The 576,716-nt window shown below is 47.9% G+C and overlaps 4 protein-coding genes across 12 annotated transcripts in view; 2 read left to right on the top strand and 2 right to left on the bottom strand.

Annotated features, from left to right (window-relative positions):
• The first annotated feature begins 12,869 nt into the window (after positions 1 to 12,869).
• Positions 12,870 to 44,666, top strand: dynlt5 (dynein light chain Tctex-type family member 5). The gene is made up of 5 exons (XM_038794452.1): positions 12,870 to 12,898; positions 26,169 to 26,293; positions 38,687 to 38,778; positions 40,032 to 40,156; positions 43,119 to 44,666. Exons 1-5 carry the CDS (start codon positions 12,896 to 12,898, stop codon positions 43,320 to 43,322), a joined length of 549 nt encoding a protein of 182 aa, XP_038650380.1. The 5' UTR covers positions 12,870 to 12,895; the 3' UTR covers positions 43,323 to 44,666.
• Positions 44,667 to 142,945: 98,279 nt separating this feature from the next.
• On the bottom strand, positions 142,946 to 420,818 carry dnai4 (dynein axonemal intermediate chain 4). Its single transcript, XM_038794441.1, is given in 19 exon segments — positions 142,946 to 144,245; positions 152,774 to 152,890; positions 166,748 to 166,898; positions 182,737 to 182,966; positions 185,751 to 185,849; positions 213,857 to 213,981; positions 225,560 to 225,717; positions 242,380 to 242,531; positions 258,032 to 258,118; positions 273,512 to 273,666; positions 276,258 to 276,362; positions 276,365 to 276,451; positions 293,178 to 293,339; positions 320,088 to 320,227; positions 342,800 to 342,956; positions 355,243 to 355,349; positions 367,239 to 367,420; positions 391,740 to 391,923; positions 420,585 to 420,818. Coding segments are annotated over 19 exon segments (2,592 nt in total). The 5' UTR covers positions 420,611 to 420,818; the 3' UTR covers positions 142,946 to 144,077.
• Positions 420,813 to 500,232, top strand: LOC119964669 (mesoderm induction early response protein 1-like). 9 transcript variants are annotated; one of them, XM_038794447.1, is made up of 13 exons: positions 420,813 to 420,952; positions 421,905 to 421,929; positions 422,586 to 422,731; positions 436,955 to 437,185; positions 467,997 to 468,129; positions 469,768 to 469,832; positions 473,014 to 473,086; positions 477,366 to 477,517; positions 480,623 to 480,704; positions 483,244 to 483,338; positions 485,983 to 486,110; positions 490,569 to 490,708; positions 499,382 to 500,232. In XM_038794447.1, exons 3-13 carry the CDS (start codon positions 422,633 to 422,635, stop codon positions 499,753 to 499,755), a joined length of 1,572 nt encoding a protein of 523 aa, XP_038650375.1. In that variant the 5' UTR covers positions 420,813 to 420,952; positions 421,905 to 421,929; positions 422,586 to 422,632; the 3' UTR covers positions 499,756 to 500,232. The 9 variants fall into 9 exon arrangements, with proteins under 9 accessions (XP_038650375.1, XP_038650377.1, XP_038650378.1 ...); XM_038794449.1 differs by having other exon boundaries at positions 420,818 to 420,952; positions 421,905 to 421,956; XM_038794444.1 differs by having other exon boundaries at positions 420,830 to 420,952; positions 421,886 to 421,929; positions 467,997 to 468,111.
• A 24,423-nt stretch (positions 500,233 to 524,655) lies between these two features.
• slc35d1a (solute carrier family 35 member D1a) overlaps positions 524,656 to 576,716 on the bottom strand; it is a 101,074-nt gene continuing 49,013 nt past the window's right edge. Inside the window, exons 8-12 of the mRNA XM_038794440.1 lie at positions 564,666 to 564,758; positions 545,944 to 546,011; positions 542,705 to 542,783; positions 536,338 to 536,420; positions 524,656 to 528,275 (exon numbers count right to left, since the gene is read on the bottom strand). Coding sequence (XP_038650368.1) covers positions 528,167 to 528,275; positions 536,338 to 536,420; positions 542,705 to 542,783; positions 545,944 to 546,011; positions 564,666 to 564,758 — 432 coding nt within the window. The 3' untranslated portion in view covers positions 524,656 to 528,166. The remainder of the gene's footprint in view (positions 528,276 to 536,337; positions 536,421 to 542,704; positions 542,784 to 545,943; positions 546,012 to 564,665; positions 564,759 to 576,716) is intronic.

The following is a 576,716-nucleotide window of genomic DNA, read 5'->3' as shown; positions in this document are numbered from 1 at the left end:
GACTGTTAGTTCCTGGACGCTGGGAGAACCCTGTGATTGTATTAAATATCTGACCTGGATCTCGCTCAGGATCATACCATCTTTGGAGGTTCGATTAAATCCTACGAGACGTATTGAGTGTTGCAACTCTGGCGAGAGGCGGAACACCAAGTCAGGTGCAACGCGGCTCGCAAATCGTGCCCTACATCCTCCGATCTAAGATAATTTCTTGCAATTAGAATTATTCTATCTCGTACTAACAAACCTACCACACCATCTTTTCCTTCCTGCCTGTCCTTACTAAAGGTCACATAGCCTGAATATTTAGTTCCCAGTTTTGATCGCCTTGTAACCACGCCTCTGTAATGGCTATGAGATGTAACCTCAAGTTGTGCTGTTAATTCATTTATTTTGTGCTGAATGCTATGTGCATTTAAGTAAAGTGCCATTAATTTTGTTTTAATCCCATTTATTCCCTTTTTTAGGCTATTTGTTTATTTTTTAATGTTTGTACATTCTGCCCTTTCCTGGGTTAAATTACCTAAATAGCTGCCTTGTAATGATGCCATATCCTTTTGCATTGTAAGCCTACATATCCCCTCTCCAGAATGATTCCCCCCCCCCCCCACCCCCCCACACCCCCCCCCCCCCCCCCCCCCCCCCCCACACCCCCATTTGGTTTAAAGCTCTCTGCTTCCCTGGTTATGTGGTTTGCAAGAACACTGGCCCAGCACAGTTCAGAATTCTGGTTTAAATTGAAAACTTTGTTCATTGGTATAAGTGTGGCTCATAAACCAAAGTATGATACTAAATAGAGTATTTCATGGGCGATGTTTTGTGTGTGAGCTAATTTCGTTTTGGGAGTGATCAGTCCTGACCTAAAATTTCTAATGTAATAGGTACTTTCTGGCTGACACATCTAGAGCCATACAGGAACCCAGCTGGACCTCTAGTTTCAGGCAATAAGTGACCAATGCCATTTCTCACTCAGAACCCGTAGAGCTGATAGAGGTAACACTTTAATATACTGGCTATATACTGCTACAGTAAAAAAAGCTGCATGTGTGCAATTGTCATGCTGGGAGACAGCTGTTACCTCACTATCAGCACAGATTCAGTAAGTGGTTACAAATAGCAAGACATACCCACAGGGCAAATTGATCAGCCTATTTGCTGTCCTCAACTAGAATGCTTTTTGCATCTAGTCACATTGCCTTAAGATTTCTCGTCAAAACCTGCCTTAATGTTTAGATTTTGATGCGTCTCGGGAATTCCTGGATTTCTTCACATAAGTTGTGTTCTAAAACATCTATATCTAAGAAGTGTAACAGTACGACACTCGAGGCGTAAGAGAAGTAAGTGAAAGGGTTCACTGCAGTCTTGGGAAAATTTCATTTTGTGAAGCAAGGTAGTGACACCGAGTATTTTAATGCCCAATGGGTTAAACCATGTTATGGAATAGTCCCAAACTGAGCTCGGCCTGCCTGAGGAATATCTATCCAAAGAGATTTGAATCAGGCATCCTCGGATAACGCTGCACAACGCCTGACTGAAAATTCTACAGCCACATCACCAAAGGCCTGGGAGCCAATCTCTTGTGGTTCCTTCAAACTGGCAAATGGTCTCCCAACAGAAGGGAAGGAAAATACTAAATGATTAGTTTATTTCCCAACATGTTGCTCACATTAAGTCATTCCACATTGATTGGTTGTGGTCTCTTTCTGCTGGTTTTGTGTTAGTGCTTCACCATCTATGCTGCTCATCTCTTTGATTTTTATCTGATACGAAGTTTGCCATCTGACGCTACTTTATTTTGTCTGCAAGGTGGATGGTGAGTGATATGTTAATCAAGGAAATGGCAGAGGGACGTAGACCACATTTTCTGGTGATGTTGATGGAACACTGCACTGTATCCAGGCAGGATCACGAGTGAAAGAGAGACTTGGCCACATCTGAATGCTGCTTTAAAGTGGCCTAAATGGAGGCAGATCTTGCCATGATGTAGGGCAGTGACAGAAATAAACACATGGCACTCCAGCATTAATCCATGATGTATGTTCCCACAGTGTCACTCTCTGGGTGCAAGTTTCCTCTTTTGAATCTAAGTGCTCACTAATTTCTAATAAACAATTTCCCGCCGTCAGAATGTCGGTTCTGCGCTTGGAAGCGCATCAATTATGCGATTATAAACAAAGAACAAAGGAAATTACAGCACAGGAACAGGCCCTTCGGCCCTCCCAGCCTGCGCCGATCCAGATCCTTTATCTAAACCTGTTGCCTATTTTCCAAGGTCTACTCTCTGTTCCCTACCCGTTCATATATCTATGTTCCCCACCCGTTCATTATCTCTCCGAATCAGCTGGTGGGTGGGGAACTGATTTCACTGCCCATATGTCACCTAATGCGGTGGGGGGGGGATCAAAGTTCCAGGCACCATACTTAAACACCACCAAAGCACACATCTCACTCTCATCAGCCCAGCTATCTCCACGACTGCTATGAGATGAGTGGAAAGCAGAGAAATATCTCTGCAAGCCACAAGAAGAAGATTGCTCCCTGCTTCTGCCCTGACATTCCCAAGACCTTGTTCCGAGGAATGCGAGAACATAGGGATGTGCTGTATATGAGGGGTGGTTCCAGAGGGCACATTTGCCTCATCTCTCCAGCCTGGGAGGCCATCACAGAGCAGGTCAGCGTGGCTGCCCGCTGCATCCACAACCCCATCCAATGCAGGAAGGGGATGAATGGTCTCATTCTCTCCGCCAGGGTAAGTCATCTTTTAACTCCCTGCAATATCAAACTATCATCCTGGCACCATGTACTCAAAGGGCTACTCTCATCAGGGATTTCACACCGCCATTAGCGAGGGGCATTTACTCACAGAAACTTTCACATCACCACCATCAGATCTACCATGCTGCTCACACTCCATCCTTAGCCCCTTCTGGGGAGAGCTCACCACACACACCGGGCGGGGAGGGGGGGCATCGTTCCCAACCTCTGCGTCATCCCTTCTCACCATATTCCTTTCTTTTGTCTTCAATCAGGACAAGCCAGTTCATGACAGGTTGGAAAGATCCTTGTCTCTCTGCATCTGCTGGTGCCTACAGGAGAGCAGGGATGGCTGACATCGTACACCACATGAAATTGGAGGAGCGTGCCACCATGCTGACTGGGGAGGACAGAGATCACTCCTGTGGGGAAGGGGAGATTGGTTTATGCCGGCAACCTTTTACGGATGACACCTCCGTGAGTTCACCACAGCCTGACAAACACAGTGAGTGACATGCAGATTTGTATTCTGCCTGTACCTGAACCAAAACTCTCTTCTCTCTCCTATAGGCACCAGCAGATGCAGAGAGACAATGTTGCAATAGGCACCAACTCCCATACCACTTGGGATGAAGAGGCTGAGGAAGAACCGTAATGTAACTCATTCAAACTGTGCACCAATGCAGACACACATACCTCGGTGGGGCACGGTTCTAGATTAGACTCAGCCTCACCTACTAGAGAACACCTCACTGACACATCCCTGTGACAATTGGGGCAGGAACTGTCTAGGCACCTGGCATTCGGAGGACTGCTGGAGACCAGCAACCCACTGAATCTGAGTCAGATGATGAGCTGTGTGCGGCAACCAACACAACAATGGAGATGTAACAAATGGCAGCAGATCAGGCAGAGATGTCGCATTCACACACAAGCCAAGCAAAGGTTGAGGATATCCATCCTCCACATTGTGTCTGATGCTGTGGCTCTGACATGCAAGCACCTCAAGGACACTATGGGAAGGTTGGCAACCACCTTGGTTCTGCAAGTTTTGCCAAATTTACATTCGGCCCTGGATTCTATGGCCACATACACTGGAGTGGGAGTACAAAGTGCAAGACATGCATATCCCTGTATCATAACCCACCGCAGCCCATGACTGTCTCTACTCTCTTAAAAATAATAATCTTTATAAGTGTCACAATGAAGTTGCTGTGAAGTTACAATGAAGTTACTGTGAAAATCCTCTAGTCACCACATTCCGGCACGGGTACACTGAGGGAGAATTCAGAATGTCCAATTCACCTAACAGGCACGTCTTTCAGGACTTGTGGGAGGAAACCGAAGCACCCGGAGGAAACCCCACCCAGACACGGGGAGAAGGTGCAGACTCCGCGCAGACAGTGACCCAAGCCTGGAATTGAACCTGGGACCCTGGCGCTGTGACTCTTACTGTGACTGTGAGATGCACAGAGCCCCAGAAATATCTTTACTCACTGATCATGACTGAGTCTGACTGTCTCCACTCTCTGATCCTGACTGTGAGACTGAGGACTGTCTCCACTCTCTGATCCTGACTGTGAGTCTGAGGACTGTCTCCACTCTCTGGTCCTGACTGTGAGTCTGACTGTCTCCACTCCCTGATCCTGACTGTGAGTCTGACTGTCTCCACTCTCTGATCCTGTCTGTGAGTCTGACTGTCTCCACTCTCTGATCCTGACTGTGAGCCTGACTGTCTCCACTCTCTGATCCTGACTGTGAGTCTGACTGTCTCCACTCTCTGATCCTGACTGTGAGTCTGACTGTCTCCACTCTCTGATCCTGACTGTGAGTCTGAGGGCTGTCTCCACTCTCTGGTCCTGACTGTGAGTCTGACTGTCTCCACTCTCTGATCCTGACTGTGAGTCTGACTGTCTCCACTCTCTGATCCTGACTGTGAGTCTGACTGTCTCCACTCTCTGATCCTGACTGTGAGTCTGACTGTCCTCCACTCTCTGATCCTGTCTGTGAGTCTGACTGTCTCCACTCTCTGATCCTGACTGTGAGTCTGACTGTCTCCACTCTCTGATCCTGACTGTGAGTCTGAGGACTGTCTCCACTCTCTGATCCTGACTGTGAGTCTGAGGGCTGTCTCCACTCTCTGGTCCTGACTGTGAGTCTGACTGTCTCCACTCTCTGATCCTGACTGTGAGTCTGACTGTCTCCACTCTCTGATCCTGACTGTGAGTCTGACTGTCTCCACTCTCTGATCCTGACTGTGAGTCTGACTGTCTCCACTCTCTGATCCTGCCTGTGAGTCTGACTGTCTCCACTCTCTGATCCTGACTGTGAGTCTGACTGTCTCCACTCTCTGATCCTGACTGTGAGTCTGACTGTCTCCACTCTCTGATCCTGACTGTGAGTCTGAGGACTGTCTCCACTCTCTGATCCTGACTGTGAGTCTGAGGGCTGTCTCCACTCTCTGATCCTGACTGTGAGTCTGAGGACTGTCTCCACTCTCTGATCCTGACTGTGAGTCTGACTGTCTTCACTCTCTGATCCTGTCTGTGAGTCTGACTGTCTCCACTCTCTGGTCCTGACTGTGAGTCTGACTGTCTCCACTCTCTGATCCTGACTGTGAGTCTGACTGTCTCCACTCTCTGATCCTGACTGTGAGTCTGACTGTCTCCACTCTCTGATCCTGACTGTGAGTCTGACTGTCTCCACTCTCTGATCCTGACTGTGAGTCTGAGGGCTGTCTCCACTCCCTGGTCCTGCCTGTGAGTCTGACTGTCTCCACTCTCTGATCCTGACTGTGAGTCTGACTGTCTCCACTCTCTGGTCCTGACTGTGAGTCTGACTGTCTCCACTCTCTGGTCCTGACTGTGAGTCTGACTGTCTCCACTCTCTGATCCTGACTGTGAGTCTGAGGACTGTCTCCACTCTCTGATCCTGACTGTGAGACTGACTGTCTCCACTCTGATCCTGACTGTGAGTCTGACTGTCTCCACTCTCTGATCCTGTCTGTGAGTCTGACTGTCTCCACTCTCTGATCCTGACTGTGAGTCTGACTGTCTCCACTCTCTGATCCTGCCTGTGAGTCTGACTGTCTCCACTCTCTGATCCTGCCTGTGAGTCTGACTGTCTCCACTCTCTGATCATGACTGAGTCTGACTGTCTCCACTCTCTGATCCTGACTGTGAGTCTGAGGGCTGTCTCCACTCTCTGGTCCTGACTGTGAGTCTGACTGTCTCCACTCTCTGGTCCTGACTGTGAGTCTGACTGTCTCCACTCTCTGATCCTGACTGTGAGTCTGAGGACTGTCTCCACTCTCTGATCCTGACTGTGAGACTGACTGTCTCCACTCTGATCCTGACTGTGAGTCTGACTGTCTCCACTCTCTGATCCTGTCTGTGAGTCTGACTGTCTCCACTCTCTGATCCTGACTGTGAGTCTGACTGTCTCCACTCTCTGATCCTGCCTGTGAGTCTGACTGTCTCCACTCTCTGATCCTGACTGTGAGTCTGACTGTCTCCACTCTCTGATCCTGCCTGTGAGTCTGACTGTCTCCACTCTCTGATCCTGACTGTGAGTCTGACTGTCCCCACTCTCTGATCCTGACTGTGAGTCTGACTGTCTCCACTCTGATCCTGACTGTGAGTCTGACTGTCTCCACTCTCTGATCCTGACTGTGAGTCTGACTGTCTCCACTCTCTGATCCTGCCTGTGAGTCTGACTGTCTCCACTCTCTGATCCTGACTGTGAGTCTGACTGTCTCCACTCTCTGATCCTGACTGTGAGTCTGACTGTCTCCACTCTCTGATCCTGTCTGTGAGTCTGACTGTCTCCACTCTCTGATCCTGACTGTGAGTCTGACTGTCTCCACTCTCTGATCCTGACTGTGAGTCTGACTGTCTCCACTCTCTGATCCTGACTGTGAGTCTGAGGACTGTCTCCACTCTCTGATCCTGACTGTGAGTCTGACTGTCTCCACTCTCTGATCCTGACTGTGAGTCTGACTGTCTCCACTCTCTGATCCTGTCTGTGAGTCTGACTGTCAACACTCTCTGATCCTGACTGTGAGTCTGAGGACTGTCTCCATTCTCTGATCCTGACTGTGAGTCTGACTGTCAACACTCTCTGGTCCTGACTGTGAGTCTGACTGTCTCCACTCTCTGGTCCTGACTGTGAGTCTGACTGTCTCCACTCTCTGATCCTGACTGTGAGTCTGAGGACTGTCTCCACTCTCTGATCCTGTCTGTGAGTCTGACTGTCTCCACTCTCTGATCCTGACTGTGAGTCTGACTGTCTCCACTCTCTGATCCTGACTGTGAGTCTGAGGACTGTCTCCACTCTCTCACTCCGACCTGCTAGCCTCTTACCAAGGACTTTTACTTTCAATGAGTTCCCATAGCCCTAGGACTGAACACTGCACCTCAAGGTTTAAATGTGTTGTTAAAGAATGGTGTGTAAGGCAGGGGTTTTGTTTCATGCAGTACTGGCACAATAAAGGGGAAAGAGGGAGCTGCTCTGTTGGACAGGCTGGGACCTGTGTCCTGGCAAATCAGATAGCTGGGCTGGAAGAAAGAGCTTTAAAATATTAAGGGAGATGAAGGAATCATGTCAGGGTAAATTGATAAGTTTGGACCCTGATAACCCTTTCCCTAATTCAGTGTCAGAGGTGCTGCTGAAGGAAAGCCCATAGTTAAAAGTCAATTTCACCAGTCAGAACCCCAAATCTTTGAGCTGATATGTGTCACTTGTAACCAGCCTTTCTCTGTCCTGATCAGGGATATCTACATAGCTTGGATCTCCTCCAGGCAGCAGAGGATGTCAAGACACCCACTGTTGTTGGCCAACCAGAATTGCACGGTCCCAAGTATTCAGACACTAAAGGGTATTCGGTCTCGACCTTCAGCTCTGAACTCTTCTCTGCAGTTTGTCCATTCTCATTGCAGGTCCCAGAAAACCCCCAGTGGGTCAGACCACCCTACCATCCATGGGATAGCCACGTCTCCAGTGGAAAATGTACAAGAGAGTGATCAGCAGCCCAAGAAGCCCCTCCCTCTAATTATACCTATGGGTCAACACAGCAGCTACAATGTGCGCACTGCAGCTTCCAGCCAGAATACCACAACCTCAAGAGTTGCAGTCTCCCCCCATCAACAACAAAAAGCAGAGGTCCACGTACCACTAAACCACTCATCACAGGAACCCTCTTCCTCTGCCACAAAGGGCATCGAGACGGCTTACACATAGAAAGAAGAAAAGAAAATACTGAGACAGAGATGAGCACAATGTTCGTCCAACCCCCAAAAAATGATTGAGCAAGCACTGACCAACACAACAGCTGAACCGATCAAGTGTGGCTCAACATGAAGGAATGGAAGAAAAGAATGAGAACATACACAAATGTCAGTCCAGCTCCAAACCTCCAAACCAAGAGAAAGAATCAGAAACAACAGAAACAACAGAAATAGAGCCTGCTACCACTCCTCCAACAGAATAACAAACAGCATGTGGAAGGGTTAGGCCTCCAGACCATCTGAACCTGGAAATTCAAGGATTTGAAGGGAGCAGATGAGAAAGTGGGAATGTAATAGAACATAAAACATAGAACAGTACAGGCCCTTCGGCCCTCGATGTTGTGCCGAGCAATGATCACCCTACTCAAACCCACGCATCCACCTTATACCCGTAACCCAACAACCCCCCCCCCCCCTAACCTTACTTTTTAGGACACTACGGGCAATTTAGCATGGCCAATCCACCTAACCCGCACATCTTTGGACCGTGGGAGGAAACCGGAGCACCCGGAGGAAACCCACGCACACACGGGGAGGACGTGCAGACTCTGCACAGACAGTGACCCAGCCGGGAACCGAACCTGGGACCCTGGAGCTGTGAAGCATTTATGCTAACCACCATGCTACCGTGCTGCCCGTTAATACGAACACAGTAACAACAATAATGTAGTAATAGCATTAATGTGGTCACAACAATATAAATGTACAAGACTTATAACTAGGTAGGGATGAAGTAAATGAGTGCAGCTCCATAAACATTGGATAAAGACTTTGGGGAGGTGGAGTATAAGGTTCTGACACATGCAGGGTTAAATATGGGACTGAGCATGGTACCACCCACACTGTAATGCAAGAAGGCACATGACCCAGGGATCAGTGCGGTGTTGAGCAAAGATGTGTTAAGACCTATGCATGGTGATAGCTCCTAGCCTGTAACCTTTACTGTACATGTGTAAATAGTTCTATTTGTTAATAAAGGCTTAAAGTTAACCAACTGAAGATTGCAAAGACTTATTTAAGATACACCATTCTGTAACCAACACCCAGCCAAAAGCCAGAGCAAGGGAGGGAGTACCTGCATGAGCCAGACCTTTTGAGAAGGTGTGGCTGATGTTAAAAGGAGGTTGATGATGGAGACATTCCACCCTCTTCACACCTGCAGCCTAAGAAGGCTCACTTTCCAGGCTTGCCCCTTCCCTTAAACTCCTCCTGCCAGCCTGGAAGTTGTGATTGAATGACTAATGACACTTAAGTGTCATTAGTTGGCCAATTATGGGCCTCAATTGGGGTAAGGGCAGAGGTGCCAGCCTAGGCCACCGTACAATTGCAAGTTCAATGCAGAGAAGTGTGAAATTAGACATTTTGGTAGAAAGAAAATGGATAGTACAAAATAAAGGGCAATTCTGAAGCAGGTACTGGAGCAGAGGGACCTGGGTGTATGAGCATAAGTCATTGAAGGTGGCAGGACAGGTTGACAGAGCAGCTAATAAAGCAGACAGTATGCTAGGCTTTATTAGTAGGGCCACAGAGTATAAGAAAAGGTTATGTTAAATTAAAGAGAGTGCAGAAAAGATTCAAGAAAATGGTCCCAAGGCTGAGGAAATCGAATAACTATGATAGATCAGAGAAGTTGGGACTGTTTTCCTTTGAGGAGAGAAGGGTGAGAAGACATTTGATAGAGGTATACAAAATCATGAGGGTTTAGGACAGAGTAGATAGAGAGAAACTGCACCCGCTCATGGAAGAATTGCGAACAATGGGGCAAAGATTTAAGGTAATTAGCAAACGAAGATGTAAGGAAAAAGCTTATTTTACACAGCAAGGGGTTGGGATCTAGAATGCACTGCTGGGAGTGTGTTGGAGGCAGGTTCAACTGAGGCATTCAAACGAGAATTTGAAATGAAATGAAATGAAAATCGCTTATTGTCACAAGTAGGCTTCAATGAAGTTATTGTGAAAAGCCTCTAGTCACCACATTCCGGCGCCTGTTCGGGGAGGCTGGTACTGACCTGCTTTTGTCTGCTTTCAAAGCCAGCGCTTTAGCCCAGTATGCTAATAGTTATTTGAAAAGTGCAGGGTTATGGGGAGGAGGTAGGATAATGGCACTAAGTGCATTGCACAATTGGAGAGCATATGCAGACATGGTGGGCCAGATAGCCTTCTTCTGTGCTGTAATGTAACAATTCTGTGGTTCTGCAATGGGGGGTGTTTGACGGGACAAGAGACTTTTGTAACCAGCAGAGGGAGAGGCCTGATTGGCATCTCATCAGTGACTCACTCACATTATTTCCATGCAACAGGACCATTCTCAGCAATTAATTCCATCAGTCCCAAATCAGGGTGGTTGAAGGGCAAGCCATATCACTGACAGTTCAGTCCGATTAGATCCAGGGGCAGGTTTCTCATCACTGGTCAGTTCACTCACTGCGAACCCTGGCGTTTCAATCTTTATATCGTCAGCAAAGAGAATCTGGAGTTCAATTTAGCTCAGGTTAACCAGGAGACCAGGTGCTCCCCTCTGACTGACATTGTGAAAGGAGCAAAACCAGGAGAGGCTGTGAGCAGCAGTCACAGGTTCGAGGCTGAGGGGAGAAAACATTGGGGAAAGATGAACAGGAAAGCAAATGAGGTTTAACAAATTAAAGAACATAGGTAATATTTAAATAACATTTACTTGCAGAGGTAAAAAGAATGATTGTTGGACACAATGGAAATGCGGAGCATGTTCAAGGAACAGCTACTGCGTGTCCTTGATAAGTGTGTACCTGTTAGGCAGGGAGGAAGTGGTCGAGCGAGGGAACCATGGGTTACTAAATCAGTTGAATCACTTGTCAAGAGGAAGAAGGAGGCTTATATAAAGATGAGACGTGATGGTTCAGTTAGGGCGCTTGAGAGTTACAAGTTAGCTAGGAAGGCTCAAAAGAGAGAGCTATGAAGAGCCAAGCGAGGACATGAGAAGTCTTTGGCAGGTAGGATCAAGGATAACCCTAAAGCTTTCTATAGATATGTCAGGAATAAAAGAATGACTAAGGTAAGAGTAGGGCCAGTCAAGGACAGTAGTGGGAGGTTGTGCGTGGAGTCCGAGGAGATAGGAGAGGCGCTAAATGAGTATTCTTCGTCTGTATTCACACAGGAAAAAGACAAAGTTGTCGAGGAGAATACTGAGATACAGGCTACTAGACTAGAAGGGCTTGAGGTTCATAAGGAGGAGGTGTTAGCGATTCTGGAAAGTGTGAAAATAGATAAGTCCCCTGGGCCGGATGGGATTTATCCTAGGATTCTCTGGGAAGCTAGGGAGGAGATTGCTAAGCCTTTGGCTTTAATCTTTAAGTCATCTTTGTCTACAGGAATAGTGCCAGAAGACTGGAGGATAGCAAATGTTGTCCCCTTGTTCAAGAAGTGGAGTAGAGATAACCCTGGTAACTATAGACCAATGAGCCTTACTTCTGTTGTGGGAAAAGTCTTGGAAAGGTTTATAAGAGATAGGATGTATAATCATCTGGAAAGGAATAATTTGATTAGAGATAGTCAACATGGTTTTGTGAAGGGTAGGTCGTGCCTCACAAACCTCATTGAGTTCTTCGAGAAGGTGACCAAACAGGTGGATGAGGGTAAAGCAGTTGATGTGGTGTATCTGGATTTCAGTAAAGCATTTGATAGGGTTCCCCACGGTAGGCTATTGCAGAAAATACAGAGGCATGGGATTCAGGGTGAATTAGCAGTTTGGATCAGAAATTGGCTAGTTGATAGAAGGCAAAGGGTGGTGGTTGATGGGAAATGTTCTGACTGGTGTCCAGTTACTAGTGGTATACCACAAGGATCTGTTTTGGGGCCGTTGCTGTTTGTCATTTTTATAAATGACCTGGAGGAGGGCGTAGAAGGATGGGTGAGTAAATTTGCAGATGACACTAAAGTCGGTGGAGTTGTGGACAGTGCAGAAGGATGTTACAAGTTACAGAGGGACATAGATAAGCTGCAGAGTTGGTCTGACAGGTGGCAAATGGAGTTTAATGCAGAAAAGTGTGAGGTGATTCATTTTGGAAGGAATAACAGGAAGACAGAGTACTGGGCTAATGGTAAGTTCTTGGTTTTGTGGACAAGCAGAGAGATTGCGGTGTCCATGTCCATAGATCCCTGAAAGTTGCCACCCAGGTTGAGAGGTTTGTTAAGAAGGCGTACGGTGTGTTAGCTTTTATTGGTAGAGGAATTGAGTTTCGGAGCCATGAGGTCATGTTGCAGTTGTACAAAACTCTGGTGCGGCCGCATTTGGAGTATTGCGTGCAGTTCTGGTCGCCACATTATAGGAAGGATGTGGAAGCTTTGGAAAGGGTACAGACGTGATTTACAAGGATGTTGCCTGGTATGGAGGGAAGATCATATGAGGAAAGGCTGAAGGACTTGAGGCTGTTTTCGTTAGAGAGAAGAAGGTTAAGAGGTGACTTAATTGAGGCATACAAGATGAACAGAGGATTAGATAGGGTGGACATTGAGAGCCTTTTTCCTCGGATGGTGATGTCGAGCACAAGGGGACATAGCTTTAAATTGAGGGGAGACAGATATATGACAGATGTCAGAGGTAGGTTCTTTACTCAGAGAGTAGTAAGGGCGTGGAATGCCCTGCCTGCAACAGTAGTGGACTCGCCAATTCTAAACACATTCAAATGGTCATTGGATAGGCATATGGACGATAAGGGAATAGTGCAGAGGAACTTTAGAGGGGTCTCACAGAACAGCGCAAGGGCCGAAGGGCATGTACTGCGCTGTAATGTTCTATCTTCTATGTTCTATTAAGCAGACTCTGTTGAGATGCTGAGAGAATTGTGCCGCATTGCCACCTTGTGACCAGAACCTGCAATTACATGGTAAGTACAGAATGATTTCTGTTGTTGCAGGCAAGCTTTACAAATTACTGGTACATTAGAAAGAGTTCCACCCGCTGGCACCATAGGAAATAGTTTTAAGTAAACAAGTACGTTCTGACATTGCGGCATAAGAATGCCTGTAGCAATTTTTAATGAAATATAAATATTTCTTAAGAGATCCATAGAATCCCTACAACTGACCTTCCAAAAGTACATTCTACCCAGGCTCAATCCTTCACCCTAATCCCATAAATATGCACATTGATCATGGCCAATCCACCAAACCTGCACATCTGTGGAATGTGGGAGGAAACCAGAGCACCCAGAGGAAACTCACACAGACACGGAGAATATGCCATAGACAGTCACCCAGGGCCAGAATTGAACCCCGGCTCCTGGCACTGTGAGGCAGCAGTGATAACCACTGTGTCACTATACCACCTTAGTCACCATTCATGTATCAATTTAATTATCTTACTCTTTCCAGATGAAACAGCTTCTAGCTCTTGTACTTCCTTCAATTTATCATATTCATGCTGGCAATGTGGATTCCTATTCATTGCACAGATCAAATGCAGATTGGGTGACTAAATGGTAAAACACCTTTGCTCAGCCCACCTCTGACCTGAACCTCTTGCATTGTTCTAATGAAGCCTAATGGGGGCTCGTGGAAAAGCACTTCATCTTTCAGTTAGGCACTTTACAGACTTCCAGGTCCAACATTGTGTTCAACAATTTCCATGTCCCTAATTTGTCCGACAGCTGTTGGTGATGATTCTGCTATTCCCTTTTCTGCACCTATGTTTTGTTTCTTTACGTGCCACAATACCATCTCCTTTTGCCTTGCACTATCATCCCTTTTTCCATTTACTCTCACCCGCCTTCCATCCTATCATACCATTTTGTTCACCGTCCACCCCGCTTCTCATTTTCCCTCCCTCTCTACTTACTTGAAACCTGTTAACATCTCTTCTTTTTTCTTTGATGAAAGATCATCAAACTGAAACATAGAACATAGAACAGTACAGCACAGAACAGGCCCTTCAGCCCTCGATGTTGTGCCGAGCAATGATCACCCTACTTAAACCCACGTAACCCGTATACCCGTAACCCAACAATCCCCCCATTAACCTTACACTACGGGCAATTTAGCATGGCCAATCCACCTAACCCGCACATCTTTGGACTGTGGGAGGAAACCGGAGCACCCGGAGGAAACCCACGCAAACACAGGGAGGACGTGCAGACTCCACACAGACAGTGACCCAAGCTGGAATTGAACCTGGGACCCTGGAGCTGTGAAGCATTGATGCTAACCACCATGCTACCGTGAGGCCCCAATGTGGAACGTTGACTTTGTTTCTCTCTCCATAGATACAGCCTGGTCAGCTAAATATTTCCATCATTTTTCTTAATAATAATATTATCATTTGAACCCTTGTGGTACTTCACACAGAAAATCAAAATTAATTTTTGTTTCTTTCAACCGGGCGGGGTCAAGGGAATAACAAAGGCAACATATTGATGATGGGACTGAGAGTGAATGGTGGGGCCAGGGTGGGTTGCGGAGAGGTTGGGGAGGTGAGGGGCCTGGAATGAGAACACTGTAGGAACCTGACTTGAGAAGGGACGGTAGCAAAAACAATCTTCTGACTTTTTCCAGGTGCATGTGGAAGGATCTATGAATCCAAATCACTGACTAGTGACAAGTGTGACCAAAGTACCTTGCAGGTTATTGCATCTCCACTTATTGGCTTCCTAACACAAATACTCATCCTCACCTCTGTGGTGTGATGACCAAGCCAACAATTGTCAAGAATAATGAAGCAAAGTACTGACAGGAAATAAAATGGATAAGTTGGAGCATCACCTAACCAAACCAAATAATGCATGAGATAACACATAGAGAATGAAATTGGGATAGAAAAAATAAATCCTGAGAAACCTCCCTATTATCTTTAAGGAGGATGATACAGCCAGCTTGAAGACTCTTTTATACCCAGTTTTTATAGACAATGTTCACACTATGGGTGAAAACTCACTTAAAGATGACCAGCTCATTTAAATATTATATGAGGTTCACCCTCATTGGCACTGCAGCTTTCTTTGCCAGCCCCCAGGTCACCTGTTGAAAAACTGGGTGCCCTACAGATCTGTTGTGGGGGTTAGAAGGAGGATTTTCTGGTCTATAGATGGAATGTAACTCTAATGCACAATGCTAGTTAAAATTGATTGCTACTCCATCCTGTTACAATCTCTCTGCCCAATTTCTCCACAAATTAATTTGTGTCCAGTCTTTCCGCTCTTGGTGCTAGGGGCAAATGTATGAAAATAAATTACTGACATTTAAACTAGGTGTCTCCAGTTTTAGTTTCCCCCAGAAAACTATTGCACCTTAATGCAAATCTTGACACTGGATGAATAACTTAACACAAATTATAAATAACCTGAAATCACTGCTTAATTATCCAAAGTTGCAAAGGCCCACAGCACAGTCAGATCCTCCCAAAATCAGTACCACTAAGATGTGCAAATGCAAATCGCTTATTGTCACGAGTAGGCTTCAGATGAAGTTACTATGAAAAGACCCTAGTCGCCACATTCCGGCACCGGCTTGGGGAGGCTGTTATGGGAATCGAACCGTGCTGCTGACCTGCTTGATCTGCTTTCAAAGCCAGTGACTTAGCCCTGTGCTAAACAGCCCCAGTACCACAACACCCCACTGTTAATCACATGGTGCATTGTTTTTAAGGACAGGAACATTGCATCTTGTAAAATAGAATGCAGCTGTATTCCCCTTGAAAAATAGAAGATGTAATATCATATAATGAATGATCAGATCAGTTCCAGGTATGACCACAACCATGGCTTTTTATGGGCTGAGAGCTCACTTGTGAATTTGTAGATAGTGAGACCTGTGTTGTTGGACAGGGAAAGCAGGAACACATAATTTTAAGATTGCTTTGAAACTACTTTATCAGCGTGGGTTCAATTACCGTACCAGTTGAGATTATTCATGAAAGCCCTGCCTTCTCAACATTGCCCGTTGCCTGAGGTAATAGTGACCCTCAGGTTAAATCACCACCAATCAGCTCTCTCTCAAAAAGGGGAGAGCAGCCTATGGTCCTCGGGGACTATGGTCACTTTCATTGTTTCCCGATAAGGGCCAAGTGCAAGTGGTAGAAAGGGTCAATTATCCAAATTATCACTGTCCAAAAATGTTAACATTTTCTTCATTGGGACATTCTAATTGTTTTTATACAATAACTTGCATTTATATAGTATCGTTCATGTAGTGAAATGGCCAAATGCATTTGGTAGGCAGCTCCTACCAAAGGTGTAAAAATGAATCATGTGTGTTAGACTAACTGTATCCCCGATAGGAGCATCACAGAATTTGTACACAAGTGTTAAAGGAAGCATATAACATGCGCTAATCCATACGTGTGTGTGTGTGTGTGTGTGTGTATCGCGTATTTTGCATAAATAAAAAATGACTCTTGCGCTGTTGACATTATCACACAAGAAATGAACATTGGGTATTGTAAGGTCAAGTCCTTGAGTAATTGTTCATTTGAACTGCAAAGGCTGGGAAGAAATTTAACAGAACATAAAGTCATGAGATGAAATATGTTCAGCAAAGTCTGCACTAGAAGGAACAAATTGGTGGGTTCATGATCACCTTGTGTTTGTAAACTTCTTTGATCGTACCTGTCCATCGGACTTAAGGCAGGTCACAGGAAGAAAAATCAATTTAAAGCGAATGTGGACTTCAGATGTGACCAGTAACTCAACAACCCGGTTTCGGATTGGCATGTGAAGAGATTAGAACCCACTTTGGGGAAATGGCATCTAAGCTATTTCAGGTGGCGATAATACAGGACAGCTCCTGTATTCTAGGCAGGGGGACGAGCTGTGCAGCCCTCTCCCGATATTGTCTTCCTAATCTTGGTGTTGGTTTGCAATGCACTGCAGGTGAGGGGCTGGGATTTCAAAGAAAGGTGAGAACAGCAAGAATCCCATTCGTTAATGCACTAAATTTACGAGGGTCTGGATTGGTGAATATTCAGTGGGGGGTGGGGAGGGTGCAGAATCTATTGGCCATTTCACACTGACATCAATGTGGAGAGGCCAGGATTGGTTGAATGATGAGAGTCTGACTTTGTCTTTCTTTGTTGTTTCCGGTCATTGAGATTGCTGCGCGTTGTCAGGGGCAGCTTTGGACAAATAAACAGGAGTTTCAGGTTAATCCTCACTTTTTTGTAAGTTATTTATTTTTCTGATGACAATATGTACGTTCAAGTGCAATAGTTTCTTTGAATTGTGAGGGGCAGAAGTAAAGCCGGAGACAGGCAGCTTAAAGTAGTTGATGCCAGGTACCTGCCCCCTAGCAACAAGAACGGAAAAACTAGACGCAAAGTAATTGTGGAATTGAAGTTGCAATCAGCTTGAAGGAGAGCCGGGCACGGCCGCATTAACCTGCAGCGTTTTGTCTTTCCTATAGCTATCTAACCTGACGTGTCGAAGTTCCTATTTTAGTTGTGTTTCACTAGTCTGCTTTGCTTATCATTGGCTAAAGGTGACCGTCCCAGCATTTGTAATAGTTAACTCAATCACAGCTCCGAATCTTAACCCCTAGTAAGTGTAACTTAAAAACTTAAACCACTGTCCTATATACTATTCATAATGCTTAAATTTAGCTGCATCAGCATCAGTTTTCTCTCTAAGAGACGCTGGGTGCGATTTAACCAAAATGTTTCTAAGTGTGGTAGCGAGTGGGAACTGTCTCGCGCTTCTGGTGTTCAGAACTGGTGAACTAAAGGTTAACTGGTCCACTGGACCCTGTGGTCTTCTCACCACAAATCATGGTCCTGCGGCTGATTCGGCAGGACAGCCCCGGCTAACAAGGGGGAGCAGCATTTGAACCGATCCTGCACGGCCAAACCCAGTCAGCTCACAGCCATGCTGCCGAAATGACCAGCGCCATGATTTGGCGATGCCAACCTGGGCAGACTACTGGAAGGCGGTAAAGGCCAGACTGGATGCTCTGTTCCCACAAGGGTCATGGGTCATGGAAGGGCAGCCACTGCCAACCGAGAGGAAGTGGCAACGGCAGACTGCTTGGAGGGCGTGACCAGGAGGACCGGCACCCAGTGCCGCAAGAAGGTCAACTACCTCCACCAGGCTGCTCAGGTGAATTCACATGGGACCCCTGACCCCCCACCACATGTTCTTTCCCCCTCCAAACTTCCCATTCTCGCCCTCCCCATACCCCCTCCCCCCCCCCCCCTTGATCCCTGCGGGTACTCACGTGTGCGGTTAATGCCTCTGTGTCCCCACAGGAGAAGTTGGCCCATAGCTGACGGGACAAGGCCAGATAGGCAGTGGGGTGTTGGACATCAGAGTCCTCACTCCCTATGCAGAATGAGTCCTGGAGGTCATGGGGGGCGGCTGAGGACCGAGCAGGGACCACCACAGAGGTCGGCACACGGTGCCAAGGTGAGGATCCACCGGCCCCTACCCAGATGATCTGCCAAATGTGAGTTCTTAAAGCAATACAGACTGATCCATTCCTCCCACTGACCTCGCGTCCATTCTCTGCAGGTACTGCAGGGTCAGCCCATCCAAGGTCTCCTCCAAGGTTTTCTCCCAAGAGAAAACCTTGGAGGAGAGCTCCGAGGATACCATCACATAATTGTCTTGGCACAGCTATCATCCCCACCCTCCAGCAACATAGGGACACACATCTCGATGGACAAAAGTAATGGACAGGCTTCTGGGGCACATTCTGGTGAGCACCACACAGCTGCTGATGCACATAAGGTGGAGGCTGGAACACCCAGGTGAGACAGCAGTCTGAGGTCTGCTGGATTCCAGGACCCAGCTTGGTCCCAGTCAGATGCTGAACCTGTGGAACAGGTTTACCCAGAGTTAATGGAGACGACAGGATGCAGCCGTGACGTTCAGAGGATGTCAGTGACATTCCCGCAGGTCCATAGCCGATTGGAGGAGTTCCAGAGGCTGCAGGCACAGGAGATGGTGCTGGCACTGCATGGCATTGTGACCAACGCTGCTAGGGTGGCACCGTAGTGGAGAGCCTGGTGCACGGTGTCAGCAACATGAGTGGAGATGTCCAAGGCATGGCTCAGTCAGTAACGGCCATGGCTGAGGGTCTTAACAGCGTGTCGCAGCCCCAGGTGGGCGTTGCAGAGAATCAATAATGATCAATAATCTTTATTGTCACAAGTAGGTTTACATTAACACTGCAGTGAAGTTACTCTGGCACCTGTTCGGGTACACTGAGGGAGAATTCAGAATGTCTGAATTACCTAACAGGCACGTCTTTAGGGACGTGGGAGGAAACCGGAGCACCCGGAGGAAACCCACGCAGACATGAGGGAGAACGTGCAGACTCCACACAGACAGTGACCCGAGCCGGGAATCGAATCTGGGACCCTGGCACTGTGAAGCAACAATGCTAGCCACTGTGCTATCACGCAGATGAGCTGCAGAGCATGACCCGGTCACTGGGGAATGTGTCCATGTCACATGTGGACAGTCATGAGGAGCATCGCCGAGGGAGTGGACACCATGCAGTAGACACTGGGAGAGTGGGAATTTGGGGGGGGTGGGGGGGGGTGAGGAGAGGATGGGAGAGGCGAAGTGAGAGAGATGGAGGGAGAGGTGGGGGGGTGTGAGGAGAGGATGTGAGAGAGATGGAGAGAGAGGTGTGGGGGGGGTGTGAGGAGAGGATGTGAGAGAGATGGAGGGAGAGGTGTGGGGGGGGGCTGTGAGGAGAGGATGTGAGAGATGGAGGGAGAGGTGTGGGGGGGGGGGTGTGAGGAGAGGATGTGAGAGAGATGGAGGGAGAGGTGTGGGGGGGGGGTGGGGTTGTGAGGAGAGGATGTGAGAGAGATGGAGGGAGAGGTGTGGGGAGGGGGGGAATAACGAATGAAGCCATGTCCTTTATGAAGTGGGTGAGGAAGAGGGTCTCACTGGCCCTCCGGGTTTGCGGACACTCGCCGCTGCCTGCTCCCCTCCATCCTCAGGCTGGTCATGTGGGTTCTCCCTGGGCTCATCCTCCAGCCCCTCCTGATCCATTGCCTCCTAGCTGTCCTCCTTGGACGTGACCACATATTCCACCCCTTCTACCTCCAGCACATTGCCCAGCTGCTGTGCCAGGTTGCGGAGGGCACAGCAGCACACTATAAAGCGAGTGACCCTATTTGGGGGGGGGGGGGTACTGCAATGCACCACCAGAGTGGGCGAGGCATTGGAACCATGTCTTGATGAGTCCGATGCACCGCTCAATGACAGACCAGGTGGCTTCATGGCCCCATTTTATCAGCTCTCCGCATCAATCATTAGCTAGGACCTCAGTGGATACCCCTTATCTCCTGAGAGCCAACTGGCCATTATGGGATGGTCCTCGAAGAGGCTGGGATGTCAAACTGCCCCAGGATGTAGCTTTCGTGCACACTCCCTGGGAAGAGTGCACACGCCCATCTGCATGATCTTCGTGTGGTAGCCACACGCGAGCTGGATGTTGAAGGAGCCCTTCCTGTTAATGGAGGGCAGTCCCAGACGACCCGGTGCGCACAAGGTGACATGCATTCCATCTATTACCCCTGGACCTGGGACATCCCGGCAATTACAGAGATTCCTGCTGCCTGGGCATCTTGTTGGGCTTGGTCCATGTCAAAGTTTATATAGTTTTCTGTCCGTGCAAACAGGGAATCCATAACTTCATTGTGGCCTTGTGGGCTGTAGCTTGTGAGATGCCCTGGAATGATCCTGAGACATTGAAGTTCAGGGCTGTGGGAGCTCAACGGCCACAGGGAGTGGATGTTCTCCTCCTCTACGTGGTGCCATGCAGAGCCTCCTACGGTACACACTGTCTGTCATCAGTTTGAAAGACCAGCGATGCATGTACATCCAGTGCCATTGTGGGCTTCCTCCTCTGGGTCCCTCCCTGGCCTGATGGGCGGCCATGTCCTCTGTATTTGGGGCGGGGCACCTCAAGCATCTGTTGCCGCTGCTTCCACTGCCTTCTCCGGCGTCTGGCCTGCCAGCATTGCCACCAGGGCGCATTCTGCGGGGTCCAAGGTATTGTCTATCCCGCGCAATATCTGTAAGGGATTGGGAGAGGGTGTGAGGCTGACAACTAGTGATGTCTTCCTCCCTGGGACCATACAGTCATCCCCCCCCTACCCCCACCCGCCGCATTGGCATGCCCTGCCTATGCACCCTCGGCCGCAGCAGAGGTCCCTGGTCACTGGACCCCAGACCCTATATCCCAGATATCCACGTGCAATGTTACCGGGACCGGGCGCTGGGCACCTCCCCAATGCACACATATATCTTTGGTCATGGGGATTCCCCGGTGCTGAGGTCCAGCCCCTGGGTGTTCAGATATTGGCCGCTGCATCCACGATATTGCCTCCCGCAGTGTTCAGGCACAGTGTCCAGGCATCGTGGTCTGATTGGGATACTAGGCAATAACTCCCACTTGCTACGTGGCATGCTTACACACTGGGATGTGCGGGATGTGCGAAATGCTCACTTAACTGCGATTGCCAATTCTTAATTAGCTATAGGTTTCAGCTGTGCAACCAGTGGCCTCTGCTGTTAGTGGGAGTGATGCCAAGTCGGTGGGGAAGGCGGGCTGGGGCTGGGGTTGCCCAGGGAATGGGACCGTGCGGTCCAGGGATTGGCATGGTGGATCCAAAGTGCTGAGACACCGATTCTTCCCCCCCCCCCCAAATCCCCAAGCCTAGCCCAGGCCACGGGCAGCTCACCCCGACCGAGGTTGACTGTGAGCGAAGATGGCTACTCACTTTCTTGAGTCCCCGCAGCAGCCCTTCCACCAGCTTCATGTTTTTAAAAAGGAATGCTAATCGGCGCCCACCAGACCACTTGCTGAGGAGACTGTTAGATTACAGGAGGCCATTAGGTTAGAGGTTGTGGAGATTGGGCTTTAGTGGTGATTATTGGTTTCTCGCCATGCTATAGTGAGATCCTGATTTCTCCAATAGTGGCAGGCCAGTTAGATCACAAACTGATTGGCGCCTGGTACGGTTCTTGTTTGTGGCGCCTCCTGCGATTTAATGGCTTTGTCGCACTCTCACTTAAGGGCAATGCGGCCATTAAATCACACCTGCTGTCTCGTTAGAATTTGGTAACCCATTCCTGTTTCCCAAACACAGTGTCAATTCTTCTTCTGCATTTTCAGTGAGGACACCCCTATTTAGTGGTGTCATGAGGGGTGGGGGTGTCTCCTGGTGGAATTATCCCCGATGAGAGAAAAAAATGTTCTGGTCAGAGTTGCCACCTTAAAAAGCACAAAAATCCATTGCTCCATGGACCTTGAGACTTGCTCGAAACCAAAAACATTTCCCGTCTGCCAGCCAAAGCTACATTTAATTCTGTGGAACATCTGACTCTGTCTAGTTACTGGTCAATAATTTTGACTGTCGCAGAAAATGGGCCATTTGCAATGGATGTATTCTTGGTCTCCTCCATTGATTGTGAGTTCCATTCAATGCAGCAAGGGAATTGGAGAAATGAGACAAAGTCTCTGTAGAGAGGACATGGTGGGCAAGAATGGTAAGTCAAAATGGATTTCTTCTAATCTGATATGGAAACTTTGCTACATTCAAGGAGCTAATTCACATTGAAACTGCCTCCCAACTGATACCTATAATGACATAGTCAATTTGGGGTTTGCTATGTTATCTGTGTTAGTTAATCTCTGGTTGGATTGCACGGGCTCCCTGAGTTGCCTCAACATTCCAGCGATGAGGCTCAAAATCAGAGAATGTTCCTGCTTCTAATTGCAATACAGCGGCCCCTTCTAAAAAGTGTACAATTATTAAAGTGTGGTAAGGTACAGTGGAACTATAGCTGCCATGTAAATCTCATGCAGCCAACTCCATCCACAAAAGCACATTTGCCATATTTATTAAAGCTAATTATGTTAACTTAATGGGGTTCCTGGTCTACAATCTAATTCAATACGCCCACCTTTCCCCATATTCCTTAATACCTTTTGCAATGAGATTTAAAATTAACTATTGATCCAGGATCGATTGCTGTTTCCAGAAGCGAGTTCCAAACTTTTACCACCCTTTATGTGTAGAAATGCTTCCTAATTTCATTCCTGAAAGCTCTGTTTCTAATATTTAGGTTACGTTGCCTAGTCTTAGACTTCCATACTAGCAAACATTGGTGCTCTCTATCTAGCCTATCTGTTCTGCTTGATATCTTGAAACTTCAATCAAATCACCCCTTAATCTTCTAAATTTCAGGGAATATAATCCTAGTTTATGTAATCTCTCTCCATAATCTAACTCTTTCACTCCAGGTATAATTCTGGTAAATCTACGCTGCAGTCCCACCAAGGTCAATGTTCTTTCTAAAATACAGTGGCCACAAATGTTCCCAGTATTCTAGTTGTCAATCTAACCATGGTTTTGTATAATTCATATGCCTTATATTCTGTTATTCTAGTCTCTAGGTAAAAAGGCCATCACTCCAGGAGCCTTTTTGATTACTTTTGCTACATTTTCATGACATCTTAATCATCTATCTACCTGAACCCTCCAGTCTCTTTGCACCTTCACTGATTCTAGCTTTTCACTTTTTAAAAAGTACCCCGTCCTAATCATTTCAAGATCCAAATTGACATCTTAACATTTGCCTACATTGAAATCCATTTGCCACGATTGTTTCCCATTCACTATCATTCACTAAATCTAACACTATCTCCATCTACACTGCTTACAGTGCTATCTATCTGGGTGTGAGACTTTCTATTCCATCTCATCTTAAGTTATCAAGGGTTACAGTGACGAGTTGAGGCTCCGACACTGATCTTTGCCAGTCACCACCTGCCGCATCCTGCAAACGAAAGTACCTGTTCACTGTCCCTCCTCTTTGTTTCCTGCCCCAGGTCAAAACTTGGCTTCAATTCCATGAACTTTAGCTAACTGTGCCTTATGAGAGACTTTGAAACAAAGCCTTCTGGAAGTCCAGATAAATAACATCCATAAACATTCCCCAGTATACTACTTTAGTCACCTCTTCAAAATACAACCCATTGTATTTTTTTTTTTCATTAGTGGGAGCTGCATTCATCCAAACAAGTGGAGAGTATTCCATTACATCCTAACTTGTGCCTTGTAGATAGTGGTCAGGCTTTGGGAGTCAGAGATGTGTTATTCTCTGCAGAATTTCTAACATTTACCTGCTCTGGTCACCACAGTATTTATATAGCTAGTCCAGTTCAATTCCTGGACCATGGTAATACACAGGATGTCGATTCTGGGGGACGGTAATGTAATTGAATGTCATGAGGCGATGGTTAGATCCTCTCTTGTTGGAGATGGTCATTGCCTGGCACTTGTGTGGCAAGAATGTAACTTGCTACTTGTCAGCCCAAGTCTGGATATTATCCAGGTCTTGCTGCATTTGGACATAAACTGGTACCTATCTGAGGAATCATGAATGCTGTTGAACATTGTGCAGTCATCAATGGTGGCATGGCACTGCTGCCTTTTAGCACCGATGATCCAGCTTCGATCCCAGCCCCGGGTCACTGACCATGTGGAGTTTCCACATTCTCATTCTGTCTGCGTGGGTCTGTCCCACAACCCAAAGATGTGCAGGGTAGGTGAATTGGCCATGCTAAATTACCCTTTAATTGGAAGAAAAACATTGTGCAGTCATCTGCGAACATCCCCACTTCTGACCCAAAGATGGAAGGAAGGTCATTATTGAAGCAGCTGAAGATGGTTGAGCCTAGGACACGGCACTGAGGAAGTCCTGCAGTGGTCCTGGAACTGTGATGATTGACATCCAAACATCACAACATCTTTCTTTGTGCCAGGTATGACTCCAACCAGTGGAGAGTTTCTCCCCTGATTCACAATGGATCTAGTTTTGCTAGGGCTCCTTGATGCCATATTCAGTCAAATGCTGCTTAATGTCATCGGCAATAACTCTCACCTCAACTCTGACATTCTGCTCTTAAACCAAGGCTGTAATGAGGTCAGGAGTTGGGTGACCCTCGTGGTATCGAAATTGAGCATCCATGAGCAGGTTATTGCTATGCAAATGTTGTTTGATCGCACTGTTGATGTCTCCTTTCATCACTTTGCTGATGATCAAGAGTAGTTTGATAGGGTGGTAATTGGCTGGGTTGGATTTGTCCTGTTTCTTGTGTACAGTACATACCTGGGCAATTTTCCACATTGCTGGGTAGATGCAGGTGTTGCAGCTGTACTGCAACAGTTTGGCTAGGGGAATGGCAAGTTCTGGAGCACAAGTCTTCAGTACAATTGTCGGAATATTGTCAGGGTCCATTGTCTTTGCAGTATCCAGTGCCTTCAGCCGTTTCTTAATATCACATGGAGTGAATCAAATTGGCAAAGACTGACATCTATGATGCTGGGGACCTCAGGAGGAGGCTTGCCTTTTGCACAGATGTTCTGGGTTCCAACATCATTGAGGCTGGGGATATTTGTGGAGCCTCTTTCTCCACTGACTTGTTTAACTGTCCACCACAATGCACGGCTGGATGTGGCAGGATTCTTAAATCTGATCCGTTGGTTGTGGAATTGCTTAACTTTGCCTATTACTTGCTGCATATGCTGTTTGGCACATACAAGTAGCAAGTAAGTCAGCAGGCATACCTGGCTCTCTGGTCATCAGCAATATTTCAAGCTGTTCAATTACAATATCTGTAATTACATACCCTAGTAACATCCTAACAACACATTTTAGGCTCGCTGGTCTAAATCTAAAGGAATGCCTCCCGAACTGAAAGAGAAGATTATGGATAAGGCACATGCAATGTTCTCATCTACTTCCTTTGAACCCAGGGATTTGTACTGTGTGTTTGTATTGCCATTATTTTTCTCATTACTATTACTTTGCCTGTGTTAGTTTTGGTGAGTTCCCGTCCCAGATTCAACATCAGTTCCCTTGATTTCTGCATTGTTAATCTCTTCCTCTCCTGAAAAGACTGACGCAAACGTGTCCACCATTTCCTTATTTTCATTAACAATATTGGCATTATCAATATGCGAGGGATCCAGAATTGTGTAAGCTTTTTGAGAAAATTTATTTTCATATTTCCTTCTTGTAGCTCTTTCTGCATGTTTCACCATGTTTATTTTGAACTCTTTAAGTAAATTCAGCCAGCCCATTCCAGCGTGTTTTTCGGGCTTCTGAACTGTTACCTGACTCAAAATAATTCTTGTGCTTGCAGGTAAACATCATCATGTCTGACATTGCAAAAGACAAGGCAGCTCGCTTACTGAAAAAGACGGGCAGCTTTTCATCGCTGAGCAGCTATGACGTCAAAGTAAAGGAAAACATGAGAAAGCAAAAGGAGTGAGTCATCTATTTAAAACATTTGTTGACGTTGAGTCGTTATTTTATACAAGATAATTTAGTGACTTAGATCATGTTAGTAACTGAATAAGTCAAATTTCTTAAGACGTCCATATTTTCTTTTTGTGCATTTTGGGGCTGTGGTTACATAATTGTCAGTTTTCAATTGCTATATTTGTTTGGTTATATTCTCATTTTTAATGCTGACATTGTTTTCTTCTTTTATGGGTGAGGACATGGCTGGAAAGTCCAACATTTCATGTTCATTCCTAATTGCACTCGAGAAGGTGAGGGTGGTTATGAGCTGCCTTCTTGAACCATTGCAGTCCATATGGTGTAGGTACACCCACAGTGCTGTTAGGAAGGGAGCTCCAGGGTTTTAACCCAGTCATGGCGATACAGTTCCAGGTCAAGATGGTGTGTCACTTGGCAGGAACATGCTGCTGGTAATGCTCCTATGTACCTGCTATCCTTCTAGGTGGTCGAGGCTGCGGGTTTGGAGGGTGCTATTGAAGAACCTTGGGGAGTTGGTGCCCGGCATTTTGCAGATGGTAGACACTGCTACCACTGTGCATCAGTGGTGGAGAACATGAATGGTTAAGGTGGTGTATGGGGTGCCAATCAATTGGGTTGCTTTGCCCTGGATGGTGCAGAGCTTCTTGAGTGTTGGCATCGCACTCATCCAGGCAAGTGGAGTGTGTTCCATCACACTCCTAATTTGATGTGGAGATGCCGGCGTTGGACTGGGGTGAGCACAGTAAGAAGTCTTACAACACCAGGTTAAAGTTCAACAGGTTTGTTTCAAACACGAGCTTTCCGAGGGCAGCTCCTTCCTCAGGTGAATTTTTCCTGCGCTCCAAAAGCTTGATTTTGAAACAAACCTGTTGGACTTTAACCTGGTGTTGTAAGACTTCTTGCTGTACTCCTAATTTGTGCCTTGGAGATGCTGGACAAACCTGTTTTAAAGCCCAAGATCAACAGGAAGATGATCGGAAAATATTACAGATAGCTACTGGGCAAGAGTCATCTAGTAATACTGAGTATTGGGGATTGGGTGCTTTGGAGTGTTGGAAGGATGATGGTGGGTGTACAAGCAGTAAGATAGCAAATATGGACCATCGGACGAGAAGATCCTTGGACAAGCTGAGTAAGGGATGGTAGGTACTGAGGCTACATGTTGTGTTGAATTGGAGCTTCAAAGTACTGAGCGGGGTTAACCGAAGCAATGATGCTTGGTTATAGGAGCATTAGGATGGGGAGGCAAATGATAGAAGTTTTGGGACTTTCCAGATGTCAAGGGGAATATTTACTATGTGAAGGAATGAGAACAAGGAATTACTTCACTTCTATGTGTAATATAAAAATAGTGCAATCCCATGCTGTTTTGCATCTGGCTTAAGCCTCAATTCCTTATTTGATCCAACTTTGGCATGTATTTTTTAGTTATCTTATTTTAGAATCATTAAATTACTGCTCAGCAACTGAGAAGAGCATTCAGAATCCAGAATCTATCTTTAAAACAAAGCAAGACTTAAATCAAATATCCCCAAAAGAAAATGCTTTCAGCTGCATCTGTTTGGAGCTCAATAGCTATAGGATTAAATGCAGTTTACCAATTTGGAATTAAAACAAAATGAGGAAATTAAATTAGTCCAAAGCTTGAAAATAATTTTGTAAGCTATTTTTATTCCTCAGATATCCTTGGGTCACATTATGGCACAGCCATGACAGGAACTCCGCATCACCTGTGGGTGGTGACTAAGTACTTCTAGTGACCCCAACACAACTCCAGACACAAATAGTGAAGCACTGTAAGGAAAGGTTTCAATGATGTGATTCTAAGATAGCGTTTATCTGGGATAAGTTAAGAGGTGATCAGTTTTCATATTTGGAGTACACTATAGTCCATCAAGCTCCTTCAACAATGTTCTGGTAAGCATTAATCTTCAATAAACCATACCAGTTTTCCTGGTCAGTTATTTCATTGCTGTTTGTGGGACCATGCTGTGCACACACTGGCAGCTGCTTTTCATACATCTAATGTACATACTGAATATATAAATACATAAAATATATTAATATCGATCCTAACTGTCCCACTTCAACCAGCTTTGTGAATTAGTGAACCGTCAAGACAGTTTCCTCCCCGTTAAGATTAAATAACTCCCTAAGTAATCCCACTGAAACGACCAGAATAAATAGTTTGTGACAATGGCACTTTTTGAAAACACAAATATCAGTACAGTGAAATAGCTGCTTTAAAACACCGATTAATACCACCTCCATCTATAGAACACAGAACAGTAGAGCACAGTATAGGCCCTTTGGCTCACGATGTTGCGCCAACAATTTATCCTAATCTAAGATCAACCTAACCTACACCCCTTCAATTTACTGCTGTCCATGTGCCTGTCCAAGAATCGCTTAAATGTCCCTAATGGCTCTGACTCCACCACCTCCGCTGGCAGTGCATTTCACACACCCACCACTCTCTGTGGAAAGAACATACCCCTGACATCTCCCCCGCACCGTCCTCCAATCACCTAAAAATTATGTCCCCTCATGGCAGCCATTTCCGCCCTGGGGAAAAGTCTCTGGTTATCCACTCTATCCATGCCTCTCACCACCTTGTACACCTCTATCAAGTCACCTTTCTTCATATATATTTATATATATCTTTATATCTGAATTATCTTTGTACAGTTTGATTTGTGGCATATAATGAAATGAAGTTAACATTGAAGGTTGAAACTATTTGCCACTTGAGGTATAACGTAAATCTGGGAGGCTTTTAACTGTAAAAGGGTGACAGGCACAGGGTTAAATCCCTAGAGTGACATTGCATTGGGAAGCTAACAACATCCTGTCCACGTTCAAGTTTCATTTTCAGGTTAACGGGGAATCCCCACACAACTGCCAGGAAAGTCTTGAAATAATTAGAATGGAAAAGAGTTTGAATTCCACCCTGCATTCTAGCTTTAACAGCCAGCCTGGTGGTTCCCTAAGCTCCCTGTATCTCACTGAGATCACCAAGGCAAGTGGGGAGTGATTGTTTAATAAACTCAGGGTACTAGGAAAGACAAAGTTGTAGCCATCCACAGTGAAGATTTTTGCTTGCAGGATTTATTCAGAGAGCCAGAAATCCCTACTTTAGAGTGCTAATTTTAACTCCTTGGAGTTATATTCAAGTGCTTTGCAGTGTACTCACCATCATCTCAACTTACTCACTGCCAACCTTCACCGCAATGGGAACAACTTACACAGAAGTAGCCTGAACGTCTTGAGAAGCAGTCACGCCACCAGCAACAGCACGGGGATTCACACCACTGGCAACATTACCAACAGGTGCTGCCTTTTCTGCGGCCATGTGGCACTCCAGAGGGCAGAAGCGATGGACAGTAAGCTCCATTTCAAAGAAGGCAATAGCCTCCAGCACAGGATCTACAAAAGACCATAAGACATTGGAGCAGTAGTAGGCCACTCGGCCCATCAAGTCTTGTCCGCCATTCAATGAGATCATGAGTGATCTGATATTATCCTCAACTCCACTTTCCCATCTTATCCATATAACCCTTGATTTCCTTACTGATTGAAAATCTCAGCCTTGTACATCTTAATGACCCAGCCTCTGCAGCTCTATGTGGTAAGGAATTCCACAGGTTCATTACCTTGTGAGCGAAGAAATCTGACCACAAGAGCAAAATAAAACAAACTATCAGGTTGCTCAAATACCTTCACGTATCACAGCGGTCCTGGAGACTCGCCTTCGTATGTCCCATCAAGGGTCCCCAGAATTATCCGTTGTTTCTTCATAACATTGCTAGTGCAGAGGAGTTGAGCCGCAGGAAGAGGAATGTGCAGACAGTCTCAATACGAACAGAAAGACACGCATTTCTCATTCCTATTCCACACACATGGTGTCACAGTGGTTAGCACTGCAGCCTCACAGCACCATGGATCCAGGTTTGATTCCAACCTTCGGTCACTGTCTGTGTGGAGTTTGTACATTCTCTCCCTGTCTGCATGGGTCTCCTTCGGGTGCTCCGGTTTCCTCCCACAGCCCAAAGATGTGTGGATTAGGTGGATTGGCCATGCTAAACTTCTCCTTAGTGTCCAACGTTTAGGTGGGGTTATGGGGATAGGGCGGGGGAGTGGGCATGGTGGGGTTCTCTTTCAAAGGATGGATGCAGAATCGATGGGCCAAATGTACTGCACTGTATAGGCTCTATGGTTCTAAATTCCCATTTTGTGGCTAGCCCCGAGCCAAACGCCTACATCCAGCTGAGCTGAGCTTGGAGCATTCTGTGCTGTCCATCAGGGGCTATCCACTGCAGACCCTGTCTCATACCACTACAACAGCTCAGTTTGTAATGTTTGCCTCACCAAGTGACAATTTAGCAAAACTCTACCAAGGTATATCTATCTGCACTGTTGGGAGGCTTCGCAAGTGGCATGTGATGATGCATCCTCTCGCCCTTTTCTAATTCATTTTGGCATAGCCGCTCATCACCTCTGATGTCATTCTTGAAGGACATTGGTTATTGCTGACTTTGAGCATAAGCACAGAATAGTGTATGTTCTAACATTTCTATTAGTGGTGGCATTGATTCAACAAATGGTTCTTTTAAGTACCAAGGAGGCAATGTATTATCTAATGCCGCCATCAGGTCTCGGAATCATCCCGGCCTTCCCACACTGCCGATCTCTAGGGAGACCTTCAATGCAATCAGGGTGGCTATTGCTAGAGATTCACCCCACTCTCCAAAGTTCTGCATTCTCTTTTGCAATGAATGAAAGCATAGAATGGTGAAGGTGAGAAATGGATTGCGGGGGAAAGACTAGATCTGTGGAGGAGCGCTGTGAGGTGACACAAAGGTGAGGGAAAGTATGACTGATTACTTAATTGTGGATGCAAAGAGATGCCTAGGGAAAGAGGAATGAGTGAAACTTCAAAGTCTGCTGATTAAGCAGTGTTGTGCAAGAGAATACCGGTGTGGACCTTTTATATACTTGAAAGTATGAGACTACGTACTGTCCCTACACTCCTGAGGGCTTGAACCTTCAGGGCACAGAGGGCTACACCGGTGTTGCAGACCTCCTCAGCATGATCAGAAAGGCCATTGTTAAAACAGAAAATGGTGGAAATACTCCAGCAAGCCAGCATCCGAGGAGAAAAAAAAAGTTTCAGGTTGACATGCCCTAAAGCATGTGTGTGTGCACACATGTGCATGTGTACACACACATGCTCACACATTTGTACCTGAATGTAAAATTACATCAATAATCTTTTTATGTTATATTTATTGAGATTTTACAAGCAACCCAACAAATCCACAGGAATGGTCCAGCACCACAGGAAGGGTTAAACGTACATGAATACAGAGGGTACAGCAGTACAGCAGGATCAATACAATTGTTAGACGTAACTTGAAAACTCAAAGCCCCACCAGAGAAAAGGGGATAAACAGGATAAGGCCATTAAAACATGGTAAAATGGTGCAGTCTGTCCCACGTGGTGATTTCTCGTAATTACCATGAGCGTTCAGGACAATTCTTTTGTACCATGTTCAAGCACGCATCAATACACATCTCTCACACAACTCCAGCAGCACCAGAGGCACCAATTACCCACTGCCACCTCCCTCGGATACCAGACCATCTGTACCTTTGCAGGATACAATCGGGGATTCTTTATGCCCACCCTTAAAAACAATACAAAGAAAATACACAAGCCCCAGTTCTAAAGGGATGTTACATATGTGCCACGCAACACAACATAATCCCAGTCTCTGGCTCCACTCATCTTCACTATCAGCAAGATAGGGGCTGTCACACTCTCTTCCCATAACCGCAATGATAATAGCACATTAAAAAAATTAGAGTAAAATTGGACACATAATTGGCTTAGTATGGTTTTTACGAGAACAGGATAGCTGGTGACTCTCACCCTCGTGTTCACATGTTTGCAGGAGCAAAGGCAACAACAATTAGTTAACAACATAATCGTAAGAGAGTAATGTCCAAGATCATGCAAGAACCAGAGGATAATAACACCATCTATATTGTTTGAAAAGGCCAAAACCATGAGAAGATCACCGAATACGCCTCAGGATCACTCGAGGATTCCAACGATCTAAATAACTTAATGAAACCAGATACTATGAGGCCAGCGGTCGGGGTAACCAACTGGCCGCAAGCCTCTAAGACCAATACATCATGTTCCATCAAATCTGCTACACCCAACCCCCAAATCAGGCTTACTAAAGCATGGCAGCCAAACTCAATCAGAAACTTGTCTCTCACCGGACACACGGACACTCCTTGCCCTGCTCCTACCTCCCGAAACCATCAGGATAAGCGACATGCCAACAGGATCACACTGAAGGTGGGCCCACACTAGATTGCTCTAACAAATGCATGGATTCTCTCTGCCTCCACGTTCTCCCAAGCATACTTTCGCGGTTCCTCAAGATGAACACCAAAGACCTGCAACATGGAGCCAAGATCGCCATCTATAACAACACACTCCGAGGCGGCTATCATCCAGAGGTGCACTGCACTGCCGAGGCATAGGGCCGCTCAGCAGCAACAACGTCACTGCAACCTGGAGCCACCCCAGCTAAGTCAGACTGCCTCACTCACATGAGGATTCTTTACAAGTTGACTCGGCTCCTCATCACAAAACTCCCAACAGGATCGTCCAGGGACATGCTGGGGCATTTACCTCTATTTTTTTTTAAAAAAGACAATTCTGAAATGTGCAGCAGGATGGAAGAAAGGATTAAAAGACGACCAGAGTCAGAGCTCACAAACTCGTAGATGTTCCCATTCTCACATCAAGTGACCCCCTGCCGGCCCCATAATCAGTTTATTTAAACCCGACCAACAGGTTCTCTCCAAAAGGAGTGAAACTTCATTGGTATTGCTGAAGGATTTCCTCTGGCGCTGACTTTGTAGCTCCAAGAAAGCTGTATTGAGCTGATAATCCAGGGATTCCAGACAGCTTTCCGTTCATAGCTGATCTGCAGATTTATTGTGGGTTTTTTTATGTGCAACCTTTAACTGTTAAAAATGATTTGGATTTCACCGAGGGGGAAATACGGTGCTAAGCTTCATGCATTTAGTTTTCACCATGGTACCTGTCTTCATTGGTGTTTGGGTGGTAGTTGCACAAAAGAAGAGGTGGCACCAAATGGACAGTTTGTTCATTGCCACTGCCTGACATTCTGTCCCTTGGCTGCTGTGTGCCTGCCAATACATTGTGTATTACACATCGGAATTGCCACCAACATGTACCAATGGAATAACTTTGTATCATCTTGGAAAGTCTGTTGAATTCCATCAGGCACATGCTGCACATTATGAATAGATAACCTGTCACCACTTCACAGTATTTCCCCCCTCGATGAGTTGTTTTAAATAGAAAATGTAAGCCTTTTGTTTATTGAAATGCCTTTAGCAGAAGGCAGCAGCCCCAGATAACTCTGGTAACCTACGTTTTGTTTTTGTTTCACTGTAAACTTTGGGACGTTACCATGTTAACTGTGTCAACAGAAGACATAAATGGTAGTAAATTTAGAATGGATGTCTGAAAACATATCCTCAATCGTAAAAACCTATTTGTAAGTATTTACCAAGGAAGATAACAGAAGCAAATTGCAATTTGATGTGGTGATGAGGGAGTTAATGTACTGGAGAGATGTACTAGGAAGTGCTGAATTGCCTTTGCTTATCCCATATGATCTCCCTCATTGTGAATATAACAAAGGTCATCTCTCAAGCAACCTAGTCCTAATTTCCTCAGAAATCCAAACCATTTCTAAACTATCTTCAGCAAGAGTTAGCTCAAACTATATTTGGTATCCCATGCTAGGATGCAAACATAATGTACTGTAACAGTTATCTAAAATATATTAGAACATCAAAGGGATAAATTAAAGTTGAATTAGGCGAATGTGGTTACAATTAGATAGAGAAATACAGCACAGAACAGGCCCTTCGGCCCACGATGTTGCGCCAAACATTTGTCCTAGGTTAATCATAGAATTTTGGACAATTTTTCATGGCCAATCCACCCAACCTGCACATCTTTGGACAATTGTAGCCAAAGCATCTCTAGCTCCTTCCCAAGGGACCGAATAATTTATCATTGTCCCTTCAACTTTCTCAGGTTGCTCCTTTTGTGAAATTATCCACAGCCAACTTCCACAACGTACACTGACATTGCTCATCTGCTATTTATCAGTCATGTGGCTTTAACATTGTCATGTTAAACACAAGAAAGACTATAGGTGTTATCTTTGGCCCCACCTCAAATTCTTTGCCCTTTATCACCAACTCACCCTCCCTGGCCTCTGCCTCTGATTGAATCACACCTTCGTCATCCTGTTTGACTCTGAGCTGAGCCTCGGGCCTTGTTTCTTTTCCATAATAAAAACCATCTACTTCCAGCTGTAGCATTGCCAACTTTCAACCCTGCCTCAGTCCATGTACTTCAGAAACCTTGATGTATGTTTTGTCACATCCAAACCCATTCTTCCACATTGTGTCCGTGCTGGTCTCCCATCTTCCACAATGCCCCAGTGATACACACTTGGCCACAATCCACTAATGCCTCAAATTTGAAATTTCTAACCTTCCATGGTTTCTCTTTGAACACTATCAGCTATGACCGCCACCCCACACCCCCAAAACTTTTTTTTGTCTGACAATGGCATAATCTGCATCCTTCTGCTACATCATTTACAGCCATGTGTTCAGAAACCACGTGTATCTTTCATGCTCTCTCCCCACTCAAAAACCCACTTGCCTGTGAGAAACACCTAAATCATCTTTCCAGGAGAGGGTCCAAGCACTTGCACCGATCTTTCTGGCCTGGGCAGCATGGTAGTACAGTGGGTAGCACTGTTGCTTTACAGCTCCAGGGTCCTAGGTTTGATTCCTGGCTTGGGTCACTGCACATTCTCCCCATGCCTGCGTGGGTTTCCTCCAAGTGCTCCGGTTTCCTCCCACAAGTCCCGAAAGATGGGCTGTTAGGTAATTTGGACATTCTGAATTCTCCCTCTGTGTACCTGAAAAGGCGTCGGAATGTGGCGACTTGGGCCTTTTCACAGTAACTTCATTGCAGTGTTAATGTAAGCCTACTTGTGACAATAAAGATTGTTATTAAAGATGTGTCCCATGTCATGTAAGTTGTGGAGCCTGTCAACATAAATCTTGGTAAATTTGTGCCTTTTCATCTTCATGAGATCCGTTCAGGTTGTAAATAACACTTTGGTGTTTTCCTGCCACTAATTTGGTTGAGAGGAATGCTGATTATTTTATGGGATGCTGTAGTCAATTATTTTAATGATAAGTGCTGTGTAATGCATGGGAACCCTCATTTCAGAAGCTGTAAAAAATGAAAAAGTACAAGGAAGTTGACTTTATGGTAAACAAACAACAATGACAATGATGTCAATTATCACTGCGAGAGACTAGAGTCCCTGTCCCCAAGGATGAACATGTTTTTTTCAGGTAACATAAGTGCAAAGAAAACTTACACAAGATATACACACCTCGGATGAGAGTTTCTGCTTTGTATGCGATTAGGAAGCTGACAAAATGTGCTAAAAACCATGCACTGCTCAATTGTGCTGGTTGCAATTGAATATATTGTTTCTTTTTTTTTCATTAAAAAATGAAGGGACAGAGCTGAAGGGGCTCCCGTTCAAAACGGCCCAGAACAGATTCCATTACCTGGGAATCCAAACAGCCAGAGACTGGACACAGATCCGCAAGTGGAACCTGACCAGCCTGGTGGAGGAAGTAAGAAAAGACCTTCAACTGTGGGCCTCACTCCCACTCTCCCTGACGGGAAGGGTGCAGACGATCAAGATGAACGTACTGCCAAGGTTCTTCCTGTTTAGATCCATCCCGATCTTCATCCCAAGGCCTTTTTCCAAAAAATAGATAGGCTAATCATGGCGTTTGTGTGGGGGGGGGGGGGGGCAAGAACCCGAGAATTCCCAAACCAACACTGCAAAGAGGGAAAATCAGAGGGGGCTTGGCTCTACTGAACCTACAGTACTACCACTGGGCAGCAACGGCAGAAATAGTGAGGGGATGGGTACAAGAACCCTACAGAGATTGGGTACAAATGGAGGCGGCATCCTATAAAGGAACAACCCTCCAGGCCCGGCCACAGCAGCACTCCCATCCTCCTCAACAAGGTACACAACGAGCCCAGTGGTAGTGGCCACGCTGAGAATGTAGACCCAGTTGAGCCAGCACTTCGGAATAACCAAAATGTCCCTTATGGCACCCATCTGTGGCAATCACAGATTCCCCCCAGCCATGCTAGATATAGCCACCTTCAAAAGATGGAGGCAGGACGGGGGCACACTGACGGTCAGGGACTTCTACGGAGGGCGCAGACTAGCGACACTGGACGAACTGCCGAGGAAGTGGAAACTAGCAAGAGGACAGGAATTGAGACACCTCCAAATAAAGCACTTCCTCCGCAAAGAGAGAGTAGGGTACCCCGGGGCCCCAGGAACCATACTATTAGAGGACCTGATAGGCACAAGCAGCGAGAAGGAGGGGCAATGTGGGAAAGGGGGGATATCATAGGCCGAGCCAGAGGGCAGCAAAATGTACGTACGGTTAGTCAAATGAAGGACAAAACAAACCTCTCTGTAAAATAAAGCAAATTAGCACGGGCAAGATAAATGTAATGTATATAAGTGCTGAGCTGATGTACCTGGGGGCAAACTTCCTTCAGCTAATACTTCGTATGGGCTCCAATGTCTCTGCCAATAAGTAACAACTGTTTATAAATATGAGAAAAGCCAATCAAAAGATTTTCAAAAAATGTATATATATATTCCTTTAATGTAGTTGAGTAGTAACTGGTGCTGTTTTCACATAACTGAAAACAGTTTTAGAACCAGGTTTCCAGCCGTGAGTAATCTGGTTTGAATAGACATCGCAGACATGATGGACCGAAGGGGCTCTTTCTGTGCTGTAAAATGCTATGGGCACGTTCTAAATAAAGAAAATAGAGTCCGTTCTGGATGGGATTAGTGGGGCCATCTACCCTATAACGGCAGTCTTATTTTTTAACCCCCCCCCCCCAAAACCAAGGGCGCATTAAAGTGTCATTTCCTGCACTGAAGAGTTACAGTGAGCAGAGCTCCTCCTTGTATGGAGAGATTGGAATGCCATTTAAAAATGGCGTCCCATTCTCTTAACCCACGGAAGCAACCCCCGGACTCCCATCCCCCCCCACCCAAACTCCCAACTCACCTAAATTCAGCCCCCCTGCACCCCACCTCACAAGGCCAGAGTACCCCGAGCCCGATCCCGGTGTGGGGAAAATGCCAGCCTGACATCTTGGCATTGGCAGTGCCAGGTGACATCCAGGTGGTACTTCCAGGGTGACAGGGCTCGGTGCCAGGGTGGCACCAGCAGCAGTGCCAGGGTGCAACCCTTCCCAGAGGCCGACCACCCCGGGGACTCTGATCGCCTGGGAGACCCCCTCGGGCACCGTTCCACCTGGTCCCAGTTTGTGGGGACCAGTACTGAACAGGACCTGGCTTTGGTCACCTTGGTGAGGCCAATAGATGCTGGGTGACCGTTGCATCTGGCCTGTGTTCTTAAACTCACTTAGCTGTGCGAGACTGGGTCCCGCTCACAATGGTCGGGACCCAGATCAAGACATTTTGTGAGATCTGGTTAGATCTTGGAAGGCATAGCGCTCGTCAGAAATCCCGTGGAGGCCCGTCCCCCGGAATCTATCGGCCATGTTACGCCCTGATTCTGGCAGGTTGCGGCTGATAGATTGCACCCTCCAACTATATGAAAAGGATTATACTTAATGATTTAAGTTTAGTTGGTGTACACTGGTCAGTGTCTTACGTTTTGATAAGGCAAAGCCCTTACAAACATGCTATGGGCTGAATTTTACGGCATCTCCCAACAATAGAATCTTTCAGTCCGGCTGATGTCAATAGAATTTTGAGTGGCTTGTTGCATTCCCCCACTACCATGACAGGGCCATATAATTCCACCCCATGTGTATGTGCATCAGGAAAAATAAGCACCATTTGAAGAAGCAGGATGTTTTTACTGTTGGCATTGAACGACCAGTGTCTCAATACACCATGTGCACAGTTTATGTGAAAGATTCTAGCACCAAGACATTTCAACTGTCAGTTCTGAGCATTCAGTCCTCCTGCACCAGAAGTGAACTATTGGTCTCAGTTATTTTTTGTTGTATTAGCCAAAGAGTTCAAAAGATATCCTCAGTTTGTTTTTGAGCAACATAATTTAAAATAAAAAAAGTTAACTTCACCTATGCTTTACCCTATATAATATCTGTTCTTTCTGCTCTTATTATCTTTCTTTAAGCAGCTCCATGAGCACTGTGTCCTATATGGATGATCCAGGGCATCATGATGATCTTCCACGTCCCGCACAACAAATGGAAAACACATATCAGTTACGTGAGTTGAGGCTTGTCAATCTTTCTTCATAACTTAATGATACCAAAAGCAGTAAATGATCACAAACTGAAAACAATTGATGAAAAGCTCACTTTCTTTCTTCATGCATTTATGTTGAACAAGATTTCATAATTTCAGCTTCATTCCTACTCGATGGTGAAGTCTGCAAGCCATTAGTTATATATTGTGGGGAAAATTGAGTGAAATGGGCAGCATTTTTTCAACAGTATTTCAGTCATCCAAGGCAGAATTGTTACAAGTTTAAAGTAGTTGCCCTTTAAGTCCTGTGTAAGTTCATAAATAAAGCATAACCAAATGTTCTTCACACTTAAGCCAGGCCTGTATGCCTAGGTAGCATAGCAGCTGCAAGGTCTGGTTATTATGCTTCTTTGGACAGCAAGTTCTCTAGAAGGGGACTGTTGCCATTAGGAACATTATCTCTGGACATTAAATGTGGAAATTATTCTTGAGCCAATGTTCTTGGGGAATGTTCGAGCAATGGAAAATATATCAATACTTTAGTCTTCTTTCTCCTAACCAATGTGTTTAATTGTCTGAGTCACCTATCTTTGTTTCAGATACATTCACCTGGTTTTTATCTGCAAAGTATCAAAATTTATTCAAATTCTATATGAATTTGCAACTCCAAGTGTGCGCCATTATTACCCTTGATGATTTCATTTTCTACATGATCTTACTGAAGGGAATTGTCCACTTTGTGCAGCGATCTTGGCCCTGAGATTGGCTGGTAAGGTCATGGGTGCAAAGTAGAACTTCTGCCCACCTACTGACATCTTCCAGTATTGTGGTTGCCATTCATTTCCCAATGCATTAGGGTACCTCTGTAGGGAGAGGGAGGAATGTTACCAAAAGCTTACCGCAGCATGAATAAAACCTTGGGGGTTTCAAATCCTTCAGCAAAATTTGGAAGGAACATGTTGGGCACGACAGGTGAATCCCGCTGGACGTGATCCGGATAATGATATTTAGGCTCATTTAAATATGCCGATGCCACATTAACCCAACGCACGGGAATCACTGGCTGCAACAGCAAGGCCTCAACCAGGCACCGATTAGTTGGGTCTCCACAAGCTGAGATCAGTCATGATGGCCACTGGGGTTCTCCGGGGGGCCATTAGAGCCCCCCAGGTGGTCAGGGACAGGACGCACCCACTGGCACCCGGATATCCTGGCAGTGTCAACTGGGCACCCTGGCAGAACCAATATGTTAAAGTTGTTGTACCCATTCCTAGATCCGGCAAAGTATTTTCCAGGGGCAACTGTGAACAATATTCTCAAAGACGTCCTGGCAAGCTACTTACAGGAGGAGAAATATGAGCCTGAGCTCTGCAGGCAGATGACGAAGACCATCTCCGAAGTAGGTGGAATTTAAAACTTTGCTTCTCTACCTAACCTCTTCCCTCTCGTCTCCGCCAGCTTCACTAAATGCTTGTGGAAAATAATGAAAATATGTGTGTTCTATTAGTCAAGACATGTTGGATATTATTGACCTTGAATGGGTATTGTGGCAAATAACAAAGACGTTTCTGGATATGAGAGCTGTCAAATTATACAGAAAAATAGGAATTTTTAGACCTGGTGTGAACAAAGTATAAAATTAGAAAGTCAGAAGTAAAGCAATAACAATTTATGGAATAAGGTCTTGTGTCAGGGTCACAAAGTAAATTTTATAGAGGGATTTGGGACAGAGCTGGATGAAAATATATGCCAATGGTAGACAGAATTGATCTGAATAATGAACAAATTTGTTAAACAGACAAACCTCTTCTGTTGTGGATGATTTTTATTAGCATTTCCTCTTGTCAGTTATCAAAATTAATTGCTTTAAGCTTTAATAATAAACTCTAAAAGTTCATGTAGAAACTATACATTTGTAAGTGGGATTGTAAACACTCCACCTTAATGCTGTCGGTTATCTTTTCTGGCTCAAAGGGCTTTTCACTTTGTTGTCAGTATTCCCAATATCACCTGGATGGGTTATTCAGTCACTAAAAGTCCATGCATTTATATTTGTACATGGACAATTTTCTACAATTCAATTAAATTGTATGTTGGAGGAACTAAGTGACTAAGTTGGTACACCATATGTTGACATCTGAGAACTTGGGCCAGGATTCTTCAAAATGGCGGCTAAGTGTTGACGCCGGCATAAACACTGGAGTGTTTCACGCCGGTGTCAACGAGCCTCTGGGTCCAGCGATTCCGTAGCCTATAGGGGCCAGCACGGTGCTGGAGTGCTCCACACAGCTCCGGCTGCTGGTATGCGGCCCCCCACTGCCGGCCGTGGGTCCACGCATGCGTGCAGCTGCCGCTTCCTTTCTGGCCCCGTGGAACATGGCAGACCCACACAATGGGCCAGTGCGAAGGTAGCCCCCCCCCCCCCCCCCCCCCCCCCAGATTACGCGCTCCCGCTGATCAGTGGCCCCCTATCGCAGGACTGGCCGTAGTGGAAGCTACTCCCCCCGGAGACTGATTCACCCCACCCACCACCAGGACGGCCGCCGCGATGCCAAGCTCCCGCCGGGTGGAACCATACGTGAACCACGCCGACGGGAGCTCAGCCGGTCGACCGCAGGGTATCGCTGCGTGGCCCCTGACTGGCGTTGATTCTCCGGCCGACCCAATCGCGGGTCTGCCGCCCATTCTCCAGCCCTGCACCGAACGCGATTTCGGGACGGAGACTGGAAAATCCCAGCCAGCGTCTCTGCACAGCCCCTGAGAGGAAAGCTTGTATATCAAACTCATTTCACCTGGGGACCACTGTGAACCCACAGTCAACACTGTCAAAAGCTCAGCATAATGTGGTATTAAATTGACGGTCTCGTATGCTGGCATTTGACATCTCTTGCTGTGGAGGGAGGTGTTAGGGTGCTGGTGAAGCTGCAGGTAATTACATCTTCAGAAAGTTATACAGGGAATTTCTTCTTTTATGTCTGCTGCTGACAGCCATTTCCACCTTGGGAAAAGTCTCTGGCTCTCCCCTCTATCCATGCCTCTCATCACCTAATACACTTCTATCAAGTCACCTCTCTCCCTTCTTCGCTCCAGTGAGAAAAGCCCTAGCTCCCTCAACCTTTCTTCATAAGACATGCCCTCCAATCCAGGCAACATCCTGGTAAATCTCCTCTGTACCATCTCTAAAGCATCCACATCCTTCCTCTCATGAGGCGACCAAATCTGGACACAATATTCCAAGTGTGGTCTAACTAGGGTTTTATAAAGCTGCAGCAAAACCTTGTGGCTCTGAAACTCAATCCCCCTGTTAATGAAAGCCAACACATCATACGCCTTCTTAACAATCCTATCAACCTGGGTGGCAACTTTGAGGGATCCATGTGGACCTCAAGATCCCTCTGTTCCTCCACAATTCCAAGAATCCTGCCTTTAAACCTGTATTCAGCATTCAAAATCGACCTTCCAAAATGAATCACTTCACATTTATCAAAGTTGAACTCCATCTGCCACTTCTCAGCCCAGCTCTGCATCCTGTCAATGTCCTGTTGTAACCTGCAGCAACCCTCAACACTATCTACAGCTCCCCCAACCTTTGTGTCATCGACAAACTTAGTAACCCACCCTTCCATTTCCACATCCAAGTCATTTATAAAAGTCACAAAGAGCAGAGGTCCGAGAATAGATCCTTGCTGGACACCACTGGTCACCGACCTCCAGGCGGAAATTGAGAATTGGGTACTCTAAATTTTTTTTTTAAAAGTGCACAATCTGCATTTCTGCCCAAAATTAATCCGTTCTTCCTTGGGACATACCCTATCTACGCGCTAAGTTTTGTTTCAAGCCTGGTTCACTGTGTGAACCAGTACTGAGAGGCACCAGGTTGAGGCCTCACAGGTGTGGCTGTTAAATCCGGTTATTGAGGTTGTTGAATCGCGCCCATTATCTCTGCTCACTTTCTGTGGGATAAGTAATTTTGAACAACTTCCAGTACTTAGTGGCAGCACTAGAACCTTGAAAAATGTTATGTCCCGTGATCCGTAATGCAAGTGAGGATAGAGGGCCCGATTCAACAACCTCATTAACCGGATTTAACAGCCACACCTGTGAGACCTCAACCTGGTGCCTTTCAGTACTGGTTCCCACAGTGAACCAGGCTTGAAACAAAACTTGTCGTGTAGATAGGGTATGTGAGCATATGGCTCACGTATCTCCGAGAAAACTATGTTTTACAAATTGAATTGGTGTTGGGAATTGATATTAGGTGCACACAGTCTGTTTTTGAGAAGGGAATTATTGCCAGAGGATATTAGCTGGCTTTCCATATATTTAATAAATTGTTGTAAAATAATACTTCTCATTTTTAGGTTATAAAAGCTCGAATAAAGGATCTCATGATTCCACGATACAAGATTATTGTTTTAATCCATATTGGACAGCTGAATGAACAGAGCATCCGCGTCGGCAGCCGCTGTCTCTGGAATTCCAGCACTGACACATTCTCTTCCTTCTCTTTCTGTAACCGATCTCTCTTTGCTGTTGCTAATGTTTTTGCAGTGTACTTCGAATGAAATGTACCTGTGCAAAATAGTGAATCATTGTAAGAATAGTGCTGAATATAAAGCTCATATGCTAATGTCTTTTAGGGGGGAAAAAAATCATCTATCTGTTATTTATCACGTTCAACCTGGTCTGGGAAACATTTGCAGTCTGGCTGTCCCTCGTCAGTCGGCTTCAGCACAGTTGCAATGTTCTTGTCCTGGCTGTGGGATGTTAACCAAGCTGGGAACTAGCTTTGTTCACATTTCTTGCTGGCAAAGAAAGACAAGAGAACGAGATTGGAAGGCTCCATTATCCAAACTTCCAGTCTAACATTTATATTGTGCCTTTCATGACGAGACATCCCAAAGCTCTTTACAGTCAATGAAGTACTTTTGAAATATTATAATATAGGAAGTTCTGCAAACAATTGTCACACAGCATGCTCCCATAATAGGAATGTGATAATGACCAAGAAAATCTATTTTGTGATGCTGCTTTGAAGGATAAATACTGTTGAGGACATCGGGTTAACTCCCCTGCCCTCCTTCTACCTCTGCTATTGGTTCTTTTATGCCCATCTGAGATGACTGACAGGGCTTCGGTTTAACACTTCATCCAATAGACAGCATACCCAATGCTGGAACACTCCCTCAGTACTGCAGTGGAATGTGACCCTTCATTTTTGACTCATTCAAGACTGAGAGTGGCCCTTGAACCCGCACCCTTCTTGAATTGACCCCACTCCTGATTTTCTTTTTCCTTTCCTCTGCTGCTGTGTCAAATCTGAACTTAGCAATATGGTTAAAGTGAATAATTCATTGTGTAAGGAATCACAGAAACAGATCTGATTGCTAACTCATTGATGAAATCCTTGATAAATGCTCTGTGAAAAAGCACTTTATCAGTTGGGATTGTGGGTCAGGAGAGCAAAGTTGAAGAACAAAAGGACAGAGAAAAGTGCGGCACAGGAACAGGCCTTCGGTCCTCCAAGCATGTGCTGATCGTGATGCCCGAACTAAAAAAAAATACTTCTGCCCTTAATCAGTCCGTATCCCTCTATTTCCTCCCTATTCATGTACCCATCCATTTGCCTCTTAAATGTTGATAATGTGCCTGTTTCCACTACATGCTCTGGCAGCATGTTCCAGGCACTCACCACTCTCAGCGTGAAAAACTTATCCTGCATATCTCCCTTAAACTTTCCCCTTCTCACCTTGAACCTGTGACCCCTTTCAATTGCCACTTCCATCTTTGTAAAATGCCTCTGACTATCCACCCTGTCTATGCCTCTCATAATTTTGTAGACCTCTATCAGATCTCCCCTCAGCCTCTGTCTCTCCAGTGAAAACAATTCTAGTTTATTCAAAGACCCTCGAGACCAGGCAACATCCTGGTGAACCTTCTTTGCACTCTCTCCAAAGCGTCCATGTCCTTCTGATAATGTGGTGACCAGAACTGTCCGCAATATCCCAAATACAGCCTAACCAAGGTTTTATATAGCTGCAACATGATTTCCCAACTCCTGTACTCAATGCCCCGGCGGATAAAGGCAAGCATGCCATGTGCCTTCTTAATCACCTTGGCCTCATGTGTTGCCACTTGTAGGGAACTGTGGACCTGCATGCCCAGATCCCTCTTTATGTTAATGTTCCTACGTGTTCTGCCATTTACAGTATAATTCATATCTCGTGACATGATAATATACGGCAAATGATCCACTCATGCAGAACTAACATGCAAAATATAACGTGGCCTCAATTTCACCTAAGTTTTCAATGTCATTGCATTTCAAAACGGCAATAAAGTAGGGAGGGGGAAGGGCAAGAGGGGAGGGGGAAGCGACAAAAGTGAGTTAAGTAGAAAGAGTGAGTAAGTTGTGAAACATAACTCCATACTTCTTGAAATACTTCATTAAACATTTCAACTCTGTGTTTAAGCAGGCATCAAATGCATTTCTAAGTTGTCAGAACATGTAATTACCTAATTAAGCATTGACGATAATAATGGAAAGCTGTGGAAGAAACTGAGCAACAAGCATACCTCTCAATAGACAGATTTTTAAGGGAATCAAAGGTTATGGGGATAATGTGGGAAAGTGGAGTTGAGGAAGCGTGTTGTGGGAGAGACGGGAAAGTGGTGGGGTCTGAACACTCCTAACTGATTGAAGGCCCCACAGTGACCAAACCCGCTACTGGGTGCAGGATTCCACCCGCAGCGAATGGGAATGATGCCGTAGGAGGGAGACAGCGAATGGAAGGAAGGCCACTGCAGGAAAGACTGTGCAGGACCTTTGCTTTACAGAGAATGACCTATTTGGAAGTCCTTTTGATTTTCCATTTTCACCTTTTATTCTGGACGAACTAACTTGAGTGCAGTTCCAAGAATATTACCCTCCCTTGAAGACCTTGCTAAGGTGGCCCAGTTTGATGGGCTAATAGCTGAGCCTGGTTATTTCCGTACCTGAGATTCATAGGTCCACGTTTTGCAACAGTCCTCATTCAGGATTGTGAGGCCCGATTTTGTTTTATTCCTCCTAGCTGAGGCAATTGCAGTTTTCCGTGTCACTCTGACCTAGATCAGTTTGCTCAGCATAGACTTGGGATGGAACCAAGGGCCTTCCTGAGTTCAGTTCCACAATGAGTTAACCTACCAAGCTGTCAATTAAACTAACGTTTTCCTTCTATACCCTGATTTCTTTTTTTTTCATAAATTTAGAGTATGCAATTATTTGTTTTTTTCCAATTAAGGGACAATTTATCGTGGCCAATTAACCTAACCTGCACATGTTTGGGTTGTGGGGATGAATCCACGCAGACATGGGAGAATGTGCAAACTCCACACGGACAGTGACCCAAGGCCGGGATTTGAACCCAGGTCCTCAGAGCCACAGTCCCAGTGTGGAGCTGCGCCACATGCCGCCCTCCATACTCTGATTTCTATATCACACTGACCCTAATATGCCTCACTTGTTACCCATGAAAATAAAAGACAGAAAAAACAAATTGTTTTTGCTTGTACATAAGACCATAAGACAAAGGAACTGAATTAGGCCACCCGGCCCATTGAGTCTGCTCCGCCATTCAATCATGGCTGATATTTTCACATCCCCATTCTCCTGCCTTCTCCCCATAACCCCTGATCCCCTTATTAATCAAGAACCTATCTATCTATCTTGAAGACACTCAATGATTTGGCATCCACAGCCTTCTGAGGCAAAGAATTCCTCAGCTTCACCACCACATGGCTGAAGAAATTCCTCCTCATCTCTGTTTTCAAGGACCATCCCTTTAGTCTGAGATGGTGTCCTCTGGTTCTAGTTTTTCTGACAAGTGGAAACATCCTCTCCAGGCCTCGCAGTATCTTGTAAGTTTCAATAAGATCCCCTCTCATCCTTCTAAACTCCAGCGAATACAGACCCAGAGTCCTCAAACATCCCTCATACGACAAGTTCTTAGTTCCAGGGATCATTCTTGGGAACCTCCTCTGGACCCTTTCCAAGGCCAGCACATCCTTCCTTAGATATGGGGCCCAAAACTGCTCACAATACTCCAAATGGGGCCTTAAACAGCCTCAGAAGTACATCCCTGGTCTTGTATTCTAGCCCTCTTGACATGAAAGCTAAAATTGCATCTGCCTTCTTAACAGCCAACTGAACCTGCACATTAACCTTATGAGAATTGTGAACAAGGATTCCCAAGTCCCTTTGTGCTTCTGATTTCCAAAGCATTTCCCCATTTAGAAAATAGTCTATGCCTAAATTCCTCCTTCCAATGTGCATAACCTCACACTTTTCCACATTGTATTTCATTTGCCACTTCATTGCCCACTCTCCTAACTTGTCCAAGTCCTTCTGCAGCCCCCTTGCTTCCTCAATACTACCTGTCCCTCTACAGATCTACATGGGATAAGAGTGTTGCTGACAAGGCTGGCATTTACTGGCCAAACCTAACAGTCTGGTTTGTACTATAACGTATGAATTCTCAAGTCCAAAATCAAAGTATGATTTGTAGCTGAAAATTTGGTTTTATTGTTAAAATGTTGCAGCATATCAATTGTACATGATGAAGTATTGTCAGCATCTCGGGCAATAAAAGTACTATTTTGAAGATTGAGTGTTTAATTCTGAATTTTTTCTACTGGAAGATAAAAGTTGTTGAGTTAAGATTAAACTATTCACTATACGCTAATATGTATGTTTCCACCAACTGGCAATGGTCTGAATCAAGACGTGTTGAATAAGTAGTTGAATTAGTTGAATAATCCCTTCCTATACTGCTATCCTTGCCATTATCAGGCAGCTTTCAAGGTGGAAGGAGTCAGGTGAGTCCCTTTCAAAGCCTCACTTAAGTTTGGAGCCGACTCTTGACGTAACAGGAATGAGTGACTATGTCAAGAATTGTGTTAAAACAACAATTTTGGGACATAGGAACACAGAATATACAGTGCAGAAGGAGGCTATTCGGCCCATCGAGTCTGCACTGACCTCACGTCCACCTTATCCTTGTAACCCAATAACCCCTCCTAACCTTTTCTTGGCCACGAAGGACAATTTACCATGACCAATCCACCTAACCTGCACGTCTTTGGACTGTGGGAGGAAACCGGAGCACCCGGAGGAAACCCACGCAGACATGGGGAGAACGTGCAGACTCCGCACAGACAGTGACCCAGCGGGGAATTGAACCTGGGACCCTGGCGGTGTGAAGCCACAGTGCTAATCACTTGTGCTATTGTGCTGCCCAATTTTATTGAATAATGATTATAATAATACAATTACAATTGATAATATTAAACTAGAAAAGGAAAATAACTGTATTGAAAGGAGAAAGCACTTTTTGTATATGAAGATAGATGTTTGTTGAAACACAATAACCCCAAATTGGTCTGTTCCACGACAGCTCCCCAAATTGGTACATACGTTACCGTCCCCTTGATACATACATTATCAGGAGTCTTATTAACCTTAACGGGTGACGTTACAATCAGTCACTCTGTTCCTGGCCCTTCCTCCTGTCTTCAGTGGTGACTATTCCACTATGACTGCAACACCAAATCCCTGAAACAACATCCCTTCCAAGCCCAATCCCTGTCTGTGTTCCAACCTTTGGAACAGGTTGTCCCCAAAACAAAGCTCAACACTTATCAGTTCTTCTCACAGGAGCTGCAAGCCATGCAGCCTTCGTAATATCCCAAGTTGTTTAGATAGCTCTTGATGGTGCCTTGTCATCTGCCATCAATCGGGTGTTATGGCCAGCAATCAAACTTCATCTTCTGATGCTTCAGGTTACCACACTAGATAAGATTATTCAGCATCCTGACCTGTAATCCAAGGGTCTACAGTAATGGGAAAGCAGTAAAAGAAGGTTTATCATAAACAAAATATAGTAACTTATTTTAGTATCCTAGCTTGAAAAATGGAAAACAAAGATGTGAAAGAAAGGTCTAGAAAAACAGGCCACAACTAATTATTATTTTAAAAATTTATTCATGGGATGTGGTCGTCCCCGAGGGCATTTAAGAGTCAAACACATTGCTGGGGATCTGCAGTCACATGTAGGCCAGACAAAGACGACAGAAGTTATGGTCAATGACATGAGGGAAAGGTAGGGCAGCAAAGACCAGAGCTGTATGATGAAAGAGAGAATGGTGAAGCAAAAAAAAGAGTGAATGACTAGACTGAATATAGAAAGTTCAGAGGGGAGGTGCAAAGGGAAAGAAGAGAGGCAATAGGTATGAAATAGACTGGCAATTAACATGAAAGGGTATCCAGACGTCTTCTACAGGCATTTAAATAGCAGAAGGTGTAAAAGGACGTGAAGCTGACAGGGGGCCAAAAAGGATCTACACATGGAGCCAGGAGGGCATGGCTGAGATACTAAATTGATACTTTGCATCTGTCTCTGCCAAAGATTAAGAGGTTGCCAAAGTCATTGCAAAAGAGAAGAGTAGGTACTGCTGCCCCATAGCACCGAGCACGCGGGTTCGATCCCGGTCCTGGGTCACAGTCAGTGTGGAGACTGTTTGATCAACCCACCCAATTCAGGTATTAGTTTAGCAAACCTTCTCTGCTTTCAATGAATTTACATTATGATGAATGTAAGAAATTGGTATATTATTTATATTATATGTATCTGATGCAGGAATGGTTTTAAAAACCTGGGCTAGTGTGTGCATGTATCTGCTGCAGTAGTATATTTTTAAAATCTTGGTTTGAAAGATAGCCAGATGTTTATGGCTGCAAAAGGTACAATTAAGATGCCATAAAAGTAAGATCATCCATCTTTGTGCAGAAGGAGGCCATTAGGCCCATCGAGTCTGCACCAATCTTCCAAAAGAGAACTCTACCTAGGCTTACTCCCCGCCCTATCCCCGTGACCTCACACACTTTGTGCAATCCACCTAACCACATCTTTGGACACTAAGGGGCAATTTAGCAAGGCCAATCCATCAAACCTGCACACTTGTTTGGGGCTGTGGAAGGAAACCAGAGCACCCGGAGGAAACCCACACAAAGAGAGAATGTGCAGACTCCACACAGATATCACTCAAGGCCGGAATTGAACCCAAGATCCTGGTGCTGTGAGGCAGCAATGCTAACCATTGTGCCACCGTGTATATGTTTGCGAAGCAAGGCCTCATGGGTTTTTGTTAAGATTTCTGGGGATTTCCTGGGAAGTAGATAACTAGAGACATTGGGCGGGATTATATATTTCTGAGACTAAGTATTGATGCCGCCCAGAATTTGTGGGCTTTCACAACAGCAAAACTGGCGCTGCACATGGACTGATTCCACTACTGCTAAGGGGTTAGCACTGGTGCCACGTGGAACACAAATCGATTCCAATGAGAAACGCTGCCGGATTCGCTGGTTTCCTGATTGACACTCAGGAGGCTGACAAGCTGCTGCCATATATATATATACTTCACTCCCCACACACACGCCATCGCAGTCAACAAGATGGCTGTGAGGAGAGCAGCCCGAAGGTTCGCCAACACAGAGTTCGGGGCCCGCTTGGATGGGTGGAGGAGAGGAGAATGACTCTGCACCCCGCCCGGTAAGGAGGCTGCCAGTCACCACCATTTGCTGTGCCTAGGTGCAGGTGGCAGAGGCGGTCAGCGCCAGGGACAACATTGTCTGGACTGGCCAGCAGTGCTGTAAAAAACTACATGATCTCCTCAGGGCGGCCAGGGTGAGCAGGTAGCACTGTGCCCCGCCACCGACCCCCGTCCCACATACCAGTAAACCTACCCCACCACTCGGAGGACGGCAGAACCCCCAACCAGCACCACATGTCTGGCCGCCATGGCCAGGAACCTTGGCCAATGAGGCCACAAGCTACCCCAGCCCCTGGGCTGCATGCATCAAACTGTCTAACACTGTTGTTTTCTGTTACCCCCCCGCCCCCCCAGAGGAAGGCCACGAATAACCGTCGGGAGCGGAAGAAGACAGGAGGAGGGGCCGCCAGACCAGCGGCCCCTCGCTCAGGCAGTGCAGAGGGCCCTGAACATGGTGGCTGCCCAGCAGAAAAGGAAGTCGCCGAGGTGGAGTTCGGCCGAAGACGAGGAAGTGAAACCCATTTAGTTGCAGTTCCCCATGACACGTGTGTCAACCTCCGCCAACACCACCCTCACCCCCACCCTTGACGGCACACCACCTCACCACCAGTCTCACCCTCACAAGAGCCTCACCCCCACCCTTACCCTTGCACCACCCCCACCCTCACCCCTCACCATCCTCACCCCCTCACCATACTCACCCCCTCACCATCCTCACCCCCTCACCATCCTCACCCACACCACCCTCGTCCCCACCCACCCTCACCCCCTCACCACCCTCACCCCCTCACCATACTCACCCCCTCACCACCCTCACCCCCTCACCATCCTCACCCCCTCACCATCCTCACCCCCTCACCACCCTCACCCCCTCACCATACTCACCCCCCTCACCACCCTCACCCCCTCACCATCCTCACCCCCTCACCATCCTCACCCCCTCACCACCCTCACCCCCTCACCATACTCACCCCCTCACCACCCTCACCCCCTCATCATACTCCCCCCTTCACCACCCTCACCACCCTCACCCCCTCACCATCCTCACCCCCTCACCATCCTCACCCCCACACCACCCTCACCCCCTCACCATACTCATCCCCTCACCACCCTCACCCCCCAAACCATCCTCACTCCCACACCATACTCACCCCCTCACCACCCTCACCACCTCACCCCCTCAACCCCACACCCACCCTCACCCCCCTCACCACCCTCACCCTCACGATCCTCAGCCCCTCACCATCTTCACCCCCTCACCATCCTCACCCCCACACCTCCCTCACCCCGACATCTCCCTCACCCTCACACCTCCCTCACCCCCACACCTCCCTCACCCCACACCTCCATCACCCCCACCCTCCCTCAGCCCCTCGCCATCCTCACCCCCCACCATCCTCATCCCCACACCATCCTCACCCCCACACCATCCTCACCCCCACACCTCCCTCACCCCCACACCTCCCTCAGCCCCTCGCCATCCTCACCCCCCCACCCCCTCACCATCCTCACCCCCCACACCATCCTCACCCACACACGTCCCCCACACACCTCCCCCCCCCCCTCACCATCCTCCCCCACAACTCCCCTACCCCCTCACCAACCTCACCCCCACACCATCCTCCCCCCTCACACCACCCTCACCCCCTCACCATCCACACCCCCTTACCATCCACACCCCCTCACCATCCTCACCCCCCACACCATCTTCACCCCCTCACCATCCTCACCCCCACACCTCCCTCACCCCCACACCACCCTCACCCCCTCACCATCCTCACCCCCACACCATCCTCACCCCCACACCATCCTCACCCCCTCACCATCCACACCCCCACATCATCCTCACCCCCACACCACCCACACCCCCTCACCATCCTCACCCCCTCACCATCCTCACCCGCACACCATCCTCACCCCACACCATCCTCACCCCCACACCATCCTCACCCCCACACCATCCTCACCCCCACACCTCCCTCACCCCCTCACCATCCTCACCCTCACACCATCCTCACCCCCTCACCATCCTCAACCCACACCTCCCTCACTCCTACACCATCCTCACCCCCACACCACCCTCACCCCCACACCATCCTCACCCCACCACCCTCACCCCCTTACCATCCTCACCCCCACACCATCCTCAACCCCACCACCCTCACCCCCACACCACCCTAATCATACACCACGCCCACCCCCACCATCCCTTGGCCCGCGGTCTAATCATCCGTCTTGTCTTGTGTCTTGCAGGACCTGCTGGAGATGGGGCGAGTCCACCAGACGGCTCGCTCCCAGCCAGTGCCATGCCGGGGCCAGGGACTACATCAGGGGTTGTCACCAAGCATCCAATACCTGCAGGTGCAGTTGGAGGAGTCCAACTACATCAGCAGCAGGAGGTGGTGCTGACAATTCGTGCCACCCAGGCCAACACCGCAAAAGTGGCATCCGGGGTGAAGGCATTGGGGGGGTGAGGGTTTTGGCTATGGATCAGCATGTCCAAGACCTGGGGCAACCATGTGCCAGAGCCATCTGGACAGCGCAGTGGCACTCCTGAGCATGCCCCAGTCACAGCAGGCCATGGCTGTGAACATTGGCAGCATTGCCCAGGTGCTGGTCAACGTGGCACAGACACAGAAGGAGGTGGCCCAGTCCCAGAGGGAGATGGCGTAGTCACTGGCTGATGTCACATAAATCCAGAAGATGGTGGCACAGTCAATGGGTGATGTGACACAGTCCCAGATGGAGATGATCTACTCCCTGTGCTCCAGCGAGCATGTAGACTCTGGTCGAGACCAGAGTGGACTTCCAGGGCTGGCAGTGCCAGGTGACGGGAGAACCTCAGAGGAACGTTCCCCTCACACCCCTATTCCATGGAGTAGCCCAGGGGCCATTGGGCACCCCAAGGAAGGAGAAAGTGACGGGGCCAATGCCGGTGACTCCCGCAGGGGAGGTGCTGGAACACCACAGCACCTTGGACTCACCTCTCCTGTTCCTGGTGCATCTGGTGGGCAGCGGGCGGAACAGTGTGCCGGTCCCATCCAGGTTCAGTTGGTGAAGCTGGAGGCGATCAGAGCATCCGTGCTCGTTGGCCCTGGAGCATATGTCATGTGGCATCAATGCAGCGGGTCTCGGTATCGGTCTGTGGCCTCCAGATAGGTGTCATCAGCCACGACCGCAGCATACAATGCCTGTCACCCAAGCTGGGGGGGGGGCATCTCGAATATGTCAGGAATTGTCGAGTGTACCAGGATGAAGGGGTCATGCACACTGTCCATGTATCAGGCTCAGAGGAGAAGGATGCGCAGCTGATGGTCACATATCAGCTGCACGTTCATCAAGTGGAACCCCTTTTGGTTCGAGTAGAGCAGCCTATCAGCTGCAGGTGCTTGTAGGGGGACATGAATCCCATTGATCACCCCTTGGACCCAGTGCATTCTGTCGTTGGCAGTGAACCCCAGTGCCAGGGCAGCCTGGTGGGCCCAGTCCACATTGAAATGGATGTATTGAGCCGCCTGGGCATACAGGACTTCTGTGATGGCTTGGATGCACCTGTGCACTGAGGTTTGTGCGATTTCGGACAGATTCCCACTCGGCACCTGGAAGGACCCTGTTGCGTAAAAGGTCAGGTCAGCCATCAACTTGTCGGCCACCAGGAGCGGGTGTCCCCCCCCCCCCCCCCCCCATCTGGCAGATATGTCGCACTGTCTCCCTGCTCGAAGGCATGCCCGGTCCGGAAGGTTCTCGAATGACAGGTGCTGCTGGTACACAGAAGGCCTCATGCGGCACCATCTTGGCACCTTCTCCTATTCCTCGGCCCGTTGGGCATCCAGCTCTCAATCCTCAGCGGCTGCCACCTGTTCCTCTGGGGCACACTCTGCTGATGCAGCTTCCTCCTCTTCGTGCAGCTTGTACAGCTGCAGGGCGTCCTCCAGGGCTGCAGCGCCGAGCTGATTGTATTCCAATATCCATTGTCTGCAGGGGGTGAAAGGCTGACATGTTAGCATGGTGCGTACCCCCATGCCCAACCTGGTCCAATGGGCTACTTGATGGTCCCAGTTGGCACTGTGGACTCAGCCCACACATGACCCCCCCCCCCCCCCCATCCCCACACCCTTGATCCCGTCGGTTGTCGGCGCCATGTGGGCCTCTAGCCCTGGCGCCTGATCCTGATGCCAGGGGTACCATTGGTTGGCACTGCCCTTGCTAGGGGTGTGCTCCAAGGCCCTTGGCTGGTGCCCCCTTGGGCTACTGTGGGCATCGTTCTGGGTGGACCGCCAGGCCGGGTGAGCATGGGTCATGGCGTAGGGTGGAGTGCGGGAGTGGGCACGCAGCAGGATGGCTGCCTTGCACGCGCGGTAATGGCCGTCTTGGAATGGTCACCGCCCCAGTCCTGTGGGGTTGTCACCCTGGCCACTCGGCCTGTTCCCCCATCACCCGCCCCCCCCCCCCCCCCCCCCCCCCCCCAACCACCACCACCTAACCCGGCCCAGCGGGCTAGAAAGGCCTCCATCCTCGCTTGCTTCTTGTAGGGCTTTTGTAGAGTTTTGTACAACTTCAACATGACCTCATGGCTCCGGAACTCAATCCCTCAACCAATAAAGGCCAACACACCATAGGCCTTCTTCACAACCCTATCAACCTGGTTGGCAACTTTCAGGGATCTATGTACATGGACACCGAGATCCCTCTGCTCATCCACACCACCAAGAATTTTACCATTAGCCAAATATTCTGCATTCCTGTTATTCTTTCCAAAGTGAATCACCTCACACTTCTCCACATTAAACTCCATTTGCCACCTCTCAGCCCAGCTCTGCAGCTTATCTATGTCCCTCTGTAACCTGCAACATCCTTCCGCACTGTCTACAACTCCACCGACTTTAGTGTCGTCTGCAAATTTACTCACCCATCCTTCTGCGCCCTCCTCTAGGTCATTTATAAAAATGACAAACAGCAACGGCCCCAGAACAGATCCTTGTGGTACGCCACTCGTAACTGAACTCCATTCTGAACATTTCCCATCAACTACCACTCTCTGTCTTCTTTCAACTAGCCAATTTCTGATCCACATCTCTAAATCACCCTCAATCCCCAGCCTCCGTATTTTCTGCAATAGCCGACCGTGGGGAACCTTATCAAACGCTTTACTGAAATCCATATACACCACATCAACTGCTCTACCCTCGCCTACCTGTTCAGTCACCTTCTCAAAGAACTCGATAAGGTTTGTGAGGCATGACCTACCCTTCACAAAACCATGCTGACTATCCCTAATCATATTATTCCTATCTAGATGATTATAAATCGTATCTTTTATAATCCTCTCCAAGACTTTACCCACCACAGACGTTAGGCTCACCGGCCTATAGTTACCGGGGTTATCTCTACTCCCCTTCTTGAACAAAGGGACCACATTTGCTATCCTCCAGTCCTCTGGCACTATTCCTGTAGCCAATGATGACCTAAAAATCAAAGCCAAAGGCTCAGCAATCTCTTCCCTGGCTTCCCAGAGAATCCTAGGATAAATCCCATCCGGCCCCGGGGACTTATCTATTTTCACCTTGTCCAGAATTGCCAACACTTCTTCCCTACGCACCTCAATGCCATCTATTCTAATAGCCTGGGTCTCAGCATTCTCCTCCACAATATTATCTTTTTCCTGAGTGAATACTGACGAAAAGTATTCATTTAGTATCTCGCTTATCTCCTCAGCCTCCACACACAACTTCCCACCACTGTCCTTGACTGGCCCTACTCTTACCCTAGTCATTCTTTTATTCCTGACATACCTATAGAAAGCTTTTGGGTTTTCCTTGATCCTACCTGCCAAAGACTTCTCATGTCCCCTCCTTGCTCGTCTCAGCTCTCTCTTTAGATCCTTCCTCACTTCCTTGTAACTATCAAGCGCCCCAACTGAAACTTCACGCCTCATCTTCAGATAGGCCTCCTTCTTCCTCTTAACAAGAGATTCCACTTCTTTGGTAAACCACGGTTCCCTCGCTCGTTCCCTCTCTCCCCTTTTCCCCATTTCACCATTTTCCTCCTTCACCCTCCAACTCCATTCCCTGTCCATCCCCAACACCCCACCCTTCTCGACTACCCTGTTCCACACTCCAAGGATCTGTGCAGCATCACTGCAGGTTGAAATTCCTGACTCCTGCTGACAGTGCCCTCAAACCCATCGCTGGCACTTGGTATGCATCGGAGGCTCGTGATCTAGGCCACTGTGCCCGGGGGGGGGGGGGGAACCAGAGGGCAACAGAGGGTGGGGGTCAGTCCGGCCCACTGTGTGGAATAACCACCCCCCCAGTGCCACTCAGTGATCCTCAATCTTCTTCGGCTTCCATTCTCTGGTACTATATCTAGGTGCGACCCTCATATGCACATGAGAGGGGTAGGCAGCATGCTACTTTTCACGCCCTGTGGCCTTTGATGCCGCTGCTGGGCGACCCCTGGAGGGCCTGGAGCTGGAGGGCTCCAGCCGCCTTATCGCTGACACTGTGTCGTCGTACCACCCTGTTCTGCCCGCTGACCTAGAGACGTACCGGTGCCAGTAGAGGGGAGACAGAAGAACTGGAGACTGCCGTTGTCTTGCCGGTGGAAGATACAGTGTTGGTTTCCAGCACTTCCTCCTCTTGGATGGTGCCTGTGCCACCCTTTGTGACTCCATGGGATGGAGAGGCAGCTGTGGGCTGCAGAGGTCCATGCATCATCCAGTCCTACTGGCCCTGGCAGCTCCCCATTGTCTGCTCCATGGTATTGACGCCCTCAGCGATGCTGCTCAGTTACTGGTCCACATTCTACAGTGCCCCGCCAATGCCCACCCGCATCTGGGACATGTCCCTCAGCAACTGGGACGTGCTTTGCAATGCCTCAGCAATGTCCACCTACATCTGGGGCATGCTCTGCAATGCCTCAGCAATGTCCACCTACATCTGGGGCATGCGCTGCAATGCCTCAGCAATGTCCACCTACATCTGGGGCATGCTCTGCAATGCCTCAACAATGTCCACCTACATCTGGGGCATGCTCTGCAATGCCTCAACAATGTCCACCTACATCTGGTGCATGCGCTGCAATGCCTCAGCAATGTCCACCTACATCTGGGGCATGCTCTGCAATGCCTGAACAATGTCCACCTACATCTGGTGCATGCGCTGCAATGCCTCAGCAATGTCCACCTACATCTGGGGCATGCTCTGCAATGCCTCAACAATGTCCACCTACATCTGGTGCATGCGCTGCAATGCCTCAGCAATGTCCACCTACATCTGGGGCATGCTCTGCAATGCCTCAACAATGTCCACCTACATCTGGGGCATGCTCTGCAATGCCTCAACAATGTCCACCTACATCTGGGGCATGCTCTGCAATGCCTCAACAATGTCCACCTACATCTGGGGCATACTCTGCAATGCCTCAACAATGTCCACCTACATCTGGGGCATGTTCTGCAATGCCTCTACAATGTCCACCTACATCTGGGGCATGCTCTGCAATGCCTCAACAATGTCCACCTACATCTGGGGCATGCTCTGCAATGCCTCAGCAATGTCCACCTACATCTGGGGCATGTTCTGCAATGCCTCAACAATGTCCACCTACATCTGGGGCATGCTCTGCAATGCCTCAACAATGTCCACCTACATCTGGTGCATGTGTGTGCACCGGTCCTGGGCATGGGTGGGTTGTGCTGGTGGGTGCCAGGGTGTGCTGGGGCACGGGTGCAGTATCATGCTGGGGGGGGAATGGTGCGAGGCGCCAGCCGCCGACTCGTTGCGGGGGAGGGGGGGAGGGGGGAGGTCAGTTGAGTCCAATGCCAAGGGACCAGAAGCACCTTTCCATTGTGGCCTGATGGTCATTGGTCTTCCTGCACTGGACTGAGGTTCTCCTGGTCACACTGCCCAAACTGACGGACATTGCCACTGCCACCCAGACTGCATTGGCTGTCCTGTGCCTGATTCTTCGACCCCTTCGTGGAACAGGGTGTCCCATCTCATCTCTAAGGTGTACAGCAACCTGGGCAGGCCAGCATTCCCGAAGTGTGGAGCAAATCTACATGGTGGCATATGTGCATTGACTGGAGTGTGTTTGGAGGGCATGGTTTATGAGCTGCTCCCCTTGGTTAGTGGGGAGCTGCCGGTTGTGGTACAGACAAATCAGCAGGCTGGATAGCCATATCTACTGTGAAGCCCGTGGGGGGTCATTTCCAGCACTAATGGCCGTCAGATACCAGCCGCAGTCTCGACGGGTCAGCCGTTGGGAAGTCATGCCCACAATGGCGTTTAGAGCTTCACCCATTCGATCGCACGCTATATGTCTGTTTTCACCATTTGTTTTATCGTATAATTGAGTGCTCCAAATGGTTCAGAATAGGGAACGATTTCAACAGAGATTTATGATTACTGCAAAAGATATATCATATAGCCTTGGAAACCTGTGAAATGGTTCACATGTAAGTATTTGAATATGCAATTTGTTTTATCACAGAAATATTATAGCAGAGAAAGAAGCCATTCAGCATGTTGTCTGCAACGGCTCCCTAAATGAGCAATTCACCTCATGCCATTCCCCCACCTTCTTCTCCCTGTACCCTGCACATTCTTCCTTTTCTAATAATAATCTAATTCATTCTTGAGTGCCCCAATTGAGCCTGCCTTCAGAACACGCTCAGGCAATGCATTCCAAATGTAAACCACTCACTGTGTGGAAAAGTTTCTCCCCATGGCTTTATTGCTAACAGTGCCCTCTCATTCACAATCATTCATGAATGAGACCAGTTTTTCCCTTTTCTACCCTGTCCAGCCCCTCATGTTTTTGAATTTCTTTATCGAATCTCCACTCAACATTCTCTCCTCTAAGGAAAACAGCCCCAGGTTTTCGAATCTACGTAACTGAAGTTCCTCATCCTTGGAACCATTCTGGTGAACCTGTTCTGCGCTCTCTCTAATGTCTTCAAATGTTTTTATTATGAAGGATATGCTCCTGAGTGTAAGCCCCCTTAGTGTCTGACAATGTGAAAAAGGTGCCAATCTCAGGTTCTGAAAACCTTGAGTGGAGTGGGAAAGGAAAGTGTTAAGAAGATTATTACATTGGCAACGCATGGAAAGAATGGTCTGAAAAGTAAAGGAATGGGTTTAAGGCTTGTATATTAAACTTAAATAAGAGCGACTATGTGGGAATGAAAACTGAGCCAGCTGAAGTGAATTGCGACATTAGCCTCGAGGATATATCAATAGAGAAGAAGTGGAAGGCATTTAAGGGGATATTTCAGAATACTCAGAATAAATGTTTCCTACTATACAGAAAAGTTCAAAGGGGAGGGCCCGCCATCCGTGGTTAACTAAAAAGGTTAAGGACAGCATCACACTTATGGGAAAAGCATATAATTGTGCAAAGCTGAGTGGCAGGACGGTAGCATGGTGGTTAGCATAAATGCTTCACAGCTCCAGGGTCCCAGGTTCGATTCCCGGCTGGGTCACTGTCTGTGCGGAGTCTGCACGTCCTCCCCGTGTGTGCGTGGGTTTCCTCCGGGTGCTCCGGTTTCCTCCCACAGTCCAAAGATGTGCCGGTTAGGTGGATTGGCCATGATAAATTGCCCGTAGTGTCCAAAAAAGTAAGGTTAAGGGGGGGTTGTTAGGTTACGGGTATAGGGTGGATATGTGGGTTTGAGAAGGGTGATCATTGCTCGGCACAACATCGAGGGCCGAAGGGCCTGTTCTGTGCTGTACTGTTCTATATGACTGGTCAGAGTATAAAGAACGACAGTGAGTGACAGAAAGGCTAATCAGGAAAAAGAAATTAGAGTATGAGAGAAAGCTAGCTAGAAATGTAAAAATCTTTAGCAAAGATTTCTACAGGTATTTAAAAAGGAATGTGTAAGTAAAGTGAGTGATGGTCCTCCAGAGAGTAACAATGAGGAGTTAATAGTAAGTAATAAGGAAATGGAGGGAAAAAATGGCACCTTGTGGCATAGTGGTTGGCACAGCTGCCTCACAGTGCCAGGGGCCAAGGTTCAATTCCAGCCTCGGGTGACTGTGTGGAGTTTGTACGTTCTGCCATGTTTGTGTGGGTTTTCTCCAGGTGCTCCAGTTTCCTCCCGCCGTCCAAAGATGTGTAGGTTAGATTGGCTTACGGGGATAAGATAGGGCGTGGGCCTTGGCAGGGTTCTTACTTAGAGGGTCGATGCACATTTGATGTGCTGAATGGCCTCCTTCTGCACTGTATGGATTCTATGATCTGAAGCAAATAGTTTGCTTCTGTCTTCACAATAGAGGATATACAAGGCATTCCAGTAATAGCAGTAACTCAAGATATAGCGGGAGGGAAACTTGGTGAAATTACAATTACAGGGGAAGCTGCACTGAGCATACTGATGGTGGTGCAAGCTAACAAGCCCCTGGGTCCTGAGAGCCTTCATCCTAGGGTCGTAAAAGAGGTGGTGAATGAGGTAACAGGTGCGTTCCTGTCAATTGTCCTAAATTCACTAGAATATGAGCAGGTTCCATCAGCAAATATAACTCCTCCATTCAAGAAGGGAGGAGGACAGAAACAGGAACGTGAGGTCCAGTTAGGTTGACGCCTGTCTTTGGGAAGGTGTTTGAATCAATCAATAAGGAGTTGTAGCTGGGCAGTTTGAAAAACTCCGGTAATTGGGGAGAGTTAACATGGTTTTGTGAAAGGGAAATTATGTTTAATCAATTTATTTCGAGTTCTTTGAAGGAGCCATATGCATTGTTAATAAAGAGGAGCCTATGGATGAGCTGTACTTGGATTTCCAGAAGGTATTTGATTTGGTGCCACATCAAAGGATATTGCACAAAATAAAAATTCATAGTGCAGGGGGTAACATATTAGCATGGATAGACGTTTGGTTGGCTGGCAGGAAACAGAGAGCATGTTTAAATTAGCATTTCTCTTATTGGCATACATAAAACATGGAACATACAGTGCAGAAGGAGGCCATTCGTCCCATCGGGTCTGCACCGACCCACTTAAGCCCTCACTTCCGCCCTATTCCCGTAACCCAACAGCCCCTCCTAACCTTTTTTGGTCACTCAGGGCAATTTACCATGGCAATCCACCTACCCTGCACATCTTTGGACTGTGGGAGGAAACCGGAGCACCCGGAGTAAATCCACGCAGACACGGGGAGAACGTGCAGACTCCACACAGTGACCCAGTAGGGAATCGAACCTGGACCCTGGTGCTGTGAAGCCACGGTGCTAATCACTTGTGCTACCGTGTTGTGTGGAGTTCCACAAGGGCCTGTGATTTATATCAATTACTTAGATGAGGAGAGTGAAGGCAAGGTAGCAAAATTTGCAAGTGACACCAAGATAGGTAGGAAAGTATGTTATGAAGAAGACTTAAGGTGGTTGCAGAAGGGTATAGATGAGTGAGTGGGCAAAATTCTGATAGATGCAGTATAATGGGGGAAATATGAAGTTGTTCACTTCAGCAGGAAGAATAAAAAAGCAGAGTATTTAAATGGAGAATGATTGGAGAGGAATCTAAATGTTCTAATGCATGCGTTTGAAGAAATTAGTATGCAGGTACAGCAAGTAACTAAGCATGCTATTGGAATGCTACATTTTATAAGAGGAATTGAACATGAAAATAAGGATGTCCTGCTCACTTGTAATGGGCATTGGTGAGACCACATCTTGAATATTTTGTGTTGTTTTGGTCTCCTTCTTTAAGGAAGAATGTAGTGCATTGGAGGCATTTCAAAGGAGGTTTATTAGATTGATACCTGGAATGAGCGAGTTATATAGATACACAGAAGAGTTGTCTTATGATGATAACTTGGTAGGCTGAGCTCATTTCCACTGGAGTTTAGGAGAATGAAGGATGACATGATTGAAGTATATAGATCTTGAATCTCATGAGGTGAAAATGATGAGGATCTTTCCTCTCATGGGCAATTCCAGAACAAGGAGGTCACTAGTTTTAAAATTAGGGATCTTCCTTTTAGGGCAAAGATGAGGAGAATTATTGTCTCTCAGAGTGTTGTGTGACTTTGGAACTCTCTACCTTAGAAGGCGGTGGAGATGGGCTCATTGGATATTTTTAAGGCGGAGGTAGATAGATTTTTGTTACTCAAGGGAATCAAAGATTATTAGGTGGAGATGGGAATGTAGAACTTGAAACACAAATAGATCAACCATGATCTTATCAAATGGCAGAACAGACTTGATGGGCCTACTTCTGGCTCCCATTTCTTTTGTTTGTTTGAAGGAGTTGTTATATTAGTTGTATTAACATTGATTGAGAAAGAAGTGTAAGCAGGATAGTGCACTTGAATCTAATCCACTCTTGAACTTTGATCAGAACCCAGAAAAAAAACAGGATCTATTTCAGGACTCCTGTAACCAACCCCCATCATCCATCAAAGGGTGTCATTTACACAACAACCCTAATCTTGCTGACCTATGAAGCTGTTTATAACTCATGTTAGCCATTAATTATCGGTCCCAATTTCTTGATGGGGGTATTAAAATTAATTCAAAGTTCAAAAAAAATTATATATTTCGATAAAATGGAAACAGTCAAAATTCCAATTTAAGATCAAAAGTTAAGATTTATGGGTGGTACGGTAGCACAGTGTTGCTTCACAGCTCCAGGGACCGGGGTACGATTCCCCGCTTGAGTCACTGTCTGTGTGGAGTCTGCACATTCTCCCCGTGTCTGTGTGGGTTTCCTCCGGGTGCTCCGGTTTCCTCCCATAACTCCCGAAAGAGGTGCTTGTAAGATGAATTGGACATTCTGAATTCTCCTCAGTGTACCTGAACAGGCACAGAATGAGGGGACATGGGGATTTTCACAGTAACTTCATTGCAGCGTTAGCGTAAACCTACTTGTGACACTAATAATAAAGATTATTATTAAATGATGTCACTGACATTGCCATTGAGTTTATCAATAACTTTATTAAGTCGATGTTTAACACACATACAGCACATTTTCACGCCTTGGAAAGGTGTTTTACATTGGCCGTTTACAAGAAAGAAGTTGCAAGAAATAACAAGGTGCGACAGCGAATATTGGAAACGTTATTCTGATTGAAACCTGCAAGGCTGGGAGTGTGAGACATCCACCGACTTCATGCTGCTCTTGTGTTCAGATTGAGCAGATCTCTTCCATATCGTCTATGGTGCAGCCTATGGTGCAGCACTTGTTAGCGATTCTGTCCTCTTTTGAAATAGTCCGTTTCCATCCTTTGAGGTCTGCGTAAGCAGGATAGTGCACTTGAATCTAATCCACTCTTGAACTTTGATCAGAACCCAGAAAAAAAACAGGATCTATTTCAGGACTCCTGTAACCAACCCCCATTATCCATCAAAGGGTGTCATTTACACAACAACCCTAATCTTGCTGACCTATGAAGCTGTTTATAACTCATGTTAGCCATTAATTATCGGTCCCAATTTCTTGATGGGGTATTAAAATTAATTCAAAGTTCAAAAAAAATTATATATTTCGATAAAATGGAAACAGTCAAAATTCCAATTTAAGATCAAAAGTTAAGATTTATGGGTGGTACAGTAGCACAGTGTTGCTTCACAGCTCCAGGGACCGGGGTACGATTCCCCGCTTGAGTCATTGTCTGTGTGGAGTCTGCACATTCTCCCCGTGTCTGTGTGGGTTTCCTCCGGGTGCTCCGGTTTCCTCCCACAACTCCCGAAAGAGGTGCTTGTAAGATGAATTGGACATTCTGAATTCTCCTCAGTGTACCTGAACAGGCACAGAATGAGGGGATATGGGGATTTTCACAGTAACTTCATTGCAGCGTTAGCGTAAGCCTACTTGTGACACTAATAATAAAGATTATTATTAAATGATGTCACTGACATTGCCATTGAGTTTATCAATAACTTTATTAAGTCGATGTTTAACACACATACAGCACATTTTCACGCCTTGGAAAGGTGTTTTACATTGGCCGTTTACAAGAAAGAAGTTGCAAGAAATAACAAGGTGCGACAGCGAATATTGGAAACGTTATTCTGATTGAAACCTGCAAGGCTGGGAGTGTGAGACATCCACCGACTTCATGCTGCTCTTGTGTTCAGATTGTAAGAAGTCTTACAACACCAGGTTAAAGTCCAACAGGTTTGTTTCAAACACGAGCTTTCGGAGCACGGCTCCTTCTTCAGGTGAAGGAGCCGTGCTCCGAAAGCTCGTGTTTGAAACAAACCTGTTGGACTTTAACCTGGTGTTGTAAGACTTCTTACTGTGCTCACCCCAGTCCAACGCCGGCATCTCCACATCGTGTTCAGATTGAGCAGATATCTTCCATATCGTCTATGGTGCAGCCTATGGTGCAGCACTTGTTAGCGATTCTGTCCTCTTTTGAAATAGTCCGTTTCCATCCTTTGAGGTCTGCGGGAAACCTGTCGAAATCCGAATTTTCCGTGGACGAAGACTTCCAGTCCAACTCTGGCGATTCGAGACAAAAGATGAAAAGAGATTTGGTGACAAAACAGAAACGTGTTGGCTTGCGCAAGTACAGCGGGTTCATCGAAACATTCAAATTCAAAACATCATAAATTATTATCGATCTTAGTTACGAATATATAACTGAAAACTTCCCGAAGGATACATTATCGAGGTTTCTGTGACTCTTCAATCCCTTTAGTTGCTGACCAGTTGTGGCACAAAATCTTGCTCTAACCCTTAAACGTCGTGAATAATTTGCCCATCTAATTGTTGCTACTTTGTAAACGCGGAGAGGAAAATATTGTGATTGAAAGCGTGCATTGAAACAGTAACTCAATGTGTCAGCAAAACTACATGTCGAACTGTAGCCAGTAATTGCCCACCCTGGTCAGGTAATATTTAATGCAGATATTCCTCAAGTATATTAGGCGAGACTTTCTATTGAAGTGTGTCCCTCGAGCTGGGAGTTTGGGCTCTCACTCACCCTTTAAGCCGAGCTCTCTCCTCCAGCGAGAAGCGCCACAATGGTGGATGACCGCCTGGCGCATGGCTTCACCACACAGCCTCATTGTCTGTGCTCTGGCGGGAGACAGAGCCACGGCCACCATCAGGGCGAACAGCGCCGCCAGAAGCACAGGCCGCATATTAGCCATGACAGTCTCCCACACTCACTGGATCAGCCGCTCTGTGCTGACTGGGGCGAAAGTTTCACTTGGAGCTCGGGTACCTGACTGCCGAGCTTTTCTTTCAATATATATATAGCAGATTGATCAGACACCCCTCGGTTCCGATCAGCTATCACGGCTCATTAATTTGCTGTTATTGAGACTAGACATTTCTCCAGGCGCCAGCGTTTGCGTTAAAATAACATAAGCAGGACATAATAAAAAGAACACACTTAAAAGAGACCAACCGATACCATGACAAACATATAAACACCATTACACAAAGAGTGACAAATAGTGCAGCACTATAGGAGATGCTGATTGAGAGATGAAGGTCTGAAAAACGTTAACGATATGATTGCACGAAGAGAAAGGTGAATACACGCATGAGACAAAGAACTTGCATTTATACAGTGCTTTATCTTGACCTAAGATATTCTCAAAGGTTTTCACAGTCAATGGATTCGTTTCAAAGGGATCCCCCTCCATGGAGCGTCCTTGTTTTTTTTTGTTGTACAAGTGTTGCTTCCCCCTGGAGCAAGACAAGGAGGAAGGCCCTAAGAGCTACCTCAGCCAGTTTAGGGATTGAGCCCATGCTGTTGACATTATTCCGAACCACACTTCACTTTAAACCATCCAACTCCATCTGAAGTGATCTACTGTCACGTAAATGAACTAGGGTTGCCAACTATCCCAGTTTGCCCTGGAGTTTCACAGCACCACTGCCACATATGGAACATGGACAGCACTGTTGCTCAGTGGTTAACACTGTTGCTTCACAGCTCCAGGGTCCCAGGTTCGATTCCAGGCTTGGGTCACAGTCTGTGCGGAATCTGCAAGTTCTCCCTGTGTCTGCATGGGTTTCCTCCGGGTGCTCCGGTTTCCTCCCACATGTCCCGAAAGGCGTACTGTTAGGTGAATTGGATATTCTGAATTCTCCTTCTTGTGTACCCGAACAGGCGCCAGAATGTGATGACTAGGGGCTTTTCACAGTAACGTCATTGTAATGAATGTAAGCCTACTTGTGACGGTAAAGATTATTATATAGCCACAGTGAAGGAACAGTGATACATTTCCAAGTCAGGATGGTGTGTGATTTGGAACCGAACGTGTGGGCGATGGTGTCCCTATTTGCTGTTGTCCTTTTTTTTCTAGATGTTCAAGTTTGGAAGATGCTGTCAAAGGACCTTCCACAAGCAGCAGAATTGAAGACCACAATCTGTCTTCTCAATGCCCAGCATATTCCTCACAATACCATTACCATCTAACCTAGTTGAATAAAGAGTTTAGGAGTGCATGCCAGGAGCAGCACCATGCCGAGCTAAAAAGGAGGCACCAGCCTGGTGAAGCTATGCCACAGGATACATACTAAACAGCAGAAGCAGCATGCCACAGACAGAGTTAAGCAATCCACAATCAATAGATTAGACCAAAACTGCAACACTCCCATATTAAATTGGGAGATGGCTAATTAAATAACAAACAGGAGGAGGCTCAATGAATGGCATGGGCGACATGGTGGCACAGTAGTTAACACTGCTGCCTCACAGCGCAACTGAACCTGTTTCAATTCCGGCCTTGGGTGACTGTGTGGAGTTTGCATCTTCTTTATTCATTTACGGGATGTGGGTGTCGCGGGTTACGCTAGCCTTTATTGCCCATTCCTGGTTGCCCTTCAGAAGGTGGTGATGAGTTGCCTTCTTAAACCGCTGCCATCCTTCAGGTGTAGGTACATCCACAGCGCTGTTAGGGAGAGAGTTCAAGATTTTGCCCCAGTGACAGTGAAGGATCGATGATATAATTCCAAGTCGGGGTGGTCAGTGACCTGGAGGGAACTTCCCAGGTATTTTCTGCTCTTGTCCTTCTAGATGGTAGTGGTCGTGGGTTTGGAAGGTGCTGCCCAAGGAACCTTGGTGAGTTACTGCAGCGCATCTTGGCGATGGTACACACGGCTGCCACTGTTTGTTGGTGGTGGAGTTTTTGAATGTATGTGGAAGGGGGAGTAATCAAGCGAGTTGCTTTGCCTTTGATGGTGTCAAGCTTCTTGAGTGTTGTTGGAGCTGCACTCATCCAGGCAAGTGGAGAGTATTCCATTACACTCCTGACTTGTGTCTTGTAGATGGTGGGCAAACTTTGGGGGTCACGAGGTGAGTTACATGCTGTATGATTACTAGCTTTTGACCGGCCCTGGTAGCCACAGTATTAATATAGAGAGTCCAGTTCAGTTTCTGATCAATGGTGACCCCCAGGATGTTGATTGTGGGGGATTCAGTGATGGTAATGCCATTGAATGTCAAGGGACAATGGTTACATCCTCTCTTGTAGGAGATGGTCATTGCCTGGCATTTGTGTGGCAAGAATATAACTTGCCACTCGTCAGCCCAAGCCTGGATATTGTTCAGGTCTTGTTGCTTTTGGATCCAGACAGCTTCATTATTTGAATAGTCGTGAATGGTGCTGAACATTGTGCAATCATCCATAAACATCCCCACTTCTGACCTTATGATGGAAGGAAGGTCATTGATGAAGTAGCTGAAGATGGTTGGGTCTAGGACATTACCCTGAGGATCTCCTCCAGCGATGCCCTGGAGCCGTGATGATTGACCTCCAACCACCACAACCAGCTGCCGTTGTGCCAGGTATGACTCCAACCAGCAAAGAATTTTCCCCTTGATTCCCATTGACTCCAGTTTAGCTAGGGCTCCTTGATGCCATACTCGGTCAAATGCTACCTTGATATCCAGGTCAGTCACTCTTACCTCGCCTCTGGCATTTAGCTCTTTTGTCCATGTTTGAACCGTATTCTCCCTGTGTCTCTTAGTGTCCAACAAGATGTAGGTTAATTGGATTGGCGATGATAAATGCGTGTGGAATTACAGGAGTCGGGAGGGGGCATGGGTCGAGGTAGAGTGCTCTTTTGGCAGGTTTGTGTAGATTCAATGGGCAGAATGGCCCCATTTTGCACTGTAGGCATTCGATGGAATAGCCCCATCCTCAGTGATAGCAGTGTCAAACATGTGAGTGCAAAAGACAAAGTTGAAGTTGTTTACAATAAGCTGCAAACAGCAATGTTGAGTGAATTATCCATTTCAGCTTCTTCCATCCATCATTAGAGAAGCCTGTCAAGTCAATTCAATTCTTTCCAACGATATTGACACACAGCCGAGAACAGTGGATATACAAATTCAATTGGCCGTGATAATATCCAGGCTGTAGAATTGAAGAAAAATAAAAACCGAAAGTGCTGGAAAAATTTGTGAAGACAGAAATAAAGTTAACATTTATCATTGAATCATAGAATTACCAGTGAATTACCATAGAAGGAGGTCATTCAGCCCATCGAGTCTGCACCAGCCCTTGGAAAGATCACCCGACCTAAGCCCACACCTCCACCCTATCCTCGTAACCCAGTAACCTCACTTAACCTTTTCGGACACTAAGGACAATATAGCATGGCCAATCCACCTAACCTGAACATCTTTGGACTGTGGGAAAAAATTGGGGCACCTGGAGGAAACCCATGAAGACACAGAGAGACCGTGCAGATTCCGTGCGGACAATGGCCCAAGCCAGGAATCGAACCTGGGTCCCTGGTGCTGTGAAGCAACTTTGCTAACCACTGTGCCACCACAGCACCCAAAAGGAGGCCATGCAGCCGATCAATTCTGCATCGGCCCTTTGGAAAGAACATCCTACCTAAGCCCACACCTCCACCCTATCCCCGCAACCCAATAACCCCACCTAACCTTTTTGGACACTAAGGGCAATATCGCATGGCCAATCCACCTACCCTGCACATCCTTGGACTGTGGGAGGAAACCGGAGCACCCGGAGGAAACCCACGCAGGCACGAGGAGAACGTGCAGACTCCGCACCAAGAGTGACCCAAATCAGGAATTGAACCTTGGACTCTGGAGTTGTGAAGCAACTGTGCAAACCACTGTGCTACCGTGCCACCCATGTTGGTCAGAGTGTTGAACAAAAATCATACGGACTTGAACTCTTTCTCTAAACAGGTGCTGCCAGACTTGCTGAGTTTTATCAGCATGTTCTGTTGTAATATTGACTCCAGTAATATTGATGGGTTAAGTAGGCAAATGGAGTATAATGTGGAAAAATGTGTAGTTGTTTATTTTGGAAAGAAGAACTAAACAGAGGATTATGTAATGGAGAAAAACTGATAAAGATGCAACACAAAAGGCCGTGGGGGGAATTGTCACTAAATACAGAAAGCTAGCACACAGGTGCAGCAGATAATCAAGAAGGTAATGGAATTTTTTATTTTATTTCCCTTCAAGTTTGAATGCATCTCAAGTAGCCTGCTTTGAACCTAACCACCAAGTTAATAGACATCTATGAATTAAGTGCTTTCCCTTCCTCTTTTCTTAGCAGAGAGCACTGGATGCAAGGTAATTTGGAAAATTGGATCCAGAATTCACTGAGTGACAGGAAGCAAAGGGTGATGGTCAAGGGTTGTTTTTACGACTGGAAGCCTGTGTCCAGTGGGGTCCCATAGGGTGGTTTATATACATGATTTAGACATGAATGCAGGAGCATTAAGGAGGGGGGTGCTATGTGGGTTAGGATGGAGGTGGGTTCTTAGGGATTCGGGGTTGTGGGCGCCAGCAATGGCACCTCCCCCGATGACCACAGGAAAGTATTCAGTGAACCCGGCGGTGGTGGCCACATTGAAGATTTAGTGACAGTTCAGACAGCACTTTAAATTGGGATCTGGGTCAGGGGGAATGCTGATTAGGGGGAATTATGGGTTCGAGCCAGGAAGGATGGATGCGAGGTTTCGGGGATGGGATGAGAAGGGGATTAGGGAGAGGAAGGATTTGTTCATGGAGAGGCGTTTTCACGAGTCTAGAGGAGCTGGGAGAGATATATGGGTTGGGACGGGGGAGGGGTGTTGGTCCACGTAGGAGCGGGATGTTGCAAGGAAGGTATTCCCGACCTCCCCAGTAGCACCGCCCTCCTTGTTGCTGGAGGCGGTGCTGTCAACAGGGATGGGTGGTGTTGGAGAGGGGTACCGTCTCGGCAATGTACAGGAGGATCTTGGAGGATAGGGCGTTCATGGAGGGGGTTAAGGCAAAGTGGGAAGAGCTGGGAATGGTCCTGGAAGAGGGACTGTGGTGTGAGGTGTTGTGGAGGGTGAATGCCTCAATTTAATGTGCAAGGCTGGGGCTGAAATAGCTGAAGGTGGTGTACAGAGCACACCTCACAAAATCAAGGATGAACCAACTGTTCAAGAGAGTGGAGGATGTCTGTGAGCGATGTGGGAGGCCCTGCCAACTATGTTCACGTGTTTTGGTCCTGCCTGAAGCCGGAAACGTTCTGGAGGACAGTTGTCAGCACAATTTTGGGGGTCTTGCATGTGAATGTGGAGCCTGATCCCCCAGAAGCCATATTTGGGGTGACCGACCAGCTCGATCTTCAGGCGGGAGCAGGGGCGGATATCTTGGCCTTTGTCTCACTAATTGCTCGTAGGTGGGTCTTGCTGGGGTGGAGGTCAGCTTCTCCATCCTGTGCCTCGGCATGGCAGGGATACCTTCTCGAGTTCTTGACTCTACAGAAGGTAAAGTTGAAGGTGAGGGGTTGAAGGAGGGGTTCTACAAATGTTGGGGTTTGTTTATCATGCATTTGTGGGAGTTAGTTACCGTTGATTTTTGAGGGGGGGTGGGGGATCATTGTGTTTGGTTGGGGGATGTATTGTGAAAATGTTGAAAATCTGTTGAATAAAAATATATATTTTTTAAATGAATGCAGGAGCATTAATCAGTAACGAAAATTGGCGGGGTTGTAAATAGCGAGGAGGATATTCTTAGATTACAGGAGGATATCAATGAGCTGGTCAGATGAACTATCAGTGGTAAATAGAATTCAATCCGGATAAGTGTGAGATGATGTATTTGAGCAGACAAACCAAGCAAGGGAATACATGATAAATGGCAGGATACTGGGATCAGAGGGACCTTGGTGTGCATGTACACCGGTCCCTTGACTTGGCACAGCAGGTGGATAAAGTGGTTCAGAAGACATTTGGTATACTTGCCTTTATTAGCCGAGGCATAGTGGGCGCGATTCTCCGACCCCCATGCCGGGTGGGAGAATTGCGGGAGGGCCAGGCGAATCACGCCACGCCGCCCTGGCACCCCCATGCAATTATCTCCCCCCCTCACCCCCCCCCCCCCCCCCCTCCCACCCCCACCAAATGGCATGTCGCGATTTGCGACAGGCCACCCGGAGAATCGCCGCTCGCCGTTTCTAATGGCGACTGCCGATTCTCCGGCCCGGATGGGCCGAGCGGCCTGCCGAACCCGACCGGTTCACGCTGGCGCCAACCACACCTGGTCGCTGCCGGCGTGAAAATCGCGCAACAGTTGCCTGTGGGGGGGCGGAGGGAGGATCCAGCATCACGGGCGTGCTCAGGAGGTGTCTGGCCCACGATCGGTGCCCACCGACCGTTGGGCCGGCATCTCTAAAAGACACACTCTTTTCCCTCCGCCGCACCGCAAGATCAAGCTGCCATGTCTTGCGGGACAGCGGAGGGGAAGACGGCAACTGCGCATGCGCGGTGCCAACACGCCGCTTCGACGCAAGCGTCAAGGCCCGGCGCGCAAAATTCACGCGCCGCCACTCCTAGACCCCCCACAGGGGTGAGGAGCGGTTTCCGATGCCGAAGTGAAACACTCCAGGTTTCACTCCGGCGTCGGCTGTTTGTCTCACTTTGGGAGAATTGAGCCAAGTGTTTAAGAGCAAGGAGGTTATGCTGGAACTGCAAAAACTTTGGTTAAGCTACAGCTAGAGTATTTTGTGCAGTTCTGGAATCCATATTATAGAAGGGATGTGATAGCACTTGAAAGGGTGCAGTGGAGATTTACTGGGATGTAGCCAGGGCTGGAGAGTTTCAGCTATGAAGAAAGATTGGATAGACTGGGGTTGCTTTCCTTGGAGCAGAAGGGACTGTGAGGACATGATTGAGACCTATTAAATTATGAGAGGCATAGAGTAGACAGGAAGAAACGATTCCCCTTTGTGAAGGGATCGATGACCGGGGGCATAGATTTAAAGTAAAGGGCAGGAGGTTTAGAGATGATGTGAGAAAAAGCTTCTTCACCTAGACTTGCTGTCTGAAAGGTTGGTGGAGGCAGAGACCTTCATAACATTTAAGAAGTATTTAGATGAGCACTTGCAATGCCAAGGCTATGGGTCAAGTGCTAGAAAATGGGGATTAGAATAGTCAGGTGATTGTTTTTGACCGGCGCAGGCGCAATGGGCCAAAGGGTCTTTTGGGCCAAAGGGGAGGGGGGTCTCTGACATGGGGCGTTCACTAATGTGGGGGGATTCCGTTATGGGGTTCTCTGACATGGAGCGCTCTCTGATATGGGGGATATCTGATATGGGGGGCGGGGGGGGGGGGCGCTCTGGTAGGTGTCTCTTATAGGGGTCTCTGCTTGGCCACTCTTGTGGGGGCGGGATGTGATGGGGGTCTCTGCTGGGCAGGATTTCCTTTCTGGATTTTGGCGCACCTACCTTAAATTCCTACCCCCTTGGCCCAATACAAGGTCCACCGAGTCAGAGCCACGCTGGGAAATACTTGCACCAATCCAAACTTCAGATCCCAATAAAATATCATCATAAGAAGAAAAGCAAATTACTGCGGATGCTGGAATCTGAAACGAAAAGGAAAATGCTGGAAAATCTCAGCAAGTCTGGCAGCATCTGTAGGGAGAGAAAAGAGCTAACGTTTCGAATCCAGATGACTCTTTATATAAGCTGAAAAATATCATAATATCTCTAAAACAGAAATCAAATATTTCTATTTGATTCCAAACATTAATATATTTTGCTTGTTCCTTCGATATTTTATATGACATTATAATTTCCCAAAAGCAGTTTACTAAATCACGGCAGACTTCTCTACATTCAAAATGATCCTAAAATCAATGACAATGTTGTTGGGCTAACAGGTTTCCTTCATTTTAATTTATTCTAATTCTAAACTTATTCTAAATTTGTCCTTGGGAACTCAACACAACAAAAAAAATCTTTATCAGCATTAACACTAAAAGAAAAATTCTGTGTCTTAGATTACATTTTTACTTGCTCTAAAGCCTGTTTATGTGCCTGGGTAATAACTAAAAGTTTCACTGTGGCCAGTAACAAGGCTTCTGGTTCATAAATTAATCGGTTCATTAACCTTAAAACTCCACATGTAGTTTTGAAATTGCATACATTCCAAATCAAATCAAATGTTTTTTATAATTTTGCAGTTCCAGCTGGATTTTTGCTGCTTATCACTTCAAGGCCAGCAACAGTGACTGGAATATAGAGGATTGAGAGATTAGACCTCGGGTGGCGCAGTAGTGACAGAGGGACTATTATTGGAGCCTAGTATTTCCTACAGAGGCGTGAGCAGCAGCAAAGTGCTGCTTGGGAGCAATGTCAGGGGAAGAACAGGCAATAAAGGGTAAGTGAATCCGAGGGATTTTAAACCTGGCCAACTAATTTGTTATAATCCACAAGGATCTTACGGCGTGAGAACAATTCACTTTCCCGTGAATCTTGCAGGCTACGGGCTCCCCTGTTAAGGGGAGGCGGGAAAACCTCCAAACAATTTATCATTCGATGGTATATAAAGCCGGCAGTTAGTTTCTGGCAAGGCAGACCCAGTTGGGATCTACCGTGTGACGGATACAATAGGTATTGTAAATAAACCAAGTTTCTTTGAACTACTCTGTGTGGACTCCTTTGTGGCCTTATAAAACTGACGAGGGTCAAACTGGATAGCTAAGAACGCTGCTATACTATGGATAAAGGTTGGATTTCTCTTTTCGTTATGCCTCTGTTTGGATCATTAGAAGTCTTTGATGCCAGGTTGGAAGACTGGAGTCAGCATGCAGAGCGAATGCGCTACTTTTTCAAGACCAACAATATAATTGAGAATGACCACCAGAAAGTCATCTTGTTGACTGCCTGTGGCAGATACATCTGGAGTGATACGAAGCCTCACCTACCCAGTGAAGCCCGACACACAAACCTTTGATCAACTATTAGCTTTAGTGGGGCAGCACTCTAGCCAAACTCCATCTGTTGTCGTACAGCAGTATTGTTTTAATACTGCAGAAAGGACCCGGGGTGAGTCCATCACTGAGTATTTGTCACAGTTGCGAAAGGTTGCAGAGTTTTGTGAATATGGTACTGCCCTGCAGGAAGTGCTGTGAGACCATTCAGTATGAGCATTAATAATGCCGCCACCCAAAATAAATTATTGCCCGAACCTTCCCTGAATCTACAACAATCCATATAAATGTTGCTGTCCCGGGAAACACAGAGCTAGGGGTGCAGGAAATATAAGGCATGGAAGTAAAAGCATTGGTGTGCACTCCCTCCTGGCATTGGACCCCTCCCTAGACATCCGGGCACCCCTATGAGGTAGGTTTCACCCTAGAGCCCGCACTTCCAGTTGGAAGAATCTGGCCAAGGTGACTACGTGCAGTTTGTGTCCCGAGTGGCTCCCATAAGGATCTCGGTGCAGGCAAATGGGCATTTACTGGACATAGAACTGGACACTGGTATGGCAGTTTCTGTTGTGGGAGGGAAGATATTTGACCACATCAGACAGGGCAAACAGGACTTGGACCTGACCGATGCCAAGGTTAGGTTGACTATGCTAGTGAGCCATTGGACAATGCAGGTACCACCATGACTCCAGTGGTTTATGGTCACCAGTTGGTGCACCTCCCACTTATTGTGGTCAGAGGGAAAGGCCCCAGCTTGTTGGGCCATATTTCGGTGAGCTATTTGCAACTAAATTGGCAACGCATCCTCCAGTTGGAGTCTGGGGGTTTAAGTGGAGTGTTGGGCAAGGACCCCAAAGTATTTCAACCCAGACTGGAGAAGATAAAAGAGGCCATAGCCCGCATTCATGTCTACTTGGGATCCCCACCTCGGTATTTCAGGCCATATCCAGTCCCCTATGTGTTGCTGGAAAAAGTAGAAACTGAACTCAGTCGACTAGATAACCTAGGTATCATCAGGCCCAAAGGCTTTGCAGATTGGGCGGTGCCAGAGATACCAGTATTAAAATTAGACAAGACAGTCCGGTTATGCAGGGAACTATTACTCACCGTGAATAGGGCTTCAAGGACGCGGCTTCCTGAAAATATGTTACAGTAAATTCGCACAGAGGACTTTACAAGTACACCTGTCATGGGAGTGTCACTTTAAGAATTTTTTTTGTCTTATCACATGGCTTCAGTGATGTCATTGTGTGGGTGGGGTTGGGCTGTGGCTCTGAGAGATGGTTTTACTTAGCTTTGAATTTGAACTAGTTTTGTTCTGCACAGGTTGAAATAAGGTTTTTTCTTTATCTGCATTTTAAAAACTGTTTCCAGACTGCTTGATAACTTGAAAAGAAAGAACTTTTTTCTGGAAGAAATTCAAACCTGTTGTTTCGGAAAGGAAACTGGAGCATCCATACCAGGTCTGGAGTGCTATGTGCTGGGCCACACCTTTAAAAAGGGTTTTCCTGGTTAATAGGATCTTGTTATTAAATTGGAAGAGCTAAAGGGGGAATTTATTAAGGGTCATACATAGAGTACTGTAGCTGTGTGGGGTATTTATGTTGGTAGTTGATGAAAATGCTTACTGTGTGTGTTTCTAAAAATGTTAACTAAATTTGTAGAATAAACCTTTTTTGTAAAGTGCTTAAGGTCTCTGTTAATTAACACCTGAAAGGCAGGCCCTTGTGCTCATCATAACCAAAATCAATAAACAGTTGTAGATCAGGTGAACTCCATAATATACTTTGGAGTTTTCTAAACCCTGGCCCACAACACACCCGGTTGCCTTTCGGGGTATCTTCTGCCTGTGCTATATATCAATGAGTAATAGAGAACATCCTATGGGGTTTACCGCCCATTGTGGTAAATTTAGATGATGTGCTGGTCACGGGAGTGACCGAACAAGAGCATCTGGAGAACCGTGAGGCAGTACTGAAGTGTTTCTCTGAGTCTGGTGTCCACTTACGGTGGGCAAAATGTTCTTCAATGCTAAGCAGGTAGTCTACCTCGGTTACCAGGTGGGCCGCGAAGGCTAATACCCCCGTCGCAGACAAGGTGCATGCTATCCAGCAGTCCCCCACTACAACAGCCGCTTCAGAACTTCATTCATTTTTAGGACTTGTTAACTATTATGGCAAGTTCATCCTGAACCTTGTGACTATGTTGGCCCCTTACACCTTCCTTTGAAGAAGAATCAAGTGTGGGCGTGGAGGAAACCACATAAAATGGCTTTTCTCCGGGTTATAAGACCGTTATCGTCTTCCAGGTTACTGACCGACTACGATCACGTCCAACCCCTACTCGTTACATACGACGCATCGCCTTACGTTATTGGGGCTGTCTGTCATATCGGATGGAGGATGGCGGAAAATGCTTCTTGGACACTGGGCGGCAAATTTTTTAAAATGCACAGATCGAAAAGGAGGGTCTGGCAGTGGTCTACACAGTGAAAATATTTCACCAGTACATTTACAGCCACCACTTTACTATTATTACGGCCAAAAGCCTTCACTCGGACTTTTTAAGGAGGACAAAGCAATCCTGCCCATTGCCTCCATGACGATCCAACTCTGAGCCCTGCTATTGACCGCCAATGAATATTCTTTCGAGTATCAACCGGGGACCTAGATAGCGAACGCTAAAACACTATGTGGAGCTAGCTGGCCTTTGCCAACTAGCCCCACATCGCCCCTCAATGTGGATGAAGTGGTCACCACTCTAAACTTCATGGATCCTTTGCCTATCATGGCACCTCGGATCTGTGAATGGACTCAGACGTACCCAGTTCTCACAAAGGTTCAACACATTGTGTCATATGGAGGTCAGCATCGACAGCTACCAGGCAAGTTAGAGGCATTTTTATCCAAACTGTCCAAATTTAGTATGAGGGAAGGTATACTTCAAGGGGTACATGCGTCATCATTCCTGACAAAGGCCAGGAGTTGATATAAGGACCTCCACAATAAACATCCAAGACTGTCCAAAATGAAGATGTTGGTGTGCAGTTATGTCTGGTGGCTCGACATGGATGCGCTCATTGAGAAGATGGCCCAAAAATGCTCCATCTGTCAGGTGCACCAGAAGCTCCCATTAGCTGTGCCACTTCACCTTTGCAACAAGCAAGGACAGCCCAGGGCAAATTACATGCCAACTTTGCTGGGCCATTTCAGGGTTCCTTTTCTTAATTGGACGTCCATTCAAAATCGCTGGAGATCCAGGAGATGGCAGCGACCACCTCCCGGGCGACCATCGAGAAGTTACAATTATCATTTTGCACGCACGGCATCCCTGAAGTGCTCATTACAGAAAATAGGACCCCTTTCAGGAGTGAGAAGTTCTCAAGGTTTTTGAAGGCGAATGGGGTACGACACATTTATACCACCCGGCTTCGAATGGAGCGGGCAGTACAGACATTCAAAAGAGGCCTCAAGAAACAGTCTTCAGGTTCGTTGGACACTAGGCTGGCTCGTTTCTTATTTTGCTACACGACCATGCCGCACGCTGTGACCGGGGAGGCCCCGGTTAAAATGCTGATGGAGTTCAAACCTTCCTTAGTGTGATTTTCCTGGACATAGGTGTGAAAGTGTGCCGCAACCAGGAAATCGTTCCCGAGGATCGAGCCCTTAATAACACAAAATAACATGCCACAAGAATGAATTGAGATATACCAAGATAAAAGTGCAAAATAAACAGAGAAAATTAGAATGCTAAGTAGAGAATGGAAAGCCCTGAGATAAAGGAATGAAGTGAACTAAATATTTCGGAATGAGTACCAACTGAAGTCAAAAAGGGTACCCATCTGCGAAATAAAGATAGAGGATTGGAGAGCACTAAATAAAGAGGATTAAAGAGTACTAAACGATACTGGACTAAAGCAAGGAACAATGACGAATAATGTAATAAAGAATGTGGACCATAAAAGAAAGGAAAATGAAGAATACTACAAAACAAATGCTGAGCATTCTCCTGGTGCTAGGGAAGCCTAGCTAACAAAAGATATGCTTAAATGGTAAAGAGGAAAAATGTAAATTTAAAGACCGACTTCTATTATTATGAAGAACATCAATTAAACATCCAATCACTTATTTTTCATTTATTTCAAGTTAGCATTATTTTATTCTTACTTCCTGAGTTACCAAGTGCCCATTCTTTATGCCTGAACTAAGATGATGGGTTGAGCAGCAATGGGGCATCACAGAGAAGTGTAGGACTGCTCTTCAGCCATTTCACACATTTATGTTTTCCAGTAATAGTCATGAAGTAGAGATGAGAACTGAGGCGAATGACTGAATTGTTCTTCTCCTTATGTTACTTTATGTGAGTTCACCCAGGCTGCAGCTGAAAATGCTAATAGTGAAGGTCAGGGATTCAATCTGGCATCCTATTGGTTTACATGACTGCACAGTTACTCATGAAACAATTATCTTGTTTAAATTGATTTTGCAGGAGTGACCAGAATTTATTGCCCATTCCTAGTTGGCCTTCAGAAGGTGGTGGTGAGCTGCCTTCTTGAGCCCCTGCAGTCTCTGAGGTGTAGATATACCCACAGTTCTGTCAGGAGGGTGTTCCAGGATTTTGACCCAGTGACAATGTAGGAACGGCGATATATTCCCATGTCAGGGTGGTGAGTGGCTTGGCAGGAAATGGCAAGTGGGGGTGTCCCCATGTATATGCTGCCCATGTCCTTCTCGATCATAGTGGTCATGCATTTGGAACGTGCTGTCTAAGGAACCTTGGTGAGTTACTGCAGCGCATCTTGTAGATGGTACACACAGCTGCCACGGTTTGTCGGTGGTGGAGAGTTTGAATGTTTGTGGAAAGGGGAGCAATCAAGCGGGCTGCTTTGTCCTGGATGGTGTTGAGCATCTTGAGTATTGTTGGAGCTGCACCATCCAGGCAAGTGGAGAGTATTCCATTACACTCCTGACTTGTGCCATGTAGATGGTGGACACGCTTTGAGGGGTCAGGAGGTGAGTTGCTCATTGCAGGGTTACTTTTCAATTCTTCTGGTGGACACAGTATTAATATGGCTAGTCCATTTCAGTTTTGGGTCAATGGTAACCCTCAGGATGTTGGTAGTGGGGGATTCAATGATAGTAATGCCATTGAATGTCAAGGGGCTGTGGTTAGATTATATCTTGTTGGACATGTTCATTGCCTGCCACTTGTGTTGCGAGAATGTTGTTGGCTGTAAATTATCAGACACTTCAACCACTTTATGGTTAAAATGTTTTACCCAGATATCCTATTTGAAAGATGAATAAAGGACAAACACAGATTCACGATTATACCCACATTTATTCACAAACACAATAAAACTGTTACTCTCCCAAATGATCCCAAATGTAATCTTCCCAAGATTCTAATACTACCTGTGCCAATGAGCTGAATCAAAATGCGGGTCCAATTCTCTGAGCCTCAGTCGCCTTAGGGTCCTCGTTGGCAAAGGTGGGACTCGCACACCTCTGCCGTCCGTTCTCTGGTCCGTCGTTGAGTCTTCTCCACTGCCTTTGTGTCGGGTCTGTGCTGGGGAGGATCTCTGAGTGTCCTGTTCTTATTCTCATCCTTCCACCCTTCCAGAAGCTTCTCCGGCCTCTCCCAATGAGGTCACGGGGCGGGGAGGGGTGCCACACCCAATGCAGTTGCCAATTACAACTCTGCAGGACACCACATATTACCCCCCCCCCCCCCCCACACACACACACACACTTAAGGGGTTCAACTTCAGGTGCATTTACTGCTTGTAACCTTAACACATACAAGGTAAAGGCAGGAAATTTAGGTACCAGACAGCCTGGCTTCATCTGTGAAATCCACAACAAACGATTAATTTGAATGCGATCAATTATCTTCTGGTGTCTTGTTTGCAAGGCAGACTTGTCCCAGCTGCCCCTCACCGCCCAGTATATTTGAGTTTGGTTGTTTGACTTCCCATCAGGTCTATCTGTGGTTCTGACTGTGGTTTAAAATTTAAAATGTCCAATTCTAAATTTAAAGTATCCAATTCTTACTTTACAGTGACAAGTTCTGCATCTGACCTAAAATTCAGGCTGTTGGCGATTTTGCGATAATGTAACTTGCCACTTGTCAGCCCAAGCCTGGATATTGTCCAGGTCTTGATGCATTTGGACATGGACTGCTTCATTATCTGAGGAGTTGCGAATGGTGCTGAACATTGTGCAGTCACCCGCAAACATCCCCACTTCTGAACTTATGATGGAAGTGAAGTCATTGATGAAGCAGCTGAAGATGGTTGGACCTCAAACATTACCCTGAGGAACTCCTGCAGTGATGTCTTGGAGCTGAGATAATTGACCTCCGACCACCACAACCATTTTTCTTTGTGCTAGGTATGGCTCCAACCAGCGGAGAGTTTTTGCCCTGGTTCCCATTGACTCTAGTTTATCTATGGCTCCTTGATGCCATACTCAGTCAAATGCTGGCTTGATGTCAAGGGCAGTCACTCTCACCTCAGCTCTGGCATTCAGTTCTTTTGTCCATGTTTAAACCAAGGCTGAGTGACTCTGGCGGAACACAAACTGAGCGTCTGTGAGCAGGTTATTGCTGAGTAGGTGCTGCTTGATAGCACTGCTGATGACTCCTTCCATCACTTTGCTGATGATGGAGAGTAGACTGATTGGACGGTAATTGGCTGGGTTGGACTTGTCCTGTTTCTTGTGTATAGGATGCACCTGGGCAATTTTCCACATTGCCGGGTAGATACCAGCGTTGTAGCTGTACCGGAACAGCTTGGCTAGGGGTGCAGCAAGTTCTGGAGCACAAGTCTTCAGTGATATTACCGGGATATTGTCAGAGCCCATAGCCTTTGTAGTATTCAGTACCTTCAGCCATTTCTTGATATCATGTGGAGTGAATCGTATTGGCTGAAGACTGACATCTGTGATGCTGGGGACCTCTGGAGGAGACCAAGATGGATCATCCACTCTGCACTTCCGGCTGAAGATTGTTGCGAATGCCTCAGCCTTGTCTTTTGCACACATATGCTGGGCTCCTCTATCATTGAGGCTGAGGATATTTGTGGAGCCACATCTTCCAGTGAGTTTAATTGTCCTCCACCATTCACGGCTGGATGTGGCAGGACTGCAGAGCTTAGATCTGATGTGTTTGTTGTGGAATCGCTTAGCTCTGTCTATTACTTGCTGCTTCTGCTGTTTAGCACACAAGTAGTCTTGTGGTGTAGCTTCACCAGGTTGACATTTAATTTTTTGGTATGCCTGATGTTGCTCCCGGCATGCTCTCCTGCATTCTTCATTGAAACAGGGTTGATACCCTGGTATGGTGGTAATGGTAGAGTGGGGGATATGCCAGGCCATGAGGTTGCAGATTGTGGTTGAATACAATTCTGCTGCTGCTGATGGCACAGAACACTCATGGTGCCCGGTCTTGAGTTGCTAGATCTGTTCTAAATCTATCCCATTTAACATGATGGTAGTGCCACACAACACAATCCTCGATGTGAAGCTGGACTTTGTCTTCACAATGACTGTGCGGTAGTCACGTCTACCAATATTGTCATGGACAGATGCTTCTGTAGCAGGCAGATTGGTGAGGGTGACGTCAAGTATGTTTTTCCCTCCTGTTGGTTCCCTCACCACCTGTTGCAGTCCCAGTCGAGCAGCATTGTCCTTTAGGACCTGGCCAGCTCGGTCTGTTGTGGTACTACTGAGCCACTCTTGGTGATGGGCACCCAGAGCAAATTTGGCACCTTTGCCACCCTCGATGCTTCCTCCAAGTGCTGTTCAACATGGGAGGAGTACAGCTTCATCAGCTGATGGTATCCGGTATGTGGTAATCAGCAGGAGGTTTCCTTGCCCATGTTTGACCTGAAGCCTGACTTCATGGGGTCCAGAGTCGATGTTGAGGACTCCCAGGGCAACTCTCTCTTGACAGTATACCACTGTGCTGCCACTTCTGCTGGGCCTTTCCTGCCGGTGAGACAGGACATACCCAAGAATGGTGATAGTGCTGTCTGGGACATTGTCTGTAAGATTTGATTCTGTGAGTACGACTATGTCAGGTGTTGCTGAACTAGTCTGTGAGGCAGCTCTCTAAACTTTGGCACAAGCCCCCAGATGTTGGTAAGAAGGATTTTGTAAGAAGGCAGGGCTGGGTTTGTCATTGTCATTTCCGGTGTCTGGTTCAATGCTGGGTGGTCTGTCCGGTTTCATTCCTTTTTTGTGTTTTTGTAGCAGTTGAATACAACTGAGTGGCTTGCTAGGCCATTTCAGAGGGCATTTAACACATTGCTGTGGGCCTGGAGTCACATGTAGGCCAGACCAGGCAAAGATGCCAGATTTCCTATGGGTTTTTACGACAATTGACAATGGTTTCACGGTCATCATTAGACTTTTAATTACAGATATTTTATTGAGTTTAAATTCCACCAACTGCCGTGGTGGGATTCAAACCCTTATCCTGGATTACTAGTCCAGTGACAATACCACTTTCCAATGCCTCACCCACTCAAGCCCACTACCCTGAGTGATGCCTTGGAGCTGAGATGATTGACCTCCAACCAGCACAACCATCTTCCTTTGTACCAGGAATGACTCCAACTAGCGGAGAGTTTTACCCCTGACTCCCCTGAGAGTTTTTATACTGATTCCTTCCATCACTGCTGATAATTGAGAGTAAACTGATGGGATGGTAATTGGCTAAGTTGGATTTGTCCTGTTTCTTGTGCACAGGCCACGCCTGGGCAATTTTCCACATTGCCAGGTAGATGCAAGTGTTGTAGGTGTACTGGAACAGCTTGGTTTGGGGCACGGCAAGGTCTGGAGCACCAGTTTTGAGGAATATCACTGGAATATTGTCAGGGCCTTTGCAGTATCCGGTGCCTTCAATTATTTCTTGATATCAAGTGGAGTGAATTGAATTCTCTAAGTCTGACATCTGTCATGCTAGGGACCTTCGGAGGAGACCAGGATAGATCATCTGCTCGGCACTTCTGGATGAACATTGTTACGAATGTTTCAGCCTTAACCTTTGAACATATGTGCTGGGCTCCTCCATAGTAGAGAATGTAGAGTCTCCACCTCCAGTGAGCTAGAACCATAGAAGTGTAGAATTCCTACAGTTGCAGAAGGAGGCCAATTGGCCCATCGAGTCTGCACCGACCCTCTGGAAGATCATCCTACCCAGGTCCACTTGTAACCCCAGTTAACCTGCACATCTTTAGACATTAAGGGGAGATTTAGCATGACCAATCTAACTAACCTGAAACATCTTCACTTAGAGAGTGGTGACTCTGTGGAATTCTCTACCTGTGGAGGCCAAGTCAGTAAATTATATTTGAGAAGGTAGGTAGATTTGTAAACTCTAAAGGTGTCAAGGGTTAGGGGAGAGTGCCTGCGTAAGGCATTGAGATAAAGGATGATCACATTGAATGGTGGACGAGTCTCAAAGGGCCAAATGGCCTACTCCTACTCCTATTTTCTATGATTCTATGTATCCAATTCCTATTGCTATAAATTATAACATTCTATTAGCTTTCTTAATTACTTGCTGTACCTGAAAGCTAACCATTTGCACTTCATTCACTGAACACCCAGATTCCAATGCCTCTCAGAACCTGCAATCTCTCGCCATGTAGATAATATGCTTCTTTTTCATTTGTCCAACCAAAATGAGCAACCGCACATTTTCCCATTTTATATATCCATTTATCTTTGCCCAATTGCTTCGCCTTTCAAAATCTATTGTAGCTGTTACGACACCTTGGATTAGTGTGTGATCAATTCCAGGCAACTTGACGCTGAGTCCCAACACGGTTGAATTAACCAATAATTTGTAGAAAAAATGGCTAAAGCCCTTGGCTGCTAATAATTACAGTCACCAGGTTTGTAAATTAAAACATAATTACTTTTCATTCATAACAAGAACTATAAAGAAATATGCAGTAGGTATAACTGGTTAACTATTATCTAATTCCTAATCCCCCACTTTAACTTGTTTCTAACCTCTGCACACACACACAAGACAGACACACACAGAGGGGAGGAGAGGGGTGTAAAAAAGTGTAAAAGTAAAATATAAGCGTTTTTATTTCAGCTGGTTGTTTCTAGTACACTACTCTTCAAACCAGGCTTTCAGGTCGAGATTTCTGCATCCAGCCTGCAATGGTTTTCACAGTAGATTCATTCAGGTCTCTGCAGTTTCTGAAATACAGCATCTCACAGCCTTTCTGGAGAAAGAGAGAGAGAAGATAGAGAGAAGGTTCTTTCCCCTGAGTGTCCAGGATTCAAACTGAACTCCTGGGGCCTTGGAAAATCATTCAGCTCGAGTGGGACCCAATCACCACCCGTTACCAAGCAGAATATGGCCTTTTGGCCAGTTGAGTGGCCACCAGCCAACCAATTGAGTCGAGTCCCACCCCATCTCTCGGGTTCTGTCCAAAGCTAGCAGAGTATTCTCTGTTGTAACTTTCAATTTCCTCATTTCCCCTGCTCGATAAAGATATATGTCCATTAAACATCCATGGATCAAAATGATAACAGCACAAATAAAGAAATGGGAGAAAAGAGAATCACCAGGAAAGTACCTTACATAGCCTTGATGATACTTCCTTTCACTCTATTTCTTGTAAGGACTCTTTTAAATCCTCAAGTTTCTTTGTCTTTAATACATCTATTCCATCAATGCAATCCTTCATGTTAGTACTTTTGACATATCTTCCCTTTTCCTTAACCGAGGATTTATTTTCACTGCAAGGACTGAAAGGGCTCTTGATTGTGTCAATCCTATTTTTCCTGCTTCACCCCCTTACCCCTTCCTCTCACTCTGAGAAACATGATAGGGTTGTCTTTAGCCTCATTTCCCACCCCACGAACGTCTGCATTCAACCGATGAAAAGGGGAAGGCAATTTCAGAGTGAGGTTATCCTAGCTGTCACATTGCAAACTAAAGTTCCTATTGAAAGAGAACAATTCTAACTGAATCATCTGGTGAACTTTTACCTCACTCAAAACCCAATCATTGGCATTGTATTAAAGTTGCGTTCATTTGTCTTTTGTGCTTGTGGGAACTAAGAGGTGTTCGGTTTGGACTTCCAACAAGGGCACTGTGGTCATCACAGCATTGGAATGCCTGAGTGATATTTTCTCTCCACTAGTCTGAGGTCTATGAGGCCAATTCTACCACTAATTCAAAACAGACTGGAGATCAAACCTGGGACTTTCCTGCCCTTCATTTTGCATTATGGAAAATAATCACAAGCCAAACCATCATGGGGCTCTTAGTAATGAATTTAAAACCTAGATTAAATTGTACTTTTGTTTCATATGAAAACTTGAGATGACCCAAAAATAAAACTTTGCAATGTATGCTAGCAAAAATTATAAATTCAGTAATGTATAAACCAGTTCCGATTATCTTATAAAGCACCTACCGAAATTGTAGAATATTTGGCCATCTTTCAAGATAGTTCCTGACATTGGAACAAGTACACTGCAATCTATTGACAAACAGTAAAATATTGTACATACTGATAACACACTGGCACAGAAACACTGGAGATGCTAAAGACAAAGCGAAAGAGCAGATCATAGTCAGTACAAATCAACAATAAAATCATTGGGCCTGTCGTTACCCACTTGCTGTTTTATGTTGCTATGTAGTCCAGTCATTCTAAAGCTATTGTACTGTCAATTATACTACCTTGTTTAAATGTCTCAGTACAGTTTACAATTTCCCCAAATGACAGGAAACAAGGAACAATGTTTGTGTTCTTGCTAAAAGGCGTAATTACTAAACTACTGCGTGGGTAGCACGGTTGCACAGTGGTTAGCACCGTTGCTTCACAGCACCAGGGTCTCAGGTTCGATTCCCGACTTAGGTCACTGTCTGTGTGGAGTCTGCACTTTCTCCCTGTGTCTGCGTGGGTTTCCTCCGGGTGCTCCGGTTTCCTCCCACAAGTCCCGAAAGATGTGCTGTTCGGTGAATTGGACATTCTGAATTCTCCCTCTGTGTACCCGAACAGGCGCCGGAATGTGGCGACTAGGGTTTTTTTACAGTAACTTTATTGCAGTGTTAATGTAAGCCTACTTGTGACAATAATTTTTCAAAAGAAGTAAATGTTGCATTTGAGGAGGCAATTCTGCCAGCGTTAAGAACATGCTGCATTTATCCAACTTCTGTTTGTTTAATTTGCTACAAAAAACGGTGAGGAATTTCTCCAATTTATGTCACTAAGATCACCTTTTCAACTCACTTAGCTTCACCTACCTGCCACAGTTCATATGCTGCTTAAAGCCTCATCCTTGCCTCATTACCTCTCGCTTGACAATTCCAACATGTTTCTGTTCAGCCTTCTTCCATAAACATAAGGTCATCCATAATGCTGGTGCCCATGTCTTAACTCATATCAGTGTTGTTGTACCAGTAGAGGCCACGCCCCCACCTCCAGCTCCGCCCCCCGCCCCACAGAGCGGGAAACCAGAGGAAAGCCCGCACTTTCACACTGCCACACCCCATCCTTCTGATGCAGCTCCCCAAACTCCAGTTTCACCCCAACCCCCAGCCACGTACAGAAGAGAACATATAAAGCACATACCCCCAACGTTCCCCACATACCCCACACCCATACCCAACAGACAAACCCACCCGGAAACAGAGCAAAAAGAAAACCAGCATAAAAAAAACATGTGTCAAAATTGAAGAAAGGCAACAGCGAAAACAGCAACGGCCATAGTGTGTCCCCAGACCCTAGTTCGAGTCCAGCTTCTCCGCCTGTACAAAGGCCCACGCAGTGCATCTCTTAGAAGGTACACACGGCTGCTATTGTGCACCAGTGGTGGAAGGAGTGAATAATGTGCCAATCACGCGGGCTACTTGAACTCAACCGACTGGTAGGCCTCAGGATCATCTGACTGGTCCGGTTTTCTGATTGGTAGCCCCAGCAGTCCCAGTACTAAAACCTGACAAGACCGTGTGAATTTGCAGTGATTGTTGTTTGACCATCAACAAGGCCTCCCGCCTGGACAGGTACCTAATGCCGCAGATAGAAGACTTGTATGCGAAGTTGTCCTGATGTCATTCTTTGTTCAAGCTTGACATGCGCCATGCCTTTCTCCAGCTGGAGCTGGGAGCTAATTCCAGGCATTATGTCACTATTAAACCCACCCAGGCCCTCTACGAATACACGGGACTGCTGTTTGGAATGTTATCGGCTTGCGCGATTTTTCAGAGCATTATGGAGAGCATCCTGAGGGGGCTACTGCATGTGGCAGTATACTTGGACGATGTCTTAGTCACTGGTGCTACAAAAAGGGAGCACCTGAGCAACCTGCCATCTTGGATGGCCCCCAAACAAAGGGAAATCACGGAACCAGAATGATTAACGTCTGTCTGTTTACTGAGACGGGTGTCCGGCTCAAGGGGGAAGATATGTTTTCTACTCCAAGGAGATTACATCTTGGAATATTGTGTACACCTGGATAGACTACCAGTAGTACACCAGTAGAGGAGAAGGTGCGATCAGACAAGCCCCCACTCCAGAAAACACATTCACCTGAGGAAGGAGCAGTGCTCCGAAAGCTTGTGTTTGAAACAAACTGTTGCTCGTTCTGGGTGAGTGTGCTTAACACTCAATTTGGGGGACTTCTGGTGTGCACCATGGAGTGAGTGATCACACAGAGGCAGCCCCTGCCCAAGGTTACAGAAAAGAGCTCTTTTTTGGGCGGCACGGGTTGGAATTTCGATGAAAAGGCGTAGGTGAATGTTCGAGGAGTACTTTCCCCCAGGGATAGTATGTTTCTTGGTTATCAGACCCTCAGAAACTGTGTAAGATTGGGCTGAAGCAGCAGCAGACAAAAGCCTCTGCAAGCATGCAGGCTGGGGAAGGGCCAGCTTAGTGGCCTCAAGCTGACTTGAGGGCCTTTATGAAAGCTGAATTCTAGCAGCAGAGGGAAGAACTGTGAAAAGATCTCACCAAGGCCATTGAAGAAGCGGGGACGGACTTCCGGTAGTGGTGATGCGGAGCTAAGCCGCACGTTCAGTGGCTCCCGCTATTTTCGGACTTTGGGGCTCTTTTAAGGGCTCATAGTGGTGCTGTTTGGACTTTTCCCCATGTGGGAACACTCCTTCTCAGATTCTCCACCGGTGGATGGCCTGGACTAGGAGTGGAGCAGTCAGAAAATCGGCTTTGGAAACATCCGATTGCGGCTATGCGGAGCTAAGCCGCACCGCAGCTCCCGCTACTTAAGGACTTTTGGGCCGATTTGATGGCCCCAAACGGCGCTGTCTCGACGAATCCCGGTGGAGGAAGGTGTCTCGAGGAGCATTCCCCATAATTTATGGTGCTCACCCGCAGTGGGGCAAAGGAAAAAGCTGCAGCAGCTCCCCAAGAAAAGCGGGGGAAGAAGGACAAAATGGCGGCCGGCGGAACACCCGAGGACTGGTGGAAGTGGCGCAGGAGCAGCAAACCTCTCTTCTGCGCTGTTTTGCGGAGCTGAAGGCTGAGTTGTTGGACTCTCTGAATGTGACTACCAACAAGCTGCTTGGGACCCAGGCGGACCAGGAGGTGTCTATCCGTGAGTTGCAGCAGCAGGCCGCTGAGCGGGAGGAGGAGGCCGTGGTCCTCGTGGGGAAAGTGAAGTTGCACGAGGCACTTCACAAAAAGTGGAAAAGACCGCTTGGAGGAGCTGGACGTTCGCACGAGGCGAAAGAATTTGAGGATCCTGGGCCTGGCGGAGGGGCTGGAGAGGTCGGATCTCCCGTCGTACGTGACCACGATGTTGAGCTCGTTGATGGGAGCGGGGTCCTTCCATTTGCCCCTGGAGCTTGAGGGAGCTCACAGAGTGCTGGCCAGGAGGCCTAAGACAAATGAACCCCCGCGGGCGGTGCTGGTGCGGTTCCATCGATTTAGTGACCGGGAGTGTGTGCTGCGCTGGGCCAAGAAAGAGAGGAGCAGCAAGTGGGAGAATTCGGTAGTACGAATCTACCAGGACTGGAGTGCGGAGGTGGCAAAGCGGAGGGCCGGGTTCAAACGAACGAAGGCGGTGCTGCATGCCAAGCAGGTCAGATTTGGAATGCTGCAGCCTGCGCGTTTGTGGGTGACATATAAGGACCGGCACCACTACTTCGAGTCCCCGGAGGAGGCGTGGGCCTTTGTACAGGCGGAGAAGCTGGACTCGAACTAGGGTCTGGGGACACACTATGGCCGTTGCTGTTTTCGCTGTTGCCTTTCTTCAATTTTGACACGTGTTTTTTTTATGCTGGTTTTCTTTTTGCTCTGTTTCCGGGTGGGTTTGTCTGTTGGCTATGGGTGTGGGGTATGTGGGGAACGTTGGGGGTATGTGCTTTATATGTTCTCTTCTGTACGTGGCTGGGGGTTGGGGTGAAACTGGAATTTGGGGAGCTGCGTCAGAAGGATGGGGTGTGGCAGTGTGAAAGTGCGGGCTTTCCTCTGGTTTCCCGCTCTGTGGGGCGGGGGGGCGGAGCTGGAGGTGGGGGCGTGGCCTCTACTGGTTTTCTGTCCCGCGCTGAAGCGGTGCCAAGGAGGTGTGGCAAGAGGGGGATGACCCCATGCCGGGAGGGGATGGGCTTTGACGGGAGCTGCCAGGTCAGCAGAAGTCAGCTGACTCACGGAAGTAACATGGAGGGTGCGTCGCGGCTAGGAGGGGTCCTCGCCTGGGGGGGGGTGGGGGGGAGGTGGTGGGGGATACCGGATTGCTGCTGGAATGGCCAGGAAGGAGCTGGTGTGGGCCGGGGGGGTAGAGGAGAGGCGTTATCGCCATGGGGAACAGGTCAGGCTGGCCTGGGGCGAGCAGTCGATAAGCTATGGCTAGCCGGCGGGGGAGAGGGGCAGGTTGCCCTCTGATCCGGCTGATTACCTGGAACGTGAGGGGGCTGAATGGGCCGGTTAAGAGAACTAGGGTATTTTCTCATCTGAAGGGGCTGAAGGCGGACGTGGCAATGCTCCAGGAGACCCACTTGAAGGTGGCGGACCAGGTTCGTCTGAGGAAGGGGTGGGTGGGGCAGGTTTTTCACTCAGGATTGGACGCGATTGGTGGCGATTCTGGTGGGGAAGAGGGTGGCGTTCGAGGCGGCTGAGGTGGTGTCGGACAAGGAGGGCAGATATATTATGGTGAAGGGTAGGCTGCAGGGAGAGAAGGTGGTGCTGGTTAATGTATATGCCCCGAATTGGGATGATGCCGGCTTCATGAGGCGCTTGTTGGGCCGCATTCCAGACCTGGAGGCAGGGGGCCTGATCATGGGGGGAGACTTTAACACAGTGCTGGATCCCCCACTGGACCGGTCCAGTTCAAGGACGGGTAGGAGACCGGCGGCGGCCAAAGTGCTGAGGGGGTTTATGGACCAGATGGGAGGGGTGGATCCATGGAGGTTTGGGAGGCCGAGAGCGCGGGAGTATTCATTTTTCTCCCATGTCCATAGGGTCTATTCCCGAATAGATTTTTTCGTCCTGAGCAGGGGATTGATCCCGAAGGTGCAGGATGCCGGGTATTCGGCCATAGCGATTTCAGACCATGCTCCTCACTGGGTTGATCTGGAGATGGGGGAGGCGCGGGACCAGCACCCGCTCTGGCGCCTGGATGTGGGGATGCTGGCTGATGAAGAGGTGTGTAGGAGGGTCCGGGGAAGTATTGAGGGGTATCTTGATACCAACGACACAGGGGAGGTCCGGGTGGGGATGGTCTGGGAGGCTCTGAAAGCAGTGATCCGGGGGGAGTTGATAGAGAAATACAGCACAGAACAGGCCCTTCGGCCCACGATGTTGCGCCGAACTTTTGTCCAAGGTTAATCATAGAATTTTGGACAATTTTTCATGGCCAATCCACCCAACCTGCACATCTTTGGACTGTGGGAGGAAACTGGAGTACCCGGAGGAAACCCACGCAGTCACGGGGATGATGTGCAGACTCCACACAGACAGCGACCCAAGTCGAAATCGAACTTGGGACCCTGGAGCTGTGAAGCAATTGTGCTATCCACAATGCTACCGTGCTGCCCTTAAGAAGTTAACCTACACTCCATTATGCTACCCTAATCCATGTACCTATCCAATAGCCGTTGAAGGTCCCTAACTTTTCCGACTCAACTACTTCCACAGGCAGTGCATTCCATGCCCCCACTACTCTCTGGGTAAAGAACCTACCTCTGACATCCCCCCTATATCTTCCACCATTTATCTTAAATTTATGTCCCCTTGTAATGGTGTGTTCCACCCGGGGAAAAAGTCTCTGACTGTCTACTCTATCTATTCCCCTAATCATCTTATAAACCTCTATCAAGTCGCCCCTCATCCTTCTCCGTTCTAATGAAAAAAGGCCTAGCACCCTCAACCTTTCCTCGTATGACCTACTCTCCATTCCAGGCAACATCCTGGTAAATCTCCTTTGCACCTTTTCCAAAGCTTCCACATCCTTCCTAAAATGAGGTGACCAGAACTGCACACAGTACTCCAAATGTGGCCTGACCAAGGTTTTGTACAGCTGCATCATCACCTCACGGCTCTTAAATTCAATCCCTCTGCTAATGAATGCTAGCACACCATAGGCCTTCTTCACAGCTCTATCCACTTGAGTGGCAACTTTCAAAGATCTATGAACATAGACCCCAAGATCTCTCTGCTCCTCCACATTGCCAAGAACCCTACCATTAACCCTGTATTCCGCATTCATATTTGTCCTTCCAAAATGGACAACCTCACACTTGTCAGGGTTAAACTCCATCTGCCACTTCTCACCCCAGCTCTGCATTCTATCTATGTCTCTTTGAAGCCGACAACAGCCCTCCTCACTATCCACAACTCCACCAATCTTTGTATCATCTGCAAATTTACTGACCCACCCTTCAACTCCCTCATCCAAGTCATTAATGAAAATCACAAACAGCAGAGGACCCAGAACTGATCCCTGCGGTACACCACTGATAACTGGGCTCCAGGCTGAATATTTGCCATCCACCACCACTCTCTGTCTTCTATCGGTTAGCCAGTTTGTTATCCAACTGGCCAAATTTCCCACTATCCCATGCCTCCTTACTTTCTGCATAAGCCTACCATGGGGAACCTTATCAAATGCCTTACTAAAATCCATGTACACTACATCCAGTGCTTTACCTTCATCCACATGCTTGGTCACCTCCTCAAAGAAGTCAATAAGACTTGTAAGGCAAGACCTACCCCTCACAAATCCGTGCTGACTATCCCTAATCAAGCAATGCCTTTCCAGATGCTCAGAAATCCTATCCCTCAGTACCCTTTCCATTACTTTGCCTACCACCGAAGTAAGACTAACTGGCCTGTAATTCCCAGGGTTATCCCTATTCCCTTTTTTGAACAGGGGCACGACATTCGCCACTCTCCAATCCTCTGGTACCACCCCTGTTGACAGCAAGGACGAAAAGATCATTGCCAACGGCACTGCAATTTCATTTCTTGTTTCCCATAGAATCCTTGGATATATCCCGTCAGGCCCGGGGGACTTGTCTATCCTCAAGTTTTTCAAAACGCGCAACACATCTTCCTTCCTGACAAGTATCTCCTCAAGCTTATCAGTCTGCTTCACGCTGTCCTCTCCAACAATATGGCCCCTCTTGTTTGTAAATACTGAAGAAAAATACTTGTTCAAGACCTCTCCTATCTCTTCAGACTCAATACACAATCTCCCGCTACTGTCCTTAATCGGACCTATCCTCGCTCTAGTCATTTTCATATTTCTCACATATGTGTAAAAGGCCTTGGGGTTTTCCTTGATCCTACCCGCCAAAGGTTTTCATGCCCTCTCTTAGCTCTCCTAATCCCTTTCTTCAGTTCCCTCCTGGCTATCTTGTACCCCTCCAGCGCCCTGTCTGAACCTTGTTTCTTCAGCCTTACATAAGTGTCCTTCTTCCTCTTAACAAGACATTCAACCTCTCTTGTCAACCATGGTTCCCTCACTCAACCATCTCTTCCCTGCCTGATAGGGACATACATATCAAAGACACGCAGTACCTGTTCCTTGAACAAGTTCCACATTTCACTTGTGTCCTTCCCTGACAGCCTATGTTCCCAACTTCTGCACTTCAATTCTTGTCTGACAGCATTGTATTTACCCTTCCCCCAATTATAAACCTTGCCCTGTTGCACGCACCTATCCCTCTCCATAACTAAAGTGAAAGTCACAGAATTGTGGTCACTACCTCCAAAATGCTCCCCCACTAACAAATCTATCACCTGCCCTGGTTCATTACCAAGTACTAAATCCAATATGGCCTTCCCTCTGGTCGGACAATCTACATACTGTGTTAGAAAAGCTTCCTGGACACACTGCACAAACACTACCCCATCCAAACTATTTGATCTAAAGAGTTTCCACTCAATGTTTGGGAAGTTGAAGTCACCCATGACTACTACCCTGTGACTTCTGCACCTTTCCAAAATCTGTTTCCCAATCTGTTCCTCCACATCTCTGCTGCTATTGGGGGGCCTATAGAAAGCTCCCAACAAGGTGACTGCTCCTTTCCTATTTCTAACTTCAACCCATATTACCTCAGTAGGCAGATCCCCCTCGAACTGCCTTTCTGCAGCTGTTATACTATCTCTAATTAACAATGCCATCTCCCCCCCCCCCCCCACCTCTTTTACCATCCTCCCTAATCTTGTTGAAACATCTATAACCAGGGACCTCCAACAACCATTTCTGCCCCTCTTCTATCCAAGTTTCCGTGATGGCCACCACATCGTAGTCCCAAGTACCGATCCATGCCTTAAGTTCACCCACCTTATTCCTGATGCTTCTTGCATTAAAGTATACACACTTCAACCCATCTCCTTGCCTGCAAGTACTCTCCTTTGTCATTGTTACGTTCCCCACTGCATCAATACGTGCTTTGGCGTCCTGACTATCGTCTTCCTTAGTTGCTGGACTACAGATCCGGTTCCCATTCCCCTGCCAAATTAGTTTAAACCCTCCCGAAGAGTACTAGAACCCCCCCCCCCCCCCAGGATATTGGTGCCCCTCTGGTTCAGATGCAACCCGTCCTGCTTGTACAGGTCCCACCTTCCCCAGAATGCGCTCCAATTATACAAATACCTGAAGCCCTCCCTCCTACACCATTCCTGCAGCCACGTGTTCAACTGCACTCTCTCCCTATTCCTAGCCTCGCTATCACGTGGCACCGGCAACAAACCAGAGATGACAACTCTGTCTGTCCTGGCCTTTAACTTCCAGCCTAACTCCCTAAACTTGTTTATTACCTCCACACCCTTTTTCCTACCTACATCGTTGGTACCAATGTGCACCACGACTTCTAGCTGCTTACCCTCCCCCTTCAGGATCCTGAAGACACGATCCGAGACATCCCTGGCCCTGGCACCCGGGAGGCAACATACCTTTCGGGAGTCTCGCTCGCGACCACAGAATCTCCTATCTATTCCCCTAACCATTGAATCTCCTATTACTATTGCTTTTCTATACTTCCCCCATCCCTTCTGAGCCCCAGAGCCAGACTCAGTGCCAGAGACCTGGCCGCTGGGGCCTTCCCCCGGTAGGTCATCCCCCCAACAGCATCCAAAACGGTATACTTGTTTTGAAGGGGAACGGCCACGAGGGATCCCTGCACTGTCTGCCTGTTAGTTTTCTTTCCCCTGACTATAACCCAACTACTCTTGTCCAGTACCTTTGGTGTGGCTACCTCCCTGTAACTCTTCTCTATAACCCCCTCTGCCTCCCGGATGATCCGAAGTTCATCCAGCTCCAGCTCCAGTACCTTAACACGGTCTCTGAGGAGCTGGAGTTGGGTGCACTTCCCGCAGGTATAGTCAGCGGGGACATCAGTGGTATCCCTCACCACCCACATCCTACAGGAGGAGCATGCAACTGCCCTAGCCTCCATCCCCTCTTACTTTACAGAATTAGCTGCCCCGTGGACCAACTGGACCTCCGCCTCCGACTCTGCTCCCAGTCAGCTGTACTCTAAACTCCTGGCTCCCTTCACGCTCCATCCGGGCCCATAGGGAAAGGAGGGAGAGGAAGGAGAGGAAGGAGAGGGAGAGACTGGTGGGGGAGCTCCTGGATGTGGACAGGAGATACGTGGAGGCACCGGAGGAGGGGTTGCTGGGGGAACGGCGTAGTTTGCAGGCCAAATTTGACTTGTTGACCACCAGAAAGGCGGAGACACAGTGGAGGAGGGCGCAGGGCTCGGTATATGAGTATGGGGAGAAGGCGAGCAGGATGTTGGCGCATCAGCTCCGCAGGCGAGATGCGGCTAGGGAAATTGGTGGAGTGACGGATAGGGGTGGGAATGTAGTGCAGTAGGGGACAGAAGTAAATGGGGTCTTTAGGGACTTCTACGAGGAACTGTACCGGTCGGAACCTCCGATGGGGAGGGGGGGATGGAGAGCTTCATGAACAGGCTATGTTTCCCAAGGGTTCAAGAGGAGTTGGTAGAGGGGCTGGGGGCACCGATAGAGTTGGAGGAGCTAGTCAGGGGGATTGGACAAATGCAGTCAGGTAAGGCGCCGGGGCTGGACGGGTTCCCGGTGGAATTTTATAAAAAGTATGCGGATCTGGTGGGCCCCCTGTTGGTGCGAGCCTTCAATGAGGCATGGGAGGGGGGGCTTTGCCCCCGACGATGTCACGGGCATTGATCTCTCTGATCCTGAAGCGGGATAAGGACCCCTTGCAGTGTGGATGATACAGGCCTATCTCGCTCCTCAATGTTGACGCTAAGTTGCTGGCGAAGATCCTGGCCACCAGGATAGAGGACTGTGTACCAGGGGTGATACACGAGGATCAGACAGGATTTGTCAAGGGAAGGCAGCTCAACACGAACGTGCGGAGACTGCTAAATGTTATTATAATGCCGGCTTTGAAGGCTTGCACCAACAGGGGGCCCACCAGATCCGCATACTTTTTATAAAATTCCACCGGGAACCCGTCCGGCCCCGGCGCCTTACCTGACTGCATTTGTCCAATCCCCCTGACTAGCTCCTCCAACTCTATCGGCGCCCCCAGCCCCTCTATCAGCTCCTCTTGAACCCTTGGAAAAATAGACTGTTCATGCCGGCAGGGATGGGGGAGGCGGAGATAGTGGTGGTGCTGGATGCGGAGAAAGCGTTTGATAGAGTTGAGTGGGGGTACCTGTGGGAGGGGAATGGGACAGTTCAGCGGCGACGTTTCAGCGCCGACGTTTCAGCGCCAGGACGTTTCAGCGCCAAATATTTCAGCGCCAAATATTTCAGCGCCAGGACGTTTCAGCGCTCATTCATTCAGAAATCATTCTTGAGTATGGTCACAGGTATGACACAGGTATACCAGCTTTTACACTTAGTTATTTGGTCGTTTCATCGTTCTAACTGTCTTTAGATTTTGTTGGAGTTTTATTATGATTACTGTTTAGATAATGTTAGAGTTTTGTTAACAAGTTTTTATACTTACTTAGTTATTTGGTAAATTTCTTTTGGTAAATTTGGTAAGTTCCATATCTTTAAACCCATGGCTGAATCAGTGAAAAGCAAGCAAGGCAGAGAGAAGTTCTGTCATGAAGGTTTTATATATCGTTTCGACAAAGAAAGCAAGAAACAAAAGCAAGTTAAGTTTTGGCGATGCCATGAGGATGGTAGGTGCAAGGCCCGCATTCACACGTTAGAAAGAGAGGTGATCGAAAAGATCAACGAACATACTCATCCCCCATCTGCAGTTGCTATCGAAGTGGAAAAGGTCATAACTGATGCGAGAGACCGGGCTGAAAAGACTTGTGAGCCTCCAAGTACGATTATCCAATGAATGTCCAATGAACTTTCTTTTTAATGATTGATTTTATGAACTTACAGATTTGTAAATTGTTTTAACGTACTGTTTTTGGATCTTTATAAGTGGATCTTTTACAATAAAAACATTTTGTTAACACTTGAGTTTTATTTCATTTTATGAACTTACAGATTTGTAAATTGCTTAGTGCCAAAAAAAATTCTGTCATAACTATATACAGGAGGCGAAAGAGGCCGGTGTGCTGGCCTTTGCGTCCCTAGTAGCCCGTCGAAGGATCTTGCTACAATGGAAGGATGCGAGGCCCCCAAGCGTGGAGACCTGGATCAATGACAAGGCGGGTTTCATTAAGCTAGAGAAGGTCAAATTCGCCCTGAGGGGGTCGGTACAAGGGTTCTTTAGGCGGTGGCAACCTTTCCTCGACTTTCTGGCTCAACGATAAGGTATGGGGACAGTAGCAGCAGCAACCCGGGGGGGGGGGGGGGGGGAGGGGGGGGGAGGGGGGGAAGGGGAGGGAAAAAGGGGGTGGGAGACTTGTTTTGTTTGAATCGATTTGTTTGAATCCCCCCAATACTGAGGCTGTCCCTCGGCTACTGGGCGGGCCTTCAGGTGCTTTGTTTTCGAACCCCACTGGTGCCGGGGTGTCTGGTTTCCCATACACTGTTGCAATCACTTCCCTATTTGTGTCCATTGTCCCTGGGATCGTTCCATTGCTATGTTAACTATCCCGGAGATTGCCTCATTAGTATGTGTAATGTTCGTTTCGGTGCTGTCTGCTCTCTTAGCAGACAGAATACACATTGGCTTGGTGCAGCCTGCTTGTGCTGCAAACTTTCTCTATTTTAACCTGCAAGCTTTGCGTTCCTCCATTTTGTATTGAGGGAATGGCCAACTTCAGTGCCTACACTCCCTCCTTGTGATCCTCATGAGAAATCATGAAGGATCACCCAAGTACGGTGTCTTTGGGTCCCCTGACCTCAGCGAGTTCCATGGCTTCTATCCTTTCCTCAACTATGGCAAAAGAATTTTAACTAACAATTTCTGATTGGCGCTATGCCAAAGGGGACATGCATTACCAGTTGGAATCGGGAACCTCTAACTATCCTCAATAAACTACTCTCATCTCATATATAAACATTCTACAACATTCTAAACCCTTAATCATTCACACAACAGCATCATTACATTTCATTCTCTGACTCGGCAGTCGAGCTCAGAACATTATAATACATCCGTAAAAGTCTATATTTACAGATCATATCAAAATTAAATCCTTTATTACACATCAAGGGGTTGGGGGGGAATAGGGGAATCTGAAAATAGGGGATTGCACTCTGTACACTGTTAAGGCACGAGAGCGGTGGGCTCTCCTTCTCCATTTCCTCACCCTGAGGGTTTGGACTATAATACATAGAACTGCAATCACCAAAAGTGATTCTATGACATACGACAAGGAGTACCATGTCAGAAATCTGGTACACCAGGTCGGGGTACTGTTACCATTGACTGGGCTGGGGGTGGTCTGGGTTTGGGGGAAGTTAGCAAACGTTGTACTGTGGGAAAGGGGGTCTGCGTCCACGCGCAACCACACAGATGCCACAATAGCTAAAAACATAGCAATTGGAGTGCTCTTCATCTTCTCTGTCTCTTCTCTTCCTTCCTGGGATCTTGCTGTGCTGTTGCTTCGGTTCCTCTCTTGAACGTCCGAAAGCTAAGGGATCAAGCATATCATCTGTTAGTGTTCAGCTTAATATCTTGACTTTAAGTATATCTGTCCTCTTGTTGCAATTTTCCCCTTATGATGGTCACCATCATATGACTCCCTCATTTTTTTTTTCAAAACGGATTTAGGACCAGAGATATACTTATCTACTAAACCAGTGCGAGCCGTCTCGCAGGGTGTTGCAATTTACCATCCCAAAATGTTCCTGGATGTAAATAGCATAGAACATAGAACATAGAACAGTACAGCACAGAACAGGCCCTTCGGCCCTCAATGTTGTGCCGAGCCATGATCACCCTACTCAAACCCACATATCCACCCTATACCCGTAACCCAACAACCCCCCCTTAACCTTACTTTTTATTAGGACACTACGGGCAATTTAGCATGGCCAATCCACCTAACCCGCACATCTTTGGACTGCGAGAGGAAACCGGAGCACCCGGAGGAAACCCACGCACACAGGGGGAGGACGTGCAGACTCCACACAGACAGTGACCCAGCCGGGAATCGAACCTGGGACCCTGGAGCTGTGAAGCATTTATGCTAACCACCATGCTACCCTGCTGCCCATGCATATGGAGTGGCGGCCGAAGGGCTACCTAAAATAAAATGAAACCAAGGTTTAGAAATGAAAAGTCGAATGAGTTGCGTATGGGCCGCGACGGGTAAGAGTTGAATGGGATCCCCGGGTAGGGCATGCTGTGCTGTACCCGAGCTTAGCTGACCAGAGGGGTGGTCCTCAGACAGGGCGGGTCCTCAATGCTGTTTCTCCACTGCCTGAGCAACCTGAAACGAACGGGCAAGAATGTCGTCATTGTTGAATTGCAGCCTCTATTCCCAGAATAGAGGGGCACCTAAAAAAAAGGGGGAGCCAAGATGCTCCTAGTGGGGGAAAGGGTGAATCGTTGAGCTGGGCTCCAGACATTTCAGCTGAGTCCAGTTCTCAGAAATATCGGCGGACAAACTAACGTGCATGTGAGGTGGTCACAAGCTTTTCGGCTGAAAAGCAAGTGGCCAATCTCCAAATCAAACATTTAACATACAAACATCACCAACATGCGTGCAGGTTCCATCAGAAAGGACAGCGCTTCTCTCAAGTGGTTCCTCTTCTTACATCATCTGGACACCTCACTTCTCTTCATTCTCTGCGAACAGGGTCGCAAAAGGGTTGCCGTGTCGGGAGTCAGACATGAAGTCATCCTCTTTCCCGGACCCCATACCCTTGTATGGATCAGGCATGCAATTTTCGCATTGTGTGAGCGGGGGTCACTCTCATCGTTTCGGACAAGTCTCCAAGAATTGTCCTTGTGCCAAATCGTGGGGTCTAAAATTGAAGGAGCGTTGTCGGGGTCGTCAGTGTTGGGTGGTGGATTTAGGTGTGGGTCTGGATTTTTAATGTAAGTGATCTCCATGGGGTCACTGGAGTCGTGGTCGAAGTCGCTGAAGTGGGGGCTGTAGGGTGGAGTGCTGTGGCTGTCCTCAGTCTCACAGTCACTGTCACTGTCTCTGCTGTGGCAGCTTGTGGGCGTTTCGGGGCGTGGTCTGGAGTCAGTGGGTGGAGTTGAGGTCGAGTCCGATGAGGGGGAGGGTGGAAATGTGTTTCTTGTAGGCAGGGTGAGGTGTTCTGCTGCGTCTAGCAGGACATGGTGCGAGTGGTTTGACTGTGTTCCATAAGCCTTTGCTGGTTAATATGGAACCATGCAGTCTTACCGTTTGGGTACTTTATCCTATATACCGAGGGGCTGATTTTGTCCGAAATTGAGTATGGGCCGGAAAATTTTGGAGCCAAAAACGTGCTGGGGTTATAAACAGATAGCATCACTTGTTGCCCAACCTGGAATTATGTGGGGTGGACATTTTTGTTGAAACAGGCCTTGCTTTGTTTCCTTCTTTTACCCAATTTTACTGCGACTGCTAGCTGAGCAGACCTACTAGTCTCAACTAATTGTTTAAGTGTTTTTTCGTGTGTGAGGGCCATCACTTCTGGCCTGGTCATGTCGAGTCCTAAAAGGAATTCTGATCCTTTCATAGGGCGTCCGGTCATGAGTGTGTGTGGGGTGAAACCTGTAGATGATGAAACAGTATTTCCTATGAACATTAGTGCGAATGGGAGTACTGAATCCCAAGTTGAATTGTTCTCCTGCACCATTTTTCTAAGGGTCGATTTTAGAGTCCGATTCATGCGTTCCACTATCCCGCTTGACTGGGGGTGATACGCAATGTGAAAGTTCTGTTTGATTCCAAATATGGTCAGGACGTTCTTCATGACCCGTCCTGTAAAATGAGATCCCTGATTTGATTCTATACTTCTGGGGAGTCCCCATCTCGTAAAGATGTGGTGGGTCAGGATCTTTGCAGTTGTCTTTGCTGTGTTGTTGCGTGAAGGGAATGCCTCTACCCATTTGGTAAAGGTATCTATGACCACCAGAACATATTTATAGCCATTCCTGCAAGGGGGCAATGGACCTATAAAATCGATCTGGAGGTTTGTCCAGGGGCCATTAACGGGACGAGTGTGGCTGAGTTGTGCCTTCTTTGAATACCTCTCCGGGTTATTCTGTGCACAAATTAAACAATTCTCGATATAGTGGGTAACATCTTGTCTTAAGTTGGGCCACCAACAGAGTTGTCTAAGGTGTGTTGTGGTAGGGTAGATCCCTTGGTGTCCATGACCGTCATGGAATAAGGCAATCATTTGATTCCTGTCCTCTTCAGGAACCACATACAATTTGTCTTTTATGATTACACCCTCATGTGTGGTCAAAGCGTGTTTGAATTTATCGTACTGGGCCACAAAGTTTCCTTTTAAAATCTCCTGGAGATTTTCGTCCTGCTTCTGTGCCTGTACTAAATCCTCTATTTCTGTCTGTGTGACCTGAACTGAACTCACAGGGGTGCTAGCTGGTGCGCTAGCTGGGGGTGTCCAAAAATGACCTCGCCTGGAACCTGCTTTAGCCAGTGCGTCGGCTTTTACATTTCCAGGGGGGGATGATCGATGGTGGCTTCTAACTTTGATGATACCATACGTCCTATCCTTTGCCTTCTCTAGGATATGGCGGAGTAATGGGGTTGGTGGAAGGGGCTTCACGTCCGCGGAGACAAAACCTCTTGTCCTCCACAGGGGTAGGAAATCTGTTAGGCTGTTACAGACATACAAACTGTCCGAATATATGTCTGCTGGGCTGGGGAACAAATCTGGGTAGTCCACTATATATGCAATGGCCGCGAGCTCTGCTGCCTGCGCGCCTAAGTGTCCTGGTAGTTTTAGAGACATCTCCTCTAAAGCGCGTCCCTGTGCATCCTCAACATAAATCCCGCATCCAGTGATGCGTTCGCCATCTAAAACTGTGGATGAACCGTCCACATATATCTTTAAGGGGGCACACGTGTCTGTGTGCTGGGGGCTCTGGATTGAATTCCCTATCTTCCTGGGGGGTGTTTTGGCAATGAATGGTCCTGTGTTGTGTAGGGGTGCTACTATCTCGCAATCATTGGGCTGTCCTGGATACTGTAGGTTGTCCGCTAAAAATGTGTGTGTCTTGGTTCGTTTAATTGTTATCTCCCATCCTTGCAACAGAAGTGTCCACCTAGCTGTTCTTATCTGGCTCACTGAACCGTCCTTCAGTCGTCTGTCTAAAAGTAACTTTGTGGGGGGGTTTTCGGTCAAATTGGTTATGGGATTGAGTCCAGTAATGTACGAAAAGTACTGAACTGCCCAAAATACTGCTAGTAGGTGCCTCTCGCAGGCTGAAAATCCTTGTTCTATGGGGTCTAAAAGTCTGGAGGCATAAGCCACTGGTCGTAGCTGCTCGTGCCGTTCCTGAAGGAGCACGGCCGAGAGGGTCAGATCTGTGCTCGCTACCTCTATTGCATAGGGTGAGAGTTGGTCTGGAACTTGTAGCGCGGGTGCTGCGCTAAGGGCTTTCTTTAACTCTTCCACAGCCTCTGTATGCTGCGGAAGCCATTCCCAAGGGGCTCCTTTCTTAAGGAGGTCTGAAAGTGGTTCTGCCTTGGTCGCAAAACCATCGATATGGTTCCGACAGTACCCAACCAGTCCTAAAAACGACCGGAGGGCTGAAACATTCTGGGGAAGGGGCAATTTGACGATCGAGTCAATTCTTTTGAACTCAATCTCGCGTTTGCCGTGTGTGATGACTGTACCCAAATACATCACCTGATTCTCCAATATTTGGGCCTTCTTGGGGTTAACTTTACATCCAATGTCTTGTAATAGTTCCAGGAGTTCGGACAGAAGTGTGATGTGCTCTGCCTTGGTGTCTGTCTGCAGTAATAGGTCGTCCACATACTGTACCAGACCTTCGGGTCAGGAAAGTTTTGCTAGTCCATTTGCCAGCTGTCGGTGGAAAATGGAGGGGGAATTGTGGAATCCTTGTGGGAGGCATGTCCACGTATACTGCTGTCCTTTAAATGTGAAGGCAAATTTGTACTGGCACGCCTTTGCCAATGGGATTGACCAGAAGCCGTTGCTAATGTCCAATACCGTGAAATATTTGGAGTGGAGTCCCTGTTTGAGCATGGTTTCGGGACTTGTTGCTACCGTGGGGGCTACTGCTGGGGTAACTTTGTTGAGTTCCCGATAATCTATGGTCAGATGCCATGATCCGTCGGGCTTCCTCACTGGCCAAATAGGTGCATTATTAGTTGAGGCTACTGTCCTAAGTACACCCTGCTCTAATAAGCTCTCTATAACCTTTCCAATTTCTCCCTCTGCTTCTAGGGGAAATCGGTACTGTCTCTGTGGTCTCGGGTCAGGTCCAGTAACGTGAACTTGTCCAGTCATTCTGCCGCAGTCATGCCGGAGACTGGCAAATGCTGTCCTGTGTCTGTTCAAAACTGCTTGTCCGTGCTAAGTGTGGTCGGGTCAAAACAATAGTCGCTTACTGCGCTAATCCTGTTTGCGTACTCTCCCACTGTGAGAGTTGCGGGTGCTCTGTCAGATTTTGCCATTCGCCAGACACACTGATTTACTGGATCGAGCGACAGGCTGTGGGCATTCATGAAGTCAATGTCCAGTATGTGTTCTGCTGTGCGGGGCAGATTAACTAAGACAACGGGGTGTTTGGTGGAGATGTTCCCTAGCTGAATTGATACAGGGGCTGTAATGTGTCCCTGCTGTGAGTGACCTGTAAATCCGCTGAGTGTAATGGAAGCTGTAGTGGGCTACGTGTCTGCTTGTGGTGTAGTGGAGGAATTAATGATAGTGCGGGACCCTCCTGTGTCCCAAAGTAATTCTATGGGCTTCCCTCTAATTTTAGCTGTGACCACCGGTCTTCCGGATCGGTCCCAGAGGGTGTCACAGACCCAAGTGGGGGAGCCCGAACACCGTCAGTCCGTTCCGTCCACATTGGTCTGTCCTGACTGCGTCTCTATACTGTGGATTGGCGTTGCTTCGTTCCTGGTCAGAGTGCCTGTCTGCTGGCCTCTCTGAGATCTCTGTGGGGCATTGCATTCTTTTGCAAAATGTCCTAAATATCTGCAGTTGTAACATTCCTGTGACTTCTGTGGGGGGCTGTTCTTTCCTTCATTTACCCATGCGGGGTTTTGGTGCGCTCTTACTGCCTGTATATCTGCTGCAGCCTGAGCTTCTTCTGCGGTCTTTACTTTAGAACATAGAACATAGAACACTACAGCGCAGTACGGGCCCTTCGGCCCTCGATGTTGCGCCGACCTGTGAAACCATCTGAAGCCTATCTGACCTACACTATTCCATTTTCATCCATATGTCTATCCAGTGACCACTTAAATGCCCTTAAAGTTGGCGAGTCTACTGTTACAGGCAGGGCGTTCCACACCCCTACTACTCTCTGAGTAAAGAAACTGCCTCTGACATCTGTCCTATATCTATCACCCCTCAATTTAAAGCTATGTCCCCTCGTGTTGGTCATCACCATCCGAGGAAAAAGACTCTCACTGTCCACCCTATCTAACCCTCTGACTATCTTATATGTCTCTATTAAGTCACCTCTCAGCCTTCTCCTCTCTAACGAAAACAACCTCAATTCCCTGAGCCTTTCCTCGTAAGACCTTCCCTCCATACCAGGCAACATCCTAGTAAATCTCCTCTGAACCCTTTCCAAAGCTTCCACATCCTTCCTATAATGTGGTGACCAGAACTGCACGCAGTACTCCAGGTGCGGCTGCACCAGAGTTATGTACAGCTGCAGCATGACCTTGTGGTTCCGAAACTCAATCCCCCTGCTTATAAAGGCTAGCACACCATATGCCTTCTTAACAGCCCTATTAACCTGGGTGGCAACTTTCAGGGATTTATGTACCTGGATGCCGAGATCTCTCTGTTCATCTACACTACCAAGAATCTTGCCATTAGCCCAGTACTCTGCATTCCTGTTACTCCTTCCAAAGTGAACCACCTCACACTTTTCCGCATTAAACTCCATCTGCCACCTCTCAGCCCAGCTCTGCAGCTTATCTATGTCCCTCTGTATCCTATAACATCCTTCAGCACTATCCACAACTCCACCGACCTTCGTGTCATCTGCAAATTTACTAACCCATCCTTCTACACCCTCTTCCAGGTCATTTATAAAAATGACAAACAGCAGTGGCCCCAAAACAGATCCTTGCGGTACACCACTAGTAACTGAACTCCAGGATGAACATTTGCCATCAACCACCACCCTCTGTCTTCTTTCAGCTAGCCAATTACTGATCCAAACCGCTAAATCACCTTCAATTCCATACTTCCTTATTTTCTGCAATAGCCTACCGTTGGGAACATTATCAAACGCCTTACTGAAATCCATATACACCACATCAACGGCTTTACCCTGATCCACCTGTTTGGTCACCTTCTCAAAAAACTCAATAAGGTTTGTGAGGCATGACCTACCCTTCACAAAACCGTGGTGACTATCGCTAATCAACTTGTTCTTTTCAAGATGATTATAAACCCTATCTCTTATAACCTTTTCCAACATTTTACCCACAATCGAAGTAAGGCTCACAGGTCTATAATTACCAGGGTTGTCTCTACTCCCCTTCTTGAACAAGGGGACAGCATTTGCTATCCTCCAGTCTTCCGGCAATATTCCTGTCGACAAAGACGACATAAAGATCAAGGACAAAGGCTCTGCAATCTCCTCCCTGGCTTCCCAGAGAATCCTAGGATAAATCCCATCTGGCCCAGGGGACTTATCTATTTTGACATTTTCCAAAATTGCTAACACCTCCTCCTTTTGAACCTCAATTCCATCTAGCCTAGTCGACTGAACCTGAGTGTTCTCCTCGACAACATTGTCTTTCTCCAGTGTAAACACTGACGAAAAATATCCATTTAACGCTTCCCCTATCTCCTCTGATTCCACACACAACTTTCCACTACTATCCTTGATTGGCCCTAATCTTACTCTAGTCATTCTTTTGTTCCTGATATACCTATAGAAAGCCTTAGGGTTTTCCTTGATCCTATCTGCCAACGACTTTTTGTGTCCTCTCCTCGCTCTTCTTAACTCTCCCTTTAGGTCCTTCCTGGCTAACTTGTAACTCTCAAGTGCCCTAACTGAGCCTTCATGTCTCATCCTAACATAAGCCTTCTTCTTCCTCTTGACAAGTGCTTCAACTTCCTTAGTAAACCACGGTTCCCTTGCTCGACAACTTCCTCCCTGCCTGACAGGTACATACTTATCAAGGACACGCAGTAGCTGTTCCTTGAAAAAGCTCCACATTTCGATTGTACCCATCCCCTGCAGTTTCCTTCCCCATCCTATACATCCTAAATCTTGCCGAATAGCATCATAATTGCCTTTCCCCCAGCTATAATTCTTGCCTTGCGGTATATACCTATCCCTGCCCATTGCTAAAGTAAACATAACCGAGTTGTGATCACTATCACCAAAGTGCTCACCTACATCTAAATCTAACACCTGGCCGGGTTCATTACCCAGTACCAAATCCAATGTGGCCTCGCCCCTTGTTGGCCTGTCTACATACTGTGTCAGAAAACCCTCCTGCATACACTGCACAAAAACTGACCCATCTATAGTACTCGAACTATAGTATTTCCAGTCAATATTTGGAAAGTTAAAGTCCCCCATAACAACTACCCTGTTACTCTCGTTCCTGTCGAGAATCATCTTTTCAATCCTTTCCTCTACATCTCTGGAACTATTCGGAGGTCTATAGACAATTCCCAACAGGGTGACCTCCCCTCTACTGTTCCTAACCTCGGCCCATACTACCTCAGTAGACGAGTCCTCAAGCGTCCTTTCTACCGCCGTAATACTTTCCTTGATTAACAATGCCACACCCCCCCCCTCTTTTACCATCTTCTCTGTTCTTACAGAAACATCTAAATCCTGGAACCTGCAACAACCATTCCTGTCCCTGCTCTACCCATGTCTCCAAAATCGCCACAACATCGAGATACCAGGTACCAACCCATGCTGCAAGCTCACCCACCTTATTCCGGATGCTCCTGGCGTTGAAGTAGACACACTTCAAACCAGCGTCCTGCTTGCCGGTGCCCTCTTTCGAACTTTTAACCCTATCCCTGACCTCACTACTCTCAACATCCTGTACACTGGGACTACAATTTAGGTTCCCATTCCCCTGCTGAATTAGTTTAAACCCCCCCGAAGAGCACTAGCAAATCTCCCCCCCAGGATATTGGTACCCCTCTGGTTCAGGTGAAGACCATCCTGTTTGTAGAGGTCCCACCTACCCCAGAATGAGCCCCAATTATCCAGGAAACCAAAACCCTCCCTCCTGCACCATCCCTGTAGCCACGTGTTCAACTCCTCTCTCTCCTTATTTCTCACTTCGCTAGCACGTGGCACGGGTAACAACCCAGAGATAACAACTCTGTTTGTTCTAGCTCTCAGCTTCCACCCTAGCTCCCTGAAATTCTGTCTCAAATCCCCATCTCTTCCTACCTATGTCATTGGTACCTATGTGGACCATGACTTGGGGCTGCTCCACCTCCCCCTTAAGGATCCCAAAAACACGATCAGAGACATCACGAACCCTGGCACCTGGGAGGCAACACACCAACCGTGAGTTTCTTTCGTTCCCACAGAACCTCCTGTCTGTTCCTCTAATTATGGAGTCCCCAATGACAAGTGCTCTGTTCCTCTTCTCCCTTCCCTTCTGAGAAACAGGGACAGACTCGGTGCCAGAGACCTGTGCCCCATTACTTACCCCTGGTAAGTCGTCCCCCGCAACAGTATCCAAAACGGTATACTTGTTATAGAGGGGAACGACCACAGGGGATCCCTGCACTGCCTGCCGGTTCCCTCTCCCTCCCCTGACGGCAACCCATCTACCTTCTTCTTTTACCTGAGGTGTGACTACCTCCCTATAACTCCTCTCAATAACCTCCTCCGCCTCCCGAATGATCCGAAGTTCATTCAGCTCCAGCTCCAGGTCCCTAACGCTGCTCTCGAGGAGCTGAAGTTGGGTGCACTTCCCGCAAATGTAGTCAGAAGGGACACTAGAGGTGACCCTTTCCTCCCACATTCCGCAGGAGGAACATTCAACTGCCCTAGCCTCCATTCCCACTGAACTAACTTCCCAACTACTGAAAAATAAAAATAAAAAAACTTGTTAGTTTAGGAATCCAACGGACAGAACTTTTTTTTTGGTTAGAGGAGGAGGATGGGTGGGAGACACTACGTAAGTAGTGTTTCGGGTAAAGCTGTCACTCGAGAACAGCCCCTTCACAAACCACCTTCAACTTACGCTGACCGCACTGCACGTATGCAAATCTCCCCGGAACAGCCAATCAGAAGCTCTGCTCTGCTGCCCTCTGCTGGATGCTTGCCTTCCGTCGAACTCCTCGGGTCACTGATGCAGGTGCACCTTCAACTTACGCTGACCGCACTGCACGTATGCAAATCTCCCCGGAACAGCCAATCAGAAGCTCTGCTCTGCTGCCCTCTGCTGGATGCTTGCCTTCCGTCGAACTCCTCGGGTCACTGATGCAGGTGCACCTTCAACTTACGCTGACCGCACTGCACGTATGCAAATCTCCCCGGAACAGCCAATCAGAAGCTCTGCTCTGCTGCCCTCTGCTGGATGCTTGCCTTCCGTCGAACTCCTCGGGTCACTGATGCAGGTGCACCTTCAACTTACGCTGACCGCACTGCACGTATGCAAATCTCCCCGGAACAGCCAATCAGAAGCTCTGCTCTGCTGCCCTCTGCTGGATGCTTGCCTTCCGTCGAACTCCTCGGGTCACTGATGCAGGTGCACCTTCAACTTACGCTGACCGCACTGCACGTATGCAAATCTCCCCAGAACAGCCAATCAGAAGCTCTGCTCTGCTGCCCTCTGCTGGATGCTTGCCTTCCGTCGAACTCCTCGGGTCACTGATGCAGGTGCACCTTCAACTTACGCTGACCGCACTGCACGTATGCAAATCTCCCCGGAACAGCCAATCAGAAGCTCTGCTCTGCTGCCCTCTGCTGGATGCTTGCCTTCCGTCGAACTCCTCGGGTCACTGATGCAGGTGCACCTTCAACTTACGCTGACCGCACTGCACGTATGCAAATCTCCCCGGAACAGCCAATCAGAAGCTCTGCTCTGCTGCCCTCTGCTGGATCCAACTTTAACCTTGCCTTGGACGGATTGTTCCCAAGCGCGGGACAATCTTTTCAAAACCCATTTTTCATTATGGGCCTCTTCTGAGGGGTCATAACTGCTGCAGACATTCTGTCCTGCATCTGTGGCATGGGAGATTATGGTGCGGGTCCATTTAACCATATTATCGCGGGTTAAATGAGCGCGGTCTAAATCGCCAAAAACGGCAGTGAAATGAATCCACAGCCTTCCTGCGAATGCTGTGGGGTGCTCTGTCCTCTTCTGCCTACACTTATTTAGGCCTTCGACTGGGTCTCCTCTTGTACCCTATCGCGTCTAAAATAGATGTATGCATCTCCTCGAGGGCGCCTCCTCCAACGTTCTGTGGGTTGGGGAGGGCTGCTACAACTGATGAGTCTAAACTCAAAACTGTGAGCTTCACTTGCTCTCGCTCATCCAGGCCGTACATGGTCGCCTGTTGTTTCACTCTTGCGAAAAATTGGTGGGGGTCTGCAGTGGGGAGGAACGGGGTGATTTTCTCACATGCGTCCCTTAGTTGTGTTACGGTTAAGGGGGTGGTATAGGTGACCTCGGGTGCACCTTCTGTGGTTGCCTTTCTTTGGGTGGTGACTGGGTTCATAGGTGTGGGTGCTATCCGATCTGTGGGGGGTTGGGGCGCTTTCCTTTTCTGTTGCGCTGCTGGCGCACATGTTCCCTGAACATAGCGCTGCGCGGTTTCGCTTAATTCCTGCCAATATGGGGCATTTTCCTCATCTAATTGGGTTCCAAAAGTCTCTTGGAATCCATTCTGCACAGAAAGCAGAGATTGCAGCTGCGTAATCTGCTTCCTACATTTCGCATGATCCACTGTGCTTTGCCTTTGCTCAGTGGTGGCAGCATGGAGTGCTCTTAAAGCTGCCTTTAGGCCAGAGCATTGCCTTTGCAGTGCCTCTACCTGCTTCTCTGAATTTTCCCTGATCAGAACTGCGCGCTGCACATCCTGATAGGCTTTCTCATACTGGGTTTGGGAACTGCTCAGATGGGCTAGACAAGACTGATGTGCCCTCTTGGCATCATCCACCTCTCTATCCTTCTCTGCCAACTTCCTTCTTAATTCTATGTTTTCCTTTTCGACATTGCCTTTTCGACATTGCCACTGTTCTGTGCTGTACTGTTCTATGTTCTATGTTCTATTGCAAATGTCAACTTTGCTCATTCTATTTTTTTCCTCTAATTCTTTGCAGAGCGTCCGAACGACCTCCTCTGTGCCTCGCAATTGTGCCAAGCAGGACACAATTGTCATCGGCTTACGTGCTTTACATAAACTCTTTTTATGAATTTGAGATAGGTTCTCCCACCAAGTATGTCCTATACTCCCGGGACCTGTCTCCTCATTCACACAAAACTCACTCCCAAGGGGCCATCCTTTCCCTTTGAGGTACTTCCTGAGTTCCAGCTCCCATACGGGACACTGGCCTACTCTGCTACTGTTGGTCGCTGCGACCATGAACTGCTCTGGGTTCATGAGGCGTTCCATTGCCTGCATGGCCAGTTTCTCTTATGCTCTCTTTTAATTTGGAACGAGGGATGATAAGGCAATGCTTATAAATACGGGTACGGCTTTCGCTATGTTCCGACTTATAAAACTCCCGACAGTTTGTCGCAACAAAAAATCTCTCGGTTTAACCTTACAACCCTGTTAGTTACGCATGCAAAACACACTTCCGAATTATGACTATTGATTTGAACTCCTTGAACACTTGTGGTCTTTCCTTTTCCCAATTAGATTTCTGATTCAAATTTCTGGGTTCTCTCGGAGTGGGGGGGCCACTTCTAATCAAGTCCTGTCTGGATGTCGCCACTAAATGTTGCTCGTTCTGGGTGAGTGTGCTTAACACTCAATTTGGCTCTGTTTCGTTACTTAGCTCTGGAGTCGCCAGGTATCGTTAAGACACCGCCACAAGTTTCAAGGTCAAGTTCAAAGCAATAAAACCATACACCAATTAGTAAGTTCAAAAAACTGAGTTTATTATAATACAATTATAATACTACCCATGCACACGCTAAGAGGATTAAACTATTCCTACCACTAAATAAACCAATACTTATCTCAAAGGGAACTGCCGGATCAGGGGACAAGGCCTCTTGCTCTGCTCTGGTCTGCAGACTTCAGGTTGGTACGGGTTAAAAAGGGGTCAGGAGTGTCTATCTCTGGTAGCGATCGTTGTGAGACACTTACTTGCTGGCGGCTGCTGTCCCAAACCTCTCCTCTCTCGCGGTCAAGGTCTTCTTTGGCAAAAGCTGGTCGAGATGCTGGTCCAGAGAGGAGGGCTGGTTAAGAAGATCGAACAAAGTGTGGGACCTGTCTTTTATAGATCCTAGGGCTTCGCGCCCTTGTGGGCGGTCCCTTTACCTGCTCGGAATCGATTGGGTCTCTTCCCAATCGATTTGTTTGAATCCCCCCAATACTGAGGCTGTCTCTCGGCTACTGGGCAGGCCTTCAGGTGCTTTGTTTTTGAACCCCGCTGGTGCCGGGGTGTCTGGTTTCCCATACACTGTTGCAATCACTTCCCTATTTGTGTCCATTGTCCCTGGGATCGTTCCATTACTATGTTAACTATCCCGGAGATTGTCTCATTAGTATGCGGAATGTTCATTTTGGTGCTGTCTGCTCTCTTAGCAGACAGAATACACATTGGCTTGGTGCAGCCTGCTTGTGCTGCAAACTTTGTCCATTTTAACCTGCAAGCTTTGCGTTCCTCCATTTTGTATTGAGGGAATGGCCAACTTCGGTGGCTACAAAACCTGTTGGACTTTAACCTGGTGTTGTAAGACGTCTTACTGTGCTCACCCCAGTCAAACATCGGCATCTCCACATACAGAAAACAGAGTTACGGTCGTTCTTAGCTCTCGTAAACTATTAGCGACCATCCTCGCCCCAGGCATGGATTGCCGAAGCTCCATGGATGGGAATGGAGAGCACCTCAGGAGGAAGGGTTGAGCAGCAGTTAACATTGTCCATATTACTGACACAGTATAACCCCTCCAAGCCTCTTTTACTGACATGCGATACCCTGCCTTATAGAGTCAGAGCTGTATTGTCCCATCACATGGCTGACAGAAGCCATATGGTGGGATAATACAGCATTCGCTTCGAGGACATTGAAAAATGAAAAATGAAAATCGCTTATTGTCACGAGTAGGCTTCAATGAAGTTACTGTGAAAAGCCCCTAGTCACCACATTCCGGCGCCTGTCCGGGGAGGCTGGTACGGGAATTGGCTGGTATTGGCTGCTGCAGTGCGCAATTACGTGCAGATAGAAAAGGAAGGCCTGGCGTTCATTCTCATGTTGAAAAAATGTCATCAGTACGTATGTTATCAGACTCTTCAACCAGTTTATGAGTAAAATGTTTTACACAGGTGACCTTATTTGCGAGATGAACAAAGGACAGACACAGGTTCACGATTCAACCCAAGTTTATTTTCAAACACAATAAAACAGTTATCCCCCCAAATTATCCCAAATATAATATGCCCAAGATTCTAATGCTATGCATGCTGATGAACTGGATTGAGCTGCGGGTCCAATCTTCTGAGTCTCGCAGAGCCCGCGTCTGTGAAGGTTGGTCTCGCATGCTTCTGCCCATTCTGTGGTCCAACGTTGAATCTTCTCCGCTGCCTCTGCGCCGAGTCTTCACTGGGAAGGATCTCTGGGTGCCCTGTTTTTATACCCCTCTTTGTGCCCTTCCAGAGGTTTTTCTGGCCCTCAGCCAATGAGGTCGCTGGGCATGGGTTGCAACGCCCAATGGGGTTGCTGTTTGCACTCTGCAGAATACCAAGAACTCCCCCCAGAGGTCCATCCTCAGCTGCCTTGTCCATGGGTAACCTTTTCCCATATAAGGTGATCTAGGTGCCAGACTGTCTGGCTGCATCTGGGCAATCTGCAACAATCAATCCATTTGAATGTGACCGATTAACTTTGATGTCGCATCTACAGCGCAGGCCCAGACTTGCCACGGCTATCTCTGTCCAATGCATTCAAGTCTGGCTGTTTGACTTCCCACCTGGCCTGTCTGTGGTTCTGACTGTGGTTTTAATTTAAATTGCCCAATTCTGTATCAAGCCTAAGATTCAGGCTGTTAGCCTTTTTACCATACATGTATGGGTGTCAATTCACCTTTGTAGCGGACCACAAGCCAATGCTAGGGCTTTTTAAAGAGACAAGATGATCCAGCCCATAGCGTCAGACCAGATTCAGCGACGGGCCCTATTGCCAGCAGGGCCTTCACGCCAAATGGTGAAGATGTATCCGCGATAGTTTGCTTGAACAGAATGTAATTAAACCTACGAGGGAGCAAGTTATTCTAGATCTGGTCCTGTGAAATGAGATAGGAATAATTAATGGGCTTATAGGAGTGATCATAGAATGGTTGAATTTAAAATATAGATGGAGTGTGAGAAGGTAAAACTCAATACCAGCGTCTTGTGCTTAAACAAAGGATGAGGAGGAGTTGGCTTTGGGTGGCACAGTAGCACAGTGATTAGCTCTGTTGCTTTCCAGCTCCAGGGTCCCAGGTTCGATTCCTGGCTTGGGTCACTGTCTGTGCGGTCGGCACGTTCTCCCTGTGTCTGTGTGGGTTTCCTCCGGGTGCTCCGGTTTCCTCCCACAAGTCCCGAAAGACATACTGTTAGGTAATTTGGACATTCTGAATTCTCCCTCCTTGTACCCAAACAGGCGCCGGAATGCGGTGACTAGGGGTCGGGATAATCAAATTTCCAACTAGTGTGGCACACTGTGATAACTATTTTATATTGAATTCTGTTCACTTAACTTTTTGAATAAATCCTTGGTTCATAGGCACAGTTCTAGTCTGATACTGCTTATAATCAATCCACTTGTTGAAGATGAGAATTGTGGGGTAGTACATGATAAATCCAAATAATCTGATCTGGCAGAACGCATGTGTGGTACTGCCCTCTGATGAACTGTCACACCTTGGACGCACATTTGTTTTGCATAATGAATTTAAAAATATTACTCTATTTGTGCCAAGCAGATTTCATGGGCTGAATTCTCTGGTCCGCCAGCCACAAGTTCTTCAGCAGCATGCCCTCGCCGGCAGCAAAATTCTTAATTCCCACCACCTACCAATGGGATTTCCCATTGTGGACACCCCATGTCATCGGGGAACCCGCGGGTGTGGGTGCCCTGCCAACACAACAGAGAATCCCGCCGGTGAAGAATCCACCCCATAACTTTTGATTATTTAAAAAAAAAATTATTCAAATTTTCACAAAATATCACCAACAAAATACAATAAGAAAAGAGGAAACAAACCGCCCCCCCCCCCCCCCATATATATACAAAAAAAGAAATAAATTAACACCCGTCATCAACAATGAACAAATATACATGCCGCTTCAACGCAAAACAAAGAGATGAACCCCCCCCCCCCGCGTTGCTGCTGCTGCTGGCCTTTTTCTACCATTCTGCCAGGAAATCTAGGAATGGCTGCCACCTCCTGAAGAACCCCTGAACCGATCCCCTCAGGGCAAATTTCACCCTCTCCAATTTAATAAACCCTGCCATGTCATTGACCCAGGCCTCCACGCTTGGGGGCCGCGCATCCTTCCACTGAAGAAGAATCCTCCGCCGGGCTACCAAGGACGCAAAGGCCAGAATACCGGCCTCTTTCGCCTCCTGCACTCCCGGCTCCTCTGCAACCCCAAATATTGTGAGCCCCCAGCCCAGATTGACCCTGGATCCTACCACCCTCGACACCGTCCTTGCTACGCCCTTCCAAGATTCCTCCAGCGCTGGGCATGCCCAGAACATATGGGCATGGTTTGCTGGGCTCCCTGAGCACCTATCACACCTGTCCTCACTCCCAAAAAACTGGCTCATCCTTGTCCCGGTCATGTGAGCCAATGCAGCTCCTTAAATTGTATGAGGCTGAGCCTCGCGCAAAAAGAGGAGTTCACCCTCCCTAGGACGTCCGCCCATGTCCCCTCCTCGATCTCCTCACCCAGCTCCTCCTCCCACTTACCCTTCAGCTCCTCCACCGAGGCCTCGTCCTCCTCCTGCATCACTTGGTACGTTGCTGAGATCCTCCCCTCGCCAACCCACACCCCCGAGAGCACCCTGTCCTGGACCCCCCGCGGCGGCAACAGTGGGAAGTCCGCCACTTGCCGCCTGACAAACGCCCTTACCTGCATATACCTGAAGGTGTTCCCGGGGGGAGCCCGAACTTCTCCTCCAGCGCACCCAGGCTCGCAAACTTCCCATCCACAAACAGGTCCCCCATCCTCCAAATACCTGCCCTGTGCCAACTCAGGAACCCAACGTCAATTCTCCCCGGGACAAACCGGTGGTTCCCCCGTGTCGGGGACACCACCGAGGCCCCCACCTCCCCCCTCTGCCATCTCCATTGCCCCCAGATTTTGAGGGTAGCTGCCACCCCCGGGCTCGTGGTATATCTCGTTGGAGGGAGCGGCAGCGGCACCGTCACCAGCGCCTCCAGGCTCGTGTCCCCACAGGACGCATCTCCATCCTCTTCCATGCTGCCCCTTCCCCCTCCATCACCCACTTGCGCACCATCGCAGCGTTGGCAGCCCAGTAATACCCACAGTGGTTGGGCAGCGCCAGCCCCCCCCCCCATTCCTACCCCGCTCCAGGAACACCCTTCTCACCCTCGGGGTCCCCTGTGCCCACACAAACCCCGTAATGCTCCTATTAACCCGCCTGAAGAAGGCCTTTGGGATAAGGATGAGGAGGCACTGGAACAGGAACAGAAAGCTTGGGAGCACCGTCATCTTGACTGACTGCACCCTACCCGCCAGAGACAGTGGCAGCATATCCCACCTCTTAAACTCCTCCTCCATTTGCTCCACCAGCCTCGTGAGGTTAAGCTTATGCAAGGCCCCCCAGCTCCTGGCCACCTGGACCCCCAAGTACCTGAAGCTCCTCTCCACCCTTTTTAGTAGGAGCTTACCAATCCCCCCCTCCTGGTCCCCTGGGTGAACAACGAACAGCTCGCTCTTCCCCATGTTGAGCTTGTACCCTGAGAAATCCCCAAACTCCCTGAGAATCCTCATTACCTCCGGCATCCCCCCACCGGGTCCGCCACATACAACAAGTCATCCGCATAGAGCGACACTCGGTGTTCCTCCCCACCTAGCACCAGCCCCCTCCAGTTCTTCGACTCCCTCAACGCCATGGCCAGGGGTTCAATTGCCAGCGCAAAAAGCAGGGGGGACAAGGGACCTCCTCCTATTCGTGGCCACACTCGCCACCGGGCCCTTATATAACAGCGCGTCTGGGAGGACTTCCTGCCAATGGGAGATCGGGAGATTCCTGGACCGGAGGGTCAGTAGGGCGGTCTTCCAGACCGTCGCATTCTCCCTCTCCACCTGCCCGTTCCCCCTGGAGTTACAGCTGGTAGTCCTGCTCGAGGCGATGCCCTTGTCGAGCAGGTACTGACGCAGCTCGTCGCTCATAAAGGACAAACCCCGGTCACTGTGTATATAGCTGGGGAAACCAAACAGGGTGAAGATACTATGCAGGGCCCTAATGACTGTGTGGGAGGTCATATCGGGGCATGGGATAGCAAAAGGGAATCGGGAGAACTCGTCGATGACATTCAGGAAGTACACATTCCGGTTAGTCGAGGGGAGTGGCCCTTTGAAATCGATAGCGAGGCGTTCAAAGAGCCTAGAAACCTTGACCAGGTGGGCCCTATCTGGTCTATAGAAATGCGGTTTGCACTCCGCTCAGATCGGGCAATCCCTGGTGACCGCTTTTACCTCCTCAGTGGAGAAAGGCAGATTTCGGGCTTTAATGTAGTGGGCGAACCGGGTGACCCCCGGGTGGCAGAGGTCATTGTGGATCGCTTTTAAGCGGTCGCTCTGTGTGCTGGCGCATGTGCCGCGGGACAGGGCATCTGGGGGCTCGTTGAGCTTCCCCGGTCGATAAATAATATCGTATTTGTAGGTGGAGAGCTCGATTCTCCACCTCAGAATTTTATAATTTTTAATTTTGCCCCTTTGCGAGTTGTCAAACATGAAGGCAACCGATCTTTGGTCGGTGATGAGGGTGAACCTCCTACCTGCGAGGTAGTGCCTCCAGTGACGTACAGTCTCCACAATGGCTTGTGCTTCTTTTTCGACCGAGGAGTGTCGAAGTTCCGAAGCGGAGAGGGTTCGGGAGAAAAATGCGACTGGTCTCCCTGCCTGATTTAATGTGGCTGCAAGAGCGACCGCATCGCTCTCAACCTGAAAGGGGATGGATTCATCCACCGCCCGCATGGTTGCCTTGGCGATGACCTCCTTGATGCAATTAAAAGCCTGGCGAGCCTCAGCCGACAGGGGAAATCGTGTGGCCTTAAATAGTGGGCGGGCTTTGCCCGCATATTGAGGGATCCACTGGGCATAGTATGAAAATAATCCCAGGCACCGTTTGAGGGCCCTGGGACAATGAGGGAGATGGCGTTCTAAGAGGGGGCGCATACGGTCCGGGTCGGGGCCCAGGACTCCGTTTTCCACGACATAGCCGAGGATGGCTAGCCTGGTTGTGCGGAAAACGCATTTCTCCTTGTTATAGATGAGGTTGAGTTTCTGGGCCGCCTGGAGAAATCGATGGAGGTTGGCATTGTGGTCCTGCTGGTCATAGCCGCAGATGGTGACGTTATCCAAGTACGGAAACGTGGCCCGCAGCCCGTACTGGTCCACCATTCGGCCCATTGCTCGTTGGAACACCGAGACCCCGTTTGTGACGCCAAAGGGAACCTGGAGGAAATGGAAGAGGCGGCCATCGGCCTTGAACGCCGTGTCATGGCGGTCCTCCGGGCGGATTGGGAGCTGGTGGTATGCAGACTTCAGATCCACTGTGGAGAAAATACGATACTGGGCGATCTGATTCACCATGTCTGCAATCCTGGGGAGGGGGTACGCATCGAGGAGCGTAAACCAATTAATGGGCTGACTATAGTCCACGACCATGCGGAATTTTTCCCCGGTCTTGACGACCACCACCTGAGCTCTCCAGGGGGTGTTACTGGCCTCTATGATCCCCTCACGTAGGAGACTCCGGACCTCGGTTCTGATAAACACCCTGTACTGCAGGCTGTACCGCCTGCTGTGAGTGGCTACGGGTTTGCAGTCCGGAGTGAGATTGGCAAAGAGTGGAGGGGGGGAGATTCGCAGCGTGGCTAGGCTGCAGATGGTGAGTGGGGGTAGGGGTCTGCCGAAGCTGGGGGTGAGACTTTTGAGGTTACACTGGAAGTCGAGTCCCAGTAAGAGTGGGGCGCAGAGTTCGGGCAGGACGTATAGTTGAAAATTAGAGTAACTAGCGCCTTGGATCGTTAGGGTCGCGACAGTGCGCCCTTGGATGTGAACAGAGTGGGTGCCCGAAACGAGGGAGATAGTTTGCCGTGCAGGAAAAACAGGGAGCGAACAGCGTCTTACCATATCTGGGTGTACGAAGCTCTCGGTGCTCCCGGAGTCGAAGAGGCACGGTGTACTGTACCCGTTGACTTGAACGGTCGTCATTGAGTTGTGGAGGTGTTTTGGAAGCAACTGGTCCAACGTGACTGCGCCGAGTTGCGGGTATTCGGCGGCTCGGTCAGTTGTGTTGGGGTGGCCCCGTGGTGAATGCCCGCTGAGGTCGCAGTCTTCGATCAGATTTTCTGAATTTGGAGAGGATGGAGCCCAAGATGGCCGCCCCTGTGGATCGCACGCGGCGAGGAACATGGCGTCCAAGATGGCGGCCCCCATGAGTCGCACGTGGTCGGCTGTGTGGTGGGGGTTCGCCAAGATGGTGGCCCCCATGGTTCGCACGTGGTGGGTGGGGGCGGAGTCGAGGTATAGGCTGCGGCGTTACGGGTCCTGCGGGCCTGCGAATTCAGAGAACGAGTGCCTTGAGCTGCGGGAGGGTTAGAGGCTGGGGCTTTCTTCGCCAGACACACTCTGACGTAGTGTCCTTTGCGACCACAGCTGCTGCAGGTCACGTTGCGGGCCGGGCAGTGCTGCCGCAGGTGCTGGGGCTGGCCACAAAAGTGGCAGGCTGGAGCAGCATAGTGGCTGGGTGGCCGCGCGGTGCAGGCCTGGGGCAGGCGCTGGTCAGGGGCCCATGACGGGATCGCGGAGTCTGCAGGGAACGAGGTGAGGCTGCAAAATGAGACCTCCATAGTAGTAGTGAGTTCAACAGTGTCTTCTAAATTTTGGGCCCCCTTCTCAAACAGTCGCTGGTGCACGTAATTGGATCTGAGGCCTGCAACAAAGACATCGCGGACAGCAAGTTCCCTATGTTCAGCAGCATTTACAGCCTGGTAATTATAGTCCCGGGATAAGGCTTTTAAGTCTCTTCGAAATTCTTCTAGCGATTCTGTGTGGCGCTGGCGGCGAGTAGTATAAACGTGGCGCGTGTAGACCTCATTGACAGGCCTCACGTACATTCTGTCGAGTAGGGCCAGGGCCTCTGTATATGAGCCGGTACAATTTAACTGAGTAGATATACGATGGCTCACCCTTGCGTGCAGTAGACTGAGTTTCTGCTCCTCCGTCGTTTCTGTGGTGCTTGCTTCAGCCAGGTAGGCCTTAAAACATCGGAAACAGTGTGAAAAGATTTATTTCGCCTCTGCATACTGTGGGTCGAGTTCCAGTCGATCAGGTTTGAGGGCTGATTCCATAGTCGTTCCTTACTGTTTCTTAAGACGATTAAATTGATGAGACCATCAATTCACGCGACACGTGGTTAGAAGTGAACAGTGGTTTTAATCGTCTTACTACAGAGCCTGCCTGTGACAAGATGAACTCCTGATGAACTGGCAGGCAGGCTCTCAGCATCAACCTTTATACATCTGGTTAAGGGGAGGAGCCATGGGTGGAGCCATGGGAGGAGCCATGGGTGGAGCCATGGGCGGAGCCAAGGGTGGAGCCCAGTACAAGCTCCTCATCTCCCCCTTTGGGTAGAGCCGCGCAACTAGACGTAATCCAATACAATATACAGGCTGAACACATGTTGTATAATACAGTGTGGATTATTAGTATCTATAATTCACCACATGCCGGCATCATTATAACATTCAAGAGCCTCCGTATGTTAGTATTCAACTGCCTCCCTTTCACGAACCCCGTTTGATCCTCGTGAATAACCTGCAGCACACAGTCCTCTATCCTCGTGGCTAAAATCTTCGCCAACAACTTGGCGTCTACATTTAAGAGTGAGATCGGCCTGTATGCACCACACTGCAGGGGATCCTTGTCCTGCTTAAGGATCAAGGAAATCAGTGCCCGAGGCATCGTCGGAGGCAAAGCCCCCCCCTCCCTTGCTTTGTTGAAGGTCCTAACCAACAGAGGGCCCAGCAGGTCTGCATACGTCTCATAGAATTCGACCGGGGACCCATCCGGCCACGGCGCCTTCCCCGGCTGCATGCTCCCTATCCCTTTGACCAACTCCTCCAGCCCAACCGGCGCCCCCAGTCCCTCCACATATCCCTCCTCCACCCTCGGGAATCTCAGCCGGTCCAGAAAACGCCCCATCTCCCCCTCCTCCACTGGAGGTTCGGAACGATACAGTTCCTCGTAGAAGTCCCTGAAGACCCCATTGATGCCTACCCCACTTCGCACCACATTCCCACCCCTATCCTTAACTCCACCGATCTCCCTAGCCGCATCTCGCTTCCGAAGCTGGTGCGCCAGCATCCGACTCGCCTTTTCCCCATATTCATTCACCGTCCTCAGTGCCTTCCTCCACTGAACTTCCGCCTTCCTGGTGGTCAACAGGTCGAATTTGGCCTGGAGACTACGCCGCTCCCTTAGCAATCCCTTCTCCGGAGCCTCCGCGTACCTCCTGTCCACCCTCACCATCTCCCCCACCAGCCTCCCCGGACAGGCGCCGGAATGTGGCGACTAGGGGCTTTTCACAGTAACTTCATTGAAGACTACTCGTGACAATAAGCGATTTTCATTTCATTTTTTCACCAACCTCTCCCCCTCTCTCTGCTCTCTCCACTCCCTGTCGGCCCGAATGGAAATCAACTCTCCCCTAACTACCGCCTTCAGCGCCTCCCAGACCGTCCCCACTCGGACCTCCCCATTGTCATTAGCCTCCAGGTACCACTCAATACATCCTCGGACCCTCCCGCCCACCTCCTCTTCCGCCAGCAACCCCACCTCTAAGCACCAAAGCGGGCGCTGGGCTCTCTCCTCCCCCAGCTCGAGGTCCACCCAATGCGGGGCATGATCAGAAATGGCTATCGCCGAATACTCAGCATCCTCCACCCTCGCAATCAGCGCCCTACTCATAACAAAAAAATCAATCCGGGAGAAGAATGAAAATTCCCTGGCCCTCAGTCTCGCAAACCTCCATGGGTCAACCCCTCCCATCTGGTCCATGAACCCCCTCAGCACCTTAGCCGCCGCTGGCCTCCTACCCGTCCTGGATCTGGATCGATCCAGTGCCGGATCCAGCACCGTGTTGAAATCCCCCCCCCCCCCATTATCAGGCCCCCCCGTCTCCAAGTCTGGAATCCGGCCCACCATGCGCCGCATGAAACCCGCATCGTCCCAATTCGGGGCGTATACATTGACCAGCACCACCCGCTCCCCCTGCAGCTTGCCACTCACCATCACACACCTCCCGCCGCTGTCTGCCACAACGTTCGACGCCTCGAACGACACCCTCTTTCCCACCAGGATCACCACCCCCCGATTTTTTGCATCCAGCCCCGAATGAAACACCTGGCCTACCCATCCCTTCCGTAATCTAACCTGATCCGCCACCTTCAGGTGTGTCTCCTGAAGCATGACCACATCCGCCTTCAGCCCCTTCAGGTGCGCAAACACGCGGGCCCGTTTGACTGGCCCATTCAGTCCCCTTACATTCCAGGTTATCAGCCGGATCAGGGGTCTACCTACCCCCCTCCCCCACCGACTAGCCATTACCCTTCCTCAGCCCGCCACATGCCCGCGCCCCCTCTCGGCCCATTCCCCACAGCGGCAGACCCCCATCCCGACCCCCTCTACCTGCTCCAGCTCCCTCTTGGCCATTCCAGCAGCAACCCGGTACCCGCCCATCCCCCTCCCCCAGCTAGGACCCCCCTAGCTGCATTGCTCCCTCCATTGCACTCCCGTAAGTCAGCCGTCTCCTGCTGACCCCGGCCACTCCCGCCACTCCTTCGACCCCTCCCAGCGTGGGGCTTCCCCTCCTCCCCATTGCCCACCAGCAGGTTCTCCTCCTCCCCCTATCGCTCTCAGCGCGTCCCCGCCCCCACTCCGGCCCCGCCCCCTTCAGCCCTCAGCGCGGGAAGAAGCCCGCGCTTTCCACCTGCCCGACACCACCTCTTCTGACGCAGCTCCCTTTACCGGCCCAATCCCCTCGCGGGGCCCCAACCCCCCTTCCCGCCATCAGCCCCCCACACTACAGGTCTGCCCCCCTCCCCGAGCCCATCCGACAGACCCAAGTAAAAAACAGTGCCCCACCCACCCTAAAAGCAACAAAGAATCAACAATAAACAGAGAACCCCCCCTCAAAATGTAACACAGCTTCACGCAAACCCCCGTACCCAACCCTCAGTTTGAGTCCAATTTTTCGGCCTGTACGAAGGCCCACGCCTCCTCCGGGGACTCAAAGTAAAAGTGTCGGTCCTTGTAGGTGACCCACAGACACGCCAGCTGCAGCATGCCGAACTTCACTCCCTTCCTGTGTAGCACCGCCTTCATCCGGGTGGACCCGGCCCTCTTCTTTGCCACCTCCGCACTCCAGTCCTGGTAGATCCGTACCTCTGCGTTCTCCCACTTGCTGCTACGCTCCTTCTTGGCCCACCTGAGCACACACTCCCGGTCAGCAAACCGGTGGAACCGCACCAGCACCGCCCATGGCTGCTCATTCGGCTTGGGCCTCCTGGCCAGTATTCTGTGGGCCCCCTCCAGCTCCAGGAGCCCCTGGAAGGACCCAGCTCCCATCAGCAAATTTAGCATGGTGACCACATAGGCCCCCACGTCCGACCCCTCCAGCCCCTCCGGAAGGCCCAGGATCCGCAGATTTTTCCGCCTCGAACGGTTCTCCATCTCCTCGAACCTCTCCTGCCATTTTTTATGGAGCGCCTTGTGCGCCTCCACCTTCACCGCGAGGCCTAAGATCTCGTCCTCGTTTTCGGAGACCTTTTGTCGGACCTCTTGGATCGCCACCCCCTGGGCCGTCTGGGTCTCCAGCGGTTTATCAATTGAAGCCTTCATCGGCTCCAGCAGCTCCGCTTCAAGCTCCCTGAAGCAGCGCTGAAGAGCCTCCTGCTGCTCCTGCACCCACTGCATCTCCGCCCGCCGCCACCTTGTGCTTCTTCCCTCGCACCTGCTTTGGCTTTGCTACCACTTTTGTACTCGCCCCACTCCTGGTCGAGGCCATATACTGCTGGGGAAATGTTGCTGACTCCTTCCCACGTTGGGAAACGTCGAAAAAGTACTGCTGGGGGCCCTGAAAAGAGCCCAAAAGTCCGTTCCTAGCGGGAGCTGCCGAACGTGCAACTTAGCTCTGCATAGCCGCAACCAGAAGTCCATAACTTTTGATTATAACTAACCTTTCACTTTTATGGTTACACAAACTCTCCTTTTGTAAAGGAGTATAACACCGTGAGTGAATAGGCCTTTGGACCTGGTTGGGCATGGGGTTACACCCCATGCTAACATGTCAGCCTTTCACCCCCGGCAGACAATGGATATTGGAATACAACCAGCAATAGTGGCCTGCCTCCTAGTCACCATCCCCCTGGCCCTACACTCATCCAGGAGCATCTTGGCAATGAGGAGTCCTATGTCAGACTCATCTTCATTGACTTCAGCTCCGCCTTCAACACCAGAATCCCAGCCAAGCTCATATCAAAGCTCCAAAACCTAGACTTGGCTCCTCCCTCTGCAACTGGATCCTCGACTTCCTGACCCACAGACCACAATCAGTAAGAATAAACAACACCTCTTCCATGATAGTTCTCAACACTGGGGCCCCGCAAGGCTGCATACTTAGCTCCCTACTATGCTCCCTGTTCACACACGACTGTGTGGCAAAATTTGGCTCCAACTCCATCCACAAGTTTGCTGATGACACGACCATAGTGGGTCTTATCTCAAACAACGATGAGTCAGAATACAGGAGGGAGATAGAGAACCTAGTCGAGTGTGTAGAAGACATCAATCTCTCCCTTAATGCCAGTAAAACTAAAGAGCTGGTAATTGACTTCAGGAAGCAAAGTACTGTACTCACACCTGTCTGCATCAACGGGGCCGAGGTGGAGATGGTTAGCAGCTTCAAATTCCTAGGAGTGCACATCACCAACATTCTGCTATGACCAAGGAGGTGCAACAGTGCCTATACTATCTCAGGAAACTAAGGAAATTTGGCATGTCCCCATTTATTCTTACCAACTTTCATAGATGCACCATAGAAAGCATCCTATCTGGCTGCATCACAGCCTGGTATGGCAACTGCTCGGCCCAAGACCGTAAGAAACTGCAGATAGTCATGAACACAGCCCAGTCCACACGCGAACCTGCCTCCCATCCATTGACTCTGTCTGCACCTCCTGCTGCCTTGGGAAAATGGGCAGCATAATCAAAGACCCCTCCCACCCGGCTTATTCACTCTTCCAACTTCTTCCATTGGGCAGGAGATACAAAAGTCTGCAAACACGCACTGACAGATTCAAAAACAGCTTCTTTCCACTGTTACCAGAGACCTAAATTACCCTCTGATGGACATGAACTGATCTCTTTACACATCTTCTCTACTGAGTAGTACTGCACTCTCTATGCTTCACCCAATGACAGTGTCTATATATTTACATTGTGTATTTATGTATCCCCTATGATTTTTTTTCATGTATGGAATGATCTGTCTGCACTGCACGCAAAACAATATTTTTCACTGTACCTCGGCCTTCAACAGAAAATGCAGTGTTAGACAGTCCGATGCATGCAGCCCAGAGGGTGGGTGGGGGGGGGGGGGGGGGGGGTTTAATGGTTGAGTAGGGCAGGGTTTGGTGCCGGGGCACAGTGCTGCCTACTCACCCTGGCTGCCCTGAGGTCATGCAGTACTTTTATGCCACTTCAGGATGGTCTGGATGTTGTTGCCAGTGGCGCTGGCAGCCTCTGCCACCTGTGCCCAGGTGCGACGAACGGCGGCGGCTGCAGCCTCTTTCCCGGGCCGTGGTACAGGGTGGCCCGACTCTCCTCCACGGCGTCCAGGAGGGTATCGAGCTTGGCGTCCATAAATCTCGGGGTCGCTCTCCTTGCTGCCATCTTGTTGGCTGGGATGGTGTGTGGGGGAAGTGTAGTGTGTATATGCGGCTGCAGTTTGTCAGCCTCCTGAGTGTCATTCATGAACCCGGCGAATCCAACACCATTTCTCATTGGAATCGATTAGATGCCGCGTGGCGTTAAGTGTTAGCCCCTTAACAGACGGTGAATCGGTCCAGCTGCGGCACCAGTTTTACTGATGTGGAAGTCGATGAATCATCCCCCGACGTCAACACTCAACCTCCGGAACAAAAAATCTGCCAATTGCGTTCAGGATTGAGATGCATTCAAGCACCTAATGTAGTCCTCCACTATCAGCACATTGGGGTAACCAATGATCAGATGCTTTGTTGGACCAACCTATAAATATTGTGGCTACAAAAGCAGGTTAGAGGCTGGGAATTCTGTGGTGAATAATTTAGCACCGAACTTCCCAAAGCCTGTCAGCTATCTAGAAGGTGCAAGTCAGGAATATCCAACACTTGTCTGAATGAGTATCTCAAAAAACACTCAAGAAACACCAACCAGGACAAAGTAGCCTGATCAGTATCCCATCCACTACCTTAAGCATTCTCTCCCCACATCACCAGCACAATGTTTCACCAATATATACAATCTACAGGATATGCTGCAGAAATTTGCCAAGCCTCTTTCAACACCTTCCAAATCTGTAACCTCTACCACCTAGAAAGACAAGGTAGAGACACATGAGAACATCACCACCTGAAAGTTCCTCTCCAAGCCACTCAGCATCCTGGACTATTGCCGATATTGACTCTACTATCATTCTTGAGTTGGAGTCTGAAAGTCCCTCCTTAACAGCACTGTGGTGCATCATTTTGTCTGCAGTGGTTCAGGACAGCAGCTCACCATCACCTTCTCAAGGGAGATTAGATATGGGCAACAAATGCTAGCTTTGTCAGTGATGCTCACACTCCATTAAATAATTTTAAAAGGTTATCAAATACAGTTTTCAAGCCCATACCTGAATTATGTCTGAAAATTCTGTTGTGCCTATTTATTGCTTTATGTTAGAAGTGTGATTGACTGTGATATGCCCACTGATCAACCAATGTGGTCTTACCCCTGTATAAGAGGGAGCTACCAATGGATGAAACATACCCAAGAAAGAATTAGCATCTGCAGGAGAGGAGACAAAAAGAGGTCAAAATTACAGAAAGGAAAACCGTCACTGAATATTTCTGCACCAAAAAATATGGATTTAATTTGACCCAGAAAGACCTTCAACTTTTCACATAATTCGATCAACAAATACTCTGCCATTACCAAAAATGAAGTTTTGTATCTTATAGATGGCTTCCCTGGAAATGGTACTTCTGATTTAAAAAAGACAATTAATGCAGAACTGATTTAAAAACTTTCGCTCCTTGAACAAAAAAATGAGCAAATTGTAACTTATTTTGAGTGAGATCTATTTATTTAACATATTTAAAATGCTACATATTAATACATTGTCAAGTTAAACTTCTATCTTGAAATTCTTGTATATAATGATGCCAACATTTTAAATCTTAAAACATGTTTGATGTAAAATCTTCATACAAGATAAGGAAATCTACTGCGAGTACAGTCTATTTTAGTCTAAATGGATCTATATTTGACTTAACCTCTGATAGATTTATTGTACTAAAATAGCTTGATATGATGTACAATCTATAAAAAGCCATTTTGGATGCAAATTATTTTACTAACTCAAAGTGATGTTCTGTTTCTCCAGACTAAGAATAATAATAATAATAATTCTGAACAAATATCAATTCCTTGAAGGCTCAGTGAAAAAACTGTGTTGAGTTAAACAAATCCAGGGCAATAGTTGGGATACGAAGCATTCCTGGGCTACAAAATAAAAAATAACGTCCAGCGACATCCAGCTCCTGATCCACTTAATGGTAATGTGCATGTGTGTGGATTTTGATGAAGATTGAATTGGGCTCAGTTGCAATACTTTCCACCCTTGAATCGCCTGCTGATTCAGTCTACGGTAACACCTGAGGGTAAATAAAAAATCATTAGGTGGAATATTTAAAGCAGTAACAATTTTATATGCTAACTATATACAAGGTCCTGCTCTGGGCATGTGGTCTCAAATATTTTACTCTGAGTTACAGCCACTTCGGCAGGTTATTGGACAGATCCGCATGTGATGACATAATTTTTCAAAAATGTCCTTTGAAGAAAAGATTGAGAAGTTAATTAATCACTTCTCCTGAATTCTATTAAAGATTTTAAGGAAGCACATAGGACAGTGAACCACAATGTTGAGCGGCAGATCCAATGGATACGAATATGAACCAATCAGTAAGAATGATGTGCATTTTGTTGATATAGTCAATCTTATTAAGGATGATGATTTTCATCCCTTTATCAAGTTTACTGATGTTTATGTCTGGGTTGGTTTTAAGATTTTGCAACACTGCAAGGCATTCACATTGCATGTGAAAATCAGATGTTGTTTGGAATCCCGCAGTATGCATCCACTGGATCAGTTAGGCACGCTTTCAATGATTCAGGATACTCAATGGATGCTGATTTGTGATGGGATGGTTAGGAGTAGAGGAGATCGAATTCAGCAAAGACTACTTCTTGTTCGATTTGTGATGAAGGCAATCCAAAATTGAAATGTGGTGCATTTGCATGTACTGGAAGGTACATATATTAATACACAGGGCCCTGTTCTTTACAGACTGAAAGAACATGTACACACATTGTATCTGTTTCAGCTAAACAAAATAAGCAACAGTTCATTCTTCAGGATAATTCCCTGACCAATTAGAGTCAAGCTGTCTGATTTAGATTTCGAACACTGCTTGACAGTTATCTGTCAGTCAACATCAACTGGTGCATTTTCCATGGCAATGCTTCTACCAATCAGAGTCCACTGCCCAACCAGTCAGCATACTTTTCTCATACAATATAAATTTGTTGGCTTCCCTTCAATTTTATTCATAGAATCATACAGTGCAGAAGGAGGCCATTTGACCCATCAAGTCTGCACCGGCCCTTGGAAAGAGCATCCTATCCCTGTTACCCAGTAACCCCACCTAACCTTTTTGGACATTAAGGGTGATTTAGCTTGGCCAATCCACTGAACCTGCACATCTTTGGACTGTGGGAGGAAACCGGAGCACCCGGAGGAAACCCACACAGACACGGGGCAAACAAGTGTCTTGCGAATGTCCTGATAAGTGCAAGATGGAGAACTTTGACACAAATTGTCTCTTTTTTCAGTAATATTAAATAAAATTCTAATTCGAATTTTAATGTCCTAATCCATCAACCTGACTTGAAAATATAGCGCCATTCCTTCACTATCACTGTGTCAAAATCCTAGAACTCCCTCACTAACAACACTGCTGGTGTACCTACACCACATGGACTGCAGTGGTTCAAGAAGGTATCTCACCACCATCTTCTAAAAAGGGAATTAGGGGTGGGTAATAAATGCTGGCCTGGGCACCAATGTCCACATGCCAAGATTGAGGAAAAGAAAATCTGAAAATTCAGCTAAAGTTAGTTGAATCAGCATAGGTAAGAGATTAAATCTGGGACTTTCCTGTTGTGCGACATGTCAAACAGTATTCTCTACTATTTTCATTGTTTATATTGGGCATACCTACATACCTTCTTTTGGTAGTTTAAGCCCAAATCTTAGTTTAGCTCTGCCGAGATTTACATCTTGACTATTGAGAGTTTACGGACTTCGGTTAATGTCTATTCACTAGTACTGCCCCCAGAATGTTGCACGCATCATGGTGGCCTGCTGCATCCTCAACAACATCACGCAGCAGCAAGGCAACATGCTAGAGGAGGAGAAAGAATGGCAGGCCTCTTCAGATGAGGACAGTATCCAGGACGAGCCAGGCGCGGACCTGGAGCTGCCTCAACAGGTCACGGAACGAGTCCTTCAGGACCTTCGAACCAAGGAGAACCTGATCAGCTCCCGATTTACCAACTTGAAGAACAAAAGACAGGCAGCTACATCACCATCGCTTCTTCCCTCCACCCCCCACCCTCAGTCCCGTCTGTGCCACTGCCCCCTTCCCCCCCACCCTCCCCTTAGCCTTTTACCCAATCTTCTTAGCCTTTCACCCCTTCCCATGACCACAACTCCCCTTGCCCTCAAAGGGTAATCTCAGCATCACAACAGGGACCTGGGTTAGCAGTATTGATGGTTCTTGGCTGTGAGATGAGCTCTGGTGCTCCTCATTGTCTGACAATATCTGTCTCCTGCCTATTAGATAACATACCACTGCTTACCTGGATGATCCCTAGTTGTGCAATGAAGACTCCTTCTCATGGGCTACATTATTTCAGGGGAGGGGGAGCAGGGGAAATGGAGCAAGCTTTGGGCTCATAGACGACTGTGGAATTTGTCATACTAGGCTGTCTCACAATGTGGCTCCCATGGCCTGTCACTTCTCGGTAAGGGTGGATGCCAGTGGGATATCCATAGGTCCGATGCGCCCTGAACGCCCTTCCCAACCCACTCCACCCTCACCATCACAGGGACGACAGTGATAGGCAGATTGGGCCAGTGGTGGAAAAGTGTTTAGAGTTTGTGTCCCCTTCCGCTTGATTCACTATGTTCAACTACACATATGTCAACTTAAGTCTTGTCTAACTTACTGACCTTCCATAGTTTTCCAATCCTTCTAGGTGTTCCCCCAGATTACACTTCAGGAGTGGAGACAGCCTGTTGCTTGTCTCACCCTGTTATGCCCTTGGCGGTCACCTGGAGTGCTTGCTAGCTACCTGGCAGCTGCTGCCATTGCAGATGCATAGAGTCAGGAGGAGCAGGGCCAGCTCAGGGAGGACCCTGCACAAGATAACCTTGCCCCAGAAGAACGGTGGCCAGCCAGTGAGGCTCGAGTGCCAGCTGGCCTACAGTTAAAGGAGGAGGTGCAAAGGAGGTGCTGAATGAAGGCACACATATACCATCAGCACCTGTTCTTCGAGGAGCTGCTGGACCGCCTGTGCTGCCAAGACTTTGGATAACAAGTAAAACCATGTGCCACCTGTGCCACCACGGGGGGTTGAAGGACAGCCACTCCCAGCCACCAAGGTGACGGTCGGCCTGAATATTTATGGCTCTGGTTTTTCCAGGGGCTGAGCGGGGGGCCTGTCTGGGACTTTCTGTTGTGCGACATGTCAAACAGAAAGCCTCTGGTCATCTAGTAGCCCACCCGGCCATCCTTCTGGACATGCTCATCCCCCAGCTGTTTCATCAAGGGGATGGGCATGGCCCAGTTCAATCACGGCCTAACAGGTGTTGCCTCTCCTCAGTAGCTCTGCCCAACTGCAGAGGAAATGAAATGAAAATCGCTTATTGTCACGAGTAGGCTTCAAATGAAAAGCCCCTAGTCGCCACATTCCGGCGCCTGTTCGGGGAGGCTGTTAGGGGAATCGAACCGTGCTGCTGGCCTGCTTGGTCTGCTCTCAAAGCCAGCGATTTAGCCCTGTGCTAAACAGCCCCAGCAGGGGATCAGTAAAACTCACCCCAACCAGAGGACACCAGCACCATAGCCTTTGGAGCCCTCCCTGGTTCTCTGCCCCTCTCACGCTGGAAGCCTCACAGTGATCCCCACTCCCCCGGATTACCAGTTGTCTCCTCCTAGTGAGTCGGATAGCACTGACTGCCCCTGGTAACTCCTCCTTGGGTGGCACGATAGCACAGTGGTTAGCACTGCATCTTCGCAGCGCCAGGGACCTGGGTTCGATTCCCGGCTTGGGTCACTGTCTGTGAGGAGTCTGCACGTTCTCTGCGTGGGTTTCCTCTGGGTGCTCCAGTTTCCTCCCAAAAGTCCTGAAAGGCGAGCTTGTTAAGGGAATTGGACATTCTGAATTCTCTCTCAGTGTACACGAACCGGCACCCCAGTGTGGCGACTAGGGAATTTTCACAGTAACTTCATTGCAGTGTTAATGTAAGCCTACTTGTGACACTAATAAAGATTATTATTATTAGGCAGTGTTCTGGAGGGCATGCTTGAGTCTGTGGCCCACCCTGGGGAAGAGAGTGTCCCTACGCTCCACTTTGGCATGGAGCTGTGGCTCAACCTCAGACTCCCGACCTCAGAGGGCAGGTCTTCTGTGAGTCATCTTGGTGGCTGCAGTGAGTGTGTAGTAAGTGGAGTGCTTAAAAACAGCTCCAGCTGCTCGGCTCTTCCTTTTCAGAAATATTTTTATTATAAATTTTTATGCAAAGCTTTTGCATATACTAACAGAATAACAACTAAACAGTAAGACTCCCCCCACTTCTCCTTACATCACTATAACATCACCACCCACCCACACAATTCTCCATCACCCCCCCCCCCCCCAACAAACAAAAGATACAGTGACCAACTCTTTCACTTACATTTATCTTAACCGATTGCACTTGGCCCGCCATGCATAGTGGGAGAGCGTCCCACCTTTGTAGATCTATCTTAACCTTCTCTACCATATTTGTATAGTTCAACCTCCGGGGTTTCCCTCAGTTCCTTGCTATCTGGATCCCCTAATACCGAAAATGACTTCTTGCTAGCTGAAACGGCAGCTCACCAAGTCCCCCTCTCAACCCACTGCCCAGCTACAAAGTACTCGTTCTTTCCTATATTTAGCTTATAGCCAGAAAAAGCCCCAAAGCACTACAAGGTCCCCATAATGTTTCCCACTGACTCCTCTGAATTCCTAACGTATAACAGCAAATCGTCAGCATATAGCGAGACCCTCTTCACCACGTTTCCTTTAACTATTCCTTCCCATGCTTTCGAAGTCCTCAGCACCAGGCCTTGTGGCTCTATTGCGAACCCTAACAACAAATGGGACATCGGACATCCCTGCCTGGTGCCCCTGCATAGGCAAAAGGGCTCAGAAGTCACTTTGTTCGTGCAAACACTGGAAAATGGGGCTGCATACAACAGCTGCAGCTACGCTACAAAGCCCGTGTCCAAACCCAAATTTCTCTAGTATCGCAAATTTTGCGGCACGGTAGCACAGTGGTTAGCACTGTTGCTTACAGCGTCAGGGTCTCAGGTTCGATTCCCGACTTGGGTCACTGTCTGTGCGGAGTCTGCACCTTCTCCCCGTGTCTGCGTGGGTTTCCTCCGAGTGCTCCGGTTTCCTCCCACAAGTCCTGAAAGATGTGCTGTTAGGTAATTTGGACATTCTAAATGTACCCAAAGAGGTGCTGGAGTCTGGAGACTGGGAGATTTTCACTGTAACTTCATTGCAGTGTTAATGTAAGTCTACTTGTGACAATAATAAAGATTATTATAAACATTATTATAAACAGATAGTCTTACTCTACCCAGTTAAATGCTTTCTCCGCATCAAGTGAAATTATGATCTCCGGAACCCGGCCCTCCCCTGGGGTAGGCACCGCCTCACATTTTTCATCAACAGCCCCTTTCCAAACCCCGTTTGGTCTTTCCCTACCACCAGAGGGAGACAAAGCTCCAGACTGAACACCAATACCTTAGCTCGAAGCCTTGCATCCACATTTAACAAGGAGGTCACACGATATGACCCGCAGATTGCGGGGTCTTTGTCCTTCTTCAGGAGCAGAGAAATCGCTCCTGCCCCAGTGTCTGTGGCCGAGCACCTCTCTCCAAGGACTCACTGAATATCCCCAACAATAAAGGGGCCAGCTGGTCTAAAAATGATTTATAAAATTCCATCGGAACCCTGTGCCTTCGCCGACGGCAGCGTCTCCTTGATCTCTTCCAACTCCAATGGAACTTCTGGGCCGGGATTCTCCCCCAACCGTGGGCGGGCCGTACCGGCGCCAAAGAGTGGCGTGAACCACTCTGGCGTGTTCCGCATTCCAGAAGGTGCGGAATCTTCTGCACCTTCGGGGGTTAGGCCGGCGCTGGAGTGGTTGGCGCCGCACCAACCGGCGGTTAAGGGCCTCCGCCGGCCAGCGCGAGTTGGCGCATACGCAGGAGCGCCAGCGGGTTCTGGCACATGCGCAGAACTGCTGCCGCGTTTACTGCGCATGCGCAGGGGGTTTCTTCTCTGAGCTGGCCATCGCGGAGCTTTACACAGGCCGGCGCGGAGGGAAGGAGTGCCCCCACGGCACAGCCCCGCCCGCAAATCGGTGGGCCCCGATTGCGGGCCAGGCCACCATGGCCCCGCCCCCCCAGGGCCGGATCCCCCCGCGCTCCCCGAGGACACCGCAGGCTGCCCTCAGAGCCAGGTCCCGCCGGTACAGACCTGGTCTAATCCACACCAGCGGGACTGGCTGAAAACGGGCGGCCACTCGGCTCATCGGGAACCGGAGAACCACTGGGGGGGGTGCCAGAGCCAACGGCCCACGACCAGCACGGCGGATCCCCGCCCCACCAAAAAAACGACGCCAGAAATTCGGCAGCTGGCGTCGGAGCGGCAGGGCGGGATTCATGCCGCCACCCCAGCGATTCTCCAACCCGACAGGGGGGGTCGGAGAATCTCACCCACAGTCTTCCCATAACTCCTCCACCACATTCGGAAACTCCAACTCCCCCAGGAACTCCACCATATCCTTCTCGTCCCGAGGCAGTTCAGACTTGTATAACGTTTTGTAGAAAACCCTAAATGCCTCATTCACCTTCTTCTGAGCCGAGACCAGCCCTCCATCCTGAGCCCTCATCTCCCCAGCTGATATATCAGGAGCAGACTTCTCCCCATACTCATAGATTGCCCCTTTAGCTTGCCTCAACTGTGCACTGCCCCCTCTGTAGAGATCAGATCGAACAGCTTGAGCAGATTTTTTCTTTCTGCTAATAGCTCTGGGGATGAACTGTTTGCATACCTGCAATCAACCTCTAATAATAAAAGTAGCTTATTGTCACAAGTAGGCTTCAATTAAGTTATTGTGAAAAGCCCCTAGTTGCCACATTCCAGCAACTGTTGGGGGAGGTTGGTACGGGAATTGAACCCGTGCTGCTGCCTTGTTCTGCATTACAATCCAGCTATTTATTCCACTGTGCTAAACCAGCCCCAATATAATATCATCTATAATATCTACCAGTTTTACTCGTCCCTCCTTGCCTCTTCATCTACATGTGCCTTGAATGTCTCCCCTGATTACTACCTTCAGCACCTCCCATAGTATTGAGGGTGAGACCTATCATCATTGTTCAAAGTGTAGTCCTGGATAGCCCTTGCACAGAACCCTAGGTCTGCCAACAGACCTACATCTAACCGCCACCCCTTGCGATGTCCCCGGCCTACTTCCAACACCAGGTCAGAAATTACATCGCTGAGTACACACCCTTGCTAACAGCACCTGGCTCATGACAGAGTAATCAATCCTGGAATACACACTATGTACTGAGGAAAAGGACGAAAACTCTTTCTCCATCGGATGCCCGAACCACCAAGGGTCTGCACCTCCCGCCCCCTCTCGTTTCCTCCATAAATGCAATTGGCACTTTTGCCATCGCCCCCGCTTGTCCTAGAATAAAGCAGCCTTGGGTCTAGCAGGGAGTCCCACCCTCCATAATAAGTTGATAGGTATTTTGAGCTGGTATCGCTGCCAACAACCGTTTCATGAACTTAAGAGTTTAGGGCAGCATGGTAGCACAGTAGTTAGCACGGTTGCTTCACAGCTCCAAGGTCCCAGGTTTGATTCCCGGCTTGGGTCACTGTCTGTGCGGAGTCTGTAATTTCTCCCCGTGTCCACGTGGGTTTCCTCTGGGTGCTCCGGTTACCTCCCACAGTCCAAAGATGTGCAGGTTAGGTGGACTGGGCATGCTAAATTGCCCTTAGTGTCCAAAAAGGAGAAGTGGGGTTACTGGGTTACGGGAATAGGGTGGAAGTGTGGGGTTTAAGTGGGGTGCTCTTTCCAAGTGCCGTTACAGACTCGATGTGCCGAATGGCCTCATTCTGCACTGTAAATCCTATGCTCTATGAACATTGTATCATCCCAATTTGGGGTGCATATATTCACCAACACCACCTGTTTAACTTCTATACCCCCGTAACTAAAACTAGACTCTTTCATTAACGAGAATTGCCACCCCTTGGGGCCTGCTGTCGAACTCTTATTGGAAATCTTGGTTCAGCCAAGCCTTCCAAGAGCTTGCCTGATTTGCCCGTGCATGTGGGTCTCCTGGACATTACATCGGCCCCCTTACTCTTTAAATGAGCAAAAACCTGTGCTGTTTTGACTGGACCCCCCAGGCTCTGCACGTTACAGGTAACCACCCTTGTTTGGAGTCGCTCATTCCCCCCCTCAACCTCAAATCAGCCACTACCACTGCGATAGGCCATAGCTTCACCGATGATTCCCAGGCTACAGGCATCTATCTAAGATGGCACCCGTCCCACCCCAATGGTGGAACTAAGAAACATTTCTAATCACTGTCAGTGCCCCCCCCCCCCCCCCCACACCTTCTGGACATATCAAATCTAACCTAAACGGCCCAAAAAGCTTCATCCCCTGTCCCGAGGGGGGGGGCGGAGGGGGCCCGAGGGGGGGGGCGGAGGGGGCCCGAGGGGGGGGCGGAGGGGGCCCGAGGGGGGAGGGGGGGGTGCCGGAGTGACCTGGTACATGATCGGGACCCACCGATCGGCGGGCCGGTCTCTCTGTCGGCAGGCCTCCTTTCTTCCACCGGCGAGCCTCGATCCATCCGCCATGTTTGTGCGGGGCGGCCTGGGGGAGGGCGGCCACCGCGCATGCGCTGGTTGGCACCGGCCCAACTGCGCATGAGCGGGACCCGAGTCTTTTACGCAGCGCCGGGTCTCTGACGCCGGTCACGCACTCCTTCATGGCGCCCCCTAGCACATGGCGCCCCGGGCAACTGCCCGAGTTGCCGGTACCTTGAGCCGGCCCTGAATGCCGTTAATGTATCTGCTTCCACAACCTCCCCTGACAACGCGTTCCAGGCACTCACCACCCTCTGTGTAAAAAACCTGCCTCTCACATCTCCTCTAAACTTTGCCCTGGACCTTAAACCTATGCCCTCTGGTGACTGACCCTTTCACCCTGGGAAAGTCTGACTGCCCATCCACTCTATCCATACCCCTCATAATCTTGTAAAGCTCTATCAGGTAACCTCAACCTCCATTGTTCTAAGGAAAACAGTCCTGTTTGAAGGCTTCAGGCTGTTGGGGAACACAAAAGCCCGGGGAACCATTTGGTGCAGCTGAGGTTTACATTTTGAAGCTTGTGTGGTCTGCTGCTCACAGAAAAGCCCTGGAAAATGTTTGGTACAGTTAGGACTCAGAGAAGTCCTGTGGAGGCTAATTCACTGATGGAAGGTTTCTGGCTATGTGCTGGAGACAGCTGGAGGGCTCAGCGAAGCCTTGGGAGCCAGTTGGAGCTTTGTGTAGCTGAGAGACTGGTGTTCAGAGAAATTCAGAGGCAGTACAAGTTTAGTGAAGTCAATGATCTGTAAAAGAGTTGAAAATCTGCCTGCAATTAAAGGCAGTAGTGCAGCTTTAGGAATCTCATGACACATAGCAGAAGGTGAGCAGTCATTTAAGAAGACCAGGTTCGAGCATCCTTTTAGGGGCTTTAGAGGCCAGGGCCATGATTGATCAGGACAAAAACAAAATCCCATTTCAGGCGCGTTGAGGGGGGTGTTTCTTGGCACCGCAGCACCAAGGAAGACAACGTGACGCAACGGCATTTTGCCACTTTTTTTGGTCTCGGTGGGGAATGCCCCATCGAGGCTGCACTTAGATCATTTGCAGGTCTCCATGCCTTTCCGGGAAGAGTACTCACACATCAGGATGTAATTTTTAAAGGCCATCTCAATCTTTCAACCCCCCTCAGCTATCCCACCACAGTCTCCAGCCCTCCGCACTGCACCCAACTTAACTCTCACATGGTCCTTGGCCCCCCTCACCCCACCTCTAATGGGCAAGGCACACCAGGCCCAACCCCTGGCACCCAGGCATCTTGACACTGCTAGCCTCGCACCCTGGCTGGCACTGTCAGATGCTCGGGTGGCAGTGCCAAGATGCCTGGGTGCCAGAGGAAATGACAGGGTACCACACCATCCAAAGCCCAACCATGTGGGGTTTCTAGTGCCTGGGAGATCCCCTCCATGTGACATTACTTTTAGTCCACATTTGTGTGAACCGGTGCTAGACGGCGCCATGCCAAGTTGCCCAAGGCGCAACTGTTACATGCTGGGCAAGGGAGAATCTGTGCAGACACATTTAAATGAGCCTTAAATATGTTAATCTGGATCTCGCCCAGCGAGGGAGAGATCATGATGTCTCGCGGGATTCTGTTGAATTTCGTGAGACATTTTGAGCATGTTGAAAACACGTTTTAATATGAGATTTTGTGACTCACAGTGGTCACTGACATCTGGGTGTGGTGTTGGGAAATCTATGAGATTTGTCTTGGTCACATTTGCCATTCAATGTGTGGTGTGGTGTGTTCGGACACAGTTTGCTTGGTCACTCATATTTACCTCATGTTTATTCTCAGTGTTGAAATACAAGATGGATATTGTAGATAGTTTAGCTTTTCCGACTTTATACAGTAAAGTTTATTTTGTTTGTTTAAAATGGTAGACTCTTGTGGCTTTATTCTCCTAGTGGGTAACTGGGATTTCAAAGTTTGTGAACTTAAAGCAAAACATTACTGGTCCCCAACCATATCGCAACACACCTCTCCACTAAATGCGTTGGTGGCAGGGTGAATTACAGTTTCAGAGATACCATCTGCTATCTCACTCAAAAGGTATTATTCCTGTAGAAACCTCAACAGTAGGGAAACAGCGGGTCACTCAATCATGGTGGATATCCAACCGAAGCTTAGCCTACCCTCTCCTGATATCTACGTGTGCACTTTCCAACATAGATTGCTAGCGAGTGATCAGTGACAGGAACACATCAAACGTTCCTTCCCTATCTCAGGAGTAACTGTGGCCAATTGAAGCGTCCATATTGCGAACCCAACTGAGATTGGTTAATAGCAAATTAATGCGGATGCTGGAATCTGAAACCATAGAGAGAATGCTGGAAAAACTCAGCAGGCCTGGCACCATCTGTAGGGAGAGAAAAGAGCTAAGTTTTCGAGTCCAGATGACCCTTTGTCAATGCGCTTGCTGAGCGCATCTGAGATGCCCTGCTGGGATTTTCCAGCATTTTCTCTGAGATTGGTTAATAGTGTTTGAACATGCTGGTCTGTTCAGGATAGCTATTTTTTTGGATAAACTGGCTGAATCAATATTTAATAACATTTAACTCCAGGTTTTTCAACCATGAACCAATCTAACAAGAATACTGACAAAATGTTTAGAACATGACCTGGTCGTCACGAACATCCTGTCCCACCAGAGGGACATGCAGAAGATCTCATGGCAACACCTTTCTCCAAGCACTGGCACCTAATAGACTATATCATCATCTGAGCAAGGGACCGCAAAGATGTCCGCATCACCCATGCCACGACCGAGCCGATGACTGCTGGATTGACCACCGACTAATCCGCTCTACCATCTCCAACACCAGGCTCTAAACCAGCACAGGCAGGAAAATCTCTGCCGCAGGAGACTCAACATCACTGGACACAAAGACCCCGAGAAGAAAGAGCTACTCAGTCGGTACCTCACAGCTAACCTGGCGGCGACGAACGAATCAGAGCCGCAGAATGCCCACAGCACCTGGTCCACCTTAAAATCCACCATAGTAAGCACCTGCAAGGAGAAGCTCGGGCTCTCAACCAGGAAACACTGGTTCAATGAGAACAATCAGGAGATCCAGGAGATTCGGGATCTCCTTGACTGCAAACGGCAGGCGTTCCTGAACTGGCAGCTTCAGCTTGAGTGAGAGGAAACAAGCCGACTAGCAACTGAACGCCAAGGTGCAACAAAGAACTCGTGACCTAAAGATCAGATGGCCGGTGGAAAGAGTGCAGGAGGCTCAGCAACTCGCCGAAAACCACGATGTGTACGGCTTCATCAATACAACTAATACCAACTACGGTACGAGTACCCAAGAACCCACCCCACTGAAAGCCATAAACAGAGAGGCACTCATCAAGGACAGAGAGGCAATCAACAGCCACTGGAAAGAACACTTTGAGGACGTCCTCAGCCAAGACACACTCTTTGAAGAAAATGCCGATGCCACTATCCCGCAACACACTACCCGCCACCATCTCAGTGCAGCACAACTGCATCCAACAGCTGAAAACAATAAGGCCTCTGTCGCAGATGGAATCCCTGCAGAACAGAGCATTAAAATGCAGTGGAGAGGCACTCTTGACAAGAATCTACAACTTCATCAACCTTGTCTGGAAGGAAGAGAACATGTTGGGTGATTTCAGAGTTACCTTAATTGTAACCATCTTCAAGAAAGGAGACAGGTCCCACTGCAGAAATTACAGAGAGATTTCCCTACTCTCTGCCACGGGAAAGTCATCACGAGAATCATCATGAAATGCCTTCCCTGAGTGGCTGAAGAGCTCCCCCCTGAGTCTCAGTGCGGCTTCCATCCATCAAGAGGCACAATCGACATGATCTTCAGCACGTGACAAATCCAGGAAAAGAGCAGCACTATCTCTACTTGGCCTTCTTCGATCTCGCAAAGCCCTTCAACTCTGTCAACTGTGAGGGATTGTGGAACATCCTCCTCAAATTTGGCTGCCCACAGAAATTCATCACCATTCTTCTCAGGTTCCATGATGACATGCAAGCCATGATCCTCACCAACGGAACCACTACAGACCCAATACATGTGCAAATTGGGGTCAAACATGGCTGCCATATTGCACCAATACGCTTCTCCACCCCATCACCCTGAAGCTCCCCGCTGGAATGGACCTAAACTACCAGACAAGCAGGAAACACCTAACATCTCCAGCCAGTACAAAACCATTCCAACTTCTGTCATCGAGCTGATTGAGTGATTTGATTTATTGTCACATGTACTGAAGTACAGTGAAAAGTATTTTTCTGAGGCCGAGGGAACGTACACAGCATGTAAATAGTAGACAAAAGAATAATCAACAGAGAACATTGACGAATGGTACATCGACAAACTGATTGTTTAGCTGCAGTACGCAGATGATGGCTGTGTATGGGCACATTCAGAGACCGAGCTACAAACCATCATCAATGCATTCACCGAGGCATTTGAGAAAATGGGACTCAGATTAAACATCCGGAAAACAAAGGTTCTCTACCAACCCGCTCCTGCCACACAAAACTGCCCCCGACCATCAAGATCCATGGTGAGCGGCTGGACAATGGGAATCAGCATGGTAGCACAGTGGTTAGCACTATTGCTTCACAGCTCCAGGGTCCCGGGTTCGATTGCCAGCTTGGGTCACTGTCTGTGTGCAGTCTGCACGTTCTCCCCATGTCTGCGTGGGTTTCCTCTGGGTGCTCCGGTTTCCTCCCACAAGATCCGAAAGACGTGCTGTTAGGTAATTTGGACATTCGGAATTTCCCCCCGTGTACCCGGACAGACGCCGGAATGTGACGACTAGGGGCTTTTCACAGTAACTTCATTGCAGTGTTAATGTAAGCCTACTTGTGACAATAAAGATTATTATTATTATTTCCACATCTCAGTAGCCTCGTCTCGGTGCTAGTGGACATCGACAATGCATTCCAACATCAACTCCAACCCGCCAATGCAGTCTTCGGACACCTGAGGAACAGAGTGTTCGAAGATTGAGATCTCAAACCCAGCACCAAGCTCATGGCCTACAGAGCGGCCATGGTCACCGCCCTCCTGTCTACATCAGAAACATGGCCAATGAGACAGCATGGTGGTGCAGTGGTTTGCATTGCTGTCCCACGGCGCCGAGGACCCAGATTCAATCCCGGCTCTGGGTCACTGTTCATGTGGAGTTTGCACATTCTCCCCGTGTTTGCATGGATTTGGCCACGATAAATTGCCACTTAATTGGAAAAAATGAATTGGGTACACTAAATTTATAAAAAACAAGAAACATGGCCAATGTACAGCAGACACCTCAAATTCCTTGAGAGATGTCACCAACGTTGCCTCCCCAAAGTCCTGCACACCCACTGGCAGGATAGACGTACCAACGTGAGTGTCTTCTCCCAGGCCAATATCCCCAGTATCGAGGCACTAGTTATTCTCAACTAGTCATCTGCAATGGGCAGACCACATTGCTCGCATGCCCGACACCCGACTCTCAAAAAAAGTGCTCTACTCAGAGCTCTGCAATGGCAAGTGATCACTGTAGTGATCTGTATATCTGAAGGTTTGTCGAGGGTTAACATCTAAAAGTAAATGCTAGATAACCACTAGATGGCAGCACCAGATATAGGTATATAAGGTAAACTCAGGTAGAGTTCTCGCCTCTTCCTATCAGGAGTGGTTAGTGAACAGTGTTAGAGGTATGGCTTAGTGTGCAGGTGTAGTTAATCATTATATATATATACTCAATCTTATTTATCTATTCTACAGTTATTGTTATAGAAGAGAGAACAAACTCATAGTTAATTATAATCGTTACTCAATAAACAGTATTTGCTTTATGTGAAGACGTTGAGTGTTTCTGAACATCAAGCATACGACCATTCTGGCAGAAAGCAACTGAGTATCAAGATATTACTAAACGTAATATAACAATCACTAGGGCGACTTAGGAAAGGGTACAAGGACACTCTGAATGCCTCCCTAAATAAATGCAACATCCCCATCAGCATGTGGGAATCGCCTGCCTTAGAAAACATGAACTGGAGAAGCATTCGTGAAGGAGCCAATCACCTCAAGGGTGGAGCACACAGAGACCAAGCAACAGGGGAAACAAAGAAACCAGAACATCCCACCCACCTGTTGCCTTTTTTACCTACTGTAAATATGGCAGTCAGTGATGTTGCTCCTTTCTCTAGGTATGTATATTATATTGCTCAGAGTTGCCAGGTATCAAATGATACCTCCACAAGGTTCAACCGGCTATTGATCAAAGAGCCAAACACCAGTTAGTTAGTTCAAGGTCACGGGTACTTTATTTACACACACAAATAGTCATGCAACATAAACACTACTAGTTAAACTACACCTATCGGCTATGACAACCTGTAGTTAACTTCAGGCACCCGGCTTAGGTCAGAGGAACAGTGGCCGTTGTTCGATTCTGGATCTATCGGGTCTGTAGAAGTAACTGCTGCTCAGCTAGGCTCATCCGTCTGGTAGCGGGCGTTGAACTTGAACTTGCTTCAGGTGGTGCTGCACTTGGAAGTGGATGTTGCCGGAGCACCAGGTCCAAGAGAGGCTGAACACATGGTGGACTCTCTTTTTAGTCTTGTGGGTTTTCGCGCTCTTTTGGGCAGTCATTCAGTTTGGACCCCACTAATTGGGTGATTCCTGATCATTGCGTTCGATTCAAACCAATAAAGGGGCGGGTGCCTTGATGGCTGGGCGTGTCCTAAGCGATCATTGACCCTGTTGTTTATGCTTCCCGAGTATAGGGAGTGGCACTAAAATGTCTGGGACTGTACCGGTCGCTCAAGTATCAGTCCTTTGGTGAAAATGGGCCATCAAATGCTAATCGGTTGGGGTTTCGATACCGTCTGGATTCCTCACTCGCACATTTACATTCAGGCTCTGAGCCTGCCTGAATCTCACATTGTCCATTTTTCCCGCTATGCTTTGTGACTTTCTCTCTTCCTGGTTGTAAGTGGCCATCCCAGATGGCTACATTCTTCCTCTTGATCTTCAACGTGATGCATGAAAGATCACAATACTGGATCTTCTCCTGTTCTTTGACATGTCAGGTACCCTCCATCAAGGACAGGTTCTACCCTACTCTGTCCTATGGGTCACAAAATTTACCTAAGTTTTCCCTATTACAACACACATCTCTAAAAATTCTAAGGGAGCATTCAAACATATATTTCAGTCTCTTTACACAAAAAAGGGGAACCTCTAACTGTCTCTAACTAGACGATGCTCGTGCTGCTATCTAATAACCAAAGAACTTATCTTACAATACAAAATAACCAATAGCAGCATCACATTCTACTCATCACTAATGTCTATGTACAAAGAAAGTAACTTTATTAAAAAAACAACCACGGAATTTATTAGGGAGGAAGGGTTCAGAAAGAGTGTGGTGTTTGCTGGAGTCCGAGGAAAGGGGCTCTGAATGTGTATACTGGAGGGCGGGAGGTTCTCCTTCGCCATTTCCGAAGTCTGATTGTCTGGATGAAACTGTATAGTATAGCTATCACCAATAGGGCTTCTACTGTGTATGACAGGGAGTACCATTTTATGATATTATCATACCATGCAGTGGCTGTGTCTATGTGTGATGTAGTGTGCGGGCTAGGGGTGTCGTGTTGGGTGGTCATATTTAGGGCCTGTGTGGTGAGGGGTGGAGGGTCCGCTAATGCGCGCAACTGTATTGATCCAAATACGATCATGATGCAGATCATCAGGTTTGTCTTCATCTCGTCTGTATTTTTCTCTGTCTTCAGGTATCTCCATATCTTCCTGGGGGTGCAAGCATAATATCTGTTATTATATTGTTGCTTAATATCTCGTTTGTCTGTCTGTTTCTCCTCATCGTCAATTTCCCATTTAGAATCATCACCACATGTGACTCCCTCGTTTTTTTTTTACAACCATTTGGAATACCAGACATCCGGAAAAAAAATTCTGTCACAGTGCGAGCACTCTCGCAGCCTCTGTTTGATGGGCTGAGTGGGCGGACAATTTCTCCGTCCTCTGCAAACTCGTTTCAACCAAGTGATTTGAACATATAAATAGCAGGTGGGGGGATAGCAACCGAAGGTTCGCCGGAAAGGGGACAAGAGTTGTGGCAAAAGTTCATTCTTTAAACTACAGTTGTAAAAAAAGAACAGCAAAAGAGTTTCGAAAATAATTCTCCGAATGGGGTGCGTATGATCCGCGGCAGGACAAGAATGGGTGGAATCCCCGGGTAGGGCGGTGACCAGTGCCATTCCTCCACTACCCGAGCTTGGCTGACCAAATGGGTAGGGGGGGGTCCTCAGGCAGGGCGGGGATAAGTGCCGTTACTCCACTGCCTGAGTGACCTTCCAAGAGCGATAAGAATTTGAGGATATATGGGCTTCAGCAAACTTGTTCCTGTAACTGCCATGTGGCATCAGAAGTGTTCCAGGGTGAAATTTGACTCTGGGGCAGGGTCAAGGTTGTTTCTGTGGACATGCTGTCGCCGCTGGGGGAGGGCGTGATTGGGTTTCCAGTGGGCGGGTTTCTACTGTCTGCCATTGCCAATGAGAGGTGGTGCGAGTGGCTGCACTGCGTTCTATAAACCTTTTAAGCGGGTTTACATGGAACCATCCGGATATTCCATTAGGATATGTGATCTTACAAACTGAGTGGCTTACTTTGTCAGAGATTGAGTAGGGTCCTGCAAATTTAGGGGAGAGAAATGAACTGGGATTGTACAGGGAGATCATGACTTGCTGTCTGACTGTATACTCGGTCGGGTGTGCTGTCTTATCAAAGCAGGCCTTACTCTGCTTTTGTCTAGCACCTAGTTGAACAGCTTCAGTGAGCTGTGCTGCTTTAATATTCTCCAACATGTTTTGGACAGCTTTCTCACGGGTAAGGGCGGTGACTGCGGGGCTGGCCAAATCAATAAATACTTGGTACCCATCATGGGTCGTCCAGCCACGAGGGTAAGGGGGTGTAACCTGTTGAACTCGACACCTTGTTTCTGATAAACATCAAGTGTTTATTGTGCGAATGGGAGCACTGTGTCCCATGTCATATTATGCTGCTGTACCATCTTCTGAAGTGTGGCCTTTAATGTGCGATTCAAGTGTTCCACAATGCCGCTGGACTGCGGATGATAGGCAATGTGAAACTTCTGTTTTATGCCAAAAACCGTTATGGCATTTTTCATGACTCTGCCTGTGAAGTGCGAACCTTGGTCCAACTCAGTACTATGGGGAAGTCCCTATCTAGTGAAAATCTGCTCAGTTAGAATTTTTGCCATGGATTTGGCCGTATTTGTTCTCGAGGGGAAAGCTTCTACCCATTTTGTGAATGTGTCAATGAGAACCAACACATATTTGTATCCATTTCTGCAGGGGGGGGGGGGAGGGGACCAATATAGTCTAACTGTAAGTTTGTCCATGGGCCATTAACAGGGCGGGTGTGTCTTAGCTGGCCTTTCTTTGCATATCTGTCCGGGTTATTCTGGGCACAAATCAAGCAATTCTCAACGTAATAGGATACGTCGATTTTTAAATCAGTCCACCATCAGAGAGGTCTGAGGTGGGCAAGGGTGTATTCTATCCCTTGGTGTCCGTGATGGAATTTGCAAATAATCCTGTTCCTATCCTGGGTGGGGACTACATAAATACCGTCCTTTAAAACGATCCACTTGTGGATTATTAAAGTATCTTTAAACTTATCATAGGGAGCTGGGAAGTTTCCTTTTAAAATTTCCTTTAGTGCTTCGTCTTCTTTCTGTGCTTGGGCTTATTCTTGGATGTTGGTCTGTGAGACCTGAACTGCGTGTACTGGGGCACTCTCGGGGTTGCCAAAAGTGGCAATGTCGTGAGCCTGCTTTCGCTAGGGCGTCTGCTTTCACGTTACCGGGTGGGGAGAAACGATGGTGACTTCTAATTTTAACTTTCTGTATTTTCTACCTTTTGCTGTTTGGAGGATATGTTGGAGTAATGGCGTTGAGGGTAGGGATTTTCCGTTGGCAGATATAAATCCTCTAGATTTCCACAGGGGCAGGAATTCTGTCAGGCTGTTGCAGATGTACAAACTGTCTGAATATATGTCTGCTGGGGTCAGGAACGAATCGGGGTGCTGGACAATGTAAGCGATGGCTGCTAACTCGGCTGCCTGCGAACCTAAATGTCCAGGCAACTTTAATGCAATTTATTCTAAAGCGCGTCCTTGCAAGTCCTCTACATAAATTCCACATCCTGTGATTTTTTTTTCCATCAAGAATTGTGGAGGAGCCATCTACATAAATTTTTAGAGCTTTGTGGGCTGGATCGTCTGTGGTCAGATGCCTGTCTTTTTTGGTACCAACTTGGGAACAAAGGAGCCTGTGTTGTGCTTGGGTGCAATGAGTTTGCATAGTGTAAATTGTCGGCCAGAAACGTGTGCGTTTTTGTCCGTTTACGGTAATGTCGCGTCCTTGTAAGAGTAGGGTCCAGCGCACTGCTTGAATTTGGCTTACTGTGCCGTCTTTTAATCTACCGTCTAATAAAAGCTGTGTCGGGGTGTGCTCGGTCAAAATGGTTACGGGGTTGAGTCTGGTTATGTACGAGAAGTACTGTACTGCCCAGAAAGCTGCTAGCAGGTGCCTCTCGCAGGCTGAAAATCCCTGCTCTACTGGATCTAAAACTCGTGAGGCATAGACTACGGGTCCTAAACGATCATGCCTTTCCTGTAAGAGTATGGCCGAAAGGGTTCGGTTGGTGGTCGCTACCTCTATTGTGTATAGGCCGTGTGGATCTGGGGTTTGCAAAGTGGGGGCTGTGCTTCGGGCGCGTTTCAACGTGTCCATGGCATCCGTGTGCTCTGGAAGCCATTTCCATGGGGCCTGTTTCTTAAGGAGCTCGGAAAGTGGGGCTGCTTTTGTGGCGAAACCGTCTTTGTAGTTCCTGCAATAACCGACCAGTCCTAAAAATGACCGGAGTGCTGTAACGTTCTGCGGCAAGGGCAATTTTATAATCAAATCTATCTGTTTCTGTTCTATTTCACGCTTAACATGCGTGATGACCGTACCTAAAAAAGTGACTTTTTCCTGGAGAATTTGGGCCTTCTTGGGGTTCATTTTGCATCCAATTTCTTTGAGGAGTCCTAATAATTCCGAAAGAAGAGAAATGTGCTCTTCCTTGGCGTCAGTCTGTAGGAGCAAGTCAGCCACATACTGAACAAGGCATTCAGGTCGGGAAAATTTTGATAAGCCGTTCGCCAGTTGTCTGTGAAAAATGGAGGGGGAGTTGTGGAAGCCTTGTGGAAGGCACGCCCACGTGTATTGCTGTCCCTGGAAAGTCAACGCGAATTTGTACTGGCACGCTTTGTCCAGTGGAATGGACCAAAAGCCATTGCTAATGTCCAAAACCGTGAAAAGATTTGACTGGAGTCCCTGTTTTAACATGGTCCTAGGACTTTTGGCAACAGTGGGGGCTGCTAATGGAGTTACTTTGTTTAATTCCCTCTAATCGATCGTCAGTCGCCATGAACCATCTGGTTTCGTACAGGCCAAATTGGGGCATTGTTTGTTGATGCTACAGGCCGAATCACTCCTTGGTTCAATAAACTCTGGATTACTTTGGCTATCTCTCCCTCGGCTTGCTGAGGAAAGCCGTATTGTTTCTGGGGCTTAGGATCGGGACCTGTAATGTTAACCACTCCTGGGATTTTTGCTGCTGTCATGCTTGTGCTGGTCAAACAATGCTTTATGTCCTTTCAAGACTTCTCTAACCGTTTTGACTGTGGTAATGGTTTGTGGATCAAACTAGTACTCTCCCACTGAGCTAATTCTGTGTGCATAATCTCCTACTGTGAACTTGGCAGGGGTGTGTGCTGCTCTAGCCATTTTCCACACACATCTATTTACGGGGTCGAAAGAAAGGTTGTGCGAACTCATAAAATCTATTCTCAAGATGTGTTCTGCTGTCTGGGGTAAATCTACCAAAATGACAGAGTCTTTTGTTTTAATGTTGCCAATCTGGATATCCACAGGGGCTGTAATATGTCCCTGCTGGAGGTGACCTATCTACCCACTAAGGGTAATGGTGTCTATAGTGGGCCATATATCTCGCTGGTACATCGTGGAGGAGTTTAATGAGATTCAGGACCCGCCTGTGTCCTAAAGAAACTCTACTGGGTGCCCCCGGACTGTGCCTGCAACTACCGGTCTTCCGGACTTATCCTAAAGAGTATCGCAGACCCAAGTTGGGGAGCCGTCAATCAGTGCCATTTATGGCCAAATTATCTGCTCGGGCGCTAACGCTGTGGATAGGTCTGGCATTGTTCCTGGGGGGGGCATTGCATTCCTGTTGCTGCTTTGGGGTGGCATTGCATTCTTGTGCGTAATGTCCCTCGTGTCCGCAATTGTAGCCTCCCTGTGCTTTAGGGTGCTGTGCGTTACTTCTGCCTTCATTTACCCATGTGGGGTCTTGGTGTGCCCTTACTGGATTCATGGTGGCGTCTACTTTTTCTTGGTCTGTCTTTCTCTGTAGGGACTGTTCCCAAGCTCTTGATAATCATTTCAGTACCCACACTTCATTGTGTGCGGGGTCTGAGCGGTCCAAGTTGGCACATGCCTTCTGTCCTGCCTCTGTGGCATGGGATACTAGAATACGGGTCAATTTGGCTGTATTGTCTACCGATAACTGGGCGCGGGCTAACTCATCGAATACCGCGGTAAAGTGGATCCAAAGGCGTCCAGCAAATGCTGTTGGATGCTCTCCCTTTTTCTGTCTGCACCAGTTAAGTCCTTCTAATGGATCTCCTCTATTGTAGCCAATGGCATCTAAAATGGCTGTTTTCATGTCTTGGAGGCTACCTCCACCTACATTTTGTGGGTCGGGAAGGGCTGAACTAACAACTAACCGACAGATCAAGGCACATCACTGTGAGCTTTACTTCTTCCTGCTCGTCCAGACCGTACCTGAGGGTCTGTTGCCTAACTCGTTCGAAAAAGTGGTGTGGGTCTGATGTGGGGTGCAAGGTCTCAACTTTATCGCGGGCATTTCTTAACTGGGTGATGGTTATTGGGGTGGTGTACACAAAATCGTGTTGGTCTTCTATTGTGACCCTACGCTGTGTGGTGATGGGATTCATCGGGTTGTGTGCTGCCTTGCAGTCGGTGGTGCGGGTGCTTTCCTTTCCGGGACCTGGGGGCCTCTATTCTGATTTTCTGTCTTGTTCGCGTACCGTTTGGCCGTTTCACTAAGTTCCTGCTAATCGGGGCCATCTTCCTGATTTAGCTCTGGGCCAAAGGTATCTCTGAATCCGTTCTGAACGGATAGTAGTGATTGCAATTTTGCAATTTGCTGCCTGCAGTTGGCAAGATCCACCAAACTCTGCCTCTGTTCCGTGGTGGAACTGTGGAGTGCTCGGAGGGCTGCCTTCCAATCCTCACATTGTTTCCTCAACTGTTCTACTTGGTTCTGTGTTTCCTCTCTTACCAATACTGCATGTTGCATGTCCCGATAGGCCTTATCGTATTGAATCTGAAAGCTGCTCAGGTGGGCGAGACAAGATTGATGTGCCCTCTTGACATCATCCATCTCCTTGTCCTTCACCGCTAGCTGCTCCCGGAGTTGGTCATTTAATCTCTCACACTCGCTAATGTTTCCCTCTCTACTTCTCTCCTTCTCCTCAAGCTGTCTACGCAGCGTCCTCACGACCTGTTCTGTGGCTCGCAATTGTGCCAAGCAGGACACAATTGCCATCGGCTTATGAACCTTACTCAAATTCTTTCTGTGAATCTCGGTCAGGCTGTCCCACCAAGTCTGTCCTGTGCTGCCAGGACCTGCTTCCTCATTCGTGCAAAATTCCGACCATAGGGGCTATCCTTTCCCCTTTAGCTATTTCCTAATCACTTCTTCCCAAATGGGACACTGTTCTGCTCTGTTGGTCGCTTGGACCTCGGGCTCTTGTGGATGCATAAGGCGTTTCATTGCCTTCATGGCCATCCCTACAATTATCTCTGTCTCTACCGGGAATTTGGAACAAGAGGGAATAAAGCAGTGGTGAAAACACGGGTATGGCCCAAGCTATGTTCCGGTTTACGCAACTCCCGAAAGTTTCACGCAACAAAATCTATCAAGGTTACTTTATATCCCTTTGTTAGTACGCATGCAAATTACAATTTCCAAATTTGGAGGTTTGATCGATACTGGTTTTGCTTGTGGTTTCTTTTACTTTGCCAATTTGGATTTCTAATTCAACCGTTTTGTGGATTCTCTCGGAGTGATAGTCACCTCTGGGTCGAATCCCGTCAGATTTTGCCAATAACTGCTGCCTTTTTTTACCTACTGTAAATATGGCAGTCAGTGAGGTTGCTCCTTTCTCTAGGTATCTGTATTATATTGCTCAGAGTTGCCAGGTATCAAATGATACCACCACAAGGTTCAACCGGCTATCAATCAAAGAACCAAACACCAGTTAGTTAGTTCAAGGTCAAGGGTACTTTATTTACACACACAATTAGTCATGCAACATAGACACTACTAGTTAAACTACACCTATCAACTATGACAACCTGTAGTTAACTTCAGGCACCCGGCTTAGGTCAGAGGAACAGTGGCCGTTGTTCGATTCTGGATCTATCGGGTCTGTAGAAGTAGCTGCTGCTCAGCTAGGCTCATCCGTCTGGTAGCGGGCGTTGAACTTGAACTTGCTTCTGGTGGTGCTGCACTTGGAAGTGGATGTTACCGGAGCACCAGGTCCAAGAGAGGCCGAACACATGGTGGACTCTCTTTTTAGTCTTGGGGGTTTTCGCGCTCTTTTGGGCGGTCCTTCAGTTTGGACATCAGTAATTGGGTGATTCCTGATCATTGCGTTCAATTCGAACCAATATAGGGGCGGGTGCTTTGATGGCTGGGCGTGTCCTAAGCGGTCATTGACCCTGTTTATGCTTCCCGAGTATAGGGAGTGGCGCCGAAATGTCTGGGACTGTACTGGTCGCTCAAGTATCAATCCTTTGTCTGGCGGAGATGGCCCATCAAATGTTAATCGGTTGGGGTTTCGATACCGTCTGGATTCCTCACTCGCACATAAACATTCAGGCTCTGAGCCTGCCTGAATCTCACATTGTCCATTTTTCCTGCTATACTTTGCGACCTTCTCTGTTCCTGGTTTTAAGTGGCCATCCCACCTCATCAAACACCACCTGACATACCTGTGGCAAAGTCTGCGCTCCAGGATTGGACTAGTCAGCCACTGCATGACCCACCTCAGTGGAGTGGAATCAAGTCATCCTGCCCAAGAGGAAAGAAGAAAAATACAACTACATCTGCCTCGGCTACAAATCCCCTTGTGTGCTTTGACAATATTCCCAATATATACCATCCAACGTTCTGAAGATTTTGACCCACAACTTAATTTAAAATAATTCTTGAAAAGGACACTGGGGTAAATTGTTGCCTGTACCAACTGGATGGTGATCTGGTATAGTGATTGCCTGCACTTTGTAGAACCCATCAGATTTCATTCCACTGATATACGTAGAATGAAAATCAGACAGGTTCAATAATTGGGACTGATCCACTATCAGATTACCACTCAGGTAGAGACGATGAAAATGTATCCCACTGTCTTCCCATAAGGTGCCAAAAGTGAACTGATTCCAATCTGTATGTTCTGCTGCACTTTATTATGGGTCAATGGTATGGGTCTTGTGGGTCAATGCTCTGGGTCAATAATTCTTAAAAACACACTTTTTGTCTTTAGATTGATTGAGAGGATTTCCACGAGCGGATGTGCAGACGTTTGGGAAGGCTGAAACAATTCACACGAAGATAGGGTTGCCATAGTGTCAGTCAATGTCTATCCAATATAGTATGTTTCCAAGACAAGTACACTGAATCCTGACTTTAATCACATCTGGAGCAAACAATGATAACAATAAAAGCACATTTACTCAGGTAAATTGCTTCTATCTGTCACTTTATTTTTTCTTAAATATTAAGGAGTATCTGCAGCAATAACTAATGATATCAAATATTATTAATTTATACATGTATTAACCTTGTCAAATTGACCAATGTACCCGGCACCAACCTACCAGCCAGTTAAAAGTTTTTTTTAAGCTGTTTACGTGATGTGAACATAACAGATTCCAAGCATTGTCGAGTAAAATAAAGCTGAAGAAGTGCTCCAAAATATTCCTTGGGAATATAATCAGTCCATATGTTACAAAAATACTTCAAAAGTTATAATCTACTTATTATAACAATTAATATTTGAAATAATGTTCAAAATAATGAATTTAACTTTTGTAAGATCAATTTTGGTTTTATCTTAAATATTTTTTAAAATCACTCAACTGTTTCACAAATGTTAGTAGTTGCAGTAGCAGTTTGGTCCTCTGATGAATCTTTGTAAGAATCACTCATTGTTTGGCCAGTTAACGTGGCTGCAATTATGCCATCTAGCACGAGCAACTGTAAATGCCAAAGAAAACAAAACATTATTAAGCACTATGGTAAAAATGTAATTGACGTCCTAGGCAGTTATAAATACTCAAATACCCAAAGAGAGATGGCATTTAACCCAGACTGTTAAGGAAGAAACTAGAAAATCCGTAAGACACTTATGCTTATTATTAGTGAGTGAATTAATACTGCATAAGTCCAATAGCTTGACTAACAAATATCCATAAGGGAATACAGATAAGTTATTAATTCTTCAATACTGTGTACGATTATTGGGTGAAAGATAAATACATACATGACAATCTAGTGAACAGCAGCCAACCAGGAGGGCAACATCATCCTGACAAATCTCATTAAGTTGAAGTAAGGTAGATTTGAAGTCTAATTCAAATGACTTTTGGGTGAGCAGGGCAAGCGATCTGCCATCCCAAAATCCTTAGTTTGATCCCTGAACCATTTTGGCAGTCAGACCTCATCTGAATCTCAGTGGTGGCCGACATGATTCTGGCAGCAAAGGACACTATTTCTAATTGTTTTCAGGTGGCACCTCCAAATGAAACTCGGGAGCAAAGATCTCCAGGGCCTCACACTCTGGAGGAATGTGAGTTTTTAAATTTACGGGATGTGGGCGTCGCTGGTTAGGCCAGCAATTATTGCCTATCCTGAGTTGGCTTCAGAAGATAGTACTGAATTGCCTTCTTGAGCCGGTGCAGTCCTTGAGGTGTAGATACACCACTGTGCTGTTAGGGAGGGAGTTCCAGGATATTGCCCAAGCAACAATGAAGGACTGGCGATATAATTCCAAGTCAGGTTGGTGAGGGACTTGGAAGGGAACCACCAGGCAGTGGGGTTCCCAGGTATCTGCTGCTCTTGTCCTTCTAGATGGTGGTGGGCCTGGCTTTGGAGGGTGCTGTCTAAGGAACCTTGGTGAGTTACTGCAGTGCATCTTGCAGATGGTAGACATGGCTGCTCCTGTTCTTCGATGGTAGAGGGTTTGAATGTTTGTGGAAGGGGGAGCAATAAAGTGGGCTGCTTTGTCGTGGATGGTGTTGAGCTTCTAGAGTGTTGTTGGAGCTGCACTCATCCAGGCAAGTGGACAGTATTCCATCACACTCCTGACTTGTGCCTTGCAGATGATGGACAGGCTTTGGGGGATCAGAAAGTGAATTACTCACCACAGGATTACTAGCCTCAGACCTGTCCTGGTAGCCACTGTATTAATATGGGGCAATTGTTAGATCCTCTCTTGTAGGAGAGGATAATTTCCTGGCACTTGTGTGACGTTAATGTAACTTACCCCTTGCCATCCCAAGCCTGGATATTGTTCATCTCTTGCTGAATTTGGACATGGACTGCTTCATTATCTGAGGAGTCGCAAATGGTGCCGAACAGTGTGCAATTATCCGCAAACACCACTTCTGACCTTATGTTGGAAGGGAGGTCATGGATGAAGCAGCTGAAGATGGTTGGGTCTTTCTGAGGAATTCTTGGAACTGAGATGATTGACCTCCAACCACCACAACCTTTGTGCCAGGTATGACTCCAACCAGTGGAGAGTTTTCCTCCTGATTCCTATTGATTCCAGTTTAGCTAGGGCTCTTTGATGCCATACTCGGTCAAACGCTGCAATAATGTCAAGGGCAATCACTCTTACCTAACCTCTGGCATTCAGATTTTTGTCCATGTTTGAACCAAAGCTGTAATGAGGTCAGGAGCTGAGTGACCCTGTCGAGCGTTTGTGAGCCGTTTATTGTTGTGTTATGTAATTTGGAATATCACAAGCTGCCACTTGATGCAGTTTTGAGTAAAAAATGCTCCAGACTTTGAAGTGAGTTCAATGTGTTTTATTGAACTATTAGCACAGTTCTCAATGAGTTTGACTCTCTGCTAATCGAAATGTAGTAACTCAGTCTAACTGAACCAGCCTTGCTCTAAGCCACGTGCTGGGGTGTGATGCTGAGGATGCACCCTATCTCACTCTGTAGATGTTGGTTTGTGGAAAGAGGCGGGGTGTGAGTGCCTCATCACTTTTAAAGTGAGATACCACACCTGAGTGTCCTGACTGCTCATTGGCTGTGTCCTATTCTATGTGTTCAATAGCTGCATGTTTGCATACCATGACATCTCCCCTTTTTTCATGTTTTGTTGGCATATGTGAATTTATTTACATGTGAATGAGTCTGTCTAACGTGACTGACGGAGGACAACAGAACAGAGCAAACAAAACAAATGTTCAGAAGTCTCTGAGGCTTGCGTCTGATCCTGGTTGACCACCGGAGAGGTGGCGGAGGGGATGACGGCGCCTTGACAGGCGGGATGGAAGCCTGAGTGGTGGCCTCGTGGTGTGAGGTATCAGGAGGTGGCAATTCAACAAATGGAAATGGAGGAGAAAGTGGTTGCGGGCAGGCATCTTTGTGCAGTGCTCATCGATACCTTTGCACAATGGAGCCATCAGCCATACGTACAGCATAAGAGCAGGGCGCAGCCTGTCGAACAACAACAGCCGGGGCAGACCACCCACCATCCGGTATCTTGATACTGACAGTGTCTGCTGGGGATAGTACGGCCAGATCGGTGGCATGGGCATCATAGTCCTGCTTTTGACGGTCTCTGAGCTGCTGCATCTTCTGCAGCACCGGGAGGTGATCCAGGTTGGGCAGGTGTATGGCTGGAAGCGTTGTCCGCAGGTCTCAGTTCATCAGGAGGTGAGCCGGCGACATGCCAGTGGACAATGGAGGCGCCTTGTACGCGAGCAGTGCAAGGTATATGTCAGAAGCAGAGTCCACGGCCTTGCAAATGAGCTGTGTCACAATGTGCACCTCTTTCTTGACTTTTCCATTGGACTGCGGATAGTGCGGACTGGAGGTGAAATGTTGGAAATTGTATGACCTGGAAAACGTGGACCATTCTTGACTGTTAAAGCACGGGCCGTAGTCGCTCATGACAGGGATTGGGATGTCATGCCGTGAGAACCTCTCCTTAGAGGCTTTGATAACAGTCCGAGAGGTGAGGTCCGGGAGCTTCAGCACCTGAGGGTAATTCGAGAAATAGTCGATGATCAATATGTAGATGCGACCATTCGCATGAAAGAGGTCGATGCCAACCTTGGACCACGGAGAGGTCACTATGTCATTTTGTTGGAGTGTCTTCTTGCTCTGCGCTGGTTGGAACTGCTGACAGGTAGCACAGTTCAGGACCATGTTCGTGATGTCCTGGCTGATGCAGGGCCAGTAGACAGCTTGCCGGGCTCTGCGTCTGCACTTCTCGATGCCCAGGTGTCCCTCATGTATCTCGTGCAGCACGAAGCGCTGGAGACTGAGCGGAATAACAATCCTTTCCAGCTTGAGGAGGATACCATCAATCACCGTTAGGTCGTCCTTCACATTGAAAAATTGTGGGCACTGCCGTTTCTGCCAGCCATTGGTGAGGTTGTCAATGACAGGCTGCAAGAGGAGATGTTTTGGCTGTCTCATCACAGATGAGAACTACCTTCTCATCTGTTGCCGGGAGAGTGTTAGCACACAGCTGCACCTGCAATTCGATGTGCTGGATGATCTCCAGCAGCTCACTGGGCGAGGTGGCGGAGTGGGACAATGTATCAGCGATGATGAGCTCCTTGCCAGGTGTGTACACCAAGTTGAAGTCATACCTCCTAAATTTAAGCAGGATTCTCTGCAACCGAGATGTCATGTTGTTCAGGTCCTTGTGGATGATGTGGACCAGAGGCCTATGATCTGAATCAGCAGTGAATGTCAGCAGGCCGTAGACATAATCATGAAATTTGAGGATGCCGGTGAGAAGAACCAAGTACTCCTTCTCAATCTGTGCGTATCTGGTTTCAGTGGGTGTCATCGCCCTTGATGCATAGGCTACTAGTGCCCAGGTTGATGTGTCATCTCATTGAAGTAACACCGCAGCGATGCCATCCTGGCTCGCATCTGTGGATATCTTTGTCTCCCGGTCCGGGTCGAAGAATGCCAGGACTGGTGCAGTGGTGAGCTTGGCTTTCAGCTCCAGTCACTCTGTCTGGTGTGCTGCCTTCCACTCAAAGGCAGTTGACTTTTTTACCAGGTTGCGTAGGGCTGTGGTGTGTGCGGCCATGTTTGGAATGAACTTGCCCAGAAAATTGACCATACCCAAGAAGCGTACATAAGAACATAAGAACTAGGAGAAGGAGTAGGCCATCTGGCCCCTCAAGCCTGCTCCACCATTCAATGAGATCATGGCTGATCTTTTGTGGACTCAGCTCCACTTTCCGGCCCAGACACCATAACCCTTAATCCCTTTATTCTTCAAAGAACTATCTATCTTTACCTTAAAAACATTTAATGAAGGAGCCTCAACTGCTTCACTAGGCAAGGAATTCCATAGATTCACAACCCTTTGGGTGAAGACATTCCTCCTAAACTCAGTCCTAAATCTACTTCCCCTTATTTTGAGGCTATGTCCCCTAGTTCTGCTTTCACCCGCCAGTGGAAACAACCTGCCCGCATCTATCCTATCTATTCCCTTCATAATTTTATATGTTTCTATAAGATCCCCCCTCATCCTTCTAAATTCCAACGAGTACAGTCCCAGTCTACTCAACCTCTCCTGGTAATCCAACCCCTTCAGCTCTGGGATTAACCTAGTGAATCTCCGCTGCACACCCTCCAGTGCCAGTACGTCCTTTCTCAAGTAAGGAGACCAAAACTGAACACAATACTCCAGATGTGGCCTCACTAACACCTTATACAATTGCAGCATAACATCCCTAGCCTTAAACTCCATCCCTCTAGCAATGAAGAACAAAATTCCATTTGCCTTCTTAATCACCTGTTGCACCTGTAAACCAACTTTCTGTGACTCATGCACTAGCACACCCAGGTCTCTCTGCACAGCGGCATGCTTTAATATTTTATTGTTTAAATAATAATCCTGTTTGCTGTTGTTCCTACCAGAATGGATAACCTCACATTTGTCAACATTGTATTCCATCTGCCAGACCCTAGCCCATTCACTTAACCTATCCAAATCCCTCTGCAGAAATTCCAGTATCCTCTGCACTTTTTGCTTTACCACTCATTTTAGTGTCATCTGCAAACTTGGACACATTGCCCTTGATCCCCAACTCCAAATCATCTATGTAAATTGTGAACAATTGTGGGCCCAACACGGATCCCTGAGGGACACCACTAGCTACTGAGTGCCAACCAGAGAAACACCCATTAATCCCCACTCTTTGCTTTCTATTAATTAACCAATCCTCTATCCATGCTACTACTTTACCCTTAATGCCATGCATCCTTATCTTATGCAGCAACCTTTTGTGTGGCACCTTGTCAAAGGCTTTCTGGAAATCCAGATATACCACATCCACTGGCTCCCCGTTATCTACTGCACTGGTGATGTCCTCAAAAAATTCCACTTAATTAGTTAGGCACGACCTACCCTTTATGAACCCATGCTGCGTCTGCCCAATGGGACAATTTCTATCCAGATACCTCGCTATTTCTTCCTTGATGATAGATTCCAGCATCTTCCCTACTACCGAAGTTAAGCTCACTGGCCTATAATTTCCCGCTCTCTGCCGACCTCCTTTTTTAAACTGTGGTGTCACGTTTGCTAATTTCCAATCCACCGGCACCACCCCAGAGTTTAGTGAATTTTGGTAAATCATCACTAGTGCATCTGCAATTTCCCTATCCATCTCTTTTAGCACTCTGGGATGCATTCCATCAGGGCCAGGAGACTTGTCTACCTTTAGCCCCATTAGCTTGCCCATCACTACCTCCTTAGTGATAACAATCCTCTCAAGGTCCTCACCTGTCATAGCCTCATTTCCATCAGTCACTGGCATGTTATTTGTGTCTTCCACTGTGAAGACCAACCCAAAAAACCTGTCTTTTTGTCCTCAGGGACCTTCATCGCCTCGATGGCCTTGATTTTGTCTGTGTCCAGGTGCACACCATGCTGTGGGATCTGGTCGCCTGGGAGCTTTAGCGTCAATGTGCCAAAACAACATTTGGACCAGATTAACTTTAGGCCATTGGCATGTACACGGCGGAATACCTTCTGGAGATGGGACACGTGTTCTTCAGGGGTCGTGGACCATATGATGATGTCGTCCACATACACACGAATCCCTTCAATGCCTTCCATCATCTGCTCCATGATGCAATGGAATATCTCTGATGCCGAGATGATGCCAAATGGCATGCGATTGTAGCAGTATCTGCCAAAAGGCATGTTGAAGGTGCAGAGCCTTCTGCTGGACTCTTCCAGCTGGACTTGCCAAACTCCCTGTGCTGCATCCAATTTGGTGAAGAAGCCCACGTGTGCCATCTCACTCATGAGTTCCTCCCACTTCGGGATGGGGTAGTGTTCTCACATGACATTCTTATTGAGATCCTTGGGATCAATGCAGATACGCAGGTCCCCAAAGGCTTCTTTATGCACACCATCGAGCTGATCCAGTCAGTCGGTTCAGTGTCCTTGGCTATGATGCCATTTTGCTGAAGATCCTTGAGCTGTGCCTTCAGGAGCTCTCTCAGTGGAGCAGGGACTCGTTGTGGTGCGTGGACCACTGGCTTGGCATCAGGTCGTTGTAGAATCTTGTATCGATACGGCAGCGTGCCCATCCCGTTGAACACATCTGGATACTGGGTGAGGATGTCGTCGATGCCAGCCTAAAGATCCACATGGAAGGATGCCGTGGTGTAAACCCTTTGAATGAGGTTCAGCTGCTTTCAGGCATGTGCACCTAGTAGGGATGCCCTGTCTGGCTTAACAATTTCAAAGCATAACCGTGCTTGTGTGTGTCAGTTGGATACGTGCAGATGACAGGATCCCAGTACCGTGATGGCATTCCCGTTGTAATCCAGTAGCTTGCAGGCAGCTGGAAGGACCGTGGAGGGCTTCTTAATGTGTCTGAAGTCTGCCTGTGAGAGGAGGTTGGCAGAGGCACCTGTGTCCAGCTTGAACTGGATGGGGCAGTGGTTGACCTTAATCACTGCTCACCATTCGTCCTCGGAATCCACAGCTAGGATGGGTCAGACTTGCTATGTCTCTGGTGTGGCATATTCACACGTTGTAATAATGCCCACATGATGGGCGTTGTCCAGGCATTCATGATCTGGATCCGTTGCACTGCCGGGATCTGAATCCTGTAGACGTCATTGAACACTCTGGATGCGCCGTCGTCAGAATTGCGAGCGCTGGCTCCTGACTGGTGGTGCAGATCTGCACAGGGCTGCTTGGTGGCCTGGCTTCCCGCAGTTTAAACAGCGTCTGCCTCTTACAGGGAAGTGCTTCTTTAAATGGGCGGTGCCACAGTTCGAACACGTCATGACGTCGGCGTCCTGAAGCTCCATGCGTCATTGCACATGCGCAGTGTGGTTCTCAGACGTCTGCTCCTGCGCAGTGCTGGTTTTGGCCGCTTCCGTATCCCGTTCACATTGCGTATGCGTCAGGCCCCGGGAAGAGCGTGCAAAATGGCTGCTTTCGTCAATGTTGAGGCGCTGCATCCGGAAGAGGGCCTGCACACTCTCCACCTCATGGGAGGCTAGTTTATAATTTTCTGCCATTTTGTATGGGAATAGCGATTTTTAGCATGCTCATGCATTGTGCATGTTTCAATCATGACTGGCAGGGTCCTATGCTTGATCTTCAGTAACTGCTCTCTCAGAGGATCAGAGTGAACTCCAAAAACGATTTGGTCTCTGATCATGGAGTCAGTGATATCACCAAAGTTGCAGGATTGCGCTAGCAGTCTAAGGTTCGTTAAATATGAGTTGGAGGATTCATCTTTATCTTGCAATCGCTGCTCGAATATGTAGCGCTCAAAGATTTTGTTGGTGCCCACCTCACAGTGGTTGTCAAACTTGTCCAGGATGGTCTGAAACTTTGGCTTGTCCTAGTCTTTGGTGAAGTGAAATGAGTTGAATATTTCCAAGGCGTGATCACCCGCTGTGGTGAGGAGACCTATCTTCCGTGCATCAGACGCACCATTGAGGTCTGATGCTTCGACGTAAAGCTGAAATTTCTGCTTGAATGTCCGCCAGTTGGCACTGAGGTTGCCGGAGGTCCTGAGCTGGTAAGGAGCCTGAATCTTTTCCATTGTGCTGGTATACATTCGCTGGTCATCACGGGTCTTGCTGAGTTGAATTAACTTGATTGAACAGACTCCTGGTATCATGTTGTGTTATGTAATTTGGAATAACACAAGCTGCCACTTGAAGCAGTTTTGAGTAAAAGATGCTCCAGACTTTGAAGTGAGTTCAATGTGTTCTATTGAACTATTAGCACAGTTCTCAATGAGTTCGATTCTCTGCTAATCTAAATGTAGTAACTCAGTCTAACTCAACCAACCTTGCTCTAAGCTATGTGCTGGGGTGTGGTACTGAGGATACACCCTGTCTCACTATGTAGGTCTGTGGAAAGAGATGGGGTGTGAGTGACTCATCCCTTTTGAGATACCACCCCTGAGTGTCCTGATTGCTCATTGGTCGTGTCCATTTTGTGTTCATTAGCTGCAAGTTTGCATATCATGACATTTATTGCTGCGTAAGTGCCGCTTGATAGCACTGCTGATGACTTGTGAACCATCAATCGAACGCGAGACAAGTTGCTGTACAAAAGGTAGGCTTTAATAAGCTAGAAGTTAGCAACTACAGTAAATGGACGACCGCCGGGCGTTCTGGGTATTTATACCTCGTTCTGGAGGCGGGGCTAACTCAGCCTCTCGACCAATCGGGGAGCCGTCACATGACTGGTCTCAACCAATCGGTCGAGAGGCACATGACCGACCAGGGCCAATGGTAAGCCAGTGTTCTGCACCAATGGCAGACAGCTATGCAAATCATACCACCACAATGACTCCTTCCATCACTTTGCTGATGATGGAGAGTAGATTGATAGGATGATAATTGGCTGGGTTGGATTAGTCCTGTTTCTAGTGTACAGGACACACTTGGGCAATTTTCCAAATTGCCAGGTAGATGCCAATTTTGTAGCAATACTGGAACAGCTTGTCTATGGGTGCGGCAATTTCTGGAGCACAAAGTTTTCAGTACTATTACCAGGATATTGTCAGGGCACACAGCCTTTGCAGTATCCAGTTCCTTCAGCTGATTCTTCATATCATGTGGAGTGAATCGTTTTGGCTGAAGACTGACAACTGTAATGTTGGGGACCTCCGGTGGAGACCAAGATGGATTATCCACTCAGCACTTCTAGCTGACGATTGTTGCAAATGGCACAGCACATATATCATACAATTTACTGTGTAGAATGAGGCTATTCGGCCCATCGAGTCTGCATCGGCCCTTGGAAAGAGCACTCTACTTAAGCCCACACCTCCACCCTATCCCCGTAACCCAGTCACCCCACCTAACCTTTTTGGACATGAAGTGCAATTTAGAATGACCAAATCCGCCTAACCTGAACATCTTTGGACTGTGGAGGAAACCGGAGCACCCGGAGGAAATCCACGCAGACACGGGGAGAAAGTGCAAACGCCGCACAGTGTGACCCAAGCCGGGAATTGAACCTGGGACCCTGGAGCTGTGAAGAAACAGGGCTAACCGCTGTGCTACCGTGCCGCCGTTAAATGGGCTAGCACCATTGCCACATGGAACACAATCAATTTCATGGAAAACGGTGCCAGATTCGCCGGGTCCATGATTGGCACTCATGAGGCTCACTCGTACTTAAGCTGCACTTAATCGTTCCTTCCCCCCACACACCGTCGCAATCAACAAGATGGCTGGAAGGAGAGCAGCGCCACGGTTGAGGGAAGCTGAGCTGGACACTCTCCCAGATGCCGTGGAGAAGAGAAGGATGACACTATACCCCGGCCCGGGAGGAAGGCTGCCAGGTGCCGCCGTTCACAGTGGCTGGACGCAGGTGGGAGAGGCGGTCAGCGCCATGGGCAACGTCGTCCAGACTGGCATGCAGTGCAGGAAGAAACTGCACAACTTTCTCAGGGTGGCCAGGGTGAGTTGGCTTCTCCGTGCGCCTGGTACTAAACCGCACCCCCCCTCACACCTGTAACCCGCCCCCCCCCCCCCCCCCCCCCCCCCCCCCCCCCCCCCGTAGGACAGCCGAACCAGCACCCTGCCCCACATGCCAGCACCTCCATGGCTGGGTGCCCTCCCAACTGAGGCTACCATCTACCCAACCCCTGGGCTGCATATGTGCTGGGGTCCTCCATCATTGAGGATGGTGATATTTGTAGAGCCTGCTCCCAGGGCAGCAGGGTAGCATGGTGGTTAGCATAAATGCTTCACAGCTCCAGGGTCCCAGGTTCAATTCCCGGCTAGGTCACTGTCTGTGTGGAGTCTGCACGCCCTCCCCGTGTGTGCGTGGGTTTCCTCCGGGTGCTCCGGTTTCCTCCCACAGTCCAAAGATGTGCGGGTTAGGTGGATTGGCCATGCTAAATTGCCCATAGTGTCCTAAAAAAAGTAAGGTTAAGGGGGGGTTGTTGGGTTACGGGTATAGGGTGGATACGTGGGTTTGAGTAGGGTGATCACTGCTCGGCACAACATTGAGGGCCGAAGGGCCTGTTCTGTGCTGTACTGTTCTATTCTATTCTATTCTATTCTCTAGTGAGTTGTTTAATTCATGCTGGATGTGGCAGGACTGCAGAGCTTAGAGCTGCTACGTTCACTGTAGAATCGCTTAGCTCTGTCTATTACTTGCTGATTTTGCTGTTCGGCATACAAGTAGTCTTGTGTTGTAGCTTCACCAGGTCGACACCTCATTTTTCTGGATGCCTGTGTTGCTCCTGGCATGCTCTTCTGCACTCTTCACTGAACCAGAGTTGATCCCCTGGCTTGTTGGTGATGGTAGAGTGGGTGATATGCCACGCTATGAGGTTGCAGATACAATTCTGCTGCTGCTGATGGACCACACGCCTCAAGGTTGCCCAGCCCTCCCACCCGGTTTACTCACTTTTCCAACTTCTTCCATCGGGCAGGAGATTCAGAAGTCTGAGAACACGGACGAACAGACTCAAAAACAGCTTCTTCCCCACTGTCACCAGACTCCTAAATGACCCTTTTATGGACTGTCCTCATTAACACTACACCCTGTCTGCTTCATCCGATGCCAATGCTTATGTAGTTACATTGTATATCTTGTGTTGCCCTATTATGTATTCTCATGTATTTTCTTGAATTCTGTTCAATTCCCTTTTCTTCCCATGTACTGAATGATCTGTTGAGCTGCTTGCAGAAAAATACTTTTCACTGTACCTCGGTACACGTGACAATAAACAAATCCAATCCAATCCAATCTTGAGTTGCTAGATCTGTTTGAAGTCTACCCCTTTTAGCATAGTGGTAATGCCACACAACACAATGGAGGGTATCCTCGTTGTGGAAGACCGAACTTTGTCTTCACAAGGACTGTGCGTGGTCACTTCTACCAATACTGTCATGGACAGATGTATCTTCAGCAGGCAGATTGGTGAGAATGAGGTCAAATATGCTTTCCCCTTCTACTAGTTCCCTCACCACCTGCAGCAGTCCCCCAGCAGCTATGTCCTTTAGTACCCGGCCAGCTCGGTCTGTGGTGGTGTTACCGAGCCGCTCTTGGTGATGGACATTGAAATCCTCTACCCAGAGCATATTCTGCAACCGTGCCACCCTCAGTGCTTCCACCTTTTTTGTGTTTTTGTAGCAGTTGAATACAGCTGAGTGGCTTGCTAGGCCATTTCAGAGTCAACCACATTGCTGTGGGCCTGGAATGACATCTAGGCCAGACCAGGCAAAGATGGCATATTTCCTTCCCTAAAGGACATTAGTGAACCAGATGAGCTTTTACAACAATTGATAATGGTTTTTAGACTTTTAATTCCAGATATTTTATTGAGTTTAAATTCAATCACCTGCCGTGGTGGCATTCGAAACTGGGTCCCCAGATCATTATCCTGGGTCTCTGGATTATCAGTCCAACAACAATACCACTATACCACCACTTTTACGGCAGGAGGAGGGGATGTGGTCAGAAGATTCATTGACTTTTTGAACACCTGCACTCAAAATTTTCATCAGAAGTTAGAATTAGCAAATGGAGAAATGAAAGGAAAGACTATTGGGGTGATTCTATTATATCAGATTCCCAACAAGAAAGCCACATGCAAAGAGAGTGCCGCTTGAAGGGATTCATACTTCTGTCCTGATGTTACCAAGTGTCAGTGCAAGGATGCAGAATCACCAAGATATTAATGTCATTTGCTCTTTGTATCCATGTGACAATTAAGATTGCTGCTTTTACCTAGATTTATGTTTTGCTGCGAGGGTAAGGCTGAGATTTTGCTGGGTTCCAGGTGGCAAGGATTTTACCGGTGGCAGGAGTCCTTCAGTGTCTAGTCTCAACCATCTTCAAATGCCTGTCCACATGAGGCAGATAGCTAATTTAGCCAATGAAAGACGCAATTGAGGTTCATTCTTCCATAATACCAACATTTTACCATTGGCAGAAGAGCTACCTTACTGTTGAGAAGGATAACAGCTGCGTGGAGGCTCCATGAATTAATTTTAAATGCCACCTGAGGGTGGGAAAACAGACAGGTGGACCTGTAAATTAGGGTGCTGTGCCATAGGCCACAATTTTATGAGAGGTAGGGGAGGTCCATTAGTATGAAATTAATGCCTAATAAGGGCCTCACCTTGCCACTGTTATGAGCATGTTGGACAGGGCAGCAGGAGAGGTTTGTGTCTAACGTGTAGCTAAGCAGGTTTAACCTTGCTAACTGTTGGTCAGTGAAAAGGGGGTGGTGAAAGCCCCTTGGGCTACCAGGAGGCTCCCCTCCACAGTTTTGTTTTCCCAAGTCCAGCCCGACCCTGCCCTGTCCAACAGACTCCCCATGCCCCTCGCCAGCCGAAGCAAAATCTTGCTCTTACCTATCTTTGGGGGGCATCCACTGTTTCTCTTCCATCTCGGCTTCCTGCAATATCAGGAGTGCCCACCGGTCCTGGTGTGGTGCAGAGCCTCTGGCATCCAATTAACCAACACCTCCATGAGGCTACATTTCCTCTCAAAGAGAGATGGAATTTCCACCTCATACTAATTAAGGGATCGGTGCACAAAATATTAAAATGGGGCTTGCCGTGAAGCAGAGATGAGCTTGGCCTTGAAATTAGCGTTGTCGTCTGGGGAGCACAGCCATAGCATATCATCCATAGCCATGGCTCAGGAAAGGGGATCCAGGCAGCAAAGGCTACCCCCACCTACACTGGACGTATTATTCTTCTGGTCACTGGGGCCTGCTTGCCTGGCTCTGGCAGAGAAAAGCAATTGCTATCTCCAGTGTGAGAGTACTTTAAAATAATACATTAATATTTAATATTAATAATACTTTAAAATTCTCCTTGCAGCCTTATCAGTGATCACCTCTCTCAGTGGAACTGCAAATGTTGCAGAGATGCTGGCCCTCTGATTTGGCCAGTAGTGAAGAGATCCAGCCCACCATCCTAAATTTTATGGTGGTCCCAGTGGTGGTCAATTAAGGGACCGCCGGTGGGAGAATTTCTCCACAGTTCCACTGCCTGCCCTCGCAAGCTCGGGTCCTGCAAATGTCCCAATATTGGGACAGCCAAAAAAACTCCCTGATCTTTGTCTTAGCTACACAATCTTCAATGGAAAACATCAGCTAGAATTTGCTTACTATTGATAAGTTTGACTATTGCTTTAAATACATCGAGGGCCGAAGGGCCTGTTCTGTGCTGTACATGGAAACATTTTTGTGGAAAATCAACAATAAATGAATCATAAGATATATTCCATACCAAAGATAAAGATATGCACAAGAGCACTATCAATATTAGATATTACAGAAATTTATATGATGATATAAAGTGCTGTGTCCAAAAGGTAACTTACAGAATCTCCCTCATGGATCATATTATGGATCTCATATATGATGATCTCTCCATTGCTGTCACCAACGAGAATGCAGTCTGTGTTTTTAGCAAAAAGTATAGTAGTAAAACTTAACCCTTCATTAGCTGGGCAGATAATAACAGGATCCAATCTACCAAAGGATGTAATAGAAAAATGAGAAAAAGAAGGAATAATTTGATTATTTACTCTTGTAAATTTGTGTTTACTACAAAAGAATACATTTTGAAATGTGAATAAGAATTTTGCAGTTTTTTCTTTTACACACTAAGTCCGATCATGTATTTCATGTGTTTTTAATCACTGAGTTCAGTCCCATTATTTAGACTAAGTTGAACAATCAGGAACGAAAGTCAGTAGGGCAGAATGGTAGCACAGTGGGTTAGCCCTGTTGCCTCACGGCACTGAGGTCCCAGGTTCGATCCCGGCTCTTGGTCGCTGTAAGTTCGGAGTTTGCACATTTTCCTTGTGTTTATGTGGGTTTCGCCCACAACCCAAAAATGTGCAGGCTAGGTGGATTGGCCATGCTAAATTGCCCCTTAATTGGAAAAAGTGAATTGGGTACTCTAAATTTATTTTTTAAATGGATGAAAGTCAGTGAAGTCTCTGGTTCGGAGGGGTTATTGGGTTATGTAGATAGGGTGGAAGTGAGGGCTTAAGTAGGTTGGTGCAGAATCGATGGGCTGAATGGCCTCCTTCTGCACTGTATGTTCTATGTTCTATGCTCTGTTCAATCTGTTGTGTTATGCTTCTTCATGTAGCATAAGCTGCTTCCTTGATGTATGCTCTGACAAAGGAAGGTTCCGACTTGGACATAGGTTTAACATATTTATTGAACTGTTAACAATTCTCCTACTTGATTTCGACTCTCCTGCTAATCTTGCGATAGTAACTCAGTCTAACTAAGCAGTCTGCTCTAAGCCATGCGGTGGGTGTGATGCTTCCAGATCTGCCACTGATGTGTTGCCTATGGAAAGAGAAAGAGCATGTGTGCCCTGTCCTTTTATATGGGTAGCCCCCTTGTGGTAGTGTCACCTCTGGGTATCTTGACTGCCCATTGGTCGTGTCGTAGTCTATGTGTTCATTGGCTGTATGTCTGCATGTCATGATGTCTCTGGTGCTCCCTCTAGTGTTTACTCAGTCCTAGTGTATCTACATTAACCCTTTCTGTATTTACAGTGATGCATATCACCACATAATCATTCCCAAATCTCAAATCAAATGCTGAATCACACTTTAGGATGTCAGATTTAAAACCCTCTTAAGCTACATACTGATGAGATGGACCTTGCTGTTATATTCATTTACTTAACAAAAGTTATACTTCAGAATAATTGAGTTTAAGGAGAAAACAGGGCTGGGGGACCGGATAAGTTCTGTTATTACAAGGACTTTGTTCGAGGGCATTTTTGACTTTCCTGGAGACTCTGTTGTCTACCTTGCTGGAAAGGATACTCTTGCATGTGGGATCGGAGGAGGGCAGCACATCTGGGACATATGGGCGGTTCATGGAGGAAGATCAGATTTTGGTGGATGAGGTGAAGGCCAGGTGGGGGAGGAGCTGGGATCCATTTTGGAGGAGGAAGTGTGGAGTGTGTCTCTTCGAGGGGTGAATGTTACATCATCCTGTGCAAGGTTGATCCAACTAAAGATAGTGTTTAGGGTGCACCTTACCAGGGCCAGGATGAGTCGACATTTTGAAGGGGTCAAGGATAAGTGTGAGCAGTGCTCGAGAGGGCCTGTTCATCATACGCACATGTTCTGATTCTGTCCCAAGCAGGTGGGAATTTGGGGGTCCTTTTTCCACACTATATCGGCAATCCTGAAAATTGTCTTAAGAGACGTATCCGTTAGTTATTGTATTTGGGTTGTCGGGCCAACCAGAGGGAGGATGGGGGCAGGGGCAGATGCTTTGGCATTCGCATCACTGTTGGCCTGGCGACTGATACTGTTGAGCTGAAGGCACGTGACGCCACCCAGTGTTGAAGCATGGCTGGGTGATTTTATGGAATTCTTGTACACGGTGAGGGAGTCGATCAATGGGTTCTATCCTAAATGGTGGCCATTTATTTTGCTCTTTAGAATCATAGAATCCCTACAGTGCAAAGGAGGCCATTCGGCCTATCGAGTCTGTACCAACCATCTGAAAAATTACTCCTCCCAACCCCACTTCCCCGCCCTATTCCTATAACAATTTCACTTAATCTACACATCCCTGGACACTAAGGGACAATTTAGCATGGCCAATCCACCTAATCTGCACATTTTTGGACTATGGGAGGAAACCTGAGGACCCGGAGGAAACCCACGCAGACACAGGGAGAAAGTGCAAACTCCACTCAGGCAGTCACCTGAGGCCGGATTTGAACCCAGGTCCATGGTGCTGTGAGGTAGCAGTGCTAACCACTGTGCCACCATGCCACCCTTAAAGTTCTGGTCACTGTTAGTTGTTAGTGGGGGGAAGGGGACGGAAGGTGAGTGAGGGTGGATAGTTCTGGAGGGTATTTCTGTTTTTGGGGTTGTTGCTTGTATTTTTTTCTGATAAATGTGTGGGTACATTTTGTCTTTCATAAAGGTTTTGATATAAAATGTTAATATTTCAATAAAAATATTGTTAAAAAATATATCATATCCTTATTTATTTGTGAAATCACTCTTGGGAAGTGAATAGAAGCCTTGCAGATCAAAGGATCTGAAGGGGATTAAAGCCCTGTGATGTGGTTTGGCTTTCTATGAAGTAACAGCTGCTGCTTTCAACACTTCTGTCTGAAGCAGCAGATGGAAGGGACAGGGAACTGAAAAAGCGGTGATTTTAGTTCCAGCTTCCAGGCAGGGGTGACTGATGGAGGGTCTCTGATATGGGGGGACTTCTCTAATAAGGGGGTTCTCTGTAATGGAGTGATCTCTCAAATGGGGGTCTCTATAATGCAGATATGTGATAAAGGGAGTCTCTGATTTGGAGGGTCTCTGATATGGAGGGTCTCTGAAATGGGGGGGTCTCTGATACGGGGGGTCTCTGATATGGTGGGGCTCTGATATGGGGAGTCTCTGATATGGGGGGGGGCTCTGATATGGGGGTCTGGTGGACGTCTCTGATGGAAGTTTGATGAGGGACTCTGATGGGAGTCTGATGGAGGGCTCTGATGTGGGGGCTTAATGTTGGGGGTCAATGTTGGGATTCTGATGGGGGAGTCTGATAGAGGAGGGGGTATGATGGAGCAAATATTCCATTCGGGATTTGATTCGAAGTCGAGGGGAGAGGTTGCGATCCCGTTCAGTAAAAAGACGGTGCTTGTGGTGGCCTGGGGGGTTGCGGGATCTGGCGTGGGTTTGTGATAACGAGTGGGGTATTAGCGGGGGCACCGATGGTATTAGTGAATGTGTATGCGCCCAACTGGGGTAATGTAGACTTTATGAAGAAGCTGTTAGTGTCTATCACGGATTTGGATTCTCACCAGTTGATCATGGCGGAGAGGGGGGGTTTAATTGTGTGTTGGAGCCTAGGGGATAGGTCTAGTCCCAAGTCAATGGCTAGGTCAGGGATGGCAAGAGAGTTGGAGGGGATGGACTCGTGGAGGTTTAGGCACCCTGGAAAGAGGGAATATTTTTTCTTCTCGCATGTTCATACGGTATCGATTTTTTTGTGATAGGTAAGGCGATCCTGTTGGTGGTTGGAGTATGCAGCAATAGTGACTTCGGACCATGCGCCGCATTATTTGGACGTGAGGTTTAGGACAGGGCGGGCACAGAGTGGTTGTTGGTGGTGGTTGGACCTGCGCTTTTGGCGGATAAGAAGTTTTGTGATATATTGGCATTGGCAATTAAGAACTATGTGGAGCAGGGGGGTGGGGAGTTGGTGATGGAGTTGGAGAGAATAACTGAGGCGTTTGAGGCCCTTTATCAGGGCCTCTATAGGGCTGAACCTAGGGAAAAATGTTGTGTTCCGTGTTCCGTGGTTCCCCCGATGTTAAAGACACACACAGAACATGAATGTGTTCAACCAGAACGATTATTTATTGTTAAACATGTGGGACAATAACTAACAGATCTATATACAAACAAAGTTTTTCAAGTCTCTATGGAGCTACTCCAGGTGCGACTGTCCTACTATCCATACTACCACCAACTGTCGAGTTGCTTCAGTCACGTTATGCATGTCTGGTGACACCCACTGGCAGGAGGTCATATCCGTAATGACATACATTGATAAATGGTTTTCGACATTTGTACATTTATATTCAGATATGCATATATGTCATGTCACCACAGGGATGAGGCAGACATGGGACGATTCTTGGATGGGTTGGTGTTCCCGGAGGTTGAAGAAGTGCCAGGTATTGAAGGAGCCGATGGGGCTGCAGGAGGTAATGGTATGTGTGAATATGATGCAGTCAGTGAAGGCACCAGGGCCAGATAGCACCAAGCAGAATTTTATAAGCTGTTTTCGGCAGAGTTGGCTCCTCATCTTTTGAGCATGTTCAATGAGTCATTGGAAAGATGGGGAGTTGCCATCTACGTTGGCACAGGTGGCTATTTTGTTGATCCTGAAAAAAGAACAAGGACCCAATGGAGCGTGGATCTTACAGGCCAATCTCATTATTGAATTCTGACGTGAAAGTGCTGGCCAAGCTGTTGGTGAGGCGATGGAGGAGTGTGAGCCGGAAGTGGTCTTGGAGGACCAGATGGGGTTTGTGAAGATGCTGCAGCTGTCTAGTATTATCAGGGGATTATTGAATGTGGTTATGAGGTGATCGTATCAATGGACGGGAAGGAGGCCTTTGACCAGGTGGAGTGGCAGTATTTGTTCGAGATCCTTGGGAGGTTTGGGTTTGGGCTGAAGTTTGTTGCTTGAGTATGACTGTTGCACGCATCCCTCATGGCCAGTGTGAAGATGAATGAGACAAATTTGGGGTATTTAAGCTGTGTTAAGGGACAAGGCAGGGATGCCCATTGTCGATATTGTTGTTCGTGTTGGTGATTGAGCCCTTGCCGATTGTGCTCCGAGCTTCGAATGAGTGGCAGGAGATTGTGAGCGGGGTAGAGAAAAAAAAGGAGAGTCATAAGATATTTGGAAGATCACAAAACATTCTGGTGGGGAGAGAAAGGGAAAAAGTGAAGGGGTATTGTTGAATGACAGCAGATGCTACCTTGATCTCTTCTTGATAAATTACATAGTCCTATATTATGTGGGACTCCTCGCTTCACAGTGGTCACAGGAACCTCGGGCTGCAGACGGACTATCGAAAGAAGACCAGAAGATCGATCTATGATACCCTGGATATATATGGTTCATCACACCAGATGCAGGTAAAAGTGAGGATGGCATCCTATCGGTACACCCCAATAAGAGTGTCATCTATGGGTGCAACAACCAGAGAGTAGTGTACAGGAAGGATAATGGGAGCTCCGATTACTGCTCCCTAAGGACAACCCTCACTAGTGATTAGTGGGCATTCACTAACCATGGGTTCATGGAGCTAGCCTGTTTAGCAGATGGCCCAGAGAAGGGGCTGGATTTAGGACAGAGGTACACCAGTAAGGTTATACTGAAGGAGTACATTCATTACAAAATGAAAAATGGGTTAAGGCGGGACCTCTGGTGGCGGCCATGGATGAGTAGGTCGCACATTTGCTAGCTCCTGCCTGTGACGGACTTTTGGACCTTTTTCCACCGTTTTACTCTGGATTTTATGGGATAAATCGATGTAGAGTGAGACAGTAAGGAGAAATCCCCTTCCGGGGTATGGAGAATTAGACCAGAAGTGGCCGTGTGAGAAGACAAAGTCCTATAAGGAAGATGCGAGCAGAGCTGGTAACGCGGGAAAGCATGGCGGAGGGCAAGGGCAGTGGGGAGACAGCACAGTGGTCGACGGAGCAGCTGGTGAAATTTTTCGAAGATTGCTTCGCAAAGCTGAAGAAGGACACACTGGACCCGATTAAGGCTTCGATTGATCAAGTTGTGCAGAATCAAGAGACCCACGGGAGAGCGATCGAGGAGGTGGAGAAAAAGGTGTCCGAGCACGAGGAGTACATAACCGTGCTGGAGACCAAGGTGGAGATGATGAACGATCGCCAGAAAAGAATGCAGGAAAAGCTGGAGGACCTGAGGAACAGGTCCAGGAGGCAGAATCTTAGAATTGCCGGCCTCGCTGAAGGCAGTGAGGGATCGGATGCGAGGACTTAGGTGACGGACATGCTGGAGAAGTTGATGGGGCTGAGGCATTCTCCTGGCCCCTGGAAGTGGATAGAGCGCACAGAGCCCTTGCGAAGATGCCCTGAGCGAACGAGCCGCCGAGGGCCATGGTGGTACGCTTTCATCGTTTCCTGGACAAGGAACACGTTCTGCGGTGGGCCAAGAACGAACGGAGCAGCAAATGGGAGAATTGTGAACTGCACATTTATCAGGACCTGGGCACGGATCTGGCCAAGTGGCGACCTGGGTTTAATCGGGCCAAAACGGCCCACTTTAAGAAGGGGGTGAAGTTTGGGATGCTGTGCCTAGCCCGTCTGTGGGTCACACATGAGGAACGGGACTTCTACTTTGAAACACCAGACGAAGTATGGACTTTTATTAAAGAAAAGAGGCTGGAGGCGAATTAAAAGACACTGAAGCCTTGGAGAAGAACTGTGGCAGCGATTTGTTGTGCTGGGTTGTATAACTATAAGAAGCTATTTGTAATAAGGGCTGTTTAGATGGCTAAAGGTAACTTTGTCTTGCAGGGAGCTCGTTAGAGGGAGGATAGACTTTGGGGTTGGTTCTGCTTTTTGGGTGATTATTTTTCTAAAGTGGCTGTTTCTTCACTGTTTTTTCTGATGTTTGTTTACTGGGGAATGTGATAATTTAAAAATGTTTGTCCATGTGGGGAGAGGGAAGAGAACAATGGGGAGACAGACTGCTTGGTGCCAGGGGCAGGCGCTATCAAGTCAGCATGGGTCAGCTGAGTCTTGGAAGCGCAGTGGGGGTGAGCAGGTGTTAAGCTGGAGCTTGACTTTGGGGTTGGGTTTCTAGTGTTGTTGCTGGGCCAGAGGGAGAGGAGGGAGCTGCTTTGCTGACAGGGGAGGAACTGTTACTAGGGGACAAATGGGAGGTCGGGAAGGGTGACTGCCTGAGGGGGGGCTCGAGGAGACAGAGGGCGCGAGCTAGAGGCTGGCCTAAAAAGGGTGATGGCTAGTCGGCAGGAGGGGGGGGGGGGGAGGGGGGCTGGAAGCCCCCCCACCAGGCTGATTACATGGAATGTCAGAGGGCTGAATGGGCCAATCAAGAGGGCTCGCGTGTTTGCACATTTGAGGGGGCTGAAGGCGGACGTGGCAATGCTACAAGAGACACACCTAAAGGTTACAGATGAGACGAGATTGAGAAAGGGGTGGGTCAGCCAGGTATTCCATTCAGGGCTGGACTCAAAGACCAGGGGGGTAGCGATCTTATCAACAAACGAGTGGCATTCGAGGCAGGGAGAATTGTGTCAGACAAGGGGGGGCAGGTACATAATGGTGAGTGGAAGCTGGAGGGGGTGCGGGAAGCACTCGTGAACATATATGCTCCAAATTGGGACGATGTGGAATTTATGAGGCGAATTTTAAGGAAGATCACAGACTTAGGGTGGAATTCTCCCAAAGGCCTGACGCCGTCGTGAAACCCGGAGAGGTTCACGACGGCGTCGGAGGCCTCTCCTGGCCCCCTATTCTCTCCCCGTCGGGGGGCTAGGAGGGCCGTGCCGGGAAACTCGGCCGCGGGGCCTTGTCGCTGGCGTCAAGGCCCGGTGCGCCGAGAATGACGCGGCCGACGCGCCTAATGACGTCAGCCGCGCATGCGCAGGTTGGCCGGCTCCAACCTGCCGTCTTCCCCTCCGCCACTCCCGCAAGACGTGGTGGAAGGGAAATAGTGCGTCCCATTGAGACGCAGGCCCGACGATTGGTGGGCACCGATCGCAGGCCTGTCCCCTCCCGAGCACGGTCGTGGTGCTCAGTCCCCTCTCGGCCCCCCACAAGCCCTAAACGGGCATCTCACGCCGTGTTCACGACGGCAGCGACCAGGTATGGTTGCTGCCGTCATGAAACGGTCACGAACGGCAGGCCGCTCGGTCGGAGAATCGCGAGCCGCCGTGAAAAACAGCGGCCCGCGATTCTTCGAGCGGCGTGTCGCAAAACGCAACACGCCATTTTGGGGGGGGGGGTGGGAGAATCGCGGGAGGTGCGAGAGCGGACCTCCCGCAATTCTCCCACCCGGCGTGAGGAGCGGAGAATTCCACCCCAAGAGTCACATAACCTGATCATGGGATGAGACTTTAACACAGTCATTGATCCGGAATTGGACCGGCCAAAATCCAGGTCAGGGAGGAGGCCGGCTGCGGCAAAGGAATTGAAGACGTTTATGGAACAGATGGGGGGAGTAGACCCACAGAGGTTTGCATGGCCATGGGCGAAGGAGTTTTCCTTTTTTTCACATGTCCACAAGGACACGTGAGAAAAAGACATTATACACTTGCATCGACTTTTTTGTTCTGAGCAGGGTGCTAATACCGGAGGTGGTGGATACTGAATACTCGGCAATCGCAGTGTCGGATCATGCCCCGCGCATTGGGTGGATGTACGGGTTAGTGTGGAGAGAGGGCAATGCCCGCTGTGGAGACTGGATGTGGGGTTGCTAGCGGACAAAGCAATCTGTGGGCGGGTTAACAAGTCCATCCAGAACTACCTGGAAATAAATGATACGGGGGAGGTCTCCACAGTAACGGTTTGGGAAGCTCTGAAGGCAGTGGTCAGAGGGGAATTAATCTCGATACGTTCCCACAGAGAAAAGGCGGAACTGGCTGAGAGGGATAGATTAGTGGAGGAGATATTCCAGGTGGAAAGGAGATACTTGGAGGCCCCGGATGCGGGGCTACTGTGGGAGTGGGGAAGGTTACAGGCGGAGTTTGGGCTGTTGACCACAGGGAAAGCGGTGGAACAGTTGAGGGAGGCAAGGGGGACAATTTATGAGTACAGGGAAAAGGCAAGCAGAACGTTGGCACACCAGCTCAGGAAAAGAGAGGCGGCCAGGGAGGTAGGTACAGTAAGGAGCAGAGACGGGAATACTGTCTTGGATAAAGGGGGGGGGGGGGGGGGGGTGAACGAGATGTTTAAGGACTTCTATAGTAAATTAAATGAGTCGGAACTCCCGGCTGGGTGGTGGTGATGAGGCAGCTTTTGGATCAGTTGAGTTAGGGTAGCACGGTAGCACAAGTGGATAGCACTGGGGCTTCACAGCGCCATGATCCCAGGTTCGATCCCCGTTGGGTCACTATCTGTGCGGAGTCTGCACGTTATCCCGTGTCTGCGTGGGTTTCCTCCGGGTGCTCTGGTTTCCTCCCACAGTCCAAAGACGTGCAGGTTAGGTGGATTGGCCATGAAAAATTGTCCTTAGTGACCAAAAAAGTTAGGAGGGGTTATTGGGTTACGGGAATAGGATGGAAGTGAGGGCTTAAGTGGGTTGGTGCAGACTCGATGGGCCGAATGGCCTCCTTCTGCACTGTATGTTCTATGTTGCCGAGGGTAGATGAGGATCTGGTGGAAGGGCTGGGAGCCCCAATTGAGATTGAGGAAATAATCAAGGGGCTGGAGGGCATGCAGTGGGCAAGGCCCCGGGGCCTGACGGTACCCAATGGAATTCTAGAAGTAGTTTTCAGTGATATGGAGCCCACTGTTGATGAGGACATTTAATAAAGCAAGACAGAAGGGAGTCCTCTCCCCAACAATGTCACAGGCCTCGATTTCATTGATCCTCAAAGGAAAGAAGGATCCGGAGCAATGCGGGTCATACAGGCCAATTTTTCTATTGAATGTGGGCGTGAAACTGCTGGCTCAGATACTGGCCACAAGGATAGAGGACTGTGTCCCGGGGGTGATAGGGGAAGACCAGACGGGATTTATAAAGGGCAGGCAACTCAAGGCCAATGTTCAAAGGCTTTTAAATGTTATTATGATGCCATCAGGAGAGGAGGTGGAGGTGGTGGTAGCGATGGATGCGGAGAAGGCTTTTGATCGGGTGGAGTGGAATTACCTGTGGGAGGCGCTGGGAAGATTTGGGGATTTGGTGAGGGCTTTATTGACTGGGTGTGGTTGCTCTATCAGGCACCAGTAGCGAGTGTGCGTACGAACCAGTTGAGGTCGGGGTACTTTAAACTATGCCGAGGGACGAGGCAAGGGTGCCTCCTCCCCCCGTTACTATTTTCTCTGGCCATAGAGCCATTGGCCATGGCGTTAAGATCCTCTAGGAACTGGAAAGGGCTGGTTTGGGGGGGGGGGCGGTGGAGCACCAGGTCTCGCTTTACGCAGATGAACTGCTCTTGTATATTTCTGACCCGTTGGAGGGGATGGGGGAGATAATGCGAATCCTGGGGGAGGTAATGCGAATCCTGGGGGAATTTGGTAATTTTTCAGGGTCTAAATTGAACATGGGGAAAAGCGAGATGTTCGCGATCCAGGAAAGAGGACAGGAGAAGAGACTGGGAGAGCTGCCGCTTAGAATGGTAGGAAAGAGCTTTCGATATCTGGGAATCCAGGTGGCCCGGGAATGGGAGGCACTGCACAAGTTAAACCTATCCCGGTTGGTCGAACAAATGGAAGGGACTTTAAGAGATAGGACATGCTCCCGCTATCACTGGCGGGGAGGGTACAGACTATGAAAATGACGGTCCCCCCCAGATTTCTGTTTGTCTTTCAGTGCCTTCCCATCTTCATCCCAAAGGCCTTTATCAAGCGGGTGAATAAGGTTATTTTGGGCTTTGTCTGGGCGGGTAAAACCCCGCAAGTGAAGAAAGTGTTGCTGGAGCGCAGTCGGGAGGAGGCTGGGTTGGCGCTGCCGAACTTCTGCAATTGCTACTGGGTGGCTAATATAGTCATGATTAGGAAGTGGGTAGTGGGGGAGGGATCAGCATGGGAGTGGATGGAGGCGGCGTCATGCAAAGACACCAGTTTGGGAGCACTGATAACAGCACCTCTTCCGTTCTCGCCAGCCCGATACTCCACAAGTCCGGTGGTGGTGGCGGTTCTAAGAATCTGGGGGCAATAAGAGAGTGGAGGGAGCATCGGTTTGGACCCCGATTTATAACAATCATCAGTTTGTACCGGGTAGGCTAGATGGTGGGTTCCGGAGTTGGCAAAGGGCAGGAATTAGAAGGGATCTATTTATACATGGGAGCATTCCCAGCTTGCAAGCCTTGGAGGATAAATTTGAATTGCCAGCAGGGAATGGGCTCAGGTATTTGCAGGTCCGGGTTCAGGTATTTGCAGGTCCGAGACTTACTGAAAAAACAGATGCCAGCCTTTCCACTGCTGCCGCCACGGGTGATACAGGATAGAGTAGTCTCCAGTACCTGGGTGGGAGAGGGGAAGGTTTCAGATATTTACCAGGAGCTTTCGGAGGTGGAGGAAACTCCGGTGGAGGAGCTTAAGGGCAAGTGGGAGGACAAACTAAGAGAGATAGAGGCGGGTCTGTGGGCGGATGCCCTAAGCAGAGTTAATACCTCCTCATCATGTGCCATGCTCAGCCTGATACAATTTAAGATAGTCCACCGGGCACACATGACAGCGGCTAGGATGAGCAGGTTTCTCGGGGTAGAAGACAGGTGTGCGAGGTGCGCGGGAAGCCCAGAAAATCATGTCCACATGTTTTGGGCATGCCCGAAGCTTAGAGGGTTTTTGCAAGGTTTTGCAAAGGCAATGTCCACAGTGCTAAAAACACGGGTGGTGCCGAGTCCGGAGGTGGCGATCTTTGGAGTGTCGGAAGAGCCAGGAGTTCAGGGGAGCGAAAGAGGTCGACGTCTTGGCCTTTGTCTCCCTGGTAGTCCAGAAACGGATCTTGTTAATGTGGAGGGACTCAAAGTCCCCGAGTGTAGAGACCTGGGTTAGTGACATGGCTGGGTTTCTCAGTCCTGAGAAAATACAGTTTGCCTTAAGAATGCCTTAAGATTATGTCAATGGTCGGGTTCACCCAGAGGTGGCTGGCAGCCATTAGTCGACTTTCTCGGGGAAAATTAAAATGTTAGCAGATGCAGTATTCCAAGGGGGGGGGGGGGGGGGGGGGGGGGGGGTGCTGGAGGGCCGGATTGTTGTTTTATGGTTAGGGTGTGTGAAGATTGAGATGGGGGGGGTAAATGTTTATTGTACCATGTTGATGTCATTGTCAATGGTATTTTTATAAACATTTTCAAATACCTTAATAAAAATATTTTTTTTTAAAATGGGTTAAGGCGAACAGACAATACCACCTTTTCCGTCAGGCCACACATTCCTGCTCGGAGTAGAATGAATGCTAGCAAGAAATTTAGAAACATTTTGGGGGAGTACTTCAAGAGGTTTGATACTGGGTAACATTTCTGCCCGAAAAACTACAACAAATTTGTTCATTACTGGCTACTGCACACAAGACCTTTGTCAAAGTAGTGCAACAAATGGGGGAATTTAAAAGGAACATTAGTGAGATTAAAGTCACTACATGTGGGAGAACCTCTGAGGTTGGGTTCAAACATTCAGATTCATCCATGGGTCCGCCTCCTGTCACACCTGACCATAACAGGCATTCTACTTATGGCCATGTATCTAACTATCCTCACACTGAAATTTGCCCGGTAAAAGAAAGAATTAATACGGTGCCTGGATTCAGAGAATGCAATCCGACATTGTGAAATAATTGGCGATGAAGAACTTTGATGTATATACCCCATTATTTATGTTCTTTGTATGTTAGTTTATTGATGCAACTTAGTTATCTATTTTCTATTATTATTGCTCGTGTGTTTATTTATTGTGATGTACTTATTAGTTTTTTTTGTTTGTTTGTTTGTTCATGTGTATAGTTCACACGACTAGCATTTTGACTATTGTGGGTTAGGGAAATAGTATTGTATGCCCAAGATTCGGATACTTGCTCGTTCAATGGCTTGGTTAGAATATAGTGATCTGGTTCGCTGAAGCTCACTGGATCAAGCCGAGGGACTGTGGTGACCAGGCATAGCCTAGCTTTAGGTCCGATTAAATTGAATATTTTAAATGAAAGAACTGGGCACTTTAAATCAAACTGCCATAAAACCTCAGGCAGGCTTTTGGGAATTCGGACTTGGCCAAAAGGTCAAATACACAACCCACAGACAAATTGCCAGAGTATGTGTGGACCTGCCTGTCAATCACACATCAGAAGAGGGCTGCATGTGGCGCAGTGGATAGCACTGGGACTGTGGCTCTGAGGACCCGGGTTCGAATCCTGGCCCTGGGTCACTGTCTGTGTGGAGTTTGCACATTCTCCCCATGTTTGCGTGGATTTCACCCCCATAACCCAAAGATGTGCAGGTTAGGAAGATTGGCCATACTAAATTGGCCCTTAATTGGAAAAAAAATAATTGGGTACATCAAATTTTTTTAAAAATCACACATCAGAAGATCACTGATCCTATTGATGTGCACCGATTTGTTTTGGGTAGCCCAGACCGAGCCAGACTCCCAGGCACCCAGAGTTCCTGCCATTATCTTATATGGCAATAGATTATGTGCAAGCAACATCACCGGACATGGACACCTGGGGGTGAGCCTGGGTGTCACGTGGGACATCACAAAACCCATTGGGTGTTGGGACCCCCTCCAGAGACCTCATTGGTCGGAAGCCAGAGAAGTTTCTGGAAAGGTGGGGAGGGAGGGGGATAAAGGTAGATGCCCAAGACACCAGTAGTGAAGACGCCAAGCACAGGCAATCGAGACATTTGACCAGAGGCAGAAGGAAGCAGAATCGGATACCCACCTTCACAACGACAGACCTGGGAGACTCAGAGAATCAGACCCACGTCTCAACCAATGTTATTTTTACGAATCTTGGGAATCTTTAGCAAATGTTATTGGTTAATTTAAGGGTGAATATTGTTAAATAAAGTTGGTTTGATTTTATACTTGTGTTGTCCTTTGTTTGTCTCATCAATACAGACATCTAGGTAAAACTTTGGATTAATACAGTGGTCGAAAGTATCTGAGATTTTGCAAATACAACACAGTTGAGAAGGTACTTTAAACAAGGCCTATGTCAGTATTGACCCCAAGACGTGGGAATCATAGTGGCGGGGGTGGGGGGGAGGATAGACGGTTAAGAGCCCTGTTTTTGCAGGGCTGGAAGAAGTGCGAGAGAGGTGTGAGTTATTGAGAGGCAGTGAGTTTAGATACTGGCAGGTGCGGAGCTTTGCGCAGAAGGAATTGCTCTTGTTCCCTGAGTTGCCGGAGTATATGTTGCTAGAGACATTGTTGGCCAAGGGCGAATGGGGGAAATCAAAATTGAGGCCATCCCTCTTGGGGGAGAGGGGGGACAGTGCTAGTGGAAATAATCAAGCTGAAGTAGGAGGAAGAGTTGGGGATCGAGATACGGTGGAGAGCTTGGAGTGAAATAATGCGTGGATCAACTCGACCTCCTCTTGTGCGAGGATGAGCCTTATACAGTTTAAGGTGGTACATAGGGTTCACATGACTTGGACCTGGATGAGTGTGTTTTTCAAAGAAGTAGAAGATGTGTGCGAGAGGTGTGGAAGGAGGCCGGTGAACCATGTTCACATATTCTGGGGGTGTGCAAAGCTGGATAGCTTTTGGGAGGCATTCGAGAGTTTGTCAGGCATTGTGGGGATTAAGATGGCACCTTGCCCTCTGGTGGCGATTTTTGGGGTGTCGGAGGTGCCAGGGTTGCAGGGGATGAAGGGGTTTGATGTCATGGTCTTCTTATCTCTGATTGTCCGGCAGCGGATATTATTGAACTGGAAATCGGCAGGGCCGCCGGGTGTTGCCGCATGGTTGGGAGATTTGCATGAATATCTTAGGCTGGAGAAGATTAAGTTTGCCTTTAACGGGTAGGAGGGATGGTTTTATGTGTGGTGGAGGTGTTTCTGACCGTGTTTGTGGAATTGTTTGTCACCATGGGGGAGTGTGGGAGGGGGAGAAAGGCAGGGGAGATTGGGGATTAAAAGAGGGAGAAATGAGAAAAAAAGGAGAAAAAAAGCCTTATTCTAAAGCTCCATATTTACTTGTAAAGAAAGTTGACCTTCTGATACAATAGCTGCGAGTGCATAACCTCATGACCCACTGAACATTCTTCTCTTCAAATTGATTCTGATCTCCTACTCTCCAGCCATTTGAATTTATCAGAGTTACAATTAAAGAGTGGGAAAATGTTTCCTACTTCATTGGACTCTCAAAGATACATGAATTGTTAATAAGTCTTTGGGGTTAATACTAGTAGGAATGAATTATTTTCTTTAATTATGAAGGGATTTTTCTTGCCGTTCTCTCCAGTGGTATATTCCAGTCCTGTTGACGGCGAACCCCCATCCAGGTTTCCCGCCGGCGAGAATGGATTCAATGGGAAATTCCATTGACAGTGGTCGGACCAGAAGATCCTGTCGTCAACCAATGACAGGCCGCCTCCTGCTGCCGAGATGCAAGCCATGAGGGTGCAGGGGTGTGTGCCATGTGACTGACGTAGCATAGATCTCTCGGGATGTGTGTGAATAAATAATCCTCTTTGTTTAAACCCACAAAAGTCTGCTGCTGGTACTTTTAAAACAAACATAGGTTTAGAAATATAGACATCTATCTTTTAAAAAATCAATCCAATTACAGATAGAAAATGAGGTAATTGGGAGTTTCAAATTATCTTTCCTTCTCTACCTGTACCAAAGGAATTATTTGGTCAAAATGGAAATCTGGCTGATTTACACCATCTGCCTGCCTCCCCATCCCCCAACCTGTCCTAGCCAAACAGCAGCTAAGACTAGTTGCAGAATTTCAAATGTTTTATTGGGTGGGCAGCACAGACTAAAAATCAAAACTAAGACCTTCTAGATTGTAGATCTTTGTGAAGATACCAGAGGCTACCTTTACTAACTGGTCCATTGAGAAATGTATGTTTCCAAGATTAACAGTGGCTCTTAATCATCAATATTTGAACAAACAAGAGAAATACTGACGTGCTAACAGCAAGGTCCCAGACTTCCACTCTGTCCTCATTCACTGCTCCAAACACAGTGGCAATGTTTGGTGACCACATGATGTCATGCACAGCTTTTGTGACAGTTGAAGAAAAACGGAGAACTGGTCTCAGGACTTCCTGATTCCATACATGAATTGACCAATCAGCAGAGCAGCTCAGAAAAATGTCCATAGAAAATGGTGACCATGCTACTTTATACACTGGGCCCTTGAATGGAAACATAAAAGATAAAGTTTCATCATGAAAAGTAGTTATTAAATTTGACACATTGTTGTTGATTATTTGTCTGAACACTGTACCCATTTTCATTTTAAGGTAAAGAGAAACGTAATCCTATTCACTCTTCCTTCTTTCTCCATGCACCATGTTCAAATCAGGATTCAGTGTATCATCTTTACCTCTAACTGTTTTGCTTCCAGGGTTTAAAAACTATGGAGTTCCTTACCTCCCTCTGTCTTCCTTTCCTTTTATAATTAAAACATTTCTAAATTTAAGATTGGTATTATCAAATTTTCCTCTCTGCTACGTTTTCAGCCTTGGTGGTTCCTGCACGACAGGTTTCCCATGAAAATAGGTCAGATTACATTTACTGAAATGAACTCACAGTGAGTTAGTCATAGGATAATAGTTCCTGTGAAGTATTATCAACAGCCCTGTAACTTGATGACTCCCAGTGAAGTCTTCCTAATGTATCGCTATTCAGGTTTTTCTACGTTTGAGGAAATGTGCACATGTCCAGTTACCTACTCTCTCAACTGAGAAGCAGCACAGTGAATTTAAGAAAAAGTGAAGGAATGAAGAAGCAGTAATTTTTAAAAGTTGATTCTTTTCTTTTTATCCCTCTATTCCTGGAGGCAATAACTCTGATTGGGACAAAGTTAATTTTTTTAATATGTGAGTCTAGATAACAAGTGTCAGGATTGAGGCATTTGACTATGAGAGCATCACAACTGAGTCCAGTCCAATCCTTGCCTGATGGCCATCTAGAGAGACTGATAGTAAGGCTTTACTGAACAACAATTGGGACATTAGCCACAACTGTCTTTTCCTCATTTGCCGAGCAATGTTAAGAACAATTGTATTGCTTCCTGACTGAGTTTATGACAGTGCTCTTAGCCTGAGGCCCTTCTAATTGTTATTTCATAGAATTTACAGTGCAGAAGGAGGCCATTTGGCCCATCAAGTCTGCACCGGCTCTTGGAATGAGCACCCTACCCAAGCCCATACCTCCACCCTATCCCCATAACCCAGTAACCCCACCTAACACTAAGGGCAATTTGGACCCTGAGGGCAATTTAGCCTGGCCAATTCACCTAACCTGCACATCTTTGGACTGTGGGAGGAAACCAGAGCACCCGGAGGAAACCCACGCACACAGGGGGAGAACGTGCAGACTCCACACAGACAGTGACCCAAGCCGGGATTCGAACCTGGGACCCTGGAGCTGTGAAGCATTTGTGCTAACCACTATGCTACCGTGCTGCCCTTATACCGTGTGACCCATGCTGGAGCACAATAACACATATCCAATGAGCCATATAATGTTTTGCCTGTTCCTGTACTTATAATTTATTATATTGTCTCTATGCATTATAGCATCATTAACTACAACATTAATCATTGCTCAATGTAGTTTTTGGTGCTAAAAATGGTCAATAGGAAATAGCTGTGGTAATTACTGAATTTGCACTTCACTTTCCAATGCAGTTCCAATAACATTCAGAATGTCAGTGTGGCAATTAACAGCACTTTTGTTTCAGAAATAAAAAATAGGATTTGATATTCACTACTGGTCTCCCTTTGCAGTTCTGATGTAAGAACAGATAAAACTACATGGCAATATCTTAAGTGGCTGAAAATGGCCATTTGCACCATTTTCCTGGGGGTTCTGCCAATCTCTATGGGAGTTTTGACGGGAGACTAATAATACCCTGCCATAACTTCATTTTCTGCTGTTCATTTAGAAGTGGAGTTAGGACATTATTGTCATTTACACAAAATTTCAAGTTGATACAAACTGCGTGGAAAAAGGCCTGCTGTATCAACAACAGAATGGAGGTATCTGGAAAAGAAACCTGCTGGCAATACCAGTAAATGACAACTTGTTTCTAGTCGGCTATTGTTGGTTTCAGTTACGCTCAGTTTCTTGTCCTCCCATACCAGTATGAGGCCATGTTAAATATTAATCAGGGAGGTGGTGGTGCAGTGATATTGTCACTGGACTAGTAATCCAGTGACCCAGGATAATGCTCGGGAGACCCGGGGTTCGAATCCTACCATGGCAGATGGTGAAATTTTAATTCAATGAAAATCTGGAATTAAAGGTCGAATGATGACTGTGAAACTATCTGCCACCCTTACCTGGTCTGGCCTACAAGTGACTCCAGACTCACAGCAATGTGGCTGACCCTTAACTGCCTTTTGAATGCCATTCAGTTCAAGGGCAATTAGGGAAAAACAATAGATGCTGGCCCAGTCCGAATTAATTTTAAAAAAAAATCAGGCCTCATTGTGTGGTGGTGGTGCACTTCCTGCTTGTTCTGGATAAAGGTGTGTGTAATTGATTGCCCCGAAATATAGGGCAACCACCAGCCAGCACTCAGGTGACTATTTGTTTTTAAATTTTATTCCTCAGAGTTACAATGCCAATGTTTAAAATAGATGGGGAGAACCCCTATTCCATGTCCAAAACACAATTCAAATCACACTAAATCCAATTCATGGACCACACAAAAGAAACATACTAGATTCAAGGTGACAAGAACAGGCAAGATCCTATACATCAAGTTTGCCAAAAGGCTGAATTCCAGCTGAGTGTTGTGGTAGTGAGAGTGGGTCTGGGGTTGGATGACCTAAACTTTCCTTTTGAGAGACAGAACACATCCTTTTCGGGTTATCACATTAAGCAGAGCTGGGACCACATAAGCAGTGCATTTATTAACTGAATCATGAGTAGAGCTAAGTTGAAATTGCATTTCAATTGTCACATACCTTGTGGATTCCATAGGTTTCTAGGAACTGTTCATTGTAGGAGCATGAGCATTTATGAATATAACCCTCTTCTGTGCCAGCCAGGTAAATACTAGCTTCCTGCCATGAATCAGATCGTCAAGTTCAAGTGTCACATAATGAGGTGATATATAATTTACAGAGCTACACATTGAACAAAAAACCTAGCAAAATTGGGTTAACATTAAAGAATTTCTGACTCAGTGCTGACTTTTATCCTTCAACTTTTCTCTATTGGTCATGCAAAATCTATTGAGAGGTTGGACAGAACGCTTAGCATAATCAGATCTCTACAAAATTGTCAAGAAGCAGATATCATAACCTTGACTTGAAGAAGATATCACAACCTTGACATGACACTTTCCTTTCTTGCAAGGAAGCACTTAGCCTCTGCTCAGTACCTTCCCATGTGAGGGAAAGACAGGTAGATTCTCAGGAGTGTGAAGAGTTGGGATTCTCTCATACCCATGACCTTTTGATACAGCTGCCAAAATAATTCAGATTTCAAAGACCCAAAAATGTAAAATTTACCAACACTTGTATTTTCTTTCTTTTTTAAAATAATTTTTATTGAAATTTTTTACAGAAAATATAACAACAAACAATGAAAAGCAACAATAAAACACCATAACTGTAACACCCCCAAGACCGTATCAACGCATGTATCACCCCCCCCCCCACCCCCCAAACCCAGTAAACAACAAGAGAACTTAAAAATAAATTAAATTAAAATTAAATAAGCAAACATAGTCAACATCCCCCCCCCTTTTTTCCACCCCTCCCCCCCCGGGTTGCTGCTGCTGCTGACCCAGTACCCTATCGCTGAGCCAGAAAGTCGAGGAAAGGGTGCCACCACCTAAAGAACCCTTGTACCGATCCTCTCAGGGCAAATTTGACCTTCTCCAGCTTGATAAATCCTGCCATGTCATTGATCCAGGTCTCCACGCTTGGGGGTCTCGCATCCTTCCACTGCAGCAAGATCCTCCGCCGGGTTACTAGGGACGCAAAGGCCAGCACACCGGCCTCTTTCGCCTCCTGCACTTCCGGCTCCACCCCAACCCCAAATATCACGAGTCCCCAGCCTGGCTTGACCCTCGATCCTACCACCCTCGACACCGTCCTCGCCACCCCCTTCCAGAACTCCTCCAGTGCCGGGCATGCCCAGAACATATGGGCATGGTTCGCTGGACTCCCCGAACACCTGACACACCTGTCTTCGCCCCCAAAGAACCTACTCATCCTAGACCCGGACATGTGGGCCCGGTGCAGCACCTTGAATTGGATGAGGCTAAGCCGCGCACATGAGGAGGAAGAGTTAACCCTCTCCAGGGCATCAGCCCATGTCCCATCTTCGATCTGTTCCCCCAGTTCCCCCTCCCACTTAGCCTTTAGCTCCTCTACTGACGCCTCCTCCACCTCCTGCATTACCTTGTAGATATCAGATATCTTCCCATCCCCGACCCAGACCCCCGAAAGCAACCTGTCACTCACCCCCCTCGCGGGAAGCAAAGGGAATCCCTCCACCTGCCGCCTAGCAAACGCCTTTACCTGCAGATACCTGAACATGTTCCCCAAGGGGAGCCCAAATTTCTCCTTCAACTCCCCCAGGCTCGCAAACCTCCCATCAATGAACAGGTCCCTCAGCTGTCTGATGCCCGCTCTGTGCCAACCCTGGAACCCCCCATCAATGTTCCCCGGGACGAACCGATGGTTCCCCCTTAACGGAGCCTCCATCGAACCCCCCACTTCCCCCCTATGTCGCCTCCACTGCCCCCAAATCTTGAGGGTAGCCGCCACCACCGGACTCGGGGTATACCTCGTAGGAGGGAGCAGACACGGCGCCGTTACCATGGTCCCCAGGCTTGTGCCTCCACAGGACACCATCTCCAACCGTTTCCATGCTGCCCCACCAGTCTCTCCCTCTCCCTCCTCTCCCTCCTTTCCCTATGGACCCGGATGGAAATCAGCTTCCCCCGGATCACTGCTTTCAGAGCCTCCCAGATCATCCCCACCCGGACCTCCCCCGTGTCGTTGGTCTCAAGATACCCCTCGATACTTTCCCGGACCCTCCTACACACCTCCACATCAGCCAGCATCCCCACATCCAGGCGCCACAGCGGGCGCGGGTCCGCACTCTTCCATCTCCAGATCGACCCAGTGCGGAGCATGGTCTGAAATTGCTATGGCCGAATACTCGGCATCCTGCGCCTTCGGGATCAATCCCCTGCTCAGGATGAAAAACTCTATTCACAGTAAACCCTATGTACATGGGAGAAAAAGGAATACTCCCGCACCCTCGGCCTCCCAAACCTCCAGGGATCCACCCCTCCCATCTGGTCCATAAACCCCCTCAGCACTTTGGCTGCCGTCGGCCACCTATCCGTCCTTGAATTGGACCGGTCCAGTGGGGGATCTAGCACTGTGTTAAAGTCTCCCCCCCATGATTAGGCCCCCTGCCTCCAGGTCCGGAATGCGGCCCAACATGCGCCTCATGGAGCCAGCATCATCCCAATTCGGGGCATACACATTAACCAGCACCACCTTCTCTCCCTGCAGCCTACCCTTCACCATAATATATCTGTCCTCCTTGTCCGCCACCACCTCAGATGCCTCGAACGCCACCCTCTTCCCCACCAGAATCGCCACCCCCCGGTTCTTCGCGTCTAATCCTGAGTGGAAAACCTGCCCCACCCACCCCTTCCTCAGGCGAACCTGGTCCGCCACCTTCAAGTGGGTCTCCTGGAGCATAGCCACGTCCGCCTTCAGCCCCTTCAAATGAGAAAATACCCTAGCCCTCTTAACCGGCCCATTCAGTCCCCTCACGTTCCAGGTGATCAGCCGGATCAGAGGGCACCCCGCCCCCCTCCCCTGCCGACTAGCCATAGCTCATCGACTGCTCGCCCCAGGCCAGCACACCCTGCCCGGCCCGTCCCCCATGACGATACCGCCTCCCCTCCAACCCCCCGGCCCACACCAGCGCTCTCCTGGCCCTTCCAGCAGCAAACCCGGTATCCCCCCCCCATCCCCCACCCCCCCATCCCCACCCCCCAGGCTAGGACCGCTCCTAGTCGCGACGCACCCTCCATGGTACTTCCGTAAGTCAGCTGACTTCTGCTGACCCCGGCAACTCCCGCCAAAACCGTGCCCCTCCCGTAATGGGGTCATCCCCCCTCCTGCCATACCTACTTGGCACCGCTTCAGCGTGGGAAAAAACCAGTAGAGGCCACGCCCCCACCACCAGCTCCACCCCCCCTGCCCCGCAGCGCGGGAAACCAGAGGAAAGCCCGCACTTTCACACTGCCCCATCCTACCCTTCTGACGCAGCTCCCCAAATTCCAGCTCCACCCCATCCCCCAGCCCCGTACAGAAGAGAAAATAAAAAACAAACCCCCAACATTCCTCACATAACCAAAAACCATACCCAACAGACCCACCTGGAAACAGAGCAAAAACCAGCATAGAAAACACATGTCAAAATTACAAAAACAGCAACAGCGAAAACAGCAACGACCGTAGTGCACCGGACCCCGCAGCCCCCAGACCCTAGTTCGTGTCCAGCTTCTCCGCCTGTACAAAGGCCCACGCCTCCTCCGGGGACTCGAAGTAGTGGTGCCGGTCCTTATATGTCACCCACAGACGCACAGGCTGCAGCATTCCAAATCTGACCTGCTTGGCATGCAGCACCGCCTTCGTCCGGTTAAACCCGGCCCGCCGCTTAGCCACCTCCGCACTCCAGTCTTGGTAGATTCGCACTACCGAATTCTCCCACTTGCTGCTCCTCTCTTTCTTGGCCCAGCGCAGCACACACTCCCGGTCACTGAATCGATGGAACCGCACCAGCACCGCCCGCGGGGGTTCATTTGTCTTGGTCCTCCTGGCCAGCACTCTATGGGCTCCCTCAAGCTCCAGGGGCAAATGGAAGGACCCCGCTCCCATCAACGAGCTCAGCATCGTGGTCACATAAGACGGAAGATCCGACCCCTCCAGCCCCTCCGCCAGGCCCAGGATCCTCAAATTCTTTCGCCTCATGCGAAAGTCCAGCTCCTCCAAGCGGTCTTGCCACTTTTTGTGAAGTGCCTCGTGCAACTCCACCTCCCCCACGAGGACCACGGTGTCCTCCTCCCGCTCAGCGGCCTGCCGCTGCAACTCCTGAACGGCCACCCCCTGGGCTGTCTGGATCTCAAGCATCTTGTTGGTAGTCGCATTCAGGGAGTCCAGCAACTCAGCCTTCAGCTCCGCAAAACAGCGCAGAAGAGCGACTTGCTGCTCCTGCGTCCACTTCCACCAGTCCTCGGGTGCTCCGCCGGCCGCCATTTTGTCCTCCTTCCCCCTCTTTTCCTGGGGAGCTGCTGCAGCCTTTTCCTTTGCCCCACTCTGGGTACGCACCATAAATTTCGGGGAATGTTCCTCCAAACACCTTCCCCCACCGGGAATCGTCGAAACAGCGCCGTTTGGGGCCCTAAAATAGGCCTGAAAGTCCTTTAATAGCGGGAGCTGCCGAACGTGCGGCATAGCTCCGCGACACTGCAATCGGAAGTCCCAACACTTGTATTTTCAGATGACACAGGGAGACTGAAAGAAGAAAATATCTTTAAAAAAACATGAGAAACCTAAACATAAACAAATGGAACTAAATTCAGTAACATCTTGAGTGGTGTTGCTCAAAACAGCAAGAGGCTAGCTTTGTCTTAGTACATTTAATGGACAATGTTTCATCTTAGGTTTGGGTCTTGTTTGGGGTTCCTTTATGGTTTGCCCATTAAACCTAAGGGGCGAAATTCTCCGACCCACAGCAGGGTCGGAGAATCGCCTGGGGGCGCCTACAGTCCCGCCCCCGCCGTGGCAGAGATTCTCCGCCACCCGGGAAGTGGCGGGGGCAGGAATCTCGCCACTCCGATCGGAGAGGCCCCTGCGGTGATTCTCCGGCACAGATGGGCCGAAGTCCCGCCGCTGGGAGGCCTCTCCCGCCGCCGAGGTTTAAACCACCTCTGGAACGGCGGGCTTAGCGGCGCGAGCAGGCCCCCGGGGTCCTGGGGGGGCGGGGGGCGATCGGACCCCGGGGGGTGCCCCCATGGTGGCCTGGCCCGCGATCGGGGCCCCCTGCTCAGACTCCGGGCCAGTGCCCTGGCTGCACTATTTTCTTCCGCCTCCGCCACGGCCTCCACCATGGCGGAAGCGGAAGAGAACCCCACATCGCGCATGCGCAGGCAGTGACGTCAGTGGCCAGCCCCCAACCTTTGGGGAGGCGCGACCCCTGAGTGCTTGGCGCCACTCCCCTACTCCGGGACCCTCCGTCACGCCGGGTAGGGGAGAATGCCGCCCCTGAATACTACCATAGGGCGGCATTCTACCCTACCCGGCGTGACGGAGGGTCCCGGAGTAGGGGAGTGGCGCCAAGCACTCAGGGGTCGCGCCTCCCCAAAGGTGGGGAATTCTCCCCACCTGTGGGGACCAGCCCCGCGCCGGAGCGGTTGCAACCAGAAGACCGGCGCAAAAAACCAGCGCCCCCGGCAGCGGGGCTGGCCGAAAGGCTTTCGCCGGTCCGCGCATGTGCCGGCAGTGACGTCAGCGGCAACTGGGAGAATTTCGCCCATAGATTGTTATTTGTAAAAAATTATTCTTGTTTATTTACACATTTTTTATATCTTAGTACTCTAAAAAGACAGATCTCAGTTACTTATTTAAGTTAATTCAGTAGTTACATCAGATTCAGGTGCTCCTAATGTTAACTCTTTACTCTACAGCCTCCTGCAAGTTATTATGCCAACTATATGGATATTCCTACATCCAGCCCCAACTATATCTATACGGATGGGCCGAAGTCCCGCCACTGGGAGGCCTCTCCCGCCTCCGAGGTTTAAACCACCTCTGGAACGGCGGGCTCAGCGGCGCGAGCAGGCCCCCGGGGTCCTGGGGGGGCGAGGGCGATCGAACCCCGGGGGGTGCCCCCACGGTGGCCTGGCCCGCGATCGGGAACCCCCGCTCAGACTCCGGGCCAGTGCCCTGGCTGCACTATGTTCTTCCGTGTCCGCCACGGCCTCCACCATGGCGGAGGCGGAAGAGAAACCCATATCGCGCATGCGCCGGCAGTGACGTCAGCGGCCAGTTGCCGCTGACGTCAGTGCCGGCGCATGCGCGGACCGGCGAAAGCCTTTCGGCCAGCCATGCTGCCGGGGGCGCTGGTTTTTTGCGCCGGTCTTCTGGTCGCAACCGCTCCGGCGCGGGGCTGGCCCCCAAAGGTGGGAAGAATTCCCCACCTTTGGGGAGGCGCGACCCCTGAGTGCTTGGCGCCACTCCCCTACTCCGGGACCCTCCGTCACGCCGGGTAGGGGAGAATGCCGCCCCTGGTCCGGATTTCATTTCTTGGGTGCGATTCTCCGCTCCCCACGCCGGGGGGGGAGAATCGCCGGAGGGCCGGGCAAGCCACACCGCCCTGACACCCCCCGTGTTTTGCGACACGCCGCTTGGAGAATCGCTGCTTGCGACTGCCGATTCTCCGGCCCAGGGCGAGGAGCGTCCTCCGACGCCGGAGTGAAACACTCCGGGTTTCACTCCTGCGTCGGCTGTTTCTCTCCATTTCGGAGAATCACACCCCTCATCTTTCAGTGTCATTAACCTGGTTGGTAGTAGAGTTTCTACTTGTTTCTGGTTCCCGGCTTCCGTTCGGATTTAAATAGTAGGGAATCGGTCCGGGGCGCCGCCAGTTTTACTGTAGTGGAACGCCACGAATCCTGCGCCGGCGTCAACACTTAGTCTCCAGAACGGAGAATCCCGCGGCATGTCTTTTAATCAAGTCATCTCTTAATCCTCTAAACTCCAGCAGATATAAGCCTAGTGTCATAACCTGCTGCATAGGACTTACAGGGTGAGAATGATTCTCTTCCCAGTGTCCCTTGCGGAGCACAAGCTCCCTCGTTAAGGGGGGCGTGGAAAGATCAATCTCTGCCAGCCATATAAGGTCGGCCAGTTCAGCACCGACCATTAACACCCGTTTGGCGACTACCGAGAATTGTGTATTATAGCCGTGTAAGTAAACCTATGATTCTTTGGTACAACTCGGTGAAGAGTCTCCGTATCCTCATAAGTCTGGCAACGAGAGGAAATTGGTTGTGGTGATATAACAACTGTAGTTATGCGTACTTGCAGTAGGGGGATGTATGCCTGTACCTGTAATACAGGTTCCTCCGGTAAGCCCCTGCCAGCTAGCTCCGCTCACAGGGAGCTTGTGTATAAATATGCATGTGAGTCACTCAGACCTTTAGTCTACAGTTGCAGATGGAGGGACAGCATCGTACAACAATAAAGCCTCTATTGTACTAGTCTCTCGGCTTTGAGTATAATTGTTAGCGCTACAATTTATTGTTGTACGATTTCCCATTCACCATGGACATCAGAATCAAGCCTGACCATCTGCAGCTGGATCCGCAGTCGCCTCACGCCAGAAAAGACTTTGTTCACTGGCTGGCAGTCTTCGAGGCCTACATCTCTTCAGCGGACCCTCCCCCGACGGAGGCTCAGAAAAAGCAACTCCTGTACTCCAGACTTAGCCCAAGTGTCTTTCCGCTAATTCGAGATGCGACTGACTACACCACAGCTATGGAACTATGCACAGTCGGCGAACACCCTGTTTGCGAGGCATCAACTCTCTACTCGCGTCCAGCATCCGGGTGAGTCGATTGAGGACTTCTGGAGGGCCCTTATACCTGTGGTACGAAACTGCGACTGCCAGGCCCTCACAGCCACGGAACATTCTGATTTACTCATGCGCGATGCCTTCATTACAGGCATTGCATCGGACCCCATTCGGCAACGACTGCTGGAAGGGGCCGCCCCCGACCTCATGGCCGCAAAGGCCCTGGCGCTTTCCATGATGGCCGCCTCCCGTAGTGCGCGAACTTACTCCGCTAGCCACTTGGTCCACCCGTCCAACCCTCGTGGACCCCGCAAACGGCCCCCCAGGCCCACCCGTCCTACCCCTCGTGGACCCCGCAAACGGCTCCCCAGCAGCCGCTCCCGCGCACTATGCCTGCGCTGCCCACCGCACCGCACCCCCTGGGGGTCCCCACTGTTACTTCTGCGGTCAGCAGAAGCACCCCCGCCAGCGATGCCCGGCCCGCGTCGCGACCTGCAAAGCTTGTGGCAAGAAATGCCATTTTGCAGCAGTGTGTCAGTCCCGAACGGTCGCCGCTATCGTGCCCCCGGTCCCCTCGCCTCAGCCGCTCGCTCAATGGGCCCCGCCGTCCGCTTCCCCCGGCCCACGTGTGATCAGTGGGCGCCACCATCTTGCGCCGCCCCCGCCACGTGCGCTCCATGGGCGCCGCCATCTTCATCCACCACCGCCATGTGCGTTCCATGGGCGCCACCATTTTGTTCTGACCCCACAACGTGCGCTCCATGGGCGCCGCCATTTTACCCACAGGTACTGCAGATGCCGCCATCTTGTCTCCAGATGCCGCCATTTTGTCCTCTCCCCGGGACGGGGCCACGGGACACGGGTCGCTACCGCTCCTCGTCGGACTCATCTGACTCAACCGCTGATCGACCGCTGCTCGCCTCCGTTACGCTCGACCAGTCCCGTCCTCGCAACCTGGCACCCTCTTCCACATCGGTGCTGGTCAACGGCAATGTGACCTCCTGCCTCATCGACTCCGGGAGCACCGAAAGTTTCGTCCACCCGGACACGGTAAGGCGCTATTCCCTTGCGGTCCATCCCGCCAACCGGCAGATCTCTCTCTCTTCCGGGTCCCACTCTGTCCCGATCCGGGGTTTCTGCCTGGTTAAACTTACTGTACAGGGCGTGGAATTCGACCGTTTCGGTCTGTACATTCTCCCCAACCTCTGCGCGTCACTCTTACTAGGCCTGGATTTCCAGTGAAATCTCCAGAGCCTCACCCTCAAATTCGGCGGACCCCTACCTGCCCTCACCGTTTGCGGCCTTGCGACCCTCAAGGTCGAGCCTCCCTCACTCTTTGCCAATCTGACCACAGATTGCAAGCCCGTCGCCACCAGGAGCAGACGGTACAGCACCCAGGACAAGGCCTTCATCAGGTCCGAAGTCCAGCGGCTGCTTCGGGAGGGTATCATCGAGGCCAGCAACAGACCTTGGAGAGCCCAGGTGGTAGTGGTTAAGACCGGGGAGAAGCACAGGATGGTAGTGGACTACAGCCAGACCATCAACCGGTACACGCAGCTCGACGCGTACCCCCTCCCCGGCATTTCTGAGATGGTCACTCAGATTGCACAGTACCGGGCCTTCTCTACTATTGACCTGAAATCCGCCTACCACCAGCTCCCCATCCGTAAATCGGACCGTCCCTACACTGCTTTCGAGGCAGATGGTCGTCTGTACCAATTTCTTAGGGTTCCCTTCGGCGTCACGAATGGAGTCTCGGTATTTCAGCGAGAAATGGACCGAATGGTTGACCGGTACGGACTGCAGGCCACCTTCCCGTATCTCGACAATAGGGGCTGGTTTAGCTCACCTGGCTAAATCGCTGGCTTTTAAAGCAGACCAAGCAGGCCAGCAGCACGGTTCGATTCCCGTACCAGCCTCCCCGGACAGGCGCCGGAATGTGGCGACTAGGGGCTTTTCACAGTCACTTCATTGAAGCCTACTCGTGACAATAAGAGATTTTCATTTTAATGTCACCATCTGCAGCCATGACCAGCAGGACCATGATGCCAACCTTTATAAATTCCTCCACACCGCATCTCTTCTTAATCTCACGTACAACAAGGAGAAATGCGTGTTCCGCACAGACCGCTTAGCCATCCTCGGCTACGTAGTCCAAAACGGACTACTGGGGCCCAAACCCGACCGCATGCGCCCCCTCATGGAGCTCCCAATCCCCCACTGCCGCAAGGCCCTCAAATGCTGCCTTGGGTTTTTTTCTTATTACGCCCAGTGGGTCCCACAATACGCGGACAATGACCGGCCACTTATCCAGTCCACACATTTTCCCCTCTCGGCCGAGGCACAACAGGCCTTCGCCCACATTCGATCTGACATAGCCAGTGCGGGGATGCACACAGTAGACGAGACACTGCCTTTCCAAGTAGAGAGCGACGCTTCAGATGTCGCACTTGCCGCCACGCTGAATCAGGCAGGCAGACCCGTGGTATTCTTTTCACGCACCCTCCATGCCTCTGAAATTCGGCATTCCTCTGTTGAAAAGGAGGCCCAGGCAATCGTTGAAGCGGTGCGGCACTGGAGGCATTACCTGGCCGGCAGGAGATTCACTCTCCTCGCTGACCAACGGTCGGTAGCCTTCATGTTCAACAACACGCAGCGGGGCAAGATCAAGAATGACAAAATCTTGTGGTGGAGAATCGAGCTCTCCACCTTTAACTACGAGATCTTGTATCGCCCCGGCAAGTTCAATGAGCCCCCAGACGCCCTCTCCTGAGGTACATGTGCCAGCGCACAAGTGAACCAGCTCTGTGCCTTGCACGAGAGCCTTTGCCATCCGGGGGTCACTCGCTTGTACCATCTAATCAAAGCCCGCAATCTGCCCTACTCCGTCGAGGAAGTACGGACAGTCACCAGAGACTGCCAGATCTGTGCCGAGTGCAAGCCGCACTTCTACTGGCCAGATCGTGCGCGCCTGGTGAAAGCGTCCCGCCCCTTTGAACGCCTCAGCGTTGACTTCATAGGGCCCCTTCCCTCCTCCCACCGCAACACCTACATCCTTAGTGTGGTCGATGAATTTTCTAGGTTTCCATTCGCCATCCCATGCCCGGATATGACGTCTGCCACCGTCATCAAGGCCCTGGATTCCATTTTCGCCCTGTTCTGTTTCCCCGACTACATCCACAGTGACAGGGGATCCTCGTTCATGAGCGATGAGCTGCATCATTTCCTGCTCAGCAGGGGTATCGCCTCCAGCAGGACGACCAGCTACAACCCCCGGGGAAACGGGCAGGTAGAGAGGGAGAACGGGACGGTATGGAGGGCTGTCCAGCTGGCCCTACGGTCCAGGAATCTCCCAGCCGCTTGCTGGCAGCAGGTCCTCCCTGATGCGCTCCATTCCATTCGGTCGCTACTGTGCACCGCAACTAACAGTACACCCCATGAACGTGTTTTTGCCTTCCCTAGGAAGTCCACATCCGGGGTGTCGCTCCCGACATGGCTCACGACTCCGGGCCCAGTCCTTCTCCGTACGCATGTATGGCACCACAATGCAGACCCCCTGGTGGACAAAGTACGCCTCCTCCACGCCAACCCTCAGTATGCCTACGTGGAGTTCCCCGACGGCCTCCAGGACACAGTTTTGCTCCGGGACCTGGCTCCCTCAGGTGCCGATCCCATGCCCACGCCCTTTTCTCCCCCCGCGCCAAACCCGGCGCCCCCCTATTCATCCCCACCAGGTCCATCCCTCATCCCCCTGCCCACCCTGGAGGACACGGAAGATTTTGGTTCGCTCTCGGAGTCATCCCGCCAGCAGCCAGCACCAACACCGCCAACACCTGCACCATCGTTGCCATCACCACCTGTGCCGACGTCGCCACCACAGCTACGCCGATCACAGCAGAACGTTCGACCACCGATTCGGCTCAACCTGTAACCTGCTAACCGGATGGACTCTTGATTTTCCTTGTTTGGACCCACTTGTAAATAGCATCCTTTGTATTAGAGTTACATGTCACCCCCGCCGGACTCATTTTTTTACAGGGGGTGAATGTGGTGATATAACCACTGTAGTTATGCGTACTTGCAGTAGGGGCATGTATGCCTGTACCTGTAATACAGATTCCTCCGGTAAGCCCCTGCCAGCTAGCTCCGCCCACAGGGAGCTTGTGTATAAATATGCGCGTGAGTCACTCAGACCTTTAGTCTACAGTTGCAGATGGAGGGACAGCATTGTACAATAATAAAGCCTCAATTGTACTAGTCTCTCGGCTTTGAGTATAATTGTTATCGCTACATTGGTTTCCTCTTGACGATGCAGCCGTGTCAGTTGAGCCACCTCCCTGACTTGGAGGGCCCAAGTTGAAACCTGTTTCTTTCACCAGGCCTCTGTTCAGGCGGTTGGATCCATTTGATGCCGGAGTCGAGGACTGGAATCAATGCGCGGAGCGGATCGCCAAATAACATCAAGTAGAGCGATCGCCAGACCATGATTTTGCTGGCCACTTGTGTCGCCCATATATACAGGACAATTCAGTGTCCTACCTACTCGGTATTGCCTTCAACCACTTCTGACGCTTGCAATTCAACCCAATGCCATCTGTTATAGTTCAGCCGTATCCTCTCAACACGGCAGAACCAACCCTGGGTGAATCGGTTACTGAGTTTGTGTCCCGGCTAAGAAAGATTGCTGAGTTCTGAGAATATGGAACGTCTTTATCTTAAATGTTGCCCAATCATCTGGTATGCTGCATCAACATCGTGGAGATACAGAGGAAGTCCTGGCCAAGCCCTTCCCGCAACAAGCCCTACAGCATTCCTTATCATGTGAGAACGCTGGCCGTGGGATGCATAAAACACAGAGGACGGAGGTGAATGCACTATGGCACAGACCATCCCGGACAGTTCCCCCCACCCAGTCCAACTGCCGAAGAGACTTCGACGATGGTTGCAAGCCCGGCCGTCAAAGCGGGATGCGTCCCCAGAATCTGCTGAGGGAGGTTTGGTTCCATACGTGATGTGCGGCCGCCAGCCCAGGCATGACCTGAGGCAGTGAGGCCCCCAGCGGTCTGGAGCCCCAGCAGGTGTAGGCATCTGCTTCGGGACCGGACATTTCATCTGGATGAGATGGACGAAGAGGCTGCAAAGTAGTTGAATTGTGCGGCAGCGCCCTGTATGGGCCACTTTTAGGTTCCAGTGCAGGTGAACGGCCATTTATTAAATCTGGAGTTAGATACTGAGGCGGCAGTTTCTGTTGTGGCACGGAGCACCTTTCACCGCAGACTTCGACCCTGGCAAACACAGCGGTTCGGTTGGCTACAGATACAAGGGAGCATGTGTGTATTGTTGGAACGATATTAGCTCCAGTGGGATATGGGCACCAGTCGGCTCACCTCCCTCTTATCGTTCAAGGGAACGCGCCTAGCCTGTTGGGTGGCAATTAGTTACACCATTCATGCTTGGACTGGTAGTACATTCTCCATGTGGGATCAGGTGGCCTGTGCGAGGTAGTTGGCAAGTACCCTGAAGTCTTCCAGCCGAGCTTGGGGACTATAAAGGGGGCTGTGGCCAAGATCCAAGTTGACCCGGAGGCTCAGCCATGCTACTTCCGGGCATGCCCAGTTCCCTATGCCTTGGTAGAGAAGGTGAAACTGTATTCGATAGGTCGAAGAGTTTGGGCATTATTCGACCCGCACGCTTCACAGATTGGATGGCACCAGCGGTTCCTGTCATTAAACCAGACAGAATGGTTCGTTTGTTCAGCGATTAATACCTGACTGTCAATACTGTTTCCAGGCTGGATCGCTACCCTATCCCCCATACTGAGGACCTGTATGCTAGGTTGGCTGATGGATGCTCGTTCACAAAGCTAGATATGAGTAATGCGTATCTACAGCTCAAGCTTGACAAGACCACGTGCAAGTAAATCACGACAAATACGCACAAGGGACTCTACGAGTACACTAAGTTGCCTTTCGGGATGTCTTCGGCATGTGCAATCTTCCAATGAGTCATGGAGAATATCCTGCAGGGCTTGCTGCGTTGCAATGTATTTGGATTATTATGTACCGGTGACACGGACTACCGACGAGGAACATTTGGAGAACCTTGAGGCGGTGTTGTATGTCCCAGAATTTGGCATATACCTGCGCCTTGAGAAATGTGTGTTCCATGTGAAGGAGGGGGTCTACTTGGGGTGTTGGGTAGACCAGGACCCAATTGCTGAGAACGTGCGGGACTTCCGGATGGCTCCTATTCTGAAAGGCACGTCAGCATTTCGCTCATTTTGGGGGTTGGTTAATTACTATGGGGAAATTGTCCTGAATCTCTGGCTCCCTTACACCTGCTCCATAAGAATCACCATGCATGGGTGGGAAGTGCTGCTCAGGAAGCGGCTTTTCTGCGTGTAAAAATTCGATTGTCATCCGCAGGGGTGCTAACCCACTATGATCCAGCCAAACCTTTGAACATCATGTGTGACACCTTCGTGGCCCATCGGATGTGGGATGGTCGGGAGCAGGTGATCGCTTTTGCATCTCAAAATTTAAGCCCTTGCTAGATCTTTTCCACGAGGACAAGGAAATCCTGCCATTGCCTCTGCATAAATCCAACTTGGCTGCTTATGACTACACATCCAAGCATCAACTGGGTACCCACATTGCGGATGCTGATGCGCTGAGCAGTCTGCCCTTGCCGGCAGATGCTGCCCCCCCCCCCCCCCCCCCCCCCCCCCCCCCCCCCCCCCCCTTCCAAGTTGGACAAAGTGGTTGTCACGATGAATTTCATAAAATCTCTGCAGGCAACCACATTGCGTGTCTACAACTGGACAGAGATGGATCCTGTTCTTGACAAGATGCAGCATCTTGTGGTATATGGTATCCAGCATTGGCAGTTGCCGAGCGAGTTACAGGCCTTCTTCTTGAAGTGTAGAAGACGGTGTACTCCTGTGGGGCACGCGGGTTGTTATCCCAGCAAAGGGGCAAGAGCTTGACTTGAAGGACCTTCACAATAGGCACCCGGGGGTGATCTAAATGAAGATGTTGGTGTGGAGCAATATCTGGTGGCCGGGCCCGGATCTGGACATCGAGAAGGTGGCTCAGCAGTGTTCCGTCTGTCAGGAGCACCAAAAGCTCTCTTCGGCTGCCCCCCATCACCTTGAATGGTCAGGTCGCCCTTGGGCTTGAATCCACACTGACTTTGCTGGTCTGTTCCTGGGGCTCAATGTTTCTTCTTTTAATAGACACCCACAAGTGGTTAGAAGTCCACAAAACAATCACTTCCAGTGCGGCTGTGGAGCAGTTGCGTATCTCTTCCTCGATGCAAGGCATTCCTGAGGTCTTCGTCATGGACAATGGTGCTTCTCTCACAAGTGAAAAGTTATTAGCAATCCTGAAGGCCAACGGAATTCGTCATGTGCGTACTGCCCCGTGCCAACAGGCATCGAATGGTTGGCCGAGCGAGCTGTGGGAGTTCTGTAAGCAGACTTTGGGTTCGCTGGACACGAGGCTGACTTGTTTCCTATTCTCCTATTGAACAACACCACACGCAGTGACTGGGGTCAACTGAGATGCTTATGGACTGGCTTGTTATTTCCCAATATCAGTGCGAAGGTGTGTCATAACCAAGAGCTGCAAGGACATTGCCCTGTTCAACATCGACCGCTCCGATACTTCGCATCTGGTGACACGGTATTCGTCTTTAACTTCGCTGTCAATGCTTGCTGACTTTCAGGGACTGTCTTTGATGGGACGGGGCCTGTCCCCTACCAGGTTCAAGTTCATGGCCAACTAATGAAAAGTCAACTGGATCACCTTCAGTTGCAGAGACCACTCTTTCCTAAGAGTCCTTATTTGTGACCTATATTGGATTGTCCAGATCCGGAACCAGATCAGTCCGTTATAGCACCCCAAAGATGTCTCAACACCAACATGCGAAACTTCATCTCTTCAGATTCTGATATGGACACACAAGCTTCTGAAGTCTCTGATGCGTATTCCACTGTGTAGCTGCTTCCAGCCGACCGTCCGTCCCAGCGTTCATGAAGGAAACGGCATTCCCCTTCATGGTATACGCCTCTGTACCCAGCATTTGAATGCATGATGCTCCGCCTGCACCAAAGAGAGTCCGGCATCCTCCTCCTCATCACCAGGGCCATCCCTTTGGGACTTTATAGGGAAGTTATGTCATAACCCGCCGCACAGGAATGATTGTCTTCCCCGTGTCCCTTACGGAGTACGAGCTCCCTCGTTAAGGGGGCGGTGGAAACTCAATCTATGTTGTATATAAGGTCGTTAAGACCCGATTGGGACTAGTGGGAGCTGTGTGTTATAGCCTTGTAAATAAAACTACATTTCTTTGATACAACTGAATGAAATGAAATGAAAATGAAATGAAATGAAAATCGCTTATTGTCACAAGTAGGCTTCAGTGAAGTTACTGTGAAAAGCCCCTAGTCGCCACATTCCAGCGCCTGTTCGGGGAGGCTGATACGGGAATTGAACCTACGCTGCTGGCCTGCCTGGGTTTGCTTTAAAAGCCAGCTATTTAGCCCACTGTGCTAAATCAGCCCCTGATGTGGATGTATCGGTGTGGACTCTCCGTGACCTCATAAAACCTAGCCTGTCCAACCTCATAAGACAACCCACCATTCCAGGAATTAGTCTGGTACAACTTTCTCTGATCTGCTCTAAAGCACAGGAAAATCTAATTGCCCATGTGTCAGTTTTGAGGGATTGCTGAGACTGAAAGTGTCCTGGATTGGAATTAACAATTGTAGAGGCCACTTATGTACAGCTCCGTAAGAATGCCTGCCTCCATCCCTACATGAACCCATCACTGTTGAAACCCTCTTTCACTTCTAGCTTTAGCTATTCTGAATCTTTCCTTCTAGTCTCCTTCTACAGCTTCAATTTGGCCGAATTCTGTAACACACAGTATGGCATTTACCTATTAGCCCCTCATCATGACTCCCTCTTTGTTGACCTACATTGGCTCCAATTCTCAATTAATTACCTTCGAAATCTTTGTTTTCATGTAAGTCACTCTGTAGCTTGTCCCACTTGATTTCTGCAATTGCCAGCCCTTTATCCCCTCCCAAATACGCTATTCTACCCACAACATGGTAGAGATCTATACCCTGATATGCCATGCCCAAACTTTGTCATCTAGACCGCTCTCTCCTCTGCTAAAACCTCTGACCTTCAGTCATGCTTTCAAATATCTTCCTCCTTCGCATGGTACCTGTTTGCATTAGAGCTATTTGTGACACACTTTGGGAAGTCTTGTACATTAAGAAATTTAGAAATGTAATTTATTGTTATTACATCTTTTAAAAGTTATTTTATTGTCTATTTCCCGATTTCTACAAACCACACAATTGTTACCCAGATCCTTTCCTTGGATTGCCACCTTGCAATGGCGGAGAGGCTTGAATGTTCCATTGATACCGAGAACAGTGCCGTTGGGAGTCTTAAACTCCTGGCAGTGTCACCCATGATGGTAAGATCAGAGCGGAGGAACCAGACAAAGCACAATCCAAAATGGTGGATCAGGCAGAACATACTATGGTATCAACGGCTACAATAGTGGATGAAGGCTGCAGTAGTAGAGAGATTTCCAGTTGTCGAGGTTCCCTTGCCACTGGAACTGGACCTATCCCCCATCAAGGACGTTGTGTGTCTGCTGCTGTGCAATGATATACCCACGGTAAAGGATGTCCCGCACCAGGTGTCTACCTGGAGGAAAGAAGCACATCCCCCACACAGACAAGCACTGCGGTGATGGGTGAGAGGTGACGGAGACAGGACCGTGAGATCTGGAAGTTCCAAGTTTCAGACCGATACGTAGGTGGTGGAGCTTGATACAGTCGATCAGCTCTTGGAATAGGAATAAGAGCGTTTCGGCAGCTTTCTTTATGACTGAGCAGCCTCTTCAGGATCCACTCTGTTCAGCCCGCATGGGGGCAGACTAGAAAAGGCACCCTAAGAATAGTCTGTTCCATCCCCAACCTGGCTGGAAAAGCACATCCAGCAGGGTCATCAATCCTGTGGTCAAAAAATCAAAGTTAACTTGAATTTTGGAACCTGGAATTTACAAACCCATTATGGATTATGAGCAAAACAATCGACTGGAATGAAACATTGTTGCCCATGAACTCATGCACTTCAACATTGATGTTGCTGCCCTACAAGGGACCCAAAAAGCAGGTGAAGGGCAACTAAGGGAAGGTAGTGATGGTTGCACCTTCTTCTGGAGAGGAAATCCCAAGCATCAGCCACAACTCATAGAATTGGAATGAAGAACAAATTTGTCAACTGACTCTTGGAGCTTCCGACTCAAGAAGCAGCAGGCAACAGTCATAAGTGCCTACTTCCCAGCCCTTGATACCAATGATGAGTCCAAAGAAGGCTTCTATTCCAGCCTGGATACCATACTCTCCATTATTTCTAAAGAAGATAAGATCATCCTCTTTGGGTACTTCAATGCTAGGATCGGAAAGGACAAATTTGGAAAGGAAACATTGGAAAGGAAGGAGTAGGGATTTCCAACCCCAACAGGGTTCTCCTGCTCACCAAATGCGTGGAACATCAGCTTGTCATTGCTAACACACTGTTCTGCCAAAAAGACAAGTTCAAGACTTCCTGGAGATACACGATCAAAGCACTAGCATATGATTGTCTGAGCCCAGATGCCCTCACCACCAAAGAAATGGCCAATGCAGATGACTGCTGGGCATCTCACTGGCTCACCTGCTCCTCTATGTTCATCAATTTACACCTGAAACAGTGGAAGATGAGGTCACCATTGAACAGCTTCAAGGGCCAAGTATGCTAGTGAACCTCCAACAATGTTTTTCCCAAAATCTTCAAAGTGTCCATCTAACGGAGTGGAGGAAAACTGGTAAGAGCTGAAGACAACCATCATCGCAATCTGTGAAGAAACCATTGTCAACAAGACCAGGAAATACTAAGACTGGTTCAATGAGAACGACCACGCCATCCAAGACCTTATCAACAAGAAAAGGAAAGCTCTCTGCATCTGGCAAAATGACAAAATCAGCAAGGCAAAGAGGAGAGCTCATCAATTAGCCAAGGCGGAGGTACAAAGAATAACCAGAGAAATCAAGAACCAATGGTGGATTGAGAAAGATAAGGATCTGCAATTCCTCATTGATAAGCATGACATGCGGGGCTTCTTCAGTGTCACCAAGGTAATATATGGACCCAATACCCTAGGCCTCAAACCAGTGCAGAGCAAAGACAGACCTTTCTTGAGAGACAGAGAAAACATCGGCCTTCGATGGAGAAAAAACTTCAAAGAACTCCTAAACCGTGGTACAACTATAGATGAGGACCTGTTTGAGGAAATCCCCCAATGCCCCATCAAAGATAATCTTGGATTCCCACCGGCATGGATGAAGTCAAAGCCGCCATTAAATACACGAAGAATGGAAAAGCCACAGGAGTGGAGGGGATCCCAGTGGAGATTTTCAAACTTGGGGAAGAGATCATTCGTCAGCTCCATCAGTTTATGCTGAAAATCTGTGACAGAGAAGAAATTCCTGCGACCTCAGGGATGCCGTCATCGCCACCATCTTCAAGAAAGGTGACAAAATGGACTGTGAGAACTACCAAGGAATCTCCCTACCCTACTCTCCATCACCTGAATCCTCACTAGCCATCTTCCCCGTCTCTGAAGAAATCCTTCCAGAAGTGTAGCTTCCGACCAAACTGTGGAACAGCAGACATGGGCCGGGACTCTCCGCCCTGCGGACCACATTTCTGCCCATGACCGGCCGGTCAATGGGGTTTCCCGTTATGGGGCAGCCCCATGACGTCAGGAAACCCCCGGGCACCGGCATAACGGAGAATCATGCCGGCGGAGAATCCCAGTCATGATTTTCACTGCTCGGCAACTTCAAGAGAAATGCCAGAAGAAACATCAACCACTCTATATTGCCTTCATAAATTTGACCCAGGCTCAGTCAATCAGGAATTACTATGGAAGACCCTGTCAAAGGTCAGCTGTCCCGAGAAATTCATCAACATTCCCTCATGTCTCTATAACAAGATGTCCATGACAGTCCTCACCGATGGAAATAAGACAGAAATGAAAAAGACAGAGACCGTCGAGTTCAAGACTGGAGTCAAGCAGGGGTGTGTCGTCGCCCGTACCCTTTTCTTTCTGCACAGACTTACAAAATAAAATAAAATATTGGGGTTTCGGTCCAGTATCCTAGCCATTGTTGGGGTCTGGTCTAGTATTGTAATAACATTGCTACCTCCACTCCCTCAGGAGAATCTCCAAGCCATGGTTGACACCTTCGTGGAAGCATACCAAAGAATCGGTCTCAGCCTCAACCTCAAGTTTACAGACTCAAGGGCTTTACTAACCCACCCCAGGGCAGGATCTGGTCTCTTCCTTCATCAAGGTCACGGAACATTTCTGGGGAGCCACCTCTCCTCTAAGGCCGATATCGATGTGCAGATCCAACATCCAGTCCTTGAACGCCTCTTTCAGCCACCTAAGTACGAGAGCCTTTGACAATCGTGATATCTGTGCTGACACCAAGATCCTTGTGCAAAAGGTGATTATCCTCCCAATTCTTCTATACAACTCAGAAACATGGACTACATACAGATGCCAGCTAAAGGCCTTAGAGGACAAAGGAAGCACTTCAAAGAGACACAGAAAGCTAACCTCAAGGGCAGGACGGTGGCATTGTGCCTCACAGTCAGGGACCCAGGTTCAATTCCGGCCCTGGGTGACGGTCTGTGTGGAGTTTGCACATTCTCCCTGTGTCTGCTGAGGTTTCCTCGGGGTGCTCTGGTTTCCTCCCACAGTCCAAAGAAATGTAGATTAGGTGGATTGGCCATGCTAAAATTGCTGCTTGGTATCCAAAGTTGTGCGCGTTAAGGTGGGGTTACAGGGATAAGGCAAGGGAATGAGCCTAGATAGGGTGCTCTTTCAGAAAATTGGTGCAGACTCGATGGGCCAAATGGCCTTATTCTACTTTGTAGGAATTCTATAAGGGATACTGAGGCAAATGTATAATATATTTTTCGATAAATGAAACAAAGGCATCAACGCCTAGGAGATCCTTGCTCAGAAGAGGCCTACTTGGAGGAACCCGCTGACGAAAGGGACACAATTCTTCGAGGACACCCGATGGCAAGATGAGGCCGGAAAAGGAACCTGAGAAAGAGACAGGTCCAAGGACCGATCCCACCTCCAGGAAACACCTGCTAAGTGTGCTGTTGAAGATGCGGCTCTAGGATTGGGCTCAGAACTCATGACCAGGAACACGGAGTTTCTTAGGTGGACAACATACCTGTTAGCGAGTGACTGCCGAAGAAGAAGTTACAGAGACTGAGACAATGCATTCAAAAACTGACTGCTAGGTGTTTCTTGAGAACAGCATGGAGAATCTTTTCTTTTTTGTTAACTAGGCCCAATACTCTTTGTGCTGTAAACGATATTCCTTGATTGCAGCCACAGAGGAGTGCCAGAAACTGTACAGCCAAAATGCCTTCCCTCAAATCTTCCCTTCCTAATGCTGGGAGATGACAAAGAAACTGCTTGCGACTTTAAAATGGCTCAGTTCAATTATGCTACTGAGAAGATTTTTTAAAACATTTTTTATAAATGGGCTCCGAAATGGCCACAACATCGTAGTTCCAAGTACTGATCCATGCTCTAAGTTCATCTCCCTTATTCCTGACACTCCTTGCATTCAAGCAGACACACTTTAACCCATTCCACTGAGTGCAACTTTGCCCTATCAACTGTCTATCCTTCCTCACAGACTGGCTGCATACTATTTCTGCCTGTTCAACAGCTACCCTATCCTCTGATCTATAGCTCTGGTTCCCATCCCCCTGCCAAACTAGTTTAAACCCACCCGCAGAGCTCTATCAAACCTCCCACCCAGGATATTAGTGCCCCTTCAGTTTAGGTGCAATCCGTCCTTCATGTACGGGTCCCACCTTCCCCAAAAAGTATCTCAATGATCCACATATCTGAACCCTTCCCTCCTGCACCAGCCCTGTAGCCACGTGTTCAGCTGCAGTCGCTCTCTGTTCCTTGCCTCACTTGCATGTGGCACCAGTAGCAATCCTGAGATTACTACTGGTTGTCCTGCTCTTCAGCTTCCAACCTAACTCCCTAAATTCACTTTTTAGATCCTCATCCCTTTTCTTAGCTATGTCGTTGATGCCTATGTGCACCACGACTTCTAGTTGCTCACCCTCCACCTTAAGAATCCTGTATACTCGATCCAAGACCTCTCTGACCCTGGCACCCGGGAGGCAACATACCTTCCGGGAGTCTCGTTCACGACCACAGAATCTCCTATCCGTTCCCCTAACCATTGAGTCTCCTATCACTATCGCTCTTCTATTCTCCCCCCTTCCCTTCTGAGCCACAGAGCCAGGTTCAGTGCCAGAGACCTGACCGCTACGGCCTTCCCCTGGTAGGTCATTTCCCCCCAACAGCATCCAAACCGGTATGCTTGTTTTGAAGGGGAATGGCCACGGGGATCCCTGTACTATCTGTCCGTTCCTTTTCCTTCCCCTGACTGTCAACCAGCTACTCTTGTCCTGCACCTTGGGTGTGGCTACCTCCCTGCAACTCCTCTCTATCACCCCCTCTGCCTCCCGGATGATCTGAAGATCATCCAGCTCCAGCTTCAGTTCCCTAATGCAGTCTCTGGGGAGCTGGAGTTTGGTGCACGTCCCACAGGTGTAGTCAGCACCGCCCACATCCTACAGGAGGAGCATGCAACTGCCCTAGCCTCAAACCCCTCTGATCTGAATTCCCAAAGTAATTTAAAAGGGAAAAAAAAGATTAAACACGCGTTAGGCCCTTTAAAAAGAAATATATATATATATATATATGTCCTGCTGCTACTCTCTCAAGTGAACCCTCTAAAATTGGTGATTCCGCTAAATGATACAAAGATAGCTTGCTGCCCCCCCAAAAAAAACAAAAAAACAAAATCAAACAACTCTTACTTTACAGAATGTAGCTGCCCTGTGAACCAACTGGAACTCTGCTCCCAGTCAGCTGCACTCTCTGTAAACTCCCGGCTCCCTTCATGCTCTTTGAGGAAATGTAGGAAAATAAATGAAAGGTGCACCTTTCTCCCTCGTCACCAAACTCCCTCAGTCACCAAACTCTCACTATAGCACTCAAATGCAACCCAGTCAGCACTCTAGTGCAAACAAAGTCAGCACTCTAAGGAGGTTCACCTTTATAATGTCTGACACTAGCCTCTGAAAACTGGCCTAACCCAATTATCTAATTAACAAGCTGCAACTGCAAGTAGAGTCTGAGTGAACTCTGTTTAAAGCTGGTTTAAAAACACACCTTCTTCTAACCCTAACAGCAACTTTTAAGTTAATTTACTAAATAAAAGAAAGACTAGACTTTAGATAAAAATTAATTACTTCCCTTCAATCACCAAACTCTCACTATAGCACTCAAATGCTATAGACCAGGGGTGGGCAAACTACGGCCCGCAAAGGTCTTTATGCGGCCCACCAAGTCATTAAAAAAAAAAAAATTTTTAACATTTTTTTTAAGGTTAATGGGGGGGGGGGGGGGGGGGGCGCTGTTGGGTTACTTACTGGTATAGGGTGGATACGTTGACTTGAGTAGGGTGATCATTGCTCGGCACAACATCGAGGGCCGAAGGGCCTGTTCTGTGCTGTACTGTTCTATGTTCTATATGAGGCGCCCAGAATCATAACCGGGTGAAGTAATTATTTTACTTAATATACTATACGGCCCTTTAAAATTGTGAATTTCTGAATGTGGCCCTTGCACGGAAAAGTTTGCCCACCCCTGCTATAGACTATGTCATGAGAATGTCACTTTAAGAAATGTTTGTCTGCTCAAGTTATTGCAGTGATGTCAGAGTGTGGGTGGAGCTGAGCTCTGGCTCTGCTTTTTAGTTTTGCTTTGAGGAAAAGCTTGGGTGTGTCTGTGTTTTTTGGTTTTGTTTTAGTGTTGGAGCTGCAGCCAGCCAAAGAAGGTGCAATGTTGTTTCTCTCTGCCATCTAAAGACTCGCTCTTGATCATTTGGTGAATTCAGAGTATAACTGTTCTCAGTAGTGAATTTAAACCTGATGTGCTTCTGTTAAAAGGTTTTTTAAGTCTTATGGATGTTAAAAGGAAAGTTTAAGGATTACTTAGTGTTGTATTCTTTGGGGGCTGTATTTGAATTGATGGTTGGTAAGATATTCACTGTATGTTTTAAAAAGGTTAACTGAGTTCATAGAATAAATATTGTTTTGCTTTAAAAATTACTGTTAGAGGCGTGTGCTCCCCATACCACAATCTAGTAAAAATTGTGGGTCAGGTGAACTATATGATACACTTTGGGGTTCTCTAAACCTTGGCCCATAACAACTAATACCAGGAATTGACTTGTTGTCTTATTTGGAAAAGTTGGAGAACATAGAACATAGAACAGTACAGCACAGAACAGGCCCTTCGGTCCTCGATGTTGGGCCGAGCAATGATCACCCTACTCAAACCCACGTATCCACCCTATACCCGTAACCCAACAACCCCACCCCCCTTAACCTTACTTTTAAGGACACTACGGGCAATTTAGCATGGCCAATCCACCTAACCCGCACATCTTTGGACTGTGGGAGGAAACCGGAGCACCCGGAGGAAACCCAAGCACACACGGGGAGGACATGCAGACTCCGCACAGACAGTGACCCAGCCGGGAACCGAACCTGGGACCCTGGAGCTGTGAAACATTTATGCTAACCACCATGCTACCGTGCTGCCCAAAGGCAGTGGAGAGGGCAGTGTTTTTCAAACTTTTTTTCCAGGGACCCATTTTCACCAACCGGCCAACCTTCGGGACCCATGCTGGCCGACCTTCATGACCCACCATTTTTGCTTACCTTTAATGCGACAGGTGAGCCTGGTTGGCCCTCACGATCTCACTTACTTTATCATTCAATGTTACATTTCTGTATGGGTTATTCATCAGAGGTCCTGGAGCTCGCACCACCGCTGCTTTGTCCTGTTGTGGATTCTCCTGCACAGCTCACACCAGCGCTGCTTTGTCCTGTTCTGGACCCTCCTGAACAGCTCACACCATCACTGCTTTGTCCTGTTGTGGACTCTCCTGAACAGCTCACACCATCACTGCTTTGTCCTGTTGTGGACTCTCCTGTACAGCTCACACCAGCACTGCTTTGTCCTGCTGTGGATTCTCCTGAGCCACTCTATCCAGCAGGTTTAGTTGTGAAATCCTGGCCTGTTTGTGCCAGTTTGTGTCTCTGGGTCTTTCTTCCTTACTACAAAATGACCCATTTAAGATTTTACAGTCTTGTTGCTTGTCTGCTACTGACAAAATGGAGGAATCACAATCGTGCCCAGAGCACGTGATGTAAGTGTTCGAGGCGCCTGACTTGTTCTCTATCGTCACCTCAGGCAGGAAGACTGCACTGAATTTTTAAAAAATCTTCTCCTGGGTTAGCGCACTGATGTCAGGAGGAGACTGTGTTTCTCGCTGGACTCCGGAAAGCGCACTCGCACTCTAAAAGCCGGTCGCAGCCGGCATTTTTAAAAGTTGGCTTCTGTGCCGGTTGTGCATTAATTCCCACCGCGATGCATGGCTCGATGACCCTCCTGATGCCCTCCTGCGGGTTGTGACCCCGACTTTGAAAATGACTGCATGAGAGTTCAGAAGAGTAAGAGATGACTTGATCAAAACCTTTAAGATCCTGAGGGTGGATGTGGAGATAATGTTTCCTCTTGTCAGACAATCTAGAACTAAGGGTTACTGTATACATGTGGTGATATGATTTGCATAGCTGTCTGCCATTGGGGCAGAACATCGGCTTACCATTGGCCCTGGTCGGTCATGTGCCTCTCGACCGATTGGTTGAGACCAGTCATGTGACAGCCCTCCGATTGGTCGAGAGGCTGAGTTAACCACGCCTCCTTGCCGAGGTATAAATAGTCAAACGCCCGGCGGTCGTCCATTTTATTGTAGACAACCGCAGGGCTAAGTTCTAGTTTATTAAAGCCTAACTTTTGTAAAGCAACTCGTCTCTCATGCAATTGATGGCTCATCAATACAAATAAGGGGGAGGTCATGTAAGACAGAGATGAGGAGAGATTTTTTTTCGCCCAGAGGTTTGTGAGTCTCTGCAGCTCTCTTCCTCAGAAAGCAGTGAAGCAGAATCTTTGAATATTTTTAAGGCAGAGCTAGATAGAGTATTTATTAACAAGGGGTGAAAGGTTTTCGGGTATAGGCAGGATTGTGGGGTTGTGGTTACAATCAGATAAACCATGATCTTATTGAATGTCAGAGCAGGCTCGTGGGGCCGTGTGGCCTACTCCTGCTCCTAATTCAGATGTTCATATGTGTCTGGTGGCCACATCTTCACATTTCGTCTGATCTTATTCTGTTTCCATGTCAGGAACTCTACATGTCTATTCATTAGGCTCCTGATCCCATCTTACTTACCAGTGTTAGATGTGATGTAGGTGAGGAAGAATAGGTAATGAGACCAGGCGAGGAAGTGGGCATTTATGGGTTGGAGGAGAGAGTATTTTCTGGTGGGAGAAAGCATTGGCCGAAGAGAGAGAGCACTGTCCAGAGAGAGAGAGAGAGAGAGAGAGAGCAGTTATCAAAGAGAGTGAGAGAGCACTGGCCAGAGAGAGAGAGAGATTGCTCTTATCAGAGAGAGAGAGAGAGAGAGAGAGAGAGAGAGCGAGCATTGGTCGGAGAGAGAGAGAGCACTGGCTGGAAAGAGAGAGCATGGGCCAGGGGAGAGCAATGGTTTCAGGAGAAATACAATTAAAGTAAGCACTGGCCAGTGGGAGAGAGTATTTGCCAGTGGGAGAGGGAGCATTGGCTGGAGGGAGAGATATTGGTCGGTGAAGGAGCGAGCATTGGCCGGTGAGTGAGAGAGCTTTGGCCGGTGAGGGAGCGAGCATTGGCTGGAGGGAGAGACAATTGGCTGGTGAGGGAGCGAGCATTGGCTGGAGGGAGAGACAATTGGCCGGTGAGGGAGCAGGCATTGACTGGATGGATAGATAATTGGTTGGTGAGTGAGAGAGCATTGGCGGGTGGGAGAGAACATTGACAGATGAGAGAGAGAGTATTGACCGGTGGGGGACTGTATTGGCCAGTGGGAGAGAGGATTGGCCATGGGAGAAAGCATTGGCTGGAGGTATAGAGAGCGTTGGGTGAGTGAGAGTGCATTGACAGATGGGAGAGAGATCATTGACCTGAAGGGGAGATCATTGGCTGGTGGGAATGATCACTGGGTGTAGGAAGGGATTGGCCGGTGAGAGAGCATTGGCAGGTAAGAGAGTGATCATTAGCAGAAGGGGAGGGTATTGGCTGGTGGGAGAGATCATTTGCCAGAGGGAGAAAGCATTGACACAAGGAAGAAAGCATTGGCCTGAGGAGAAATAGCATTAGCTCGTGGGAGAGAGTATTGGCTGGTGACAGAGATCATTGGATGGATGGAGGGAGCATTCCATTGGCCAGAGGTAGAGTACATCGGACAGAGGGAGAGAGTGTTGGCTGGAGGAAGAGCGCATTGGCCGGAGGGAAAGAGCATTGGCCTGAGTGAGAGAGCATTGACCTGAGGAAGAGAGCATTGGCGGGTGGGAGAGAACATTGGCAGAAGATAGATAGGGCATTTAGGGGAGTGCAGTGGCCAGTGGCTGAGTGTATTGGCCAGTGAGAGAAAGCATTGGCCAGAGGGAGAGAGCATTTGGGTGGGGGGAAGTAGCATTAGCACGAGGGAGAGAGCATTGGCTGGTGGGAACAGAGGGAGAGAGCGTTGGCCAGAGGGAGGGAACGCTGGAAGGTGGAAAAGAGCCAGTTGGGCCTGTCTGCTCAGGATATGCAGCTTTTTGGAATATCTCAAAAATAATTTCAGCCTTTCTGTACATAAAGTATTTATAAATACCTGGTAAAAATAAATTAGCCACAAAATGCAAATAGTACACTAAAGGTCAGATTGTATAAAAGAGGTACATAATTATTTTACTTTCTTCAATTCTATTGTTCACAGGCACAGCCCCTATGAATATTTTACACTCCTTTCTGAAGACACTGACTAGTACTGCAGAGCTGCACTATAGATAATGGCAAAGTCTACCATATCAGCCAAGTGCCAATTTATCTGTATACCTTGATGTTGAATGATGGCTGGCTATTACTATTTGAAAAGTAACAGCTGAAAAGGTTTCCTGCCGTACCCCAATTTCTATACACACTCAGTTTGCAGCGGGATTCAGTGAACAGTGATAAGGGACTGGTATTGTGATCAATTTCCCTAACAAGTGAAACAGAACACTGAAAATTCATAATCTGCAGATCTGCAGAGCAAAGTCTATTCCAACTCCTCAATAACCAAAAAGAATAGTTCAGGGCAATTGGCAACACGAACATAGATTGTGTTAAACATACCTTTGGGTGGAAGGAAAAACACATTCCTGGTGCTTGGCGAGAAATGGAAGCCTCACTCTTCTTCTCTTTATCAGATGTCACTTTCTTGGATGTCTGCATTCCTGTTCGCTTTATCCTCATTAAATCTGTACAACAAAAGGAATATTAAATTATCAGGGAAGGGTAGCATAGTGGTTATGTTATTGGGCCAGTAATCCAGAGGCCTGAGCTATTGTTCTGGAAACATTAATTCAAGAGGCAGCACAGTGGTGTAGTGGTTAGCATTGCTGCCTCATGGTGCCGAGGACCCGGGTTCGATCCCGGCCCAGGGTCACTGTCTGTGTGGAGTTTGCACATTCTCCCTGTGTCTGCGTGGTCTCACCCCCACAACCGAATGATGTGCAAGGTAGATGAATTGGCCACATTAAATTGCCCCTTAATTAGAAATAAAGAATTGGGTACTCTAAATTTTTTTTTTTTTTAAAAGGAAACATGAGTTCAAATCTATACATGCAGCTGGGGAATTTAAATTAATTTAGTAAACAACTCATTCCAGTACTGGTGCGCATGAAAGTACCAGATTGTTGTCAAATCCAATCTGGATCATAATGTCCTTTAGAGAAGGAAATCTGGCACGTTTTTGATGGTCTGACCTATATGTGAATGCAGACGCATAGCAATGTAATTGACTATTAACTGCCCTCTGAAATTGCCAAGCAAGTGACTCAGTTGCATTAAACTACTACAAAAAACTCTAATAAAACAGGACAGACCTTACAAACATATGAAATAGGAACAGAAGTAGGCCATTTGGTCCCTCAAGCCTGCTCCACCATTCGATAAGATCATGGCTGATCTGTTTCTGTTACACGTTCTAGGTTCCCATCTACTGCGGTTTGATTCTGTTGCCTCACAAGAATCTATCAGCCTCCACCTTAAAAGTATTCATTGGACCCCCCCCCTCCACCAGATTCTTAGGCAGAGAGTTCCAAACAAAATCTCACAACCCTCTGAGAGAAAAGAATTCTCCTCATCTCTGTCCTAAAAATGCCACCCATAATTTTAAAAACAGTGACCCAAGGTTCTGGACTCACCCACAAGAGGAAAAATCCTTTCCAATTCCACATTGTTAAGACCATTCAGGATCATATATACTTCAAGCAGGTCACCGCTACCTCTTCTAAACTCCAGTGGTAAACAAGTCCAGTATGTTCAACCGAACCTCAATATAATAAACCTCCTCTGAACTGCCACAATGCATTAACATCCTTACTTAATTAAGGAGACCAAAGTTGTACACAATATTCGTGTGGTCTCACCAATGCCCTGTATAACTGGTGCTTAACATCCTTACTTTTATGTTCAATTCCTCTCGTAATAAAAGATAGCATCTCATTAACCTTCTTAATTATTACTGCATGTGCACACTAACATTTTATGACATATACGCAACACTTAGATCCCTCTGCATCTCATAATTCTGCAGCTGTTCTCTGTTTAAGTAATATTCAGCTTTTTTATTTTTCTTGCCAAAGTGAATAACTTTACATTTTCCTACATTATACACCAGCTGCCAGATATTTGCAAACTCAAACTTTCCATATCCGTCTGCAACCTCCTTATGTCCTCTTCACAGTATACTTTCCTACCTATCTTTGTGTCATCTGCAAATTTAGCTACCATTCTCTCACTCCCCTCATCTACGTCATTGATAAAAATTGGAAAAAGCTGAGGCTCCAGGCCCCTGTGGGACTCCACTTGTCACATCCCAATCTGAAAAAGACTAACTAATGTATACTCTGTTTTCTTACAGCCACCCATATTTTATCCACACTAATATGTTACTTCCTGAAGTAGGAGCTTTTATTTTCCACAATAACCTTTGATGCTACACCTTATTAAATGCCTTCTAGAAATCTAAGTACAGTACATCTACAGACTCCCCTATATTCACAGCACATGTTACTCCTTCTAAAAATAAACATGATTTTGTACCACAAAACCATGCTGACTCTTTCCAACTCCCTTGAGTTTTCCAAAGTGGCCAGCTATAACCTCCTTAATGATGGATTCCAACATCTTCCCCAGGATAGACCTAACTAGCTTATAGTTTCCTGTATTCAGACTTCCTATTTAAATAGAGAGGTTATATTTACTATTTTCCAACCTATCTAGCCAATTTGGAAAAGTAACACCAACCCATCTACTGTCTCATTCGCCACCTCTTTTAAGATCCTAGGGTGAAGCCCATTTGGATCCAGAGACTTGTCAGCTCGCTGCTCCATCAGTTTGCTCAGTACAGTTTCTGTATAATTGTAATTTCACCTCTTGATTTACAGCTATTTTTTGGATTTTATTTGGATCCTCTATCCACTGAAAACAGAGCAAAATATTTGTTCATTTCATCTGCCATTTCCTTATTATCCACTATTAACTCCCCATTGTCACTCTCTGGATGACCAACACTCACTTTATTTACTCTTTTCCTTTGTAAATACTTGTAGAAATGTCTAGCTAGCTTCCTCCCATACTCTAATTTATTTCTCCTGATTAACTTTTTGTTCATTCTCTGCCATTCTTTATATTCTGATCAATCATCTGACCTGCCACTCATCTTTGCACAGTTGTATGCTTTTTCATTAAGCTTGATGCTTATCTTAACTTCTTTAATGAACCACGGATGGTGAGTTCGCCTTAGAATTTTTTTTTAACAGTAAGAAATACTTATTCTGAATATTCTGAAATATCCGCTTAAATATCTGCTTCTCCCTCTCTATTGGTGTATCCACTAGCCGAGTATTCCACTTCACTATAGCTAGCTCAGCTTCCATGCCCAGATAGTTTAAAAACTAGCCTTAGACCCACTTTTTCCCTTTCAAATTGGATGCAAAATTCATTGGCATCAACCTAGGCATTGAGCAGTCAATACTGCAAAGCCCTCCACACTAATATCTTGGGATACATCAAAGTTGAAAGAACTATCCCACAGATTGGTCAAACAATAGCTGACAGCTGACAGAGTCATATCCCCAGAAACATATCCGAGAACCAATATCCGAGACACCTCCATCCCCGCCCCTGGTATGTCCTACGAGAGATGATAGCATAGCGTTATATAGTCAGGAGACCTCAATACGGACCCTGAACTCTGTGTGGTCTCACAGCAATAGGTCAAATATAGAAAATAAAAACTCATAGGGAATACAACAACCCAATGCCTTCCCCCAGCTGATGAATCAGTACTCATCCATGTTGAAGGCTAACTGGAAGAAGCACTAAGATTAACAAGATTGCACTCTGGGCAGAGACTTCAATGTCCATCACCAAAAGTACCTTGATCCCAAAGTCCCAATTCTCCCAAAAAATGACTAAATGTTATGTTAGGCAAGTTTGGTATGTTGGGCGGGATTCTCCATTTCTGATACTAACGGCTGGATTCTCCGATTTTGCGGCTCTGCTCGGAGAAAGCATCTGGTCTTACGCCCAAAAAGTTGGCGCCACCCCCACACCGATGCTCCGCCCAGTGGGCAGGTCCGTGGCCACACATGCGCACGCTAGCGACCTGCAGCAGACTCGCCGCACAACATGGCGCCGGCCGCGTGCGGACCTGGCCTGCCAGACAGTGCCCCCTTGTAACTCCCCTCGTCACCCCGATCACCCCCTACCAGTCTACCCAGCCCCCACTGAAGCCCTCCCAGGCAGCGGAACGTCGGACCCTCCCCCCCCCCCCCATTGTAGCAGCGCTGGACGCAATCCGCAGCCGCCACGTGAGGTCCCCGAAAACTGAGAGGACACGCAACCAACGTGGTCGTGCAGTCCGCGCATCGGGAGGTGGATACTCGGGGGAGGGCCTCAGGTGACATCCTGAGGCCGTCCCAACGGCGTGCGGCCTACTCAGCAATTATGCTGTTTTTGAGGGGCGGAGCATCCGAAAAACTGCTCCTCCCCTGATTTTGGCATAAAAATGGATTCTCCGGCCAATCGCCGAACCCGATTCTGGCGTCGACAATCGGAGAAACACGCCCAAAGTGTTGGCGTCGATGCAGAATTCGTGGACTTCCACAACAGCAACACCAGTGCCGTACCGGGACCGATGCAGCTACTATTAAGGGGCTAGCACCGGCGCCATGTGGGACACAATCGATTCCAATGAGAAACGGTGCGGCATTCGCCAGTTTCGCGATTGGCACTCAAAAGGCAGCCGCATATACACACTGCACACCCACACACACCATTCCAGCCAACAAGATGGCAGCAAGACACATGGCCCCACATTTCGCGGACAGGGAGCTTGAGACCCTCCTGCATGCTAAAGAAACTGATGACCCTGTACCCCGGCCCGGGAAGGAGGCTGCCATTCGCCGCGCCTGGGCGCAGGTGGCAGAGGCTGCGAACACCGTGGGCAACACCGTCAGAGCCGGCCAGAGGTCTCCTCCACGCGGCCATGGTGAATGAGCAGCACTGTGCCCCTGGTGTGGCGTGGGAGTGAAGATGGAGGTGAGGTTGGTGTGGGGGTCCCACACACCCGTAACCCGAGACCCCCCCCCCCACCCAGAGGGTGGCCGTACCCCACCCTACACCAAATGCCAGCACCCATACTGGCCACCATAGCAAGGTGTACTGGCAACTGAGGCCACCAGTTACCCATCTCTCGTGCTGCATGCGTTGGATGGTCTATCACTTTCGATTTCTGTCCCCTCCCCCCACCCAGGAGAAGGCTGCCCACAACCGCCAAGAGCAATAGAAGACAGGAGGGGGACCGCCGGACCTGTGGCCCCTAACCATGGAAAAGCAGAGGGCCCTGGACATAGTTGATGGCCTGGAGTAAAGGGAGGTCGCTGGGGTGGAGTTCGGCCGCGGGCAAGGATGTGAAGTGCAGCTTAGTTACAGTTCCCTGTGACATGTGTGTCAACCCCCACCCTCCCAACACCACCCCCATACCTCCCTCAACCGCACACCACACACCTTCACACCACCCTCAGCCCTACCCTCACTCCCATACCACCCTCACCCTCACTCCCACACCATCCTCACCCCCACACCAATCTCACCCCCACACCACACTCAATCCCAAACCACCCTCACTTTTTTCCACCCCCACACTCACCCCCATCAATCCCCGGTCCACAGTCTAATCATCCGTCTTTTCTTGTATCTCGCAGGAGCAGCTGAAGATGGGACAGGTCCCCCACCCCCAGCCAGTGCCACAGCCAGAGCCCTCCCGTGAGCCGAGCAGTGAAAAGGACACAGTTCGGATTGCAGCCCTCTGCCCAAGACTCAGGAGACCCCGGAGCTCAAATCGGAGGATGACACTGACTTTCCATCACAGCTGTCTTCAACACCCTCCACCATCCCAGAGATTCCCACCTCAATTGGGCACTTTAATGAAGAGGCACCTGAGACACTCTCTGGTGCTCACCACACAACTGATCCATTACAGCGGTAGAGGTAGAAACACCCAAGGGGGTGGAGGTTGGAGGGAAGGCTGATCCCAGGAACAAGCTGCCGTCTAGACGGGTTTGGGGCTTCTAGAACAGACAGTCCCATCGAGATGCAGTCGCAGAGTCAGGGGCTACATGAGGAGTTGCCGGTGAGAATCCAGTACCTGCAGGTGCAGTTGGAGGGGTCCAACCGCGTGCAGCAGAAGGAGATAGTGCCGACCATGCGTGCCACCCAGGCCAACAATGCACGGGTGACATCTGCAGTAGAGGCATCGGGGGCTACGGTTTTGGCTATGGATCAGCATGTCCAAGGCCTGGGCATTCTGTGTAGGTGCTGGTTGAGGCCCAGGACACGGTTGCCACCTCAAAGGCGACCATGTCTCAGAGCCACCTGGAAATCCCAGAGGTGCTCCTGAGTGTGGCCCAGTCACAGCACGCCATGGCTGGGAACGTCGGCAGCAATGCCACTGTGATGAAGAAAAAAGAAAAAAAAAGGTTAACTCACCCTCTATCATCCTCCTGCCTCCCACCAAAGAACTCCATGAAAACACTAAACAGCCACTCCCCTGGCCATCACCCAAACCAAAAGAACCCAGCATAATATAACAAAAGAGGGGCAGGGAGATCCAACACCACCTCACATTCCCTCCAAAGTTCAATGTCCTCCCTCTCCTGCCAGTTCATTATCTCTCAAGAACTCCATTGCCACCCCCGGTGTTCCAAAGTAGAATTTGCGGCCGTTGTGGATCACCCAAAGGTGGGCCAGGTACAGCATCCTGAACTTCACCCCCTTCTTAAAGAGGGCAGCCTTGACCCGGTTGAAGCCAGCTCTCCTCTTTGCCAGTTTTGCACCCAGGTCCTCATATACCTGAAGCTCGTTTCCTCCCCAAATACATCTCCTCATCTGCTTGGCGCACCGCAAGATCTTCTCTTTGCCAGCTCCCAACTTCAGCCGCCAATGAAGAAAGCTGCTCCTCGTGCTACCCCACCACCTGCTCCATATTCTGGATCTCCTGCCCCTGGGTCTCTAGCCTCAGCTCCACACAGTCGATCCCCGCTTTCAGCAGGTCTACTATCTTTGCCAGATCCTCCTGCGCCTTCCTCCTCTGTTGGCTGAACGTTTTGTTAAGAAAATCAACCAATTGCTCCGTCAACCACTGGGTTGGTAGAGCTGACACTTTACCCTCCCCCATCTTCCCCTGTGTCGAATGAAGAGTTTCCAGCTCCTGCAGCTCTTTTCTTCTAGACCCACTTCTGGTCCGCGGATCAATCCACCGACCACACTAGTGGAGCCTAGCTTTCCTCCACCACCTCTTTTCCTCCAAAATATCTACCCAGCAATTGGGGAAAAGGACCTAAAAAAACTGCCTCAAGCAGGAGCTGCCAAATGAGCGACCACTCACACCATGGCCGCCATCGGATGTTCCGGAACACCCTTGCGCACAACCAGTATGATGCGTCTGTAACTTTTTTCCCACAATGTTGGATGTCTGAACCCTTGGCCCATCTCTCGAGGCATCCCCTCCCCGGGCACACTGTTGCAGGTGATGGTTGTTAACGAGCACTTAACAGACAGGCATAGATTGAGGAACACTGGCACTCAGCTGTCTGTTATCCTCCCCCACCCCCCCCCACTGCCCTTGACAGTCACCCGCTGACAGTGCTTGACACAGTCCAAGCACCCAGGAGTGATGTGACACATACCCTGGGATGGTGGGAAATGGGAATAACGGACCAGGCCATGACCTAAGTGAATCGGGTGAATATGAGGGTCTTCCTGACCCTCCGGGCTTGCCGGAACCTCACCACTGCCATCTGTCCTGCAGCCTCTGGCTGTTCCTCTCTTTTTTCCCTGGGCTCATCCTCCAGCCCCTACTGGTCTGGTACGGCCTCATCATTCTCGCCTCCTCCTCCTCAGAGGTGGCCTCATGTTCCTCATCACCAACCACCAGCTCATCGTCCCGCCTCTGTCAGAAGTTGTGGCGGGCACAGCAGACCATCACACAGCAGGCGACCCTCCAGAGTGTGTACTAGAGTGCACCACCAGAGTGATCGAGGCATCGTATCCACATCTTGAGGAATCCGATGCACTACGCAATCACAGCCTGGATGGCCATATGGACCTCGCTGTATCAGGTCTTCACTTTGGTCTCTGGCCTCCATACTGGCGTCATTATCCAGATCCTCAACAGGCACCCCTTATCCCCAAGAACCAGCTACCCATCCTGAGCTGGGGCTGACCGTCTGCTCCAGGAAGGCGCTGTCGTGCACAGTCCCCAGGAAGTGAGCACACATGTGTACGATCTTCATCTGGTGGTTGCACAAAGTTATAGAACATAGAACATAGAACAGTACAGCACAGAACAGGCCCTTCGTCCCTCAATGTTGTGCCGAGCCATGATCACCCTACTCAACCCACGTATCCACCCTATACCCGTAACCCAACAACCCCCCCCTTAACCTTACTTTTATTAGGACACTACGGGCAATTTAGCATGGCCAATCCACCTAACCCGCACATCTTTGGACTGTGGGAGGAAACCGGAGCACCCGGAGGAAACCCACGCACACAGGGGGAGGACGTGCAGACTCCACACAGACAGTGACCCAGCCGGGAATCGAACCTGGGACCCTGGAGCTGTGAAGCATTTATGCTAACCACCATGCTACCCTGCTGCCCCTGTTGTATGTTGAGGGAGTGGAAACCCTTCCTGTTAACTTCGGGCACTCCCAGATGGCCCGGTGAGTGCAGGTCAACAGATGTTCAGTCTATTACCTCCTGGACCAGGGCCATCCCGGCAATGGTGGAGAAATCTGCTGCCGGGCATCTTCCTGAGCTTGGTCCGTGTCAAAGATGATGTAGTTTTCTGCCCGGGCAAATAGGGCATCCGTGACCTTTCGGGAGTGCCCGAAGTTAACAGGAAGGAGCTCCACTCCCTCAACATACAACTTTGTGCAACCAGGGGACTGTGCACGACAGCTACATCCTACATCCTGCAGCAGACGGTCAGCCCCAGCACTTCGAGAAGCAACCCAGGATGGGTGGCTGGTTCTTGGGGATAAGGGGTGCCCGCTGAGGATCTGGATAATGACGCCAGTATGGAGGCCAAAGATCAAAGAGGAGACCCGATACAACGAGGTCCATACGGCCATCCAGGCTGTGATTGCGCGGTGCATGGGATTCCTCAAGATGCTATGGCCTGTGAGATGACACACAAGTCCCCCTCGAGCCCTGGATGGATCCTGAGGCGTAAAGGTTCAGAGCTGCAGTGACTTTGTCCTCCTCCTCCATGTTGTGACAAGTCCACAAGGTCATGGCACAGGTGCCGCACATCTCCTTGTGAGGCGGAACCTCCTCAGTACACACTGTCCGTCATCTGTTCAAACGACCAGCAATGCCATTACACCCTGGACTGTCGCGGGACCCCCCTCTGGGTCCCTTCCTGGCTTGATGGGCAGCCAGATCTTCAGGGGCGGGGTCCGGCACATGGTCCGCCGCCTCGCGCATGTGCAGACGCTGTCACTGTTTCCAGCGTCTGGTCGCCCGGCCTAACAACAGCATCACTAGGCAAGGTCTGGGTCCAAAGTCCCTGCCATAACCTTCAATATCTGGAAGGCATTAGGATAGGTGTTAAGACGGTTAAACAGCAGGTCCCACCCCGGGACCCTCCATTCCCCCATGATCCCCTCTCCCCTACACCCGGAATGCCCTGCCTGTACACACCCGACCACAGTGGGTCCCCCTCTTCGGACCCCAGACCCTGTACCTCAGACACCTACCTGCTTATAACGTCACCTGGACCGGGCACTGGTTCCCCCCCCCCCCCCCCCACCCACCCACACCGCCCCGTAGCACTCACCCACCCTCCGGCCATGGACATGTCCCTAGAGCTGTGTCCCATTCATAGAACATAGAACAGTACAGCACAGAACAGGCCCTTCGGCCCTCGATGTTGTGCCGAGCAATGATCACCCTACTCAAACCCACGTATCCACCCTATACCGTAACCCAACATCCCCCCCCCTTAACCTTACTTTTTAGGACACTACGGGCAATTTAGCATGGCCAACTCCATAACCCGCACATCTTTGGACTGTGGAGGAAACCGGAGCACCCGGAGGAAACCCACGCACACACAGGGAGGACTGTGCAGACTCCGCACAGAAAGTGACCCAGCCGGGAATCGAACCTGGGACCCTGGAGCTGTGAAGCATTTATGCTAACCACCATGCTACCGTGCTGCCCTACACTTCCATAGGTGTTTGAAAGTTGGCTACTGTGTTTGTGGTGTTGTCTTCTGCAGTGTTCAGGCAGTGTCCAGGCATCGCGAATCTGATTAGGATGCCAGGCAATAACTCCCACGTGCTACATGACACACCCACCCACGGGAATCTACTTGGGTTGTGCGAAGTGCTCACTTAACCTTGATTGCCAATTCCCTGTTAGCAATAGCCTTCAGCCGCATGGCCAGAGGCCTCAGCAGTCGGTGGGGGTTATGGGTGATCAATGGTGCAAACGGGCAGGGACAAGGGTTGCCCCTGGAACGGATATACATGATCCAAGGGTTGATATGGTGGTGCTGCGTGAAGATGACCCCTAGTTGCCCCACAGCGCCTCCCCCCACCCTCCAATGGCGGTCCACCACTGCCGAGGGTCCCCCATCCCCCGCCAAGCACTGGAGTGGCAAGCCCAGCGCCGCCAGGCTCTTTGCTTGTGAGCAAAGATGGCTACTCACCTCCTCGGTCCCCAAAGAAACCTTTCTGCCAGGTTAATGTTTTTTGAAAGGAGTACTAATTGGCACCAGCATGACCACTTGCTGGGGATGAATGATGGGAGGACGCTGGATATGGGGTGGCGCCCATTAATTGTATAGAAATAGGGTGATAATTGGTTTCTCACCACGCTATCCCAATTTCACCAACAGGAGGGGGTCGGTTCCATCACAAACTGGAGCCTCGCACAGTTCTCATTTTTGGCCTCTCCCGCTATTCATCTGTTTTGTTTCGCTTGAGCAAGTGCGGAAAGAGGCCGGAGGATCACGCCGTTAGAAATGTTTTCATCAGTGGGTAGCTGAACTCGCTGGCGAGACCAGCTCCTCAGAGGTCAGGGTGCCTCGATCCCAAAGTGAGCTTGAGGGTCCCCACAACTCCCACCCAAGGAAAATGTCACCCCCTGCAGACATCCGCATTATTCCTGCTCCCACCTGATTATGGGATCGCTGAGAGCTCCCCCTTCACTCCAACTTTTATGAAGCCTCTTCATATTCCCCCCTTCACCCACCTTTTAGACATCCCATTCACCCCCCTCCCGTTTCATGGGCAAGGCCCCCCTCAAGCTCCGACCCTTGGCAGTGCAAACCTGGCACCCAGGAACCCTGTTTGAGCCCTTAGCATCCTGGCAGTGCCAAGGTACTGCCCTGCCCAGTCCCTGACAACTGGGGGCCTCTAATGGCCTCCGAGACCCCTGGAGTGGGAGACTCCAGGGTAAGGCCTCGCCAATGACTCCTGGGTGCTGGGAGAATGCAGCCTCAACTAAGCCACCCATATTCAGAACCCTAGAATTTACGGTGCAGAAGGAGGCCATTCGGCCCATCGAGTCTGCATTGGCCCTTGGAAAGAGCACCCTACCCAAGCCACACCTCCACCCAATCCTTGTAACCCAGTAACCCCACCCAACCATTTGGACACGAAGGGCAAATTAGCATGGCCAATCCACCTAACCTGCACATTTTTGGACTGTGGGAGGAAAACGGAGTATCCGGAGGAAACCCACTAATGGATCATTGAAATATGATTATCTGCATCATGCCCATAACATGTAACTATGTTGTAATAAACTGTATGGCATATAGATTTTAACTAAAAGTAAAGGGCAGAACGGTAGCACAGTCGTTAGCACTGTTGCTTCACAGCACCAGGGACCCGTGTTTGATTCCCGGCTTGGGTCACTGAATGTGTGGAGTCTGCACATTCTCCCCGTGTCAGCGTGGGTTTCCACCGGGTGCTCTTGTTTCCTTCCGAAAGACGTGCTGTTAAGTGAATTGAATATTTTAAATTCTCCCTGTGCACACGAACAGGTACCGTATTGCGGCAACTAGGGGATTTTCACAGTAACTTCATTGTAGTGTTAATGCAAGCCTACTTGTGACACGAATAAAGATTATTATTAATATAACTGACTGTCATTCAGATGTACGTTTTTGGTAGCTTACATGTGGCAAATGAAACAGCTGTTAACTGCTCTAGCCACTACTGACAATACAGAGTTTAATGCTAGATGTACCTGATGATTCCAGTCCTTTTGCAAGAGTCCATTTGGCAATCCTGCCATCCGCAGCTATGGAGATCAAGGTCCCCTCCTTTTCATCTCCTTTGGAGTTTCTGTCTTGTTCAGTCCACTTCAGCTGCCAGACTGGGCCAATATGTTTATTTACATCATTACTATGTTAAGAATTGGGAAAAATTAAGGTTAAAAGTTAAATTGGCATAAAAGGAAAAGGGGAATAGATAAGGGCAGCTGTCTCAAAGGGGATTTGATATGCAAACTAGCATATTAGTGAGAAAAGTTTATCGATGTGACTAGGGGAAAGCAATGGCATGTGGATAGAAGAGGTAACTTCAAAGTGGAGAGATAATGGATTTGGCACTTGTATATTAAAAAGCTAGGTCCACTGAGTAGGTAGAATCAAAGGAAAAGAATGATATATCCATACCGCAATAACTGGAGAAAGGAACACAGTACAGGCAGCTATCATCACAACCACGCCCAGCTGCAGAGAACAGTCTCCCCTGAAAGCAAATTATTGCTAAAAGGGCTGCCAGTTAAAATCAAAAACTCAAACCAAGAAGATTATGTCTTTGCTGAAAGGGAAGATGGTTTTCCTAAACATGAACAAATAACCTGTGCGTGGTAATTATCTGCTGGATTTAGCTCATAGTGTTATTCAATATTGGATGTTGTTTGGGTACAAGAGATGTCTCAGAGTTCAGGAAACATAGGTAGTTGGGGACAAAGGGGTAACTTTAAGTGATACTTTGTCTGTAGCCATCAGTGTAGTTTATTATAGTCCTTCTGGATGTGTTTTTCTTCTAAGTTAATAAATATTCTTTATTAATCGATCACAAAAAACTGGACTATTCCTCCCTGGTTTGCATTTCTTTTCTCACAGTATGTCAAATTGAAAATATACATCATTAAGAACTGCTGTTCCATGTTATCCTTCAGGGTTTTGGGTTACCCATGCATTAAACATCAGAAGGGTTCATAGAAACTGTAAATGATGCAAATTCTCAAATTAGAAACTGTAATTTTTAAGCTTTGAAACAATTATCTGAAAACATTAAATCTAACATTTAATTTGGAAATCAGTTTTGTCAACATGTGCAGACATGAATCAAAACACAATTAAGTAATGCATCACCAAAGGACATTTCTCACTGTGAGCCTGGAAAATTAATTTAATTTTATATTGAACTTGGATTTGTCTCACTAAATCTAAATAGATTTATGTGCATGTTTTGCTGCAGATAATCTGATGTGGTAGGCTTATTTTACAAAATGGCTGAAGTGTATCACAGCTTTCACCTTGGGGAATGTCTTTCTCAGACTGACTTGCCTGGATAAGTGTGATAATAGATTTATTTGCTTGTCCTCCTGAAGACAGCATCAATCACCACCTTAATATAATGCTGATCGCAAACTGCTACAAATATATCAAGTGGACTCTTGGAATATACTAGAGGATACATTAAGAGCCATCACCGCACTGGCATTGCCAACAGAACTCAGGTCAGCTACCATTGTGGCACAAGGAGCTGTGACAGCCTCTCAGGATTGGAGCAGTCTCTGGCAACACTGCCACTTTGGCACCTAAGAACATAAGAACTAGGAGCAGAAGTAGACCGTCCGGCCCTTCGAGCCTGCTCCGCCATTCTATAAGATCATGGCTGATCTTTTCGTGGTCCCAGAACCACTTACCCACATTCTCGCCATATCCCGTAATTCCTTTATTTAAAAAAAAACATCTACCCTATCTTTAAATATATTCAATGAAGTAGCGTCTACTACTCCTTTCGGTAGGGAATTCCATACTTTAACCACCCTCTGAGTGAATAAGTTCCTCCTTGATTCAGTCCTAAATCTGCTCCTCCTAATCTTGAGGCTTTCATCTACCAGTGGAAACATCCTTTCTACTTCTATCTTATCCATTCCCTTCAAAATTTTATATGTTTCTATTAGATCCCCCCTCAACCTTCTGAATTCCAGTGAATATAATCCCAATCTACTCAGCCTCTCCTCATACGATAACCCCCTCAACTCCAGAATCAGCCTAGTGAACCTCCTCTGCACCCCCTCTAGTGCTAGCACATCCTTTCTCAAGTGTGGAGACCAAAACTGCACACAGTACTCCAGGTGTGGCCTCACCAGCACCTTGTACAACTGCAACATTACCTCTCTACTTTTAAACTCAATCCCCTTCGCAACGAAGGACAAAATTCCATCTGCCTTCCTAATTACTTGTTGCACCTGCAGACCAACCTTCTGTGACTCATGCACAAGTACACCCAGGTCTCTCTGCATAGCAGCATGCTGCAGCTTTTTACCATTTAAGTAATAATCCGTTCTATTGTTACTCCTACCAAAATGCACGACTTCACACTTATTGACATTATACTCCATCTGCCAGACCTTTGCCCACTCACTCAATGTGTCAATGTTCCTCTGTAAGGTTTTACAGTCCTCAGTACACTTTGCTCTGCCACACACCTTCGTGTCATCTGCAAACTTGGATACCTTACACGTAGTTCCCAACTCCAAATCGTCTATATTAATTGTAAATAATTGTGGTCCCAACAATGATCCTTGAGGCACACCACTCGTCACTGATTGCCAGCCAGAATAGCACTCATTTATTCCCACTCTTTGTTTCCTGTTAGACAACCAATCCTCTATCCATGCTAGTACTCTACCCTTAACACCATGCATCCTTATCTTATGCAGCAGCCTCTTGTGCGGTACCTTGTCAAAGGCCTTTTGGAAATCTAGGTACACCACATCCACTGGGTCCCCTTTGTCTACCTTGCTCGAAATGTCTTCATAGAATTCCAAGAGATTCGTCAAGTATGACCTGCCCTTCATGAATCCATGCTGCGTCCGTTCAATGGGACAATTTCTATTGAGGTGCCCTCCTATCTCTTTCTTCATAATAGACTCAAGCATCTTCCCCACGACAGAGGTTAAGCTAACCAGTCTATAATTCCCCATCTTTTGTCTACTTCCCTTTTTAAACAGTGGCGTCACATTTGCTGTTTTCCAATCCTCTGAGACTGCCCCAGTGTTCAGCGAATTTTGGAAAATTACCGCCAGTGCATCTGCTATTACTCCAGCCATCTCTTTCAGTTCCCTGGGATGCATTCCATCAGGGCCAGGAAACTTATCTATCCTGAGCTCCATTAGCTTGCCCAACACTTGTTCTTTCATGATAGTAATGGTTTCCAGGTCCTCACCTACCTTCTTTTCTCGGTCAATTGCTGGCATGTTTTTAGTGTCCTCCACTGTGAAGACCGATACAAAATATTTGTTCAATGCCTCCGCCATTTCATCATATCCCATAACTAAATGACCACTCTCATCCTCTAACGGACCAATGTTTACTTTAGCCACTCTTTTTAGTTTTATATAATTATAGAAACTTTTGCTATCTGTCCTTATATTCTGTGCCAGTTTTTTTTCGTGTTCTTACTTACTTTTCTTTATGGCTCTTTTCGTGGCTTTCTGCTGACCTTTAAAGTTTTCCCAATCTTAAAACATAGAACATAGAACAGTACAGCACAGAACAGGCCCTTCGGCCCTCAATGTTGCGCCGAGCAATGATCACCCCACCCAAACCCACGCATCCACCCCACACCTGCAACCCAACAACCCCCCCTCCCCTCCTTAACCTTACTTACTTTTTGGGACACTACGGGCAATTTAGCAAGCTTCTAGTTTCCCGCTGATCTTGGCCACTTTGTAAGCCTTCTCTTTCAATTTGACAGCCTCATGTATCTCCTTAGACACCCATGGTAGATTACCTCTTTTCTTACAATTCTTCCTTCTCACTGGAATATACTTTTGTTGAGCACTATGAAAGATTTCTTTGAAAGTACTCCACTGCTCCTCAACTGTCCTACCATAAAATATTTGCTTCCAGTCTACTTTAGCAAGGTCCTTACTCATTCTATTGTAGTCCCCTTTGTTCAAGCATAGGACCCTGGTATTGGATTCTATCATCACACTCTCCATCTGTATACTAAATTCAACTATGCTGTGATCACTCCTCCCAAGAGGATCCCTAACGATGAGGTCATTAATTATTCCTGCCTCATTACACAGGACCAGATCTAGGATAGCTTGCTCTCTCGTCGGTTCCATTACATATTGTTCCAGAAAACTATCCCGGATACATTCAACAAACTCCTCTTCAAGGCTACCTTGACCGAGCTGATTTGACCAATCTATATGCAGATTAAAATCTCCCATGATAACTGCTGTACCCTTTTCACAGGCATTAGTTATCTCTTCATTTACTGCCCGTTCCAGTGTGATGCTATTATTTGGTGGCCTATAGACTACGCCTATCAGTGTCTTTTTCTTCTTAGAATTTCTAATTTCTAATTTCTACCCAAATGGATTCAACCTCATTCTCCATAGAACCTATATCATCCCTCAATGCCACCCTGATGTCGTCCTTGATTATTAGTGCTACTCCACCTCCCTTACAAACCTGTCTATCCCTCCAAAACGTCTGGTACCCCTGGATATTTAACTCCAAGTCGTGACCATCCTGCAACCATGTCTCCGTAATGGCTATCAAGTCATATTCATTTGCGATGATTTGTGCCGTTAATTCATCAACTTTGTTACAAATGCTACGAGCATTCAGGTAAAGTGCCTTAATGCTGACTTTCTTATCATTATTACAGAAATTGGACATCATGCGATGTCCTAAGTTATCCTTCTTTTTTGCTTCATTCCTAGTCTGCCTTGAACTTAAACCCACCTGCACACATGCTAACCTGCTGCTTATCCTTCCATTTAACTCCCTACCCCCTGTTTAAAGTCCTACTGACCACCCTATTTATCCTTTTCGCTGGAACATTGGTTCCAGATCGGTTCAGGTGGAGACCGTCCCAACGGTACAGATCCCCCCGGTTCCAAAGCTGGTGCCAATGCCCCATGAAATGGAATCCCTCTTTCCCACACCAATCCCTTAGCCACGTGTTTACTTCCCTAACTTTCTTATCCCTATGCCAATCAGCACGTGGCTCGGGTAGTAATCCGGAGATTATGACCCTCGAGGACCTGTTCTTCAATTTCCTTCCTAGTGCTTGATAATCCCCAAACAGCTCCTCCACCCTATGTTGTTAGTCCCAACATGGACCACAACAACTGGATCCTCCCCCTCCTGGAAGGAGCTCATCTCTGACTGTGCTGCTCGTAGTTCTATTTCCAGCATTCCCCCATTTAACCGCCCTGAGGCTGCCTCTGCAGCTGGCTGTAAAGTTGCAACTGTAGAGATCCCTGTGATTTCAGCTCCCTTCCTTTCAGGTGCTCTCTGCTGAAGGGCCTGCTTCTCAATGGACAATGCCAATGGCAGGTAGGAACTCCGTGTCTCAAGGGCCTGCATCTGTCCTCATCCCCAAAGAACCTACTCATCCTAGTCCCGGACATGTGGGCCCGGTGCAGCACCTTAAATTGGATCAGACTAAGCCTCGCACATGAAGAGGAAGAGTTGACTCTCTCCAAGGCATCCGCCCAAGTCCCGTCCTCTATCTGCTGCCCAAGTTCCCCCTCCCATTTAGCCTTCAGCTCCTCCACTGATGACTCCTCCATCTCCTGCATTACCTTATAGATGTCAGACACCTTCCCCTCTCCGACCCACACCCCCAAAAGCACTCTGTCCATCGTCCCCCGCGAAGGCAGCAAAGGGAATCCCTCTACCTGTCGCCTAGCAAACGCCTTTACCTGCAAGTATCTGAACATGTTCCCTTGGGGAAGCCCAAATTTATCTTCCAGTTCCCCCAGGCCCGCAAACCTCCCGCCAATAAACAGGTCCCTCAATTTACTGATGCCCACCCTTTTCCATCCCCTAAATCCTCCATCCTTGTTCCCCGGGATGAACCGATGATTTCCACCCAATGGAGCCTCCATCGAGCCCCCTGTTTCCCCCCTATGCCGTCTCCACTGTCCCCAGATTCTTAGGGTCGCCGCCACCACCGGGCTCGTGGTATACCTCTTAGGGGAGAGCGGCAACGGCGCCGTTACCATGGCACTCAGACTCATACCTCTACATGACGCCATCTCCATTCTTTTCCACGCCGCACCTACCCCCCCCCCCATCACCCATTTACGCACCATTGACACATTGGCCGCCCAATAGTACCCCAAAAGGTTCGGCAGCGCCAGCCCGCCTCTATCCCTCCCTCGCTCCAGGAAAACCCTCTTCACTCTCGGAGACCCATGTGCCCACACAAAGCTCAAGATACTGCTAGTCACTCTCCTAAAGAAGGCCCTGGGGATGAAGATAGGCAGGCACTGAAAGAGGAACAAGAACCTCGGAAGCACTGTCATTTTGACGGACTGCACCCTACCTGCCAACGACAATTGCAGCATGTCCCACCTCTTGAACTCCTCCTCCATCTGATCTACAAGCCTGGTGAAATTATGTTTGTGAAGAGTCCCCCAGTCCCTGGCCACCTGCACCCCAGGTACCTAAAACTCTCCCCTGCCCTCCTAAGCGGGAGCCTACCAATTCCTTCCTCCTGGTCTCCAGGGTGCACCACAAACACCTCACTCTTGCCTAGATTTAGTTTATAGCCTGAAAAGGTCCCAAACTCAGCTAGCAGCTCCATCACCCCCGGCATCCCTCCCACCGGGTCCGCCACATACAGTAACAGGTCATCGGCATACAACGACACCCTATGTTCTTCCCCACCTCGCACCAAACCTCTCCACCTCTCTGAATCCCTCAACGCCATCACCAGCGGCTCGATTGCCAATGCAAACAACAAGGGGGACAGGGGGCAACCCTGCCTGGTCCCTCGGTAAAGCCGGAAGTACTCCGACCTCCTCCCATTCGTAGCCACGCACGCCATCGGGGCCTCATATAGCAGCCTCACCCATCTAATAAACCGTTCACCAAATCCAAACCTCCCCAACACCTCCCATAAGTACCCCCACTCCACTCTATCGAAGGCCTTCTCCGCATCCAGTGCCACCACTATCTCTGCCTCCCCCTCAATCGCCGGCATCATGATGACATTCAACAATCTCCGCACATTCGTGTTCAGCTGCCTTCCCTTCACAAACCCTGTCTGGTCCTCATGTACAACCCCTGGCACACAGTCCTCTATCCTGGTGGCCAGGATTTTTGCCAGCACGTTGGCATCTACGTTGAGAAGAGATATGGGCCTGTATGAACCACACTGCTGGGGGTCCTTGTCCCTCTTTAAGATTAACGAGAGCAGCGCCCGCGACATCGTCGGGGGCAAAGTCCCCCCTTCCCACGCTTCATTAAGTGTCCGCATCAGCAAGGGGCCCACTAGGTCCACAAACTTTTTATAAAATTCCACCAGGAACCCTTCCGGCCCCGGTGCCTTCCCTGACTGCATCTGCCCGATCCTCTTAACTAGCTCCTCCAGCTCAATCGGCGCACCCAACCCCTCCACCTGCTCCTCCTGCACCTTCGGGAAATAAAGCCCGTCGAGGAACCTCGCCATTCCCCTCCTCTCCATCGTTGGCTCCGACCGGTACAGTTCCCCGTAAAAGTCCTTGAAGGCCTCATTCACCTCTACCCCCTTCCGCACCACATTCCCACTCTTGTGTCTCACTCCAGCAATTTCCTTAGCCGCATCCCGCTTGCGGAACTGATGAGCCAGCATCCTACTCGCCTTTTCACCATGTTCGTACACTGCCCCTTGTGCCTTCCTCCACTGTGCCTCCGCCTTTCTAGTGGTCAGCAAATCAAATTTAGCCTGCAGGCTGCGCCTCTCCCCCAACAGTCCCTCCTCTGGTGCCTCTGCGTACCTCCTGTCTACCTCCAGCATCTTTCCCACCAGTCTATCCCTCCCACTCCTCTCGCTCCTCTCCCTGTGTGCCCGGATGGATATCAGCTCCCCACGAATCACTGCCTTCAGGGCTTCCCAGACCACCCCCACCTGAACCTCCCCGTGTCATTCACCTCAAGGTACCCCTCAATACTTGCCCAGACCCTCCTACACACCTCCTCCTCTGCCAACAACCCCACATCCAACCGCCACAACGGGCGCTGGTCCCGCACCTCCCCCATCTCCAACTCTATCCAATGCGGAGCGTGGTCGGAGATTGCAATGGCCGAATATTCAGCCTCCTCCACTCTCGGAATCAGCCCCCTACTCACCACGAAGAAGTCTATCCGAGAGTAGACCCTATGTGCGTGGGAGAAGAAAGAGTACTCCCGTGCCCTCGGCCTCACAAACCTCCATGGATCCACCCCACCCATCTGGTCCATAAACCCTCTCAGTACCTTGGCCGCCGCCGGCCTCCTACCCGTCCCAGAGCTGGACCGATCCAGTGAAGGATCCAACACCGTATTGAAGTCCCCCCCATGATCAGACCTCCCGCCTCTAGATCCGGGACCCGTCCCAACATACGCCTCATAAAGCCCGCACCGTCCCAATTTGGGGCATACACACTAGCAAGTACCACCTTCTCTCCTTGTAGCCTGCCCCTAACCTACCCCCCTTATCCGCCACCACCTCCGATGCCTCAAACAACACATTTTTCCCCACCAGAATCGCCACTCCCCGGTTTTTCACATCCAACTCAGAGTGGAAAACCTGCCCCACCCACCCCTTCCTCAGAAGGACCTGGTCCGCCACCTTCAGGTGGGTCTTCTGAAGCATTGCCACATCTGCCTTTAGCCCCCTCAGATGAGCAAGTACCCTCGACCGCTTCACCGGCCCATTCAATCCTCTCGCATTCCAGGTGACCAACCGGATCAGAGGGCTTCCCGCCCCCCTCCCCCGTCGACTAGCCATAGCCCGTCGACTGCCCGCCCCAGGCCAGCACGCCCCACCCGACCCAGTCCCCACAGCGACAACATCTCACCTCTGTCCCCCCGGCCCCCACCAGCTCCTTCCTGACCCTGCCAGCAGCAACCCCCCCCCCGCCTCCGAGCCGTGAACCGTCCTCCATTGTACGTCCGTGGGTCAGCTAACTTCTGCTGACCCCGGAAACTCCCGCCAATAACCCGACTCCTCCCAAAGTGGGATCATCCCCCATCCTATCCCTCCTCCAGGCACCGCTCCAGCGCGGGGAAGAACCAGTTAAGGCCCCGACCCCCCCCCCCCCCGTCATCGTCTCCACCCCCCAGCCCCGCAACGCGGGAAACCAGAGGAAAGCCCGCGCTTTCACACTGCCCTACCACACCCTTCTGACGCAGCTCCCAAATACCAGCCCCACTCTATACCCCCAACCCGACATAGAATACAACAAACCCCCCCAACCCTACCCGCAAGATACAAAACTCAAACAATGCCCCACAGCAACAAAAAACAGAACAACACCCCCATAAATAACCATATCAAAATTGCAAAAGTACAGAAAAAGAGAACACAGCAACAGCGGAAACCAGCAATAAAGTATTACAACCGACCCCGCAACCCCCAATCCCTAGTTCAAGTCCAGTTTCTCCGTCCGCACGAAGGCCCACGCCTCCTCCAGGGAATCAAAATAATAATGCCGGTCCAAATAAGTTACACACAGGCGCGCAGGCTGCAACATTCCGAACTTTATCTTCTTCTTGTAAAGCACCTCTTTCGTCTGATTAAACCCGGACTGCCGCTTAGCCACCTCTGCACTCCAATCCTGGTAGATCCGTACTACCCCATTTTCCCAGTTGCTGCTCTTCACCTTCTTGGCCCAGCGCAGCACACACTCCCGATCACTGAACCGGTGGAACCTCACCAGCACCGCATGCGGGGGTACATTTTCCTTCGGACTCCTGGCAAGTACCCTGTGGGCTCCCTCCAGCTCCAAGGGCAGATGGAAAGACCCGGCCCCCACTAGCGAGTTCAGCATCGTAGCCACGTAGGTTGTCAGGTCCGACCTCTCCAGCCCCTCCGCAAGGCCCAAGATCCGCAGATTTCTCCACCTCATGCGGTAATCAAGCTCCTCGAAGCGGTCCTGCCACTTCTTGTGGAGTGCCTCGTGCCCCTCCACCTTACTCACGAGGACCATGGCCTTGTCCTCTTGTTCAGTGGCCTGCGTCTGCAACGCCTTAATGGCAGCACCTAGGGTCGTCTGAATCTCCGAGAGCCTTTTGTTTGTTTCCTGCAGAGAGCTCAGTACCTCAGCCTTGAAATCTGCAAAACAGCGCAGGAGAGCAGCTTGTTGCTCCTGGGCCCACTGCTTCCACTCCTCTGGTGCTCCGCCGGCCGCCATCTTGGATTCCTTCCCCCGTTTTTTCTGGGGAGCTGCTGCCATTTTTTCCCCCTTTCCACTCTGAGTTCGAGTCATGAACTGCAGAGAAAGTCGATCAGCACACCTTCTCCCACCGGGAGACGTTGAAAAATTTCCGTTTTGGGCTCTAAAAAGAGCTGAAAAGTGCGTTTGAAACGGGAGCTCCCAAATGTGCGGCTTCCTACGTCGTCGCCGCCACCGGAAGTCATATGCTTGTTATTGTTGATTATTGTTTCATGCCTAGCGGCTGTGGGCTTGCCAGTTTCAGCCCCTCCCGCTTCTGTGGCCCAGGATTGACGAGCTTGCCCATGCAGGTCAAGGGGAGTGGTTTCTCTCTCTATCTTCTGCCTTGCTCTGTGCCACCACTGGGCACATTCTGTGGAGCTCCGGCCCGGAGGAGGGGGGGGGGGGGGGGGGGGGAGTTCAAGTGTGCGCTGGTTCGGGAGCTGGTGGCTTTGTTTCTTATTGCATTTTCACTGCATTAGTTTATGGTGTACAGTTGGTATTGTCATTGTACTGTTGCCCGTTTTGAGGTTTCCGTTTGCTATGTATTTTCCTTTGACTTTTGTACGATGGACCTGTTCTTGGATTGAACTGTGCCCCCTCTCGGGAGGGGAGGGGGGTTTTCTCTCTCTCTTCTGCCAAGCCCCGTGTTGCTGTCCTTTTCCGCTGAACTGTGCTCCTCGTTCTCACACATGCACACTCTTACAGGCATGCACATGCAGAAATTTGCACATATACTCCTTCACACACGCATATTCTCGCCGACATGCACGCACTGTTTTCTATATGAATGCTTTCCTCTCTACATGTTGGGCACCTTTCCACTGATGTGGGGTTGCTGCTGAGTAAGGGTGGGCATACGCTGGCTTGGATGCTGGTAGTTTTGTTTCTTGTTGATTGTATATTGGGTGTACAGTGGGTAATTCAGAGTATTGCTGTTTGCTCTGTTTTCTGTTTTGTTTTTTTCTGTATTCTGGAATTGTTATTAAACTAAAATATACCCAAGTGGATTAACATGGGTGCACATGCCATGACACAGACAGTTGTTATTGCATAGTATTCCAATCAGATTGTGATGTCTGGGCACTCTGCCTGAACCCCGGAGGCATCACTGCCTAAGAAGCAGCAGCCAACATTCTAACACCCAAGAGCTGGGCCTCAGCACTGGGGACATACTCGCAACAGATCATGTGTGGAACAGCTCCACAGAATGTGCCCAGTGGTGGCACAGAGCAAGGCAGAAGAGAGAGAGAGAAACCACTCCCCTTGACCTGTATGGGCAAGCTCTTCAATCCCGGGCCACAGAAGAGGGAGGGGCTGCAACTGGCGAGCACACAGCCGCTAGGCATGAAACAATAATCAACAATAACAAGCATACAATTCCCCACCAGTCAAACAGAAACCAACAACAGTACAAAAGGGAAACAAAAAAGCCATCAGCAATCTGCACTGCTCCCACACCCGGAGCAGCAGATAGCCATCAACAATCACCAATAGTCCACAAAGGCATCCCGACATGTCAACATACGCAGTTATATTGGGCCGCCGCATCTCCTCTCTTCCAGTACTTGTCTCTGGTCCCCCGAACATCCGGTCCAGGTAATGGTTCCAGCAGGTGTCTGGGGTATAGGGTCTGGGGTCCATTGCCCAGGGGCCTCTGCTGCAGCCGGGGGTGCATGTGCAGGGCATGTTGGATGACACCATGAGGGATGGCAGGCGATGTGAAGGTGGGGAAGGCCTGGGGCCTGCAGGTTCGGGGTGGAAGCCATAACTGATTGTTAGTCTCGCAACCTCTCCAATTCCTCACAGATATCACATTATGGATGATATTATGGACCCCACACAAGCTGTCCTCATGGTGCTGCTGGCAGGCCAAGAGGCCAGATGTCGGAGAAAGTGCCAGCAGCAGCATTGACAGAGACCGGAGGCAGCATCCCTGGTGCAGGGCACCACCCCACATCCTTAGAATCAAGTAGTCCATCAGGCTAGGGACGGACCTAGAGTGAGAGGTAGGCAGCGGCCCAAGTGTACAGGCATCGCTGGTCTTTCGAACTGACGCAGACGGCATGTCTTGCAGGAGGCTCTGCTTTAACAAGAAGGCAGTGTGGTACCTGTGCCCTGTCCTTGTGGACCTGGCACCACTTGGAAGAGGAGGCTACCATCTTGCGATGGCCATCAAGGTCACCAAAGCCATACATCTTGGGATCATTCCAAGGCTTGAGTGGGGACTTGTGTGGCATTTCCCAACCTCCAGTCCACAAGTACGTCTGTGAAGTCACAGATGCCCTGTTTACCCGGGCAGCTGACGATATAAACATTGACCTGGACCAAGCCCACAAGATGCCCAGGAAGCAGGAATCTCCGCCTTCGCTGGGATGCTCAAGGTGTAGGGGGTAATAGATGGCACGCACCCAGCGGTCCGGGAGCGCCCTTCATTAACAGGAAGGGGTTCCACTCTCTGATCTTTCAACTTGCGTGCGACCACGGCATGAGGATCAAAGAACAAAGAACAAAAAAATTACAGCACAGGAAAAGGCCCTCCAGCCCTCCCAGCCTGCGCCAATCCAGATCCTTTATCTAAACATGTCGCCTATTTTCAAGGATCTACTTCCCTCTGTTTCCCGCCCGTTCATATATCTGTCTAGATGCATCTTAAATGATGCTATCATGCCCGTCTCCACCACCTCCACTGGCAAAGCAATCCAGGTACCCACCACCCTCTGCATAAAAAACTTTCCACGCACATCTCCCTTAAACTTTTCTCCTCTCACCTTGAAATCGTGACCCCTTGTAATTGACACCCCCACTCTTGGAAAATGCTTGTTGCTACCCACCCTGTCCATACCTCTCATAATTTTGTAGACCTCAATCAGGTCCCCCCTCAACCTCCATCTTTCCAACGAAAACAATCCTAATCTACTCAATCTTTCTTCATAGCCAACACCCTCCATATCAGGCAACATCCTGGTGAACCTCCTCTGCACCCTCTCTAAAGCATCCACATCCTTCTGGTAATGTGGCGACCAGAACTGCATGCAGTATTCCAAATGTGGCCTAACCAAAGCCTATACAGCTGTAACATGACCTGCCGACTCTTGTACTCAATACCCTGTCTGATGAAGGCAAGCTTGCTGTATGCCTTCTTGACCACTCTATCGACCTAAGTTGCCACCTTCAGGGTACAATGGACCTGAACTCCCAGATCTCTCTGTACATCAATTTTCCCCAGGACTCTTCCATTGACCGTATAGTCTGCTCTTTAATTGGATCTTCCAAAATGCATTACCTCGCATTTGCCTGGATTGAACTCCATCTGCCATTTCTCTGCCCAACTCTCCAATCTATCTATATTTTGCTGTATTCTCTGACAGACCCCTCGCTATCTGCAACTCCCCCAATCTTAGTATCATCTGCAAACTTGCTAATCAGACCACCTATACCTTCGTCCCGATCATACATGTATATCACAAACAATAGTGGTCCGAGCACGGATCCCTGTGGAACACCACTAGTCACCTTTCTCCATTTTGAGACACTCCCTTCCACCACTACTCTCTGTCTCCTGTTGCCCAGCCAGTTCTTTATCCATCTAGCTAATACACCCTGAACCCCATGCAACTTCACTTTTTCCATCAACCTGCCATGGGAAACCTTATCAAACGCTTTACTGAAGTCCATGTATATGACATCTAAAGCCCTTCCCTCATCAATTAACTTTGTCACTTCCTCAAAGAATTCTATTAGGTTTGTAAGACATGACCTTCCCTGCACAAAACCATGCTGCCTATCACTGATAAGTCTATTTTCTTCCAAATATGAATAGATCCTATCCTTCAGTATCTTCTCCAACAGTTTGCCTACCATTGATGTCACTGACATCCCCCTCTGAATCTCACAGCCGCACCCTATCAACTGCCATCAGCTCCGCGGTAGCCTGGTCCAGAGGCTCAGCATCAGACCAGGACTCAGCCGGGTCCTGGAATCCAGCACCTCTGACAGCTGTCTCCCCTGGGTGTTCCTGCGGGGGGGGGGGGGGGGGAATGACATCTGTGACACCTCGATGGTGGCATCCTCGGATTTCTTCTCCAATGTATTCTCTTGGGAGGTGGGGTGGGGGTTACCCCGGATCGGCTGGAGATCCTATGGGAGAATGGACATGTGGTCAGTGAGAGGGAAGGATCATCATGCTGGCTTGAACAATTCACATGTGACAGATCTTCACCTCTGCGGTGCAGGCCAAGCTTCACCTCACTGACCGATCTGTCCTTGGCAACCCACGCCCTCCAGGGTTCGTTCCACGTAGGAGGTTAGGACCCTGAGGTCCAGAAACCCGCCACGCATCTTGACCCTTTCCTGCAGATTGCCTACTCCTCCTGTGGGGAAAGACAGGGGGCATTGTGAGCCGAAAGTGTTCATGGTAGGTGAGGAGGGTGACATGGAAGGGGGGATGGTGCCAGGCGCAGTGTCATCGGGGGAATGGCAGGCCATGGGTACCAGGGGGCCGATGCCAACGCATTCCTGAGGCCCGCTGGAGGTCGTTGATCTTGTGGCACTGGGCGGCGGTCTTCTGGTTACACTACACACGCTGACAGCTGCTGCCATTGCCTCCCAGGTGGCACTGGGTGACCTGTGGCTGGCCCTCCGACCCCCGTCCATGTAAAAGGGTAACCCTCCTGGACTCCACCGCAGCCATGAGCCTGGCCATGCTGGCATCCCTGAATCACGGAGCTAGTCTTCATGGTGCCATGGCTGTGTGCTGTCTGGGGTTTGCTCTGCGGGATTGGTTTAAGTGCTGCTCCCCCTTGTTAGCAGGGAGGTGCCGGGTGAGGTCCTTGCTAATCAGCTGACAGGACAGTCATATGCGGCATAAAGCCCGTGGGGCATCATTAAGTACTCTAATTAACGTTAGATGCTATCGCTGGATCAGTCGTCGGGAAACACACGGTGATTCCCGCTCGCTACCACTCTGAGAACAAATTTGGTTAGATCACACCCAAGAGCTCCTAGAAGTATATGAAAATAAGAGTAGCTAATGTAAACATTCAACTCTTAGAAGGAGAAACATGAGAAATTATCATGGAGCATGAGAAAATGGCAGAGTCATTGAACAAATCTTTGTGCCTGCACTCACAGTAGAAATAAATCGTGTTTGACAACTTTATTAGAGATTTTTCAGGGTTTAGTTTCATAGAATCCCAACAGTGCAGAAGGAGGCCATTTAGCGCCAACCCTCTGAACGAGCACTCTACCTAGACCCACTCTCCCCCAACCCCATGTAACGTTTGGACACTAAGGGGCAATTTAGCATGGCCAATCCACCTATCTTGTGCATCTTTGGACTTTTGGTGAAAACCGGAGCACCTGGAGTAGATAATGGGAAGCCAATATATTTAATATACTTCCTTCCCAAAAGGCATTCGATAAAGTGCCACAGAAAAGGTTAAAATTGAAGGTAAGGGCTCATGGAGTTGTGGGTAATATAGTAACATGATTGGAAGATTGGTTAACGGATAGGAAGCAGAATAGGGATTAAACAGGATATCTTCAAGTTGGCAAGTTGCCTAGAAGAATGCCACAGGGATCAATGCTGGGATCCCAGCTATTTATAATCATGAACAACTTAGATGAAGAGATCAAGTTTGCTGATGATACAAAACTAGGTGGGAATGTAAGCTATGAGGGAACACAAGAGGCTATAAAGAAATATACACAGCATAACTATATGGGAAACAAGGTGACAAAAATAGTGTAATGTGGTGAAGTGTGAAATTATTTACTTTGATAATAAGAATAGAAAAGCAGAAGATATTTTAAAATACATGAAACTTTAAAATGTTGATGTTCAGAGAGACTTGAGCATTTGTGAACAAGGAACATGGAAGTTAAAATGTAGGTACAGCTCGCAATTAGGAAAGCAAATGGCAATTTATTGCAAGGGGACCAGAGTACAAGAACAAGGAAGTCTTGCTACAATTGTATGGCAATTTAGTGAGTTCAAAACTGGAGTACTGTGCAGTTTTGGCATGATTGGGGGCGGTTCAACAAAGATTCACTCGATGAGCTCCTGGATGATAAAGCTGTCCTGCAATGAGTGCTTGGCAAATTCAGCATGGACTCTCTGGTTTAAAAGAATAAGAGGTGATCTCATTGAAAACTACAAGATTTTGAAGGGGTTTGACAGGGTAGACATTGGGAGGCTGTTTCTCTGGATAGGTAATATAAAACACAGGGCCACAGCCTCAGCTTAAGGGGTTATTAAGAGCAGAGATGAGCAGAAATTTCTTCGCCGAGAGGGTTGTGAATCTTTGGAATTCTCTACTCCAGATGGTTAAGGATGTTCCATCAGTGAGTTTATTCAAGGCTGATATAAGACATATTTTCTATTTCTCAGGGAATCCAGCGATATGGGGAGCAGATGTGAAAGTAGAATTGAAGCAGAAGTTCAGCCTTAATCATGTTGAATGGCGGAGCAGGTTTGAGAGGATATAAGCTCTACTCCTGCTCCTTTTGTTTATGTTCTAATAGGTGATTGTGTGAGTAGTCAATTTCAGCAAGAAGTAATACGACATAGCTGATACTGCACTAAAGTAATGACAATGATTATCCAATAACCTCACCTGCTGTCCAGAACTAGCCCATTTTCAGGGTTGCGTATATTGTAGATTGCCACATTTCCATCATAGTGACCTACAGCCAGCAGATTAGGGCTGTCTGCAGAAAACTCTAGAGCGGTAACACCACTTTCACAGTAATAGATGCGCTCAGGCCACTAATGTAAATACAGAAGTATTTTATTTAGTGAGGAAAGTAGAACTAAATCTAGTAAGTCACATTTTTACTGAAAATATTGTTCTTCTAATGAAATCTAAGTCACATAAATAAAAATTGAGAGATGTAAAGTAGGCTGCAGGCTCATATTCAACAATTTTATGCATCTAAGGCTTTAAAAAAGGAAATATGGGATGCAATTGCTCCTTCTTAAAGAGGTAAATAAATTGAAATAATTTTTCTGGCTCTTGGAAATGCTCATCTCATGCAAAAAAGGATAAAAAAAGGATTAATATATATATATATAATATGGAATCACAAAAATGTTTCAGGGTGAAAAGAATAGCAAATATTTATTTGTTCCATATTTGTGAGGATTTTCATAGTCTCTCTCTCTTCGGGTACCTAAGAGGGCATTAGGGACCATGTTAGTCTTGCTCTAGAGGTGTGGATCATCTACGTTGATGATACATTCAACCAGCTTGTGCTTGTAAGACTCTTAAAAAGATCATCGTCAACCTCAATCTCTTTTACTATCAATATTTCTGATAGAGGGCTGCATTCTTCGCCACCTGCGGCCAAAAAACACAATCTCGGTGTTACGATACTCCTGTCCCCCTGCTGGTGGCTGCATCGAGGTTAACATCCTGCGCCAGCAGGAGGATGCAAATGGACCTATTTGCTTCCTATGGATGGGCTGGGCACCGGTTTCTCCAAGCCCATGTCAATCTCCGGTCCTCTGGGTCGGGATTCACGTGGGCGAGAATTGGCGCAGGTATTTCCCAGCGTGGCCCAGGCTTGGTGGGCCTTGTGGTCGGTCAATGTGGCAACACTTTTAGAGAGTTTCCCCCAAATTCCATCGGAGGGCCACCCTCTCACCCCACAATGCAAATCCTGCCCAACCTACCCCCAGCAAAGATCCCCCGAACAGAAACCCCCCATTGCAGATACTCCCACCAGAAAGTCCACCATAAGAGAAACCCCCATCAGTGAGCCTTTGATTACAGAGACCACTACCTTAAACTCCCCAGAGGAGAGAACCCCACCAGAGGACCCCCCCCCCTATTTACAGAGACCCATGCCTAGGTAGGGTGCTCTTTCAGAGGGTCTGTGCACACATTTAAAAAAAAATAATTTAGAGTACCCAATTCATTTTCTCCAATTAAGGGGCAATTTAGCATGGCCAATCCACCTACCCTGCACACCTTTGAATTGTGGAGGTGAAACCCATATAAACACAGGGAGAATGTGCAAACTCCACACGGACAGTGACCCAGAGCCGGGATCAAACCTGGGACCTCGGCGCCATGGAGCAACAGTGCTAACCATTGCACCACAGTGCTTCTCGGGGGGGGGGGGGGGGGGGGGGGGGGGGGGGGGAGGTCTGTGCAGACTTGATGGACCAAATGTCCTTTTTCTGCACTGCAAGGATTCTAAGAGAACCTTTGACTCACTGAAAACTCAGACTCTCCTCAGAGGCAGAAAATAAATCTGGAGATAGAAAAAGCATATAAGAAAGACCATATTACAATAACCATGGGGGACTTCAATATGATCTTTATGTCGTCTTTGTCGACAGGAATAGTGCCGGAAGACTGGAGGATAGCAAATGTTGTCCCCTTGTTCAAGAAGGGGAGTAGAGACAACCCTGGTAATTATAGACCTGTGAGCCTTACTTCGGTTGTGGGTAAAATGTTGGAAAAGGTTATAGGAGATAGGGTTTATAATCATCTTGAAAAGAACAAGTTGATTAGCGATAGTCAACACGTTTTGTGAAGGGTAGGTCATGCCTCACAAACCTTATTGAGTTTTTTGAGAAGGTGACCAAACAGGTGGATCAGGGTAAAGCTGTTGATGTGGTGTATATGGATTTCAGTAAGGCGTTTGATAAGGTTCCCCACGGTAGGCTATTGCAGAAAATAAGGAAGTATGGAATTGAAGGTGATTTAGCGGTTTGGATCAGTAATTGGCTAGCTGAAAGAAGACAGAGGGTGGTGGTTGATGGCAAATGTTCATCCTGGAGTTCAGTTACTAGTGGTGTACCGCAAGGATCTGTTTTGGGGCCACTGCTGTTTGTCATTTTTATAAATGACCTGGAAGAGGGTGTAGAAGGATGGGTTAGTAAATTTGCAGATGACACGAAGGTCGGTGGAGTTGTCGATAGTGCTGAAGGATGTTATAGGATACAGAGGGACATAGATAAGCTGCAGAGCTGGGCTGAGAGGTGGCAGATGGAGTTTAATGCGGAAAAGTGTGAGGTGGTTCACTTTGGAAGGAGTAACAGGAATGCAGAGTACTGGGCTAATGGCAAGATTCTTGGTAGTGTAGATGAACAGAGAGATCTCGGCATCCAGGTACATAAATCCCTGAAAGTAGCCACCCAGGTTAATAGGGCTGTTAAGAAGGCATATGGTGTGCTAGCCTTTATAAGCAGGGGGATTGAGTTTCGGAACCACAAGGTCATGCTGCAGCTGTACATAACTCTGGTGCGGCCACACCTGGAGTACTGTGTGCAGTTCTGGTCACCACATAAAAGGAAGGATGTGGAAGCTTTGGAAAGGGTTCAGAGGAGATTTACTAGGATGTTGCCTGGTATGGAGGGAAGGGCTTACGAGGAAAGGCTCAGGGAATTGAGGTCGTTTTCGTTAGAGAGGAGAAGGCTGAGAGGTGACTTAATAGAGACATATAAGATAGTCAGAGGGTTAGATAGGGTGGACAGTGAGAGTCTTTTTCCTCGGATGGTGATGACCAACACGAGGGGACATAACTTTAAATTGAGGGGTGGTAGATATAGGACAGATATCAGAGGCAGTTTCTTTACTCAGAGAGTAGTAGGGGTGTGGAACGCCCTGCCTGCAACAGTAGTAGACTCGCCAACTTTAAGAGCATTTAAGTGGTCACTGGATAGACATATGGATGAAAATGGAATAGTGTAGGTCAGATAGGCTTCAGATGGTTTCACAGGTCGGCGCAACATCGAGGGCCGAAGGGCCCGTACTGCGCTGTAGTTTTCTATGTTCTATGTTCTATGCAGGTAGACTGGGAAAATCAGCGGATTAGCTGAAAATTAGCGGATCCCAAGAAAAATAATTTGTGGAATGTCTACAAAATGTTTTTTTTGGAACAACTTGTGGTAGAGCCCAAAAGGGAATAGGCAATTCTGGATTTGGTGATGTGTAATGAGGCAGACTTGATTAGGAAACTTAAGGTGAAGGAACCCTTGGGGGCAATGACCACAATATATAGAATTCACCCTGCAGTTTGAGAAAGAGAAGCTGAAATCAGATGTAATGTAAATAAGGGTAACTCCAAAGATATGCGGTAGGCGCTGGCCAAAGTTGATTGGAAGAGGGGCCTAGCAGGGAAGATAGTTGAACAGCAATGGCAGGAGGTTTTGGGGGTTATTCGGGAGGGACAACAAAAATTCATCCCAAGGAGGAGGAAACATGCTAAGGGGAAGCCGAGGCAACCATGGCTGACGAGGGATGTCAAGGACAGCATAACAGAATCATAGAATCAGAATCACAGAAATATACAGTGCAGAAAAGACCCATCGGCCAATCGAGTGCACCATCGCAAGAAAGACCCTGATCTGCACATCCTAATCCCATTTGCCAGCACTTGGCCCATAGCCTTGAATGATAACAGAATCACAGAAGAGTAAAGAAAAAACAGGTGACATAGTGGTTAGAACTGGTTAGAGCTGCTGCCTCACGGTGCCAAGAAACTAGCTTCGATCCCGGATCAGGGTCACTGTCCGTCTGGAGTTTGCACATTCGCCCCATGTCTGCTTGGGTCTCACCCATCAACCCAAAGATAAGTAGAGTAGGTGGAATGGCCACAATAAATTGCCCGTTAATTGGAAAAAAATTTAAAAAGTAAAAGGAAAAAGCATATAAGGTGGCGAGGATTAGTAGGAAGCCAGACGATTGGAAAGCCTTTAAAAGCAAGCAGAGGACAACTAAAAAAGCCTAAGGGGGGAGAAGATGAAATATGAATATAAGCTATCTAGTTATATAAAAGAAGATTACAAGAGTTTCTTTTGATATATAAAGGTAAGAGAATGGCAAGAATGGACATTGGACCACTAGAAAATGAGGCTGAAGAAGTAGTAATAGGGAACAAAGAAATGGCACAAGAACTCAATAGGTACTTTGCATCAGTCTTCACGTGGAGGACACCAGTGGCATACCAGAATTTCGAGAGAGTAGGGGGCAGAGGTGAGTGTAGTGGCCATTATTAAAGAGCAGGTGCTGGGGAAAGCGAAAGGCCTGAAGGTGGATATATCACCCAGACCGGATGGACACTACCCCAGGGTTCTGAAGGAGATAGCTGAGGAAGTTGTGGAGGCATTGGTGGTGATATTTCAGGAATCACTGGGGGCAGGGAGGGTCCCAGAGAATCGGAAAATGTAACACCCCTGTTTAAGAAGGGAGGGAGGCAGAAGACAGGAAATTATAGGCCGGTTATCCTGACTTCAGTTGTTGGTAAAATTTTAGAGTTTATTATTAAGGATGAGATTATGGAGCACTTAGAAGTGTACAGTAAAATAGGACTGAGTCAGCATGGATTCGTCAAAGTAGGGAGGCTGCAGAAGGACCTGGACAGGCAAAGAAGTGGCAGATGTGAAAAAGTGTGAGGTAATGCACTTTGGTAGGAATAATAAAGGTGTAGACTATTTTCTAAATGGGAGAAGGCTTAGGAAATCAGAAGCACAAAGGAACTTAGGAGTCCTAGTTCAGGATTCTCTAAGGTTAACATGCAGTTTCATTTGGCAGTTAGGAAGGCAAATGCAATGTTAATATTCATGTCGAGAGGACTAGAATACAAGAGCATGGATGTACTGTTGAGGCATCTCATCCAGTCCTGCTGCATTATCAACTTCAGCACCGACAGTCTATTCAACATTTTCTCATCAATTTTGCACTCTTCTAGGGTCAAGGTTTCCTCGTTTGTCACCATGTCCTAGGTAGCATCTACCCCTTTGGTAAAGATGGATACACATTTAACCCTCAGCCATGACCCAAGCCTCCATGTATAAATTACCTTTTAGGTCCCTAATCGGCCTTACTCCTGTTACCACCCTTTTACTATTTAAATACCAATACAAGACTTTGGGATTCCCATTTATATTGATGACCATTCTTTGCTCATAATACCTCTTTGTTTGTCTAATGTGCCCCCCCCCCCCCCTCCCCCCCCCCCCCCCCCCCCCCAACACATCCCTCGAACTTTCTGTATTGCCGCTTGGTTTGGTTCTCCAATGTATTTTCTACTTGACATCTGTCGTAAGAACACTTTTTCTTAATTTCTATCTCCTTTTTCTCTCAGGGAGCTCTGGATATGTTTACCCTACCTTTCCCTTTTAAGGGAATACACCTTGACTGTGTCCGGACTATTTCTGTTCAGAAGGTAGCATATTCTTCAGCTACAACTTTTTCCACTACCTTTTGTTCCAGTCTAGCTCTGTTCTTGCCCCATTGAAGTCGGCTCTCCCCCAGTTAATTATTTTGACTCTGGATTGCCTATTATTCTTTTCTATCATTGTCCTAAACTTTAAAACACAACGATCACCATGACCAGCCCTCATAGGATGATGTCAACAAGTGGCTGAACTTTCCCTCACGTATGACTACACATTCAAATGAGGGTCATCATTAGGATTAAGAGACTCAAGTTCTGGACGCTTTGTGTTTATTGTCCTCACCTGATGAAGGAGCTACACTCTGAAAGCTAGTGACTCCAAACCTGTTGGACATTAACCTGGTGTTGTAAGACTTCTTACTTTGTTGTACTCAGTGGCCTTGGCAATAACTATGGATATCCAGTCCTTGCATGTATGCCCTGACCACAGGCATGGTGCCTTTAATGTCATGACCAGTGCACTGGAAATATGAAGGTTTGGTGCGACTTAGCATCTACAGAAGACACAACTCATGCATGGAGATGAGAGAAAGACAGTGCTGCAGATGTCTTTGCTTGTCTCCGTGAAGAACCCACAGTGCATAGAGTTGGAGGGCATCGAATGCCGGATTCCCTGAAGGTTACCACCGTACTGAACTTTTTTTGCCTGAAAATCCTTTCAGGGCTCCACTGGGGACCTTTGCAGAATCTCACAATTGCCGACACGCAAATGAAAAAGGGACGTGAACGATGCCCCTTGTTGGGCCCATGATACCCCTGTACAACAGACATGGCCATTGATTCTTGGACCCAGCTTTATTTCTGACATGCCTCTGTAAGAATCAGATGCTAATTAAGACCATATGCAAGGCAGCTCCCAAAGGTAATGGAATGTTGCCTGAATGCACAACATAAAGGAGCCAACTCATTCTCTGTGCATTAGGCCCTTGAGGCCAGCACTCAGCTGAACCATGCTGTGTGGTTTAAGCAAGACAGTTACAGGGTGCTCCTTCAATCGACCACAAATTGCTGTGTGAACTCCTCTCACATGCCCTGAGACTCCTTCCTGAACAATATTTTTCCAGTTTGTTTTTCAAACAGTCATTGCAAGGTAAGCTCGAATATGTTACTGCTGACCTTTGCCTGGGGGACCAGCTTCCAAACACCCCCTCCTCCATCTTCATTACCTCTTAATTTTCCTTTCCCCTATAATTATTCAACCTCTCCCTGTTACTCTTGAACTCAACATTATTCATGTTAATATTCCTGTGGCCCCCCCTAAACCCCCCTCACCAACCCCCCATCTCCCGCCACATCATCCCCCGACAACATATCAGCGATCCTCCACCAGAGTCCCCCTACCAGAGACCTCTCTCATATCAGAAACCCCCCCCATATCAGAGACAACCCCTATCAGAGTTCCCCCCATATCAGAGACACCATCCCATCCATCCATCTCTGACTGGAACCTAAAGAGCAGAAACAGTGAAAAATCACTTCTTTTGCACTTATCGGTCCTTTACACCTGCTGCCTCTGAAATATGTATCGAAAGCTGCAGCTGTTAGAAAGTCAAAACACATCACAGGGCTTTAAACCACCTCAGATCCTTTGATCTGCAAGGCTTCTATTCATTTTCAAGAGAAATAGTTGTTAGTAGGCTGTAATAGCTTCCAGACAGCCATCTAGCTGGATTGTTTTTTTCATTTCCCTCACTTGGGAATGCATCTCATAACCCTGCTGTGAGCAATGTTTCTAAGCATCAAGGAGCTAAATGCTTTCATTTCCTCTTTTTCTTAGTAGAAAACACTTAACTTTTGATGTGGCCAGGAGTTGTCAATCATAGCTAGATGTATATAAATGCTGCTATGAGAGGGAGAGTCGGGTGCGATTCTCTGATGTGAGATCAGGTGGGATTCTCTGATGTGTGGTCTGAGGGAGAGTCTGATGGGAGTCCCGTGGGGGTCTCTGCTGGGGGGAGGTCTGGTGGAGGTCTCTGATGTGGGGTTTCTGGTGGGGGCATTGGTGGGGGTGGTCTGGTAGGGACGTCTGGGGGGATCTGAAGGGGGGATCCATTGGGATTCTCTGATGTGGGGTTATGGTGGGGGTCTCTGAGGGGGGACCCAGTGGGGGTCCGGTGGAAGTCTCTGATGGGGAGGTCTGGTGGGATTGGGGGTGAGGTGGACAGGATTTGCGTAGTGGGGTGAATGGGGGCCCTCTGATGAGACACTTGGGGACATCTACCTTAAATACTTTCCCCTTGACCCCCCCACGAAGTTCACTGCATCATGGCCATGCTGGAATTTACTTGCACCAATCCACGCCCGTGTGAATTCCGGCCCAGGGGACCAGAACATAACGGTGGAGTGGAGAATCCAGTGCCCAACCCGTTAATAGAATGAAAATGGGTTAAAATGACCCATTTGCATCTTCACACTGACGTTAGGCACAATCCTCGATGCCACCACCAGTGGGGGCTGGAGCATCCAAATGGCGCTGGTCCCATTTTTCCCAGACAGGAGATTCTCTGCCGCATCGGGAACTCTGCTACTGGTGGTGGAGAATACCCCCAGTATGTTGTAAATAAACGTTAGTTATTTCATACCAAGCTGATGAGCCAAAGCTTTTACAATTTACCTAAGCATGGCAGTGAATATTCTCAATTGTTAGTTCAAAAGAGCCTCGGTCAGTGATGGATCTGTACTTTGTTAATATATTTATGTGGCACGCACTATATATTAATCGACATGAGGAATTGAACAAACGAATATGATATAAAATAGGGTTATTAGTTAGAATAATGTAGATGTGAGCCAGTCTGATAGTAGTGAGTTCACAAACAAAGGACAAAGGGATTCAGGAAGCATGGCCAGGAAGGGGAGCCTCGTGGAGGATGGGGAAAAGGATGCTGGGTAACAAGAGGCCCAGGGTTGAGGAATGCGAAGTGAGCCAATCAGGATATATGGCCAGGTCCGGAGGTGTATAGGATGACCTATAGGAATCTTGTATGTGAAACTTGATGCCATTTGAATGATATTTGCAGAGATTTCTTTGTCTCCGATTTCACTCGGTTCTGGGGCTTCAGAAGACTGCCTGTGTGTTCTGAATCTCTGTGGAGCGAGTCAGCCTTGCAAGTTGGTTAAAAATAAATAATACTATACCTACAAATCCATTTTGAGTTTTATTGAGGCCAGACTGATGTGTAAAGAACTCAATATTGTCAGACAGAACTCGAGACTGAGCTTCTTGGATGAAGTCAAGTATAGCTTTATTTGTGTCAGTTTTAAAGTCTACTGATCAAGTTAAATTTTTATGAGAACACAGAATCTAGAAAGTTGTTTGTCCAACTCAAATACAGATGGGTGAATTGAATTCAAAATACAATTCAGTTTGTGGTAATTTCTTCAGATCAAAATGTACAATACAAAAATGAAACAGAAGAAAATAGCTGTTTGCAAAGCAAAGTAAGAATAGGTTGGGTTAAAGATGAATTCAGAGCAAAGTGGGAGGAAGAATTGGGAGAGGGTACTGAGGAGGGGTTCTGGTGTGAGGTGCACCGGAGGGTGAACGCCTCGACCTTGTGTACGAGGTTGGGGCTGATACTGCTGAAGGTGGTGTATAGAGCGCACTTTACAAGGGCGAGGATGAGCCGGTTCTTTGAGGGGGTAGAAGATGTGTGTCAGCATTGCGGGGGAGGCCCCGCAAACCACGTTCATATGTTTTGGTTCTGTCCAAAGCTGGAGGATTACTGGAAGGAGGTGTTTAGGGTAATCACTAAAGTGGTGCACGTGAAACTGGACCCGGGCACTCGGGAGGCCATATTCGGGGTATCGGACCAGCCAGGGTTGGAAACGGGTACCGAGGCAGATGTCGTCGCCTTCGCCTCGTTGAACGGCCGAAGCCGGATCCTGTTAGGGTGGAGATCAACCTCTCCACCATGTGCCCTGGCGTGGCGGGGGGACCTGCTGGAATTCTTACACTTGAAAAGGTCAAATTTAAACTGTGGGGAAGGATGGAGGGGTTCTACAATTCATGGGCGTTATTCATTATGCACTTTTGAGAATTGGATTGGATCACATCGAACATTGGGGGCTGGGAGGGTTGGGGAGACGGGGACTGTATGTGTTAATGGTGACTATGGTTGAGACCTGATTCCTTTTTGTCATTTGTTTATGTTAACATGCGGGCCAATGTCTGGGGTTTGGTGGGAGGATGGGATCGTTGTTATTGATATGCAGATTTACATTACATTTGTTACTGATTATTGTTTATTGTTGGGTGTAAATTTGGGAGAAGATGTGAAAAAGGAGGAGAATAAAAAAATATTTTAAAAAACAAGATGAATTCAGAGAGAGAGAGTTGATTTTGGAGAGAGCAAAAACAGTTCTACCTCGGTCTCATAAGGAAATCATAATCTTTTGAGGTTCTGTCCCCTTTCTGACTGTGTTTGGATTAAAATAATTATAATTCATCTAATTTGCCGAAATGTTTGTCTATCATGTTTTAAGAGATAATGTGGCATGGGACAATTTCTATGTTTCCATAATATGGTGTGATCGAACCACCTGTTTCCCACCATGTTTTCCAGAACTGGGATGTTTGCCCAGTAATGATAACAATGAGTCTATTCTGCAACATGAATAGTCAGTTTTCAGACTGACTTCCTTATCTGATCTTTCCCATGCTCTAAGCATTCTTTGCTGTAAAGGCTAATATATGATTTTTAATAGTATGTCACTAAATCATTTCTTCCCTTAAACTTTTATTGCCTATATGAAAAGTAGGTTTCTATCAGTCTGTTACAATTTGGTATCCAGAAAGAAGCATCATGGCAACTGTTTTTTTAAAAATAATTTTTATTGAAAAACTTTGAATTTGTACAACAACATCGAACCATAATAAAATTCCAACAATACCAATAGCAATCATAAACATTCGCCCCTTCTCAATGCACAACACAACATATTAACAACAACTTAAATTAACACAATGTTAAGTTACATAACCGTAGAAAAAGAAATAGAAACTATAATAAGGAACACCCACCCTCCTCTCTCTCTCTCTCTACCCCCCCCCCCCCCCCCCCCACACCCCGGGTTGCTGCTGCTATTGACCAAGATACCTACCTTTGAGTCAGGAAGTCCAGAAAAGGCTGCCACCGTGTATAGAACCCTTGTATTGATCCTCTCAGGGCAAATTTGACCCTCTCCAATTTTATAAATCCCGCCATGTCACTGATCCAGGTTTCCACACTTGGGGGGCCTCGCATCCTTCCAGCAAGATCCTCCGCCGGGCTACTAGGGACGCAAAGGCTAGGACACCGGCCTCTTTCGCCTCCTGCACTCCCGGCTCTACCGCAACTCCAAAAATCGCGAGTCCCCACCCTGGTTTGACCCTGGATCCAACCACCCTTGATACCGTCCCCGCCACCTCCTTCCAGAATTCTTCCAGTGCGGGCATGCCCAGAACATATGGGCATGATTCGCTAGACTCCCCGAACATCTGGTGCACCTGTCCTCACCCCCAAAGAATCTACACATCCTAGTCCCGGACATATGGGCCCGGTGCAGCACCTTAAATTGGATGAGACTAAGCCTCGCACATGAAGAGGAAGAGTTGACTCTCTCCAAGGCATCCGCCCAAGTTCCGTCCTCTATCTGCTCCCCAAGTTCCCCCTCCCATTTAGCCTTCAGCTCCTCCACTGACGACTCCTCCACCTCCTGCATTACCTTATAGATGTCAGACACCTTCCCCTCTCCGACCCACACCCCCGAAAGCACTCTGTCCATCGCCCCCCCGCGATGGCAGCAAAGGTAACTCCGCTACCTGTCGCCTAGAAAACGCATTTACCTACACGTATCTGAACATGTTCCCTTGGGGGAGCCCAAATTTATCTTCCAGTTCCCCCAGGCCCGCAAACCTCCCGCCAATAAACAGGTCCCTCAATTTACTGATGCCCACCCTTTGCCACCCCCTAAATCCCCCATCATTGTTCCCCGGGATGAACCGATGATTTCCACCCAATGGAGCCTCCATCGAGCCCCCTGTTTCCCCCCTATGCCGTCTCCACTGTCCCCAGATTCTTAGGGTCGCAGCCACCACCGGGCTCGTGGTATACCTCTTAGGAGAAAGCGGCAACGGCGCCGTTACCAAGGCACCCAGGCTCATACCTCTGCAAGACGCCATCTCCATTCTTTTCCATGCCCCCCCTCCCCCCCTCCATCACCCATTTACGCACCATTGACACATTGGCCGCCCAATAGTACCCCAAAAGGTTCGGCAGCGCCAGCCCGCCTCTATCTCTCCCTCGCTCCAGAAATACCCTCTTCACTCTCGGAGACCCATGTGCCCACACAAAGCTCAAAATACTGCTAGTCACTCTCCTAAAGAAGGCCCTGGGGATGAAGGTGGGCAGGCACTGAAAGAGGAACAAGAACCTCGGAAGCACCGTCATTTTGACGGACTGCACCCTACCTGCCAACGACAATGGCAGCATGTCCCACCTCTTGAACTCCTCCTCCATCTGATCTACAAGCCTGGTGGGATTATGCTTGTGAAGAGTCCCCCAGTCCCTGGCCACCTGCACCCCCAGGTACCTAAAACTCTCCCCTGCCCTCCTAAGCGGGAGCCTACCAATTCCTTCCTCCTGGTCTCCAGGGTGCACCACAAACACCTCACTCTTGCCTAGATTTAGTTTATAGCCTGAAAAGGTCCCAAACTCAGCTAGCAGCTCCATCACCCCCGACATCCCTCCCACCGGGTCCGCCACATACAGTAACAGGTCATCGGCATACAACGACACCCTATGTTCCTCCCAACCTCGCACCAAACCTCACCACCTCCCTGAATCCCTCAACGCCATCGCCAACGGCTCAATTGCTAATGCAAACAACAAGGGGGACAGGGGGCAACCCTGCCTGGCCCGTCGGTAAAGCCAGAAGTACTCCGACCTCCTCCCATTCGTGGCCACACACGGCATCGGGACATCATGTAGCAGCCTCACCCATCTAATAAACCCTTTACCAAATCCAAACTTCCCCAACACCTCCCATAAGTACCCCCACTCCACTCTATCGAAGGCCTTCTCTGCATCCAGCGCCACCACTATCTCAGCCTCCCCCTCAATCGCCGGCATCATGATGACATTCAACAATCTCCGCACATTTGTGTTCAGCTTCCTTCCCTTCACAAACCCTGTCTGGTACTGATGTACAACCCCTGGCACACAGTCCTCTATCCTGGTGGCCAGGATTTTTGCCAGCACCTTGGCATCCACATTGAGGAGAGATATGGGCCTGTATGAACCACACTGCTGGGGGTCCTTGTCCCTCTTTAAGATTAACGAAATCAGCGCCCGCGACATCGTCAGGGGCAAAGTCCCCCCTTCCCACGCTTCATTAAGTGTCCGCACCAGCAAGGGGCCCACTAGGTCCACAAACTTTTTATAAAATTCCACCGGGAACCCATCCGGCCCTGGCGCCTTCCTTGACTGCATCTGCCCGATCCCCTTAACTAGCTCCTCCAGCTCAATCGGCGCCCCCAACCCCTCCACCTGCTCCTCCTGCACCTTCGGGAAAGAAAGCCCATCAAGGAACCTCTCCATTCCCCTCCTCTCCACCGTTGGTTCCGACCGGTACAGTTCCCCGTAAAAGTCCTTGAAGACCTCATTCACCTCTACCCGCTTCCGCACCACATTCCCACTCTTGTCTCTCACTCCAGCAATTTCCTTAGCCGCATCCTGCTTGCGGAGCTGATGAGCCAGCATCCTACTCGCCTTTTCACCATAGAACATAGAACATAGAACAGTACAGCTCAGAACAGGCCCTTCGGCCCTCGATGTTGTGCCGAGCAATGATCACCCTACTTAAACCCACGTAACCTGTATACCCGTAACCCAACAATCGCCCCATTAACCTTACACTCAACCTTACACTACGGGCAATTTAGCATGGCCAATCCACCTAACCCGCACATCTTTGGACTGTGGGGGGAAACCGGAGCACCCGGAGGAGACCCACGCACACACAGGGAGGACGTGCAGACTCCACACAGACAGTGACCCAGCCGGGAATCGAACCTGGGACCCTGGCGCTGTGAAGCATTGATGCTAACCACCATGCTACCGTGAGGCCCCATGTTCGTACACTGCCCCTTGTGCCTTCCTCCACTGTGCCTCCGCCTTTCTAGTGGTCAGCAAATCAAATTTAGCCTGTAGGCTGCGCCTCTCCCCCAACTGTCCCTCCTCTGGTGCCTCTGCGTACCTCCTGTCTACCTCCAGCACCTTTTCCACCAGTCGATCCCTCTCACTCCTCTCGCTCCTCTCCCTGTGTGCCCGGATGGATATCAGTTCCCCACAAATCACTGCCTTCAGGGCTTCCCAGACCATCCCCACCTGGACCTCCCCCGTATCATTCACCTCGAGGTACCCCTGAATACTTGCCCGGACCCTCCTACACACCTCCTCCTCCGCCAACAACACCACACCAACCGCCACAACGGGCGCTGGTCCCGCACCTCCCCCATCTCCAACTCTATCCAATGCGGAGCGTGGTCGGAGATTGCACTCCAATCCTGGTAGATCCGTACTACCCCATTTTCCCAGTTGCTGCTCTTCATCTTCTTGGCCCAGCGCAGCACACACTCCCGATCACTGAACCGGTGGAACCTCACCAGCACCGCACACGGGGGTTCATTCTCCTTAGGCCTCCTGCCAGTACCCTGTGGGCTCCCTCCAGCTCCAGGGGCAGATGGAAAGATCCGGCCCCCACTAGCGAGATCAGCATCGTAGCCACGTAGGTTGTCAGATCCGACCCCTCCAGCCCCTACGCAAGGCCCAAGATCCGCAGATTTTTCCGCCTCATGCGGTGATCAAGCTCCTCGAAGCGCTCCTGCCACTTCTTGTGGAGTGCCTCGTGTCCCTCCACCTTACTCACGAGGATCCCGGCCTCCTCCTCTCGTTCAGTGGCCTGCGTCTGCAACTCCTTGATGGCAGCACCCTGGGTCGTCTGTATCTCCGAGAGCCTTTTGTTCGTTTCCTGCAGAGAGCTCAGTACCTCAGCCTTGAAATCTGAAAAACAGCGCAGGAGAGCAGCTTGCTGCTCCTGGGCCCACTGCTTCCACTCCTCTGGTGCTCCGCCGGCCGCCATCTTGGATTCCTTCCCCCGTTTTTTCTGGGGAGCTGCTACCGTTTTTTTCCCCTTTCCACTCCGAGTTCGAGTCATGAAACGCGGAGAAAGTCGATCAGCACACCTTCTCCCACCAGGAGACGTTAAAAAAGTTCCGTTTTGGGCTCTAAAAAGAGCCGAAAAGTCCGTTTGAAATGGGAGCTCCCAAATGTGCGGCTTCCTATGCCATCGCCGCCACCGGAAGTCCGCATCATGGCAACTGTTGACAGCAATCTGAATCACAACAAGCATCAGCAAAATTCTGTTTCTGTTTAGAACAGTACAGCACAGAACAGGCCCTTCGGCCCTCAATGTTGTGCCGAGCAATGATCACCCCACTCAAACTCACGTATCCATCCTATACCCGTAACCCAACAACTCCCCCTTAACCTTACTTTTTTTAGGACACTACGGGCAATTTAGCAATCCCCCCATTAACCTTACACTACGGGCAATTTAGCATGGCCAATCTACCTAACCCGCACATCTTTGGACTGTGGGAGGAAACCGGAGCACCCGGAGGAAACCCACGCACACACGGGGAGGACGTGCAGACTCCACACAGACAGTGACCCAGCCAGGAATCGAACCTGGGACCCTGGAGCTGTGAAGCATTGATGCTAACCACCATGCTACCGTGAGGCCCTCATGGCACAGGTAGCAATGGTAGATAATGGACAAGTGCAAAGTGAGGATCTTACAAGAGAAGGTGTGCAAAAAGCAGATCCAAGGGGCAAGTGTACTTGGGTTTACATCATGAATTACTTCATTAATAATTATAGCTTTGAAGGGTGCAACGTTTTTTTTAAATGTGCAGCTGTTGTGTTAACCATTTCAAGGAAATTCTCGGCCCAATAAAATGTTGCATTCAATGGTGTATCAACTGAGTTTAAAACAATTAGCTGCAAATCCTACTTACGCTCTTGTTCAACCCACCATAGGATTTTTCAGCGACCAACAGCAAATCAATCCTCCTCTCTGTTCCTTATATCCAAATTGCCCGTAACCTACTGCTAGTAGGTCCTGTATACCAACACAACAAAATAATTTATGCTCATCATAATATATATCTATTATGAAGCAATCCTAAACAATTGTTATAAGTAGTTATTGAACAGGATACTTTAACACTTACCTAACCAGTGGCTATTTAGTAGAAGTTCAGTTCACTAACCTAAAGTTTAATAAAGCATCAGCCAAAATGAAAACTTATTATCATTTCATGGTGTGGATATCATGGAGTCCGCTAGTGTGTGCAAGATGGTGGGCAGCCATAAAGAATCGGGCAGACCGCGCATCAGACTTCTGATGGTGAGAAAACTGTAACCAATTATGTCAGGAGCAGGGAAATGATAAAATGGGAAATGCACCTAGAAGCAGTGGGAAATTAACTGATTTGCTTAATTGCTCACTTTTCTATATTTTAAGGGCAATTTGACATGATTTAATCCAGCCTCCCCAATTTAGCAAAACTCACAGATGCCTCTCCAGTGAAAGCTGATGATTTACATGTGGCTTCCTAGACTCCCGTGTTGAGTGTCCTTTGGACTTCCAGGAGACTGAGTTACAGGGCTCCAGATTGATCTTGGAAACATTGGACTGGATTCTCCAAGCCTCCGTGCCAGAATTGCGTTCGGCGCGGGGGTCGAGAATGGGCGTTTACCCGGAAATCGCTGAAGCGATTCTCCAGGGAGTCTCTCGCCCGCAATCTACGCGGCGCGGGTAGGGAGCCATTGACAGAGCCCCCCCCTCACGCAATTCTCCATGCAAAACTGACCGAGTTCCTGATGGCATGATTCTAATAAAAGTCGCTTATTGTCACAAGTAGGTTTCAATGAAGTTACTGTGAACCACATATTGGCTGTTGGGAACCTCGGATGGCGGCTGCGGACTCAGTCCGCAGTTTCCCTGCTGTGGGGCGGGAGGGGGATCGATCAGCGGGTGGGGGGGTCCTCATGGACGACCATGGGGAGCGATTGGGCGGCACAGACCCGCGGGAGCGCATGATCTCGGGAGGACCTACATTTTTGATGAAGCTCCGCAGTGAGAGTCCGCCATGTCAACTCCCGACCAGAAGTGCAGGGCCCTGTATCCACAGCCAGAGCTGTGAGAAACTTAAGGAAAGTTCAGAGTGAAACGCCAGTATTTTTACACTGGCATGGGACATAGCCTCATTTTTGGAGAAACCAGCCCATTTTTTCTGTAAAAACCGGCTGAGTTGACACTCTTGAGGAGTGAAGTCTCAAGCCGGAAATTCAGAATCCAGAACTACTGGTCCAAAATTTAAGGGAACAGCACCCAAGGGGCAGAGGGGCCAGATCTTAAAGTGATATCATACATCAAAGCCCCTCAGGGAAGGTTACTTAGGAAGCTGCCTGCAAGAAATGGGAGAGACTGTAGCTGCAATGGTATCACCCTGTCCTTCCTCACCCTCAAGTACTGGAAGAGAAATGCTGACTAGACTGACATTTCAGCCCTCAGTTGAACCGGTTAATGTCACTGATCTTATGTGAAGGCGGAGGAGTCTTCTCCCAGGACTTAGGAACGTATTTTTGGGCTGGAGGAACAAAAAAAATCAGATGCTGGAGATTTAAGCTGCAAAGCTTTCTTAAAAGCCTGCAAGTCAATTTCCAGCTCTAAATATGGACCACGGCCAACAGGTCATGCAGGCTTCCTGACGTAAAGTGCAGCATCCCACCATGTGATCCACTGGCAAGCCTATATTACCTGCATTTATGAGCTTGCTGCCTTGTAATTGGGTTAATCCAACCCTCACTGACCAACACCAGATCCCCAACAATCCAGCCCTATTCTTTAACTTACACTTACAATTTATAGAATACCAATACAATCCACTTGTTTTAATACATGGATCGAAATACTTAACAGATCATTTCCCCTTTCATATCAGTTTGATGTATTCTCCTCTTTTATAAAGTGTCCTTTTAGCAGTGCATTCATACTGTACTTTTATCTTTGATCACACTTGTGTTAACTTAGCACTTCTTACAGCTCTAGATGTTTGAGCTTGTTCTGTCCTATTATTTAATGTATGTTTTCAAAGGGCAAGTAATTTCCAATACACAAAAGAAAAAAATGCAGAAATGATGAGAAAATAGTCTGCCGCTTTTAAGTTTAATGATTGAATTATAATACAGTGGGGTATTAGGAGTGAATGAACTACAATAGTGTAGAATTTCGACTGCACCACAACTATTCAGCAGGTGTAAAACATGTGCTTATGGATTCATTATAGCAGGCAGTAATGTGCCCATCTCGTGCCAAAAGTCTGCTGCCCACATACTGGATTGCACTCTGAAACAATTCAAAAGTAGCGCGTTATAACAATTAAATCAGGATCCAACCCAGATTGTAGTATCCTTTTGTGAAACTGGTCTTCCCCAATGACTGACACATCATGTAATAAACTCATGCAACAACTTACAATGTCAGCAGTCTGAAGCTCGTTAAAGAATACGAGTTAGTTGCTGTTTTGCTAGGGTATTAGACAACTTCTGTGTTTTGATTTGTCTATTTCCTGCATTAAAGAAGTGAATTTTGAGATCTGGGAAGAACTTTGTGCTTGTGATTAGCAAATTGTTTATTACAATAATGGGGGTCAGGATATGCAGACATGCACATAATGAGATACAGACAGGCAGCTAATGAACACAGAGAACAGGACATAACCAATCAGCAGGCAGAACACTTGGGGGTGGTTTCCCACTATAAAAGGCACGAGGCACTCACACTCCGCCTCTTTCCACTGGGGGCATTTACAGAGTGAGTCAGGGTGTATATATCACATAACACCTCCAGCACGTGGCTAAGAGCTAGTCTGGTTCAGTCAGACAGAGTAACCACACTTAGGTTAGCAGAGAGTCGAACTCACAGAGAACTGTGCTAACTGTGTGACAGGTTCAATAAATCAGATTGAACTAACTTCAAGGTCTGGAGTATCTTTCAGTTAAAGCTGCATCCAGTTGCAGCCTGCGTTATCTCAGTGCTTAACACAACAATTGGTGGCCTGCTGGGTTGCCTTTGGGACTGGAGAAGTTGGGGAAGCAGCAAAAAAGACAGGATTGAGTAGGAATATCCGGGACAACTATGAAAGAGAGGCCACTGGGAAGGATACTACACCCAGGGAAGGGGTTAAGGGAGCATTTCTCATACTGCACTTTCAGCAAGGAGCCGTCTATGTTTCACCAAGGAGGCTGTCGCAGCACAATGTTATCTACTGCAGACTCCCACCCCACCCCCCCGGCGATTCTCCAACCCGGCGTGGGGTCGGAGAATCCCGCCCAATGTGTCCACAGTTTCATCATTCAATAATGTTTCTCGAGTGTACCCTCTAAAGGGCACATGATGTCAGTCTCTGAACTGGTGCTTGCTAAGATCGGGGCCGGGATTCTCCGAGCCTCCATGCCACAATCGCGCCTGCACGGGGGCGGAGAATGGGGCGTCGGACCCGCGATGACATCCCGCGATTCTCTGGCGACTGGAGAATCGCCACCAGTCACGCGCGTGGGGTCGACGCGCCGCCGGTCAGGGGCCATTGAAAGAGGCCCCCGCGGCGATTCTCCGTGGACAACCGGCCGAGTTTCCGTCGGCATGGTTCACGTATGGTTCCACCCGGCAGGAGCACGGAGTCACGGCCGCGGTGGTCGTCCTGGTGGGGGGATGGGGATCCGTCACCGGGGGGCCTCCATGACGGCCAGGCCTGGGATCGGGGGCCACCGATCGGCGGGCATGCGTGATCTGGGGGTGGGGGGCCTCCGTCATCGGCGCCGGCCCGCATGTGCAGGGCCCTGTATTGGCAGCCAGAGCAGCGTGGATTATTTCAGGGCCCTGCAAACCCGCTTAAAAATGGAGAATCACCCCGGACTTTCCAGAAAAAAGTCCGGAGTGGTTCGCGCCCGTTTTCTCGCGGTCTTGGGGACATAGCGCCAATATTGGAGAATCCCGCTCCAGATCATAAGTAAATCTGTTCTCTTCCTGCACCAACAGCTTTCAACAATTTCAGTGTGAAATAAAGAAGGGGAAAAAGGTCAGTTTTTCTTGTCAGTGCAGAGCAAGTTAAGTGGCTTATGAAAACATGTAGAGGATGTAGGAGAGATACCTAATGGCATTTTGGGAGAAATTTCAGCACACAAAATCCAACGGTTCAAGAAGAAGGCTGACCACTTTCTCAAGGATGAGAAATGAATGCCAGGCTTGTGAGTGATGGCCATACTCCAAGGATGAATGTAATAAACAATGAGATGATAACAGCAAAAGTGTGACGTGATCCTGCACAATAACTCCTCAAACATTGCACAGGATGTTTAACATCTGCTCCTCAAGTCTGAACTGGGTGTTTCCTGTCTTATGTTGTCTACAACCTTCTCTGGAAAGGAATAGGTGGAATGTTACTGGCAGCCTCATTTAATTTATTCACTCACAGAATGTGGGTGTCACTGATAAAGTCAGCATTTATTGTACTTTCCTAATTATCCACAAAAAGATGATGGTGATGGGCCGTCTTCTTGAATACAACTCTGTGGCTTGTTCGGCTATTTCATAGAGCAGTTAAGAATCAACCACATGCAGATCAGGAATCACATACAGACGGGCGAATCTACTATTAAACTAATGAAGCTTAAGCTTCAGGGCCCCTAATCCCGGAGGGGCCTCAGAAGCGACTTTAGTCCACATTGCTTAAAAGTTTGGGGTCTACTGTATGAGAAGGGGTTTAAAAAAAATAATAATATTAATAATATAGTGTAATTCAATACAAAATAATAGTTAAAATAAAAATTAAAAGGTTATTCAAGTATCATGTATGCAAGCCGTAAACGAAAAAACATTCAAATTACGGATGTTTCATTCTAAATATATTTAATATAATATAATTATAAATAATTTAAAACACTATTAATATTTATGACAGAAGTACAAACAGTAGATGACGTGTCGTAACAAAAAAGGGAGCCGTTGAAAAGGCAATCACAATGCTAACGTGAATTTTCAACATGATAGCACTCGTGATAGCGATCTAGACAAGAATTTTTTTTCAATAAAGTGTTCATAAGGATACAATATTTTAATTACCCCACTCAAAAATAAATGTTATATTTAGAAAAGTAAGGTAAGTAATAAAGGTGAAATAGTGTTATATTAGCCTAAGCCTATTGTTTTTATGAAGAGGTGAAAGGAAGGTAGGCTACGACCGCATAGCCACTAATACTATATTACAAGTATTTATGAAAAAGTAATAAAAGGGTGAATTTGTGTTAAATTACAGGTGTTTATTATGAAAAGTGTTCAAATAATGGTAAAATTGTGTTACATTACCTTAGCCTATGCGTTTTGGTGGCCTAGTCTTGCCTAACGTAGTCTAGCCTAGCGTAGGCTAGCTTGAACATAGCCTAGTTTAGCCTATTTAGCTTATTTATTATAAATCTTTAAAAATGGTGCTTTACTTTCTGAGAAGGGGTTTTTAAGAAAACCCTGTGATAGATTTTTAAAATTTTTACCAATAGAAAACCATTCATCCACGACCTTGTTCAACAAAATACAATAAGTCCTGGGTGAACATAAGCTTTCACTTGAAAATTTCCGTGGTCAGTCCTACGATAATGCATCTTACATGAAGGGCTTGTAGAAAGGGCTGCAAGCATTCTGTAAAAACATTAACAGGTACGCAGACTATGCACCATGTGCAGCCCATTCACTTAACCTTCTTGGAGAAAAGGCAGTGTCTACTGTACCTGAAGTTGTTGACTATTTTGCAGGAGCTGTATGTTTTCTTTTCTGGATCTCCACGAAGATAGGGGATTTTAAACACAGGGCAATCTACATTTTTCTCTAAAGAGCTTAATTGTAACTAGATGGTCTGCACACTATGAAGCAGTCCGAGGAATTAAAAATGGATATATGGGTATTTTACAAACTCTCAAATATCTTTTTGAACTCTCAGAAGAGAAGCCTAAATGTAAACGAGATGCAAAGAATTGATACCAGGACTTCCGGTTGCGGCTATGACCAGCTAAGTCGCACATTTGGCAGCTCCTGCGACAAAGGTGTTTAAGGGCCGATTGGAGGGCCCCGACGGTACTGTAAAGACGAATCCCGGTGGGGGAAGGCTCCCTGAGGAGAGTGAGACCAACTTTATGGTCGGTACTCGGAGTGGGGCGACAAAAAAAAGCGGCAGCAGCTCCCCGAAAAAAGCGGGGGAAGAGGACCAAAATGGCGGCCGGTGGCGCACTAGAAGATTGGAGAAAATGGGCGGAGGAGCAGCAGGCTGCTCTCCTCCGGTGTTTTACGGAGCTGAAAGTGGAACTCTTAGAGTCCATGAACGCGACGACCACAAGGCTGATGGGGGCCCAGGCGACCCAAGAGGCGTCGATAAGAGAGCTGCAGCAGGAGATGACTACAAGGGAGGAGGAGGCCACGGTCCTCGTGGGAAAGGTGGAGGTGCACGAGGCTCTCCACCTGAAATGGCAGAGCCGCTTTGAGGAGCTGGACACTCGAATGAGGCGGAAGAACTTGAGGATCCTGGGCCTAGCAGAAGGCCTGGAGGGGCCTGATCTCCCGAAATATGTAGCGGAGATGCTGAGCTCCCTGATGGGAGAGGGGGCCGGTCCATCGCCTCTGGAGCTGGAAGAAGCATATCGGGTCATGGCTAGGCGGCCTAGGGCGAACGAGCCCCCGAGGGCGGTGCTGGTGCGATTCCAGCGTTTCTGTGATCGGGAGAAAGTGCTGAGGTGGGCCAAGAGGGAGAAAAGCAGCAAATGGGAGAATTCGACGGTGCGGATATATCAGGACTGGAGTGTGGAGGTGGCAAAGCGGCGGGCCCGGTTTAACCGGACGAAGGCGGTGCTGCACGCAAAGAGGATCAAGTTCGGAATGCTGCAGCCAGCGCGCTTGTGGGTCACCTACAAGGACCAGCACCATTACTTTGAGACCCCAGAGGAGGCATGGACTTTTGTTCGGGAGGAAAAGCTGGACCTGAACTAGAACTTGGGAACGCCGGCGGTCGAGGCCGCCCGAGTACCCTTGACTGATCAAGTGGCCCATGTCTTTCTTAGGCCAGGTCGGAACTTGGTTAAAGTTGATGGATCGTTTGGTTTCTTTGAAACTTGTGTTATGGGGGGTTTCTTTGTTCCTTTTTGTGTGTCTCTTCCCGTTGCCAACTTCCCTTAATTATTGTTGTTGTAGGGGGGGGCTTTTTTACTGTTTTTTGATCTGTTCTTTAAGGGTTATGGTTACTGTTCTGTTCGATGGAGGGTGATGGTTAAATACGTTATTATTGGGTAGTTATTTAGTTATGCAGGCATAGTTATGTATTTATGTATTTATTTGAGATTTGTTATTTATATTGTTATATTGTTAAGTTGGGGAGGCGGGACGGGGGGGTGCAAGTTGGTTATGCGGGTTTTCTTTTTCTCTTTTTTCTTCCTCTCGTTTTAAGGGGGCTTTTTTATGGGCTTGGATGGGGACGGGGGTGGAATTGAAGATGGCGGGGTAGGGTGTGGCCGGGCGAAAGCGCGGGCTTTCCCCTGTTTCCCGCGCGCGGGACGGAGGAAGGGGGAGGAGAGAAGAGTGGGGTGTGGCCAGCAATGGCGGCTTTTCCCGCGCTGAAGCGGGGTCAGAGAGGGATGGCAAGGGGGGGGGGGGAGGCCCCTCCCCCCCACATCGGGAGGAGTCGGAGTGTGGCGGGGGCAGCCGGGTCAGCGAAAATCAGCTGACTCTCGGGAGTACGATGGTGGATACACCGCGGCTAGGAGGGGTCCTAGCCAGGGGGGGGGGGGGGGGGGGGGGGGGGGGAAGGGGGGTTAGGGGGGGATACCGGGTTGCTGCTGGAAAGGCCGAGGACGGGAAGGGAAGAACGGGAGGAGAGAGGGGGGGGGGCCATCGCCATGGGGAACGGGTCAGAAGGGGAGGGTCGACCCGGGGCGAACGGGGGACAGGACATGGCTAATAGACAGGGGAAAGGGACAGGTCGCTCCGCGACCCGGTTGGTTACTTGGAACGTGAGGGGGCTGAATGGGCCGGTCAAGAGAGCAAGGGTTTTTTCACACCTAAAGGGACTGCAGGCGGATGTGGCAATGTTGCAGGAGACTCACTTGAGAGTAGTAGACCAGGTACGCCTGAGAAGGGGGTGGGTGGGACAGGTGTTCCACTCAGGCTTGGACGCAAAGAACCGGGGGGTGGCGATTTTGGTGGGAAAGAGGGTGTCGTTCGTGGCGGCGCAGGTGGTAGCAGATAAGGAGGGTAGGTACGTGATGGTGAAGGGTAGGCTGCAGGGAGAGAATGTGGTGCTGGTGAATGTGTATGCCCCGAATTGGGATGACGCGGGTTTTATGAGGCGCCTGTTGGGCCTCATTCCGGGTCTGGAGGCAGGGGGCCTGATCATGGGGGGGGACTTCAATACAGTGCTCGACCCTGGGCTGGACAGATCGAGTTCCAGGATGAATAGGAGGCCGGCAGCGGCAGAGGTGCTAAGGGGGTTCATGGAGCAGATGGGGGGGGTAGACCCTTGGAGATTTGGCAGGCCAAGGGCGAGGGAGTATTCTTTTTTCTCCCACGTCCACAGGGTGTACTCCAGAATAGACTTTTTTGTACTGAGCAGGGGGCTGATTTCGAGAGTGCAGGACACGGAGTACTCGGCCATTGCGATTTCGGACCATGCACCACACTGGGTAGAGGTAGAACTGGGGGAAGCACGGGACCAGCGCCCGTTGTGGCGCCTGGATGTGGGGCTGCTGGCGGACGATGAGGTGTGCGGAAGGGTCCGGAAGGGCATTGAGAGATATCTGGGCACGAACGACACGGGCGAGGTGAAGGTGGGGGTAGTCTGAGAGGCCCTGAAAGCAGTGATCAGAGGAGAGCTGATCTCCATAAGGGCACACAGAGAAAGGAAGGAGAGGCAGGAGAGGGAGAGACTGGTGGGGGAACTTATAGAAGTGGACAGGAGATATGCGGAGACACCAGAGGAGGGGCTGTTGAGGGAGCGGCGCAGTTTACAGGCCCAGTTTGACCTACTGACCACTAGGAAGGCGGAGACGCAATGGAGAAGGGCACAGGGCGCGGTCTATGAGTACGGGGAAAAGGCGAGCAGGATGCTAGCACACCAGCTGCGCAAGCGAGATGCAGCCAGAGAGATTGGGGGAGTGAGAGAGAAGGGAGGGAACGTAGTGCAGAAGGGGCAAGAGGTGAACGGGGTCTTCAGGGATTTCTACAGGGAATTGTACCGGTCTGAGCCGCCCAGGAGGAGGGGGGGAATGGAGAACTTCCTCGATAGATTGAGGTTCCCAAAGGTCCAGGAGGAACGGGTGGAGGGGCTGGGGGCGCCGATAGAGCTGCAGGAGCTAGTTAAAGGGATAGGCCAGATGCAGGCGGGGAAGGCGCCGGGGCCGGATGGGTTCCCGGTGGAATTTTATAAGAAGTATGTGGACTTGGTGGGTCCAGTGCTGGTGCGAGCCTTCAATGAGGCGCGAGAGGGGGGGGTTCTGCCCCCGACAATGTCACAGGCCCTGATCTCCTTGATCCTGAAGCGGGACAAAGACCCTGTACAGTGCGGGTCCTACAGGCCTATCTCCCTCTTGAATGTAGATGCCAAACTGTTGGCAAAGGTCCTGGCAACCAGAATAGAGGATTGTGTGCCAGGGGTAATCCATGAGGACCAGACGGGGTTCGTAAAGGGACGACAACTTAACACAAATGTCCGGAGACTGTTGAATGTGATTATGATGCCAGCAGTGGAGGGGGAGGCTGAGATAGTGGTAGCACTGGATGCGGAGAAGGCATTCGATAGGGTGGAGTGGGAATACCTGTGGGAGACGCTGGAACGGTTTGGGTTTGGGGAGGGATTTATCAAGTGGGTGAAGCTGCTGTATTCGGCCCCGATGGCGAGTGTGGTTACAAACGGGAGGAGGTCAGAGTATTTTGGGCTCCATCGAGGTACCAGGCAGGGATGCCCCCTATCCCCCTTACTATTTGCATTAGCGATCGAACCGTTGGCGATGGCACTGAGGGGTTCAGGGGGGTGGAGAGGACTGACAAGGGGAGGGGAGGAACATCGGGTATCACTCTATGCGGATGATTTGTTGTTATATGTGGCGGACCCGGAAGGGGGAATGCCGGAGGTAATGGAAATACTAGCGGAGTTTGGGGACTTTTCGGGATATAAATTAAATGTGGGTAAAAGTGAGGTCTTTGTGATACACCCGGGAGATCAGGGGGAGGGAATTGGGCGGCTCCCCTTTAAGAGAGCAGTAAAGAGCTTCAGGTACTTGGGGGTGCAGGTGGCAAGGAACTGGGGGACCCTCCACAAGCTGAACTTTTCAAGGCTGGTGGAGCAGATGGAGGAGGAGTTCAAGAGGTGGGACATGGTACCGCTGTCGCTAGCAGGGAGGGTGCAGTCAGTCAAAATGACGGTCCTCCCGAGGTTCTTGTTTCTGTTTCAGTGCTTGCCCATCTTTCTCCCCAGGGCCTTCTTCAAGAAGGTAACTAGCAGCATTATGGGCTATGTGTGGGCACATGGCACCCCTAGAGTGAGAAGGATTTTCTTGGAACGGAGTAGGGACAGGGGAGGATTAGCGCTACCCAATCTTTCCGGATACTACTGGGCGGCGAACGCATCGATGGTGCGCAAGTGGGTGATGGAGGGGGAGGGGGCAGCTTGGAAACGTATGGAGAGGGCGTCCTGCGGCAATACAAGCCTGGGGGCGCTAGTAACGGCACCATGGCCGCTCCCCCCCACAAGGTATACCACGAGTCCGGTAGTGGCGGCCACCCTGAAAATCTGGGGGCAGTGGAGGCGACACAGGGGGGAAATGGGGGGTCTGATGGCGGCGCCACTGAGAGGGAACCACAGATTTGTCCCGGGGAACACTGGCGGGGGATTCCAGAGCTGGCACAGGGCGGGCATCAGGCAACTGAGGGACATGTTCATAGAGGGGAGGTTTGCGAGCCTGGGAGAGCTGGAGGAGAAATTTGAGCTCCCCCCGGGGAACACGTTTAGATACCTGCAGGTGAAGGCATTTGCCAGACGACAGGTGGAAGGATTTCCCTTGCTTCCCGATAGAGGGGTGAGTGATAGGGTGCTGTCAGGGGTCTGGGTCGGAGAAGGGAAGGTCTCGGACATCTACAAAATAATGCAGGAGGTGGAGGAGGTATCGATAGAGGAGCTGAAAGACAAGTGGGAAGCGGAGCTGGGAGAGCAGATAGAAGATGGGACATGGGCGGATGCCTTAGAGAGGGTCAATTCGTCGTCGTCGTGCGCAAGGTTGGGCCTCATCCAATTTAAGGTGCTGCACAGAGCCCATATGACGGGGACTAGGATGAGTCGGTTCTTCGGGGGTGAGGACAGGTGTGTTAGGTGTTCGGGAAGCCCTGCGAACCATGTACATATGTTCTGGATGTGCCCGGCACTGGAAGAGTTCTGGGAGGGGGGTGGCGGGGACGGTATCGAGAGTGGTGGGAACCAGGGTCAAACCAGGGTGGGGGCTAGCGATTTTTGGGGTTGGGGTGGAGCCAGGAGTACAGGAGGCAGGGGAGGCCGGAATATTGGCCTTTGCGTCCTTGGTAGCTCGGAGAAGGATCTTGATTCAGTGGAGGGACACAAGGCCACCAAGTGTTAACACCTGGTTAAACGACATGGCAAGCTTCATCCAATTGGAAAGAATCAAATTCGCCCTGAGAGGGTCGGTACAGGGGTTCTTCCGGCGGTGGCAGCCCTTCCTTGACTTTCTGGATCAGAGATAGGAACTGGAGGCCGAAACAGCAGCAACCCGGGGAGAAGGGGGAGGGGGGGGGAAAGGGAGGGGGGGGGGGGATAGCAACGAAGGGAGCACGTCAGCGGGGGGTCGCGGGCAATGACTGCCCGAGGCCATCGGCAGAAAGGGAAAAACGGTTTGGTTGCTAGACTGGTAGCGCGGGGGGGGGGGGGGGGGGGGGGGGGGGGGGGGGGGGGGGGGGGGGGGGGGGGGGGAGAGGGGGGGGGGGGAGGTGCGCACGGGGGAGGGCGTGGGGAGGATTTTCCAGGGGGGATTTGTTGTGTTATAATTTAAAATGTAGTAGGGGTAAATGTTTGTATCGAAAAATTTCAATAAAAATTATTTTTAAAAAAAAGAATTGATACCACAAGTTGGTAAAGCTGGAATATGCTATTATTTATATATATATATATATATATATAAAAATATATATAAATATATATATATATATAAATATATATTTTTGGGAAGAAGTGCTGGAGGGTTTCAACAAAACAAGTAAGAAACTCCAAACCCCTGGTTTTGATGTATTTGAAGGTTATCTTCTACTATCATCTTTACTTCCGTTTGTTAAAGAACTCAGAGAAAATTCAGCCGGTAGGATTGCACACTATGAATCAGAAGCAAAAGGTTTGTGTGAAGATTTCACTTCAAGTTATTCTGATGCTTCCAAATGCGTTGTTACAAGGAAATTTTCAGATGGAACAAGTGGTATTGCTTCTTTGAGAGGAGCTGACAAATTTAGGATAGAAGTTCTATATCAACTCTTTGACTGCTTGATAATCCAGTTACACAAGAGGATTGACCCATATGAGCAGATTGCGAAAAGGTTCAAGATCCTCTCAGAATTGGTGAACAATTCTGAAATTGATGAGGACAGTATTAAACTTATAATATCGTATTACAAAGATTTAAAAAAAAAAAAAATTTAGATTAGCCAATTATTTTTTCCAATTAAGGAGCAATTTAGCGTGGCCAATCCACCTACTCTGCACATTTTTGGGTTGTGGGGGCGAAACCCACGCAGACACGGGGAGAACGTGCAAACTCCACACGGACAGTGACCCAGAGCCGGGATCGAAGCTGGGATCTCAGCGCCGTGAGGCGGTTGTGCTAACCACTAGGCCACCGTGCTGCCCTTCGTATTACAAAGATGATATTGCCCACAAATTAGTAAACGAGGGTTATCAGTTCAAAAAATATTTGCACCATAGGAAATCCCAGAACACAGAAGAAAACACGCTATCTAAAATGCAATGCGCAGAAGTTCTTTAGCTTATTTGTGAGCAACACCTAATTGAAGTGTTCTCCAATATTATTACTGCGCTTAAGCTGTACTTGACAATGCCTATCACGAGGGGTGGGGGGGTTGGGGGGGCAGATCTGTGGCAGTTTATGCACACTGAGGGTAAGGGATTTTTATCGGTAGATTTGGTATTAAAAGTATTAAAGGAAGGTTTGACTCAGCACCCGGTATGGAGGTTGGATGTAGGGTTAATAACAGATGTGGGGTTGTGTGAACAGATATCGAGAGCTACAGGTGAGTACTTAAAGTGTAGCGAACGGTCAGTCTCACGCTCATTCTATTGGAGGCCCTGAAAGCAGTGATTAGAGGGGAGATCATAATGTCCAAAGCACATATACATAGAGGCTAGAGAGGAATGCCAAAAGTTGGTAGATTATATTTTGGAAATAGACCACAGGTATTCGAGTGACCTCACCCCAGAGATCCTGGCAGGAAAAAGCTGCAGATAAGTTTAACCTGTTATCTACAGCGGTGAGCCACTTGTGGTGCTCGAGGGGGGTTACTTATGAATATGGGGAGTTGGCTAGTCGGCCCTTGGCTTGACAGTTGAGGCCTCAGGCAGCCTCTTGGGAGATTATCCCAGTCAAAGTTAATGGAGCATTTTAAACTTTTTATAAGAATCTTTATAGGTCAGAGCAGCAGGGGAGTCAAACATGTCGGAGTTTTTGGAGAGCTTACTTAGAGTTTCTCGAGGTGGGGGGGGGAGAAGAATGTGAGGAGCTGGAGGAGCCGTTTGGCCCAGAGGACGTCTTGGCAGCGATAGGCCGAATGCAAACAAGTAAGGCCCTGAGGCCAAATGGGTTCCCAGTTGAGTTTGACAAAACGTTTGCTGGACAGCTGGTGCCATTATTGGTAGGGATATTTGAAGACTTTGTAACATGGGGCTCCTTGCTTGTGACACTGATGCAAGCATTGATTTCACTTCTGTTGAAAAAGGACAAGGTCCATGTGGAGTGCGGGTCATAGTGTCCTATTTAATTATATTTATGCGGACGGCTAGATACTGGCCAAGGTGCTAGCGTTGGAGTTAAAATCATATCTTCCTCAGGTGATTGGGGAAGATAAAATGGGGATTTGTCAAAGGCTGGCAATTGTCAGCCAATGTGTGGCGATTGCTAAATGTTGTGCTTTCCCCATCTGGGGACCCAATCCAGAGGTAATCATCGTGTTGGGTGCCGAAAAGATATTTGATAGGGTGCAATGGGGTATCTTTTTGCGATTTTGGAGAGGTTCGGGTTGGAGCCTAAGTTTTTGTTATGGATAAATTATCTTGTACAAAGTTCCCTAAGCTAGGTGTCCGCATCAATACTACGAGATCAGGAAACTTTCAGCTAAATAGGGGAACGGGACAGGGATGCCCTATGTCCCCCTTCCTGTTTGCATTGGCGATAGAGCCTTTGGTCATCGCTTTGAAAACTTTGGGTAAGTGGAGAGGGATAATTGGGAGGGGTGGAGCATAGGATGACCCTGTATGTGGATGACCTTTCCCTTTACATGACGGACCCGGGGGCTCCCACCATGGGTGACATAATGGAACTACTGAGGTGCTTTGATTCCTTTTCATGATATAACTAAACTTAAAAAAGAATATGTTTTCCGGTGAACCCCCTGGGGAGGGGAGCCAATCTAGAGGTGCTACCATTGCACATGGTTGATTCCAGGTTTAGATATCTGGGGTCCAAGTGGTTCGGGGTTGAGCCCAACTTCGTAAATTAATTATACTAGTCTGGTAGGTAGAGTTAAGACCGACCAGCAAAGGTGGGATAACCTTCCCCTGTCCTTGGCGGGCAGGGTCCAGTCGGTCAAGCTGAATATTTTGCCCCAATTTTTGTTTTTGTTGTAGTGTCTGCCAGTTTTCCTTCATAAATCTTTTATTGGGAGGGTCAGGAAGTTGATATCATCCTTTTTTTTTCCAATTCAGGGGCAATTTAGTGTGGCCAATCCACCTAGCCTGCACATCTTTGGGTTGTGGGGGTGGGACACACGCAGACACGGGGAGAATGTGCAAACTCCACATGGACAGTTGCCCAGGGCCGGTATCCAACCCGGGTCCTCGGCGCTGTGATGCAACAGTGCTAACCACTGTGTCACCGTGCTACCGTTATATCATCCTTTATATGGGCTGCAAGGCCTTAAGGATTCATAGAGATAGACATTCGGGTGCGAGGGAGGGGCCAGTGCAGCCGAACCTGATATTGTGGGTAAATCACTGCTCCCTGGGGCCAATCTTTTGGTGCAGTCGAATTTCTAGGTATGATTTGAACATTTATACACCAGCCATTTATCATCACTGCTGTATTAGTTAATCTTTGTAATACTTTAATCTGTTGTCTCCTTAAAGTTACTCACCACGTTGTGTTTGTTCCAAACCATGCAGCTAACATTGCGTCCCTTGGTGAGTTTACAGGTAAAAGACCATAGTGGATGCAATTTTGGACTCATGATATCGATCAACATTAGGCTGTCTACCACCTCTTCTTCAGTATTAGTTATATCATCTGGATCTAGGTAATATCAAGAGGTATATATTAGAAAACAGTAGACACTTCCTAATGAGGAAATAAAAAAAAAAATGAATGCTTCAAATCTGAATCTTGAAACATGCTGAAAATGTATCAAACTCTCAACATCTCAGGTGGAATCCTTCATCCAAGCAGTTCCATTGAGGAATTGCACCTGAAATAATAAACTAACTTAAGGTGCATAATTAAGATGATTTCCAGTTATATTATCTTAATTTCTTTTTTTAGTTACCCTTTGGATACTCTACTTTGGTTGCTTGCTTTTTTGACTCCTGGATTCATATGTTCTCCTGTTAGATATATGTCCAATGATGACAACAGTGTCAATTTCCAGAGCCCAACCCCAGCCCTCTCTGCGGCCTTCCCAACAGGCCTCAGTACCCCCATTTAAGTGGTTGTGAGGGCATCATCCATCCATTGCATCCTCTTCTTCCAGGTGGACAACCAGCAGGCTGTTGAGCTGCTGGCCCCCGTGATTCGCTGGCAGCTCTTAATTGGAACAACCTACCCAGAGGCAACCAATGAATTGGCTGTGCAGACAGCTAAAATCGGGAACCCTCCATTTTGAGGCCCGTTGGCAACACCTATGATTACTAAATCTCTCCAAAGCCTTACTTATACCTATCTCTGTAAATTCCTCCAGCCCTACAACCCTCTGAGATCTCTACATTCCTCCAATTTTGGTCTCTTCTGCGCTCCTAATTTTAAACATCTTACCATTAGCCGTTATGCCTCATAAGCCATGAACTCTTGACTCTCCCTCCCTACATCTTTCCAGCTTGCTACCAATTTCTTTGGCATTAAGGCACTCCTTAAAACCTACCTCTTTGACCAATACTTTGGTCATCTTATGTGGCTTGACGTCAGACTTTATTTGGTACTGTAAAACAACTTACACCATTATGTTAAAACTGATATATGGGGCGCAATTCTCCAGCGGGGCGGGGGGTCCCGGCGTAGCGGAGTGGCGCCAACCACTCCGGCGTCGGGCCTCCCCAAAGGTGCGTAATTCTCCGCACCTTTAGGGGCTAGGCCCACGCCGGAGTAGCTCCCGCTCCGCCGATGGCGCGAAAACCGGCGCCAATGGCCTTTGGCTCTATGCCACCCGGCGTCGGGGCTGGCCGCAAGGCCTTTGCCGGTCCGCGCATGCGCCGGAGCGTCAGCGGCCGCTGACGTCACCACCGGCGCATGCACGGTGGAGGGGGTCTCTTCCGCCTCCGCCATGGTGGAGGCCGTGGCGGCGGCGGAAGAAAAAGAGTGCCCCCCGGCACTGGCCCGCTCGCCGATCGGTGGGACCCGATCGAGGGCCAGGCCACCGTGGGGGCACCCCCCCGGGGTCCGATAGCCCCGCGCTCCCCCCAGGACCCCGGGGGCCTGTTCACGCTGCCAATCCTGCCGGCACAGAGGTGGTTTAAACCACGTCGGCAGGATTGGCCTGTCAGCGGTGGGACTTCGGCCCATTGCAGGCTGGAGAATAGCCGTGGGGGGGGCATGCCGATTGACGGGGCGTGATTCCTGCTCCCGCCGATTCCCGGGGTGGTGTAGAATTCCAGCCACGGCGGAGGCGGGATTTAAGCCGGCCCCGGGCGATTCCCTGACCCTGCGCAGGGGTGGGGGGGGGGGGGGGGGGGGGGGTGTCGGAGAATTCCGCCCATGAAGTTGTTGCTTTTGGTATGTATACATGTATATTGAAAACAAGTACATATGTTAAGAAATTTCTAAAGCAATTCCCTAACTTCATGCATTCAAAAATATGTGCTTGGGTTGTTTTTGCACAATTAAAATTCAGCCTCAGTTTTACACTGGCCATAACTCACACACAAAATTCTACAAACATTTAAGCCATATAATTTGGCTGTGCCCACATTGCATGTCTCCCTGTAAACCCCAGGCCATTAATTCCACTGGAGCATAGTATGCTCAGCTGGTTTAATAGAGGCCTTTAAGTCATGTAAGGTTTTGCAAGATTTGCAAATTCACTGATGAGTGGACAGCAATCTAAAATTGTCATTTAAGAGGACAGAGGAATAGGAGAAAATGCATTATGAAAAGAGCTCCTTTCAAATAAATCTTTTTTGCCACAAAGAATTTTAAGTCAGAAGCTGCATCTCTAAGTGGAAGACCAGATAATTATCAGAAGCACAAGATGAAATGGAGCTTTGGGCAGCACGGTAGCACAACTGGATAGTACAGTGGCTTCACAGCGCCAGGGTCCCAGGTTCGATTCCCCGTTGGGTCACTGTCTGTCTGGAGTCTGCACTTTCTCCCCGTGTCTGCGTGGGTTTCCTCCGGGTGCTACAGTGTCCTCCCACAGTCCAAAGATGTGCAGGTTAGGTTGATTGGCCATGATAAATTGCCCTTAGTGACCAAAAAGGTTAGGAGGGGTTATTGGGTTACGGGGATAGGGTGGAAGTGAGAGTGAGCCAACTGGCCTCCTTCTGCACTGTATGTTCTATGTTTGGAAACATTGCAAATTTGGGGGTTAGTTTTGAGTTGCTTGAGCAAAGATGAAGTAAATACACTATTTTTGTAAATTTCTACACTATTTAGTTCCTTAAATAGTTATTAATTACCAGGTAAAATTGGTAGTTGTCGATAAGCAGCGAGTTTAGGTTGGAAAATGTTCTCCATAATGACACGTTCCATAATGAATAAATCGTGCTTTAGTTTCTCATTTTCAGGAGTTCTTCTGGTTCATGTTCAAATTCATCAGGTGCTTGGATAGTGACAACACTCTCTGACTCTGCCGAAGTGGAGGATCGACTTTCTGCAATTACAACAAGATTATGTGTCACGCAAAACCTTCCTCAATACACAGTTGTTTTCAAAGGGAATAGGACATTACACTACTTTCAACTTCCTAATATGTAGGTGGAGATCCTGAAAGTGATTGCATGCAGATACCAATAGGACTCTAGATGGCAAAGTTGACTAAAATAAACAACAAAATGAGAGAATTTTAACACTTCCAAACCTTTTCCGGATTGCTGGGATGAGGTGCCACAGCTCCGACAGTTCCTTTCTCACTTCCCAGGCTGAATGCTATGAGGGCCATTCATTATTTCAGTATCGTGACAACACATCATTATTTTAGTCTAACTGGCTGCAGCACAAATAATGGCACATGAAGTCAGTACATTAGCAATCACCATCAACTATAAAGATGGGCTGAGCGACAATAACAAAATTTTATCATTTTAGGTGAGAATAGAAGTGGACTGGTACACAAATGGCAAAAAATTATGATCAAACTCAAATAATAGCACAACTCACTTACTTAATTATTTCTAGGAACCTCAGTATTAATATAAAACCACACATTTTGCTGGTTAGGCTTCACAGACAATTTCAACATACATAATTATAACGAATGGAATTGTCCCCCAAAAATGGTGTGTTTATGAGGGGCAGCGCCTAAATATGCCAGCAGTAGCTTCACAGAGATCAGGGCACCATTTTTAAAGGGTACACCAAACTCAAAGTGAAATTAAAGAACCCGCCTTCCCACCATAACTTAATGACACGTTCTCTCCCATTCCCTCCCCAAAAATATACATCGCCTGTCTGATCTCTATCCCCCTCCCTGATCATAGATCGCCGCTGTGGTAAACACCACTGGTCATACACTACGTGCATTACGGTACTGCCACTGTACTATAGTTAATACAGGAAATCCCAGCCTGCTGGCTCCATCCAGTGTATACTCTCCTGCGCTGCCTCCATTCTGGTTCCAGCTGCAGGAGGCTTGACATCTAGTGCAATAAAGCCTCAATAGTTTCACCATTTTGTCTCGTGGTCATTGATGGTACATCAATGTATTGTGCTAGAATTTTCGAGCACTGGCTAGCCTGCTTGGAGGATATCTCGGAGCATCCACAGAAGCCCTCAGACCCGCAGAAGCTCCAGATACTCTACGCACGGGTGAGCCCATAAAGTTTCCCCCTCATTTGGGACGCGCTCACTTACACAAAAGCGATGGCATCACTAAAATCACAGTACATCAAGACTGTGAATCAGGTGTTCGCCAGGCACCTCCTGGCCACTAGACGGCAACTCCCGGAGGAGTCTGAGGACGATTTCTTGCATGCTTTGCGGATACTTGGTAGAAACTGTAATTGCCAGGCAGTGTCGGCAGTCCAACACACAGAACTGCTGATCAGAGACGCCTATGTCACGGGCATTAAGTCCAATTACGTTCGCCAGCGATTATTGGAAGGGGGTACGCTCGACCTTACAGAGACTGTACAGCTCGATAACTCCCTAAAAGTGCGATCCAGGGACGCCGACATCTTCGCCGCCGCCCGCCACGTGTGTGCCGCCATCTTGGATGTTATCCGCCATGTGCGCCCCGTGGGTGCTGCCATCTTCGGCGCCACCTTGGACTGCACCTCAGGACCTCTGCTCGCCTGGCCGTTCGCGGGCCGCCAATCCCTCCACCATCGCTGATCAGCCCAACAACTCCCAACAACTTCCGCAGCTCGGCTCCATCACCCTCGATCAGTCTCGCGACCACTATGACAATCGTACGGATCAACAGGCACGAGACTCCGGGAGCACAGAGAGTTTCATCCACACTGCTACAGTAAGGCGCTGCTCTCTCCCGGTCCTCCTCGGCACCCAGAAAATCTCCCTGGCCTCCGGATCCCATTCCCTACAATCCGGAGCTACTGCGTCACAACCCTCTCCATACAGGGCGTTGAGTACAGCAACTTCAGACTCTACGTCCACCCCCATCTCTGTGCTGCCCTGTTACCAGGTCTCTATTTTGGTGCCACCTCCAGAGCCTTACTCTGAAGTTCGGCGGACCCCTGCCTCACCTCACCGCCTGTGGCCTCACGACCCTTAAGGTCAATCTGCCCTCACTTTTCGCAAACCTCACCCCGGACTGTAAGCCCGTCGCCACGAGGAGCAGACGGTACAGTGCACAGGACAGGACCGTTATCAGGTCGAAAGTCCAACGGCTTCTGGGGGAGGGGGTCATTGAGGCCAAAAACAGCCCTTGGAAAGCTCAAGTGGTGGTAGTTAAGACTGGGGAGAAACACCGGATGGTCATCAACGACAGTCAGACCATCAACCGGTACACGCAGCTTGATGTGTACCCCCTCCCACGCATATCTGACATGGTCAATCAGATTGCGCAGTATCGAGTCTTCTCCACAGTTGACTTGAAGTCCGCCTATCACCAGCTCCCCATCCGCCCAGAGGACCGCCAATACACTGCATTTGAAGCAGATGGCCGCCTCTATCACTTCCTTAGAGTTCCCTTTGGCGTCACCAATGGGGTCTCGGTCTTCCAGCGAGAGATGGACCGAATAGTTGACCAGTACGGGCTGCAGGCCACGTTCCCATACCTGGATAATATCACCATCTGTGGCCACGACCAGCAGGACCATGATGCGAATCTCCAGAAATTCCTTCACACCGCCAAACTCCTTAACCTCACCTGCAATAAGGAGAAATGCATTTTCCGCACTACCCACTTAGCCATTCTTGGCCACATTGTGGAAAATGGAGTCCTAGGGCCCGACCCCAACTGCATGTGACCCCTCCTGCAACTCCTCCTCCCCCACTGCCCCAAAACCCTGAAATGATGCCTGGGGTTCTTTGTTCTTCTCATATTACGCCCATTGGGCCCCTTACTATGCGGTCAAGTCCCGCCCACTCATCAAGTCCACAGTTTTTCCCCTGACGGCTGAGGCCCGCGGGGCCTTCAACCACATCAAGGCAGTCATCGCCAAAGCCACGATGCACACGGTCGACGGGTCCCTCCACTTTCAGGTGGAGAGTGATACATCGGACGTGGCTCTGACTGCCACCCTCAACCAGGCAGGCAGACCAGTGGCTTTCTTCTCCCACACCCTTCATGCCTCCGAAACTCGGCACTCGTCTGTCAAAAAGAAGGCCCAAGCCATTGTAGAAGCTGTGCGACATTGGCGGCATTACCTGGCCGGCAGGAGATTCACTCTCCTTACTGACCAACGGTCAGTTGCCTTCATGTTTAGCACTACATAGCGGGGCAAGATGAAGAACGACAAGATCTTGAGGTGGAGGATCGAGCTCTCCACCTATAACTACGAGATCGCCCGGGGAAGCTCAATGAGCCTCCAGATGCCCTATCCCGCAGTACATGTGCCAGCGCACAAGTGGGCTGACTCCAGGCTCTCCACAATGACCTCTGCCACCCGGGGGTCACCCGGTTCTTCCACTTTATCAAGGGCCGCAACCTGCCTTACTCCATCGAGGAGGTCAGGACTGTGACCAGGGACTGCCAAGACTGCGCGGAGTGCAAACCGCACTTCTACTGGCCGGAGAGGGCGCACCTGGTGAAGGCCTCCCGCCCATTTGAGCGCCTCAGCATGGACTGCAAAGGGCCTCTCCCTTCCACTGATCGCAACATGTACTTTCTCAATATCATTGATGAGTACTCCCGTTTCCCTTTCGCCATCCCATGTTCCGACATGACTTCTGCCACGGTCATCAAGGCCCTACACAGTATCATCACCTTGTTCTGTTTCCCCACATACATCCATAGTGATCGGGGATCCTCCTTCATGAGTGATGAGCTACGTCAGTTCCTGCTCAGCAAGGGCATCGCCTCGAGCAGGACGACCAGCTACAATCCCCGGAGAAACGGGCAGGTGGAGAGGAAAAACACGGCGGTCTGGAAGGCTGTCCTGCTGGCCCTTCGGTCTCAGAGTCTCCCGGTCTCCCGCGGGCAGGAGGTCCTCCCCGATGCACTCCATTCCATCCGGTCGCTCCTGTGCACTGCTACCGATGAGACCCCTCACGAACGTGTGTTTGCCTTCCCTAGGAACTCCACCTCCGGGGGCTCGCTCCCGACCTGGCTGACAGTTCCTGGGCCCGTCCTCCTCAGGAAGCATGCGAGGAGCCACAAATCTGATCCCCTCATCGAAAATGTCCTCTTCCTCCATGCGAACCCACAATACGCCTACGTGGCACACCATGACGGGCGACAGGACACAGTCTCCCTCCGGGACCTGGCACCCGCTGGTTCCCCATCCACAACCACCACCACCCCGACCTGGTACCTTCCCCTCTCCCTCCGATTCCCTCCACCGCCCGTGCGCCGTTCACCCTCCCACCAGCGACTATCACCGCAACCCCCACCCCAGCAGCGTCGTCCCCTCACCGGATCCACAACTGGATGATGAAGGAGAGGACAACATGCTCCCGGTGTCGCAGGGACCCACATCGGCACCCACACCACAACCAGGACTGAGGCGATGGCGGCGGACGGTCAAAGCCCCCGACAGACTCAACCTGTAACGTTGTTTTCACCCCCGCTGGACTCTTTTTTAAACAGGGGGTGAATGTGGTAAACACCACTGGTCATACACTACGTGTATTATGGTACTGCCACTGTACTACAGTTAATACAGTAAATCCCAGCCTGCTGGCTCCTCCCAGCAGGCGCTGTATAAAAGTGTATACTCTCCTGCGCTGCCTCTATTCTGGTTCCAGCTGCAGGAGGCTTAACATCTAGCACAATAAAGCCTCAATAGTTTCACCATTTCGTCTCATGGTCATTGATGGTACATCAGCCGCCCTGATCCCCATAAGATATAGGAGCAGAATTAGACCATTCGGCCCATCAAATCTGCTTTTCTATTCGATCATGGCTAATATGTTCCTCATCCCCACTCTCCTGCCCTCTCCCCATAACCCCTGATCCCCTTATTAATCAATAAATCCCTTATTAATTAAGAACACCAGATTTGTGCTTGAGGTGCTATTACCTGTACGGCTACAGGCAAAGAGCTAGAAGGTGGAATTAGGCAGACTAGTTCTTTCTTCGAACCTAAGAACTAGGAGCAGGTGTCGGCAATTTAGCCTCTCTAGCCTGATTCACAATTCAATGCGATCATGGCTGATCTCATCATGGCCTCAACTCCACCGCCCTGCCCGTTCTCCGTAACCGGTAAATCCTTTACCGATTAAAAATCTATCTCCTGCTCAACAGCCCGGCATCCACCACACTCTGACGTAAAGAATCCCGCAGATTTACGACTCTTTTGGAGAAATAGTTTTAAATTTGCTATCCCTTATCCTGAGACTAGGATCTCTCGTTCTAGAATGCCCCACAAGAGGAAGCATCCGCTCCACATTCACTTCATCATCTTGTATACCTCAATTTGATGTCCTCTCATTCTTCTAAAGTCTAGAAAATATCGGCCGAAACTGCTCAATCTCTTTTCAGAAGACAAACCGCTTTGGCGTGGTTCTCTGGAAAGATTTCTCAGTATTGTAGTGAGCGGGAATTGCCGTGAGCCTCTCGGCACTCAGTTCAGCGAGGCCAGCAACGCTCTTCATAGTTAATTGGTCCACTTAACAATGCCCCATGGGCTTCTCGCCGCAAATGAAGGCTCAACAGTCAATTCACCGGAATCGCATTCCCTAGACCCCCGCTAACAAGGTCAAGCAGCACTTAAGCTGCAATTGCTCAGCCAATCCCAGCCAGCTCGCAACAATGGCGCCTGAGATGACCAGCCCCAAGATTCAGGGACGCTGACCTGGAAGGTTGGCTAGATGCCGTGGAGGCCAGGTGGCATGTCCTGTTCCCCCGAGGGTCCAGGAGGGTTAGCCATAGGGCAGCCTGTGCTGCCTGGGACGAGGTGGCGGGTGCTGTCAGCGCCGGGAGTGTGATCAGACTGACTGGCCTCCAGTGCTAAAAAAAAGGTCAACAACCTACACCGAGCAGCATTGTAAACTGTTTGGCGCCTGGTGTGGTTCCAAGTTTTGGCCTCTCCCGTTATTCACCAGCCTCATTTCACTTGAGCGACAGCCTAATGAGGCCGGAGAATCACGCCCCTTATCTCTGGAATCAATCTATTGAATCTCCTCTGAACTGCCTCCAATGACACTACAAGCTGGATTCTCCATCAGCGGGATCCTCCATTTCACCAGCAGTGCATGCACGCCCTCAGATTTCCCAACGGCATGGGGTTGCCTACAATGGGAAATTCCATTTGCCGGCTGCCGGGATGGAGGATCCCTCTGCCTACCATGGCGCGCAGCACCAGAAAATGGGTGGGGTGGGACGGAGAATTTCGCCCAAGATCTTTCCTCAAATTGTGCATCAGGTGCGGTCTCACCAATGTCTTGTACAATTGCAACAACACTTCCTTGCCTTTATACCCGATCCCTTTAGCTATAAATGCCAACATTCCATTTTCTTTCTTTATTACGTGCTATTCGTACATGCTAGTTTTCTGCAATTCATGCACGAGGACAGCCGAATCTCTCTGCACTGATCACTCTGCACCGGAGTACCCCAATTCCTGGTCACACACCCGGCGCTGACAGCACTTGCCACCTCGTCCCAGGCAGCACTGGCTGCCCTATGGCTAACCCTCCTGGACCCTCGGGAGAACAGGACATGCCACCTGGCCTCCACGGAGTCTAGCACCTCTTCCAATTTAGATAACAAGTTACCTTTCCATTTTTCCAACAAAAGCAGATGACCTCTCATTTATCCACGTTAAAATCCATCTGCCACATATTGACCCACTCTCCTAACCTATTTATATCAATATGTAAGGGTCTTATTTCCTTATTGCAACTTACTGTCCCACCTGTTTTAGGGTCGTCTGCAGATTTGGCTACAGTACCTTCTATCCCTGTATCCAAGTCGTTAGTATAGATTGTAAATAGCTGGGGCCCAAGGACCGTACCCTGTGGCACCTGTACATTGCAACATCCAGAAAAAGACCCATTTATCCTGACTCTCAGTCTTCTTTCCATCAGCCAGTCTTCTATCCAAGTTAATAAATTATCCGTAACCCCATGTGTTATATAACCTTGTGTATTAAACTTCTGTGCGGCACCTTATCAAATGCCTTGAAGTCCAGATATACCACATTTACAGGATTCCCGTTATCTACTTATCCACTTAGTTTGTTACAACCTCCCTCCCTCCCCTCTGGCCAACCATAGATCGCTGGCCTGATCTCGCTCCCGGAAACATAGAGGACATTGGGGCCCTCCCAATGGCTTGTCCCATATGCCCCGCTCCCTTCAGGCCCTGTCCCCGTCAGGTCCTGCTGCTTGGCACTCCGCTTGTGGAGACCAGTCATGATTCCCCCCAAGCAACGTCATGCCAGTGGGTGGAAACATTGCACGTTGCCGGAAGTTTTAAGTTAATCTGATTTTGAAGGTTTAAATCCATTCAAATGAATGGTGATCTGGTTCACCCCCATCTGCTAGGAGGTCCCAGGAACACCGCAAACTGTTTGGCGTCCAGCCCAAATCCCATTTCAAGCTTCTCCCGGAGTTTTCTGGATGTATCAGGATTTGTGACGGGCGCAACTCGGCCAGAAAATCGCTCCCGATAGGAGTATGAAACCTGCCTCAGACAAATACTCTGTGTTGTCGTCTCTCCAGACATTCAACAAATAATTGAGAAGACCAGCCACTCCTTCCACCCGATGGTGTTAGTTTAAACAACATTTTATTATTCTTTCATGGCAAGACCAGCATTTGTTGCCCATCCCAAAATGCGCATGAACTAAGTGGCCATTTCGGAGGGACATTCATCCATGCCCGACTCACGTGCGCCCTCTGCACCACTTTAAATTGAATCAAACTTAGTTTTGCACATGAGGAGGTAGAATTAACTCTGTGCAAAACCTCACTCTACCCTCCCCCCCCCCCCCCCCCCCCCCATTCCCCCCAGAGCACAACACGTTTCCCCATTATTTCATAAGGAAACCATGTTGCTGGCGTTTCACGTATGCCAAGCAGGTAAAGATGGCAGATCTCCTTCCTTAAAAATGAAATTTGTTGTCAATGATATTTTACCATTGTTACCATTACTGAGACAGCCTTATATTCAGCCAGCTGTCATGGTGCGATTTAAACCGATGTCCCAAAACAGTATAATTTGGGCCTCTGGATTATTCATCCGTGACATTACCATTACACCACCATCTACCTCTGCACAGATCTTCGCCTATTGACTGCCAATGGCAGATTAAAATATTTATGTTGGAGGAAGTTGACATTATCATCGACTTTTTGCTGCATAAAGATTCAAATTTAAGTCAAAAGGGGAGAACTTCTGCAAAGGAAGATCAGCAGAAAATCTGAGACCTGGAGGGCTGGATTCTCCGGTTTTGAGACGACGTGCCAACGCCGGTGTGGGAAGGGTGGCGTTTTACAACAGAAAAAACAGCGCAACAGCTGTACCGATTCAGCTACTTTAAATGGTCTAGCACCATCGCCATGTGGAATGCAATCAATTCCCTGGAAAATGGTGCTGGATTCGCCGGGTCCATGATTTACGCACATGAGGCTCACATGCCACTACTGCACTGAAATGGTCCTTCCCTCCACACACACCGTCCCAGCTAACAAGATGGCTGGAAGGAGACCAGTGCCACTGTTCAGGGTAGCTGAACTGGACACTCTCCTAGATGCCTTGAAGGAGAGAAGGGACCTTATACCCCTGCCCAGGGCACAGTTGGCCGAGGCGGTCAGCGCCATGATCACCGTCATCCGGACTGGCATGCAGTGCCGGAAGAAACTTCAGGACTTCCTCAGGCCTGCCACGATGAGTTGGCTGCTCTGTGCCCCTGGCACTAACCCTGCGCACCCCTCCCCCACATCATAACCCGCTCCTCCCACACCTCAGCCCCCACATGTCAACATCCATGCCAGCCGCAATGGCCGGGTGCCCTGGCCACGGAGGCCACCATCTACCCAACCCCTGGGCTGCATAGAGTCATAGATGTTTACAGCATGGAAACAGACCCTTTGGCCCAGCTTCTCCATTATCACTTGCCCGCATTTGGCCCATATCCCTCTCTATCCATGCTGCCCATGTAACTCTAACTGGTTTTTAAAGGAAAAAATTTGTTTGTCCGTCCCCCCCCCCCCCCCCCCCCCCCCCCCCACCACAGCCTCTGGCAGCTCATTCCGGATGCTCACCATCCTCTGTGTGAAGAAATTTCCCCTCTAGTCTGTTTTGCATCTTTCCCCTCTCACCTTAAACCTATGCCCTCTAGTTCTAGACTCCTCTACCTTTGGGAAAAGATGTTGTCTATCTGCATTGCCTATGCCCCTCATTATTTCATAGACCTCTATAAGATCACACCTAAGCCTCCTACGCTCCAGGGAAAAAAGTCCCAGCCGATCCAGCATCTCCTTATAACTCAGACCATCAAGTCCTGGGACCATCCTCGTAAATCTCTTCTGCACTCTTTCTAGTTTAACAATATCCTTCCTATAATAGGGTGACCAGAACTGAACACAGTATTCCATGTGTGGTCTTACTAATGTCTTGTACGACTTCAACAAGACATCCCTACTCCTGTATTCAATATTCTGACCAATAAAACCTAGCATGCTGAATGCCTTCTTCACCACCCTGTCCACCTGCGACTCCACCTTCAAGGAGCTATGAACCTAGATCTCTTTGTTCTGTAACTGTCCCCAACTCCCTACCATTAACTGAGTAGGTCCTGTCCTGATTTGATCTACCAAAATGCATCACCTTACATTTATCCAAATTAAACTCCATCTGCCATTCATCGGCCCTCTGACCCAATTGGTCAAGACCCTTTGCAATCTTATATAACCTTCTTCACTGTCCACTATGCCACCAATCCTTGTTACATCTGCAAACTTACTAACCATGCCTTCTACACTCTCATCCAAATCATTAATATATATCACAAATAACAGTGGGCCCAGCACCGATCCCTGAGGCATACCGCGGCTACAAGCCTCCAGTTTGAAAAACAACCCTCCACAACCACCCTTTGGCTTCGGTTGCCAAGCCAATTTTATATCCAATTGGCTACCTCACCCTGGATTCCGTGAGATTTAACCTTTTGCAACAACCTACCATGCGGTACCTTGTCAAAGGCCTTGCTAAAGTCCATGCAGACCACGTCAACTGTACTGCCCTCATCTACCTTCTTGGTTACTCCTTCAAAAAATTCAGTCAAATTTGTGAGTCATGACTTTCCCCTTACAAAGCCATGTTGACTTTCCCTAATTAGTCCTTGCCTGTCAAAATGCCTGTAGATCCTGCCCCTCAGAATACCTTCTAACAATTTAACGTCCTCCAGCGCCAGTACGTCCTTTCTCAGGTAAGGAGACCAAAACTGAACACAATACTCCAGGTGTGGCTTCACTAACACCTTATACAATTGCAGCATAACCTCCCTAGTTTTAAAATCCATCCGTCTAGCAATGAAGGACAAAACTCCATTCGCTTTCTTAATCACCTGTTGCATCTATAAACCACCTTTTTGCGACTCATGCACTAACACACCCAGGTCTCTCTGCACAGCAGCATGTTTTAATATTTTATCATTTAAATAATAATCCCATTTGCTGCTATTCCTACCAAAATGGATAACCTCTCATTTGTCAACATTGTATTCCATCTGCCAGACCCTAGCCCATTCACTTAACCTATCCAAATCCCTCTGCAGACGTCCGGTATCCTCTGCACTTTTTGCCTTACCACTCATCTTAGTGTCGTCTGCAAACTTGGACACATTGCACTTGGTCCCCAACTCCAAATCATCTATGTAAATTGTAAACAATTGTGGGCCCAACACTGATCCCTGAGAGACACCACTAGCTACTGATTGCCAGCCAGAGAAACACCCATTAATCCACACTCTTTGCTTTCTATAAATTAACCAATCCTCTATCCATGCTACTACTTTACCCTTAATGCCATGCATCTGTATCTTATGCAGCAACCTTTTGTGTGGCACCTTGTCAAAGGCTTTCTGGAAATCCAGATATACCACATCCATTGGTTCCCCGTTATGTACCGCACTGGTGATGTCCTCAAAAAATACCACTAAATTAGTTAGGCAAGACGTGCCCTTTATGAACCCATGCTGCGCCTGCCCAGTGGGACAATTTCCATCCAGATGCCTCGCTACTTATTCCTTGATGATAGATTCCAGCATCTTCCCTACTACCGAAGTTAAGCTCACTGGCCTATAATTACCCGCTCTCTACCTACCTCCTTTTTTAAACAGTGATGTCATGTTTGCTAATTTCCAATCTGCCGAGACCACCCCAGAGTCTAGTGAATTTTGGTAAATTATCACTGGTGCATTTGCAATTTCCACAGCCATCTCTTTTAGCACTCTGGGATGCATTCAATCAGGGCCAGGAGACTTGTCTACCTTTAGCCCCATCAGCTAGCCCATCACTACCTCCTTCGTGATAACAATCATCTCAAGGTCCTCACTGTCATAGCCTTATTTCTATCAGTCACTGGCATGTTATTTGTGTCTTCCACTGTGACGACCGACCCAAAAAACCTGTTCAGTTCCTCAGCCATTTCTTCATCTCCCAGTATTAAATCTCCCTTCTCATCCTCTAAAGGACCAATATTTACGTTAGCCTGTCTTTTTTGTTTTAAATATTTGTAAAAACTTTTACTGTCTGTTTTTATATTCTGAGCAAGTTTACTCTCATACTCTATCTTACTCTTCTTTAAAGCTTTTTTAGTAGCTTTCTGTTGCCCCCTGAAGATTTCCCAGTCCTCCAGTCTCCCACTAATCATTGCCACTTTGTACGCTTTTTCCTTCAATTTGATACTCTCCCTTATTTCCTTAGATATCCACGGTCGATTTTCCTTCTTTCTACCATCCTTCCTTTTTGTTGGTATAAACCTTTGCTGAGCACTGTGAAAAATCGCTTGGAAGGTTCTCCACTGTTCCTCAACTGTTTCACCATAAAGTCTTTGATCCCAGTCTACCTTAGCTAGCTCTTCCTCATCCCATCGTAATCTCCTTTGTTTAAGCACAAAACACTAGTGCTTGATTTTACCTTCTCACCCTCCATCTGTATTTTAAATTCCACCATATTGTGATCGCTCCTTCCGAGAGGATCCCTAACTATTAGATCATTAATCAATCCTGTCTCATTACACAGGACCAGATCTAGGACCGCTTGTTCCCTTGTAAGTTCCATTACATACTGTTCTAGGAAACTATCGCGGATACATTCTATAAACTCTTCCTCAAGGCTGCCTTGACCGACCTGGTTAAACCAATCGACATGTAGATTAAAATCCTGTATCATAACTGCTGTACAATTTCTACATGCATCAGTTATTTATTTGTTTATTGCCTGCCCCAGCATAATGTTACTATTTGGTGGCCTATAGACTACTCCTATCAGTGACTTTTTCGCCTTACTATTCCTGATTTCAACCCAAATGGATTCAACCTTCTCCTCTATAGGACCAATGTCATCCCTTACTATTGCCCGGATGTCATCCTTAAATAACAGAGCTACACCACCTCCTTTACCATCCACTCTGTCCTGCATTGGTTCTCATCCCCCTGCCACATTAGTTTAAACCTCCCCAAAGGCACCAGCAAACAGCCCCCCCCCCCCCCAAGGACACTGGTTCCAGTCCTTCCTAGGTGTAGACCGTCCGATTTGTAATGGTTCCACCTCCCCCAGAACCGGTTCCAATGTCCCTAAAATCTGAATCCCTCTCTCCTGCACCATCTCTCAAGCCACACATTTTCTACCTGTTATTCCTACTCTGACTAGCACATGGCACTGGTAGAAATCTGAGATTATGACCTTTGAGATCCTACATTTTAGTTTATCTCCCTAAATTCAGCATGTACGACCTCATCCTGATTTTTATCCATATCATTGGTGCTTGTAGCACACGACAGCTGGCTGTTCACCCTCCCCCTTCAGAATGTCATGCAGCCACTCTTCTCCCCCCCCCCCCCCCAGGAGAAGGCTGTACACAACCGCCGGGAGCAGAAGACTGGAGGGGGACCACCAGAAATGCATCCCCTCATCATGCCCAAGTAGAGGGCCCTGGACGTGGTCAGCAGCACACCACACTCCCCCTCAACCCACACCCCCCCCCCCTCAGCCCACACACCCTTCACCCCGCTCTGCACAGTCCATACCCCCTCACCCCTCTCAACCCCGGCCCCTGACTCCTCCCCCCCACCGCCCCCCCCCCCAGCCCCACCCCATCCCTGGCTCACTGTTTAATCATGCATGACGTCTTGTGTCTTACAGGACCTGTTGGAGATGGGGCGGATCCACCTGGAGCCCCAGCCAGTGCCAGAGCCGTGCCCCCCCCCCCCCCCCCCCAGACGGCTGAGCACTGATAGGGAGAGCAGCCCAAACACCAGCCCTCTGCCTGAGACTCAGGAATCCCCGGCGCTCGGGTCGGAGGATGACGCTGACCTTCCGTCACAGCTGTCTCCTACACCCTATACCAACCCAGAGACTATCACCTCGGTTGGGCACTTTAGTGAAGAGACTCCTGGGACATATCTGGTGCACACCACACATCACAGCCGATAGAGCAGATGGAGGTAGGAGCAGCCGAGGGGCCGGACAGTCAGAGGGCAGGCCGTCCCCAGGAACCAGCTGCCGTTCAGACGAGTCCCGGGCGTCTGGAACCTCCAGTCCCAGCCACAGTGCAGATGCAGTCAGAGACCCAGGGACCACAAAAGGGGGTGGCGGCGGACATCCAGCCCCTGCAGGCGTAGGTGGAGGAGTAAATCCGCGTGCAGGAGCAGGGTATGATGCCGGTCATGCGTGCCACCCAGGCCGACACCGAACGGGTCCGTGGTGGAGGCATTGGGGGCGACGGTTTCAGCTATGGGTCAGTGTGTCCAGGGTCTGGGGAATTCTGTGCAGGTGGTGGCCCAGACCCAGGACAGGCTGCCCTCTCATAGGTAGCCATGTGCCAGAGCCACCCGGACATTGCAGCGGCACTCCTCAGCATGGCCCAGCCACAGCAGGCAATGGTTGGGAACGTCGGCGGCATTGCCCAGGCGCTGGCTGGCATTGCGGAGACACTGGGCGGGGTGGCCCAGTCCCAGAGGGAAGTGGCCCAGTCACTGGTTGATGTGGCACTGTCGCAGCAGCATATGATGCAGTCCCAGAAGGCGATGGTCCACTCCCTGTGCTCCATGGCCGCAAGCGTGCAGACCTGGGTCGAGAACAGAGCGGGTCTCCAGGACTGGCAGCGCCAGGTGGTGGGGGAGCTTCAGGGCATGGCTCCGCTCGCATCCCCGTCTAATGGAGAAGTCCGGGGGCCATCAGGCACGCTGAGGGAGAAGGAAGTGAAGAGCCCAATGCAGGCCCTGTGAGAAGACCGTGCTCCACCCCCCCCCCCCCCCCCCCCCTGTGCCCCGACCATCCCCAGCACCCCCAACCCAGGGATTCGATGGGGCCGTGTGATGGACTGGTCAGCTCGCATGCAGGGATCACACAGGTGGAAGGTGCTACTGTGGGCAGGAGTCAGACGTTGTCAAACGATGTGGAGCACCAGAGCTCATCACAGAGCGGGTTGTCATCATCCTCCATCCCATGGACCAGACCCGCAGTCTCTGCCAACCCAGGGCCCCCAGCTCCTCCAGCACATCACCCCTCTGCTGCGCGATGTTGTGGTGGATGCAGCAGGCCACTACAGTGCGAGTGACCCTCTCAGCATCATACCAGAGGGCCCGTCCAGAGCGATCCAGGCACCTCAACCGCATCTTCAGGATGCCGAAGCACCGCTCGATCACACTCCTGGTCGCTGTATGGGTGTCGTTGTAGCGGTCTCCATGTTGTCTGTGGCCTCCGTATGGGTGTCATCAGCCACGGCCGCAGCAGGGTAACCCCTGTCGCTCAGGAGCCAACCCCTCAGCCAGAGGGGGTGGGGGGGGGGGGGGGGGTGGGGGGGGCTCGAATATGTCAGGAATCACCATGTGTGCCAGGATGAAGGAGCCGTGCATACTGCCCAGGTATTGGGCGCAGAGGTGCACGATGCACAGCTGATGGTCACAACTGGATGTTCATTGACTGATACCCACTTCAGTCAGTGTAGAGCGGCCTGTTATCCACTGGTGCCCGTAGGGCGACATGCATCCCGTCTATTGCCCCCTGGACCTAGGACAACCTGGCGATGGCAGCGAACCACTCTGCCCGATATCCTGGTGGGCTCGGTCCACATGGAAATTAATGTAATGATCCACCTGGGCATATAGAGCCTCTGTGACGGCGTGGATGTGCCTGTGCGCCGAGGTCTGTGAGATCCCGGACAGGACTCCACTCAGCGACTGGAAGAACCCCGTCGCGTAGAAATTCAGGGTGGCTGTCACCTTGACGGTCACCGGGAGCGGGTGTCCTCACCCATACCCATGGGGTGTCAGGTGTACCATCATCTGGCAGATGTGTCGCTTGTCTCTCTGCTCATCCAAAGTCTCCGACAGCATGTCCGGTCCAGTAGGTCCTCGAATGACAGGCGTTGCTGGTGCACACGAGGCCTCATGCGGCGCCTCCTTGGCACTTTCTCCTCCTCGGCCTGTTGGGCAGGTGGCCTACAGCCTGTGCAGCCGCCACTTGCCCCTCTGTAGCCCGTTCCTCTGCAGCCCGTTCCTCTGCAGCCCATTCCACTGCTTGTAGCGGGGGGTGGGGTGAGGGGGTGGGCGCACCCAAACGGCCAGTGTCACTGTGTAGAGGTGGGTGGTCAGTAGGCCCGCCACAAGATGGCCGCCATAATGGCGGTCGGTGCCTGGGCACCACCCCAGTCCTATGGGGGGGCACCCCGGCTGCTTGGCCTGTCCCCCCCTCCCAGTCCCCTTCCCCCAGCCCTGACAGGGGGCCCCCCCAACGTAGCCAGCATGGCCGGTGTTCGGGGCGGCAGCCCGTGGTCACTCCACGCCATTTCCTACCTCCTCTCTCAGCAGTCACAACATCAGGTCCACAATGATTGAGACTACAAGTGAACCATGTCATTGGAACTCAGCCCATCAAAGGCGGTGAATCTTGGAGGCCCCGGAAATAGGGTGTCAGGCCCGCTAATGATATGCCTACTGTGCTTTTACCCGGCGTGGCGAGCGACACATTTACGCCATTTTCAGGATGCCGGAGCATCCCGATTTGGAGTCAAACCAGCGCTTACCCCGATTTTCATGTTGGAGCCTATTCTCCGCCCATTCGATTTCGACATCGGCAAGCGGAGAATCCTGCCATTAATTTCTCTAGGTTTTCATCAGATTTATGCCAACGTTCTGGCAGATAATCAGGAATGCCCTTACAAAAAATATTGGTGGAATTATTTCAGTTTGGCTTTGCACCAAACTGTAGTATGTGTCTACATGTGCTTTCTCTACAATCCAGTCAGACTGCAAATCTCAGTCCCCAGTTGAACTATTTGTTTTGCTTTGATGCATATCCAAAAGCGATTTGCATTGACAGGGCAATTGTGTAACAGTAGGTTCTATTGTTTTTGTATGTTTTTTTAAGTAAGTAAATCCTAAATAAGAGAGTGGGCTGTTCTATTACATAAATTAAATGGTGGGGTGCTGAGTATTATGGTTCAGAGGAAAAATTCAGAAGCATTTTTTCCCCCCAGGTATACAAATCTGTAATACGCTTTGCTGCTTATCCCTTTTAGAAATAGTTCTGGAGTTTCTTTGAATTAATCTCTCTTCTATAGACAATTTATATCACATTCTTACCTAACCCGATAGAACTTAAAGCTGATAAAGTTCGAAGGACAGTTTTGTCGATCATAATTTGGGACAAATCCTTTTGCTTTTGCAGTTGATCAAAGGAAAACTCTTCGTGCACTTCCCCTTCTTTAAAACTATCATACATGTCCCATGTTGTAGCCATAACACCTAAAAAGAAAAGAAACAATCATAGTTTACCAAACACTTATTTGAATAATTCAACTTGTTTTTCCAACTCTGCAAAAACTCAGCCAACAGAAATAAGCTGTGGGTGTGATTTTAAATGGAGTGGGTTTTGGCAGAATGGGAGGGTGCAGGGTGAGCATTAAAGACATCTGAATTCATCACTTTGATGCCTAGTTTATCTTTTGTGTTTCAAATTTTCATTGTTTCAATATTTTTATTCAGGGAATTTTCAAGTTTACAACATACAAAAAAGAGAATCAAGTTTATACAATTTTTATAAAACTATCCCCATCGTCCAGTCCCACACTTTCCTCATTTATCCACCCCCCCCCCACCCCGATTTGCTGACAACAACCAGCTCTTTAAAGAAAGTAATAAACTGATGCACCTCGAATAGAACCCCTCCTCCGACCCTCTAATGGCATATTTGATTTTTTTCCAAATGCAGAAACTCCAACAGGTCCCCCAGCCATGTCATCGCCTTAAGCGGTGCCAATGCCCTCCACCCAAGCAAAACCCACCTCTGGGATATCAGAGAAGCGAAGGACAGGACGTCAACTTTCTTCCTCTCCTACAACGCTGGCACGTACAACACCCCAAAGATCACCACCCATAGGCACTGCTCCCCCCAAAACTCCAATGTAGTCTCGAAGAAGGACACCCAGAATTTGACCAACTTAGGGCAGGACAAAAGCATATGCGAGTGGTTCGCCAGCCCCCTTGAACAAGGCTTACATCTATTCTCCGCCCCCAGAAAGAACCCACCAATCCGTGCCCTCGTCATGTGCACCTATGCACCACTTTAAACTGAATCAAACACAGTCTTGCATACGAGGAGATAGATTTAACCCAATGCAAAACTTTGCTCCACCCTGCCCACAAAGCACAATCCAATTCTTCCTCCCATTTTCCCTTTATTTTCTTCAGGGAAGCCCTGTCCCCCTCCATCAACTGCCCATAAATATCAGGGGCTGGATTCTCCGTTTTGGAGACTAAGTCCCCACACCAGCATGAAAGCAGTAGTCTTTTGCGCCAGGAAAACTGGTGTAAATAGGCCACCGATTCCCCATTTTGCTGGGGGCTAGCAGGGAGGTAGCTTACAGCTCGCAGCTCGAGCTGTTGATATGGCCCTGAGCACTTCCAGTTCCATGGACGCGCATGCGCACAGCGGCCTGCAGCAGCTGCGTCGTGCTCCATGGCGAACTCAGGCTGCGGACCTAGACCGCTAAAGTAGTGCCCCCTTCGGCCGCTCACGCACTCCGGATCGCCGTGGATAATTGGTGCCGCCGCTTTTCTGGGGGTGGAGAATTCTGGGAGGCGACCTGAACTGTGAACTGGACCCCAAATTGGATTGTTCCAGACCAAAGTCTCTGACCCAATCTGGGAAGGTCACAGCACTGACCTCATTTGCAGAACAATTGGTAGGGTAGACCCATGGGGCGGGATTCTCCAGGAATCGGCGGGGCAGGCAGAAATGGCGCAGTGGAGTGGGGAGAACCACTCCGGCATCGGGCCGCCCCAAAGGTGCGGAATCCTCTGCACCGTCAGGGGCTAGGCCGGCGCTGGAGTGGTTTGCGCCCCGCCAGCCGGCGTGGAAGGCTTTTGGTGCCGCGTCAGCCGGGGCCAAAGGGACTCCACCAGCCGGCGCGGGTCCGCGCATGGTGCTGATGTCATCACTGCGCATGCGCGGGGGGCATTCACATTCACGCCGGCCATCGCGGAGGCTTACACGGCCGGCATGGAGGAATAGAGTGATTCCACAGCACAGGCCCGCCCGCGGATTGGTGGTCCATAATCGCGGGCCAGGCCACCGTGGGGGCACCCCCCGGGGCCAGATCGCCTCGATCCCCAGGACCCCAGAGCCCCCCCCCCCCCCCGCACCGCGAGGTCCCACCTGTAAGGGACCTACTCCAATCTACACCGGCGGGACCTGCATAGAACCAGCGGGACTTCGGCAAAACGGAGAATCCCGCTGGTGGAGAATCCCGCCTAATATCTTCTTCGATGCTCTAGGAGACCCTAAAGGCGGTCATAAGCGGGGGAATCATCTCATATAAAGTTCACACCACAAAAACAGAGATAATTGGAGTGACAAAGGCTAGCGGACTCTATTTTGGAAGTTGACTGCCAATATTCATTTGCCCTAGCACTGGAGGTACTGATGCACAGGAAAAAAATTACAGCTCTAATTTGAGCTGATATCTACAGGTAAGGCTGTGTAAGTGTTAAGACATTCTGGGGGCTCTCGAGAGATCCCCAGGATTCAGAAAAAGGAGGGTGATCTTGTTTCCGTTCCTCTCCAGATTAATGCGGCCTTCAGTACATATTGCTGGGAACTATATGAGTCAGAGCCTCCTCAAAACGCATTGGATATGATGAGTTTTTTAGATGAACTACATATCCCTTCCATCGTGGAAGGCAGGAGACAAGAACTGGATTCCCCCTTATGTTTGGGAGAAATACTGGTGCATTGGGCGGCTACAATCTGGCAAAGCCCCTGGACCTGACTGCTTCCCAGTCGAGTTTAATAAAAGGTTCTCGGAGCAGCTCATACCTTTAATAATGAAGATGTTTAACAACTCGCTGTCCAGGGGTTCACTACCCCCGAACCTCACTCAAGCCTCAATTTCTCTTCTCCTCAAGGGGGAGAAGGACCCAGTAGAATTTGGGTCGTACCAACTCATTTCACTTTTCAATACGGACGTTAAGCTGTTGGCTAAGGTCCTGGCATCCAGGCTGGAGCCTTGTCAATCAGTTAGAATATCTAAAGATCAGACAGGCTTAATAAAGGGCCAGCAGTTGACGGCCAATGTTCAACACCTCTTAAACCTTGTCCTCTCCCCCTCTACTGCTCTGGAACCTGGAGACATAGCGTCTTTTGATGCAGAAAAGGTATTTTCTTTTCATGTACTAAATGATCTGTTGAGCTGCACGCAGAAAAATACTTTTCACTGTACCTCGGTACATATGACAATAAACAAATCCAGTCAAAAGAATTTGATAAGATGGAATGGAACTATCTATCGGAGATTCTGGGGACATTGGGAAACGGCCTTAAATATTCCTTCTGGATTTATCTGTTGTACAATGCCCCTAATGCCATCATTCGTATAAATACGGTATTTTCAGAATACTTTTCCTTGGACAGGGAAACTAGGCGGGGCTGCCCTGTTTCCCCACTGCCCTTTGACTTAGGTATTGAACCCCTTTCAATAGCATTGAGGACATCTAATCAGCGGAGGAGTATTTGACGTGATGGAGATTACCTACTTCTGTACATTACAGACCTGGCTCCCAGTAGGAGTGAGTATTTTTCAGTGAGTCTACTGGCTACCAGACCGTACCAGCCTCCCCGGACAGGCGCCGGAATGTGGCGACTAGGGGCTTTTCACAGTAACTTCATTTGAAGCCTACTTGTGACAATAAGCGATTTTCATTTCATTTCATTTAAAGGAGCTCAACTTAGATAATTGATGTTTTGCCCATCTAACATTAGTTTCCATTATGTGGGAGTCCGTGTAGCCCATAATTGGGCATTACTTCACAAATTGATTTAAGCTTCATCAGTAACATCAAAGCAGATCTGCAGGGGTGGAGTAGCCTTTCTTGGTCCCCGGCAGGTAGGATCCAAACAATTAAAATGGATGTGCTTCCTAGATTTCACTTTTTCTTTCAATGTATCCCCATTTTTTTTGCCCAAATCATTTTTTATCATGATCATGAAATTGATTTCTGCTTTTATTTAGGTGAGTAGGTTGCCAGAACTCTCAGAGCTCTGCTTCAGAGAGACAGGGGATGGGAAGACCTGGCCCTCAAAGAGTGAGTTTGGGAATTTGAAACTCAGTGAGAATTCGAAGCTGGGTGGGGGGGAGGTGCTTTTTATTCCTGGTAAGTGACTGGTAAGTAGTTTTTCTTTTTCTTTTCATTGGTATATTTAATTATTTTTTCTTCATTTTTTTTGGCATTCTACTTGTATAAGTTAACCTAAAGTTTAAGACATGGCAGCAGATTCTAGACCCGTGTCATGCTCCTCATGTGCGATGTGGGAGCTCAGGGACACGTCCACTGTCCCTGGCTCCTTCACGTGCAAGAAATGTGTCCAGTTGCAGCTCCTGTTAGACTGCTTGAGGGCTCTGGAGCTGCGGATAGACTCACTTTGGAGCATCCGCAATGCTGAGGACGTCATGGATAGCACGTTTAGCGAGTTGGTCACATCGCAGGTGAAAGTTACTGAGGGAGAGAGAAAATGGGTGACCAAAAGACAGGGCAAGAGTAGGAAGACAGTGCAGGTGTCCCCTGCGGTCATCTCCCTGCAAAACAGATATACCGCTTTGTATACTGTTGAGGGAGATGGCTCACCAGGGGAAGGCAGCAGCAGCCAGGTTCATGGCACCGTGGCTGGCTCTGCTGTGCAGCAGGGCAGGAAGAAGAATGGCAGCACTATAGTGATATATATATAGTGAAGGGGCTGGTTTAGCTCACAAGGCTAAATCGCTGGCTTTTAAAGCAGACCAAGCAGGCCAGCAGCACGGTTCGATTCCCGTACCAGCCTCCCCGGACAGGCGCCGGAATGTGGCGACTAGGGGCTTTTCACAGTAACTTCATTGAAGCCTACTCGTGACAATAAGCGATTTTCATTTCATTTTCATTTTCGATAGGGGACTCAATCGTAAGGGGAATAGACAGGTGGTTCGGCGGATGTAATCGAGACTCCAGGATGATATGTTGCCTCCCTGGTGCAAGGGTCAAGGATGTCTCGGAGCGCTGCAGGACATTGTGGGTGGGTGGGGGGGGGGGGGGGGGGGGGGGGGGGGAACGACGTGGTGCACATAGGCACTAACGATATAGGTAAAAATTGGGATGACGTCCTACAAGCTGAATTCAGGGAGTTAGGAGTTAAACTAAAAGGCAGGACCTCAAAGGTAGTAATCTCAGGATTGCTACCAGTGCCACGTGCTAGTCAGAGTTGCAATGTCAGGATAGGATGGATGCGTGGCTCGAGAGATGGTGCAAGAGGGAGGTATTCAAATTCCTGGGGCATTAGAACCTGTTCTGGGGGAGGTGGGACCAGTACAAACCGGACGGTCTGCACCTGGGCAGGACTGGAATCAATGTCCCAGGGGGAGTGTTTGCTTGAGCTGTTGGGGAGGGTTTAAACTAATGTAGCAGGGGATGGGAACCAATGCAGGAAGTCGGAAAGTAGTAAAACAGGGACAGATACAAAAGGCAGTAAGGGGGAAAGTGTAAGGCCGAGAAGCCATAGTCAAAAATCAAAAAGGCGACAGTACAAGGTACAGTGACTGAGGGGAGCTCAGTGAATAGGCCCAGTAATAATAAAAGGAATAAAATGGGAAGTCAAAACATAAATGGTAAGCGATGCGGCAGGTTGTTACATGAAGATATGGGTTCAATGTCAAGGAAAATTTGGAGAAAAGTTAAGAGGAAATATAACTTAGGAGAGGTTACTGATCGAGGTGTTAAGATTCAAAACAGAGGTATAAAAGCCAACATAAGTGTACTTTACCTGAATGCTCATAGCATTTGGAATAAGGTAAATGAGTTGATGACGCAAATCATCGTGAATGACGATGATTTAGTGGCCATTACTGAAACATGGTTAAAGGATGGTCAAGATTGGAAGGTAAATATCTGAGGGTATCAAACTATTCGGAAGGACAGAGTGGATGGTAAGGGAGGTGGTGTAGCTCTGTTATTTAAGGATGACATCCGGGAAATAGTAAGAAGTCTTACAACACCAGGTTAAAGTCCAACAGGTTTGTTTCAAACACGAGCTTTCGGAGCACGGCTCCTTATTCACCTGAATAAGGAGCCGTGCTCCGAAAGCTCGTGTTTGAAACAAACCTGTTGGACTTTAACCTGGTGTTGTAAGACTTCTTACTGTGCTCACCCCAGTCCAACGCCGGCATCTCCACATCATGGCTACCATTGACACCGCAAATATCCGGGAAATAGTAAGGGATGACATCGGTGCTATGGAGGATAAGGTTGAATCCATTTGGGTGGAAATCAGGAATAGTAAGGCGAAAAAGTCACTGATAGGAGTAGTCTATAGGCCACCAAATAGTAACACTATGGTGGGCCAGACAATAAACAAAGAAATAACTGATGCCTATAGAAATGGTACAGCAGTTATCATGGGGGGTTTTAATCTACATGTCAATTGATTGGTTTTGCAAGGTCGGTCAAGGCAGCCTTGAGGAGGAGTTTATAGAATGTATCCACAATAGTTTCCGAGAACAGTATGTAATGGAACCTACGAGGGAACAAGCGGTCCTAGATCTGGTCCTGTGTAATGAGACAGGATCGATTAATGACCTAATAGTTAGGGATCCTCTCGGAAGGAGCGATCACAATATGGTGGAATATAAAACATAGATGGGAGGGTGAGAAGGTAAAATCAAACACTAGTGTTTTGTGCTTAAACAAAGGAAATTACGATGGGATGAGAGAAGAGCTAGCTAAGGTAGACTGGGATCAAAGACTTTATGGTAAAACAGTTGAGGAACAGTGGAGAACCTTCCAGACGATTATTCACAGTGCTCAGCAAAGGTTTATACCAATAAAAAGGAAGAACGGTAGAAAGAGGGAAAATCGACCATGGATATCTAAGGAAATAAGGGAGAGTATCAAATTGAAGGAGAAAGCATACAAAGTGGCAATGATTAGTGGGAGACTAGAGGACTGGGAAATCTTTAGGGGGCAACAGAAATCTACTAAAGAAGCTATAAAGAAGAGTAAGATAGAGTATGAGAGTAAACTTGCTCAGAATATAAAAACAGACAGCAAAAGTTTTTACAAATATATAGAGCAAAAAAGAGTGGCTAAGGTAAATATTGGTCCTTTAGAGGATGAGAAGGGAGTTTTAATAATGGGAGATGAGGAAATGGCTGAGGAACTGAACAGGTTTTTTGGGTCGGTCGTCACAGTGGAAGACACAAATAACATGCCAGTGACTGATAGAAATGAAGTTATGACAGGTGATGACCTTGAGAGGATTGTTATCACTAAGGAGGTAGTGATGGGCAAGGTAATGGGGCTAAAGGTAGAAAAGTCTCCTGATGGAATGCATCCCAGAGTGCTAAAAGAGATGGCTAGGGAAATTGCAGATGCACTAGTGATGATTTACCAAAATTCACTAGACTCTGGGGTGGTCCCGGTGGATTAGAAATTAGCAAACGTGACACCACTGTTTAAAAAAGGAGGTAGGCCGAGTGCAGGAAATTATAGGTCAGTGAGCTTAATGTCGGTAGTGGGGAAGATGCTGGAATCTATCATCAAGTAAGAAATAGTGAGGCATCTGGATAGAAATTGTCCCATTGGGCAGACGCAGCATGGGTTCATAAAGGGCAGGTCGTGCCTAACTAATTTAGTGGAATTTTTTGAGGACATTACCAGTGCAGTAGATAACGGGGAGCCAATAGATGTGGTATATCTGGATTTCCAGAAAGCCTTTGACAAGGTGCCACACAAAAGGCTTCTGCATAAGATAAAGATGCATGGCATTAAGGGTAAAGTAGTAGCATGGATAGAGGATTGGTTAATTAATAGAAAGCAAAGAGTGGGCATTAATGTGTGCTTCTCTGGTTGGCGATCAGTAGCTAGTGGTGTCCCTCAGGGATCCGTGTTGGGCCCACAATTGTTGACAATCTACATAGATGATTTAGAGTTGGGGACCAAGGGCAATGTGTCCAAGTTTGCAGATGACACTAAGATGAGTGGTAAAGCGAAAAGTGCAGAGGATACCGGACGTCTGCAGAGGGATTTGGATAGGTTAAGTGAATGGGCTAGGGTCTGGCAAATGGAATACAATGTTGACAAATGTGAGGTTATCCATTTTGGTAGGAATAACAGCAAACGGGATTATTATTTAAACAATAAAATATTAAAGCATGCTGCTGTGCAGAGAGACCTGTGTGTGCTAGTGCATGAGTCACAGAAAGTTGGTTTACAGGTGCAACAGGTGATTAAGAAGGCAAATGGAATTTTGTCCTTCATTGCTAGAGGGATGGAGTTTAAGGCTAGGGAGGTTATGCTGCAATTGTATAAGGTGTTAGTGAGGCCACACCTGGTGTATTGTGTTCAGTTTTGGTCTCCTTACTTGAGAAAGGACGTACTGGCACTGGAGGGTGTGCAGAGGAGATTCACGAGGTTAATCCCAGAGCTGAAGGGTTAGATTACAAGGAGAGGTTGAGTAGACTGGGACTGTACTCGTTGGAATTTAGAAGGATGAGGGGGGAATCTTATAGAAACATTTAAAATTATGAAGGGAATAGATAGGATAGATGCGGGCAGGTTGTTTCCACTGGCGGGTGACAGCAGAACTAGGGGACATAGTCTCAAAATAAGGGGAAGTAGATTTAGGACTGAGTTCAGGAGGAACTTCTTCACCCAAAGGGTTGCGAATCTATGGAATTCCTTGCCCAGTGAAGCAGTTGAGTCTCCTTCATTAAATGTTTTTAAGGTAAAGATAGATAGTTTTTTGAAGAAAAAAGGGATTAAGAGTTATGGTGTTCGGGGCGGAAAGTGGAGCTGAGTCCACAAAAGATCAGCCATGATCTCACTGAATGGCCGTGCAGGCTCAAGGGGCCAGATGGCCTACTCCTGCTCCTAGTTCTTATGTTCTAACTGAAATTTGAGAAGGGAGTTCTTTTGTGTGTTTGTCAGTAATTAGTCCCATTCTGCTAACAACAGTAAAAGTTACAACTCACTTGCAACAACTGTACCATTGGCTTTCAAGGACTACAATGTGAAATTGGATGCCAAGTCTTCTACAAGCTGCCACAATATATTTACTCATGTTGATCCACAAGCCCTGCAATTATTTTATAGAATTTCTACTCTAGATCGCTGAATCCTGGGTGACCAGGAATATCATCTCAAGCTGTGTCTGGTGACATCACTGCAGAATTTACAAGTTGGGTTAGCAAGAAAATGTAATAAATAATGCAAATGTCTTCACAAGAATACAGACTCATAATATACAGGTTAAAACATGATTCCACAATCTGAATGGGTCTAGAAAGTGCATAATATACCTTGAAAAGCCTCCCAAGCTGATGGCAATTTGTTGGATGTTGCATAATTACATTACTAATAAGGGAGTCTAAGTGTGGGGATGCACCTAGAGAATTGGCAAATACCCTTGAGTCACCTGATGAAGGAGCTGTGCTCCGAAAGCTAGTGACTCCAAACAAACCTGTTGGACTTTAGCCTGGTGTTGTAAGACTTCTTATTTCGAAGTTAAGTTAAGGTCTTGTGCAAGCTTGCTTTGTAGTTTAACTTATGTTGTATGTGTGTGTGACTGATTAACTGTAACAATTGTGTGCTAGTAAATAAATATTGAATTGTTTCATAAACAGACTTGTAGTAATTTGCCCACTGTATTTGGGTTAAGACACATTGCGGTTTTAGCACAACAAAAGGTAGCATTCAGTGACAAAAACTGATCAATAACCTGATCATAATTTTTCTGGACAACATCCTCCCTCCTATCATGAAGATGTTAGGGTATGGTTCCTGTTATAACCTGCCTGCTTACCATTGGCTGGGGACTAATGACAGTCCCACAATCCTGTGGGAGTATGAACTTCCCCAATGAGGAGGGCAGAGAAATCATTAGCAGACTCCCTGCATAAATAGAGCTGGCCAGTTTGGAACCGAGAGGAGTTTGGCAGCAAGAGAAGTTGTTGCTGCTGTTGTGTATATATGTTAATTTGTAAATAAATGTTATTTCTTTGTATCCTGATGACTCGTGCTGGATTCTTCGTGGCCCTCACAAAACTGGCGACGAGGGTTAAAGTGAATAGCTGTCTACACTGCTGAAGCCACCTCCCTGGATTTTTGTTGGATACAGGTTGGAAGTTGTTTTCTATCACACCATGCCTCTGAAAATGAAAATCGCTTATTGTCACGAGTAGGCTTCAATGAAGTTACTGTGAAAAGCCCCTAGTCGCCACATTCCGGCGCCTGTCCGGGGAGGCTGGTACGGGAATCGAACCGTGCTGCTGGCCTGCTTGGTCTGCTTTAAAAGCCAGTGATTTAGCCTGGTGAGCTAAACCAGCCTCTGTATGGACGTTTGGATGTTTTTGATGCTGCGCTGGAAAGCTGGAACCATTAGGCACAAAGGATGCGTTACTATTTCCGGGCAAACAACATCACCGAAAACGAGCGCCAGGTGGTCATATTGCTCACCGCCTGCGGCCCGCATACGTTTGGGGTGATTAGGAGCCTTACGTACCCAGCTGCGCCAGACACCAAAACGTTTGATGAACTTGTGAACATAGTGGGGCAACATTTTAACCCAACCCCATCCACGATAGTCCAACGATAGTTACCGGTTTAATACCGCTGAAAGGACCCCAGGAGAATCCCTTGCCGACTTTCTATCCAGGCTACGCAGGATTGCGGAGTACTGTGACTATGGTGAGACCTTGTCAGAAATGTTATGCGACCGTTTGGTTTGCGGTATTAACAATGCGGTCACCCAGAGAAAGTTGTTCTCCGAGCCAACATCGACTTTTCAACAGGCCAGTCAAATAGTATTGTCCCGAGAGAACGCATAACGAGGAGTGCAGGAGCTACAGGGAATGGGGGTGCATGCCTTGGGGCGCAACCCCTTCCGTCCAAAAGCATCCCCCCGCACCCCTGCGGTACCTTGGGCAAGGCAACGTCCGGATCGATGCCAGTGGCCGTCAGACATTCCTCCCCGAAGGGAGCCTTCTCCAGAACCAATGGATGAGGAGCCATGTCCGTGTCAGACTTGTAAACACCGACCCCGTCGTGGACGCCGGTCCTGGGGGCGCCAGAGGTGCCGTCGTTCCGACCGAAACTGGGGCTAGCCGAAAGGCCGTACCTTTCATTTGGATGAACCTACGGCGACTACTCCCGAGGACATGGAGATGGAGGATGACTGCCTGCAGCTGCATTGTGTGGCAGCTCCCCGTGTGGCCCCCATTAAAGTGACAGTACGGATCAATGGTTACCCGCTTGAGATGGAGTTGGACACTGGTGCAGCGGTCTCCGTGATCGCCCAGAGGACGTTCGACTGCATCAAGCAGGGTATACAGACCCTTACATTAACCGACACGCAGGCCAGGTTGGCCACCTATACGGGGGAACCATTGGACATTGCAGGAACCACGATGACCCCTGTTTTTTATGGACGCCAGGATGGGCGTTTCCCACTTATCGTGGTGCACGGCCTGAGGCCCAGCCTGTTGGGTCGGGACTGGTTGCGCCATTTGCGGTTGCAGTGGCAGCACATCCTCCAAACAGTTTCTGGAGGGTTGACTGAGGTGCTAGGACGATACCCAGATGTATTCCAGCCCGGTTTGGGGAAAATAAAAGGGGCTGTAGCCCGTATCCAAGTCGAACCAGGAGCCACGCCATGCTATTTCTGGGCACGCCCGGTGCCTTACGCCTTGCTCGAGAAGGTAGAAGGGGAGCTCACTCGTTTGGAGACTTTGGGTATCATCAGGCCCGTCCGTTTCGCTGACTGGGCAGCACCAATTGTACCTGTAATGAAGCCAGATGCCACAGTTCGCTTGTGCGGTGACTATAAACTTACAGTGAATGCGGCTTCCCGACTCGACCGATACCCAATGCCTCGCATAGAGAATCTCTATGCGAAGCTTGCAGACGGACTCTCGTTCACAAAATTAGATATGAGTCACGCCTACCTACAGTTTGAGCTGGACTCTGCCTCCCGGTCATATGTAACGATTAATACACACCGGGGCCTGTATGAATATACACGTTTGCCTTTTGGAGTATCCTCTGCCTGCTCTATTTTTCAACGCGTTATGGAGGACATTTTGAGAGGTTTACCGCGTGTTGCTGTTTACTTAGATGACGTTTTGATCACAGGGACGTCGGAGCAGGAACATTTGGAAAATTTGGAGGCTGTCCTTAGACGCTTTTCGGAGGCTGGAGTCCGTTTACGTCGCACAAAGTGCGTTTTTCAGGCGAGGAAGTAGTCTACCTGGGTTAACGGGTGGACCGCGAAGGTTTGCACCCCGTTGCAGAGAAGGCCCCCGCCCCGACTGACACTTTGCGTCTTCGTTCGTTTCTCGGCCTCGTAATCTATTATGGAAAGTTCCTCCCCAATCTGGCAACTACGCTGACCCCGTTGCACCTTCTGCTTAAGAAGAATCACACCTGGGTTTGGGGTCAGCCACAAGAAACTGCATTCCGGCGGGTAAAACAACAATTGTCGTTGTCTGGGTTACTAACCCACTATGATCCTGGAAATCCTTTGCTCGTCACATGTGATGCATCCCCGTATGGTATTGGGGCCGTCCTGTCCCACAAGATGGAGAACGGGGTCGAGCAGCCGATAGCTTTTGCCTCCCGCACATTGACTGCAGTGAAAAAAAAGTAAGCGCAGATCGAGAAGGAGGGCCTGGCAGTGGTCTTTGCGGTGAAACGTTTCCACCAGTACGTATATGGCCGCCACTTCACTATCGTGACTGATCATAAGTCTCTGCTGGGACTTTTCAGAGAGGATAAGCCAATTGCTTCTGCACGGATCCAGCGCTGGGCTTTGTTGCTCGCTGCATACGAGTATTCTCTGGAGCACAAACCAGGAACCCAGATAGGGAATGCCGACGCACTGAGCCAATTGCCTTTATCCACTGGCCCCATGTCGACCCCCATGACCGGTGAGGTGGTTGCAACCCTAAATTTTATGGACACCTTGCTTGTCACGGCATCACAGATCTGTGAGTGGACCCAGACGGAGCCAGTCCTGTCAAAGGTTCGGCACATAGTCCAGTATGGAGGGCAGCATAGACAGCTCCCAGGCGAGTTGCGGGCATTTTCCTCCAAGCTGTCCGAATTCAGCGTGGAAGACGGCATCCTTTTGTGGGGGACGCATGTGATTGTTCTGGAAAAAGGACAGGAGCTGATATTGAGAGACTTGCACAATGGGCATAGAGGTGTGACCAAAATGAAAATGTTGGCCAGGAGTTATGTCTGGTGGCCAGGCCTCGACACCGACATTGAGAAGGTGACCCAAAACTGCTCCATTTGCCAGGAGCATCAGAAGCTTCCGCTGGCCGCGCCTCTACATCACTGGGAATGGCCAGGGCGGCTTTGGGCACGCTTGCATGCGAATTTCGCCGGCCCTGTTCAAGGATCAATGTTCCTGCTATTAATCGACGCCCAGTCGAAATGGCTAGAGGTGCATAAGATGGGAGGCACAATGTCCTGCGCAACAATAGAGAAGATGCGTTTGTCTTCCAGTACGCATGGCCTCCCCGAGGTGCTGGTCACGGACAATGGCACTCAGTTCACGAGTGAGGAGTTTACAAGGTTCATGAAGATGAACGGCATACGCCATATCCGCACTGCCCCTTATCACCTGGCTTCAAATGGGTTGGCGGAGCGCGCAGTGCAGACATTCAAACGAGGCCTAAAGAAGCAGTCTTCCAGGTCGATGGACACGAGACTGGCTCAGTTTTTGTTTTCATATAGGACCACCCCCCATGCAGTGATTGGGGTAGCTCCCGCAGAACTTTTAATGGGCCGGAGACTTCGCACCCGCCTTAGCATGGTTTTCCCGGGCATTGGCGCAAAAGTACGTCGCACACAAGAACGGCAGGGACATGGTTTTTCTCAGCATCGGCCGATTCGGCAGTTTACGCCCAGTGACCCAGTGTTCGTTCAGAATTTTGCTGGTGGTGCCCAGTGGGTCCCTGGTGTAATCTTTTGCCAAACGGGCCCTATCTCTTACCAGGTACAAGCCCAGGGGCGTCTCCAGCGCTAACATGTAGACCATGTTCGGTCCAGAAGACTATCCCTGCCAAAGATTGCCCGCCCAGGAGCTCATTCCTGCAGCCGCAGAGACCAGACACAATGGAAAGTATTCCTCACAATCTTCCTCTGATGCCTCACTCAAAGCCTGCGCAGGTCGTGACAGAACCGCGTGGAGATAAAGACGCCGAGATGACGGAGGCAGCAGACTCTGACTCCGTGATGGAGACACAAGACACCTCAGAGGGGGAATCCTCAGGCCGATGGGCCGTGGACGTACAACCGTTACGTCGTTCATCACGGAAGCGGCGGTCTCCATCTCGTTAGACGCCACCTGATCCAGCGCCTTGTGCAAATGGTGTCCGGCCTGCGGCAAAACGAGTCCGACACCCTCCTTCGCCAGGGTCTTCGGTGGATTCCTTGGACTTTGGGGGGAGGGATGTTATAACCTGCCTGCTTACCATTGGCTAATGACAATACCACAATCCTGTAGGAGTATGAGCTTCCCCAATGAGGGGGGCGGAGAAATCATTAGCAGACTCCCTGAATAAATAGAGCTGGCCAGTTTGGAACCAAGGAGTGAGGAGTTTGACAGCAAGAAAAGTTGTTGCTGCTGTTGTATATATATGTTAATTTGTAAATAAATGTTATTTCTTTGTATCCTGAAAACTCGTGCTGGATTTTTTGTGGCCCTCACAAAGGTTCCACAGATGTAAAAATGGGCAATGTTTGAGCCGAAAAGCTGCCAGTTCCTGTCATTACCCAATAAAGGTCGCAGAATATTATCATCAAGAATAATTTTTAAATACACTGTAACCTGTCCAGGCCAGAATGTCTGGGACCGTGTCACTTTTGTATTATAAAATTTAGTTAGAATGCTGAACCACAGATGTATGAACCGGAAAGTACCGTAGAAATAAATATTTATCTGAAGCACAAAACAGCGATAAAACATTATAAAGCTTTTTATTTACCCAGTCTGCCACATGGGACCTTGTAAAAAGCCTTGCTAAATACATGCAATCAACATCAATTGCAGTACCCTGATCACAATACTCTCGTTACTTCCTCAAAAAATTTCAATCAAGTTAGACAGACACAATTTTTCCTTAAAGAATCCATGCTGACTATCCTTGATTAATCGGTGCCTTTCTAAGTGACAGTTTATCCTGTCTCTCAGGATTGATTCTAATAACCCTCCCACTACTGAGATTAGACTGGCTGGCCTGTAATTATTCAGTCTATCTCTTGTTCCCATTTTAAACAAAGGTATGTTAACAGTTCTCTAATCCTCCAGCACCACACATTTATCCAATGAGGATTGAAAAATGATGGTCCACAATTTCTTCCCTGGCATCATTTAACAGCCTGGATACATTTCACCATGCCCATGCAATTCATCCACTTTCTTTTTTTAAAATTTAGAGTAGCCAATTCATTCTTTCCAATTAAGGGGCAATTTAGCGTAGCCAATTCACCTACCCTGCACATCTTTGGGTTGTGGGGTGAAACCCACGCAAACACGGTGAGAATGTGCAAACTCCACACGGTCAGTGACCCAGAGCCGGGATTGAACCTGGGACCTCGGTGCCGTGAGGCAGAAGTGCTAACCACTGTGCCACCGTGTTGCCCTAATTTATCCACTTTTAAGGATGCTAATCCCATTAATACGTCCTCTCTTCCTATTTTTATTATATCAAATACTTCACACATCCCCTCCTTGACCACAATATCTGCACTGTCCCTCGCTTTTGTAAAGAGGGATGCAAGATGTTCCTTAAGAACCATATTAACATCTGCCACCTTTACACATAGGTTACCTATTGGTCTTTTACCAGCCCTGCTCTTTCTTTAGCTGTCCTACCTTTACTCTTAATGTACTGATAAAACATCTTTGAATTCACCTTGATTTTACTTGCCAATATTCGTTCATGTCCTCTCTTTGCATTCTTGATTTCCTTTTTGATTTAACCTCTTCACTTTCTATACTCCTCTTGGCTTTCTATAGTATTGCATTCTCAGTTTTGGACATGAGCTTCCCTTTACTGCCTTACACGGTGAGATCCTTGATTTCCAGGGTTCTCAGGATTTGGCCATCCTATCACATTTCTTTGTGGAAACATATTTACTCTGAATAAAAGCTCAGAAGGCCCGGGAAGGTAAATCCAAACGAAGTTTAATTTGACAACAAAAGTCCCCAGTCCAGGCCGGCTTTTATGAGGCAATAGTTTACAAACCGGAGCTGATGACTTCAACTCACGACTGGTGAGCTCATATACCACAAGTCCCATGGGGAGGTCAATTGTGGTATCCCTGCTGATCCCGTGTGAGTTACTACATCTCTCCCCACAAATTCTGAAGGCCCCCGATAGCTGGTTGCAGAGGGTGTTTCGTTCGCTATTTTTCCCGTGGCTGTGCTTTTTGCAACCACCAGGATCGGGGCGGGGGGTGTCTTGTGTCAGATAGCACCTTTTTTGAGCCGAGCACAGAGGTCCGTCTCTGGCTGGCTGCACTGTCCTCTGATAGCATTGAAGATTCTACGTCCATATCAGTCGGTGAATCATCTGCATCCTGTTGGCGTGGACACAGGTCTTCGGTGAGAAGTGCACCTTGGTTCAAGGATGGCAGACAGTGGCGGGGCGAGGGACCAATTCATCATGCGTGATTCTCTTTGGGGCGGTCTCCCTGCCTTTGAGGTGGCCCATTTGTTTTCACACGATCCGTTCTCCAGTCTTGATCATGTAGGATATTGGCCCTGTTCTCTTCACTATGGTCCATGGAATCCAATGGCGTCGTCCACAAAATTTTGAGTGTGGACTGCGTTCCAAGGTTTGAAGCCTATGTCACACACTTGATGATCGTGACCCCTCTTCTGGAGGTTCTGTTTCTTTTCCACCTTCCTGCCAGAGTCCAGGATGGTCAAACTTGAGCGGATCTGGAGGATTCAGCTCATCAGCAACTCTACCAGCCCTACCCCGGTTGTAACATGTGGCATTGGCTTCTAAGTAAATAGGAACCATGCCAGCTTTGTGTCAACTGATCTTGCAGTCTGTTTTTCCATGCCCTGTTTAAATGTCTGGGCAGTTCAGATGTGTTTCACCCTATTAGTGGGCATAAATCCTTGAAATTCCTCATTGGTAAAGTGACAAGCTCCTCTGGAATCCCAGTGATCCTGAAGGACTGGCACAAACTCTCCATGTTGGCTCGTAAAGTGGTGGAAGACATCCGGTGCATGTCTATCCACTTTGAGTAGGCGTCGATCAAAAGCAGAAACATTGACCCCCAAGAAGGGTCGGCAACGCCGGCGTGCAAACACACCCAGGGGCATCCTGGGAACTTCCACTGGCAAAGCGAGGCTGATGGAGGGAGTTTCTGGTGCTCCTGGCAAGCTGCATATTGCTGCACCACTTGCTCGATGTCAGTGTTTAACCCTGGCCACCACACATAACTTCTAGCAAGCATCTTCATTTTGGAAACCACAGAGCATCTTCATTTTGGAAACCCCCAGGTGTTCGCTATGCAAGTCCTGCAGGATTTTTTGCTGAGCTAGCCGCAGGATAACCATAAAGATTGATGCCAAGGGGCAGCACGGTGGTGCAGTGGGTTAGCTCTGCAGCCTCACGGCGCCAAGGTCCCAGGTTCGATCCCGGCTCTGGGTCACTGTCCGTGCGGAGTTTGCACATTCTCCCCGTGTTTGCGTGGGTTTCGCCCCCACAACCCAAAGATGTGCAGGCTAGGTGGATTGGCCACGCTAGATTGCCCCTTAATTGGAAAAAATTAATTGGGTACTCTGAATTTATTTTTAAAAAGATTGATACCAAAACAACTTTGTCTGCTACTCATGGAGATGGGAGGCCTATAGGCAGCGGAGGTCAGCTAAGGAAATCTACATGCGCAATCTGTGCGCCTGGACAATATTCAAATATGTATTGGTATGCCACCAACAGCAAAGCCCACCATTGGATCCTGGCTGAAGTTATCGGCAGTATCAATTTATACATCTTCAACAGGCCATGTAAGGGCTTCTGGTCCATGGATTCTATAAAATGACACCCGCAGATGTACTGATGACATTTTTTAACTGCAAAAAGCATGACCTGTCCTTCCTTTTCAATCTGCGCATAACGGCATCCGCATCAGCCAGAGTTCTGGATGCATTTGCTAACGGCCTTTCCGTCCCATCATCCCACCGATGGGACAACATTGCCGCAATGCCATAAAGAGAAGCATCACACATGAGGAAGAGTGGCTTCAATGTGTTAACAGTTTCGAAGATAGCAGTTGCTGCTTCACCCTGGCGAATGATCCCACTCGCGGCACTTTCCACGCCCATTTCTGGTTCTTTTTTAGAAGCGTATGCAGAGGTGCCAACAAGGGAGCGAGGTTCAGAATGAACTTTCCATAAAAGTTGATAAGCCCTAGGAACGACCTCAGTTCTGTCGCATTCTCAGGCTGTCACGTTCTCAGGTATCGGGGTTCCCTTGATGGCCCAACCTTTTCTCCACAGGGTACAACTCATCCTTATCGTTGCGTTATCCCAAATATGTGACCTCTTTCGCCTGAAGACGTACTTGCCCCTTTTCTGGTGGACACCCACGATGGAAAACCATCGGAGGACTTCTCCTAGATTGCCCAGGTGTTCCTTCTTGGTGGCTCCGGTAATAAGTACTTCGTCCAGGTAGACAGCCACTGTGGGGAACCCTTGGAGGGTTAATTCCATCATCCGTAGGAACTGCAAAAAAAGAGGGATAAAGAAACCGATAAAATCCATCCCCTCATAATTGATTGGTGTTAACGCCTGAGGGATGTGGCCATTAGGAAGTGAACAAGAGTGTCCTTATGTGACAAGCTTTCCAATTTTGCACATGGCGATGTCACCCCGAATGGAAGGGATGGTAACAAACCCCCGTGGGTGTTGACAGTGATATATTTTCTGAACGACATGCCTAACTCCAGCTGGAGGTATGTGTGCCCCATGACCAACTTCGTGAAGGAGTGGCCCCCAGCTAACTTCGTGTATAGGTCCTCTACACATGGCGTGGGGTACCTGCCCAAGCAGGTTGACTGTCATTTTGTAATAACCACACTGGCAAACAGATTTGTCTGCCTTCAGTGCCGGGACCACTGGCGCTGCCCACTCTACAAACTGGACCGGACATATGATGCTGAAGTTTTCCAGCCGGCTCAGTTCCTCATCCACCTTCGTCAGCATGGCATCTGGGACCGCACAGGCCTTAAAATATGTGGACTGGGCCTCTGGGGCAACATAGATTTCAGCTATAGCCCCCTTGATCTTTCCCAGGCCATCCTGGAAAACTTCCGTATACTTTTTAAGGACTTTGTACAAATTTATTTCCGTACCCATCCAGAAGATTTGTTGCCAATCCAGCCAGAGCCTTTTTAACCAGACACGGCCTAAGAGACTGGTCTGGGCCCCTGCACCACGACCAGTGCTAGCCAGGTTTACTGCTATCCATGACTAACCAGGGTCACCGTGATTCCAATGAAGGTCAATGGCTCTTCGGCGTATGTTGTCAGCTGGTATCGTCCAAGCCCAGGCGCTGGATCCCCAAACGGAGCTTAGGAAACGTCTGTTGTCCAATAATTGAAACAGCAGCCCACTATATAAATTTCCTTGTCCAAGGGGTGACCGTTAACTTGGAGCTTTATTCTTATTGGGGCTACTTTGGGGGCCCAAAAGCCATTTAATTGCATGAACACATCTTCCTCAGGTGGGGCAATGTTCAAAACCCTGGCTCAGGGTGCTTGTGTCACATGGCCAGGTTGACTTGTCTGCTGTCGATTCAGGTAGTCTCAATAGCAACAGTTTCTGCGACTGCAAGTGCAACAATCCTGTGGGTACTCCTCACTGTCCTCTGGGGAGATGCCTCATCGGGCTCTGACAGACCTTGGTCTGACCACGGGGCTGTTTTGGAAGTGAATGGGTCGCGTAAATCCTATCCTTGGAGAGCACTGCTCATCGGAATGGGAGCCAGCCAATGCTGTTCATGTCATAGTCCATTGAACCCTGCAGTTCCTGAACCCTCTTTTCTGCATTCTCGAGGGAGAACGATAGGTCTATGGCCCATTTTAGATCTAAGTCCAGTTTAGCTAATAGCTTCCTTTGAGTCACCATATTGTTTATGCCACACTAAACAATCTCTCAACATCTCAGGGAGGGATAGGGCAAAGTCACAATGCCCGGCTAACTTGCAAAGACAAGTCAAAGGAAGCTATTAGCTGAACCGGCCTTGGATCGAAAATGGGTCAGATTCCATAATGGTTCTGCAGGGGTTCGCCCAGTTGTATTAAAGCGTTTTCTCTGCATTATTACTGAGAGCTTAGGGTAGTAATTATTCACAACAGGTTCCATGAGTCGGTTAACGGTTCTCGAATACGGGGCCGGCGGGTAGGTGAGGTTCTTGATTATGTTGGAGGCCCACTGGCAGTCATGAGCATTACCTATCCTATCCCTGTAACCCGATCTAACTTCCACATCTTTAGACTGTGGGAGGAAACCGGAGCACCCGGAGGAAATCCATACAAACATGGGGAGAGAGTGCAACTCCACACAGATAATCATCCGAGGTCAGAATTGAACCTTGTTCTTGGCACTGTGAGGCTTGCAGTGCTAACCACTGTGCCAACCACGATGAGGCGACTTTTTATGAGCTCGAACTAATGGGTCTCTGCCCACTAGCGGGAAAGTTTGTATTCTACGAGTCCATGGGGAGATCAGTTGGGGTGTCCCCGTGGGTCTCGTGAGAGTGATTACTCTCTGAACCCCTTCAGTCTCCCCTTTTGAATGCCTCCCACTGCTCTGACACTGATTCACCCTCCAATAGCTGTTCCCAGTCCACTCCTCAGCTCAGCAAAATTGGCCTTGCCCCAATTTAGAACTCTAACTCCTGTTCTTTGTTCTTTTCAATAATTATGTTAAAACTAACAAATTATGATACTATCACCAAATGCTCTCCTACTACTACTATGCCGGCTGCCCAGCTTCATTTCCTAAACTCAAGTCCAGAACTGCACCCTCTCTTGGTGGGCTTGCTACATACTGGCGAAAAGGTTCTCCTGAATGCATCTCAAGAATTCGGCCGTTCAATTCCTTTCACACTAAAACTATCCCAGTTAATACTGGGGTAGATAAAATCCCTTTCTTTCTGTACTTCGCAAAGATTTGCCTATAAAATTGATCTTTATCCCTCTGACTATTTGGGGGTTCATAGTACACTCCCAGCAGTATGACTATTCCTTTTCTTTCCCTTAGCTCAATCCATATGGCCTAATTTGATGATCATTCTAACATATCATCCCTCTGCACAGCTGCAATTGGTTCTTTGACCAAAACTGCTACCCTCTCCTTTTTTATCCCTCCCCCTAGCTTGCCTGAAAAACACTGAGCTGCATTCCGGCCCTTCATAGAACATAGAACATAGAACATTACAGCACAGAACAGGCCCTTCGGCCCTCGATGTTGTGCTGAGCAATGATCACCCTACTCAAGTCAACGTATCCACCCTTTACCAGTAACCCAACAGCCCCATTAACCTTATTTTTTAGGACAATAAGGGCAATTTAGCATGGCCAATCCACCTAACCCGCACATCTTTGGACTGTGGGAGGAAACCGGAGTACCCGGAGGAAACCCACGCACACACGGGGAGGACGTGCAGACTCCACACAGACAGTGACCCAGCCGGGAACTGAACCTGGGACCCTGGAGCTGTGAAGCATTTATGCTAACCACCATGCTACTGTGCTGCCCTACAGCTATGTTTCTGGAAAATCTATGTGGCAGAATTTTCTGTTCTTGAAACTGTGTTGACGCCAGAGCAGGTTTCATGGACTTCTATGGCAGCAAAACAGGCGCCACACCTGGACCGATTCAGAGACCGTGGAGGGGCTAGCACAAGCACCACGTGGAACACAATGGATTCCAATGAGAAACGGTGCGGGATTCGCCGCATTCGTGATTGACACTCAGGAGGCTGACAACTTCACTCCCCACACACACAACCCCAGCCAACAAGATGGTAGCGAGGAGAGCAGCACCCTGTTTTACAGCCATTGAACTTGAGGTCCTACTGAACGCCGTGGAGGAGAGTTGGGCTATCCTGCTCTCCTACTACTACTATGCCAGCTGCCATTTTTTGCCATGCCTGGGACCGGCCAGCAATGCAGGAAAAAACTGCTCAACCTTCACAGGATGGCCAAGGCAGCACTGTGCCCTGGAACTGACTCCAACCCCACACACCTGTAACCATCCGAGAGACACTCCCCTCAATGTTAGTGAAGAGGCTCTTGGGGCACTATCTGGTGCGCACCACACACATGCTCTAGGACAGCAGGTGGAGGCAAGCACTCCGGAAGGGGGCGGACGGTCGGAGGTCAGGCCGACCCCAGGGACTAGCGGTTGTCCAGATGGGTTTCAGGCCTCTGGAACGGACAGTCCCATCGATCGTAGGTGCAGTTGCAGAGCCAGGGACTACATGAAGGGCTGTCGGCGAGCATCTAGCAGCTGTAGGCGTAGGTGAAAGAGTCCAACCATTCGTGCCGCCCAGGTCAACCCCAAACGGTGGAGACATTGCGGGTGAGGGTTTCAGTTATGGATCAGCATGTCCAAGGCCTGGAGCAACATGTGCAGGTGGTGGCTGAGGCCCAGGACAGGGCTGCCATTTCACAGGCAGCCATGTGCCAGAGCTACCTGGACCTTGCAACAGCACTCCTGAGAGTGGCCCAGTCACAGCGGGCCATGGCTGAGCATCGGCGGCATTGCCCAGGCACTGGCCGACGTGGTACAGAGGCAGAGGGAGGTGGCCCAATCCCAGAGGGAGATGGCACAGTCACTGACTAATATAGCACAGGCCCAGAAGGTGGTGGCACAGTCACAATGTGATGTGGCTCAGTCCCAGACGGAGGTGATCCACTCCCTGTGCTCCATGGCTGCGAGCATGCATACCCTGGCCAAGACGGCAGCAGGCCTCTTGGACTGGCAGCGCTAGTGTGATGATATGCATAAAGCAATTCTGTACATAATGTTACGCACGACCTCTGACCACTAGGTGCCAGTGTAAACCCACCATGTGACCCTGTGGCTGGGAGTAGATCGTGTTTGAGGATAGACATATTTTGCAGTAGCTCTACAATAATTAATTAGTGTTAGTTGTTTATTATTTTATTTATCCTAGTTATCTTTATCATGCAGTTGTTTCATAATAAATTATTTAAATTAGATGTTCTATAGTTCATCATTCACTTCGGCCAGTCTACAGAACATGACAGCCAGGTGATGGGTAGCCTCATTAGGGTAGCTCCGCTCTCCCCCCTGTCCCATGGAGTTGCCCAAGGGCCATCAGGTACCCCAACAGTGGAGGTGATGGGGCCCATACCAGAGACTCCACAGGAGAGATGCCAAAACACCGCAGCACTTCAGGCTCCCCCCCCCCCCCCAGCACTTCAGGCTCCCCCCTCTCCCCCCCCCCCCCCCCCCCCCCCACTCCTGTCCCTGCCGCATCTGGTGGGCAACAGACAGAACAAGCCAGCACCATGACACCTGGGACAGCCGAGCAACAGCCAGGCCCATCTAGGCCTCGTTCACCCAGAAGACGCCCGCCAAAGGGGACCCAGGTCGTAGGGCAGGAGTTACAGTAGGCCACCTCCACTCCTAATGTACCGTCTGGGGATCCACCTAGACGTACCATTAGGCGCATAGGCCAGAAAATTAGACACTAGTTAAGTTGGTACGGGTGCATGGCACAGTTTAGTGATGGGGCTAGGGCATGAATCTGTATATATGTTTTCACATTAAACGCATGTTAACAATGTTACAACCTGTCTCGGTGCTCTGTCAGAAGGGTGTGAGGGGTGGGCTGGTCAGGCCGCGGAAGGAGGGCGGGTAGGGAATGGGTGGCTCAGGGCCAGCGCTCATTGCTCCAGTGTCCCACTCCCCCCTCCCCCCCACCACCCGATTGTCCATCAGTCCCCATCACCGCCATGGGATCAATGGGATTGTGTGATAGATTGGCCAGCTCGCATACAGGGGTCATCCAGTCATCCAGGTGGATGGTGAAATATGCTACCCTGGGCAGGAGTCAGAAGTTGTCAAACGATGCACAACACAAGAGCTCATCGCAGAGCAGATTGTCATAATTCTTCATCTCATGGACCAGACCTGCTGCTACTGCTAACCCAAGGCCCGTATGTCGTAGTGCGACAGGTATGTATCACAGAAAAGGTTGCAGGCAGGGAGTGGGGGGAGGGGGCGCGGAAAGTTGGGGGTGAGGGTGGGACGCAGTATCATTGCCCCCTGGTTGCTGAACCTGGCGGTGATCTGCGCGTCCTGTTTGCATTGGCCCTGGTGCACATGTTGTGTGGCTTCCTGTGCCTGCTCAGGTCCCATGTCCTGTCCATTCTCGCCCTCCCCCGCATCCTCCTCATTAGAGGAGGCCTGGCATTCATCCTCCTCCAGCACGTCGCCCCTCTACAGCCCGATGTTGTGGAGGATGCAGCAGGCCATCACAATGTAGGCAACCCTCCAAGCGCCACACTGGAGGACCCCCTCCAGACAGCAGTCCAGGAAGCCGAAGCACTGCTCGATCATGCCCCTGGTCGTTGCATGCACATCATTGTAGCAGGTTGTAGCAGGTCTTGGCATCGGTCTGTGCCCTCCAGATAGGTGTTATCAGCACTTTTCTAATCATCGTTTCATCTCCTTCCAAATTCACCCACTAATTTTCTGCCTCCCATTTTGATTTTTGATTTCCTCCCAACTGGTGCCCCAGCTAAACTAGTTTAAATCCTCCCCATAACACTAGCAAAACATCAGGAGGGAACAAGGCCTGAGATTTTGACTGTGGAGTCAGGAGAAGAAGTCCTGATCAACATCTCCACTTTTTTAAAAATAGAATTTACAGTGCAGAAGGAGGCCATTCGGCCCATCGAGTCTGCACCGGCTCTTGGAAAGAGCACCCTACCCAAGCCCACAACCCCACCCTATCCCCACAACCCAGTAACCCCACACAACACTAAGGGCAATTTTGGACACTGAGGGCAATTTAGCATGGCCAATCCACCTAATCTTTGGACTGTGGGAGGAAACCGGAGCACCGGAGGAAACCCACGCACACACGGGGAGAATGTGCAGACTCCGCACAGGCAGTGACCCAAGCCGGGAATCGAACCTGGGACCCTGGAGCTGTGAAGCCACAATGCTAACCACAATGCTACCGTGCTGCCCCCTTATTTTTCTTCTGTTGTGCATGGCCTATTCATTTAAGTGCACACTACAGTACCTTGCATTTTGTTTTGCATGGCTGCACTTTATTCATTAAATACCTGAAAGAACATTACAAACATTTCAAAATTGTCATCAACAAAGTGCAAATAATATTCAGGTTTTTTTTGAGGTACATCATGTTGCAATTACCGGTGCTTCAATACAGTCAAAGAAACATTACAGAAATATCAGAATGGACATTGCAAATGATGCAAAAGTATTTAAGTTGTCTACATAGACCAACTTGCATTCTGACATGCTTCAATACAATTCTGAAACATGTAATTTTGACTACATACATTCAATGTGAGTTATATGGCCCAAGGTGGTTCTGATTCTTTAAAGAAACATTGCTCCTCATCCTTCCAGCTCCTCACTCAGGTAAGTGTAAATCTCAAAATATTACCAGATGGTCTAACAGACATGGAGCTGGATTTTAAGTCCAGTGAGCAGCAACCATGAGTAGAATCATGTGTGGGCAGTTCATCCGTTCCTGCCCAATCCCATCGACCTGCAGAAATTCATCATACTTTGACACATTAATTACTGAGTGGGAAGGGAGGTGACTTCCGGCTCATAAACAAGGAATTTTACAGGCAACGTAAAATTCTGCCCATTCTTTTCCTGAATTGGCAAACCAACCTTGCAGTTGGGGCCTCAAAAAAAGGGGCTTGGACCTGCCAATTCACTGCCACCCATTTTAGATTATTTGCACAAAATCACAGGACTTTACCTCCTTAGTCTTTTCCTCCTGCAGATCAGACTCTTAAAACATAGGGCACGATTCTCCGCACCCCACACCAGGGGGGGGGGGGGGGGGGGGGGGGGGGGGGGGGGGATCGCGGGAGGACCAGGCGTATCACGCCATGCCACTCTGGCACCATCCGCGATTCTCCCACCCCCCCCAAAATGGTGTGTCGTGTTTTGCCACAGGCCGCTCGGAGAATCGCCGCTCGCCCTTTCTCACGGCGACTGACGATTCTCCGGCCCAGATGGGCCGAGCGGCCTCCCGAACCCGACCGGTTCACGCCGGCGCCAACCACACCTGGTCGCTGCCAGCGTGAACAGCGCGCGACCGGTGAGTGTGGGGCCTATGGGGGGTGGAGGGAGGATCGAGCACCACAGGCGTGCTTATGAGATTTCTGGCTCGCTGCCCCCTGATCGTCGGGCCAGCGTCTCTAAAAGACGCACTCTTTTCCCTCCTCCAGCCCGCAAGATCAAGCCGCCATGTCTTGCGGGGCAGCGGAGGGGAAGACGGCAACCGCGCATGTACGGGTTGGCGCCGGCCAACCTGCGCATGCGCGACTGGCGTCACTTCAGCGTTGCCGGCCGCGTCATTCCCGGCGCGCCGCTTTGACGCAAGCGTCAAGGCCCGGCGCGCGGAATTCACGCGCCGCCGCTCCTAGCCCCGGGGGGGGGGGGGGGGGGGGGGGGGGGAGAATAGGGGGCGAGGAGCGGCCTCCGATGCCGGAGTGAAACACTCCGGGTTTCACTCCGCCGTCGGCTGTTGTCTCCCGATGGGAGAATTCCGCCCATAAAGTCTGACACTATTTATCTTATCTTCTCTCCTACTGTCTTCTCTTCTCCTACTGTCTTCTAAATTGGAGGTGTTCTATACTGTGTCTTTGCTATTCAACTAGTTTTCTTTAAGTAAAAATAATTATTTAACAGTTTACCTGCTTCTTGAGTGTTAATTTTGTCACATTGAACCTCTTTGGATTTTTGTGCTCCGCTGAATGTTTGTGCCATCCTTTCAATGTAGCGATCATTGCCAATTCGCTCTTTGCAGAGTTCGACATATAGTAGATTTCTTGCCCTGAGAACAACAAAATACCAAAGTTCATATGGATAACTTGTAGATACAAATGTTATTTGATGGGGAATGGAGACAAAGAAAAATAGAGCAATGAGTTGTCATTTTATTCTTACTCTCCTTAAAGAACTAAAGTGTATTTCCATGAATATCAGCTGTTCTCGCTGCATCTTATGAAAGCGTTAAGTATTATGTTGGAGATGTTCTTCTAAACCTAGGGATTGGGGTTGACAGGATATTTGACCATGCAAAGTTCAATACCAAATTTTATCCTGTCCTTATTTTCCATAGATTAATGAAGAATGAGAACATCCGCTGATTTTTCACCTACCCAAGTAAATGTTTCTCCTACTGTCATTAGAATACAACCTGTCCATACCACTGCTCTGGATGAGACTGTTTAATAAAGCAAGGAGTTATGAGGGAGGAAGGGTCCCAGAGAGAGGAACTGAAACTTAAATGGGAGGAGGAGCTAGGCGGGGAAATGAAGGATGGGCTGTGGGCAGAGGCCCTGAGTAGGGTAAATTCGACCGCGACATGTGCTAGGCTCGGGCTGATCCAATTTAAGGTCGTTCACCGGGCCCATATGACGGTGGCTCGGATGAGCAAATTTTTCGGGATAGAGGACAAATGCGCTAGGTGCGCGGGAGGACCAGCGAACCATGTTCACATGTTTTGGGCATGCCCTGAGCTGAGGGGGTACTGGGAGGGATTTGCGGGGATCATGTCCCAGGTGCTAAAAACAAGGGTGGTGATGAGTCCAGGGGTGGCAATTTTTGGGGTTTCAGAAGACCCGGGCGTCCAGGGGGAGAAAGAGGCCGATGTTTTGGCCTTTGCTTCCCTGATAGCCCGGCGACGAATATTATTGGCGTGGAGGGACTCAAAGCCCCCGAAGACTGAGTGGTGGCTTGCGGACATGTCGAGTTTCCTGGGGATGGAAAAAATTAAGTTCGCCTTGAGGGGATCTGTGCAGGGGTTCACCCGGAGGTGGCAACCATTTATTGACTTCTTTGCGGGAGAGTGAGCGTCAGCAGGGGGGTGGGGGGGAGGGGGGGGGGGGGGGGTAGAGTAGAGCAGGAGGGAAAATATGGCAGGTAGTACCGGTGGGAGGGGAGCGGGCTTGTGCAATATGTTACGATGGAAGTATTGAAAGTACGTGGATGTTGGCACATTTTTGCCTTTTTTGCTTTCTTTCTGATGATGTCTGTAACTGTTTATAAAGCCAAAAACTACCTCAATAAAATTGTTTATTAAAAAAAAAATAAAGCAAGGAGAGTCCAAAATTGGTAAAAGGTAAGCAACATTTATTTTACGACACCGGCAAACCTCACCAGGTACTCTCTCCTGTCAGTCGGTTGCAGACTGGCTGACCTTTCATATAGATATAGGTAAACTACCCCGCCCCTAGTGGGAGGAGCTTGGACTCCTCAAGGAGCGTGGGAAAAAAATCATCTCCCCAGCGTATATCCCATGTAGGTTATTACATTTCTCCCCCCCCCCCTACAAAAGTCCGAACACCCCGAGAAGGACGATGATGAGAAGATGGCGATGAAGTTGCAAATATCGTTGACAAAGAAGAAGAAACTGGAGCAGCCCTTGCTTTGCAGTCGGAAGATGAAGACGTTTTGGCTCAGGCAGGTGCCATCGAGTGGATTAGTATGATCAGCCAGCGTGTACCTTGCTGGCAAACTGTTTAGAACTAGAATGCCTGGGTTGATCATTGGCGGCAGAACCATGATGTCAGCACGGAGATTCCGGACGTTTGGGTCTCCATGTTGAAGTCTGAGGACAGGATTCAAACATTTCTGCATCATGGGAAAATGAAGATATCGCAGCAGGACGTACCGGCAATGGAACCAGAGCATCCAAATGTGGTATGCACATGTTAAAGCTATCTCCAAGTCGGAACCTTCCTTTGTCAGAGTGCACATCGAGGAAGCAGCTTATGCTACGTCAGGAGCATAACAAAACATGGTACCAGTGAGTAACTGTTTAAATCCATATAGTTACAACTCAGCAAACAGTGACAACCAGCAACAACACCCAGGCAAAATGATCGAGATTCCGGTTCCACAGCAGATCAGGTGCCATGGCAATCTCGGTGCAAACTGGCGTGCATTCAGGCAAAAGTTTGAGATCTTCCTGGTAGCAGCCGACCTACAAGACGTGGCCGACGCTAAAAAGGCAGAGCTTCTGCTCACCATCCCGGGTGCCAGAGCAGAAGAAATCTTCAAAACATTCAAGTTCTCCAAAGGGAAAAACAGGAGCGACTTCCAGGCAGTCCTGGACAAATTCGAACAATACTGCGAGGAAAACACAAACAAACCAACAGAAAACGGTAAGAGAGGCGCCAATACTCACCACGAGGCCGAGGTCCTGGAGCAACGAATGACAATTTTGATCGGTGGCCATCTTGGAAAAGGTACCGCACATGCACAGTTGAGAGAAATGCGCAAAGTAAAGGAGCAGCGATCTGCCGATGTGCAACCGCTTCCTACGCACTACGTCACACGCTTCATGATGTCAGAGGCCCCAGACCATGCCCACTTAAAGGGGAAATGTCCCAAAACACGTAAAAAAATATTTAAAGCCGTAAAACCCGATTCTTTCACCTGGAACAACAGCACAATGCCTGAAATTCGACCAGTAGCTGAAAGTAACCTCTGCGGAACCCTGCAACAAGCAGTAAGCACCGCTCAAAGAGATGATGCAGTCCTTGACGACTATGACTCAGACCTTGAATTCTTCTTTGGACATCGCAAGCCCAATCAATGCCAGCTCCAACACAAACGTGATGATATGGTCTTGGAAGACAACGACTCAGATGAACATTTCACCTTGGGAGGTGGCTACCCCAGTGCCAAATCCGAAACACAACTAGACGTGTTGTACATTGAGGACCCCGGCGACTAGTTCTTCGGATTGGGGAATCCTCAGCCCAGCATATATGACATCCCGACTCGTGAGTGCAGGATTATGTTGTGGACTGACGCCAAGAGACAGAGAGCGGCCTGCTGCCACACAGAGAGTGGTCCACGCACCGCGAAGGGTCCCCGACTCCACAGAGAGTGGTCCACGCATCACGAAGAGTCCCAGCCTCCACACAGAAAGCGACTCCACAGTGAACAACTGCACGTCTCCACACAGAAAGTGACTCCAGTGTCACAAGCCTCCCCGATAGAAGCAACGCAAGACTCGATTGCGCAGTCCTTGCATGAACAAGAAGTGACTCAAGTGACACAAGCCTCCATAGCGAGCTCGTGGACAGCCTCCACAATAGAAGCAACATAAGACTCCAAAGCTCAGTCCTTGCATGAACAAGACCATGAGGGTCCAGCAACCTCCTCTGAGCAACCAGCAGCAGACGATTCAAGTCTGCCACGCTCAAGTGAACAACAGAAAGACTATGACAGTCTGCCATGCTCAAGTGAACAAGAAGACTATGACAGTCTACCACACTCCAGTGAACAAGACAAAGACTCTGACAGTCTACCCAGCTCAAGTGAACGACAAGAACACACTGAGGCTCTACCCACTGTATGTGCGACACGTGACGACGGCATCCCACTTCCCATACAAGATGTGCAACGTGACAGACCTAAGCTAGTGTGTACAGAGGCACTCAGCGATCACAGTGAGACTACTGGTGACTCCGGTGACACCACGTTACTTCAAACCTCATTCGCCCAAACCTCTCCACAAGCAAATGCATTCCTGAATGTTTTGACTCCAGACGTGGAGCATCAAGAACCCTCAGCTGACTCTAGTGAACCTGCAATGACTCCAGACAGGGAGTATCGACAAGCCAAAACTGACTCAGGAGACACAGACCAGATGGGGAGTATCCACAAGCCAAACAGCAGATGCCACAAAGCACGCTGACACGAGTAACTGTGTGACGGACTCGTATTATCCACAGAGTGTGGTCCTTGAGCGCAGCAAACACAACAACAGAACCAACCAACACAACAGCAACATCAAAAACAATAACAAGAAGCGTACCAGTGGCAACAACGTCGACAACAAGCACGACAAAAACAACAACGATGGCATAATGACTGCCCATGAGGGACACTGTTACTGCTCAGCTCAGTACAATGACATACCATGGCGGGACGACACAGATTGCATACATTGCTACCACAAGCCTCGGAAGAAAAAAAGACTCCAAATCAGACAACAAAGTTATTTGACCACTTCTTGGTTCCTTACGCACAGGGACACTGATGGCATTCACAAGGACATGCCACCATCAACATCACCAACTCACCAACCAGACAAAAAAGACACTCGACCATAATAATTAATGAATTTTGGACTCATACCTATGGTTTGGACTTATTGTTTAATGATCACTGTTATCATAACTTGTCCATAGCATCACTTATCTGCCTGTTTTTATTCAATTTTCTTTAACACTGTACAGAAAATATGTAACACGAAAAAGAAGGGGGATGTGGTGATATGCATTACTGTAAATACACAAGGGGTTAATGTAAATACACGTAGACTAGCTAGACACTAGAGGGAGCACCAGAGACATGACACACAGACATTCAACCAATAGGTCAGTAAGATAGGACACGACCAATGGGCATTCATGATACACACAGAGGTGACACCACCACAGGAGGGCATTACACCAACCCATATAAAAGGACACAGCACACATGATCTTCCTCTTTCCAGTGGAGACACGTAGTGTGAACACAGGGTTGACTTGAAACATGTCACACCCACACCTGGATTTTAGCAGACTGGTTAGATAGTCTGAGTAGCAATAGAAGAATTAACAGTAGAGTCGAATCCAAGTAGGAGAATTGTTAACAGTTTTAATAAACGTGTTAAAGCTATCTCCAAGTCTGAACCTTCCTTTGTCAGAGTGCACATCAAGGAAGCAGCTTATGCTACGTCAAGAGCATAACAAAACACCGAAGAAGAGGTCTGCAGCGGTACTTAACAAAGAGGAGATCAATGGTGCCAAGGAGGCTCGGCCAACCACACCCACATGTTCTGGTCTTGCCCCAGACTTGCTGGATACTGGACAACCTTCTTCAAGGCAATGTCCAAAGTGGTGGGGATGAGAGTGGAGCCAAGCCCGAAAGTGGCGGTCTTAGGGGTATCAGACCAGCCAGATCTCTTCATGGGAAGGAGGGCCGACGACCGTGCCTTTGCTTCCCTGATCGCCCACTGTAGAATCTTGCTCGGTTGGTGATTAGCAGCACCACTGAAAGCTGCAGACTGGCTGTCCTACCTAACGGAATTTCTCCAAATGGAGAACATCAAATTCGTTATCCATGGGTCGGAAGAGGGCTTTCACAAAACATGGGAGCCATTCAACCGACTGTTCCGCGACCTTTTGTGGCCAACACATAAATAAATAAGTAGCCAGGAGCCAGGGAGAAATAGCCCGGACAAGATAGAACGAGGAAAGCAAGGCAGGACCCTGAGGGGGACGAGGTGAGGTAGCAAAACCCAGCAAGAAAGAATAGGGGGCAGCAGTGAAGAAGGCGGGGGGGGGGGGGGGGGGGGGGGAAACAAAAAGATGGAGCCAGAAGGGGGAAGAAATAAGAGAACAAAAATGGGAGGAAGACAACAGTGGCAGCAACCACAGTATGTTGAGAGAACGCAAAGAAAAACGGGAAGGAGAAATGAGCAATAGCCGATGCTGAAGCAACTGCACAAAAGAATGTAAAAAGCATTAAGGGGCACCGCTTAGGTGTCCCCTCCACCTTAGTTAGATGATCTGCAAAAAGGAGAGAATAGAAGAAAGGGGAGGAAAGACCCCCCCATCCGCGGTTATATTTCCTAGATCCTATGTGTTTTGCATTGCGATATATATATCTGTATTTATAACTTGTACAAAGCCCAATAAAAACATTTTTAAAAAAACAAAGAGGAGACCAATGGGAGCGGATATGATCCAGGTGCCGCTGCATAAATTGCCCACAAACACAAACCTGGTAAGACACAGGACCAGATTGATGAACAATGATCCCAGAGAGCCAGCGAACATCGTTGGTAATGTTACAAATGTAGACCACGCGTCAGGTGCGAAGAGGTCAACGACGAGCCGGGCTACACCCCTGCAATTCTTTGCTATGGTGCACTTTAGCATCAATATCCGGCATCAGCAAACACAATCACGTCCGAAGCCGTCTACCCATTAACTGGAATGGACATAAACTTTATTGTAAGAAGCCTTACAACACCAGGTTAAAGTCCAACAGGTTTGTTTCAAACACTAGCTTTCGGAGCACTGCTCCTTCCTCAGGTGAATACAGTGCTCCGAAAGCTAGTGTTTGAAACAAACCTGTTGGACTTTAACCTGGTGTTGTAAGACTTCTTACTGTGCTCACCCCAGTCCAACACCAGCATCGCCACATCATAAACTTCATTGGTGGATATTTAATTGCGATGACAGGGATCTCAGCCGCCAGCTGGACACCCAGTAGGAGCCCCACAACTCCTTTTTTAGGGAAGGCCTGCCTATTCAGGTGACCAGCCATCGAGTTCATCCCATATTTAGCTGATTGTACTGGGTTTCATATTCTTTCCTCTCGGGACTGCTCTTGACCCATATTTCTGAAATAATCTGGAAAACCTTCTGGAGTGATTCTTATCTTGCACCTAGACATGTATCTTTATGTTTTGTGCAGTCATACTGTGCTCCTAATATCAATCACAAGGTGACATTGGAACCCAGAAGCAGCCAAACTTGCAGGCTTGACTCCAACTCTTGCTAAAGGCCCCAAATCCTGCCCACCACAAAATCTGCCTCCATATGGCAGGTAGGACTTCTACCCTTTGTGTTTATGGAAAAGTGCGAACAACTAAAGGCAATGGTGAGTCAGTGTCAACTGCAGAATGTGAGATGGATAGAAAATGATACAACACAGAAGCAGGGGTGGAGGGTAAGCACAGTACTAATATATTCATCAGAAATAATTTTTTAGTACTTCCTGTTGCTCAATGTTTCTAAAACGCAGGCCTAGAATGGAGTTGCCCCTACAATTTCCTTGTGTAGATTCAGAGGAAGATCAGCAGACTACTTTCATAAATGATATCAATGGCTAATAATAATAAACGGCTGTTTACACCTTTTCTCTGACAAATTCTCAGTAGTTTGGAACAGCCGTCATGAAATTTAAGAAACAGCGGCAGCTGTGAAAAGTAGGGGAAAAGGCGATTCTCTGTTAGCCACGAGGCAGAATGCAGCTGTCAGTTCATGCTCTGATTGAAGAGACGGAACCTGCAGTGATTCAAGAACACTGGAAGATTCACTCTTGCAAGGCTGGGAGAAGAAGTCACTGAAATTGGACTTTTTGCTGGCAGTTAGTTCAGAGATTCTAAGAAGATTTATATCTTTTCTGGAATTTAATGTATTAGTTGCCTGTTAGCTAATGCTTAGTAAATGTTGCTTTAGCGTTTTTCCTACAGTAAAAGTCTTAAAACATGAAAGTTTGTCATGTGGTCCTTTGAGTTAGTCACTGGGAATTCAAATCTCTTTTCAAAAGTTATCAGTCTTTGTTGAGACATTAGGTCTAGTGTGTCCTCGTAGAATCTCCAAATTCTATCAATAGGCCCATCAGAATTGAAGAGTGCGGGAAGGTTTCTGCATCACAGTTCTGCTTAGACACAGAGCTGTCAGTCATACGCCAAGACACCTTGGAGACCCTTACTTGTTGTGGAGGTGTTCTCTCTCCAGTCTCTCACCAGAGACTGGAGAGAGAGCGAACCAGATGAAGGACAGCTGGTCAGAGAGGAGGAAAACGTCAAAAAGAGAGGCACAGTGAGGGCTAGTGACACAGAGCACTATAGACTGGAGAGAGGGTGAACTTGGTGAAGACAGGCTGGTCAGAGAGGTGGGAAATTTCAAAAAGAGCAGTGCAGTGAGGGCCAGGCACACAGAACACCAGTTCAAAAGACCTCATTACAGATAACAAATCTTTCTGCCAGAAAATATTTGAGAAGGCTGTGGCAGATCTTTTCCCTTTGTGAAGTTGCTAATGTTGAAAGTCATGCTCAAGAATAAGACCTCTTTGGAATAGACAAAAGGAGGGTCCCAAGGAGAGCTGCAGTGAATAAGTAGTAAGAAATAATCAGAATAGTGAGTTCTTATTCCACTGCTCTGCACACATCCTATGATGCTGCAAAAAAGTGTAATGCTCTTTCCAATCAGTTTAGCAGGAGTTGGTCCCCTTCCAAGATTTGAACTAAATATTCTGTTAATCACTACTTTCTCGCTCTCATGGGGCTGGATTTTCCCATAGGCCTGACGACCCGGATGCAAGGATCAAATGCAGATCCCACGCGCACACTGGTCAGCAGCAAAGTGGGCCCAGCAATCTTCTGGAAGGCGACCTCCTAGTTGGTTGCTTTTGAGTTTACCATTCAACCGAGGGTGTTGGGTGGGCTCTTGATGCTGGTGGTTCTGAAGCCTTGGCAGCTCAACCTGGAAAAATGAGTGCTACTGAGGCAGGTTGGATACATAGAACATAGAACATTACAGCGCAGTACAAGCCCTTCGGCCCTCGATGTTGCGCCGACCTGTGAAACCCCTCTAAAGCCCATCTACACTATTCCCTTATCGTCCATATGCCTATCCAATGACCATTTGAATGCGTTTAGATTTGGCGAGTCCACTACTGTTGTAGGCAGGGCATTCCACGCCCTTACTACTCTCTGAATAAAGAACCTACCTCTGACATCTGTCCTATATCTATCTCCCCTCAATTTAAAGCTATGTCCCCTCGTGCTCGACATCACCATCCGAGGAAAAAGGCTCTCCCTGTCCACCCTATCTACTCTTCTGATCATCTTGTATGCCTCAATTAAGTCACCTCTTAACCTTCTTCTCTCTAACGAAAACAGCCTCAAGTCCCTCAGCCTTTCCTCATAAGATCTTCCCTCCATGCAAGGCAACATCCTGGTAAATCTCCTCTGCACCCTTTCCAATGCTTCCACATCCTTCCTATAATGTGGCGACCAGAACTGCACGCAATACTCCAAATGCGACCGCACCAGAGTTTTGTACAGCTGCAACATGACCTCATGGCTCCGAAACTCAATTCCTCTACCAATAAAAGCTAACACACCGTACGCCTTCTTAACAACCCTCTCAACCTGGGTGGCAACTTTCAGGGATCTATGGATATGGACACCGAGATCTCTCTGCTCATCCACACTACCAAGAATCTTACCATTAGCCCAGTACTCTGTCTTCCTGTTATTCCTTTCAAAATGAATCACCTCACACTTTTCTGCATTAAACTCCATTTGCCACCTGTCAGCCCAGCTCTGCAGCTTATCTATGTCCCTCTGTAACTTGTAACATCCTTCTGCACTGTCCACAACTCCACAGACTTTCGTGTCATCTTCAAATTTACTCACCCATCCTTCTACGCCCTCCTCCAGGTCATTTATAAAAATGACAAACAGCAGCGGCCCCAAAACAGATCCTTGTGGTACACCACTAGTAACTGGACTCCAGTCTGAACATTTTCCATCAACCACCACCCTTTGTCTTCTTCCAGCTAGCCAATTACTGATCCAAACTGCTAAATCACCCTGAATCCCATGCCTCCGTATTTTCTGCAATATCCTACCGTGGGTAACCTTATCAAACGCTTTACTGAAATCCATATACACCACACCAACTGCTTAACCCTCATCCACCTGTTTGGTCACCTTCTCAAAGAACTCAATAAGGTTTGTGAGGCACGACCTACCCTTCACAAAACCATATCTCTAATCAACTTATTCCTTTCCTGATGGTCATACATCCTATCTCTTATAAACCTTTCCAAGACTTTGCCCACAACAGAAGTAAGGCTCACTGGTCTATAGTTACCGGGGTTGTCTCTACTCCCCTTCTTGAACAAGGGGACAACATTTGCTATCCTCCAGTCTTCTGGCACTATTCCTGTAGACAAAGGTGACTTAAAGATCAAAGCCAAATGCTCAGCAATCTCCTCCCTAGCTTCCCAGAGAATCCTAGGATAAATCCCATCTGGCCCAGGGGACTTATCTATTTTAACACTTTCCAGAATCGCTAATACCTCCTCCTTATGTACCTCAAGCCCTACTAGTCTAGTAGCCTGTATCTCAGTATTCTCCTCGACAACATTGTCTTTTTCCTGTATGAATACGAACAAAAAATACTCATTTAGCATCTCTCCTATCTCCTCGGACTCCACGCACAACTTCCCACTACTGTCCTTGACTGGCCCTACTCTTACCCAAGTCATTCTTTTATTCCTGACATATCTAAAGAAAGCTTTAGAGTTATCCTTGATCCTACTTGCCAAAGACTTCTCACGTCCCCTCCTGGCTCTTCTTAGCTCTCTCTTTAGATCCTTCCTAGCTAACTTGTAACTCTCAAGCGCCCTAACTGAACCATCACGTCTCATTATTACATAAGCCTCCTTCTTCCTCTTGACAAGTATTTCAACTGCTTTAGTAAACCATGGTCCCCTCGCTCGACCACTTCCTCCCTGCCTGACAGGTACATACTTATCAAGGACACGCAGTAGCTGTTCCTTGAACATGCTCCACATTTCAATTGTGCCCATCCCCTGCAGTTTTCCTCTCCAGCCGATGCATCCTAAGCATCATAATTGCCTTTCCCCCAGATATGACTCTTGCCTTGCGGTATATACCTATCCCTTTCCATCACTAAAGTAAACATAATCGAATTGTGGTCATTATCACCAAAGTGCTCACCTACCTCCAAATCTAACATGTCTGGTTCATTACCCAGTACCAAATCCAATACAGCCTCGCCTCTCGTTGGCCTATCTACATACTGTGTCAGGAAACCCTCCAGCACACATTGGATAAAAACGGACCCATCTAAAGTACTCGAACTATAGTGTTTCCAGTCAATATTTGGAAAGTTAATGTCCCCCATAACAACTACCCTGTTACTTTCGCTCCTATCCAGAATCATCTTTGTAATCCTTTCCTCTACATCTCTGGAACTTTTCGGAAGCCTATAGAAAACTCCTAACAGGGTGACCTCTCCTTTCCTGTTTCTAAACTCAGCCCATGCTACCTCAGTAGTCGAGTCCTCATCAAATGTCCTTTCAGCCACCGTAATACTGTCCTTGACTAACAATGCCAACCCGTCCCCCTCTCATACCACCTTCCCTGAGCTTACTGAAATATCTAAACCCCGGCACCTGCAACAATCATTCCTCTCCCTGCTCTATCCGTGTCTCCGAAATGGTCACAACATCGAAGTCCCAGGTACCAACCCATGCTGCAAGTTCACCTACCTTATTCCCGATGCTCCTGGCATTGAAGTAGACACACTTTAAACCACCTCCCTTCCTGCCGGTACACTCCTGCAACTTTGAAACCTTACTCATTACCTCACTACTCTCAACCTCTTGTGTACTGGAGCTACAATTCAGGTTCCCAATCCCCTGCTGAACTAATTTAAACCCTCCCGAAGAGCATTAGCAAACTTCCCCCCCCCCCAGGATATTAGTACCCCTCTGGTCCAGGTGTAGATAATCCCGTTTGTAGAGGTCCCACCTACCCGAGAATGAGCCCCAATTGTCCAGGAATCTGAAACCCTCCCTCCTGCACCATCCCTGCAGCCACGTGTTCAACTGCTCTCTCTCCCTATTCCTCGACTTGCTAGCACGTGGCACGGGTAACAACCCAGAGATAATAACTCTGTTTGTCCTGGATCTAAGTTTCCACCCTTGCTCCCTGAATTCCTGCCTTACATCCCCATCCCTTTTCCTACCTATGTCATTGGTACCTATGTGGACCACAACTTGAGGCTGCTCCCCCTCCCCCTTAAGGATCCCGAAAACACAATCCGAGACATCGCGGACCCTGGCACCTGGGAGGCAACACACCAACTGCGAGTCTCTCTTGTTCCCACAGAATCTCCTATCTATCCCCCTAACTATGGAGTCGCCAATGACTAATGTTCTTCTCCTCTCCCCCCTTCCCTTCTGAGCAACAGGGACAGACTCTGTGTCAGAAACCTGTTCCCCATTGCTGACCTCTGGTAAGTCGTCCCCCCCCCCCCCCCCCCCACCCCAACAGTACCCAAAGCGGTATACCTGTTACTAAGGGGAACGACCACAGGGGATCCCTGTACTGACTGCTTCCTCCCAGCCCCTCTCACCGTTACCCATCTATCTTTATTCTTTGGCATAGCTACCTCCCTGAAGCTTCTATCTATGACCACCTCTGCCTCCCGAATGATCCGAAGTTCATCCAGCTCCAGCTCCAGTTTCCTAACTCGGTTTTTGAGGAGCTGAAGTTGGATGCACTTCCCACAAATGAAATCAGCAGGGTGACAGCGTCCCTCACCTCAAACATTCCGCAGGAGGAGCATTGAACTGCCTTCCCTGCCATCCCCTCTAGGTAAAAACAAGAAAAAGAAAGGAAGAGCTTACCTGATATTCCCTCAACCCCTTAGGTTAGAGGAGGTGGAAGGGTGGGGGACACCACAAGTGTAGTGTTTCGGGTTTAGCAACTGCCCAACTTATGTACAGGTACTCACCTTCCCGACAGGCCCCTGTTCCCGCCGAAAATCCGGAGGCCGCTCCCGCTGCAAAGCAAGTGAATTTAAAGGCCCACACTCACCTTCCCGACAGGCCCCTGCTCCCACCGAAAATCCGGATACCACCATGTGTCTCAACATGGAGGTGTCTTCTGAAGCACTGAAAATTCAATAACATAAACTGAACACAGCTACCAGCCCATCATTGCAGAGGCTGGGGATGGGGTGGGGATTTGCTCTTCCACATTTATATCAATTATATTTTTATTGCCATTTTCCCATTTTTACAGAGTAACAGCTTAATATGTGGTGCACCTGGTATTTACATATAGAGTCACTTCTTATTTACAGAGATTTCTTACATGTGCTCCCGCCATCTGTAAAAACGGGAAGATGCCACTAAAAATATTTTTTTTAAAAGAAAAAAGTAGGAGAGAAATGGTCCAGGATTGGTGGAGCAGCTTCAAGAAGAATCTTCTATTGAAATTACCTCTTTGGGCGGGATTTTGAAAACTGGTGCGGGGGTTGCATAGAGGAGCTTAAACTGAGCGTCCATAGGTCCAGCAGTATGGTGTTATCCATAAAGGCCAGTGCGGCATGGATGGGCAGGAACTGGTCTTCCCCAGCAGAGTGGTGAATCATGCATCAGGAGCAGTGCAGCATCATGGCAGAAAGGTTGTTGCACTCGCCTCAAAGTCTCTTGACAGTTAAGAGTTGCATGTGCACTTCACTCTTTAGCAATCGGGTTTGTCACCAGCATTATTTTCTGCTGGCATGATGCAAGATTGGAAGGCCTGATAAGACAATAAGCATTCATGGGATACAAATGGTGTTTGCAAACCCGCCAGCAACATGACTGACCTGTTATTGGGGGAATGGCAATGTAATTTCACGCCAATGTGTTTTTGACATTTTGGCATCCGCCAAATTGTCTGCACCTGGCCACCACCAAACCTGCAGCAGGTAGCTTGGGAGAATTCCACCCACAGGCTGTTTAGCGCAGGGCTAAATCGCTGGCTTTGAAAGCAGACCAAGGCAGACCAGCAGCACGGTTCGATTCCCGTACCAGCCTCCCGAAACAGGCGCCGGAATGTGGCGACTAGGGGCTTTTCACAGTAACTTCATTTGAAGCCTACTTGTGACAATAAGCGATTTTCATTTTCATTCAAAAGATAACGCAAAATTTCCCAAAATATTTCATAAAAATCCATTCTCACGGGAGCTTATGCTAAACTGCGCTGACACATATCAGGAGTTGACTAGAGCACTCATTAAGTAAATGTCACAGGCGACAGACAATGAGGACTGAGATGAAGCAGAGGGCTACCAGCCTACAGTCAAAATGTTTTGGCAGGAACTCACTTGTAACTTGGAGGTGGAAGTTGGACGGCGAGAGATCAAGATCAGTGCTTTTTTTTCAATAAATTTAGAGTCCCCAATTATTTTTTTCCAATTAAGGGGCAATTTGGCGTGGCCAATCCACCTAATCTACGCATTTTTGGGTTATGGGGGTGAAACCCATGCAGCCATGGGGAGAATGTGCAAACTCCACACAGGCAGTGACCCGGGGCCGGGATCATACCCGGGTCCTCAGCGCCGTAGGTAACAGTGCTCACCACTGTGCCAAACAGCCGTCCTAAGGTCAGTGCTAAACCATCTCAACCTTGGCAGAGGTTTTGACTTCTGGGTATCATCTGCTTAGCCTCAGTCAAGTTCCTACTCAAAATGTCAGAGAGCAGTTCGTTGATAACAGTGCAGAATATTGGGCATCAGGAGCTGCTGCCAGGGGCCACAGAAATGTTACCCTGCACTCAGGTAAGTAATGGGAAGAGATTTTCGGAGTCTCATAGTTCTGGGGGGATGGGGAAAATTCTGGGACACTGGAGGCCTAAACTTTGCTTGAAAGCTGGAGATGCACCCTGCTTCCCTAGCCTCATAAGGTAAATATGGTGCAGTGATAAGCACTGCTGCCTTGCAACGCCAGGGACCTGGGTTCAATTCCGGCCTTGGGTGACTGTGTGGAGTTTGCACGCTCTCCTGGTGTCTGCATGGGTTTCCTCTGGATGCTCTGGTTTCCTCCCACAGTCCAAAGATGTGCAGATTATGTGGATTGGCCATGCTAAATTTCCCCTTAGTGTCCAAAAAGTGCAGGTTAGGTGGGCTTACAGGGAGAGGGTCAGGAAGTGGGCTTAGATAGGGTGCTCTTTCGGAGAGTTGGTGCAGACTCAATGGGTCGAATGGCAGCCTTCTGCACTGTAGGGATTCTATGATAACTAACACTGATATTTTAGGCCTCTTATGGCTCCAGGTCCATCTCCTCCCTATTAAATTGGCATGGGAAGAATGTCACATCGGTTTCCCTATGCTGGTCTCTGATTAAAATACTATAGCAGTCAGGCCGCAATCGATTAATCGGAGCTGGTCTCGATATTTAAAGAAGGACTTCCCCACCTGCTTGGTAAAGTAAGGTAAAATCAAAGACTACAGGAAGTGAGCAGGATCTTAGCTAACAGGCGTCAAAGTATGTTTAACTGTAGGGGCAGCACAGTGGCACAGTGGGTTAGCACTGCAGCCTCACGGTGTGCCGAGGTCCCAGGTTCGATCCTGGCTCTGGGTCACTGTCCGTGTGGAGTTTTCACATTCTCCCCGTATTTGCGTGGGTTTCGCCCCCACAACCCAAAAGATGTGCAGGGTAGGTGGATTGACCATGCTAAATTGCCCCTTAATTGGGAAAAAAATGAATTGGGGGGTATTCTAAATTTATTTTTAAAAAGTATGTTAACAGCAGGGAATTATTGAAGTGAGCATGCACAGTGTAAGATATCAAAACAGTTAATAAGAAATATGAGACAAAGGGTGAATATTTTTCTACTAGTTTTGGAGGCAGTAGCAAGTGTCAAGTGGGTGAAGGTAAGCAGACAATGTGTATTGAAGTGCTCTATTCTGATTTGATGAGACCCTTGTGCAACAGGGAAGAAATTAATGGCAGTGCTGGTAAACTGCATCGTTAAACCATGCTCAAAGATAGGCATCAAGGAGAGCTGTCTGTCTCTCTTTCTAAAGTCACTAAACAAACCCTATGCAACAGCCAAGTTCTGGAAGCAATATGGACGACATTGAAATGCTCAGCTTATTAACTCCATGCTTGCTGATATATTTGTCATGGCATCACAATCATTTGACAGTGGTTAGAACTGCTGCCTCACAGCGCCAGGTACCCGGGTTCAATTCTGGCCTCGGATGACTGTGGAGTTTGCACTTTCTCCCTGTGTCTGCATGGGTTTCCTCCGGGTGTTCCTGTTTCCTCCCACAGTCCAAAGATGTGCAGGTTAGGTGAATTGGCCATACTAAATTGCCCCTTAGTGCTGAAAGGGTTAGATGTGGTTACGGGGATAGAGTGGGGGCTTCGGCCTAGGTAGGTTACTCTTTCCAAGGGTCAGTGCAGACTCAATAGGCCAACTGGCCTCCTTCTGCATTGTAGGGATTCTATGATTTGAAAGTTGGCTTATTTCAGGCTCTGATTTGTTCAATGAGAACCTTCATGGTGCTATCTGAAAACTGAGTATCCTGGCCATAAACATTGTGCCAGGTGCATCATATGCCTGCACTAAAACCCACTTTCTCTTTAGGAACCACAAACTAGCTTTTAAAAGCATCATGTCCACTGGATTTCCCATCCTCCAAACAACAAGCTATGAATAAACAGTACGTTAAGAGTTGGAAGTTCACTAATCAAATGTCAAAGCTATCCAAATATCCAAATGAGTTAGGTCAACTATCTATGGCATTGCTGCACCCACTGTCAGTGTCAGTCTTGGCCTCAGCCATGCCCATCTCACAGGGACAACTTGATAATGATGGACGGAAGCCATTAAGAAAACTTTGGTTTAAGACAGGCACTCAACATGTCCAAAACCCAGCCAAGTTTACAGTCTAACAGTTTTACAGTTTTCATCTATTCTCATCACATTTATGGCAGATATATGTCAGAATGGCTGTAGAATTCTGCATCAGAATCTTTTAATACTCTATTTCTGCTGGTAACATATTTCACATTTTTAAAAATCACCATAACAATTTCTTGTAGTAACAAATTCCAGCACTCTGACATTTTGAATTTGAATTTGTCTTTATTAAACAATTTATACTGAAGCTTTATATTTTGTACACGAGGGCTCTCGACCGAGTAGATAGGGAAAAACTTCTGTCAGTGGAGGAAGAATCGAGAACCAGAGGACACTGCCAGAGGACACTGGTTTAAGGTGATTGACAAAAGAAGCAACAGCAACATGAAGGAAAACCTTTGTTTTGCAGCCAGTGGTGAAGATATGGTTTGCACTACCTGAGCATATGGTGGAGGCAGATTCCAAAGAATATTCTATCATTGTCTTTAGAGGAAGGTTTTGCAGGGCGAAGGGGAAAAGGTGGAGGATGGGGATTAGACTAGGTGAATTGCTTTTGCAGAGAGCCAGCATAGACATGATGGGCCAGATGGCCTCCTTCTCGCTGTAACTATTCTATAATGATATATTTGAAGACAAACAGCACAGTCTCTGGAAGTTCAAAGACAGAATATTACTAGCAATAAAGGCAAATGCCCTCAGCAATGCATTATGCTATGATGACAATTTTGTATTAGTTATGCTGTGACTACCATTTTGTACTGGCTACAAGTAGGGTAAACCCATTTAAGAAAGTGGGAACTAAAACATTACCGAGTTCTAGAATCATTGAGGTATACAGCATAGAAAAGGCCCTTCAGTCCATCGGATCTACGCCAGTCAAGAACAACTTCCTAAGTATTCTAATTCCATTTTCCAGCACTTTGCCCATGGCCTTGTATGCCTTGGCATCGCAAGTGCACTTCTACTTATATTGAAAATTGACTTTTTTAACCAACTCTAGAATTGTTCTGCAGAATAAAGAGAAATTTTAAGACCAACATGCACAATACTTCGAGAAACTGTTTTCCATGAAAGTGGATCAGCTATATAAATGATATATTTAAAAATAAATTTAGAGTACCCAATTTAGCGTGGCCAATTCACCTACCCTGCACATCTTTGGGTTGTGGAGGTCAGACCCACGCAAACATTTTTTTTTATAAATGTTTTTTATTGAGTTTTCATATTTTATATATGACAAGTTACAAATTATTAGAGAGAAAAAAAGAAAACACAAAAATTTAACATGTATATTTACAGGTAAGCATCTTTATAACAACAATTGTGGCCGCCCCCTTTAGCCGGCATACATATTTTACATTCCCCGATATGGCCGAGGCACATGTTTATAGGCATTTATTTATAGTTTGGTTTTGGGCCTTAGCTTGCCATCAAACCCCCATAACGAACCCGTAACCCCCCCCGGCTACCTTCCCCCGATTCCCGTCCATTTTCCCCTGATTCTTGGCCACCCGACTATTCTTCCTCTTGTTCGTTGGCCACAAACAGGTCCCGGAACAGTTGCATGAATGGCTCCCACGTTCTATGGAAGCCGTCGTCTGACCCTCGGATGGCGAATTTGATTTTCTCCATTTGGAGAGATTCCGAGAGTTCGGACAGCCAGTCTGCAGCTCTGGGCGGTGCTGCTGACCGCCAGCCAAACAGGATTCTACGGCGGGCGATCAGGGAGGCAAAGGTAAGGGCGTCCGCCCTCCTCCCCGGGAATAGATCTGGCTGGTCTGAAACCCCGAAGACCGCCACTATCGGGCATGGCTCCACCCTCACCCCCACCACTTTGGACATAGCCTCGAAGAAGGCTGTCCAGTAATCCACAAGTCTGGGGCAAGACCAGAACATGTGGGCGTGGTTGGCCGGTCCTCTTTGGCACCGTTCACATCTGTCCTCCACCTCCGGGAAGAACCTACTCATACGGTTTCTCGTTAAGTGGGCTCTATGTACCACTTTTAGTTGCGTCAGGCTGAGCCTTGCGCACGTGGAGGTGGAGTTGACCCTATGCAGTGCTTCGCTCCAGAGTCCCCACCCTATCTCCATCCCCAGGTCGTCCTCCCATTTCCTTCTTGTTGCGTCCAGTACGGTATCGTCCCTTTCTACCAGTCAGTCATAGATGTCGCTACAGTTCCCTTTCTCTAGGATACTTGCGTCCAGTAGGTCTTCCAGTAGTGTCTGTCGTGGCGGTTGTGGGTACGTCCTTGTCTCCTTTCGTAGGAAGTTTTTGAGCTGCAGGTACCGTAGCTCGTTCCCCCCAGCTAGCTGAAATTTCTCTGTCAGTTCGTCCAGTGTTGCGATCCTGTCGTCCGTGTATAGGTCCCTGACTGTCAGTGTCCCCCCGTCCTGCCTCCACCTTTTGAAGGTGGCGTCAGTCAGTGCTGGTGTGAACTTATGGTTGTTGCAGATGGGAGCCTTGTCCGACATTTTGGTCAGGCCAAATTGCTGCCGCAGTTGGTTCCAGAATTGGAGGGTGGCCGTCACCACTGGGCTGCTGGAGTGTTTTTTGGGTGGGGATGGGAGTGCTGCCGTGGCGAGGGCCTGGAGGGAGGTCCCCATGCAGGAGGCCTCCTCCGCACGCACCCACTCAGCTTCTGGCTCCTGGATCCATCCCCTTACTCGCTCGGCTGTTGCCGCCCAGTGGTAGAATTGTAGATTCGGGAGGGCTAGCCCCCCCCTGGATTTTGTTTTTTGTAGGAAACCCCCCCCCCCCCCCCCCCCCCCCCATACAAACGCCATGATAAGTTTGTCCAGCGCTTTGAAAAAGGCCTTGGGGATGTAGATCGGAATGGATCTAAACAGGAAGAGGAACCTAGGCAGTACGTTCATTTTGATCGTCTGGACTCTCCCCGCGAGGGAGAGTGGGAGTGTGTTCCATCTTTGCAGGTCTTTTTTAACTTCCTCCGTCAGGCTGGTGAGGTTCCATTTGTGGATCCCTTTCCAGTCATGGGCTATTTGGATCCCCAGGTAGCGGAATCTGTGTCGGGCTTGTTTGAACGGAAGCCCCTTTAGTGCTGCCCCCCCCCCCCCCCCCCCCCCCCCCCCCCCCCCCTTGCGGGTGTACTGGGAAGATCTCACTTTAGCTCATGTTGAGTTTGTAGCCCGAGAAGGCTCCAAACTCTTTCAGGAGCGCGATGATTCCGTCCATGCTGCTTTGTGGGCCCGAGATATAGAGGAGCAGATCATCCGCATAGAGTGAGACTCTGTGCTCTCTACCTCCCCTTCGGATCCCCCTCCAATTTTTTGCTGCCCTGAGCGCGATTGCTATCGGTTCGATTGCTAGTGCGAACAGCAGTGGGGACAGTGGGCATCCTTGTCTGGTGCCCCTGTGCAGCTGGAAGTATTGGGAGTTGGTATTGTTGGTCCATACACTCGCCATGGGAGCATTGTATAGGAGCTTTACCCAAGCGGTGAACCCTGTTCCAAGCCCGAACCGCTCCAGTACCTCTATGAGGTATTTCCATTCGACTCTGTCGAAGGCCTTTTCTGCGTCCAGGGAGACGATCACCTCTTGTGTTCTCTCCCCGGAGGGGGTCATTGTCACGTTCAGCAGGAGCCTGATGTTCGCGGTAAGCTGTCTACCTTTGACGAAGCCCGTCTGGTCCTCTGTGACCACCTCACGTACACAGTCTTCTAGCCTTTTGGCTAGGATTTTGACCAGTATTTTGGCGTCTGCGTTCAGCAGAGATATGGGTCTGTATGACCCACATTCCGTTGGGTCTTTGTCTTTCTTAGGTATCAGCGAGATTGAGGCCTGTGCTAACGTGGGTGGCAGTGTGCCCCTAGCTAGCGAGTCTGTGAACATCTCCCGCAGGTGCGGGGCCAGCGCTGTCGCGAATTCCGCCGGGAATCCGTCCGGTCCCGGCACCTTCCCCGTCTGCATGGAGCTAATGCTGTCCATGATCTCTCCCAGTGCTAGTGGTGCTTCCAGATCCCGTTTTCTGCCCTTTCCCACGACTGGTATGTCCAGTCCATCAAGAAACTGGTTCATCCCAGCCTTCCCCATTGGGGGCTCTGAGGTGTACAGCTCTTGGTAGAAGGCCTTGAAGGTTTCGTTAATCCTCTCTGGTTCCGTTTCCAACGTGCCTCTGGTACCTCTGATTTGCGCAATTTCTCTGCTGGCTGCCTGCTTTCTCAGCTGGTGTGCCAACAGGCGGCTGGCTTTGTCTCCGTGTTCGTACAGGGCCCCGCGTGCCTGGCGGAGTTGGTATACTGCTTTCCTGGTGGAGAGCAGGTCAAAGTTCCTTTGTAATTCTTTTCTCTCCGCCAGGAGCTCTACGGTCGGGGCCTCGGAGTATTTACGGTCTACCTCCAGTATGGAGTCGACCAGCTTCTGCCTAGCCACCCTTTCCTCTCTATCTCTTTGCGCTTTGAAGGCAATGATTTCCCCTCTTAGTACGGCCTTAAGCGCTTCCCAGACCGTGGAGGATGAGACCTCCCCGTTTTGGTTGTTCTCCGTGTACTCCGCTATGGCCCGCGCTATCCTTTCGCTGAAGGCCTTGTCAGCTAGTAAGGCGCCGTCCAGCCTCCATGTGGGGCGCTGGGCCCTTCCCGTCTCCAGCCGCACATCCATGTAGTGTGGGGCGTGGTCTGATATCACAATTGCGGAGTATTCCACCTTGTCTATCCCGGGAAGCACCGTTTTCCCCACCACAAAGAAGTCAATTCTGGTGTACACGTTGTGTACTGGGGAGAAGAAGGAGAATTCTTTCTCCCCCGAGTGGGCGAATCTCCAGGGGTCCACTGCTCCCATCTGCTCCATATAGTGACTGAGTTCCCTTGCCATGCTTGAGGTTTTCCCCGTTTTGGGGTTTGATCTGTCCGTCTTTGGATCCTGTACACAGTTGAAGTCCCCCCCATGATTAGTCGGTGCGTCGCTATGTCCGGGATTTCTGCCATGGTCTTTTGGATGAAGCTCGTGTCGTCCCAGTTGGGCGCATACACGTTGACTAGAACTACCGGCGCCCCATCCAGGGCCCCGCTGACCATGACATACCGCCCCCCCTGGGTCTGTAACCGTCTTTGTCGCCCTAAACCTTGTCCTCTTGCCGATCAGGATCGCCACCCCCCGGCCCTTGTCCCATAACAGGAATGGTAGGTTTGTCCCACCCAGCCCTTTCTTACCTGCAGTTGGTCCTGCTCCCTCAGGTGCGTCTCTTGGAGGAAGACTATGTCGGCCCTCATGTTTCTGAGGTGGGTGAGGACTCTAGATCTCTTCACTGGGCCGTTAAGTCCCCTTACGTTCCAGGTGATTATCCTGGTGGGGGGCTTCTGCCCCCTCACCCCTGTGGGATTAACCATATTTGTCCGGTGGACGCGCCCCTGCCCTCTGGAGTTTCCCTTTGTTAGGGGGCCGTCCAGGATGGCCACTATCACTGCTCTCCCCATGCGATCGGGTCTCTGCGCTCCGGGGTTTCCCCTTGTCCCGGGGGCACCCACCATGGCCGTCCACTGTGTGTCCGCCACGCGGGTAGTCCCTGCACTCTGGGGGCCCCCTTCGCCCACAGACCGTACTGGGTGGGTGCTTGCAGCGGTTCCCTGTTTCGAGCCCTTGGTTGTGGCACTTTGTGGCCCTGTTCCTTTTCTGGCCTCTTTTGTCCCTTTGTCCCTGCATTTCCCCACCCTGGTCTCTCGCACCCTGAGAGACCAACGCAAACATGGGGAGAATGTGCAAATTCCACATTCCACATCGTTGGGTCACTGTCTGTGCGGAGTCTGCACGTTCTCCCCGTGTCTGCGTGGGTTTCCTCCCAGTGCTCTGGTTTCCTCCCACAGTCCAAAGACGTGCAGGCTAGGTGGATTGGCCGTGATAAATTGTCCTTAGTGACCAAAAAGGTTAGGAGGGGCTATTGGGTTACGGGGATAGAGTGGAAGTAAAGGCTTAAGTGGGTCGGTGCAGACTCGATGGGCTGACTGGCCTCCTTCTGCAGTGTATGCTCTATGTACAGCGACCCACGGTCAGGATCAAACCCGGGTCCTCAGTGCTGAGAGGCAGCAGTGCTAACCACTGCGCCACCGTACTGCCCTTATGTAAATGAGAAATAAATCAAGCCATTCAACAGGATTATATAATGAAATATGTTTTTAAAATCTTACTTGATAGCTTCCGCTTCTGTTGAATCCACTGAAATCATTTCAACGTGAAGATCCAGAAAGGTGAATGTTTCAGTTTCTGTCAGAAACACATCTACAATCTTATTAAGATCATCCTCATTCAGCTGTTCTCGTATATCGTCTCTTTCAAAATGGACATCTGAAAATGTAAACATAGTATGAGGAGGCACGGGATTGTAATCGTGATTAGGCTCAAAGGTTTATAAGAAATTTCAGAAGTTTATATAAGTGAGTTGGAAGAATCTGATCCTCTTTTTGGTAAGTAGATGGCATATAATTAAGATCATCAAGAAGATAATAATGGAGAATTAGGATAAATATTCATATGCTGAGGGTAATTCGAAAAAAAATATCTTACCAGACACAATGCTGAAAGGAGAAATGATAATAGTTCTTAAAAAGAGAAATGGAAATTTAAAATATATGGCAGATTTGGCACCAAAGCAAAGTTTAAAAGGCCACCTTCAATGCTGTAGAATTTTATGATTCTTCCATGATCTAGACCAAGAACACTGGTCACCTGAAGTAATTTTGATGTCTCCTTAACAGTTCTCTTGAATATCCTTCCAGCACCAATCTAATACATTTTTAAGGGGGTGTCCATTACTACGGTATGTTAATCTACTTCCAATGTACATAAAATACAGACATAAGTAATGAACTAAGGTACTTTTCTACAGATTATACAGATAACCTATGGCATCATGATGTTAAAAAATGCTTAATCAGCATTAAAGAATAGTACATAACAATATATATGGAGGATAGTGATCTGTTCTGTTGTCGCTACCCATGATGTGTACTGTTTGGACATCATGAAGCAGTCTTGTTTAAGTTACAAATAAGTCTTTAACATTACTGAACTATGTATGCATCTACAGTAGAGGGCAAAGATATGGAGAGGACACCATACTAGGTCCTTACATGTTACTTCCTATCGCTAGAGTGCCTTTAGCTCTCGGCCATGTGCCTTGTGGACAGTACTGTACTTGCTCCCATGTTAACCCAGTAGGTACCAATTCCCTCTCCAAGAAGTAAGGCAGTAGTATACACATTTTATTCATGTCCGTTGCCTTATATGGCCCATTTTCCAACATACATATTACTTTGGATTTGGATTTGTTTTATTGTCACGTGTACCGAGGTACAGTGAAAAGTATTGTTCTGCGTACAGTTCAGACAGTCATTCCATACCTGAGAAAAACATAGGACAATGTAAATACATAGACACAGCCATTGGGTGAAGCATAAGGAATGCAGTACTACTCAGCAGCGAGGATGTGTGAAGAGATCAGGTTAGTCCATAAGAATGTAATTCAGGACTATGGTAACAGCGGGGAAGAAGCTGTTTTTGAATCTGTTCGTGCTTGTTCTCAGACCTTTGTATCTCCTACCCAATGGACGAACTTGGAAGAGTGAATATCGCAGGTGGGAGGGGTCGTTGATTATGCTGCCCGCTTTCCCAAGGCAGCGGGAGGTATAGACAGTCAATGGATGGGAGGCTGGTTCGTGTGATGGACTGGGCTGTGCTCACGACTCTCTGTAGTTTCTTACGGTCTTGAGTCGAGCAGTTACCATACTACGCTGTGATGCAACCGGATAGGATGCTTTCTTTTTTTTTAAACATTTTATTAAGGCACTTATGGTTTTATAACAATAAAAGATACAAATATAAATGTAAATATAATTCAGTGCGTAACACACTGCTCCATCTCCCACTGTTCCCGAATAGGTGCATCTGTAAAAATTGGTAAGAATCAATGTGGACATGCCAAATTTCCTTATGTTCCTGAAAAAGTATAGGCACTGTTGTGCTTTCTTGGTTGTAGTGATGACGCGTGTGGACCAAGACAGATAATAATAATAATCTTTATTGTCACAAGTAGGCTTACATTAACACTGCAATGAAATTACTGTGAAAGGTGATGTGTACACCGAGGAATCTGAAGCTGTCAACCATCTCCACTACGGCACCATTGATGCAGATAGGGGTGTGTATGATACTTTGCTTACTAAAGTCAATGACCAGCTCTTTAGTTTTGCTGATGTTGAGGGAGAGGTTGTTGTCGTTATGCCACACCACTCGGTTCTCTATCTCCCTCCTGAACTCTGACTCATTGTTGTTCAAGATCCACCTACTACTTTCATGTCATCAGCAAACCTGTTGCTGGAATTAGAGCCAAATCTTGCCACACAGTCACGTGTTTATATAGATTATAGTAGTGGGTTAAGTACTCCACCTTGTGGGGTCCCGGTAATGAGGACTATCGTGGAGGAGGTGTTGTTGTTTATCCTTACTGATAGTGGTCTATCGGTCAGGAAATCGAGGATCCAGTTGCAGAGGGAGGAACTAAGTCCTAGGTTTTAGAACTTTGATATGAGCTTGGCTGGGATTATGGTGTTGAAGGTGGAGCTGTAGTCAATGAATAGGAGTCTGATCTAGGAGTCCTTGTTGTCTATATGCTCCAGGAATGAATGTAGGGCCAGGGAGATGGCGTCTGCTGTGGACCAGTTGTGGCGGTTTGCGAATTGCAGAGGATCATGGCATTCTGGGAGTATGGAGTTGAGTGTGGAGTCTCATGACCAACCTCTCGAAGCTCTTCATAATGATCAATGTCAAAGCCACCGGACGGTAGTCGTTGAGGCACGTTGCCTGGTTTTTCTTTGGCACTGGTATGATGGTGGTCTTCTTGAAGCAGGTGGGAACCTGGAACGGAATAGGGAGATGTTGAAGATTCCCGGCTGCTCCTGGGGTTCATATAAAGAACTTAACTTTACAGGAACCCCAGGAGCAGCCAGGAATCATGGGAGAAGTGTCTGGAGGGAGGAGCCTAGTTACTGGTTCACGGCAGAATCAGGTTCACTTGAGAGAGTAGCAGCAGTATTTTTTTTAAGGGCCTAACGGGTGCTTAATCTTTAATTTTTAAAAAACTTTTAAATCTCTTTGGGAATTCAGATCAGAGGGGATGGAAGTTAAAGCAGTTGCATGCTCCTCCTGTGGGATGTCCCCACTGACTACACCTGCGGGAAGTGCATCCAATTTCAGCTCCTTGGAGACCTAACAGGGGAAGGCCTTAGCAGCCAGGTCTCTGGCACTGAGCCTGGCTTGTGGCTCAGAAGGGAAGGGGGAGAATAGAAGAGCGACAGGAGACTCAATGGTTAGGGGAACAGATAGGAGATTTTGTGGTCACGAACAAAACTCACGGAAGGTATGTTGCCTCCCGGGTGCCAGTGTTAGGGATGTCTCGGATTGAGTCTACATGATTTTTGTGGAGGGGGAGCAACCAGAATTTGTGGTGTACATTAGCACCAACGACATAGCTACGAAAAGGGATGAGGATCTAAAAAGTGATTTTAGGAAGTTAGGTTGGAAGCTAAAGAGCAGGACAAGCCGAGTTGTAAACTCAGGATTGCTACTGGTGCCACGTACTCGTGATGCAAGGAACAGACAGCGAGTGCAGTTGAACACGTCGCTACAGGGCTGGTGCAGGAGGGAAGGCTTCAGATATGCGGGAGGTTTGCTAGAGTTCTTCAGGAGGGTTTAAACTAGTTTGGCGGGGGATGGGAACCAGAGCTATGATCAGAGGACAGGGTAGCTGTTGAACAGGCAGAAATCGTATGCAGCAAGTCTATGAGGAAGGATAGACAGTTGATCGGGCAAAGTTGCACTCAGTGGGATGGGTTAAAGTGTGTCTGTTTCAATGCAAGGAGTATCAGGAATAAGAGAGATGAATTTTGAGCATGGATCAGTACTTGGAACTACGATGTTGTGGCCAATACAGAGACATGGATTTCACAGGGGTAGGAATGGTTGTTAGATGTTATGGGGTTTAGATGTTTTCAGAAGAATAGGGAAAGAGGTAAAAGAGGAGGGGGAATGGCACTGTTAATTAAAGAGTACGTCACAACTGCAAAGGAGGTAGTCGAGGAGGGTTTGCCGACTGAGTCAGTATGGATGGAAGTCAGAAACAAGAAAGGAGCAGTCACTTTATTGGGAATTTTCTATAGACCTCCCAATAGCAGCAGGGAGATTGAGGAACAGATTGGGGGTCAGATCTTGGAAAGGTGCAGAAGCAACAGAGTTTTGTCATGGGTGACTTCAACTTCCTCAATATTGACTGGAACCTCCTTAGTATAAATAGTTTGGATTAAGCTGATTTTGCCAGGTGTGTCCAGGAAGGATTCCTGACTGAATATGTAGATAGGCCGACTAGGGGGGAGGTCATATTGGATTTGGTGCTTGGCAACAAACCAGGCCAGGTTTCAGATGTCTCGGTGGGAGAGCATTTCGGTGACAGTGACCACAACTCCTTGACCTTTACCACAGTCACGGAGAGGGACAGGAATAAACAGTATGGGAAGGTATTTAATTAGGGGAGGGGAAATTATATTGCTATTAGACAGGAGCTGAGGAGCATAAATTGGGTACCGATGTTGTTCTCAGGGAAATGGACAACAGTAATGTGGGGTTTTTAAGGAGTACTTGCTGCGAGTGCTGGATAGTTTTGTCCCACTGAGACAAGGAAGGAATGGGAAGGTGAAGGAGCCTTGGATGACAAGAGAAGTGGAGCTTCTAGTCAAGAGGAAGAAGGAAGCTTATGTAAGGTTGAGGAAGCAAGGATCTGGCACGGCTCTAGAGGGTTACAAGGTAGCCAGGAAGGAACTCAAAAATGGGCTGAGGTGAGCTAGAAGGGGGCATGAAGAAGCCCTGGCGGGAATGATTTAGGACAACCTGAAGGCCTTCTACACTTGTGTGAGAAACAAGAGGATGGTCAGAGTGAGAGTAGGGCTGATCAGGGAGCGTGGAGGGAACTTGTGCCTGGCGTCTGAGGAGATAGGGAGGCCCTAAATGAATATTTTGTTTCACAAGAGAGAGGGACCTTGTTGCTCGTAAGAACAGCATGAACCAGGTTAATAAGGTCAAACAGGTTGATATTAAGAAGGAGGATGTGCTGGAAATTTTGAAAAGCATCAGGACAGGATATTCCCAAGGTTCCTACGGGAAGCGAGGAGGAGATTGCTGCGCCACTGGCAATGATCTTTGCGTCCTCACTCTCCACTGGAATAGTACCAGATGATTGGAGGGAGATGAATGTTGTTACCCTGTTCAAGAAAGGGAATAAGGAAATCCCTAGGAATTACAAACCACTCAGTCTTACGTCAGTGATGAGCAAAATACTGGAAAGGATTCTGAGAGATAGGGGGCGGGATTATCCCAGCCCCACGCCGGGCCAGAGAATCCCCGCGAATGGGCCATGCCGCCCTGACGCCGGCATGCGATTCTCCGCAGTGCGGAGAATCGGCACCATTGGCCCCGGCGTGGTTGGCACGGCGTTGGTTGCAGGCCTCTCTACGCAGCCAGCCCGCCGATTCTCTGGCCCGAATGGGCCGAGCAGCCGAAGGAAAAGAGCCGAGTCCCGCCGGCACCATTCTAACCTGCTCTGGGCCGGCGGGACCTCGGTGTGTAAGGGTCAGGTGGCGGCCTGTGTGGGGTTGGGGTCCAACCCCGGGTGGGCCTCCGATGTCGACTGGCCCACGATCGGAACCCAACGATCGGCGGGCCAGCCTCTGTAGCTGGGGGCCTCCTTTCCTACGTGCCGGCCCCTGTAGCCCTGCACCAAGTTGCGTCGGGGCCGGTGCATTGAAGGAGGCCACTATGCATGCACTTGTTGGCGCCTGCGCCACCGCGCATGTCCTCGTTGGCGCTGGCGCAACTGCGCATGTGCAGATCCAGCGGCGCCCAATTTGTGCCGGGCTCTGCAGCTGGAGTGGCGCGAACCACTCCACGCCGTGCTGGCCCCCCTGTAGGGGCCAGAATTAGACGTGGGAGCGGCCCGTTTACACAGTCGTAAAATGAGACGGCGTTTACAATGGCGTGGACACTCTGCCGTGGGATTGGAGAATCCCGCCCAGGATTCATTATTATTTAGAAAAACATAGTCTGATTAAAGATAGTCAGCATGGCTTTGTGAGGGGTAGTTCATCCCTCACAAACCTCATTGAATTCTTAGAGGATGTGACGAGGCACATTGACGAAGATCGGGAAGTGGATGTGGTGTATATGGATTTCAGTAAGACATTTGATAAGGTTCCCCATGGTAGACTCATTCAGAAAGTTAGGGGGCATTGAATACAGGGAAATTTGGCTTTCTGGATACAGAATTAGCAGGCCGAAAGAAGACAGAAGACAGCAAGTGTTAGTGGATGGAAAGTATTCTGCCTGGAGGTCGGTGATAAGTGTGTCCCAGAGGATCTGTTCTGCGACCTCTGCTCTTTGTGGTTTTTATAAATGACTTGTATGAGGAAGTGGAAGCGTGGGTTAGTAAGTTTGTCGATGACACGGAGGTTGGTGGAGTTGTAGATAATGTCGAGGGCTGGTGCAGGTTATGACAGGACATTGACAGGATGCAGAGCTGGGCTGAGAAGTGGCAGATACAGATCAACCTAGATAAATGTGAAGTGATTTATTCTGGAAGGTCAAATTTGAATGTTGAATACAGGGTTAAAGGTTCTTGGAAGTGCATAGGGGAGATGGCAGAGGTAGGTTCTTTACACAGAGAATAGTGGGTGCGTGGAATGCACTGCCAGCAGAGGTGGTGGATTCAAAGTCATTGGGGACATTTAAGCGACTCTTGAACAGGCACATGGACAGCAGCAAATTAAAGGGGCGTAGGTTAGGTTGATCTTAGATTAGGATCAATGGTCGGCACAACATCGCGGGCCGAAGAGCCTGTACTGTGCTGTACTGTTCTATGTTACAGAACACATCTACCAGTTGGCCCACACAGGATCAGAGTGCATGATCTGGGACTCTGTCAGGACGTTGTCGCTTTCCGAGGGTTCACTTTCAAAAAGGCCAATCTGACCTTGGAAGCTGTGATGGTAGATCATTTGTATCCTTTCTACTATTGTTTGGGTCCACATTCACACTGAAATATTGATGAGCTCAGAATCAGTGCTGTTACCCTTCAGTTTCTGGACCTACAAAAAAAGGTAAGTGGGATTAGGGGTAACTTATTAGCTTGGATAGAAGACTGGCTGATGGATAGGAGACAAAGAGTCAGGATAAATGGGTCTTTTTCTGGATGGCAAGATGTAACTAATGGGGTGCCACAGGATTTGGTCCTTGGGCCCAGCTATTTACAATCTATATTAACGACTTGGATATAGGGATAGAAGGATCTTTAGCCAAATTTGTAGATGACACAAAAATAGATGGGACAATAAGTTGCAATGAGGAAATAAGAACCTTACAAATGGAGATGGATAGGTTAGGAGAGTGGGCCAAAATGTGGCAGATGGTGTTTAACGTGGATAAATGTGAGGTCATGTATTTTGGTGAAAAAAATGGAAAGGCAACTTATTATCTAAATGGGGAGAGAATTTGGAGTGCTCCAGTGCAGAAGGATCTGGGGGACCTCATGCATGAGTCACAGAAAACGAGCATTTGCAGCAGATAATAAGGAAAGCAAATGGAATGTTGGCATTTATAGAAAAGGAATTGAGTATAAAGGTAAGGAAGTGTTGTTGCAATTGTACAAGGCGTTGGTAAGATTGCACTTGGAGTATTGGGCACAGTTTTGGTCCCCTTATTTGAGGAAAGATGTAGTGGTATTGGAGGCAGTTCAGAGGAGGTTCACAAGATTGATTCCAGAGATGAGGGTTTGTCGTATGAGGAGAGTTTGAACAGTTTAGGCCTATACTCTCTAGAGTTTAGAAGAATGAGGGACATCAAATCGAGGTAGACAAGATGCTAAAAGGTACGGATAAAATAGGCATGGAGCTGATGCTTCCTCTTGTGAGGCATTTTAAAATGAGAGGTCATAATCTTAGAATAAGAGGTAGCAAATTTAAAACAGATTTGAGGAAAAACAACTTCTCCCAAAGGGTTGTGAATCTACAGAGTGCGGTGGATGCAGGGACAGTGAGTAAATTTAAGGAGGAGTTAGACAGAATTTTAATTGGTAATGGGTTGAAGGGTTATGGAGAATGGGCAGGATGGTGGAGTCGAGGCCAAGATGGGATCAGCCTTGATCACATTGAAAGTGTTTGGACTTGGGAGGCTAAATTGCCTATTCCTGCTCCTAGGTCATGTGTTCTAGGGAGGAGATGCTCTGGCTGGTTTTGCAATGCAGCTCTTGGCCTGTAACATTGTGGGTAGCAGATGAGGAACATCTCTAACAGTAATAGATATGATAGAATGGTGGAGCAGACTCAATGGGCCAAGTGGCCTACTTTTGCTCCTGTATCTTATGAACTTATGAAAGTAAAATTGACCAAGTTGCCATCCATCAAGTGAAAGAGAATAAATCTCCATTGCTTTATTTTCTCTTTACTTAATGTTGGTAGTTTCAAAATCAAAAGTTTTCAGGCTGGATTCTCCCTTTTGGGGACTAAGTCTCCATGCCCGCCGGAAAACGAGCGATAATCACTCCAGACCATTTTCCAGGGGGCTAGCAGGGCCCCACCGGCAGCCAGAGCTGTGGGACACACGCTGGGGCCCTGCTGTCCAGACCGCCGGGGACATGGCGGGCCCACACAGCGGGCCGGCGCAGAGGAAGGTAAGATCTCGCCCAGATCGCGAAGGCCTGCCAATCGGTGCCTCCCGATCGCGGGCCTGGCCACCACTGAGGCCCCCCCCCCAGTTGTCAGATTCCTCCCAACCCCACCAGGACTGCCACCGCAGGTCTGAGCTCCCGCCGGGTGTGAACCACGGCGGCGGGAACTTGGCCGGTCAACCCCGGAGAATTGCCGCGGGGGCCGTTGGACTGGCGCCTCGTCGACTGCGCGCATGCTCTGGCGGGTCCGCAGAAGCACCGTCCCGCCGGATATCCGGCATGAATGACTATTCTCCACCCCAGCACGGGCGCGATTCCGGCGCAGAGGGTCGGAGAATCTCATCCTTAGTGTAGATATCATTTGTAGTCTGAATTAATGTGTTGTTTAGCATTTTGTGCTAAATTGATAAAAGTCATTAAAACAAAACTAAACCGATATTTGGGGTTTCAGAGAAGCCGGTGTTCATGGAGTGGAGGAAGGGCGATGTTGTGGCCTTCCCCTCTCTGATTGCATGGCAGCAAATTTTGCTGGAGTGGCGGTTGGCATCGCCACCGGGAGTAGCAGCATGGTTGGGTGACCTGTACAACTTCCTGCGGTTAGAGAAGATAAAGTATGAGTTAAGGGGCTCAGCGGGGGAGTTTGAGAAAAGGTGGGGGACGTGTGTGGCCGTGTTTGAGGAGCTATTCGTCGCAGGGGGGTGAGGGGGTGTGATGAGCAGAGGGGGGGGGGGGGTTAAAAAGGGGAGAAATCTGTACAGACTGTATAGTTGATTGTTGGGAAGTATGTTTCCCAGGTTGTTTACTTGCTGTAACCTGTTTTGATACATGTTTGTAATAAAATACGTTTAAAACAAAAATGAAACCTGCATTTATCGTTAAATACGCAGCCTGAATTGTGTGACAATTAAAGTACAAGTAATTCATTAATAGATGTATTAGTAAGGCTGGTGATGTAATGCGTAACACACAAAGTTCATAACTTTTATAATTACATACACAATATATCATTGACACCTGATAATTAATATGAATTCTCCAAATGTTGTGAGAATTGTAAGATGCTCCTTTGCCAGACAGGCTAATAAGATAACATAAACTTTTTTAACCTTGACTGAAGGAATGAATCGGCTTTTATTCACGATGTCTCAATTACAAATGACAGACAGTTATGTTACCCAATTCATTTTTTTTTCTTAATAATCTTTATTATTGTCACCCAACAGTACGTCTTTCGGGACTTGTGGAAGGAAACCGGAGCACCCGGGGAAACCTACGCAGACACGGGGAGAACGTGCAGACTCTCCGCACAGACAGTGACCCAAGCCGGGAATCGAACCTGGGACTCTGGAGCTGTGAAGCAACAGTGCTACCGTGCCACCCAATTATTGGTCAACACTTAGGCTAACTTGAGAAGCCATTATCTTAAAGTTGAGACAATGTGCATAATTAGCTAAAAAAAACAAATGTCTAACTATTGACAATTATGGGCCAATTGGCTATTTTACAACTGACTGAGGTGTGCTTTCAACAACTTTAAGGTATAGAAAACGGGTCTCAAGAAGTCATATCAAGAGGTGTAAAGGTATGTTGTTTTAACATGTTATCCATGTTTTTGGAACCTTCACTTAATTTCCTGGTCTGAGAAGGGTGGTGAGAAGTATGTTCAGTTGTTAAAGTTAACCTTTCTCCTCTTACTGTAAATTATTGCTAATTAGAGTAAATTGACACTGCTTTTTATCTTTTGGACATGTTACTTTTTTTAATAGTTAATAAACTTTCTGAATTTACCAATTGAAGTGTTCTTTCCTGCCATGTGGTTAAGTCTGTAGAAATTGGTGTGATTTATACTTTAGGAGTTATTACAAACAAGAGAACCTATTCAATCCTATTTTAAATAAGTGTAGTTGTAACAGTGTTGTGGTATGGATATGAGCACTGCCATTGGTGCAGAGCACTGGCTTCCCATTGGCTCTGGCTGGTCATGTGCCTCTTATCCGATTGGTTGTGACTAGTCATGTGACTGCTCTCCAATTGGTCGAGAGGCAAGTAGGCCCCGCCTCCGAGGCGGGGTATAAGTACCCAGCGTTCCCGGCGGTCGGCTATTCTCTGTAGTCAACCACCGGGCTAACAACTAGCTGATTAAAGCCACAGTTCGGATCCTAAATGTGTCTTGAGTCGAATTGATGGTACATCAAACAGTAAGGAAAGTTTAACCTATATTCAACATCTGGTGCAAATGAAATCAGAAGCTCATTGAATGAGGAATCACAATTGCAAATCCACTTGCCTATGTCAAAAAGCTGGTGGATAACACTGATTAGACGATCATGCCTCTACTGTTCTCAAATAATATTAATTCTCCTCTCATCCAATTATGAAAATGCAAGATTCTTATTTTCACACCATCAATCCTTGAGACTTACTCTGACAATCAAATTGGCAAGTGCTAAATTATAGAATCAAGCAATTAGATTCCTGTTGAGAACGATCAATCACAATTTAACTCTTAAATTAGTTAACTCTTACTCCAATTCAAAATAGGTGGAGATTTATTGCAAAATCGACTCAGATGGTTGAATTTTGCTGTTAATGGGAGTTGCACCACTGGGTCAAAAGCATGAGGCGACTCTGCATTGGCTGGCGACGGAACCAGGTAGACATATTGCTGGAGGCAACCTATTTAGAAGCCACTATCCAATTAAGAACGGAAGCCCACCCCGAGGAGCAGCGGCCTCAACGGTGCCACTGCAGTGGCCATTGTTGAGACTGCAACAGCAGGAAGAGGTGCCCACAAAGACAGTAAGTGTGATCGGTGGATGCAGAGGCCAGACAAACTACAGTGATCAGTGATCTCTTGAATGGGCTGCCCTGAATAATGGATTAAGATAGAGACATAAATAATAGGGCAGGATTCTCCATTTGCGAGACTGTTCTTCCACCGGTGGAGAATCGGTGTAAATGTGCGCTGCCGTTTTGCTGAGAGCAGTGCCATTCCAACGAGGGTGGTCATTGTCACCAAGGGCTTTGCAGTGCCCAAAATTGAAGATTCAGCTCTGCCAGAAAGTACTGGGAAGCCGATAAGGTACAATTGGTGACTCCCCCCACCCAACAGTAGGCCCTCCCAACACAGATTAAATACCCACAGAGGCAGGAGGTGGCCCCTTAAGTGACTTGTTTTGCCTCCCAATGGACATCCAGATAGCCAACCTTCTGTCACCTTGCACCATTTTGTCAGATTTACTAATCCATCCACAAAGGACCTGGAAAAATCTAGCGGCGGCTTTTCTGAATTGCCAATTTCAGTCAGGGGCAGAATAATAATGACTTGCATATGTTTAATTGAGAGTAAATTAGTTGATTTCAGGATCAGGTCAGTTAATGGACTCAATATTTACAGAGGAAGTCTACTTTTCAGCTGCATCAGCACTTCCCAGGTATCCTTATATTTTGGTGAGGTGGTGACATAATTGTAATGCTGCTGAATACAGAGACCCAGGCTAAGGCTGAATTCAGTTAATAAATCTTGAATTGAAAACCTAGTCTCAGTAATGGTCCCTGCAATGAAACTATTATTAATTGTTGTAAAAATCCATCTGGTTCACTAATGTCTTTTCGGGAAGGAAATCTACTGTCCTTACATGGTCTGGCCAACATGTGACTCAGACCCACAGCAATGTGTTTGGCCCTCTGCATAGCCTAGCAAGCCATTAGTTTCAAGGGCAATTACAGGTGAGGCAAAAAATGCTGGTCTTGTCAGCAGCACCCACATCCCATGAAAGAATTTTTTAAAAGCCTGATTGATTCAAGTATGAAAATACTATAACACTATACAAAGTATTCAGTATGATATAAGGTGATGAATCTTACATTGTAGACTTGCGATATCATGTTGAATACCAGAGTCTCCAATATCTTCCAATGAATCGGAAAAGGTGCGGCTTGTTCGGGAGATAGAGCCACTTTCAAAAGTGGACCTGGAGAGCAGTAGACAAAAGAAATGTTAATTTAAACAGGAATCAGTACAGGAATCAGGGAGCTTCAATTATAATTCCCAAATGTTAAACATTGTCCCTTAGAAAATATTCAATAACTGCACTTTTTGCCCTTGCATTTTGTGCCTAAATTTCCTCTCCTATCTCTTGAATGGGCTTCTCTGAATAATGTATTAAGATAGAGACATAAATAATAGGGCAGAATCCTCCATTTGCAAGACTGTTCTTCCACCGGTGGAGAATCACTGTAAATGTGCGCTACTGTCGAGAGTGTCGGTGACGATCTGTTCAGGACATGCAAATGGGCTACCATGCTGGGGTCGGGATTAGCCCTTAGAGCCACTCACACCACTCTCTCATTCCAGTAAGAAGATGGTGACGAGAAGAGCTGCACCTCACTTCCTCGATGTGGAAATAGAAAGACTGCTGGATAAAGTCCTGAAGAGGGCCATCCGCTTCACCAGGGTGGGATGGAAACCCAAACTCGCCCTTCTAATGGGCTTGGGATGAGGTGGCAGAGGCCGTAAATGTTGCCAACATGACCAAGAGGACCGGCCTGCAATGCTGTAAAAATGCCAATGACCTCCATCGAGCAGCTCAGGTGAGTAACCAACTCTGTGTCACAAGCATCACTTCCAATCATCCTAGACGCCACCGGATAGTAGTCGTTGAGGTGCATTGTCTGGTTCTTCTTTGGCACTGGTATGATAGTGGTCTGCTTGAAGCAGGTGGGAATCTCAGAACGAAGTAGGGAGAGGTTAAAGATGTCCGAGCACACACCCTTTTGATTTATTGTTGTCACATGTATTAGTAGACAGTGAAAATTATTGTTTTTTGCATGCTGTACAAACAATGCATATTGTACATAGGGAAGGAAGGAGAGACTGCAGAATATAATGTTACAGTTATAGCAAGGTGTAGAGAAAAGATCAACTTAATATGAGGTAGGTCCATTCAAAAATCTGATGGCAGCAGGCAACAACATAGAACATAGAAAATACAGTTCTTGAGTCGATTAGTATGTGACCTCAAACTTTGGTATCTATTTCCTGACGGAAGAAGGTGTAAGAGTATGTCCGGGATGCATGAGGTCCTTAATTATGCTGGCTGCTTTTCCGAGGCAGCGGGAATTATAGATAGAGTCAATGGATGGGAGGCTGGTTTGCGTGATGGACTGGGCTACATTCACGACCTTTGTAGTTTTCCGCGGTCTTGCGCAGAGCAGGCTCCATACCAAGCTGCGATACAACCAGAAAGAATGCTTTCTATGGTGCATCTGTAGAAGTTGGTTAGAGTCGTAGCTGACGCCAAATTTCCTTAAGACTTCTAAGAAAGTAGAATCATTGGTGGGCTTTCTTAACTATAATGTCGGCATGGGGGGGACCAGGCCAGGTTATTGTTGATCTGTACACCTAAAAACTTGAAGCTCTCGACCCTTTCTACTTCGTTCCCATTGATGTAGACAGGTGCATGTTCTCCACTACGTTTCCTGAAGTCGATGACAATCTCCTTTGTTTTGTTGATATTGAGGGAGAGATTATTGTCTATGCACCAGTTCACAAATTCTCTATCTCATTCCTGTACTCTGTCTTGTCAATGTTTGAAATCCGACCCACTATGGTGGTGTCATCAGCAAATTTGAAAATAGAGTTGGAGGGGAATTTGGCCACACAGTCATAGGTGTATAAGGAGTATAGTAGGGGGCTAAGGACACAGCCTTGTGGGGCACCGGTGTTGAGGATGATCGTGGAGGAGGTGTTGTTGCCTATCCATACTGATTGTGGCCTTGGCTTAGAAAGTTCAGGATCCAGTCACAGAGGGAGGAGCCGAAGCCAAGGCCGTGGTTTTTGGAGATGAGTTTCGTAGGAATGATGGTGTTGAAGGCTGAGCTGTAGTCGATAAATAGGAGTCTATAAATAGGAATAAGTATGATAAATAGAAGTCACCCGCCAGTTGGTCTGCGCAGGATCTGAGTGCATGACCAGGGACTCGTCAGGACACGACGCTTTCCGAAGGTTCACTTTCAAGAAGGCTAATCTGACTTCAGAAGCTGTGGTGGTAGGTATAGGTGTGTCCGAGGCTGCTAGGGCATTGACAGCGGTTTGATGGTTTCCTGCTCGAACCCAGCATAGTATGCATTGAGTTCATAGGGGAATGGCGCGCTGCTGCTGGAGATTCTAGTCGGCTTTGTAGAGAGTCTGTGTCATTAGTTAGTGGCTCTAGCTTAGTCTGGTATTGTCTTTTGGCATCCCTGATGGCTTTGCGCAGGTCAAACCTGGATTTCTTGGGTAGGTCAGGGTTGCCTGCCTTGAACACCTCAGATCTGGCCTTCAGTAGGGAGTGAATCTCACGATTATACCATGGTTTCAGGTTGGGGAACGCACGTGCTACCTTTTTCAGCATGCAATCTTCTATTCACTTGCTGATGAAGTCTCTGACGGTGGTGGCATACTCGTTTAGGTTGGCCACTGAGTTCTTGAATATGGACCAGTCCACTGACTCCAAGCAGTCACATAGATGCTCATCTGTTACCTCGGATCAGCATTGCACAACCTTCTTAACCGGATTTTCCCGCCTAAGTTTCTGCTTGTATGCTGGGAGAAGGAGCACCGTCTTATGGTCCGATTTTCGTCCGAAAGTGCGGTCGAGGGATGGATCGATAGGCGCCCTTGATGTTTGTGTAGCAGTGGTCAGAACAAGCAATAAGAATACCAAAGGTAATAATATCCAGATGATTTCTAGTGCCATGATCTAGTGAGTGTAGAAATATGAGATCATATGGTTAAAGCGATTTTGCAGCAAGCATTTTAGATTATTAACCAATTTGGGAGATGGGAGCAGAGAGATTTCACCAAAACAGAGTCAGGTCCAATATCCTTAGGATGATTTATGTCTGCCATTGGGCAGGATTTAAATTATTTGGAAGGGGGATGGAAAGCAGGAGATAACATTAGGAAGGTAAAACAAAGTACACAAAGAATTAGGAAAGATAGTTAACATTAGAGTAAGAAATGGCAGGACATTAGGTAGGGGCAGAGTAAGAGGGAATGCGAAGGTAAATTAGATTTACTGTGCATGTGTGTGAATGCAGAGAATGTGGTAAATAAGGGACACCTAGGTGTAAAGCATACAGGATTGGATCAGATTTTGTTCAGCAAAGATATGAAAGGAAAGAAAGGAAGAGGGGTGATTATGAAGAGCATTATTCTATTAGGGAGAAGGCAGGGGAGTAGCACAAGGTAAATTGTTCTTTCAGAGAGCCAGCACAGGCATGCCAGATCAACTGGCCTTCTGTGCTGTAACTATTCTAGGATTAGACTTCCGAAGAGTGAAGGTACTGTAGCGGGGTCAAGGACAAAATCTGTTTGTTTAGATTTTAAAAACAATATAAATACCATTACACTACTGGATATATTCCATTGGCCCAACTAGTTTAGCTCTGGTTTAGCTCACAAGGCTAAATCGCTGGCTTTTAAAGCAGACCACGCAGGCCAGCAGCACGGTTCGATTCCCGTACCAGCCTCCCCGGACAGGCGCCGGAATGTGGCGACTAGGGGCTTTTCACAGTAACTTCATTGAAGCCTACTCGTGACAATAAGCGATTTTCATTTTCATTTTCATAGTGGTAGAGATATAGAAGAACAGATTTCCAAGGAAATTACACAGACCGAGGTTCAGGATCAACAAGCCCTGCAACTCTTGGACTCTACGTTCCACGCTCTCCCAGGAAATGGCGATATCCACAACCCGCTGGCAAGTTAAATTGGCCTCCATAAGGAGTTTCCTTTGGTATTGGCCTCTCAGAGCCCACAGACAAAACAATCCCGCCAGGATTCGGACAGTGCGGCCCCGAATTCACATGAAGTGGCGAGCGTGCTTAAGCGTGCCAAAGATACGGCATTACATTCTCCTTGGGCCTGTGAGGCCATGTGAAAAAGGAATCGGCAGACCATTATCGGGGTTTGCAGGTTTAGATGTGCCTCGGCCGTGGCCACCAACACGGCGAAAGTCTTGTAGTCCGGTCTGTCTGGGTGTGTGAGGCTCTTGAGGAGCGGATAGGTGGGTCCCCTGACTACATTCAGCAGGATAACAATCTGCCGTTCATTCCCAACAATTGCTTTAGAGCAGAAAAATACAGTACCTGCTCTATCAGTTATCGGTACCGGCATCGAACTGTTCCAAGTTTCCTAATGTGCAGCATCTCACCGTTCGGAGTGGAGGCCTCTGTGGGCCTGAATGAAGTGGGTCAGTGGTATAACACACGGCAGCTATGGCAGCTCAACTTCACCCTCACCACCAGTGTAGAACCCAACGGGAGACACAACAGGAACGCACGGTAGGGTAGAAATGAACAACTGGTTTATCATGGTATACACAAATAGCGAAACTACAACTCTTCTACCCGAAGGACCACCCTTATACTGAGCAGTTCCCCCTTGTTAAGACAAAACTCCACCCCAATTTCCGGGGTTCGTACTCAGCTGTGTAAGGGGGAAATCGTATGGAGCACAGTCCTTGACCCCATAAGGGGTCATAACACAGTACCATTTCAATAAATGTGTTGTAGTAGTTATTGACATCAGAAGTTATGAAATTCCATAGGCAGATGTCTGGCCATGTCTTAATTATATTCCATATTGGAACCTTCCAGAAAAACCAGACATCAGGTGACTTGTGGAATCATCTTAAGCCAGTGTCTTTCCTTGCTTTTAAAAGTCCTTTTCAAACAATTCAATATATGTTTGTGGAGCTGATGAAATTAAAGATTATTATTAATTTCACATGTACATAGGTAACCTCATTGTGACAGTAGCTTTGCCTGTTCCAGTCAACTCTGTGCTCCAGGTCGTACCTCCTTCTCTTGCATGGCGATCGTCCCACCGATGTGGCCTCTTGATACCCAGGGTCACCTCATTGTTGTGCACGTTGCCAGGGTGCTGCTTCAATGGCCTTTGTGAGATGGCACAGGACCCCTCCTGATGCCCAGTAAATGTGAAAAAAATATTTACCTTGAGGTGACAATGATCTTACCCCTACCTCTTCCCTCTACCTTGATAAGTCACCACAATTGCTCAGTCCATACACTGAATCCTTTCAGCCAGTTCCCCTCATCTTCAACAAAATTTCCCTGCCTCCATTTCCATTCATACCTTGTCTCAATGGGCATATACAATGAGGGTTCCGTAATCCCAGCCACCTCTCTCAAATTTCCATTGGGATTGAAGGTCTTAATAAACTCAATTGACTTCAAAATAAGCATGGGTCTGTTCCAAGATTTGTTTCACAATAGTGGTGAGATTTGAACCTGGAACCCCAAAGCATTGCTCTAGGTTTGTGGTTTACCAGTTCAGTGACATAGACCTCTAGGCCACAGGACCAAGCCCTTTCCAGCACTACTGATTTGGAACAGGAAGATCTGACCCATGTTGTCAATCAGCAAGTAAAATTGATTTGATGTCAGTGGGGCAATTTTTGGAGCTCAACACCCTAGCCGACACTCTCTAAACTTTGAACTGCTTAACAAGTTTCCCCACCAATTTTATTTAAAAGGATAATCAACAAATACTGGTAAGGATATTGAACCACTTGCTGGTTAATTGCTGGCTGATTTCTCATGGCTGTTGTTAAAGTTCTACAACTGTGCTTTGTTTCGAGTTGCAAAAGTTGTTTCAAGTTGTGTGGCAGGTGCTGAAGGACATTTTGTTGAATTTGAGACTGCTGGGGCAGCACGGTGGCGCAGTGGTTAGCACTGCTGCCTCATGGCACGAGGTCCCAGGTTCGATCCCAGCTCTGTGTCACTGTCCGTGTGGAGTTTGCACATTCTCCCCGTGTTTGCCTAGGTTTCGCCCCCACAACCCAAAGATGTGCAGGGTAAGTGGATTGATCACCCTAAATCGCCGCTTAATTGGAAAAAATGAATTGGGTACTCTAAATCTTTTTCCAAAAAAAAAGAATTTGAGACTTCTGGAAAAATCAGTTGTTCCCAGATACAGTACGCAGGCATTCCCCTTGGAATACAGTACAATTGGATGAATGAACAGGGGCTATACGGAGCAGGATAAGCTGCTAGCAGAAGAGAAGGGGGAGGAGGGTTCTCAGCAGGAGGTCCTATCTACGAAATATGTTCAGAGAGCAATTTCCCTGCATCAACCTCCAAGAGGAACAGTGTATGAAATTTTAACTCATTGGTAAGGATGCATTCACTGAAACCTGCCATCTGCTGCAGCCAGAGCTGCAACTAGGGCAAAGACCACTTTGTCAGCGGCTATGAAGATGACCACGGCAATGAACACTTAGGTGTTTGGTTCCTTTCAGACTAGAGCTAGAGATAGTTGAAACATCTTGCAGTGTGCTGTCCATTGTTGTGTGAGAACGGTCAATTTAGACTGTCTATTCAAACACAGCAAAATACTTTCATTCCTGGTTGTCGGGGATAAAGAAGGCAGGGCAGGTACATGGCTTTGCAAGAACTGCAGGCTTCCCCAAGGTGCAAGCTGTCATTGACAGAAAGTACTTTACTTTGTGGAACTAAAAGGGATTGCACTCTTTTAACATCCAGCTTGTGTGTGGGCAATGAGTTATGCAGGTCAATGGCAGCATTTATATGCCTTCATTTTACATCAGTCCACTGTACCTGCTGCATTTCAGCCACCATAGCAAACTAAAGGGAGGTAAATGTGCCATATAGCTAATAACTCCAGTGCAACAAACAAACATAAGTAGCATATGTAGAATGAAAGCAATGCTGTCATGTAAAATGTAATTGGACAGCCCATTGACATTCATCCTGGACTATGCTGGAGGAATCCTGCCACACTGAGCACAGCAGATGCCTCGATTTGTAGTGGTCGGCTGTGTAAGATTGTCATCATTAGGGGACAGCTCTTGTCACTACCTATATGGCGAGCAGCAAAAACATGAGGAAATGAGGAGGAAGAAGAGGAAGTGAATCAACTGTCTGAAAGGAGGCAAACTGAAGAGCCCCGTTTCTATTTTTTACCCAACACATATACTTTATTCACAGCATTTGTAAAAGTCCATTCTATAACAATTCAAATTGGACATTAAGGAAAGGACAATACAGTTCAATTTCTTTTTGTGGCACTCTGAGGTACCTCAATACATTTGAAATTACACGTTATAATTACAATAGACATTTCAAGTCAAACATACAACCAAAGGTGCTTTAAATGGCTACAACCACTCGGGTAGCCAGGCCTGACCTGGAAGAGGACAAAAGATTTGTCAGTCATGTTTCCAATGACTTCTCTTACAGCACTTTACTTCGGCTCCTGAGGATAGTTTGAACTGGTCACAGATGCTCATCAATCTGCAAAGCGACAGTCGATCAGAGCAGAAGATGAACACCCTCTTTCTGCCTAAGCTGTCTGTGAACTCATTATTTGCTTATAACTGTTCACCTCTAACATCTACTTCTCATAAAAGATAATTGACAAGAAATGTGAACTCTCTCTAAAGACGCTGCCAGACGACTGAGTGTTTTCCAGTATCTGCTGATTTTTGTTTCCATCTTGAGGTCTTTTGGAGTATGCATGGCAATTTAGTACAAAATTACAGCAGTTCTATACTATCCTGTCATGGGCATTAGTAACAATGGCAACTCAAGAATTCTGCTTCAAATACCACAAAGTAGGCTTCGTAGTTTTAAGTATATTAACAGCAAGTCTTTATTAACAACTCAAAACTGTATACATATATACAGTAGATGGTACAGATATAAAGCTGATTCCATCTAGGTCTACACACATCTCTGTCCATCTCTGGGCTGACCCTAGCACTGGGTTAGTCATGTGCCTTCTTACATTACTATGTGGCGGTACTGTATTCAGTTCCACGTTAACCCTGAATGTACCAGTCAATACCTTGTAATTGAAACTTTTAAAACATGTGAGGTTTTGCCGCAGTTACAATTGGATGCAGTCCTATGTTTTAAAAGTGATATTCAGCACTAAGTATAACTCTGAGGCACTAATTTGGATCAGTGATAGTTTGAGATGAATGGAAATGAAGATCAGAAGAGATTGTAAGGGTCCTGTTTGTTCCTTTTTGTCTATTCCCCATCTATTTCCCTGTTTTTGTCTTTCTTTTATTTTTGCCGTTACACTTTTGATCCATGGATGATTTATGGACATATGTCTTCACGACAGCAGAAGAAAGTAATGGCTTGTATCTTTAATTCAAACAGCAGGATCCAAATGGCTGTACTCTGTCTGGTGGTGATTGGATCTGATCCTAATGAAATGGTTCAGAGATCGAAGGAGCTTTTAGTTTCATTTTGGCAGCTTTGAGGGAAGACCCACTCTCTTTCCACTCTGTTTTTCTCCAGAAAAATAGTTTTTGACCTGGCAGAAAGCCTGGATAAAATCGGTTTACAGTAGAACCATTATGAACTGTGCAGGAAAGGTTCAGAAATTGATAACACGCTCCAGAAATATCCAGCTAATTCTCACAAAAGGCCAGAGTGAGAACCAACTCTCTCTGCAGAAAAGGTTGGTGCGAACCGACCAATTCTTCCTCCAGAATAGGCAGAGGCCTGGAAGGAAAGTTTGATGTGAAGCATGAGGGACGGGATTCTCCGCGAACCGGCAGGTCAGGCAACTCCGCACAAAGGGGTGGCGTCCGGCGTCCCGCCGGTAAGTACCTACTCTGGCGTCAGGCCGCCCCGAAGGTGCGGAATCCTCTGCACTTTCAGGGGCTAGGCCGGCGCCGGAGTGGTTTGCACCCCGCCGGCCGGCGCGGAAGGGGCTTGGTGCCATGCCAACCGGCGCCGAAGGGCCTCCACCGGCCGGCGCGAGTTGGCGCATCTGTGGGAGTGCCAGTGTGTGCAGGCATCATCCCAGTGCATGCGCAGGGGGGATCATCTCCTCGCGGCCATCGCAGAGGACAACAGCAGCCGACACGGAGGAAAAGAGTGCCCCCACGGCACAGGCCCGTCCGCGGATCGTTGGGCCCCGATCGTGGACCATGCAACCGTGCGGTCGCCTTCCGGGGCCAGATCCCCCCCCCCCCCCTCCCCGCCGAGGACCCCGGAGGCCGCCCGCGCAGCCAGCTCCCGCCGGTAAGTACCTACTCTAATTTACACCGGCAGGGGCGGCCCGAAAACGGGCGGCCACTTGACCCATGGCGGGCTGGAGAATCGCCGGGGGGGGGGGGCGATGCCAGCGGCCGGCGACCGGCACGGCACAATTCCCGCCCCGCCAAATCCCCGGTGCCGGAGAATTCGGCTGCCGGCGGCGGCGGGATTTACGTCGCCCCCCCCCCCCCCGCCGATTCTCCGACCCAGCGGAGGGTCGGAGAATCCAGCCCCAGGCCTCTACAAGAGAAACTGTGATTAATGCTATTAAACTGCATAGAAGATCATTGCAAGCTGTAAACCAGAGACTTTAATCCACAAACATACTGTGAAGAAAGCATGCTGCAAACCAATATTTGAAGCAAAGACTCTTATCTTTTGCCCTTCACCCTTATTATTTTCAACCCTTTCCCCCGTCTGTGTTTTTCTGCCTTGTGCGTGTGGGTAGAGTGTGGGACAGTTAAAGGGGGCAGTAGGTTAGCTTGTTATTCAGTTGCATTTATTGCATATTTCAACATTATACTTACTATAAATAAATAGTAATTGTGTTTCAACTTACAAACCTGGGCCGGGATTCTCCAACCCCATGCCGGTACGGAGAATGCCAGGGGGAGGCGCGGATCCCGCCACGACACCAGCTACTCTATTCTCCGATGCTGTTTATCAGGGGTCGGCGGGGTTCCCGCCACGTCGGTCGGGAGCTGTTGACAGTGGCCCCCCACAGCGATTCTCCGGGCCCCGATGGGCCAAGTGGCCGTAAAGTTTTGGGCAGTCCCGCCGGCGTGAATTACTCACCTCACACACAGCGGGACCTGGCAGGTAAGTGTGCGGGAGCGGTCCGGGGGGGGGGGGATTGATGGGTGATCCGACCCCGGGGGGCCCCACGTGGCCTGGTCCGCGATCGGGGACTACCGATCCTGCGGGCGGGCTGGTTCCGTGGGGGCCTTCTTTCCTCCATGGCGGGCCCCTGTAGAGCTCCGCCATACTGCCTGGGGAGGCGCAGAGAAGAGAACCACCGTGCATGCGCGGAAATACGCCGACTGGTCTGCACATACGCAAGATCATGCTGGTTAAACCGTGCATGCATGAAATCGCGCCGGCCCTTCGGCACCAGCTCGAGCTGCGGGGACCACTCCGGCATCAGCCTAGCCCCCGAGAAAGGTGAGAATTCTTCACTTGAAAATGAAAAAATGAAATGAAAATCGCTTATTGTCACGAGTAGGCTTCAATGAAGTTACTGTGAAAAGCCCCTAGTCGCCACATTCCGGCGCCTGTCCGGGGAGGCTGGTACGGGAATCGAACCGTGCTGCTGGCCTGCTTGGTCTGCTTTAAAAGCCAGCGATTTAGCCTGGTGAGCTAAACCAGCCCCTGTGGGAGCTGTTGACACCGGAGTAGTTGGCGCCGGTTTTCCTGTCGGCGTGGGGACATAGCCCCATTATTGCAGAATCCGGCCCCTGGTATCTGTAAGTATTGGGCAGCCAAGGGCCAAAGATTTGGGGAGTTTTTATAAGAATTATTGATTAATTCACTTGTGTTGTGACACCGGGGCACATGGGGCTGGAATTGACCGCACATTTGCCAGGGTGTCATAACAAGATGTATAATGGGCAGCTGATCCAATTATTCCCATTTTCCACAATCACCTAAGTCAAAACTACTTCTAATAGTCCATTTTCATGCGAGAGTGAAAACAATTCATCGGGAGTACATCAGCTGAGGTGAAATGAACAAGGAAAGTGGATTGTAGACAAAACATCCCATTTAGGATGAACTTCACAATGACATTACAAAAGCAAGAAAGTCATGTTGGAGTTATGTAGAACATTGGTAAGGCCACAGCTGGAGTACTGTGTGCAGTTCTGGTCGCCATGTAACAGGAAGGATGTGATTGCACTGGAGCGGGTGCCAAGGCGTATCACCAGTATGTTGACTGGGATGGAACATTTAAGTTATGATGAGAGATTGGATAGGCTTGGGTTGTTTTCGCTGGAGCAGAGAAGACCGAGGGTAGACCTGAGGTGTACGAGATTATGAGGGGCATGGACAAGGTGTATAGGGAACAGCTGTTCCCCTTAGTTGAAGGGGTGGTTACAAAGGGACACAAGTTCAAGGTGAGGGGCGGGAGGTTCGGGGGGGATTTGAGGGAAAACATTTTTACCCAGAGGGTAGTGACGGTCTGGAACGCACTGCCTGGGAGGGTGGTAGAGGTGGATTGCCTCACATCCATTAAAAAGTACCTCGGTCAGCACTTGGCACGTCTTAACATTCGAGGCTATGGGCCAAGTGCTGGCAAATGGGATTAGGATTCGCAGATCAGGTGCCTTTTATGTGGCGATGCTGATTCGATGGGCTGAATGGCCTTTTCTGCACTGTATTTTTTTCTGTGATTCTGTCATACAACAAGGCAGTTCGGCATAAACATTCTGCTCCAGGAGCTTTGAAAAGTTCTCAGAGATATATACATAGATATCACCTTTCATTGCATTCCAGATCATGTTACAATTCAATTTTCCTCTTCATCCCAACCTCATAAACAAATTCTGCTATTTCAATCACAGGAGTAAGACTCGTGCAGTATGTGCCAAATTACTGGCACTTTCATGCCTATTTGGACAGAGGGGGCCCTAAAAGCGCCTTTATAGCCAAGAGAAAGAGGAGACTTATTTCATGGCAGCACTACCTTCAAAGTTATGTTCCTGTGATCAAAATGTAATCCTTCACATAACCAAATTTTAAAATTCAACCGGAGATGCATTAAGGCAGAATGAGAAAGTTACCTGGTAAAAGGTCCGCCAAAACTAGCACTCATAGCCGTCTGGTACATTGTACCACTGAACATGTAGTCAGAAGATAGTAAATCCTGAGAGCTAAAAATCTTATTTTGCCTGCTTTGTGTAAAAGCAGCATCTAAGACAATAAGAGGGTGAGGAGTCACGTCTTTTCCATGTTCATCAAATACCTGAAAATGACAGATACCAGTATCATTTGCACATGATCAGTAATATATATTTACAAGTCACAACATTTGTAAATCAACAGAAAATTCAATAACATGGAAATCCAGTGTGGGGCTCAATATTATTTTTTGTTAATTTTTTTCCAGTTTTCTCTCTTTCATTAAGTAGCTGATCTGTACAGTTCCCAGCAGCCATCCAAATACTTAAGCCAGATGAGCATTCACGTTGGCATGTTCTACAAACAACGGGGTGAAATACATGGCAGTGGTCTCTGCAGTTTCTGAATCTCCCGCTCCAGTCTCTTCCCCTTAATCCATGTCTGTCAATTGGGAAGAAGTTCATGGAGCTGCAAATAGAATTGCAGCTGTCACCAGGTGGATCAGAAGCCTCCACTCCCTCCCTATCCTGATCTCTGGAAACTGCAGGGTGGCCGCACACCAACTGCCTGCCCAACACAGGGCTCAAAACTGGGTGAAAGGCTTCAGGATCCGAATAAGATCCAAGCAGTATTGTGTCCCCAGCAATAAAGCAAATGACATTAATGGATTCTGAGGACAATGTACATGCATGGACAGGTTTCAGCAGCCATCTTGCACAGCCATCTTGTTTTAGCAGAGGACACCATATATTCTGATAAATGGAAAGGATAGTGCCACCTAGTAATCTGTGAGCTCATTACATGGCAGGCAAAACACTGGGTCATTTGAAAATGAAAAACATAATGAATGCAAGACATGCAGGGCCTTAAGTTAAATAAATAATTACTCCCTTTATTGGCATGCACACCTGCCATCACCAAGGCAAGCACGTTTCATGCCAGAAATTTCTATGTTCTTCCTGCTGCTATATTGAGAAATTACCAGTTGCCATCCAAAAGATATGGTAGTAGGTGGCTACATTTTTAGGCCATCAACTCTACTCCAATATTCATCTCAATATGCGTCTCTGGTTCCCCATTCACTATAAGTACTGTTAATTATCTAATTGAATTATAAAACAATTTATGGATTCAAAATTATTGTTGACAAAGAATTGAACAACCTAAACATGCTCTTGGGTTTTTTTCCTTATTTCTGCTTTAAATAATTTCAGTTATCTTAGATTTCTGTGTTTTCATTACCTATTGTCAACTAGTGGAGACAGCCTAACACTAAATACCCATCATAATGCCTCATAATTCTGAAGACATCTAATGATTCACTCCTTAATGTTCTAAGCTCCAGTAAAAAGATCTCCAATTTTCTAAGTCTCTTTTCATTAGGACCCTCAACCATCGCAGTATCCAACTGGATCCAAACTGAACATTTCCATTCTCTATCATCCTTTCTGAATAAACTTGTTGAGCTAGGAGAGGGCTCGTTCCTTTTACAGTGATTGTTCTAACCTCCCACATTTTCGCTATTCCTAGCCATACGCTATATTAGGAAAAAAGAATAGAAATTGGGAACATAGGAACAAGTATTACAACCCCTGGAGTCCATTAAGTTATGACTGATCTGAACGACAACTCAATTTATCTGTCATTTCTTCATATGTCTTGATGGATAAGATTTAATAATCTCAGTCTTAAACATTTAAACTGAATGAATAAGATTCTTTAGATCATTATCAATACTGCTTTGAAATCAAAATCTGGAAGGACTCAAGATCGTGGTCCACACCAATATTGACTGCACAGGTGGAAAAAAGAATGCCACCCTGCAGTCAGAATTTAGAGCAGTAAGTAGGAAATTAGCAGGCAGGATCTCAAAACTGGTCAATTCTGGATTACTTCCATTTCCACATGCAAGTGCATATAGAATATAGAGGAGAATAAAGCAGATGAATATGTGGCTGGAAAGATGTTACAGGAGAGAGGGATTTAGATTTCTGGAACAATGGGACCAGCTCTGGGGGAGATGGGAGGCCTACAGGCCAAAGGGTTTGCAGCTAAACAAGCCATAATCGATTTCCTTGCAGGGCAATTTGCTAGTTCTACAGAGGAGGGTTTAAAGTTCGCAGGGGTGTGGGAAATAAAAGGTAATACCAGAGATGTAGAGAAAATTGGGAGAAATCGATGGCACTAGTTAAGGAGTGAAATGATTAATTTTGGTAGAAAGAATGCAGAGACAACATAAAAGAGGGGTAGATTAGCAGAGACTTGGGTATACATGTTGTGGTGAATGTGATTCACACCGGATTATAATCTGTATATACATGTGTTTATATTGTAAATGCAGTTTCACTACCTGACCACCAGGGGGAGTAGCACTGGGAATGCTCAAGAGTTGTACTGGGCTTGTCCCTTGGCTCAGCCCAGGACTTCTCCCCCCGGGAGCTGCTGTATAAAGATCAGTGCCACAGGGTCAGCCGGCCAGTTCACCGAAAGTTTAACGGCTAACAGGCTGGCTCTGTTGTAAGTATATTAAAACTGCTATTCTAATCCTACAAGCACGTGTCCGTAGAATTGTTGGTTCCAACAATTTAATATACTTAGGAAACAGTCGAAGAAATCATGGAAGCAGCCCTCAAGCCCGGACGCCTAGAACTCGACCCAAAGGATGCAGAGGCTAAGGAAATGTTTTCCCACTGGCTGAGATGTTTTAAAGCCTACCTGGCAGAAGCCAGCACCACCGGAACAACGGAGGAACAAAAACTCAGCCTACTGCACGCGAGGGTAAGCCGCAGAATCTCGACACAGCTAAATCCGGCCGGTTCGTACACCGCAGCGCTGGCAATATGGACAAAATGTACGTTAGGCCCACTAACGAGGTTTATGCACGCCACGTGTTTACAACTCGCCGTCAGCGGCCTACAAAAACGCTTGCCTATTTTGTAAGGGAATTGAACAATCTTTCCAATGACTGTAATTATCAAGCCGTTACCGCGGCTGAACATAGGGAGCTTGCTGTGCGGGACGTATTCGTAGTGGGCCTTAGGTCTAACTATGTGCGCCAAAGACTGCTAGAAAAGGGGGCCCAGGACTTAGACACTACTGTGGAGGCTGCTACCACTATGGAAGTTTCCTTCCGCACCCTCACGTCGTTTCCCGCGGAGCCCGCGTCCTCATCATGGACCCCCGACCAACAGTCCCCCCAGGCCTGTGCCGCACGGCACCCCAGCTACCGCGCTGCCAAAGCCAGTTACTCTGCTGCCCCAGCCAGCTACTCAGCTGCCCCAGCCAGCTACTCAGCTGCCCCAGCCTGCCATTTCTGTGGCCAAAGCCAGCACCCAAGCAGCACTGCCTAGCCCGATCCGCGACCTGCAGCAGCTGCGGGAAGAAAGGCCACTATGCCAGAGTGTGCCTCGCGAAAAGGGCCCCGGTTTTTAACTCCCCTGCAGAGAGAACAAATCGCTCCCAACACCAGCGGGCCCGCGGGGCCCGAAACGCTGCGGCCTACGCCCCGACTCCGCCCCCTCCTGCCACGTGCGATCCATGGGGGCCGCCATCTTGGCAAACCCCCACCATGCGGCCGGCCACGTGCGACTCATGGGGGCCGCCGTCTTCCTCGTCACTCACCACGTGCGATCCACGGGCCCCATCTGCATCGGCATGCTCAGAAAGCTCATCTAAAGAATACGACTTCCCCGGGCACTCACCACGCGGCCCGCAACTCAACGCGGTCGCCCTGGATCAATCCCGCCCCAAGCACCTACGAAGTTCGATGGTGGAGGTCCAGATCAACGGGTACAGCACGCCATGCCTCTTTGACTCCGGGAGCACCGAGAGCTTTATACATCCAGAGCTGGTAAGACGCTGTTCGCTTTCTATTTTTCCGGTAAGCCAAGCTATCACCCTCGCTTCGGGCTCCCACTCAGTCCAAATCCAAGGACGCACCATCGCTACGCTAACAATTCGAGGCGCTAGTTATTCTAAATTTAAACTTTATGTCCTGCCCGACCTCTGCGCGCCACTCTTATTAGGCCTGGATTTCCAGTGCAACCTCAAGAGCCTCACCCCTCAGCTTCGGTGGGCCCCTGCCCCCACTCACTATCTGCAGCCTAGCCACGCTGCACATCTCCCCACCTCCTCTCTTCACCAATCTCACTCCAGATTGCAAGCCAGTAGCTACTCGCAGCAGGCGATACAGCCTACAGGATAGGGTTTTTATCCGATCGGAGGTCCGATGGCTGCTCAGTGAGGGGATCATAGAGGCCAGTAATAGTCCCTGGAGAGCTTAAGTGGTGGTCGTCAAGACCGGGGAAATATTTTGCATGGTCGTCGACTATAGCCAGACCATAAATCGCTTTACGCTCCTAGACGCGTATCCCCTCCCCAGAATTGCAGATATGGTTAATCAGATCGCCCAATATCGGCTATTTTCCACGGTGGATCTGAAGTCTGCATACCACCAGCTCCCAATCCAGCTGGAGGACCGCCACTCCACGGCGTTCGAGGCCGATGGCCGCCTATTCCATTTCCTCCGGGTTCCCTTCGGCGTCACCAACGGGGTTTCGGTGTTCCAACGAGCAATGGACCGAATGGTGGACCAGTACGGGCTGTGGGCCACGTTTCCGTATCTGGACAATGTTACCATCTGCGGCTATGACCAGCAGGACCACGACGCCAACCTCCACCGTTTTCTCCAAACGGCACAGAAATTAAATCTCACTTATAACAAGGAGAAATGCATTTTCCGCACAAACAGACTGGCCATCCTCGGCTACGTCGTGGAGAACGGAGTACTGGGCCCAGACCCGCCCCCTCTTAGAACTCCCCCCTCCCTCATTGCCCCAAGGCCCTCAAACGGTGCTCGGGGTTCTTTTCTTTTTTTTTATATAATTTTTATTGGAATTTTTTACAGAAAATATAAAAAATAATGACAAACAATGAAATGCAACAAAATAACCCATAATAACTGTAACACCCCCAGACCGTATCAACGCATGTATCCCATCCCCCACCCCCCCACCCCAATGAACAACAAAAGAACTTAAAAATAAATTTAAATTAAATAAACAAACATAGTCATCGTCCGCCCCCCCATCACCTTTTCTCTCCCCCTTCCCCCCCTCCCCCCCGGGTTGCTGCTGCTACTGTCCCCGTACCCTATCGTTGAGCCAGAAAGTCGAGAAAAGGTTGCCACCGCCTAAACAACCCTTGTACCGACCCTCTCAGGGCGAATTTGACCTTCTCTAGCTTAATGAAACCCGCCATGTCATTGATCCAGGTCTCCACACTTGGGGGCCTCGCATCCTTCCATTGTAGCAAGATCCTTCGCCGGGCTACTAGGGACGTAAAGGCCAGAATATCGGTCTCTTTCGCCTCCTGCACTCCCGGCTCCACCCCAACCCCAAAAATCGCGAGTCCCCATCCTGGCTTGACCCTGGATCCCACCACCCTCGACACCGTCCTCGCCACCCCCTTCCAGAACTCCTCCAGTGCCGGGCATGCCCAGAACATATGGGCATGGTTCGCTGGACTCCCCGAGCACCTGACACACCTGTCTTCACCCCCAAAGAACCTACTCATCCTCGTCCCAGTCATGTGGGCCCGGCGCAGCACCTTGAATTGGATGAGGCTAAGCCGCGCACACGAGGAGGAAGAATTAACCCTCTCCAGGGCATCAGCCCATGTCCCGTCTTCGATCTGTTCCCCCAGTTCCCCCTCCCACTTAGCTTTCAGCTCCTCTACTGACGCCTCCTCCGCCTCCTGCATAACCTTGTAGATATCAGATATCTTCCCCTCTCCGACCCAGACCCCCGAAAGCATCCTGTCACTCACCCCCCTCGTGGGAAGCGAAGGGAATCCCTCCACCTGCCGCCTAGCAAATGCCTTTACCTGCAGATACCTGAACATGTTCCCCGGGGGAGCCCAAATTTCTCCTCCAACACCCCCAGGCTCGCAAACCTCCCATCAATAAACAGGTCCCTCAGCTGTCTGATGTCCGCTCTGTGCCAACCCTGAAATCCCCCATCAATGTTCCCCGGGACGAACCTATGGAGCTTCCATCGAGCCCCCCACTTCTCCCCTATGTCGCCTCCACTGCCCCCAAATCTTGAGGGTAGCCGCCACCACCGGACTCGTGGTATACCTCGTAGGAGGGAGCGGCCACGGCGCCATTACCAGGGCCCCCAGGCTTGTGCCTCCACAGGACGTCCTCTCCATCCGTTTCCATGCTGCCCCCTCCCCCTCCATTACCCACTTGCGCACCATCGACATATTGGCCACCCAATAATACCCCGAGAGATTGGGTAACGCCAGCCCCTCCCCCCCCCCCATCTCTACCCCACTCCAAGAAGACCCTCTTCACCCTCGGGGTCCCATGCGCCCAAACAAAGCTCATGATGCTGCTAGTCACCCTTCTAAAAAAGGCCCTAGGGATAAAGATGGGCAAACACTGAAAAAGGAACAAGAACCTCGGGAGAACTGTCATTTTGACGGACTGCACCATGTCCCACCTTTTAAATTCCTCCTCCATCTGTTCCACCAGCCTGGTAAAATTAAGCTTATGGAGAGTCCCCCAACTCCTGGCCACCTGCACCCCCAAGTATCTGAAACTCTTCACTGCCCTCTTAAATGGGAGTCTCCCAATTCCCTCCTCCTGATCACCCGGGTGTACTACAAATACCTCACTCTTGCCTAAATTTAACTTATAGCCCGAGAAGCCCCCAAATTCCGCTAACAGCTCCATCACCCCCGGCATTCCCCCTTCTGGATCCGACACATACAACAGCAGGTCGTCCGCATACAGCGATACACGATGTTCCTCTCCACCCCGCACCAGACCCCTCCATCTCCCTGACTCCCTCAACGCCATAGCCAAAGGTTCAATCGCCAGTGCAAAGAGCAAGGGGGACAGGGGGCACCCCTGCCTGGTCCCACGGTAGAGCCTAAAGTACTCCGATCTCCTTCCATTGGTAATTACACTTGCCATCGGAGCCGCGTAGAGCAGCCTCACCCATTTGATGAATCCCTCCCCGAATCCGAACCGCTCCAGCACCTCCCACAGGTACCCCCACTCAACTCTATCAAACGCTTTCTCCGCATCTAGCGCAACCACTATCTCCGCCTCCCCCTCCACTGCCGGCATCATAATAACATTTAGCAGTCTCCGCACATTCGTGTTGAGCTGCCGTCCCTTGACAAATCCTGTCTGATCCTCGTGTATCACCCCTGGCACACAGTCCTCTATCCTGGTGGCCAGGATCTTCGCCTGCAACTTAGCGTCAACATTGAGGAGCGAGATAGGCCTGTATGATCCACACTGCAAGGGGTGCTTATCCCGCTTCAGGATCAGAGAGATCAGCGCCCGTGACATCGTCGGGGGCAAAGCCCCCCCCCTCCCATGCCTCATTGAAGGATCGCACCAACAGGGGGCCCACCAGATCCGCATACTTTTTATTAAATTCCACCGGGAACCCGTCCAGCCCCGGCGCCTTACCTGACTGCATTTGTCCAATCCCCCTGACTAGCTCCTCCAACTCTATCGGGGCCCCCAGCCCCTCTACCAGCTCCTCTTGAACCCTTGGGAACCATAGCCTGTTCATGAAGCTCTCCATTCCCCCTCTCCCCATCGGAGGTTCTGACCGGTACAGTTCCTCGTAGAAGTCCCTAAAGACCCCATTTACTTCTGTCCCCTTCTGCACTACATTCCCACCCCTATCCGTCACTCCACCAATTTCCCTAGCCGCATCTCGCCTGCAGAGCTGATGCGCCATGTTTTTGCAAATCCACCACTCTTCTTAGAATTCCCCCATACCAAAAAGGGCCAATATTCTAAATGGTGAACAGGGATTCTCACTCCCTGACTCCGATGCAGGCTTCAGTGGGTGCTATTCAGGTCAAACTATCTTTTCAAGTTATCCCCCGGTATAACCCATACCTTCACCGAAGAATTTTACCTACTTACCCCTTAATAGCATCGATGTCCTGGGTCCTGCGTTATTAAGGAAGTGAAGTAAGCTAATAACCACTTTTTCAGGTTAAGTTATTTTATTATTATACTTTTTTTTAAAGTTGCAAACACTTTCTTTACAGAAAGGTAAAAAGATTAGTGATTTTGGATGCTGTCTGGTTGGTTGTAGGGACCTTCAGACCCACCTTAACATTTTAACTTTAAATCCTAGCCTTCTTTTCTCTTTTCATTAGGACCCTCAACCATCGCAGTATCCAACTGGATCCAAACTGAACATTTCCATTCTCTATCATCCTTTCTGAATAAACTTGTTGAGCTAGGAGAGGGCTCGTTCCTTTTACAGTGATTGTTCTAACCTCCCACATTTTCGCTATTCCTAGCCATACGCTATATTAGGAAAAAAGAGTAGAAATTGGGAACATAGGAACAAGTATTACAACCCCTGGAGTCCATTAAGTTATGACTGATCTGAACGACAACTCAATTTATCTGTCATTTCTTCATATGTCTTGATGGATAAGATTTAATAATCTCAGTCTTAAACATTTAAACTGAATGAATAAGATTCTTTAGATCATTATCAATACTGCTTTGAAATCAAAATATGGAAGGACTCAAGATCGTGGTCCACACCAATATTGACTGCACAGGCGGAAAAAAGAATGCCACCCTGCAGTCAGAATTTAGAGCAGTAAGTAGGAAATTAGCAGGCAGGATCTCAAAACTGGTCAATTCTGGATTACTTCCATTTCCACATGCAAGTGCATATAGAATATAGAGGAGAATAAAGCAGATGAATATGTGGCTGGAAAGATGTTACAGGAGAGAGGGATTTAGATTTCTGGAACAATGGGACCAGCTCTGGGGGAGATGGGAGGCCTACAGGCCAAAGGGTTTGCAGCTAAACAAGCCATAATCGATTTCCTTGCAGGGCAATTTGCTAGTTCTACAGAGGAGGGTTTAAAGTTCGCAGGGGTGTGGGAAATAAAAGGTAATACCAGAGATGTAGAGAAAATTGGGAGAAATCGATGGCACTAGTTAAGGAGTGAAATGATTAATTTTGGTAGAAAGAATGCAGAGACAACATAAAAGAGGGGTAGATTAGCAGAGACTTGGGTATACATGTTGTGGTGACTGTGATTCACACCGGATTATAATCTGTATATACATGTGTTTATATTGTAAATGCAGTTTCACTACCTGACCACCAGGGGGAGTAGCACTGGGAATGCTCAAGAGTTGTACTGGGCTTGTCCCTTGGCTCAGCCCAGGACTTCTCCCCCCGGGAGCTGCTGTATAAAGATCAGTGCCACAGGGTCAGCCGGCCAGTTCACCGAAAGTTTAACGGCTAACAGGCTGGCTCTGTTGTAAGTATATTAAAACTGCTATTCTAATCCTACAAGCACGTGTCCGTAGAATTGTTGGTTCCAACAATTTAATATACTTAGGAAACAGTCGAAGAAATCATGGAAGCAGCCCTCAAGCCCGGACGCCTAGAACTCGACCCAAAGGATGCAGAGGCTAAGGAAATGTTTTCCCACTGGCTGAGATGTTTTAAAGCCTACCTGGCAGAAGCCAGCACCACCGGAACAACGGAGGAACAAAAACTCAGCCTACTGCACGCGAGGGTAAGCCGCAGAATCTCGACACAGCTAAATCCGGCCGGTTCGTACACCGCAGCGCTGGCAATATGGACAAAATGTACGTTAGGCCCACTAACGAGGTTTATGCACGCCACGTGTTTACAACTCGCCGTCAGCGGCCTACAAAAACGCTTGCCTATTTTGTAAGGGAATTGAACAATCTTTCCAATGACTGTAATTATCAAGCCGTTACCGCGGCTGAACATAGGGAGCTTGCTGTGCGGGACGTATTCGTAGTGGGCCTTAGGTCTAACTATGTGCGCCAAAGACTGCTAGAAAAGGGGGCCCAGGACTTAGACACTACTGTGGAGGCTGCTACCACTATGGAAGTTTCCTTCCGCACCCTCACGTCGTTTCCCGCGGAGCCCGCGTCCTCATCATGGACCCCCGACCAACAGTCCCCCCAGGCCTGTGCCGCACGGCACCCCAGCTACCGCGCTGCCAAAGCCAGTTACTCTGCTGCCCCAGCCAGCTACTCAGCTGCCCCAGCCAGCTACTCAGCTGCCCCAGCCTGCCATTTCTGTGGCCAAAGCCAGCACCCGTGGCAGCACTGCCCAGCCCGATCCGCGACCTGCAGCAGCTGCGGGAAGAAAGGCCACTATGCCAGAGTGTGCCTCGCGAAAAGGGCCCCGGTTTTTAACTCCCCTGCAGAGAGAACAAATCGCTCCCAACACCAGCGGGCCCGCGGGGCCCGAAACGCTGCGGCCTACGCCCCGACTCCGCCCCCTCCTGCCACGTGCGATCCATGGGGGCCGCCATCTTGGCAAACCCCCACCATGCGGCCGGCCACGTGCGACTCATGGGGGCCGCCGTCTTCCTCGTCACTCACCACGTGCGATCCACGGGCCCCATCTGCATCGGCATGCTCAGAAAGCTCATCTAAAGAATACGACTTCCCCGGGCACTCACCACGCGGCCCGCAACTCAACGCGGTCGCCCTGGATCAATCCCGCCCCAAGCACCTACGAAGTTCGATGGTGGAGGTCCAGATCAACGGGTACAGCACGCCATGCCTCTTTGACTCCGGGAGCACCGAGAGCTTTATACATCCAGAGCTGGTAAGACGCTGTTCGCTTTCTATTTTTCCGGTAATCCTTCGCCGGGCTACTAGGGACGTAAAGGCCAGCATATCGGTCTCTTTCGCCTCCTGCACTCCTGGCTCCACCCCAACCCCAAAAATCGCGAGTCCCCATCCTTGCTTGACCCTGGATCCCACCACCCTCGACACCGTCCTCGCCACCCCCTTCCAGAACTCCTCCAGTGCCGGGCATGCCCAGAACATATGGGCATGGTTCGCTGGACTCCCCGAGCACCTGACACACCTGTCTTCACCCCCAAAGAACCTACTCATCCTCGTCCCAGTCATGTGGGCCCGGCGCAGCACCTTGAATTGGATGAGGCTAAGCCGCGCACACGAGGAGGAAGAATTAACCCTCTCCAGGGCATCAGCCCATGTCCCGTCTTCGATCAGTTCCCCCAGTTCCCCCTCCCACTTAGCTTTCAGCTCCTCTACTGACGCCTCCTCCGCCTCCTGCATAACCTTGTAGATATCAGATATCTTCCCCTCTCCGACCCAGACCCCCGAAAGCATCCTGTCACTCACCCCCCTCGTGGGAAGCGAAGGGAATACCTCCACCTGCCGCCTAGCAAATGCCTTTACCTGCAGATACCTGAACATGTTCCCCGGGGGAGCCCAAATTTCTCCTCCAACACCCCCAGGCTCGCAAACCTCCCATCAATAAACAGGTCCCTCAGCTGTCTGATGTCCGCTCTGTGCCAACCCTGAAATCCCCCATCAATGTTCCCCGGGACGAACCTATGGAGCTTCCATCGAGCCCCCCACTTCTCCCCTATGTCGCCTCCACTGCCCCCAAATCTTGAGGGTAGCCGCCACCACCGGACTCGTGGTATACCTCGTAGGAGGGAGCGGCCACGACGCCATTACCAGGGCCCCCAGGCTTGTGCCTCCACAGGACGCCCTCTCCATCCGTTTCCATGCTGCCCCCTCCCCCTCCATTACCCACTTGCGCACCATCGACATATTGGCCACCCAATAATACCCCGAGAGATTGGGTAACGCCAGCCCCTCCCCCCCCCCCCATCTCTACCCCACTCCAAGAAGACCCTCTTCACCCTCGGGGTCCCATGCGCCCAAACAAAGCTCATGATGCTGCTAGTCACCCTTCTAAAAAAGGCCCTAGGGATAAAGATGGGCAAACACTGAAAAAGGAACAAGAACCTCGGGAGAACTGTCATTTTGACGGACTGCACCATGTCCCACCTTTTAAATTCCTCCTCCATCTGTTCCACCAGCCTGGTAAAATTAAGCTTATGGAGAGTCCCCCAACTCCTGGCCACCTGCACCCCCAAGTATCTGAAACTCTTCACTGCCCTCTTAAATGGGAGTCTCCCAATTCCCTCCTCCTGATCACCCGGGTGTACTACAAATACCTCACTCTTGCCTAAATTTAACTTATAGCCCGAGAAGCCCCGAAATTCCGCTAACAGCTCCATCACCCCCGGCATTCCCCCTTCTGGATCCGCCACATACAACAGCAGGTCGTCCGCATACAGCGATACACGATGTTCCTCCCCACCCCGCACCAGACCCCTCCATCTCCCTGACTCCCTCAACGCCATAGCCAAAGGTTCAATCGCCAGTGCAAAGAGCAAGGGGGACAGGGGGCACCCCTGCCTGGTCCCACGGTAGAGCCTAAAGTACTCCGATCTCCTTCCATTGGTAATTACACTTGCCATCGGAGCCGCGTAGAGCAGCCTCACCCATTTGATGAATCCCTCCCCGAATCCGAACCGCTCCAGCACCTCCCACAGGTACCCCCACTCAACTCTATCAAACGCTTTCTCCGCATCTAGCGCAACCACTATCTCCGCCTCCCCCTCCACTGCCGGCATCATAATAACATTTAGCAGTCTCCGCACATTCGTGTTGAGCTGCCGTCCCTTGACAAATCCTGTCTGATCCTCGTGTATCACCCCTGGCACACAGTCCTCTATCCTGGTGGCCAGGATCTTCGCCAGCAACTTAGCGTCAACATTGAGGAGTGAGATAGGCCTGTATGATCCACACTGCAAGGGGTGCTTATCCCGCTTCAGGATCAGAGAGATCAGCGCCCGTGACATCGTCGGGGGCAAAGCCCCCCCCTCCCATGCCTCATTGAAGGATCGCACCAACAGGGGGCCCACCAGATCCGCATACTTTTTATTAAATTCCACCGGGAACCCGTCCAGCCCCGGCGCCTTACCTGACTGCATTTGTCCAATCCCCCTGACTAGCTCCTCCAACTCTATCAGGGTCCCCAGCCCCTCTACCAGCTCCTCTTGAACCCTTGGGAACCATAGCCTGTTCATGAAGCTCTCCATTCCCCCTCTCCCCATCGGAGGTTCTGACCGGTACAGTTCCTCGTAGAAGTCCCTAAAGACCCCATTTACTTCTGTCCCCTTCTGCACTACATTCCCACCCCTATCCGTCACTCCACCAATTTCCCTAGCCGCATCTCGCCTGCAGAGCTGATGCGCCATGTTTTTGCAAATCCACCACTCTTCTTAGAATTCCCCCATACCAAAAAGGGCCAATATTCTAAATGGTGAACAGGGATTCTCACTCCCTGACTCCGATGCAGGCTTCAGTGGGTGCTATTCAGGTCAAACTATCTTTTCAAGTTATCCCCCGGTATAACCCATACCTTCACCGAAGAATTTTACCTACTTACCCCTTAATAGCATCGATGTCCTGGGTCCTGCGTTATTAAGGAAGTGAAGTAAGCTAATAACCACTTTTTCAGGTTAAGTTATTTTATTATTATACTTTTTTTTAAAGTTGCAAACACTTTCTTTACAGAAAGGTAAAAAGATTAGTGATTTTGGATGCTGTCTGGTTGGTTGTAGGGACCTTCAGACCCACCTTAACATTTTAACTTTAAATCCTAGCCTTCTTTAGATCTATTACAGTTTACACTCGGCTGCTTGCCTTGCCTTTCCCATGACCGAGTTCTCTCTCTCTCTCTCTCCTCTTCTTCTCTCCTGATGCTGGTTCTGTTTTCTGTCCTCCTTCCTCTGTGCTCCGTTCTGACCTCTCCAGCTGCTGCTCCCTCGCGTTCTGCTCTCCTGATTGCTGTTGCCTCGTGGGTGGGGGGGAAGGAGGAGCCCGCACTTGCTACTTTTTTGGCGGGAAAGATCGGGACCTCCGATAGGGATGGGCTACGGGGCTTAAAGGGGCATGGTGCGGGGAGGGGCTGAGCGCTGGGGCGTGAGACAGACAGGCGCCAAGGGCAGGGAAAGTGTCTTATTTAAAATGTTTATTCTTTCCCTGTACCCTCTCAGACCAGATATTGCCAGACTTCAATGTTTCAAATGACACCTTTTCTGTATTTTCCAGAACAGCCAACATCCTGCTCGCCTTCTCCCCATACTCATACACCATGCCCTGTGACCTCCTCCACTGTGTCTCCGCCTTTCTGGTGGTCAGCAAGTCAAATTTGGCCTGCAAACTACGCCGTTCCCCCAGCAACCCCTCCTCCGGTGCCTCCGCGTATCTCCTGTCCACATCCAGGAGCTCCCCCACCAGTCTCTCCCTCTCCTTCCTCTCCCTTTTTTCCCTATGGGCCCGGATGGAGATCAGCTCCCCCCGGATCACTGCTTTCAGAGCCTCCCAGACCATCCCCACCCGGACCTCCCCCGTGTCGTTGGTATCAAGATACCCCTCAATACTTCCCCGGACCCTCCTAAACACCTCCTCATCAGCCAGCAGCCCCACATGCAGGCGCCAGAGCGGGCGCTGGTCCCGCGCCTCCCCCATCTCCAGATCAACCCAGTGCGGAGCATGGTCTGAAATCGCTATGGCCGAATACTCTGCATCCTGCACCTTCAGGATCAATCCCCTGCTCAGGATGAAAAAATCTATTCGGGAATAGACCCTATGGACATGGGAGAAAAAGGAATACTCCCGCGCCATCGGCCTCCCAAACCTACAGGAATCCACCCCTCCCATCTGGTCCATAAACCCCCTCAGCACTTTGGCCGCCGCCGGTCTCCTACCCGTCCTTGAACTGGACCGGTCCAGTGGGGGATCCAGCACTGTGTTAAAGTCTCCCCCCATGATCAGGCCCCCTGCCTCCAGGTCCGGAATGCGGCCCAACAAGCACCTCATGAAGCCGGCATCATCCCAATTCGGGGCATATACATTAACCAGCACCACCTTCTCTCCCTGCAGCCTACCCTTCTCCATAATATATCTGCCCTCCTTGTCCGACACCACCTCAGCCGCCTCGAACGCCACCCTCTTCCCCACCAGAATCACCACCCCCCGGTTCTTTGCGTCCAATCCTGAGTGGAAAACCTGCCCCACCCACCCCTTTCTCAGACGAACCTGGTCCGCCACCTTCAAGTGGGTCTCCTGGAGCATAGCCACGTCCGCCTTCAGCCCCTTCAGATGAGAAAATACCCTAGTTCTCTTAACCGGCCCATTCAGCCCCCTCACGTTCCAGGTAATCAGCCGGATCAGAGGGCAACCTGCCCCTCTCCCCCGCCGGCTAGCCATAGCTTATCAACTGCTCGCCATGGCCAGCTCGCCCCGCCTGACCCGTTCCCCATGGCGATAACGCCTCTCCTCTACCCCCCCGGCCCACGCCAGCTCCTTCCTGGCCATTCCAGCAGCAACCCGGTATCCCCCCCCACTCCCTCAGGCTAGTACCCCACCTAGCCGCGACGCACCCTCCATGGTACTTCCGTGAGTCAGCTGACTTCTGTTGACCCGGCAGCTCCTGCCAAAACCCATCTCCTCCCGGCATGGGGTCATCCCCCTCTTGCCACACCTCCTTGGCACCGCTTCAGCGCGGGAAAGAAAACCAGTAGAGGCCACGCCCCCACCTCCAGCTCCGCCCCCGGAGTGCGGACAACCAGAGGAAAGCCCGCGCTTTCACACTGCCACACCCCACCCTTCTGACGCAGCTCCTCAAAATCCAGTTTCACCCCAATCCCCAGCCCCGTACAGAAGAGAACATATAAGGCACATACCCCCAAAGTTCCCCACATACCCCACACCCATACCCAACAGACAAACCCACCCGGAAACAGAGCAAAAAGAAAACCAGCATAAAAAAAACACGTGTCAAAATTGAAGAACAGCAACAGCGAAAACAGCAACGGCCATAGTGTGTTCCCAGACCCTAGTTTGAGTCCAGCTTCTCCGCCTGTACAAAGGCCCACGCCTCCTCCGGGGACTCGAAGTAGTGGTGCTGGTCCTTATATGTCACCCACAGACGCGCAGGCTGCAGCATTCCAAATCTGACCAGCTTGGCATGCAGCACCGCCTTCGTCCGGTTGAACCCAGCCCGCCGCTTTGCCACATCCGCACTCCAGTCCTGGTAGATTCGCACTACCAAATTCTCCCACTTGCTGCTCCTCTCTTTCTTGGCCCAGCGCAGCACACACTCCCGGTCACTAAATCGATGGAACCGCACCAGCACCGCCCGCGGGGGTTCATTTGCCTTTGGCCTCCTGGCCAGCACTCTGTGAGCTCCCTCAAGCTCCAGGGGCAAATGGAAGGACCCCGCCCCCATCAACGAGCTCAACATCGTGGTCACGTACGACGGGAGATCCGACCCCTCAAGCCCCTCCGCCAGGCCCAGGATCCTCAAATTCTTTCGCCTCGTGCGAACGTCCAGCTCCTCCAAGCGGTCTTGCCTCTTTTTGTGAAGTGCCTCGTGCAACTCCACTTTCCCCACGAGGACCGCGGCCTCCTCCTCCCGCTCAGCGGCCTGCTGCTGCAACTCCCTAATGGACACCTCCTGGGCCGCCTGAGCCCCAAGTAGCTTGTTGGTAGTCGCATTCAGAGAGTCCAGCAACTCAGCCTTCAGCTCCGCAAAACAGCGCAGAAGAGAGGCCTGCTGCTCCTGCGCCCACTTCCACCAGTCCTCGGGTGTTCCGCCGGCCACCATTTTGTCCTTCTTCCCCCGCCTTTCTTGGGGAGCTGCTGCAACTTTTTCCTTTGCCCCACTCCGGGTGAGCACCATAAATTATGGGGAATGCTCCTCTAGACACCTTCCCCCACCGGGATTCGTCGAGACAGCGCCGTTTGAGGCCCTCAAGTCGGCCCAAAAGTCCTTAAGTAGCGGGAGCTGCGGTGCGGCTGCAAAGCCGATTTTCTGACCGCTCCACTCCTAGTCCAGGCCATCCACCGGTGGAGAATCTGAGAAGGAGTGTTCCCACACGGGGAAAAGTCCAAACAGCACCACTACAAGCCCTTAAAAGAGCCCCAAAGTCCGAAAATATTGGGAGCCACTGAACGTGTGGCTTAGCTTCGCATCACCGCTACCGGAAGTCCGTCTCCGCTTCTTCAATGGCCTTGGTGAGATCTTTTCACCGTTCTTCCCTCTGCTGCTAGAATTCAGCTTTCATAAAGGCCCTCAGGTCAGCTTGAGACCTATAAGCTGGCCCTTCCCCCGCTTGCATGCTTGCAGAGGCTTTTGTTTGCTGCTGCTTCAGACAAATCTTGCACTGTTTCGGAGGGTCTGATAACCAAGAAACATCCTATTCCTGGGGGAAAATACTCCTTGAACATTCACCCACGCCTTTTCATCGAAATTCCAACCCGTACTGCCCAAAAAAGTGCTCTTTGCTGCAACCTTAGGCAGGAGCTGCCTCTGTGTGATCACTCACTCCATGATGCACACCGGAAGTCCCTCGGGGTTCTTTTCATACTACGCCCAGTGGGTCCCTCAATATGCAGACAAAGCTCGCCCACTCTTTAAGGCCACACGATTTCCCCTGTCAGCTGATGCGCGCCAGGCCTTCAGTTGCATCAAGGAGGACATCACCAAAGCAGCCATGCGGGCGGTGGATGAATCCACTCCCTTTCAGGTTGAGAGCGACGCCTCAGAGGTAGCTCTAGCAGCCACTTTAAATCAGGCAGGGAGGCCCGTTGCACTTTTCTCCCGTACCCTATCCGCTTCAGAACTCCGACACGCCTCAGTTGAGAAGGAAGCACAAGCCATCGTGGAGGCTGTTCGTCACTGGAGGCACTACCTCGCAGGTAGGAGGTTCACCCTCATCACCGACCAACGATCGGTTGCCTTTACGATTGACAACTCGCAAAGGGGCAAAATAAAAAATGATAAAATCCTTCGGTGGAGGATATAACTCTCCACCTATAGTTATGATATTAAATATCGACCGGGGAAGCTCAACGAGCCCTCGGATGCCCTATCCCGCAGGACATGCGCCAGCGCGCAGATCAGCCGTCTGAAAGCCATCCATGTGGACCTCTGCCATCCAGGAGTCACCCAGCTCGCCCACTACATCAGAGCCCGAAACCTGCCTTTCTCCAACGAGGAGGTAAAAGCGGTCACCAGGGACTGCCCGATCTGTGCGGAGTGCAAACCGCACTTCTATAGACCAGACAGGGCCCACCTGGTCAAGGCTTCTGGGCCCTTTGAACGCCTTGCGATCGATTTCAATGGGCCACTCCCCTCCACTAACAAGAACATTTATTTCCTCAACATCATCGACGAGTTCTCCCGATTCCCTTTTGCCATTCCGCGCCCCGACATGACCTCCCACACAGTCATTAGGGCCCTGCATAGTGTCTTCACCCTGTTCGGTTTCCCCAGCTACGTGCACAGCGACTGGGGTTCGTCCTTTATGAGCGACGAGCTGCGTCAGTACCTGCTCGACAAGGGCATCGCCTCGAGTAGGACTACCAGTAGAAGACCGTCCTAATGACCCTCCGGTCTAGAAAACTCCAAGTCTCCCAATGGCAAGAAGTCCTCCCAGACGCGCTCCACGTTATCAGATCCCTCCTGTGTACAGCTACAAATCAAACCCCTCACGAGCGACTCTTCATTTTTTCTAGGGGCACTACCACGGGAGTCTCACTTCAGGCGTGGCTGAGGACACCAGGCCCGGTCCTCCTGAGGAAGCACGTCAGCAGGCACAAAACTGACCCCCTTGTTGAAAAGGTGCGCCTCCTCCATTCCAACCCCAGTACGCATTCATGGAGTTCCCGGACGGTCGCCAGGACACAGTATCCCTTCGGGACCTGGCACCCGCTGGATCCAGCCCCCCCCCCCCCCACACCCACTGAGGAACCCCTTACCCTGTTCCCTATGCTGCCGCCCCCTCGCGCCCCCGATTCCGTAAGCTCACCCCACCGGTTCCACGCGCCAGAACCAGCCCGCCCCCAGCACCCCCAGTCTCCGGTCGAGCCAGAGGTGTATAAAGTTCGGACGAGACCCGCCCCGGGGTCTGCCATCGTACCCCAGCTCTCAACACCCACCCAGCCACCGCAAGAGGCTGCAACCCCGGTGCTCCTCAGATCGAAAAGAACAATTCGTCCACCGGACAGACTAACTCTGTGTGCCACCACCCCCGCTGGACTCGATTTTTGTTTCACAGGGGGTGAATGTGGTGAATGTGATTCACACCGGATTATAATCTGTATATACATGTGTCTATATTGTAAGTGCAGTTGCACTACCTGACCACCAGGGGGAGTAGCTCTGGAAATGCTCGAGAGTTGTACTGGGCTTCTCCCTTGGCTCCGCCCAGGACTCCTCCCCCGGGAGCTGCTGTATGAAGATCAGTGCCACAGGGTCAGCCGGCCAGTTCACCGAAAGTTCAACGGGTAACAGGCTGGCTCTGTTGTAAGTATATTAAAACCGCTATGTGGGAGTTCAGGGATGCGGCCGATGCCCCTGACTTCTTCATGTGCGGGAAGTGTGTCCAGCTGCAGCTCCTGTTAGACCGCATGACGGCTCTGGAGCTGCAGATGGACTCACTTTGGAGCATCTGCGATGCTGAGGAGGTCGTGGATAGCACGTTCAGTGAGTTGGTCACACCGCAGATTAGGATTGGTGACGGAGACAGGGAATGGGTGACCAAAAGGCAGAGAAAGAGCAGGAAGGCAGTGCAGGTGTCCTCTGCGGTCATCTCCCTCCAAAACAGGTATACCGTTTTGGATACTGTGGGGGAGATGACTCACCAGGGGAAGGAAGTAGTAGCCAGGCTCATGGCACCGTGGCTAGCTCTGCTGCACAGAAGGGCAGGAAAAAGACTGGCAGGGCTATAGTCATAGGGGATTCAATTGTAAGGGGAGTAGACAGGCATTTCTGTGGTCGGAAACGAGACTCCCGAATGGTATGTTGCCTCCCGGGTGCTCGGGTCAGGGATGTCTCCGATCGGCTGCAGGACATACTGAAGGGAGAGGGTGAACAGCCAGTTGTCGTAGTGCATATAGGCACCAACGGTATAGGTAAAAAATGGGATGAGGTCCTACAATCAGAATTTAGGGAGTTAGGAGATAAGTTAAAAAGTAGGACCTCAAAGGTAGTAATCTCAGGATTGCTACCAGTGCCACGGGACAGTCAGAGTAGAAATTCAAGAATAGTCAGAATGAATACGTGGCTTGAGAGATGGTGCAGGAGGGACGGGGTTCATATTTTTGGGACATTGGAACCGGTTCAGGGGGCGGTGGGACCATTACAAACTGGATGGTCTACACCTGGGCAGGACTGGAACCAATGTCCTCGGGGGTGCTTTTGCTAACACTGTTGGGGAGGTTTTAAACTAATGTGGCAGGGGGATGGGAACCAGATTAGGAGGTTAGAGGTCAGTAAAGAAGCAGCGACTAAAGCTAGTAAGGTACGAGACAATAAACTCAATGTGACCAAGGGGAAGAGTAGACAGGGAAGAGATGATGAACGCAAAGGTGGTCTGAGGTGCATTTGTTTTAATGCGAGAAGTGTAGCAGGTAAGGCAGATGAACTTAGGGCTTGGATCAGTACCTGGGAATATGATGCTATTGGTATTACTGAGACTTAGCTGAGGGAAGGGCAGGACTGGCAACTGAATATCCCAGGGTATAGATGCTTCAGGAGGGATAGGGAGGGAGGTAGAAGGGGTGGAGGAGTTGCATTACTCGTCAGAGATGATATCACAGCTGTGATTAAGGAGGGCATGACGGAGGATTCGAGCACTGAGGCAATATGGGTGGAGCTTAAAAATAGGAAGGGTGCAGTAACATTGTTGGGACTTTACTACAGGCCTCCCAAAAGCGAGCATGAAGTAGAGGTACAAATATGCAGACAGATTATAGAAAAATGTAGGAGCAATAGGATGGTTGTGATGGGAGATTTTAACTTCCCCAACATTGAATGGGACTCGTGTAGTGTTGGAGGCGTAGATGGAGCAGAGTTTGTAAGGAGCATCCAGGAGAGTTTTTTAGAGCAGTATGTAAATAGTCCAACTCGGGAAGGGGCCATATTGGACCTGGTATTGGGGAATGATCCCAGCCAGGTGGTTGATGTTTCAGTCGGTGATTACTTTGGGAATAGCGATCACAATTCCGTAAGCTTTAGAATACTCATGGACAAGGACAAGAGGGGTCCGAAAGAAAGAGTACTAAATTGGGGAAAGGCAGAGTATAACAAAATTCGGCAGGAGCTAGGGAATGTGGATTGGGAGCAGCTGTTTAAGGGTAAATCCACATTTGAAATGTGGAAGTCTTTTAAGGAAAGGTTGATTAGAGTGCAGGACAGACATGTTCCTGTGAAAATGGAAGATAGAAATGGCAAGATTAGGGAACCATGGATGACAGGTGAAATTGTGAGACTAGCTAAGATGAAAAAGGAAGCATACATAGGATCAAGGCAACTCAAAACTGATGAAGCTTTGGAGGAATATCGGGAAAGTAGGACGAATCTCAAACGCGCAATAAAGAGGGCTAAAAGGGGTCATGAAATATCTTTGGCTAACAGGGTTAAGGAAAATCCCAAAGCATTGTATTCGTATGTAAGGAGCAAGAGGGTAACTAGAGAAAGGATTGGCCCACTTAAAGACAAAAGAGGGAATTTATGCGTGGACTCAGAGGAAATGGGTGAGATTCTTAATGAATACTTTGCATCGGTATTCACAGAGAGGGACAAGACGGATGTTGAGGCTAGGGATGGATGTTTAAATACTCTCGGTCAAGTTGTCATATGGAAGGGGGAGGTTTTGGGTATTCTAAAAGACATTAAGGTGGACAAGTCCCCAGGTTCGGATGGGATCTATCCCAGGTTACTGAGGGAAGCGAGGGTCGAAATAGCTGGGGCCTCAACAAATATCTTTGCAGCATCCTTGAGCACGGGTGAGGTCCCGGAGGGCTGGAGAATTGCTAATGTTGTCACTTTGTTTAAGAAGGGTAGCAGGGATAATCCAGGGAATTATAGACCTGTGAGCTTGACATCAGTGGTAGGCAAAGTGTTGGAGAAGATACTGAGGGATAGGATCTATTCACATCTGGAAGAAAATAGACTTATCAGTGATAGGCAGCATGGTTTTGTGCAGGGAAGGTCATGTCTTACAAACCTAATAGAATTCTTTGAGGAAGTGACAAAGTTAATTGATGAGGGAAGGGCTGTAGATGTCGTATACATGGACTTTAGTAAGGCGTTTGATAAGGTTTCCCATGGCAGGTTAATGGAAAAAGTGAAGTCGTATGGGGTTCAGGGTGTACTAGCTAGATGGATAAAGAACTGGCTGGGCAACAGGAGACAGAGAGTAGTGGTGGAAGGGAGTGTCTCAAAATGGAGAAGGGTGACTAGTGGTGTTCCACAGGGATCTGTGCTCGGACCACTGTTGTTTGTGATCTACATAAATGACCTGGAGGAAGGTATAGGTGGTCTGATTAGCAAGTTTGCAGATGATACTAAGATTGGTGGAGTTGCAGATAGCGAGGAGGACTGTCAGAGAATACAACAAAATATAGATAGATTGGAGAGTTGGGCAGAGAAATGGCAGATGGAGTTCAATCCAGGCAAATGCGAGTTGATGCATTTTGGAAGATCAAATTCAAGAGCGGACTATATGGTCAATGGAAGGGTCTTGGGGAAAATTGATATGCAGAGAGATCTGGGAGTTCAGGTCCATTGTACCCTGAAGGTGGCAACGCAGGTTGATAGAGTGGTCAAGAAGGCATACAGCATGCTTGCCTTCATCGGATGGGGTATTGAGTACAAGAGTCAGCAGGTCATGTTAAAGTTGTATAGGACTTTGGTTCGGCCACATTTGGGATACTGCGTGCAGTTCTGGTCGCCACATTACCAGAAGGATGTGGATGCCTTGGAGAAGGTGCAGAGGAGGTTCACCAGGATGTTGCCTGGTATGGAGGGTGCTAGCTATGAAGAAAGGTTGAGTAGATTAGGATTGTTTTCGTTGGAAAGACGGAGGTTGAGGGGGGATCTGATTGAGGTCTACAAAATTATGAGAGGTATGGACAGGGTGGACAGCAACAAGCTTTTCCCAAGAGTGGGGGTGTCAGTTACAAGGGGTCACGATTTCAAGGTGAGAGGGGGAAAGTTTAAGGGAGATGTGCGTGGAAAGTTTTTTACGCAGAGGGTGGTGGGTGCCTGGAACGCTTTACCAGCGGAGGTGGTAGAGGCGGGCACGATAGCATCATTTAAGAAGCATCTAGACAGGTATATGAATGGGCGGGAACAGAGGGAAGTAGACCTTGGAAAATAGGAGACAGGTTTAGATAAAGGATCTGGATCGGCGCAGGCTGGGAGGGCCGAAGGGCCTGTTCCTGTGCTGTAATTTTCTTTGTTCTTTGCTATTCTAATCCTACAAGCACGTGTCCGTAGAATTGTTGGTTCCAACACATGTGTACATGGCATTGAAAGTTACAGGGCGGGCAGGTTGAGACTGTGGTTATTAAATCATGCAGCATTCTAGGTTTCATTAACAGAAAGTACAACAGCAAGGAGATTCTGTTAAACTTATATAGAGCGCTGGTTCCCGCAACTTGAGTATGGTGCTAAGTTCTGGGTGCCACACTTTAGGAAAGATGTGAAAACATCAGACAGACTGCAGAAAAGATTAATGAAAATGGTTCCAGGGATGAAGAACTTCAGTAATGGAGATAGGTTGGAACTGTTCTTCATGGCAAAAGGAAGGTTGAAAGGAGATTTGACTGAGATATCCAAAATCATGAAGGGTCTGGCCAGGTAGATTGGCAGAATTTATTCCCATTGGTGGAAGAATCGAGAACAAGAGGGCACAGATTTAAGGTCATTGATAGAAGTAGCAAAAGACCTAAGGGAATGATTTTTCACACAGCACAGGTGGGATCTGGAATGCACTGCCTGAAAGTGTGGTGGAGGCAGGTGCAATCAAGGCACTTGAGGGAAATTGATTATTAGCTAAAAAGGAAGAATGTACAGGACTACGGGGAGAAGGGCAGCGAGTAGCACCATGTAAATTGCTCCTTTGTAGAAGCAGTGCAATAATAATAAATCATAATAATAATCTTTATTAGTGTCACAAGCAGACTTACATTAACACTACAATGAAGTTACTGTGAAAATCCCCTAGTCGTCACAGTCCGGCACCTGTTCGGGTACACTGAGGGAGAATTCAGAATGTCCAATTCAACTCACCAGCATGTATTTCGGGACTTGTGAGGAAACCGGAGCGTCCCGAGGAAATCCATGCAGACACGTGGAGAACGTGCAGTCTCCACACAGACAGTGAACCAAGCCGGGAATCGAACCTGGGTCCCTGGCGCTGTGAAGCAACAGTGTTAACCACTGTGCTACCATGCCACCCATAGTCACGATGGGCCGAATGACATCCTTCTGAGCTGTAACCATTGTGTGCTTCTAAGTGTTATTGACTCTCCAATGATGGTGGTGTGGGGAGGAGAGAAAGAAAATTCCAAGTATCCATTTGGAGCCTTCAACTCTGGCATTATTAAGATTTGCGTAGTGTCCATTCAGAGAGTTTTGGGCACAAGCCCAGAATATACATGTACAACAATTTGAGTTGTTCATTACATAAAACAGTACCTGTATAGAGTGTCTTGCTCCTCCACTGTAGCTTTTATCCAAAATTCTCTCTCCTTGCAAATTTGACCTTTGGCGACTAGTTGACCCTAGAAAACTCATAGAGCTTTTGTGGCTGTGTCTACTGAAGTTGCCGATGCTGGGATGACTAGGAAATCTCTTTATGCTTCCTCCCATTTTGGATGACCTACAATTTAAAATCAACAGAAGTTATTCAAGATTCAAACATATTGCAGTGTTTTGGTACCAGCACATACGATATGAAAAATCACTGTGAAAATCCCCTAGTCGCCACACTACGGTTGCCGCCTGTTCGGGTACACTGAGGGAGAATTCAGAATGGCCAATTCGCCTAAAAAGCACAACACAGCAATAAATTGTTACAAAGTTTGTACCTACTGCAGTAGGTACTACCCAACTCCATGAATCATTGGGGTCAGACCTATGTACACGTATGTAGTGAGTTCCTTGCATGAATAACTTCTCCCATCAGAAGTCCATTATTTGGGGAAGTTGAATATCCAGGCTACTGCAAAGTTTGGAAGACCTAAAGCAGGAGTTAAATGGGGAGAAGCATTTCTGGAGGGCCTCTTCCAACACTTGTCTAGTCTGTAGTAGGAAACATTTCTTTTGAAAAATATATTTTTATTAAGGCATTTACAATTTTCAAAGGAAAAACAACAAAGTAAATAATACCCACCCAAACAACAACCAGACCCAGCTAACATGGCTTACATACACAATTCCCCATCCCCCTTTCCCACTATTTCCATCTCATCCAGCCCTCCCTATTTCCTTTTACTCCTTCGAAGGGGAGGCGGAGCCAGCAGGCAGTAGGTTACCACATTACTTTTAATACAGTGGCAGTTTACCACAATACACATAATATATACTACAGTGGTTCAGAGTCAGCAGGGAGAAGCCCAGACATGTAACAATACAATAGTATAATACAATACAGTGGTTCACCACATTCACCCCCGTTAAAAAAAGAGTCCAGCGGGGGTGAAGTGGACTTAAAGATCAAGTCTGTCGGGGGCCTTGACCTTCCGCCATGATTGCCTCAGTCCCAGCTGTGGTGTGGGCACCGGTGTCGAGACCTGCGTATCCGGGAGCGTGTCATCCTCTTCTTCACCCAGTAGTTGAGTCGGTGGAGGGGGGGCGGTGTGTGGGCCGGGGTGGTGGTGATGGCCGCCGGTGGGCCTGCGGGTGCCAGACCTTGAAGTAGCTGGGTAGTGGTGGAGGGAGACGGTATAGGGTCAGGGGTAGTGGTGATGGTCGCTGGGGAACCTGCAGGTGCCAAATCCCGGAGGGAGATTGTGTCCTGTCACCCGTCATGATGTGCCACATAGGCATGTTGTGGACTGGCATGGAGGAGCATGGCCTTCTCAACGAGGAGATCTGATTTATGGCTCCTCACATGCTTCCGGAGGAGGACGGGCCCTGGGCCTATCAGCCAGGACGGGAGCGAGACCCTAGAAGTGGACTTCCTGGGGAAGGCAAACATACGCTCGTGAGGGGTCTCGTTGGTGGGAGTACACAGGAGCGACCGGATGGAGTGGAGCGCATCGGAGAGGACCTCCTGCCAGCGAGAGACTGGGAGACTTCTAGACCATAGGGCCAGTACGACGGCCTTCCAGACCATCGTGTTCTCCCCCTCCACATGTCTGTTGCCCCAGGGTTTGTAGTTGGTCGTCCTGCTGGAGGCGATGACCTTGCAGAGCAGGAACTGACGCAACTCGTCGCTCATGAAGGAGGAACCCCGATCGCTATGGATGTAGGTGGGGAACCCGAACAAGGTGAAAAGACTGTGCAGGGCCTTGATGACGATGGCAAAGGTCATGTCAGGGCATGGGATGGCAAAGGGGAATCTTGAGTATTCGTCAACAATGTTGAGGAAGTACACGTTATGGTCAGTGGTGGGGAGGGGCCCTTTGAAATCAATGCTGAGGCACTCAAAGGGACAAGAGGCCTTTACCAGGTGCGCTCTGTCTGGCCGATAGAAGTGCGGTTTGCACTCCGCGCAGACTGGCAGTCCCTGGTCACGGTCCTGACCTCCTCGATGGAGTAAGGCAGTTGCGAGCCTTGATAAAGTGAAAAAAACGGGTGACCCCCGGGTGACAGAGGTCATTGTGGAGGGCCCGGAGTCGATCTACTTGTGCCCTGGCACATGTACCGCGGGATAGGGCATCTGGAGGCTCATTGAGCTTTCCAGGTCGATACAAGATATCGTACTTGTAGGTGGAGAGCTCGATCCTCCACCTCAGAATCTTGTCATTCTTGATTTTGCCCCGCTGTGTATTGTTAAACATGAAGGCAACCGACCGTTGGTCAATGAGTAGAGTGAATTGCCTGCCGGCCAGGTAATACCTCCAATGTCGCACAGCTTTTACAATGGCGTGGGCTTCCTTTTCGATGGAGGAGTGCCGAATTTTGGAGGCATGGAGGATATGGGAGAGGAAAGCCACAGGCCTGCCCGCCTGGTTGAGGGTAGCGGCCAGAGCAAAGTCTGACACATCACTCTCCACCTGGAACGGAATGGACTGTCCACAGCATGTGCATCGCGGCTTTAGCAATATCTGCCTTGATGCGGTTGAAGGCCAGGCGGGCCTCAGCCGTCAGGGGAAAAACGGTGGATTTAATAAGTGGACGGGCCTTGTCCGCATAATTAGGGACCCACTGGGCATAGTAAGAGAAGAACCCCAGGCATCTCTTCAGGGCTTGGGGCAGTGGGGGAGGGGGGAGTTCCAGGAGGGGCGCATGTGGTTGGGGTCAGGCCCTAGGACTCCGTTTTCCACAACGTAGCCAAGGATGGCTAGGCGGGTTGTGCGGAAAACGCATTTTTCCTTATTGTAGGTGTGAAGGAAGTGCCGGAGATTTTTGTTATGGTCCTGCTGGTCATGGCCGCAGATGGTGACATTATCTAAGTACGGGATTGTGGCCCGCAGCCCGTACTGGTCAACCATTTGGTCCATTTCTCGTTGGAAGACCGAGACCCCATTGGTGACACCGAAGGGAACCCTGAGGAAGTGGTAGAGATGGCCATCTACCTCGAAGGCAATGTATTGGCGGTCCTCCGGGCTGATAGGGAGCTGGTGGTACGTGGACTTCAAGTCAACTGTGGAGAAGACTCGATACTGCGCAATCTAGTTGACCATGTCAGATATGCGGGGGAGGGGGTACACATCAAGCTGCTTGTACCGGTTGATGGTCTGACTGTAGTCGATGACCATCCGGTGCTTCTCCCCAGTCTTGACGACCACCAATTGGGCTCTCCAGGTGCTGGTACTAGCCTCAATGATCCCCTCTCATAGGAGTCGCTGGACCTCCGACCTGATAAAGGCCCTGTCCCGGGCATTGTATCGTCTGCTCCTAGTTGCGACGGGCTTACAGTCCGGGGTGGAGGTTAGCGAAGAACGAGGGTGGGGCAACCTTAAGGGTCGCGAGGCTACAGATGGTGAGGGGGGGGCAGGGGTCCACCAAACTTTAAAGTAAGGCTTTGGAGGTGGCACTGGAAGTTGAGCCCCAGTAATAGGGCAGCGCAGAGATGGGGAAGGATGTAGAGTTTAAAGTTAGTGTACTCTACGCCTTGTACGGTAAGGGCCGCGACACAGTACCCCCAGATTGCTACTGAATGTGATTCAGAAGCCAGGGAGATTTTCTGGGTCATGGGTAAAATTGGAAGGGAGCAGCGCCTTACCGTATCTGGGTGTATGAAGCTGTCTGGAAAGGCAGGCTTTCTCGTGCCCATTGATACGGACGGACATCGTAGATTTTGTGAGGTGATGAGGCCGGGACGGGTTGAGCGTGACGGAGGAGAGTCTTGGAAGGTGATGGGTAGGCCGGTCGGAGGTAGCGGCGGCCAGCGTACGACCGGGTGAGCAGGGCTCCCGGGAGGCTGCGGAGTGGTCCCAAGATGGTTGCCCCATGGGTCGCGCGTGGCGGTAGAGTACAAGATGGCGTTAAAGATGGCGGCACTCATGGGTCGCACGTGGCGGCCGAAATCGGAGATGGCGGCGCCCATGGGTCGCACATGGCGGGTGGCGAGGCAGCTGGGGGTGGCCTCAACAGGCAGCAGGCAGCGCTGCTGGGCCTAGAAGCTTTATGGAGAGATTGGACCTGGCAGGCTTTCGCAAAGTGGCCCTTCCTCCCACACCCGTTGCAAGTCACGTTCCGTGCAGGGCAGCGTTGTCTGGGATGATTACCCTGTCCGCAAAAGTAGCACTTCGGGCTTCCGCCGTTGGTGGATCCAGGTCAGATGATGACGGCGCCCACGAGGTCCACGAGGATGCCGGGTGGTCGGAGGTGTAGGCCTCTATGTTCTGGAAGGCCACCTCCAGCGAGTTTGAGAGCTCCTCTGTCTCTGGGAGGCCGAGTGTATCCCGTTCTAGCAATCGCTGGCGGATGTAGTTTGATTTCATACCTGCGACATAAGCATCCCTGATCAACAGCTCCGTGTGTTGGGTAGCCGATACTGCCTGGCAGTCACAGTTCCGGCAGAGTGCCCGCAAGGCACGCAGGAATTCCCCAGGGCGTTGTCGTCTTGTGGCAAGAAGGTGCCAAGCATGCACCTCGTTTACAGACTTTACACAGTGTCCCTTCAGCAGCATTATCGCCTCCGGTATACGAGGGGGCATCCCTGATGAGAAGAAAGACTTGCGGGCTCACCCGTGCGTGGAGGATCTGCTTCTTTTGGAGGTCGGTGAAGTCTTCGGTGAAGGATCCGAGGTATGCTTCGAAGCAGCTTAGCCAGTGCTCGAATGTTGCAGTGGCGTCGGCCGCCTGTGGGTCCAGCTCCAGGCGATCAGGCTTGAGTGATGGATTCATCTTAGATGTTTAGTTTATTAAATTGATATGCTATCAATGAACACACGACGAGTGGTGAACGTAACTGAGGCTTTAATAAACTAAACGGAAAGCCTCCTGGCCTTGGATCCCGAACTGAGGCAGCGGCAGGGACTAGCCACCTTTATACCGAGCCTGAGGGGAGGCGGAGCCAGCAGGCAGTAGATTATCACATTACCTATAATACAGTGGCAGTTTACCACAATACACAGAATATATACTACAGTGGTTAGGAGCCAGCAGGGACAAGCCCAGGCACGTAACAATACAACAGTACAATACAATACAATGGTTTACCTCAAAGTTAGGACAAAGGAAACCTAAAAGGGGGTAGTGTAAAATCCTGAACTGCATTTGCTATTAAAAGTGGATCAGAAGTTTGGTTTAAGAGTCATTTTTAAAATCTGGACTGGAATACGTATGCAAACCACAAAGGAAAAGTATTATTATGAGAGATTTTAAAGTATGTTTTGGGAGTGGAGTTTGGACACTCTCACATGACAATCATCTGGGGGGGGATTCTGAGGAGACATCCACAAACATTCACTTGGGGTTCAGAGTGCAGAGTGCCTTTGCCCACAGTCATCTTGTGTGTTTAAAAGGATTGCTGTTAATGAGACCAATGTTGATTAAGATATACTTTCTAATCAGTATTAATCCTAAAATTTATGTGCAATTGTTAAACTAAGGGGGGAATAAAGGAGTATTGTATCATAATCCAATCTTTTCATGTCAATCTTTTTTTTCTTGGTAGTAAAACTAATTAGCGGTCCTGTGACTCTGTTCATCCACGTTTTTGAAAAATAAATAAACGCTATGGGGCAAGATTCTCCGTTAGCTGACGCCGAAATCGGGAAGGGTGATTGGGCGGAGAATCGTTTCCGACGGCAAAATCGCAGTATGGTGGCGCAGTGCGTTAGCCCTGCAACCTCACGGCGCTGAGGTCCCAGGTTCGATCCTGGCTCTGGGTCACCGTCCGTGTTGAGTTTGCACATTCTCTCCATGTTTGCATGGTTTCGCCCCCACAACCCAAGGATGTGCAAGCTAGATGGATTGGCCATGCTAAATTGCCCCTTAATTGGAAAAAAATAATTGGGTACACTAAAAAAAAAATTTGTTTTTTTAAATCGCAGCAAGCACCGATTTGACACCAAATCGCAATCTGCCAGCACCTCGACAGCGACATCAATGCGTTCCGGAACGCACGTACAGTTAACTCAGTTTACATATGATTAGCGGGCCCGACGTGGTATTCTATAGGGCCTCCGTGATTCTCCTCCTCCGATGGGCTGAGTTGCTGATGATGCAGTTCACTTGAACTTTTAAAAATCATGAAACTGGCATCGTAGCTGATGAATGGGAGAGAGAGGAGGTAGGAGCCGGAGAGGAGCAACTGCAGATTGCTGGCCTGAATACTGGCCATGCTGGCTGGGATGGGTGGGCCTGTCAGGGCCGAGGGGGGGGGGGGGGGGGGGGGGGGGGGGGGATGGGCCGCTTGGCTGGGGTGACCCCCCCACAGGACTGGGGAAGTGTCCAGGCAAGGACCACCACTACCGCAGCTTGCAAGGCAGCCATCTTGCTGTGCACCTCACTGAATACTCACCCTGGTCCATGGTTCTGCAGAGTGACACCAACCGTATGGGCGCCCTCAACCTCGCATCCCACACCCAACCTTGCCCAGCTGCCACCTGCCGGCAGCCCAACCAGGACAACACCCACCTATGGGGCCTGCGGTGTCTAACCCTGGTGGAGGGTAATGCCAACCAACAGTACCCCTGGCATCAGGGATGGGCACCATGGCCAGAGGACCCCACAGTGCCGGCCACCAACAGGTCCAAGGTGCGGGGGCGGAGCCCGCAGTGTCAACTGGGGCCACCATGTAGTCCAGTGGACCTGGTTGGGCAAGGGGGTATGCACCATGCTAACATGTCAGCCTTTCACCCCCTGCAGACAATAGATATTGGAATTCAACCAGCAATGGTGGCCTTCCTGCTAGTCGCCACAGACCTGGGGGATGCCTTGAGGCTATATGAGCTGGAACTGCTCGAGGAGGAAGAGCCTCGTGGTACACACAAGGCCTTGTGTGTACCAGCACCACCTGTCATTTGAAGACCTGTCAGACCGAGCATGCCGTCAAAGACTCCGATTGAGCAGGGAGACAGTGCGACATATCTGCCAGATGATGGCATACCTGGCACTGCGGGGGTATGGGGGAGGACACCCACTCCCAATGGCCATCAAGGTGGCGGTGGCCCTCAACCTCTACCCCACGAGCTCCTACCAGGCGCCGAGTGGGTATCTGTCCGGGATCTCACAGACCCAGGTGCACAGGTGCATCTGCTCAGTCACGGAGGCCCTATATGCCCAGCCCCCTCAAATATACACTTCTAGGCCACTTCAGACCACTCTACACAAACCGAAAAGAGCACTGACTCAATAAATGTGCAGCTGATTTGTGACCATCAACTGTGCATCATACACATCTGTGCCCGGTACCCAGGCTGTGTGCACGTTTCCTTCATCCTGGCACACTCGATGATTCCTGATATGATAGAGATCCCTCCCCCCCCCCCCCCCCTCAAGGCTGGGGGTTGGCTCCTGGGCAACAGGGGTTATCCACTGCAGTCGTGGCTGATGATGCCTATCTGGAGGCCACAGTTCAACGCGGAGACCTGCTACAGCAAATCTCATACAGCAACCAGGAGCGCAGTCGTGCACTGCGTCAGCCTCCTTTAGATAAGGTTCAGGTGCCTGGACCGCTCTGCAGGGGGCCTCCAGTGTGATACAGAGAGGGTCGCCCGCATGGTGGCCTGCTGTGTCCTCCACAACATTGCATAGCAGAAGGGCGATTTGTTGGAGGAGGAGGAGAATCGCAAGACCACGTCCGATGAGGAGGATGTGGGGGAGGGTGAGGGTGGGCAGGGCAGGAGGTCCCAGGCAGGCACCGGAGGCCGCACGATGTGTGCGCCAGGGCCAACGCACAAGACATGTTCTGATCATTTCCAGGTTCACCGACTGGGATAGGCGGGTGGAGGGGGAACTGGCCAGGGGCATGGGCACAGCAAACCAACCCCACACTCCCTCAGTCCTCCCCGGGCCTCCCCCCAATGCAACCCCCTCTGTGATACATACCGGTTGCATTATGGGTTGGGGGCCCTGGGTTGCCAGTAACAGCTGAACTGGCCTGTGAGATGGAGGACCTATTTGCGATGAGCTCTGGTGCTCCCTATCATTTGACAATGTCTGACTCCTGTCACAATAGCACTTTCCACTATCCAACTGAGTGACCCCTGCATGCTAGCTGGCCATTCCATCACATGGTCCCAGCAGATCCCTGAGGTGGCGGTGGTGGGGACGGCAGGGGGTGGGGGAGGCGGGAGCCTGGGCTACCCACAGGGTCGGCCCGTTCCCCCCCTCCAAACATCTGTCCATTTCTTCCCACCTCCCCGGCCAGCGCAGACAAGCCCATCCCTCACACCCACCAGACAGAGCACCGAGGCAGGTTGTAACAGTGGCAACAGATGTTTAATGTGACCAAATATATACAGATTTGTGCCCTAGCCCCTATAACTAAACTGTGCCCTACCCTGCACCCGTACCAACTTAACTAGTGTCTAATTTTCTGGCCTTAGAGGCCCTAGCGGTACGTCTAGGTGGATCCCCAGACGGGACAACAAGGGGTGGAGGAGCCTGCTCTAATTCCTGCCCTGCGACCTGGGTCCCCGTTGGTGGGCGTCCGGGAAATGATGGGCCCGGCTGCTGCTCGGGTGTCCCGGATGATATGGTGCTGCCCCATTCTGCCTGCTGCCCACCAGGTACGGCAGGCACAGTGCGGGAGGAGTCCGGAGTCCGAGGGGCTGCGGTGTTCCGCCACGTGATCCATCACCTCCTCCTCCCCCGCAGTGCCCGATGGCCCCGGACTACTCCATGTGACGGGAGTGCAAGCGGAGCTATCCCCTGAGTCTCACCACCACCTGCTGCTGCCAATCCTGGAGGCCCACTCTGGTCTCAACCAGGGTCGCCAAGTTCATGACCATGGAGCACAGGGAATGGACCATCTCCGTCTGGGACTGCGCCACATCATGCTGTGACTGTGCCACCAACTTCTGGGTTTATGTCACATTAGCCAGTGACTGCGCCCTCTCACTCTGAGACTGGGAAACCTCTCTCTGTGTCTGCGCCATGTTGGCCAGCGCCTGGGCAATGCCGCCGACGTTCCCAGCCGTGGCCTGCTGTGACTGGGCCACAGCAGGAGTGCCGCTGCGATTTCCAGGTGGCTCTGGCACATGTGAGGCAGCTACCCTGTCCTGGGCCTCGGCCAGCACCTGTACAGAATGACCAAGGCCTTGGGCATGCTTATCCATAGCGGAAACCATCCCCCGCCCAATTCCTCCACTGCAGACGCCACCCATGCGGTGTTGGCCTGGGTGGCACGCATTGTCGAGCTTTCACCTGGGAGGGGGAGGGGACAGAAGACGACAGTGTTAGACAGTCCGACTCATGCAGCCCAGAGGGTAGGCAGCTGGTAACCTCAGTGGCCAGGGCACCCAGTCATGGTGGCTGGTATGGGTACTGGGATCTGGTGCAGGGTGAGGTTCGGCTGTCCTCCTGGTGGTGGTGGGGAGTAGGGTTACGGGTGTGTGGGACACGGGTTACTGCCAGGGGCACGGTGCTACCTACTCACCCTGGCCGCCCTGAGGAGGTTGTGCAGTTTTTTCCAGCACTGCTGGCCGACCCAGACGGTGTTGCCCACGGCGCTCACGGCCTCTGCCACTTGCGTTCAGGCATGGTGAACGGCGGCAGGTGGCAACCTCCTTCCCAGGCCGGGGTACAGGGTCACCCTCCACCCCTCCACCACATCCAAGAAGGTCTACAGCTTGGCATCTGTAAGCCTCAGGGCTGCTCGCCTTGCTGCCATCTTGTTGGCTGGGCTGGTGTGTGGGGAGTTAAGTGTATATTTGTGGCTGCAGCTTGTCAACCTGAGTGTAAATCGGAAAAACGGCCAATTCGCCACCGTTTCTCATTGGAATTGATTGTGTTCCACGTGGCGTGGTTCTAGCCCCTTAGCAGTAGCGGAATCAGCCCAGCTGTAGAGCCAGTTTTTCTGACGTGAAAGTCCACCAATTCTGCGTTGGCGTCAACACTTAGTCTCAGAAACAGTGAATCCCGACCATGTTCGTTCTGGGATCTTCCCGTCCAATTATAACATCAACTGGGATTGTAACAGAGGTTTGTTGTTCTGGGTTGTTAAATTTCAAAGGGAGGTAAAAATACTTTTCACAGCTTGCAAAGTTTTCATAAATACACAAGGCAAGGTTTACTTATGGTGAAAATAGGGGCAATAGGAAGAACAATCTTATATTCTGGGAAAGTTAAATTCCCAGATAAAAACCAAGATAAAAAAGCAAAACAATAATTTAAGAACAGATGTTGAGATGTTAAGGAGGGTAGTTAATCAAGCGAGACCTCCTGGGGTGTCGCTCGTGAGGAAAAGACCTGTAATGAGGCAAAATGAAACAGATTTTCAGCCAAGCTAGAGAAGTAACTGTTTTTTCAGAAAGCTATTTTAAATCAACTAGCCAGTTAACCCAGAAAAGTTTTTCTGGTGTCTGGGATATGGGGCTGGATTCTCCGCCGTGGCTGCCCCACAATGAGAAACCCCGGGCTGATTCTCCGCAGCCTCATGTAAAATCGCGTTGGCGCGGGGGCGGAGAATCCAATTTTGCGTCAAACACAGGCCCGCTGCCTGTCCGGTGATTCTATGGGACCCGAGAATCGGCATGTTCGCGGAGTACACCGCGCGGCTTGGGGACCATTGCCATAGGCCAGCCCAAGCGATCCACCGCTCCCAACTGGCCAAGTTCCCAATGGCGTGGTTCGCGTAGCGGCTGCGGACTCAGTCCACAGCTGCCCTGGATGGGGGCGGGGGGGATCGGACACTGGGGGGAGGTGCCATATGTGCGGCCGGGGGACAGATTGGACCGGTCGGATCTTCGGGCGGGCGGCCAATCAGGAGGGGCCTACATTCTTCAGTTGCCTCCGCAGTGCGAGTCCGCCATTGCACGTGGCGGACGCAAAACCGAAAGTGCGGGGGCCCGTATCCACAGCTAAAGCTGCGTGAATCACTCTGGGTCCCTGCTAGCCCCCTCCAGGTGAGTGAATCAACTGATCTATTTCATAGGAAACTCCGGAGTGAAATGCCAACCTTTTTTACACTGACGTGGGGACATAGTACCATTTTGGGAGAATCCAGCCCCCCATTGACCAGCCGGCGAAATGGAGCATCCCGCAGCGTGCTGAAACAGAAATCTGGTGCTGCAAGAGGGAGAATCCAACCCATTAAATTCCACAGGAGAATGGAAGGGAGGAGTGAGATATTGTATGGTATGCCTCACTACAGTAACTTTGCCTTGGGGGTAATATTACTGGATTTCTATAGTCAAACATAATAGGTTGTTGCCTAAAGGGGTATTTATTTCTGAGTCTAACTAAGTCGGAAGTATTTTGGGGGGGGGGGGGGGCATACCAGGCTGTGATGCAGCCAGATAGGATGTTTTCTGTTAGGATCTGTTACAGTTGGTAAAAGTTAATGTGGAGATGCCGAATTTCCTTAGTTTCCTGAGGAGGTATAGGCACTGTTGTGCTTTCTTAGTGGTAGCGTCGATGTGGGTGGACCAGGACAGACTTTTGGAGATGTGCACCCCGAGGAATTTGAAACTGCTAACCATCTTCACCTCGGCCCTGTTGATGCTGACAGGGGTGTGTACAGTACTTTGCTTCCTGAAGTCAATGACCAGCTCTTTAATTTTGCTGGCTTGACGGAGAGATTGTTGTCGCTGCACCACTTCACTAGGTTCTCTATCTCCCTCCTGTATTCTGACTCGTCGTTATTCGAGATCCGGCCCACTATGGTCGCATCGTCAACAAACTTGTAGATGGAGTTGGAACCAAATTTTGCCACGCAGTCATATGTGTACAGAGAGTTGAGTAGAGGACTAAGTACGCAGCCTTGCGGTGCCCCGATATTGAGGACTACTGTGGAGGAGGTGTTGCTGTTCTTTCTTACTGATTGTGGTGTGTGGGTCAGAAAATCGAGGATCCAGTTGCATAGTGGAGAGCCAAGTCCTAGGTTTTGGAGCTTTGATATGAGCTTGGCTGGGATTATGATGTTGACGGCAGAGCTGTAGTCAATAAAAAGGAGTCTGATGTCGGAGTCCTCGTTGTTGAGATGCTCTAGGGGTGAGTGTGGGGCCAGGGAAATGGCGTCTGCTGTGGACCGGTTGCGGCGGTATGCGAATTGCAATGGATCAAGCATTCTGGGAGTATGGAGGTGATGCGATTCATGACCAACCTCTTGAAGCACTTCATTACGACTGAAGTCAGGGCCACCAGACGGTAGTCATTGAGGCACGTTGCCTGGTTCTTCTTTGGCACTGGTATGATAGTGGTCTTCTTGAAACAGGTGGCAACCTCGGAGTGGAGTAGGGACAGGTTAAAGATGTCCGCGAACACCTCTGCCAGCTGGTCTGGTCCGCGCAGGCTCTGAGTGCACGACCAGAGATCCCATCCGGGTCCGTCGCCTTCCGAGGGTTCACTTTCAGGAAGGCCGATCTGACTTCGGAAGCTGTGATGGTGGGTATGGGTGAGTTATGGGCTGCTGGGGCATTCAACAGTGGATTGTTGGTTTCCTGCTTGAACCGAGTATAGAATGCATTGAGTTCATCGGAGAGGGGTGCGCTGCTGCCGGAGACAGTGCTCGGCTTCGCTTTGTAGCCCGTTATGTTGTTTAGTCCTTGCCGCAACCGCCGAGAGTGTGTTTGTGACTCTAGCTTGGTCTGATATTCTCTCTTGGCATCTCGGATGGCTTTGCGGAGTTCATACCTGGATTTCTTGTACGGGTCAAGGTCGTCTGACTTGAACGCCTCAGACCTGTCTTTCTGTAGGGAGTCAATCTCGCGATTGAGCCATGGTTTCCGGTTGGGGAACATACATTAAAATATGAACGTATGGTTAAAATACATAAAAATATATAGAATTTCCCTTCGGGATTTTGTTTCTGCGGCAATTAACATCTGCTGAATCATAATAAGTAGGAAAGCAAGCAGTCAGGAGGACACAAAAGGCCAAATTTTCACCATATTTTCACCAAATTTTCACCCGAGAGACCCGCCCAGCGACCCGACCCGGAGAGGCCCGCCCAGCAACCCGACCTACCTGGTGATGGAAGAAAGAAAAATCCACATGGAGGCCCCACCGCGCCGACTTCAAGATCTGACCCCAGGAGCGCCCAGGAAGGGAACAGACCATGGGACCTAGCCCAATCTGCCCCAGGAAGCCCCTGCCCACGACCCAGGACCCCAAAAACAACGGAGACCGTGCGCGAGGACCCGAACACGCTGCAAGGTATTCCCGCGCCCGCAGAACGCCGGGACCCATCCGGATCGCAAACTCACCCCCCCAGCAACCCCACTACCTCAACCAGCGCCCGGGGCCCTGCCAGACGCAACCCCGGAAATGTAAACAGCGCCCTGGACCTCGCTAGCGCCCTGGACTCCGCCAGCGCCCTGGACCCCGCCAGATGCAACCACCTACCTTCCACAAGGGCGGACGTCTCCCATCGGATCCCAGGATCATCCAGCAGCAGCCGCCGACCGAGAAAGCGAGGGAAACGCAGCGGTCTGCAGGTTAGACTGACACATTTCAAGACCCCTCTCCCCAGCATACTCCTGGCAAACGTCCAAGCGATTGAAAACAAGCTGGATGAACTTAACGCCAGACTTACCTCTCAGAGGGAAGTAAGAGACTGCTGTGTGCTCTGTTTCACAGAGACATGGCTCACCCCCGCCTCACCGGACTGTGCCATACAACCTGAAGACTTCTCTATTCACCGGGCGGACCGCACGGCATCTTCAGGCAAAGCGAAGGGTGGAGGGGTTTGCCTCCTCATCAACTCCTCCTGGTGCTTGGATGTGGTGACCCTGGCGACCTACTGCTCCCCAGACCTGGAATACTTGACCGTAAAGTGCCGCCCATACTATCTTCCACGTGAGTTCACTTCAGCCATTATCACAGCGGTCTACATCCCACCCCAGGCAGAAGTGAGGAAGGCCATGGATGAACTGTACACAGTCATAAACAACTATGAAACAGAACACCCGGAGGCCCTGTTCATCGTGGCCGGAGACTTCAACAAAGCCAACCTCAAGAGTGTACTGCCAAAATTCCACCAGCACATCTCCTGTACCACCAGGGGCGACAACACTCTTGACCACTGCTACTCAAAAATCAAGGGCGCCTACCGTTCCATCCCCCGACCTCACTTTGGGAAATCAGACCATAAGACTGTGCTCCTTCTCCCGGCTTACAAGCAGAAACTCAAGCGGGAGAATCCAGCTAAGAAGGTTGTGCAGTGCTGGTCCGAGGAGACAGAAGAGCTCTTACGTGACTGCTTGGAGACAGTGGACTGGTCCATATTTAAGAACTCAGCGACTAACTTAAATGAGTATGTCACCACCGTCACAGACTTCATCAGCAAATGTGTGGACGACTGCGTGCCAAAGAAAGCAGTACGTACGTTCCCCAACCGGAAACCATGGCTCAACCGCGAGATTGACTCCCTACTGAAGGACAGATCTGAGGCGTTCAAGGCAGACGACCCTGTCCTATACAAGAAATCCAGGTACGACCTCCGCAAAGCCATCCGAGATGCCAAGAGAGAATATCAAACTAAGCTAGAGTCACAGACAGACTCTCGGCGGTTGTGGCAAGGACTAAACAACATAACGGGCTACAAAGCGAAGCCGAGCAGTATCTCTCGCAGCAGTGCACCCCTCCCCGATGAACTTAATGCATTCTATGCTCGGTTTGAGCAGGTAACCAACAATCCGCTATCGAGTGCCCCAGCAACCCATAATTCACCCATACCCACCATCACAACTTCCGAAGTCAGATCGGCCTTCCTGAAAGTGAACCCACGGAAGGCGATGGGCCCGGACGGGATCCCTGGTCGTGCACTCAGAGCCTGCGCGGACCAGCTGGCAGAGGTTTTCACAGACATCTTTAACCTATCCCTACTCCACTCCGAGGTCCCCACCTGCTTCAAGAAGACCACCATCATACCGGTATCAAAGAAGAACCAGGCAACGTGCCTCAATGACTACCGCCCGGTGGCCCTGACGTCAGTTGTAATGAAGTGCTTCGAGAGGCTGATCATGAAGCGCATCACCTCCATATTCCCGGAACGCCTTGACCCACTTCAATTCGCATACCGTCGCAACCGGTCCACATCAGACGCCATTTCCCTGGCCCTACACTAATCCCTAGAGCATCTCGAAAACAAGGACTCCTACATCAGTCTCCTATTTATTGACTACAGCTCCGCCTTCAACACCATAATCCCAGCCAAGCTCATATCAAAGCTCCAAAACCTAGGACTTGGCTCTCCACTCTGCAACTGGATCCTTGACTTTCTGACCAACAGACCACAGTCAGTAAGAATGAACACCAACACCTCCTCCACAATAGTCCTCAATGCCGGTGCCCGCAAGGCTGCGTACTTAGCCCCCTACTCTACTCCCTGTACACACACGACTGCATGGCAAAACTTGGTTCCAACTCCATCTACAAGTTTGCTGACGATACGACCATAGTGGGCCGGATCTCGAATAACGACGAGTCCGAATACAGGAGGGAGATAGAGAACCTAGTGGAGTGGTGCAGCGACAACAATCTCTCCCTTAATGCCAGCAAAACTAAAGAGCTGGTCATCGACTTCAGGAAGCAAAGTACTGTACACACCCCTGTCAGCATCAACGGAGCCGAGGTAGAGATGGTGAGCAGTTTCAAATTCCTAGGGGTGCACATCACCAAAAATCTATCCTGGTCCACTCATGTTGACGCTATCACCAAGAAAGCACAACAGCGCCTTTACTTCCTCAGGAAACTAAGGAAATTCGGCATGTCCACATTAACCCTTACCAACTTTTACAGATGCACTATAGAGAGCATCCTATCGGGCTGCATCACAGCCTGGTATGGCAACTGCTCGGCCCAGGACCGCAAGGAACTTCAGAGAGTCGTGAATACCGCCCAGTCCATCACACAAACCTGCCTCCCATCCATTGATTCCATCTACACCTCCCGCTGCCGGGGGAAAGCAGGCAGCATAATCAAGGATCCCTCCCACCCGGCTTACCCACTTTTCCAACTTCTTCCATCGGGCAGGAGATTCAGAAGTCTGAGAACACAGACGAACAGACTCAAAAACAGCTTCTTCCCCACTGTCACCAGACTCCTAAATGACCCTCTTATGGACTGACCTCATTAACACTACACCCATGTCTGCTTCATCCGATGCCAATGCTTATGTAGTACATTGTATATATTGTGTTGCCCTATTATGTATTCTCATGTATTTTCTTGAATTCTGTTTAATTCCCTTTTCTTCCCATGTACTGAATGATCTGTTGAGCTGCTTGCAGAAAAATACTTTTCACTGTACCTCGGTACACGTGACAATAAACAAATCCAATCCAATAATGGAGAACCTCTGTGTCATGGAAAAAATGACAGAAGCGGCTAAAAAAGAGTCCCGCACCAAAACATTTCAATTTCCATTTTAGCAGACGTGAGAAATGGGGATGGAAGGTGTTTCACACGTACACATATTTTGGTGGTAGCTGACCATTTAAACTGCCAGCTTCCTCTGCTGAAATAGGATTTTAGTAGTATTGTAGTGTGAAATCGAATGTGTGCCGAATAGGCTTGGTAAGAACAGGTCTGAACTTGTGGATTCATTTAGATAGCCAGGTACATCTTTTTTTAATTTGAAGTACCCAATTTATTTTTTTCAATTAAGGGGCACGGTAGCACAGTGGGTAGCACTGTTGCTTCACAACCCCAGGGTCTCAGGTTCGATTCCCAGCTTGGATCACTGTCTGTGTGGAGTCTGCATGTTCTTCCCGTGTCTGTGTGGGTTTCCTCTGGGTGCTCCGGTCTCCTCCCACAAGTCCCAAAAGACGTGCTGTTAGGTGAATTGGATATTCTGAATTCTCCCTCTGTGTACCCAAACAGGCGGCGTAGTGTGGCGACTATGGGCTTCTCACAGTAACTTCATTGCAGTGTCTACTTATGACAGTAATGATTATTATTATTAATTTAGTGTGGCCAATCCACCTACCCTGCACATCTTTGGGTTGTGGGGGTGAGACCCCCGCAGACAAGGGGAGACTGTGTAAACTCCATGGTGTTTGTGACCCGGGGCCGGAATCGAACCTGGGACCTCAGTGCCATAAGCATCAGTGCTAACCACTGTGCCGCTCTTAGCCAGGAACCCCTTGTGAGATCCCCTTGGATCTGATCCCAGGACACTTTAGTGGACGTCAGATGCCCTTTGGCAGAAGTTAGGGTGCCCTTTAGAATTGTTAAAGGTAGGCATAAATGTGCATAAAAAGCACATAAAGATATTGTTTTCAGGCTCATTAGAACTGTCAAGACCTGTCAAAACTGACAGAAGGACTTGTCAAAGGTGTATGTCAAAGCTGTCAGAGCTGGGTGGTACGTGGCACAATGGTTAACATTGCTGCCTACGGCGCTGAGGACCCGGGTTTGATTCCCGGCCTTTGGTCACTGTCCGTGTGGAGTTTGCATTCTCCCCGTGTCTCTGTGGGTTTCACCCTCACAACCCAAAGATGTGCAGGGTTGGTGGATTGGCCACGCTAAATTGCCCCTTAATTGGAAAAAATAATTGGGTTCTCTAATTTTAAAAAAACTGTCAGAGCACCTGTCAACAGACTTGTCAAAGTTCTCAGAAAAATGAAGCTGTCAAAAGTGTCAAGGCATTTAAAACTCCTGCCCTGGAAATCTTTGAATTTTTTTTTACGAGTGTTAAAAAAACATTGCTTGCTATTTCACTCTGTTTAATGACATAAGCCTGAGGGCTTCCATTACTAGATTATTGCTGCATGGCCAAGTTCACAACCGTCCATTATCACAGAACAGTGCCTGTCATTAGACTATTGATTGGTCATAGACTCTTTCATGTGGGACTATGAATTCCAATGTTTGCTGCTACAAGGTATTGTAGAAATGAATGAAATGTTTTGGTTACAAGGTTTTATTTAGTTGCAGGGATGCAAATGTGTTAATGTTTTTTTATGAATGAGTATTTATTTTACAATGTAGTGAAGTCTGTAATAGACATTTGGAACTTGATTTTATCTCATTGTCCCGAGATCTGCTGATAGTAGATCATCATCGTCATGGATCCTCAATCAGTTGGCATGATAGGTATAAGGGCAAAGAATGGCAGGGGTCATGAGTTGGCACTAACTTGGCATAGGCGCTTTATATTGCCATAAAGGGTGGATAGAGGGGTAGAGGTTAGTAAGGAGGATATAAGGGGGCCATGGGGTGGCATGGGAATTTTGTGAGGGGGAACTTTCTGTCTTTATTTTCCTCTGCCTTAGGAAAGGAGCTAAACAAGAGTGGAAAGAGAAACCATTTCAGAGCATGTGCCATGGACAATAATTGCCCACCCACAGCTAGAGTAATAGTTGAAGAACCGAAGACTAGAGAAGTCTTTGTTGCTCATGAGATTAGCACTATTGGTTTGGAAGACTTGGAATTAATTATACTTAAGGTATAGTCTGGCAATTAGTAAGATTTCAAATAAACATAGGGCACAAAGTAACAATATTCTGCTTCAGTGGCATCAAGAAATCATCAAGTGATTTCAAGTTAACAAAGGTGAAACTACTTATGTCAATGATTATCTTATATGGTGAGACAAGTCTCCCTATCAAAGTGAAAATTCAGGTCCCAGGTGGTTACTATAAAGGTAAGCTGGACTATGAACTAGCCAGAAGCATACCAATAAAACCTCTGTTGGGTACAAGGGCTTTCCTGGGCATAAACATCATTATGTAAAATGATGAAATCAATAGAACATTATCTATTGGAGTAACAGTATATGTGATCAATAATTATATACCAATAACCAAATACTAAAACATCCTTGGGCCTTCAGTGTTAAGAGTAGGAAAAGTTGAAGGAGACTACCAAAACAGGCTCAACGAGTCACAGATATGGACACTGCCATCATTAAGAAGAAGGTTCTGGGGAAACTGAAAGGTCTGAAGTTGGATAAATCACCTGACCAGATGGACTACACCCATCTCTCTAAAGGAGATTGTTAAGGAGATTGTGGAGGCTTTGAAGAATTCCGGCGGTGATCGACTTTTAGGTTGCGAATGCTGCCCGGAACCGGCCTTTAAATGCGAATGCTGGATTCTTCCCACCAGTGGCAGCAGAGTGCAGGTCACGCACCCGGGACGTACACTGACACTGTATACAAAGCTCCAGGGTCTCTGGTGTACAACCCATTAAGAACAAACTGAAATCAGGAATAAAGCAGTATAAAAATGATTCTTGAGGTATGCTTTTCTTAATTGTGCCAATGCAAATTAGGATGCAAAGCCGATGTGTATTATGTGTAGGGAAGTACTGGCAATGAGAATTGGATGATAACCATATGTGAATGAAATGAAATGAAAATCGCTTGTCACAAGTAGGCTTCAATTAAGTTACTGTAAAAAAACCCTAGTCGCCACATTCTGGCGCCTGTTGGGGAGGCTGGTACGGGAATTGAACCGTGCTGCTGGCCTGCCTTGGTCTGCTTTAAAAGCCAGCTATTTAGCCCAGTATGCTAAACCAGCCCTTGCAGACGTATTTTCAATTCTAAACTAACTGAACCTCAACTTGCAAGGGGGGTATGATGATTACTTTTTGCACTGTGATGAAATAGACGCTTTCCAAAAGGAATTGAAAGTTCGGCAAGTGCGAGTACAAAGCCAAAACTACTACATGTTCCCTACACTGCTACGACACATTGAAGAAAACAACATTAGTAAGAGAACTGCCAATGGACCGGCAAGCCTTATTCAGTCGCATCTGGCAGAGCTGATCAACAGTTTTTGTCCCTACTTTCCAGAGGAGAAGTTTGAGATTTTGAAAGAGAATAGATGGGTGAAAAATTATTTTGAGCTTGAGACCCCAGGGTCAATTGTTAACTTACAGCTGATTCCAAATGTAGAGACTCAGCTCCTGTGTCTCACCTGTGACAACACATTAAAAACAGGCCACAAGTCCCCGAGGCTGTCAGCATTCTGGAGCAGCATCTCTGAGGAATATCCAGTGCTGAGTAAAACAAACATTTTGTTATTATTGCCCTTCACTGTGACCTACATGTGCAAGATTGGAATTTCCGTCCTCACAAAGACAAAGACAGCACAAAGAAACCACTTGAACTCTGCACCTAATTTTTTTTTAAAAAATAATTTTTATTGAGATTTTCACTCTGTACCTAATATGAGCATTGCCCTCTCCTCCTCTGACCGTAAGACCATAAAATATAGGAGCAGAATTAGGCCACTCGGCCCATTTAGTCTGCTCCGCCATTCGATTGTGGCTGATATGTTCCTCATTCTCATTCTCCTCCCTTGTCCCCATAACCCCTGATCCCCTTATTAATCAAGAAATCCCCTTATTAATCAAGAACACCCGTATGCAGAAAAGCTGACCTCCACCCCAACAGGACCTATCTGTGGACAATCAGCGAGGCCAAGGCTAAAACATCCACCCCAGTCTGCAGTTCTGACAGGGCCGACACCTCAAATATGGCCCCTAGGGTCTCCATATCCATTTTCAATTTACCAACAATCTACCCAGCCCAGGGCAAGGCCTGAACATATGGACATGATTGGCCGGACCCCTCCCATACCCCTCCACTCCCACAAACAACCGGCTCATCCTCAACCTCGTTAAATGTGCCCAGTGCTCTACCATTAATTGAATCAACCCTAGTCTTGCACATAAAGTTATGCTGTTCACCCTGCGCAACACTTCACACCACACCCCTCCTCCAGTGCCATCCCCAACTCTTCCTCCCACCTGGCCTTAACCCCTTCAGCGATAAGATATCCTTTTCCAGAATCCTCCCATAGATCCCTGGTGTCTGACTGTCTCCACACAACTCTCCCCCCCACCACCATACCCACCACCAACAGCAGTCTCTCTAACAGTGAAGAGGGCAATATCACCGGGAAAATCGGAAAGACCTTCCTTGCAAAATCCTGCACCTGCATATACCAGAAAGTATCTGACTGTGGGAGGTATCCCAAACCTCTCCGTCAACCCCTCTAAACTGGCAAATCGCCCCTCCAGAAACAAATCCCTCAGTCCCACCGCTCCCTTATTCTCCCAGCCCTGGAACATAGCTGTGGTGAACCAACATTAACCCCACGAGGTCCATCCCTCCTTCCCCTGCCCACGCAAGAGGACGAAGAAGGTTTCGGCATGCGCCCGGGGTCATCCGACTACTGGCCAGCACCAGCACCGCCAGCATCGACATCGGCGACATCAGCACCGGCAGCACTGACATCGCCGCCACCGTTACGTCGCTCCCAGCGAACCGTATCGCCTGAATCTCTGACGGGCATTGGACTGTCAAAATGGACATTTTTTTTTTCCTTCCCCACTCATTTTATAAGACACTGTACATAATTCGCAACATTGTATATAGTTCCACACCACCCCCGCCGGACTCACTCTTAACAGGGGGTGACTGTTGTGAACCACTGTGTACACCTGTATTAGGGGATGTAAGGTAGGACCTGTACTACAGGTTCGCGGGTAGCCCCTGCTGCTGGCTCCGCCCACAAGGAGCCATATAAATATGCGTGTCCTCCATTGATCTGCCATTTCGCCAGCTGCAGTCGGAGGCCACGCAACTGACTGCAATAAAGCCACTGTTGTACCCGATCTGAGTCTTTTGTGCAATTGATCATGCATCAATAGCATCTAATCTAGCCGGTTCAAACAAGTGGTTTGCACAGATTGGCGTCATCTTCGACATCGTCCCTAGTTTAAAATGCTGCTGAAATTGCCTCCAACTCCTGAGTGTAGCTGCCACCACCGGATTGCCTGAGTATTTCCCAGGGGGAGAAAGGAAGTGGAGCCGTTACCAGCGCAAACCTTACATGACCTGACTCCATCTTTACCCAAATTACCTCCTGATCCCCGTACCAACTCAGTACCTTCTCGGCATTTGCTGTCCAATAGAAATAAATCAAAATCGACAGTGCCAAACTTCCACATTACCTTTCTGAAGCACCGTTTTCCAAATTCTGGCTACCTTGCCCACCCAAATAAACAAATAATGAACCACTCCACTTCCAGAAAGAATGTTTTTGGCAACAAAACTGGCAGGCATTGGAACAAAAATAAAAACTGTGGTAAAATATTCATCTTTATAAATTGAACCTGGCCTGCCAATGATAGAGGAAGGCTGTCCCACCTCTGTAGATCCACCTTGACACTCTCCACGGGGATCGTGAAGTTCAATTTATGGAGTTGGGCCCAATCACGAGTTACCTGCACCCGCAGATACCTCAAGTGGACAGTAGCCAAGTGAAATGACAACACCCCCAAATTTGCACCCTTCCCTGGATGAGAGACTGAAAAATACTCACTCTTCTCCAAGTTCAGCTTGTATCCCGCAAAAGACCCAAATCGAGTCAGCAGTCCTATTATATCCCCCACCGTGGGCACTGGGTCCGAGATATACAAAAGAAGGTCATCAGCATATAGGGAAACCCTATGCTCCCCCTGCCCACCCCTTATCTGACTGGAGGAGGGACATAGGACACCCCTGCCTCATTCCGCTATACAACTGAAAGTATCCCAAATGCAAACCATTCATACGGACACTTGCCTTAGACAACTTAACCCACATCACAAACTGTTCCAATACCGCAAACAAGTAACTCCACTCCACCCTATCAAAAGCCTTCTCTGTATCCAGCACTACAATAACCTCCTGCTCCCTCCCTTCCAACGGGGAGAGTACCACGTTCAACAGACGCCGCACATTCAAGGAAAACCACCTATCCTTTACAAACCTGCCTGGTGCCACCTGGCGAAGACACACCTCCAACCTGAGTGCCAGGGTCCTCATCTTTCTTGAATAAGAGCAAGATGGATGCCTGCCTCATTGTCTCCGGGAGCGTCGCCCTTGCCAGTGCATCTTCAAACATCTTCGCCAACAGTGGTACCAACCGGTGCACAAACTTCTCACAAAATTTCACTGGGATCCCATTCAGCCCCAGTGTCTTGTCTGTCTGCATTTTCCCTATAGTCGCCTGAACCTCCTCAATCCCCAATAGTTCCTTTAGCCCCACCCTATCCTCCTCCTCCACCCTAGGGCATTCCAATCCCACCAAAAACTCCACTGTATCCAACTCATCCCCTGGCGACTTTGACCTATTCAGCTTTTTGTAAATCTCCTCAAATGCCCTATTCACCTTCTTCGGTGCGGACACCAACCTCCCACTCACATCCCGTACCTACACAATCTTCCGGAGGCCACCTGCCACCTAAACTGGCCAGCCAACAGGCCTTTTACCCGCCTTAACTCAAGCACCGCTTTACCTGTGGACAACAGATTGAACTGTCTGCAGTTCCTTCCTTCTGGTCAAAAGCTCTGGGGTGGGATCATCCAAGTACATAGAACATACAGTGCAGAAGGAGGCCATTCGGTGCATCGAGTTTGCACCGACCCACTTAAGTCCTCACTTCCACCCTATCCCTTTAACCCAATAACCACTCCTAACCTTTAAGGTCACGAAGGACAATTTATCATGGCCAATCCACCTAACCTGCATGTCTTTGGACTGTGGGAGGAAACCAGATCACCCGGAGGAAACCCACGCAGACACAGGGAGAACGTGCAAACTTCGCACAGACAGTGACCCAGTGGGGAATTGAACCTGGGACCCTGGCGCTGTGAAGCCACAGTGCTATCCACTTGTGCTACTGTGCTTGCCATCAAACTCCAAAATTTCATAACAGCCGCTGGCGCTCCTCCCTTGCCTCATTCTCAACCTGAGCCTTATGCGAGATTATCTCGCCTCTGATCACCGCTTTCAAAGCCTCCCATAACACCGACGGTGACACTTGCCCATTTCTATTTAACCCCACGTATCTATCAATTACCCTCGCCACCTTCACGCAAAACCCCAAGTCCGCTAGCAACCCCACATCCAAACTCCATGCCGTCCATCGCACCTGCCCCCTCTCAAAGACCACAACCACCAGGTGTGGGACATGGTTGGAGATGATGATCGCTGGGTAGTCTGCTCTCTTCACCTCCGCCAACAAAGATCTCCTCACGATAAAGAATTTGATCCGTGAGTATAAGTTATGTACCGGAGAAAAGAAAGAACATTCTCAGGGCGGTACGGTGGGGCAGTAATTAGACTACTGCCTCATGGCGCTGAGGACCCAGGTTTGATCCGGGCCCTGGGTCACTGTCCGTGTGGAGTTTGTATATTCTCCCCGTGTCTGCGTGGATCTCACCCCCACAATCCAAAAATGTGCAAGCTATCAGATGAAGCAGGTCTTAAGATGGGCCATGCAGAATTGGGAGGTGCTGTGGGAAGGCAATGGTATTTGTATGTACCAGGATGTCATGTGGAGCTGGCAGGAAGAGTGTGGCCTTTAATAGAGCGAAGGCAGCATTTTTCAATAGTGTCAGGGTGGTCTACTCAGCGAGGCTGAGGGTCATGCATAACTCCAGAGATCATTTCTTTGAGTTAGCGGGGGCTCGTGAAGGCTGGAGGTCTGGGACTGAACGGAGAAGGACATTGGAACTTTGCAGTTGGCGTTGGATGAGATGGATATGTTCTGCTGCGTGTGCCCTTTAATGGGGGCGATTCTCCGAGCCCCACGCCTGGCCGGAGAATCGCTGCAACCGCACCACGACGGCCCGAAGACAGCACACGATTCTCTGAGGTGCGGAGAATCAGAGCCATTTGTGCCGGCACGGCGCCGGCAGCTGGAATCGGCGGGGCCGCCGATTCTCCGGCCCGGGTGGGCCAAGCGGCCGCACGGATACGACAGTCCCACCAGCGCCGTTCACCCCTGGTCGCCAGCAGGAACTCTGCGCGAACAATCGAGGGGAGGCCTGTGGTGGTGGTGGGGGGGGGGGGGGGGGGGGGGGGGGGGGGGGGCTCCGTCCCCGGGGAGGCGCCTCCGATGGGGTTTGGCCCGCGGTCAGGGCCCACCAATCGGCGGGCCGGCCTCTTCCCCACCCCGGGCCTACTTACCTGGGCAGCCGGCACCTGAACACCAACGCCATCTTGAGTCGGGGCTGACGCGCTGAAGAAGTCCCCCGCGCGTGCACAGGTTGGCGCGGCCCAACTGCGCCTGCGCGGGTTGGCACGGCGCCCATCTGGTGCCGGGAAGGGAGGCTGGAGCGGTATGAAACACTCCAGTGTAGTGAAAGCAAACCATCACAGCTCTTGGTGGCTCATTCACCCGCAGTCTAGATCAAAGTGATTGGTGGGGCCTATCCTGCTCGAAGGTGGGGCATTCTCCTACTCCCCAGCAGCTTCGGAAAACACTCCTTCGGCCTCGGATACTCTACATTGTCAGGTAGCCCCACAGTCCGGAGATTTTGCCATCGCAACCTGCTCTCCAGATCCTCAACCTTGGCCCTCAGGCCCTTAGTTCTGTCCTCTACCTTCAGCAACTCCACTTCTAGTGAGGTAAGCTGGTCGCGACAGTGCTTCCTCCACCCCCTTCAGCATCTCACCATGTTCCCACACTGTCTCTGACATCTTTCCAAGAGCCTCCTTTATCGAGATCAGCATGTCTTCCACCGATTTCTTAAGAGTGTCCATCATCTCCCTCCCATGCCGCACAAAATACTTGGCAAATTGCCACTCAAACTCCACTGCCATCACCTCAACCAGCATTTCCACAGTAATGAGCGTTGCCCCACCCGACGAGCTTGCTCCCGCCATTTTTCCTCCAAAAGAACAACGCACAATGATTGACTCTGTGGGCCGTCTAGCATGGGGCAGCATGGTAGCACAATGGATAGCACCGTTGCTGCACAATGGCAGGATCCCAGGTTCGATTCCTGGCTTGGGTCACTGGCTGCGCAGAGTCTGCCGTCTCCCGTGTCTGCACGGGTTTCCTCCGGGTGCTCCAGTTTCCTCCCCCACAAGTCCCGAAAGACGTGCTCTTGGGTGATTTGGACATTCTGAATTCTCCCTTGGTGTACCCAAACAGGCGGCGGAGTGTGGCGACTTGGGGCTTTTCACTGTAACTTCACTACAGTGTTAAGCCTACTTGTGACAATAAAAATTATTATTATTATAGATAAGGGCCAAAAACTGAGGACTCTAGCAGAAGCCACCCAACATGTGACCTCCACCTGCATTTCACCATCAGAAGCCCGGAAGGTGGAATTATACAGAATAGTTCTTTCTTCAAACTATTCTGTCAAATTCCACCATACAAGAACTCGGAACAGGAGTAGGCAATATAACTTCTCGTGCCTGCTCCACTATTCAATATGATCATGGCAGATCTCATCATGGCCTCATCTCCACCATCTTGCCTGTTCTCTGTAACTCTTCAACCCATTATTAATTAAAAATCTGTCTAACTCCTCCTTAAATTTACTCACTGTCCCAGCATCCACCGCACTCTGGGGTAGCAAATTCCACAGATTCACAACCCTTTGGGAGAAGCATTTTCTCCTTATCTCTGTCTTATATTTACTACCCCTTATCCTGAGACTATGACATTTTGTTTTAGAATACCCCATAAGACAAAGCATCAACTGTGCGTCTACTTTATCCATACTTTTTATTATCCCATATACCTCAATTTGATCCCCCCTCATTCTTCTAAATTCTAGAGAGTATAGGTTTAAACTGCTCAATCTCTCTTCATAAGACAAACCCCTCATCTCTGTAATCAATCCACTGAACCTCCTCCGAACTGCCTCCAATGACACCGCATCTTTCCTCAAATAAGGGGACCAAAACTGTGCCCAAACTCCTGAGGAGACTCACCTGTCGCATTAAAAGGAAGCAAAAATAATGTGTTGCGAAGGTCGGCTGACGTGGGTCGCAAAGGTTGGACGGTTGGTAAAAGTGGGTCCAGAAAAAAAGTTTGAAAAACACTAATCTACAGGACAGCTGATTGGCAGAAATAATTTTTATTTACTTTTTTTCAAATTCATTTTACGGGATGTGGGTGTAGATGGTTAGGCCAGCTTTTATTGCCAATTCTAGTTGCCCTTCAGAAGGTGGTGGTGAGTTGCCTTCTTGAACCGCTGCAGTCCTTCAGATGTAGGTACAGCCACTGTGATGTTAAGGAGGGAGTTCCAGAATGTTGCCCCAGTGAAGGAACAGTGATATATTTCCAAATCAGGGTGGTGAGTGACTTGGAGGGGAACTCCAGGTGGTGGGGTTCCCAGGTATCTGTTGCTCTTATCATTCTAGATGCTAGTAGTGGGTTTGGAAGGTGCTGTGATGAACCTCGGTCAGTTACTGCAGTGCATCTTGTAGATGGTACACACGGCTGCCATTGTTTGCCAGTCGTGGAGGGTTTGAATGTATGTGGAAAAATGAACGATCAAGCAGGCTGCTTTGTCCTGGATGGTGTTGAGCTTCTTAAGTGTTGGAGCTGCACTCATCCAGGCAAGTGGAGAATATTTCTTTACACTCCTGACTTGTGCCTGGTAGATGATGTGGAGATACCGGAGTTGGACTGCTGTCATGTGAGAGTACCTTTAAGAAATGGGTGCTTAAGAAATGAACCTTTAAGAAATGGGTGTTTATCGGTGATGTCAGAGTGTGGGTGGAGCTGGGCTGCCTGTCAGCTTTTTTACTTTCATTTTATGCTGTTTGCTGCAGGGTGCGTTTTAGTTTCGTTTTCAGTGTTGGAGCTGAAGCCAGACCAAGCAGGTCTACTGCTGTTCTCTCTGCCATCAAAAGACTATCTCTTGATCATTTGGTGAATTCAGAATTATAAATGTTTTCAGTAGTGACTTTAACCTCATATGCTTCTGTTAAAGGTTATGTTTTTTGTAAGTCTTCTGGATGTTAAAAGGACAGCGTAAGCATTACTTAGTGTTGTACTCTTTGGGGGTTGTATTTGAATTAATGGTTGCTAAGAAGTTCACTGTTCAGGGTCAAGCCAGGCTGGGGACTCGCGATATTTGGAGTTGAGGTGGAGCCGGGAGTGCAGGAGGCGAAAGAGGCCGGTGTTTTGGCCTTTGCATCCCTAGTAGCCCGGCGGAGGATCTTGTTGCAATGGAAAGATGCAAGACCCCCAAGCGTGGAGACCTGGATCAATGACATGGCGGGATTCATTAAGCTGGAGAAGGTCAAATTCGCCCTGAGGGGGTCGGTACAAGGGTTCTTTCGGTGGTGGCAGCCTTTCCTCGACTTTGTGGCTCAACGATAGGGAACTAGGTCAGCAGCAGCGGCAACCCAGCGGGGAGGGGGGGAAGGGGGGGGGGGGGTTCAGGGGGGTATTGTTTACGTTAATTTAATTTATTTTTAATTTATTTTGGTGTTCATCAGGTTTGGGGGGGTGGGGTTGCTCGTTATATGCGTTGTTACGGGTACGGGGGGGTGTTTATTATTGTTATTATTATTGTTTTGTTGTTATACATTTTTCAAAAATTTCAATAAAAAATTTTTTTTAAAGTTCACTGTTTGTTTTAAAAAGGTTAACTTGAATTCATAGAATAAACATTGTTTTGCTTTCAAAAATACTTTTCCATTTCTGCTGTATCACACCTGTAGAGTAGCCGTGTGCTCTCCATACCACAATCTATTAAAAGTTGTGGGTCAGGTGAACTCCATGCTACACTTTGGCGTTCTCTAAACCCTGACCCATAACACTGCAGTGAGCACAGTATTGAGCACAGCACAACAGTTGTTGTAAGACTTCTTACTTGTAGATGAAGGACAGACCTTGGGGGGGTCAGGAGGTGAGTTACTCACAGTAGGATTCATAGCCCACGGCTAGCTCTGGTAGCCACAGTATTAATATGGCTAGTCCAGTTCAGTTTCTGATCAATGGTAACCCCCAGGATGCTGATTGTGCAAGTAAACTCTGCCACAAAGTTATCAAACTCACGTCAATGAGGGGCTCCCTTTCTTCATTGTGGTTTTCGGACGATTCCAACAAGATTCCGGACAAACAGGGCTGGGGCTACCTCGCCGCTCGACAGCTCTTTCTCGAAGCTGCTTGCTGTGTTCCTAAGCGACGGGTTGTTGTCAGGGGCGGGGCCGCTACCGTTACCACAGTTACAGCCCCGCCCCCTCACTCCGCCCATCTCCGCAAGAAACCTCGATTTGATTGGCCCGCCCTTCCAAGGAAACCATCCGGCGCTCGCTGTCGTTGAAAGCAGACATTTTAAAAGTACTTTTGATGCCAGGCGATTTAAGCTATTTTCAAATCGTGTCGACAGAAGTAAACCGCGCACGGTCGGTATCACTTGACAGGTATGGGAGGCAGATTGTTTTCGGATCCAATCAGCGAACTCGTTGGGTGGCGGGCTTTTGGGGGGGGAGGAGGAAGAAGAGAGGCGGGCGGAGGAGGAAGAGAGGCGGGCGGGCGAACGAGCACATCCGGGTCAAGGTATGACCTCAATCCCCGACCCGAAATTAGAAAATGGCGGAGGTAAGGCGGACCCGTCACTAGACTTATCTATTCACAAAAAAATAAAAGTTAATTTTAAAATCTTATTTTTAATACTTGTTTCCAAACTTTATCTCCATTGATATCTGAATGCAAATCAGTGTGTTTTTTTAAAGGAAATACAATTTTAAAGAGGAAACATCCAAGTGATAAACTTTTTCTGCGTTTTCCCTTTGACTTAAAATTATTAAGTTGTGGAAATATTATTGGGCACTGTGCCGGAGCCTGGCTTCGCGGCGCGCTTTTTTTCCCCCCATGTTGAAGTTCCGTCCATATCCGCTAGGCCTTATTTGGGTATTTTTTTCCCTCGTAGAATTTACCTCTTTATTTTTAAAGGAAAATAACTGTTTTTCGTAAAACGATCTCCGACCAAAAAATTGCAGCATTTATTTTGAAACTTAAGCAGCTACTAATAAGCTTCCGCTTCAGGTCTAATGAGAAATTCCGCCAGCTCCATCCAGCCTCCTGTAAAAGCAAACTTTTCCCTCACCCCCCCCGCCCCCATTCCTATCCGTGATATCTCAGTCAGGCGTCTAACTTTTTCCTTTGTATATTTATCATTACTTCGAAATTTGTTTTTTTGGGGGGAGTGTTGGTTTGTGAATGCGTTTAAAACATTTGTACGTGGGGTTTCCGCGGTTTTTGTAACTTATAAAAATGCCATTGTCTTTTGATGTGGAAAATTGCTTTTGTTTAAATGTTTTCAGTAGTTAATTTATTTTTAATCTTCTTTAAAGTTTTATTTTTAAATTACAGCCTTCCGTTGGAAGCTCGAGCCCAGGTACAGTAAATGCGAACTTTCTTTAAGGTCTGTATTTACAGTAAAGCTGGTAGCTATATTTCAGTGATTTGTGGAAATAAATAGTGTTGCAAATTGCACATATCTTAAAACACACAATTAAGTATTTATGGTGGATTCTACATAACCCTATAAATACATATTCCCAAAAGCAGGGATTTGTTTTACTTTTAGCATGAACTCTGATGATTTGCTGCAAATTTAATTTTGTAATAATTCTGGCAGGGCAGCACGGTGGCACAGTGGTAGCACTGCTGCCTCACGGCGCCGAGGTCCCAGGTTTAATCCCGGCTCTGGGTCACTGTCCGTGTGGAGTTTGCACATTCTCCCCGTGTTTGCGTGGGTTTCGCCCCCACAACCCAAAGATGTGCCGAGTAGGTGAATTGGCCACACTAAATTGCCCCTTAATTGGAAAAAATGAATTGCGTACTCTAAATTTATTTTAAAAATAATAATTCTGGTAGAGTTATGCAGTTATGGTTTACAGGGTCATATCAATGCTGCAGTGCTAAAGTCAAAATTGTATTAAATATTCAGAAAGCATGTTCTAGTATTAAACGGTGATGTGTAACTGCTGAAAAGTCAAAAACATTACATTGTTCTTCCTTCACCTCACCATCCCTCAAAAACACCTGAAGGGGGTTCAGCAGGTTCGGAGGACCATGATTTTGATCCATCTGCTGATATGCTTGTGCATGATTTTGATGATGAACGAACACTTGAGGAAGAGGAAATGATGGAAGGTGACAATAATTTCAGCTCAGAAATTGAGGATCTTGAAAGGGTAAGTTCTCTAACTAAATTCTCTAATTATACAAGAATGCAGATTTGATCATTGATCAGAATGATCGCATTCCATTTTGAAATTCTCAATTTTGCATGTATGACGAATGGCGAAAATATTTGTTTATTTTAAGACAATTGAAAAAATGCTTATCATTTACTCATTGTTCACTTACCCACAACATGCAGCCTTGTCAGACCTAGCCATATCCGCTCATATTTTGCTTCAAAATTTAAAACCCTGTAATTTTATTCACTTCTTATTTGCCCTATTGTTACATTGATCGGTTTGACCTTTGGTCGACTTTCCAGTCGATACCAGCTAAATTTAAATCTCTGAGCAGCAATCAGTTTATCCATTATCGTTGGCGTTGTCATTTATTCTTGTGCAAATAACCGTTTTCTCTTATACTGTGCACATAGTGGATTTAGCTGAATAATTCCATTGCTTTTAACGTGGAAGAAAATTGTAGGAAAATCACTTTTCCTAAATAAATGTTTATTGTAACTCTTGGTCCCTAAAAAGGAAGTTCTAAATATTTGTGATAACATATTGTGAACTGAAAAGCAAGCATGAAGCTTGTCTGTTAAATGTACTAAAACTATGCTGAAACTAGAAGTTGAAGCACTAAGCGTTCAGGGGGAAAGGTCATGATTGTGGAGTTTTGCTCGAAAACTTTTAATTCTCTTTTTATTGGATGTTGTTGTGTTATCAGAAACCTGCATGAAAAAGCTTTGGTAGGAAAATATTAAATGAAGTTAATATTTATCTGGGGAAGTTCCTATTTCTTCCACATCTGAAATCAGTTTACCAACTAAATAAGCAAAGTCCACTTCCATCTTTTAAAAAAAAAATTGATTTCTGTGATCACAGAAATGAAGATAACAGATTAAAGAAGCGATGCGTAATGGTCAAGTTATCACCATATTAACAAGACTTGGAAATGTGAAATGCAGTGAATTCCTGGCAATTATTAACACAAAAATAATGTAATTGAGCTATTCAAGCTTTCCAATGCAGTTTTATAAATTGCTTTATTGTTATTGGTTAATTGATGTTGACCTGTTTTCACACTGGTTGTTGATGCTTGTGCAAGCTGTGCTCATTGGTCAGTATCCCTCATGTGTGATCTTCTAATGAGATTAATGATTTGTGATATCGTAAGGTTTATGAAGGGGATATTCATTCGTTTACAAATGGATCCACATTTAAAAGTCTATGAATTGGATTCTAAATATGGAAGAAATTACTTGGGCTCATGAAAAGGAAAATGTTTCTGTTCCGCAGCACAGAATGGGATAGAAGTTATTTTTAAGTTATTTATGAGATGTGGGTGTTACACAGAACAGTACAGCACCGTACAGGCCCTTCGGCCCATGATGTTGTGCTGACCATTTATCCTAATCTAAGATCAACCTAACCTACACCCTTTCAATTTAGTGCTTTCCATGTGCCTGTCCAAGAGTCACTTAACTGTCCCTAATGACTCTGACTCCACCACCTCTGAATGGAAATGAACACTGAAATCACTGTTGCCCTTCTCCCATCTCTTGACCATTTGATGAAAAGCTCATTGATGAAACAGTTGAAAATTACTTGTGCATACGAGACTATTATGGGTGGCACAGTGGTTAGCACTTGCTTCACAGCACTAGGGTCCCAGGTTTGATTCACGGCTTGGTTCATTGTCTGTGCAGAGTCTGCACATTCTCCCCGTGTCTGCGTGTTTCTGACTAGCTGTTTCAGGTCCCCCATATGTTAGTGAGGAGGACTTTGATCTACTGAGCTGGATGTGCCTTTGCTATGACAAATACTGAAGTTGATGCCAGGTAGTTCGGGTGGTTTTATTCTCAATTACCTTTCCTAATGGCTTGATGCCACTGAATAGCTTGTCTGGCCTATTCAGTGTGCATTTAATGTTGGCCTGGATCAGAGAAGCCAGACCAGGTAAGGGCAGAATATTTACTTCTGTTAAGGACTTCGGTGAAATAGATGGTTTTAACATGTTTGGTACTTTCACTATCACTCTGCGTTGGTCGCATCAACCATTTATTATGCAGGCTAGCTTTTATTCTGGACCTATTTGATTAATAAGTTGAAGTTCCCCAGTTACCATGGTGGGATTTGAGTTAAGTCTTGTTATGAACCATTACCAGACCGTCCAAATTGTTGGTGAGATCTAGTTAGAAATTTTGTTTAAAGTAGACAAAGTTCAAGACACTTGTTCAGAGAATAAAGCCATATCATTCCATGGGTTTTAACTTTTACTACACACGCTAGATATTTTAATCTTTCTAACATTCAGGATTAATGTGAATGAACAGGAAAACTGCTGGAACACATAACGCTGCGTAATAAATAGCAGATGCAACCAAAGCAGTCTAAAGATTTCTCAACAGCCCACCCATGGGCAGCACGGTAGCACAGTGGTTAGCACTGTTGCTTCACAGTGGCAGGGTCCCAGATTCGATTCCCAACGTGCGTCACTGTCTATGCGGAGTCTGCACGTTCTCCCCGTGTCTCTGTGGTTTCCTCCCACAAGTTCCGAAAGATGTGCTGTTGGGCGAATTGGTCATTCTGAATTCTCCCTCCCTGTACTCAAACAAGTTCCGGACTGTGACGACTAGGGGCTTTTCACGGTAACTTCATTGCAGTGTTAATGTAAGCCTACTTGTGACAATAAAGATTATTAATTATACATCAGAAAACAGAATCAACTAATTTTATCAAAATCTATCCCTCTTGGTCCTGAAGAATCCCAATTTTCACCTTGAAAATCTAACTTGGGAATTCTCTCCTGAAGTCGCTCCAACTTGGACGGTCTAATGACGGCCCAGGGTTTCGGTCTCATCTCCCAAGATTCCGTTCCCCTAGATTGCTGAATATGCACTAAATTATAGATTCACAAGCACAACAGCTCTTTTTCATATTTGGACACTAAGGGGCAATTTAGAATGGCCAATTCACCTAACCTGTCTGTCCTTGAATTTTGGGAGGGAACCCATGGGGAGAAGTGCAAACGATTAAGGGCATTTAAATGGTCATTGGATAAACATATGGATGATAATGGAATAGTGTAGTTGGGCTTTAGATTGGTTTCACAGGTCGGCGAAACATCGAGAGCCGAAGGGCCTGTACTCCGCTGTAATGTTCTATTCTATTCCACACAGATAGTTATCCAAGGCCAGAATTATACTCTGGTCCCGAGCGCTGTGAGGCAGCAATGCTAATCACTGTGCCACAATGCCGCCCAACTTCAGCTCTTTGAGTGCACCAAGCAGGACACTACTACTCCAAAAGGGTAGTTTCACCTCCACAGTCTGCAGCACAGAGTAACAAACCTTCTGCATTCTTGGATCTTCAGGGCTTTCTCTGAGCCTTCTCCAATTTGTTTGCTAACTGCAGCCCTTTCTCTGCTCCTCTCAACTTAACTGGCCTCTCTTTATCCACTGTATGTGAGTCTTGCCTTCAATGGTGCTCTGCTCCCTGTAACATGATCTACGTTTTTGTGCCATTTTTCTTTATGCATAGTCGGGTTAGGCCAAATAATTTTTAAAATGCAGAACTGTGTGCAAATGCAGCCTGCTCCCTGTCTGCACATGTGTAGAAAAAGTGAGATCTGTGGGACTTTGGAGTTGAACAGGGGTTGGGAACTCTTAAGTCTTGATTTCATAACAAATCTCCAAATAATTGTTCGATGCCATTCGTCCAATAACATAACAATGCTGCCATGCCTGTCATGGTTTATTGTGATCCCCTGGTTTGCCAACATGCTTGAGATTGGAAAATTTGGAATAGGGAGCCCTACTCGGGATACATCTGAGGAATATAACACTTCAATTACAATTCCCATTATGTTCTTTTTTTTTTGTTCCCCCAATTCCTCTTCGAAAAGCAATGACTGAATCATTGAACAGTTGCAACACATTTGGCTAGTTGTCGGTGCAGGCTCGCTGCAAAAGCAACTCGCCCAATCCACTCTTCCATCTTTCCCTGTAATCCTGAATTTTCTTTTCTTATCTGATAATTATAAATTCTCTTTTGAAAGTCTTAATTGAATCTGCCCACCACCGCACGCTCTTTACCTGTGTGTTCCAGGTTCTAACCACTCACTACATAGACAACATTTTTTCTCATGTTAGTGTTAGTTCTGAGACAGTTCATAGGAGCCAGATGCCCTGGATCTCCGATGAGCCTAAAGTGTGAGTATCCATAGGCTATTTGACATGGGGCACTTTGGCCAAACCCAACTTCACCCTTAATTGACGTTAATGTGTGCACTTTCCAGCAGGAGTTATTGTATAATGATCAGAAGCATTTTTCAAATACCAGTGCATTGGATATTTTTGACTGTTGAGAGCCCTTGATGTTATCTTATCACTTCTATGGAATGAGCATAGCAACATCGCTAAGTTGTGCCACTAGTTGACTTTAGTATAGGTTTGGGTTTCTTGTGTGTTTATTATTGGGAAATTAATGTTTTTCAAATAGAGTGCAGATTTAATTCCAGTTGATTTTTTTATTTTAGTCCAAATCTTGATTGGGAGAAAAAAAGTTTTTGTCATTAAATTGGTTCTCACAGTGACATGGTTACTGTAATCCATATGGAACTCGGTCATAGATTATTTTAAAAGTTTGAGGGGGTGGCTGTCGTTTGCTAATACGCATTGTCACTGGAATGTCACTTTAAGAAATGTTTGTCTGCTCATGTGGCTGTAGTGATGTCAGAGTGTGGGTGGAGCTGAGCTCTGGCTATGCTTTTTAGTTTCGCTTTGAGGAAAAGCTTGGGTGTGTCAATTTTTTTTTGTTTAGTTTCGTTTTTAGTGTTGGAGCTACAGCCAGCCAAAGAAGGTATCATTTTGATCTCTCTGCAATCTAAAGACTATCTGTAGATCATTTCATTGAATTCCGAGTGATAACTGCTCTCAGTAGAAAATTTAAACCTGATGTGCTTCTTTTAAAAGGTTTTTTTTGTCTTATGGATGAAAGTTTAAGGATTACTTAGTGTTGTATTCTTTGGGGGTTGTATTTGAATTGATAATTGCTAAGGTGTTCATTTGTTTGTTTTAAAAAGGTTATCTGAGTTCATAGAATAAACATTGTTTTGCTTAAAAAAATACTTTGAGTTCTGCTGTACCACACCTGTAGAGTGGGCTGTGTGCCCGCCATACCACAATCTAGTAAAAGTCGTGGGTCAGGTGATCTCCATGGTATACTTTGGAGTTCTCTTAACCCTGGCCCATAACAGTACGAAATATCAAATGCTTAATACTGAAGAATACAATAGTTGCCTTTTGATCATGTTGATTTACATATGCATCTGGACACTTATCACTGTATACTTCTGGCCATCATTTGCCCTGGTAAACTGTTTCAAATTCCCTTCGCAGTTATGTGCTTGGTCACTAAACAATGTAGACTGAGAGAGTTTGGAACTATACTGACCTGCATTTATGTGAATAGTGAATGTCTCCAGAGTTGCAACTGACCGAGCCAGATCGAATGGTTTAATTTGACTTTAACATCGCTCGTCTGACACACGCGCGCACACACAAATACACACACACACATCCTCTTCACCCTCCCCCCACCCACGTAAAAGTCCTTGACTGTCAGCATCCCCCTGTCCTGTCTCAATTTTTTTGAAAGTAGTGTATGCGAGACATCTCGGTCAAACCAAAATGATGCCTCATCTGGTTCCATGTCCTTGGTGTAGCTACCACCACTGGGCAGGATATGTATTTCATTGGGGGGGGGGGGGTGTGGTTGCGCTGACGTGGGGAGGGCTCGGAGGGTCTTTCCCTTACTGATTCCTCCATCCGCACCCATTTGTGTATCCATCCCCTCTCTCTGCTGTTGCTTCCCAGTGGTAGTATTGTAAATTTGGTAATGCCAGGCTGCCCATGTCTCTTTGTCCACCCTGGCCTTGAACAAAATTACCTCACCCCTCACCACCGCCTATAGAGCCTTCCAGACGACTGCCTTCGACACCTCACCCATACAGTTGAAAGCTACGTATTCCTTAATTACCTTTTCAATTTTCTCACAGATTACTTGGTTCCCCAAAAGCCCCACACCCAGTTTCCACCCTGGCCTCTGCGCTACCCCCTTCTCCAGCACCATATCCACCCAATGTGGAGCGTGATCTGACACTGCAATTGTAGAATATTCCGACCCCTTGACTCCAGCCAGCAAAGCCTTTCCCACCAAAAAAAAGGCGATCCGCGAGTATACCTTATGGACTGCTGAGAAAAATGAGTACTCCCCTTCCCTTGGGTGCAGGAACCTCCAAGGATCCACCCCTCCCATTTCCACCATTAGCCCACCCAGCGCCTTTGCCCCCCCCCGATGGGACCAGCCAGCGCGGCTGTGATCTGTTCAACCTTGGCTCCTGCACCAAGTTGCAGTCCCACACCCCCACAATCCGTTTGTGTGTCCAAGTTGGAAATGGCCCAAACACCTTCTTCGCGAATCCCACATCATCCCAATTGGGACCATATACACTTAACAGCACCACCAGTCTCCCCTCCAGTGCCCCTGTCACAATCCCATTGATCACAACCCCCTGATCTGCCACCACCTTCTCCTCCCATCTGGAAGCGTACCCTTTTGCTGACCAACACCGCTACCCCTCGAGCTGTTCCATCAAATCCAGAGTGAAACACTTGGCTAACCCAGCCCTTTTTAAGTCTCACCTGGTCCTTCACCCTCGAGTGAATCTCCTGCAGCATTGCCACATCGGCGTTCAAACTTTTAAGATGCGCAAGCACCCTTGACCTCTTGACCGGACCTCCTAGCCCTCTCACGCTCCATGTGACTATCTTTACTGGGGGTCTCTCACCCCCCTCCCTCCCTCACCTTTTTATCCACCATCGTAATACCACCGGGCCCTGCCCCATAAGCCTGATCCGCCCCTGTCCATTGTTAACATCGAACCCCCCTACATTTCCCCCTGAAACAACAGCCCCCAACATCCATCTCCCCCCCCCCCCCCCCCCTCGCTCGCCTCGAAAGCCCATTGAAGCCTGCTATCCATGCTCCAACGTCCGCAGCCCTCCTCTCACCTCCGTTCACTAGCTGACTTTAGTTAGCTAGTGTGGGTGCCCCCCCCCCGCCAAGACGTATCGTCCCCTTCCACCCAGTCCCAGAGAAAGAAACAACAAAACAAACCCAACAATCCAACCCCTACAATTCACTAACATAACATTTAACCGTCGCAACACAGAATGCCAATCAACCCACCATTAACTTGAACTCTAACAATGCAAAGAGAAGTAAATTACAATACAAATCCGTAAAAAGAAAGTTGTAACATTTATACATTTTCCAGCTGTTCAAACACAGTCCACAGTCTCTCTTCCAGTTCCGCTCTTCACGTCTGTCCCAAGTCTTCTGCCCTCATGAACGCCTCAGCCGCCTCCGCTGTCTCAAAATAAAAGTCTTTGGCGTTATACGTTACCCTCAACTTTGCTGGGTACACCATACCAAATTGCACCCCCTTCTTGTACAACGTCGCCTTGACTCGCCCAAACGTCGCTCGTCTTTTTGCCAACTCCACCGTCGAGTCCTGGGAGATCCGAATCGCAGTACCATCCCATAGCACCTCCCGCTTATGTTTCGCCCAGCTTAATACCATCTCCTTCATGCAAAACTTACGGAAACAGATCATTACTGCCCTTGGCGGCTCGTTCACTTTGGGCTTCGGCCTTAATGACCGATGAACTTGGTCTACTCCGTACCGGGAGGGATTCTCGCCCTCCCCCATCAGCTCCGCCAACTTCTTAGCAAAGTATTGTGTTGGTCTTGGGCCCTCTGTCCCTTCGGGCAAGCCCACAATTCTCAAATTGTGCCGCCTTGAGCGGTTTTTCAAGTCTTCAAGCTTTGCTTGGAGTCCTCTGTTAACCTCCACCAGCCTCCGCAGCTCGTCCCCCATCGAGGTGACCTGGTCGCTGTGTCGTGACACGGTCTCCTCCACTTCCTTCATCTTCTCGCCCTGCTCTCTCACCTCAGCCAATGCCCTTGTCATCGCCACCTCCACCGGGGTGATTGCCTCTTCCACCAATGACTTCAATACAACCGCCGTCTCCTTCCTCAAGGCCTCCATGTGCCTCGCAAACTGTTTTTCCAGCTCCATGGCCATCACCTCGGTCATCTTCTCCACCGTAAGTAGTGCGGCCCCACTTTGCAGTTCGGCTTCCGCCATCTCGTCAACGCTTTTGTTCGTCTTCTCCTTCAGTGGTGAACCCGTGTTTCTTCCTTTCTTCGCCGCTGCTCTTTGCATCCTTTAGCAGCTTATTGTTTTTTATTTTCTTTCTTTTCTCTTCTTTCCCCCTTCACCCTCCTGTCCTTCATCAATCTGAATTCTTCTTTATTTTTGAAAAAAGGGGAGAGAGAGAAAAAAACTTTCACCAAACATCCTTAAACCTTCTTTCTTCCTGCTCTACATTCACCCAGAGCTCTCCTGGGACCAGGCTTCAGCCTTCCTTCTTCCTCCTAGGTGGGAGCCATCCGATGTGGAGCACCCTACTTACATTATACCCTGGCCTTGGGCCTGCCGCCTCGGCCTCCTCGTAGCTCCGCCCCCGCTGCTCCGACCTCCACGCCGCGCTGGGCCCAGCGTCTCTGCCAACCGACACCCACGCGGGGTTCTTCGCCGGTTTTTAAACCGGCCCTGCTGGCTGCCTGTGACGGCCCCAAAGGCCGGCAATAGCCAGGGGGGTGGGTAAGTGTTGACTCGGGGATTTCCCGAAACTCGTGGCCACCGGCGGGAGCTCTTCTTGCTGCGGTCCACGCCACCGGAAATCCACTTCCTCTTTTAGGTTGGTCAGATGCCATTCGTGGATCTGTGTCCTTTCCTGGGCTATTTGGATCCCCAGGTAGTGGAATTTCTTTTGGGCTAATTTGAATAGGAGTCCCTCCAGCTGTGGCCCTCCCTCCCCCGTTTGGGTTCACCAGGAATGCCTCGCTCTTGCCCAGGTTAAGTTTATAATCCAAGAAGGTTCAGAAATTTTTCAGGAGCTGCATGATTGCTCACAGGCCTTCCTGTGGTTCCAAGACGTAGGGGAGCAGATCATCCGCATAGATTGAGACTCTGCTCACTGCTTCCCCTTTGGATGCCCTTCCAGCTTTTTCATCTCGCAGAGCGATCACCAGGGATTCAATTGCTCGGGCAAATAGGAGTGGGGACAGTGGGCATCCCTGCTGTGTACCTCTGTGCAGCTGGAAGTATTCCAAACTGGTGGTATTGGTTCGAATGCTCGACTTGGGGTGTTGTACAGGATTTTCACTTGGGGCGTGAAGCCTGCTCCTAGCCCAAACAGCTCCAGTACCTCAAGAAGGCATTTCCATTTGACTCTGTCGAAGGCTTTTTCTGAGACGATCACCTCTTTGGGGGGAGGGGAGAATCTGGTCCTCTACGGCCACCTCTGGTATGCAGTTCTCCAACCTCTTGGCCAGAATCTTTGCATCTACATTTAGCAGCTAAATGGGTCTGTATGATCTGCATTCTGGTGGGTTGGATATTTTTGGGTATCAGCAATATCGTGGCCTGTGTTAGCATGGAAGGCAGGGTGGCCCTCGCCGGCAAGTCTGCGAACATGTCCCTTGGATGTGGGGCCAGGGCAGGTGCAATGTATTTATAGAAGTCTGCCGGGAAGCCATCGGGTCTCAAATGTCCGTCTGATATTGGTTCCGTTATCAGTCTGCCTCTGCTGTCTTTTATGTGCACTATTTCCCTCGTGGTTGCCTGCTTTCTCAGCTGGTGAGCCAATAGACAACCAGCCTTTCCTCCGTGCTCGTAGAAGGTCCCTTGTGTTTGGCAGAGTTGGTGTACTGCTCCACCATACCCTCTGCTGAGAATATAAGGCAGGAGGTACACCACCTGCCAGTGTCTGACAAAAATAGTTAACTTGCAGATGAACCCTCATTGTCTACCCCACTCCCACCAAGTTTTGTGCTCCCTTCTGCCAGAAGAGGAAGCAGAGAGGAGTGAGAGATGGTAACAGTTGATGTGCAGAGAAAGGAAGGATTTTTTTTAGGTGCAAAATAGTGGACAATCTTAGCAGGTCTGACAGCATCTGGAGAGAAAAAGGAGCTAACGTTACAAGTCTGGGTAAGTCTTTGTCAAAGTCACCCAGACTTGTAACATTAGCTCCCTGGTCTCCACAGATGCTGACAGACCTGCTGAGATTGTCCAGTATTTTCTGTTTGTTTCCGATTCCAGCATCAGCAGTAATTTGCTGGCAGTAAGAGGCTTAAAGTGAGTGAGTGCTAATTATTCAGCTGTATCTGAGGTGCCAGTCGGGAGAGGTTATGAGTGGAGCTGTAGAGTAATGTGCTGTGCAAGAAAATACTAGGCAGGTCATAGTCAGCGGATTGTCACCTGAAAGTGTTATGTCACCTGCCTGGATCCTTTCGGGCAAGGTCTCAAAAGTTGAAAGAACCGTTCTCCTGCTGCTCATGTCCTCTACCAGTTCCATCCATATCTTGCTTGATTGGAAAGATTGTCCTGCAGTCCTTGGAAATCATCTCCACTACAGACCTTTAGCTCCCTTAAGTGAACCTGTGGGAACAGGAGGGCGCGTGGTATTGCAGTCTGCAAAATCCAAGTGCTTCCAAATTTTCTTTTTAAACATGGGTTCTTCGCTTCAAGCTGGTCGCAGTGGAGCGGAATGTCTGAGTTGCGGCTGAAGCTAAGGCTGGCGCATCTTGCAAGGCGTTCCAAGTAGTCGCTGACTAAAGTCACTAAGAAGTGGAGGAAAGCCCGTAAGAAGAGCTATTCCACCTAAGTGTACTGGGTGCTGACCCAGGTCCACCCGTATCTTGTCCAAGGCCATGAGTGACATTGTCCTTGGTGGTTAACGTTTTCGAGTGCATAACCTCCGAGGCCTCGCACTTCATTGACTACAACAAGCGGCACACCATTTCAGCCTGGGGAGCCAGAGTGCCTTCCACCTCATGCTGCTGGGGGAACTGGCCAAATGTGCCACCTGAGAGAACAAAAACAGTCCATCAAGTATACCAGCTCTATTTAGGTCAACCATACTAAAAGATTAAAGAGCAAGCAAAAAAAAACACTGGAGAGGTCGGGTTCATAATCCAAAGGTGGACCTGCTATTGTGCCAGAAACTAAAGTGATAATATTCCCCTCCTGATCTGTGATTGTTCCTGTAAGAAATGCTGAAAGGACTTGCTGAAGAACAGAGTTGATCAGTCCTTATTAAATAATTGTAATTTAGTCTGCTAATAAGCCAAGTATTGTGTACCATACTTGTCAGCAGGTATAATACAGAATCAGGATGAATGTATAGTGAAATAATAACTGAAAATGCTAGAAATAATTGAGTATAGCAGTATCTCACCATAAATGCTACCTGGCCTGAGTATTTCTAGCACTTTGTTTCAGGCATCTGTAGTTATATTGCTTTTGTGAAAGTATCCTAATATTTACTGCAAGTTTCCTATTCAATCCTTTAATTGCAAATGAAGATATTTATTTGCATTTGCTATTTCTCATTAAACTGTCGGTCAGACTTAGAATATTAAACAAGTCCGTGTGACAGCAGGTCACGGGTATAGTTCATTTAACATGAGGTTCTATTAATGCCACTTCAGGAGTGCCATATTGTGTGGCTAGAGATTGGGCAACAAAGATGACCTGGAAAAATGGTTTTCGCTTGAGAAAGACTAGTCATAATCTTTATTAGTGTCATAATTAACACTGCAATGAAATTACTGTGAAAATCCCCTAGTTGCCACACTCTGGCACCTGTTCGGGTAGACTGATGAAGAATTCAGAATGTCCAATTCACCTTACACGTACGCCTTTATACTGAAGCTAAGGAATATCGAGAACCTCCACCTTTACTGAAAGCACTGCTGATTTGGCAAGATGCTGAGATCCCACTTGTACCGTGCCCAAGTTGTCCATGTGTAAGCCCAGATGTCAGTTAGAAAGTTGTACAGATGTGGATACACATCACAGTTTAAAAAAATTTTTCGAGTCCCCAATTATATAATTTTTCCAATTTCAGGGGCAATTTAGCATGGCGAATCCATCTAACCTGCACATCTTTGGGTTGTGGGGGTGAAACCCACACAGACATAGGGAGAATGTGCAAACTCCACACGGACAGTGAACCAGGGCCAGGATTCGAACCCAGGTCCTCAGCGCTGCAGTCCCAGTGCTGACCACTGCGCCACATGCCGCCCCTTGATACACATCACAGTTGAGCCCAATATTTGCAATTGCTCATGGGATGGTACTGCAGGAGCTCGTCAGGATCATGTTCTTCAAATGACCTTCCTCCAATATAGGATCAGTTTGGGGGATTTCACTGATGAATACTGATTTTGGTTCTATTTGCAAACCTTCAAATACAGCCCCTCAGATAATGAAGCAGTCCAAACCTTTTTTAAAGAAATTTAGTGTACCACTGATTTTCTTTCCAATTAAGGGTCAATTTAGCGTGACCAATCCACCTAACCGCACATCTTTGGGTTGTGGGGGTGAAACCCACACAGACACTGGGAGAATAGAACATAGAACAGTACAGCACAGAACAGGCCCTTCGGCCCTCGATGTTGTGCCGGGCAATGATCACCCCGTACTCAAGCCTAACGTATCCACCCTATACCAGTACCCACCCCCCAATTAACCTTACTTTAACACTACGGGCAATTTAGCATGGCCAATCCACCTAACCCGCACATCTTTGGACTGTGGGAGGAAACCGGAGCACCCGGAGGAAACCCACGCACACACGGGGAGGACGTGCAGACTCCGCACAGACAGTGACCCAGCCGGGAATTGAACCTGGGACCCTGGAGCTGTGAAGCATTTATGCTAACCACCATGTTACCGTGCTGAGAATGTGCAAATTCCACACAGACCAGGGGCTGGTTTAGCTCACTGGGCTAAATCGCTGGCTTTTAAAGCAGGCCAGCAACACGGTTCGATTCCCGTACCAGCCTCCCTGGACAGGCGCCGGAATGTGGCGACTAGGGGCTTTTCACAGTAACTTCATTGAAGCCTACTCGTGACAATAAGCGATTTTCATTTCATTTCAGTGGGCTGAGATCGAACCCAGTTCCTCAGCGCCATAGGCAGCAGTGCTAACCACCGCTGCCGTGCTGCCCTGAAGCAGTCCAGACCTGTGTGGAGCAAAACTTGGACAACGTTATGGTTAGGCTGCTGAATGGAAAGCGACATTCATGCCAATTAAATGCCTCACAATGACTGTCTCCAAACAGCGTGCCTAACCCTGACTCCAAACAGAGTGTCCAACCACCTTCCCCGACCACCGCCAACTTTCTGTGGGGTAACATTGGCCAGAAACCTAAGGGGAGATAGTAGCATAAGTGGTATTGTCACTGGACTAGTAACGCTCTGGGGACCTGGGTTTGAATCCCACCATGGCAGGTAGTGAAATTTGAATCCAATAAAAGCTACAATTAAAAGTCTTAAATGACCAGGAAACCATTGTCAATTGTCCTTCAGGGAAAGAAATGTGCCATCCCTACCTGGTCTGGCCTACATGTGACATCCACAGCTATGTGGTTGACTCTTAAAATACCCTCTGAAATGGCTGAACAAGTGCAATAAATGCTGGGATTGCTAGTGACACCCACATCCCATGAATTTTAAAATATGTAATATTTTTTACATACGGAAAATGGGTGTCATTGGCAAAACCAGCATTTATTTCTCATCCCTTATTGCTCTAAACAAAATGTACAGTCGAACATCGGCTATATGTTACTATAGTTCTGGAGTCACACTGGGCCTGAACCTCCGCGTGTGGCATCCGAGTTGGATTGTCACTCCACTCCAGCCGCTCCACTCCCCCGGCCTTCTGACACAGCCTGGGCAGGAACAATAAGGGCAGTGAGACCTTCATTCGAGGACTGGAGAGTTGGAAGTAAGGAAGCCATGTTCTGTTTTAGAGCACAAACTATAACCTGAGATCATATCTATCTGTGACTTATTGTTGGATATCAAACTTTTAAGCAATCTCCCATATTTCCCCGCCCTGCCAAGATTGATTAATTTATTTTCCCACCCTGCCAAGATTGATTAATTTCATACAAGAAAAGTGAATTTTTAGGCAACTGTTGAATTGTCTTGATTAAACCCAATGGCTGTTTTTTTTTTTTGTTTTTTTTGTCGACCTTTTAGAAAATATTGCGACTAAGTCGACATCTCGTGTTTTGCTTTTGTTTTAGGAAGGTGAAATGCCAATCCAAGATTTATTAAATTTGTATGGTTATGGAAAAAATGTTCCATTCCCCGATGAGGAAGACGAGGTGGATGATGATGATGATGATGATGAAGACGAGGACGATGACGATGAAGCAGAGGAGGATGATGATGGCGATGAAGGAGATAATGAAGAAAATAGTGGAAGTAGTGAAGTTCCAGAGACTGAGGATCTACCTGAGTTAAACCTAAATCAGGTTAGTTAAAAGTTAGGAACAACATTAGCCGCAAAATTAGCTTTGGTGTTCAGAGCTGGGAATTTCTATGAAGCACTTGTGATTGTAATGTTATTGGGGCTTCAGTAAAATGTAATGGTGAGTAAGACAGAAGTTTCATGTCCAACCCATTTGTGAAAAATATCCAAGAAATGCCATTCCAAATTTTTGTCCCCCCAAATTTAGGTTGTCTGTATCAGAATCTAACTTCTAGTCTCTGATTTCTTTTCTCTTATCGTTACTCAATCTTGTACCAACTGTCCCGAGACTTTCTCTTCATATCCTGTTTAACATGATCTTCTATCTTAGCAGTTTCGGTCATTATTCCAGATTGTGGTATATAAGCAGACTGACACAATTCAGTTTAGTCTTGTGCTCGGCATATAAGTCGGTCCAAATACTTTTTACCCAATTCATTTTTTCCAATTAAAGGGCAATTTAGCGTGGCCAATCCACCTACCCTGCACATCTTTGGGTTGTGGGGGCGAAATCCACACAGACACGGGGAGAATGTGCAAACTCCACACGGACAGTGACCCAGAGCTGGGTTCTAACCTGGACCTCCGTGCCATGAGGCAGCAGTGCTAACCACTGCGCCACCGTACTGCCTGTCCTGTTTTCTGCTAAAAAATTGTATATTCACGTTGGGCGTCAACCTCGATTTTTTTTATCACAGAAATGCATGTTTTACTCATCTTATAATTTGGTGCATGGGATCCAGCATGCAATATGGGCCGTGTTGCCAAGAAGATACCCAGGAGGTTAAGACACACGCACACAGATGAACATACGTGACGAATGACAAACAAAAATGAGCCCTTGTGGGGGGGGGGGGGGGGGGGGAGAATGAAACTGGAGGACTTCCAGTGGTGTAATGTGACGGGGGGAAACGCAGGAGATGGCTCCGCTAGAGTACTGTACTTTTTGCCCATTTCTCTTGGTATCGGGGGTGTTTTCTTTTGAAAACCCACATTTATTGGAATAAGGATCCTGTATGACTGAAGTGCCCAGAAAGGTTAGGGGAAAGAAGTTGGACAGCAGAAATTCGTCAACGGGGTCGGAAGCCTCTCTGAGTTAGTCGGCAGGTAAAATGGCAGAATCGGTTTCTGGGGTCTCAGCCACTCCACTAACTGCCTAGATGCTTTCTAGTACCTTGGCAAAGGAATTTGATAAACTGAGGCTCCTTCATTAAATGTTTTCAAGGTAAAGGTAGTTTTTTTTTTTTGAAGAATAAAGGAATGAAGAGTTATGGTGTTCGAGCGGGAAAGTGGAGCTGAGTCCACAAATGATCAGCCATGATCTCATTGAATGGCGGAGCAGGCCCAAAGGGCCAGATGGCCTTATCCTGCTCCTAGTTCTTGTGTTCTTATGGTGGTGGATTGTGTCGGAGACCTTGAGAAATTAATGGAAGGGGTCTTGGCCCCCATCCGAACGGCTCATGGAAGCCAATGGAGCAACGATAAGATATGGAATTTTCCTTTCGAGCCACAATGATCCGATTTCCTCACTGGAATCGGAGCTCTCTTTGGTGGCTGAAGCGAACAAATTGTTGACGGGCAAGGTGAATGATCTAGAGAATCAGTCCAGGAGGTCAAACATTTGAATTGTGAGGCTGAGGATACAATGGAAGGCCTAATGCCCACTGAGTACTTTGCAGATATATTTGGAAAGATGGTGAATTTGCATCTCCTCTTGAGTTGGACCGAGGCCGCGTCCTGAAGATCTACCTCGTGCGATAATAATGACGTTCCATAGCTTTAAGGAGAAAGCGGGTGGTGAGATGGACAAAGGAGCATCAGGACTTTAAATGGGAAGGCCACGGCGTCTGGTTCTACCAAGGCATGGGAGCAGAGCTGGCGAAGAGGAGAGCTGCGTTTAATTGAGCCAAAGCCGCCCTGTATAAAGAAGGTTTAGCATGGTCTACCCGACTCGACTTAGTAACTTTTGATGGGAAGGACTATTTGACACACCAGGAGAGGTGGAGTCCTTCATTTTAAAACAGAAGTTGGGCTCTGAGTAATGTTTGGGGGAAGGGCATGATGAATTGTTGCATTGTTGAGGTTTCATGTTTGTTGTATTTTCTTGTTCGGGTTGAATTTTTATAGTTCTTGCATAGATTTGGGATGTTCTATGTGGGGTTCTTTCGGAGGGAGAGGTTTATGGGGTTTTAGTGAGGTATTGTTTGTAATCATTTTTCTTAACTCTAGTCAGGAGCCTCCCTACTAACCTAAGAGTTAGCTAACTGGAGTGATTGGTTGCAGCTCATTATAGCTTTTTTTAAGGTAAGTTTAGAGCTCTTGTTTTGTTTAGATTTGTTAGAAGTTGATTTTAGTTGGTGTTTGCCTTGCCTTTATTTGTTGGGTATTTCAATGTGGTTCAAGGCAATGGCGGGGGGACGGGAGGTAGTTTGCTGATGGTGTCTGCAGATTATCCTTTGTTAGTCTTTTAATTTGATCTGGGTGGGCCTGTTGCTGTGCCTTTTTAAGTATCTTTTGGATAATCTCTCTTTGTGGAAATAGTTGATTCTGGATTAAGAGGGGTGGGACACCCCCAGTTCACTTGGTCACCTGGAACTTTAGCGGGTTGAATGGCTCAGTGAAAAGTTTGAGAGTATTTACTCAGAGTTTAAGTTCCAGTTTGGTGTTTTGCAAGAGACCCATTTGTGGGTCAGGGATCAGACAAGGCTGCGGAAGCGGTGGGTAGCACAGATCTTTCACTCTGGTTTCGATGATAGGGCCCGGCATGCAGCAAAATTAATTAAAGGGTTCCTGCCTCTATTTTAGCCAACCCCAACGGCAGACATGTTTTTGTCGGTGGTCTCATGGTGGGCACCCTGGTATTTATGGTTAATATCTACACCCCAACCTGGGATGTTACAAATTTTATTAATAATCTGCTGGCCTCTGTCCCCAATTTTGACTTGAATTTGATAATTCCAAGCCCAAATCTCTGCTCCTACAGGCCAGAGCTTTGTTGTCTTTAATGGGGGGGTGTGAGAGATTTTCATTTTTCTTTTATGTTTGCCAATTGATTTTTTTATTTTATTTTTTCCCCGTGGTAGATAGGACTCTCTTCCCTTTGGTGGAGTGGGTGAGCACTCAGCGATTCTGATTTTGGATCATGCCCCAGACCTTGTTGATTTGACACTAGAATCAGATCCTTCCCAACGTCCGTCATGGAGGTTAGACGCAATACTAGCAGTAAGAAATTTGTGAACGCATGTCCACTGCCATTGAGGACTGTATAAAATTTAGTAAAATAGAGCCTGGTCCTCGGGGGAAATTCTCTCCGAGACACCAAGGGTGGAGCTGCAGAAACAGGTGGACTGCATTCTTGAGGTGAACCACCAGTACTCACTGGACCCTACCCCAGAGTTGTTGATGAGTAGGAAAATGCTGCAAACAATTTGAGCTGTTATTAACAGGCAGAGTAGTAGGCCAGCTGCGATACTCGAGGGGCAAGTTTTAGAATATGGGGAGCATGCCAGTCGTCTTTTAGCGCACCAGCTTAAGCGGCAGGCGGCCTCCCGTAAATTATACAAATACGTAATTCAAGCAGTAGCGTGGTTTCCGCCCCATCTCGGGTCAATGCAGCTCTTGAATTGTTCTATCGTGATCTTTGTAGATTGGAACCTCCCGAGGAGAGATCAATCATGACTGGCTCTTTGGTCTACTTAATCCCAGCTCTGAAGGTGGGTAGGAGCGATGAGTTGGAATCCAGGTGAAATTATAAAATGCATTGGTTTGATGCAGACTGGTAAAGCCCCTGGTCCAGATGGCTTTCCGACTTAATTTTTTAAGGAATCTTCTGAGCAGCTGGTACCTTTTAACTCTGGACATATTTAATGACTCCATATTCTGGGTTCATTGGCCTCTGCCCTCACACAGGTCTCTATCATTGAGAATCAAGGATAAAGATCCAATGAATTGTGGGTCATACTGACTTATCTTACTCTTGCACACGGATGTCAAATTACTTGCCAAGGCGTTGGCACTGCGGCTGGAGACCTGCCTCCCAGAGCTAATCTCTGAGGATCAGACCAGCTTCAAGGGTCAACAACTGTCGGCCAATCTCTGCTCGATCCAGACGTAACTGTTTTCCAAGATGCCAAAAATATATTTGAGAGAGTGGAGTGGGAGCATCTGTTTGAGATTCTTGGGAGGTTCGGCTTTAGCCACAAATTCATTTCGTGGATTTGGCTACTGTATAAGTGCTAGTGTTTGTACAAATGTCCTGAACTCTGGTTATTTTCCATTGAATAGGGGCAAGCTAGAGGGGTGTCCATTGTCTCCGCTTTGTTTGCTTTGGCAATAGAACCGCACATTATAGCGCTGAGGTCCTCTATTAAGTTGAGTGAGATAAATCTAGGCGAGGTTGAGTATCTGGTGTCCCTTTACACCGATGGCTGTGTTGCCCTATTATGTATTTTCTTTTCTTCCCATGTACTTAATGATCTGTTGAGCTGCTCACAGAAAAATACTTTTCACTGTACCTTGGTACACGTGACAATAAACAAATCCAATCCAATGACCTACTTCTCGATATTACGCACCCAGTACTCTCCATGGAGTGATAATGGAGCTACTTAGTATTTTTGGCTTTTCTCTGGTTACGGGTTCAACTTGGACATGGGTGAATGTTTCTCAGTCATCCCCCTCCCCGGAGGAGGAGAACCCAGCTGGGGACGCTACCTTTTTGCCGTGCCAAGACTCACTTTCACTATTTAGGGGTCGGGGGTGGCCCACACCTGAGCCTTGCTTCATAAATTAAATTACATTAATCTGGTTGACAGTATCAAAACAGAAGTGGATAACCTCTCCCTTTCCTTGGGTGGGTAGGATCCAGACTATTAAAATGAAGTGCTCCTGTGATTGTTATTTCTCTTTCAATCTCCCCTCCCCAAGTCCTTTTTTGTTAAAGTCAGCAATGAATGTCCTCCTTTATTTGGGCGGATAAACCTCTATGGGGCTTTGCTCCAAAGAGACAGACAATCAAGGGGCCTGGCTTTATCCAATTTATTGTTCTACTATTGGGCAGCCAGTATTTAGAAGATATTGTTATGGTTTAGCGATCTAGTTCCATATGGGGACAAATGCACTGCCTCTAGCCTTCATGCAATAGTTTCTTGCACTGTTGCCTTTCTCTCCAGTGAGATTTTCCTTTAATCCAGTTGTAGTCTCTCCACCCTGAGAATTTGGAAGCAGTTCAGGCAGTGATTCAAGTTCTGTTCCCTGTCTTCACGAGCCCCCATCTGCAACAGCCACCTTTTTATGCCAGCAGGTTTGGATTCTCCATTTTAGTCTTGGAAGGGGGAGGGTCTGGGGAGATTTGGAGACTAGTTTGTGGAGGGGAGATTTGCTAATTTTAAGGGGTTGGCAGAGAAATTCCAACTGCCTGGTTGCGGTTTTTTCAGCTGTTTTCAAATTTGCGATTTTTCGCAAGGCTTTTCCCTTGGCGTCACCCTCTTCCCTGTGGAAGAAGATTTTGTCTTTGGCTGGGTCAGACTGGAGGACTATTTCAGGCACATATGGCCATATCCTTTCAACGGAGTCTACTCTATTGAGTGAGGTGAGGGTGAATTGGGTCCTATACTGGATGGTGAGGTGTAGAATGAGGCCCTTTGTAGGGTCAACTCCACGTCTTTATTCGGCTAAGTTCGATTCAATTCAAGGTGTTGCACAGGATGCATCTGACTAAAGTGAGGATGAGTAGATTCTTCTCTGAGCTGGAGGATAAGTGCAAGCGCTGCTCTCAGGGGCCGGCTAACCACACAGGTTCTGGATTTGTCCCCAAGTTGATAAGCTTTTGGGCCTCTTACTTCAACACCATGTCAGAGATACTCTGTAGATTTGGATCAATGTCCGCTGGTGGCCATATTTTATATGTCGGACTCGCTGGTGCTTCTGTTGGGGATGAAGGCCTTTGCCTCATTGATGGCCCAGCGATGAATTTAGCTTGGGTGGAGGTCTCCTCTACTCTGCCTTGTGCCTTGGCTTGGTTGGGTGACCTCATGTCTTGACTGTATTTTGAGAAGTGCACCTTTAGAGGGTTGGTGGAGAGATTCTACCTACGTCACCATCAGCTGTTGGACCTAGTTTCATTTTTGTCTCTGCTATTTTGTGACATGTTTGATTGTTTCAAGTGATTTTTGTTTAATATGAAATTATTTAAATGTTTAAGTATGAAACTGGTTTCAGTCTAAAACCTGTAACATTTGCTAACATGCCAAGTAACTGCTGCAGCAAGGAATTCACTGTTGTGCACCTGGAAGAAGATGCCCAAAACCAAATGTGCCATGGGATCAGCCACTGACCTCTTGGGAAGCATGTATCGGAATGGATCCTCAAATCCTCAGAAGTTTCATCTTCACCAGAAATGCAATGTCTAAGCAGGCCAAATTAAATCCTGAGTCCAGCAAAGCCCTCTGAACAACAGTGTATCTACTAAATGGGACGAAAATATCTAGTGTTGCAGCAGTAGACCAAGATTACCCAGAGACTACCAAAAGACCTATTCAAAATTACCAGCTTCCAGCGATTCTTCAGACAATGACAAAACGAGTAGCTGTTATCTCACATCAGCGGCATGGATGAAATGCTATGAGTTCTGATACTGGTTTAGCTCACTTTAGGGGCTGGTTTAGCTCACTTGGCTAAATTGCTGGCTTTTAAAGCAGGCCAGCAGCACGGTTCGATTCCCATACCAGCCTCCCTGGACAGGCGCTGGAATGTGGCGACTAGGGGCTTTTCACAGTAACTTCATTGAAGCCTACTCGTGACAATAAGCGATTTTCATTTCATTTCATATGCCCCCCCCAAGATTTGAGAACATTTCTAATGAAGACCTGAGAAGTCAAGATTCACAGTAATTTTAGCCTGCGTGGCCAACAGAACAAAATTAAATCCCATGGTAATTCCGAACATAAAACCATGCCAAAAATAAGTCTGCTGCAGGAGCTTTTATGCATATCCATGGGTGAAGGAGTGTGGAGTGAAGTTGTGGATCAGTAGTATGGAATTTCTGTCTCCGTGGGCTACATAAAGGAACACATTATTGTTGTGGGATATGTTCAGATCCCATATAGCGGATGCGATCAAGTGATATCTGTGAAGGGAAAACACCCAAGTTATCCCTTCACGTGTGCTTCAACAACCCGTTCAAGTATCACGTTCATACCAAATGAAATAGGTGGATGGTTAATGGAGAAAATACATTCTGAAGGAATGGAAGTGTGTGTGGCCCTGCTTGATGTTTTGTGTGGTTTTGTCATCAAACTTTACCAGACAAGACCCCAATTTTTGCTGAGATGCCGGATGAGAACCCCAAGCAGCCTTTTTAAATTTGTAAAACTGAGGAAAGGATACTTCATCCCAAGAGTGGTGACTCTAAACAAATAGAGACACGCACCAGGGGCATCCAAGGCCACATCTAGATGTAACAGCAGAGCATGGAGGGCTAAGAAGATTGAGGATCACTGATTGGGCACTGGGCGAGATGAAGGGGGACACCATTGGTAGCCAGGGGCAGTTTCAATTGTTCACCATTAAAACATGTTACACTTGAGATCTTTGAAGCCTTTCTCACATGATTCTGCATTGCGGGCTGGCCTGCCACCTGGGCACAGTGGTCCTAGATCTGGGGCCTCCAAGGCACATCATGTGCAGCTGATGGGTGTGAGTGTGCCGTTAACAGAAAGACAGAAGTCAGACAGTGCTTAAATTGAGGAGCACAGAGCTTGCCTCAAAGCGGGTTTTCATCACCCTCCTGCCTTGTATAATGACCCGCTGACAGTGCTGACACAGGCCCATCACCCTGGAGTGATGTTACACAGACCCTGAGAGGGTGGAACAGGGTAGTCTGGGAGGGGGTGGGGGAAATACATGGGCGGAACAGTGTGGGGGGAGGGGTGGGTGGGAAAAGAGGGTGAGGTGAGAGTCTTATAAGAAGTGGGTGAGGATGAACATGTTACCCTGCTGCTGTGCCTGATTATGGCGTGCACAGCAGGCCGCCACAAAGCAGGAAATGCTCTGGCGGGAACTGCAGTCCATCACCAGAGCGGTCACAACATCGAAACCGCATTTTGAGCAGTCCGATGCACCACTCAATGATCGCATGAGTGGCAACATAATAATCAGAACCTTTATTGTCACAAGTAGTCTTACATTAACATCGCAATTAAGTTACTGTGTAAAGCCACTAGTCACCACAATCCGGCGCCTGTTCGGGTACACGGAGAATTCAGAATGTCCAAATTACCTAACAGCACGTCTTTGGGGACTTGTGGGAGGAAACCGGAGCGCCTAGAGGAAACCCACGTAGAGGGGGAGAACGTGCTGACTCCGCACAGACAGTGACCCAAGCTGGTAATCGAACCTGGGACACTGGTGCTGTGAAGCAACAGTGCTAACCACTGTGCCGTCCCTAGGTGGGCCTCTTTATACCGGGTCTCCACATCTGTCTCCGGCTTCTGGACTAGCGCCATCAGCCAGGAGCTCAGCGGGTATACCTTATCTCCCACCCCCCCCCCCCCCCCCCCCCCCCAAAAAAAAGTAAACCGGTCATTCTGAGGTGGTCCTCGAAGACACTGCTGTGGTGTAGGTATTCTGTACACACTTGCACGATCTGAAGGTGGCGGTCGAAAAACAAATTTAACATTTTGAGTGGAACCCCTTCCTGTTAATGAAGGGCACTCCCTGTTGCCCAGTGTGCACAAGGCGACATGCGTGCAATGAATTACACTCTGGACCTGGGGATCCCGGCCTGGGCTTGGTCCAACTCAAAACGTATATAGTCCGATGCTCAGGCATACAGGGTATCCGTGACTTCATGGATGCACTTGTGAGCTGTAGATTGGGAAATGCCGCACTAGTTCCCTTTGGAATTAACCCGAAGCATAGACATTCAGGTTGCGAGGACCATCCCCTTGTTCAGGCGGTGCCTCCTGCGACACAATGCTGTCTGACATCTCCTCAAACGACCAACAATACCAGTACACCTTGGGCTGTCGCTTGCCTCCCTCTCTGGGTCCCTCACGTTTTCTCACGTTGAATTGCATCAGCCATTTCCTGCACCACTCTCCCAAACTGTCTAGATCCTTCTGCAGCCTCCCCATTTCCTCAGCACTACCTGCCTGACCACCTAACTTCGTATCATCGGCAAACTTCGCTAGAATTCCCCCAGTCCCTTCATCCAGATCATTAATATATATGGTGAACAGCTGCGGCCCCAACACTGAACCCTGTGGGACACAGCTGGTCACCGGCTGCCATTCCGAAAAAGAACCTTTTATCCCAACTCTCTGCCTTCTGTCAGACAGCCAATCCTCAACCCATGCCAGTAGCTCACCTCGAACACCATGGGCCCTCACCTTACTCAGCAGCCTCCTGTGTGGCACCTTATCAAAGGCCTTTTGGAAATCCAGATAGACCACATCCACTGGGTTTCCCTGGTCTAACCTACTTGTCACCTCCTCAAAGAATTCTAACCGGTTCGTCAGGCACGACCTCCCCATACTAAATCCATGTTGACTTGTTCTAATCCGACCCTGCTCTTCCAAGAATTTAGAAATCTCATCCTTAACGATCGATTCTAGAATTTTACCAACAACCGAGGTTAGGCTAATTGGCCTATAATTTTCCATCTTTTGTCTTGATCCCTTCTTAAACAAGGGGGTTACAACAGCGATCTTCCAATCGTCCGGGACTTTCCCTGACTCCAGTGATTTTTGAAAGATCTCAACCAATGCTTCCGCTATTTCTTCAGCCACCTCCCTCAGAACTCTAGGATGTAGCCCATCGGGGCCAGGAGATTTGTCAATTTTAAGACCTTTTAGCTTTTTTAGCACCATCTCTTTTGTAATGGCAACCATACTCAACTCAGCCCCCTGACCCTTTATAATTTTTGGGATATTACTCATGTCTTCCACTGTGAAGACAGACGCAAAGTACTTATTAAGTTCCCCAGCCATTTCCTCGTCTCCCATCACTAGCCTTCCAGAATCAGTTTGAATTGGCCCAATGTCTACTTTGGCCTGTCGTTTGTTTCTTATGTATTGAAAGAAACTTACTATCATTTCTTATATTACTGGCTAGCCTGCCTTCATATTTGATCCTCTCCTTCCTTATTTGTCTCTTTGTTAACCTCTGTTTGTTTTTGTAGCCTTCCCAATCTTCTGATTTCCCAGGGCTTTTGGCCACTTTATAGGATCTCTCTTTTTCTTTGATACATTTCCTGACCTCCTTTGTCAGCCATGGGTGTCTAATCCCTCCCCGGATAATCTTTCTTTTCTTGGGGATGAACCTCTGTACAGTGTCCTCAATTATGCATACAAACTCCTGCCATTTTTGCTCTGCTGTCTTCCCCACTAGGGTCTGCTTCCAGTCGATTTTCGCCAGTTCCTCTCTCATGCCCTCGTAATTACCTCTCTCAAGCCCTCGTAATTACCTTTATTTAACTGTAACACCATTACATCTGATTTTGCCTTCTCTCTTTCAAACTGCAGACTGAACTCAACCATATTATGATCGCTGCTTCCTAAGTGTTCCCTTACTTTAAGATCTTTTATAAAGTCTGGTTCATTACATAGCACTAGGTCCAGAATAGCCTGCTCCCTTGTGGGCTCCATGACAAGCTGTTCCAAAAAGCCATCTTGTAAGCATTCCATGAATTCCTTTTCTTTGGATCCACTGGCTACGTTATTTACCCAATCCACCTGCATATTGAAGTCCCCCATGATCACCGTGACCTTGCCTTTCTGACATGCCTTTTCTATTTCGGTACATGTTGCGCCCCTGGTCCTGACCACTGTTAGGAGGTCTGTACATAACTCCCATTATGGTTTTTTTGCCTTTGTGGTTCCTCCATTCTACCCACACAGACTCCACATCATCCGACCCTATGTCGTTTAGTGCCATAGATTTAATTTTGTTCTTCACTAACAAGGCAACCCCACCCCCTCGGCCCACCTCCCTGTCTTTTCGATAGGTTGTATATCCTTGGATGTTTAACTGCCAGTCCTGAACCCCCTGCAGCCATGTCTCTGTGATACCTACCACATCATAATCATTCACGATGATCTGTGCCATTAGTTCGACTACTTTGTTACAAATGCTACGAGCATTCAGGTAAAGTGCCTTAATGCTAACTTTCTTATCATTACAGATATTGGAAGTCCTAAGATGTCCAAAGTTATCCTTCCTTTTTGTTGACTTCCTAGTCTGCCTCAAGCTTAAATCCACCAGCCTACATGTTATCCTCCTGCGTATCTTGCCATTTAACTCCATGCTCCCTGTCGCTTTCACTTTCCCTTCCCCCCAACTCAGAAGTTTAAAGTCCTACTGACCACCCTATTTATCCTCTTCGCTAGAACACTGGTTCCAGATCGGTTCAGGTGGAGACCGTCCCAACGGTACAGATCCCCCCGGTTCCAAAACTGATGCCAATGTCCCATGAAGTGGAATCCCTCTTTCCCACACCAATCCCTTAGCCACGTGTTTACTTCCCTAATTTTCTTGTCCCTATGCCAATTGGCACGTGGCTCGGGCAGTAATCCGGAGATTATGACCCTTGAGGACCTTTATTTCAAATTTCTTCCTAGTGCTTGATAGTCCCCGACTAGCTTTACCTATGTTGTTAGTCCCAACGTGGACCACAACAACTGGATCCTCCCCCTCCCGCTCCAATATCCTTTCAAGCCGGTCAGAGATGTCCCGCACCCTGGCACCGGGCAGGCAACACACCATGCGAGACTCCCGATCCGGCTTGCATAGGATACTATCTGTCTCCCTAATTATAGAATCCCCTATAACAGCTACTTGTCTTTTTACTCCCCCCTCTTGAATGGCCTTCTGCACCATGGTACCGTGGTCAGCTGGCTCATCCTGTCCAGAGCCCTCTTCCTCATCCATACAGGGAGCAAGAGTCTCATACCTGTTGGACAAGGTTGAGGCTCCTGCACTCCTGAACTCGGGTTCCCCCTGCCTGCCTCACTAACAGTCACACTCTGAAGTCCCTGATCACTTACTGAATGTGAATTACTTAATCTCCCAGGTGTGACTGCCTCCTGAAACAAAGTGTCCAGGTAACACTCCCCCTCCCGGATGTGCCGCAGTGTTTGAAGCTCAGATTCCAAATCATCAACTCTGAGCCGGAGTTCTTCCAGCAACCAACACTTGCTGCAGATGTGGTCATTGCCATTCACAAGGGGAACAGCCAGCTCCCACATCATACAGCTACAGCACATCACCTGCCCAGCCATCTCTGATTAGTTAATTACTTTATTACTTTGTATAAATTTCAGTTTTTAAAAAAAACTTGGATACCTCTGCTATAGTCTTTTCCAACCTAGTTCTGGTTAACAAATAAGAAAAAGAAAAATAATAATGTAATAAGGCACTCACCTGCTCACCCCAATGGGTCTTATTATTAGGTTAGAGGAGGAGGGCGGGTGGGAGACACTACACGTGTAGTGTCTCGGGTTTCCTCTCCACCCGAATTTATTGACTAGGGAGGGGTAAACCTTCCCAGAAGTCCGCGGTACGTGTACGCGGTACATGGTACGTGTACCCATGGGATTCCACTTGAGAACTGTGAATGCTCATAACTAACAATGCCAATTTCCTATTAGCAAACAGCCTTCAGGTATGCAGCCAGCGGCTGCTCTTGGTCGGGGGGAGTTGGTGCCCTTTGCCATATCACCACGGACAGGGCTGTGCCCTGGAGATGTTCAGCAGGATGGACAGGCAGCGGCTGAAGTTGTCCCTATTATGGATATGCACAATCTGGGAGATGGCCTGTGGGACCTGTGGGGGAACCCTGCATGATGGTGCCCAGCTCACACGTGCACACACCCTCCCGACCAGGGCTGCCGCCGCTCCCGAGGCAGCAGCTCCAGAGCCCACAGGCTGCATGCCCGATTTTCAAAGATGGCTGCTCGCCTCTGATCCCCTCTGCCATTTCACCAGTTTCCTGGTTTTAAAATAGGTGTGCTAAAGGGAGCCCACGTGACCGCCCATTGGGTAGGGGGTCAATTGGTTTCTCGCCACATCTAGGTGGTATCTGGAACCAGCCCACGTGAGTAGACTGGTTATATCAGAAATCGATCGGCGCCAGCCACCGATCCCAATGACTCTGCTGCTATCTAACCGGCTCGCACGGATCCGAGCTAGGCGCAACATGGCCATTTGATTGCCCCTTTTGTTCCATTAGCCCTTTATCTGCCAACTAAGTGGTTGGAATGAATGATTACCTCACTTGCGCACTGCCTCTGTATTTTAAGCCAGAGTTTTTAATAACATTGCTGCCACAAATATGAAATATAACACAAAACAATTTCTACACATCACATTTGGTAATGCATGAATACATCATTCAAAAAATATAGAATATCTAATTCCGTGACTGGAGTGTAAGATGATTTGTTGTGGAAGAATGTCCTGAAAATTAGTGCCGAATCTGACCCAGTGTTGGGATCCTTATGATTCTTTAGCCAAAGTGAATCAATTAATTTGATGAACTCTGCATCAGATGCTGAAAACAATAAATTTGACAGCTTTTAAAATCATGGAATCATAGAATTTACAGTGCAGAAGGAGGCCATTCAGCCCTTCTGGTCTGCATCGGCCCTTGGCATGAACACCCTAATTAAGCCCACACCTCCACCCTATTCTCATACATTTAAGGTGAACTTTCTGCTCATATGATCCCTGCCCCTGATAGTGAGGAGCATCGGGGGGAAATTATGTTGAACAATGGTTGGGCATTGTCCAGGGATTAAATTTTCAACTATTTGTCCCACCGCCACCACTCCTCAGAAAGCCAACCTTTCATTTTGTCCTTTCTTATGTATGCTCAGTCTTACATCTCTTAGATCCTTAAATCTATTGTATAGCCTGCCTCCTTTTTCAAACCTTGAATTTATTGTCCTTGGTCAATCGCTAACTATGATCTGTGCTGCAAGTGTGCTATCCCTACTTGTCAATCTCACAAGACCTCAAATGACCTGAGTGAAGGCACCCTTAATAGCAGCAAACAATAAAATGGTTGAATTTTATGTCCTATTTGAAAGGGAGACGAGTGAGTCTAAGACTAGTATTTTAGGACTTCCGGTGGCGGCCATGGAGGAGTAGGTCGCATATTTGATAGTTCCCGCCTGTGACGGACTTTTGGTCCTTTTCTCTCCCGTTTTTTCCCCCGGATTTTATTGGATAAATCGGTGGAGAGTGAGACGGTGAGGAGAAATCCCCCTCCAGTGTATGGAGAATTGGACCAGAAGTGGCCGTGTGAGAAGACCAAGTTCTACAAGGAAGACGCAAGCAGAGCTGGCAAGGCGGGAAAGCATGGCGGAGAAGCAGGGCTGCAGGGAGACGGCACAGTGGTCGACGGCAGCTGGTGAAATTTTTTTTGGATTGCTTCGCCAAGCTTAAGAATGACACACTGGACCCGATCGAGGTTTCGATTGCTCAGGAGGTGCAGAATCAAGAAACCCACAGACGTGCGATCCAGGAGGTGGAGAAAAAGGTGTCCGAACATGAGGAATACCTAACCGTGCTGGAGACCAAGGCGGATATGATGAATGACTGCCAGAAAAGAATGCAGGAGAAGCTAGAGAACAGATTCAGGAGGCAGAATCTGAGAATTGTTGGCCTCCATGAAGGCAGTGACGGGTCTGATGCGAGGGCCTATGTGACGAACGTGCTGGAGACGTTCCCTCGGCCCCTGGAAGTGGGAGAATTGTGAGCTGCGCATTTATCAAGATCTGGGCGCGGATTTGGCACAAGAGGTGAGCTGGGTTAAATCGGGCAAAAGCGGCCCTCCTTAAGAAGGGGGTGGAGTTCGGGATGTTGTTCACAGCCCGTCTGTGTGTCACATGTGAGGAACGGGATTTTTACTTCGAAACACCTGATGATGTAGTGACTTCCATCAAGAAAAAAAGACTGGATGTGAAATAAAGACACTGGATCCTTGGGGAGAGTACGGCAGTGGCGATTTGTTGACAAACACTTTTGTGCTGGTTTGAATCAGTAGTGTTATGGGCAATAAAGGGCTGTTTAGATGGCTAATGTTAACTTTGTCTTACTTGGGGTGGGGGGGGGGGGTTCTGTGTTTTTCTGTGGTTGTTTTCCACTGTTTTTCTGATGTTTGTTTATTGGGGAATGTGATGCTTTGAATATGTTTGTCCAAGTGAGGGTAGAGAACAATGGGGAGACAATGTTTGGTGCCATGGGTGGGAGCTATCAGGTCAGCTAGGTCAGCTGACTCACAGAAGCGCAGTGGGGGGTGAGCGGGTGTTGAGCTATGGGGGGTTGGGTTTCTGGTGCTGTGACCCGGGGGGGGGTGGGGGGTACTTTTACTAGGGGACAAATGGGAGGTCGGGGACGGCGAATGCCTGAAGTTGGGGGGGGGGGGCTTGAGGAGGCTGAGGACGCGAGCTGGAGGCTGGCCTAAAATGGGTGATGGGTAGTCGGCAGGGGTGGGGGGGGCAGGAAGCCCGACAAGGCTAATTATATGGAACGTTAGAGGGTTGACGGGGCCGGTCAAGAGGGCTCGCGTGTTTGCGCATTTGAGGTGGCTGAAGGCGGTTGAGGTGGCTGAAGGCGGTCGCAGCAATGTTACAAGAGACACACCTAAAGGCTGTAGACCAGACTAGATTGGGAAAGGAATGGGTTGGCCAAGTATTCCACTTGGGGCTGGACTCGGAAGACCAGCGGGGTAGCGATCTTGATCAATAAATGGGTGGCATTCGGGGCAGGACGAATCGTGTCAGACACAGGGGTTAGGTACATAATGGTGAGTGGGAAGCTGGAGAGGGTGCGGGTGGTACTCGTGGACGTATATCCTCCGAATTGGGACAATGTGGAATTAATGAGGTGGGTGTTAGGTCAGATCCCAGACTTAGTCACATAACTTGATTATGGGGACAGATTTTAACAGTCATCGATCCGGAATTGGACCGGTCAAAATCCAGGACTGGGAGGGTGCCAGCCACGGCAAAGGAATTGAAGGAGTTTATAGAACAGATGGGAGGGGGGGAGGAGTAGATCCATGGAGGTTTGCACGGCCAATGGTAAAGGAGTTTTCTTTTTTCTCCCATGTCCACAAGGTATACTCTAGTCTTGACTTTTTTTGCTCTGAGCAGGACTCTTAATACCGCGGGTGGTGGATACTGAGTACTCGACAATCAGTGTTGGATCATGCCGCACATTGAATGGGTCTACGGGTTAGTTTGGAGAGAGGATAACGCACGCTATGGAGGCTGGATGTGGGGTTGTTAGCGGATTAAGTGATCTGTGGGCTGGTGAGCAAGTCCATCCAAACCTACCTGGAAACAAATGATACGGGGAGGTCTCTGCAGCAACGGTTTGGGAAGCTTAAAGGCAGTGGTCAGAGGGGAATTAATCTTGATACGGGCCCACAGAGAAAAGGTGAAACGGACTGAGAGGGATAGGTTAGTTGAGGAGAGGGAGGCCCTGGACGCGGGGCTACTGAGGGAGCAGCGGAGTTACAGGTGGAGTTTGGGCTGTTGACTACAGGGAAAGCGATGGAACAGCTGAGGAAGGCAAGGAGGGTGATTTATGAGTATGGGGAAAAGGCAAGCAGAATGTTGGCGCACCAGCTCAGAAAAAGGCCGGTGGCCAGGGAGATGGGGAGAGTAAAGAGTAGAGGTGGAATTACATTCTTGGACCCAGTGGGGGTGAATGTGGTGTTTAAGGACTTTTACAGCAAATTATGAGTCGGAACCACCGGCTGGGGTGGAGGGGATGAGGCAGTTTGGGGTCAGTTGAGGTTCCCGAGGGTGGATGAGGATCTAGTGGAAGGGCTGGGAGCCCCAATTGAGATTGAGGAAATAATGGAGGGGCTGGAGGGTATGCAGTTGAGCAAGGCCCCAGGACCGGACGGCTACCTGGTGGAATTCTATAAGATGTTTTCAGAGATATTAAGCCCACTGCTGGTGAGGACATTTAATGAAGCAATAGAGAAGGGAGTCCTCCCCCTAACAATGTCGCGGGCCTCTATTTCATTGATCCTGAAACGGGAGACGGTTCCGGAGCAATGCGGGCCACACATGCCATTTCTCTACTTAATGTGGACGGCAAACTGCTGGCTAAGTTACTGGCCACAAGGATAGAGGATTGTGCCCCGGGGGTGATAGCGGAAGACCAGACGGGATTTGTAAAGGGCAGACAACTCACGGCCAATGTTCAAAGGCTTTTAAATGTTATTATGATGCCCTCAGAAGGAGGGGAGATGGAGGTGGTGGTAGCGATGGATGAGTTGAAGTGGGAGCACCTGTAGGAGATGCTGGGAAGGTTTAGGTTTGGGTTTGGGGAGAGCTTCATTGACTGGGTGTGATTGCGCTACCGGGCACCAGTAGCGAGTGCGTACAAACTGGTTGAGGTATTTTAAACTACACCGAGGGATGAGGCAAGGGTGCCCCCTCTCCCCGCTACTTTTGCTCTGGCCATAGAGCCATTGGCCATGGCGTTAAGAGCCTCTAGGAACTGGAAACGGCTGGTTAGTGCAGTTGGGGGGAGGGGCTGGAGCACCAGGTCTTGCTTGACGCAGATGACCGGCTCTTGTATATTTCAGACGTCCTGGAGGGAATGGGAGAAGTTCTGCGGATCCTCGGGGAATTTGGTAATTTTTCAGGGTATAAATTGAACATGGGGAAAAGCAAGATGTTCGTGATCCAGGCAAGAGGGCAGGAGAAGAGACTGGGAGAGCTGCTGTTTAAAGTGGTAGGAAAGAGCATTCGATATCTGGGAATCCAGGTGGCCTGGGAATGGGAGGCACTGCACAAGTTAAACCTACCCCGGCTCATAGAACAAATGAGAGGACTTTAAGAGATGGGACATGCTCCCGCTATCACTGACGGGGAGGTGCAGACCGTGAAACTGATGGTCCTCCCCAGATTTCTGTTTGTCTTTCAGAGCCTCCCCATCTTCATTCCGAGGGCCTTTTTCAGGCGGGTGAATAAGGTTATTTCGGGCTTTGTGTGGGCGGGTAAAACCCCGCGAGTGAAGAAAGTGTTGCTGGAATGCAGTCAGCGGGACGGTGGGTTGGCGCTGCCACACTTTTGCAATTGCTACTGGGTGGCTAATATTGCCATGATTAGGAAGTGGGTAGTGGGGCAGGAGGTGGTATGGAAGCAGATGGAGGCGGCGTCATGAAAAGACACAAGTTTGGGAGCACTGATAATGGCACCTCTCCCATTCTCGCCAGCCCGATACTCCACAAGTCCAGTGGTGGTGGCGGCTCTGAGAATCTGGGGGCAATGGAAGAGATATAAGAGATTGGCGGGAGCATCGATTTGGACCCCGATTTATAATAATCATCAGTTTGTACCGGGTAGGCTGGATGGTGGGTTCCGGTGATGACAAACTGCAGGAATCGGGAGGATGGGATATCTATTTATAGATGGGAGCTTCCCCAGCTTGAAAGCCTTGGAACATAAATTTGAATTGCCAGCAGGGAATGGGTTTAGGTATCTGCGGATGCAAGACTTCTTGCAAAGGCAGTTTCTGGCCTTCTCGCTGCTGCTGCCATGGGGGGTTAAGGACAGAGTAGTTTCCAATACCTGGGTGGGAGTGGAGAGGGTATCAGATATTTACCAGGAAATTTTGGAATCGGAGAAAACTCTGTTGGAGGAGCTTACGGGCAAGTGAGAAGATGAGCTAGGAGGAGAGATAGAGGCAGGTATGTGGGCGGATGCCCTAAGCAGGGTTAACACATCCTCATCATGTGCCTGATACAATTCAAGGTAGTCCACCAGGCACACATGACGGTAGCCCAGATGAGCAAATTTTTTATGGGGTAGAGGACAGGTGTGCGATATGCACGGGAAGCTCAGCAAATCGTGTCCACATGTTTTGGACAGCCCGAAGCTTCGGGGTTTGGCAGGGTATCACTAAGGCAATGTTCACTTTACTCATAACACAGGTGGTGTCTAGTCCGGAGGTGGCGATCTTTGGAGTGTCGGAAGAGCCGGGAGTTCAAGGGGCGCAAGAGGTCGACGTCTTGGCCTTTGCCTCCCTGGTAGCCTGGAGACGGATCTTATTAATGTGGAGGGGCTCCAAGCCCCTGAGTGCAGAGACCTGGGTTAATGACATGGCTGGGTTTCTCAAGCTTTCTCAGGTGGCAGCCGTTCGTCGACTTTCTCGGGGAAAGTTAAAATGTCAGCAGAAGTAGAATTCCAAAAAGGGGGGGGGGGGGGGGGAGGCAGACTTTTTTTTTCTTATTGTTATGGGGGGTTGAAGATTAGGGTGGGGGTGGAAATGCTCATTGTACCATGTTTATGTCACTTATTATTATGAAAACTTGCAAATACCCTAATAAAAATATTTTATAAAAAACGACTAGTATTTTAATCTTAAATAATGGCATGAAAGCTTTGCTAGCTGAAGTGAACTGGAATATTGGGCTAGGGCATAGATTGATAGAGAAGCATCAAGGTGATACTTCAGAATACTCAGAATAAGTATACTCCTACTATAAAGAAAAATCTGAAGGGGAGGACCCACCATCCTTGGTTAAATAAAGAAATTAAAACATACAACTGTACAAAGATGAGTGGCAGGTTAGACAATTGGTCAAGATATAAAGAAAGTAGAGAATGACTTAAAGGGGATCTCATGGATCTCTTTTAGAAAACATTTTATTGAGGCATTTATAATTTTAACATATCAACATTCTAAATAACAGAGCGGTCCAACACACTAAAAACCCCATGTAACATACCCAACTTCCCCCTGCCCTAGCTCCCCATATATTAGATTCCCTGCCCTTATTCTCCACTTCCATGCCTCCTCCTCTTCTTCTTTCCCCCCTCCCCCCATGGTCAGTTTTCCTTAAAGAAGTCGATGAACAGCTGCCACCTCCGAGCGAACCCCTGTAATGAACCCCTTACAGCGAACTTAATCTTCTCCAGCCTGCGAAATCCTGCCATGTCACTGACCCACATCACCGACTTTGGGAGGCTCCAAGTCCCTCCATCCCAGCAAAATCCGCCTCTGGCCACCAGGGAGGCAAAGGCCAAAACGTCGGCCTTTCTCTCTCCCCTCCACCCCGGGCTCCCGGATCTTCTGACATTTCAAATATTGCCACCTCTGAACTCTGAGTCGCCATCCCTTCCAGGACCTCGGACATGACATCTGAGAATCCTTGCCAAAACCCCTTCAGCTTTGGACACGCCCAGAACATATGTACATGATTTGCCGGACTTATCCCGCACCTCCCACACCCGTCCTCCACCTCCTCAAAAAACCTACTCCATCCGGGCCACAGTCATATGAGCCTTGTGGACCACCTTGAACTGGATCAGGCTGAGCCTGGCACACGACGAGGATGCATTGACTCTTTTCAGGGCCTTCTCCCATAGCCCGACCTCCAATTCTTCTCGTCCTCCCACTTCCTCTTCACCGCTGCGATTGGGACCCTTTCCCACTCCGTCAATTCCTTATATATTTCCGAGACCCTCCTCTCCCCAACCCCTGTTTTTGACATCACCTTATCCTGTAGTCCCCTGAGAGGGAGGCGAGGGAATCTTGGAACCTGCGTCTGGACAAAGTCTCGTACCAAAATCCGTTCCCACACGGCAACTCAAACTCCTCTTCTAGGTCCTCCAGGATCAGGAAACCCTACTCAATGAAGGCATCCCCAAATCTCTCAATCCCTGCTTGCTGCCACCTCCTGAAGCCCCCATTCCCGTCCCCGGAGCAAACCGGTGATTGTCACAGATCGGTGACCACACCGACACCCCCTCCAGTCTCATATATGTTGCCTCCATTGCCCCCACACTCTCAGGGCTGCCACAACCACTGGGCTTGTGAAGTACCGAGCCGGTGAAAACGGCAGAGGTGTTGTTAACAGAGCCTCCAGACTTGTGCCCTTACAAGATGCCGCCTCTACCTGCTCCCACACCGACCCCTCCCTGCTTCCTAACCATCGAAATATTGGCTGCCCAGTAGTAATTAATAAAGTTCGGACGGGCCAAGTCCTGTCCGCCCCCACCCCCGCTCAAGAAGGACCTTCTTCACCCTCTGGGCTTTTCCAGGCCAGATAAAACCCAAGATCGCCATGTTCATTTTCCTGAAAAATGCCTTGGGGATAAGGATTGGGAGACACTGAAACACGAGCAGCAATCTCAGGAGGACTGTCATTTTCACAGTCTGTACCTCCCCCACCAATGACAGCGGAGCAGTTCCCACCAGCGGAGGTCCCCTTTTAGTTGCTCAGTCAGCCTGCCTAAATTTAGTTTATGAAACTGACCCCAGTCCCTCGCCATCTGAATCCCCAGATACCTAAAACTCCTTCCCACCACTTTAAACGGCATCGCCCTCAGTCTCATCTCCTGCCCCCCTTGCCTGGATGACGAAGACCTCGCTCTTGCTCATGTTTAGTTTGTAGCCCGAGAACCGGCCAAATTCCTCCAGTGTTCCAATAATTCCTGCAATCCCCCCCCAAACGGGTCTGTTATATACAGGAGCAAATTGTCCACATAGAGCGAGACCCTATGCTCCACCCCCACCCCACTGTCCCCTGCCACATGTTCAATGCTCTGAGCACCATTGCCAAAGGCTGTATGGCCAGGGCAAACAGTAGTGGGAAGAGTGGGCACCCCTGCCTTGTCCCCCTGCACATGCTCTGACCAGACCCGGTTGGTCCTTGCATTCGGCACCGGTGCCTAATATAGCAACCAGACTGAATCCCTGCCCAAACCCAAACCTTCCCAGGCCATCCCACGGGTACCTCCACTCCACCCAATCAAAGGCCTTCTCTGCATCCATGGCCACCTCAACCTCCCGCCCCTCCGCAGGCATCATTGTCACATAATAATCGCTTATTGTCACAAGTCGGCTTCAATGAAGTTACTGTGAAAAGCCCCTAATCGTCACATTCTGGCGCCTGTTCAGGGAGGCCGGTACGGGAATTGAACCCGTGCTGCTGGCCTTGTTCTGCATTTACAAGTCAGCTGTTTAGCCCACTGTGCTAAACCGGCCCCTAGGAGCCGTCTAATATTGGATGTCAGGTGTCATTTAGGAGCCGTCTAATATTGGATGTCAGGTGTCATCCCTTCACAAATTCCACCTGGTCCTCCCCTATCACCCCCGGAATGCAATCCTTTATGCATGTAGCCAAGATCTTTGCCAGCAATTTGGCATCCACATTCAACAGGGAAATCTGTCTATATGACCCACAACTCTCCGGATCCTTATCCCGCTTCAAAATAAGGGAGATTGATGCCGGCAATAACGTTGTGGGGAGCACTCCCAGCTTCTTGAACTCATTAATAGCCTCTGGAAAACTTATTATAGAACTCCACCGGGTATCTGTCAGGTCCCGGGGCCTTGCCTGTTTGCATCGTCCCCCCCCCCCCCCCCCCCCCCCCCCCCCCCAACCCGTTCATAACCTCCCCAAGCTCAATTGGAGCTCCCAATCCCCCCACCAACTCCTCATCTATTCTCTTTCCCCCCCCCCCCCCCCCAGGAATCGCTTTATACCCTCCTCCCTGGCTGGGGGTTCCGATTTACACAATCTACTTTAAAACTCCCGAAACACATCATTTACCCCCGCCGGATCCAAATCGACTTCCTCCTGTATCTTTTATTTTCCCATCGCTTGCCGCCTACTGCTTCCTCTGCTGGTGTGCCACCATCCTGCTGGCTTTTTCCCCATATTCATAGACTGCACCCTTCACCCTCCTCAGCTGTCCTTCCGCCTTACCTGTGGACAGGAGCCCAAATTCTGATGCTCCTTCAGATGTCTGTCATCCGGAGACTCCACATACCTCCTGTTCACCTATAAAATTTCGCCTACCTGCCTGTTCAACTCCGCCTGCCTTCCCTGACCTGGACCTCGACCGATCCAGCCTCGGATCCAGGACCGTGTTGAAATCCCCCCCCATAATCAGTCAATCTGAATCCAGGTCCGGGATCTTCCCCAGCCCCCATCTGACAATCTCAACATCATCCCAGTTTGGGGCATATATATTTACCAATATCACAGCTATTCCCTCCAACTTCCCACTAACCATAACAGATCTACCCCCTGGGTCCGCCTTTTATCTTCCCCCCCCCCCCCCCCCCCCTCGAAATCCACCCGTTTATTGACCAGAATTGCCACCTCCCTCGTTTTAAAATCTAATCCCGAATGAAACACCTGCCTGACCCAACCCTTCTTCAACCTAATCTGATCCCCCATCTTCAAATGTGTCTCCTGCAACATGGCCTTCAGTCGCCTCAAGTATGCGAATGCACGGGCCATTTTGACTAGACCATGCAGTCCCCGAACTTTCCACGTGACCAGCCTGGTTGCACCCCGCCGATCAGCCGTAACCTCTCCTAGGCCAGTCTGCGGCCATGTCTCGCACCTCCCCGGCCCACCCTCTGGCAACCACCGTCATCAACAATCCTCCACTTTGAAAGCCCCCCTGTCCCCCCCAACATCGATCTTCAGCTCACGCCCCCCCACTTTGCTTCCTTGAACTATACCGTCCAGCTAGCCTGGCAGCCCCCGTCCATGGGGCCTAGCATCTTACCACCCACACCGCTCTTAGCGTACAGTCGACACAAAGGCAAGAAGCAAAAACAAAATGCCTCCCACGGTCTGAACACAAAGGCCCATCCCTCCTCCATTTACAAATTACCAGACAAACCCCAAACCGAACCAGGAGCAAAACGGCAAGAAACAAGCTAAACCCCCAAAATAAATCCAAACAGCACAGATCCAAAGTTTTACAAAACATAGTTCAGTTCTCCTCAGTCAAAGTTCAAGATCCTCCTTCTTCTGTTAGTCTATTCTCTTTCATGAAGTCCGCTGCCTCCTCCTCCGAGCCAAAGTACCACTCCCGGCCCCCATAGGTCACCCATGGGCGAGCCAGGTACATAGTCCCAACTTTATGCCCTTTTTGTACAGGGCCGACTCGACCTTATTAAAGCTCTCCCTCCTCTTTGTGAGCTCGTCTCCCAGGTCCTGGTGCACCCGGATCTCGACATCCACGTACATTGCCTGGCCCACCTCAATGCATTCCTTGTCCAGGAACTGATGTAATTGTACCACCTTCGACCTCGGCGACTCACCTCCCCCTGGGCTTGTGTGTCAGTGCCCTGTGGACCTGATTCACCTCCAGCAGTTGATCAAATGCACCTTCCACAAGCAGCTTCTCTAACATCTTCCCCACATACGCACCAGCATCCGATCCTTCAATTCCCTCCGGCAGACCCACGATCCGAATGTTGTGCCTATGAGAACAATTTTCCAGGTCTCCCACTTTCTCCAGCAGCCTCTTCTGGTCACGCAGCATCAGAATTTCTGCTGCCATCAAGGTGGGCTGGTCCTCATGCTCCCCCGCCAGCTCCTCCAACCTCTGGATCGCCTGACCCTGCGCTGCCAGTTTCGTCTCCACGCGGTCAGTCACCGCCTTGATCGAGTCCACGGCCCGGGCCAGATCCTCCACACTCTCCTGCCGTTGTTGGGTGAACTTCTCATTTAAGAAGCTCACCAACTGGTCCATCGACCACTGAGCCGATGGGTTCCGACCCTATTCATCTGCCATATCCACGGGCGTTGTCCACTCCTCACTCGGCACCACCGCCTGTGGTTCGTTCTTTTCTGATGACTTCTGGGCCACAGCTCCTTAAACTGGGGGTCCCTTCTGTTCTTGCTTCTACACCCTTTCTCTACAAATTTCCTGCAACAATCTGGCTTAAAAGCCACACAAAGACCACCATGAGTGAAAGCTGCCAAATGTGCGACCGCTCACTCCAAGGTCGCCACCGGAAGTCGAAACCTATCAAATCCTGATGCGAGTGGACAGGCTAGATGCGGGAAGAATGTTCCCGATGTTTAGGACGTCCAGAACTAGGGGTCACAGCCTAAGGATAGGAAGTAAACCATTCAGGACTGAGATGAGGAAGAACGTCTTTTCTCAGAGAGTTGTGAACTTGTAGAATTCTCAACCACAAAAAGCTGTTAGGGCTAATTCGTTAGATATATTCAAGAGGGAACTGGACGTGGCCCTTGCAGCTAAGGAATCAAGGTGTATGGAGAGAAAGCTGGAGTGGGATACTGAATTTGCATGATCAGCCATGATCATATTGAATGTTGTTGTAGGCTAGAAGGGCCAAATGGCGTACTCTTGCACCTATCTTCTGTTTCTATGTTTATTCAGGATAACTGGATTTGAGAATGATAGGAAGCAAGATAGAAATGTAACATGGGTAGCAGGAATTGTCTTCTTGAGAGTGGCAATGGGGAGTTAATAATAGATATGGAGGAAATGGCAAATAAAATGAACAAATATTTTGTTTCTCTCTTCACTATGGAGAATGCTAAACCATTCCAGCAAATAGGTATAAATCAAGAAGTGGAAGGGAGAGAGGAATTTGGTGAAATCACTATCACTAGGGATGCTGTATTGAGCAAACTGATGGAGCTGCGGGCTGACAGGTCTCCAGTTTGCTGGTTCAACCTATGGTCTTAAAAGAAGTGGCAAATGAGGTAGTAGATGCGTTGGTGTTAATTTTCCAAAATTGACTAGAATTTGGAAGCATTCTATCAGACTGGAAAGGAGGAAATATAACTCCTGCTAAGAGGGGAAGGAGTCGGAAAGCAGGAAATTTTGAATTGATTTATTGTCACGTGTACCGAGATACAGTGAAAAGAATTGTTCTGTGTACAGTCCAGACAGATCATTCCATACATGAAAAAACATAGAACATACATGAATACACAATGTAAATACATATAGATACAGGCATCGGGTGAAGCATACGGAGTGTAGTACTCAGTAAAGAAGATGTGTGACGCAATCCATTCAATCCATAAGCTGGTCATTCAGGAGTCTGGTAGCAGTAGGAGAACACGCACGAAAAGATTCAAAAACAGCTTCTTCCCCGCTGTTACCAGACTCCTAAACGACTCTCTTATGGACTGACCTGATTAATACTACAGTCCTGTGTGCTTCACCCGATGCCGGTGTCTATGTGTTTACATTGTGGACCCTGTGTTACCCTATTATGTATTTTATTTGCTCGCAGAAAAATACTTTTCACTGTATACGTGACAATAAACAAATCCAATCCAAGAAGCTACTTTTGAACCTGTTAGTGCGTGTTCTCAGACTTTTGTATCTCCTGCCCAATGGAAAAGAGAATAACCCAGGTGAGAGGGGTCTTTGATTATGCTGTCCACTTTCCCAAGGCAGCAGGAGGTGTAGACAGAGTCAGTGGATGGGAAGTGGTTTTGCATAATGGACTGGGATGTGTTCACAACTCTCTAGTTTCTTACGGTCTTGGGCCGAGCAGTTGCCATACGAGGGTTTGATGCAGCCAGATAGGATGCTTTCTATGGTGCATCTGCAAAAATTGGTAAGAGCCAATGTGGACATGCCAAATTTCCTTAGTTTCCGAGGAAGTATAGGTGCTGTTATGCTTGTTTGGTTGCAGCGTCAATGTGGGTAGACCAGATTTTTGGTGATGTACATACCTAGGAATTTGAAGCTGTCAACCATCTCCACCTCAGCATCATTGATGTTGACAGGGGTGTGTACGGTGCTTTGCTTCCTGAAGTCCATGACCAGTTCCTTAGTTTTGCTGACGTTGAGATTGTTGTCATTACACTGCTCCACTAGGTTCTCCATCTCCCTCCTGTATTCTGAGTCATTGTTCGAGATCCCACCCACTACGGTCATGTCAGTAGCAAACAATAGGTCAATTAGTTTGTTGTCTGTCGTGGAGAAAGTGTTAGAATTGATCATTAAGGAGGTTATGGCTGGGCATTTAGAGAGAGAAACTTGCAGTAATCTGGAAGACTCAGCATGGTTTTATGGTGGGGAAATCCTGTTTAACCTATTTAATTGAGTTCTTTGAAGGAGTAACGTGCTATGGACAAAGCAGAGCCTGTCGACATGTACTTGGATTTCCAGAAGACATTTGTTAAGGTGCCACATTAAAGGTTATTGCGGAAAACAAAAGCTCACAGTGTAGGGGTTAACATTTTAGCATGGATAAAAGATTGATGGGCTAGCAGAAAAACAAGTATGCATAAATTAGTTCTGATTGGCAGGTTGTGATTAGTGAGTCCTGCAGTGGTCTGTGCTGGGGATTCAACATTTTACAATTTATGTCGATGACTTCAATGATAGGAGTCAATACATGATAGCTACATTTGCAGATGGCACAAAGATAGGGAAGTAGGTTATGAGGGTGGCACAGTGGTTAACACTGCTGCCTCACAGGGATGTCCAGGGAGGTTTTATTATGGGGGTACAGGGAAGGGCGGGGTGGACAGGAAGTAGAGATGGGAAGAGTGCTCATTCGAAGGGTTGGTGCAGACTCAATGGTCCAAATGGCTTCCTGCTCTGTAGGGATTCTATGAGGAGGACATGAAGTTGTAGATGGTTATGGATAAGTTGTGTGGGCAGAAATTTGGCAGACGACGTATAATGTGAGTAAATGTGTGAAATTGTACATTTCAGGCAAGAATTAAAAAGCAGAGCATTACTTTAATGGAAATGACTGCAGAATGCCAAGCTGCAGAGGGTTGTAGTACATGAGCACAAAAAAGTTAATCTGCAGGCACAGCAATAGTTAAGGTGTCTAATGGAATGCTACTTTTATTGCAAATGGAATTTAGTATAAAAGTAAAGGTATTGTGCTTCATATGTACAGGGTATTGGTGAGGCTGCATCTTAAGTACACTGATGAATGTTGGAAAGTATTGGGTAAGTTGTACGCATGTTTGACTGCTGAAGTCCTGTTCTGAAAGAAACTTGATTTGAAAGACAACAAACTTTTTAGGAGCAATTAACCACCACAAGATGCTTGGGCTAATGCAATTGTGTTTTGATTAAGGGAATTCCCTGGGGAGTTAATTAGTTTTCAGCTTGGTGAGATGATGTCATTGCTTGGTGGAGCTAAGGTTTTTTGAGAGAGCATTTTCAGTTCAGTTCTGACCTGAATTAAGTTGTGTACACAGTGAAATGGGTCTGCTCTCACTAAGTTGAAAGAGATTAACTGTATTTAACGCAGTACAGACTTCTGAGGACAAGGGGGATAGCTGAAATTAGCCAGTTGAAACCGCTTTTGAAGACATACAGCCAGAATTTCTCACAGTGGTCAGATATTTTCTGTGAAGCAGAGTCGTAAGAGCTCTTTAAAAATATCCCTGTAAAGCAAGTATTCCTCTGCCATTTGTATTTAAGGTGGATTGAGAGCTGAGATAGTTTATTTTCTTGTTTAAGTGAGAATAAAGATAGCAATTTAGGGTATTGTATTCACTGTATTGAGTAGTATTGTTTAAGGGGTAATTGTAAACTATTTTCTGGTGGATGATTAAAAGTTTTAATATTATGTTAGCAATAGAGTTTGTTTTAATATACCATACATGAAATCACTCCTGAAGAGAAGTATTTCTTTCCTCACAGCTTTACAAAATTAAAATAAAATATTGGGGTTTCGATCCAGTATCCTAGGCACTGTTGTGTTCTTGTCTGGGATCGTAATAGTGTGCAGTTTTGGTATCCTTCCTGCAAGAATAAATATGTTGGCAACGGTTCAGCAGAGGTTTACTTGGTTGGTGCGGTTAGCTCAACTGATGTTAAATGCTAGGATATTGCAAATCCCAGTAGAGAAACTTGGAATGCAAGTTCCTAACTGTACTTTTTTTTGAAGTTTGATATAATGTGAAGACCAGGGAAGAATGTTTCAGTCTTGTTTTAATAATCAAACAAAATGAATGTTTATTAAACAATAAAACACAAAGGCAACTAAAAACAAACAATTAACTACATTAATGGTTGTACACAACACATTTAAATTCACCCAGTTCCAAATTCCTCTATTTTCCTAACCTCCGAATGAATCCTTTCCAAACATCCCACAGAAATTAAACTATAAGCAAAATTCAGCAAGTTACCACACCCTGCATCTATTTGAGAAAGGCTTAGAAAAACTGGGCTTATTTTCACTGGAGTTTAGGAAGAGTAAGGGATGACTTGATTGAAGTATACAAAATCTTGAGTGGTCTTGACAAGGTAGACGTGGAAAAGATGTTTCCTCTTGTGGGTGGGTGCAGAACTAGGGATCATTTGTGTTTAAAATTAGGGCTCATCCTTTTAGGACAGATGAGGAGAATTCTTTTCCTGAGGGTTATGCGACTTTGAACACTGCCTTCGCAGGCTGGGTGATTTAATATTTTTTAAGGTGGAAATAGATTATTGGGCAAGGGAATCAAAGGTTATTGGGGCTGGGCTCAATGGAATGTGGAATTTGAAAACCAAACTAATCAACCAAGGTCTTTATTGAATGGCTGAACAGGCTTGAGGGGCTGAATAGTCAACTTCTACTCCTATTTTGTATGTTCATCATTTCTTCATTTTCTCATTTCTTCTTCAGCGATCACTTGCTAATGAGCATGATTGTCCACCACCATTCATTATCTCATTACATCTTCCTGGTCCAACTCTGTGAGATCTCTTGTCTGGGCTCATTCCTGTCTGTGATAGCTCATTCCAACAAACAAATTTTATCAAAACCTCTAAATATCCTCAGAAATCCACCTTGGGCTCCTTTTTTTTCCATGCTTAGTATGTAGATGTCTGTTTTCCTTTAACATCGTGGCTGGACCTGTTTTCATATCTATGTTGATACCCAACTTTGCTCCAGCATCTGCCTTGACATATCTGTGCTGCAAGACCGCCTATCTTGCATATAGTTGCTCCAGGATTTTCTCCAAATGAACATTGGGGGTAACATTATTGTTTTTGCGCACCGTCAATGTTGTTTCCCTTCCCCAGACAGCATTCCCCTATACTGGTTGATTGCTGTGGCTGTGTACAGACTCTCCATTCTGTTTCTGTTCAGCCCAGAGCTGAGTTTCAAAATTCAAATACATAAATTACACCTAACGTGGTGCTCTGAAGGTCATTAATCTCTGGAAAGAGGTAAACGCTCCCATGTATAATAAACTTTGCTTGTTCCTACTTATATGCATATTTATAAATAAAAAGCTGAGCAGAAAATTATGAATTCCTTTTGCAAAGGGCAAGGTATAGAAATACATCTGAAGGCAATTAAAAAGTAAAAACAGGCAATTATTTTGTATTTCTGAGGTTGATCACATGTTTCAGTTCCTTCAGACAGTGTTGTATCTCCTTGTATTTCTTCCTCCCCTTTTAAAGAAAAGCAAACCAAGTGTCTCCCCCTTTGGTGTAACTATGTTAATTTTCATGTCGATTTTCAGCTTTGATTAAAACAGGATGTTTATACAAAATCTATGTGCAACTTCAGACATTTGGATGTGCACAGGTTGGAAACTTTATCCAGTTGTTAATTAAGCTGAATGGTGCAATTTTCTGTCACGAACAGTGAATTTTCTTCTAGCAACTGCTGTGGTCTCCAATTCTGCTAGCCGTCAAGTTCATTTTTCATCTACAGTTGCTATTTATAATCAAGACTGTGTTAATTAAGGGCTGGTTTAGCTCAGTAGGCTAGACAGCTGGTTTGTAATGCAGAACAAGGCCAGCAGCGTGGGTTCAATTCCCGTACCAGCTTACCCGAACAGGCGCCAGAATGTGGCGACTCGGGACTTTTCACAGTAACTTCATACTTGTGACAATAAATGATTATTATTATTAATTTTAATTGTGCTTTCATATGCATTTCACCATTTGCATCTATCTTGTACATCCAAGGTTATAAAAGTTTAAATTCGCACAAAATGTATAAACTTTTTTTTCCTTCCATGAGACTTTGAATTTACTAAACTGTGTATTGGATATCTTTTATGATCTCTATAGCAAGAAATACCAAAAAACTCGCATGGACAAGATGATGAAACTATGTCTTCTAACGATGACCTTGCACCATTGATTACCTCACAAGATGTACAAGAGATTATCCGTCCACGCAGATGTAAATACTTAGACATAGGTATACTTTTTTGTGCATGTATGTGAAATTAGTCAGCTTCAGCACTTTCTCCCATTATCAAAGATATTCTCAACGCCTATTTCAGCCAGAGGAGGCAGTGACGATTAATGCTCAGTGGGCCTGGGTTCGAATCCCACCGTGGCAGATTGTGAAATTTGAATTCAATAAAAATTTAGAATTAAAGTCGAACGATGACCATGAAACCACTGTCTCTTGTCACAAAAACCCATCTGGCTCACTAATGGCTTTAGGGAAGGAAATCTGTCATCCTTACCTAGACTTGCCTATATGCGACCACAGTTTCACAGCAATGTGGTTGACTCCTGAATGCCCTCGGGGACAGGAATGCCCAGCCAGCAATGCCCCATCCCATGAACATTTAAAAGGCCTCAACTATTGTTGGAGTAAGGATTTTGCCACTGCTGAGAACCATTCCAATAAACTCTTTGCCTCAAGTGCAAGTTGACTTTACTAATTGGTTAAACTAGATGGGTGATGTTGATTCTGGTAATGGAATAATGTGTTCCATTAGTTGGCTAAAGATTAATGTGTGAGAATATAGTTTTTTCACTTTTTGCTCAGGGATTGATATCAAGAAGTTTTCAATCATGTTAATTAAGAACTAGGTATTAACCACAGTGCCATAGTGACAGGTTGAAAGTGAGATTGCTAATTCGGGAAACCAATTATCTCAAAGGGTTTAATTAAAGTATTGACTACAGAAGAAACTTTGGGCTTCAGTGTAAAAGTTGCTGTTAAATTTAGTTGAATATTGCCAATTTGAAGTTCAGTGTCCCTGTATTTTCTTTCATGTTTAGTAACATTCGGTAACATTGAAGTTAGCTGTCAGCTATTTAATTTGAGATCATTTTTGCATTTATACCAGAGTTGCAGATAAACTTCGTGTAAACAGTCTTATCCCTAGCTCATCTAACTATAGAGAACACTTGTCTAGTTTTGTACCTCTCTTTTAATTGTCCTAATGCACCTTTAATAATTACTGTATTACCAGTGCCTCTGATGAACTGGCATCAATTATTCATGAGTAAATGGGGTGATCTGTGTTTGTTTAAAACCCTCTTGAGATCATCATTTTAGTTTTGGATTTCTGTATTTGTCATTATTGCCATTTGTCTACATTGTAATGGCCCAAATAAAACTATGTAGTTCTTTTATCTCCTCTTTCCTTTCCTATTAATCCTAGTTGTATTTATTTAAAACTAATTGGTGTTGAGAACAATTTGGAAATTGATTGGTCTCTGGCTGAAAAATCTGAATTGTGGAGTATTTTAAACCAGTTGAGTCAAAATTGTAACGGTTGACCGGCTAGTATCCATCCGTATTCACAGGTTGTAATTCTGTCCTGAACAAGGTGTACCAAGATTTAATATGGTGTAATGCTGATGTATGAGCAGATACAAATTGCAGCGTTCTGAGTGTGCATTTATAAATTGAACCTATGGCCCCTGCATAAATGCAACAGAGTAGAAAGTGCAAGTTTTGTGCCAAGTGCCCAAAAAACACAAAAGTTGCAAGTCACTTGTCGCGTAATAAGATCACAAATGATTTCTTATAAATCAAAACTTTATATATTTCATAACTGACATGGTCAAAAAATTAACCTGTTAACATTAATAGGCAATGAAGGGGAAGAAGAATCTGAAGATGATGAAGATTATGTGCCCTCAGAAGACTGGAAAAAGGTACCATTGTGTTACAGTATTTTTTGCTTTGGCCTAAATATACTGCTAAATTGGAAGCATGTTTCTGATGACACAAACTTTTTTTAATTCTCCCAATTGTTTTTTTTATCCACTCGTTTCTATGCAGCATGTCAACTGTAGCTGACTTTCTATCTAGCCTCTACTAATGCTAAGTGCAAATCTGCTAAAATGTCCAAGGACCAGCATTGATTCTGCTTGATGCCTCCATTACATTAACATAGTTATGTTGCGTGGTGTATGTCGGTCTTCCTACATGACAGTACTTTATGTCTAATCTCAAAAGGTCCAAATTAAGTTCTGTCACAATGTAGTGCATTCCATCTGCATGTGAGTTCAAATTATTTGCTTTTGGTATCAAAGTACATCTGTCTGTCATGTATTAAACTTGGTGCGTGGGGCATCTGTATCTTTGAAAACGTGTAAGTCCCGTTATTCTTGCAATTTTGATTGTTAAAGGGGTCACATTGAACTGTAGCAACCAGAATCATACGCAATAGCTTGTAACTTAGTGACGGCACCAGATTCCCATAATTTGATTTTTTTCTGAAAATATTTTCAACTTCTATTTATTATTTATAGTAATTGTAATTTTGATTTACAAAATAAGGATTTAAACAAATACATAACTTCACAATATACCTGATTAATTTTAATTAATTGAATTCCTTTTGCACCTTCCATTTGAATGGTTCAGCCTCAAAAGAGAATCAGTATTTTTGCCTAACGTTAAGAGCTGAATTTAGGTGGTAGCGTCCTGAGAATGTGTAACATGCCTTAATTTCCAGGATGCTTCCATGTAGTTGGTCTGATGGATCATTCTAGCAATTCTTGCCAAAAAAGCTTTTCACAATTTGGAGAAAATCAGAAGACCGTTTTTAAAAATTTTATTCTATGTTTTTAAAAAGACAAGCTGTATGTGAGGAAAAAACACGTACTGATGAGCCTTTATCTTGTGTTCTATAACCTCTAGTAAATTGATTAGGATTAAAAAGATATGTGGTGGAGTTTAATCCAGCCTGTTGTGACAGGAAACAGGATGGTCGGTTCCACATGAGAGGCCACAAGTCCACCTGTTGGCAGCAGGAAAGCTTTCTGCAATTGGGGAGAAGCTATGTCAATAAGTCAGTTGATGCCAATTATCCCTGAGCCCACCCAAGCTCGGGGATTAAATAGAAGTTGCTGGCTTTCTTGTGCCTCCTGAACGTTGCCTAGCAGCCTTCCAGAGGCTCCCAGGGTGTCTTGTTGTCAAGCATGCTCTGCCTGTTTGAAGAATCCAGCACCATTGGGGGGGGGGGGGGGGTCCGATCCCAATCCCAATTCTCTTTCCCCTCCCCCCAGACAGTCACCCCTCCCCCTCAGATGAAAACTTTGGGCATTATTAGGAGCAGCCACCACAGTGTTCCTGCCAGCAATGAAGGCAAGCAGGATTTCCATCCCAGGGAATGTCAGACCGACTAGTTCACTTCTGTTGGGAGCCCTGACCAAATTGATGCAAGTCCTTCTGCAACCCCTGCTGCTAGCGTTACATAGATTATCATAGAATTTACAGTGCAAAAGAAGGCCATTCGGCCCAACGAGTCTGCACCAGCTCTTGGAAAGAGCATCCTACCCAAGGTCAACACCTCCACCATATCCCCATAGCCCAGTAACCCCACCCAACACTAAGGGCAATTTTGGACACTAAGGGCAATTTATCATGGCCAATCCACCTAACCTGCACATCTTTGGACTGGGGGAGAAAACCGGAGCACCCGGAGGAAACCCATGCACACACGGAGAGGATGTGCAGACTCTGCACAGACAGTGACCCAAGCCTGAATCGAACCTGGGACCCTGGAGCTGTGAAGCAATTGTGCTATCCACAATGCTACCGTGCTGCCCAGCCTGTTGTGTTTTTCCATATTGTAATTGCTTTCGAAGTTGACTTTTTAGAAAGTATTAACTGGCGAAGCTTCTAATTTACATGCGTTAGATCATCATTAATCAGTGGGCTAGACAGATGGTTTGCGATGCAGAACAGGGCCAGCAGCGGGGGTTCAATTCCTGTACCAGCTTACCCGAACAGGCGCCGGAATGTGGCGACTAGGGTCTTTTCACAGTGACTTCATACTTGTGACAATAAAAGATTATTATTATTAATCCTACTCAATGACATCTATTTGCCAATAACCTACTTGCTGACAACATAATTCACAACTGTCAGAACTACTTACCTGCTGATCACCTCAAGAGCTTGGTCAAAGCTTGGACACGAGCAGTTTCAGTTGAGGGTTTTATCATCTTGCTTCAACATAAAGCAGCACTTGATATCAAAGGGAGATTTAGCAAAATTGATGATAGTGGTCAAAGAGGAAAACTTCCAGTAGTTAGAATCATGCCTGATCCGAACATGGTTGTGGTTGAAGAATGTCACTGCAGCATTGCTTCATGGATGCATCCCAGGCCAACCAATTTGAGATGTTTTTTCAGTTACCTTCCCTTCAATCTGGATTAAGCTGATGATTCCAGTGTTCAGTTCCATTCGCAACTCCTGACAATGACACAGTCTAAGCAAGTCTACAACAGATCTGGACGATTTCTAGGCTTGGGTTGACAAGTGGCAACCAACATTTTCCAGTAACTTCCTTAATCTACATCATCTAGTAACTTGCACTGTTCCTTTTCACATTTGCAGTTTTAGTAACTCTGCAGTAAGCAATGCTTTTTGATGGTCAGTGTTGTTCTCCCTCTTCCCTGCTCTGAGGCAGCTATGTTTGTTTATTTTTAATATTAGGAAAGTAAAGTTGAATCTATTATTGCACCCACAAGTGATATGCAAGGTTAAATGTAAAAAATGTTAATATATTACATAAATTTGAGTTTAGCGTAAGTTTTCTATTAAGACTTTTTAAATCTCTGAGCTAATTGCAGGTGCTTTTGTATTGTTCTAGTGTAGTGCTAGTGCCACCGACTTCTGACTCATGGGTCCCCTGCAGCCAGCAACAATATCAAAGTAAACTTGTCAGATCTTCCAAGGCCAGCAGGCGGGAAGACCCATATTTTACTGTATCTTACTGACTGCCAGCCTTGTAAGTGCAATATAACAGTAACTTAAAAGGAATTGCTTAGTATACTACAGTTTCCAAATACTGATTTTAAAATGGCTGGTCTTGCTTTTCAGGAGATTATGGTGGGCTCCCAATACCAGGCTGAAGTTCCTATAGGCTTCTATAAATATAAAGAGAATGAAAAAGGTAAGCTCTTTAAAATCTTAAAAGTCTGTTTGTGCAGAGATAAAATGGATAAATCTGCATTGGTGAGGGAAACAGTTATCTATTGGATTCATCTTTGTGAACTGTGTTCTATTTATATTGCCTACAGACAGCAGAAAATGTTACTTTTAGACTTTTCTAATTTTAGACTATGCATAATACTAAAATAAATCTGCACCCCAATTTTATGAAACAGCTTGTGCATAATCTTTGATTTTTCAACTGCTCTTCAGATCAGTTTTTATTGTCTCTCCAGATTTCAGTACATACCAATTATGCCTAAATTCTGTAAGGAAGAATATGCTTGTAATTCTAGCATTTGATTTCTCACACTGAGCATTGATATAGAAAACAATGAATACCGTCTATGCCCTGTGTGTTTCACACCAAGTAAACTACCCTAATATCTAGAATTAAAATGAACATTCTGAACTCGCCATTTAGTCCCTAACCTGTTCAGATTAACTCCAACCTTTTCAGAGTTATTTTTCACAGAAACTGTTGCCAATGTGTTATTAACACAGTACTTTGACATCTGTTTTGAACCCTATGTTGTGGAAGAAACTATTTCCTACCGTTTATGCCATCAGTAATCTTTAATGTTAATAGTGTCACCCCTAATGATGGTCCACACAAAGCTCCCAATTTTGCTTAGAATTTGTACGCTTCAAAAATTCAAGTGCATATAATTTTGCATACCAATCCTTAAGCAATGACTGCTGCTGAGGTATGATTCCATAGCTGTCACCAGCCTTTGAATATGTCACCGAAGCTGGGATAGTCAGTAATGGCAGGCTATTCCACAGTGGAAATATCACAAATGTGGACAATTCTGTTTACATCTGATGTGCTTCCATTCCTCTTCAAGCTGCCACCTTTAGCAATATGGCATAAGAACATAGAACAATACAGCGCAGTACAGGCCCTTCGGCCCTCGATGTTGCACCGACATGGGAAGTCCAAAAACTAAAGGCCATCTAACCTACACTATCCCATTATCATCCATATGCTTATCCAATAAACTTTTAAATGCCCTCAATGTTGGCGAGTTCACTACTGTTGCAGGTAGGGCATTCCACGGCCTCACCACTCTTTGCGTAAAAAAACCCACCTCTGACCTCTGTCCTATATCTATTACCCCTCAATTTAAGGCTATGTCCCCTCATGCTAGCCACCTCCATCCGCGGGAGAAGGTTCTCACTGTCCACCCTATCTAACCCTCTGATCATTTTGTATGCCTCTATTAAGTCACCTCTTAACCTTCTTCTCTCTAACGAAAACAACCTCATCAGCCTTTCCTCATAGGATTTTCCCTCCATACCAGGCAACATCCTGGTAAATCTCCTCTGCACCCGCTCCAAAGCTTCCACGTCCTTCCTATAATGAGGCGACCAGAACTGTACGCAATACTCCAAATGCGGACGTACTAGAGTTTTGTACAACTGCAACATGACCTCATGGCTCCGGAACTCAATCCGTCTACCAATAAAGGCCAACACACCATAGGCCTTCTTCACAACCCTATCAACCTGGGTGGCAACTTTCAGGGATCTATGTACATGGACACCGAGATCCCTCTGCTCATCCACACTACCAAGCATTTTACCATTAGCCAAATATTCCGCATTCCTGTTATTCTTTCCAAAGTGAATCATCTCACACTTCTCCACGTTAAACTCCATTTGCCACCTCTCAGCCCAGCTCTGCAGCTTATCTATGTCCCTCTGTAACCTGCAACATCCTTCCGCACTGTCTACAACTCCACCGACTTTAGTGTCGTCTGCAAATTTACTCACCCATCCTTCTGCGCCCTCCTCTAGGTCATTTATAAAAATGACAAACAGCAACGGCCCCAGAACAGATCCTTGTGGTACGCCACTTGTAACTGAACTCCATTCTGAACATTTCCCATCAACCACCACTCTCTGTCTTCTTTCAACTAGCCAATTTCTGATCCACATCTCTAAATCACCCTCAATCCCCAGCCTCCGTATTTTCTGCAATAGCCGACCGTGGGGAGCCTTATCATTACTTACAAGATGATGAATGGCTTGGATAGGATGGACGTAGGGAAGTTGTTTCCATTAGCAGGGGAGACTAGGACGCGGGGGCACAGCCTTAGAATAAAAGGGAGTCACTTTAGAACAGAGATGAGGAGAAATTTCTTCAGCCAGAGAGTGGTAGGTCTGTGGAATTCATTGCCACAGAGGGCGGTGGAGGCCGGGACGTTGAGTGTCTTTAAGACAGAAATTGATCAATTCTTGATTTCTCGAGAAATTAAGGGAGAGAGCGGGTAAATGGAGTTGAAATCAACCATGATTGAATGGTGGAGTGGACTCGATGGGCCGAAAGGCCTTACTTCCGCTCCTATGTCTTATGGTCTTATGGTCTAAACGCTTTACTGAAATCCATATACACCACATCAACTGCTCTACCCTCGTCTACCTGTTCAGTCACCTTCCTCCCTGCCTGACTGGTACGTACTGATCAAGAACACGCAATAGCTGTTCCTTGAACAAGCTCCACATATCTAGTGTGCCCAACCCTTGCAGCCTACTTCTCCAACCTACACATCCTAAGTTATGTCTAATGGCATCATAATTGCCCTTCCCCCAGCTATAACTCTTGCCCTGCGGGGTATACTTATCCCTTTCCATCACTAATGTAAAGGTCACCGAATTGTGGTCACTGTCTCCAAAGTGTTCACCTACCTCCAGATCTAACACCTGGCCTGGTTCATTACCCAAATCCAATGTGGCCTCACCTCTTGTTGGCCTGTCAACATTTTGTGTCAGAAAACCCTCCTGCACACATTGTACAAAGAACGACCCATCTAATGTACTCGAACTATATCTTTTCCAGTCAATATTTGGAAAGTTAAAGTCTCCCATAACAACTACCCTGTTACTTTCGCTCTTTTCCAGAATCATCTTCGCCATCCTTTCCTCTACATCTCTAGAACTATTAGGTGGCCTATAGAAAACTCCCAGCAGGGTGACCTCTCCTTTCCTGTTTCTAACCTCAGCCCATACTACCTCGGAAGAAGAGTCCCCATCTTGCATTCTTTCTGCCACCGTAATACTGTCCTTGACTAGCAGCGCCACACCTCCCCCTCTTTTGCCCCCTTCTCTGAGCTTACTAAAGCACCTGAACCCCGGAACCTGCAACAACCATTCCTGTCCCTGCTCTATCCATGTCTCTGAAATGGCCACAACATCGAAGTCCCAGGTACCAACCCATGCTGCCAGTTCCCCTACCTTATTTCGTATAAGAGTATGACTAAATTTTATTTGGACTCTTGAAGCTAAGTATGACGACCTTAAAAGCTAAAATCGAAGATTTTCCAGGCCACTGGATTCGTTTGATCTGTGCTAGAACAATTTAAAACTAATCCTTCTGCTTGGCAACGTTCTTTGTTTTAAACCTTCTTATTCGTTACCTACGTCCCTAAGTAATGTGACAACGAAGATTTCTGGTTTGATCTCTGGTTTGTGGTGTTAACTGATCTCTGCCAGGATAGTGGTGCAATACCACTGAAGTTTGGTGTCTTGGGTCCAGGAGGGAGTCAGTGTAGGTTCCTGCCCTGATCATTGTCCAGCTTCATGAAAACTGCATCGAAAGGCTTTGTACATGGCGCTAATATCCCGTCCTGTGACACAGCCTGCTCGTATTCTTTGTCTCGGCATGCATGTCAAGAGATGTCACGTTGGATGAGCTACCAAAGCTCTTCCAGCGCCTGAGACATTCTTCTATAGAATCCCTACAGTGCAGAAGGAAGCCGTTTGGCCCATCGATTCTGTGCCGACCCTCCAAAAGTGCACTCTACCTAGGCCCACTCCCCTGCTCTATCCTGTAAACCTGTGTATTAATCATGGCCAAGCCACCTAACCAGCACATCTTTAGATTGTAGGAGGAAACCAACGCAAACACCGGGAGAACGTGCAAACTCCACAGTCACCCAAAGCCGGAATTGAACCCAGATCCCCAACACTGAGGTAGCAGTGTTAACGACTATGCCACCGTGCTATAATAAGTTGCCACTTGGAAAATATTGGTGAAATGAAGAACATTCTCTTGTTTGTTTTTATTCTGCCTGATGTTTCCTTCAGATATGACGAGTCCGAATGGATTACAAAAAAATCTTTGGTATCTTTTGTAAAAATGCTGCCCTTTTGTTTTAAAAAAAAGATGCGTAGTGAACGCAAGTATGTGACCTAGATAAAGCTATGCACTAATGGATCTTATAAAAATCTATGTCTAGTATATGAGAATGAAGACCAGTTGTTGTGGAATCCTGATTTTCTGCCTGAGAATAAAGTGGTGGAATTTCTTTGTGATGCTAGTAAGCGCACAGGTGAGGAGAAAGGATTGGATGCAATACCAGAAGGCTCACACATAAAAGACAATGAACAGGTTTGTCACGTACATTGAAATTCAAAATGCCTGTATTACCTATTATAGAGGAGCAACTTACAAGTGATGTCAGAATTTTATGAATTAATGTTCTAAATCATTGCTCAAACTCTACTGTTCAGTCAAGCATGGGAAAATAGCATACATTTGGTTGAAACAAGCCAATCACAGAGGTTGTGGCAAACTGGCCTTGGATAAAGTCACTGTATGCATCCTTGCATAACAGCATTACATAAATGGTTGCATTTCCTATTTAAGGTGTAATTGTTTTAGTTGAAATTGTCAATCATTTTTACTTGATTGCTAAAACATTTCATCTTGCTATTAGACCTGCTTCATCACAAAATTGTGTTTTGATCTTCAAAAACAGTAGGATTCTCTATTGAAACTTGCTTTAATTTAAATTGTGAAGCAAATTCAATTCTCAAATGACTGCAGCAGCATAAAGTCCTATATCTATTTTTAAAATTCCTGGGTGAGTCACCATTCCACTTCAAAACGTATTTAATTCCTATGTCAGATAATCTTAAGAAAAATATTGTTTCCATAATAGTTATAGCTCTTTGTGTTGGCTATGGCTCAGTTGGTAACACTCTTGTCTCCAAATCATAATGTTCCAGATTCAAGCCCCACTCCAGGAATTGAGCACAAAAAAAATCAAGACTAGCGCTTAACAGTGCAGAACTGAGGGAATGCTACAATGTCAGTGCCATCTTTCAGAAGAGATGTTAAACTGGGGTCTCATCTATCTGCTTTGGTTGATGTCAAAGATCCCATGACACTATTTTGAAGATGTGCAGAAAAAGTTACTCCTGGTGTCCTCACCAATTTTATCCCTCAGTCAACACTCCAAAAAGCAGTTGATCTGGTCATTTTCATTTGCTGTTTTTGGGAATTTGCTGTATCCAAATCGGCTGCCATATTTTTTTACATTACGGCAGTGACTATGCTTCAAAAGTACTTAATTGGCTATAAAACGTTTTGAGATGTCAAGTGGTCAAGAAAAATGCTGTATTAATACAAGTCTTTTTTCCTTCACTTCACTTTCCTCTCTCAACATCGTCATTTTCTAACCCATGTGGAATTATCTCAAATTAAGTCTTGAATTCTCCCTTTGCACTGTGGCCACCTTTGAAACTGTGCATTCCTCACAATGCCTGACAGATGTCCTAATCCTTACTCAAATAGTGAGCTGAAAACACTATTTTCTTGATGCATTGTTTGTCTCTGATTTCTCTCCCCACCATCTGCCCTATTTTCCAGAGAGCAATTGCCAGTTAAACAGAAATATTTTAAAGTTACAAGGAATTAAGAAAGTCACTTTCATTAGCCAATATTGGCATTTACCCTCCATGTGAGCAAAACTAATGCTAATCACATTTTTGGGAGACGGGATGGGGTATTGTCACTAGATTAGTAATCCAGATTAGGTATTATTGAGCCTGGGAACATAGGTTCAAATCCCACCATGGCAAGGCAACTGTTGCAGTTTAAATCCAATTAATTAATAACATTCGCAATTGAAAGCTATTCTGAGCAATGGTGCCTTGAAACTATCATTGATTGTTGTAAAAGCCCACCTGGTTCACTAATTTGCTCGCCTGGTCTGACTAACCCCACGATAATGTGGTTGACACTTAAATGCCCTCTCCACTCCAAACTAAACCACTAAAGAAAAGTTTTTTAAAAGACTAAAGGGCGGCACGGTGATGCAGTGGTTAGCACTGCTGCCTCACAGCGCTGAGGACCCTGCTTCAAACCTGGTCCCCGGTCACTGTCCGTTTGGAGTTTGCACATTCTCCCCATGTCTGTGTGGGTCTCAACCCAAAAAGATGTGCAGAGTACGTGAATTGGCCACGCTAAATGGCCCCTTAATTGTAAAAAAAAAGAATTGGATACTCTAAATTTGTTTTTTAAGAGATTAAAACTCGATGGACCAGACAAAGCAGTCTGCTGGATTGGCACCCATCCACCACCTTAAACATCCACCACTGATGCACAGTTGCTTCAGGTGTCTACCATCTACAAAGTGCACTGCAACAACTCACCAAGGCTCCTTCGGCACCTTCCAACCCCATGACCTCTACAATATGGAAGGACAAGGGAAGCAGATGCATGGGAACACTACCACCTGCAAGTTCCCCTCCAAACTGCACCGTGCTGACTTGGAATTATATCCCCATTCCTTCGCTGTTACTTAAATCAAAAGCCTTCAACTCTGTACTAATACTGTAGGTGTACGTGCATCAGATGGGCTACAGCAGTTCAAGATCACAGCTCTGGGGGATGGGCAACAAATGTTGGCCGTGCCAGCGATCCCATATTCCATAAGAATTTGGGGGGAGAGGAGACTGTCAAATGTACCACTGTTTAGATTTGAATTATCCTCAAGTATGTATTGACAAGACACTGTTGGGAATGTATACAAGGTGTTAAATTTATGTCATTTAGGAGGGCAGCACGGTGGCGCAGTGGGTAGCACTGCAGCCTCACGGCATCGAGGTCCCAGGTTCGGTCCTGGCTCCATGTAGAGTTACATATTCTCTCCCCCCCCCCCCCCCCCCCCCCCCCGTGTTTGTGTAGGTTTCGCCCCCACAACCCAAAGATGTGCAGGATTGGCCACGCTAAATTGCCCCTTAATTGGAAAAATGAATTGGGTACTAAATTTATAAAAATAGGAGAGAAAAAATTATGTTGTTTACGTTAATGGATAACTACTAAATTAAACCCTGTGCAACACAGTCTTTGTTACAATAATATGAAGATATCTGTGATTGCCAAATGCAAGTCTTGGCAGCTTTTTGAAGTGAATTGTTAAGGTCATTGCACAAGTAGCAAGTTTCACAATATCAAAGTTTATTAGCTTACGTATGCTTTTCCTGTTTTATATTGTTACCTCCATGCTAAACAAATCTAATGATAAAACCACTAATGTGAAATGTTATTAACTGAATTGTAATCATTAAATATACTCAAGTGAATATCCATAATATTAATTATAGACTGTGACAAAATAAATTCACTAATCTAATTTTACAATTCATATATTTCTGGTGCGAATCCTTCAAAATATAATCCACATATGAGTTTCTTTTTCTTTTTCAGGCACTGTATGAGTTGGTTAAGTGCAACTTTGATACGGAGGAAGCATTGCGAAGATTGAGGTTTAATGTGAAGGCAGCCAGAGGTAGAAACATATTAATTCCCACTAGGTGGTGGTGTTTCCTATGCAGTTGAAAGCATTATAGCTTAGCCATTTCTATTTGGCTTTGCAATAATTGCTATAGTTGTAATAAAGATTAGTTTCATGTACATTTGTTTTCAAGTACCTATCTTTGCCCCAAATTTCAAGATTTTCCATCAGATTCTTCAGTTAATTTTGGTTAGAAGAAATTATTTTACTTTTTCTTGCACTTGAAAGATGTTTGGTGAAGTCGTTCAGCATTGGTGTTTTTCTGTTCCTGTGGTTTGTAGAATTAAGCCATGTATCCATGATATACTTACCCCTATTTACAGAGTGCTTGTTTTTCCGAAATTGAAGTCCTCTGACTTATGGCACAACTGTTTACAGGAATCACTTGTTGGTCGGAGCTGATTTTCCCACGGATACAATGTTAAAAATGGCTGATTGGTTTGTAAATGCATGTTAATGCCCAATTCCTCAGGGATTTTGGGTGCGATTCTTTGAGCCCCGGGCCAGAGAATTGCCGCAATCGCGCCCCGACGGCGGCGCGCTATTATCGAGGTGTGGAGAATCGGTGCCGTTGGCGCAGCGTGGGCCGCTGAAATCGGCGGGGCCGCCGATTCTCCGGCCCAGATGGACCGAGCGGCCGCGTGGAAGAAGCAGAGTTCTGCCGACGCCGTTCACCCCTGGTTGCTGCCGGCGCGAACTCTGCGCAAAGGGTCGGGGGACAGCCTGTGGGGCGGGGAAAGGTGCTCCTTCACTGGGGGGGAGGGGTGGGTGGCTCCGATGGGGGTCTGGCCCGCGATTGGGGCCCACCAATCGCCCCCCCCCCCCGGGGCCTACTTTGTTGTGCGGCCGGCCCCTGAACCCCCACGCCATGTTGCGTAGGAGCTGGTGCACTGAAGAAGTCCCCGGCGTGTGGGTTGGCGTGGCCCAATTGCGCATGCGCGGGTTGGCGCGGCGCCCATTTGGCACCGGGAAGGGAGGCTGGAGCGGCGTGAACCGCTCCAGCGCCGTGCTGGCCCCCTGTGGGGGACAGAATCAGTCGGCCCGCGCCCGTTTCGCGCCATCATGAAACACGACAGCGCGAACACTTAGTCTCCATTTTGGAGAATCGCCCCCTTTGTATTTCTGCTTTGTGGCAAGCCACTTTTCTGAAGCTATTTGTCAGCCAACAGGTAACAAAAGGAGATTAAACCACACATGCGCTCGGAGATGAGCCTAGTGCCATGTCGGCATATTTACTGTGCTCTCATACTTTTGCTTAGTTTTTGACTAAACTAGGGACACAGCACCTAGACGGTAGCGTTGCCTCGCCCACTCCAATACTTGGGTGCATCCATAATCCTACCTGTCTCTGTCCCCATACCTCTGCACCTTTTTTACCAGAAATTTGGAGGGAGGTTTCTCCACTTATATGGGCGCATTCAGCGTGAGCCTTCCCAAAAGTATCAAAGATAAATGGCGCAGAATGTCATTATTTCAAAACTGGCATTGTAAAGCCAAAGCAGTGCAAATTTATAATTGTCATATGAGCAATCCGTTGTAACTTGAATGTTGTAAAGTCGAGGAGTGCCTGGCCATGTTTTAGCTAGCTACTGGTTGCTTTTGTAACTACAATAATATCTTATTTCCTGTTGTAAAGTATATCTTTGTGAATATTTTCCTCTAAAGATTCATGGGTTTTAATCTCAAAATAATTACTTCCAAACAGTTAGTTTAGACCGGGTTATAAATCTGAGGCTTCCAAGTAAATATTACTTCATCCAATGAAGGTACTAGATATTTAAAAATATCTGGACATAAATCATTGTTACTTCAAAAGCAGCCATCTTTTTAGTGACTAGAGCAGGAGGCCAGCACCATGCATTGAGTCATTGGAGCGAGCACAAGTGTCAAGAATAGCAGCATGAAGATTTTATTTATCTACATTGCCCAGAAAAGTCAACAAAACCACGGGTGGTGTTTTCTGTCCCCACTGCGTCTTATTTTGTAGCAGCAGCCTGCTAATGGCTAGCAGCAGAAACTTCAAGTTCCTCTGCTATCAAAAGGCTTCCCCGTCATCACATCATCGTCACTGGGGGATGTGCTGCAGGGGCCTGGCATCAGTGGAACTGCATAATCCTGCCGGTGGGAACAGTTGGAAAATCTGTCCCAAGTTACTGATTGTGGGTACTCTGTAGAACCGAAGAAACTGCCCCAATGGCAAGAGAAAGAAAATCAAAGGAATAGCTGCCTTTGGGTCACTTGAAAGCTAAAGAAGCTTAGAAATGGATCATTGACCTTTGGCAGCTGTAACCTAGGGATTTTGTTCCCATAATTTATAATTTGGGGGGGGAGAAAACTTGGATGGAATGTCTGTCAACAAAAGTCACGCACTTCTGGGTTTATTTAATCTTGTCAATCAGCCAGGTGTTATATATATCAGCACTGTTGCAAGTCCCACCCAGCTCCTTGAATTACAGCATATTTATACTTAATACCTGTATTGTGTTGAGGTGTTTATTATATTTGCTCATTTTTTTTTTCTCATTTACTATAGAAGAACTCTCAATTTGGAGTGAAGAAGAATGTAGGAATTTTGAACAGGGACTTAAGGCATATGGAAAAGATTTCCATCTGATCCAGGCTAACAAGGTACACAAAATATCATCCATGTTTGAAATCCTGAACTGAATTTAAGGATTAAGTGTTGCTTTATTGGAAAAGGGTTTGAAATACTAATTAGCAGGCCCCATTTTATATTATACAGTAGCTAATGTGTTGTATCAGGTCCAAACTTGCTTTGAAAGATGGTTTCACTGTTTACCTCTAGTAGAAATAAAGTGGCACTGGGGGGAAAGCTACAACCAGAAACCAGTTGCAAACACTATTTCAGAGTGACAATACACAAATGTTATTCATTTTCAGTTCTATTATTTCAGCTGGGCATTCCAGTGGATTAGTTCTGCAGATGAAATGGAATGATACTGTGTACTTCTGAAGGTGTGTTCTTTATTGATCCATATATATTTCCAAGTGTTAGCAGAACTAGCATACCTATTAGGACATTTTAGAATGAAATTCTGTTAGTTCTGTGTAAACAGCAATTTTCTTCCATTCAAAGTTATATGGAGAAAAGTATTTTATTTTCTAGTATAAATAATTATGTAGGTCATTTTCATGCAGTATAATGAAACTGACCTTGCCTCCATTGTCACTGATCCATCAATAACTGGTTAATATTATTTTAGCTAAGAAAAGAAGATCTCTTATGACCATGTTCATGGTAAATCAACATTTTTGATGAGAACAAGGGCTCTCTGTGCCAAGTATCACTAATAGCGCACTCTCTTTTCAGCATTAGGGTAGTGGCCCTGAGATCGGAAATCATTGGGAAAGGGGCCTGAGGTTTAGCAGTACTAGGACAGGGTTTAATATCTACCAGTATTTTGAGGGGGGTTTTAAGATCTATGGGAGGTTGGAAGACATTCCAGGATTCTGGGGAAAACTAAAGTGGCACATTCGAGGAACACTTGGAAAGATTTTGGAATTTAAAAACCTTGGGGAATTATGACACATGAGAGAGCATTAGGAATGTAGTCCAGGAGTTTGTGGGTATTGAACGGGTGCCCTGGTAGAGGGTGGAGCATGAGGGCAGATGATATTGAAGTCCATTGGATTGGAGAAAGAGGGCTTGGATGTTTGAGAGAACAGAGACCGGTAGAATTAGGCGTTGCTGAAAGCTGGCATTATTGGTAAGGCAGGCTCTCGCAGCCTTATGATATAAAGGAATTAAGAATGGGATTCAAAGTGAACTTGAGGGCTTTCAGGCCATCATACCCAAAATCTCTCCAGAATATATCAAGATGTGCCATCAGGCACCCATCCATAACTTCTGCTGGATTTCATTATTTTCTTTATTACCAATTAATGAACGAATGTTAAGTTTGTCAATTTAATCAGTTTTTAAAATACATTTCCATAAACATAAGTTACCTGTGCTCAAAATTGTTACCATTTTCCAGATAAAACCCCGAGTCTCCCTACCTGCCCAAAAAAAATTTTGACAGGAAAACAAAGAAACTGCAACTGCTGCAATAAGAGGCTTTATTTAATTAACTGAGTAATTCGGGATTTCTAAAATTTTAGACACGACCTGCCTGAAATCAGTAAGTTCAGTCTCTAGTTTTCGTTTGAAAGCTGTCGTGTTAAGCACAGTAAGATAACACGGGCTGCAACTGGATGCAGCTTTACCTGAGAGATACTCCACACCTTGAAGTTAGTTCAATATGATTTATTGAACCTGTCACACAGTCGGCTCAATCCTCTGTGAGTTCGACTCTCTGCTAACCCAGTGTGATTAATTGTCTGATTGAACCAGACTAGCTCTTAGCCACGTGCTTTAGGAGTTATATGATATGTACAACCTGACTCACACTGTAGATGTCACCAGTGGAAAGAGGCAGAGTGTGAGTGCCTCGTGCCTTTTATAGTGGGAAACCACCCCCAAGTGTTCTGCCTGCTGATTGGTTATGTCCTGTCCTCTGTATTCATTAGCTGCCTGTTTATATCTCATTATGTGCATGTCTGCATATCATGACAAAAGCCATTTAGCAAACAAAGATGAATTTTCCAAGACATGGAAATACTATGCAGCTGCTTGGAAACTCTGAAAATTGTATGTCCACCGACTATGCAAATATGGGGCGAAATTCTCCGACCCCCAGCAGGGTCGGAGAATCGCCTGGGGCCGCCGAAAATCCGGCCCCCGCCGTGGCAGAGATTCTCCACCACCCGGGAAGTGGCAGCGGGAATCACGCCACTCCGATCGGCGAGGCCCCTGCGATCGGAGTGGCGTGATTCCCGCTGCCACTTCCCGGGTGGCGGAGAATCTCTGCCACGGCGGGGGCCGGATTTTCGGCGGCCCCAGGCGATTCTCCGACCCTGCTGGTGGTCGGAGAATTTCGCCCATGATTAGAGATTTTGCAACATTTTCCTTGTATATGTTTTCATTACAGCCTAAGCTTTTGAGGCACGTTAAAGTCTTAAACCAAATAAGTTGTAAAATCCATTTTAGACACAATATAAAGACAATTCACGTCCAAGATACTTTATGTATAACTAGATTTAAAACATTTATATGTAGTAATAGTTGAACAAAATTTTGGGTAAAAGACTAAAGCAACTAAAACTTGCCTTACAGGAATTAACTTTGTCAATTCTATTTATGTACTTAATTTTTAAGGTGGTAAATTATTTTACTACTAATGTTTATTTCTTATTGATGTTCACGTTTCAGGTGAGAACACGGTCAGTAGGGGATTGTGTAGCATTTTATTACATGTGGAAGAAGTCTGAGCGTTATGATTTTTTTGCACAGCAGACTAGATTCGGAAAAAAGAAATACAATCTTCATCCAGGTGTTACGTAAGTGTTTTTGAATTACTGACAGTAAATAGTTGTATAATCTTCAAGTTTTCTGCCGGAAGGCAAGTTCTTGGCAATTAATCGTTAAACTGGGGAAATGCCATGGCATCTTACTACAGATGGGGTAAGGAGGCAGAGCCCACGTCTACACCTCAGCCAAAGAGGTCAAACTCCATGCTGTTAGCATTTATCTGAATCTCACACCAACCATTTAGCTAACCACCCTCGCCCCCAATGGCAATTTATTTTTAAACATTGCATTAGCAAATGTGTTCTACATTGTTGGCTTTTCACAACATATCAATGTATATTATTGTGTGTTTTTAAACTACAATATCACTTTCCCCTTTCCAGTTGTTGTATAAAGCAATTGATGCAGTGGATTATATTTGCATACAAGGGAGGCCAAATGTAGCAACTGTTTTGGTCTGATCCTGGTTCCAGGGACAGATTGATACAAAATGGAACTGTGGTATATTGGGTACAGTCATTCAACTCAGTTGTAGTCACCTGCTGTTGGTTTTCTAAGCTCCTGTGGTTGCATCAGTACTGTTAAAACTGGCCTGATATCCCAGGACAAATCGTATGGTCACCTCCCATATTATTATCCAGTATTGGTCTGTTGCTGTGTTATTCTCAGACAGGGTCTATTTACTTTCTATGTCTTTGTTTGAATTTGGAGGCCAGTAGTGTCAGTAATATGAAACTCAAAGAGATGCTCCCTCTGGCAGATAATCCACCAGTACAGGAGCAATATTGAAACCCGTCTGTGCTGACTCCCTTTCTCAAACTGACAAGGAGTCCAAGCAGAAAAAGATAGGCTTGCATCAAAATAATATAGGATTATAATCTCGGTCGGAGGCCTGAACAGAAATCCTCTTGTATCAGTACTTTTGGCCAAGATCTTTAATTTCATTGTTTAGTTCTGCTTTATATCCACTCACTGAAGCTGTTCTGATCAAATCAAGTTATTGGTAGCAACTTAAGTATGTTGTAACTTTTAACGTGAACATTTTTTAAAAACCATCAGAAAATTGTACACTAGATTTGTGCTTGAGGTGCTGTTACCCACAGGGTTATCGAGTTGAAAGGTGGAATTAGGCAGAATAGTTCTTTCTTGGAACATAAGAACTAAAGAGCAGGAGTAGGCAATTTAGTCTCAAGAGCCTGCTCCACCGTTCAATACAATTGTGGCTGACCTCATTATGGCCTCGACGCTACCATCCTGCCCATTCTCTGTAACCCTTCAAACCATTACTAATTAAAAATCTGTAACTCCTCCTTAAATTTACTCATTGTCCCAGCATCCACCACACTCTGGGGTAGAGAGTTCCATAGATTCACAGCCCTTTGGGAGTAGTTTCTCTTCACCTGTTTTAAATTTGGCTATCCCTTATCCTGAGACTACAACCTCGTTCTAGAACACCCCACAAGAGGAAGTATCCGCTCCACGTCAATTTTATCCATTCTGTTTATCATCTTGTATACCTTAATTTGATCTCCCCTCATTCTTCTAAACTCCAGAGAGAATTGGCCTAAACTGCTCAATCTCTCTTCACAAGACAAACCTCTATCTCTGGAATAAATCTAGGTAAGCATCCAATGCCACTACATCTTTCCTCAAATAAGGGGACCAAAACTGTGCCCAATACTCCAGGCGCGGCCCCGCCAGTGCCTTGTACAATTGCAACAACACTTCCTTACGGTCCATTTGCTTTCTTTATTGCCTGCATGCTAGTTTTCTGCATCTCATGCACGAGGAAACCCAGATCCCTCTGCACCGGAGTGCCTCAAAGTCTTTCCCCATTTAGATAATCAGTTGCCTTCCCATTTTCCGACCAAAATGAATGACCTCACACTTATCCATGTTAAACTCCATCTGCCACATTTTGGCCCACTCACCTAACTTATCTATACCTGTTTGTACGGTTCTTATTTCCTCATTGGAACTGACTTGTCCCATCTATTTTCGTATCATCTGAACATTTGACTATGGAACCTTCTATCCCTGTATCCAAGTTGTTAATATAGATTGTAAATTGTTGGTGTCCAAGGACCGAACCCTGCGGCACCCCATTAGTTGCATATTGCTAGCCAGAAAAAGACACATTTATCCCAACTCTGTCTTCAGCCAGTCTTCTATCCAAGCTAATAAATTACCCCAACCTCATGTGATCTAACCTTGTGTATTACTCTTCTGTGTGTCACCTTATTAAATGCCTTCCTGAAGTCCAGATATATCGCATGTACAAGATACCCATTATCCACTGACTTTTACACTTCAAAGAACTCTAGCAAATTAGTCAAAGATGATTTACCCTTCATAAAACCATGCTGACTCTGATGGATTTGTTTTACTTTTCCAAATGTCCTGATAGTACTTTCTTAAGAATGGATTCTATCAATTTCCCAAAAAATGTTTTAACTAACTGGTCTGTAATTTCCTACGCTCTGCCTCCCTCCCTTTTTGAATAAGGGCGATGCATTAGCATTTTTCCAATCCACTGGAACTTTTCCCATGCCAGGAAATTTTGGAATATTATAACCAATTGGATCCACAGTCGGCCGCTAGCACTTCCTTTAGGCCATGTTAGCCATCGGGCTTTGGAGACTTGTCTGCCTTCAATCCCAACAGTTTTGTTGAGTGCCATTTCCCTATTGATGTTGATTGTTCTAAGTTCCACCCTTTCTATTACCTCTGATTTACCCATTCCTATAGGGATGGTACGAGTGTCCTCCACCCAAGGCAAAATATTGATTCAGCATCTCTGCCATTTAAGTGTTCTCCACTCTCCAGTTTCATCTTCCAAGGGACCAACATTCACTTTAGCAATTCTTCCCTTTTATGTACTTATAAAAGTTTTTGCTATCCTTTTTTGGTATTTTGCACAAGCTTTCTTTTATAATTTACCTTGGTTCTTTTTATTATTTGTTTAGTAACCCTTTGCTTATGTTTGAAAGTTTCCTAATCTTCTAGCCTGCCACTGGCCGTTGCAACATGGTAAACCTTAGTTTTTAACTTTATATTGTTCTTAACCTCCTTGCCTGGTCATGGGTGGGTTTTTTTTACTCCTCTTACCGTCTTCCTTTCTGGTATAGATTTTAGTTGTGAGGAATTGAGTATCTCCTGAAACAACTTCCATTGCTCATCAGCTGTCTTCCTGCCCAGTCTACTCGGGCCAAATCTATCCTCATCCCTATGTAATTTCCTTTGTTTAATTCCAGAACACTAGTGGGGCACTTTATTTTCTCGCCCCCAAACTGAGTGAATTCTATCACACTATGGCCACTATTTCCAAGAGGATCCTTAACTATGGGTCATCAGTTAATCCCTCCTCATTACACAATACTAAATCCAGAGTAGCCTGCTTCCTGATTAGTTCCACACAGATTTTTCCAAGAAACAATCTCTTAATACATTCAATGAATTCCTTCGAGGCTACCCTTGCCAATTTGATTAATCCAGTCTATGTGCATATTAAAATCACCCATGATTATTGCAGTACATTTCTTACAAGCCACCAGTATTTCCTGGTTTATACTGTTCCCCACTGCGGAACTATTGTTTGGGAACCTATAGATTACTCCTTCCAGGGACTTCTTCCCTTTGCTATTTATTATTTCTAACCAGACTGATTCCACATCTTGATCTCCAGTGCGTATATCATTTCTCATGACAGCATTGATCTCTTTTTTCACCAGCAAAGCTCCACCACCTCCCTTTCCTTTCAGTATCTTTCTGAAATACTGAGTAACCTTGGATATTCAATTCCTGGACCTGGTCTTGTAATCATGTCTTGCTAATCGTCACCAAATCATACCCATTTGTCTCTATTTGCTCCGTTAGCTCATTAATTTTGTTCCCAATGCTTCGTGCATTTGGATACAATGATTTTAAATCTGTTGTCAAATCTCCCTATTCTTTTATTATTACTTGTTGCAACCTGTTCTGTCCCTCGCCTTTATTTTCTGGTAACCATCCACCACATCACTAACCTGCACTCTTACCTCCTCCTTTAATTTTATCTCTCTCTCTTGCGCGCTCTCCGTGCATGTCGCCAGGGCTCTGGTTCCAACATGATTCAGCTTAACACTTTCCCATCAGAACATGTCAGTCCTTCTCCAGGACTAGTACCAGTGTCCCATGAATTCAAACCTATTCCTCCCACACCATTATGGTAAATATTCAGTCCCCCATCCTTGCGGAGCGTGGAGTCCAAGTGCATCATAAATCAGCTTTGGTTCAGTTATGTAGAAGTGTTACTGTTGTTAACTGATAGAAGGCTTGCAAGTGGGGCATATGGCACAGAAGATTTGGGGGTATGTGTATGGTAGAAAAAGCTAGTTAGAAAAAATGTTTCTTTTAAATGTACATTTCTAGTGGACCAAGTCAGAAGTTGCAGCTAATTTGAAATGGCCGGTCAGATTTTTGTATAATTGATTTAAAATTGAATTTAGGGATTATATGGACCGTCTCCTGGATGAAACTGAGAGCACAGCTTCCAGTTGTGCACCTTCACCACCACCAACCACCTCAAACAGTAGCAGTAGTCAGACCGAGAGGGAAGATACTGCTGCAATAGGAAGTAATATGAATGGTGAGTTGTGAATCAGCTTTTTGCCTTGTCTTGATTAAATCCACAATCTTTTCTGCTTGTGCATTGGGATATGAAAATCCTATGCATTGCTTTTGCTCTTAACCTGTCATCATAAAACACTTGTAATCTAAAACAACTATCAATTATGTTTGCTTGTATCTCTTTATTCCCTTCGCTGCTTTCCAGTTTAACGGATTTGCATCTTTAGTATGCCTTATTTTAGTTGCCTAGATTTTAACACTACATTTTCAGTAAGTATACCAAGTAGGAGAAATTATCTAATGCTGTCCTTAATTGAGCATGTGTCTTAAAATCTGCTTAGTTTGTCTCAAGCCATTGTCTGAGGCCTACAGTGTATAGTTGGGTGAATGTGCACATGGTCTTTTGAAAACATTAAACTTAACAGCATATAGGCATAATTGAATAGAAATCGGTACGAAAATTTAGTTTCAGATATTTATCTCTAGTACACTGATGTTCTTGGCAGTTGTTGGTTTTTCTGAGAAGGATTTCCTCCACCAGTTGTCAAAAGTAGACAAACTAAATTACAAACCCAACCCAAGTTACCTAATGCCTTGATCTAAGGTAATATGTTCAAGAAGTATATTGTCTTGGTAGCTTCAAGATATTCTGTTGTTCTAACAGACCTAAAATAAAACATTGTTCCCAAATATTAAAATCAAAATATCAGTTAATTGGTGCAAGTCATCACAAGCACTATGTCCAGTTATGCTTGAAATATTCTAATGTTGATTTCATTGTAGTGTAGGACATAGTTTCCATTTTATTTGTATCATTGTGTAAAACCTAGTAGTGGTGAAGTTCATATTTGTGCAATCTATATAATGGTGTGAACACAGTTGGAAAAAAAATCTTGATTTTTTTTTATAGATAACTCCCCAATGTAATACATTTATTATTTCTAAAAATTTGAATGAATATCAGAGTCTAAATCATCCAACTGGGTTACAAGACATTTTATCACATTGGGTTGACCTAAAATCAATGAAAAATACAACAAAAACAATCCATCAAGATTACACTATTGTATAGAAGTGGCCTAATCTCAACCCATTCTTTCTGCTCCTCTTTTCAACCAATATCTAATTTTTTTTAGAAAAAGAATCACTTCAAAACTTCAAGAATTCAGTTTTAACCACCTGCTGCCAAGAAATACTTGACTCATGTCCTATTTAGTCCTAATCTCTAGCTTGTGCCCTCTTGTTACCATATTACTGACCAGTCCATCACCTAACCATCCAGAATCTTTTTTAAAATAAATTTAGAGTACCCAATTTATTTTTTCCAATTAAGGGGCAATTTAGCATGACCAATCCACCTACCCTGCACATCTTTGGGTTGTCGGGACGAAACCCACGCAAACATGGGGAGAATGTGCAAACTCCACACGGACAGTGACCCAGAGCCGCGATCGAACCTGGGACCTCGGCGCCGTGACCATCCAGAATCTTAATTGTGCTTAATATTCTCAGCTCTGAGTCTGAAGTATCACTGTCGTGTGAAACCTGAGGTTTGGTTCACTGCTGGATTTCTGACATTTGTCTACTGGCATGAAAGTTTTAGGCTTGGGTAACTGGTAGCTGGGTTCTGTGTCTGGCAGGTCTTTGAGGTAAAATTATTGATTTTGGTGTTTTTTGATTGGATTTCTTAACAAAGATACACATGTTTCTGCTGCGAACTATGCAGTGGGGAGGAAGAATAACAAAATATCATTTAAGCATGCAAACATTTTAAAAATCAGCTTTCTTGACGTGGCAGGGCAAATTGGTGCATATGTTTGCCTGACAGCTGTTAATAATTAGCCACTTAACAGAAAACTAAAGATTGTTTTAACTTCGTAATCAGCCATTTAAAATTCAATAGAATCTTGTAACTTTCATTAAATATTGCTCCTTGCATGCTGTTAGTGTCACCGATATTTAACAGCATTTTTAGGCTTTTCTTGCAAGCTGACTCTTCCTCAAAGCGCAATGCTTTAATGTGTAAATGAACAAAAGAAGATAAAAGATGGCTTATTCGATCAATGTGTTGCCCTTCCTTGCCTGAATGTGCTGCTGCTCCTCCATACCAGGGTTATTGCTGTCTTGCTCGCTCTGGATCTCTATGGGTTAAGGGAAGTATGATAGAGTTTTCTTTTGATGTAAATCCAGGGGGTTTTGTTATTTTTTTAAATTAGGTAAGTATCCTAAAGCTCTGTAAACATCAGTGAAATTTTATATATTTTTGATGGAAAAAAATGATTTTGCAAAATAGTAACTTTATTTCAGTCAGTGGAGGGATGAGGTCCATACATTTTATCATGATGTGTGGGAGCTGTCTCTTAGTTGTATGTGCAGCATTATCTTAAGAACGAGCATCCTTGCTGCATAGTGTATTAAACTTTATTTTCCCAACTAGAAATATAGCTATTGGCAATGTCATTTGGGCTGTTTCTCTACGGTCTTCTGCTCCTGCAATGATGTCTACCTTTTAGCATAATCTCGATCATTTTTTAAAATAAATTTAAAGTACCCAATTTTTTTTTTTTCCAATTAAGGGGCAATTTAGCCTGGCCAATCCACCAACCTGCACATCACGCAGACATGGGGAGACTGTGCAAACTCCACACAGACAATGAGCGAGAGCCGGGATTCGAACCCGAGTGCTCAGCGCCATAGCAATACTAATCACTGTGCCAAGTGCCGCCTAGGATAATCTCAATCATAACGCTAGTGCATATAGTCCTGTCCAGCATACTCTTCTTAATTATGCTAAATAGCACAGATTATATACAATGGTAGCTATAAAGTGTTTAATCTTTTCAAAGTATAATTATTCAATAATTAATGTAGTCAGATCCTTTGCCAGTTGGAACACAATCAAGCACTCTCCTCTTACTCCTCTTTCCCCAACCAGCACCAAACTAAAATGTCCCATAAAACTAGGATATATGCTAGATCCCAGCTAGACATAATGCTAGACGTAATTTACATCGGTAGACCATAGAATTTACAATGCAGAAGGAGGATATTCAGCCCATCAAGTCTGCACCAGCCCTTGGAAAGAGCACCCTATTTAACCCAACACTTCCACTCTATCCCTGAAACCCAGTAACCCCACCTAACCTTTTTTGGACACTTAAAGGCAATTTATCATGGCCAATCCACCTAATCTGCACATCTTTGGACTTTGAGAGGAAACCGGAGCACCCGGAGGAAACCCACGCAGACACGGAGAGGACGTGCAGACTCCACACAGACAGTGACCCAGCCAGCAATTGAACCTGGGACCCTGGAGCTGTGAAGCAACTGTGCTAACCACTGTGCTACCGTGCTGCCCTTAATCATTGTGTAATAGTTCATATGAAGCGATGTTGTGAAGAAATGTCCTATCACCTTGGATTAATTAGCACCTTCTTCAGAACCTTGACAAACCAGTATTAGGCATCATCTGTGACATTCCCCCGCCCCTATTTTTGACACAAATTAATTTATATGCAAAGCATGATCTCTGTGACTACCTTTCATACAGTGTCACAGAATTTGTTACAACTTGTTCAAGAGTAAAACTGATTACATTAAGTGCACATTTACTGGTTTGTGTTTGCAAAACAAATTTTCTTCTTGAAAAAATTGGATTTTAGAGTCTTTCCCACCGGATTCTAGAGCCTTTGTGTAAACTCCTGTTCAGATATAATTCTAAGTAGATAAAGGAGAATGAAAGCTTTGCATCACTACCTTTCTGTTCAAAGTGCTCCCATTTATCTGTTAACATTTTTAATAAAGATAAATGTTCAACCATGAAAGTTTCTACCATGAAAGATGGCAAAAAGGGGAAGTGCTGGTGTCGTATTGTTGCTGCACCTGTAATGCAGAGACCCAGGGTAATGCTCACGACCCAGGTTTGAATCCATTCCCAGCAGGTAATGGAATTTGAATTAAATAAAATATTTGGATGACCATTAAACCATTCTGATAGTCATAAAAATGCATCTAGAAGTCTGCCCTCCATTCCTAATCTGACTCCAGACCCACAGCAAAGTGGTTGACTCTCAGATACCTATGAGATAGCCTTGCAAGCCACTTGGTTGTATCAAACCGCTGCAAAGTCTGCAGCACGGTAGCATAGTGGTTAACACAAATGCTTCACAGCTCCAGGGTCCCAGGTTCGAATCCCGGCTTGGGTCACTGTCTGTGTGGAGTCTGCACGTTCTCCCCGTGTGTGCGTGGGTTTCCTCCGGGTGCTCCGGTTTCCTCCCACATCCAAAGATGTGCAGTTTAGGTGAATTGGCCATGCTAAATTGCCCTTAGTGTCCAAAATTGCCCTTAGCGTTAGGTTGGGTTCTGGGGATAGGGTGGAGGTATGGGCTTGGGTAGGGTGCTCTTTCCAAGAGCCGGTGCAGACTTGATGGGCCGAATGGCCTCCTTCTGCACTGTAAATTCTATGAAAAAAAAGGTTGACCTAGGCACCAGAAAAGACAACAGCAAACTAAGCCCTGTCAACCCTGCAACGTCCTCCTTACTAACGTAATAATAATCGCTTATTGTCACAAATGAATGTTTCTGTGAAAATCCCCTAGTCACCACATTCCGGCGCCTTTTCGGGAGGCCGGTGCGGGAATTGAACCCGCGCTGCTGGCATTGTTCTGCATTGCAAGTCAGCTATTTAGCCCACTGTGCTAAACCAGCCCCATATCTGGGGGCTTGTACCAAAATTGGGAGAGCTGTCTCATGGATGTGTCGGGCAACAGACTGATATTGTTGTACTGACAGAATCATACCTTATACCATCACCATCCCTGGGTATGTCCTGTCCCACTGGCAGGACAGACCCATCAGAGGTGTGTCGGCTCATTGGTATGCAGTTGGGAGGGAACTTCTTGGCACTCCTCAACATTGACACAGGACCCCCATGAAGTCTCATGGCAATCAGGTCAAACACAGACAAGGAAACCTGCTGCCACATACCATCTCCTTCCCCCAGCTGATGAATCCGTGCTCCTCCATGTTGAATAGCACTTGGGGGAAGGAAGCGCTGCGGGTGGGAATCTTCAATGTCCATCAATCAGAGTGGCTCAGTAATACTACTACTGACCAAGCTGGTTGAGTCCTGACTTTATCTGTGGTATGTGGTGAAGGCACCAACATGAGGAAAAGCATATTTGACTCTATCCTCCCGAATCTTTTTGCCATAGTTGCCTCTGTTCATAATTATATAGGTAGGGGTGACCACCACATAGTCCATGCGGAGACAAAGACCAATCTTTACATTGAGAATATCCTCAATGTTGTGTGGCACCACAACCGCACCAAACGGAAAGATCTCAAAACAGATCTAGGAACTCAAGACTGGGCAACCAACAGGTGCTGTGGGTAATCAGCAGACAAGTACTCAACCATAATCTGTCATTTTATGGCCCGGCATATCCCGCTATCTACTATTATTACCAAGCCAAGGGATCAGCCCTGGTTCAGTGAAGGGAGTGCAGGTTGGCATGCCAGGAGAAGCACCAGTAGGACTGCTTGCCTACATGGACAAGAGAGTTGAACTCCAGAGGTGGGAGTGACTGCCCTTAATATCAAGGCCTTAATTAACTGTGTGGCATTAAGAAGCCCTAGCAAAACTGAAGACAATGGTATCAGGTAGAATCTCCACTGGTTGGAGTCATGCCTGGCACAAAGGAAGATGGTTATGGGTAGCCATGTTCAACATTGAAAGAGAGCCTTCGGCCCATCAAGTCCACACCAACCATCAAACACCTATCTATTCCAATCCCAGTTAACAGCACTTGGTCCGTAGCCTTGTATACTATCGTATTTCAAGTGGTTGTCTAAATAATTCTTAAAAGTAATGATGGTTCCCTCCTCTATCACCCTTTCAGGCAATGAGTTCCAGATTCCAACCACCCTCTGGATGAAAAAGGTTTTCCTAATTTCTCCAGCACAGTCGCACAGTGGTTAGCACTGTAGCCTCACAGCGTCAGGGACCCGGGTTCGATTTCCGGACTGGGTCACTGTCAGTGCAGAGTCTGCATGTTCTCCCCATGTCTATCTGGGTTTCCTCTAGGTGTGATTATTATTATTATGCTCCACAGACCAAAGATGTGCGGGTTAGGTGGATTGGTCACGCTAAATTGCCCTTAGTGTCCAAAAGTTAGGTGGGTTTGGGGATAGGGTGGAAGTGTGAGCTTAGGCAGGGTGTTCTATCAGGGAACGATGTAGACTTGATGGGCCGAATGGCCTCCTTCTGCACTTTAACTTCTATGATATCCTCTAAATCTCCTGCCCATAGCTTAAATCTATGCCCCCCTGGGTATTGGCCCCTCCACTAAAGGGAAAAATACCTTCCTGACCACCCTATGTCCCCCATAATTTTATACATCTCAAACAGGTCCCACCTCAGCCTTCTCTGCTCCAGTGAGAACAACACTAGCCTATCTAGTCTCTTTTGATAGTTGAAACAATCCAACCCATCAACATCCTGGTAAATCTTCCTTTCCAGCACATATCACTTCCTTCCTATAGTGTAATGACCAGAACTGCACACAGTACTCCAGCTGGAGCCGAACCATACGGGTTGGCATGCCAGGACCATACCGTACGGGAATTGAACCCGTGCTGCTGGCCTGGTTCTGCATTACAAGCCAGCTATTTAGCCCACTGTGCTAAACCAGCCCCGATGCACTTCCTAGGGTCTGACCATTCATTGTATATTTCCTTGCCTTGTTAGTCCTCCCAAAATGCATTACCTCACACTTTTCATGGTTACATTCCATTTGTTACTCTTGTCCCACCTAACCAGCCCGTTTATATCATGTAATCTGAGGCCTTGCTCCTCACGATTTACCAATCACCAATTTTTATGATATCTGCAAACTTACTTAACAAGTTGTTGGTCAATCTCCTTCACCTCCTTCATCGACTACCTTTCTCCTAGCTGCTTCATCAATGACCGTTCTTTTGGGGTGGCACAGTGGGTAGCACTGCTGCCTCACGGCACGGAGGGCCCGGGTCCGATCCCGGCCATAGGTCACTGTCCATGTGGAGTTTGCACATTCTCCCCGTGTTTGCATGGGTCTCACTGCCACAACCCAAAGATGTGCAGGCTCGGATTGGCCACGTTAAATTGCCCCTTGGAAAAAAATTATAATTGGGTACTCTAAATTTATTTTTTTTAAATAATTATGACCTTTCTTCCATCATAAGTAGAGATGATCACTGAGGATTGCATAGCACTATTCGCAGCTCCTCAGATGCTGAAGCCCATGTCCAAATGCAATGGGACCTGGACGATATCTCAGTTTCACTGGCAAGTGGCAAGTAACATTTGTGCCACAAGTGCCAGGCAATGGCCACCTACAACTTAACCAAAGCTCATTGATATTCACTGAATCCCCCACTATCAACATCCTGGGAGTTTCATTGACCAGAAACTTAATTAGTCTAGCCATGTGAGTACTGTGGCTACAAGAGCAGGTCAGAGGCTGAGAATTCTGCAAAGAATAACTCTCCTCCTTACTCCCCAATACCAGTCCACAGCTACAAAACAAATCAGGAGTATAAGAATACTCTCCGGTTGCCTGAATGAGTGCATCTCGAACAGCACTCAAGCTTGAAACAAAGCAGGCCACTTGATTGGCATCCCGCCTACAATCACTCCCTCCACCGCCAACACACAGTAACAGCAACAGTGTGTACCATCTACAAGATGCACTGCAGGAACTCACCAAAGGTCTTTAAACAACACCTTTCAAATGTACCCTGCTAGCATCTAGAGGACAAGGGCAGCAGATAAATGGGAATACCCCGCCTGCAAGCTCCCCTCCAAGCCACTCACCATTCTGACTTGGAAACATATTTCAACTCCTTCATTGTCACTGAATCCTGGAATTCCCTGCTAAATAGAAGTGTGGGTGGAGCTACAGCACATGGACTGCTGTAGTTGAAGTTCAGTGAATGGAGTGGCACAGTGGTTAGCACTGCTACCTCACAGCACCAGGGACCCAGGTTCAATTCTGGCCTTGGGTGACTGTGGAGTTTGCAGGTTAGGTAGGGTTACTGCGATAAGGTGGGGGAGTGGGCCATGATAAGATGTTCTTTTGGCGGGCAGAGGGTCGGTGCAGCCTTGATGGGCCGAATTCCCCCCCTCCTGTACTACATAATTCTATGATGAAGAATGCTGGCCTAGCCAGCAAACACATGTACCGTGAATGAATGAAAAAGCTGACTAACAATTTTGAAAAAGTGCTGGCCAACATGGACATGGGCCGAGTGGTGGCCTTAATGACTCTGAATTATAACGTGTGTAGTCAAACATGTACTTGCACTTGGGACAAGAGGTTATAACTTAATTTATGGAAATTAAGCCAATATTGCTTAAAATACACAAAAGCTGAAAGAATGCAAGAATTGAACATGGATTTAGTTTTCTTGAGGCAGTCTCTCCCAAGAGAGTCCTGGCATTTATTTAGTTAATTTTCAATGGGTTTTAGCTCAATTTTGTTGAAAATTAGTATTTAAATCTCTCATGTTTCTGTCTGTGATAGTCTATAAAGAAACATTATACATTTGCATGAGATATAATGTTAAAACCATTTTTGTTTTGTTTTTGGAAAATATCTGCAGGTAATAGACTGAAGAGCCAACTGAAATCTTTTTGTTGTATCTGATGCAGGGACAAATACTAATGGTCCAGTTGAAACATCAGATCAGTGGCATGATTATGGTGAAATCAAGGGATTGAACTACAATAGACCTGTCAATAATTCTGCAGTTGCTGGGCATGCAAAAATGAACACCAATGGCTGTGAGAAAGATGATGATTTGTGCGATGTCAAACTAGTAAATGTACGGAATGAAAAAGACGAGTCTGGATCAAGTTGTGAAAGACCAGCTAAGAGACTAAAAACTGATAATGATTCTGGAAATGAAAAGAATAGCGTAAACATTTCAGAAGCAAGCCTGCACCAGAAATCTGAAGACTCTGCTGTTCTGACTAACTCATCTAGACACCAAATGCCTGTTGAATTGGATGCTTCGCAAATCTGAAGAACGTGTAATAATCCAATTTTGGTCTTAATGGCATTTTTTTTAAACCTGATTCATGATTGGGTTGGTTTGTACAAATTGGTCATTGACATCAGTGATGTCTTTTTTTATATATATACACCTATATATATTAATTTATATTAATATATATATATATGTAAATTCTTCTGACTATCTGGGCTCAAAATACATTCTATATTTTTGCCAGATTTCTACATAGAATCGAGAGAATTTTTTGAATAAGTGCTCAAGTTTCCTTGCAGTCCTTTCTGTAAAACTTGTACAGTTCCCTGATTTGTACAGTTGCTAAGCTTTATTGTGGATGGAGAAAGATAATAAATATACCAAGAATCTAATAATGTCTGACTCATTCCATTTTGGTACAACTTTGTTTTTAAATTATTAAAATGATGGAATGATTAACATATTTAAGAGGTAGTGGTTTTACACTGTCTGGAGCTGTGATTTAAAAAAAAATAAAAAATTTAGAGTACCCAATTCATTTTTTCCAATTAAGGGGAAATTTAGTGTGGACAATCCACCTACCCTGCACATCTTTGGGTTGTGGGGGGCGAAACCCACGCAAACACGGGGAGAATGTGCAAACTCGACACGGACAGTGACCCAGAGCCGGGATCGAACTTGGGACCTCGGCGCCGTGAGGCAGCAGTGCTATCCACTGTGCCACCGTGCTGCCCCTGTCTGGAGCTGTGATGAGGTTTATCGGGGGTCACAGTTTTTACAATGCTGTAATTGATTGAAGCTTTTTGTATGCTATTCTATTACTGCAACAAATATTTTAGCTTGAATATAAAACTTCATCCCTCAGTATTGCTAAATCACAGTTCTGATTATATGCTGCATTTTCTTTATTTTGATAAGACTTGCCTACAACATGTTGAATATGCACGTTACAAAATGAAATTGCAAAAAAAGCTGTGATATTTTTCATTAAAAAAATGAACCTTTATAATTTTGTTTTCTTCTGGATTCATATTAAGTTTATTCTCAATATTGTACATTTATTTTGGCTTTTAAATTGAGATACATAGTGAAAGCTCAATCCAGAATGACCAATTAAAAATAAAGACTTTCATTTATATAGCACCTTTTCCTGACCTCTGGCTGCAAAGCATTTTGAGAGATCCAATTGGGTACAACTGTAGGGAGGAATCTGTGATATCCCAGCAGCAGCCATCATGCATTCTCATAATGCACCACCTCTGTCAGCATTATTACAAGGTTTCAGGAAAATTAAGTAAATGGGTGGTACAGAGACACAGCTTTCCAATGAAAAAACCCCAATCAGTGGTCAATAATTTGTGTAATAACATTTATTCCTCCAATTAAAGTCCAATTACCTGTCAGTAAAATTCTGCTGTCTGGACAAATTAACCAGTCTGATCTAAAATAGCACACACAGCCTTCGGAAAATGTTTACATGTTTTGGATTCTCCCATAATTTTGTCATTCAGCAAGGGTAACCTACTTAACCAGAGGTTATGGGACAGGTGTCATGGGTTTGGGATGTGCTGTTATAGATTTTCGAAAATTGCTACAGTACATCTTGCAGGTGACACACGTTACAACACATTGTACTAGGGGTGGAGGGGTTTTAAATTGGTGAACAGGGAACTCATTGAGCAAGCTGTTTTGTCCTAGTGTCAAGCTTCTTCACTTGCCTAGATGAGTGAATCTATATCACACTACCGACTTGTGATTTGTAGATGGATTTTTGAGGAGTCAGAAAGTTCATTGTGAGCCAAACCTGTGACCTGCTCTTGCAGCCAAAATAAAATATTTGTGGCTGGTCAACTGTTACTTCTGGAATTAAGCTCATGTCAATGTTTAGACAAAGAATGTAATGAGGCCTGGCACTAACTAAGACTATTTAATCACATTGAGACTTCAATAGTTTTGCTCTGGCTTCTTGTCCTAAAGACTTGCTCCCAGCCAAAGTGTCAACTAAAGCACCTGAGTTTCAATTATATTAATACCAGTTGTTGTACATGGTGGGCCTTCAATCTTAAATGAGTCAAATGAGACTTCTCCATCTGGCACAACTTCTCTTTACCCAGTTGTCCAGGTGCATAAGCTTTTCCTTAGGTTGGAGGAGCTCTGAAGTTCATTTAGACTACCTGATTCTCCTATTCTCCAATTGCCCTGTAACAAATGGATGACATTACCACAACTTTATCATCTTTCTATTAAATTTGTCTACTGAGAATATTTTGTAAGAAGTCTTACAACACTAGGTTAAAGTCCAACATGTTTGTTTTGAACACTAGCTTTCGGAGCACTGCTCCGAAAGCTAGTGTTTGAAGGAGTAGTGCTCTGACCCAGGTGTTTGAAACAAACATGTTGGACTTTAACCTGGTGTTGTAAGACTTCTTACTGTGCTCACCCCAGTCCACGCCACATCGAGAATATTTTGTGCTTTAATATTAGTTCAATATGTAAGACAAAATCAGTTCCTTTCCTTTTCAGTCCGTCATCCACCCTTTTGAGTACAGTATATTTAATCCATCTCGCATGACTGACAGTCCAGGAAAGGATGTGGGCTCAGGTGTAATTGCATATCAGGGAATGCTGCATTATCTTTTCCTTGTATGTCTTATTTTCCCATTTGCTGAATCTTGTCTCCAGGGCACATTATGTTTATTGAAGGAGGATTGAGGATTTATGGCCAAAGTTTCTACTATCACCACTGATTTATTTCAAAGGCCCTAGGATGCATGTAAGCTTACTTATTGTGCTTGACAAAATGTTTCAAATAAACTTCCTTTTATATATTTTACTCAATTGTTTGATATCCTCCTACACACACAAATGTCTTCCAGCTCAATTATAAAAACCAATGTCAAGTACTTAATGTCACCATACCTTCATCCCAATTTGCTTCATGTCTCCATCAACTATTTTTACAGTAGTGGTATAGTTCCAAAACTATGCTTCTAAAAACCCATTCTCTACCCTTAGAATCTCATTTATTTATCCAAATTAGAACCCGGAATCGCCCTTTTCACCTGCTTTTTTTACTCTTGCAAATAAACTCAGCTAGAAAGGAGTCCTAATTTTATTCTAAATAAATATACCCTGCTTTGGCCACTTGCATTACCTTCAGTCAATCTTAAGATCATTATGATAGGGCATATTACCTTGTTTCTTCTTGCGCATGTTTGAATTGTCTTCAGATTTTCATCTCCCATCTGATTTCTATTGGTTTCTCACTGAAATTAATACTAACATGGCATCATTTCTCTCTTTTTAAAATTCAGAGTACCAATTATTTGTTTCCAATTAAGGGGCATTTTAGTGTGGCCAATCCACCTAACCACATCTTTGGGTTGTGGGAGTGAGACCCACGCAGACACGGGGAGAAAGTGCAAACTACGAGGATCGGACCCGCTCCCTATTGTTAATCTTGCTGGGGAAAAAACGTTTTCATTTGAATATTCCCTTCAGCATTTAATGTGTTTGTTCTTTGTTGTTTCCAATGCCGTTAAACTCAATATCTTCCAGTATCAATGTTTTTATTTGAAGGTCTCAGCTTTTCTTAAAAGCCCTAGACTTGATACTTTCTGGCAATTATTATCCTAGCAGCTTAAAGCAAATAGGGCAATCCAAGTTTTTGTAATGTGTGCAATTTTGGAACATATCAGTGGACACTTGGGGAAACTAAGGGGTTAGTTCCTCATGGTGTAAAAGGATGAGTGCTTGGCAGATCATTTTTAAAATAACCTAAAGATGTAACAGAATGAAGGACTGAATGTTTCCACTAGTTGTTACCGACTGATTGATTTTAGTTGAAATATACATAAGGAAAGGAATTGATCAGTGTGCTAGGTTGCTGGTAGTCACAAATGATCATTCTTTATTATCTTTCAAACAGAATTTGACATCAAAGATTGTCAAAAGTTCAATCGACCTTTTTAAAATCAATTTGACAAACGGGCAGCACAGTAACACAGTGGTTAGCACTATTGCTTCACCACATCAGGGACCCAGGTTCGATTCCTGGCTTGGATCACTCGGTGGAGTCTGCACGTTCTCCCCGTGTCTGCGTAGGTTTACTCCGGTTGCTCCGGTTTCTTCCCACAAGTCCTGAAAGACGTTAGGTGAATTGGGCATTCTGAATTCTCTCCCAGTGTACCTGAACAGGTGCTGTAGTATGGCGACTAGGGGATTTTCACAGTAACTTCATTGGTGTTAATTAAACATACTTGTGACACGAATAAAGATTATCATTATCAAATGACAGGTCAAGAGATCTTGTCACTGGACAACTGCTTCTGGAGAATATAAGGTTTTTGCCAAGTCACTCAACTTCACCTTGATCCCTTACCTTCTACTTTATAAGCAACTATTTTCCACTTAAAGCAAAAGAAAACTCAATACAGATCAGAAAAAAATTTAAAAAGTGAAATAATTCCTAATATTTCTGCTCGTGCAACAAAGGAGCTCGCTCTTTCAGTAATGTTCTTGTAAAATGGCTTAACTCAATTTTTTGGTCCATTTTAAGATTTGACAGCATTCAAAATAAAAACTTGGTTCTACTTTTTGCTTAGGAGACAGTGGTCACTGTATCGTAAGGTTTAGAATGATAGAAACGACAATAGGTAATTGAGAGTAAGAATAATTAACCAGGGGTGAGCCAACTTCAATGGGTCAAGCATGGAGCTGGGCCAGTTAGACTGGAATGAAAGGTTGGCAGGAAAAAGTAGCAGAACAATGTACTACCATCAGAACAGAAATGGTCCAGACACCATCCAGGTATATTCTCTCAAAAGGGAAAGGTAGGGTAAACTAATCCAGAGCACCCTGGATGAAAAAGGAAATAGAGATTAAGATAACAAAGAAAAATTGTGCTTCTGGCAGGTATCAGGTAGAAAATACAGCTGAGAACCAAGTATATGCAGAAGGTGTGGAGGGGTGATGAAAAAGCACATTGGAGAATTAAAGAGTGATTACGAGTAAAGACTGCAGCCAACATAAAGGGGAATCTAAAAGTCTTCAATGGGCATATAAATAGTAAAACCATTCAATGTAATAAAATTATCTACAAAGTGCCTTTTTTTTTGGTCAAACCCGTCTTTTAAAATTCAGATCGCCTGCAGTAACTTATACTGGAACAGAAACATCCAGTTTAAGTCATTTCAGAACTAAGCAGACTACTTGGTAGATTAAGTCCATTCAAGAAACAGTCTTTTGCAATATTTGAAGGGATGCAGTGGCCATTTTTTTAAAGCTAAATTTAAAATTTAGGGGCTGGTTTAGCTCACTCAGCTAAATCGCTGGCTTTTAAAGCAGACCGAGCAGGCCAGCAGCACGGTTCGATTCCCGTACCAGCCTCCCCGGACAGGCGCCGGAATGTGGCGACTAGGGGCTTTTCACAGTAACTTCATTGAAGCCTACTCGTGACAATAAGCGATTTTCATTTCATTCAAATATGATTTACTTTCCTAGCCATAGGCGACACAACATTTCAAAAACTCGTGTGAAAGGTAAAGCTTATTGGCCGGTTGACACCTATCCAATCTGATTTCAGTCGAGTAGGAATATCTGGGATTGCAATACCGTAATATTAAGATTTTCAGATATTCTTCTGTTACTTCTCAGCATTTTAAACAATGTTTATTGCAATTCTTAATCAACATGGAGCTGCTTAGTGCAGTTTTATTCGTATTCTTAGTCTTCATTACCTGGCACTTGTTGAGCACAAACCTTACCACTTATCAGCCCAAGTCTGAATGTAGCCCCAAGCTGGATGCTTTGCAGATTATCGATGGGGCAGCTGAAAAGGGTTAGCCTCGGACATACTCTGAGGAATTCCTGCAGCAATGTCCTGGGGCTGAAATTATGGTCTCCAACATCACCAAAATTTGTGCTAGGTATAATTCCAACAAGAGGAGCATTCTCCCAGAATCCCATTTGCTAGGATTCCCTGAGGCCACACTGAGTCAAATGTTACCTTACTGCAGTCACACTCACCTCACCTTGCATTCAGCTTTTTTTGTCCATTTTTGGACTAAGGTTATCAGGAGCTGGCGGGATCCAAACTGAGCAGGTGATTGCTGTGTTATGTGGAGATTGATAGCACTATCAATGGTACATTCCATCCCTTTGCTGATGATCAAAGGTAGACTGATGGGGCAGTATTTGGCCAGATTTGTCTTGCTTTTTGAGGCCAGAAGTTTTCTGGGCAATTTTCCACATTGTTGTAGCTGTAATGGAACAAATTGGCTGAGGACATGACTGGCTTTGGGGCACAACCTTTCAGTACTATTGCCAGGATGCTGCCGAGGCCCAGAGCCTTTGCTGTATCCAGTACTTTAAACTGTTTCTAGATATCACTTGGAGTTAATTGAGTTAGCTGAAGACTGGCATCTGTCATACTTGTTGCTATATTTATTTGGTTATAAATATGGCGGTCAATATGGTTGCTTTCCTGAATCCTAATTATGTTTGCTTTAGAGTTGTCAGGTATCTCTCGATACCGCCACAAGGTTCAAACCCGAATACTGATCAAAAAGCCGATCCACCAGTTAGTTAGTTCAAAGTCAATACTATTTATTTACACACACAGTAATATCTACTCATGCACAAAGTACTACAAACGAAACTATCTCTAACGCTAACGCCTATACTTAACTTCGGGTGCCCACTCAGTCAGAGGAACAATGGCCGTTGTTCGGATCTGAGGTTGTTGGGTTCGAAGAGGTACAGGAGAACAGCTAAGATGGTCCGTCTGGTAGCGAGCGTTGACCTTGAACTTACTTGCTTCTGATGCAGCTGGTGGAAGGGTCTCTCCGCTTTGGGAGCCAATTCCAAGAGAGCGATTCTCTCGTGGGGGTTCCTTCTTATACCTGGAGGGACTTCACGCACTTTTAGGCGGGCTTTAAACTTGGCCCCAATTAATTGGGCCGCTTATCAATCACTTTGGGTGGGTGCCCTGATGGCTGGGCGTGTCTTCGGTGGCCGTTGGCCTGGCTTTGTTTGTGCTTTTGGTTTGGGGAACTGGCGCCGGGATTCCTGAAACAGTATCGGTTGCTTGAGTGTCTTTTCTTTGTTCCTGGAGATGGGCCATGATGGAACCATCAATTCTACGGACACGTGCTTGTAGGATTAGAATAGCGGTTTTAATATACTTACAACAGAGCCAGCCTGTTAGCCGTTGAACTTTCGGTAAACTGGCTGGCTGACTCTGTGGCACGGATCTTTATACAGCAGCTCCAGGGGGAGGAGTTCTGGGCGGAGCCTTGGGGGGAGCCCAGTACAAACTCTCGAGTACTCCCAGAGCTACACACCCTGGTGGTCAGGTAGTGCAACTGCACTTAAAATATCGGTACATATATATACTGGGAACAGAGTGACATTGGTAACTTATAATACCGTGTGAATCTCATTCACCACAGGCCATCAATATGCTAATTGGCCTATAGTTTCAATTCCGTCTGGGAGCTGTCTCTCCAATATGCATGCAGGCTCTGCACCTGCTTGTTTTCCTAACATTGTTCACAGTTCCCTACATTCTTTGCGAGCATCCATTTTGTATTCTGGAAGTGGCCATCCCAGATAGCTACATACTGCAAAACCCAGGAGGAGGCTGAGATGAATCACTCACTCAACACTTCTGGATGAAGATAGGTGCAAATGCTTCAGCCTCACCTTTTGTAGTAATGGATGGAGATAATTTCAGAATCTCCTCTCCAGTTGGTGGTTTAATTTTCTACGATTAGATGTGACAAGACTGTAGACCCTGGATCTGATCCTTTGGTTGTAGTCTCACTTAGCTCTATTGCGTGCTGATTCTGCTGAATTCCTGTATTGTAGCTTCACCAGCTTGACACCCCATTTTTAGTATTGTTTGGTGCGGCTCCTGGTATGCCCTTCTGCATTTCTGTTTGAATCAGGGTTGAGCCCCTGACTGGTAATTATAGAGTGAGGGATAAACAGAAATGTTTACATTCATAAATGTTATACATTCTGGTTGAATACAAATCTGCTGCTGTCGATGGCCCACAGCACCTCATGGATGGCCAGTTTTGAGCTGCTGTGTTGTGGTTTTTCTCTTTTCCATGAAATAATTGTAGGAATCTCAGGCACAGAATGATTGTTTATTGACCAACGCGTTGGAGAGCCCAGTTTCAGAGGTAGACCTCCGGATCTGACTCTGCCCAACACATGGAATCAAGTAACATTTATACAGAGCTGATTACGTAGGAAAGAATATTGTTTGCATCATTGGATCATATCTGTTTACATTAAGCAAGTTACGTATGTGCATCCAGGCAGAGTGAGTGTTATCTATAATTATCTACCCTTCGTTTTTCTATGGCTCCCTCCCTAACCTCCCTACTTGGTGCCAGACTTGAAAGATGTGTCTGGTTTTAGGTTGAATTAGAAAAACATGTCAGTTAATATTTATGCTAACGTCTGTAGATTATGCCACGCCCATATCACTTGCATTGTAACTGGAGCATGGGAGATAATGTGAATCCACGGGTGCATTGCTATATTCATGTCCCAATCCCAGAGGTCTCCCATACTGTGGTGGAATCTATTTTTGCGCTGTCATCCATTAAAGACTTGGTTTGCTGTTGACGTGTGTAGCACGACCTGTACACATGTTGGGTCTGCCTCAGAATTCCGGTTAGGTGCTCTGGCAGTGGTGGGATTGCATAAGAGAAGTGATTCAAGTATTGTGTTGTTATCTTTTATATTGTCCATAATTTGAATATCAGCTGTTTCCCTCTTATACATTTCAACCAGTTTTACTTTCTCTATTCTTGTTTGTATCTGTGGGTGTAAACACGCCAAATGGGGCATACCAGGTTGTTGCCGTTGGGAGTTCTTGTTTTTTAAAAATAAATTTAGAGGACCCAATTCATTTTTTCCAATTAAGGGGCAATTTAGCGTGGGTGCGTGGCCAATCCTCCTAGCCTGCACATCTTTGGGTTGTGGGGGCGAAACCCACGCAAACACGGGGAGAATGTGCAAACTCCACACAGACAGTGACCCAGGGCCGGGATCGAACCTGGGACCTCGGCGCCGTGAGGCAGCAGGGCTAACCCACTGCGCCACCGTGCTGCCCTCGGGAGTTCTTGTTGTCCTGTGGTTATACAATAACTCCCATCACCCACGTATGCAACATGGGTTGGTTCTACTTCAGCCCATATAATTTACATTGTACAATTGGTTGCAGCATTAAATCCACATCTTGCTTCTTCATTGTTGTGTATTAGATTTGCACATAGTACAGAAGTGGCTTCTATCTTATACCCCTTTAATGTTGTACTAACCATATTATCCTCTATTACTATTGGCATATCTGATAGAATGACTTCCTCTAATTACGCCAATGTTCTCCCCAATAAATGAATAAATCTATATAATACTCTGCTGAGTGTTGACATGGTTTCAATGGGTGTCACTAAAACAGTACTATTAACATATTGTTCATAATACATTTAACATTAGTAATATATACATGGCAACCAGTCAACCTAATATTACCTTGTGAGAGGTTAAATAGGTGTTCATTTGTGATCCATAGGGGAACTATACCCTCATTAATTTGCCTCAATTAGCGGATGGAGGCGGCGTCACGTAAAGACACAGGTTTGGGAGCACTGATAAAGGCACCTCTTCTGTTGTCACCGGCCCAATACTCCACAAGTCCGGTGGTGGTGGCGGCTCTGAGAATCTGGGGGCAGTGGAGGAGATATAATAGAGTGGAGGGAGCATTGATTTGGACCCTGATTTATAATAATCATCGGTTTGTACCAGATAGGCTGGATGGTGGGTTCCGGAGATGGCAAAGGGCAGGAATTAGGAGGATGGGGGATCTATTTATAGACAGGAGCTTCCCCAGCTTGAAAGCCTTGGAGGATAAATTTGAATTGCCAGCAGGGAATGGGTTTAGGTATTTGCAGGTGCGAGACTTCCTGAGAAAGCAGGTTCCGGCCTTTCCGTCGCTGCCGCCACGCGGGATGCAGGATCGAATAGTCTCCAATACTTGGGTGGGAGAGGGTAAGGTATCAGATATTTACCAGGAACTTTTGGATGCGGAGGAAACTCCAGTGGAGGAGCTTAAGGGCAAGTGGAAAGATGAGCTAGAGCTGGGTCTGTGGGTGGATGCCCTAAGCAGAGCTAATACATTCTCATCATGTGCCAGGCTTAGCCTGATACAATTCAAGGTAGTGTCAACTGGGCACACATGTCGGTGGCCCGGATTGAGCAAGTTTTTGGGGGTAGAGGACAAGTGTGCGAGGTGCACGGGAAGCCAGCAAATCATGTTCACATATTTTGGGCATGCCCGAAGCTGAGAGGGTTTTTGGCAGGATTTTGCTAAGATAATATCCACGGTACTCAAAACACGGGTGCTGCCGAGTCCGGAGGTAGCGATCTTTGGAGTGTCGGAAGAGCCGGGAGTTCAGGGGGGCGAAAGAGGACGACGTCTTGGCCTTTGCCTCCCTAGTAGCCCGGAGACGGATCTTATTAATGTGGAGGGACTCGAAGCCCCTGAGTGCAGAGACCTGGGTTAGTGACATGGCTGGGTTTCTCAGTCTCAAGAAAATAAAGTTCACCTTAAGAGGGTCGATGGTTGGGTTCACCCGGAGGTGGCAGCCGTTCGTCGATTTTCTCGGGGAAAATTAAAATGTCAGCAGAAGCAGAATTCCAAAGCGGGGGGAGGAGAGAGGGCTGGACTGTTGTTTTATGGTTGGGGTGTGTGAAGATTGTGATGGGGGTAGAAATGTTTATTGTACCATGTTTATGTCGCTGTTATTGTTATTATTATAAAAACTTGCAAATACCCTAATAAAAATATTTTTTTAAATACATTAATTCGCCTCAATTATTCTCAAGCCTGTTCAAGCGCCAAGGTGTTGCAGATATCATTCTCACTTACATCCTGCAAAATATCTTCCCCTATTCTGATTAATTTATTAATAGTGACTGCGTGACTTTCTAGTATGATGATCAAATTTCTGATTATCTGTGTCATGACTTTGTTTGTGCCCAGGTGGGTATATTGAATCCTTTGCCCCTTACCAAGAATCCTTTTGGCTGGAAATTCAAAGCTTGGACCTTCTGGTTAATAATTTAGATTAAGAGGATGAATTAATGAAGTTCTAGCATTAACTGCTGTAGTGGCATCATTCATCAAGCCGTGTCTTAACCTGTTTTAATTCTAGGTGCAGCTATTGACCATGCCCTGCTGTTATATTGGGCTGCTTTGGTCACTAATTGATCTATGAGGGCCAGATAAAGTTTGCGGGAATATGTTGAACACCACTGGGGCAGGGCTATGTCTGTAATGTTTAGGACTACGGGCACCAGCTCATGTTATGTATCATCATATAAAATCTAATTCACTTTAATTAATACAACTCCATCTCTGGTCCTTGGATGAGGTGGGTGAGTTAGCACAGGCGGTGACGAGGCCTTGACTGCTTCATCCATGGTGATGTCGAGCAAGCAAGTGCACCTACCATTCCTGTGATGATGTCCATCAGTCCCACGAGAATCGATGTGACTGTTACCATTCTGTAAACTTAAGCAAATGACCGCCCCAGTCGTCACCGGTTGGCTAGTATTAATTTCTATGAAACAAGATCAATTAGTAAATCATTTTGGTTGTGACTAGTGATTCTGGCACCCTCATCCTTGGATGTCCACACAAGCGCATGTATCACTGTTATTTTATACAGTCCTGCCACTTGGGTGAAATCCAGGTTTGTCAGCATTAGGGCCCTTCCTGTTGATTCCCTTTTCTTCATTTGTGCTGTTATCATTTTGATCCCTGGATGTTTAATGGCCATATATCTTTATTGAGCAGGGAAATGAGAAATTCAAAAGTTACAAAAGAGAAGGCTGTTAGCTTTCACACAGCGGAATGCAGAGATTTGGGCACCCAATAGATCGGTGAGACTCAGTAAGATTGGTTGGCTGGTGGCAAATGAATTAGCCAAAAGGCCATATTCTGCCCAATAACAGCGATGACTGGATCCTGCCAAGTAGGATGATTTTTCAGAGGACCAGGGACAGACAGTTGAGTCCTGGGTGCTCAGAGGAAAGGACCTGTTCTCTTTTCTTTCACTCTTTCATTAGAAAAGCTGCATAGCTGAACAGAGACCTGAATGAATCGACAGTGAAAATAATTGCAGATTGAAAGCAAAAAGCTCAGATTGCGGGGTTGAGGGTTAAGAATTAGATAACATTATTGTACTTGCTGCATATTTAACCACAGTTATTGTTATTAATAAAATTGTTTACATTTACAAACCTGGTGACTGTAGTTATTGGGCAGCGAAGGTCCAAAGACTTCAGGTGATTTCGAAGAATGGTCTATTAATCTGGAACTGCATTGATTTTGTCTATAGTCCTGTCAGGTGGATGTACCTTTAAGAAATGAGTGTTTATCAAATAGCTGCAGTGATGTCAGTGTGTGTCTGGTTTTTACTTTTGTTTTGAGCTGGCAGCTGCAGTGTATTTTGTTTCGTTTTCAGAGGTGGAGAGCTGCATTTATAGCAAGCAGCTGTATAATGATCTCTCTCTCTGCAAGCTAAAGAATGTCTCCAGATCACTGATGATTTCAAAGTAATACCTGTTTCTGCAGAGCATTTAAACCTGCTGTCTTTATTTTAGAAAGGATTTAACATGTGGATGTTTAGCTCATACTTTAGCTCACTGTTGCACCACACCTGTAGAGTGGGCCCTTGTTCTCCCCATAACCAAAATCTATTTAAAGTTATGGGTCAGATGAACTCCATGATATGTTCTCTAAACCCTAGCCCATAATAGTCTATACACAATCTTTGTGCCATCTGGTTTTGGTACTGTTGCTCGTTATGCTTTCCCTTAATTTGCTCTGTTTTAATTACCTTTGCTCAAGAGTCGCCAGGTATCTTTCTGATACCACCACAAGGTTCAAAACCGAATACTGATCAATGACTCAATACACCACTTACTAAGTTTGAAATCAATGCACATTTATTTACACACACAGTCAATTATTATTCATGCACAAACTCTACTCACTAAACTACAACTCCTACTAAAAGCCTATACTTAGCTTTGAGTGCCCACTCAGAACGTCCCCAGATCATTGATGATTTCAAAGTAATACCTGTTTCTGCAGAGCATTTAAACCTGCTGTCTTTATTTTAAAAAGGATTTAACATATAGATGTTGTTTGGGAATATATTAAGAGTTACCTATAGAATATTGTATTTGGGAAAGTATCAGTATTTGTCGTTGATAAGATATTTACTGTGTGTTTATAAAATGTTAACTGGATTCATAGAATAAACATTGTTAAACTTTGAGCATACTTCAGTTCTCTGTTGCATCACACCTGTAAAGTGGGCCCTTGTTCTCCCCATAACCAAAATCTATTTAAAGTTATGGGTCAGATGAACTCCATGACATGTTCCCTAAAACCCTAGTCCATAATAGTCCACACACAATCTTTGTGTGCCATCTGGTTTTGGTACCATTGCCTCAATGAAAGCTGTCCAGAATCTGACAAGTCTGGGGCATGCCAAGAACATGTGGGTGTGGTTCCATCCTCCCTGGCACCATTTACATTTAACCTCCACCTCCGGGAAGAACCTGCTCATTCGGGTTCTGGTTAGGTGCGCTCTGTGCACTACCTTTAGCTGCATTAGGCTTAGCCTTGCACATGTGGAGGAGGAGTTGGCCTTGTTCGGTGCTTCTCTCCAGAGTCTTCACCCTATTTCTTTCCCTAGTTCTTCCTCCCATTTTTCCCTCATCTCATCCAGGGGGGAAGCATGCCTCCTCTAAGTCGCCCAAACAGGTCTCTGCAGTTCCCCCTCCCTAAGTCGCCCATGCCCAGCAGCTCCTCTATCAGTGAGTGTGCTGGTCTCCATGGGTATGTTGTTGTTTCTTCACAGAGGAATGTTTTTACGTGTCATAGATCGTTCCCTTTGGGCAGTTGAAACTTGCCGTCAGCTCATCTAGCGTTGCTACTCTATCATCCATGTACAAGTCACTAACTGTCAATGTCCCCTCCATCCCGTCTTCACCTTTTAAAGGTGGCGTCCATTGGGACTGGCGCGAACCTGATTGTTGCAGATGGGAGCCATGGTGGACATTTCGATCAGGCCAAAGTGTTGCATTAGCTGGTTCCAGGCCCAGAGTGAGGCTATTACCACTGGGCTTGTAGAGTACATGACCTCTGTCGTGGCCAGGGCTCGGAGGGATGTTGCAATGCAGGAGCTCTCCTCCATCCTTACCCATTCTGCTTCCGGCTCCCTTACCCATCACCTCACTCTTTCTGCCGTGGCTGCCCAGTGGTAGTATTGTGGGTTTGGGAGGGCCAGGTCTACTATGCTTTATTTTTGCAGGACATTTTTGCAGATCCTTGGATTCTTCACCTCCCCACCCCCGCCGTTCTGAGGGTGATCGTCAGTGGCTCGATTGGCGGACAACGGGCATCCCTAACTTGCGGCCCTATCCAGCTGGAAGTATTTAGAGTTGGTGGTGTTAGTCCACACGGTCGCCATGGGAGCACTGTACAGAGGTTTCATGAATGCGGTGAATGCTGCTCCAAGCCCAAGCTACCTCTGAAGTACTTCCACTCAACTCTGTCGAAGGCCTTTTCTGCATCCAGGGAGATGATCACCTCTGGTGTTCGCTCCCCGGATGGGGTCATTATCACGTTCAGCAGGTGCCTGATGTTCGATGTTAGCTGCCTAACCTTAGGAAAGCCTGTCTGGTCCTCCACGACCACCTCTGGCACACAGCTCTCCAGTCGCCTGGCCAAGATCTTGGCCAGTATTTTTGCTTCTACATTGAGCAATGAGATGGGTCTGTAGGACAGTTAGGTCTCTGTCTTAATAATAATAATCACTTATTGTCACAAGCAGGCTTCAATGAAGTCAATGAAGGCCAGTATGGGAATTGAACCCGCGCTGCTGGCCTTGTTCTGCATTACAAGCCAGCTGCTTCACCCACTGTGCTAAACCAGCCCCTATTTCTTGGGTATCAGTGAGATTGAGGCTTGTGGCAGCTTTGGAGGCAGACTGCTCCTTGCTAGCGAGTGGTGAACATCTCCCGCAAGGGCAGGGCCCATGCTGCCGTGTTTTGTTTTGTAGAAGTCCACCGGGAGTCCATCTGGTCCTGGCGCCTTCCCTGTCTGCTCTCCATGACTTCTCCAAGTTCTAATGGTGCTTCCAATCATTGTTTTCTACTTTCCCCCATGACTGGCATTCCAGTCTTTCAGGAAACCAATTCATCCTCGAGTCATTTTCCAGCTCCGCGACCAGTCTGCTGTCGTTAGGGGGCAGCACGGTAGCATGGTGGTTAGCATAAATGCTTCACAGCTCCAGGGTCCCAGGTTCGATTCCCGGCTGGGTCACTGTCTGTGTGGAGTCTGCACGTCCTCCCCGTGTGTGGGTGGGTTTCCTCCGGGTGCTCCGGTTTCCTCCCACAGTCCAAAGATGTGCGGGTTAGGTGGATTGGCCATGCTAAATTGCCTGTAGTGTCCTAATAAAAGTAAGGTTAAGGGGGGGGTTGTTGAGTTACTGGTATCGGGTGGATACGCGGGTTTGAGTAGGGTGATCATGGCTCGGCACAACATTGAGGGCCGAAGGGCCTGTTCTGTGCTGTACTGTTCTATGTTGTCCCTAATCTTTGCTATTTCCCTAGTGGCTGCCTGCTTTCTCAGCTGGTGTGCCAGCAGGCAGCTGGCTTTGGCTCCATGTTGGTAAAAGATTCCCCATGTCTGGTGGGGTTTGTGCACTGCCTTCCTAGTGGAGAGCAGGTCACACCCATTTGTAGCTTTTTCCTGTCTGCCAGAAGCTCTATGGTCACAGCCTCTGAGTACTGCTGGTCCACTTCCATTATGGAATCGACCAGTTGTTGCCTAGCCACCCTCCTCCATGATTAGTCAGCACATGTCTATGCCGGGGAATTCCACCAAGGTCTTCTTTGTAAACTTTGTGTTGTCCCAGTTCGGAGCGTACACGTTAACAGAGCTGACCATGATGTACCATCCCCCTAACCGTTCTTATCACAGTAAATGCTGCCCTCTTATTTCCTTTTCTTCGATTTCCAATTTCTTCATTTATATTTCTTTGTTTATTTTTTCCCCTACATTTCTAATTGTTTAATTTGTAATTGGATTCTAGCTAATTCTAATGATTCACCTGTCTCTGGCTAATTTAAATGCTGAGCTATTGTTTGTATATTCCACACGCACACACGTGTACACACACTAATCCAGGAGCAGCACAGTGGTGCAATGGTTAGCACTGCTGCCTCATGGCACCGAGGACCCAGGTTCAATCCTGGCCCCGGGTCACCGCCCATGTGAAGTTTGCATATTCTCCCATTGTCTGCGTGGGTCTCACCCCCACAACCCAAAAAGACGTGCTGGATGGTGAATCGGCTACTCTAAATTGGCCCTTAATTGGACAAAAAAAAAATTAGGTACTCTAAATTTATTAATTTTTTTTTATTTTTTAAATGTATTTTATTACAAACATGTATCAAAACAGGTTGCAATGAATGAATACCCTGGGAAACATACTTCCCAACAATCAACTATACAGCCTGTGCAGATTTTTCCTCTTTTTCACCCCCCTCCCCCGCGACGAACAACCCCTTAAACATGGTCACAAACATTCCCCACCTTTCCTCAATCCCCCCCAAATAGCCCCTTAACTCATTTTATCTTCTCTAATCGCAGGAAGTCGTACAGGTCACCCAACCAAGCCGCTACCCCTGTGGCGATGTCAACCGCCGCTCCAGTAAAATTCGCCGCTGTGCAATCAGGGAGGCGAAGGCCATGACATTGGCCTTACTCCTCTGCATGAGTTCTGGCTTCTCTGAAGCCCCAAATATCGCCACCAAAAAGGGTCCTGATCTACCTCCTCCTCCACTATCCTGGCTAACACCGTGAACATTCCCGCCCATCTTCCCAATTTTTCGCAAGCCCAAAACATGTGCGCTCGATTCGCTGGCCCCTGCCCACACCTCTCTCACTCACCTGCTACCCCCTGAAAGAACCCATTCACCTGAAAGAACCCAATCAGGGTTCTCTAAATTTAGATTTAAAAAATAAAATAAATTCAATAATCCCAAACCAAACAAGGAATTATAGATTAAAGTCCCAGACGAACCTCCAATTTTATTAAGATCCCAGACCAGACTCCAACAGTGGCTAGGATTCTGGACAGAAACCCCAATACTTTAAATAAATTATGTACGAATGTGAGTAAAGGATACTTCACTCCAGGATTATTGCATTAAGAAATAGGGACATGGTATATTAAAACCAACTTCATTACTGACAGCATTAAACATCACGCCAGAAAATAGCTTACAATTACCCCTTAAACCATAATACTCAATACAGTGAATACAATACCAATAATAATTTTTAAAAAATTATTAGGGTATTTATAATTTTTATAATAACAACATAAACATAGTATATAAAACATTTCCATCCCTGACACGTTCCTCACACCTCCAACAAAGAAAAAATAGCCTAAACCACCCCCCCCCCCGCCAGATTTCTGCCTCTGCTGGCATGTAATTTTCCCCTAAAAAGTCGACAAACGGCTGCCACCTCCGGACGAACCCTAACATTGACCCTCTTAGGGCGAACTTTATTTTCTCAAGACTGAGAAACCCAGCCATGTCACTAACCCAGGTCTCTGATTTTGGGGGGCTTTGAGTCCCTCCATAATAACAGTATCCGTCTACTGGCTACCAGGGAGGCAAAGGCCAAAACGTCAGCCTCTCTCGCCCACTGGACTCCCGGCTGTTTCGACTCTCTAAAGATCGCCACCTCTGGACTCTGCCCCACTCTTGTTTTAAGCACTGTGGACATGACATCAGCGAAATCGTGCCAAAATCCTCTCAGCTTCGGGTATGCCCAAAACATGTGGTCATCATTTGCTGCCCTCCTGTGCACTTATCCCAAAAAGCTTGCTCATCTGGGCCATCGTCATATGTGCCCGGTGGACTACCTTAAATTGTATCAGGCTGAGCCTGGCACATGATGATGTGTTAACTCTGCCTAAGGCATCCGCCCACAGACCCGCCTCTATCTCTCCCCCGAGCTCATCTTCCCACTTGCCCATCTGTAAATAAATCTCCCATCCTCTTGATCTCTGCCATGTCCAAAACCCTCCATCCAGCCTTCCCAGTACGAACCGATTGTTATTGTAAATCAGGGCCCAGACTGATGCTCCTTCCGCTCTCCTAGATTTCCTCCATTGTCCCCAGACTCTCAGGGCCGCCACCACCACTGGGCTGGCGAGAATGGCAGAGGTACCATTATCAGTGCCCCCAGACCTGTGTCCTTGCATGATGCTGCCTCTACTCTCCCACACCATCCCCACCCCACTACCCACTTCATAATCATGGCTATATTTGCCGCCCAGTAGTAGTTACAAATGCTCGACAGCACCAACCTCCCCGGCCATGCTCCAGCAACACATTCTTCACTCGCGGGATTGTACCCACCACCCCAAAGCCCTAAATCACCCTTTCACCCGTTTATAAACCGGGGCTGGTGTAGCACAGTGGGCTAAACAGCTGGCTTGTAATGCAGCACAATGCCAGCAGCGTGGGTTCAATTTCCTTACCGGCCTCCCCAAACAGGCACCGGAATATGGCGACTAGGGGCTTTTCACAGCAACTTCATTGAAGTCAACTCGTGACAATAAGTGACTATTATTATTGTTATTTAAAATAGGCTCTTGGGATAAAGATGAAGATGAAGATGGTGAGGCACTGAAAAATGAACAGAAATCTGGGGAGGACCACCATTTTCATAGTCTGTACCTTCCCGCCAGTGACGACGGGAGCATTTCCGATCTCCTAAAATCCTTCATTTGCTCTACAAGCCCCCCCGGACCAGCTCTTAACGCCATCGTCAATGGCTCTGTAGCTAGAACAAACAACAGCGGGGAGAGGGGACATCCTTGCCTTGTCCCTTGGTGCAGCTTAAAATAGCCCGACATCAGCAGATTCGTCCGCATGCTTGCTACTGGTGCCTGATACAGCAACCGCACCCAGTCAATAAACCCCTGTTAAAACCCAAATCTTCCTAACACCTCCCACAAATTATTCCACCACACTCGGTCAAATGCCTTTTCCGCGTTCATCGCAGCCACCGCGTCCATCTTCACCACACCCCCCAACACTCCCTGAGGGCATCATGATAACATTTAGGAGCCTAACATTGGCCTTAAGTTGCCTGTCCTTCATAAACCCCATCTGGTCTTCCCCTATTACCTCCGGAACACAGTCCTCTATCTTTGTGGCCAATATTTTAGCCAGCAGTTTGCCGTCCACATTCAATAGTGAGATTGGCCTGTATGACCTGCATAGCTCAGGGTCCTTCTCCTGCTTCAGAATCAATGAGATCGAGGCCTGCGACATTGTTTTTTTGGGTGGGGGGGGGGAGGAAGACACCCTGCTTCCTTGCCTCATTAAATGCCCTCACCAGCAGCGGGCCCAACATCTCCAAGAACTTCTTGTAAAATTCCAAGAAGTCCTCCAAGAACTTCTTGTAAAATTCCACTGGGTACCGTCCAGTTGCAGGGCCTTCCCCGACTGCATGGCCTCCAGCCCCTCCATTATTGCCTCAATTTCATTGGGGTCCCTAACCCTACCACAAGTTCTTCCTCCACCTTCAGGAACTTCAACTGACCCAGGTACTGCCTCATCTCCTCTAACCCAGCTGGGGGTTCCAACTCATATAGCTTGCTAGAAAACTCCTTGAACACCCCATTCACTGCTACTAGACCACGTTCCCACCTCTGTCCTTTACTCTCCCATTACCCTGGCCGCCTCCCTTTTCCTCAGCTGATGTGCGAGCATCCTACTGGCCTTCTCCCCATACACATACATCTCCCTCCTCAATTGCTCCACCACCCTCCCTATAGATAACAGCCGAAACTCCACCTGTAGCCTTCGCCGCCCCTTCAGTAACCCCACCTCTCAATATCTTCTATCCACCTGGAGTATCTTCCCAACCAGCCTATGCATCCCTGCTCATTCTATCTTTTCTCTATGGGCCCGTATCAAGATTAACTGCCCCCTAACCACTGTCTTCAGAGCTTCCCACACTGTTGCTGCCAAGACTTTCCCTATGACATTTATTTCCAAATAGTTCTGGATGGACTTTCTCACCCGCCCAGAACACCCTCATCTGCTAATAGTCCCACATCTAACCTCCATAACAGGTGCTGCCCTCTCTCCTTACTCACCCATAAATCCACCTATTGTGGGGCATGACCCGACACAGCGATCGCCAAATACTCAGTATCAACTACCCCCGCCAGTAATGCCCTGCTCAGAATTAAAAAAGTCGATCCGAAAAAATACTTTGTGCACATGGGAGAAAAAAAGAAAACTCCTTCACTCTTGGCCATCCAAACCTCCATGGATCTAACCCCTCCCATCTGCTCCATGAACCCCATTAACCCCTTCGCTATGGCTGGCACCCTCCCTGTCCTAGATTTTGACTGGTCCAACCCTGGGTCAATGACCATATTAAAATCTCCCCCATGATCAGCTTATGTGACTCTAGGGCCGGGATCTTACCTACCACCCGCCTCATAAATTCCACATCATCCCAGTTTGGTGCGTATATATTCACAAGTACCACCCACATCCCCGCAAGCTTCCCACACACCATGATGTACCTGACCCCCGTGTCTGACACAATTCTCCTTGCCTCAAATGCCACCAGTTTGTTGATCAGGATTGTCTCTTGTAACATTGCCACGTCCGCCTTCAGTCCCCTCAGATGCGGGACCTCTTAATTGGCCCATTTAGCCCTCTGACGATCCAAGTGATCAGCTTAGTCGGGGGGCTACCCGCCGATCAGTCATCGCCCTCCTTAGGCCAGCCTCCAGCTCACGTCCCTCGCCTCCTCAGGCATCCGCCGTCCTCGACCTCCCTTTTGTCGCCTGGGAACAGTTCCTCACCTGTCAGCAGAGCAGCTCTTGCCCCCCCACTATTAGCAGCACCACAGTCCCCAACCCCCCATAACAAGGTTATCACCTGCTCACCCCCTGCTCACTGTCACCGCACCAGTATTCTGCGCCTCCGCCATGCTTTCCTGTGCTGCCGGTTCTGCACATGCCTTCTTTGCTCAACTATGTCTCCTTGTAAGACTACGTCTATTCCACTGCTCCATATACTGGTGGGGATTTTCTCCCACCGTCTCACTCTCCACCGATTATTCTAATAAAATTCTGAAAAAAAAATCAGGAGAAAAAGGTCCAGAAGTTCCGTCACAAGCAGGAGCTAAAAATGTGCGACCTCCTACTCCATGGCCGCCACCTGAAGACTAATAATAATCTTTAGTGTCACAAGTCGGCTTACATTAACACTGCAATGAAGTTACTGTGAAAATCCCCTAGTTGCCATGCTCCGGCGCCTGTTCAGGTACACTGAGGGAGAATTCAGAATGTCCAATTCACCTAACAAGCACTTCTTTCAGAGCTTGTGGGAAGAAACTGGAGCGCCCGGAGGAAACCCATGCAGACACAGGGAGAACATGCAGTCTCCGCATAGACAAGTGACCCAAGCCAGGAATCGAACCTGGGTCCCTGGCGCGGTGAAGCAACAGCACTAACCCCTGTGCTACCGTGCCACCCAATACCCATAATTACCATCTTTAGTCCCATTTAAACAACAGGAATATAAAACATCTCAGCTCTCAATCCACCTTTAAATACCAATGGCACAGGAATACTTGCTTTTACAGATATTATTTAAGAGATCATTTGACACTGCTTGGCAAAAAAGATGGGACTCCTTTCAGAAAGTCTGGCTGTACGTCTTCAAAAGCCATTTCAACTGGCTTGTTTCAGCTCCCCCTTGTCCTCAGACAAGTCTGCACTGTTTTAAATACTGTTAATCTCTTTTTAACTAAACTGCAGAGAGTAAAACCTGACGTGCAGTCCCAGCTTCATCCAGAACAGAACTAAAAATGCGTTAAGCCTGGTGCCTTAGCTCCACCCAGCAATGACATCTCACCAAGCTGAAAACATCCCAGGGAATCCCCTTAATCAAAAGAAAATTGCATCAGCCCAAGCTTTTTATGATGGTGAATTGCATCTCGGGCTCCCAAATGCTGTTTTGACCTTTCAACCCAAGAATCTTTTAAAACGGGATTTCAGAAACCAAACACACTAACCACCCAGGATTACTTCACTAAATACCTGTAATTGAAGTAAATTTTCAATGCCTGATTTTATAGCCATTACCTATTCTTTGTTAACTCAAAATCTCAGACATGTTCTCAACAAAATGAAGTAATCCCTTCAAAATGCTTGTTCCTTATCTGGGATGTGACAAACATAATATAATTCTCACACTTATTCCAAATTCCTTTGGACTACGCTTAAAATTTTCACATTTAACTGGTCTAGTTGAATTCCCACGAATTCACAATTAAACCTTGTATAAATTAACACAGACCTATGCATTATTGTAGACATGTAATTTTCTGGGCGATGTAGAACAAATCAGCATCTGCTGAAATGGTTCTTTTTCCTACAGAACATAGGGGTGGAGGGAGGTGGCTGGAAAAACTTGGCAGTTTTTCCATCTCTTTATAAAGAAAAACTTTTGTTCTATTCACTTCAATTTTGTTTCTGTTGTCTATCCTCTTCCCTTCAACTTCCAATATTTGCTACTTAACCAAAGTTGCAAGAGGTACTTTATGAAGAGTTAATTGAATTTAAAAATGTTACACAAATGTTTTGGAAAATTGACATTGGATTGCTGCCAAACTGCAACATTATCTTATATTTTGGGAACAAATTGACCGTAACAATTCAAAATTTGTATTGCTTAATTTCAAATTCAAGCAAAACCCTTTTGAATGAGCATCAGAACACATGCATTGATGCAACTGCACCCCTCACATCCGACCCTACACCTGGTAGATGCCAGGCCTCTCGTGGCATTGGCCCCACAAGCCCACCTACACAGCTCTACCACCTACCCTGGAGCCTCTCATTGCTGAGTCCTCCCAGGTTTTGTTTTGATACTCGTCCCGATTCTTTCAGATGGGCCTACTGCACCAACTACAGCTGATAGAGAAATTGGTCCAATAAGAGTATTCTGTTCGCAGTGCCAATTGTTGCGGTTTGTCTCTTTTCTCAGAAATAATCAGTGTGAGGCACAGAATGATTGTTTATTGCCCACTGTGTTGGGAGAGTTCAGCTTCAGAGATAGACATCCAGAGCGGACCTTGCCCAACACATCAAATCAGGTAACATTTATGCAGAGCCGATTATGTAAGCAAGAATATTGTTTACATTTTGACTATTCCTGTTTACATTAAACAAATTAGGTATGTACACCCAACCAGAGAGTGTTATCTACCTTTCATTTTTCTATGGATTCCTCCCTACTTGTGTGCCAGACCCAAAAGATGTGTCTGATCCTTAGAGTTAGAAAACAGGGTTTGTTAACCTTCATGCTCACTGCTGTAGATTGTGCATGTCAGCTTTTAGCGGAGATCTTTATGAAAATTGTTTTAGTATACTGTACTACACAGGATTCAAAATCCCCAAGTACTAATTGTCCTAATAGATTATTGTTAATAAATCTTAACCATTTGTCTTCCCACATGCTGTAAAGGTTTTCAACCAATCCCATTTAACACTGTGGTAGTGCCAAACACTAGGTCCTCCACACAGATTACATTATGTAACCCTGCTACCCTCGATGTTTCATTGCTCAGTGGTATTCAACATGGAATACTATTGATTTATTAACTGAGGCAAGGTGACATGAGTTTCTTTGGTCATGTTTGACCTGGCACAGGGCACTCCCATCCAATTGTATACCACTGTTTCCACCTATACTGGGCCCATGCTGCTGGTGGGGCAGGTCATACCTGCAGTGATGTGGATGGTGGTGTCTGGAACATTGGTTGTAAGGTATGATGTTGTGGGTATGACTATTAAGTCAGACAGTTGCTTGACTAGTTTGTGGGGCAAACCAGTTAAGATTTTCTTCCCTAAAGATCATTAGTGAATCAAAGGGTTTTCTTCAACAATCTGATAGCGTAATAGTCATTGATACTTGCTAATACTTTAATTCCAGGTTTATTAGTTATTTGTGGGATTTGAACCATAAACCTAAACCACTTGACCAGTGTTCCCAAAGCATTATTCTGAGCCTCAGAATATTCAGGCTGCCAAGGCATATAACTGTTATGACTGGTCAGAAGGGATGAACTGGTACCCCTCTGTTCAGCCTCCTCGGTTGTTCATAACAAAGCTTCAAGTTTTTTTCCCCCCCATGAGGAAATGCCTTTCCCAAATCAGAGTGCATTTATCTATTTAAGCTCTGAGCAACATGAACAATCAAACAAGGATTTCAAATTTTAAACACTGTGGCTGATTTAGGTTAGCTGTTTTCTTGATGTGGAATATGTTATAATTATCAGATCACTGTTCACTGCACTTGCAATCTCTCTCTAGTGGGTGGACACCTTACCTTGAAAATCCTCACCCATTGCACATTTCCAAAAGGTTTTGGTTGCCTATCTTTGCATTTTTAATCTTCCGTAGACACTATGAGTTTCAATGAGTGTCTAGATTAAATTAAATGTCTTTCTTTGCTCTCCCTGAATGGCGATTTGTTTGTTACCTTCACCTTGGAACGGGTCCCTGTTTAAAAAAAAAAAGAAAGCAGTTTGCTTTGTCCTCGGTTCAAATTGCAAAATTTCCAGTCAGTTGAAAAATCCTGTTTTTAAAAACAGAGGCACAGCCTCATAGCAAATCTCAATGAGAACTGCCTAATTTTACACTGGTCTGCATAACTCTCAAATAAGTTAGTAACATATACATCCAATATGTCAGGTAATCATGACAGTATTCAGACTTGCATTGAAACATTTATTTTGGTAAAGATATAAAAAGATCCATCAACTGGCGAATCCTCAAGTGAAGATTGAAAAATATTTTTCAAAGTTCTGCACTTTTACACAACACTGGCTTTCATTCTCACTTCAAATCTCATTTTAGATAAACTGGACACCGTTTTCTTACTGTACCATTTAGCATAACAAGTACATTCTTAACATTTTATATTCTCCCTGCATCCATTAATGAAATGTTAGCATTATAAAATACTCAACTAAAATAATTAAAATACTATTTATACCATGCCCTTACACTAGCATGTTATGCTGTGCATTCTAGGAAATATTCAATGGAATTCGTAATGTGATATACATAATGTCCTTCTTTAAAAAGATGTATACACCTCATGAAGTTTACGGAGACAAATTTGCCAAATATTGATGACCCCTGCAACAGCAAGTAATACCTGGGGTACGCCAAGATATTCATGATTATGTTAAAACCTTGTAAATGGTGACTGAAGCGCCTTCAGAAAAGTTCTAGACCCAAAAAGATTAATTTTGATCATGTAATGCATTAATACCATGAAATTAAAAGAAAACATAATTGAAGTGGATATAGAAGTAAATACTAAAAGTAAAGTATTCTCTGCTATATAAAATCAGGATGAAATTGAAATTTGGATGAGTTTTGATGGGTACTTGGATCATTTTACAACCTCCAATCAGTCTGAATAAAGAATCTATTTATCTCAGTGATACTTAATAGCAAAAATTGATTTATCCTATATCTCTAGATTAATTAATTCCCACGAATGCCAAAGTAGGGAACTGTGTCACCGTTATTTTTCATTTACAAATGTATTAATGATTTGTTTATAACATCAAATGATATTGACCGAAGACAATCTTTATCCAGACCTACAGATCTATCTTGCACTCGCTTTAGCAGATACTTGGCTGTTGATAGCAAGAAAAATGGGCTTGTTCTAAGTATAAATAAGACTCATACCACTGACATAAATGCGGCAACTGCTTTTGACTGTACTCTAAGAGATTCACAACAACTTTGAAGTCAATTTTCTGGGTGAACCAGAAACTTAAACTGCAGAACAGAACTAACAGGTTCAGTTTTATTGAAATTCATGATCACCACTGGATTAGGATAAAGGTCTCAGTAAAAAATAAAATAATTTATCATTGATGAAATCGAATTTCAAATCAATTATTCACTGTCATCTATAAGATACACATATTCCTTTTCTTGAAGGGCAGCAGCTTATTTTGTCCAAATCTTCACATTTGAGAACATAAAATGAGCCCCATTCCACAAATGAAGATCCATTGCCACATATTTTCAATCTTAAAACGTACAAAATAACAAATAAATTGTGGTTGCAATATTCTGCAGTCCATCTGTAATATAGTCCTCAAAAGGCTACAAGTTAGCTAATCAGAGACATAAAAAACTATATTACAAAGTATATTTATCAAACAAATTTCAGCTACAATCAAAACGGATGTGTAAAATACACCATTAAAAAGCAGAGAAAGTAAAATTATTGAAACAGGAAATAGCAAAAACATTTACAGGCTTCTTGCTATCCAATTTTGGTATTAATTGCATTTAAAAATCTAGATTTTACAAAATCAGAACCTAATTACATCGAGATTCTGATGGGTTAAATACACAAATATTTTTATTAAAAATGTTCATAAGTCATCTCTAATTCAATATCTAGGCACTTCAGTGTTTACAAACATTGAACAATGCAACATGTTTACAGATCACCAAGACCAGCATTTGAATTTTTTTTTTAAATGACTGAAAGCAGCATTTCTGTAATCAGCCACTAAACAAATAGCATCTTGGTGTGCTACAGCATGGAGATTTATACTACATAAGCACACATAGTACTGCACAAAATCAAATGCTGCCACATTTTAACTGGAGTCATCAAAGAGGTCTAGGGCAGCGCAGATTCTTATAGGTCCATAGGATCTACTTGATCTTTAATTATGCATGATCAATTTCATTCACTTAATTGAATTCACAAAAGCAAATGTCAAAATTACTCTGCCAGAGCATGTATTTCAGAAAATTAAAACTTTAGAAAAGCATTGCACATTTGTACTAAAGATATTACAGTCCACCCTGCCCTCAAATCTACATTCCATAGTAACAAAGTTGTCACATTAACACATTGCAAATCTTCAAGCAAACTGTTGGAATGCAGAACAATTGTTACACATTCCGTTGCATCTAATTTTTACCATTAATTTAATATACCAAGTATTTCCTGAAAAGTCAGACCAGAATGGAAAGAGTGAATAACAGTGATGATAGTGAATAATTTGTACCTCCTCTCCCATTATTTTCCATAACATTTCATAAATTAATTAGCAGACCTTAAAAACAATTAAAATGGTAATTTACTGTATTGTGTTGAAACTGTTACCACTGGAAAACTGCTCATATTATTGATTCAAATTAGTAATTTACACATTTTTAACATTGAACTCAAATCAGCAAATTTCATTAAAATTAATCCAAAACTTTAACTTAATATCAGATTTAACTGCATTTCAGAAATAATTCCGTGAAAACCTATTTCAGTGCTCCCTGAAGTCGATTTTGAAATGCATTACGACACGCCATCTAATAATCCACATGAAAATTTAATCTATAACTTCATGATTAGTGGGATACTTGAATTGGTAGGACTGTGCTCTTTGCATAGTAAAGATTTGCTATGCATTTTTAAATATTTAAATGTACTGAAATGTTCTGATTTCCAAACTCATTTCTACATTTAGAAAACTGGAAAACAGAACAAAAGTCTTCCTACGCAATGCCGTAATTCCATAAGTAACTCTCAGACTTTCTCCAGATTTCTTAAATATTGGTCTTAAGACCAAGATTCAATTTACCTAAAAAATACTTAATTTTACTAGAGGTCCGATGGCAGATCAACATTTGGTAGTACCAGCACACAAGATAGCTGACATGACTCAATGTTCCACAAGATACCCTAGTTTAAAATTGACGTTTGTGAATTAAGATAAAATCAGAGTACCACCAATGAAGGAAGTTACCAGAGGGCACAGTAATCAAGTAGTCTTACAATTAAACATGCTATACTTCAGCACTTAATTCACATTGTGTACCTAACTCGTAAGATCACATGATACCACTTTCTTCATTGTTACAGTAGAAGACAAAGCAGATAAAATGGAAGACACTGGTTAAAATACCAATGAGTAAAACACCAATGAGTAGGGATTGTTTTTTTGAGCATTGGAATGAAGATGAAGACAACAATAAGGGATCGGCAGTGCCTTCAGCTGCTCCAAGGCTTTAGTAAAAGAGGGCCCTTTGAATTTTTTTTGGTCCTTCAAATAACAATCTACCAAAATTGCAAAATCATCTACAATTTCTTTGCTAAGTAGGTATGGATTTACAACTCCACTTTGTAAAAAAACAAAATTAAAATCATTAAACCACTAAAAATAGCTGATGCATCTTCCTGTTCATACGGCTATTTTTCCCTTGATGTCCACATTGTTGCCGTTTCCTGACGTCTTGGCCGACTGCTCCTCTGTGAATGTAATGTAGGAATAGACCAAACTTCCGGCAATGCTGATAAAACAAAATGTGTTAAAATATGACAGCCAGTCTACTCTTCATAGAAGTACAAACAGAAAATGCTGGAAATACTGTCTGTAGCTGTGGAGAAAATCAATTTAATGTTTTAGGTCAATGACATTGTTCTGATGAAAAGTTTCTCTGTCCACAGATGCTGTCTCACCCACTGCATTTCCAGCATTTTCTGTTCTTATTTCAGATTTCCAGCATCCACCAGTTTCAATTCATGATAGACTCGGAAAAGGAATAAGGTAAACACAAAACAACAACGGGACAGACATTAGGGACAAGAATTGAGAGAATTAGATCAAAGCCAGGATCGCAGGACTCCAAAGGCACACATTTTAATCGCACATAGCTAGATTTAGAGTTGCTCCTTTGGGAATACCACCATTTCTTTGCAAAACTCCTTCTATTGTTCAAATTCACTTCTCATGACCACTGCTTTGAGAATTGAATCAGACAAAGTACATGTATGTAGATGATCAATCCAGGATGAAGAATACCAAGTCGACAGGTACTTGGCTTTAATAAAAGCTCTGAAGAAGAGTCATACAGACTCTAAATAATGGGCTCCAACTTCCTCAGAGCGGCTATCAGCAGCAGATTGCAACTCTGTACCGGCTTACCTGTGCTTAAATTAAGTGCAAGTATTGCCTGATGTTCCTTACTCATGCTGGGTGAGAGTAGGCAGTAGTGCGTCCCTGGCTCCAGCGGCAAAGTGTAAAAAAGAATTGCGGAGGACATGCCCTTTCTTTTACAGTACAAGCTGCTGCAAAGCAGATGAGTTTAAATGTCCGATTGAAAATAAGAGGCCAGGGAGACGGTAAGTGTCAAGATTAATAATCGCGATATGGAGGATGGGGTTCGGACATTGGGGTGGGGCGGGGGAAGCGTGTGTTGTTGTGGGGCTTGGTCTTTAAAATAGTTACACTTCCGGTGGTGACCATGGAGTGAGTGGTCGCACATTTGGCAGCTCCCGCTCACGACGGCTTTTTTGGACCTTTTCCCTGCTTGTTGGGTGGATGTTTAGGTGAAAAAAGGTGTAAATGTAAAAGGAAGTTAAACTCAACTGGTGGAGCTGGTAGATGGAATACGGACCAGAAGTGGGTCGAGAAGGAGGGAGCAGTTGGAGCAAGAGAATCTTCGTGCGCCACAGGTCAAGATGGTGGTGGGTAAAGTGTCTGTCCTGCCTGCCCAGTGGTCAATGTAGCAGCTGGTGGACTTCTTGACTAGGTCCTTATGGACTTCCTTAAGGCGGTGGAACCAGTAAAAGCGGGAATTGACTGTGTGAAACAGAGGCTGGAGTCCCAGGGCCAGTCCATTCAGAAGGTAGAGGTGGAGGAGCACGAGGAGCAGGTTGCCTTGTTGGCGGCCAAGATTGGAATGATGTGGGAGACCCAGAAGCGGTTAAAGGAGAAGGTGGAGGATCTGGAGAAACGCTCCCGGAGACAAAATCTAAGAATTGTGGGGATGCCTGTAGACATTGAGGCATCAATGAAGACACAAGCAGACACTGGCTTGTATGTAGCCAAAATGCTGGAGAAGCTGATGGGGGAAGGGTGCATTTGACCAGCCCCTGGAGGTCGACAGGGCGCTGATGAGGAAGCTGCACACGAACGAGCCACCAAGGACGATGGTGATGGTCTCCACCGATTCCTGGATAAGAAGATATTAAGGTGGGCGAGGCAGACGAGGAGGTGCACCTTGGAAGGCAACGAGTTTTGAGTATACTAGGACCTGGGGAAGAGGAGCCTGGTTCAATTGGGTGAAGGCTGCCCTCTTCAAAAAGGGGGAAAGTTTAGGATGCTGTACTTGGCCTGCCTCTGGGTTACATTTAATAGCTGAGGACATTATTTCAGGACATCAGAGGTGGCGATGGAGTTCTTAAGAGACAATGGAGAAGGAGGACATTGAACTGTGGAGGAGGAGTGAGGAGATGTTTGCTTTTTGTTTGTTGGGGAACTTCTCTCATTTGAGATGTTTTGTTGGGTTTAGTGGTGGGATATTTGGGGACAGTCTAGGGTGAGCGTACCTTTTTCCTTGTTGTTTTGAGTTATGGAGGTATAAGAGTGGGGGGCGGGGGAGGTGGCGGCGATTCAGTCACCTTGGGCGGGGGCTACCAGGCTAGCTCAACGGGCTAGTTACTGGGAGTGCAGTGGGTGACTGACCATTTGGGATTAGACATGAAGACACAGGGGAGGCGGTATTGGTAAATAAACGATTGGCATTTGAGGTGGGGAACATTGTGATAGATTTGGGAGGGAGGTTTGTGACGGTGAGTGGAAAGCTGGAGGAGTGCCAGTGGTTTTGGTAAATGTTTATGTTCGTAATTGGGACGATGTGCAGTTAATGAGGGGGGGGGGGGGCTGTCGGAGAAGCTGAAGGGGCTCATGGAACACATGGGGGGGGGGTGCGATTTGGACATATGGAAGTTTGGGAGGCTGAGTTCTCATACTTCTCCCACGTGCATCGGGTATGCTCTCGGATTAATTTATTCGTGTTGGGCAAGATGCTGCTGGCGGTGTTCTCGACTCGGGGTACTTGCCGATCTTGGTTTCAGACCACACAGTGCACTGGGTGGACAGCACAGCACCCACAGTGGAGAATGAATGTGGGGCTGTTAGCGGATGAGTTGGTATGTGAGCGGATGAGGGCAGCCATTCAGGGGTACGTGGAACTGAACAATCCCGGTGAGGTCTCGGCCGCCACCCTATGGGAGACGCTCAAAGCACAAAGTTGGAACAGATGAGGGGGGATTTTAAGAGATGGGATGTGATCCCACTGTTGTTGATGGGGCGGGTGCAGACAGTGAAAATTACAGTGCTGCCGTGGCTCTTATTTGTTTTTCAGAATGTCCCGATCTTCGTCCCAAAATCATTCTTTAAGAAAGTCAATACTTTGATTTTGGGGTTTTTGTGGGCGGGAAAACCCCATGGGTTAAAGAGGTGCCATTGGAATGGGGGCGAGTTGCCCTTGGAAAACAATGAATTATTACTGGGCAGCGAACATTGCAATGGTGAGGAAGTGTGGGGAGGGGTCGGCATAGGGCAGATGGAGGCAGCCTCTTGTAGGGGTATGGGTTTAGGGGCATTGTTAATGGCGCCTCTGCCGTTCGCGCCAGCCAAGTACTCCACGAACCCAGTGGGCGTGGCACCCCTGCGGGTGTGGGAACAGTGGTGGCAGCATCGAGGTTGGAAGGTTCGGGACCCATTTGTGGGGGACAGCATTGCATGTTTAGAGGACTTGGAGGAGGAATACGAGCTGCCCAGTGGGAATGGGTTCAGATACTTAGACTTTATGAGGAAGCAGGTGCCATCCTTTCCCGGTTTGCCACCCTTGGGATTACAGGATAAGGTACTATTGAGGGAAGGAGTGGGTGAAGGTAAGGTGCCCGAGATTTACAAGGAGCTAATGGATTGGGAGAGAGCCCCGATAGTGAAGTCATGCGGAGATGGGAGGACAAACTGGTAGCTGGGGAAAATGGAGGCTGGGTTATAGGAGGAGGCTCCGAGGAGGGTGAATGCATTCTCGTCATGTGCTAGGGCAGCCGTATCCAGTTTAAGGTAGCTATAGGGTGCACATGACAGTGGCTAGGATGAGCAGAATCTTTGTGGAGTAGAGGACAGGTGAGGGCAGTACACGGGGAGGACAACGAACCATGTTCACATGTTTTGGGCACATTTGGGCACATCTGAAACGGAAGAGGTTCGGGGACGTAATGTCTGAGGTGTTGAGGGTGAAGGTGGCCCCAAGTTCAGAAGTGGCGATATTTGAAATGTTGGAAGACCCGGGAGTCCGAGGGGCGAGAGAGGCCGATGTTCTGGCCTTTGGCCCTCTGGTAGCCCGGAGACGGATTTTGTTGGAGAGTCTCAGAACAACCAAAACCAGGGTGTGGGTGAGTGATTTGGCGAAGTTCCTAATGCTGGATAAAATCAAGTTAGTCTTAAAAAGGGTCAATCGATGGTTTGCCTGGAGGTGGAAGCCGTACATCGACTTCAAGAAGAATTGAGGCATCAGCGGGTGGAGGTTAAAAAGATAAAGGGTCAAAAATGGGGAAGGCAGGCAGGGAGGAGGGGAATGGCAGGAGGTTTGGGGTGTTGTTTAGTTATTTATGATGTTTCCGTTTCTTCTTGCTCTTGTGTTTCTTTGCATTTACTGTTTACACAACTGCCTTAATAAATAAAAGTTATACAAGTTAGAAGTGCTTTTATTTCTAACTCTTCAGAGTAATTCTTAGCATATCACTGGCAGGCCTATCCAATGTTAGTGATTTAAAACGCTTTGTCAGATGGTTCCCAGCGCAGTGCAATCATCCAGGAGTTAGCGTCTTTGGACAACTGCCGTGTAAACCCTCATCTGGGAACTTCCGTGAGGGATTCCCCACTGCATCTTTGTGGTACCCCCCCAAATCCGAAGACAGGCAGCCAAGTAGTTACGGGTCATGAACCCGGTTTCTCTTTCCACAGATGCTGCTAAACTGCTGAGTTTTAACAGCATTCTTTTTTATTTTTCCAATTAAGGGGGCAATCTAGCATGACCAATCCACCTATCCTGCACATCTTTGTGGGGGTGAGACCCACGCAGCCACGGGGAGAATATGCAAATTCCACACAGATAGTGACCCAGGGCCGAGATCGAGCCCGGGTCCTCGTCGCCATGAGGCAGCATTTTCTATTTTATTTCAAATACTTAATTTTGTTTTCCCAGGTTTCAGAACAATATCTAATATCTTGCTAAGTCAGAAGGTTGTCAATTCAAGTCCCTTTTCAAAACTCAGCTGAATCTTCAGCAAAATATTCATGGATGAGATGTTAACCCAAGTGTTTCTGGTCAAGTTCCTTGATCACCATCAGCTAATAGAATACCAACCAGAGGCACGTTGGAAACAGAACCAGAGAAGATTAACAAAACCTTCAAGGCCTTCTACCAAGAGCTGTACACCTCAGAGCCCCCAACGGGGAAGGCTGGGATGAACCGGTTTCTTGACGGACTGAACATACCAGTTGTGGGAGAGGGCAGAAAACGGGATCTGGAAGCACCACTAGCACTGGGAGAGATCATGGAGAGCATTAGCTCCATGCAGGCGGGGAAGGCGCCGGGACCGGACGGATTCCCGGCGGACTTCTACAAAAAATTTGCGACAGCGCTGGCCCCGCACATGCGGGAGATGTTCACAGACTCGCTAGCTAGGGGCACGTTGCCACCCACGTTAGCACAGGCCTCAATCTCGCTGATACCTAAGAAAGACAAAGACCCAACGGAATGTGGGTCATACAGACCCATATCTCTGCTGAACGCAGACGCCAAAATACTGGCCAAAATCCTAGCCAAAAGGCTAGAAGACTGTGTACCTGAGGTGGTCACAGAGGACCAGACGGGCTTTGTCAAAGGTAGACAGCTGACCGCGAACATCAGGCGCCTGCTGAACGTGATAATGACCCCCTCCGGGGAGAGAACACAAGAGGTGATCGTCTCCCTGGACGCAGAAAAGGCCTTCGACAGAGTCGAATGGAAATACCTCATAGAGGTACTGGAGCGGTTCGGGCTTGGAACAGGGTTCACCGCTTGGGTAAAGCTCCTGTACAACGCTCCCATGGCGAGTGTACAGACCAACAATACCAACTCCCAATACTTCCAGCTGCACAGGGGCACCAGACAAGGATGCCCACTGTCCCCGCTGCTGTTCGCACTAGCAATCGAACCGCTAGCAATCGCGCTCAGGGCAGCAAAAAATTGGAGGGGGATCCGAAGGGGAGGTAGAGAGCACAGAGTCTCACTCTATGCGGATGATCTGCTCCTCTATATCTCGGACCCACAAAGCAGCATGGACGGAATCATCGCGCTCCTGAAAGAGTTTGGAGCCTTCTCGGGCTACAAACTCAACATGAGCAAAAGTGAGATCTTCCCATTACACCCGCAAGGGGGGGGGGCAGCACTAAAGGGGCTGCCGTTCAAACAAGCCCGACATAAATTCCGCTACCTGGGGATCCAAATAGCCCATGACTGGAAAGGGATCCACAAATGGAACCTCACCAGCCTGACGGAGGAAGTTAAAAAGGACCTGCAAAGATGGAACACACTCCCGCTCTCCCTCGCGGGGAGAGTTCAGACGATCAAAATGAACGTACTGCCCAGGTTCCTCTTCCTGTTTAGATCCATTCCGATCTACATCCCCAAGGCCTTTTTCAAAGCGCTGGACAAACTCATCATGGCGTTCGTATGGGGGGGTAAAAATGCTAGGATCCCAAAGAAGGTCTTACAAAAAACAAAAACCAGGGGAGGGTTAGCCCTCCCGAATCTACAATTCTACCACTGGGCAGCAACAGCCGAGCGAGTAAGGGGATGGATCCAGGAGCCAGAAGCTGAGTGGGTGCGTGCGGAGGAGGCCTCCTGCATGGGAACCTCCCTCCGGGCCCTCGCCACGGCAGCACTCCCATCCCCACCCAAAAAACACTCCAGCAGCCCAGTGGTGACAGCCACCCTCCAATCCTGGAACCAACTGCGGCAGCAACTTGGCCTGACCAAAATGTCGAACAGGGCTCCCATCTGCAACAACCATAGGTTCAAACCAGCACTGACCGACGCCACCTTCAAAAGGTGGAGGCAGGACGGGGGGACACTGTCAGTCAGGGACCTGTACACGGACGACAGGATCGCAACACTGGACGAACTGACAGAGAAATTTCAGCTAGCTGGGGGGAACGAGCTACGGTACCTGCAGCTCAAAAACTTCCTACGAAAGGAGACAAGGACGTACCCACAACCGCCACGACAGACACTACTGGAAGACCTACTGGACGCAAGTATCCTAGAGAAAGGGAACTGTAGTGACATGTATGACCGACTGGTAGATAGGGACGACACCGTACTGGACGCAACAAGGAGGAAATGGGAGGACGACCTGGGGATGGAGATCGGGTGGGGACTCTGGAGCGAAGCACTGCATAGGGTCAACTCCACCTCCACGTGCGCAAGGCTCAGCCTGACGCAACTAAAAGTGGTACATAGAGCCCACTTAACAAGAACCCGTATGAGTAGGTTCTTCCCGGAGGTGGAAGACAGATGTGAACGGTGCCAAAGAGGCCCGGCCAACCACGCCCACATGTTCTGGTCCTGCCCCAGACTCGTGGAGTACTGGACAGCCTTCTTCGAGGTAATGTCCAAAGTGGTGGGAGTGAGGGTGGAGCCATGCCCGATAGTGGCGGTCTTCGGGGTTTCAGAACAGCCAGATCTATTCCTGGGGAGGAGGGCGGATGCCCTTGCCTTTGCCTCCCTGATCGCCCGCCGTAGAATCCTGTTTGGCTGGCGGTCAGCAGCACCGCCCAGAGCTGCGGACTGGCTGTCCGACCTCTCGGAATCTCTCCAAATGGAGAAAATCAAATTTGCCATCCGAGGGTCGGACGACGGCTTCCACAGAACGTGGGAGCCATTCATGCGACTGTTCCGGGACCTATTTGTGGCCAATGTACAAGAGGAAGAATAGTCGGGGGAAGGTAGCGGGAGGGGGGGGGGGGGGGGCTACAGGTTCGTTACGGGGGTTCGATGGCTAGCTAAGGCCCAAAACCAAGCTAAATAAACATGTTGAGGGGGGGGGGGGGGGGGGGGGGGGGCGCAGTTACTACTACGAAGATGCTTACCTGTAAATATGTGTGTTAATTTTTGCGTGTTTGTTTTTGTTTGTTTTTTTTTTCTCTCTCCTAACAATTTGTAATTTGTTCAATATAAAATACGAAAACTGAATAAAAACATTTATAAAAAAAAAAAGCTAATAGAATACCTGGTAATTAACCTCATTGCCATTTGTGGTACATTAAAGAGTACAAAATGGCTACCATATTCAGCTATGTATTAAGTGATTCTACATGAAAAATATAGATTACGTGGTATTTAAATGCCATGTGCTGACATAAGAGGCAAGGCTTTCTAAATCAGTTCATTCTTACAATGCAGTTAGATTTAGATATCCAAAACTACAGAGAAATACAGAGAAAGCACCTCATCCAAAATGCCATTTTTCTATTTCCTACGTTTGATCGGGAAGTTTGTTACTCACCTAATATTTAACCCGATGAAGTTGGTCCATGTGAATATATAATCTCCACCAAAAAACATTCCAATATAGGTCACCAAAATATTCTGAGGGAAGGTAAAAATATTTTAATATATATTTTATAAAGAAACAGAACCCTAGAAAAGGAATGGGCAGAAAGAGGCCATCATGACCAAACACAAGGAAAAAGAAACTAGCCACTCATTTAATTTCAGAAACCGGTCCATACCCTTGCAGGTTACAGCACTTTAGATGCATATCCAGGTACCTTTTAAACAAGTTGAATCTTTCAGCCTCGCCCACCAACTTACAAAGAGAATTCCTGACACCCACTGCCCTCTGGGTGAAGATGTTTATCCTCGTGTCTCTTCTAATCCTTTTTCCAATCCCCTTAAATCTATGCCCCTAGGCAATTGACCCCTGCACCAGCGAAAACATGTCTTTCCTTGTACCTTATCCAGGCCCCTCAATTTTTTATACTCCAATTAGGTCATCCCGTAGCTTCTGTTAAGGAAACCAACCCTTGCCTATCTAATCACTTCACATGGCTGCGATATTCAAGTCCTGGTAACATTATTGTAAATCTCCTCTACTCTTGCCAGAGCAATTATGTCCCTCCTGTAATGTGACGACCAGAATTGTACACAAAATCCCAGCTGTGGCCTAACCAGTGTTTTACAATTCCAATATTACACCCTGCTTTTGTATTCAATACTTCACCCAATAAAGGAAAGCACTGCATGTGCTTTCTTGACTGCCGACCACCAGTTCTGCCAGCTTCAAAGATCTGTGGACATGAACTCCCAAGATCGCTTACTTCCTCTCCCCCTCTCAATATCTTACTGTTGAGTAGTCTCTTGCTTTTTTTCCCTCCTCAAATGCATTACCTCTCACTTTCCTGGATGCAATCAGCTAAGGCCCCGGGACCAGATGGATTCCCAGTGGAATTTTATAAAATGTTCTCTGGGTTACTGGGGCCGCTCCTGGTTAAGGCTTTTAATGAGTCTCGGGAGCTGGGAGTACTTCCCAAAACGCTATTACAGGCATCAATATCTCTTATCCTGAAGCAAGTTAAGGACCCGGAGAACTGTGGATCGTACAGGCCAATTTACCTGCTGAACGTTGATGCTAAATTGCTGGCAAAGATCTTGGCCACTCGAATAGAGGATTGCGTCCCGGAGATAATCGGGGAAGATCAGATTGGATTTGTGAAGGGCAGGCACCTGACGTCCAATATTAGACGGCTTCTTAATGTCATAATGATGCCAGCGGAGAGGCGCGATGTTGAGTTGGTAGTAGCCATGGACGGGGAGAAGGCTTTCGACCGGGTGGAGTGGAAGTACCTATGGGACATTTTCGGCAGGTTTGGGTTCGGACAGGGATTTGTGGATTGGGTCCGGCTGTTATATCAAGCTCCGGTGACAAATGTAAGAACTAACCGAGTCCTGTCAGGGTATTTTAATCTCTATGAGGGGACAAGACAGTGATGCCCACTCTCCCCATTACTGTCTGCCCTGGCCATAGAGCCATTGGCAACGGCCCTTAGATCATCAAATATCAAATGCTGGCGGGGGATAGTGAAGGGGAGGGTGGAGCACAGAGTCCCTCTATATGCGGACGATTTGTTGCTCTATGTCACAGACCCGTTTTTTGGGGGGGGGGGGGGGGGGGGGGGGATTGCCGAAATCGTGGAGATACTAGGAGAATATGGGCGATTTCCAGGTTACAAGTTAAATATGGGAAACAGCGATATGTTTGTGATCCAGGCACGGGTGGGGCAGGAAAGGAGACTGAGAGAGTTGCTGTTCAGAGTGGTTGAGAGGAGTTTAGATATGTGGGGATTCAAGTGGTTAAGGATTGGGGGCAGCTTCATAAGTTAAATCTAGGCAATAGGGGGGCAAGTGAAGGCCTCAGTCTGGGCCCCGATACGGGGCAATCACTGTTTTGCACCGGGGAGAATGGATGGTGGATTTGGGAGTTGGCACAGGGCAGGCATCAGACAGGTTGAGGACCTCTTCCTTGATGGGAAGTTCGCGACTCTGGAGGAGCTGGAGGGGAAGTGGAACCTCCCCCCTGGGAACGCTTTCAGGTATATGCAGATAAGGGCATTTGTTAAGCGGCAGGCGGCGGAGTTTCCGTGGCTGCCGCCAAGGGGGGTGCAGGATAGGGTGCTCTCGGGGAAGTGGGTCGGTGAGGGGAAGATCTTGGCAATTTATCAGTAGATGCAGGAGGAGGAGGCCTCAGTAGAGGAGCTCAAAGCGAAGTGGGAGGAAGAGCTAGGGGAAGAGATTGAGGATGGAACGTGGTCGGACGCCCTGGAGAGGGTGAACTTGTCCTCTTCTTGCGCATGGCTCAGCTTAATTCAGCTGAAGGTGCTGCATAGGGCGCACATGACAGGGGCCAGGATGAGCCGGTTCTTTGGAGGGGAAGACAGGTGCGGGAGGTGTTCGGGAGGCCCAGCGAACCACACCCAAATGTTTTGGGCATGTCCGGCCTTGGAGGGGTTTTGGAAGCGGGTGGCGGAGACTTTGTCTGAAGTGGTCGGGTCTAGAGTCAGGCCGGGCTGGGGGCTCGCGGCTTTTGGGGTAGCTTCAGGGCCGGGTGTGCAGGAGGCGAGAGAGGCCGGCATTTTGGCCTTTGCGTCTCTAGTAGCCCAGCGCAGGATTCTGTTACAGTGGAGGGACACGCGGCCCCCGAGTTCGGAGGCCTGGATCACCGACATGGCTGGGTTTATCAAGCTGGAGAAGGTTAAGTTTGCCTTGTGGGGGTCGGTACAGGGGTTCGTTCGGCGGTGGCAGCCCTTTCTTGATTTCCTGACGAAAGGGTAGAGGGTGGTCAGTCTCAGCGGCAACCTTGGGGGGGGGGGGGGGGGGGGGGGGGGGGTTCGGGGCTGGTTAAGAGGGTTTGTTTTTGCGATGGTGGGCTTGTCATTTTCTTCTTTCTTGTATTGTTGTTTGTTATTATTTATTATTCTGTTGGGGGGGGAAGGAGTTCTTTTCTTGTTTCGGTGTCGAACCACACCTTGTCTACTTTAACTGTGGGGAGAAAATTTGTTGTTGAAAAACTTGAATAAAAATTATTTTAAAAAAAATCTAGGCAAAGTGGTGAATCAAATGAAAAGGGATTTTCGCAGGTAGGGCATGCTCAACCTGACACTGGTGAGGAGGGTCCAGATGGTAAAGATGACAGTCCTTCCGAGACTGCTCTTCTTTTTTCAATGTCTTCCAAACGTTTTTCAATGTCTTCAGATTTTTATCCCAAATGCTTTTTTCAGGAAAACGAATGCAGCGATATCGGGTTGTGTGTGGGCACTCCTGGAATGGGGTCGCGGAGAGGGGGGCTTGGCTCTCCTGAGCTTTATTAACTATAACTGGGCAGCCAACATATCAATGGACAGGAAGTGGGTAGTGGGGGGGGGGGGGGGGGGGGGGGGGGAGGAGGAGTGGAAGCGGCGGGTACAAGTTCGAAGGCCTTACCGACGGCGCCCCTGCAGTTTTCGCTGTCTCGGTACTCTACGAGCCCTGTGGTGGTGGCAGCCCTTAGGGGTGTGGGAGCAATGGAAACACATGAGATTGGCATGTGGTCATCGATTTGTAACAATCAACGTCTTGGGGGGGGGGGGGCAGGAGGAGGAGGCTATAAGAGATGGCGGCAGGCAGGGAATGAGAGATTTGGGGACCTATTCATTCAGGAGGGCTTCCCTACCTTGGAGGCTTTAGAGGAGGAGTTTGAGTTGCTGGGCAGGAATGGGTTTCGGTACCTCAGGTATGGGATTTTGTCTGGAGGCAGGTTTATGGCTTCCCTCGCCTCCCCCTGAGGGGGTTACAAGATAAGGTGATGTCAAAAACAAGAGGTTGGAGAGGAGAGGGTCTCAAGAGATGTACAGGGAGTTGGAGTGTAGAGGGGCCCCTATCAGGGAGGTGAAGAGGAGCTGGGTGGGGAGATGGAATTCGAGCTGTGGGGAAAAAGCCCTGAAGAGAGTCAATTCATCCCTCGTCGTATGCCAGACTTAGCTTGATCTAGTTCAAGGTGGTCCACATGATGATAGCCCGAATGAGCACATTCTTTGAGGTGGAGGAGGAGAGATGTGGGCGGTGTGGGGGTAGCTGGACAAACCAAGTACGTGTTTTGGGCATGCCCACAGTTGAGGGGATTCTGGTAGGGATTTGCGGACGTTATATCAGACGTCCTGGACGGACGGGGGCAGCACAGTGGATTAGCCCAGCTGCCTCACGGCGCCGAGGAGGGGGGGGGGAGGAAGAGGAGAGGAGAGGAGAGGAGGAGGAGGGGAGGCCGATGTTCTGGAGCCCACAAAGTCAGGAGTGTGGGTCAGCGATACGGCAGGGTTTCTCAGTCTGGAGAAAATTAACTTTGCTTTGAGTGGACAATTCAAGGGTTTGCCCTGAGATGGCAGCCGCGGGTGACCCAGAAGCGGCTAAAGGAGAAGGTGGAGGACCTGGAGATTCGCTCCTGGATACAAAATCTAAGAATTGGGGGGATGCCGGAAGACATCGAGGGAGTGGATGCTGAATCGTATGTAGCCAAGATACTGGAGAAGCTGATGGGGACCTTTGACCGACCGCTGGAGGTAGACTGGTTGCACAGGGCGCTGATGAGGAAGCCACAGGCGAACGAGCCGCCGATGGCAATGGTGCAGCACCTCCACCGATTCCTGGATAAGGAGAAGATATTGTGATGGGCGAGGCAGATGAGAGGTGCATCTGGGAAGTTAATGAGCTTCGGGTGTATCAGGACCTGGGCGTAGACCTGACGAAGAGGAGAGCCGGATTCAATTGGGTTTTTTAGTCTTTATTGTCACAAGTAGGTTTACATCAACACTGCAATGAAGTTGCAGTGGGGCTGGTTTAGCTCACTGGGTTAAATCGCTGGCTTTTAAAGCAGACCAAGCAGGCCAGCAGCACGGTTCGATTCCCGTACCAGCCTCCCCGGACAGGTGCCGGAATGTGGTGACTAGGGGCTTTTCACAGTAACTTCATTGAAGCCTACTCGTGACAATAAAGCGATTTTCATTTTCAAGTTACAGTGAAAAGCCCGGAGTCGCCACATTGCGGCGCCTGTTCGGGTACACGGAGGTAGAATTCAGAATGTCCAATTCACCTAACAGCACATCTTTCGGGGCTTATGGGAGGAAACCGGAGCACTCAGAGGAAACCCACGCAGACATAGGGAGAACGTGCAAACTCCGCACAGACAGTGACCCAAGCCAGGAATAGAATCTGGGACGATGGAGCTGTGAAGCTCCAGTACTACTGTGCTGTTCGCGATGCTGTCGTTTCGCGTCTATTCCTTGTACACTTTTTATATAATGGCCCAATATCTGCAGATTACCAATCGTCTGGGTCCTCGCCTATATCAACTGAGGACTGAATAGTGAATCTCAGTATCTATTTCCTCCCTTGCTTCCTTTAATAGCCTAGGATACAAGCCATCTGGTCCTGATGATTTAACCACCTTCAAGGATGCCAGTCCCTCCAGTACTTTGCCTTTCACTATGCTTATTGTATTTAATATTTCACACTGAAATAATGGTTTCATCTATTTTGAGAAAGTGGAGCAGAGGTTTCCCAGCCGTAAATTAAATAAAGCAGTATGGATTAACTTAAGCGTTGAACATTTTACTTAAATTTATTCGTAGGAATCTTTATAATGCAGTTAAAATCTAGATTTCAAAAGACTGCCACTCCATATCATATACCATTTGGGCAAGTGAAATCGACTTTTAAACGACAGTAACATAAAATCACGGTAATAGTAAAGCCAATGTGTTCAATTTTCCTACGTATTTCAGCTGTAAAGCAAACTCCCTCACATCCCAGATGAAAAGTTTTCAGCTTCCTTTAATTTAAAAAATCTGAATCCTGTACTCTTATCCCCTCCTCTTTCATCCCAAACACCACTTTTTTTTTTTGTTTGTTCCCAGGAAGACTGCTTCTATGGTGGAATCTGAAAAAGTGGCACATCTCTGAACTCCAACTCTTGACATTAAGTGCTTAACAAACAGAATAAAATGTGGTAGCACAATAAAAAGGTTTTCCACACAACTGACATCAGTGCACCACGGTTTGGAGTTGCACTGAGGCAGGGAGGTAAAAGATAACACTCAGGTTTCCAATGATAATCGCCATCAAACAACCTAGAGCTAAGAGCACAAAGCTAGGATCAGAGTCAACTCTGCACTCCTTACTATCACTATGGCCAGTAATCAATAACATTTTCTTCCATCTTCCACATGACAATTGGCCACTTGTTACTGAAACATAACAGCGTGCAACTAAAACACCTAGCTTCAGAAAGGAGACTGAAAGACACTATAGAAAAAAGTTACTTAAACAAATTTGTTCCACCTTACCTTTACACAGCCAACAATTGTGGTAGTAAGAGCAGAATTATAATGAGTGCACAGAACTGTGGAGTACATGAGAATAAACCTGTAAAATGAAAATGGAATGGTTAATTAAAACCTCCCCATTAGAAAACATTCCAAACACACAATAAAATCTGATGGCTTTACAAATTCGACATTGTGTGCCATAGCAAAAATACAATTTTAAATTCAATATGTTCAAGAGGAGAAAACAATCAATGTGAGGCTTTGAGGAATTACATTTCTTTAAGATGAGGTATATTTAGCATTGAAGTGGCAGGGTTGGTAGTTGAACTATTCACAAACCATCCCATCCCTCTCATTTCCATGCTCTTCCATTTAGTCATAGCTGGTACTTAGTTACCTGTATCACCTGATTTTTCATCTAGCCAAATGAACAGCTAGATTGAAAGTGGCAGATAACTAATACATGACGGTCAGATTTCAAAAGGTGTTACTTGATATCAATCTTCTAATTCTCATTGGCCCGCAGCCGAGCTATTCAAACTCAAAGGTCCCAGGATCTGGCTGTCAACCAGAACATCAGTACCTTGGGTTTGCCTGGAAGGTAAGCATCCCGCTACAGATGGTTATCCAATTATGTTCGATTATGCATCTTTAATGAGAAGAAAATCAGATTTGGCTATGATGGTCTACTCGCTCTACATTTTTAGGGCAGCACAGAGGTGCAGTGGTTAACACTGCTGCCTCACAGCGCGGAGGACCCGTGTTCAATCCCAGCCCCGGGATTTGCACATTGTGTGTCTGCGTGGGTCTAACGCCCACAATCTAAAGATGTGCAGGGTAGGTGAATTGGCCACACTAAATTGCCCCTTAAATTGTAAAAAAAAAAAAAAATTGGGTACTCTAAATTTATTTTAAAAAACATGGCATTTTCCACAATTTTCTATACATGGCCTCCATTCATAGCCAAAACCCTAGCTAATGCTGTCACTAGAATGCCTCCATTTATACCCAAAATCCTAGCTAATGCTGTCACTATAATTTCAACGGGTTAAATTGAGGACAGGTACAGTCTCCTTTTGTCATTGGCTAGCCAGGTGCAAGCAGTAAAAATGAATATTTTGCCTAGGTAGCTAGGATAAGGAAGGCACTGCTCCAAAAGGAGCAGCAGGTGGGCGGCTTAGCCCCTCAAAACCTGTTGCACTATGACTGGGCGGCGAACGTGTAGACGCTGCAGGGCTGCAGTAAGGAGACAGAGGCTCCGAGGATACAGATGGAGGCGGGTTCTTGTAAAGGGACGAGGTTGCGGGCACTGACAACGGCACTGCTACCGTTCTTCCCGCGCAAGTATTTGGGTAATCCTGTAGAGTTAGCTACGTTGAAGGTTTGGAGGACAATTTTGATAGCACTTCAATTTGGCAGCACAGTAGCACATTGGTTAGCACTGTTGCTTCACAGCTCCAGGGTCCAAGGTTCGATTCCCAGCTTGGGTGACCACCTGTGCAGAGTCTGCACGTTCTCCCCATGTCTGCATGGGTTTCCTCCGGATGCTCCAGTTTCCTCCCCCAGTCTAAAGATGGCCATGCTAAATTGCCCTTAGTATCCAAAAAGGTTGAGTGGGGTTACTGAGATGGGATGGAGGTGTGCGCTTGGGTGGGGTGCTCTTTTCAAGGGCTGGTGCAGATTCGATGGGCCGAATGGCCTCCAGCTGCATGTAAATTCTATGATTCTATGAGGGCAGGGTCAAGGGATACTGATAAGAGAGAACCATTGGTTCGAGCCAGGGAGGATGGATGCGAGGTTCCGGGTATGGGAGGAGAAAGGGGTAAAGGAGATGAAAGATTGGTTTTTGGAGGAGAGATTTGCAAGTTTGGAGGAGGAGCTGGGGGTGGTATGGGCTCGATCGTGAGGAGGGCTTCAGGGATATGCAGGTGGGGAATTACGCAAGAAAGGATTGCCCAGATTTTCTGGTAGCGCTGTCCTCCTCCTCGTTGTTGGAGGAGGTGCTGTCGGCGGGGGGCTGGAGAGTGGAGTTGTTTCAGCGATCTACAGCAGGATTATGGAGGAGGACCATATCAAAGAGTCCATGGAAGGGATTAAGGCCAATTGGGAGGAAGAGTTGGGGATGGGGCTACTTTTCACAGAAAAGTCAATGCCGTGATCTTGTGTGGAGCACATTTAACGAAGGGAAGTATGAGCCGGCTGTTTTGAGGGGGAGGAGGATAGTTGCAAACAGTGTGGGAAGTGTCAAGCCAATCATGTCCATATGTTCTGGTCCTGTCCAAAATTGGAGAAATATTGGGTGTTGTTTTTTGGCACCACGTCAGGGGTTCTGCATGTGGAATTAGGGCCGGGTCCCCTGGAAGCCATATTCAGGGTGTCAGACCTGCCGGAGCTGCAGATGTTTTAGCCTTCACCTCGTTGATTGCTCAAAGGCGGGTTCTGTTGGGGCGGAGGCCAGCTTCTCCCCCCAGTGCCTTGGCATGTCTGGAGGATCTAATGGAGTTCCTGTATTTGGAGAAGTGAAATTTGCTCTGAGGGAGGCGGATGAAGCACTCCCCCAGAGATGGGGCTAGTTTCTTTTACATTTTGGAGATGGGTCACTGCCAAGGGGTGGGGATTGTGTATTGTTGTAAATTGTTAAAATGTTGAAAATTTGAATAAAAATATTTTTCAGGAAGAAAATGGAGGACAGGTTGATTCTCAAAGTTGGACAGTTGGTCTTCTGTCCTGGAGAAGATTGGATACTACAGAGTGGAATCAAAGAGAAGGCAAAGAACGTCTAAATGCTTTTCAAGGATTAAATATATTTCTGGTGCTCAGGTAGATTCCTACAAATGTCCAAGGTTAATAATGAACTGGAGGATAATACTTGATTAAGAGTGGTATCTTAGTCCTAACCCAAAGGTCCTGTATGAACTTTTCCCAGCAGAGGTCAGTGTACAGCCCTCAAATATAAACAGATTCCCTCTTTCCCATCCGATCTCTTGAAGCCCAGAGATCCAATGGCTAATTGAATCATACTATTTTTATCCCAGCTGATAAGTTAACTCAGTATAGAGATTTGAACCGAGAACCTTCCTCGTCTGTACAGTCAAGTACCATAGCAAGTGGTTTGTTGGCCTATTACTGACTGTTCCTTCCACAGTATTAACTGCAAGCTACTCATTGGAAAATGGAGCCACAAATTTAGTGTTTTTCTTTCTACACATAACTAGAATTTTATTATTTGGGGGAGTTTAAAAAGAAAATGTACATACCCCATTACACAGGACAGCAGAAACTCCATCACAAACACTGTATTTGACCAGCCTTCAAATTCAATTGCCTAGAAAGGAAAATAACTTCTTAAAATTCAAATAATCGTGTCTTAAAATGTGGAAGCTGAAGTTTATTTTTATTTTTTTAAATAAACATTTTGTTGAGGTATTTTTTGGTATTATAACAACACAATAAACAATGTACATGAGCTCAAGTTCCTCCCTCGTCAGCAGAACATTCCCCCCCCCCCGAAACACTGTAACCCAACCCCTTTAATAAACCGAACATATGCACACCCCCCCACTGCGCGTCCGTGAGCTAGCCTGCCCAGCTAGCTTGGTGGCCCCCGCCCCTGGCGCCGGATAGTCTCCCACCTATTGTTCCCCACCCCGCTCATACAAACATACTCCAACATCAATCACCACACAATTGCCCGACAGAAAAACACCAAAATCTAAACAGCAAACCTCCATCCCCCAACAGTGCGAATGAAAACCTTAACTCACTCAGCTCTGCCACTGGTCCGAAATCAATACAGAAGGCATTACAATCAGCTTCCACAAAACAAAAAAACTTATTTTTAAAGAACAGAGCAACAAAAAGAAAAAAATGAACGTTGCAGCAAAGTTCAAAAGTTCTGTGTCCTCCACCAGTCCTTTCCTTTTCACGAAGTCCAGTGCGTCCTCAGGCGACTCAAAATAAAAGTGCTGTTCCTCGTAGGTGACCCAGAGACGGGCCGGATACAACAGTCCGAACTTCACCTTTTTCTTAAAAAGGATCTACCTAATCTGGTTGAAGCCTGCTCTTCTCCGCGCCACCTCCACACTCAGGTCTTGGTAGACCTGCAGGATATCGTTGTCCCATTTACAGCTCCAGGTCTGGAATCCCATCACCATTGCCCTCGGGGGGGGGGGCTCCCGTGCGCGGCTTCTTCGCTGGTGCTCTGTGAGACCTGTCCACGTCCGAGGGTCGGGAGAATACCCCCCCCCACCCAGCAGCTTCTCAAACATGTCTGCGATGTATGCCCCAGCGTCTGCTCCTTCGGACCCCTCTGGGAGCCCAATAATTCTCCAGTTCTGCCGGCGGGACCTATTCTCTAGGTCCTCCACCTTCTCCAAGAGCTTCTTCTGCTGGTCTCTCAGCATCCCCACCACCAACTCCACCGCAATTTGATGTTCCTCCTGCTCAGTCAGCGCCTTCTCCACCTTCTGGATTGCCTGATCTTGGACGTCCAATGTAAGCTCCAGCCACTCAATTGACTCTTATCAGGTCCAAGGAGTCCCGTTTCTGCTTAGCAAAGCCTTCCTGAATAACTTGCATCAGCTGCTCCATTGACCGCTGAGTCGACAAACCAAAGGTCCAGTCCTCCGCCATGCTGTCTCCCGCTGCAGCTTCAGCCCAAGCCTTCTCTGTCTCTGCCTTTACAAGCACTTCTAGTCCTTCTCTCCAATGTGGGAATTCAGTACACAATTGCCTCTGTCTTCAGTTTTACAGTTCATGTCCGGTAGAAAATCGTGGGAAAAGGTCCAAAAGTCCGACCCGAGCCACCAGATGTGCGGCTTACTCCTTCATAGCCGTCACCGGAAGACCCTGAAGTTTATTTTTTAAAACACATCTCAGCTTAACCATTAAGCAACAATCACATTACTAGGACCATTGTCTCCTACCAACACAATGTGGCCAGCCGATACCCATTTGAGCATGTGCAGAATCTCAATGATATCATGCACGCGGGTTTACCCAGCACACCGCCAACTAATTTTGCTTTCTAACTTCATCATTGCAATCTGCTCTTATAGTTTGTGGACTCAATGGATCCCACATATCACTTGCCACTTGTTCCGCACTGTAACCAATCACTATTTGTTGATATACCATTTGTCAATGTACTCTGTCGATTATTCTTTTGTCTACTATGTACGTACTGTGTACGTTCCCTCAGCCGCAGAAAAATACTTTTCACTGTACTTCAGTACATGTGACAAGAAATATTAATCTATCTTAGTCTGCGGGAGAAAGTGTTACAATATTTTATGAGGAGAGACAGGGACAATCTCAAATTCTAAATTATGGAATGCCAATGCTTCAACTTAATTAACTTAAATGATTGTCATCTTGCAATTTGTAAGTGTTGCAAACATATGTGCCACAAGTGATCTTAAAGTTTCAGTCAAGACAGGAAGGAAACTGTTGTAATGTCGTACTGAGCTCATTGATTCTAGTGGTTTAAGCAAAGGATGATAGAAGGAATGTGGCCTCAGTTTGTATACAAAAGGGAAAACCGATCAGGGCTCCTGCTCGAGTTAGTTATCCAGCAAATCCCAATAAGGAGTGTATTTGGGAGTTGGATGCCATCTCTAGTTAAATAGTCTGACGCATTAAAAAAACACACAGAGGAATGACACCAGCTTGGTAACCTCTAGGGAACAAACAGTGACCTGTGAATTATCCTCCGGTCAGTAGGAGTTCACTGTTTCGAAACAAGGAAGACGAAACCGATCATAAAAATACTGAGGGAAAACACAAAATAATAGGTATAATAGTAATCATGAGGGAGAAAAGATAATTTCTTGAATGCATTCACATTAAGCAGCAGAATTAAGTTAGTGCAGCATAAACAGTGAGATACGAAGATGGGGCAATAATTCCCATACTCACAGCACCCTACAATCCTGGGGCGAAATTCTCCGACCCCCAGCAGGGTCGGAGAATCGCCTGGGGGCGCCTAAAATCCCGCTCCCGGAGTGGCAGAGATTCTCCGCCACCCGGGAAGTGGCGGGGGCAAGAATCTCGCCCTGCCGATCAAAGTGGCCCCTGCGGCGATTCTCCGGCCTGGATGGGCCGAGGTCCCACCACTGGGAGGCCTCTCCCGCCGCCGAGGTTTAAACCACCTCTAGAACGGCGGGCTCAGCGGCGCGAGCAGGCCCCTGGAGTCTTGGGGGGGCGGGGGGAGATCGGACCCCGGGGGGTGCCTCCATAGTGGCCCGGCCCACGATCGGGGCCCCCCGATCAGGGGCCGGGCCAGTGCCCTGGGTGCACTAGTTTCTTCCGCGGCCGCCACAGCCTCTGCCATGGTGGAGGCGGAAAGGAACACCACATCGCGCATGCGCCGACCGGCGAAAGCCTTTCGGCCAGCCCTGCTGGCGGGAGCGCCGGGTGTTCGCGCCAGTCTTCTGGTGCAAACCGCTCCGGCGCGGGGCTGGCCCCCAAAGGTGGGGAGAATTCCCCACCTTTGGGGAGGCGCGACCAGAGTGGTTGGCGCCACCCCCCTACTCCGGCACCCTCAGTCACGCCGGGTAGGGGAGAATGCCACCCCTGATTTCTGAATAGGTTCTTTCAGGGACCCTCATATTTTTCTCCAAATCTTTTAAGTTAACTGGTTTGAAATGTGTCCCTGTATGATATGTAATAAATGTTTAATATTTCTAGTAAAACCACACTGTTTTAATGTGTAATGAATGTAGAGATTGTTATATATAATATTTCATGTTTGTTGCCATATTATTATTAAAGAACCTTGGTTTGAAATACATACAGGCAAAATGTCGGCAAAAGCTTTAATTAAGGAGTCGTAAAAGGCGAGGTCATGGTTTATATTACTCTGGGGGGTGGGTGTGCTTCAATCGGAAAATGGGGTGCTGTTTCTCCAGTTTGCATTGGGCTGTACCGGAACATTGCAGCAGGCCAAGGACTGACACATGGACATGATTTGATTTGATTTATTTCACATTTATCGAAGTACAGTGAAAAGTTTTTGTCTGCGGCCATGAGAACGTACACAGTACATACATAGTAGACAAAAAGAGAATAATCAACTGAGTACATTGACAAATGGTACATCGACAAAGTGATTGGTTACAGTGCGGAACAAGGGACCAAACAAAGCAAGTACATGAGCAAGAGCAGCATAGGACGTCGTGAATAGTGTTCTTACAGGGAACAGATCAGTCCGAGGGAGAGTCATTGAGGAGTCCAGTAGCTGTGAGGAGGAAGCTGTTCCTATGTCTGGATGTGGGGTCTTCAGTCTTCTGTATCTTCTGCCTGATGGAAGGGTCTGAAAAAGGCAATGCCTGGGTGGGAGGGGTCTCTGATAATGCTGTCTGCCTTCATGAGGCAGCGGGAGGTGTAGACAGAATCAACGTGCGGGTGGAAAGCTTGTCTGATGCGATGGGCCAAGTTCATCACACTCTGCAGTTTCTGACGATCTTGGGCTGAGCTGTTGCCATACCAAGCTGTGATACAGATAGAATGCTCTCTGTAGAGGTTTGAGAGAGTTGATGCAGACATGCTGAATTTCTTTAGTTTTTGTAGGAAGTAGAGATGTTGTTGGGTTATCTTGACTGTTGCATCAACATGAGTGGACAAGGACAAGACTCTTGGTGATGGTGACCCCCAGAAGTTAAAAACTATCGACCATCTCCACTTTGGACCCATTGATGCAGATCGGAGAGGGTTGGGGAGATGTCTTTTTTTTTAAGAATAATTTTTATTGAAAGAATTTTTTACATGCAGATATTTACCCCAACTAACTATAAAATATTACAAAATATTCCCTCTTAACAAATAAGGGTTGGGGAGATGTCATGCTACGCTTCCTGAAGTCGATGATCAATTCCTTGGTCTTTCCGACATTCAAAGAGGTTGTTTTCGGTACACCATGCAACCAAGTGATTTATCTCCCTTTTGTAGTCTGAGTCATCGTTGTGAGAGCAGGCTTGTGAATTGAAATGGCAAGTGACAGGAAGGCCTGGATCCTGCTTGTGGATGGACTGAAGGTGTTCGACAAAGTGGTCACCCAGTCTGTGTATCATCTCTCCAATGTAGAGTAGACTGCATTGGGAGCAGGAATGCAATAGACCAGGTTGCAGGAGTTGCACATGAAGGTCTGTGTCAGCTGAAAAGTGAGTTTAGGCCCTTGGATGATGAGCAGGGAGGAGGACAAGGGGCAGGTATTACACCTTCAGTGATTGCATGGGAAGGTGCTGTTCTGAAGAGGGCGAGGTGGTGGGGGTGATGGAGGAGTGGGCCAGGGTATCCTGGAAGGAACGGTCTCATACTAATGCTAGAGTTGGTGGAAGATGAATGTGGAGGCAGGTGGGGTGAAAGGTGAGGAAAAGTGGGACCCTATCCTGGGAGTGTGGGGGAGGAGGGAGGGGTAAGGGTGAGTGCAGAGGTGTTCGACAAAGTGGTCACCCAGTCTGTATAACATCTCTCCAATGTAGAGTAGACTGCATTGGGAGCAGGAATGCAATAGACCAGGTTGCAGGAGTTGCACATGAAGGTCTGTCTCAGCTGAAAAGTGTGTGCAGATGGGTCGGACACAGTTGACAGCCCTTCCGCCAGTGGGAAACCATGATTAAGAAAGAAGGAAGACATGTTAGCTGTACCATTTTAGAAAGTGGCATCATTGGAACAGAACAAAACGGAGGTGAAAGAACTGGGGGAATGGGATGGAGTCCCTACAGGATGTGGTATCTGAACAGCTGCAGTTGGTAGGCTTGTAATGGGTATTAGTGGACAGTCTATCCTCAGAAATGCAGATAGAGAGGTCAACAGAGTTGTCAAATGTGCTACGTTGAACAAGTGTACTGAACTGCTCTTAAAGGGTCTCACTCTCTCCAAAAGTCTAACCAAGTAATCGGTTTGTTAACTTTATTTCTAAATGCCATTTGAACTTGCTTAATTCGTGTTATTAGCAAGCATAGATGGTAATTTTAATTTTTTTCTGTGTTTTAAGAACTGTTTAACTGATAATTAGAACATAGAACATAGAACAGTACAGCACAGAACAGGCCCTTCGGCCCTCGATGTTGTGCCGAACAATGATCACCCTACTTAAACCCACGTAACCCGTATACCCATAACCCAACAATCCCCCCATTAACCTTACACTACGGGCAATTTAGCATGGCCAATCCACCTAACCCGCACATCTTTGGACTGTGGGAGGAAACCGGAGCACCCGGAGGAAACCCACGCACACACGGGGAGGACGTGCAGACTCCACACAGATAGTGACCCAGCCGAGAATCGAACCTGGGACCCTGGAGCTGTGAAGCATTGATGCTAACCACCATGCTACCGTGAGGCCCCATGTATTGTAAAGCTATTTCTTTGATGATAACATGGCTAATTTGATGATTAAATTAAAAGTTTGTTTTAACATAAAAGATACTTGTTGGTCACAGTCATCACTCCTGGGTTGAAGTACCTTTTCCTCAATTTTTCAAATTTAAGAAAATTGTTTAGGGCTGTTGTCTGATATTCCAACAAATGTGCTTGCCCAGAGGAGAAAAGGTAATGGGTTAAAGAATTTAAAAGAAAACAATTCCACAACCTCAAAGCCAGACAGCTTGATTCCCATATCCTCACATATAAGTATTTAATTCCCAACTTTACCATCTCCATCATGCTGTATTGAGAAACACATATACAAGATGCTATCAAGCAGCTGCCAAAATCAATTTCAGAAGCTGAAAGATGCATTGGTCCAGAGCAACTCATTTTCTAATTATATTTCTTATTAACATAGAATGCATCACATGATGAACCATGATAAATATAGTAAATTTCCACTCTTGTTTTGGAACGCTGGACATCAGAATAATTCACTGCACAGCCTGTGTTAGATCGATAATATTGGAAAGAATTGAGTAATTTCCAGTAACACCTTCTTCCACACAAAGTAATTATTTTAAACATTTATCTTTTGATGTCCAAAAATAAAACTGATATTTTTCATTGTTCTACTCTATACTTTAGGAAAATATGAACCACCTTCATGGAACAGGTCATCATGCAACTAAACATACTACTGAGGGTTTTGGATACATCTCACCAGTGAACAGATTTGATGTTCAACTACAGGTTGAAAGTCCCTTATCCAAAATGCTTGGGGCTGTGTATTGGATATAGGAATTTTGGAATACTCTGCGCAGACGTGTCACGTGTTGGGAACTGTGCATCGCATTTCCCATTCATGACATCACGTCGGCACTCGAAAAAAAGTGCGGATTTTGCAATGTTTTGTTTTTTGGAATTTCGGATAAGGGATGTTCAACCTGGGTATTTCAAAAGGTAAAAGCAACTTTAGTTCGTAATAGATAGAGAAATACAGCACAGAACAGGCCCTTCGGCCCACGATGTTGCGCCAAACTTTTGTCCTAGGTTAATCATAGAATTTTGGACAATTTGTCATGGCCAATCCACCCAACCTGCACATCTTTGGACTGTGGGAGGAAACCGGAGTACCCGGAGGAAACCCACGCAGTCACGGGGAGGATGTGCAGACTCCACACAGACAGTGACCCAAGTCGAAATCGAACTTGGGACCCTGGAGCTGTGAAGCAATTGTGCTATCCACAATGCTACCGTGCTGCCCTTAAGAAGTTAACCTACACTCCCTTATTCTACCCTAATCCAAGTACCTATCCAATAGCCGCTTGAAGGTCCATAAATTTTCCGACTCAACTACTACCACAGGCAGTGCATTCCATGCCCCCACTACTCTCTGGGTAAAGAACCTACCTCTGACATCCCCTCTATATCTTCCACCATTTATCTTAAATTTATGTCCCCTTGTAATGGTGTGTTCCACCCGGGGAAAAGTCTCTGACTGTCTACTCTATCTATTCCCCTGATCATCTTATAAACCTCTATCAAGTCGCCCCTCATCCTTCTCCGTTCTAATGAGAAAAGGCCTAACACCCTCAATCTTTCCTCGTATGACCTACTCTCCATTCCAGGCAACATCCTGGTAAATCTCCTTTGCACCTTTTCCAAAGCTTCCACATCCTTCCTAAAATGAGGTGACCAGAACTGCACACAGTACTCCAAATGTGGCCTGACCAAGGTTTTGTACAGCTGCATCATCACCTCACGGCTCTTAAATTCAATCCCTCTGCTAATGAACGCTAGCACACCATAGGCCTTCTTCACAGCTCTATCCACTTGAGTGGCAACTTTCAAAGAACAATGAACATAGACCCCAAGATCTCTCTGCTCCTCCACATTGCCAAGAACCCTACCATTAACCCTGTATTCCGCATTCAGATTTGTCCTTCCAAAATGGACAACCTCACACTTGTCAGGGTTTAAACTCCATCTGCCACTTCTCAGCCCAGCTCTGCATTCTATCTATGTCTCTTTGAAGCCGACAACAGCCCTCCTCACTATCCACAACTCCACCAATCTTCGTATCATCTGCAAATTTACTGACCCACCCTTCAACTCCCTCATCCAAGTCGTTAATGAAAATCACAAACAGCAGAGGACCCAGAACTGATCCCTGCGGTACGCCACTGATAACTGGGCTCCAGGCTGAATATTTGCCATCCACCACAACTCTCTGTCTTCTATCGGTTAGCCAGTTTGTTATCCAACTGGCCAAATTTCCCACTATCCCATGCCTCCTTACTTTCTGCATAAGCCTACCATGGGGAACCTTATCAAATGCCTTACTAAAATCCATGTACACTACATCCACTGCTTTACCTTCATCCACATGCTTGGTCACCTCCTCAAAGAATTCAATAAGACTTGTAAGGCAAGACCTACCCCTCACAAATCCGTGCTGACTATCCCTAATCAAGCAATGCCTTTCCAGATGCTCAGAAATCCTATCCCTCAGTACCCTTTCCATTACTTTGCCTACCACCGAAGTAAGACTAACTGGCCTGTAATTCCCAGGGTTATCCCTATTCCCTTTTTTGAACAGGGGCACGACATTCGCCACTCTCCAATCCTCTGGTACCACCCCTGTTGACAGCGAGGACGAAAAGATCATTGCCAACGGCTCTGCAATTTCATTTCTTGCTTCCCAGAGAATCCTTGGATATATCCCGTCAGGCCCGGGGGACTTGTCTATCCTCAAGTTTTTCAAAACGCGCAACACATCTTCCTTCCTGACAAGTATCTCCTCAAGCTTATCAGTCTGCTTCACGCTGTCCTCTCCAACAATATGGCCCCTCTCATTTGTAAATACTGAAGAAAAATACTTGTTCAAGGCCTCTCCTATCTCTTCAGACTCAATACACAATCTCCCGCTACTGTCCTTAATCGGACCTACTCTCACTCTAGTCATTCTCATATTTCTCACGTATGTGTAAAAGGCCTTGGGGTTTTCCTTGATCCTACCCGCCAAAGATTTTTCATGCCCTCTCTTAGCTCTCCTAATCCCTTTCTTCAGTTCCCTCCTGGCTATCTTGTATCCCTCCAGCGCACTGTCTGAACCTTGTTTCTTCAGCCTTACATAAGTCTCCTTCTTCCTCTTAACAAGACATTCAACCTCTCTTGTCAACCATGGTTCCCTCACTCGACCATCTCTTCCCTGCCTGACAGGGACATACATATCAAAGACACGCAGTACCTGATCCTTGAACAAGTTCCACATTTCACTTGTGTCCTTCCCTGACAGCCTATGTTCCCAACTTCTGCACTTCAATTCTTGTCTGACAGCATTGTATTTACCCTTCCCCCAATTATAAACCTTGCCCTGTTGCTCGCACCTATCCCTCTCCATTACTAAAGTGAAAGTCAGAGAATTGTGGTCACTACCTCCAAAATGCTCCCCCACTAACAAATCTATCACCTGCCCTGGTTCATTACCAAGTACTAAATCCAATATGGCCTCCCCTCTGGTCGGACAATCTACATACTGTGTTAGAAAAGCTTCCTGGACACACTGCACAAACACTACCCCATCCAAACTATTTGATCTAAAGAGTTTCCACTCAATGTTTGGGAAGTTGAAGTCGCCCATGACTACTACCCTGTGACTTCTGCACCTTTCCAGAATCTGTTTCGCAATCTGTTCCTCCACATCTCTGCTGCTATTGGGGGCCTATAGAACACTCCCAACAAGGTGACTGCTCCTTTCCTATTTCTAACTTCAACCCATATTACCTCAGTAGGCAGATCCCCTCGAACTGCCTTTCTGCAGCTGTTATACTATCTCTAATTAACAATGCCACCCCCCCACCTCTTTTACCATCCTCCCTAATCTTGTTGAAACATCTATAACCAGGGACCTCCAACAACCATTTCTGCCCCTCTTCTATCCAGGTTTCCGTGATGGCCACCACATCGTAGTCCCAAGTACCGATCCATGCATTAAGTTCACCCACCTTATTCCTGATGCTTCTTGCATTAAAGTATACACACTTCAACCCATCTCCTTGCCTGCAAGTACTCTCCTTTGTCATTGTTACCTTCCCCACTGCATCACTACGTGCTTTGGCGTCCTGACTATCGTCTACCTTAGTTGCTGGACTACAGATCCGGTTCCCATTCCCCTGCCAAATTAGTTTAAACCCTCCCGAAGAGTACTAGAAAACCTCCCCCCCAGGATATTGGTGCCCCTCTGGTTCAGATGCAACCCGTCCTGCTTGTACAGGTCCCACCTTCCCCAGAATGCGCTCCAATTATCCAAATACCTGAAGCCCTCCCTCCTACACCATTCCTGCAGCCACGTGTTTCAACTGCACTCTCTCCCTATTCCTAGCCTCGCTATCACGTGGCACCGGCAACAAACCAGAGATGACAACTCTGTCTGTCCTGGCCCTTAACTTCCAGCCTAACTCCCTAAACTTGTTTATTACCTCCACACCCTTTTTCCTACCTACATCGTTGGTACCAATGTGCACCACGACTTCTGGCTGCTCACCCTCCCCCTTCAGGATCCTGAAGACACGATCAGAGACATCCCTGGCCCTGGCACCCGGGAGGCAACATACCTTTCGGGAGTCTCGCTCGCGACCACAGAATCTCCTATCTATTCCCCCTAACCATTGAATCTCCTATTACTATTGCTTTTCTATGCTCCCCCCTTCCCTTCTGAGCCCCAGAGCCAGACTCAGTGCCAGAGACCTGGCCGCTGGGGCCTTCCCCCGGTAGGTCATCCCCCCAACAGCATCCAAAACGGTATACTTGTTTTGAAGGGGAATGGCCACGAGGGATCCCTGCACTGTCTGCCTGTTAGTTTTCTTTCCCCTGACTGTAACCCAGCTACTCTTGTCCAGTACCTTTGGTGTGGCTACCTCCCTGTAACTCTTCTCTATGACCCCCTCTGCCTCCCGGATGATCCGAAGTTCATCCAGCTCCAGCTCCAGTACCTTAACACGGTCTCTGAGGAGCTGGAGTTGGGTGCACTTCCCGCAGGTATAGTCAGCGGGGACACCAGTGATATCCCTCACCACCCACATCCTACAGGAGGAGCATGCAACTGCCAAATAATAATAATACCACACAAAAAAATGTTTCTGAAAAGTACAAATTTGCAAATGTTTTCTCTCTCCCTCGAATTTTCCACAATACCTGCCAAGAGCAGGGTCGATGAAACCACCTCAATATATTAAACAGAAGTTCTGTTCTACTCAAGGCTTCCCTGGTCTCTTTTCCTAACCCCCCCCCCCCCCCCCCCCCCCCCCCACCGTCCCTGCTGAGCAGACATCAAGTCTGAGCATTTACTTCAACAAGTTTGTACTGTCAGAGCAGCCACAAGCAGGAGACCTTTCACAAGTGATCTAGTGTTCACATACTAAACATTGCTCCATCCATATTCCAACAAGCTGCTTTTTGTGGCAGGAGGGATGGAATTAAATTACTAAATAATTACTTTAAATCCCTACAAAAGTATTTCACCGAAAATCAAATCAAATCAACACACTAAGTTAATTTCAGGCTTTCTCATCCTCTGCTTTTATACCCAGAAGATGTTATTGCAAAGATAGGGAAATAGTCATGAAAATCCCTCTATACATTTCTTGCCTTCCTTTTAATAAGCTTCTTGCAGCTGATAACATTCTGCCTTTTTAGTGAGGGTTCATTCAAGAGATTTCTTTATGGTAGCACCCTTGGGGAAAAAGTTTTTTCTAAATTCTAGAAGCCCCATACTGTTCAGGTTTCTAGGTTACAAAAACTAACCATTTTCATGTCTTTTGTATTAGACAAACTCTGGGTATAAATACATCAACACAACATTCACAAATACCCTAGTTTTGTTACAATTCACACAAATGAACAAGATTAATTATCTTCTGGAGTGTTACAAAGACATTGGAGGCAGTCATTGGCTGTTTTCCTGTGCTGTAATTATTCCAGCAGCCTTTTTCATTAGTCTAGCCAATAGCTGGAACTTAAATACACTCTCCTGGTTAAAATATTCTGTTTCTTTCCATTCACCGGATTATAAAAGGAAGTTATCAACTGCAATCTGGACTGGCTGGTTTTGTTGTCGAGATGTACCTTTTTCCACTCATAGACACGTTAATTGTATGTCAGTGTTTATAATGGAACGGATCTGGCCATCAGACAAACTATTATCTCACAGATAGAAAGGGGTCTTTGAAGTATACCCTCTCAAAACTAGGAGTCCTACATAGAAGAAATTGAAGGCCACGGCTATAAACTCATCATTAACTAACTATAGTTACCAGCAGCAGTTGCAAAACATTCCTTTTTGTAAAAGGGCATCCTAAATAAGTCAGGGAATGCTGTGCAATAATACAGTCGATCCACATTTTACAGTATCCAAAGCTGAATTGTATTTTCAGATTTCAAAATGTTGATGCCAACTTTAGTACAGCTCAGATATTTCCGTATGAGGAATTGTTGAAGTAGATCACCCATGAGCTTACAAAATGGTGCATCAGGCTTGAGGCACCTGCTTCTATTTTTTACTGCTGATCCTGACTACAGTTTCTACTGAGTCACTATTTTCCATCCCTGTATGGATAGCATCTATTTAGAGCAGTTAGTATTAATACTTCTTCTAAAAACTAAAGTTCAACTGAGTTTACCTTCAAAGTGATCACTGAAGGTTTGGTTTCTCTGTAGTAGAAAATAACATGTACCTCCCTGGATTTTGTTCAAAAGCAGCTGCAGATGTCTCAGTCATCTGTTCTGATGGCATTGAGCAATAGCTCCATGCTCAGAGATAATTGTAAAAAAACCCACCGGCACAGCCCCGCCCGCACCCCCGCCGGTAAGGGCCCCGCCCGACACACACACGCGCAGCCACAGACCCACGCGCGCACACACACAGACCCACACACACACACACAGACCCACACACACACACACACACAGACACAGACCCACACACAGACACAGACCCACACACAGACACAGACCCACACACAGACACAGACCCACACACAGACACAGACCCACACACAGACACAGCCCCGCCCGCACCCCCACCGGCACGGGCCCTGCCTGACACACACACGAGCAGCCACACACACACACACAGAGACCCACACAGCCCTGCCCGCACCCCACCGGCACCGCACAGCCCCCACACACACGCACAGCCCCCCACACACACGCACAGCCCCCCCACACACACGCACAGCCCCCCACACACACGCACAGCCCCCCACACACACACGCACAGCCCCCACACACACCGCACAGCCCCCCACACACACACGCACAGCCCCCCACACACACGCACAGCCCCCCACACACACACGCACAGCCCCCCACACACACACGCACAGCCCCCCACACACACACGCACAGCCCCCACACACACGCACAGCCCCACACACACACACGCACAGCCCCACAACACAGCCACCGAACTCACAGCCCCACACACACCACACGCACAGCCCCACACACACACACGCACAGCCCCACACACACACAAGCACAGCCCACACACACACACGCACAGCCCCACACACACACACGCACAGCCCCACACACACACACGCACAGCCCCACACACACACACGCACAGCCCCACACACACACACGCACAGCCCCACACACACACACGCACAGCCCCACACACACGCACAGCCCCACACACACACACGCACAGCCCCACACACACCCACGCACAGCCCCACACACACACACAGCCCCACACACACACACAGCCCCACACACACACACGCACAGCCCCCACACACACACACCACAGCCCCACACACACACACACTCACAGCCCCACACACACACACACACTCCCCACACACACCACTCACAGCCCACACACACACACGCACAGCCCCACACACACACACGCACAGCCCCCACACACACACGCACACCCCACACACACACCGCACAGCCCCCACCACACACCACAGCCCCACACACACAGCGTCAGCCCCACACACACACACAGCCCACACACACACACTCACAGCCCCACACACACAGCGTCAGCCCCACACACCACCACTCACGCCCCACACACACACGCACAGCCCACACACCAACCACAGCCCCCACACCCACACGCACAGCCCCACACACACACGCACAGCCCCACACACACACACCACATCCCCACACACACACACACGCACAGCCCCACACACACACACTCACACCCCACACACACCACACACACCACCCCCACACACACACGCACAGCCCACACACACACACGCACACTCACAGCCCCACACACACACACACACTCACAGCCCCACACACACACACACACACTCACAGCCCCACACACACACACGCACAGCCCCACACACACACACACACAGCCCCACACACACACACACACCCCCCCCCCCACCCCCACCCACCCCCTGCCTGACACACTCACACAAGCAGCCACACACACACACACACACACACATACACACACAGGCACCCCGCCCCCCCCCACCACACCCCCCCCCCCCTCACACACCACCCCCCCCCCGCACACACCCCCCCCCCACGCACACACCCCCCCCCACCACCAGACCCCCCCACACAACCCCCCACCACACAGACCCCCCCCCCACGCACACACACCCCCCCAACGCACACAGACCCCCCCAACGCACACAGACCCCCCCAACGCACACAGACCCCCCCCAACGCACACAGACCCCCCCAACGCACACAGACCCCCCCCCACGCACACAGACCCCCCCCCACGCACACAGACCCCCCCCCACGCACACAGACCCCCCCCCACGCACACAGACCCCCCCCCACGCACACAGACCCCCCACGCACACAGACCCACCCCACGCACACAGACCCCCCCCCCACGCACACAGACCCCCCCACGCACACAGACCCACCCCACGCACACAGAACCACCCCACGCACACAGAACCACCCCACGCACACAGAACCACCCCACGCACACAGAACCACCCCACGCACACAGACCCCCACAGCCCCACAGAGAGAGACACACAGAGACCCGCAGACCCACAGAGCCCCCAGACACACAGGCGCGGCCCTACACACACACAGACCCCCCCCCACACACACACAGACCCCCCCACGCACACACACAGACCCCCCCATGCACACACACAGACCCCCGCACACACACAGACCCCCCCACGCACACACACAGACCCCCCCCACGCACACACAGACCCCCCCCACGCACACCACACAGACCCCCCCCACACACACACACACAGACCCCCCCCCCCACACACACACCAGACCCCCCCACACACCACACAGACCCCCCCCCCACACACACACAGACCCCCCCCCACACACACACAGACCCCCCCCACACACACACAGACCCCCCCCCACACACACACAGACCCCCCACACACACACACAGACCCCCCCCCACACACACACAGACCCCCCCACACACACACATACCCCCCCCCACACAACATACCCCCCCACACACATACCCCCCCCCCACACAAACACACATACCCCCCCACACAAACACACAGACCCCCCCACACAAACACACAGACCCCCCCACACAAACACACAGACCCCCCCCCCACACACACAGACCCCCCCCACACACACAGACCCCCCCCACACACACAGACCCCCCCCACACACACATACCCCCCCCCACCACACACAGACCCCCCCCCACACACAGGCCCCCCCCCACACAAACACACAGACCCCCCCACACAAACACACAGACCCCCCCCCCACACACAGACCCCCCCACACACACAGACCCCCCCCACACACACAGACCCCCCCCCACACACACAGACCCCCCCCACACACACAGACCCCCCCCACACACACACATCCCCCACACATAGACCCCCCCCCACACATAGACCCCCCCCACACACACAGACCCCCCCACACACACACACACCCCCCCACACACACACACACACAGACCCCCCCCCCCACACACACACAGACCCCCCCCACACACACAGACCCCCCCACACACACACAGACCCCCCCCACACAAAACACAGACCCCCCCACCACACAAACACACAGACCCCCCCACCACACACACAGACCCCCCCCCACACACAGACCCCCCCCACACACACAGACCCCCCCCCACACACACAGACCCCCCCCACACACACAGACCCCCCACACACACAGACCCCCCCACACACACACATCCCCCACACATATACCCCCCCCACACATAGACCCCCCCCACACACACACACACACAGACCCCCCCACACACACACACACACAGACCCCCCCCCCCCACACACACACACACAGACCCCCCCCCCCACACACACACACAGACCCCCCCACACACACACACAGACCCCCCCCCCACACACACACACAGACCCCCCCCCACACACACACACAGACCCCCCCACACACACACACAGACCCCCCACACACACACACACACAGACCCCCCCACACACACACAGACCCCCCCCCCCACACACACACAGACCCCCCCCACACACACACACAGACCCCCCCCACACACACACACACAGACCCCCCCACACACACACACAGACCCCCCCACACACACACACAGACCCCCCACACACCACCACAGACCCCCCCACACACACACACAGACCCCCCCACACACACACACAGACCCCCCCACACACACACCAGACCCCCCACACACACACACAGACCCCCACACACACACACACAGACCCCCCCACACACACACAGACCCCCCCCACACACACACACACAGACCCCCCCCACACACACACACAGACCCCCCCACACACACACACAGACCCCCCCCACACACACACACAGACCCCACCCACACACAGACCCACCCACCCACACACAGACCCACCCACCCACACACAGACCCACCCACCCACACACAGACCCACCCACCCACACACAGACCCACCCACCCACACACAGACCCACCCACCCCCACACAGACCCACCCACCCCCACACAGACCCACACACACACAGACCCACACACACACAGACCCACACACACACACACACATAGGCACAGCCCCACACAGGCACTGCACGACACATCATCTGCCTGACCTCCTTCACACATCCCAACTGTTGCTCTGCTTTGCTCTCACTTGGGTGGCCGGGCCTCAAGCATCGAGAACCATGTCTGCTCCTGGTGGCTATCTGCCTGGTGGCCTCTGTTCTTATTGTTTGGCTGCCTGCCCTCCCCCATCATGTCCCGGAGGTCACGATTTGTCCCACTGCTCCCCACTGACCAGCACCTCCTCTTTGCCTCGCTGAAGGCTTTGCAGGTTCACAGCCCGGTGTTACGTTGGACCTCAATTGTGTCTGAGGCTGCCGGATAGACAGAATGCCAGAAAGCTGGCTGCTGCTTTGCACCCTGAATCATAGATTTGCACCCTTGAATCATAGAATTCGTACAGTGCAAAAGGTGGCCATTCGGCCCATGGAGTCTGCACTGACTCTCTGAAAGTGCACCCTACCTGGGCCCACTCCCCCACCCAACCAGCCCAACTCCTGGAAACCCCATAAACTGACCTGAACACCTTTGGACACCAAGGGGAATTCAAATGGTCAATCCACCTTACCTGCACATCTTTGGACTGTGGGAGGAAACCGGAGCACCCGGTCATCAACTAGGACAATACAACATTGCTCGATATTATACATATCGGTCACACCTCAGCTTGTAAGGTACAAGGGGTTGCTTCCAAGAAAGATCTCCTGTACTTAACACTAGTACTTTTGTGCAGAAAGCCCAAAATTTAAAACACAGAGGTACTACACAAAATCATCATTCAGTTCTGAATACAGACTCACCGCTACATTGTGGCTTGGAATTCTTGATGTAGCAAACAATTACTGCAGGATCATTAGGTGCCCACAACACAAGAAAATCTGCACCCAGGACAACACAACTTTAAGCAAGGTTCTGAACTATCAAGTGAACGGCAATGGCAAGTACATGGCAGTGGATGCATCAAGGATAAAATCAGGGAAGGACACCGAGGGAGATGGTTGGAATAAAAATACTGCATCAGGAGACAGATTGATGCATATCCTACAGTCACTGCAATTTGTGGCAGCAGACAGAGGTGGTGGAACCTACTTTTGAGAACTGATATGTTTACCATAGAATTCCTACAGTGCAGGAGACCATTCGGCCCATCACGACTGCACTGACCCTCCAAGAGAGCACCCTACCGAAGCCCAATCCCTTGCCCCTTTGGACATAATAGGGGCAATTTAGCGCGGCCAATCCACCTAACCTGCACATCTTTTGACTGTGGGAGGAAACCAGTGCACCCGGAGAAAGACCCACGCAGACACAGGGAGAACATGCAAACTCCACACAGAGTTACCCAAGGTCAGAATCGAACCGAGGTCCCTGGCACTGAGGCAGCAGTGCTAACCACTGCCACCATGACGGCCTTAAATATACAGCAAGTATAAAATATGCACAAAATAAAGTATGAAGTATTAAATATATAATAAAATTGTTAAACTCTATGAAAATTAAAACATTCTTCTATCAATTAAAAAAAACCAGTGCTTACCTTTTGTAGATCACCTGTGAAATATGCAATGGCCATAGAAGGCAAAATCATGAAGAAGGCATTGTAATAAAGTAGCCCGTATTTACCCAGCTCCTAAAAAAGAAACCACAGTAATCAGTAAAATCACAAAAAAAGTGGGATCTGGGTAGTGCAGTAGAATAATAATAGCCTTTAATTTCTGAGACCAAGTTTGAATTGTATGGGAGGAGGGTTTCTTACCAACCAATTCGGAACCAAGTTCAAACACGGTCATCAATCTCAGTCCCTTCAATTAAGGATGCACAGCATAAAAACTAATTCAACACCATTCTCTACCTCACTTCTTTGATTAACATGGAAAATGGAAAAACGTCACATTTGGGCAGTACAAGATACACGCACACCCCATTGGGAGAGAAGAGTGTGATTTTGACTGCATTTGACATTGGCCGTTCGAGATAGACCACAAGACCATAATAATAATCTTTATTATTGTCAAAAGTAGGCATACATTAACACTGCAATGAAGTTACTGTGAAAATCCTCTCGTCGCCACACTCCGTCGCCTGTTCGGATACAGTGAGGGAGAATTCAGAATGACCAATTCACCTAACAAGCGCGTCTTTCAGGACTTATGGGAGGAAACCGGAGCACCCGGAAGAACCCCACCCAGACACGGGGAGAACATGCAGTCTCCACACAGACAGTGGCCCAAGCCGGGAATCGAACCTGGGACCCTGGTGCTGTGAAGCAACAATGCTAACCACTGTCTTACCGAAGACATGGGAGCAGAATTAGGTCATTCAGCCCATTGAGTCTGCTACGCCATTAAATCATGGCTGATATGTTTCCGATTCCTGTTCTCCTGCCTTCTCCCCATAACCCATGATCCCCTTATTAATCAAGAACCTATCTATCTCTGTCTTAAAGACACTTAGTGATTTGGCCTCCACAGCCTAACCGGCCTCGGTCTGAAGAAATTCCTCCTCAGCAGTGTTTTAAAGGATCGTCCCTTTAGTCTGAGATTGTGCCCCTGGTTCTAGTTTTTCCTACTCGTGGAAACATCCTGTCCATGTTCACTCTATCCAGGCCTCGCAGTATCCTGTAAGTTTCAATAAGATTCTCCCCTCATCCTTCTAAACTTCAATGAATACAGACCCTGAATTCTCAACCGTTCCTCATACGACAAGCTCTTCATTCCAGGGATCATTCCTTTGAACTGCCTTTGGACCCTTTCCAAGGCCAGCACATCCTTCTTCAGATACGGGAGCCATGCCTGCTCACAATACTCCAAATGGGATCTGACCAGAGCCGTATACAGCTTCAGAAGTACATCCCTGCTCTTGTATTCTAGCCCTCTCGACATGCGAACATTGCATTTGCTTTCCTAACTGCCGGCTGAACCTGCAGATTAACCTTGAGAATCTTGAACAAGAACTCCCAAGTCCCTTTGTGCTTCTGATTTCCTGAGCATTTCCCATTTAGAAAATAGTCTATGCCTCCATTCCTCCTTCCAAAGTGCATAACCTCACATTTTCCACGTTGTATTCCATCTGCCTCTTCTTTGCCCACTCTTCTCACCTGTCCAAGTCCTTCTGCAGCCCCCCCTGCTTCCTTAATACTACCTGTCCCTCTACATATCTTTGTATCATCTGCAAACCTAGCAACATGCCTTCAGTTCCTTCTTCCAGATCATTAATGTATATTGTAGCAATGCTACAGGAGACCTACTTGAGAGTGAAGGACCAGGTGAGACTTAAAAAGGACTGGGTTAGTCAGGTGTTTCACTCTGGATTTTACGGAAGGGCTCGAGGGGTAGCAGTAATGGTCAGCAAAAGAGTACGTTTCCAGATGGAGAATGTGGTTGCAGATCAGGGGGGTAGATATGTGATTGTGACAGGGGCGCTGGAGGAGAGGTTAGTGGCGCTGGTAAGTGTATACAGTCCCAAATGGGACGATGTGGGATTCGGGAAGGTGGTGTTTGGGGCCCATCCCTGACTTGGACACCCATGAGCTGATAGTGGGGGGGGGGGGGCGCGTTGGCTGGGCTAATGGTGGAAATGGGAGGGGTGGACCCTTGGAGGGTTCTGCACCTGAGGTTTATGCACTCTTTTTCTCAGCAGTCCATAAGGTATACTCGCGATCGACTTTTTTGTGGTGGGGAAGGCTTTGCTGGCTGGGGTTAAGGGGTTGGAATACTCGGCAATTGCAGTATCGGATCATGCTCCGCATTGGGTGGATATGGCATTGGAGAAGGGGGTAGTGCAGAGGTCGGGTGGAAATTAGATGTGGGACTTTTGGGGGACCAACAGCTCTGTGACAAAATTGAAAAGGTAATTGAGGAATATGTAGGTTTCGACTGTAAGGGTGAGGTGTCGAAGGCAGTTGTCTGGGAGGTTCTAAAGGTGGTGATGAGGGGTGAGTTTAAGACCAGAGTGGACAAAGAGGAGAGGTTGGGAGCGGCAGAGGGTAATAGATGAGATGTTGGAGGTCGATAGGAGTTATGCAGAAGATGGGGACCCAGCAAAGTTGGAAAAGAAGAAGGAACTACAGGCCGACTATCTACCAGGAAGGCGGTGCGCCAACTGAGGCGAGCAAGGGGTGCAGTTTATGAGCATGGAGATAAGACGGGTATGTTAGGTCAGCTTCGGAGGGAGGCAGCGGTAAGGGAAATTGTTCAGGTGAGGGACAGGGCAGGGAAGTTGGTGGTGGCTCCGGATCTGATTAACAAGGTCTTTGAGGAATGCTATGAGAGGTTGTACAGGTGGAGCCATCTGGGGGAGACCGGGAGATGCAGGAATTTCTAGATGGGTTGCAGTACCCGAGAGGGGGACAGGGCTACATTAGAAGGAGCGATAACGGAGCAAGAGATAAAAGATGCAATTGGGAGAATGCAGTCTGGGAAGGTGGCAGGGCCGGATGGGTTTCCGGTGAAATATTATAACAAATTCAAGGATAAGCTGACACCCCTGATGGTGGGGATGTTTGAAGAGGTGATAGGGAAGGGGATGTTACCACAAACCTTGGGGCAGGCATCGATTTCCCTGTTTCTTAAAAAAGATAAGGACCTATAGGCCCATATCACTTTTAAACGTGGACACAAAAGTATTGGCGAAGGTACTGGTGGGTACACTGGAGGAGTGCCTCCTGAAGGTGACAGGTGAAGATCAGACGGGGTTCGTGAGAGGGAGGCAGCTCTTTTCAAACGTTAGAAGACTATTGAACGTGGTTATGGCACCAGTGGAGGGGAAGGAAACAGAGATAGTCGAGGCATTGGATGCTGAGAAAGCACTTGACCGGGTAGAATGGGGGTATTTGATGGCAGTTCTGGAGTGGTTTGGGATTGGCCCAAGGTTTGTGGACTGGGTAAAGCTACTATATAAGGAGTGCCGCACAAATAACATCAGCTCGAGATACTTTTCTCTCTACTGTGGGACTAGGCAGGGATGTCCCATGTCCCCCCCCTGCTGGTTACTCTCACGATTGAGCCGTTGACCATCGCATTAAGAGGTTGGGGGGTATGGAAAGGAATAGTGCCGGGGGGGGGGGGGGGGGAGAGACACGACGACACAGAACTTAGGGTGTCCTTATGTGCTGATGACTTGCTGTTATACGTGTCGGAACCGAGTGTGTCAATAGGGGGAATATTGGAGCTGCTTCGGGTGTTTGGGTCTTTCTCAGGATACAAACTAAACCTAGACGAGTGAGAGGTGTCTCAGCCGGGGTGGGGGGGGGGGGGGGCTGCCATTCCGGAGGGCAGGGACTCACTTTAGATACCTGGGGGTCCAAGTTGCCCGGGAGTGGGGGGGGGGGGGAAAGAGTGAAAGCTGATTTGGCAAGGTGGCAGTGGCGTGCAGAGGTCTGGTGATGCCTGGGGCAAATCTTGATTGTATGCCCCAAAGCCCCACGTAAATATTTCATTAAATATCACCAAAAAAACCTATAAAAAACGTAGTTGCACCCGTTCTAGAGCTATTCACTGACCTCTTTATCTTTGTCATCTCTAAGGTATAGGACGGCTGCCTGAGGTTAAATTGCGCTGTAAGAGTTAGTCAATTTCCCCTTAGCGCTGGGATTCTAGGGATATTGTTCTCTTCTTCAGTCATTTTGCTTTGCAGCAATGGGTGAGATGTTATGTCTCGAAAATTGTGCTTCCCTCCTCTGCAACCCCCATGGAGAAGGATAAGAGCAGCAACGTCATGGAAATACTGTTATGACCCTTGTGGAAACAAACTACAAACAACCCAACTAAGACCAATATACAAGACTTCACTTTTATATTAGCAATCACACCAAAATCAACGTAAATTAAACATGAATTAACAGGAAAATTGCAATAATATGACCGATAAATTACACATAGCAGATACAAAGACATATCTCACACATTTCTCAGTCAGCCATTTCAGCACGTATCGCATTCATTTCAGCCACAATATCCTTCAAAACGTTGAACTTCTTCAAATCAAATTCCATCTTCATTTCTCTAAAGCTTTAGCACCAAGTCTCATCAAACACCGGCATTACTTCACCCAATTTCCACAAATATAATTTTCACATTTCCAGATCCCTTCTTCTTCACAAAACCCTGGTCATGTGGGGCCTGTTTTTGCACTATGCCAGTGCATAAAGGGTCCCCAAATCCAGATATAAAAGCTCTGTTCAAGATCCGAGCTCCAGCAGCTTGCAGTCAAGTAGAACATAGAACAGTACAGCACAGAACAGGCCCTTCAGCCCTCGATGTTGTGCCGAGCAATGATCACCCTACTCAAACCCACGTATCCACCCTATACCCGTAACCCAACAACCCCCCCCCCCCCCTCCCCCAACCTTACTTTTTTTAGGATACTACGGGCAATTTAGCATGGCCAATCCACCTAACCCGCACATCTTTGGACTGTGGGAGGAAACCGGAGCACCCGGAGGAAACCCACGCACACACGGGGAGGACGTGCAGACTCCGCACAGACAGTGACCCAGCCGGGAACCGAACCTGGGACCCTGGAGCTGTGAAGCATTTATGCTAACCACCATGCTACCGTGCTGCCCCTGTCTCTGAGAATCTCCCATTTATAGGACCCTGGGCTTTAAGTATAAAGGGTAAGAGGGCAAAAGTTAAGAGGCCATGATGAATCTTTATAAAATACTGGTTCTGTCCCAAATGGGTGCCCCTGGCCCAAATGTCAAATTCTGGGCACGACAGTTTAGTAAGTTAACAACTATAGAGAGGGTGCAGAGAAGAGTTTAAAAATGGATCAAAAGATAAAGATAAAGAATAAATAAAACTCACCCATGGTGGCATAGATTGCCATCGATTCGGGAGAATTCGCGCCCTTTTTGTTCACGCTCCAGCCGCCGAGTGCAAAGCCGCCTCTTCGCCAGCGCTGACCGAGGTGCGCAGGCGCGCTCCGGCCGACCGCGGTGCGCAGGCGCGCTCCGGCCGACCGCGGTGCGCAGGCGCGCTCCGGCCGACCGCGGTGCGCAGGCGCGCTCCGGCCGACCGCGGTGCGCAGGCGCGCTCCGGCCGACCGCGGTGCGCAGGCGCGCTCCGGCCGACCGCGGTGCGCAGGCGCGCTCCGGCCGACCGCGGTGCGCAGGCGCGCTCCGGCCGACCGCGGTGCGCAGGCGCGCTCCGGCCGACCGGGTGCGCAGGCGCGCTCCGGCAGACCGGGTGTGCGCAGGCGCGCTCCGGCCGACCGCGGTGCGCAGGCGCGCTCCGGCCGACCGCGGTGCGCAGGCGCGCTCCTTTCTCTGCACGCTGCTGCCCCCATCCAATGGATGTCCGGGGCCAGCGCACCGTCGGCCCCTGCCTCTGCACGCCACTGCAAGGTGGGATGGTCTCCCTCTGTCAATGGCAGGTAAGGTACAAACGGTAAAAATGAACGTATTGCCGCGATTTCTGTTTATTTTCCAATGCCTGCCGATTTTCCTGCCAACGGCATTTTTCAGAGAGATTGAAGGAATTATTACTTTATTCATATGGGGAGGGAAGGTGGCCAGAGTTAGAAAGGTGCTGCGACAGAGGGGAAGGCAGGCAGGGGGTTTGTTTGGATCTTCCGAACCTGATGTATTATTACTGGGCGGTGAATGTGGAGAAGTTGTGGAGCTGGGTCAGAGGGGTTGATTCCCAGTGGGTCAGAATGGAGACGAGTTTGTGCAGGGGGTCAGGATTGAAGGCACTAGCAACAGCACCGCTCCCGATGGCCCCGGGGAAATACTCAGGGAGTCTGGTAATAATAGCTTCATTGAGAATTTGGAAGCAGTTTCGCCAACACTTCGGGTTGGGGGCAGGGTCAAGGGAAATGCCAATTCGGGGGAACCACAGATTTGATCCAGGGAAGTGGGATGGAAATTTTCAGAAATGGGAGGAGAAGGGGATTAAGACACTCAAAGATTTGTTTCTTAGGGGTCGGTTTGCAGGATTGAAGGAGCTGGAAGCAAAGTATGGGCTGGAGCAGGGGGAAATGTTTAGATACATGCAAGTTCGAAATTTTGCCAGAAAGGAGATAGAGTTACCCGGTGGAGCTGGCCTCCACATTGCTGGAGGAGGTGCTGACAACAGGGGGACTGGAGAAGGGGGTAGTGTCTGCGGTTTATGGAGCTATTTCGGAAGAGAAGGCACCACTGGAAGGGATCAAAGCAAAGTGGGAGAAAGAGTTGGGAGAGGATATGGAGGAGGGATTAGAGTGCGAGGTGCGCTGGAGAGTGCGCGAGGTTGGGGCTGAAGCAGCTGAAGGTGGTATACAGAGCACACCTCACGAGGGCAAGGATGAGCTGATTCTTTGAAGGAGAAGATGTGTGTGAACATTGCGGGGGGCTGATCACATTCATGTGGCCCTCGTAAGACCATATTGGGGTGTTGGACCAGCCGGGGTTGGAAACGGGTGCGGAGGCAGATGTTGTAGCCTTCGCCTCGTTGATCGTTGAAGGCGGATCCTGATGGGTTGGAGGGCAACCTCTCTACCTTGTGCCCTGGCTTGGCGGGGGGATCTGTTGGAATTCTTGACTCTTGAGAAGGTTAAGTTTGAACCGAGGGGAAGGATGGAGGGGTTCTACAATTCATGGGCATTATTCATTATGCACTTTCAAGAATTGGATAACATCGACCATTAATTGGGGGGGGGGGGACTGTGGTGACTATAGGTGATTCCTGATTCCTTTTTGTCATTTATTTATGTGAACATGCAAGCTAATGTTTGGGGTTTGGTGGGATCGTTGTTATTGATATGGGGATGGCCATATTTGTTCCTGTTTAGTGTTTATTGTTGGTGGGTATAAATTTGGGAGAAAGTGAAAAAGGAGAATAAAACTATTTTTAAAAAATTGAATGTATAGTGAGAAAAGTTGCGGTCCCAGCACAGACCCCTGAAGCACACCACTAGTCACCAGCTGCCATCCTGAAAAAGACCTCTTTATCCCCACTCTCTGCCTTCTGCCAGTCAGCCAATCCTCTATCCATGCCAGGATCTTACACTTAACACCATGGGCTCTTAAACTTATTTAACATTCTCCTATGTGGTACCTTATCAAAGACCTTCTGAAAATCTAAATAAATCACATCCATTGATTCTCCTTTGTCTAACTTTCTTGTTAGCTCCTCAAAGAACTCTTAACAGATGTCATACATGACGTCTCCTTGACGAAGCCATGCTGACTCAGTCCTATTTTATCATGCACTTCCTAGTACTCTGCAATCTCATTTTTAATATTGGACTCTAGAATCTTGTCAATGCATGAAGTCAGGCTAACCGGCCTATAATTTCCCATCTTCTGCCTCCCTCCCTTCTTAAACAGCGGTGTTACATTAGCTACTTTCCAGTCGTCAGGGACCCTCCCTGCCTCCAGCGATTCCTGAAAGATCACCACCAATGCCTCAACAATCTCCTCAGCTAGCTCCTTCAGAACCCTGGGGTGTAGTCCATCCGCTCCAATAGCAATAGCAAGGAATAGAAAGTCTTCTATTCCTCAGCACAAACATCTTTCAAACCTGAGCAGAGGAACATAGACATGAAACAATGGCAAAAGGGGTTAGCCCAGAATTTCTATCCATGGAATTCTTGGTTGCAGTTGAGCCATTAAAGCTGTGCATTGAGCAGAGATCAGGTACTTACTGACAAAAATACCAAGAATGATTTTTAGGAGCTGGTCTGTTTCAGTGCTGCATTGGTATACACTAGGAAACAGAGAGCCCAGCTACAGAAAAACTGACTTCCAGTAAAATTCTCCATATCGTAAGGAGGAGGCGGCCATTCGACCCATCGAGTCTGCACTGGCTCTTGGAAAGAGCACACGACTCATGTCCACACTCCACCCTATCCCCGCAACCCAGTAACCCCACTTAACCTTTTTTTGGACACTTAAGGGTAATTTTAGCATGGCCAATCCACCTAAACTGTACATCTTTGGACTGTGGGAGGAAACCGGAGCACCCGGAGGAAACCCACGCAGACACGGGGATAACGTGCAGGCTCCACACAGACAGTGACCCAAGCCAGGAATCGAACCTGGGACCCTGGAGCTGTGAAGCAACTGCGCTAACCATTATGCTGCCCATATCAATGGCATTCATTGCTTGTAAGTGAAGAGTACCGACTTCTATGTGGACTCGCATCAATAAAGATGAAACTGGTCAAAACGTATTCCACTCCAGGCTCAGGAAAGGGAATCTAAACTGTATTAAAACATGTATCCAAGGGGTAAATATGTAGCCCACTGACTTTACTGCACCATACAGTTTGCTTTATCAATTCAACATTCTTCAGAAGCAAAACCTGTAACCGGTTCCACAATTAAGGATTTTTAAACAAATTGCCCCTCTTTCCCCTATGAACTCCAAGGCTGCTCTGCAGAAACCACAGTAAGATTAGCAATATGTAGCATAGTTAATGTGACTAGGTTTACTTCCATGAGAAAGACATCTCACGTATGATTTGTTGTTCCAAAGCTTTAGGTCAAATCTACGTTATTTGCTATTATAATTCAGGCCTAGCCTGATGTCCTTTCTGTAGACCGATTGGTCATCTGATGACCTGGTTACAAAAGCCATCACGTATGGGCAGCGCGGGAATTACTCCCATGAGCACGAGTAGGATCTAAGCATGAAGTAGCTGCTAAAGCTAGTGAATAAACTACTCTAAGTCCTTGTTGTCTGTGATTTGGAACTACTAGTGGGCGAAATTCTCCGACCCCATGCAGGTGCCGCCGAAAGCCCGCCCCCGCCGTGGCAGAAATTCTCCGCCACCCGGGAATTGGCGGGGGCGGGAATCACCCCACGCCGATCGGTGAGCCCCCTGCGGCGATTCTCCGGTCCGCGATGGTCCGAAGTCCCGCCGCTGGGAGGCCTCACCCGCCCCCTCGGGGGAGGGGGGGCGCGCGCGCGGGGCGATCGGACCCCGGGGGGTGCCCCCACGGTGGCCAGGCCCACGTTCTGGGCCCACCGATCGGTGGGCGGGCCCGTACCGTGGGGGCACTCTTTTTCTTCCGCCGCCACCACTGCCTCCAGCATGGCGGAGGCGGAAGAGAATCCCCCAGCGCGCATGCCGCTGACGTCACCACCGGCGCATGCTCGAACCGGCGAAGGCCTTTTGGCCAGCCCTGGCGCCAAAGGCCGCTGGTGCCGGTTTTGGCGCCAGTCGGCGTGGTGCCAACCGCTCCAGCGCGGGCCTAGCCCCCAAAGGTGCGGAGAATTCCGCACCTTTGGGGAGGCCCGACGCCAGAGTGGTTGGTGCCACTCCCCTACGCCGGGACCCCCAGCCCTGCCGGGTAGGGGAGAATCCCGCCCAGTGTTAGCAGTATCCACACAAGGTCTTTGTCACATCAACCTGCTAATCTTTGATGAAAAACACTGTACATAGTAGGGAAAAGTTTGAGATATGGTGATTTAAGTAGTTTGCTTTCCAGATGGAGGGCGAAAAAAAGAGGACCCTGAAATAATTCTAAAAAAGCTTGAGAATACAAAATGAAAATCGCTTATTGTCACAAGTAGGCTTCAAGTGAAGTTACTGTGAAAAGCCCCTAGTCGCCACATTCTGGCGCCTGTCCGGGGAGGCTGGTACGGGAATTGAACCCACGCTGCTGGATGTGTTCTGCTTTACAAGCCAGCTGTTTAGCCCACTGTGCTAAACAGCCTCTAGTAAAAAATAGAATCCTTGACAGACATGCGTCCAATTCAACACACCAAAAGCGCTGAATCAATACAATTTTACACAGCCACCTGAAAACTTTGGCAAAGAAATGTACATTGGGAACTTTCACTGATTAACTAATCTGGGATTGAATAGTTTGTGGAATTCAGTGAGTTAGTCTTGTAGCCACCTGGGGTGACCACTGCCCAAACACAAAATGGAAGATTGCAAGGAATGCAGGGAAAATGGACATGCTGTAAAAAGCAAGCAGCTTGCAGAGCGCCTGTATATTTGGACTGCTGCAGAAACCAGTTTTGGCTGTTGCCGAAACCAGACAACGCTATGAAAAGAAACATAGAACATAGAACAGTACAGCACAGAACAGGCCCTTTGGCCCTCAATGTTGTGCCGAGCCATGATCACCCTACTCAAACCCACGTATCCACCCTATACCCGTAACCCAACAACCCCCCCCTTAACCTTACTTTTTATTAGGACACTACGGGCAATTTAGCATGGCCAATCCACCTAACCCGCACATCTTTGGACTGTGGGGGGAAACCGGAGCACCCGGAAGAAACCCACGCACACAGGGGGGAGGACGTGCAGACTCCACACAGACAGTGACCCAGCCGGGAATCGAACCTGGGACCCTGGAGCTGTGAAGCATTTATGCTAACCACCATGCTACCCTGCTGCCCCCTACTACCCTGCTGCCCCCAACAGTTAGCATATTAATGAGGCGATACCGGGCGATCCCCAGGCACAAAAGAAACAAGTAAACACTAATCGATACATTCAATGGAAGGCCAGACCTTTCGGCGCCAAAGAAGCCCAAAACAATAAGTCCCAATAACCGCCCCAGTGATCGAGATACTGTCCCGTTATTGGGGAATTCAAGTCAATCGATTGGGAAGAGACACAATCGATTGCGAGAGTATAGAGGGTCCGCCCAGGTGGGCGCAAGACCCTGAGAGGAGTATAAAACAGAGACCCCGACCCCAGCTCGCTCTCTCTGCCAGCCTCTCCTTGACCAGCTAGCCCCCCCAGCAGAACACCGTTGCAGCAGAAGAACCTTGTGGAGGAGGGGTCTGGACAGCAGCCGCCAACAAGTAAGTGTCACAACGCACGCTACGGGAATAGACACCCCTTTAGACCATAACTACTGGAAGCCTGCGGACCCAGGACAAAGCTAGAAGCCGTTGTTCCCTGATCCGGCAGTCTCCTTGTCCAGATAAGTATTTGGCCTATTAGTGGTAGGATTAGCCTAGTCTTATAGTTTATATGCATGATTAGTAGATTACTGTAATATAATAAACGTGTCTTGTTTGAACTTACTAATTGGTGTATGGTTATATTGCTTTGAACTTGCCCTTGAAACTTGTGGCGGTATCTTAACGATACCTGGCGACTCCAAAGCTAAGTAACGAAACAGAGCCAAATTGAGTGTTACGCACACTCACCCAGAACGAGCAACAGTCTGCAAGCAGCTGCTGCAGGAGAACAATCTAATGGTACAAACAGACTTTAATATCGGAATAAATGAACAATCAAAAAAAAAGATTTTAAGCAGGAAACAAAAATATTTGCTGTACAGGTATTGCCCTGCACCCTGCTCCAACTGCAGTGGCCAGCATACAACGTTTTGCATAGAACAAAACATTTGGGGGGGGGGGGGGGGGGGTTTGGAGGATGAGAAGATAAGGGGTGGAAAGATGTGATGAGCTTTGCACCAGCTGTATTAGTTTAATCCGTAACTCACCATACATGTAAAGATAGTTGGTCTGTTTAATTGTATATTACAAAATGCTCTGTACAGTTTCCGATGGCACACATTGTTAAATCTCATGCCACCAGGTGTTCCGACTAAACAGGGAAGATATCGACCGAGTGGTCACATGATGATGCGGCTACAAAGAAGGTGACATGTGGGAGTGCACGGGTATCC

Source organism: Scyliorhinus canicula, chromosome 4 (genome assembly GCF_902713615.1).
Source record: "Scyliorhinus canicula chromosome 4, sScyCan1.1, whole genome shotgun sequence".
Lineage (NCBI taxonomy): Eukaryota > Metazoa > Chordata > Chondrichthyes > Carcharhiniformes > Scyliorhinidae > Scyliorhinus > Scyliorhinus canicula.
The sequence above is the reverse complement of the archived record's forward strand: the minus strand, read 5'-3'. Positions and strand labels throughout refer to the sequence as shown.

Excerpts from the sequence above, each read along its gene's own strand:
- dynlt5 (XM_038794452.1), top strand. Across the intron at positions 26,294-38,686 it reads AACATGAGAAAGCAAAAGGA|CTCCATGAGCACTGTGTCCT; the intron begins GTGAGTCATCTA and ends TTCTTTAAGCAG. Across the intron at positions 38,779-40,031 it reads GGAAAACACATATCAGTTAC|ATCCGGCAAAGTATTTTCCA; the intron begins GTGAGTTGAGGC and ends ACCCATTCCTAG.
- LOC119964669 (XM_038794442.1), top strand. The coding sequence starts at position 420,879 with ATGCCAGGCGATTTAAGCTATTTTCAAATCGTGTCGACAGAAGTAAAC. Across the intron at positions 469,833-473,013 it reads CCTCAGAAGACTGGAAAAAG|GAGATTATGGTGGGCTCCCA; the intron begins GTACCATTGTGT and ends CTTGCTTTTCAG. Across the intron at positions 480,705-483,243 it reads TAATGTGAAGGCAGCCAGAG|AAGAACTCTCAATTTGGAGT; the intron begins GTAGAAACATAT and ends CATTTACTATAG.